This window comes from Rattus norvegicus, chromosome 8 (assembly GCF_036323735.1).
Source record: "Rattus norvegicus strain BN/NHsdMcwi chromosome 8, GRCr8, whole genome shotgun sequence".
Taxonomy (NCBI): domain Eukaryota; kingdom Metazoa; phylum Chordata; class Mammalia; order Rodentia; family Muridae; genus Rattus; species Rattus norvegicus.
The window spans coordinates 116334789-116911504 of record NC_086026.1 but is presented as its reverse complement, the minus strand read 5'-3'; the positions used below and the strand labels follow the sequence as shown (position 1 = coordinate 116911504).

General features: G+C 42.4%; 8 protein-coding genes, 1 long non-coding RNA gene, 1 other non-coding gene and 2 pseudogenes across 43 annotated transcripts; 7 read left to right on the top strand and 5 right to left on the bottom strand.

The window, feature by feature from the left end:
* Positions 1–10382: 10382 nt before the first annotated feature.
* Positions 10383–20424, bottom strand: C8h3orf18 (similar to human chromosome 3 open reading frame 18). Of its 4 annotated transcripts, none has more exons than XM_063265239.1 (6): positions 20035–20404; positions 19387–19506; positions 18190–18592; positions 14423–14448; positions 13681–13828; positions 10383–12562 (listed from the first exon to the last, which is right to left on the bottom strand). In XM_063265239.1, the coding sequence occupies exons 3-6, from the start codon at positions 18447–18449 to the stop codon at positions 12502–12504; spliced, it is 495 nt and encodes a 164-aa protein (XP_063121309.1). In that variant the 5' UTR covers positions 18450–18592; positions 19387–19506; positions 20035–20404; the 3' UTR covers positions 10383–12501. The 4 variants fall into 4 exon arrangements, with proteins under 4 accessions (XP_063121309.1, XP_006243795.1, XP_063121310.1 ...); NM_001106854.2 differs by having other exon boundaries at positions 10796–12562; positions 18216–18592; positions 20035–20195; XM_006243733.5 differs by lacking the exon at positions 19387–19506 and having other exon boundaries at positions 18216–18592; positions 20035–20424.
* Positions 20425–22162: 1738 nt separating this feature from the next.
* Positions 22163–33188, top strand: Hemk1 (HemK methyltransferase family member 1). 7 transcript variants are annotated; one of them, XM_006243729.5, is made up of 12 exons: positions 22222–22580; positions 22758–23002; positions 23578–23957; positions 24288–24379; positions 24676–24769; positions 29512–29646; positions 29944–30008; positions 30235–30284; positions 31501–31609; positions 32364–32459; positions 32584–32697; positions 32806–33188. In XM_006243729.5, the coding sequence occupies exons 3-12, from the start codon at positions 23727–23729 to the stop codon at positions 32840–32842; spliced, it is 1023 nt and encodes a 340-aa protein (XP_006243791.1). In that variant the 5' UTR covers positions 22222–22580; positions 22758–23002; positions 23578–23726; the 3' UTR covers positions 32843–33188. The 7 variants fall into 7 exon arrangements, with proteins under 7 accessions (XP_006243792.1, XP_063121308.1, XP_006243791.1 ...); XM_006243728.4 differs by having other exon boundaries at positions 22578–22667; XM_006243730.5 differs by lacking the exon at positions 22758–23002 and having other exon boundaries at positions 22163–22580.
* Positions 33189–55587: 22399 nt separating this feature from the next.
* Cish (cytokine inducible SH2-containing protein) lies at positions 55588–60536 on the bottom strand. The gene is made up of 3 exons (NM_031804.1): positions 60402–60536; positions 57312–57532; positions 55588–57089 (listed from the first exon to the last, which is right to left on the bottom strand). Exons 1-3 carry the CDS (start codon positions 60419–60421, stop codon positions 56557–56559), a joined length of 774 nt encoding a protein of 257 aa, NP_113992.1. The 5' UTR covers positions 60422–60536; the 3' UTR covers positions 55588–56556.
* Positions 60537–60961: 425 nt separating this feature from the next.
* Positions 60962–69029, top strand: Rpsa-ps9 (ribosomal protein SA, pseudogene 9; annotated as a pseudogene).
* A 247-nt stretch (positions 69030–69276) lies between these two features.
* Positions 69277–103076, top strand: Mapkapk3 (MAPK activated protein kinase 3). 2 transcript variants are annotated; one of them, NM_001012127.1, is made up of 11 exons: positions 69277–69507; positions 69636–69912; positions 94392–94531; positions 95623–95687; positions 96168–96247; positions 97927–98050; positions 99175–99250; positions 99595–99719; positions 100614–100699; positions 100952–101032; positions 101758–103076. In NM_001012127.1, the coding sequence occupies exons 2-11, from the start codon at positions 69688–69690 to the stop codon at positions 101908–101910; spliced, it is 1155 nt and encodes a 384-aa protein (NP_001012127.1). In that variant the 5' UTR covers positions 69277–69507; positions 69636–69687; the 3' UTR covers positions 101911–103076. The 2 variants fall into 2 exon arrangements, with proteins under 2 accessions (NP_001012127.1, XP_008764753.1); XM_008766531.4 differs by having other exon boundaries at positions 69379–69511; positions 101758–103075.
* Positions 103077–129286: 26210 nt separating this feature from the next.
* Dock3 (dedicator of cyto-kinesis 3) lies at positions 129287–480347 on the top strand. 16 transcript variants are annotated; one of them, XM_039081583.2, is made up of 55 exons: positions 129287–129420; positions 174759–174842; positions 198296–198336; positions 221938–221993; positions 236596–236692; positions 270968–271116; positions 282842–282926; positions 294271–294312; positions 294877–295031; positions 319906–319987; positions 326650–326710; positions 328270–328417; positions 348042–348130; positions 349505–349630; positions 354060–354077; positions 358981–359105; positions 360980–361142; positions 361782–361888; positions 362384–362555; positions 362879–362976; positions 365558–365641; positions 367290–367390; positions 385764–385845; positions 403416–403586; positions 407798–407990; positions 412925–413052; positions 415557–415661; positions 418078–418176; positions 424253–424347; positions 426523–426598; positions 426968–427068; positions 427325–427383; positions 430224–430372; positions 435223–435308; positions 438002–438028; positions 438150–438245; positions 441573–441633; positions 441770–441863; positions 446290–446438; positions 447553–447639; positions 449056–449160; positions 458287–458428; positions 459686–459852; positions 459977–460063; positions 460483–460662; positions 461232–461315; positions 461443–461559; positions 463971–464092; positions 465310–465448; positions 465941–466088; positions 471564–471682; positions 472636–472723; positions 475793–475915; positions 476432–476514; positions 477341–480347. In XM_039081583.2, the coding sequence occupies exons 1-55, from the start codon at positions 129384–129386 to the stop codon at positions 477848–477850; spliced, it is 6192 nt and encodes a 2063-aa protein (XP_038937511.1). In that variant the 5' UTR covers positions 129287–129383; the 3' UTR covers positions 477851–480347. The 16 variants fall into 16 exon arrangements, with proteins under 16 accessions (XP_038937511.1, XP_038937509.1, XP_038937508.1 ...); XM_039081581.2 differs by having other exon boundaries at positions 415557–415703; positions 471582–471682; XM_039081580.2 differs by having other exon boundaries at positions 415557–415703.
* Blmh-ps1 (bleomycin hydrolase, pseudogene 1) lies at positions 183434–185790 on the top strand (annotated as a pseudogene).
* LOC120094488 (small nucleolar RNA SNORA17) lies at positions 194219–194349 on the bottom strand. Its single transcript, XR_005488794.1, has one exon. It is a non-coding gene; the product is annotated as a small nucleolar RNA SNORA17 (small nucleolar RNA).
* Positions 313868–341076, bottom strand: LOC134480229 (uncharacterized). Its single transcript, XR_010054477.1, has 3 exons — positions 340737–341076; positions 335411–336442; positions 313868–318326 (listed from the first exon to the last, which is right to left on the bottom strand). It is a non-coding gene; the product is annotated as an uncharacterized LOC134480229 (long non-coding RNA).
* An 898-nt stretch (positions 480348–481245) lies between the features above and the next one.
* Manf (mesencephalic astrocyte-derived neurotrophic factor) lies at positions 481246–484452 on the top strand. Its single transcript, NM_001401064.1, has 4 exons — positions 481246–481370; positions 481980–482107; positions 482903–483044; positions 484000–484452. The coding sequence occupies exons 1-4, from the start codon at positions 481286–481288 to the stop codon at positions 484182–484184; spliced, it is 540 nt and encodes a 179-aa protein (NP_001387993.1). The 5' UTR covers positions 481246–481285; the 3' UTR covers positions 484185–484452.
* Positions 484453–486130: 1678 nt separating this feature from the next.
* Rbm15b (RNA binding motif protein 15B) lies at positions 486131–489196 on the top strand. Its single transcript, NM_001399320.1, has one exon. It carries the CDS (start codon positions 486235–486237, stop codon positions 488896–488898), a length of 2664 nt encoding a protein of 887 aa, NP_001386249.1. The 5' UTR covers positions 486131–486234; the 3' UTR covers positions 488899–489196.
* A 2979-nt stretch (positions 489197–492175) lies between these two features.
* Dcaf1 (DDB1 and CUL4 associated factor 1) lies at positions 492176–566578 on the bottom strand. Of its 9 annotated transcripts, XR_005487844.2 has the most exons (25): positions 559146–559289; positions 550836–550953; positions 549105–549181; positions 545133–545206; positions 544145–544258; positions 542976–543113; positions 534230–534739; positions 533814–533915; positions 529296–529454; positions 527056–527235; positions 525758–525967; positions 522641–522810; positions 517892–518016; positions 513463–514726; positions 512782–512980; positions 511826–511908; positions 511209–511293; positions 508805–509038; positions 508314–508407; positions 507446–507550; positions 506918–506991; positions 506357–506458; positions 498596–498848; positions 496591–496680; positions 493089–493214 (listed from the first exon to the last, which is right to left on the bottom strand). XR_005487844.2 is itself a non-coding variant. In XM_039081573.2 (24 exons), exons 1-24 carry the CDS (start codon positions 559216–559218, stop codon positions 493156–493158), a joined length of 4599 nt encoding a protein of 1532 aa, XP_038937501.1. In that variant the 5' UTR covers positions 559219–559289; the 3' UTR covers positions 492176–493155.
* Between the last annotated feature and the right edge of the window lie 10138 nt (positions 566579–576716).

Below are 576716 nucleotides of genomic sequence, written 5' to 3'. Positions count from 1 at the left end.
GGTGGGACAACTACCTCAGGATTAATAACCGATCACGCCTGGATTCAGGCTGAGAAACAGAGCTGAACTATAGCTTGTAGCTCCCTCAGGGCCTCTGGAGGTGGGATTGGGTCGTTCTCCTGCTATATTGAGTTCTGGATGGTTTTGCAGGAGCTGTCGTGTGCCTGCGGTTACTCAGGATCACTCAGAATAAACCAGCCCCCTCCCCACTCTAGTGTTCAGCCCTCCTTGCCAGGAGAACAGAGCTAAACAGATCTATATTCTAGGCCAGGCTACTGAAGAAGAGCATCTTGAGAAGCCAGACCATGATTAATTACTAAATTAATTGCCAAATTAATCACCCAGGTAATTGCCAGAGAGCTGGGTGGAGGGCAGGGAAGAAGGCCACTGCCCACCAGTGGCAAGGCTGGGCCAAAGCCCAGGCAGAGGGTGAGAGGGCAGAAAGAAGAAACTGGGTGCTAAATGGTTTAGGCACAGTGAGAGGCCGCATGTGGAGGACCTTGATGGCCAGACTGGGGTCTTCCTGAACTGACTTGAAACCTCTTGGGTGTGGACTGTGGAAAGGTGAAGCCAGGTGCGGAGGGAGCATGGCAGGGGAGGCTGGGAGGCTCAGGGAAGGGTGAACAGTTGGTCACACAGGTGCTTATCACACCTGAGAGCAGAGAGTGACTGGCCTTTGGGACTGGATAAAGGATGGTGCTTACTTGGGCACTGGGGAGGGAGGGAGTGCCCTAAGCCAGAAGCTGGGGCGCCTTTTGTGAATGCTGTGTTGGCATTGATCTCAGAAGCAGCTGAATGACTCCTACCCTTTGCCAGTGTTCAGGAATCTTAGGACCCTCATCTTTGCCCTGCAAAAAATGTTCTAATGGACTTATGACCCAAGGCTGTTGCTGGAAGCCAGGTCAGAGGGTTCCCGGCCCCCCTCTCAGGCCCTGCTCAAGAGTTCCCAGGCCGGATCCAAGAACTACTAGGTCAGTCTGAGTTTGAAATAGGGAACTTCCTTGGTGGGCTTTGAGGAACTTAGGGGAATCCATGTTTTCTGTTAATCAGTGGCTATTTATAGCGCCAGGGGTCAAAATTAATCAGGCCTTTGTATGTGGCAAAGAATGTTGTAGTTAGGGTTTAACTTCTGTGAACAGACACCATGATCAAGGCAACTCTTATAAAGGACAATATTTAATCAGGGCTGGCTTGCAGGTTCAGAGGTTCAGTCCGTTATCAACAGGAAGCATGGTGCTGGAGGAGCTGAGAGTTCTATCTACATCTTGTTCCAAAGGCAAACAGAAGACTGCCCTCAGGCAGCTAGGAGGAAGGTTTCAAAGCCACTCCCACAGTGACACACTTCCTCCAACAAAGTCACACCTCCTCTAAAAAGGCCACACCTCCTAATAGTGCTACTCCCTGGGCCAAGCATATTCAAACCACCACAGAGGAGCAGTCTATCTACCCCTAAAGTGTAGCTTAAGTCCCCTTCCCCACTTTGAAGACAGGGAGGGTCTCTCACTCAGTAGCTCAGGCTAGCCTGCCTCAATCTCCCAAGTGCTGGTGGTAGGTAGGAAGCCACTTTAGAACTTGAACCACTTAAGAGAGTCAGAACAGAGGCTGAGTCTGGAGTGTAGCTTAGATCTAGGGGAACCTGTGGCCCAATAAACTGCAGGATTTTCCAAAGACTAAGCCGTGAATGTGGCTCTGAGGTCTTGTCCCTACAAAAGACACAAGATCCCCTGAGCCACCCTTTGGACACCTAGAATGTTATTTATTTACTAAGTATTTATCTAAAGTTCCTCTGTGCCAGGTTCCATCAAGCTCCCTACAAATATGAAGTCTTTTTAACCCCATCAAGGATGGAGAACCTGCCCCATTTTGCAGGTGGGAAAACTGAGGCAAGCCTTCAATCACTTGGTTGGGATTTCATGGTAGTAAGCTAGAATTCAAACCAGATTGTTAATACAGAAAGACACACCCAGAATAATTCAGTTGTCACAGGTCCTTGGACAAGGCCTCTGGGACACCTGGGTTTGGCATCCAGGGAGAATAGTTGAGGTGATTCTTAAGACTCAGAGGACCTCAGCCCATCTTAGCTTCTTTGGTGACAGGCTGCCTCCTGCCTGCTGCTTGTGGCATCGCTTTGACTGAGCTGTTGCCTCACAGAAGGTGATGTACAGGTGACACTGTTTCTGTACCGCTTGGGCATACAGCTCAGCAGGGACATGGGTGTGGTCTCGGAGCAGTGTCCCCACAGATCCATGATCTCTTCTATTGTTGTGACAAGGCATCATGACCAAAAAGCAAGTTGGGGAGGAAAGGCTTTATTTGACTTCAGTTCCATCACTGGAGGAAGTCATGACAGGAACTCAGCCAGAGCTAGAACCTGAAGGCAGGAGCTGATGCGGAGGCCATGAAGGGATGCTGCTTGCTGGCCTGCTTCCCCTGGCTTCTCAATCTGCTTACTTATAAAACCCAGGACCATCAGCCAATGGGTGGCTCCACCCACAATGAGCTGGGCCCTCCCCTATCGATCAATAATGAGAAAACGCCTTACAGCTGGATCTCATGGAGGCATTTCCTTAACTGAGGCTCCTTCCTTTCTGATGACTAACTTGTGTCAAGTTGACACAACCAAACCAGCCAGTGCACGTATTTACCCGCACTGGTCCCAGTCGGAGGGATTTAGGAAAGGAGGCAGAGTGGATATATCATGTGGTACAGGCCCAGTACAGTGAGGTCTTCACATTTGCAGGCAACACCGGTGAGATCCTTGGCCTGCTTCTGAAGAAGTTCCTCATCCTTTATAACTTGCTGTTTGTTTGTCCTTATCTGAAACCCAATTCACGATGGTGCAAGGTCAACAAATGCCTCTGCCTTTTCTGTTCACTAGTAGGGAGGCCGGAAAAGAAAGGGAAGACCTCTGATAGGCTGGGACCCCTCTCAGAACAGGCTTAAGCAGAACCCACCCCGAAAGAGGTACAGATACACTATGGGAGTCCAGAAGAATTGAATCTAGATCCCCCATGACTTTGAACAAGTTATTCAACTTCTCTGAAAGTTGACTCCAGTTGGGATAGCTGATCAATGTCAGGGCTCAGTAGAAAGTGGGGTAACACAGATGTTTATTACCATGCTGAGTGGGGCACCAATGATGCCGGACCCCCTGAGCCCAGGACCTTCTCGAACTGTCTTTGCAGAAAGAGCCATCTGTCATAATAAAAGTACAGTAGCTGCATGCATTCCGTGAAGGCTCTCTGATTATTTGAAATGCACTAACTCATCTAGTTCCCATGAGGCAAGAACCACTTATCCAATACTCCACTCGATTAAAAAGCTCTAATCGTTTACTAGGCACCCGGCTCTACTCCGGTGGCTCAGGCTTCCACAGCAACCAATCGCCCTGACCCAGCCCCACTCCAGAACTGCTCCTGGCAGACAATGCAGGCAGCTTTTGTACACCAGCTGCCAGGACCTCTGAAATGCCTTCCAACAATCTCCAGGCTAAATTTCAGTCAAGGAACTCCTCTCCCAGTTCCAACCCCACTCCCACTCATCACCCCTACGCCACCCTTCGACCCATGAACATATACTGCCACCTGGTGGTCAGAGTGGGAATGGCTCCAAACACTATCTCTGTCTAGGAAACTTGATTCTATCTCACCATTTAGAGGATAGGAGCTGGGGACACAGGTGTGGTCTCAAAGCAATGCCCAATAAATACATCTCTAACAGCACTAGTCCCAGGCAAGGTGATTTAGAAGGGTAAGCAGAATGGATATGTTACGTGGTGTGGGTCCCACATCGTGAGGTGGGCCCTGCTGTATGCTAGGCACGCCTATGGTTTTGTGCCTTTGTTTTCCCCTCTATAATCCAGACACACAAAGGATGCTCACCAGGTTCCTGGGAGATCTGATGGTTCTGGTTCTGTCTGTGAGTATCCAGGAGGCTCCCACACTCTCACTATACTATACCCAGGCTTCAGAGTGGCATTTTATCGACTTACTATTGAGCTGATGGTAAATCTCTGAAATGTCTCAAAATCTTGTGTCCTTGGCTTCCTTCAGTGAATGAGTCTTTCAGTGAATGCCAGGCAGGGAAGCTTTGCTCCATTCTGTGACTCTCTGGGCCCTGCAGTCTGCTGGCAGAAGACTAAAGTTGGGCCTGCTAGGCCCTGACCAAGAGAAGGGGTGGAAGCATGGGTACTAGGGGGAGGTGAGAGAGGCATTCAGGGCATAGGGGTAAGGGTTCATGCTCTAGTTGGTGGGAAGGCAGTGCCAACTCATGAGAGTGAAGGTCGGGGTTGAGGAGAGGAGAGGAAAGGAGAGGAGAGGAGAGGAGAAGAGAGGAGAGGAGAGAAGAGGAGAGAGGAGGGGAGGGGAGGAGGGAAGGTGATGGGGGAGTAGGGGAGGGAAGGAAAAGTGAGAAGGCAAGGGAGGGGAGTGAAGAGGAGAGGAGGGGAGAGGAGAGGAGGGGAGGGGAGGGGAGGGGAGGGGAGGGGAGGGGAGAGGAGAGGAGAGGAGAGGAGAGAGATAGGGGATGGGATCAAAGGATTGGGCTAGAAGACAACTTTTGGGCTAACCGAATGGACTTGTCTGATGCTGTAAGTGCCTGAGGCTGCCAGCAGGTGGCATCATAGTTGCTATGAGACGCTGTAAGGCAGATTGGGATCTGTGTCCCTGCTGGGGACCTGTCAGGCTCCAGATCCCCTACATCTAGACCTTATCTGTCTGGAATTTCCCAGCCCAGATGGAGGACTGACACTCCCAGTCTGTGGTCAGGATCTCCTGTGCAGTGCAGGTGACCTGCCTCCCAGAGGGGACAAACATGCAGAGTCACAACAATTAGGGGTGACTGGGATCACCACACCCTTCCCTGTGCCTGGATCAAGTACCCTGGGGCCAGAGTGACCAGCTGAAGTCATTGCCAATACCGACCCCATGCACTAGAGTTGAGGGGCACAGTGGATATTTGTGGGTTTCCCCATTGTAGTGAACATAGGTGAGGCTTCTCCTCGGAGCCAACTTTCCAGGTGTAAACTCCGCCTTTATTCCGACCTGGGGCTCAATGTGTTTTTGTGCTCATCAGGGCCAAGTGGAGCCAGCTATCTCTTTGATATTGATGGGGTGGGGAGTGTCTGATTAGAAAATGTCCTGGGGCTTAAGAAGCCAGCAACCTTCCTGGGTATCAACTCTACCAAGAGTCAGGCATGTTCCCAAGCTGTCCCCCTGCCACCCTACTTCCCGGCTGTGTGGCCCTGGATTAGTCCCCAGGCCTCTCTAAACACACCTGTGCTTTTTCTCTGACCAAGCGGCTGAGGGAGAGGACGGGTGGATGTGCATGGTGTGTAGCTGGTGCTATGTGTCGGGCTGGAAGTTGGGTATGGGGCGTGTGAAGTTACTCTCCAGTACTACGCCTGGCACCTTTCTCTTCCTTCTCCCTCTCCTTAATTGTGTCTTCCTCCTTGTTTTGGTTTTACACAGGCATTTCCTACAATAGTGCCCAGGTGGGTCTCAAACTCACAGTCCGGCTGTCTCTACCTCTAGAATGCTGGGGTTGCAGATAGACAGACACATCGTGTGCTCAGCCTCCCTTTGACTTGTTTCAGGCAAAAGAGAGAACCTGTTGTCTGGGTCAACGATAAAAAGGCACGTGAGTCTGGAAGAGAAAGGTTGAGGGGACTGGGGGGTCAGGAAGAGCAGCCAGGTGAGGGATGACCAGGGGAAGGTCCCTAGGAGGGTGATCTGTACCAGGATTGTGTGTTCTTCTTGCTGTCCCTTCCAGATCATAAGGCAGCTCCCTGATTGTGACACCCTGCAGGTACATGCCCATGGCAAGATAGTATTCCAGGTTCCAGCACCACCAGTGCAGGCAGCTGGACTCCAGGCCTTCATCCAACCTCCAGTCTTTGCTAAGCGTGTCCTCTCTCATCATGGGTCAGGCCAGATGGGTGCCCGCGTGCAAGCAGGCAGGTTTCCTAAGTCCCTTCAACAGCTTCCGAGGGGTAAGCCAGCATCTCCAGCTTTAGATTTAAAGGGCTCTGGGACCCAGAAAAAAAACTTTAATTTGTAGGACTACAGAAGTTTGTCCCCAGGCTGTGGATGAGGGAAGCCTGTGTGACCATCACAAGGGAATCTGCCTAGACTGTGGCATCTTCCAGATACCAACGTGCTTGCTGGGAGAGAGAGCTAACTTCCACAGGATTTCTTGAGGAAAGTCGTAGGTAGAGTCCTGGCCAGAGCCATCCCCACATCCTAGCCAGCAAGCAGAAAGAGAAAGTGACTGGACATGTTTCCAAGCCTCCTCTGGGCAGCCTTCCCTGACGAAAATAGAGCAGCTCTGTTCAGTACCCTTTTTCTAACACAGCAGAGTGGGTCCTGAAAGGCAGGGTGTCCCTTACAGGTCAGACGCTTGCTTCATCCTGTGTTCTCTGAGTGAGGTCTGGGAGGCCCAGGGAAGAAAGGATACCACATGTCAGATGACTCTTGTTTCAGGATCTGAGAGCCACCCACCCAGCCCAGCCCACTGCACTGTAAACAGGCTGTCTGCAGAGGGTTCTTGTCTGAGCACCCGGCTGGACTGAAGGAAGCACTGGGGGCGGAGGGCGTTGTGAGTAGCCTCACCAAATAGAATCTAGCCCAAATCTCAGCCTCTGGGACAGGCGAGGTGGGTGGTGAGAGGGCTGGCTGGAGTCGTGTGACATCAGACCTGAACTCACAGAGAGATCTTAAAGCCTGCCAGTCACCTGAGGGAGCGAAGCACCAATGGGCCTGGTGGCCAGGGGGACCGGAAGAGGCAGTGGGTGCTTGGCCCAAGGACCCTCCTGTCTTGCTCTGGGCCAGGCCAAGCCTCTGATGGGGAGGTCTAGGCTGGAGATCATATGGCAATGGGATCATATGATCATATGGGAGCCTCAAGAAACACCTCCCAGAGACAGAGGGCCATTCTTTTCAGCTGGGTGTTCCAGGAGGAAAGAGAGTCTCAGCTTCTCTCCAAGTTCACCACCCACCAGGCAGATTCTCCGTGTCTTTCAAAGCCTCCACAGCCTGTTTACATCTCTGGCCACTTTGGGCAATGCTTGCTATTGTCACCTTTAGGTCACTGTGAAGATCCGTGTCTCCCCTGTGTGGGTCCACCAGGGAATATTATTTAGAACTCAGAATCCAGAGCCCGGTGAGAAGCTTAATGGGTTCTGGGACTCACTAGTGATATCGGCTGCATCCTGGGTCTCCTCCTGCCCTTCTGGTCCCCTACACAGTCTAGAAACCTCACACTGTGGGGGACACTAGGAAGGAGGTCCTCCTGCGAGTGATTCTCTCTGCTTCGAAGCTCATAGGAGTTCAGGCTCTTTGGAGTTTGCCTCTAAAGGTGAGGACTGAACTATGCTGGGTAGTTTTATGTCAGCCTGACACAAGCTAGAGCCATTTAGGAAAAAGGAACCTCAATTGAGGAAACCCCCCCCATCCCTTTGGTCAGTGGACAAGCCTGTGGTGCCGTTTCCTGACGGATGATTGATTTGGGAGAGCCCAGGTTACTGTGGGAGGTGCCACTCCTGGGCAGGTGGCCATGAGGAGCAAGTCAGTAAGCAGCACCCCATACAGTGCCTCTGTACCGGCTCCTGCCTCCAACTTCCTGCCGTGACTTCTCTCAATGACGGCCTACAATGTGGAACTGTAAACTGAAATCGAATGTGTTCTTTGCCAAGTTGTTTATGGTTGCGGTGTGTTACCATAGCAATAGAAGCCCTAAGACACTAGCCCAGGCAGTGACTTACTGATCAGAGCTAGCCTGGGCTATCAGAGATAGAATCCTGACCACCTCTCCCAGCTTCTCAGCCTTCAGGTTCCAGCTTCTCAGTGCCAGGCAGAGAAACACGGACTTCTGGAGGACCTCCAAGTGCTCTAGCTTCTTACCTCCTACTGACCCGTTTGTCATACAGGGATCTCAGCTCTGCTGTTCAGGGTCCACCTAAGTTCCAAGGATGTCACCTTCCTAGATGTACTGTAAGAACTGGAAAGATCTGAGACGCAGGCTTTTTAACGCACACTCCTGTATCTGGGGCAGGGGTTAGGGAAGGAAACTCCAGAGGCATGGTCAGTCATGTGTGCACAACCCCATGCACACAGATAATTTTACAAAGAACAAATAAATCTTTTTTTTTAAGAATCCCAAGAATCCCATAGTGAAGCCCAGTAAGTCTCAGTCCCTCTGACTCCTCTACCTGCTCTATTAACCCTCTCTTGAATGAAGGCTCTAACACTGGGCTTCACTATGGGATTCTTAAAAAAAAAAGATTTATTTGTTCTTTGTAAAATTATCTGTGTGCATGGGGTTGTGCACACATGACTGACCATGCCTCTGGAGGCAAGAAGAGCAGTCCTCTGGAGCTGGAGGTACTGGGGGGTTGTGATCCGCCTGATATCAATGCTGAGAACAGAACTCAGGTCTTCTGCCAGAGCAGTACAAGCCTTAACCACTGAGCCACCCAGTCCTCGAAGATTCTTCTTACCCTGTATGTTTGCTTCCCTTCACCTTGGGGACTTAGAGAAGGAGGGTCATCCAGATGTCCTTAAAGAGTCCTGTCCCCTACCCTGATCTGCCTCTGCAGGACCCAAGCTAAGGAGTAAGGGACAGTAACCACTGCCAACTAGCTCTGAGGGTGAAGGGAGGTGGCATGCCAGGGACAGCCACCCTGGGTGAGATGCCATCTGTTTTTATTCTGCTTGGTCACACCTAAGGGGCCCCACGTTCTTCCCTAACCTCTTCCTCTCCCTGCTCCTGATGCTCACATACTCTGCTTCTTTCTCTGTATTTTATGGCCTTTCATGAGTGTTCTCTGGTAAACCACAGCTGTCTCACCTGTAGTTGTCCCCCAAGTCCTGAGCCCTCAGAGGCCATGATGTCCTGTGGTTTTCCTCAGGTACTCTTAGAGAAGTCCCATCACCTATTCACACACACACACACACACACACACACACACACACACACACACACACACACCTGTCAAATGTGCACGGCTTCACAGGCTAGCAAACAGAGAGCTGCCTGAACCCCCCATCACCCCATGCATTCCCTGGCTTAACCCTGAGCCTTTCTTTCTATTTAGCTGTAAATATAAAGATGTGGACACATAGGACCCTCGCTCATAACACTTCTCCTCCTTTCTTTCCCACCAGGCATCTTTCTCTTCCATATAGAATGAAGTACAGTGTGGGTTGCCTCACTGATGGGATGCTAGACCAGAGGGAAGTGTTTCTAGAAGAAGTCTACAGGTCAGAGCACTGCAGGGGTTTCTGAGCTCTCCCCCGGAAGAGCATCCCTTTACATTCTGAAGGCATTCCCACAGTCTGCCTGCAGCCAGGCAACGGGATTACTTCACTCACTCTGGCTCCAAGGTGACACTTCACTGTATTAAACAAGGGAAGGCCTCCTTCGAAGGCACCCATCCACATCCACCCTGATACCACCCACTACCAGCCACTGCTGCTTCTGACCTGAAGCTCTGGTTGCTATTCATAAAGAGAGATTTCATGCATGAGAGAGAGAGAGAGAGAGAGAGAGAGAGAGAGAGAGAGAGAGAATGTAGAGAGTGGGGAGGGCCTTCTTCAGAGGGACCCAACTGCTAATTTCAGAAGCAGAAACGGGGGGCAATTCTATCTTACCCCATTCACCACTGAGGACAGCCAGGCTTAATTCTTCAAGGAGAATAGAACCACTAAAACCTTTCATCTCAATTGGGAATCTGGACTTTCCTCAGGGAGTAGGAAAAAGAGCTAGAAAACAGGACAATGTGGGTAGAAGGGATGAGGTACTGTGAGGACAGAGTCTATGAGTAGGCGGCCTGTGTCACGATATAGCAGCCTGTGCCCATCACTTAGCCAGGTCCACCCCTCAGAAGGCCTGGATCATGAAGCAGAAGCCGTAGGGCTTCTGCCACATCTCTCGATATCCCTGGACCCTGGGTGTTACCCTTCAGGTGCTTTCTTCAGGATACCAAGAGGTCTTCAGCACCCACACTCCTGCATCAACTAACAATAGGGATTGACTAACAATGTGGAAACACACAGCCCACTTGCTCACCCCACGCCCCTTAGAAGTCCTGCCAATCTTCTCAGAGGCCTTCCCAAGAGCAAATAGGTCATTGACAGGTCCAGCTGTAACCCGGTGGGGTGGTCCCCGGGGTACTCATCCTCAGTCTTACCTACAGTCCTTTCCTACAGCTCCCACTTTCAGCCCAGCCCTTATCATGGAACGTAAAGGCTAAGGCCCTCCACATTTCCTTCACGCTAGTGTGAGAATCAGCTCTCTCACGAGCCTTCAGCATGGACACTGGGGCGTTTCTGGGCACACTGGTCACCTTATTGTCATTCTTCTCTAAATCGTTCTGAGCCAGATTGTTGGATGGTGCACATAACTTTATTGACTCTCCCTTCCATTCCATGTACTTGGTGCTCTATGGAGACCATTTTACGTTTGTGTTTCAGACATAGCTCCAGTGGACCCTGAGACAACACATGTCACCCCATGATCTTTGGGGATCGAGCCCTCTTCCTAATCTGATCTCCAAAGATTCTATCCACTTGACCTCCCCACCCCCAGGTATTGCAGCCATTGCCAGCCCCTTCTCCATGTCAAAGCACGAGGGCCCCAGGCCAAAGCATTTCCAAGGAGAAACAGCTGGGCTGCCTGCCATCTCATAGCCTGGATCCAAACGACTGTCCCCAGGCCTCCCACAGATCCTCACCTCACCCATTGTGTCCCTTCCTGGGGTTTTGTACCCCAAGTGTCACAGACTCCATTCTCTTTGTGTAAACATCTTAATTACATCTTTAATGCTCTCGCACAGTGAGATGCTGGAGTTAAATTACAGCTTTGTGCATCCTAAATTACTCACAGCTTTCCAGTTGCTGGAGTGCGAACATATTTATAGCAGCCAGAGGCAGGAATAAAACCAGAACCTTCCCTGAGGGATCCTCCTAGCCCCTCACCTCCTGACATGTGATATCTGCCCAAAGCACATGTCCACCCCCACATCCCCTCTAACCAGGGGATGACAGTGAAGTTGGGGACACGACTCCGTGCATGCTCAGAGTTCCTTTGTCCTAGTGTAGAAAAAAACGCCCTGTCTTTGTGGTCTACTCTGCCCAGATGCCCCTGGTGTCAGTCCTGCACCTTCAAGACTTCGAGGGAAGGCCAACACAGAGACTCTATTCTATATTCCATGAACTCTGAGTGGCCCTTCCTGCAGATACAGTGGAAGAGAAAAGCTAAAATCAGACTCACTTCCTTGGGGCTTTTCCTCAAAGGACACTCCCTTTCGGGTAACCATAGTTTTCCTACAAGCTTCTGGCCTGTGACCACCTTTAGGCCAGCAGCATCTCCCAGAAGCCCTTATAGGAAGGGAGCCATTTCCGGAAGCAGGTGTGCCCAGCTTTTGGAGCCTGCTGAAGAAACATGGTGAACAGAGGAACCCAGCGTAGTTCCTCGCTTCCGTGGTGTAGCCCTGAGCATTGACGGAGAGGAGGCAGCCTGTGCTAATGCTCCCCTCCCTATCATTGGGTGGGAATTAGCTTGCAAGGTGGAGCCAATGCAGAGAGCCTCTGTCTCACTCTCATGATGAAACAGGTACCTGTCTGTGTGCGGCCACTCCCCACATCTCGGGGAGTTGCATCTTTCCATACCCAGTCTCCCAATTTCATCTTCCTCAGCAGCTACCTTGGCTGCCAGGGATGTGGCAGAGACCTCTGGGAGGCCTCATGCTTACCCATTCACCGTAATATCTTCCCGGGCCATCTACTGGGCATTTCCGGCTCTCTCCCTGGGCCTCTTGGACTTATAAATGGTGTTGCTCTAGCTGCATGTGGAGGCACATGCCTCTAATCCCAGCACTCAAAGAGGTAGACGCAGGTAGATCTCTATGAGTCGGAGGCCAGCCTGGTCTACAACTTCCAGGCTAGCCAAGACCCTGTCTCGAAAGTAAAATAAAATGAACTCTTCCTCCCCTCCCCACACCCACAAAACAAAACAAAACAAAACAAATAAACAAAAAAAGTGCCCTGCCCTGTCCCAGTCATCTGGCTGTTTGCCTCTCTCTCTACCCTAGAAAAGGCTACAGCTTAAAAAAAAAAAAGTCACTCCCCTTCAAGCTTGTGCTCTTCCGCCCCATCAGAGAAGCAGACCTTGATGCAAGGGATACCAGAGACCAGGAAACCGGCAGTGGCTCTTGTCTTCCTGCATAAAGGCTGCCTTCTGTGCCAGAGCCATGGGTTCAGAAGTCAGTGGCCAGATGACTAGCCTGGTCAGGACTCTCTCCGAGAGCTTGAGAGTCAGTGGGCGGGGTCTCAGCACAGCTGGGGTCTGTCGCAGCCCTTTCCGGCTTCAGTGGTGGTGATGGCTCTGGTCCTGAGAATAGGTCTTGACAGTCAGGAAGTGGGCAGCGCTGCCGGCACCGTGGCAGTTGTCTTTTGTAAGAGGTCCAGGCTTGTTCTCGGGCCTCTCACGCGTGGATGGCATTGGCTACGTCGGTAAACACCAGCCTACTGGGCCTCTGCAGTGGGCCCTGGGAAGGGAGAGTGCTCTGCAGGGAGACAGGCAGGTGCATCAGAAACCTTGACCAGGGGCTGGGGATTTAACTCAGTGGTAGAGCCCTTGCCTAGCAAGCACAAGGCCCTGGGTTCAGTCCCCTCCGGAAAAAAAAAAAAAGAAAAGAAAAGAAAGAAAAAAAAGAAAAAAAAGAAACCTTGACCAAAGGCAGTCTCTTGTCCAGTCATTTCCACCTTCACTTCCTGGTGCCTGCTTTTGATTGGCACCGGCTATGCCTCGTGTCTAGAGTGCCCATCCACCAAGCTCAGTCTAGAAATATGATCTGGCTCAGAAGACCTCCCTCCCCCAAGCCCTTCCCAACTTGCCCTGTCACCTTGGCAGCACTTCCTATGGGCTTAGTATTGGATTAATTATGCATGTATTTTTTTTTTTTTCTGTCAGCAGGAAGATCTGGTCTTCTTCCCTCCGAGGACAGGGTAAAACACAAGGGTGGATCAAGGACAGGCCCAAGCCTTACATGGAACCACGTTGAGGATTAGGGAAAGTGGTAGCAAGCGGTTTGGTTGGTTAGTGACTCTGACAGGATGAGGGCATGGGTGCCCACTCCCTTTGCATACAGGAGGTGTGTTTGGCTTGGGCCCCCACTTCCCTGGATTGTCAGGGACTCAGATTCGTCTGCCAACTCACCTCAGCGGGGTCACTGCTAAAGAGTCTGATCTCACTCACAACCCACTCAGGTCTACGGACCCTCGTGGAGTAGAGAGACTAAGGGTATTTGCCCATCAATCCTGTCTTTTAAGTTTTGTTAGTTTATTTTTCTGCTTGCCCAGCTAGCACACGAGGGCTCACTGGGCAAGAATTAGGATTTCCAACTGTAGATGAGGAAACCGGGTTCTTAACTGGGCCTCCATGATCTACAGGCTATCAGAGCTGAGCCAGACTGAATCCCACAAAGCCTGGCTTTGCACATCAAGTCTGAGAGCCACAGAAGAACCTAGCAGTTTCTGAACTAATCTGAAGAGACCCACGTGCTCGAAAGTGCCACCTCTTCACCTGGCAGGTGCCAGCAAAATGCATGGAGAAAAGGATGGGGGGGTGAGTGTAAGAGAAAGGGCAGCTCCAGGCTGGATGGGAAAATTAGCCAGTGCCCACCTTGCCCTGTGTGGCCTGCAGGGAGGCAGCAGCCTGCAGGGAGGCTGCATCTCGTCCGTGCTCCAGTAGTTCCTGCTCCAGTTCGTCTTGCTCCTCCGTGGGGTCAAAGTTGTACATAGGCATGAGCTGGTGGCGTAACTTCTCCAGCCTAGGGGTAGGACAGAGGCTGTTTAAGCTCTAGCCACTAAGGGAGCCACACACCAAGTTTAAGGTGCCTAAGTCTTCCCTTAGGGTTCACTGACAGACATCTTTGAACCTCCAGTACCAATTTGACTCTCAGAGGGGTAGCCTTAGAATGAGCACGGAGCTATTCCTGGGTCTGGTGGGACCGTCACCCACAGGATCCACAGGGGTTACTTGGGCCAAGATCCTATTGCAATCCTGGGAGGTGGACATAGACCCGGGCAGAAGCAGAGATGGGGGGCCAGTGGCAGTCAACTTAGGACATCAGGACAAGGGTAGCTGGGGTGGCCATGATCCTATCCTTCTTTCCTTTCCCCCCAATACCAGGGCTACACTTGTTTTCTCAGAGTCTTCCTCCCTGCCTGCCTGTGTGTGAAAGTGGCCATCCCCAAACATGAATGGGCAGAAGAGCCTTGATTCCCTGCCCTGCCTCCATGCCCCCAACCCCCCAGAGAAAAGACTTAGTGCTGGGGCCTGTTTCTTCTTTCCCACTCACATCCCCTGGATCCCAGCCCAGCCCTTCCCACAGTTATAGCTTCAGGGCCGTCTGGGCAATTACCTCTTCTTCTTCCTGATGTATAAAACCTGCAAGAGAAGGAACAGCATCAGACGGTGAAGGAAGAAGGTCCCCATTAACCCAGCATGTCCTCATGGTAGGGGAACTGCAGGGAATGAAGCATGGGAACCTGTGGGTCCCCATGTCCTCAGGGTCAGTCCCATCCCACACAGACATCTTACATACATGGGTCATTCTCATTGTCCCTGTTCTTCAATAAAGTCTGGCTAAGCAGCCCAGTCTTGCCTGGAACGCCTTAGGTAGTCCAGGCTGGCCTTGAACTCTCTCTCCATCTCCACCCTTCTACTTCATTCTGAGTGCTTGAATTACAGGTCTGCATAACCCCACCCAGCTCCTTTGATATCTTTTGATGCCAGGAGATCCCACACTAAGTCTGGAGATTCAGAGATGGGGGCCAGGCATAGGAAAACGAGTTAGGCCTGTCTGGAATTGGCTGTTTCCGGCTCTCCAAATCCTAACTGCCCACTCAGAATCTGCCTGGGCCTCCTCAGTGCTGAAGGGGAAAGGGAATACTTCAGCATGTCTCCTGCCCTCAATTCTCACCAAAGCCACTTACAGGTAAAAAGAGCAGCAGATCAACACTAGGCAGACATAGCACAGAAAGACTCTAGGCAATGCTCAACACCCCTGAGCCCCACTGAGGATCATCCCTCAGAGCCCTGCACCCCAGGGTCACCCCTCAGAGCCTTGTACCATGAGCCCCAGGGTCACCCCTCAGAGCCCTGCACCATGAGCCCCAGGGTCACCCCTCAGAGCCCTGCACCATGAGCCCCAGGGTCACCCCTCAGAGCCCTGCACCATGAGCCCCAGGGTCACCCCTCAGAGCCCTGCACCATGAGCCCTAGGGTCACCCCTCAGATCCCTGCACTCCTAAATCCCATGGTCACCCCTCAGAACCCTGCAACCCTGAACCCCAGGGTCACCCCTCAGAGCCCTGATGCTAGAGGAACCTAAGAAGGTCCTTCGGACCCTCCATTCCTTGTCAAGGCACAAAAGTAAAGGATTACAACCAAATCCTATCTTGACCCACAGGCAGGAGCAGGAAGCCTTGGAAGTAAGCACCAGAGAGAGGGAGTGGGGGATATTTGGGAGCCCGTGACGGGGCAGGGACTCCGGGACTACTGCCAGCATTTGCTCTTCCCCAAATTGGCGATTTTTAATTATCAAGACTATGACAGCCTGGCTGAGTGGTGGCGGCACAAGCCTTTAATCTCAGCACTCAGGAGGCAAGGGTAGAGCTCTGAGTTTGAGGCCAGCCTGATCTATAATAGTGAGTTCCAAGACAGCCAGGGTTATATAGTAAGACCCTGTCTCAACCACAAACAAAACAAACAAACAAACAAACAAGAAACAACAAAAAATAATATGGCAGCTTCTGCCTAGGGAAAAAACACATCCTTGAGTTTGTCCTAAGACCCTGTGGTTCCCGCAATCTTTGTAGCCCACTCATAGCTTTTTTTAAAAAAACTTTGTGTGTGTGTGTGTGTGTGTGTGTGTGTGTACACACTGCAGCCATCTTCAGATACACTAGAAGAGGGCATCAGATCTCATTACAGATGGTTGTGAGCCACCATGTGGCTGCTGGGATTTGAACTCAGGACCTCTGGAAGAGTAGTCAGTGCTCTTAACCACTGAGCCATACCTCCAGTCCCACTCAATAGCTTTAATCTGTTTGTTTAATTCCCAATCTGGCTCAGAGCTTTTCCTATGTGATGTCAAGTGGAAAAATACTGAAGTGTTTCTAGCTCATCTACCTGCTTCAGAGTGACCCCCTGCTGTCCTATGGGTAGAAACAACAGAACCTCAGATCTCTGGGTCATCCCCAGCCCCCTCCCACCCTGAGCTCCAGCCACAGTACCCGAAGCATGCTCCTTGGCCTCATGACTCTTGCTCCAAATGTCCTCCTCCCTCCCCTGTGGCCTGTGACTCAGGATAATCTATAGGAAAAACCAGATGAAAACGCAGTGCCTTTGCCCTGAGGCCCTTCCACCCCAGTCAGGGACAGGCTTCCCTTTCCTTTCCAAACCTCCCTGCCTCTCACTGTCCACCCCACATCTCCCAGGGAGCTTTCCTGCTCTGTCCTGGCCTGCACCAAGGCCTCTTCACGCTCCTGGGTGAGGCATGAGGCTGGCACCGACTTCTCCATGCACCCATGGCATGGCTCAAGGCTGGCACAAGGGAGAAGGAAGAGGCACTCAGGGCACATGTCTAAAAGTCCCCTCTTCTCTGTGCCCTCCCATATCTTTGTCCCATCACCTTCTGCCTCTCTATCTTTGGTGGAAAGGTCATCCACTCTGGCCCGAATGTCCCTTGGGGACAAAGCAAGGCAGCCTTATCAAATTTCCAGGTCAGAATCTTTTGTTCAGAATCAAGACGGATTCTAAGTCATTTGCCCTGAGGTTAGGGTACCTCGAGCTGTTAGTCACCACATAGGTGCCAAGGGGAAGCACTAGAAGTTTGCCTTCCTCCTGCCCCAGGAAAGCTCTCCTTCCTGGCCTCCCTCTGCCTGTCACATACCCTAGCCTTACTTGCTGGTCAGCAGCTGTTCCCTGGCAGCTCTCCCAAGCCTGCAGGGCCCATATGGCAACTCTAGTTTAACACTGGCTCTGGTCAGGCCATGGATGACTTTCTCTGCCCGGCTTTTGTGTTTCTGTTGTTTGTTTTGCTTTGTGTGTCTCTGTGTACGTGCTGTTTGCTTGTTTGTTTGCTTTTAGTTCAGTGCTTAAGATTGAATTTAGGACTTTGTACCTGCTATGCATGCACTTGGCTACTGATCTGAATCATCACCACCCCTCGACCCGTTCCCCCACCCCTCGCCCCATCCAGCCCCATTTGTCAGATCCATATGCTCCTGAGCTCAAGGCTAGCCATCATTGCTTGTAAAGGGCAATGGGCAGAATACCATTATTACCAGCCCCTCTGGGGGGGCTTCAGGTGTACCTCGTTTTTCTTAGTCTTAACTTTATGATCCCTAGTGGCTTTTTAGTGACACCCTCTGTGTCCGTCACTCTTGAAGGCTACCTCTGTTCTGATGGCTGCCTGACCCTGCCCTTTCTCGTGACAATGAGTTCAGGCTCCTACCTGGAGTCTGAGCTCTAATGTTTCTCCCCAGCAGTCTCTGACCATCCAGCCCAGATTAAAGAACCCCTTGCCTATTAACCTAGTCTTCAACAGACACACAAGTCAGGACCCTGTCTCTTCCAGCCCTGTTGTGTCCTAAGGGTGAAGGAAGAAGAGCTGGTATATAAATGAATGCATAGGGGCTGGGGATTTAGCTCAGTGGTAGAGCGCTTACCTAGGAAGCGCAAGGCCCTGGGTTCGGTCCCCAGCTCCAAAAAAAAAAAAGAACCAAAAAAAAATGAATGCATAAATTAACTGCTAACAGCCTCCCACCCGGACTCTGCATCCCACACAGCATCCCAACTATCTCTGGCCTCTACTGCTATCAAGACCCCCACACTCCTCTGTTTCACTGCTCTGCCTGCTGCTCACAGAACCTCCTACCTGCTTCAAACATCTGCCTGTGTCTGGACCTCAACCCCAATCTTAAAAGTCCCAGACCCAAACACCATGTGTCATTCAGACTCATTTCTGGTTCTCCCAATTAGAATTGCTCATCTGGACCCCAGTAAATAAATCTTAGCGAGGTGGGATGGGAGGGGGTTGCGTTATTGTTCATAGACATTCTAATTCACTTGTCTGTAGATCTAAACACTAATCACCCTCCCGCAAAGGACAGCGTTCCAGACCTTCTCCAGCTTGCCCCGGCTCTCACCATGGCCACAGCCAGACCAATCACTGTGATGATCCCAAAAGACAGAAGCATGGTACCCACACCAGCTGTACCGCCTGCCATATCAGGCATTCTGGTGTCATTGAAGCTTGTGGTTTCGGGGCTGAGGGTGGCGGTCTCTGTGGTAGAGCCTTCGGTGGCAGGCTCCAAGTCAGGCTCAGTGGTGGGCGGGTGGCTGCTGAACCAGCTCTGAGTAGCTGGGACCCTGGAGTTCATGCTGATGCTGGGAGACAGCCAGTGCTCAGTCAACTTGCCCACTGATTTCTGATGCTAGGAGTGTCCAAGGCTGTCGTTCCCACCACGGTGACGACCACTGGCACAGCCAAATTCTTACCAGGAGACCCCTGCCTTTCTCAGTTCTAAAAAGACAAGAATAAAAGCAGGAGTTACAGCTAGGGGGCATGTCTGTGAGATCAAGTCCCTCTAGGATCTGAAGGCACCAAGGAAGTAAAGGTTTCAAGAGCTAAGTCAGGCAGAGCTAAGTCAGGCTCATGGGGTAATAGGACACAGGCTTCTGTAGGGACATAGGGACATGAAAGCAAAGCCCTGTCATCCCTGCACGATGACTACAGTGATCGCAATTGGAAGATAGGAGAAGATGCAGGAGGCCTGGAAGAAAAAGTCCACTCCTTGCACAATTATCTCTGTAACTGCTGCTTCCCCTACCCCTATCTTCTCACTCTGCATCCTACATCCCTCATTCTGCTTGGGAATCGCCTGCCTAAGATTCAGAGAGACCTGGTATAGCCTCAGGCAAGTCACCCCTCTTCACTCTGTTTAGTTTTTCTCAAAGTGGGAAATAATGAAGAACAACCCCATGATGTTGTAGGGCTAACGGCATGTCAGAATGAACAAGTCCCCATGGGGGGCGGAACCTAGCCCAGCACAATGCCTGTCCACAAAGGCATCCGGTAAATGTTCCAAATCCCCATCACTACCACTGACAACCCAGGAGGAGTTGAGCACATCAGTCTCTGGACAGAGTTGGCTGTGAGACCCAGGCTGTGGTTGGGGCTAGGGTGGGGCTGGTGTGGAAACACCAAGAGGCAGGAAGGATAGGCTGAGCTAGATCCTCTGGCAAGGCAGTTGGCAGGGGTGGTCCAAGAAGTAAGGCACTGAGTTATATCTTCAGAGGCAATGATGGAATACCCACTTTGAAACACCTATTTCCCTCCTATTTTGGAAGCAGAGGATGGGAGATCACACAGCTTCTGTGGGTCTTGGGTAAAGCGGGGTGGGGATGAGTCTTAGCCGTGCTGCAGAAGGGGCAGACCTAGAAAGAGAAAGGATTGATTACTAGCTTATGGCTACATATATGTTTCTCCTTGTGGCTCATAGGTGTACGCGGGATGCCTCCTCTTGCAGGTGTGCATATATGTGTGAGAAGTGTGCACATATCGTTCATGGTCCCTTAGGAAGGAGCAAAGCTGGCAGAGGATCATGCATGGAGTAGACGCATTCCCTTCTGTCCTCTCCAGCTTGGCTCAGCAAGAAGTCTCAGGTTCTCTTCTGGGCTCTGCCACTGATCCCAGCCATGACCTTGGACCAGACCCTTAATTTGCTCTGAGTCTGTTTATTACTGGCCAAAAAGGAGAGAAGCCATCCTGACGACTATTTTCTTGGCCTGCCTCGGGGTCCAACGGGGAAGGGAAGAACAACCGGAGTACAAGTGGTGGGCACCATGACCTCCAAGAAGATGAATGCCATCAGGTCTTATTCCCCCCCTATCTCAATCCCCACGCCCGCCTCCACGACCCTGTGATTCCTCCATTCCTGTGAAGCAGCCGATCTCAGCACTTACTTAATCCTCTCCGGGGCGCCGAGCTCAGTCTGAGAAGCTAAGGGTGGTAGCGACGGGCAGGAGGCGTGGGCGCGGGGAACACCCAGGCCCGGGCGTAGGGGGCGACAGGTCGGACTCAAGTAAGGTCCGCCTTGCGAGCGAGCAGGAATCAGCTAGTATTAGCCTGCGCCGGCTGACAACCTGAGCTGGGGTGGGCTGGGCCCCGACCACGGAGGGGGTGGGGCTGAGATGAGCAGCCTCGGGGGATCCCCAGGAGCCGGAGTACCTTGCCTCCCGGCCCTCTCCGCGCCCCCGGACCTTGATTGGCTGCCGCGCCTAAAGGCCGACCAGCATTGGCTCACTCGCCTGTCGCTCGGATATAGCTCCGCTCCCAGCGGGAGCTTGGAGCTGAAACCGGACAGCTAAAAGAGATTCTCTGAGAATACCTCTAACCCTGGTGGCCTGCCGGAAGTTGGGCAGTGGACCGTAGGTAGCCAGGCCCTTTCTGGGCCAGAATTCTGGCTCCCGGACAGCTCCACCCGCACTGGGGCAGACTTGTAAGCAAAAAAATATAGGTACAGAGATTTGATAAGAGCACCACCAGACTTGGAGTATTTGAAACCTAAAACGAACTCAGTTTGATCTTCTATTGAGCTTATGACCTTGAGCAGCAAATTGCTTCTCTTCTTTTGTCTCAGTTTCCTGCCTTATAGGAACTCTGATGAAAGGGCGTTTTGGTAAATGACTCCAACTATGGGGAAGACTCTTCAGTGCGAAGACGCGTTGGGAACAGAATGGAATTATCTGCATGATAGCCCACCTATACCTCTCATAATAGCTTTCATTCACAGCAAAATTTATCTCAGAACAGAAGTACCAATTTCCTAAACCCCAGAGCTGAACCCCCCCCCAACCACTTAAAGCTACCCCCACCCAGTCACCTAAACACTGTTGCCCAGGATAGCCTGATACTATGTTGCCCAGGTTGGTCTTGAACCAAGGCAATTCTCCACCTCCTGGGTGCTTGGGTTTTAATGCTTAATTTTATGTGTAAGGATGTTTTGTTTGCATACATATGTGTGCACTACATATGTGTCTGGTGCTCAAGGAAGCCAGAAGAGGGCACTGGATCCTCTGGTACTGGAGTTACAGACTGCTGTTAGCCTCCATGTAGGTGCTCAGAATTGAACCTGGCTTCTCTGGAAAAGCAGGCAGTGCTCTTAACCAATGAAACAACGTTCTGGAACCCCTTGTACTGGGACTTATAGGTGTGCATCAGTACACCCAATTCCCAGCCCCTCTCCCTTTTTACTCCAATATTTTATTTTTTGAAGTAGGGTTTCATGTAGCCCAGTCTGGCCATGAAAAATAAGCTTCTGGTTTCCATGCCTCCACCAGCTGAAAATTGGGACTTATTAGTGTGTGTTACCAAACCCCATTTATGGGCACCAAACCCAGAATTGTGTGAATCTGGATTGGTGAGCACATCAATTGAGCTACTACATAAACTATTATTCTTAAATATTTTATTTTATTTCTTAAAATTATGTGTATGAATGTTTGGATGGGTATGTGTACATGGGTGCTTGGAACTGAATCCAGTTCTCTGCAAGAGCAATATGTGCTCCTCACCACTGAGCCATCTCTTCAAGGTCCCTTCCCATCTTTTAAATTTTACTAAATTACTCAGGGTGTCTTTGAATTTATGATCCTCTTGCTTCAGCTCCTCCAGTAGCTGCGATTATGTGCCCGCACAACCAGGTCCTGTAAAATGTTATGAACATTATAAAAGATACAACTGAAGCCTAGAAGTTCTGGGCATTTACACAAAATTAAGCAACGAGCTGCCAACTGGATTCAAATCCAGTTCTCCAGTATTCGCTGTTTTGCTAACTGCTCCAAATTCTATGTGCGTGTGAGGTCAAGAGGGTCCTTAGATACTCAGTCCCTTTCCAAACAGAGACTGCCCTTAAACACTGAAATTCAACCACATGCTGCTAGAACCAGCTTACACACACACACACACACACACACACACACACACACACACACACTCTCACTCACTCATACTCCGCCCCAAATAATCTGACTCTCCAAGCACACGTGGGTTCAACCACATGCTGCTAGAACCAGCTTACACACACACACACACACACACACACACACACACACACACACTCACTCACTCACTCACTCATACTCCGCCCCAAATAATCTGACTCTCCAAGCACACGTGGGTGACACCCTCGCGGTTTATTTTTTGCCCACACACCGCCCGAGCTGGATATGTAAACGTTTGCTTCAAGCAATCAACGCAGGCTGGAGTCATATCTCGGCTGCGATCTTAAGGAAAACTAGTGGGTCTGGGACCCTACAGAGCACCTCTCACATCCCTGCACTTTCCCTTAGTGGGGCTGCAGGTGGCGGTCAGTTGAGTTTCCTCAGCAACCCACAATCTTCAGAGGGGAACCTGGTCACTGTAGGAACCCTAGACCAGGGAAACGCGATTCACCGGAGCTCTTTCTCAACTGCACCGAGGCGGAAGCAAGGTGCTGAGGGAATGCACTGTAAGTAACGCACATCCGGGGGCCGACCCTGGGGCTGTAGTCTGGTACTGGTGTGTGGGCAGAGCAAGCGTGCATGCCCTCTTGCAGGTATTCGCCAGGGGTGGAGAATCCGGGTGGGAATGAATGGGCCGCAACGTTGACTTTTGAGACAGGGATGGTCCTATCTCTCACATTCAGGGGTGGAGAGAGGGCGCGCTCATTTGAATCGCTGATAATGTCCTCGTGGATTTGGCTGTGTAAAGACTTCGAGATTTGGTTCCTTCCGGATCTGGGTACAGGTGGACCCAGTTGCTTCAGGAGTCTGGCAGAGCCGGATTTGTGTTCTGCCCGGGAAATTTTCTACCCGAGTTACCGTGGGCAAGTTGCTTCCCTCTTGTGGACCCCTGTCTCAGGATGTGGCAGTTCGAAGGTTCTCAGCAAATGTTAGTTTGCACATTACTTAGTTTGGAAATAAAGGGGACCACAGATTTTAAGTTTTCAGATAACTTATTTATGCTAACTTAAATGTAACATTGTTGATTTCTTCAGCCTTCGATTTATGCCAATATCTGGGATTATGGGTTAAAATAGAGGAAAAGTTTCAGCTTCTAAACAATAATGATACGTACAGAATGCCACAAGCAAAACTCTCAAGCATGGCAATCTCCTTCCATCTATTAGAGTCCCTGGTGTGCCTCTGGTATTCGTTGGTCAAGGCACCACTCACCAGAAAGCTGGTCTTATTTCTCCCACATTATGAGCAACTGGAAGTCAGAAACAACGACTCACATTGGGGTCTGACCTAGATCTACCCTACTCCCAAACCTACACCTTGACTGTTAACAGGGACAGAGCTATGCCAGGTCAACCTACATCCTATGAAATTAGCAAAACATTACTGGCCAAGACAAGAAGGAATCAGATAGGTGTTTGGGGATATGAATATAGTCCAGGAGGGGACAGACTAAGACCACACCCTTTCCTGGCACATTTTGAATCTTTCCATATCCTTCTTTAGGTTGACAGCAACATCTTAGAAACAAAACGATGGAGAACTGGAACCCATGACTGATTCTTCTTCACCCAGCTCAGGGATCATTCCCAGCCCCTACCTCAGTGACTGATAGCACAAGAGAGACTCAGGAGCTTGGAAAGCTTTCTCCAAGAATGAAGTTCTGGGGACAAATACTTTGGACCCTTCTATCTGGTCCCCGAGGAAGGAGGGGAGCCCCCCAGGGCTGGGCCTTTAACTCATGGAAGACTTATTCATCTCCAGCTGGGCTGTCGAGTGCCACAGGGATAGTCAACCACTGGACACGGGTCTTTGAGGAAAGAGGCATCCCAGAGGCCCGGGAATCCAGTGAGTACATCGTGGCTCATGTCCTTGGAGCCAAAACAGTTAAGTGTAATGTTAGGGGGGACAGGGAGAGGAAGGAGGGTGGTTTCTGAGGAACAGATAGTAATTAATAATTATTATTATTAATTTCATTTTATTTTAATTTTCGCCTCAGTAAGGCTGCTTGAGACTGGTGGAATTTTGCTGAATGAATGTTTTAGGCAGAGATGTATTCACTCATCCAACAAAGCATTGCAGTGTGTTCCAGGCACTGCGAGTTCCGGGCTGATTAAGTGGCTAGGGTTGGGTTGACAGACATTGTCCACACGAGAAACCTGGGTATGTGTCCCTCGACCAGGGGAACCAGCCACTCACATTCTCCATGGGGATAGTTTCAGAGCCTGAGACCAGCACTTTGGACCAAACCATTGACCCCTCAACAGCTGGAGTGCATCCAGGAGCTGTGTAACCATAGATTACAAAGGTAAGCACCCATGGATAGATCTGAGGACTCTATAGAGATCTGTCCTTCGCCAGTTCCACCAAATTATGGTCGGGGAGGAGTAGAGTATCTAAGGACTAGGGGTCTGTTGGGATAAAGAAGTAGCAAGATGGGGACTGGTGTTGTAAATGGGAAGAAGGAAGGCCTAGACTGTTTGTCTGAGGGTATTGCTGTCAGGACTGTGCCCGATACCCTTAGCTACAGTAGTCCTCAGTTCAGCTCTGGCCCTATTAATCCTGGTTCTGGAACTGATGACTCCCTGGATATTCCTCCTGCAGGATGCCGGTGCAGTATATCCTTGGGGAATGGGACTTTCAGGGGCTCAATCTGAAGATGGCACCCCCAGTGTTCATTCCTCGGCCAGAGACAGAAGTGAGTATCACTAGGACAGAATGGAGTTGAGAAAAGTGACAAAGCACCTGTCCTTGCCCCAGACTTCCTCCAGGGGGTGCTGGGGCCCCATGACTGCCATCCACAGCACCCTTCCATACATATGTCTTCTTGCTGGCTATGTTGGCTTAGGATTGAGGACCCTTCTTACCCCCTCCGTTTGACTGTCTTTACATTCCAAGCCTCCACTCCAGCCTCAGTGATCAGAAGTGACATAGAGTGCTCCAAGTATTGCTGTCCCACTCAGTGTATTGTGTTCATTGGGAGCTATCCTATAGGCCCATGGCAAACTCAACCCATGGGAAATAAATGGCCTTCAGCAACATAGAGGGGTCTGGGAGAAGTAGGGAGGGCTCTGCTGGAGGCCTGGTTTGAGCAATGTGATCTTACAGGTGGTTGCTGCCTATTCTGGACTCAGATGGACTGTCAGGGCATGCTCTCTGTGACCTGGGGGTCTGCACAAGTCCATTGTCTGGTCAGGTGATACTTGTGTCAGTCCTTCAGATGACTAAGACTGGCAGTTGTGTGGCCCATGCATGCTGCCCCTTGGGGACACATCCCAATCTTCGAGAGAGGTTTCTCTGTTTTTCTTGGATTTCCCCTGACTTTGTTTATGGCAGAGCTAGAAGTTAGAGAAGGGACTCTAAGGTGAAGTGGGGTTGCATTAGGGGATGCTGAGAAAAATCAGAGGGCACTGGACTCTGAAAAAGATTGATTTCTAGAAAGATATCCTGGCATGTAAACACTCTTGGGAAAAGTCATCCCCTTCTACCTTTATGGAAATCCCTTGATCATGAACCCTCTGATCTGTCTGGAGAGATGGCTCAGTGGTTAGGAGCACTGGCTGCCCTACCAGAGGACCTAGGTTTAATTCTCAGAACCCACACAGAGTTTTACGACCATTTCTAACCACAGTCCCATGGGATCTTGACACCCTTTTTTGGCCTTTCTGGGCATCGCTTGCTCACAGTACTTGCACATACATACATACAGGCAAAATACTATACACACATTAAAAAAAAAAAAAACCAAATCCATTGATCACCTGGTTTACCCGTTGCCATGTGGCAGGACTGGGAGAAGTCCTAGGGTTGTCAAGGAAGGGGCACAAGCAGCACATGAACTTTCTGACTCTATCCTATTTAGAACTGGCATGACCTGGGCTAGGGTACAGATACTCCAGACATGATGTGGTCCGTCATCTTCAGGCTTTGGGGGGATTGCCCAGTATCTTCTTCCAAATATATGACACCTGTGACACCTGGCCAGGGAATCACTAGCCATCCTTGGAGACTGTATGGTTCAGAGCATAGAGGGACAGCTGTCATGGTGACCTTTGCATCCCCTCGGAGCTAACCTGGTACGTGCTGTGTGTTTTTGGATTCTGAGTGTGGGGCTTTCAGCTCCTGTGTGACCCACCCACTCGAGGTGGGTCTGGGCCAGGAAGACACCGTTGCTGCTGGAGCAGGGGGAGTGAGGATGCTGTGGTTGGCTGGGAGGCGAGGTCTGCCTCACTGTACAGACATTTCTGAGAACTCCTCAGGTTTGCCCCCATGGGAAGCCACATCAGACGGGGGTGCTTTACTAAGAAATCAAGAGGACGTGGCCTGTGGTCGGGAGTGGAGAGAAGGGGCACAGGGGAGGAGGGGTTCACGGAGTCTGTAGTCTCTGTCCGTCAAAGGGAGGGTTTTGATGGTGGGTGTGAAAGTCTGAAATGCAAAATTGCAAGTGGCTTGTAGGCTGAGGAGTTTGGTTTTCCCTAGAGGGTGAGAGGGTGATAAAGTCTCCAGTGTGGCAGTCTTTACAGTGGGAAACCCACCATCGGGGGTTCGAGCTATTCCATCCACATCTGGTGGTGTGTGACTGTGTGGGCTGGGAGAGGCTCAGTGCTATAATTGTTTTAGGGAGGCAGTATGCCTGACTAGGACCAGCCCACCAGGGATAGGATGGATCCTAACTAGGGTGTGCTTGTACCCTTGTATCCTGCTGAGACCTCAGGGCTACCTCTGTAGGAATTGTGCAGTCCCATTCGGAGCAGTGGCCCCATGCAAAACCACCAACTGCCCATTCCCTGTCTCTGTCCTATGTTTCTCTCCTGTCATACCATGTTTTGAATTCTTGCCGGATTCAGTTGGAACAGATGACCTGGGACTGTGGCTGGCTTGACTAAGAGCCAATGGCTTTAGGTAGAAGAAAGATCTTCACTGTATAAGAAAGAACTTTCTAGATTTCCTGGATGTGGTCTCAACATAGATAGTTCCCACGTAGTCACCAGATGCTCCTCCAATTAAATGAGCTTCCCATGGTCTCTGTGGTAAAAGGAAAGGAAGAAGCCACTGTTTCTCAGCCTCACACCCTGCCCCAGAGGGCCATTTACATAGACGGTGTGTGTGTGTCTGAGGTCAGGGATGCCTCTGTGAGGTGGCTAGCCAGTGTGGGCTGACTGAGGGGTCATCCTCCAGCCAGAGTGGGCCATTTGTGGCCAGGAAACCCATAGAAACTTAGTCACAGCCCTAGATTTGAGAGTTCTTTGCTGGTCATAAGCCCAGCTTGCTGCACACACCCCAGTGTTTCCCACCTATACCTGGCACAGGACTGAATCAAGTTTTCTCACCTATGAGCAGTAGCTCTTTAGTACAGAAGGGGCTTGAAACAGGGAGGGCCGGTCCAGCTCTTCAGCTTCTGTCTGCCTGGGACTTGTTTCCTTTGGTGTGAATAAGCATCACCACTGAGATTGGGGTCCTAGAAAGACAAATGCTTTTTTGAACTCAGCAGGATAGACTTCAAAGAAAAATAGGCTTGGGTGATCTGATACTGTTTGCTCCCCTGGGCCTGGCTGGCCAGTCAAGCCCAAGATTTTCTTATGATTTAATATGACGAGAGGCAAACCCAGTCCTGGATCTTCAAGTCAGGTTAGAGATCCTTGGGTTGTAGAGATGCAACTGGTCTCACAGAAATGAAGATGTTCTAAAGAGACAGCTGTGTCCCTCAATTTATCAGTCTGTTGAAGCAAGGGACCCCAAAGAAGTAGGAATGTCCTGAGGAATCTCATGCACTAGTCAGAGGGAGAGCTTGTCTCTCGCCAAGAGAGACACAGTAGTTCTAATCACTTGTCAGACCACCCAACAGGATGAAAAGACTGAAACCCAGACAGTGGTGGGTCAGTGTGAGCAGGACCACTCCTTGGCCTGCACTGCTCAGATGTGCACATTCTCGCCTGCCTCTTAAATTTTGATCTCCCTTCAGGATCTGAAAACAGACTCGAAGGGTTTGTGGATCTCTTTGTCCTTCCTGTTTGTGGATCTCTTTGTCCTTCCTCCCAGTGTGGCCATGTTGAATACCACCCCCCCCCTTCTGCTTTCTACTTTTTTTTTTCTTTTTTCTTTTTTTCGGAGCTGGGGACCGAACCCAGGGCCTTGGGCTTGCTAGGCAAGTGCTCTACCACTGAGCTAAATCCCCAACCCCTGCTTTCTACTACACTGGCTCTTTTTGTTGACTTATTGAGGATGGGTATCTAGGTTTGATTTGGGGCACAGTTTGTAACCTCCAGGCCTGATAACAGAGATACCTCACAGGGGCACACTTCTTCAAAGTGTGTTTCACACACCACTTCCCTCCCAGTTCCCTGAGCCTTGAAGGGGCCCTCTGCTCACATCCGAGGCACGGGGGGTTGTCTTTGAGACGAGACCACGTTGCCCTTCCCTGCTGCACATTTGGATCCCCTGCTCTACTCTGGGAAAAACATTTCAGCTCTGGGGCAGCAGCAGCCGCCAGCCTTCACTTCTAGCTCACCCTGTGTCGATGACCGTGTGTAGCCTGCATGAGCAGCAGACTCCAGCTCTTTCACATCCATGCTGATGGTATCTAAAAGTGTCCCCCTGCTGCAGTGGTGGGTACCGTCCAGACAGGCTCTTACCACACTGTGCCCCTCCACCATGTTCTGTTCGTGGCACATCCACCAGCAAGACTTGGGCAGGGCTATCTCCCTGCTCTGTTAAGAGAGTAGCTTGTCCTTTTGGCCTAGGAATCTCCAGGGAAATTCTCACACTCAGCTCTGTGAGAAAGCTCAGGACACACAGCCACCTCTGCTTTATTTATTTTTTTCCCCATGGTACTGGGGTGGAACCCAGTGTCTTACACATGCTAGGCAGTGCTCTACATCTGAGCTATATCCTCAACTCCAAGCCTGGTTCTTGACCACTGGGAACCACAGTTCAGGCTCCAGGTAGGGCCTTGACCCTTGAGTAGTGTCTATATGAGCCAGTGGTGATGACCTCACAGATTAATATAGGTTCTAGAAGCAGGACCAGACACAGGGAGACTGGATGTCAAATATGGCTCTCAGCATTTCTGTGAGTATAAAAATGGGAAAATGTCTGGAAGTGCACAGCTGGGATTTACTGTGCATGTATGCTGTGCATGTATGCTGAGCATGTATGCTGAGCATACATGCTGTGCACGTGTGCTGCAGGTGATGGTTCAGGTATGTGATTCTGATACATCTCTTCTATGTTCCTGAGAGGAGAACTTGGTTTCGAAAATGTGTAAACTGAGGCATGGAGGGGCAGAATGACTCACCGAGGGTCCTTGCTGACGTGAAGATCAGTTTAGCCTTGGCTATCCCCCACCGTTCTTCAGTAGGAGCCAGCTGCCTAGACTTCCTTGTAAAGGTTCCTCAGGAAAAAAGATGGCAGCTAGTCTGATCCAGACCCTTTGCCTTCCAGGAACTGGTTGAATGGGTTTTAGAGGAAGTGGCCCAGAGGCCCCCTGCAGTGAGAGCCCAAGATGGTCCCCTCATTCTGGAGGTGGGCTGTGGATCAGGAGCCATTGCTCTCAGCCTGCTGAGCCAGCTCCCTAAGGTAGGCCGTCTCTGTGTCCCCCTGCCATGCCTTTAGCCACTGAGATAGTCGCTCACTGTCCTTTCTGGTATCCCTTCCCCCACATCCCTGTGTAAGAAGCATTGAGGGAAAGTGGCCATATAAGGTCGTGTGCCCAGCCCAGCATGGTCACAGCCTCTAACTTCCATCCCTGTCTGTCTGGCTAAAGGAACCATAGGAAAAATTTGTTACATATTTCTTTCCTCTTGAGAGCTGAGGGAAGATTCTTAGATGGGCATCTCCCAGAGCGCCACCTCTCTTCCTTTGTTCTTGGGGCAGACTCAAGTCATTGCTGTGGATAAGGAAGAAGCTGCAGTGAGTCTGACCCTTGAGAATGCTCAGAGGTACGTGAGCTGGGATGTCCAGAAGGCCAGCACTGGGGAGTTGAACTCTGGGAGTGTCTGACTTCACCCTTGAGGGAGAGATGCCGTGAGGGAGGCCTGGCAGTGGTTTGTGAGTGGATGGACTGTAAACAGTGGCTATTGCTGATCCAAGAAGGGCTCCCTTTCCCTCTGTTCTTGTAGCCAAGGCTCATACCCTATGCTCACCACCATCTCCCCATCTCTCTAGGCTTCAGCTGCAGGACAGGATTCGGATTATCCACCTTGATATAACCTCAGGTACATCTATCTCCTGTACATCTTGGAATGGGGTGCTGCTGGTGGGTGAGACATTACAGAAATGTGGGCCATCTCACACCAACCCTTGCTGAGCTTACTGAGGACTGACAAGGTACTATTGCTTCCTTTGCTAACCTGACCTTGGCCTGTGAAGGGACTAGCCATGAGGCTTCTCTTCTCTTCTCTTCTCTTCTCTTCTCTTCTCTTCTCTCTGTCTGTCTTCCTTTCTTTTATTTGTTTTTTGTTTTGTTTTTTGAGACAGAGTTTCTCTGTGTAGCCCTGGCTGTCCTGGAACTTACTCTGTAGACCAGGCTGGCCTTGACTCAGAGATCCACCTGCCTCTACCTCCCCAGTGCTGGGATTTAAGGCCTGCACCACCACTGCTCAGTCACAAGGTCTTCTGGATCCCCTATACCTGATAAACTTAACCAGGATTTGTTTACTGGGAAGAGGTAAACAGGTGTTCAAAGGAAAGCAGTTGAGAGCCAAGTATGGTGGCTTATACCTGTATTCTTAGCAATGATGAGGCAGGAGGATTCCTGTGAATTCAAGATCTGTCTGGGGAATGTGGTGACTCCTAGACCAGCATAGGATGTAAAGCAAAACATCTCAAAAACAAACAAAGGAAACAGCAACAACAACACTGCACATGTGACCTCCCTGCCCCCCTGGCCTGGACAAGCAGGCCCAGCAGTGCCTGGTGGCTGCAGGCATTGTGGTGTCTTCAGGTTTCCAGCTCCAGTTCTGATTCTTTTGTTATCCAAGGAGTCCCCAAGCTCTCTGAGTGTTGGACACCGGCTTTAGCATCTGGTACAGGTGGGACCCAGAAGCAGCCATTAGGGGTTGTGAGGGCATCAGGCCTGCCCTCCCTGTGCATTCAGACTATATCGGTTATAAAGCTAAGAATGGCAAGGCCAGGGATCACAGAGCTGAGGCACCTGCCTTTGCCTTTGCAATCAGGAAGGGCTTACTGGAGGTGGCAGTTGAATGTGGCTTAATCAGGAGGCCTTGACAGGGAGGAGAGAGAACATAGATATTGTAGGTGAACATCTACAAGTCAGATCATGTCCACTCCCAGCCAGCCTGCTGACTGGCTCGAGTCTGGCTTATCAGGTCTAAAGAGAGTTTTGGAGAGAGGGACTACCTAAGGGACAAGGTGGCAAATGGAGCTGCCAACTTACACAGCTTATGCATGTATCCTCTTTTTTGCCCACAGAGGGGTGCTGCACACACCTCTTACCCTGGGGCCCCATGGACTTGGTGGTGAGCAACCCTCCCTACATCTTCCGCAAGGACATGGAACAGCTGGCTCCCGAGATCCGCAGGTACAGGCGGGTGAAACAGCAGAGACGCGCTAGCAGGATTGGTTGGGGCTGGAGGTCTTCCATCTGGAGAAGACAGTGCAGTGTAGGTGAGCAGTGTTGAGAGGTGCACTTCAGACTCTGCAGCCTCCCTGGGGAAGCTGTCGCCTTTGCACTCCGACCCTTGAAGGCCCCTCGCCTCTCTGAGCCTCCATTTCCCACTTTGAAAGAGGAGGGAATGGTAGTGCTTGTGGGACTGTGGTGAGGACTTAGCGTTGGGCATAGTGGGGCCTGTAGAAGGTGCTCACCGGGGTGTGTCATTCTGCACAAGACCAAGGCCAGAGGAGGGAAGATGCCTGTTAAAGGTCCCTTGAGGGCTTGGTGGGAAAGCCAGCACTGGAGCCTACTCTGGCTGTGGGAAGCCGTCCTGTGCTCGCATGGATGGAAAACCCAGTGTAACCGCATATCTACATGAGCATGGGTGGTATGGATCAGGCGCTGCCCTCTTTTTCCTGGGCTCAGACCAAGAGCAGGGGCTGCCTTGTGTGAGAGCCTCATGCCCCAAGGGCTTTGTCAGTGGGACTCGGCGAGTCCATCCAGCCCTGCTCTGTGAGGTGCTATCTGCATGAGACATGAGGGACCACTTGCTGATGGATCTCAGCTCACCTCTCAACCCAGAGTCTAAGTCCCACAGGGCCCTTGTGAAGGCCTGCCTGGCTACACAACACTTTCCACACCCCTCCCCCAGCCGATCACCTTCCACTGTTTTCCCGTTTAGTTACGAAGATCTGGTGGCACTGGATGGTGGTGACGAAGGCATGGACATCATCACCCACATCTTGACCTTGGCACCCTGGCTCTTGAATGCCTCTGGGTATGGACACCAGCCCTCTCCACCTCCATTGTGTAATTGATGTGACTTGGCAGTCATTGTGCCCAGGCCTCTGACAGGCCAGACAACCTGCCTTGTTGAGCTGAACCATTTCTTCTTCATGTAGAAGCATCTTTTTAGAAGTGGACCCAAGACACCCAGAGCTTGTCAGCAGTTGGCTTCAGAGCCAGCCTGACCTGCACCTTAGTCTTGTGGGTGTCCGTGAAGACTTCTGCGGGAGGTAAGGCCATTCTCATAGCCATATTGCTTCTGTGTGCTCTCACAGCTCCCACCACATTGCATTCCTCAGAGCTTAGATGCTACCCAGACACTCATCCTGTCTCCTCAGACCCCGGTTCCTGCATGTCCAGAAGTCTGCACCATAGTGTGGCTACTCTGTGAACACCTGGCCAGGATGCTAGCCTGCTGGGTGCCTGACTCACCCTGCATGGAGTGCTGCCCAGGGGGAGGTGTACAACGCTTTCCTGAACCCCTGGCACGGCCCATGGTTCTGTGATTCCCCATCATGGATATTTCTAGGAGACTCAGAAACACAGATGGAGAGTTCTTCTGGGTCAGCAAAGAACAGAGACTCAAGAGCTGGGTTTCCAGCCGAGCTCTGTCACCTCAGTGTAGCAGGCTACTTGGTATTCCTCTTGGTGAAATTGCTGTGTAGATGTTGGGAAGTGTGGCAAGTAAGGTATTGAGAGAGCAATAAATGGTGAACCAGTATTTTGTTATTAACATTTATGGGCCCTTGTTCCCCATGTAGGACTAGGTCTGAGAGCCTCCCCCTACTGCAACAAGTCAAGCAGACTGGTGTAAGGATACCATGTGATGGGGATGGGGGATGGGGAGGCTCATCCCGGCCTTGGACCCCATATGGCTTACACAGAATAGCTCACTCTGGTTAACATCTTCTACCTCCAGCCTGGGAATGCCTTCGTACTCTTTCTTGACTGGGCTTAGGCTGAACGTGGGGACCATATCTGAGGATGAGGATGGGGCTGAGGGTCTCTGACACATGATCTTGGGATTGCATACCTATACTCATGTAAGTTTAGGTTTGAGACAGTAGGGTAGAAAAAACCCCACAGGACTTTTGTTTGCTTTTATTGATCATCCTTTCCAAATGTGGAAATTCAAATTCGGGGTTCAAATAGCCCATGTATGTCTCCCTGGTTGGTGCACCCAACCATGTCTGGGCACTGAATTGTACCTTCACTCCAGCTCTGGGCAGATTGCCAGCTTCCAGGAGACCCAAAGACCAGCCTGTCAGTAGCCGCAACAGGAAGCCTGTCCAGTTGGTGAGTGTGGATACCAGACTGCATCTGGTGGTTCATAGGTGTGTTGGAGACTATGCCCCAGCACTTTCCAGGGCCTGACCTAAGGTGCAACCGCCAGAGGCAGTGTGCTCGGATAGGCAACAGCTCTGCCAGATAGCCGAGCTCCAGAGCAGAGTCTTGCAGTTGGACCTCATGAGTCCAACTTCTATGAGAAGCTGATTCCTCAGCGTCCAGGGCCAGTGCAGGAAATAGCCTCATTCTATTCTGTTCTAGATCACAAAGTGGAATATGCATGCTGGTATCTGAATGCCCACAAGAGGGTCAAGGGGGCAAATCCTGCTTAAGGTCCCACGGTACAAAATAGCTAGATTGAAAAAGGAAGCTAGGTCCTAACCTTCTGGGAGTCTATTTCTGGACTCATCTGGTGTAAGCAATGTCTGCTGCTGTGGTTGAGGGGTGTATTTGTGCTGTCAGAGATCACACTGAAGGTCTCAGAGCCCCAGGATATGGCCCTAGTGACCTGGACATATGGCCCTGTGTCCAGCTTTACATATGTATGTGGCCTTCAAGCTGCCTCTGTCTTCCTTTGAAAGAAGGAGCCTGGTCCTTTGTTCATGACTGTTCCAGAAAGAACCTAGGAAGATAACAGGGTGCAACCAGAGTAAGGCTCCTCACCTCCTAAGCCTCCGATGCCATTTGAACTTTGCTTGCCCAAGCTTGTATGAATATTGCCTCCTCTCTTGCCTTTGCCCTTTGGCTCTGACTCTCTGCAGACATCTCAGGCAGCTGCTCTGACCTCACAGCAGTCTGTTGCCCTCTTCTCTTACTGCGTGGGTTGCCCTTAGTGCTGATTCCCTGACAGCTTTCCCTCCTGGCCTCAGGCCTGCTCCATGGGGAGCTTGTGGGTCTGACACCCAAGAGAGAACAATGGTGGGGAGTGACGGTGGAGGAACAGTTGGGGTCACTGGAACAGGAGCCACCCTGGGGACAACTTCCTTCCCAGAAAAATGTGGGGCTTGACTCCACCGGGATAAAAGTCCAAGCCAAGTAGAATGGCCAGGCAGGCCTCTAGACTGTAGCTACCAGCTTAATTTGACTAGACATTGCATTGCTACGCTGGAGCCATACCAACCCAGGTTTAGATTTGAGTCTGTCCCTTACCAAGGTGTGACCTTGGGTAGATGACTTTGTTTTATTCAGCTTTGGCCTCCAAACCTTCAGAACTGTAGAGAGTGGCGGTGAGATCTTCTTGGTGCATTGTGGGTGTTTCTGTTACCTTGAGGACAGAGAGGGAAGGCCCTGTACCCTGCCGGATCAGCTCAGCACCCACATGAAACAGGCAGAGATACTCACTCAGCAAGGGAAAGATGGCAGGTTTCAGTCCTGGGCTCTGGTGACTGCCCTCTGGAGATGGAGCTGCCAGGAGCAGCCTCCTCCGCCCCTCACTGATTATCCTCACTAGGGCCTGAGTACGCGAGGCCCAAGCCATGGCAGCCAGTGGCTCCACTCTCAGAAAGCCAGGCTCCATGCCATGCCTTCCCCTTTGTCCTGTTATCAGTCAGAAGCTTAGCACAAGGAAGCCTTTGGAAGCCAGTGCAGGAGGACTCGGTGTACACTGTGCAGTCCAGGCTCTGTCCTCTCCAGCAGGTGGAGAAAGTATGGTCTCACCTCACAAGTGGATGCTTTCTGTAGCTCCCTATGAGTTATTCCACGAGGACTATTTAGCTACCTTATAAAATGTGTCCCTAGCTCCAAATATACTCTTTTCTGCATGCTCATTTCCATGGACCCCAGCAGCTTCCCGATCCCTGTTCTAAACCTTCACTGGATTCCTAGCACCTAAGTCCGCTCTCTGTGAGAGTACTGTCAGAAGAGGCAAGGTGAAGACAGCTCTGGGAAGGGCCCCAGGATGCCCCTCCTTTGGCCCCATAAGTGAGCTGCTGTCAGGACACAGGGTTCTACCACTGACAAGTCTGAACTGCTGGACTGAAGCGGGAAGCCCTTTAATCCCTGCGGCCTGTCCTGTGTTCTCCCTAGCCACCTTCAGATTCTTTCCTTCCCTGGACCTCCGCTACCTTCTAGTACCCTCTCCTAAGCACCTCCCCCCGGACACAGCAGGGCATCCATCTGGAGTAAGGCTCTTGCCCACCAAACTAACCCATGTCATACCTGCTGAATTCCAGCACACCTGCCATGACTCTCTTCTAGCCTTCCCTACCCATATCTCTGTCAGTGCCCTACCTATGTATTTGTGCCCTGAATTTGGAAAGCTTCCCGTCTCATTCTGGGAACTCCTATAAGATTGGCACATCAGGTTCAACAAATGTCCACCAATAAACTGACGGGATATCCATTTTCTAGACTTGAAGCTAGAACTTCCTGAGTGGCCCCCCATCTGACCTGACAACAGGGCTCACATACTCCAGTCAGCAGAGAGAGGAAGCCATGAGGTCTGGCCTCCTGCCTGAGCCAGGCAGCTGTTCAAGCTGAGCCATAATCTCTTTGAGGCCCAAGTGCACCTGATCCCCGCCCTGCAGCCATGCCAGGAGGACAAGCTGTACTTGGTGGCAGCTGGAGCAGGCGCCAGATTTCCTGGAGCTCTTGGCCTTAAGCAGCCCCCAGTCAAGGTGGTGACTAGGATGGTGGCCTGATATCTCTTTATGAACCCTGCCCTGAACAAGGCAACCCTAAAGGCAACATAATGAAAACTAACGACACCAATGTCCTCATCCCCCAACCCATGACTATTATCTTATATGGCACAAAGGACTGTGCAGAAAAAAGATCCTCTGTGTGTGTGTGTGTGTGTGTGTGTGTGTGTGTGTACATGCACATGGGGACGAGAGGCCTCAATCACCACCTTGTATTTCGTTTGAGACAGGGCCTTTGACTGACCTAGACCTCACCAATTACATAAACCCTAGGGCTCCTCCATGCAAGGCTGGCGTTGCAGGTGCATGCAGCCATGGCTGGCTTCTTCATGCTTGTGTAGCAGGTAGTTTACCCACTGAGTCTTCTTCCCAGACTTGTAACTAAAGACCTCGAGAAGGAAAAATTGTCCTGAGTTGTTCACAGAACGGAATATGACCACAGGTCTACAGGACAGAGACAGACAGTGGTACGAGGAAACGAGTCACTGTAGTGTGATTGTCGTGGACAGTGGTATGAGGAAACGAGTCACTATAGTGTGATTGTCGTGGTCCCTGTGTGTGAGCTCAGGAGGAAGGAGCCACGAGCCAAGGAATGCAAACAACTTTTTCCTAGAGCCTCAGGAAAGAATGTAATCTTGCCCACACCTTCATTTAAGTACTGTGCAATTAATCGGGGATTTCTAAGTTCTACAATCACACAGTGCAGTAGTGTGTATTGTTTTTAAACATATTTTATGATTTATTTAACTTTATTTTATGTGCATTGGTGTGAGAGTGCCAGATCCCTTGGAACTGGAATTACAGACAGTTGTGAGCTGCCATGTGGATGCTGGGAATTGAACTCAGGACCTCTGGAAGATCAGTCAGTGCCCTTAACCACCGAGCCACCTCTCCAGCTCTGTGTGTATTGTTTTCAGTTTCAAAATCTGTAGTAATCTTCTACAGCAACTGCAGGGAACTAATACAGATGTTGGTGCTCTTAGCCACTTTGCAATTTTTCTTTTTTAATTTTTTAAAATTATATATATCATATTATATATTAAACTCAGTTCTTCAGGCTTACCCTTAAGTACATTTACCCAGACTCATCCTGGCTAGCCTGTCTTCTTACAAGGAGGAAAAGTTAGTTTTTAGTTTGGCTCAGAGTTTCAGCCCAAGGTTGGCTGGCTCTGTTGGGCATGTTACAGGCAGAGACATGGAGGAAGGAAAGCACCTCATCTTATGGCAGCCAAGGAAGCAAAGAGAGAAAAGAGTCCATGGACAGTGCATACTGTGATGGCTAATCTAGGTTGTCAATTTGACACACCTAGGAAGAGGAACCCACAAGTGAAGAATCGTCTCCATTAGATTCCATCGGATATCTATGGGCTAATTGATGTCAGAGGGCCTGTCCACTGTGGGCGGTGCCATCCCTAGGCAGGTAGACCTGGGCTGTATTAGAACGGCAGGTAAATGTGAACCTAGGAACAAGCCGGTAAGCAGTGTTCTACCGTGTTCTGTGTGTCAGTTTCTGTCTCGGGGTTCTAACATGAACCTCTGCCCTGGCCTTGCTCGGGGATGGACTATAAGCAGAAGCAAACCCTTCCTGCACAGTTGGAAGGGGGAGTTTCTGATCAGTCTACCTGGGTCCTGGTCCTGGCTTCTCCTGGAGTCATGCGGTTGGTCTGACAGCACTGGAGTGTGAGGAAGGCCCACTCTATATGCATGTCAAGCCTGTGAACTGAGCACAGCAGCATGTGGTGAAGCAGGGAGCCTGACCACACCTCCATGTCAGTGGAGAGTTGGGTTCTTTCCCATTACGCAGGCAGTCTTCAGCTTGGCTAGGACCAAACCACCACTCTGTCCTGGAATTGATAGACGGCATCCTTCCTGTCAGTTTCTCCTGTGTGTCCTGCCCCTGAGGATCTTAGCATTCTGGCTGTCAAACATGGAGTATCGAACTGGTACCTTTGGATCCTGTCCCTGGCCAGTCTGAGGCTGAGACTACACTCAGAATGAGGACTAAGGGACTGTGTGGCAGTCTGAGGCTGAGACTACACTCAGAATGAGGACTAAGGGACTGTGTGGAAGTTATCCGTCATGGACAAAGTGTGGCTGTCCGGAAGCCACAGTCTTTTTTTTTTTTAAGATTTATTTATTAGGGGTTGGGGATTTAGCTCAGTGGTAGAGCGCTTGCCTAGCAAGCGCAAGGCCCTGGATTTGGTCCCCAGCTCTGAAAAGAAGAAAAGAAAAAAAAGATTTATTTATTATATATAAGTACACTATAGCTGTCTTCAGATACACCAGGGCATCAGATTTTTATTACAGATGGTTGTGAGCCACCATGTGGACACTAGGATTTGAACTCAGGACCTCTGGAAGAGCAGTCAGTGCTCTTAATCACTGAGCCATCTCTCAGCCCCTCTGAAGCCACAGTCTTAAACCAGGTGTCATGAAGAGCTTCTGGAAAGCCAGTGGCCATTCTGGGTTTAAGAGAAGCTGAGGACAGATAGTTCAGATTCTCAGGGTTAAGGGGGTAGGACACAAATCCCTTTGATACACGTTGGATGAAACCTCAAGGACTTGTTGGTACTAGAAAGAGTGAACTATAACAAGACTTGTATCTAATTCTTTTTTTTTCTTTTTTCTTTTTTTTTTGGAGCTGGGGACCGAACCCAGGGCCTTGTGCTTGCTAGGCAAGCACTCTACCACTGAGCTAAATCCCCAACCCCGACTTGTATCTAATTCTTTATTCTCCCTCTTCCCAAGCGGAAGTCTACATAGCAGACTAGAGGGGGTTGAGGCTGCCACTGAAGCTCATCTGACCATCAGAGACACAGGGATTGGCATAGCTAGGTCCTGAGCCCTCTCTTGCAGAACTCAGTGCTAAAAGCCACCTGTCGGAACAGGAGCAGATGTTGCCAGAGCTGTCCCTCAGTGCTCCCCACGAGCCTTCCCACAGCAGCTGCCTTAATCCTGGCATAGGCAATGCAGAGTCAGGATCTCAGTCTCTCAGGCCAGGCTCCAGAGGTATGGCCAAACTCAAGGTCTTACTTAAGCTCCTGTGTTCGACTCCTGGTTCAGTGCTTTCTGCTTCCGTTGTTTCCTGTAGCATATAGGAGGTGCTTCTATGATTATCTATATAGCTTAGTGGTTCTCAACCACTGTGGTTTGTGACCTCTTTGGTGGTCAAAAACCCTTTCAGGGGTCACCTAACTCCATGGGAAAACATAGATATTTACATCATGGTTCATAACAGTAGCAAAATTACAGTTATGAAATAGCAATGAAAATAATTTTATAGTTGGGGGTCACCACAGCATGAAGCAGGTTGAGAACCACTAATATAGCTCTTGTCTAGGGATTTTGACGCATAAACCCTCTGAGCTAGGTTCATGAATAGACATGAGGCACATTAGCTCAACTGTAGCACCAGGTATATGAATGCCCACACCATGGTCCTATCTGAAGCCCTGACAGTGGTGAGGAGAGCAGATTCCTTCAGTAGACTGTGTGTGTGCCCCCACTCCTGAAGGGACTAGCTGTGTACTCCCACCCTGGTTCTCTGGGCCCCCTGAGGTACTCTGTCTTAGTTAAGGTTAAAACACCATAATCTGGGGGCTGGAGAGATAGCTCAGTGGTTAAGAGCACTGACTGCTCTTCCTGAGGTCCTGAGTTCAATTCCCAGCAAACACATGGTGGCTCACAACCATCTGTAATGGGATCTGATGTCCTCTTCTGGTGTGTCTGAGTATAGCTACAGTGTATTCACATTCATAAACTAAATAAATAATTCTTTAAAAAAAAAACCACCATAATCAAACACAACTTGGGGAGGAAAGGATTTATTTCAGCTTGTAGATTCACCTCATAGTCCATCCTTGAGGAAAGGGTGTTACAGGATATTTAAACCCATTTCTAGTTAGGGTGAGGCTCAGCCCTTAGGACTCACCTTTAATCTCAAACAATGAAGGTAAAGTTAGTTTGTAGAAGGAAGTAGTCATGTTTGAAAGTGACATGTAATTGCGTGCAGACAAAGATCAGAGACAGATTTGACAGAATGGGATAAGCCCAAGTCTCACAAGAAGAGAGGGAAGAAAAGTTACGTAAGGGAGAGACAGACAGTACAGGAGGAAGAGTGCAGTACAGAACACAGTAGCATTCATGGGAAGCAGTACAGTGGAGTGGAGAGGGAGGGTTGAGCAGTCCAGAGGGAGAAGGAGGCAGTTTCACCGGGAAAGTTTTACAGAGACAGGTTGAAGAGAACAAACTAGACATAGGTGAAAACAGAATGAGCCAGAGAATGAAAAGGAGCCAGAAGATCAGGACAGATCGCTAGAGTTAGTTCGAGGCCATTCAAGAGAAAGCAGAGAAGCCAGACTGAATCAGCATGGAGAGGCGTTTTGACCCAGCCAGAGTTAAAAAAAAAAAAGCTAAAAAGGGTGAGCTTATTCAGCAGAAAGTCTCAAAGGCTGAAAACAGTCTAGGCCTAGATAAGATTGTATGGAGGCGAGAAGCTTCCTGGACTAGGCCTAGGTTAGCAGACAGAGGCAGTAAACCTCAGAGGTGACAATTACAAAGAAGAATTTTTTTTACTTTTACAGAAGGGCAGGTCAGGAATTCAAATAGGACAGTCACCTGGAGGCAGGAGCTGATGCAGTATTATGGAGGGGAGCTGCTTACTGGCTTGCTCCTCATGGCTTGCTCAGCCTGACTTTTTTTTTTTTTTTTTTTTTTTTTTGGGTTCTTTTTTTCGGAGCTGGGGACCGAACCCAGGGCCTTGTGCTTCCTAGGTAAGCACTCTACCATTGAGCTAAATCCCCAGCCCCTCAGCCTGACTTCTTATAGCATCCAAGACCACCAGCCCTGGGGAGGCCAAGCCCACAGGGAGCTGGATTCTCTCACATTATCAGTCAAGAAAAAATATCACAGGCCAGTCTCATGGGAACATTTTCTCAAGTGAGGTTACTTTGGTCTTGTTAGGAGCTTGAACTAAGCTCTCTAGAGCCCAGCTGAGACGGCTTAAAGCAGCCCTGGCCTTTGGAAGGCTTGGCCAGGTGGCCACTTTCCCAGGGCCTGGGGCTCCCTAGGGATTCTGCTTCTCAGAGCAGAGGCAGCCACTGCCTCTGTCAGTTCTGCAGCCTTCTCCAGGGGCAGCATCTGGAAGAGCGGACAGACCAGAGGTCCCCACTCTCGGTCCAGGTAACAGGTGCCATTGTTGGGGCTCAGTGTGCCTATAGAGGTCCCTGTGCAGGTGAAGTTAAGGTACAGTAGGACAGGAAACAGGGCTGTTTCTTGGAGTTCCTAATAGCCCATCTTTCCTCCACCCACTAAAAGCTCGTACCCTACCTTGCTTTCCAGCAACAGTCTCTCTCACCTATTGAAGAGGCAGTTAAGTCCCTCTGTCCTTCCAGAAGTTAGAGAGAAGCTGAGTTCTATGCAGAGCAGAACCTGAGCCTTTTGCCTGTCCTTGGGCCTTACACTTCCTTAGTGTCCAGTGTCCAGCTGATCTGTATTATTAGCTATAAATCTCAGGGAACCCAACATGCATTGTAACTGAGAACACCCCAGCTTAGGTTGCACAGAAAACTCGGAGGGAGGACAAGCCCATATAACCACCAGAAGCCCCAAGATGAGCATAAATGGATCTTGGGATGAGCCCTACAGAGCTCAATGCTAAGGTCCACCTTTCAGAGCAGAGGCAGAGGTCGCTGGAGCTGTATCCACGGAGCTTTTCAGAAATGCAGCAGCTCAGTGAGCTCCTCTCTGAGGCATGGGAGAAGCCGGTGCCCCCTCAGAGCCAGGACCTCAGTGTCCCAAGTCCCACTAGGTGCCAGGCTCAGAAGGGCTTTAAAACTCAGAGCTTGAATGGTTCACAGTGGGGCAAGAACATCAGATTATCGTTTTGCATGTATGCTTGTGTGAGGGCATTGGATCCCCTGGGACTGGAATTGAAGGCAGTTGTGGCTGCCTCTTGGGGGCTGGGAATCGAACCTGGGTCCTCAGGAAGAGTAGCCAGTGTTCTTAACCACTAAGCCATCTCTCCAGCCCCACGTTGGATTATCTTAGTCAGACTTAATACTGTCTTGTAAGGTGGAAGCTGTGAAGCCCTCTTTTACAAATAAGAAACTAGAGTACAGTCTAAAGATAAGGCAGGCAGCGGAGAGAGCCTGGGGAAACGCTTAGGGGCCGGAAGGCACATGAGCAGGCATGTGCAACACCAAGTGAGTAGGAATGGAACATCCTGGCTGGGGTCTAAGTGCATGACCGGGGACCAGGGGCTAATTTATTTATTACATATTTTTGTATTAGGAGTGCTTTTGTATGTCTGTGCATCCGGTGCATGCCTGGATCCCCTAGGACTGGAGTTACAGATGATTGTTAGCTGCCATGTGGATGGTAGGAATCGAACTTGGATCCTCTGAAGAGAGTAGCAGTATGCTTAACCATTGAGCCATGTTTCCAGCCCTGGACAAGGGGGGCAGGGCACTAAAAGCAAGGTTTTTGAGCTGAATTACAGGGTCATATAGGCATTGAAGTTGCTCCTTCTTGGTTACAGGAAAAGGGGACTCAGGAAAGTGTCCGCAACTGTCCAATCTCTGGAGTCTGCTAGGGCTACCGTGGAGGAAAAGGCATTCTGATCAGCTGACTCACAAATATTACCGAAGAGCTGAGTGGGGCTGGGGGTGGGATGGTCAAGACCAAGATTCTGATTGGGAATCTGGAGACAATGAGTCTAAGAGTAGAGGATGTTCTAGAACATCCCAGAAGCAGTATTAGGCATCCAGAGATCTAGATGTGACCATATGGGAGCACTGCACCCAGGCCATGGGACTGGTGACAACAATATGACAAGGCATCTGTCATGCATGAGCAGTGAGGAGCACCAGACATCAGCAGGTCCTGCCTGGCCCACTGTCAGGATAGAGTGAGGCCTGACCTGTCCAAGGTCATAGCAGGTGCCCATACTGGGGTTTGTACCTAGCCCCCTACCATCTGTACAGGAGATAAGGTGAACAGACCCCAGAAGTCACCTGAATCCCAGGCCTTACCTCACCAAAGTTTTGGCAGCTGGTTAGAGGCCCAGAGCCAACATAGGCCAGGCCCTTAGGCAAAGGAGAAAATTGCCAAACCAAACAACACCAGACTCTGGTGAGCTTCCTCTTGGCTGCCCTTGGGTGCCCAGCTTTCATAGCCCACTGCAAGGAGCCCTGGGTGTGGGGAAAGAGGCAAGGCAAGTCAAGTCATGGGTACTGAAACAGGAGTCCTGTACTCTGGATGTGAGGTGGGGCTGGCAGACATCATGCTCCATTAGTTCTTGACTGGCAGGTGAGTTAAGGAGGTAAGTCCCCACCCATCTCACTGTGAGGAGGAAACATGTCAGGTCCCCAGGCCTGGAAGGTTCTAGAAGAAGGCACTGGATGGATGTGCCTAAAATTTCCTTTGCAGGCACTTCATTGAGGAAGACTTTCTCTCTCTCTCTCTCTCTCTCTCTCTCTCTCTCTCTCTCTCTCTTTCTTTCTTTTTAAAGACAGAGTCTCACTATGCAACCCAGGCTGGCCTGGAACTTGCTGTTTAGACTGGACTGGCTTCCAATTCAGCAAAGATCCATCGCCTCTGATTCCTGTTTGCAGGGACTAAAGGCATGCACCACCATGCCTGCTAAAGCTCTCCTTCCTTTCACTCCAGCCCCTTCAGCTCAAGAGCTTATTCCTACAAACTGGAACAGGGCATGAAATACATGTTTTAAAAAGGTAAAAGCAGCATTTTAATAACATACCATTTAGAAGTTGAAACTTTTTTCTTTGCATAAAATCTAGCAAAGAGCACCAGGGCCTAGGATGGGGTGGCATTTTTTTTTTTTTAAATTTAAAGATGTATTTACTTTGATTTTATATGTACAAGTATTTCCCCTGTATGTATGTTGTGTACCATAGGTATGCAGGATTGTGGAGCCCTGCAGAGAGGCTTCAGATCCCCCGGAAGTGGAGTGATAGGCAGCTGGGCATGGGTACCACGATTCGAGTTCCAGTCCTCTGCAAGAGGAGTTAGACTGTCTCAGATGGGTGCTGGGAACCAAACCTAGGTCATCTGGAAGAGCAGAAATGCCTTCTCACCATCTCTCCAGCCCCAGGGATTAGAATCTTCGAAGCTCCCATATTCTCTCAATGTTTGCTTTTCATAACACAGGACCAACGGACTGAGCTCACAGATTAGTGGTTGGAAGCAGTAACAGTGCCTCTGTAGCCTACGTGACAGTCTCTGGCTGTGGTGACAGGAGGCAGCTCACTTCAAGCTCAGATCACTGGGAGGACTCTGATGTGTTATAATTCCAGGCTACACTTATTTGAGTCTGTGGTATTTAGATACCATTACTATTGGTTATTTTTGTGTGTGTGTGAGTGAGGGGGGGGGTCTACATGCTACAGTGGACATGTAGAGGTCAGAGCACAGTTTTGTGGAGCCTGTTCTCTCCTTCCACATTTACATGGGTTCCAGGGCTTGAACCCAGGTCATTAGGCTTGCACAAGTGCCTTATGCACTGAGCACTATCACTCGTCCTAAAATCATTTATCTATTTATTTACTTACTTAATTCTTTTAGTTAGCATACAAAGTAATGAGTTTTCATTTTTGGATTTTCATATATGCATTTTTTTTTCTGGAACAGGGTTTCTCTGTGTAGCCTTGGCTATTCTGGAACTCACTCTGTAGACCAGACTGGCCTCAAACTCAGAGATCTGCCTGCCTCTGCCTCCTGAGGGTTGGGACTAAGGGCATAGAAGGGCACACCTGGCTACATTGTACACCTGGCTACATTGTATACCGGCTACATTGTATCTTGTTTGTATCCACTCTCCACTGCTCTCCCACCCCTCCCCCTACTTGTTTGTTCTTCCTCCCAAATGGGCCCCTTCTGCTTTCCTGTCATATGCAAATGAGTATGCGGGCATAGATTCTGCATATGAGAAAAAACACTTGATATTTTGTCTTGCCCCTCATTACCCCTTTCTCCCCTCTCATAATCCCTCTTCTTTTTTCTTCTGTGTCCTATGTATATCCTGTCCATGTATTCTGCTTACGAGAAGAAACTGGATATTCGTCTTTCTGAGCCTAGCTTATTTTACTTAGTGTGATGAACCCCGTGCCCCTCCCCCATTCCATCCACTTCCCTATGATGTTTATTTTTCAAAATGATTCATTATTATTATTTTGATGTGAATTGGTGTTTTGCCTGCAGGTATGTCTGCATGAGGGTGTTAGGTCCCCTAGAACTGGAGTTAGAGACAGTGGTGAACTGTCATGTGGTTGCTGGGAATTGAACTCAGGGACAGCAGCCAGTGCTCTTAATCACCGAGCCATCTCTACAGCCCACATAATGTTTATTTTTAAATACGGCGGGGGCGGGGGAGAAAAGGAGAGGTGAGGGGAGAAAAAGAAGGGAAGAGAGAGAAAGGAAGAGGGAGAGAAAAGAGAAAGGAAAGAAAGAGTCAGCAAGATGAAGGTAAAGGGTGCTTGCTACCAAGCCCAATGATCTGTGTTACCCATGAAAGGAGAAAAATGCAAATTGTCTTATGACCTTCACACACACACACCATGGCATTCACATGATTGGCATGCGTGTGTGCACACACACCGTAAATGTTAAAAATTTTACCTTAGAAGGAAGGGAGAGGGGTTGGGGATTTAGCTCAGTGGTAGAGCGCTTGCCTAGGAAGCGCAAGGCCCTGGGTTCGGTCCCCAGCTCCGAAAAAAAGAACAAAAAAAAAAAAAAAAAAAAAGGGAGGGAGAGAGGGAGGAGGTTGGAACGTGTGGGCAGGACATTGGGGGTATTTTCTGTGTTGGCTGTTCCGTTCCTGAAGCCTCCAGTCTCCCCAACTCTCCTGTCCCGGGGACACCTCCACCCAGCCTCTGCCACAGCAACTGAATCTGGGCCACCTATTTCTGAAAGGTCCCACGAGTCCTCATCCCAGACCTGACGGCTCGATACGTGTGCCAGGTACATGATCCCTGGTTTGAAGCAGTAAAAATAAGGTCCGAGCAGTAGGCGTGGCCTAGGGGCTTCCCCAGGCTTTATGGTGCCTTTAAGGTGGGCAGGCTAGGGAACCCAGGGCCCCACAAAGCCTCAAGTCTCTCCGGTTCTGGGTACCTTCGTTTCTGGGAACTGACTGTGCTTTGGAAAGAGAGAAATGAGAAGCAAAACCCTTTTGGGGCCCAGCACCCCTCCTCCCCCCCGCGCGTCTTCTTCCGCTGAGTCACAGTTAAGAGCCAGGCACCTCATCCTCCCTAGCCACCCGGGTGGGGCAGGATTCAGGGTCAGGTGAGGACACAGCATCTGAGTTCTTCTCCCTGCCAGTATCCTCTGCGGGCGGTAGATGGCAGCTCCCCTCTGGGGCAGCTAAGGGCTGAGACCACCTCCCGAAGCTTAGGTGATGCTTTATGTCCCGTCCCTCCCATTTCCTTCTCACTTTGTTCATCCCACAAGCTTAAGTGCCAAGTGCATGCTGGAGCTAGGAAGATAGGATGGTCCTGGTGGTCCTTAGGTTCCGTGTCTTAAGGAGCTCATGGATGTAGTAGATAGACACAGACCCCTCCTAATTGGCCCCTAGTAAGGAATTCTGGGTCTTTACACTTTTTCTTGTCAGCAACGGGGATCCATGCAGGTTTGTGCTCCAGAGAGAGCCGGCCATGTTATATATGCCTATACAGAGAGCTATACGCATGTCTCTGTACAGAAATGCATGTATATATGCATATGCATGGGTGTGGAACTTGAACAGCGGCTGGCATTTATGATCATAGGTATCTATACAGAACCTCCCTTGGGTGGTGGAGCTCTAGGCTCTGGAAACTGGGTCAGGGCTCTTTGTGTGAATATGTGTGTGCAAGTGTGTGTGTTCCTGTATTATATGAGTATGTATATGTGTGTGAGTGTATGTGCATGTGTGTGTGAGTGTGTGTGTTATTATCCTGTCTCAAAGGCCCAACCACTACTTTTGAGTCATGGCTGCCTGTGGAAACTCCAGCCCATCACTCCCATTTCATAGGAAAAAGGGCTGAAACTCTGAGGATCTCCATAACTTGGCTTCCTTAGTGTTACCCAGTGTTTTGGGGGTATGTCTGGGATGGGGATTACCCAAATCCCTGAACTTTTGGCTTGGTAGTTGCACCCTGACACCATATGTTTGCCAAGGCCATACTAGCCTCCGGGCATCCATACTTTCTATCCCGAATGCCTCCCACTTCTGCTGAAATGTTCCCCACCTTCCCTGGAAACCTCCTGGGAAAGTTCCCCTGGAACTTTCCTGTGACTCCAGCCTTCTCCCTTCTAGCCTTTGTCCCCTTCATGTCTATCCACTAAGGCTAAAACTGGCCCCTGTAAAATCCTCCATCCTGTATATTAAGAGCTGTGTTTGGCCTGGGTTAGATATCTCATTGAGGGAAATGCTTACCATATAAGTATGAGGACTAGTCACACATAAAAGCCAAGCTTGTCGGGGTTGGGATTTAGCTCAGTGGTAGAGCGCTTGCCTAGGAAGCGCAAGGCCCTGGGTTCGGTCCCCAGCTCCGAAAAAGAGAACCCAAAAAAAAAAAAAAAAAAAAAAGCCAAGCTTGTCTGTGCCCCTTTATCATCCCATTGGCTGTGGAGGTGGAGACAGGAGGATTCCTGGGACTCACTGGTCAGTCAGTCTAGCCTACATTGGGAGTTCTAGCCCAGTGAGAGACCATGGTTTCAAAAGAGAAGAGTACCTAAGGAATGACTCCCAAGGTTGACGTCTGTTTTCTACATACATGTACACAAAAGCACACATACACAGACACACACACACATGCTTGTGCACATGTGCACAAACACACCACACACACTCACATACACATGTGCATGCACATATACAAGCACTATAAAAACTGAGTTTGTATCCACCTTGTAAGCAAATGAGTTAACCCACCATGTTCTCAAAGATGCTGGCAGAAAACATAAAAGTTCCAGTTTAGAAACAAAGGACCGATTACCTCAACTTTATTGGGAACAAGGGCTGTCAGTGCCTCAGCTGAGCTGGCAAAGGTACAGAAGTGGGAAAGAACTGTGGCTCTTAGCCTTCCCATAACCTACTGGGGCTCCTTGGCATCACTTCCAAGAGAGCTACTTGCATTAGGGTCCTTGTCGCAGGATATGTACTTCATGGGGATGCGGGGGACTGAACCTCTGTCCTCTAAAGACCAGCAATGTTTGCCAAATATGCCTGATGGGTTCCCAGCACTGTATAAAACCGTGGTGACACATGCCTATGATCCCAACACTACGGAGGTGGGGTCAGGAGAGCCAGAAGCTTAAGGCTCTGTCTCAATAAGTAAAAATAAATAAATATTGATCCTATGTTTAAGATATTTTCAGTTTTTGGTATTTTTCATTTAACCTAACTTTTTTTTTTTTTTTTTGGTTCTTTTTTTCGGAGCTGGGGACCGAACCCAGGGCCTTGCGCTTCCTAGGCAAGCGCTCTACCACTGAGCTAAATCCCCAACCCCCTAACTTTTTTTTAATAGTCTTTGGTTATACTGTGCTAATTTAACCTTGAGAGCCATTACTGTCAAAAACAATAATTACATGCAAATCTTATAATAAATGAACTTGCAAATGATTATAATAGCATGATCATCTTTTCTACAACAAATACAAGAGCAACTAGTGCTTCAGGAAAAAAGAGAATGCATTATGAGTTAAGTTTCTCTCTGTTTTCTTACTTAACCATCAGAGAACACCTAGACACAAATATTTACCATGAGGTTCATCTCCTGACTTTCAGACTAAATGTCTGAACTATAAATTACAGATCTATCCATCTGTTGATAGGTACTTTTTCGCTATGGAAGCAGGTTGAGAGGCTAGCATATACTTTATCAGCAGTGTGCAGTTTATGGGTTGTCAGTGCTTAGATTTGTATTAGGACCTCGTTTGTCCCTTTGCCCAGAGCACTGTACACATCAGGGCCTGTGATCCAGAGGGAAGGAAGCACATCCATAAGAGTTCTGGCTGCAAAGGGACCCATGTCTACATGGGCCTCTTGATGGAGGGGAAGCTGGAGAGATGGGGTGGGGCCCAGAGAGAAGACCTCAAAGAAAAATAAAGCAAGCAGATGTACAGTGTATTCAGTACTCACTACGATGGTTCCATTGCAGAATGATGCCCTGTCCTCATTTAACAGAGGGGGGACTGAGTTTCAAAGATGTTTATGACTTACTGAAATCACAACACTGGTGACACAGCTGGCTCTGGAACTGGTCAGCTGGGCATGAGCATTCCCCACAAACCTAGCAAGGCTAGCCACTCTGCTACCTGAATTGAGTGGGCCTCAAGTTCTCCACAAGTCAAGGTCAGCCTACCCAGGGACAGGAACCAGGGCTGCAAGGGACAGAGAAATTGTAGTTCTCTGGCTTTTTGTCAAAAAGGAGTCGGGATGATTGGCCTCTCCAAGGTGAGTGCACATCGAGGGACTGTGTCCTGGGCCACCTGTCCTGCTATTCTACAAGGCTTTAAGAATCTCTTTCTTGGGGTTGGGGATTTAGCTCAGTGGGAAGGCCCTGCGTTTGGTCCCCAGCTCCGAAAAAAAGAAAAAGAAGAAGAAGAAAAAAAAGAATCTCTTTCTTATAGACAACCTCATGGCTGCCCCCAGGCACTGCCCTGGCTTTCAATCCCAGAACCAGCCTTGGGAGGGGGCTGTGATTTTCTCAGAAACATGTGAGTGGGTAGGTTACAAGGTATGAATGGTGCTGGGGTCGGGGAGGGGCAAACTGGGACTTGCAGAAGTGAGTGGAGAGGCAAGTCTCTGCTCACAACTGAAAACCAAGACACCGGTAAGCACATGCCAGCTCAAGGCTTGCTCTGGGTGACTCCATACTGAAGCTGGGGCTGCACCAGGCTGCAGGGATCAAAAGCCAGGGACAAAACTAACACGGAGGCTGCCTGTTCAACAGGAAGTCCCCTCAGCAAAGCTGGCACTGCTTTACCTCGTCTCGCACCCCCACTCTTTTATACCTCTCTCTCCTCTGAGCTAGCAGTGCACTCATATTTAATATACACACGCCCTTCATCTGTGCACATGCACCCCCTTTTTTGCTATCCACACACATTTCTAGTTATTCCATCTACCCTAAGCTAGACACTAGATACCCTAGAGGTCACATCAGACCTGGGCCTTCCCTAGAAGAGGCCTTAGTGTGACAATGGAGTTGAAGGAAACACCTTCAGTCATGGAGGACTTCCTGGAGGCGGAGACCTAAGCTGAAGCTTTTACACTTTGTCTCTTCCTTGGGTCACTGGATGTCCTCTGAGCCTCTCCCTTGAATGGCCGTCAGGTTCCAAGAAATGTCCCCTGTCTCTGCATTGCTGGTTCCAAGAACAGCAGCTCCTGGCAGCACTTGCCTGGCATTCCTTCTTAGAACTCACTTAGGTTTCCAGAGCCTCAGGACAGGAAGAGTTTTAGGTAGAAAATGGATAGGGATGGGTTCCCTGCCGAGAAGACCCCTTCATGAACTGGATAGTGGGAGGGGGGTGGTCCTAGACTGCCAGACAAGAAGGGATAAACACACTGAGGCTGGGCACAAGAGGGGGTAAACACACTGAGGCTGGGCACAGGGGTCAATGAAGCCCTACCTCCGGGTCAGTCATGTGGACCGGTCAGCCATATCTATCTCCCTGTCAGCCACGTGGACCAGTCAGCCATATCTCCTGGTAAGCCATGTGAATAGCCATGTGTATGAGTTCCTCTAACACACAAAGGAAAATGATACCCTGGGCCCGTCGCTTCTGGACTCTACTCCCCATTCCACTAGTCTGGTACCTAGAGTTCCATCCCACAGAGAATTGTCCGAGACCTTCATCAGAAAACACCCAGAGGCACAGGCCAGGGGACAGTGTGGCTGGTTCTAAATGGTGACGGGGACGAGAGCACACATTCTGGGGCCTTGAAAGAATGTGACACCCGCACTATGGATTCTGTGGTGATGTCACTTTGCATGCTTAGAACTGCCCTCCAAGGCCCCTAGCACATTGGGTGGGTGATTGGGGTCGGGGGAGACAGGCCTTGATGGATGAACAGAGAATGGGTCCAAATTCCCTCAAGGTCAGTTGGGCCTCTGATCTGGGTGTCTTCTACCCACTCCACCTCTGAGCTGGCACCGAGCCTGCCCGCTCGCCTGGGACCTGCCCGAGCACATTGAGCAACCAGTTCCTGAGAAGCGTGGAAAGCTGTTTGGTTTAAAATTAACTCCCCCGCGCACCCTCCCACCCGCCCTCCTCAGAGTTCTTGGAAGAGGTACTCTGCTCTTCCTGGGAAGAGGTCTCTAGCCACAGCTGCTATGATTCTGGCAAAAACACCTCACCCAGGGTGGGGGCGGAGCTGCCTACACTGGGCCTTCTCTGACTTCCACGAGCATCCGCAGGTAACATAACATGCTGGAACCCAGGAGAGAGACTGGGGACCTGGGCACGGTCAAGTTGCTAGAACGGGGTGCTGTTGTTTCCAAAGCCCACACCTCCCAAACCCGAGACTGACTGACTGGCCGACTCCAAGTGAAAAGGTACAGGACTTGCAGACCTAGCCTGGGCACCTCTCGGGTAGGACGCACAGCAAATGGATTCCACAGACAGCGACCCCAGAGAATTTTGTTGACAATGTGTGTCTCAGGAAGATAAGAACAGCCAGCTCAGAGTCACCGGGCTATGTCTGTCAAAGCTGAGCCTACTCAGTCCATGCCAGGCTGATGATGGCAAGATCCGAGGGGCACAGATACACAAGTGCCAGGGTTAACAGGACGCCCTTCCAGGAGGTCTCTCCCTGTGCCCCCCGCCCCCACCATTTCAGACTACCTTGGGAAACAACTCCATCTTCATAGACCTTCAAGTCTCTGAGTTTTGAGGAAAAGTTTTCTGACAACCTGTCTCCTCTATTGCTCCTTCTCCCAAAGTGTCCCTTGGAAGGAGCTGAAGAAAACAAAGGAATGTTGGCCAAGGGGAAAGGTCAGCACCCGGGGCACTCAAGCATGTGCACAGGCACACACACACACACACACACACACACTCTCTCTCTCTCTCTCTCTCTCTCTCTCTCTCTCTCTCTCTCTCTAATGTGTTCAGTGGGGAGTGTACAATGCTGAGGGGTACTTAGATCATAGCTTGCCTAATACAGGAACTAACATCTGTATCTCTGGTGGAAAGGGAGCCAATGTCTGGTGACAGGAAAAGTCTAGTCTGGTTTATTGATGCTAGGGCTGGGGAAATCCCCAGGGCAGGGTTCTGCCCCTGGAAAGCATTTGCTAGATGCTATGCCCCCTTCAACCGCACCATCGGAATATCTTTGGGGACAGTACGTTCCTGTGTGGGTGGAGCAGTTCTGGAGGGCTGCCTGGAGGCACTGTGGTAGCCCCAAGTTTCCCCAGCCTTTAGAGCCTACCTGCTGCACCCTGAGCTGCTTGCTTCGACTAGTCTTGGTTTGGAGACCACTGTCTTTCCACTGAGCAGACAGCTTTGGCATCCTTCTGCCTTCAGCCTGCTTCGTCTCCCGCTCATAGATGAGTATTGGCTTCCGGGTACTTGGCTTTCCCCCAAAGCCAGTCACAGACAATCTCCACTCACCCTCTGGTCTACAGTCTGGCCAGAATTAACCCTCCGGGGACGGCCTCTAGCTTGTGTCCCAGACAGGGAGCCCTACTCTGCTGCCCTACAGTGACCACTGGGTGCCCCCTAGTTGGCTGACTGTGCTGTCCTGCCCCACTGTGCCAAAGAGGGATGGGGAGGCCAAGTGTAAGTCTGCTTTAAATTAAAACTGGCCTAACAGGTTGGTGTGAAAAGGGCTGCTCTGGCCTGCCCAGGCTTTCTTTTCTGAATGCGGACAGCCTCGGTGAGGTGGGGGGTTGGGAGGTTGCCCTGTGCACACATCCCAGATCTTACTGCCTTCTGGACTTGATTTTAGGAACCAGACCCCTGGCCCTTCACGTCACCCCAGACACATAAGAGGGTTTCCATCTGAGAGTGAAGACAGCCGGTCTTGTTCTCTCCTGTGTCCCCAGGGCCTTGATGGAGTCTGGCTAATCAGAAGCCAAAGAGCACATACATATGTGAAGGGATTCAATTCGGTAAAGGGTTAGGATTAATTACTGGGTTTTGTGCAGGGTCCTGCATGCCCACTTCATGGCTCAGCCTCTCCCCCTCCCCCAGCTAGTGCCAGCAAGGTTGCTCTTTTTAGTAGCCCAGGGCCATTCAGGGGTAATTACACCAGGCAGCTGATTGTCCTTTCTCTTAGGTTTGAGTCTGGGATCCAATGACGTGTTTTATGGTCTCCCTATCAATCCTATTGATTCCTCTTATGTAAAGACTGAAATGTCAGTAGCTGGCAGTCCTTTCTCAGGAAAGAGCTGGTTTGAGGTGAGTCAGGGATGGCCCACTGCCAGGTCCGTGGCTCCAGAGCTCTCAGCAGTCAGAGCTGAGGTGGATAGACAATTGTCCAAGCAGCCACTCGGCTGCCTATCTATCCCCATCTCATGGGGCAGTCTGGGACAGAAGCGGCAGTTAGGGTGAGTGCTACTCTGTGCTCAGATCTCTGAACGCCCTGAGCCAGCCCCTGCTCCTCGTATTTGAACACAGGGTAGTATCTGGACCCTGGTCGCATAGCGTGGCGTCCTCAGTGAGAGTCTTGCGGGAAGAGGGGGGTTTTCTGGACTTTCTCTAGTGACAGCGGCTGAGCCTCTAGGTTGTGACAGCAGGTGCAGAGCACCAGCTTCTGACCCCTACGTCCCTACGTGCCCACGACTTTCCTCCTAAATGACTCAGAGCTGGAGGTGGGGGGACAGTAGGGATTACCTCACACATTTTAGGAACCACACGAAGGCTGAGATCAAAGCTGAAGAAAGACCCTACCCAGGCCATGGTGACACTTGGATGAGGTACACTGTGGGCCCACCCCATAGCCAGCAAAAGGTTTTGCCAGCTGCCACCAGCAGTGGGGAGGGTGTCAGGCTGAGGAGGTGGGCTTGAACACTACTCACGGCTTTAAAAAATACCATCCTCCCTTCACCTACCTCTTCACTCTAGCCCAATGTCATTCCTTATCAAAAAAAAAAAAGTAGTTACTTTTTGTGCATATGTTTGTGTGCCTCGAGGTGCACAGAGATCTGTAAGAACCATTAGTTTCTCTGGAGCTGGGAACACTGATTCTCTGAAAGAGTAGCAAGCACTCCTAACTGAACCATTTTTCTAGCCCCCACAGTGTCATTCCTATCCTTTGTCAAAGCTGTCTCCTTGTCCCCAGTCCACGGCCTCCCTGATTCTGGTTGTTTACTTTTTCAGCCTCTTCCTTATCGAGATGCCATTCCTTACAGCTTCTGGCTCTCAAGTCACTATGGTTGGCCTCTTGTAATTTGTGACTTTTAATGGTCCGAGGACTAGGAACACGTCCCGTATTGTTTCTAAAACAAGGTTTAAAAGGCTCTGGGCACAATTTGGAGGAGCTTTGCTCTGATACTCTAGCAGGATCCCAGCAGCCTACACAGTCCCAGACTCAGACCATCAACCCCAATAAGGTTTTCATTTTCATTGTATTTCTGGTGTACAAGATCTTGACTAACAGGAGAGCCTGAGCCAGAATTCAGACACTGCCCGGTCCCACCTTACCAGCTCATCCGTCACTATCCCTGCCTGACTCAGCTGATCTACCCACTGCCCTGGAAGAAGCCTGTCAGGCTCTTGTCCGGGATCCTCATCACACTTCAGTACATTTTTACCCACTGTACTTTCTCCTTGCAAGGCTGGCCTGAGTTCTGTGGCTCCTCTCGTCAAGTTACTGCCCGCCATGCCCCACTTGCACTTTGAAAGGACCCTTCCTCTTGGGCTTGGAGCACCTCTGCTGCCTGCTCCCCACGTATCCAGCAGTGCAGTGGATAGCACCCTGGAAGGCACACCAATGGACATTCACCCCTTGTCTTTCATCTCCCAAGAGGAACAAGGGGGAAGGCACCCGGCACTCTCCTGGCAGAGTCTATGGGGTCATTAAAGCTCTAAACATTGGCTTTTCCAGATGCGGAGTGGATCGTCAGGCTAGAATCACAGGGGACGAACTGTGTGCAACTCCAGACACCCCACCGAAGGCTTCATAAGTGGAAGGCATAATTTTATTATCATTACAGAAAAAAATCAGCGGAAAAAAAACTCCCAAACCGGTTCTTGTGTTATAATACTTGTTTTATAAAGTCTAGTTAGGTATGTATTTCTCCCTCTCTCACGTGCAGGCAGTTTCCTGGGCAGGAAGCAGACACAAAAGAGCTGCAGCTGCAGCCCTTGGACTAGCATCCTCTTCCTGACCCAGCACATGCACCTCAGCAGGGGCTGTACCATAGAGAACCCAGCTCTATGAAGCCGTGGCGCTGCCCTGTGAGGAGATGGGTGGGAGCCCTTGTGTTTCTGGCTCCTGTCTGTCTGGTCACTCAGTCTCCCAAAAGAGGCTTGGGAGAAACAAGCAGGCAGGTTGGCAGGCCTAAGGCATTTGGGACTACTTTGGGCCCAACAATGTCTCGGGATGGGGGTCTCCACAGGGAAGAACCAGAGCTGGGGGTCTTTGGACCACCCAGGGCATAGGGCAGAGAAGCGGGATGGCTCACACCATCACCCCACCCCCAAACCCTGCAAGGAGAATAAATAAATAAATACTGTATAACTGTGTAGTCCTCTAGCCCAGCCTGCTCCCCGACAAGGGGCCTTGGCATGATCAACCTGTGGCTGACAGTCTCCCAGAAACAGGCTGGCTACTCTATAGATGGGTAGGGGGCCTGCCCTACTCAGCAGATTGAGAAACCAGGGCTGGGAGAATAGACACAGTTCAAGTGGCTAGGAGGGGCAAGTGAATGGAGGCCTAGGTCCAGCCTCTGGGGAGAGACGAGGCCCTGCCTGTCTCCCTCTGCTCTGATAGGGCTTACCACAAAGCCATATGGGACCTGGAGAGGCACTGGCCTCAGAGTTGTATGATAACCCCTCCTCCACCTGCTTTGTTCTTGCTGGCACTTTCTGGTCCAGCTGTCACATGCATGCAGGCACCAGGATGACTGAGGAAGGGACAGCAGAACCCCAAGTCCAGCTGGGGGCCTGTGTCCCCTCCGGGATGTCACTGTGTGAGGCAGGGCAGGGTGCCTGGCCCAGTCAGAGCTGGAACGGGTACTGTCGGAGGTAGTCGGCCATGCGCCGGGGCAGGGGTAGGCAGTCCACATCGGTCACCAGTCGGTTGATGACTAGCCGACACAGGTGTTGTAAGCTGCGGGCGCTGCTCCTGCGCACAAAGGGCTGCACCAATTTCAGGTGCACAGCAGTAGCCACGGGGATAGGCAGTACTGGGTCACCAGGTGCATCTGGCTTCGGCACAGGCAGGGCTGGGGTGGGAGCAGGATCTGGGCTGTCACTCCGGGTGTCAGCCGTACAGGAGGCCACGTAATGCTGCACAAGGCTGACCACATCTGGGAAGGCCAGGATTCGAGGTCTCGACAAGCAATTGGAGTCCAGTCGGAAGCTAGAGTCGGCATACTCGATGCGTACATTGGTGGGGCCACGGGTGGTTTTGACTGACAATGTAAACAGGTAGCTGGGGTGGGTGCTGTCTCGCACGAGGAATGTGCCCTCCGGCATCTTCTGTAGATGCTGCCGGGCCTCACTGGCTGTAATGGAACCCCAGTACCAACCTAGTCGAGTAGAGAAGAGGACCAATCAGAGTGGAAATTACCAAGGGCACCAACCCAGGGTAGGTCAGGATGAAGCGTCCTTTTACATTTCTCTGGAGATGTGTATCTATGCCATCAGTCTTAGGGGCAAGACCATGCTTCCCAAATCAGACTCCAAATCCAAAGCCCTAAGCTCTGCCACAGACTCCCCAGGACAAGGTCTGTGTCTCCCCCAAGACTCACCAGATTCCCGGAGGTAGGAGAACGTCTTGGCTATGCACAGCAGATCTCCCTCAGGGTCTAGCACCTTCGGTTCATTCTCTGACTGGACAGGGGTCTCCTCTGTCACCTCCTCTGGGAATGCCCCAGTGGGTAAGGGCTGCATGGCTGGCCCGGGCAGCTCCAGGGACTGGGCCCACAGAGGCCGCTGCCCAATTTGCTCCACAACCAGCAAAGGACAAGATCTAGAGTAGGCAGATAGGCAACAGAGGTCTTACATGGTCTCCACTTTTGGAAAAGTCCTTTGACTGCTTTCTCCAAATAGACAGATTGGGGTGTGAGGGGGGTGGGGGACAGTCTCACTATGTAGCCCTGGCTGGCCTGGAACTTGTTATATAGACCAGGCTGGCCTCACAGTCACAGAGATCCACCTGCCTCTGTCTCCCAAGTGCCACCACACTCAGCTCCTAGATAAAATTCTTTCTTATTTTTGTGTAGTGTTGGGAATTGAACTTGGAGGCTCGCACATGCTAAGCAAGTGTTCTACCACTGAGCTATGTACACTCCCACTTCCACAGAACCTATTGTAAAGCATTCTTTTCTACTCTCCTACACGTACTATATACAAATTAACCTGAGACCTGTATCGCCAGAATCACAGACAAGCACTTCCAGCATTCCGACCACAAGAGTGAGGAACCTGTCAATTCCAAAGCTGTCTCACCGTTGTGCCCTTCCTGGCTAAGGTAGCCTGCTAACTGCCACCTGTACCTGGTGGAGTCACAGAATGAACTAGGGTGGAATTCTCAGGGAGCCCTCAAGATTACCGTAGAAAGCCTAAGGTTACAGGGTGGCTCTCTGTCAATAGGAGTATCTGTTGGGGGTGGGGGCGCACAGCACTCACTGGCTAGGACTTCAAGAATTTAAAACAAGCTCCTACCCATACCAGCTAGATACCCATCCTGGGCTCTACTCCTCCCAGCTGAGGGAAGGCAGTGTCCTCTAAAGGCATTGATGAATTTCATCTCTCATAAATATGAGCTCCCACCACCAAAGGGCAGGGTGCTCAACCCACATTCCAGACTCCACCCTATGGAGTCAGCCTTACTGTTGTATGATTTTCATGTACAGTGCGCTCCTCTCTGAGTTGTGGTTTCTCCTCCATCCAGATGATGGCCTACCTGCCCTGAGGGGTTTGGCAATATTAGAGGGCTGGGGTTAGGGTAACTTAAGTGGCTGAAATCTTCCTAGCAGTCCACCAGCTGGTGATCCAGTGGCTGAAATCTTCCTAGCAGCCCACCAGCTGCTTCTGGGGAAAAAAAGAATCGGCTCTCTCTAACTTCTAATAAAATGTGTCCCCAGAGGTTGGGGATTTAGCTCAGTGGTAGAGCATTTGCCTAGCAAGTGCAAAGCCCTGGGTTCGATCCTCAGCCTAGGCTCAGCCCACATTTGCTGGGGAAAGCAACACTGTATCAGGTATTCCTTGTAGTTAGGAGCTGCCAGCAGTCAGATCTGACAGTGTAAGTGGTGTTTAGAAGGTCATAGTCCTGTGACCACTCAGAAGAAGGGGTGACAGACTCTAGCACCTATACGCTGCCAAGGGTTTTTCCGCACCTGCTCTTGACCGAGCTATGAGAGCTCTGGAATCCCACTTAGTAAGCTACAGGCAGAATTCTGAGGTGACCTGCTTGCTGGGGCCCACAGCTTGATCCAGGCTAGTCAGACATTCCCCAGCCTCTGTGGTAGTTTTGACCAGTCAGTTTAGTTAAGTCCCCTCCACAGGTCCCACAGGTTTATGTAATAGGTACCTCTGGGGCTAGTATGGTGTCTAGGTATAAAATGACTATACTAATCCCTAAAGGTTGCTGGGAGGGACTAAATATCTAGGGAGGGGTGTGTCATCATGGTGACACATGTAGGACTGGTGTGTTCCAAGAACCTGTGTGTGCATGTCTTGGAGTCTAGCCATGAAGTCCTGCCTGAGGACACATGCCAATGAGATGAACCAAGCCCGGGGACGATGGGATATATGTGTGTCTTTTTCCCTACTACCCCAACACTAGTCCCTTGGTTCCCAGGGGCCTTCAGTTAAGGCAAAGTCAAAGAGGCTCTGGGGAACCAGAATGGAGACGTGGGGGCACCCAAGAAGGAAGGCAGTGTGTGTCGTGGGTCTGCTGAAGAGTCCAAAAATTCAGAGACTAAAGGAGCATGGTAGGAACTACTAGGGAAGAGTCTTCCCTACAGCTCTCTTCCTGGGACTCAGGGCTGCTTAGAGCAAGGGCACTTCAGCCTGGCCCCACCTTCCACTCTTCCTCACTTGGCACCATTCCCTTGTGTTATAACAATTGCTACTGGACTTGTAACACACACACACACACACACACACACACACACACACAAAATTCCTCTCTTCTTGGGCTTTCCTGTATTCCTGACTGATCAATGTTTGAAGGGGACCCTGAAACCTAGGGTAAACAGGTGTGCCAAGTTCACTCAGCTGAAACCAAGGCTGTTTTATCAAAGTCTCACTTTCACCATGGTCCTATATTCCCTGTCTTCGGGAAACCTTGGAGAAGGCAGGGTGAAGTCTTTATCACACTGAGATGTCAGTCTGAGCTAAGAGAAGGTATGGGATGCTCCTAAGGGGTGCTGTTTATTCGGTGCCAGCCTGGGGAGAGTCAAAGACCTCAGGCTGGCTTCCCAAGAACCTAATCGCTGGCCTGGGACGGAGGAATGAGCTTCTGAACACAGAGGGGTCTAAGGCTGGCTCAAGGTCACCGATATACGGTCTGGAGCCTGAAGGCCAGGTAAGCTATGAACTCAGCGGTCTAGACTTGTGAGTCCCATCCTGGAGAACCTCCTACACTTTGCGCTAGTGAGATCTCAGGAATGGGGGCTCCTCCCACCGTTTTCCTATCATACTAAGTGTGTGTGTGTGTGTGTGTGTGTGTGTGTGTGTGTGTGTGTGTGTGTGTGTGTCCTAGGCGCACCACCCAAGGTCCTTTCGCACTCCATCTCCAGCCGGTCAAGCCCTCTCAAATCCCGCAGCTAGCTCGAGGCCTGAGACCTCCGGCTTACCGCATGAAGCCAGGGCAGGGAAAGAACTGAGCTTACCCCTGTACGCAGAGGACCATGTCCTAGAGGCAACGGCGGCTCGAGAGTCGGAGTTCGGCGGGACGGAAGAAGAAAGGAGCCAGTGGGTGCCAGGGGTGCGAAGGTCAGGGTCCCGGGGCGTACCGGCGGCGATCGGGGACTGAAAGGCTGTGGTGCGAGCAGCTTGGAAGAACGAGGGGGGACGGACCGGGAGAGTGGGGCGGGGCTAGGCGCCTCCTAATCTTTTGTCCGCTGAGTCCCAGCCCTTCCCGGAAGCCGCATCTTCCTAGAACCGCGGGCTTTGCAGCAGTCGGGAGGGGAACAGGGGCGCAGGCATCTAGTGTTTTGGACTGAGAAAGGAAACACCTTTGACAGATTTCCAAGAACTTTCCAGGAAAACTGGGCGGGAGCTCCTACAGTTGACCAATCGCATCGCTGGACGTGGGACGAGCAGCTGAACAGACCAATTGAAGTGCATGGACCCTGGACTCACGTAACCGGCCGGGGCGGGACCCAGAGACTAGTAGGGAGAAGACTGGGTTAGAAAAAAGTTAAGAAAGAATATAGATGCGACTCCTGCAACTTGAGACCAGATTGTCTTCCCTCTGCTTCTTTGGGGATGGGTGCGCTTATCTCCCCCTTAGAACTTTAGCGCGGAAGCAGGGTCTGGGCCGGTCCTCCTAGCTAGCCGCTCCTAGCCGATCGGACACTGCATGAAGGTGGGTGATATGCTGTGAGAAAGACTTAAGGAGAGGCGCTTAAGAGAACCGAAGAACTAAGCGGGTCCATTGTAGTCATCACAGCTAAAAGCGTTCAGGCTACAACTAATCTTTTGTAATCAAATGAGCTCATCCATCCCATCTTTGCCTAATCTCTGAGTGGACCGCCACTTGGGAAATTACCCTCTTGAGTCACAACCCTGTCTATGGTTTGGTGAGGTCCAACCAAATGCTGCGAGAAACCTGAGTTCAAACAAAGGGAGATCAAACAATAGGATCATAGAACTAAGGGACAGAATGCTGCTTCTCGTACAACAAAGAACTTGCTATATTTTATTTTCAGTAACTAACCAGGGAGGTTTTTTGCTTGTTTTTGTATTTAAATAGAATTCAGACTACCTCGGAGCTCAGTATGTAGACCAGCCTGGTCCCAAACTTCTGAGCAAAAGTTTACAGTGTGAAGTTACAGGCTAAGTCACCAAGTCTGGTTTACCAAGGAACTGTAGGGTCTATGTGAACTCCCTCCAAATCCATGATTCAGGATATGGGGAGATAAGACCTGAAGAGCCAGTACACCCACTCCTTCCACACCGTCCACTGTCCAGTATGGGTGTCTCTTCTCTCCACACATGTCACGCCACCCACATTCCTCAGAAAGGGCGGCTGTAAAGTTCTTGGCAGAGATGACAGGCTTCTGGCAGTGTCTAGAATCTGGGCAGTGTCTGGGCTTTCCCCAGCACAGGCTCTGGGTGCCCCACCCAAGATAGAGAACCGAAGATAAAACCCTGAGAAGTGGGAGGAGGACTTAGTGAAGATAAGAGATTACTCTGAGGGACCCAGTTCTCCGTAGATGCCTTGGAGGGGAAGTTAAGCTCGGTGTAACCCCATTAGGGCTCGCAGAGTATATCAAGAAGCCAGTTTCTTGGAATATGGATAGGGTGGTGTAGGAGTACCCAGAAATGGGATCCCTGTATGTATGTTAAGAAGATATGGGGGGGGGGTTGGGGATTTAGCTCAGTGGTAGAGCGCTTACCTAGGAAGCGCAAGGCCCTGGGTTCGGTCCCCAGCTCCGGGGGGGGGGGGGAAAGAAGATATGGGGGATGGGGGATTTCACAGGTGTCATGCAACAGAGCTGTATTTTCTTTTTATTTACTTACCCCCCTTTTTTTTTCTTTCTGAGACATGTGTAATCTTGGCTGTCCTGGAACTCACCGTGTAGACCATGATTGGTCTTGAACTCACAGAGATCTGCTTGCCTCTGACTCCCAAGTGCTGGGATTAAAGATGTATGCCACCACTCCCCAGAGTGATTCCCTTTTTAAAATTGTGTGTGTGTGTGTGTGTGTGTGTGTGTGTGTGTGTGTGTTCAACATCTGTTTATAGCCACAGCACTCACGTGGAGTCAGAGGATGACCTGAGGGAATCACTTCTCTGAGTCCCCTCTGTTGTCAGTCGTAGTGGCAAGCACCTTGATCTGCTGATCTCTTTCACCACTGAACCCCAGAGCTGTGATTTTGGATTTGGATCTTTTTTAAAGGTTTATTTTACACACACACACACACACACACACACACACACACACACACACACGCACGCACAGAATATAGCTATTTTCAGACACACCAGAAGAGGGCATCAGATCCCATTGCAGATGGTTGTGAGCCACCATGTGGTTGCTGGGATTTGAACTCAGGACCTCGGGAAGAGCAGTCAGTGCTCCTAACCGCTGAGCCATCTCTCCAGCCCTGAACTTGGACCTTTATGATGCTACATTTCAAACACTCTACCCCAACACTATATCCCTTTCACGGTGCCTACTGGACACTGAGCGTGTGCTAGACACAGTTACCACAGATAATGCTTTTATGGGAGGACACTAGGACACGGGTTACGTGTGCCTTGGATCTTACAGCTAGCAAAGTGAGGGTTCCAGCCAAGGCCCTGCATCATTCCACATACTTCCTCTCTGGGTCAAGATAACCTGCAAACTCTTAGGCATCCTTATCTGTCCTCACTCCAGTCTGTATCAGAACACCCGGATATCCCTTTGAAAGCATCTCCTACAGAGGTCAGGGATTAGGATGTTCAGTGCAAACCAGCGTCTCAGGGGGTTTGGCTCTCCAGTAGTCTTTTGTGAATTTGACAGTGTTATGTATCTCACCTATGTGCTGGGAATGGTGATGTGCCCTGTTCTGCTCAAACAGCCTCTGACCATTTCCTCATTACCAGTCCAGTTCCTGACCGCGCCCCTTGAAGGGACCCCTCCCTGACTGCTGGGCCCACACTGCCACCCAGTGGCGATCCTTAAGACCTCACTAGCCAACTACCCAGAGCTAGTTCTTCCGAGGGCATTCCATCTCAGGCGCTGCCTGAATTCCTGTTGCTGCAGGAGACTCCGGCCCTTCCCTTCCCAGAACTATCACAAGATGGGTCACAAGAATCCACAGCAATGTAGCCTCAATATATGGCTTCTATCCTTTCATCATGAACTGCTCCCGATCATCAAAGGCAGTTGTGGTAGGAAGCAGGGATTTCCCTCCACCAGCACTTCACTGGATGACCTATTTGGTCATTATAAGCTACTTCAAAGGCTTCAGTTTCTGTTCCCTTGAATACCCAACTACTACTGTTACTGTTACTGTTACAAAGGCCTAAGTGCCAGAGTCTGCTGTCACAAACCCAATTTGCCCAAACTCAGCATCCTATGTTCTGAATCTTTACAACAGTGTGAAGGTGACATGATTCCAAGTGGTTGCTACAGCATGAGCATTGAGGGGAAGACAGCTATGTATTCTGATTTCCTGGGTCAAATGAACAGCTGGCAAAACCTCTGTTTATGATTGGTATGGGAACTATGTGTGTATAATCATAGAGATTTACATTTACAATTTTATTATTAGTGTGTGCGTGCGCACGCGTGCTTGTGGCACGCACATGCATGCACGCACACACACACACACACACGCACGCGCACACACACACACGCATGCATGCCACAGTGTGAATACAGAGGGCTGTGGAGTTTATTCTTTTTTTCCTTCCATAGATCCTAGGTAGGTCGCTGAGCTTATGTAGGACGTAAAGCATTTACCCACTGAACCACCCCACCAGTCCTGAAAGGGCATTTTTTTAATGGGGCTACTTGCTTTTTATACTTCAGTATGGCCTGATCACTTGCAGCAAACAAGTTTGACCTCTTTGAATATAATTTTTAAACAAAACGCAGTGTATGGTGGCTCACATCTGTAATCACATCTGTAATTATAACACTCCAGGTCGAGGCAGAAAGGTCAGGAATTGAAGGCCATCCTTGTCTATTCAGTGAGTCTGAAGTTAGCCTGGGCTAAGTAATCTGTGTTGCCCAGGGACAGGTCCATACAGCGTTGTTCTTGATTCCTGTCGTAACTTGAAGGAAAACTTACGGGGTTGGGGATTTAGCTCAGTGGTAGAGCGCTTGCCTAGCAAGCGCAAGGCCCTGGGTTTGGTCCCCAGCTCCGAAAAAAAAAAAAAAAAAAAAAGAAAAGAAAAAAGAAAAGAAAAGGAAAACTTACACAATGTCTGAAGCCGTTGATGTCCTGAAGGTAGAGAAAGAGGATGTTTCCAAATTCCTTGCCACAGAAACCCACTTAGATAGCCACCAACCTTGACTTTCAGAGGGAGCAACATCTACAGAAGGAAATGGGATGGCATCTACATCGTCAAGCTGAAGAGGACCTGGGAGAGGCTGGTGGTCGAAGCTCGAGCTACAGTTACCATCGAGAACCCTGCTGATATCAGCATCATCTCCTCCAGAAACACTGGCCAGTGAACTGTGCTGAAGTTTGCTGCTGCCTCAGGAACCACTCCCATGGCTGGCTACTTCACTAACCAATCCAAGCAGTCTTCAGGGAGCCACAGCTTCTAGTGGTGACTGATCCCAGGACTGACCACCAGGCCCTCAGAGAGGTGTCTTAAGTCAACCTGCCCACCACTGCTCTGTGTAACACAGATTCTCCCCTGAGCTACGTGGACATTGCCATCCCATGCAACAAGAGAGCTCACTCAGTGGGTATGATGCTGGCCCAAGAAGTACTCCACATGCGTGCTACTGTCTCCTGTGAGCACCCGTGGGAAGTTACACCTGATCTCCATTTCTACAGAGAACTAGAGGAGGTTGAGAAGGAGGAACAGGCTACTCCTGAGAAGGCTGTGACCAAGGACAAATGTTAGGGTGAATGCAGTACACCAGTGCCCAAGTTCACTGCTGCTCAGCCTGAGGTGGCTGACTGGTCTAAGGGTGTGTGGGTAGCCTCTGTGCCCATCCAGCAGTTCCCCCAGAAGACTGGAGCGCTCAGCCAGCCGCTGAGGACTGGTCAGCAGCTCCCACAGCTCAGGCCACTGTGTGGGTTGGAGCCACCTCTGAGTGGTTCTGAGCTGCTCTGCAGAACACCTGAACAAAGGGGAAAAAGGTGGAAGGAAAATAAAACTCCTAAAAGCTGGTAAGTCATTCAGTTAATTAAACACTCAAACTTAGAAACACAATTATAAAAATTTAGAGTAATTAAAATCTAAGCCTGTTTTAAATTTATTTTATCTTTAACTATGTGTATGTGTTTGTGTGGGTGTCTGTACATGAGTGTGGATGCTCAAGGAACTGACATTGCAGGTGGTCGTAACCCACCTGATGTGAGTACTGGGAATGGAACTTGGGTCCTCTGGAAAAACAATATGTGCTCTTAACAGCTGAGTCATGTACGTACATATGTATGTATGTATGTATGTATGTATGTGTATATATGCATGTATGTATTTATGCGAGTATGTGAATATGTGTGTGTATGTGAGTATGTGTATATATATGTATATATGTGGGTGTATGTGTGTATATATTTATGTATGTATGTATGTGTGTATGTGTGTATGCATGTGTATGAATGTGTGTATGTATGTGTATATATGTATGTATGTATGTGTGTATGTGTGTGTATGTGTATGTATGCATTTGTGTATGTATGTGTGTATGTTTGAATGAATGTGTGTATGTGTGTATGTATATATGTATGCATGCATGCATTTATCAGGGCACACACAACCCAGACCCAGCCTCTACTGTCAGTTACCTAACTTTCTGTTCCTTGTGGAGCCATGTAAATAGAGAATGAGGCCTTGCCGAGTCTTGGGCTCATCAGCTCTAAGCTGGTTGCAGTGCCTGCCCCAGCCTCCCGGAAGCAATACTTTAAAAAAAATATTTATTTATTTTATGTATATGAGTACACTGTAACTGTCTTCAGACACATCAGAACAGGCATTGGGATCCATTACAGATTGTTGTGAGCCACCATGTGCTCGCTGGGAATTGAACTCAGGACCTCTGGAAGAGCAGTCAGTGCTCTTAACCGCTGAGCTATCTCCCCAGCCCCAGAAGCAACACTTCCAGATTGCATGCCTTCCTTCAGTCTCTTAGATCTTGGGTCTGATTGTTATGATCCCACCTGATCCTAGATACAGCTAGGCACAAATGTGTGTGCATACATGTGTCTGTATGTATCTGTGTATGTGACTATCTCTGTGTGTCTCTTGTGTGCACTGTGTGAGCGCATGTATAAGAATATAGTTGCACATGGCAATTCATAGAGCAAAGAAAGAAACTTCATGTGAGGAGGTCATTACTTGACCTCCAACTTTGAGCCCAACTTTGAGGTTGTGCTTTGGGATTGAGATGGGGGGAGGCGGTTCTCTCTTGCTAGTTGCTGACTTCAAGCAGGTCATGTGACTTCTCTGGGCTTGTTTTTCTTGTGTGTTTTCAGTGTGTATCTAAAGGGATGGTCATATCTTCCTTCCTCTGCCTCAGTGAAGCATTCAGGTAGAGCATTTCCTGGTCTGCAGGAAATTCTTCCTAATGGTTAGCTGAGGCTTTTATTTAGGGACCTCTGCTTCACTATGGCTAGCTTGAAGGTTGCCTGGAGAAGACAGAGTTACCAATTCTGAAGAAGACAAGGTACCCATGAATAGTTGAAGCACTCCTCACCAGTGGTTATCAGGAACAGATAGAAGGGCACCGGGTTCCTGCTGGCCTCTGACAGTTGTAGAGTGCAGCCCAGGCACCTTTGTGGGTGTTGTGTGCAAGGTTGGACATAGCTGCCTTTGGGTGGGAGAGATCGATCCTGGTGGCTGCACTTCTGAATGCAGTCTGTAGATGGCAGCAGAGACCTGCTCAGAAGGCGCTTGCCTGTGGCGTCACCTGCTCTGTAAAATCTGAGCTTTGTGGGAAGTGACCTCGAAATATCAGTTACAGGATAAGATGGGATAAGAAGTGAAGGTCTAAGCTCAGAAGGGGAAATTTTTTTATTGTTATTTTTTAATTTTTTTCTTTTATTGGATTTTTTTAAATTTACATTTCAAATGTTATCTCCTCTCCTGGTTTCTCCTCTGGCAACCCCTTATCCCAGTCCCCCTTCCCCCTCCTCCATAAGGGTGCTCCCCCACCTACCTACTCACTCCCTTCCTCTCTTCTCCCTGCCCTGGCATTTCCCTACACTGGGACATTGAGCCTTCACAGGACCAAGGGTCTCTCCTCCCCTTGATGCCAGACAAGGCCGTCCTCTGCTATAAATGCAGCTGGAGCCGTCAGTCGCTTCATGTGAACTCTTTTGTTGGTGGTTTAGTCCCTGGGAGCTCTGGGGTGTCAGTTGGTTGATATTGTTGTTCTTACGGGGTTGCAAACCTCTTCAGCTCCTTCAGTCCTTTCTCTAACTCCTCCATTGGGGACCCTGACCTCAGTCCGATGGTTGGCTGTGAGCATCTGCCTCTGTATTTGTCAGGCATAAGCCTCTCAGGTGTCAGCTACATCAGCCTCCTGTCAGCATGCACTTCTTGGGATCTGCAATAGTGTATGGGTTTGGTGACTGTATTTGAGATAGATCCCCAAGTGGGGCAGTCTCTGGATGGCCTTTCTTTCAGTGTCTGCTCCACATTTTGTCTCTGTATTTCCTCCTGTAAGTATTTTGTTCCCCAGAAGAGGAAATTTTAAAGTTAATAGAGAATCTGTCTTTGGGATGGAAGAAAGGAATTTTAATGTTAATATCGATTGATGATTGATTGATTGATTCATTGAGATTTTGGAGACAGTGTTTCTCCATGTAGCAGTTCTGGTTGTACTGGAACATCTCTTTGTAGGCCAGGTTGGCCTCAAACTGACTGAGATCAGCTTTCCTCTGCCTTCAGAGTGCTAGGCTAATTTTATTTTATTTTTTAAAAACATAGCCTCAGGGTTGGGGATTTAGCTCAGTGGTAGAGCGTTTGCCTAGAAAGCGCAAGTCCCGGGTTCGGTCCTCAGCTCCGAAAAAAAGAAAGAAAGAAAAAAAAAACCAACCAACCAACCAAACAAACAAACAAAAAAAAAAAACATAGCCTCACGATGTAGCCTAGGTTAGCCTCCTAATCCTCCTGCCTAAGCCTTCCTCGTGCTGCAATTACTGGTGTTCATCACCAGGGCCAGTGGCTTGAAATAGAATCTAAAGCTCAAATCATGACAAAGTGAAAAGTTGATGCAACTGACCAATGGGAAATCAAGATTTCTGGGTCAAGAACGGCCCAGGTATGTTCAACTTACGGCTGCAGGCTGTAAGAGGTCCAGGAAAGCACGAGTGTGGCCCAATACATTTGCGACAAGTGAGTTGCAAAGTCAAAAGTTTGGTGTATAGAAAGGAAAGCTGGCCAGTGTTAGACAGATGCCCTAAACCACCAGGGAATGAAGAGTTGCGAATTGAACAACCACATGTCCCAGGGCAGACTGACAAAAAAATTCAGAAGTTGAATTCTGAAGCGCTTAGCTATCTGGAAAGTTGGGAGTCTAAACCGCCCCCTGGCAGCAAGCAAAAAGAACACTTCACTCAAGAGCCCTCAAGAGAAACAAAATGTCGTGTGCTGTAACTTTTCAAGATCAGGGATAAAATCCGAGGCTGGTACAACAGTTGGAGGAGTTCCTACCAGTGTCACAGGGCGCTGAGAAAGTTACAGACACTTGAGGAGGCTACGCCCCATTTTGTCCCGACTCAGGGGCGGAGCTTGCCAGGGGCTCTGCCTTGGCCAACCCAGCCTGGACTTGTCTGGCCCTTTAAGGCTGACCTAGCGGGGCCCCAAGTCCAGATGACGCGCCCAGAAGGGGGATGGGGGGTCACGTGGGGCGCGGACCGCGAGACTCTGGGTCCAGGGCTCCCCTCCGCAGCGGACTCCAGGCCTCACTATCTCTTGCCCCTCTCGCCTACAACATGACTTCCGTCTAGTGCTTTGCCATCAAGTGCGCCTTCGCCTGGCACGCCTTTCCTGGGCCCCTATATGGCCGTTTCTCAAGACCTGGCTGCTTCACTGCGCCGGACTCCTCAACTCCACATGTGCCTGGGCTGAGGGATCACCTCCCCCTGCTGTACGTAGGTACTCTCAGGCAGTTTCCAGCTTGTCTTGGCCCAGCAGCCCAGTCAATCTAGTTCTGGAGAAACCAAAGCTGGGGTGTGTCCAAAAAGTCTCGATGGGGAGTGACTCTTTCCCTTTCCTTCAGGTGCCTCTGGACGTGCCAGGCTGGGGCTACCTACAAGCGCCCCGTGGGGGCCATGGATGGCGAGACGGCGGGGGAGAAGGGGAGTCTTGTGCCCCAGCCAGGTGCGCTCGGTGCGCCCGCCTTGGGCGGTGCTCCGGCCCCAGGTGTGCGACGGGAACCCAAGAAGTACGCGGTGACTGATGACTACCAGTTGTCCAAGCAAGTGCTGGGTCTGGGTGTGAACGGCAAGGTACTAGAGTGCTACCATCGGCGCTCTGGGCAGAAGTGTGCCTTGAAGGTTAGTGACCCATCATCTCTCGGAGGGCTGGGATGACCTGGAGGGTCCAACAGCAGATACCTGTGGGTGTATCTATATTCGGGGCCTCTATTAAACATCTACACTCAGCATCATGTTTTATTTTTATACTCTTCCTCTAGCGTCAGACTCATGGTCCTCTCAGCCTCACACATGCGGAAACAGGCTAACACAGGCTGACCTACCTAAGCTCAGGGTGGGTCCCAAAGAGCAAGGGGGAGGAGTCAGTGTGAGTAGAGCTGTTGTACCGGAAGGCAGGAGGGAGTGGCTGTGCGCTGTGGTTCTGGTTTGGGCTTGTGTTTAGGCGCAAAGGATGCTCTTACTCTTAGCCATCCTCTGCAATTAGCTCCTGCTACAGGAATGGGTCTAAGTTTCCCTCTGCTTGAGGGCTGAGCTCCCAAGGCTCAGAATGGGGTTGCTTCCTCCTCACGGCTTCCGACTGCTGAGGCAGGACTATAAGCCTCTTTGACTGCTGGGCTCTTGATGAGTTGGTGGACCCTTGTGGAAAGGGGCAAACTTTGCTCCTAGGCTGACCCACCCCGGGCAGACGATGAGGAACCACTTACCATATCATACTCCCTAGAGGCTGGCACATTGATGTAGGTGGAAGGGGGAGTGGCTTGGAGTAGTTGATCTCACTACCTGAATCTGGTTTGGGCAGTCCAAGAGGCCCTACTCCTACCCGTGTCCTCACCCCACCTCTACCCCGTACTCCAGAACACCTTGAATTTTTTGTCACTGGGAACTAGACTCAATTAGAGGTGGTGCCATTGGCACCTTCCTGGAACATCAAGGTGGAGAGCGAGTAACTCCTGGAAGTTCATAAAGTTCTGTTTTTCATGAGCCAGGGTGCAGAGTCCTGTAGCTGTGGCTGTAATCTCTACCTTGTGTCTGTGCCAGCTCTGTGACCTTGGGCGATAGCCGATTTTGTTCAGGGAGAGAACGGGAGTTGATGTGAACTCAAAATGAGATAAAACACGTGGCGTACTTGATCTAGGCCTGGAAGAGGCCTAGAGAGGAGGCTTCAGCAGTTTCTTCAAGCACAAGATCCAAAAGAATTTTACTGAGCGCCTGGGCCCCGTTCTTTGTCGTTCCCTGGTGTACCAGGCTGAAAGCAGAGGAGGTTGGCTCTCAAGCGGGACCCTAGAGGGGATTATGACGGTGGGTCGAGGGCAGGGTAAGGACTGACTTGAGGGCTGGACCCTAGGTTCTTTATTCGTTAACCCAACAGTAGAATAGCGCTTTGGGGTCCCAGGCAGGGGTGAGAAGGTGGCTTTCCTCGTGGCAGATAGGTCTGAGGAGATGAATAATGAGCCTTACCTTCTCCCTTACCACCAGTTGTCCTGCTTGAATTAAGAGGCAGCCTGCGTGAGGGTGAGCGGGTGATTGAGGCCAGAGAACCTCTTCTCAGGTTTGAGGCTTTGACCCTGACCTTCTGGGGATCACATATTGTGAGCACAGTGGGGATGAGTGAGAGCCTGTAGCCTGTAACCCAGGCAGTTGCAGCTTTAAGCAGGGCTGGGCCTACACCTCCCCCATAGATGAAGTGTCTGACTAATGACTGGGGGAACTTGTGGCTACAGCAGCTTCCACTCTAGCTCCTCCTATTTTAGGGCCCCACCTTCTCCCTGTCCTGGTCTGGGAACAGTGGAGTTCTGAAGTAGTTTCACCTCTGTTCCCCTTAAGATTATGGGTCAGCATGACTTGAAGGCTCTAGGATCTGGCCCTAAATTTACCCTCCAGGGAGAAAGAGATTAGATGTGGCTCTCATTCTAATTCTTTCTGATCTTGGCTCCTACTCTCCAGAAGGGACCAGCTCTACCTCTGTGTATGTGCTGTTTTAGTGGCTTGGCCTTGGGGAAGGAACTAGCACCTTCTCATTTAACAGTTTCTGTCCTCTGCCCAGGAGAGGAAGGATGTATGGGGAACTTCAGCAGAGTAACAGACCGGAGCCCAAGGAGCTCAGCCAGGCCCTGAGTGGGTCCTAACCCTCTCCTCAGCTGCTCTAGTTCAGCCTAGGAGGTCATGGGCTCTGTGCCTTCCTAGATCCATAACTCAGATAATTAGGCTGGCTTGGCTTGATCGTGTAGCCTGAATTTTTCATGCCCATCTTTGGGCTTTATTGCCTGAGGGGTTAGACAGAACCTAGCAGGAAGCCTAAATGCAGCAGGCATCCATGAAACAGGAAGACTGTGGTCATTGTCCCTGTAGCTACTGTCATTCAGTGGGGCCCTAGCGGAGCAGGTCCGCCTGCCCCCTTCCCCTTTCTCTCAGCTTCCGACCACTGCTCATTCTGGTTGTGTCCCATGCACAGCAAGGCCTCTCTTCCCAGGCCAACTTCTGTGACCACTGGAGCTTTTTGTGGCTCCCCAAGCCCTTTTGCTGTATCATTGGAACTGGAAAGGGGGAGTGTGTTCCTTCCTAGGCCTAACCGATGAAAAGCAGATGTGACCACGGCACTAAGTACCTTCAAGTAAAAACATGGAAGACCCTGGGGAGACCGGGGAGGAGTACACGTAGGAGGAGAAATAGGATCCTTTATTCTGCTTCTACTGCTACACAACAGGACTAGGGACCCTTCTCTTCCCCGCTCTGGGCTCCCAGGGCCTCCTCTTCTCTTCTTTGTTAAAGAGAACAGAATGGCTGGCTGGGTGGGGTATCTTCCAGATGGGGTCTCTCCAGGGAGCATCCTCCTTCTAATCTGAAGATCAGAGGGTGACTGGGCTCCCTCATGCTCTTTCCATTGGTGCTGATGGCAGGTAAGCTAGGCTGATCTAGATGTGTCCTGTGTAGGAAGGACCACAGCGACGTTGTCCGGAAGCACATGCCACAGAGGATCTATTTCCCCTGATAAGATTGGAAATGACACCCTCGAGACCAGGAGAGCTTGCTTGGCGTCACCAGGGTCTTAGATTTGACTCTATATACTTTGAGCCTCTGAGTATGGCAGACAAGACTTGAGCAGTTCAGTCCTTTGGTTTTTGTACCCATAGGTCTTTCCTCTGTAATGGTGCCTGCCATTCCCACCTATGCAGGCTCAATCCTGCTTTCACCTCTCCCAGGAAGCTGACCCAAGTTTGTGAATTTTGGAGCAATGGAGCCTTCTTTGCCCCTAAAGCTATTCTGTCATTGAATCAAAACTACCCCCAGAGCACCTAGGTCCAGGGCTTGGCATATAGCAGTGGCTCATAAATTCTTATTGACATCACCAAACTTGCCCTTCAGGGTTTTGGAAGGAGTTTTTTCCAGTCTCTATTAACCACAGGGAAGGCTGTTTCCCAGCCTAAAGGCCTGGAACTTCACAAAGGAATCAGCAGCTTCACTTTCCCAGTCAGAGGTACTGAGGAGGTCTGCAGAGGAAGGGAGTGTCCTTTTGTATGGTCCTTTCTGTCACCTACCTGCCATTGGGCCACACCTGTGAGCACAGGCTCTCTCCACCCAGAATGGCAGGGAGAAGCCTGAAAGAGAGTCAAAGGCCAAGTGTGTGTGTGTGTGGGGAGTTAGGGGGAAGAGGTAGGGATTACCCCGCCCTATAGATCCATGGGCAGAGATGGCCTGTTGAGGCTGGTGCTGTAGAGGTGGAATTGGGGCTAGGTGGGGCTGCCAGGCAGGCAGGCTTTCTCTCCCTAGGCAGCCACCACCCCCTCACCTACCGTTTCCTTATCAGTCAGATCAGCCCCTGCTCCTTGTTACTTCCTCAACAGGTCAGAAACACATGGATGGGCCAGAGGCCCTGCACAACAGAGTCCCTGGAAAGGAAAGGGGTTCACTGCTCAAAGGTCCTCAGCACTTAGAAGGGAAATATCTGGTAGAGGTTCCTGAACTGGTGGCACCTACCAGTTTGGTTAAACAGGTTTCAGGAGAGCATCCGGCCTGCAAAGTGTCTTAAAAGAGGGTTCAGATTGGGCTTGAGTGTCCTGAGATTGTTATACTAGGGGCTTCTCAAAAAAATTTTTTTTCCCACTTGGCTGGAGAATGTTTTACATGACACTGGATCTATAGATATATAAAATAGGTATACAGCCTATACATTTGCTGATAGTAAATTGTAAGACATCTATTTTAAAATAATTCTTTGGGGCTGGAGAGATGGCTCAGTGGTTAAGAGCACCGACTGCTCTTCCAGAGGTCCTGAGTTCAAATCCCAGCAACCACATGGTGGCTCACAACCATCTGTAATGGGATCCGATGCCCTCTTCTGGTGTGTCTGAAAACAGCTACAGTGTACTTGTATACAAAATAAATAAATAAATCTTAAAAAAAAATAAAATAAAATAAAATAATTCTTTGTCATGGCTACAATATGACTAGTTACCAAAGATGAATGCAGAATGTCATATTATTGAGATAATGTGCTTTTTAAATTTTTGACATAAAGACATTTTGGCTGAATATTTGATTTCATAGGGCTTGGGGTATTTTCCAGAGCTGATCAATATTGTGATTTTATAGTTGTTAAGGCTTTTTTTTTGCATAAATATACAAAGTGACAGAGAGTAGTAGTAGCACAGGCCTTTAATCTTAGCTCTTGGGGGCTGAGGCAAGTGGATCTCTGTGAGTTCGAGGCCAGCCGGCGATGCATTGTGAGATCCTGTCTCTAACAAAGAAGAATGGGCTGGCCAGATCGCTGAGCACTCAAGAGCACTGACTGGTCTTACGGAAGGGTGGGAGTTCCGTTCCCAGCACCCACATGGCGGTTTACAACTGTTTATAACTCCAGTTCTAAGGTATCCAATGCCTTCCTCTGTGCTCTATGGGCATCTCACACGCACACACAGGGTGCACATTCATACATGCAGATAAAACACATAAAACAAGAAACAGAAGAAGTATGTTTGAGCCCTTTTCAGAAATTGTTGGAAATTCTGTCCTAATCTCAAGCCAAAATCCATTTTAATGAAATTTTTTTTAAATGTAACTCAAGTCAACTGCTCTAACAGCAGTTCTAAAAATCAAATATTCTAACAATGCGATCCAAGGATGTAATCGTGTAATGCATGCTGAGGGATGCAGGTAGGGAAATAGTAAAGGTCTTGTTTTCTGTAATTAAACCATCGTGTGTCTGTAAGAGCAGACAACTAGAGCAGACAACTTGGTAAACGTGTTCTTTTAAAGCCACTGCCATTCATAATATACGATTGTATTAACTCTCAACAGAGGTGGCTTCAGGCAGGCGGCTTCTGTGTCGCCTGGCATGATGGTGTGCACATCGCAGAGTTGTGTTGTGTTCAGAACCAAGGATGCAGGGAAGGAGTGTGGACAGCACAGGCCACACGGCAGCAAGCACCTTGGCTGGCTTTATGTTCAGGAACCTGTACTGTCGCCAATGTTTTGGCAACTCCCACTTTCAGTTAGGCAACCCCACACAGGGTCTAAGCCACAGTTTTTTGTTTTTTTTTTTTTTGGTTCTTTTTTTCGGAGCTGGGGACCGAACCCAGGGCCTTGCGCTTCCTAGGCAAGCGCTCTACCACTGAGCTAAATCCCCAGCCCCTCTAAGCCACAGTTTAAGAAGCTATACTTTAGGGGTTGGGGATTTAGCTCAGTGGTAGAGTGCTTGCCTAGCAAGCGCAAGGCCCTGGGTTCGGTCCCCAGCTCCGAAAAAAAAAAAAAAAAAAGAAAAGGAAAAAAAAAAAGAAGCTATACTTTATATCATGCTCCGATGAAAAGTGGGCTGCCAGCATACCTTTGAGATCCCCCCTGTTCTGCCAGTCTTCCAGAATCTTCTCGCCACTGTACCGTTTCATCTAGGAGCTAATGCCAGCATCCCTTGGTATTATAAACTTAAAGGTTTTCTTTCTTAAAAAAATATTTATTCATTTGTATGTATATGCACACACTTGGTTGTGTGCATGCCATGGCCTGCATGTGGAGGTCAGAGGTCAATATGTAGCAGGAAATTCTTTCCTACTTCCATGTGCAGTCAGGATTGAAGTCAGATTGTCAGTTTGGTGGCTTACTTGCTGAGCCATCTCAACAGCCCTGGCTATATAGATTTTTAAAATTAAGAAACCTCGTGTAGCTAGACAGTGGTGACATTCCTTTAATCCCAGCACTCAGGAGGTAGAGGCAGGCAGATCTCTGGTCTACAGAGCAAGTTCCAGGATCGGATTATAAAGAGAAACCTTGTCTCAAACAATCAAACAGACAAACAGACAAACCCCTATGTATATACATGTGTATCTGTATGTGGGTACCTACGGAGACCAGAAGAGGGTGTTAGATCAGTTGTGAGCTGCCTGCCTGACTTAGGTTTTCTGGGAAGTAAACTCAAGTCCTCTGGAAGAGCAATAAGTGCTCTAACCACTGGACTATCTCTCCAGCCCCTGGTTCTGTGGATTCTGTAACTCCTGTGAATAGCTGACAGTTTTGTAGAGAAGTCTATCTGGCAGGTCCTGTCTCCAATGTACAACTATGTATTGTTTTAATGAGTCCTTATCATTTTCCTTTTATGAACGAGGACATTTAGGCTCAGAGAGACCACAGACTTGCCCCAAGTACAGATCTAATAGATAGCAAGACTTGAGCAAAGCCCAAGAAATTTGATGCCAGTCTTGGCACAACTTGCAAGTCCTTGAGGACGGGAAAGTCTCCGAGACCTGACTCTAGAAGGATGCAGGCTTTGCCCTCTATAATTGTATTGGGAATCTTTGCAGTCCCAGTTTAGCCCTGTGTGATAATGCTGGTGTTTGCCTCTATCTCTCCAGTTCACTGACTGGGTGGATGTTTCTATCTGTGAATTCTCAGATGTGATTGGATGAGGTCAGTATACCAAGGTTATAACGAACCTGGGGCTCCTTGGACTGTATCCATCTTGTCTCAGGCCTCATGAAGCTGAGGCCAGTGTATCATAGACACAAAGTCTGACTGTTGAGTGGGCAAGAACTCTCTGCACTGGGGTACAGAGGTGTGGTGGTTTGAATATTCTTGGCCCAGGGAATGGCACTATTAGGAAGTGTGGCCTTGTTGGAAGAAGTGTGTCACTGTGGGGGTGAGCTTTGAGACCCTTCTAGCTGCCTGGAAGCCAGTAGGATGCTGCCATGCTTCCGGCCATGATGATAATGGACAGAACCTCTGAACCTATAAAGCAGCCACAATTAAATGGTGTCCTTTATAAGACTTGCCTCGGTCATGGTGTCTCTTCCACAGCAATGGAAACCCTAACTAAGGCAAGGGGTGGGGTGGGGCTTTCTGGAAGGTGTTACCCTCTTTAATTCAGACCCCTGGTCTGAGAAAGAAATACAGTGACAGAGAATGGTCTGGCGTGTGTGACAGTATGTCTGGTTTAGGTCCTTAGCACTTGCTGTGGGGTACCACTTCCTCACTCTTAGATCAGATTCTGGCAGGATGTGGCTGGTTTCAGTGACCAATGTCACAGGCTTGTGAAACAGTGGAGGGACTGAAGGGTGTTGGGGGGGTGGGGTAACTGGTGAAGCATCATTGCTAAGAGTGCAGAAGAGATGTCTGGGTCAAATGGGCTATTGTTCAGGGTCTGGTCTCCATGGCAACAGGTGTCTCTTTAGCTTCAGATTTGGGGTAGTAGTTTTCCTCTTTGCATTATCACGGGAACTGGATAACCCTGGTTCTCTTGTTCTTCACCCTCCCGTGTCCCCAACCTTGTGGCTGTCAGCGGATGTCCAAGTCTGCCAGCCGGCCATTGCGCAAGAGGTGAGAATGGTAGTAGTTATCTCTGTGGTCGAACCTGGGTTTGTGTGTATGTCAGAGAGCAGGATTTACCCTTGGCTGTATTCATCTTTGCATTGATAAGGAGACGGCTAGCACACACTCTCAGAGGGTAGGGGCTCTGGCACAGTTTTTTTTTTTTTTGGTGGTACGTTATTGGCCCATATATGGACTCTACTGAGTTCCCTCTGCATCCGGAGGAACCAGCCCTCACAGGGTGGAGAGAATGGTATGCAGGAAGCTGGGGTTGCCCAGCTCTCCCCTCCCCTTGGCCTTTTGGAACTCAGTGGATTAGATTGCAGGGTTTCAATTGTGATAGGAACCCTGCTGTGTGAGAACCACAGAGGCTTTCCCCTGAGCTGGAATACAGGGCTCTGGAATCCAGGACACCCTGAAAGCCTTCTCAGCACAGGACAGACAGAAGTGCTGAGAGCATGGCTTTCCCTTTTAGTGCAGGTTTGGGGCTAACTTGCCACTTTGTTAAGATCAGGCCTTAGTCTTTGCCACTTCTCTGCAGGTGCCGTTTCTTCACTTCTTTGTCCCTTCCATTTTTCCTTTCTCACCTATTCCTCCCTCTGTGGTTCATCCTTCCTTTCTTAGGCCTTGCCACTGCTTATTTCTGGCATTTCCGGCCTGGACAGGCTCCCTCTGCTGCAGACCACAGGCTAAGGGCAGGCTGAGGACAGGGCAGGACAGGTGCTATGGATTCATTCTAGTCAGCCTACTGCTCCCCCATTCTCAGGGGAGGGTGGGGGTGAGACAAGAGCAAAGAGCATCTGGCCGTACCCATGCCACTCCCAAGGTCCCCTCCTGCTGTCAGCTCTGACCAGGTGCTGGCAGAATAGTGGAGTCAGGCGCACTTGGGCTGTAACTTGAGGCGTCCCTGTGGAGAGTGGGAAGCCAACTTTAGCTGCGGCCTCTCCTTATTGGACCTCTTTATGGCCCAACGGTCTAAGATTATTGCTTGGACAACAGTGTGGCTAGGCGCATTATTACTCCTGAGGTTACCTGGCCAAAGTCAGGGAAGGAAAGGACTGGGGTCTTACCAGAACCTCAAAGCTAGCAGAGGATCCTAGGAGAGACTGGGTGGACTTAGAATGTGAGTTACAGCCTGATTCTGTTTCTGCAGGGTGGGACAGAATGTGAGCTGTCCCTACACTATCTGGCATGATCCCCAAGACTTTTTAGACCATATTTAATTACTCCAGTAATCTCAGAGGCTATTTCCAGACTCTTCAGTGGCCTGATCAGTCACACCCATTGCTCCCTTCCCAAGGGGATCAACCTCTACAGAGGACCGAGAACTTGTCTTACAGGTTTCCCCAGCATGAACATGACTCTTCTTGAGATGTGTCTCCTTGGTCTCTGGTAGGCAGTTAACCAGGTGAGCTGGCTGAGAGCGCCACTTGCAGTCAGCAGAGCGTGAGAATGGTCACCATTCCCTCCGTCATGGCTGCAGCCACAGAAGTTCAGAAAGGCAGAGTAACTCACCCACGTTCACAGAGCAGGGTTGTGTCCAAGCTGGGCCGGAGCCCAGGCGTGGCAGGTGGCCAATTCCTGACTCTCCGCCATCCCTCCCTGTGTGCCACAATCGACCCATCTGTAAAATGAGGGGCTGGGTGCTTTGGTTGGCAAAAGGTCTTCCTTCTGACTGGGGTGCTTCGGGTGGGCAGGGATCATGAACAGTGCCAGGGAAGTGGGCAGGAGGGAGTCCTGCTCTCTGTTGGGGTTACCCTTACAAGCAGTTGAGCTGCAGGGTGGAGGCTGGCCAGAGGATGCTCCAGAGAGGCTGTCCCTATCCACTCAGTGAACACTGCTGCCATAGAAAGTGTCAGATACATGATGCTACCAGCAGGGTCTGTAGACAGTTAAGAGACAGGAAGCTCTGGGGTTATGACTCAGATTTGGGGGACTCCTCTCCTTTCTCTTCCAGGGCTCAGTTAAATATTTGAGTCAGGCTGACCCAGTGCCAGGGAACATTCCCCCAGAAGGCTCAAGAGAGCAGAAATGATTCACTGTAGCCCATTCCCTTCACAAGGGTGTCCCTTGGCAGTGCCAATCCACTGTCCTGGTCCCCAAGAGGGTAGGGTCTCTCGCAGTCTCCTGCTCATGGCCATGACTCCATGTATGGCTCTTGGAGATAAGAAAATTCTTCCAGAAGGGTACTGGGGACTTAAGCATACTCTGGATGGACAAAAACAGGACGATAGAGGGCCTGGGAATTGGGGAGGGGGTCATGGTTTGCAGGAAGCTGGCAGCCTGGACACATCACTGGTGCTTCTGGAGGAATCTGAATGGAGAGATCGCTGCCTACACTCATGCAAACCTGTATGGGGAGCTGCAGAGACATGGACAAAGCCAAGGGAAGAGGGAAAGATGCTAAGCTGAGCAGTTACAGACTTCAGGAACTGCAGGGCTGGAGGATAGGCTCAGAAGGTCGCTTGCTATGCCTGTGAAGGGACCTGGGCCATCTTCTCTGTCATCACTTCATTTTAAAAAGTTTTTTATTTTATTTATGTGCATGGATGTTTGGTCTGCCTGTATGTCTGTGTATCACACGCATGCTTGGTGCCCCAGTAGCCCTGGGAGTGGAGTTACAGACAGTTGCAAGATGCCTGATATGGTGAATTGAACCCAGGTCCTCTGGAAAAGCAACCAGTGCTTGAAACCCCTGAGCTGTCTCTCCAGCCTCTCCAGCCTCTCCAGCCCCACGTCTTCCTTCATGTCCGTGACATCCAGAGTACGAGAGACTATCCACCATTCTTCTGGGAGTTACAGATGTACTGGGTCCCTTTGCTTTAGAACTGGCTAGAAGTTGAGTACCTCAGCACATGTCATCTGTGCGTGGCCTCACTTGCCCAGGTCACCCATGCTTAGATGGAGTAGCCACTGTCCCCTCTAACCCTGTGCCAGCTACGTGGTCATGGCTATAACACAACTGACCACTTGAGGCACCTATTTTTGGCCAGGTTTAGATCTGCTTGTGAAGACAGACCACCAGAAAAGGGACATTATTTCTGAGATCAAAACAAAACACTGTACTTACTAAAGTCTCTGCTCTTATGATGAAAACATCCTCTCTTTTATACTGTTGTAGAATAAATAGTACTGGGGTAATGTCTGACAAATGTAGTAGTATATTTTTTGTATAGTTTAAACACACACATACACACACACATACACACATACGCACACACACATTTTTTTTTTTCTTCTTTTTTTTGAAACAGAGTTTCTCTGGGTACCCTTAACTGTCCTGGAATTCTCTCTGTAGACCAGGCTGGCCTTGAACCCACAGAGATCTGCCTGCCTCTGTCTCCCAGTGCTGGGATTAAAGGTGTATGCCACCACCGCCCAGTTTAAAAATATAATTTGGGGGGGGGGCTGGAGAGATGGCTCGGTGGTTAAGAGCACTGACGGTTCTTCCAGAGGTCCTGAGTTCAAATCCCAGCAACCACATGGTGGCTCACAACCATCTGTAATGGGATCTGATGCCCTCTTCTGGTGTGTCTGAGGGCAGTGACACCATATACATATATACACACACACACACACATATATATAATTTTTATTGAATAGAATTTCATCTCTTTCCCTTCTTTCTTTCTATGTATGAACAAATATATAAATACTACTTGCTGAGCTCCCCCCCACTTTCTTTGTTGTTGTTGTTGTTTTTGAGACAGAGTTCTCTGTATTTAGTTCTGGCTGTCCTGGAACTCACTCTGTAGACCAGCCTGGCCTTGAACTTGGAGATCCGCCTGTCTCTGCCTTCCAAGTACTAGGATTAAAGGCATGTGCCACCACCGCCTGGCCCTGAGTCCATTTTTTTTTTTTTCAGAGCTGAGGACCAAACCCAGGGCCTTGCACTTGCTAGGCAAGTGCTCTACCACTGAGCTAAATCCCCAACCCCCCTGAGTCCATTTTTATTGTTTGTGTACATACGGTTTTAGGGCTGACCACTTTGCATTGTAGTTCTTTGTCTAAGGGTGGGACCTTGTGAAATTTCTCCCTGCTGATCAGTATTTGTGTTTATTTTTTATGTTTAATTTAATTTTATGTGTATGAGTGCATGTATGTCTACACATGACTTGTGTGCCTGCTGTGCACTGAGGCCCAGACAAGAGCTTTATTACCTGGGACTGCATACAGACAGTTGTGACCTACCGTGTAGGTATTGGGAGTCAGACTCTCTGTCTTTTGGAAGATCAGCCAGAGCTCTTGACTGCTAAGCCATCTCTCCAGCTCCAGTAGAGAGAGAAACACACACACACACACACACACACACACACACACACACACACACACACACACAGAGAGAGAGAGAGAGAGAGAGAGAGAGAGAGAGAGAGAGAGAGAGAGAATTTTTCCTCTGTGAAGGTAGTGGTAGACATTGGACAGCTGTATGAGTGTGAACTTGTAGGACTTCCAGTCTTGCTTGCCCCTTGGAAGATCCGAGACTGTTTTCTGACCAATTGGATTTCTCCCGGGGTACTCCTAGCTTTCTTTAAGTTCTGGGAAACAGGGAGGAGGGTGTAATTTTTATCTCAAGGCAAGGCCTAGAGGAAGCCAGGTGTCATCAAACAAACTTGGAAAGCCATTTCCATCCCTGATACAGTAGTCCCCCAGAGCACCAATATGTGCTTATCCCTGTGCTCATGTGAACTCTGTGTGTCTTGAGACCACCTGGAGAATGAGTTGGCCACACTTTTCAGAGGTATGGAATGGCCTACCGGTGGTAAGTATGGGGATGAATTAGCCTTCAGTGTTCAGGTATGTCACTCCTGAAACTCTGTAGTCACAGCTGCTCTTGCCCTGCATGACCTGAGGCACTGGAACCCCAATTCACCCCAACTAGCACTCACATGCCCGCTCTTGCCTACAAGACGTCTTGTTCTCTTTTTCTGGCAACATTTCTCCCCTTTCTCAGACCCACCAGACCTGGCCCTTTTGTCTTTATTTCTCGGTTGTCTGGGACTGGCAGGAAGCAGACGAACTGAGACCGTCAAAATTTAATAAATCAGAGGAGTCTGTTCTGAGACTTGCTGACATCCAAAAGTGCCTTGGCGCTGTCGTCAGCTGTGCGTCTTAGGGAGGTTAGAGTTTGGCACTGCAGCTGTTCCTTTCCTCTCAGAACTCGGAGGAATCATGGTCAGAGAGGTCCCCACCTGCCAGGAATCCTGGCCTTGATCTGGAAGGGGAGCTGTCATTTGGAAGCCCTCTGTGCTTCTGGGTTCCCTTGCAGTGGCGAGTCTTCCCCATCTTGCCTGCTCTGCAAGAGTACCGCTCCTAAAAGAAGGTAGAAGAGAGGGGGCCAAGGCCGGTTTCCCAGAGCAAATCTCCTCATCAAACACAGCAGTGACTCAGGCACAGACACCCCCCACCCCCAAACCTTGAGGATAGAGTGTTTGTGACAGCATTGCTTGCCAAGTTTTTGGACTGGCACCAAGGTAGGGCCAGGAAATATTTGTGGGATCTGGGAATGGACCGGCCTTGGTAGGGAAGAGAGCAGAATCTGGGATCCCAGGGACTTCTCAGACTTGGAGATGGCCTTATACAAATCACGTGACCCAGGGAAGCCACAGAACCTCTGAGCCAGTCTCCTCAGTGGAGCATGGTGGGTAACAGTGCAGCTGACAAAGGGTAAGAGCTAATGCGTAAAACGTATCTAGGACAGGGCATGGGATCCGCAAACATCTGCCGCTGTCGACATATCTACCAAGCTTGGTTCCCCCCACTCTGCCCTCAGTATGTATTTATGTGTGTATATGTGTGTACTTAGAAGCCAACAGTTCTGGGTTCAAGTGTCGTCTCGCCAGCTGGCTGTGTGACTTTGGGTAAGTCACTTAACCTCACAGAGAGAGAGCCCCCTTCCCCTGCTCTGTCTTCTCCAGAGACGGTGAGGGAAGTGTGAGATGTATCAGCACAAGTGTGGGGCTGTGCACCAGGGGAGAACAGTTGCTTTGTAAGGGGGTGCTCATGCTGACCCCAAACTGTCCTCCTCTAGGCATCCAGCTTGGGCCTGGACATTTGGGGGTCACTGGTATCATATGGGCTGACCTCCCTGGAACTTTGCATCTGAGGAGGAGAAGGTAAATGACCAGGGTGAGACAGAAGACAAGCTGTGGTCAGAACTTAATGAAGCGCGGCCTGATCTGGAGCCAGGCCAACTAATCCATAGCTGCAAAATTGGTTCCATTAGCTCTCGTAATGAGCTACAAAAGCTGGGAGAATGAGTGTGAGAGAGTAATGGCACATGTCTGAGGCTCTAATTCGAAACTGTGGCTAAGAAGGTAGATTTGACATCACCACCAGCTCTTTAAATAGCAGGGGTACTCTTGAGGATACGGCCGCAGGGAGTGTGGGGAGGGGGAAGAGGGGAGTTGTGACGACTTCTGTTTTGTAAGGTCCACGCTTAAAGAAACTCTTGTCAAGCCAGTGAGATGGCTCAGCAGGTAAAACGCTTGCCACCAAGCCCAGTGGTCTCAGTTTGATCCCCAGGACCCACTTGATGGAAGGAGAGAATAGACTCTAGCAAGGACCCACCCTATGTTACTACTATGGCAGTGCACAATCCACCAGCTTACACACGCACACAAAATAATAGTAAACAAATACTTAAAAATATTTAAAAGAAAGAGGCTCTTGTCTGTGTACCCTGAACTGACCTGGATGATGTTTGCACCCAGCTTTGAGGCTGAGACTGTGGCTTGAGCTGTCAGTAGGCAAAAACAGGAAGCAGGGCACACTGGCAGGTGAAGGCCAAGGGCAAGTGTCTTTTTTTTTTTTTTTTTTTTTGGTTCTTTTTTTTTTTTCGGAGCTGGGGACCGAACCCAGGGCCTTGCGCTTCCTAGGTAAGCGCTCTACCACTGAGCTAAATCCCCAGCCCCTGGCAAGTGTCTTAATAACCCTTCCAGAATGCCAGGCAGGGTGGTCCCATAGGTAGGCTGGAGTCAGGTGTGGTGGCATAGACCTGCAGTGTCAGAACTCGGGAGGTGAAGATCCTGAGTTTGAGGCCAGCATGGGCTTCATAGGCTTCATCTTATAAATCAAGCCAAAAGGTTGAAAAATGAATCCCAGTATTCCAATGGCGTCTTTTATAAAAACAATAAAGTAGTCCCTATAGGGGTTCCCAGTCCCCAGTCACTGTAGAATTAGGAGCCAGGGGCCCTGGGAGATGGCTGAGCTGGAAACCTGTCAACAAGGAAGCCTAGGAGGGCTTGTTAAGGCAACACACACATTGGATTTCATTACGGTGTTTTCAAATGTACTTGGTCTTTGTTGCTTCTCCTTCTCCCTCCTTCCCTGTGCTCTTCTCTTCCCCCTCCACCTCCAGGAACTCCCTTTTGGTTTCCATGTCACGTGTGTTCACATGTATTACCCTCAGAGACCTTTCCTGTCCCTTCCTGGTATTAGCAAGACACCAAGACCCTTGCCCATGGTCCCCTTTCTAATTTTTGTGCTATGCTTATCTGTAGCCTCCTCTGGGAGTCAAAAGCTTTTATTCTCCAGAACACTGTTTTGCACCAGTGCTTGACCCTGGGCATACACAGCCCTGGTTCATCAGCAGCTGAGAAGTGTTTCAGCTTCCTGTCTGCCCTGGCCCGAGGCAGGATGAACCTCTTCTGTGGGCAAGGAAGTGTTGGAGGGAATATACCAGTCCTTGGCACTCCCCTCTGTCCTCCTGCCTAGAACACAGCTGGAATCCAAGAAAGTAAAGGGTCTGGCTGGCTGGCTTGGGTGCCAGGCAGGTACAATGTGTTAAGTCGTCTTTATAGGGGAATCCATATTACATATGTCCATTTGTATCTTCCTATACCTTTTTCAAAATTACCATAGAAAGGTGTTGCTAGACTGTTTGACTGTTGACTTTCATGGGAGGGTTGATACCAAATCCCTCTTGGAGTTTGGTCTCTTATAAAACCAGGAGCGCGTACCTGGTTTGTTTCTTTGCCAAAACTTCCAGGAAGCTCAGAAACCTGTCTTTGTTTGTACAAACAAACTTAAATGGGTTTCCAGTAATTTTGTCTTTTCATTCTAGAGACAATTGGAGGGTTTCTTTCTCCCCTTGGCTTCGCTCCGGCTTTGGAATTATATAATGCTGAAATCTTGTGGTCAGTGCCCAAGGTATAGGGAGATAATGGAGTTTGGAGTGCTTTGTGGATAACTGGGAAAAAAAAAGACTCCAGGCTTGTGTCTGTGGAGTTGTGTGTTAGCAAGACACCTAGAGCTTCATCTTGAAAGATTAAAAGTCAGCCCACTTCCCCTGGAACAAGCAGGCGTTCCACCCTAAGCCAGAAAACTATTATGCCTGGGTGAACTGGCTGGGGCACGTGGAGGTGGTGGATTTGTTAGTAGGGATGTCCAAGGAAGCTGTCCGTCCAGACCGATAGTCTTGATGCCTTCTGTGTGTGTGTGTGTGTGTGTGTGTGTGTGTGTGTGTGTGTGTGTGTGTGTGTATGTGTGTGTGTGTGTGTGTGTGTGTGTGAGAGAGAGAGAGAGAGAGAGAGAGAGAGAGAGAGAGAGAGAGAGAGAGTGTTGGTGGGATCACTTTGATTTGAGAAAAGCCCAGATCTAGAGTAAGCTGAATCCAGGGACACAGGCTGGGAGGGTGGGTCTCCAGATAAGCGGCCCTCCTTGGGCTACAGGCGACTGGGAAAGAACGTTTAGAGCTGGTTTCCAAGGCTGTTTTTGTTGCTGATGTCTCAGCTTTGTGCAATGATAACTCTGGGAAGATAGAACATATTTCCAGGCCATGGATAATGCAGGCTAACAACTCTCCTGCAATGGAGGACGTCAGTGGGAAAAGTGGGAAGTTTCCAGGCTCCATCTTGGGCAAGGCTATCATAGGTGGAGTTGTGGCCATCATTCTTATTTTGAAAACCTCCTGGTGGCCAGTTCTCTGCTAGTCACTTTGGAGAAATTGACTTTCTGTACACCTTGCATATTGACATGCGTGTGCACACCTCCATTTGCACGCACACATATTTACCTCCACGTGCTTGTACGCCTACTCACACATCTACGTAAGAGTTTAGTCTCCAGAGTCTTAGAGCTGTGACTTTCCAACCCCTTTCTCTCACCTCCCCCTTAGATGCTCTTTCAAAACTCAGTTCTCCTCTCCCAGCCTCCACACTGAGGCCCCAGGGCAATGACTTCATCTTCCTCAGTCTTGTCTCCTTAATCTGAAAATTGAGGCTAATGGTTCCCACCCCGATTGCCTCACAGGGTGGCACCAAGCATTCCCATGAGATAAAGGACAACAGAGTGCTTTCTAAATTGCAAACAAACAGATGCTGCTGTTGTGTTCTGAGCCCTGGAACTCAAGAATCAATCCACCCTCAATTTAGGCCTTCTTTGGGTGGGAAAGGGCAGAATTCTGAGGTTCTATGGGGAGGGAGAGGAGCTAGCTTTTCTGAGGCCCAGTTCCACCTGGGGATGCCAGAAGGGCACCAGCAAGTCCCTAGCTTGCTAGGGTCTGGCCATTTGGCTGCCAGTTCTGAGGGCAGGAGAGAGAATTTGGCAAAGGTCGGTGAGGGAGAAGGCAAGGTGGAAACCGTTGCCTCAGAGGCATAGACCAGAGAAGTGTCATTTATCCAAGAGCATGCTGCTTCAAATTCAGTACTTTGCTGAGCTTCAGTGGGATCCAGACTTCAACAACAGACAGGAGCCTCGATTCCTCAGAAGGAAGCCCTATAGTGTATGTGTACATGTGCATAGAGGTCCCACTTGTGTAGCTGTTTACATCTGTTGGGTGCTAGCTGCCGTGGTGGAGCTGCTCAAGTGTGTCACTGCTGTCACCCAGCTTTGATGGACCACCAGGGAGCCCAGGAGACATAGGACTGATGTGAAGCAAGGGTTCCAGCCTATTGGTTTGCCATAAGCTTTTACCCTAATCATTTTGTTCATCCCACAGCTGTGACTGGGCACACTGTTGCCCATTCTGAATAGACCTGAGTGGGCTCAGGTGTGTGGCTAGGCGGTCCCTCCTTGGGCGGTACTGTAGTAGTGGCTACAACAGGTACTTTGCAAGTAGGCCCTGTTCTCTTTGTTACTAAGGCTTACAGTCTTACAGTTTTACATTTGGGGAAACAGAGGCCCAGAGAGATAAGGACATGCTAGGGATAGAGTTTGGGCCTCCCGTCCCTGGGCCTGTGCTCATCCTCATGCTTAGGGACACCTTTTTTTTTTTTTTTAAATTCTGATATAGAGTTTCTTTGTGTAGCCCTGGATATCCCGGAACTCACTCTGTAGACCAGGTTGGCCTCGAACTCAGAGATCTACCTGCCTCTGCCTCCCAAGTGCTGGGACCAAAGATGTGTGCCACCACCACCTGGCTTGGGGACACCTTTTAAGAAGACTCATGTAGAATCATAAATCTGCGTGAATGACGTCTACTTGCTGTAGGGACATGAGTAAGTTCTCCTGGGTCCCTGGAAGAGGAAGTAAACTCTAGTTTGCCAGGGAGAATGGAGGGGAAAGTACAGAAAGTTTGGCCATGATGTCATTCCTGATCTTTTCGGAACCTGCCTCTTGTTCTTATCTTGTTCTCATAATGCATTGTGAGAGTTTCCTTCTTTCTGGGCTCCTTTATGGATGTATTCACCTAATTTGCAAGTAATATCAGAGACAGGGTGGGGCTCTGTGGCAGGCCCTGTGCCCCAGGACTGGCAACCCAAGGTGATCAAGCAGACAGACTCTGTTCTATGGCTCACATTGTAAAGTCCAACCAACTCTGTTTTTTTTGTTTGTTTGTTTGTTGTTGTTGTTTTTTTTTTTTTTTTTGAGACATTCCATTTTGTGAGAAGGGGCTAAATTCTACTTCTAGGAAGGAAACCATAAAGTCCACTTGAGCAAACATCCTATGGCAACCCACTGTAAGCAGCAGCCAGTCAGGCTACAACAGCAGAGTCAAGGTGTATAGAGATAGCCTAAGACATTCTGTTTGTCAGGTGGTTTTGCCCCCGTGTTTAGGTCTTGCAAATTACACCAGAAATGCAGTTTTAAAAATATTAGCTTGGGGGGCTGGGGATCTAGCTCAGTGGTAGAGCGCTTACCTAGGAAGCGCAAGGCCCTGGGTTCGGTCCCCAGCTCCAAAAAAAAGAACCAAAAAAAAATATATTAACTTGGGGGTTGGGGATTTAGCTCAGTGGTAGAGCGCTTGCCTAGCAAGCGCAAGGCCCTGGGTTCGGTCCCCAGCTCCGAAAAAAAGAAAAAAAATATTAACTTGATGGCCCATATGGAAATTCCCCAATCTTGCTGTAACCACAATAAATAACCTGCACCCTAGACTTAAGGCTCTCACTTCTGACCCACTGTGACGGTGACAGTGTGAGTTCTTGCTCACGAGCTCATTAATAAAGACCTCTTTGTGTTTGCATCAGAATTGGCTCCACAGGGATATTGGGGTCCCTGTGATTTGGGCATAACATCTTGGTGTGTTCATAGGGAACCCCAAGATCCCCAGGATTGCTAACTGAAGGGTCGGATGACCGTCTGATAAGAAGTTGTCTCATTGTTGATCTTTGTGTCAGTGACTTGTCTGTCAGATTTGTGTCTGTGTGCCTTGGCTATCTGGTTTTTCTTGATTTTTCATGGTGGGAGACTACTAAAGAGGACATGGAACCCCATTACGGCAAACGTGCTGGAGGGTTGTAGCCATGGATGCTTAGAAGATGGTCCAGAGCATGGCATAGGGGACAGAATACCCCTGGTGTTAATTTCTGGGAAGGACAGAGCAAACATGGATCCCTGCTCCATGACTCGCGGCCATCCATGGTCCTGTCTTCATTTTCTCCTCTGTACAAGTGGAGGGATCTGCTGGCTAGCCTTTACAACCCCCTTCCTGCTTTTGAGTGTAGCACTTTACTATTCTGTGACTGAGATGGATGTCTAAGGGAAGTCACGGTCCACAGACACAATTTGTCAGTGAAGATTAGAAAGGGAAGATGGAGATCTTTTTTTTAGAAAAAAATCATTTATTTATTATATAAGTACACGGTAACTGTCTTCAGACACACCAGAAGAGGGCATCAGATCTCATTACAGATGGTTGTGAGCCACCATGTGATTGCTGGGATTTGAACTCAGGATCTCTGGAAGAGCAGTCAGTGCTTTTAACCACTGAGCCATCTCTCCAGCCCCCTCCTTCGTAAATATGAATGGCTTGCTTGTAACGTGGGGTGGTCCCCTGAAGGTGCCTTCTAACTGGATATCATCCAGGAAGTCCACAGAAAGGTCTTTGCACATTGGACAGGTCATCCTGACCTACATTGTTATTCGAGAGGACTTAGTTACAAACTCCTTACTTGGGTTAAATCCTTCTGACCAACAGGACCTAGACCCACTGTATTGGCTGTGACAGAACGTTCTCTGTGACAGTGGCCAGGGCAGAACCAGCCTGCAGCTAGACCCTCAGCCCCTCCCTACCTGTTTTATAGGGTGGAACAGACGAAGACCTCATTTTTCCCCTCTCCTTCCCAGCCAGGTCAGGACACTACCATAAAAGGAGCTGGAGAACCATCATGTGATCAGAGCCTACTTATTTCCTTTCTTAGTGCTTCAGTTTCTTATCTAAAAAAACAATGATAATTATGTCCTCTTTGCCTAATATTTGTATCATGTTCAGAACAAAGCCAGGCACACTGGAAACACGGTATCTGTGTACATTTGTTTAAGGAGTGATCAAAAGGACAAGCTAATTGTAGGCTGTGAGCATTTCGGCAGAGGAGGTAGAAAGGACTCTGACGTGGGAGCTTTCTGGGGAGCTGGGAATGTTTTCCATCTTGATGGGGGTGTGGCTCCCCGGATGTGTGGGATTGTCTAAACTCATTGAACCAGACCTGTGAGACCTGTACATTTTAGTGACTGTAAATTATACTCAATAAATAAACAAACAGAAACTATATAGGCAGAAAGAGAAATAAAGGGAGAAAGAAGACTGTTGGAGATCTTTCTTGGAAAGATGATCGGGAGGGCTCATGAAAGGAGGTGACTTTAAGGAGACTCTTAGAGAAGGGGGAAGAGCTGGGGAGAAGGAAGGAGGAGGAAGAGGGAGGAGCTGGGAAAAGGAGGGAGGAGGAGGAAGAGGAGGAGGATGAGGGAGGAGGCGGAGACTCTAGCTATGGGGAAAGGCGATGAGGAAACTTAGGTTTATGAGATTTGGAGGCTGACAACATAGCTCCAGTTGGTAGAGCTCTTGACCCCTAAGGCTTCCTAAGCCAGGTGTGGTGGCGCATGCCCAACTCTCAAGAGGCAGAGGCAGGAGGGTCAGGAGTTCAAGGTCATTCTTGGCAATAGAGTAAGTTCAAAACTACCCTGGGCTCTATGAGACCTTATTTCAAAAAACAGAAATAACAAACAAACAAACAGATTTGTGGGGCTAGAGAGGTGTCTCAGTGAGCAGGAAAACACTTCCTGGTTAAGCTTGGGCACCTGAGTTGGGAATCCCTAGCACTGGTAACAGAAGGTGGGTGTAGTAGGATTTGTCTCCAAACCCAGCACTGGGCAGGGCTCAGACGGCAGATCCTAGGACTCACTGGCCAGCCAATATGGCTGAAATAGAGAACAGCAGGATCTGAATAGAGACCCTGTCTCCAAGTAGATAGATAGATAGATAGATAGATAGATAGATAGATAGATAGATAGACAGACAGAAAGGATGATAGAGCTGGAAAGATGGCAGCTCCAGGGGGTCTGATACCTTCTAACTCCCTTGGATACCAGGCCACATTTGGTGCACATACATGTGTGCAAACACTCGTATGCATAAAATAATTTTTTTAAAAAAACAATGGAGAGGAATAGAAGAAAATACCCATTGTTGACCTCTGGGCTTCACAAGTTCACGAACAGACAAGTGTACTCACACATACACATCCATTTACATACAAGACATGCATATAGATTTGAGGTTATGCTGAGGGACAAGTCAAGGTGACAAAAGCAACAGTCTAGGAGATTTCTTGACAGCTGGGCCCGAGTGGGCCTAGGTTCAGGGCTCTGACCCCTTCGGCCTCACCTGCAGAGAGAACAAAGGAAACATTCTTTGATTTACTGGGAATAGCACTGTCCCATGCCTGTGCCCATTCTCAGGGCCTGGGTACTAAAGGACTAGTTAGTCTACTTGGGAAGTAGGGTAGGGCAGGTGCACAGCTTTGTCCCAGAGCTGCCCCACCCCCACCTCTGCTCCTCTGTGTGAGGCCCAACTGTGAGCTTCTGTGGCTCCGCTGTACCACCCTCTTCCCTCCCTCATTTCTCTCTTCCTCCAGCCTCTGCCATCCCACCCTCCTTTGTTTCCTTAGGAGCCCAGTGTTTGCTTTGAGAACAAGCCAGGGAACCCCAGTTTGCCTGCTATAATCTGGCTGGTAAAATGGAGGGAGGGGCTGTTTAGAAATAGCAAGTGCAGCCTTCCGGCCTGGATAAATGATTTAGGGCCCAGGGATAGCAGATCTGGGCTCTGGGGTAGGGAGGGTGGGGCACTGTTTACCTAGAGGGTCTGTGGAAAAGAGATCTCTGTCCACAGATGGAGATGAGAAAGGGCCTCGGACCCTACTGGATGCATTTCAGTGGTGAGCTTGGGGTTTCTGAGAAGAAGGAGGGAGGACTTATGTGGGAATGAATGTCAGAGGGAGGCAGAGGGAGGAGGTGTCTAGAGCCAGTCTGGGAGGCCTGAGCAGAGACACATCAGCTTGGGGAGGAGGGATCTAGGGAGCAAGAGGTAGGGGACAGGGAAGATAGATCATATCCCCACCCCGCCCCAGGATACAGAGGGGAGGGTGGCTGCTGCAGTGGTTTCTGGGTCTGAGATAAAGGCCATTAGCTCTGACGGCAGGAAGCTGGTGCTCCAGTGTGACCCCAAAGGTGTTCTGAGAGGCCAAGCTCCATGGTATTCAGACCTTGGCCCACAGCAGTCTCGGGCATCCCTACCCTAGCCAGAGTAGCAGAGTAGGGATATCAGAGCTGCGGAGGGGCGTAGAAAGCCCTGCCTCCCAGTATTTCTGTGCAGGGACTGCCTGTGTTCCCAGGCTGAAGCAGAGAGGAACACCTCCAGAGTTGGGGGAGCAGCCAAAGAGCAGAGGATTCCAGAAACTACTACATTCCTCTCCCTTCCCTGGGGCACTCTTTATCTGAAGACCTTGGTCCCATAGCTATCTTAATTGGGCCCTGTGTAAAGTGGCCTGGCTCCCCCCAATACCCCCTTGTAACTAAGGCCGGATGTCCTGGGTTCCTACAGGTGCTGAGCAGGGCAGAGACGATTGGATCGCTGGTGCATAGCCTTCCTCAAATAAGAAATAAAATATAGCTGGTCCTCGAATGGGCCAGCCTGCTGGGGATGGCTTGTCACTATTGTCCCCATTTTGGGCCCTCTCCCCTCCTGTGCTGACTTCTTTCACGACTCCTTCAGGCTCCCTCGCTGCAGGCCTTTGCTCATTTCCCTCACTCTTGCTCATTCCCGATGACAGCCTTAGGGAAGGCAACCATAGCCCAAGGCTGTTAACCTGAGTGAGATTCCTGACACCCACCTACCTCGTGCCCGCTTTACCTGAGATGAATCTCGTGGGGTGACTCTGTTGTTGCTACATTTTACTGAGTGGTGGGCTGTGGCTTGGAGCTGTGCATACTTAGCTAAGGTCACAGTGAGTCACCGAAGGAATCCAATCCCAAACCTACATCAAACTCCACCAGGCTGTTATTTCCCTCAATTAAGGTCCTCCCTGCCCTGACTTTAAAGCTCTGTGTTATAACCTGGGGTCTGTAGGCCTGGGATGAGGGTGAGATCATCTTGAGGTGGATCCATCTCTCTAGCATCCCTTTCCACAGAGGTCTCAGGGACGCTGCAGAGTTACGGGAAAAGTCCTGACCAGACAACTGATTTTATTTATTTGTGTGTGTGTGTGTGTGTGTGTGTGTGTGTGTGTGTGTGTGTGTGTGTAGAACAACTTGCAGGGTTTGGTTCTCTCCTTCTACCTTGTAGATCCAGGGATCAAATTTAGGTCACCAGGCTTGGCAACAGGAACCTTTACCCACTGAGCCACCCCACCAGCTCCAAGCAACTCCTTTTAGAAGTGCTTTTCTCGGGAGTGACAGTTTTATTTCTGCACCCACTCCTGGAGAATGTGATGTCTTAATTGCCTTTGCTCCTGCAGGAGTACAGCTTTGTCTGAGTGGAGACCCAGGGCCAGGTCTCAGAGAGTAGACGAATGGACACAGGGCCCCCCCCCCCTTCGGACAGCCTCTGTATGGGTTCCAACAACTTCTCTGTGTTCTAAGCTTTTCCCTTCACCTTTCTCTAACACTCCCACTTTCTCACAGAGAGATGATACGAGAAACAGGGAGTTGCCAAGGGCCTGGCATAAGCAGATCCCAATCAGCCTGGATAACTGGGTAACCCTGTCATCAAGGGTAAAAACGAGGCTCAAAAGATATGTGGTCCCTGGCCCAGCGCCCCGTGACTCATGTGATTCACCACAAACCTTGCTCAATCTCCACTTCATTTCTTTCCCCTGAAAAGAGAAATAGGGACTTTTCTGACCTCTGATCTCTAGCCTGTCACCTACCTCCCAGGGCCATCTAGACTTACCGGCCAAGCTGCTTGTGCCCAGGGCTGACCCCCTCAAGTCTAGAGGTTCACTGGACTGCAAGGCAGGAAAAACTGGATTTGAATGGGGTTCATTCTGCTCCTCACAGATAAACAAATGCCTGCTACTCGGGCAGGTCAGGGTCTCTTTGAGCAAAGGGAGGGAATTGAGTCTGATGCTCTTGGTGCCTGCCTCCCACAGCTCCTGTATGACAGCCCCAAGGCCCGGCAGGAGGTGGACCACCACTGGCAGGCCTCAGGCGGCCCCCACATTGTGCGCATCCTGGACGTGTACGAGAACATGCATCACGGCAAGCGCTGCCTCCTCATCGTCATGGAATGGTAGGCAGGCCCCCTGCCTTCGAACCCCTTTGCTGTCCTTTTGCCCTGGGGTTACCGCTATCCAAGGAGTTCCTCCTTCAGGTAGTGGCGCTAAGTATCACTCCAGCTTGGCTCTGTGGAACTGGCCGCTAGGGCGTTTCCACAAGGGTAGGAAAAATACTACGACAGCTCTCTCTTTCCTTCCTGGACAGGGCTTCCACTCTGCAAGGAGTTGTCAGAAGAAGCTGCCAAGTCCTGAATGTGTGGGCAGGGAGCTTTGGGGAAGAGTGGGATACACACAGCCCTTTGGCTTTCTCCTTTCTGTCGGATGCTGTCAATGAGTCCTGGGACCGCCATGACCTTTCTCTACTTTGGGTTTCTGCTGCCAGCTCTGGGGCTCAACCTTAGCCTTCCTCAGACCCTATGCCTCCTGTCTGGGTTCTTTTCATCTACCTTTCAAGTCTATCCTCCCTCTGTAGGTTAGCTAGCTGTTCACATTGGGGGTTCAGTCCTGGCTCTGCCACCCACCCGTTAGGACTGTGGACACCTGTTAATCCCTTTGCATCTCTGTAACCCCCATGTTAAATGTGGAGGAAGATCCGCAAGGAGGCACATTCACCCCGAGCTTGACTCTGCTCCAAGCTCTCCCTGTATATCACACAGTCAATCTTCATGACGAGTTGGAGGTTGGCGTTATTATTCTTCTTTAACAAAAGGTAGCCGAGGAAAGGAAGCAGACCGGGGTTGTGTAGCCATGTACATGAAGGGTGGATGGAACCCAGGGAGCTGCCCACACTGAGCACTCAGAGAGCAGTGGACTATGAAGATGACAACCGACGTCTCATTATGCATCTGGGGGATACCGTTGGATAGGGTTGGGGGTGTTCAAGGTCTCACAGCCAGGTAGAGCTAGCACTACAGGGAACCTAGGAGTTTCTGGGCAAGGATCCAGGCTCACTATCTTTTCTTAGTTCTGAAAGTTCAGATCAACCCACCCGAGCTGACAGCCATCTGCCAGGTTCTCCATGGTGCACAGACCCAGGCCTCTGATCCAGGGTGGAGTGAGTGAGTTGGGGTATACTCATGTCTCCCCCTTTCTGCTTGTCTTGCAGCATGGAGGGTGGTGAGCTGTTCAGCAGGATTCAGGAGCGCGGTGATCAGGCTTTCACTGAGAGAGGTTTGTGTGGACCCTGGGACCAGTGGGGAGTTAGGGTGGGAAGGCTACACTGGGGTTGCTAAGACATACTAGCCAAGGCCTGCCCCTCGCTGAGCCTCAAGATTCACTTAAGAGCTAAAAGGAGGGAGACAGAATGTCTCATTCCCTCAACGGTTTTTTTTTTTTTTTTTTTGAATCTGTGACATTGAAGATGGACTATCTATGGTCTTGAGACGAGGAACTCAAAGGCTCTCAGTGCTGACCCACTGTGGAATAGCACTGATATAAAGCAGTCTAGGCCTGAGGAAAGAACCCTCAGGACATCCTTGGAAGAAATCGGAATGTCTGGATGGGTATCTAGGACGGAAGACCTGGGTTGTAGGACTGCCATCTAGTGTTGACCTGCTAGGCCATGCTCAAGAGAGATTATAGGTGGGTCCCCCTCAGGTCCCATGACTTAGAACTGACATTGTGTCCCCACTCCTCTCTCTGTGTCTGCAGAGGCCGCAGAGATAATGCGGGACATTGGCACTGCCATCCAGTTCTTGCACAGCCAGAACATTGCCCACCGAGATGTCAAGGTGAGTTGCCCAAACTCAGCCTTGGGGACAAGGAAGGAGTTACTTAGTTGCAGCCTTTGCTGCCCCCCCCCCCAGCACTCACTGAATTGAGGCTAATTTCCTTGCCTCAGCTTCTCAGCTCAGACTGCTCTTCTCTCCTCCCATGGCACAACATACTCATTCTGCTCTCGCCAGATGGACGTCCTTGTTTTCTTCAAACACTGGGCACTCCCAATAGTAATGACAGTAACTGCCTATTTCCAGCCAGTGGGCCCCGACAAGCATCTCTTAATCCTCACCTGGCTTTGTGGGATAGGGGCCACTTACCCATTTCATAGACAAGCAAACTAAGGCTCTCAGAGAAATTAATTGTCTTGCCTTAGGCTGTGAAGTTGCTGCTTTGGGTTTCCTTCATTTGTTCACTTGATCAATGAGAGGATTTATGACCATCTATCTACGTGCCAGGCCTTAGAGAGGGACTGCCTTGTAGCATCAGGTCTTCTGGGAAGTTAGAGATATAATTTAAACACATTTGGCCACCAAACAACAGCATTTAAATAGAACAAAGCCATTCAATGGCTATTTGAGGAAGGAATGAACCCAGGTGGTCCCGGGGCTGGGCCTCCTTGCCTTCTTGGTGCATGAATCTGAAAGACAGGAAGCAAACTGCTCCAAAATTTCTTTCCTGAGAAAACTGAGGTCTCCTAGGCAGCCCTATGAACATATAACTACATGCATGCACACAGAAGCATTTGTGTGCACGCCACTGTTAGCACAGAATCTGTTTGTTCCTCCTCGCCTTTATGCACAAGGTTTATTTCCTCCTAAGCCCAGCCCTAGGAAAGCTGAGAGACTAGCTGTCATGTCTCTCTGGTTAGCCCATGCAGTTACCCTTAGATTCAGGCTACACCCTCAGCCAAAGCAGACCCACCTTCTAAATCCTTGCTTTATTTTAGCCCCCGAGTTCTCTTCTTCCTATGGGAAGAAAAGCCTTCTTCTAGCAGAGTATGCCAAACTGCTCCTCTGTTTATTCCAATCCAAGGTCAGATTGTCTCAAACAGAGCCTACCAAACAGCTCCCACTGCATCCAAACGGGAGCACCATTCTTCCACCCAAGTTTTGCTTGGGCACCATCCTTTCTGCTCTTTGGCATGGACCTAGAGCCTACCTGTTCACTAAAAGCCAGCTTTCGGAGCTGCCTCTTCCCTGGAACCCTACTGCCTGTCCCCATCTGCCAGCCCCATCTGTGCTTTGCAGCAAGGAAGATTCCTTCTGTGTAGCTCCTGGGGTCTGAGTTGGGGGCACGTGCTTCCTTGAGCAACCTCAGGTGGGCCTGGCCTGCTGCCTTTGTGGGTTTCCTTCTGGGCTTGGTGACACTGGCTCACGAGTTGTCTGCTCTCTACCCCAGCGTTGCCTTTCTGGCATTTCATGGTATTCACACCAACTCAGGAACAGAAGTTTCTGCCTAGGGTCTTTCTATGGTACCTGGTCACTTACGGTCTGGGCTGAGCACCTACTTCGCTTTTCTCTCTGCAACTGAAGGTGTCAGTTCCGTGTTGTTAGTGACTAAAGCCCAGAGCTTTACATAAAACAGAGCTGGCTCATCATGTACTGGGATGGAGGCAGGGAATCTGGAAGAGGGGGCTCCACCACTCCCAGTACCTTCCTTCTTACTAATGCTTCCTTTCTCCTGGATGCAGCCTGAAAACCTACTCTATACATCCAAGGAGAAGGATGCTGTACTTAAACTCACTGATTTTGGCTTTGCCAAGGAAACCACCCAAAATGCCCTCCAGACACCCTGTTACACTCCCTATTATGTGGGTGAGTCTTATGCCTGTGGCTTGTACACCCCCCCCCCCCCCCCGTCGCTGTGTACTGCTGTAGTATGGGGTAGCCAGTGGGCTGTGGAAACCAAAGAGTTAAAGCCTTGGTGAGGAGGGAGGAGGGAGCGCTCTTGTCTGCATGGAGGCGGGTGACGTGGGGGGGGGGGGCCCGGAGGCTGCAAAAATATTCTTCCAAACTTCAGCTTCTGCTTTTGAAAATAGATCCAGGAAAATTCTGGCTGTGGCCTGTGAGCTGAATGACGTCACAGCAGCTCTAAATATATACGTGATAAAAGGCCGCCATCAGCTCGGGGGACAGAGCCCAACCTTGGTTGTTTTTTCTCCGGTTTTCATCTTCATATTCAGAAAGTGGGCAGGCTGTTTCTCCTACATTAGAGGGATACAGGGTACTAGTAAACTGCCTTGTGGGAAAGGGTCCCTTGAGCCAGGAATTAGGTGGGGGTAAAGGGTATCCACACACTTATACCCTGGCAGCCTCCAATACAGCCTAAGGCCCCTGTAACAAGTGCCCCTTCCTTGAGAGCTGGTCAATGACAGAAGCTCTTTTCTCTTTTGGGAGGGCCGCTAAGGGGTGCAAAGAAAGCTCCAGAAACGGCCCCTGTTTATCTGAGTGTACTCTGCAGTACATGATAAGTCTGGCCTGCTGACCTCACTGCACTGATGGGAAGACTGAGGCCGATGGGTGGGTATCCAAGCTGCCTGGGAACACAGAATCCTGGGATCTAGGCTGTGCGTTCAGGGAGATGAGAGACACAACACAACACAGCTGGCAGACTGAGCTCCTCTTGTCAATGTCGAGGCCTCTCCAAACTTGGGGCTGGCCTTCTCCCTTCCTCTCTCTTACCAAGTTGAGACTGGCAGAGGGGCCGAAGCAACTGGGGTGGGGGGAGTGTCTGAATGCAGTTTTTTTCCCCTGGTAGCTGTCTCTCCTCCCCCTACTTCACACACATGCTGCCTTTCCAGTAGGTGCCAGACACCAGTCTGCTCTGCCCTACCTCCCAGTCTGGGTACCTGTTCCTCACCTTACCCAGGCTTAAGACTCCTTCCTAGTCCCCAAGACCCTTGGGGCTGAAAGATCTTCTATGCCCTCTGCTCTGGTAGCTCCTGAGGTCCTGGGTCCAGAGAAGTATGACAAGTCGTGCGATATGTGGTCCCTGGGGGTCATCATGTACATCCTGTGAGTACCACTCCCCACCCCCCACCCCTGCCTCAACCCTCTGCCTCTACCTTTCTATAAGCTATTTCAGCTTCTCACTCCCTGGGTCCCTAGGGAGGGATTTTTTTTTTATGTGTCATCCCTTGGCCAGGTTGTCTTTTGTTTCTCGTGTTGTGAGAAACAGTCCTTGAAACTGCCTGCAGGCTTCCTCATGTCAAGGCTGTTGGCAGTGTGCAGGAGTCCACAGGGCTCGTATTATCGCTGTGGTGTCTGGCTGCCTGTCTCCCTAGGGAAAGGGAGAGAATGGGTCTGTCTGACCCTTGTGTGCCCAACCCTTGTACCAAATGACCTCTTCTCTTTCTCAGTTTGTGTGGATTCCCACCCTTCTACTCCAACACGGGCCAGGCCATCTCTCCAGGAATGAAGAGAAGGATTCGCTTGGGCCAGTATGGCTTCCCTAAACCTGAATGGGCAGACGTCTCTGAGGATGGTGAGTAAACTTCTCTACCCAACCTGGCCCTTTCAACCTTCATTTTGGCAGATATCCTGTTTTTGTTGTTGTGTTTTATGAAATGGTGGCGTGAGGGGGTGCCTTGGCAGACCCTACCAAGGCAACTCCCTGAACAATCAAGTCACGTGACAGACCTCATGCAAAAGAGAGTTTCTTTGGGACCTGGAGAAGGATAGAGGCAGAGGACAGGGGACAGAGAAGGACAAAAAGAGAGAGGAGAGAGAGGAAGGAAGAAAGAGGGGAAGAGGCCAGCTGGGACACGTGGGGAAGGGGCAGGGGTGAGAGGAAAGAGGGAAAGAGAGAAGCCAGGCAGATTGAGGCTCATACCTGGCAGGTAGCTGTTGCTAGGTAAATGTTGGATGGAGCCTAGAGGAAATGCTGATACCTTTGGCTGTCAAACTGACTTGTGTTCAAATTCTAGCTTGGTGAACCTAGACAAGTCATCTGAACCTTTCAAGGACTCAGTTTCTATATCTGTCAAGTGGGCTCAATATTTGTCTCCCCAGCCAGGAGACAGCTCCAAAGAGTTCTAGTGCAGCCAAGGGTACACAAAGAAACCATGCCTTGAAAAACATGAAAAACAAACAAACAAACAAAACAACAACAACAATATTGACTTCCCAGGACCCCTTCCATATTTTCCCTCCCAAGTAACACATATGATTCTGCCTTCTATTATCTATTGTTGCTTAACAAATTGTCCTGAGCACTTAGTGACCTTGAACGAGAAACAGTTGTTAGCTCTCCATTTCTGATCATGAAGAATGTAGGTGCATGTATAGCCTTGTCTGACAGAGCTTGTGACTCACGTTAAGGAGGAGGAGGGGGGTGAGGGACTGCGACTCACTGCTCTCTCTTTTCTGGGTCCCCTAGCCAAGCAGCTAATCCGTCTGCTCCTGAAGACAGATCCCACCGAGAGGCTGACCATCATGCAGTTTATGAACCATCCTTGGATCAATGTGAGCATGATCTTGACCTGGAGTAGGGCTGGCAGGATGGGAGGGGATAGCCCTGGAGGCAGGCCTTCTACAGTGATGTATGGTAACACCCCACCTGTGGTCTGGCTTTGCCACTGTCCCCTTCGGGCTCCCTCACCTCTCTGAGCTACCATTTTCCCCACTTGAGAATGGGAGCAGGGTATGTGGCAGACGTAGCCTATGTTGTACCACACAGTTCTAGGCAGTAATCCATGGGCTTGCCGTTCCTTCTAGCAATCGATGGAGGTCCCACAGACCCCACTCCATACAGCCCGAGTGCTGGAGGAAGACAAAGACCACTGGGATGACGTCAAGGTGGGTAGATTTTGTCTCAGTCTCTATACATTCCAGGATGGCATCTCCTTAGAATCTATAGAGTTTAGTTCTTCCCCTGTGCCTGGAGGATGTCAGTGACTGCCCCAGTGATCCAGCCATGGGATACCACTGAGCACTGGGCTACTGCACTTTCCCATTTAGGATGACGCTCATGGGTCACTCTTTAGTGAGGGGACTTTAGGTTAGGGGCGTGATGAAAGGATTTGGGGCCCAAGCATTGGTCGTAAACTTTCTTACGACCAATAGGCATTTGAGATAGGAACAGCACAGTTTTAGACATCATAAGTGTCAGGCAGGTCCTATGAGATAGCATCATAGAGCACTAGGGTTTCAAGCTTCAGACTCTTGGAAGTCCAGGGAAATGTCACTGTCTTCAGACCTCGAGGTTCTATACAAATGCCACTGGTTCAGTTCTCTGTCCAAGTAGAACCTTGCCTTTGTGCCCAGGGCCAAGGATGTAGCGGGTTCTGGAGTCACACACACTGTTCCTCCTGTTAACGCTATTATGGAGGGGCTTCCCAGGCATGGAAGTGATGTTTTTTTTTTTTTCTTTTTCTTTTTTTCGGAGCTGGGGACCGAACCCAGGGCCTTGCGTTTGCTAGGCAAGCGCTCTACCACTGAGCCAAATCCCCAACCCCAGAAGTGATGGTTTTTAAGGTCAGTCTATACCAACCTCTTCTTTTTCCCATGCTAATGCTATGCAGGAAGAGATGACCAGTGCCCTGGCCACGATGAGGGTAGACTACGACCAGGTGAAAATCAAGGACCTGAAGACCTCTAACAACCGACTCCTCAACAAGCGGAGGAAAAAGCAGGGGGGCAGCTCCTCAGCCTCACCGGGATGCAACAACCAGTAACTCGTGGTGCCTTGGAGGAGCCAGACTGACAGACTCTAACGTCCTGAGGCTCTGGCCAGGAGGGGCTGGAGTCATTCTTAAAACAAAAGGAGAATTTTGTTGTCTTAATGTGTCACATTGAACTTGAGGATAAAGAGCTTGGCCCAAGAGTCCCGGCCTAAGTCTCAGGCTCTAGAAAGCTGTGGGTCCTCGGGGATGGGAGCTCTCTGCTACAGCTGAGGCAACTTTGTACACTGGCTTGACTGAGGCCACAGCTCTGTTTTGCCTTAGGACATAGCCTTACTTCTAGGCCACTGGGAGTTGTGGTGGATCTACCCTTTTTCTATAAAGGATGTATCCTGCTGTGTGGGCAGATGGGTCTGGCCTTGAGGAAAGTATTGGGCCATTGGTTGCTATGGTGACCAGAGGCCATGTTGCTGTCTGAGAATACTGAACAAAGGCGGAAGGAGGGACAGTCAAGGGTCTACCTTCTTGGGGAGGTTTGTCTCTCTCACACTGGCTGTCCTTCCCCAGGCTCACTCCTCTGTGGTCTGCCAGAGGCTACAGAGTCCTGCTTGCTTATTTTCCTGGATGGTCCAGCCCTGGCTTACTATAGCATGAGCCCATGTAACACTCAGAGAGACACTAGGGTCCCTGGCACCAAGCATCCTGTCATTACCCCCTGATCTAAAAGGTAACTTCTCATCTCAACTGGAGAACTTCCCTGTGACAAACGCTCCCATCTCTTCCTACTCACCAGATCTCAGGTAGGAAAGCCTGTCTCTGCGGCTAGCACTGGCTACCCTTGGGTTTACTTTTGTGAAAGGGAGTGCTTGGCTCCCTGTGACCCAGGACCTTTTCCTGTACTCTGGATCAGACCTGGGTGGTGAAGAGCTGCTGAGCCACGCCTTCAAGGGGTCTGGTCCTGGCTGTAGCCTGAGTGGAGCAGAGAGGGTTTTCCTTGGCGGAGCCCAGACTTAGCCAGCTCTGCCCTGTCCTGCGCAGGGTAACATCCAGGTGCTGAGTGGTTGATTGGTGACCTAACAAGTGCCTGGCACCCAGTCTCCTTCCTAGATGATCCTAGATCCTGGCCTTTCTCACTGGCTGGGAAACCTTAGATCTTGTCAGCCACAACAGTGCTGCTGGGTTTTATATTCAGATATTAATAAACACATTTTTAACGTTTTTTCAATGATTCCTGGATTTCTCTTTGTCTACCCAGTTGGACAAAAGTGCTCAAAGGGCAGCTCCACACCCCTACCGGTGACTTTAGCCTGCCTAGAGAGGGTGCCTCTGGCCTGGTAAACACGCCAGGCAGACTCCAGCACCCCTGTCTCATTCATTGTAGAAAGGTCAGAAGGACCGAGGGATGGTAGCCGCCCCATGCCTCCAGCTCTGTGCCGCCCCTGTGCGCTGGATGTGTGACACCCACCCCCGGCCCTGTGCGTGCCAGTGTCTGCCCACAGTGGCCACCCCCAGCTGCGTGCCAGCCTGCTGAAGGGCGGGCAGAGTGCCTGCTGCAGCACGGAGCTATTTTCAGAAGCTGCCAGGTTTCATTTGGCAGTGAGAATATCGGGGAGGGGAGGGGGGTATGCTGGAAGACGATTCACTACTCCAGCAAGAGAGCACCCTTGCCCCTTGGGAGCCCTGAGGGCAGCCTCAAGGGGCCCTCGCTGTGCCATTTCTCCTCCCAGCTTCAATCCTGAAACCTCCCAGTTTTCCAAGAGCTCATCTGGCTCAGGAAGGGGCTCACTCCTCCTCAGCTGCCCCTCTTCCCTCAGGGCACGGGGGTGGGGGGTGGTGAGGGCACAGAGATGTTAGAAGGCAAGTACTCTAGAGATATCCTGCTGCTTCCTAGCTTGGTGACCTTGGACAAGTCCCTCAGCTTCCCTGACTTCAAGTTCCTCGGCTGAATACTGCAGAGGAGGGTGCCCACCTCGTAGTGTCAGCCAGGGGATCAGGGTAGGTGTCATTTGTGCAATACTTTTAAAAGGGTGCCTTGGCCCAGGATGCAAGCCTAGCCCGCTTTAACTAATTTGGCATTCCAATCCATTTGGAAGGGGAGAACCCAGTGTGGTCTGAGGAGGAGGGAAGCCCAGTCCAGACCCACTTCTACCTCTGGGACTGTGCATTTGGGAAATCAGATCTTCCATACTGTGAGATTTCACTTCCAAGGACTTGCACTTCAAGGACATGTAGCAACATGTGGGCTTTGGGGGCCTTTACTGCAGCTCTGGACTTCAAAGGAGGGCAATTAGATGACTTTGAGGGTCCCCAAAGTGCATACAGTTCAGGCCAACATTCCTCGCGTGCTCTCTAAGGCTAGCGAAACGCTGAGCATGCAGGGAGATACAAATAGCACATAACGTATGGACAGATTCTTCGCTTCGGCTGCCGGAGTTCCCACTATGCCTGAGACTAGTGTTAGGTACAGAGTAGGTGCCAGTAACAGCCTCAGGTGGGGTTCTCACCTCAGGAAGTTTACATTCATGGGGGGAGGGGCAGAGGGTGGCTCATAGGAACTGGACATCCGCTGTGTACCAGACATTCCCCTTAAGTACCACACAAATGTATAGAATTGAAGCATGGCTTTCAGGTGGCCTAGGATGAAAATTCATGGGCAGTTTAAATCAAAGAGCGTTTAGGGGACAGGAAGGGTACCTGGTAGGGTTTAAAAGTAGAATAGCTGGGACCAGATACTGCCCTCCGGCTCCCTCTGGACCTATGCTCTTCCAGTTTGGAATGGCTGTTAGAGATCTAGTGTTTTCCCGCTGGCCCTGAGGGAGCATGGTTTAGTCAGTCACACTTGGCCCATCACTTCTTGCAAGGGAAGGAGCTTGCCCTCTTGTGTGACTCTTAGGGAAGAGGTGCTGTAAGGCCAGTTTAAGTTAAAGAAGAGGAGGAAGGCTTATTCCTCTATCCCATGTGTCTCCGGTGGTCACGCACGATCCCATGAGAAAACCTGACTCAGGGACAAACCCGACTCAGTGCTTGCCCCCCTGGCTTCTGGCATGGAGTTCCCACAAGCCAGGACTGAGAGGTTGGAAACCAGGGCCTCCGGGTGGCTACCTGGGAAATGGACAATGGAGAAGGACAATCAGATGGTAGGTATTAGATGAGCTAAGAAATGAACTAGTCACACATTCACATGAGCAAATCTAAACACAGGCATTTATTATACATAGTTACTGTGGTGGCCGCCTTAGGAGCTTTTAGTGATGAGAAGTGTGTGTGTGTGTGTGTGTGTGTGTGTGTGTGTGTGTGTGTGTGTGTGTGTTGTGTGTGTTGTGTGTGTGACACACAGAGATTTTCATGTGTATGTGTGTGAGAGAGGTGCATGTGTGTGATAGATCTCTCTCTCTCTCTCTCTCTCTCTCTCTCTCTCTCTCTCTCTCTCTCTCTCCCTGAGTGTGTGCGCTCGCACGTGCAGGAGCTGGGTGGGGGAGCCCTGGCTCTGTCCTCAGAACCTGAGTCTGGCTGGCTTCCAGCAGTCTGGCTCATTGCTATTCTATCCCAGCCCCTCTCCGCCCTCGCCCTCGATTCAGCCCCTCCACTGCAGCATCAGAACTGAGCCTCAAAATGCAGCTTGCTACAGCCTCTGCAGGGGTCTCAATGTTTCCTAGCCTCTTGAAGCTGCCTCTGGAAGGCTTGAAGGTGCAGTGGGAACTGTGTAGCTGTCTTTAGACCTTGTTGTCTTAGGTGGAGCCTCTGTGCTCTCAGGGATTCTCACAGCTGCCATCTAGCCCATAAGTGTAAAATTCCTCCTTTTGTTCCATTGAGTAGCTGGCCTGCTTACACTTTGGAATCAAATCAGCAGGCAGGAAGCTCACCTCATATCCAATATATAGGATGGGGTCTACCCTTAACCAGACCTGAACTTAGGCCTTGGTCAAGACTGTACTGGTTTTTGGAGGTTCCCTCTCAGGAAAACAAGATGTTGATGAAGCAGGACCAGATTATTCCAGTTGCCACCATTCCAGTTGATAGACTGGGAAGAATGTTGTGTGGTCTCAGGCATGCCATGAGCTTTACTCAGTCTTAGTTTTCTTATCTATTAAATGGGAGAAACCCCTCACAAGGGTAGAGGAGGACTATAGGTAAATGAACCCCCAAAAGACTTGGTCACCAGTATTGGTTGCTGGCTGAGTCCAGCTGCCTGGCATTCTATTACTTCTTGCTCTCTATGTCCCCTGCCCACTGCCCTCCTTTAATGGAGGAGACTAGTTTCTTGGGGCTCAGGGTGCTAGTGAACACAAGAGGTGGGAGGCCTGGTTAAGCATTTCCTTGATCCCTCCTATGTGTCAGAACTTGAAAGAGGGTGCCACCACATCATGATGTGCAGTTTCTGCTTGCTGAATACCTACTGTGTGCTGGGCTTTATCTGGGTCACTTAATTTAGTCCTCGTATTCCTACTGTATAGATGGAGAAAACTGAATCCCATGCTCTTAGCTTCTGTATACTCTCCCCACCTCCATGCTGCAGGAGGCAGAGGAAGGAAATGCTATTCCTGGCCTTGGTTGTAGACAATCACGGAAGGCCTCTGAGATGTAGTAACATTGGGAACTCAAAGGGTAAGCCAGATTTAGATGGAGAAAACTAGGCAAAGGGCACTGCAGTGAGCAGATGCGGGGTGTGGCAAGTCTTTCTGTGAGAACAGAGAACACGTCCGTTGAACAGCTGAGAGGCAGCCGTGGCAAGGAGCCTCTCATTTCTTCATCTGCCTGTAAGAAGTTTGAAGGGCACTCTTGTGTCTGCCACGTTACCCACCCCTACTCCTCACCCCTGTCTCTCCTAGAGGTACACCCATCTTGGATGCCAATTTGTCAAACAAGCCATCCACCTCCTCTTGCTGCTGTGGCATTTCCAGTTCCCTCTAGAGCTGGCTGTCAGAGTTGGAAGCAGGGCTCGTCTATGTTGGACTCCCTGAACTCCTAGCATTTGGTGGAGGAGCCCTAGCTCCTCGCCTCACACCTCCGCTGCCAACAGAGCTATTTTATATACTGGGATTTTCTCTTGAGATTTAAATCGAGCGTGAATTTATGTGCTCTAAAAAAAGTTTATGGACCACTGAACTAGACGTTATCAAAATACATCTTCAATCCTTCAAGGCAAGCGCTACGATCCCTCATTTACATGTGGAAAAACAAAGACTTAGAGTAGTTCAGTGGCTTTGCTAAGGTCCATAGCTGGAGAGGACAGGAGGCAGGCTCTGATATGGCGAAATGACCTCCAGGTCATTCTTTCTCCTACTGTTCCTACCCTCAGAGAGTCCAGATTTCTACAGGGATAAGAAGAGGACAGTTGCCTGCACTCTCTGACAAAGAGACCAGAGATGGCTAGGTGACCTTGGTCATCTTGTGGTGCCACTTTTGGGGAGCATTTCACTCTGGAAAGAGAGAGTTGGGGTGAAGAGGAGTAATGGGCACGAGGAGAAAGCAGGGAAGGTACTGGGGAGTCTGCTTCATTTTGCAAAGGTGGCATCTGCTTCAGGGACTGTAAAGTGTCCACAGCAAACCGGGGGCAGTTGACTCTCACGTCTGGCAGAGAGATTCTTTGTGCAAGAACGAGGCATGCTTCTCAGCTCCCCACAAAGCAGCCTTTCATCCCAGTGTACGTACATATCCCGGTCCAGCTTCCCTTTCCGGTGGTAGGACTTTGGCTTATAGGCTATTCTCCCCGACATAGCTAGTATAAAAGAAGGGTGAGGGGTCTTGAACCACAAAGAAGGCCAATCCATTGAGGGGATGGGCCCATTGCAAGCAGAGTTTTCAGCTCAAGTTTTGTATGCCAGATATATCTCACGTGGCCTTCCTTGTGTTTCTGTTCCTCCAATAGCTTCCAAAGCAGAAGCTATGCCCATATTGCAGGCAAAGTCGCTGGAACTTGAGCAGCTTTGTCAGGGCCAAGGGTGTGGATTTCCATCGTCTCCTCCCAAAGAAGTGTATCTCTAACCAAAGAGGGATGAGTCTCTCTTCCCTTCCCAGGTCCATCCTAGCTGAAGTCTGTCCTCCCCTCCCCTGATCTTTGTTACCTCTGGTTACCAGGAAAAGGTGATCTTCTGTGGCTCTGGCTTCACTCTGGCTATGGGCAAATGGTTGAAGTTAAGGGGGTTCCTTTTTGACTCTCCTTCGAGACTGATACTCCCTCTAGTCACTCTGGTCCATTTCTCACTAGGATATACCAGTGCCAATGCCTGACCCTCATACTATGAGGCCAGAAAAGGTGAAGCATGGTATTCTGTAGAACTCTTGGCTTGTCACAGGACCAGAAAAAATACACGGCGCACGCATCTCTGTGTGGGGCATGGTGGCATTCAGAAACGTTGAGTCACGGGTGAGAGTCTCAGAACGGAGGCAGTCTCTGAGAGAGGAGCTGCATCAGAGCTCCTGTCTGAGGGAGCTGCCCACATCTTTTGGGCCTCTCTGTGAAGGCTCCCTGCCAGGCCTAGTAGGCTGTGTAATGAGGCTGCCAAGGCTGCTAGGGAGACAAGAAAGGCGGCGGGGGTTGGGGAGGTATGGTATGGAGGTCTAGAGACCCTCTCTTGACATAGTTGTAAAGAGAGCGAGAAAAAAGCCTTGCAAGGCACAGGCCGCACATGAATAGAATGAACTGGTTCCAGATGCAGGCAAAGCAGATGGGACTCCGTGTCCAAACTTGGAGCCCACAGCTGAGGAGTCAGGCCACAGATAGGGACAGGAGGGTCAGAGAAGGCTGAGTAGGGGACATTCAGCTAGGGACTAATGATCAAAAGTTGGATAGAAGAAGAGGAAGGACATTACAGAAAGAAGAGGAAGTGCTAAGGCTCAAAAGGTCTTGGGGTACTGAGGGTAGAGCATGTATGCTGCTCCTGGAGAGGGCTGTTTCCTACTAGCCGCTTCTAAACAGGAGAGAACATGTAGCAGCCTAACAGGGCATCAGGAAACAGCTTTTCTTCTTTTGGGGCGGGACATGATGGAAGGGGATGGAATGGGGTTGAGGCAGGGTTTCCTCATGTGATTCTGGTTAGCCTGAGACTTGCTATGTTAGACCGGGCTGGCCATAAATTCACAGAGATCTGCCTGCTTCTCCCCACCCCACGCCCTCTGTCTCCCACCAAGCGCTGAGATTAAAGGTATGGGCCACTGTACCCGGATGGAAACAGCTCTCTGGAGGTGCTTTTCCCTAGGTTCTGCACTGACCACACAGAACAGATCAGGCCCAGGACTTGGGATAGCTTGGCTAAATGAATATCAGTTCTCTTCTAGCCTTCGACCCTACAGAAGAACCTTTGGCTTCTGAAGTGGTTTTACAGTTGTACTGTTGGTAATAAATTGAACTCAGTTACCTGTGGATACACAGTTTTCTGGGGTTGTTGGTATCAGCAAACCCAATGGCTATGTCTTTTTATACCAAGATGTAAAAAAATATAAGAGGTCTGGGGGGAGTGGTGGTTTAGCAATTAAGAGCATGAACTGCTCTTCCAGAGGACCTTCCTTCCTTCCTTCCTTCCTTCCTTCCTTCCTTCCTTCCTTCCTTCCTTCCTTCCTTCCTTCCTTCGGCTTATAGGCTATTCTCCCCGACATAGCTAGTATAAAAGAAGGGTGAGGGGTCTTGAACCACAAAGAGCCAGTGCTCTTAACTGCTGAGCTCTCTCGAGCCCCAGAGAGGATCTGAATTTGGTTCCCAGATCCCAAGTTGGCTTGCTCACAACAGATCGTAACTGCAGTTCCAGTGGAAATCTGATGTCTCTAGACTTTGAGTCTACCTGCACTCAGTCCCACCCCACACACATACAGACATTTGGATATAGATTTGAGTATGTTTTTTCATGTGCATGCATGTGTGGTTGGAGGTCAACACTGGGTATCATTCCTCGATTGCTTCTCCAACCTCTTTTTTGAGGCAGTCTCTGACTAAACTCAAGTTTGTTAACTCACTTCGTCTGGTTGGCCATCAAGCTCAGAATTCTTCCTGTCTGCCTCCCCAACCTGGAACTATGGATGTGCACAACCACACCTAGTTTTACATGGGTTCTGGGGATCCAACTTGGGTCTTCATACTCACACAGAGGACATTTTACATAAGTGAGTCATCTCTCTAGCCCTGGAGATAAAGTCTGTAAAGATAGAATGTGCTGGGCTGGAGAGATGGCTCAGTGGTTAAGAGCACTGACTGCTCTTCCAGAGGTCCTGAGTTCAATTCCTAGCAACCACATGGTGGCTCACAACCATCTGTAATGGGATCTGATGCCCTCTTCTGGTGTGTCTGATGACAGCTATAGCTTACTTATAAATCAATTAAGAAAGAAAGATAGAGTGTGCTCTATCTAGTAGGTCAGGGCTCCTCCTGGTGAGCTCTCAAAATCGGCATTTCATTTTTCCGGAGTTATGTGCTTGGTAGGGAGATGCTCAGCTTGGAATCAGCGAGTCCTCAGTAATAGTCATACATCAAAATCTCAACCAGGTAGAGTCAAGTGCCTCCTTTCCCCAGCTTGTGATCAGGACTCCCTGACTGTACGGTTTCAGCTGTAGAGATGTTGAAAGCCATAGCCCGTCTCTAATGGAGCCTCTTTATCTGAATGAAGATATATGGCCAGCCCCTACAGGTTAGCCTAGGATGTGTTCCTGGCTTCTAGGCTGTGGAGATCAGGGCTTGAGGTAGGTTTAGAAGAAAGAAGGGACTTGAAAAAGGTCCTAACTCTGGTTAGGGGCTCCTGAACCTGGCTATAAGAGGTGTGGCCTTAAGAGGATGGGGGTGTTGTCGGGGGTGTGTGTGTGGGGGGACTAAAAAATGTTGTTACAGAACAGCCACTCCGCCTACACCTGCCTTTCAGAGGTTTTGGTCCTGTGGCTCTGGCAGTCAGGTGGCTTACCTCTTGAGAGCCAGCTTCAAGGAGTAAGTGTTCCCACCTGACATTGCCTGGAGGAGGTAAGGGCGCAGTGAATTCAAAGGAGTTTTAGGAGATTTTATGGGTGTGATGGTTTGTCTTGGTAATCAGCTCTATGGGATTTCGAATTGCCATGGAAACATGGGCATGCCTGTTGGGAGTTTCTAGATTAGTTAATTGGGGTGGGAAGATGCACTATGAATGTGAGCGGCAGTGCTCCATGGATGGTGTTGCTGTACTGAATAAAAGGGAGAAAGTGAGCTGACCACCAGCATTAATCACTTCTGCTGATTGTGGCCAATTCTGCTACCACGCCTTCCAGCCATGTTGGAAGGCAGCCCCTAGCTGTGAGGTGACATCAACCTTTGTCAGGCATTTTGTCACAGCACTGAGAACAGTAACAAATGCAGTGGGTGATGCTATTCCACTGTTGGGTCTGGGGTTCGTAGATCCACAGCCAACCCTAGTGGTTGCCAATGACCCGAGTCACCTTTGCTTTCTCCACCATTTAAGAAGCCATTGGGGTTGATTCTCTGCGTGTAGACATGAGTTAAAGCGTATAGGCTGTGTCCTGCACCGGGAAGGGGAAAGAGAAAATGTCTCTTCCCCACGGTATGTTCCACAGCTTTCAGATTTGTTCTTTATCAGTGCCATAGTCCTAGATGGGGCACATCCCGCTCCAGGTGCTGCAGAATTTCCAGGTCCAGCTCCTTGAAGACTGGCCCTTACCAGGAAATGCTGGCGCTCTGGGACCAGCTGTTACATCATTTCACTTGTTTGTGTGTTTTGTCTTTTTCAAGCCAGGGTTTCTCTGTGTAGCCCTGGTTGTCCCGGAACTCAATCTGTAGACCAGGATAGTCTCGAACTCAGAGATCAACCTGCCTCTGCTTCCTGAATGCTGGGATTAGAGGAGTGTGCTGCCACCACCTGGCAGTTGCATGTGCTCTTAGACAAGCCTCTTTTCTCTGGGCTCTTTTTTATTGCCTGTAAATGACCACAGTGATGCTTCCGGGGTTCTTGGAAGAAGTCAATATGAAAGCACATGAGAGGAAAAACCCCACAGTTTTGAGCTCAATTGTAAGTCTAATAATGGAGGTTACTCCTGGGTTGGGGGATAGTTAGGAGATGGCTCTAAAGGGTGGAGAGGGAAAAAGAAGGTAAATGAAAGTAACAACTGATAGGACCGGAGGACCAGGGCAGTTAAGAGTCTGAAGGTCCTGAGTTCTGCAGAGGACTCTATTGTAAAGACACCGAAGAGGTTCAGGGATTTCTGGGCACACATTGCAGTGAGGCCAGTAGGCATCCTGGCCAGTAGGTATTTGGAGTCCTGTGTTTCAGAAACCACACCTGGGCTCATGAACTTGAATCACCTTCAGATCTTTTGTATGAGGAGTTGGGTCAGACTTCCATCCCTGCCTACAAGGTGGACTGGCAGACAGGGTGAAGAAGCCTCTCAAGCGAAAGACAAGTTCCAAGAGTTTCCAGCTGCCTGTCCCCTTGTGCTCTGGCAGCCCTGGCTCAACTCATCCAGTGCAGATCAAACACATGCTGTCATTTCCAGGCCCGATTCTTCCTGTCCCTTAAGATCACATCTAAGAAGGAGCTATGGGATGTACATGTCCTGGTTCTCACGGGGGCACTTCACTGTTTGGGTATGTTTTGCTCAAGTAAGTGGCTTCTGGAGTTTGTGTTTTGAGATAAAATTTATATAGAATGGTTGGGCATGGTGGTACAGGCCTTTAATCCTAGCAACTGGGAGGCAGAGGCAGATGGATCTCTTGAGTTCAAGGCTGGGTTGGTCTAAGAGTGAGTTCCAGGACAGCTAGGGGTACACAGAAAATCCCTATCTTGAAAACCCAAAACCCAACCCAACCCAAACCAACCCCCCTCAGACAACAAACAAAGAGATATAAAATGAAATTTGAAGTGAAAACGTAGATAATTTTGACCTAACTCATATGACCATGAGACCTAACTCATATGACCTTATCAACCAGGATCTAGAACATCTTCATCATATCAGTTTTTAGTAACTTCTTTTCCCACATCCAGCAAATAGGGTCTGGTTTCTATTATTATAGTCAGGATTTGCCTATTTTAGAAGTTCATATGAAGGGAATTTTACAGGCTGTACTTGCATAGCCCATGGCTTCTCTTGGAGATTTATCCTAATTGCATTAGCAGCTCTCTCCCTTGTATTGTTCCTAGTATTTTTAGTTTTTGGATGCTATCATAAGTGAAATTTAAGAATGTTTTAATTTCCCCAGTCGTTTATTGCTGGTTTACGGAGGTATAATTGTTTTTCTTACGTTGATCTTGCATTCTGTGATACTACTAAGTGTATTTATTTGCTCTTCTATTCCCCACACATAATTATGCTATCTGTGACTAACGACAGCTTTATTTCTTCCTTTCCAATCTTTCCCCCTCTCCATTCCTTTCCTCTCTTGTGCAGTGGGGCCTTGTAGCACAGGCTGGCCTTGAACTCATAATCTTCTTGTGTCTACCTCCTGTGTGCTGATATTAGAGGTCTGTACTACCATTCCTGGAATTTCCTTTCCAGCCTGTATGGCTCTGTTTCCCCTGCCTTGTTGACTTGGTGGCAACTTTAATTCAACACAATGTGCAGGCTGGGACTTAAGCTTTGAGAAGTCATGGTTCCATGCGGTGGTTCACACTTAATTCCTCTGGCTGCCTGGGAAGAATCTCAGGGGACAAAAGGAAGAAAGCAGAGGAGAGCAAGGAGACTGAGGATTCCAATAGAAAGAGGGAGATGGTTTGGCTTGAGAGGATGGAAGAATTGGATGAATTTGGAGTTGGAGTCATAGAACTCACTGTGGATGAGTGTGGAGAGGGCGAGGGTAACATGGGTAACCAGTGAAGTCCACGGGAGAGGTGGAAATGCTTCCTCTTGACCTGCGGGCTGGGACGGCAGCTTTACTACTTTCTTTTCAAGATACTGGTAAACATACTTGGTCTTTGGAAGGGGCCATAACCATCAAGTTTAAGACACTGGGAGACAGTCTAACTTAGATGTGGTTCAAAGCTCTGAAAGCAGACAGGAGAGGAGCGAAGCAGGGAAGAGGGTTGAGAGGAGTAAAGAGATAAAAGGAGCCTATGGTGGTTCGGATGAGACTGGCTTCAACAGGCTTATGTATTTCAATGCTTGGTCCCCAGTGGGTGAAACTGTTCAGGACGGATTAGGAAGTGTGGTGTGACCTTGTTGGAGGAGGTGTGTCACTGGGGCCAGGCCCTGAAGTTTCAAAAGTCCATGCCATTCCCAGCAAGCATTCTCTTTGCTTCATGCTTGTGGACTGAGATGTAGGAGCTCAGCCGCTGCTCCAGCGCCTGCTTGCCTGCTGCCGTGCTTCCACCATGACAGTCATTGCCTCCTACCTCGTGGAACTGTAAGCCCTGACAAACTCTTCCATCTACAAGTTGACTAAGGTTAGGGCGTGCTGCCACAGCAACAGCAAAGTAGCTAAGACAGAGCCCCAGTTCTGAACTAGAGACTGCAGAGAGATGTATTCACTGCCCTTTTGTGACCACTGACAAAAATGCAACTTCAGAGAGGAAAGGTTTATTTGGACTCACAGTTCAAGGGATATGCCCACCATGGCAGGGGTAGCGGGGAAGCTGTTCTTTCACATCACAGAGGATCAGCAAACAGAGAGGAGGGAAAACTGTCTCAGCTAGCACCTCTGCAGACACAACCAAGATTGCGTTTTGCTAATGCTCCAGATATGTCTCTTAATCCACTCAAGCCGACACTTAAATCAACCATCACAGGATATGGGAAGGTATCACAAAAGTAAATGAACAGGGAGCAGCCACGTAGAAGGAAACCCAGGGAGAACAATTGTCTTTTGATATCAATGGAGTATTGATTCCGAGATCTCTGCATATACAAAAATCTGTAGATGCTCCCGTCTCTTACATAGTATGACATAGTATTTGCATGTAACTTATGCATACCCTCATGAGTACTTCAAATCTTCTCTGTATCAGTTTTTATACTTGGTACAATGTAACGGCTGTGTTAATAGCTGTTAGAGTGTTTTGTTTAGGGAATAATGATGAGAAAAATTTTGTGTTCGTTACAGATGTAATTTTTTTTTAAAAAAAGTCTATTTTTCCAGTGTTGGTTTAAGCCACTGATATGGAAATCCACGAATCTGAAGGCCTGACTATATGGTTTATTATAAGTCTCTAAATGCAAGTGTTTCCAGAAAGGGCTGGTTAATGTGTAAGATGCTGCTGAGTAGGAAAAGTAGGGCAAGGACAGAGAAGCAACTGTGAGAGCCGGCGTTACAAGAATCCTCTTTAGTGTCAAGGAGGGCATTTCTGTGGAGCAATAGAGCTAGAGGCCTGTCTGAGTGATGTGAGAACTACTGATGTGGAGGTAGAGCTATGCAGCACAGCACGGGTGATGGTGATGGCAGTGATGGTGATGGTGCTGGTGATGGTGCTGGTGATGGTGCTGGTGATGGTGCTGGTGATGGTGCTGGTGATGGTGATGGTGATGGCGATGGCGATGGCGATGGCGATGGCGATGGCGATGGTGATGGTGATGGTGGAAACCTTTTTCTCCTACCTCCTGAGGAAGCATTGAGGAGCTCTTGGTGATCAAAGGCCTTACTTATCACAAAGAAAAAAATAGGTCCGGTGTCCTTCAAGGCAGGACTTGGGATTGGCAGGCAGGATAGATCAAGCACACTAGAAAGGATAAAGCAAGTGTAGGAATCCCTTCTCAGTGTTGTACTGTGTCTCTATCACAAGACCCTCATTGTGAAAGTTGGTCCTTTTCGTTTCCAGCAGAGGTGAGCACCAAGGAAGGTGGAAGGTGGGCTCCAGTGTTGTTCAATGCCTCTGTATGTTATCATCCTAAGAAAGTTACAGTGCTTTATATACTTGATGGCAACTATGCATACTCATTGGGAAATTGCAGAAAAATGAAGGATTGTCTTTTGACATATTTTACTCTAGTTGGTATCCACATACATTTGTTTTTGCAGAAGCTTTATTATTTTTATTGAATGTTGTATAGCACATATTTTCCATGTTTATGTATGACTTTCATAGTAAAGTTGCATGTTGTAATGCCTGTTGTTTAAGCAATTCCGTTGATGATCGTTTGGGTCATATCTATTATTTTATAAACAGCACCACATTGAATATCTGTAGAAACAGAACTTACTCTTGATCCATTTCCACAAACCTAATAATTGTAGGGCTCTTTTGGTACTTACTAGCCATATTATTGGTGGGAGATTAACTGGAGCCACCACCCTTGGAACCCAGTTCAACACTCCCAACACATTTGCCATTTAATTCTTTAAAAGGTTGATGCACTAAAGAGGGGTCTCATCATACCTTCAATTTGTCTTTCTTTGGTGGTTAAAAAAATATACCCATTTCCCTATCTGTTCATTTACTGATTCTATTTCTCTCTTCGGGAGCAAGGAGCTCCCAGGTAGTGATTCACATTGGTATCTTTCTCATCGAAGTCTCTGAATGGCTCACTGAGCCCTGCCCGGAGTGTCCTCACCTACTGAAGTAAATCAAGTCAAATGATTGTGGCCTTCTGCTTGCCCCCCACCTCCAGCCACTCTCCATAGTCATGTTCTTCCCATTGAACAGCCCCATAACAGCCTTTCTTGGACTCTCCTCTAGGTCACCATTGGCTTTCTCTGTATCCATTTTCCATGGACTTCAGAGAAATGTCAGGAAATATTTCTTAACCAATTTATTAGTCTAGTCTCTATGACTGACCGCTCAGAATTCTTTTGTCTGTCTCTACCTACTGCTACCTCCCCAATTGAAATCCAGGCTTTAGTTTGACTTGTTTTATTTCCCTCTGTAGACCTCTATTTCTTCCTCCCTCCATATCTTGCTTTGAGAGACCCTCTTCCTAGGGTGCCTCTATTCATGACCTATGTCAAATCAAATATTATCTGAGACATAGGTTCCTCAGCCCAGCTTTCCTGAGTTTTTTCTAATCCACCTAGCTTCCAGCATGCCTCTGAGTATTTGAAGCCTTTGCAGAATGTAGGAATCTCTTAAAGAGCCATCAGTACTTCAATAAGTAGTTTTTCCCTCCTTTCATTCAACTTTCAAATAAGTTATGAAAGGAAGTCTATGTAGAGGTCAAAGCATATCTTCTTCCTCTTCTTCCTCCTCCTTCTCCTCCTCTTCCTCCTCCTCCTCCTCTTCTTCTTCTCCTTCTCCTTCTCCTCCTCTTCTTCCTCCTCTTCCCTATCCCCCTCTCCTCCTCCTCACCACCTCCATCATCATTATTTCAGTGATACAGGTTTTGTGGAGGATGCAGCTTAGTGCGGAGACAAATTGAACTGTGAACTGACCTCAGAATTATTTTTCCCATCTCTCCCCAGTCTCAAGTGCTCTGAGGGGGTGGGGCTCATATTCCACAGTCTCTGGAAACACATGTATGGGAGGGGACATCGGGGATGGGGGGGATGCTCCTCTCCTCGTGGAAGATCCCCCAAGAAGAAATGCTAAATCTTGTCTGCAATTATAATTTTGTCACTTCGTGGATGTTATTGTCTGAGCTATGCATTTATCAACTTAAGGCCCAAAGTATGTAGAACTTCTCTTATCTACCCCATGCTTTTAGGCAGGTGGAAAAGACTCACTTAGCAAGCACACCCACTCCAGCCAAATCTGAGATTCTGTTCTGTTTTGAGGGCCTCATTTCTCTATTGATGACAGCCTAGTTATGTAAGCAGAACTCATGGGACTAGGTTAGGAAGCTTCCACGAAGGTTCAGGAAATGAGGGCACTGTTGTCCTTGCACTAGAATGGGGTGGGGGATACCCAAATGAGAGGTGGCCTAACTCACAATTGTGTCAAGAGCTTCCCAAACCTTTACTGGACTTTATTGGATGATAATCACCCAAGGCACAGGGGAACGGCATATTTTTCACTTGTCAGGGATTCATGGACAAGGCCAGATTACAGATTCTGCTGCTCCACTGGCTGCTGCTTTCTAGAGGAATTTGAGCCCTCACAGGGTTTGGAGCCCACCTGCTAATGCCTGGATTCCAGAGCTGTGGGTGCACACACATCATTGCACCATGTAGACTTAGAAAAAGATCTCTCTAAAAATAACCACCGAGGAATATTTAATTTGATAGCAAGACTGTGACTAATCCATGAAACAGAGAGTCTGTGTGACAAGACACAGTACAATAATGGGGAGAAATTCATGTTTGACCTTTAAGCAAGTGCAAAACGAAACACATCTGTGCCTCAGCAGCTAAGGACCCTGTGGCTATAGGGAGAGTGACTATGAGCAGGGGATTTGATGGTCATGGAGGAGAACGGATGGCATTTATAGATCTCGAGGGTGTTGTATCATGAAAACAGAATGGGGAAATCAATACTTTTGGTGTTAAATAGAGAGAGGAGGCTAATGCTCAGCTAAGTGCTGGAAGATGTGGATAGCCCAGCTGGGCAGGAGCGTCCAAACCAGTTCTCTCAGCCCAGCTTGGTAGAAAGGCAGAGGCTACAAATTCGAGGAGAGCCAGTGTTCTGGGTCTAACATAAGGAAGAGGAACAAGATTCCAATGTTGAGTGGACTTTTACCCCGTGCCATGCTCTGTGTTGAAGGCATTATAATTTTCACTTGTTAGAGGTAACTGGGTTCAGAGAGGTTCAACTACTTGCCTAGGGTCACACAGCTTGAACGTGTCCAGAGCTGAACGCGAGCCTGGTTTGGAGTCTAGATCCTTGGTTCTATTCTCTATTGCCAAGTTACCTGAAATTTGAAGCAAGGTTAGAAGTGGGCTTAGCGTAATTGTGGTCGGCCGTGGGTGGCTGGGTGCAGAAATGGCTTTAGCAAAGCCATTCGATGATGAGTTCTGAGAGGATCCTGGCACAGCAGGTTGGTAGACCAATATTACTTCTCTGATTGTTTTATAATTCATGACTGTGCATAATAAAATCTGATCCACCGTCCTCAATGCTAATTGAAGAATAGTGTCTATTTCTTCAAGTTTCTCTTCCTTAGTGGCAACAGGGTGAATACTGTTTCCATTGCTCTCTGGGTCAGGACCTTGGATTTTCTAAGCACGTATTCAAGATCTATTATCATGAAAGAGTCTTTGGCCCTTTTTTTTTCACTCTCTAAAGAATGTTTCTCAAGGAAAGAATGAGCAATGGTCCCTGATTTTCAGGCCCAGTTTTTTCCCAGCATGCTCAGCGATTCTTCCCACCGACCCTTTAGCATGTGCAGAGTTGTAGGAAGATAGACAAATTGCTAAGTCTGCACCTGAAGCAGTGCGTCCCTGAACTCCTCTGCAGCTCTGTAGATTAGGCTGCGTAAGGAGATAGGCCGCCCTTTCCTTCTGAGCCTGGGAAGTGAGAGCTGGAGTCTGTACAGGTAGGCTATCTCCAGGATAAAGGAGGAAAAAGAATACCCTTGGCAGGGAAGGGAGAGGCAAAGATTAAAACAGAGACTGAAGGAACACCCATTCAGAGCCTGTCCCACATTTGGCCCATACATATACAGCCACCCAATTGGACTAGATGGATGAAGCAAAGAAGTGCAGACCGACAGGAGCCGGATGTAGATCGCTCCTAAGAGACACAGCCAGAATACAGCAAATACAGAGGCGAATGCCAGCAGCAAATCACTGAACTGAGAATAGGTCCCCTATTGAAGGAATCAGAGAAAGAACTGGAAGAGCTTGAAGGGGCTCGAGACCCCAAAAGTACAACAATGCCAAGCAACCAGAGCTTCCAGGGACTAAGCCACTACCTAAAGACTATACATGGACTGACCCTGGACTCTGACCCCATAGGTAGCAATGAATATCCTAGTAAGAGCACCAGTGGAAGGGGAAGCCCTGGGTCCTGCTAAGACTGAACCCCCAGTGAACTAGTCTATGGGGGGAGGGCGGCAATGGGGGGAGGGTTGGGAGGGGAACACCCATAAGGAAGGGGAGGGGGGAGGGGGATGTTTGCCCGGAAACCGGGAAAGGGAATAACACTCGAAATGTATATAAGAAATACTCAAGTTAATAAAAAAAAAAAATAAAATCTAGACATAAAAAAAAAAAAAAAAAAGGAGGGATGGGCTCAGGGAAGAGAGAGAAGCCTGGGTGAAGAGTGGCCCTAGATGGTTTTACATAGTTAGTCTTCATTGGGTGCTCGGAAAATCAGGAAATGTACAAAGTAAGCTCTGTGCCCAGTACTCAGGCAGATGGGCCTTTTCCTAGGCCTTTCCTAAACACTAAGAATTTCTCCTAAAAGCTTTGTCTCAGGGCCCTACCTTACTCACATGACTCAGAATGGCTTGTTAGGGCCTGACAATGGCTAAAACACAATGTCACAAGACCCACGAGGGCTTATTGCAGACATACCTGTTCCCACACCCCACTTGCCTGCTTTCAGATCACATCCTAGGTATCTTTTTTTTTTTTTTATTAACTTGAGTATTTCTTATATACATTTCGAGTGTTATTCCCTTTCCCGGTATCCGGGCAAACATCCCCCTCCCCCCTCCCCTTCCTTATGGGTGTTCCCCTCCCAACCCTCCCCCCATTGCCGCCCTCCCCCCACCAGTCTAGTTCACTGGGGGTTCAGTCTTAGCAGGACCCAGGGCTTCCCCTTCCACTGGTGCTCTTACTAGGATATGCATTGCTACCTATGAGGTCAGAGTCCAGGGTCAGTCCATGTATAGTCTTTGGGTAGGGGCTTAGTCCCTGGAAGCTCTGGTTGCTTGGCATTGTTGTACATATGGAGTCTCGAGCCCCTTCAAGCTCTTCCAGTTCTTTCTCTGATTCCTTCAACGGGGGTCCTATTCTCAGTTCAGTGGTTTGCTGCTGGCATTCGCCTCTGTATTTGCTGTATTCTGGCTGTGTCTCTTAGGAGCGATCTACATCCGGCTCCTGTCGGTCTGCACTTCTTTGCTTCATCCATCTTGTCTAATTGGGTGGCTATATATGTATGGGCCACATGTGGGGCAGACTCTGAATGGGTGTTCCTTCAGTCTCTGTTTTAATCTTTGCCTCTCCCCTGCCAAGGGTATTCTTGTTCCCCTTTTAAAGAAGGAGTGAAGCATTCACATTTTGATCATCCGTCTTGAGTTTCATTTGCTCTAGGGATCTAGGGTAATTCAGGCATTTGGGCTAATAGCCACTTATCAATGAGTGCATACCATGTATGTCTTTCTGTGATTGGGTTAGCTCACTCAGGATGATGTTTTCCAGTTCCAACCATTTGCCTACGAATTTCATAAAGTCGTTGTTTTTGATAGCTGAGTAATATTCCATTGTGTAGATGTACCACATTTTCTGTATCCATTCCTCTGTTGAAGGGCATCTGGGTTCTTTCCAGCTTCTGGCTATTATAAATAAGGCTGCAATGAACATAGTGGAGCACGTGTCTTTTTTATATGTTGGGGCATCTTTTGGGTATATGCCCAAGAGAGGTATAGCTGGATCCTCAGGCAGTTCAATGTCCAATTTTCTGAGGATTCTCCAGACTGATTTCCAGAATGGTTGTACCAGTTTGCAATCCCACCAACAATGGAGGAGTGTTCCTCTTCCTCCACATCCTCGCCAGCATCTGTTGTCCCCTGAGTTTTTGATCTTAGCCATTCTCACTGGTGTGAGGTGAAATCTCAGGGTTGTTTTGATTTGCATTTCCCTTATGACTAAAGATGTTGAACATTTCTTTAGGTGTTTCTCAGCCATTCGGCATTCCTCAGCTGTGAATTCTTTGTTTAGCTCTGAACCCCATTTTTTAATAGGGTTATTTGTTTCCCTGCGGTCTAACTTCTTGAGTTCTTTGTATATTTTGGATATAAGGCCTCTATCTGTTGTAGGATTGGTAAAGATCTTTTCCCAATCTGTTGGTTGCCGTTTTGTCCTAACCACAGTGTCCTTTGCCTTACAGAAGCTTTGTAGTTTTATGAGATCCCATTTGTCGATTCTTGATCTTAGAGCGTAAGCCATTGGTGTTTTGTTTAGGAAATTTTTTCCAGTGCCCATGTGTTCCAGATGCTTCCCTAGTTTTTCTTCTATTAGTTTGAGTGTGTCTGGTTTGATGTGGAGGTCCTTGATCCACTTGGACTTAAGCTTTGTACAGGGTGATAAGCATGGATCGATCTGCATTCTTCTACATGTTGACCTCCAGTTGAACCAGCACCATTTGCTGAAAATGCTATCTTTTTTCCATTTGATGGTTTTGGCTCCTTTGTCAAAAATCAAGTGACCATAGGTGTGTGGGTTCATTTCTGGGTCTTCAATTCTATTCCATTGGTCTATCTGTCTGTCTCTGTACCAATACCATGCAGTTTTTATCACTATTGCTCTGTAATACTGCTTGAGTTCAGGGATAGTGATTCCCCCTGAAGTCCTTTTATTGTTGAGGATAGCTTTAGCTATCCTGGGTTTTTTGTTATTCCAGATGAATTTGCAAATTGTTCTGTCTAACTCTTTGAAGAATTGGATTGGTATTTTGATGGGGATTGCATTGACTCTGTAGATTGCTTTTGGTAAAATGGCCATTTTTACTATATTAATCCTGCCAATCCATGAGCATGGGAGATCTTTCCATCTTCTGAGGTCTTCTTCAATTTCCTTCTTCAGTGTCTTGTAGTTCTTATTGTACAGATCTTTTACTTGCTTGGTTAAAGTCACACCGAGGTACTTTATATTATTTGGGACTATTATGAAGGGTGTCGTGTCCCTAATTTCTTTCTCGGCTTGTTTCTCTTTTGTGTAGAGGAAGGCTACTGATTTATTTGAGTTAATTTTATACCCAGCCACTTTGCTGAAGTTGTTTATCAGCTTTAGTAGTTCTCTGGTGGAACTTTTGGGATCACTTAAATACACTATCATATCATCTGCAAACAGTGATATTTTGACTTCTTCTTTTCCGATCTGTATCCCCTTGACCTCCTTTTGTTGTCTGATTGCTCTGGCTAGAACTTCAAGAACTATATTGAATAAGTAGGGAGAGAGTGGGCAGCCTTGTCTAGTCCCTGATTTTAGTGGGATTGCTTCGAGTTTCTCTCCATTTAGTTTAATGTTAGCAACTGGTTTGCTGTATATGGCTTTTACTATGTTCAGGTATGGGCCTTGAATTCCTATTCTCTCCAGGACTTTTATCATGAAGGGGTGTTGAATTTTGTCAAATGCTTTCTCAGCATCTAATGAAATGATCATGTGGTTTTGTTCTTTCAGTTTGTTTATATAATGACATCCTAGGTATCTTAAGCGACTTTTCTATTAGACCCACCTCCCTGGCGCTCCTTCTGTCTGGAAGGCTTTCTCCTTTATTTGGCTGATTCATGTGCCTCATCAGGCTCCAGTTTTAAATACCGTTCCTCCAGGAAGTCTTCCCTGATTTGCAAAGTTCATCAGGCCCCCTGACTGATGCTCCTTTCCCACATTAGTCTTACGTCTCTGATGAGAGATTTGCTTGTGTGGTGCCTGGTTTAATTTCTCTTTCCCATGAAAGACCATAAACCATATGATGAACACGTTCAGTCACAACCCTCGCCCAGAATATGTTCTTAATACATTTCTGGTGAAGGAACGCTGTGAAAATTTCACATCCAACGTGAAAAGCCAAGGAACCGAAGTTCCCTTCTTAGTCCCAGTTCCACAGCCATTCCGATACTGGGTAGACGGGGCTGTTTCAAGCAAGGCGGCTTTGTTTTGCATTCAGTGAGTTGTGGGATGCATTGCAATTGGTTGCTTTTTATGTATAGAGAAATTACCTCTGTCCTGACTTGCAATATCTGTGCTATTTTGGGCTGTTTTTCTCTTTTGGGCCTATTTGTATTAGAGCAATAATTTCACCATTTGGCTACACAGAGGCGCAATTAATATTACAAATATGGTCCCGTAAAATTCACTGCTTGACATTAGAACGTTTTGTTGCTAATTACTCTCCAAGGTTTTTAATTTTAATCCCTCCTTGGTGACTTAGTATAGGAATTCAAGGGCGAAGTTATTTCCCCCAAGAGGAAGGAGAACTAAGCAATGCCAAGTTTCTATCTGTTTGCCCTTCCTTCTGGGGGTATCTCACTTTGTATTCTGTTTTTGCTCATTCCCTTACCCGCAAAATAACAAGCAAGTGAACGCTTTATTGAAACAAAGACACACGTTTCTGAGATAAAATGAGAGCTCTTTTTTTTTTTTTCCTCTCTTTTTTCTTTTTTCTTTTTTCCGGAGCTGGGGACCGAACCCAGGGCCTTGCGCTCGCTAGGCAAGCGCTCTACCACTGAGCTAAATCCCCAACCCCCCCCTTTAAAAAAAAAAAACTAGTGTATCCATCTAAAGGATATTTCTTTTTACTGAGTGCCTACTATGTGCGACATGCTATGGGTGAGACAGATAAGGACATCATGCTACTGTCTCCAAGTAGCTCAGTGTTGGGTGGGGCAAGAAGCACTTTAGACAGCCAGGCACATTTGTATGCGTCTTAGGGGTGTTCCTCTTGGTGGACTAGATAATTACAGTCCACCCCGAAATGCCCTGTCCATCTTCAGGGGACGAAATCAGAAGAACCTTGACTCTTCCTCGTTTGAAGACACTGGCTAACTGCAAAGAAGCTGCATTTTAATAATATTTTGAATGGGTTGATTAAATAGGAACAGATGGTTAAAGTTTGTCATTTTAGGAAAAATAATGAAATATTGCACTGTTTATTCTGCTTCTCTTTCACACTCTTCCCTATTCCCTCCCCACCGCATAGATATTCATTGCAAAAAAACTCAAGGCAAAATGCTAATGATGCTTTTTTTTTTTAGTCACTTTAGGTCTCCTTACCTAAAAGGACCCCAATTTGGGTGGCTATCTCTGTGTGCATGGGTTAGCCTTTTGTTCCTGGGCTGCCTCAGAGGAAGCTTCTTACAGGGTGTCAGTTTGGGTGGGAAAATGGCTACCTTAGGTGTTTTTTTCCATTAGGAAAACTATCTCTGCATGTATTTTCAGCAATCAGAGGAGGCTCATACCCTGAGGGTACCAGTGGAGCAGAGGTTAATTGTGTCCCTCTAGTCCTTTGCTCCAGGGCTTTGTGTAGGTAGAAGCCCTGATTACAGGTTCCTCCTAGTCAAGGGAAGGCAGGGTGACACTTCTGTTACCTGCATTCTATTTGGGTTTGCCTCTATGCCAAATACATTTCTCTGAAGTTTTCTCACCACTCTGTTCAGACAGAGCAGCATATGAGATCAACTGCTGGGAGGGAGAAATGAAAGCTGCTTCTCACTGCTACCAGAAACTCTTGGGAGAATGAGCATCGTGTGCCATATACCCACAGCTTGCCGACTTCAGTAGGGAGAGCCCCCAGAATGCTCCTGGATGAACATCATCTTGGTGGCCACACATTGTTTTATGAGCTGAGTCATCAGGCTGGCTGGCTCCTTAAATGCTGCTGTCTGAATCTTCAGGCAGAAGGAAACGAGAAGGCTTGGAGCCCAAGCTGACAGAACTTTATGGAGGGTCAGTCTGATCTGCCAAAGGTGATGATGGATTTACCATTATAGAGTTTGCTCACGATGAAAGGATTATTGATCAATGGAGGAAACACGATGCTTTTCTGCATTTCTTATACATTATTTAGGAAATCTGTTTCATTATAGCTACTTTTAATAGCCACTAGTGTTAAGGGATTTCCTGCTGAAAAATCTGATTCCTTCCTCAGTCATTGAGTTGCAATTTATCACTTAATGAGGCAAAGCCAAAAGGAAGGGTGGCGCAATGGGTCAAAACTGTTTGCAGACTTTCTTGTTTCTTACACTGTTCTACCATGGTTATCTTTTATAAAGCTGCTCAGAAAGATGTCTCTCAATTAAAGCTGATATTCTTGTGATGGGGAAATTTCTTCTGTGTAATTTGAGCTTTGTGATTGTTAGAGTATCCTGGTTCTCTTTTTCAGCCTAAGTTGATTATGGTTTCAGTAGAAACATAGGTGGAGAACTTACTGGAGAGCATATGTGACGTTTTCATTAGGTGTCAAGTGCTATGTTAGCCTCTGTGTGGGGCTAAACTAAGTGAAATCCTTGTCCCTGAAGAATAAAATGCATTGCTGTCAATGTGCCAAGCAGACACACTCCATTTTTAGCGTAAGGTGGAGGAGTAAATGATGCAGGGAAGAGAGGTCCTGGTGGTAGGAGAAAAAAACAAAACTTCCTTTCAAGGAAGGGCAGTTGGAGAGTCTTCTTGGAGGAAGTGGTCCTGTGGCAATCCTTGGAGGGTGAGAATGACTCACAAGTTTCAAGTGAAAGAGGTTTTGTGGGTTGTGGGTATTGTTCCCAAAGCCCCATCAGATCAAGAAATGGTGGATGCCAACATTTGGAATTCGGATAGCCCTGGTGAATTCTGGGAGAGCAGTTTTCAGGTGATAAGCTTAGAAATCAGATCTTGAAGGGCTGAGAATCAAATAAATTACACTGACATTAAAGGACCCGAGTTACACAGTTCTCTGTCCTAGTCAGATGAAGAGAGGGGGAAGAGGAGTGGGTGTGGCTATGGACACGTTGGTCTTCCAGGGGTGACCTGTGGGGCAGGGCAGGGTGGAAGTGGGAGACAGAGGCTTCCCAAAGCAAGAGCAAGAGCAAGTGCCTGGCTGGGTCCTGGCAGGGATACAAGAAACTGGATCAAGAGGAGGGGAAGGAGAAGGAGGAGGAGGAAGAGGAGGAGAAAGCAGAGGAGGAGGAAGAGGAAGAGGAGGAAGAGGAGGAGGAGGAAGAGGAGGAGGAAGAGGAGGAGGAAGAGGAAGAGGAAGAGGAAGAGGAGGAAGAAGAGGAAGAGGAGGAAGAGGAAGAGGAGGAGGAGGGTGAGGAAGAGGAGGAAGAGGGGGAAGAAGAGGAGGAGGAGGAAGAGGAGGTAGAAGAAGAGGAGGAAGAAGAGGAGGAGGAAGCGGAGGAGGAGGAGGAAGATGGAAGAGGAGGTCAGTGAGGGTTCTGATTTTTCAGATGCACGCTGGAAATCAGCTTATGCCTGGGAGGGTTGTGTGTTGGGGGTTGTCAAGTGGACTAAGAGCCTGAGGAAGGGAAAGCTCGGAGCAGATGCTAGGGACAGAAGAGCAGGTGCACAGTCCTGCTGAGGTCTAATTCTCCACAATATATGCTGTGTCCTTTTGTGTTATTTCAAGAAAACAATCTAAATTTAGTGCAAACAGCTAAAGTAAACGAGTCCAGACCTTAACCAAATGTCCCCTTTATTCTCCTTGGCCCCCTTTCTTCCTTTCTCACCCGTTGGAATTGGTATTCTCTGACCTCAGAGCTGAGATGGACAGCAGTACAATGGGTTGTCTTTGTTTGGAAATGGGAGTAAACTTTGGGAAAACCGGACCTTAGGCTCTGTAACCGTCATATGTACAGCAGTCAGGGGATGGAAACAGTGGGTGAAATGAGAGCTTCCTGGGTGTTCAGAAGACCTGCGCTGCTTGGCTGCTGCTTGGCTGTGCGGGTTGGTCAGAACTCTCTGGAGAGAGCTTCATGGGAACGTGGCTCCATTCTGTGGTATGCTCTTCCTGACTGCCATTTCTGGAAGAACTTGCTAAATAAATAAGGGCATCTCTGCTGTTTTGCTTTTGGTTCCTGATTCTCCCTTCTACTCTCAAAGTGTATCTGATTATTGGGAAATTCAATTGTTCACAGAACAGACATTTTCTCTTGGTAGATGAAAGAGTCCATAGACCATGGGGTGGTGGCAATAATCCAGGTGTGGATGAGGACGGTCAGGATACTTTGAAGGAGGAATTAACAAGGTCAAGCAATTATTAAGATACTTATTTTAAATAAAAAAATGAAAAAGATGTCTGTATGTAGCCTAAGCTAGCCTCAAACATAGGGTTCTTTTGTCTCACCTTTCAGAGTGGTATAATTACAGGTGAGTGTCACCATGCCACTTGCACCAGAATATTCTAGTCTTGCTTTTTCAATTAATGGCCATGAACTAACTGTTGAGTTGGGTAGAGGCTGAGAGGCCAGAAAGATGACTTTAGCCTAAAGCTTGCCTATGGGCCTATATGCTGACAGTTCTAGGGGAGGAAGATTAGAGTTGTTGGATACAAATGGATACCTGAAATCTCAGACAAAAGAGGAGGCTGGAGAAAATGGTGTTGGCTACTGATCTTTCAGGGGGCCTTATTCATATTCTCTCTCTCTCTCTCTCTCTCTCTACACACACACACACACACACACACACACACACACACACACGCACGCACGCACGCACACACACACACACACACTCATTTTAAAATAAGACACAATTTAAAACGAAAGAGAGGAAAAATGTCACTGTATTGACACTTCCTGGAATAGAGATGCTGAGATGGGCTTTGAAGAATAGGACATCCAAGAATGACAGCGAGACAGGGCTGAACTTACAAGGTTTTGAACTTACAGTGCTGGTGACAAGAGATGATTGGATATATGCTGAGTCCAAATATAGAGTTCACAAGTTCCCAATTTTTGCTCAGCAGTTGACGGTAGGGGTTCATAAGGTAACGTTGGCAGCTATCAGAGGGGATAAATTCTTAGGAGACAGAAGAAGAAAGTTCCTAGGAGGGATCCAGACCTCAGGATGGCTGGAGGTGGAGACCTGTGTCCCACAGAGGCTGTGGCATATGGCATAGGTCTGGGGTACACAGATTGAGAACTAGGAGAGGAAAAGAACTGGGGGAGGAAAGACTTCTTTACTAGGAAGGCCACTAAAATTGTTCAGGTCACACACACACACACCACAACAGTCAACTCAACAAAAGAACTCAGGAGATGTTTGAGGCCTTGGCCTATATGCAGCACCCTAGGAGCCCAAGAACTCATGCACATCACTTAGTTGCTTTGAGCTGATCTCATTCTGCCAGCTTCTCCCTCGATACCCACGGACCCTCGGACATGGCAGAAGAGGATCTTATGAAGGATGTGGCTGTGACAGTACTGTGACAATGAGATTAGTTTAATGACGATGCCCCCATTTTTTACTGGTTCTCCTCTCTCTGACCAGAGGGGGAGCGGCCATCTCCGTATGCCTGGCAGGAGACACTGTGGCCTTCCACACGCAGGACCGCGACCCCGTTCTGCGGTAGCTGCAGCCAAAGGCTCTGGGTGGGCGGAGGGACCTGGCCTCCCGGGCCAGGCTATCCAATCGCCTCTCGCAGATTTCCCTCCGCTGGCCCGCAGCGGCGTCTCGTGGATTCGCGCGCGGGCTCGGGCGGGCGGCGCGAGCCCGGGTATTGCGAGCCCCCGCGCGCCAGGGAGCGGCGCATGCGCGGGCGTCCCGCGAGCCCGCTGAGGCGATCCGAGCCGCGGCGGCGCCGGGAAGCCAGCGACTGAGCTGTGAGGGACCGAACGGCGGCGCGGAGACTGTGGCGACGGACAGGTGGTGAGCCTTCGCCCGTGTTGCCAGGGGCTCTTCGGCTGCCCGTGGAATCTCGCGGTCGGTCAGGACGTGGCATCCGGAGGTGGCGGTGGCATCCCGGACGGCCTGTGAGGGATGCGCCGCCTACTGCCCCGCGCCGCCTGACCGCCCCCGCCTTGCCTCGCGGTGCGCCACAGCCGGGCCCGCGGCCGCCCCTGCGGCCGTCCCCTGCGCGCTGTCACCCAGCCGCCGCGCTCGCGGGGCTGTGCCCGGCCCGGCCATGTGGACCCCCACAGAGGAGGAGAAATACGGCGTAGGTAGGTGAGGCTGGGGCCTGGCAGCGACCGGGGTTCAGGGGCATGTACCCGAGTCCCGGGCCCCGCCTCGATTGCTGCCCCGGGCTGGCTCCTCCGCCCCTGCCTGCAGACTGTGCGGCCTCGGCGCGGGGCGGGTGCGGTACAAGCGCGGGGATGGGCCCGGGGCTCTGGGTGCGGGAGGGCGGCAGGGGGCGCTGGCGGTGCGGCCTCAGCAGGTGCGGCGGGCGGGAGGGGCCGCAAGGCTGGGGCAGTTGCGGGAGGTTTGTGGTTGAGGCGCAGGACAGTTTAACCACGAAGCTGCATCTTGAGAATCTGCGTTTCCCAGCAGTCAAAACCTCGATTTTAATGAATTTCTGCACCAAAGTTGATGAGCTTCATGGTTGTTTATTTTCCGATTGGAATCTTACGAAAAGGGATGCAAAACGTTGACATCATTTTCCCAGTCCAAAATGTTGCGGACCTTTGTTTTGCTTTAAGTATTAGAAATAGTTACCCTACTGCCGTGGGAAGTGTTTTGGACATAAATCATTGTTAAAGTTTAGCGTATTTTGTTGACATTGTTTTCTTTAAAAAAAAATCTGTTTTCAAATAAGAACGTTACTCTTTAGTTTCTTCTTACACTTTTAGGTGAAACTCCGGATGATTTCTTTTAATATTCCATTTCTTTAAAAAAAGAATATTCAGTTTTTAAGGGACTGAGTGTTTTTTATTTTTACTTTTACAGTGTTAGTATTTCGTGGTAAGTCACTATGCATTATTGTAAACAACCTATTGGATTTAGTTACAAATGTTTAAAATGTGGAGTGTGCAGGGTTTTTCGTTCTTTCTTAGCTTGCAATGGAAAAATTTTAGAAAATTTATAAGAAATATATCGCTTAAAGGCAAATTATTATTTCAATTATTGCAACAATTCTATTAGTACTTCGTTCATAATTCACTATAAAGTAACTTTGTAAACTGCAGTGGTTTTGTAAAGTGCAGATGTTTTGTAATACGGTCAGGTAAGGTATGTAAAAATAGTATTCATAGCAGAGAGGCTCTTTATCTTCTTCTGAAAAGTAACATTCTAAAGTTTGTAATTAGCTATGCTACAGTGGACCTGGTTAAAAAAAAAGTCCCGGAGTTCTAGAGTCTTTTGAAAAGGAATTAGGAAATGGTGCACAGGCTGTATTCACCCCCTAGGGACTCTTTTACCTTTTCTATTTAAAGCATTCCTTGAATACTAAGTTGCTACTGGGAAATGAGGAGTTGATGGTTTTTCTTCTGTGTTACTTGTTATCAGAACTACTTAATTAGAATAACAAGCAATCTGTGCAAGTGGTCAACTGTCCAGTGGTACTTGATAAATTTTTCCCTTCTGGGGAGGTTCTCTCAAGTAAAGCTGATAGTGGGATTCAGAGTGCTGGCTTCTTTTTACTGGTGCTTTGAAAAAATTATGTAAATGATCTTCTTAATGTGTAAATGAGGCTCCTGTTAACATACCTTACAGGGTTGTGAAAACCAAACAAGTACACACTAAGTAGTTTGTAAATGCTAATCTCCCCATTAGTACTTAGAGAATGTTAACACTGTAACAATAGGTATGTTAGTTCTGAGACTGGTAATTCAAACCAATCAGGATAGGTATATGTGAATCTTTAAGTACTAGAATTTGAAGTGTGATTTACCAAAACAGAAGATGGAATGAGATTACTTTTAGAAAAATTGTTATTCCCTGCAGAGGAGCATAGCATTGAGTACAGGGTAGATCTTAAATGCCTGTTGTTATTTGGAAGACAGTTTCTTTGTAGCTGTGATCTGGTATAATTTTGATGCTCTTTCTGCCTGCCTGCCTGCCTGCCTGCCTGCCTGTCTGTCTGTCTTTCTTTCTTTAAGTAACTACTGTCTTTTTTTAAAGTAAAGAAAGTTTTCCTCAACTGTCTCTTCCTGTCATGATCTAAAGTTTTTGTTTAAATTGCTTAAAACTCTGAACTTTCTCCCCTTCATAAACTTAGGGGCCATACTTCTAGGTGTTTTCTTTTTTCTTTTTTCTTTTTTTTTGGAGCTGGGGACCGAACCCAGGGCCTTGCGCTTCCTAGGTAAGCGCTCTACCACTGAGCTAAATCCCCAGCCCCATAAGTGTTTTCTTAAAATCTAATTCAACCTGTAAGATATCTTCAATTTTGTATTTAATAATGATAAAAATGTCAATTAAAATGATTTTTCTATTAGTCCCATTGTTTGATGGCTTTAAGAAGTAACTTAAAAGTTTTAACGATTACCACTGTTTCTATAAGAAAATGTTTCAAGTTCAGCTTTTTAAAATTAAACATTCATTTATTTGCTTGTGTGGAGAATGGTTGTACCCATGCTATGACATAACATGTGGAGGTCATAAGACACCTTGGGGAGTCTTTTTTTCCTCTTTTTCTTTACCATGTGTGTGTTTTGGGGATTGAACTCATGCCATCAGACTTGGTAGCAGGTGCCTTAGCCCACTGAGCCATCTCATTGAATTTTTTTTTCTTTTTTTCGGAGCTGGGGACCGAACCCAGGGCCTTGCGTTTGCTAGGCAAGCGCTCTACCTCTGAGCCAAACCCCCAACCCCCATCTCACTGAATTTAACAGGGATTTAATGTCTAAAGGTTTGTGGTAGAGCCTGGTGGGTTCATATTTTTTTGAATTCAGGAGATCCAAGGATCAGTATTTTGAGGAGGCATCAGAAGTAGTGAAGACAGAAAGAAAGGACGAAAGAAGGAAGGAATGGGGGAAAAGATCTGTAATACAGAGGAGTCTGAGGTGGAGCAAGAGCCATGTGGGAAAGATCCACTGTCCACAGTAGTTGAGTAAATTTACTGGTCATTAGAATAGCTTGAAGACAGTGGCTTCATTAGTTTTGTTATGGCCCATCAGTCCCAAGAAGGAAGCCTAGTTTTTGAAGCCTCTGAAAGAGAACTAGTACCTCTTTTTGAGGCAAATCCAGAACTTTATTTTGTTCTTAAAAACAAGGATATAGGGGCTGGGGATTTAGCTCAGTGGTAGAGTGCTTACCTAGGAAGCGCAAGGCCCTGGGTTCGGTCCCCAGCTCCGAAAAAAAGAACCAAAAAAAAAAAAAAAACCAACAACAAAAAACAAAAAACACCAAGGATATAATCTGCACTTATTATAATGATAGGTTTAATATCAGCAGGGGTTTAATTGAGATTTAAAATTTTACCTGAGCCTTGAGACAGGAGTAAAGTGACAGATCTAAGGTATTTGGCTAGTACCTAAAATTCAAATTTGAAATTTGAACCCAAGATTTCAGAATTCTAAACTATAGAGTCTTCCCTTTTACAAAAATTATTATGGTTATTTGTGTGGGCGTGTGCGTATGTATGTATGTATGTATGTATGTATGTATGTATGTATGTATTATATATGTGTCTGAGTGTTAACAGGTAAGGTCCCATGGTGATAGGAAACAAATTTTCCAAGTTTGTCCATCCATCCAACCGTCCTTTTGTCCGTCCGTCCGTCCATCCCTTCCTCCCTCCCTCCCTCCCTCCTTCCCTTCCTTAAAGATTTACTTATTTAATGAATGTGAGTACATTGTAGCTGTCTTCAGACACACCAGAAGAGGGTATCAGATCCCATTACAGGTGGTTGTGAGCCATCATGTGGTTGCTGGGAATTGAACTCATGACCTCTGGAAGAGCAGTCAGTGCTCTTAACTGCTGAGCCATCTCTCCAGTCCTGGTTCTTCTTTCCAACATGGATTCCAGGGACCAAACTCAGGATGTTAGGCTTGGGCAACAAGTGCTGTTTTATTTGCTGAGTTACCTTGCCAGTTCTGCAGATTCTTTTATTACACCCCTTGCTTTTGAATGGAATTTGTCAGTAATATATGTCTAACTTGAAAGTTGAGACATAGTCCAGAGCAGTAGTCCTCAACCTTTCTTTCTTTCTTTCTTTCTTTTTTTTTTTCCTATTTTTCGGAGCTGGGGACTGAACCCAGGGCCTTGCGCTTGCTAGGCAAGCGCTCTACCACTGAGCTAAATCCCCAACCCCGTCCTCAACCTTTCTAATGCTGTGACCCTTTAATACAGTTCCTCCAGACCCCAGCTATAAAATTATTTTTGTTGCTACTTTGTAACTGTAATTTTGCTACTGTTATGAATCATATTGTAAATACCTGTGTTTTCTGATAGTCTTAGGAGACCACTGTGAAAGGGTTGTTCCACCCCCAAAGGGGTCATGACCCATAGGCTGAGAACCACTGCTCTGAGTCTTCATTTTAAACTAGGTAACTATATTAAAGGAATTTTCCTACCTTGGATATTGTATAAGGTTATATAATATTACTATTGCATTAATGAAAATAATGGTTTATTTTGATGGGTACATGGCATGAGTTCAGAAAGCAAGTTTTTAATAATGCCTTGAAGACTATATTAGGTGAAGACTATATTATTATTGTGATGGTGGTGGTGGTGGTGGTGGTGGTGGTGATGGTGGTGGTGATGATGATGATGATGATGATGATGACAGGGTCTCACTTCTTTTTTTTGTTTTTTTGTTTTTTTGTTTTCTTTCTTTTCTTTTCTTTTCTTTTTTTATTAACTTGAGTATTTTGTATATACATTTCGAGTGTTATTCCCTTTCCCAGTTTCCGGGCAAACATCCCCCTCCCCCCTCCCCTTCCTTATGGGTGTTCCCCTCCCCACCCTCCCCTCATTAGGGTCTCACTTCTTAGCTGGCCTGGAGCTCACTATGTAGACCAGGCTGGCCTCAAACTCAATGAGATTTGCTTGTTTTGCTGGAATTAAAGTTGTGTGCCACCATTTCCAGTGTATTGTTCTTTTTTCAAAAGACACTTAGGATAGAGGAAAGAAATTGAATTTAGCAAACATTTATTGAATGGCTTTTTTAAGCTAAAAAGAGTTGTTTTAACCTCTTCTCTAAAGCAAACAGGAACTAACTTGCATGGAATTATCAATTAAAAGTTTGTGTTTGTGTGTGGTATATGTGATGTATGTGCATATGTGTAAATGGAGGTTATCCCCTAGGAGTCTTATCTCAATTGCTCTCTGTCTTATTTTTTTGAGCTTTTCTTGTTGAGCTTGGAACTCAAGGATTCAATTAGATTGGCTAACTGTCCAGAGAGTATCTGGAGATCTCTGTCTTCATCCCTGATTCCAACACTGGTGTTACACATGTGTGCCACCATGTCAGGCTTTAACATGGATCCTAAGGATCTGAAATTATGTTCCCAGGCTTGTGGGACATTTTATTGATTGCCCCCCCTTTATTTAGATGGGTGTTTTGCTGTATTGTTCAGGTTAGTCTCCAGTTTCTGGCTCCCACCTCAGTTTCCCCTGTAGTTGGACAACAAGTGTACATGAATTACCATAGTCAGCTTCATATTTTAATAGAAAATTTAGCATATAGCAACATTTAGTAGACTTCATATTTACAGATTATTTAATCATGCAGTATTAGATCATACATTAGAAGCATTAAAGTACATTGTAAACATGGTAATGTTTTCAATGTAACATTTAAAATTTTTGTGTCCATATTTTTGGGTCTGCTAAGTGTGTTCCAGTGTTCGCAGAGGGCAGAAGATGGTGTCAGAACCTCTAGAGTTGGAATTCAGGCATTGTGAGCTGCCAGACATGGGTCTGGAAATCTGAACTCCAGGTCCTCTGGAAAAATTGCACATCTCTTTAACTCCTGAGCCATCTTTCCAGGTCCAGATGTAGTATTTTTAGACACATCCTAAAGCATGATAGTCTGAAAAAAAAAACCAGCCATTGAGGTTGGAAGTACCTCATATTCATACCTTGTGTTTATATTGGTGCTGAATATTAATTTTTAATAGCTTTTGAATCTTCCTTTGAATTTTGTCTTTAATTTTGATAGTAAGAATGTTTAAAATTATTCCTACTATGTAAACAAGCAGTTGGTCTGCTATATTAGGGACTTATTTCCAATATTATGATTTTACTGATGTGAACAAGCCTATTTATGATTGTGCTCTCAAGTCTCTTGCATACCTCCCTCTAGACAAATTATGTATAGAGAAGCAATGTTTTGTAAAGGTTTTGCACATAGTCTCTGAAGACATTTTTAATTTTTAAAACATACATAAATACATCACCACTTATTTTAGCTGTGGTCCAGGTACTTGCTATGTTACACAGTAGGATACTTTAGTGAAGATAATGACTTCATTGGGAAATATCTGTCAGAAACATCTCATTTTCCTGTTTGTCTACAGTGCTACAAAATCTCAACCTCCTACTTCCGCATACTTCCCCCTTTCAGTACTCATTTATGTGCTCTTGCTAATGAGTGAGAGCCAACATTTGTGCTGAAATTAAAGCATGATAAACATAGATGTAGAACTATGATGTACATTTTACTAGATGTGTATTTGACCTTCACTACTCAATTGGAGCCCATATTATTATTACACAGCTGTAATAACAAGAGTAACCCCCTCCCTGAGACATGTTCTCTCTGTATAGCTTTGGCTATCCTGGAACTTGCTCTGTAGATCAGTCTGGTCTTAAGCACACAGAGATCTGCCTGACTCTGTCTTCCAAGTGCTGGGATTAAAGGTGTGCACCACCACTGCCAGTTAGAATATTGTTATTGCTGACTAGAATTGATGACTTCATGTACATTCTTATAAATTTTTGTTTTTTTGCCTCCATATAAATTGCTTGGATTATACCTTTCACTAGTTCAATTTAGAATATAAAAAATATGTGTCTGGGTATTTCGACTACATATTTCTGTATACTCTGTGAATGCCTGGTCCTAGGGAGTCACAAGGGGTACCAGATCAGAATTAGAGAGGAATGTGAGCTGCCGTATGAGAGCAGCTAATGAATGCTCTTAGCCATTGAGCTACCTCCAGCCCCACTAGTGTAAATTTTGGCCTTTAACAGATCATAGAGAAAATACTGCTTAAGGTTCTGTAATTTGATCACTAGGAAGGACCCATGTGGTGGAAGGAGAGAACCAACCCCTGCAAGCTGTCCTCTGACTTTCGCACACCTTTCATGGCACACGTGTGCTCAGATACACTTGTGCACAGGATAAATAAGAATGTAGTAAAACAATTAAAACATGTTGGGGGTAACTTATTGATTTTTGGTTAAGCCAAACAACCAAAACAGCAACAACAACCACTAGTGTTTCCGTGTAGATTTGAGAGATAGTTTATTAGCTAAGAATATTGGTTGCTCTTCTAGAGGACGCAGGTTTAATTTCCAGCATTCACATGGGCTCACAGCAGTCTATAACTTCAGTTCCAGAGATGCTGACTTCCTCAGGCAATGCATATGTGCAGCATACTGACACAAGGCAGGCAAAATACCCATACATGTGAAATAAAAGTTAAATTTTAAAAAACTATTTTATAACCTTGTTTGTTTTACACCCCCCCCCATGCTTGTTAATTTGGTTTTTGGGACAGGGTTTCTCTGTAGCTTGGCTGGCCTGGAACTCATTATGTAGGTTAGGCTGGCCTTGAACTCACAGATCTACTTGCCTCTGCTGAGTGTTGGGATAAGGGCCACCTACCTGGGTATTTTATAAACTCATAAAAGTTGGGAATGTGCCACAGTTACCTCAGTGTTCTTGAAAGGTAGAACTCAGTGTTAGGATATAGAATGGTTCATACATGTACTTGAGAATTAAATTGAATGCTTTTTTAGTGTGGTATTACATTTGATTTTTGGTGACTTTGTAGACATTATTCCATATTGTTCATATTGAACTTAAAACCAGTTTAACTCTAGGACTCATTTCATTTGAACCAACATCAAACTAAATTCTGAGTTTATTCATAATCTTAAACAAAAATGTTAAATGTTATTTTTTTTTTTGGACCTGGGGACCGAACCCAGGGCCTTGGTGCTTGCTAGGCAAGTGCTCTACCACTGAGCTAAATCCCCAACCCCTAAATGTTATTTTAAAATACATATTTCATCACATTTAAGTTACTGTATGTAGCTTATCAGTTCAACTTCTCAAATATTTTTTTTTTTTGGTTCTTTTTTTTTTTTCGGAGCTGGGGACCGAACCCAGGGCCTTGCGCTTCCTAGGTAAGCGCTCTACCACTGAGCTAAATCCCCAGCCCCCCAACTTCTCAAATATTTTTGAAGTTTGTGATTTTACACATCTTTCCTCGTTGATCATTTATCTATACAAGTAGTAAGATTTTGTTATGCAAGTGGTTTGTTTTTTTTTCAGCTAGCTAATAAAAGTATTAAAAGACAATATTTAATTTTCAATAAACACCAGAGGGAGGTATTTAGTACATAAAATTGTGTTTTTGCTGTGTTATTTTTTTTTCTTTTTCTTTTTTTCGGAGCTGGGGACCGAACCCAGGGCCTTGCGTTTGCTAGGCAAGCGCTCTACCACTGAGCTAAATCCCCAACCCCTTGCTGTGTTATTTTTTGAATACAAATTATCTGGATGAACATTTCACGACAATGTCAGCTATACCATCTTTGTGAACTGGATAGTGCTTGAGATTAGGGCAGGTTCTAAATTATGGCCTGTGGAAGAAAGATGTAGTTACAGGGCATGTCAAAGAAATGTTAGAATTGAAAAGATTTGTTTTTTTTTTTTAATCTTCATATGTAGGAGAAATTGAATCTAAAATTTTATTGTCCTTTGTTTCTGATACTCTTTCCAAATTCCAAATCGCTATAGTTTGAACTTGGAATGCTCCTAATTCTAATGCTCCTAATTCTAAGGTATTAAAGATGGCGCTTAGCCCACCCAATTAGACAAGATGGATGAAGCAAAGAAGTGCAGGCAGACAGGAGCCGGATGTAGATCGCTCCTGAGAGACACAGCCAGAATACAGCAAATACAGAGGCGAATGCCAGCAGCAAACCACTGAACTGAGAATAGGTCCCCCGTTGAAGGAATCAGAGAAAGAACTGGAAGAGCTTGAAGGGGCTCGAGACCCCATATGAACAACAATGCCAAGCAACCAGAGCTTCCAGGGACTAAGCCACTACCCAAAGACTATACATGGACTGACCCTGGACTCTGACCTCATAAGTAGCAATGAATATCCTAGTAAGATCACCAGTGTAAGGGGAAGCCCTGGGTCCTGCTAAGACTGAACCCCCAGTGAACGTGATTGTTGGGGGGAGGGTGGCAATTGGGGGGAGGATGGGGAGGGGAACACCCATAAAGAAGGGGAGGGGGAGGGTTTAGGGGGATGTTGGCCCGTAAACCGGGAAAGGGGATAACACTTGAAATGTAAATAAGAAATACTCAAGTTAATAAAAAAAAAAAAAACGTTGGGGATTTAGCTCAGCGGTAGAGTGCTTGCCTAGCATGCGCAAGGCCCTGGGTTTGGTCCCCAGCTCCGGGGGGGGGGGGGGGGGGGAAGATGGCACTTAGCTTGGGCTATTGGGAAATGGCAGATGCAAGGCTTTGTGAGTAGTCCTCTGGCTATTGGGGGTGTGTCTTTGAAAAGAGTAGTGGGAATTAAGCTGCTGCTTCCTTTCTGTTTCTTGCTTCCTTGTTTACATAATTTGCTGTGCTATGTGCTCCTGCTTCTCTCTCTCTCTTTTTTTTTTTTTTTCTTTTATTCGGAGCTGGGGACTGAACCCAGGGCCTTGGCGCTTGCTAGGCAAGCACTCTACTGCTGAGCTAAATCCCCAACCCATGCTCCTGCTTCTTGAGAACACTAGTTTCATTGGCCTAATCATGGGGTAAAAGTTCCAAGATTGTGATTAAAATAAATCTTTCCTGTTTAGAATATATATATATATTTAACTTTTTATTCTTTGTGAATTTCACATCATGCACCCCAATCCCACTCATCTCTCCATTTCTCCATATTCCCCCTCCACTCTTGCAACCTCTCTAAAAGAAAACAAAAACAAAATCTCGCCATGGAAGCTCTAGTATGTCATGGTGTATTGCATTGTACATCCCTTTGCCCAAACAGCTTTACTTGCAAATGTTCATTATAGTGAATTAGTGGTCTGGTTCAAGCCCTCTAGCTTCTGCTATACTGTCAATACTGGATCCTAGCCAGCATTCCTCTCAGATATCCTGCTGGTGCTGCTTTGATTCTTCAGGATTAGCCCCTTCAAGAGCTCCAGCAGTTCATAGGAGGGGTAGATGTTAGGGTAAACCAACTCAAAGTCCTTGAGGGGGCAAGGGGTGGAGTAGCTGAGTTGCTCAACCTGCAGGCTCTCCTGTACCTGTGCCATCAGAGTTTTCCCCAGTGCCCTGGCAAGGGCAGGGCCAGCTCACTCTAGTGTCCCAGCTGGAAAGGGGTGGGGCTAACTCTCCCACCTGCCTCAGGTACTCTTGCCCTCCATACTGTACTGGCCTTTGGTGGTAACATGGACCATGGACATCAACACAGATGGGCCAGGACATCACCTTGACATCAGGTGGCAGTGCAGGTACTCACATCAGGCTGTTCCTTGCCACTCTTGTGTCTACAGTTCCAACTTTCTTCATAGTGCATAGACTGTTATGGATGAGGGCCTCTGGGTGTCTTCTGCCCGCCTGTGCTTATAAGCTAACATATCTCAGATATTTGTTGATTATAATATATCTATGTTCTTGGTATGGCCCTATTCAGAAAGACCTTAATTTCCTACCTTTTTGGCTTGTTCAGGTTATAATATGACCAAGATTCTACGGCTGCCATTTTCTGCTTGGGGAATGCCAGCTGAAAAAGCTCAGATGTCATCTCTTTAGTGCCCTTCACAGCTCTGCCTGATGTACATGAGTGCTGCGTCTGATATGTCCTTACTCATTTACAATACGCTTAATTGCACTTCTTTGCCACAGAAGACTTAGAAGCTTTTGGACAGGGACTTTCTTCATGTTGTTTGTTTGTTTGTTTATTTAATATTGAGGCTGATTTTGAGGGAAGTTTGTGAATCTAGTGTTGTTTTTAGGTATGTGACATTGTGAATATAAATTTTTGCTTGACCCTTTTCTTTCTTGAGCCTGTTAGGAATTTACTGCTTATGACTGAGTTCAAATGACTGATTTTGGGTGGGAGCCTGAGGATTCCAGTTGCAATTCATCTCACCTTGAATAGCAATGATTGCAACAGTGATTAGGAAATCATAAATCAGGTAATTGTAATATAATTTGACTTTTCTCATTACCTTTTCTTCAGCATCTTTAGGGAATTCTGTGTTTTGGATGAGTGGCTTTTCCACTCTTAAAAGCACCACAAAGAGATTTTTGTCTATTTTGGTTGAAGTGTCTTCAAAATTTAATGTATTTTAGTTTTCTCTAAAGTATGGCTTTAGCATGTTGAATTCATTTGATGTTTATTTTTCTGTATTCATTTTTATTATATAAGATACATATTCATTATAGAAATATCAGCTATGGAAAAACACAAAAAGAAATTAACCATGATTTCTTTTACACAGATATAACTCTAGCTAACACATTGATATAACTTTCTAGTCCTTTTTAAAATATGTGTAAATAGTCGTTTAAATTAACTTTGGATCATATTGTTTTACACACACCCACAATTAATTTGAAGTTAGAGCACTACTTGTGGAGTTAGTCTTTATTTCCACCACCATCACTTCCTTGATCAGTTTCTCCTTTGGAGAAAGAGTTTGCTGAACTTCAAGTTTATCAGGTCAGGTAGGCTGACTGGCTAGTGATATTTAGACTTCTGTTTATTTCTGTCCCTGTCTCACAAAGCTGTGATTGCACATCTTCCCTGCTCAGCTCTTGTGCTTGAATGGCAAGCACTTTACCAACTGTTTTCTTCTTGACTTCTTTAATGAACCATTCTTCATTTAATGGTTTGTCATTTAATTTCTGTGAGGTTGTGAATGTTCCATTTTTCTTGTTGTTGATTCTAGTTTCATTCTATTATGGCCAGATAGAATATAAGAAATTCTTTTTTTTTTGGTATTTGTTGAGATTTGTTTTGCGTTCTATTATATGACCTATTTTTGAGAAATTTCTGTGTGATGATAGAAGGCTTATAAGATGTCTGGTAGGTCTATTTGACCTACGACATCACTTAACTCAGATGTTTATTTTTATCAGGCTGGTCTGTTTATTAGGATGATGTATTAACATCACTCATTATTATTGTGTTGTGATTAATCTGTGACTTTACATCTAGTAGTAGTAGTAGTTTCATGAAATTGAGTGAGTATATCAACATTCAGTGCATATATGTTTGAATAAAGTGATCTTTTAGAAAAATACCTTTCTGTTTTTTTTCTAATTTTAATTTGAAATATTTTGTCAAAGTGAGTGCCATCTAAGTGTTGTCTACAAGAAATATACCTCACTGGTAATGTCAAACAAAACCTGGGGGTAAAAGGATAACAATAAAATCTAAACAAATAACACTAATATTTTGTCAGATACTAGAATTGTTGTACCTGCTTGTTTATACAATTTTGTCTCAATGTGTGGACCAGGCTGGTCTTGAACTCAAGATCTACTTCCCTATCCCATCAGGTGCTTGGATTAAAGGGGTATGTCATCATACCCAATGGAACCTGTTTTGTAAATCCATTCTGTTTGTGCCTCTTGGTTGCAGAATTAGGAATATTAACATTTAGGGTTTTTATTGAAAGGTATACATTTATGCCTGTCATCATCTTATTTAAGGACTATTATTACTTTGCATATCTTCATTGCCCTTTTTATGATTCTAGCACATCCCCTCTGTTCCCCATAGTCTCTTGAAATGTGTTTACCTTTCTTTTTTGTGTATAAGATTCCTTTAGTGTCTTCTGTAGTGATAGCTGAGTTGCCAGGAAATTTTTTAGTTTGTAATTATTATGAAAAAGTTTTTCTTTTCTCTTTTGGTGATAAAGGATAGCTTCACTGGGTATAGTAACCTGAGTTGACAGCTACTGTCAGTCATTCAGAGGTTAAAACGTGTCTGTCCTCTTATGCCCTTTTGGCTTTTGGGTTTCTGTTGAGAAATGTGCTGTTACTTTGAAGGTTCGCTTTTATATCTTTGTTGGTATGTCTCTTGGTTTTCATTCAGTAAACTTTATTTATATGTTTAGTTTTAATATTTTTGGTTATTTTAATTGTATTACTGTTAACAGAATTACTTTGGAGTAAAACTCTGTAGACAAAACTCTGAACTGTGTCTGAGGGAATTTGTAGGTTGGGTTACTGGAGGTGGGAGGACATACTCTTGATTGTGTGTAGTGCCATTTCATGGGCTGGGTTCTTAAGCCAAATAAAAAGAGAAAAATGAGGTGGATATCAGATTTGATGTATCTATGCTTCCTGACTACAGATACAATGTGCCAGTTGCCTCATGATCATGAGTTCTCCAAAGTGGTGGGCCGTACTCTCAAACTGTAAACTGGAGAGACTCTTCCATAAGTTTGTGTTCTAGTTTTATTTCTGTTGCTATAATAAAATTCTCTGAGAGAAAACAACTTAGTGGAGAAAGGGTTTATTTTAGCATACAGTCCATTATTTTGGAGAAGTCAAAGTAGCAGAAATTCATATCACATCTCCTGCTTGCTTATGCTCAATTCAGTTTCTCCATTTGGAAACAGTTCAGGACTCCCTGCCTATGGAAGACAGGCACCCATAGTGTACTGGATCCTCCCACATCAAACTAATTAAGACAACCCACCATAGACATCCCCGTAGCCAGTGCAATGCAGGCAGCCTCTCAGACTGTCTGACCAGGTAATTCTACATTTTGTCAAGTTGACATAGTTACCTGTAACTGATTGTCGGGTGTTCTGTCAAAACAATTAGAAAAGTGACTTGTAGTGTTTTAGCAGCAATATGGTATGGGAGATTATTTTCTAGTCTCATTTAGTGTTTTAAATGCCTCCTAGGTCTGGATATATGTTCTTTCCCTAAGTTTGGAAAGTTTTCTGCAAATGATTTTATTCAGGGTGTTTCCATGCATTCTCCCTCAATGTCTGAGTCATAGACTTGGCCTTTTCTTCTTATTGGATTTTTTTATTTACATTTTGCCCCCCACCCCCCAGAGCTGAGAACCGAACCCAGGGCCTTGGTGCTTGCTAGTAGCAAGTGCCTTACCACCGAGCTAAATCCCTAATCCCTTTTTATTCACATTTTGAATGTTATTTCCTTTCCCAGTTTCCTGTCCATAAGCCCCCTGTCCCCTCCCCCTTTCTTCTATAAGGGTGTACCCCTCCTCATCAATCCCCCTCCCCCATCCTGGCCCTCCCCACCCTCCCACCCTGACATTCCCTTACACTGGGGGTCCAACCTTGGCAAGACCAAGAGCTCCTCTTCCTTTGGTGTCCAACAAGGCCATCTTCTGCTACATGTGCAGCTGGAGCCATGGGTCAGTCCATGTATAGTCTTTGGGTAGTGGTTTAGTCCCTGTGAACTTTGGTTGGTGGGCATTTTTGTTATGGGGTTGCAAGCCCCTTCAGCTCTTTCTATCTTCTTCCAATTGGGATTCCCATTCTCAGTTCAGTGGTTTGCTGCCAGCATTTGCCTCTATATTTGACATGCTCTGGATGTATCTCTCAGGAGACATCTATAACCAGTTTGTGTCAGCATGCACTTTTTAGCTTCAACGGTCTTATCGAGTTTTGGTGGCTGTATATATGGGCCACATGTGGGGCAGTCTCTGAATGGCTGTTCCTTCAGTCTCTGCTCCAAATTTTGCCTCCCTATCCCCTCCTATGGATATTTTTGTTCCCCTTTTAAGAAGGACTGAAGCATCTGCGCTTTGGTCATTCTTCTTGAGCTTCATGTGGTCTGTGGATTGTATTTTGGGTAATTCGAGCTTTTAGGCTAATATCCACTTATCAGTGAGTGCATACCACGTGCATTTTTCTATGATTGGGTTACCTCACTCTGGATATTTTCTAGTTCAATTCATTTGCCTATGAATTTCATGAAGTCATTGTTTTTGATAGCTGAGTAGTACTCCATTGTGTAGATGTACCACATTTTCTGTATCCATTTCTGTTTTGCCTTGATATTCATAAGGGAAATTGGTCTGAAATTCTCTTTCTTTTTAGGGTCTTTGTATGGTTTAGGTATATGCATAATTGTGGCTTCATAGAAGGAATTGGATAATGCTCCATCTGTTTCTATGTTGTAGAATATTTAGACACTATTGGTATAAGGTCTTCTATGAAGGTCTGATGGAATTCTGCACTAAACCCATCTGGTCCTGGGCTCTTTTTGGTTGGGAGACTTTTAATAATTGCTTCTATTTCTTTAGGAGTTATGGGGTTGTTTAGATGGTTTATCTGATCCTGATTTAACTTTGGTACCTGGTATTTGTCTAGAAAATTGCCCATTTCCTCTAGATTTTCCTGAATATAGACTTTTGTGGTAGGATCTGATGGTTTTTTGAATTTCCTTAGATTCTGTTGTTATGTTTCTGTTTTCACTTCTGATTTTATTGATTTTGGATACTGTTTCTGTGCCCTCCAGTTAGTCTGGCTAAGGGTTTATCTATCTTGTTGATTTTTCCAAAGAACCAGCTCCTGGTTTTGTTGATTCTTTGTATAGTTCTTTTTGTTTCTACTTGGTTGATTTCAGCCCTGCGTTTGAATATTTCCTGCCTTCTACTCCTCTTGGGTGTATTTGCTTCTTTTTGTTCTAGAGCTTTGAGATGTGCTGTCAAGCTGCTAATGTGTGCTCTTTCCTGTTTCTTTTTGGAGGCACTCAGAGCTATGATATTTTTCTTAGCACTGCTTTCATTATGTCCCATAAGTTTGGGTATGTTGTGCCTTCATTTTCATTTAAATTCTAAAAAGTCTTTAATTTCTTTATTTTTTCCTTGACCAATTTATCATTGAGTAGAGCGTTGTTCAACTTCCATGTATATGTGGGCTTTCTGTTGTTTTTGCTGTTATTGAAGACCATCCTTAGTCCGTGGTGATCTGATAGGATGCATGGGATTATTTCTATCTTCTTGTATCTGTTGGGGTCTGTTTTGTGACCAATCATATGGTCAATTTTGGGAAGGTACAGTGAAGTGCTGAGAAGAAGATATATTCTTTTGTTTTAGGATGAAATGTTCTATAAATATCTGTTAAGTTCATTTGCTTCATAACTTCTGTTAGTTTCTCTGTCTCTGTTTAATTTCTGTTTCCATGACCTGTCCATTGATGAGAGTGGGGTGTTGAAATCTCCTACTATTATTGTGTGAGGTGCAATGTGTGCTTTGAGCTTTAGTAAGGTTTCTTTTGTGAATGTAGGTGTCCTTGTATTTGGAACATAGATATTTAGGATTGAGAGTTCATCTTGGTGGATTTTTCCTTTGATGAATATGAAGTGTTCTTCCATATCTTTTTTGATAACTCTTGGTTGAAAGTAGATTTTATTTGATATTGGGATGGCTACTCAATGGCTACTGTTTCTTGGTACCATTTGCTTAGAAAGTTGTTTTCTAGCCTTTTACTCTCAGGTAGTGTCTGTCTTTGTCTCCAAGGTGTGTTTTCTGTATGCATCAAAATGCTGGGTCCTCTTTACGTATCCAGTCTGTTAGTCTATGTCTTTTTATTGGGGAATTGAGTCCATTGATGTTAAGAGATACTAAGGAATAGTGATTGTTGCTTCCTGTTATTTTTGTGGTTAGAGGTGTAATTATGTTTGTGTGTCTCTCTTCTTTTGGTTTCGTTGCAAGGAGATTACTTTGCTTTTTCTAGGGTGTAGTTTACATCTTGTGTTAGAGTTTTCCATCTATTATCCTTTCTAGGGCTGGATTTGTGGAAAGATAATGTGTAAATTTGGTTTTGTCATGAAATATCTTGGTTTCTCCATCTATGTTAATCGAGAGTTTTACTGGATGTAGTAGCCTGGGGTGGCAATTTTGTTCTCTTAGGGTCTGTATGACATCTGCCCAGGATCTTCTGGCTTTCATAGTCTCTGGTGAGAAGTCTGGTGTAATTCTGAAAGATCTGTTTTTTATACGTTACTTGACCTTTTTCCCTTGCTGCTTTTAAAATTCTTTGTTTTGTGCATTTGTTGTTTTGACTATTATGTGATGGGAGGAATTTCTTTTTTGGTCCGGATTTGGCTTTTAAGTAGTGTCTGTAGTTCTCACATGTTTGGTTCATACATTGTTATTAATTTTAATATTTGCTGATATTTGAATGTTGTAATTCTTCTTACTTGTTGTCTGTCTGAAGCACTGATATTTGATACTGTTTTCCTGATCCATTCTCTTGGAAGGCTTTCACTGGGTTTTTGTCTTATTGAACTTTTAAAATATGTCAGTAAGACTTTTCTAACGTTTCTATCTCTTTGCTGAAATCCACATTCATATCTTATATTTGTATAGATAGTTTTTGGTTTCCTATAATTCTTAATAAATTGAAATATTTTATATTTTATTACTTGCTTCTATATGTAGTATTAAAGCAATTAAATAAATCCTGATGGCATGTTTCTGCTACCTGTTCTAGTGGCTTACATTCCTGAATGAAAGCACCCACTTTATATTTTGTGATGCCTAAAACAGCTCAGTGGCTGGGATACATTCTAATCTCCATGTGGCTAATCCACCTCCCTCCAATAATCCCAAGTTATCACTTACTACATTCTGTAGTCTACCTTGGCTGCCCTGGACCTATTTGGGCAGCTTTCTGGGGCACTCTCCTTGCTCCTACATGGTGGCTGTGCCTCCCTGTCTTGCACCTTCTCAGGCACAGTGTCTTCCTTTCTTCCTTCTCTGGGCATGGCAGATCTTTTCCTTCAGTCCCAAGCTCAGGAATCCTTAAGTCTCGCCTCTGTCTGCCCTACCCAGCCATGGCATTGTCTTCTCTGCATGTTTCAGGTATCCTATCTACTTTTGTAAATTATTTGAAATTCTTATTATAGAAAAGTATTTTTTTCTTCTTATTCTGACTCTTCCTTCACTGGGTTACTTGAAAGCACCTTCTGGTCTTACCCAGAAGTCTGTATTTCTTTATGATTCAGATTTGGTTGGTTATAGTTTTTAGGAATATTTTCTTATTTCTTCTGAGTTATAAAGTGTGTTTGTCTATAAGTTTCCTAATAGTATCTTATGGAATTTTTGCATTTTTATGGAGCCAGTTGTGATGTCTCATAGTTCACATTTTTTTTCATATGAAAATCACATGAAATGTCTGCTTTTTTTCTTGGTCTATTTGTTTTTCTTTTCAGTAGTACAAACCTTATTTGCATTTCACTCTTCTGTTTTCTAGTTTCTATTTTTTTCTTTTTTTTTTTTTTTTTTTTTTCGGAGCTGGGGACCGAACCCAGAGCCTTGCGCTTCCTAGGCAAGCGCTCTACCACTGAGCTAAATCCCCAACCCCTCTAGTTTCTATTTTATTTTTGCTTATATCTTTATTTTTTTCTCTTATCTATCAAGCCATTGCACTGGTTCTCAAGAAACATTTTCATTTTTCACTTATTTACTTAAAAATTTTGATTTACACTTAGACCCATGGCTTGTTCAGAATGTGCTTTAATTTCCATGTGTTTGTAAATTTTCTAATTTTCTTCCTTTTACTGACTTCTATTTTCATGCAGTTGCAATTAAAGGATGATTATACTTTTAGTCTTGAATTTATTAAAACTTACTTTGTGTCCTAATGTGATGTATTCTAGAGAATGTCCTGAGTGCTTGAGAAGAATATTTATTCTGCTATTTTTGGATGGTTTCTGATTGTTCAAGTCTAGTTTTACTCTATTGTTTTTATATTTGTGTGGTATAGCCATTGTTGAAAGTGGTATGTTTGGATTTAGATCCCCTAATGGAACTGTATTGCTTTCTATTAGACTTCTCTTTAGATTTGTCAATGTTTGCTTTAAGATGTTGTTGGATGCATATATATTTGCTAATATTACAGCCTTTTTCTGAATTAATCCTGTCTCAGACATTTATGTCTCCTGTGACAGATTTTTTTAATCAGATGATTTCGATGCCTCTGCTTTCCTTTTGAATGGATTATCGTTTATATCCTTTTACACTCATCTTGGTTTGTAAAATACAAATACTTCAACTGAAAGTGGTTTTAAAAAATAAATTTTGAGTTTATAATATCATTACATAATTTCTTTTTTCCCTTTCCTCCCACCAATTCCTCCCATGTACCATCGCTTGCTTTCTTAAAATTCATGTCCTTTTTGTTGTTACATGGCATGTGTATATGTATGTGTTTCTAAATACAAAGATATAAATTGCTTAGTCTGAATGAATAATGTTGTCTATATACATATATGTTTTCAGGGCTGACCATTTGATATTGGATAATCAATTGGTGTGATCTTCCCTGGGGAATACTTGAGGCCCTGTGAGAGCTCCTTCTTCCACGTTAGCATGTCTACTGGTGTGGTCCTTGTTCAGGCCATATTTAGGCATCTATGTTGGTGAGACTTCAAGGAGTAGCTTCTTCATATTTCTGGAGACACAATCTCTCAACACTGCCTGCACTCATGTTTGTTTTTTATGCTTTGATAATACCATTAGGATCACTCAAGATAGCTCATAGGTCTATTTAAAACTGGTAAGTAAGAAGTGTCTGTGATAATATCTAAAAAATTCTACACTTACAATATGGTGTGTAGTTTATAGTAATATGTTCTTGAAAATTGCTAAGAGATTTTTAGTGTTATACAAACTATAAATATGTGAGTTAATATATAATTTGAAATAAGATTTTGTACATAACTGAGATGTATACTTTTCCAGTAGTTATAAAATTCAACTCCCCATGATATCTTCTCTCTTTACATTTTAGTTAATAATTTTATCTTTTTTATATTATATGTTCATGAACAGAGAATGGAGATAAGAGTTACTTTTAACTATTGTCTTTTTTTTTTCTTTTTTTCGGAGCTGGGGACCGAACCCAGGGCCTTGCGCTCGCTAGGCAAGCGCTCTACCACTGAGCTAAATCCCCAACCCCCTAACTATTGTCTTTTAACTTTTGTACTAGAATGATACATTATATTATTCCCAATTTGATCATATTCTCTCACATTTAGAATGTTTTTCACTTTGAAGAACTTTAATATTTCTTATGAGGTAAGTCCAGCGGTAATGTAGTGTCTCAGCAGTTTTGTCTGGAAATAGAAACTTTTATCTCATATTTCTGAAGGACAGCTTTGCTGAGTAATCTGTTCTTTGTAGCAATTTTTTTTAATGGATCATTCTACTTGTCTCGTGCTTAGAAGATTTTTGCTGAGAAATTCACTTAAGGCTATAGAAGAACTCTTAGATATGATAAATTGCTTTTGATGCTTTCAAAATTCTGTGTTTGACATTTTAAAATTTGATTATAATGTCTCTTAGTTAAAAGCTCATTATTTTTTAGTTACTGTGTTTCACGGCTCTTTGTTTGTGACAGTGATCAAACTTAGGACCTTGGGGCTGGGGATTTAGCTCAGTGGTAGAGCGCTTACCTAGGAAGCGCAAGGCCCTGGGTTCGGTCCCCAGCTCCGAAAAAAAGAACCAAAAAAAAAAAAAAAAAAAACTTAGGACCTTGAACATTCTGGGAAAGCACTCTGCTAACTGAATTATACCTCCAGTCCTGTCAGTTAGGTCTTTGTTCTTTTGAGACAGTATCTTACCAAGTACCCAAGGCTTGACTAGAGCTTGTTATCTATTTCAAGTTGACCTCAAACTTGCAATTCTCCTGTCTTTACCTTTCTTTTTTATTTTTAAAAATTAAAAAAAAATATTTTTTTCCTGTCTTTTCAAGTGCCGGAATTATAGGCATGAATCATTTCACACCCAGTTTTCACTCATTCTTTACAATTTTTTCTCTACCCCCTCCTTATGAAATTTCTATAAAGATACATAATTGGTTTACTTTTTTTCATTAGATACTGAACTGATATTGTACTGTTGAAGTTCTTATGAAGTTTTTTTCAGCTTAGTCATTGCTTTCTTCAGGGATAGATTATTATTTTCAGTGGTGTTTATTTGTTGAATTTCTCATCTTGTCTCCTTAACTCATTTCGAGATGTCATTTTGTCCTCATAGCTTACTCTTGTTTTTGTTTTTGTTTTTTGGTTGTTTGTTTTTGGTTTTTTGAGACATGGTCTCTGAATAGCCCTGACTGTACTGGAACTTGCTCTGTAGGCCGGGCTAGCCTCTGCCTTTGCCTCTGCCTCCTGAGGACTGGGATTAAGGCATGTGTTACTACCACTGGGCTTCCTTTTCTTTTGGATAAGATTTTGCTGTGTTCTCTAGACTTACTCTGCTTCTTTATTTAAGATGTGTTTTGGCATGGTGGTGCCATTATTTATTTATATTTTAGAGTCAAATCTTCAAGTTAATTTATTAAATTTTTTCTTTTATTCAAAATAGCTTTTTTCTCTCATATATCCTCATTACAGTTTTCCCTCGCCATACTCCTCCTCTTCTCCCCTCCTATCTAGACCTACCCCCTTTCTATCTCATTAGAAAACAAATGGACTTCTAAGGGGCAATAATATATGATATGATATATGTTGTTGTTGTGGTCTGATTTGCTCCAACCCCCAATAGCTGTAACCATTTTGTTCCATGCTTAACAGTCATTTCATATTGTTGCTGTAATGTGCTTGCTTGCTAGTCTTTGACTCAGAAAAATAACTTGATTCAGAACAAGGTCATGCTGATCACATGTTCTGTTCTGTTCTGTTCTGTTCTGTTCTGTTCTGTTCTGTTCTGTTCTGTATGTCCTGAGGCTTGTTAATCTTAAGGAATTCCACAAAGCTTTACATTGGACCCATCAAATTAAAGGTCAATATGAACTGTTTTAATGTGAGTCAGAGCAGACCACTGGGCAGCCCTTCCTGCACCCGCATATGAGCTCACTGTGGTTTTTGTGGCAGAATGCCACTAATAAGCCAAAAAGTTATGATTATAATACTCATGCTCTGCTATCTCAATGTTGTGAAATTCCCCTTTTGAGCACCTGTTCAGCACCTCTCTAACCTCACTGAGGACCAGTCAGCTTAGAGGTTGGCTGATGATACTTTGTCTAGTAAGCCAAAACACAGCACTGTTCCCCTCTTTGTCTTTTAAACCTTTGAACATGGGTCTTCCTATAAAAGCCTGTCCTGAGAGCATACTGGTACCACAACTAGGTTATTCCTGCTTATGGTCTTGACTTGATCAGTATTAGGGTGTGTGTTCAATAAACCATCCCTGTCTGACTGAGATTGGTGTTTGTGTGGTTTGTAGAGTGGCTTCTAGACCACAACAATGTGATGTGACATGATATATGATAAAACAAAAACTAACACATTGGAATAGGACAAACCTCCCCACCCCAAGAAGGAGCAGCTACCTCCAAAGGCACAAGAAATAGATACAGAGACCTACTGTATATACACTGAGGAATCTTATAAAAACACAAAACTGGAAGTCATAATAAATATGAAAAGAACTTATAGGATAAAAAGAGAAAAATATAGACAGTTTATCCTGTTGGGTTGCCTCATCCAACCTTGATATGAGGACTAATGCCATGTCTTATTGTAACTTGTTATTATATCACTGGGAGGCCTTCTCTTTTCTGAAGGGAAATGGAGGAACAGTGGATCTGGGGGAGAGTGAAGGTGGTGGGTAGGGGAATGGTTGGGAAGGGGGGGATGTATTGTATGAAAAAATAAAGAAAAATTGAAACAAAACAAAGATAAATTAAAAAAAATCAGGTGGGGCTGGGGATTTAGCTCAGTGGTAGAGCGCTTAAGGCCCTGGGTTCGGTCCCCAGCTCCAAAAAAAAAGAAAAGAAAAAAAATCAGGCATGGTGGTGTGTGCCTTTAATCCTAGCATTTGGGAGGCAGAGGCTGGCAGATATCTGTGAGTTCGAGGCCAGCATGGTCTACAGAGTGAATTCCAGGACAGCCAGGGTACAGAGAGAAACCCTGTCTCAAAAAAGCCAACCTACCCCCTCCCCCTGAAAGAAAGAAAGGAAAAAAGAAAGAAAGAAAAGGAAGCCCTGACATACATTGAGAGAAGGAACACAGAGCTCTGTCTGCCTCTGCCTCGCAAGTGCTGTGGTTAAAAGTGTGTGGCACCACTGCACGGCTTCTTTTTCTTTTTAATTAGGTTTCGTTGTATTCCGCACACGAGCTGAATTCAGCAATCTTCCCATGTTATCAGACTTCAGAGTCACAGCTTGCCCCAACAAGCCAGGTTCAGCCTCCTATTTTTAATATAACAATTAGAATAGCCAAATTAATGGTGAGAAGCAGAAAAAGAATTATTCAATGTGGCCACATTGGGAAGAGAGACAAAGAGTCTAGTGATCTATCTTTTGGGTTTTGACATGAGGTATAGGTGTCAGAAGAGATCTAGGGTTTTATAGGTATTTGAGTAGTTCCTGTCAAGGTGTGGGTCGTTCCCCCCCCTCCTGTTCCCTCCATTGACCTATCAGTCTCTCTTCTGTAGAGTGGTCTGATAAAAAGTTGTAAATCTCGTTCAGGTACTTGGCTTCCCAAGTGCTGAGATTAAGAGCAAGTGTTACTATGCCCAGTGTGACTTCATTTCAATTCTGACAACTCCCTGCCTTGCCTCTGAAAGCATGAACTATTTGGTAGTTTGATTTTTTTTTCTCATGTTGATATGACAAAGTTTATCTCTACTGGTAAGATTTGATCTGATATTGGGGGAAATAAGTTACAGATGTTAAGGAGCTAGTGCCAATATTAATCCTTTACAGCCAATAAGAAAACAACTATGTCAGACAATCCTAAAGTCCATTCTACTTGTCCTGTGGACACTGCAAAAGTATTGTTCAGTTTCTTCACCAGAAGTTGTACTTCTACAGAATGTTCATAATCTAAATTTTTATAAAGCACAACTATGAATTGTGTACTTTCTTAGAAATAGTGTTCAGAAGTTATAAAGCTTTGCGGTAACAACCAATAAAAACAAACCTGATTTGAAAATGAAGTACTTACTTATAGATTTATCAGTGTTCAATATTGGGGCCAAGGAGGAAAGAGGACTCTCTGGCTGGTCCTGTGGAGGAGAATCTTTGACTGGACAGCAGTAGGCTTGAGCTTGGTGGCTGCTGTTGCCACTGGGAGCGCAAGGAGACTTTCTTAGGGGGATTAGATGGCAGCTCTGTAGGAGAAGGTCCTCTCTGTGGCTTCCCACCTCAGATCCAATGAAAAGAGACAGTCCATGGTTTTAAGGCATTTATTGTCATGGTGGAAAGTGGATGAGTAAAACCGTACCCCCCTTCTCAGAATGGGCCTGAGATTAAATACCTTTTGCAGGGAGGAGTGTCTGGGAAGGAAAGGTGATTGGTTAAGCCTCCAGGCCTTTCCGTAGCTCATTATAATGGAGATCTGTCTTGAGCCTACTTGACCTGTGGTCATGTCCTCTACCTATGGAGGGGCTCAGGGTGTTGCCCTTATGTGACTGATGGCAACAAGTTTATGGAGGGCTGCTCTGCAGGCTAATGACATGTCTGGTTTCCTGGGAGTCAGGCGAAACACCTATCGTCACTTTCAGGGTCACCGGGGTTTCAAACCTCCTCAACCTGGAACCAGGGTGCCTTTCATGGTCCCATAGTTCTGTACCACACATATTGCACATGTACCCAGCACATATTGCAGACAGGACACATTGTAGGTTGAAGGTAGCTGGGTTGGTGTCCCAATCTCTCTGCTGGAAGCATTGCATGGTGACAGAGGTTTGATGGTTCAGGCCAAATCCCCCATCACTAGGAGTTTTTGCTAGAGTCAACCTATAGATTCCTGGGATCTATTACAGTAGGTTTCTATATTGTAGCCCAAATGTTCCCTAATTACAGTTGTCTCTTTCAGTACTTTCTCTCTCTATCATTGCCCCCATCTATTCCCTCCTATTCCTGTTTCCAGCTTCTCCCAGTCCACCTGCAAAATCTGTTCTATTTCCCCTTCACAGGTAGATCCATGAATCCCACAGGCCTTTCTTGTTACTTAACCCCTCTGGGTCTGTGGATCGTAGCATGATTATTCCTTACTTTACAGCTAGTATCCACTTATACGTGAGTAATATCATGTTTGTCTTTCTGGGTCTGGGTTACCTCATTCAGAATGATTTTTTCTAGTTCCATTATATGCCTGCAAATTTCATTTTTTGAATGCTGATACTCTAATGTAGAAATATACCACATTTTCTTTCTCTATTCCTCTGTTGAGGGACCATCGAGGTTGTTTTCAGTTTCTGGCTGTTATGAATAAAGCTACTGTGAATGTAGTTGAGCAGATGTCCTTGTGGTAGGATGGAGTGTTCTTTGGGTATATATGCCTAGAGTATATCTGGGTCTTGAGGAGATTGAGTCCCAATTTTCTGAGGAACTGCCATGTTGATTTTTATAGTGGTTGTACAAGTTTGCACTCCTACCAGTAATGGAGGAGTGTCTTACTTTCTCCACATCCTCGCCAGCATGAACTATGACTTGTGATCTTTGCCATTCTGATAGGTATAAGGTGGGATCTTAGAGTTGTTTTGATTTACATTTCTCTGATGTTAAACATTTCTTTAATTGTTTTATTTTTTCAGCCATTTGAGATTTCCCATGTTGAGAATTCTGTTAGATATCTAATCCATTTTTAAATTGTATAATTTCGTTTGTTGATGTCAAGTTTCTTGAGTTCTTTATATATTTTAGATATTTGTTCCCTATTAGATAATGGAATTAGTAAAAATCTTTTCTCATTCTGTAGGCTGCTGTTTTGTCCAATTGCCCATGCCCTCTGCCTTACAGAAAGAAGGTTGTCAGTTTCATGAAGTCTTATATATTAATTGTTGCTCTTAGTACCTGTGATAAGTGCCTATAAATTTTTGATGAGGATTGAGTTGAATGTGTAGATTGATTTTGATAGGATGGCCATTTTTACTATGTTAATCCTACTGGTCCACGAGCATGGGAGATCTTACCATCTTCAGAAATCTTTAACTTCTTTCATAAAAGTCTTGAAGTTATTTTCATACAGTGCTTTCACTTGCTTGCTTAGAGTTACCCCCAAATATTTTATATTATCTGTGGCTATTGTGAAAGATGTTGTTTCCCTGATTCTTCCTCAGTTTAGTTTGTTTGTCATTTGTATAAAGGAGACCTACTGATTATTTTTTTAGTTAATTTTGTGTCTAGTCACTTTGCTGGAGATGTTTTTCAGGTATAGGAGTTCCCTGGTAGAATTTTGGGGGTTGCTTATGAATAATATCATCTGTGAATTGCAATACTTTGACTTCTTTTTCAATTTGTATCCCTTTGATCTTTATTTGCTCTAGCTATAATTTGAAGTACTATATTGAATAGATAATGGAGAAAGTAGACATCCCTGTCTTGCTTTTTATTTTAGTGAAATTGCTTAGAGTTTTTGTCCATTTAATTTGATGTTGGATATAGGTGTGCATAAACTGTCTCTATTGTGTTTAGGTATGTTCTTTCTATCCCTGCTATATCCAAGACTTTTATCCTGAAGGGCTGTTAGATTTTGTTAAAGGACTTTGTGGCATCTAATGACAGTTTGTTTATATGGAGGGTTACATCCACAGATTTTTGTTTGTTGAACCATCCCTGCATTTCTAGGATGAGGCCTACTTGACTATAGTGGCTGATACACACACACACACACACACACACACACACACACACACACACACACACACACACACACACACATATATATATATTTTTTTTTTTGGTTCTTTTTTTCGGAGCTGGGGACTGAACCCAGGGCCTTGCGCCTCCTAGGCAAGGGCTCCACCACTGAGCCAAATCTCCAACCCCATGGCTGATATTTTTGATATGTTCTTAGATTCAGCTTGCAAGTATTTTATTGAGTATTTGGTATCAATGTTCATGAGAGAAATTGGTCTATACTTCTCTCTCTTTGCTGAATATTTGTGTGGTTTGAGTATCAGGGTGACCGTGGCCTCATAAAATGAATTTGGCAGTGATCCTTCTGTTTCTATTATGTGAAATAATTTGAGGAGTATTGGTATTAGCTCTTATTTGAAAATCTAGTAGAATTCTGCCCTAAAACATCTGGCCTTGGGTTTATTTTTGTTGGGAGACTGTTAGTGACTGCTTTTACTTTGTTAGGGGATATAGGCCTATTTAAATTATTTATCTGATCTTGATTTAACTTTGGTAAGTGGTATTTATTGAGAAAATAAATTGTCCATTCTTTTATATTCTGCAATTTTGTGGAGTACAGGCTTTGAAGTATGACCTAATGATTCTTTGAATTTCTTATCTCTTTTGTTATGTCCCTCTTTTTGTTTCTGATTTTGTTAATTTGTATATTTTCTCTGTCTTTTAGTTAGTGTGGATGGATAAGGGTTTATCTATCTTGTTTATTTCCTCAAAGAACCAACTCTTTTAAAAAATGTTTTTTTTATTTATACTCCATATGTTGCCCCCCTTCCTGATCTCCCTCCAAGAGTTTTTCACCCAATTCTTCCTCCCCATTGCCCCTGAGAGGGTGCTCCCCACACTCACCCAATAACCCCTACCTAACCCCTTTTATTCCCTTTCCCTGGGATATCAAGTCTCTACTGGATTAGGCCCATCCTCACCCACTAAAGCCAGACAAGGCTGTCCTCTACTACATATATGCCAGGGGCCTAGGGTTAACAGATGTATGCTCTTTGATTGATGGCTTAGTCGATGGGAGCTCTGAGGGTCCCAGGTTAGTTGGTATTGTTGTTCTTCTTCCTGTGGGGTTGCAATCCCCTTCAGCTCCTTCAATCCTTCTCCTAACTTCCATAGAGGTCCTCGACCTCAGTCAAGTGGTTGGCTCTTAAGTATCTGCATCTGTCTCAGTCAGCTGAGCCTTTCAGAGGATAGCCATGTTAAGCTCCTGTCTACAAGTACAACATGGCATCAGTAATCGCGTTAAGGTCTGGTGCCTGCCCATAGTTTGGATCCTAAGTTGGGCCGATCACAGGATGACCTTTCCTTCAATCTCTGCTCTATTTTATCCCTGCATTTCTTTTAGACAGGAACAATTCTGTGTCAAAGTTGTGAAGGAAGTTTGGTGACATCATCCTCCACTGTAGGCCCTGTATATCTACTGGAGGTGGTCCTTTCAGGGTCCATTTGCACACTGTTGGGCATTTTGGCTAAGGTCATCCACATTGAGTCCTGAGAGCCTTTCACAACCCAGGTCTCTGGGACGTTCTAAAGGTTCATCCTGCCCGCCACCCCAGGCAGCTGCATATTTCCCTTCCTCCTTCTGGCCCTCTGGGCTTCTTTCTTGTCTCCCTATACCTGATCTTGCTCCCATTTTCTCCTTGCCCTTCTTTTCCCTCTGAACTCCTTTGCCACCCAGATCCCTCCCTTCCTCTGCTTCCCATGATTATTTTGTTTCCCCTTCTAAGTGGAATTGAAGCATCCTCACTTGGGCCTTCCTTCTTGTTAACCTCCTTGAGTTCTGTGGATTATGTCCTGGGTATTCTGTACTTTTTTTGGCTAATATCCACTTATTAGTGAATACATGCAATGCATGTCCTTTTGGGTCTGAGTTACCTCACCCATGATGATATTTTCTTGTTCCATCCATTTGCCTGTCAAATTCATGATATCCTTGTTATTTAATAGCTGAATAGTATTCCATTGTGTAAAAGAGCCACATTTTCTGCATCCATTCTTTGGTTGAAGGATATCTGGGTTGTTTCCAGCCTTTGGCTATTACGAATAAGGTTGCTATGAACATGGTGGAGCATGTGTCCTTATGGTATGGTGGAGCATCTTTTGGGTATATGACCAGGAGAGGTATAGGTGGGTCTTCAGGTAGAACTATTTCCAGTTTTCTGAAGAACTACCAGATTGATTTCCAGAGTGGTTGTACCAGTTTGCAATCCCACCAGCAATGGAGGAGTGTTCCTCTTTTTCTACATCCTTGCCATGTGCTGTTTCTTGAGTTTTTGATCTTAGTCATTCTGATGGATGGATCTCAAGGTTGTTTTGACTTGCATTTCCCTGATCACTAAGGATGTTGAACATTTCTTTAAGTGCTTCTTGGCCATTCGAGATTCTTCTGTTGAAAATTCTCTGTTTAGTTCTGTCCCCCATTTTTATTTTTTTATTATTTATTTATTTTTTTGGAGTCTAAAGTTCTTTATATATATTTTGGATATTAGCCATTTTGGATATTGGATATTATATATTTGGATATTCACTATTAAGATTAGTGATTAGTGAAGATCTTTTCCCAATTTGCCATTTGTCCTATTGACTCTGTCTTTTGCCTTACAGAAGCTTTTCAGTTTGATGAGGTGCTATTTGTAAATTATTGATCTTAGAGCATGAGCCATTGGTGTTCTGTTCAGGAACTTTTTTTTCCTGTGCTAATATGTTCAAGACAGTTTTCCACTTTGTCTTATATTAGATTCACTGTATCTGGTTTTATGTTGAGGTCCTTGATTCATTTGAGCTTTGTATATGAGGTGATAAATATGAATCAATTTGCATTCTTCTACATGCAGATTACCAGTTAGACCAGCACCATTTGTTGAAGATGCTTTCTTTTTTCTGTTGTGCCATTTTGGTTTCTTTATCAAAGATCAAGTGCCCATAGATATGTGGGTTTATTTCTGGTCTTGAACTCTGTTCCATTAATTGATTTCTCTGTTTCTGTATCATACCATTCAGGCTTTTTCACTATTGCTCCATAGTACAGCTTGAGGTCAGAGATGGTGATTCCCCCGAATGTTCTTTTATTATTGAGAAATGTTTTAATTTTCCTGTTTTTTTTATATGAAGTTGAGAATTGCTCTTTCCACATCTGTGAAGTATTGTGTTGGAATTTTGATGGGAATTACCTTAAGTCTGTAGATTGCTTTTGGCAAGATGGCCATTTTTACTATGTTAATTCTACTGATTCATGAGCTTTGGAGATCTTTCCATCTTCTGAGATCTCCTTCAGTTTCTTTCTTCAGGGACTTTAAGTTCTTGTCATACAGATCTTTCACTTGCTTGGTTAAAGTTACACCAAGACATTTTATATTATTTGTGGCTATTGTGAAGTGTATTGTTTCTCTAATTTCTTTCTCAGCCCATTTATCATTTGTATAAAGGAAAGCTACTGATTTGTTTGAGTTAATTTATATCCAGCTACTTTGCTGAAGTTGCTTATCAGCTGTAGGAGTTCTCTCATAGAATTTCTGTGGTCACTTAAGTATATTAACATATTATCTGCAAATAGTGATTGCTTGACTTCTTCCTTTCTAATTTGTACCCCAAGAATCTCTTTTTCTTGTCTAATTGCTCTAGCTAGAACTTCTAATACTATATTGAATAGATAGGGAGGGAGTGGGGAACCTTGTCTTGTCCCTGATTTTAGTAGGATTGCTTCAGTTCTCTCCATTTAATTTGATGTTGCCTGCTGGTTTGCTGTATATTGTATTACTTTTATTATGTTTAGGTATGTGCCATGAATTTCCTGATCACTCCATGACTTTTAACATGAAGGGGTGTTGTATTCTGTCAGAGGCTTTTTCAGCATCTAATGAGATGATCATGTGATTTTTTTTCTTTGAGTTTGTTTATATAGTGGATTATGTTGATGGATTTTTGTATATTGAACCATCCTTGCATCCCTGGGGTATAGCCTACTTGATCATGGTAAATGATGATTTTGATGTGTTCTTGGATTTGGTTTGTGAGAATTTTATTGAATATTTTTGTATCTATGTGTAAGCGAAATTGGTCTGAGGTTCTTTCTTTGTGTGGTTTAGTTATCAGTATCTGTGGCTTTGTGTAACAAATTAGGTAGTATCCCTTTTGTTTCTGTTTTGTAGAATAGTTTGAGGAGTATTGGTATTACTTCTTCTTTGAATGTTTTGTAGAATTCTACACTAAAACCATCTAGCCCTGGGCTTTGCCTTTTTTTTTTTTTTTTTTGGTTGGAAGGTTTCCTTAGGGGTTATGGAACTGTTAGTTTATCTGATCCTGATTTAACACTGGTATGTTGTATCTGTCTAGAAAATCATTCATTTCATCCAGATTTTCCAGTTTTGTTTAGGCTTTTGTAGTAAAATCTGATTTTTTAAAAAAAATTTCCTTCGTTTTTGTTGTTATGTCTGTTTTCATTTCTGATTTTATTAATTTGGATACTGTCTTTGTGCATTTTAGTTTGGCAAAGGGTTTGTTTATCTTGTTTATTTTCTCAAATGATGGGCTCTTAGCTCTGTCGACTCTTTGTATCAATCTCTTTGTTTCTAATTTGTTGATTTCAGCCCTGAGTTTGGCTGTTTCTTGCCTTCTACTCCTCTTAGGTATGTTTGCTTCTTTTTGTTCTAGAACTTTTCAGGTGTGCTGTTAAGTTCGTAATATAAGATCTCTCCATTTTTTTTTTAAATGAAGGCACCTAGTGCTAAGAATTTTCCTTTTAACAACTACTTTTCATTGTGTCCTATAAGTTTGGGTATGATATGCCTTCATTTTCATTGAATTCTAGAAAGTTTTTAGTTTCTTTCTTTATTTCTTCCCCGGCCAAGGTATCATTGAGTAGTGTTGTTAGTTTCCATGAGTATGTAGGCTTTCTGTTGTTTTTGTTGTTATTGAAGTCCAGTTTTAGTCCCTGGTTTCAGTGAGTATTGTTCTCTTTGTTTCTATTTCAGCCTCCAGTTTATTTCCTGCTGTCTGCTTGTAGGAGCTCTCTCCAATGTCTTTTTTTTTTTCTTTTTCTTTTTTTTTCGGAGCTGGGGACCGAACCCAGGGCCTGAGCCTGAGCTAAATCCCCAACCCCCTCTCCAGTGTCTTTATGCAGGCACTTAGTAGTATGAATTTTCCACCTAGCTCCATTTTCATCGTGTCCCATAAATTTGGGTATGTTGTACACTCATTGAATTGTAGGAACTCTTTTAATTCCTTTATTTCTGTCATGACCTAGTCGTTGTTTAATAGAGAGTTAATCAGTTTCATAAGTTTGTAGGCTTTCTCTTGTTTCTTTTGTTTTCAGAACTTAGTTTTAATCTTTGGTAGTCTGGTAGGATACAGGGGTTATTTCATTTTTTTTCTTGAGTCTCTTGAGAAATGCTTTGTGACCAAGTATGCGATCAGTTTTGGAGAAAGTTCTGTGAGGTGCTGAGAAGAAAGTACTTTCATGTTTGGGTGAAATGTTCTGTAAATATCTGTTAGGTCTATTTGGTTCCTAATATTTGTTAGCTCTATTATTTCTCTGTTTGGTTTTTGTCTGGGTGTCCTGTTCATTGGTGAGTGTGGGGTGTGATTGAAGCTTTATAAATGTTTCTTTTACAAATGTGGTTGCTGTAGTTTAAGTCATCTGTAACCTCAGGCCTTTCCACCCAGGCCCAGGTTCATGAAATAACAACTTCTTATATATGAATATATGCTTAGTAGGCCAACAGCCTTGGCTCTGTTCCCCAACTAGCTCATAACTTAATTACCCATTTGTCTTACTCTAAGTCATGCCATGTGGCTGGTTACCTGGTTCTCAGTTTCATGAGACTGTCTTCTTTTGTGTCTGGGACTAATCTCTTATGCTTGACTGTCTCCCAGAATCATCTCCCTCTGCTAGATGTTCTACCTTCTAATCCTGCCTCAGCTCATTACTTACAGGTGAAGCTTCTATATATTACATAAAAGATCATCTTTTTTTTTTCTTTTTTTCGGGGCTGGGGACCGAACCCAGGACCTTGCGCCTCCTAGGCAAGTGCTCTACCACTGAGCCAAATCCCCAACCCCATAAAAGATCATCTTAATAGGTTGTTTTTGCATTTGGGACATATATGTCAAGAATTGAGATGTCATCTTGGTGGATTTTTCCTTTGATGAGAATGAAGTGTCCTTTCCTGTCTCTTTTAATTTTTGTTGGAAGTCTATTTTGTTAGTTATTAAAATGGCTACACCAGCTTGCTTCTTGGGTTCATTTGTTTGTAAAATCCTTTACCAACCCTTTTCTCTGAGGTAATGTTTATCTTTTATGTTGAGGTGTGTTTCTTGTATGTAGCAGAAGAAGGATCCTGTTTTCCCATCCATTTTGTTAGCTTGTCTTTTTTATTGGGGAATTGAGTGCATTGATACGGAGAAATACCAATGAACAATGATTAATTCCTGTTACTTTGTTGTTGCTGATGGTGGTTTTCTCTCTTTCTCTCCCCTTACCCCTCGTGTGTGTGTGTGTGTGTGTGTGTGTGTGTGTGTGTGTGTGTGTGCATGCATGCATGCACATGTGTGCATATACCCATAGTTTCCTTTGTCTTTTTCTGGTATGAGATTACTTATTTCCTGTGTTTTTATGGGTATTATTAATACTTTTGGGTTGCAGCCTTCCTTCTCATACCTTCTGTAGGTTTGGATTTATAGATATTGTTTAAATTTGACTTTATTGTGAAATAGCTTGTTTTCTCCATCTGTGGTGATTGAAAAAAAATTTTTGGTATACTAGTTTTGGCTGGTATTTGTGGTCTCTTAGAGTCTTTTTTTTTTTTTGAATTTAGAGAATACTTTATTAGTTTTTGTAATCAAACCCACGTAGATAAGACCTTACATATTTAATACAGTGTGTTACCCCTGTACAAATGGAAAAAACTTAAGTTCAACATTTCTAGACCAATATGGCTGTTAATTTCTGTACAGTGCCAACTCAATACAGTAAACGGGGATACTTTTTTCCAAAGTTGACAGCACAGCTAAAGTTTCAAAAAATTCAAATTATATATCTGTATATATATATTTATATTTATATAAAAAGACCAATAATAGCAGTGTGTTATGCATGAACAGCAGCAACAGCTTTTCCAGGTTCTGCAGTCATCTGAACAAAACTGTAGAGACATCCAGCACACTCCATTAAAAAAAAAAAGTAAAAAAACAAAACCCGAGAAAACAGCACAGTTCTGTTACTCTTGTGGTACCTGGCACCATTTTTTTTTAAAATTAGCTTCTCAATCATCATCTGGAAAGAAAACATTCTGAGCAACATCATTAAAAACAGCTGTGATAAAGCACGGTCACTACTACGTATCATAAAGCAGGTACAAGCTATTTTACATCCACAGAGGTATGATACAGTACTATCCTACATCTATAATACTAGAGGATACAATTTAAAAGGCATTAATTGAGACTTGATTCTACTTTTCCAGCAGAGGGCCCAAAGGATGGTGTGACACAGCTTTGTAAAGAAACATACTCTAGACAGGATTTCCTTTCACTAGTGGCACAGTTCTAAGGATTCATTCACTCCATGAATGTCAGCTAAAACCGTTATTAAAAAAATGAAATATCCCTAAAACAAAACCGTATAACCACCGGATTCACATGAAGATGACCTAGTGGAGACAAGCTGGACCTCACCTTACCAACAAGCTATCAAATCTGTTATGTTTAAACAGTGAGACCTCCAAGGAAGGAGATGCCAAGTAGTGCTTCAAAGCTTCAGACCACAATCAAACACAGCATCCTTTTCAACAGAAGCAGAAGCTCATCTGAATATGCTCAAGGATGCTGACATCAACATTTAATCATCTCCTCACTCATCCAGGAAGAAGGGGAGATCAGTTACTACTGTACTTTATTGTGTTCAACCAAATCACCATGTTACAAAAATAGCAAGCTGCCATAATAAAAAATAAGGCTCCTCTATCCAGCACCAGATAGCATCATTTTACTTTCAAGCCTAGAAATTGCACACTTGTATATAAACCAACCGAAGATGAGGATTGAGAGTTCATCTTGGTGGATTTTTCCTTTGATGAATATGAAGTGTCCTTCCTTATCTTTTTTGATGACTTTTAATTGAAAATTGATTTTATTTGATATTTGAATGGCTACTCCAGCTTGCTTCTTCTGACCATTTTCTTGGAAAGTTGTTTTCCAGCCTTTCACTCTGAGGTAGTGTCTGTCTTTGTCTCTGAGGTGTGTTTCCTGTAGGCAGCAGAATGCAGGGTCCTCATTGCGTATCCAGTTTGTTAATCTATGTCTTTTTATTGGGGAGTTGAGGCCATTGATGTTGAGAGATATTAAGGAATAGTGATTATTGCTTCCTGTTATATTCATATTTGGATGTGAGGTTATGTTTGTGTGCTTTTCTTCTCTTTGTTTTGTTGCCAAGATGATTAGTTTCTTGCTTCTTCTAGGGTATAGCTTGCCTCCTTATGTTGGGCTTTACCCTTTATTATCCTTTGTAGTGCTGGATTTGTAGAAAGGTATTGTGTAAATTTGGTTTTGTCATGGAATATCTTGGTTTCTCCATCTATGTTAATTGAGAGTTTTGCAGGATACAGTAACCTGGGCTGGCATTTGTGTTCTCTTAGGGTCTGTATGACATCTGTCCAGGATCTTCTGGCCTTCATAGTTTCTGGCGAAAAGTCTGGTGTGATTCTGATAGGTCTGCCTTTATATGTTACTTGACCTTTTTCCCTTACTGCTTTTAATATTCTTTCTTTATTTTGTGCATTTGGTGTTTTGACTATTATGTGACGGGAGGTGTTTCTTTTCTGGTCCAATCTATTTGGAGTTCTGTAGGCTTCTTGTATGCCTATGGGTATCTCTTTTTTTAGGTTAGGGAAGTTTTCTTCTATGATTTTGTTGAAGATATTTACTGGTCCTTTGAGCTGGGAGTCTTCACTCTCTTCTATACCTATTATCCTTAGGTTTGATCTTCTCATTGAGTCCTGGATTTCCTGTATGTTTTGGACCAGTAGCTTTTTCTGCTTTACATTATCTTTGACAGTTGAGTCAATGATTTCTATGGAATCTTCTGCTCCCGAGATTCTCTCTTCCATCTCTTGTATTCTGTTGGTGAAGCTTGTATCTACAGCTCCTTGTCTTTTCTTTTGATTTTCTATGCCCAGGGTTGTTTCCATGTGTTCTTTCTTGATTGCTTCTATTTCCATTTTTAATTCCTTCAACTGTTTGATTGTGTTTTCCTGGAATTCTTTCAGGGATTTTTGTGTCTCCTCTCTATGGGTTTCTACTTGTTTATTTATGTTTCCCTGGAATTCTTTCAGGCATTTTTGCAATTCCTCTCTGTAGGCTTCTACTTGTTCTCTAAGGGAGTTCTCCACGTCTTTCTTGAAGTCCTCCAGCATCATGATCAAATACGATTTTGAAACTAGATCTTGCTTTTCTGGTGTGTTTGGATATTCCATGTTTATTTTGGTGGGAGAATTGGGCTCCGATGATGCCATGTAGTCTTGGTTTCTGTTGCTTGGGTTCCTGCGCTTGCCTCTCGCCATCAGATTATCTCTAGTGTTACTTTGTTCTGCTATTTCTGACCGTGGCTAGACTGTCCTATAAGCCTGTGTGTTAGGAGTGCTGTAGACCTGTTTTCCTGTTTTCTTTCAGCCAGTTATGGGGACAGAGTGTTCTGCTTTCGGGCATGTAGTTTTTCCTCTTTACAGGTCTTCAGCTGTTCCTGTGGGCCTGTGTCTTGAGTTCACCAGGCAGGTTTCTTGCAGGGGAAAAGTTGGTCCTACCTGTGGTTCCAAGGCTCAAGTTTGCTCGTGGGGTACTGCCTAAGTCCTCTTCCCGGTTGCTGCCGCCGGGAAGATCTGCGCCGCTCTTTCCGGGAGCCTCCGTGCACCAGGGTTCCAGATGACGTTTGGTGTTTTCCTCTGGAGTCTGGATGTGCGCAGAGTGCAGTCTCTTCTGGTTTCCCAGGCGTGTCTGCCTCTCTGAAGGTTTAGCTCTCCCTCCCACGGGATTTGGGTGCAGAGAACTGTTTATCTGGTCTGTTTCCTTCAGGTTCTGGCGGTGTCTCAGGCGCAGGGGTCCTGTCGCTCCTGGGCCCTCCCCTACGGGAACCCAGAGGCCTTATACAGTTGCCTCTTGGGCCAGGGATGTGGGCAGGGGTGGGCAGTGTTGGTGGTCTCCTCCGCTCTGCAGCCTCAGGAGTGCCCACCTGATCAGGCGGTGAGGTCTCTCTCCCACGTGGTTGGGATCCGTGGGTGTTGGTCTCTTAGAGTCTTGCAAGACATCTTTTTAGCCTCTTCTGGCTTTTAGAGTCTCCATTGAGAAGTCAGGTTAATTCTAATAGGTCTGCCTTTATTTTATTTTTTTTTAATTTTTTTTTTTCGGAGCTGGGGACCAAACCCAGGGCCTTGTGCTTCCTAGGCAAGCGCTCTACCACTGAGCTAACTCCCCAACCCCCCGGTCCACCTTTCTGACAGTTCCTCATCCCATTCTTCCACCCCACACCTTGTATCAAAGAGGATGCACCCTCCCCACCTCCCGGCCCCATGACAGGCCTTCCCACTCCCTGGAGCCTCAAGTCTCTCTAGGATTAGGCAAGTCTTCTCTCACCGAGGCCAGACCAGGCAACCATCTGCTGTATATGTGTGTGGGGGGGCCTCAGACCAGCTCCTGTATGCTGCCTGGTTGGTGGCTCATCGTCTCAGGGATCTCAGGGATTCAGGTTAGTTGAGATTGTTGATCTTCCTATGGGGTCACTCTTCAGCTTCTTCCAGCCTTTCCCTAATTTAACCACAGGGGTCCCAGACTTCAATCCAATGGTTGGGTGTAAGTATCTGCATCTTTCTTAGTCAGCTGCCGGCTGGGCCTCTTGGAGGTGTCTGTAAGCACACCATAGTATCAATAATAGTGTCAGGCATTGGAGCCTCCCCTTGAGATGGATCCCCATTTGGGTCAGTCACTGGACCTCCTTTCCCTCAGTCTCTTCTCCATTTTTGTCCCTGCAGTTCTTTTAGACAGGAACAATTCTGAGTCAGAGTTTTTGACTGTGGCATGGCAACTGCATCTATCCCTACACTTGATGCCCTGTCTTTTTACAGGAGGTGGACTCTACAAGTCCCTACAATGCCCATGGTTGGGCATTTCATGTAAGGTCCCTCCCTTTGAGTCCTGAGAGTTTCTCACCTCCCAGGTCTCTGGTACATTCTAGAGCCAGCCGCCCCAACCCCCCCAGGTTGCACATTTCCATTCATTCTGCTGGCCCCCAGGGAGCCTCTCCTCTCCCATATAGGTCCCTTCCTCTCTCTGCCCCCATTGATTGCTTTCTTCTCCCTCCCAAGTGTGATTGAGGCATTCTGACTTTGGCCTTTATGCTTGTTAACCTTCTTTTTTCTTTCTTTCTTTTTTTTTTTTTTTTTCGGAGCTGGGGACCGAACCCAGGGCCTTGCGCTTGCTAGGCAAGCGCTCTACCACTGAACTAAATCCCCAACCCCGCTTGTTAACCTTCTTGTGTTCTGTGGATTGTATCCTGGGTATTCTGTACATTTTTGGCTAATAGCTCCTTATTAGTGAGTACAGACCATGCATGTCCTTTTGGGTTTGAGTTACCTCACTCAGGATGATATTTTCTTGTTCCATCCATTTGCCTGCAAAACTCAAGATGTCCTTGTTCTTAATAGCTGAATAGTATTCCACTGTGTAAAAGAGCCACGTTTTCTGTATCCATTCTTTCCATGTGGGGCATCAGGTTGTTGCCAGCTTCTGGCCATTACAGATAAGGTGCTATGAACATAGTAGAGCACTTGCCCCTGTGGCATGGTGGGGCATCTTTTGAGTGTATGCCCGAGTGGTATAGCTGGGTCTACAGGTAATTTGAGGTCTTCTTCTAATTTTCTGAGGAACCTCTAGACTGATTTCCAGAGTGATTGCAATTCCACCAGCAGTGGAGGAGTGTTGCTCTTTCTCCACATCCTCCCAGCATGTGCTGAGTTTTTGATCTTAGCCATTCTGATTGGTATAAAGTGGAATCTCAGGATCATTTTGATTTGTATTTCCCTGATCACTAAGAACTTTTAACATTTCTTGGTCATTCAGAATTCCTCTGTTGTGAATTCTCTGTTTAGCTTTCTACCTTATTTTTTATTGGGTTGTTTGGTTTTTTTTTTTTTTTTTGGAGGTTAGCTTCTTGAATTCTTTATATATTTTGAATATTAGCTCTCTACCGGATGTGGGGTTAGTGAAGAATTTTTCCCCCAATCTGTAATTTGCTGATTTGTCCTATTGACTGTGTATTTTGCCATACAGAACATTTTCAGTTTCATGAGGTCCCATTTATCAATTCTTGATTTTAGGAGCCTGAGACATTGGAGTTCTATTTAGGGAACCCTTTCCCCCAAACTCCCCTTGTCAGGGAGTCTGAGGCTGTTTCCCACTTTCTCTTCTATTTGATTCAGTGTATCTGTTTTTTTTTATTTTTTATTTTTTTTGAGGTCCTCGATCTACTTGGACTTGAGCTTTGTGTAAGGTGACAAATAGGGATCTATTTTCATTTTTTCTGCATACCTATTGCCAGTTAGACCAACACCATTTGTTGAAGATGCTTTCTTTTTTGCACTGTATGGTTTTGGCTTCTTTGCTAAAGATCAAGTGTTTACAAGTGTGTAGTTTTATTTATGGGTCTTCAATTCCATTGATCAACTGTTTGTCTCTGTATCAATACCATGCGGTTGTTGTTGTTGTTGTTGTTTTAATCACTATTGCTCTGTGAGGTCAGAGATGGTGATTCTCCCAGAAGTTATGTTGTTTGCTCTTTTCTCCCTGCAGCGTTTAACAATTTTCTTTGTCCTGTATATTTAGTGCTTTGATTTTTATGTAGAAAGGATTTTCTTTTCTGGTTTAATTTAATTGGTGTTCTATAAGATTCTCGTACTTTTATAGGCATCTCCTTCTTGAGGTCAGGAAAATTTTCTTCTATGATTTTGTTGAAAATATTTTCTGGGCTTTTGAGCAGGGATCTTCTATTTCTATTATTCTTAGGTTTGATCTTTTCACAGTGTCCCAGGTTTCATACATCTTTTGTGTCAGGAACTTTTTAGGTTTAACTTTTTTTTTAAACCAAAGTATCAATATCTTATGTTCTTTTATACCTGAGTCTTCTCTTCCATCTTTTGTATTCTGTTGGTGATACTTTTGTCTGTATTTTCTGTTTGCTTACCTATATTTTCCATCTCCAGGGTTCCCTCAGTTTGTGTGTGTGTGTGTGTGTGTGTGTGTGTGTGTGTGTGTGTGTGTTTCTTAATTGCTTCTATTTCCATTTTCTGGTCTCGAGTAGTTTTATTTATTTCCTTCACCTGTTTGTGTTTTCTTTGCTTTCATTAAGGAATTTATTCATTTCCTCTTTAAAGATCTCTGTCATCTTCATAAAATTGGTGTTAAGGTTGTTTTCTTTTATCTCAGCTGTGTTAGAACTTCAGGGGTTTCTGTAAGAGGTTAGCTGGGTTCTGGTGTTACCATATTGCCCTGGCTGATGTTGATTGAGGTCTTACACTGGTGACTAGGCATCTTGGTTTGGGATGAATATAGATCTCTGTGCTTATTTTTGAAGTTGTTTTTGTTAGATGGGTGTTTTGTTCCTTGATTTCTGTTTTATCTAAAGTCTTTTTGTCCTTGTGGTCTGTATTTCTGGTGGGTTATGTGACTTCTGGTGCAGCAGAGAGTCTCCATTTGAGTTGGGGGCTGGACTTCTGGGAGCTAGTATGGCCTTTCGTTCAGCAGGACATCTCTGTTCTTCTCACTGGTGTGGCCTGCACCTGTTCTGACTGAAATATCCTGTACTTGAGCAATGGATATCTGTCTGTGTACAAGTGGGGTATGGCCATGGGGTTGGGTGTGGGAGTGGGTGGTGGAGTGGAAAATGGTATCAATAGGGTTGGTCTTTGGGCTCCCATCTTAACTGTTTTGACTGGAATGACTTACATCTGCACAGTGAATTGAGCATTCATTCTTTTTTTTTTTTTTTTTTTTTTGGTTCTTTTTTTTCGGAGCTGGGGACCGAACCCAGGGCTTTGCGCTTCCTAGGCAAACACTCTACCACTGAGCTAAATCCCCAACCCTCATTCTTATACATAGAAGAATTACAAAGACTTTTAAGAAATTAGTCTTACAAAAATTTATAGAACAGTGTTAGTTATTACAGACAAGTTGTTTACAAGTGTGTACCATATGTATAATAACATTTTATTATATTTTGTTAGGGAAAAGTACATGTATGTCCTCTCTCTCTCTCTCTCTCTCTCTCTCTCTCTCTCTCTCTCACACACACACACACACACACACACACACACACACACACACATTCACAGAAAAATGTTTCAAATGATATGATTTTCCAGATGACAGATTTTTTTTCCTGGTACCTTTTAAAGTCTGTAAGACATTAAGATGTTGAAATTATACCACAGGTAATGAATGTTTTAAAAAGTTAAAAAATTATTTTATGTATATGAATTTTGCTTTTATATATATATATATATTCATGCATCACATACAGGCAAATGCCCCTGAGGATTAAATCTGGGGGTTGAATCCCCATAAATGGAATTAGAGATGGCTATGAGCCACCATATGGATGCTGGGACTCATGCGTGGGTCTTTTAGAAGAACAGTGGTGGTGCTATTAACCATGGAGCTATTTCTGCAGGATTTCCATTTTAAGCACTTTCCAGTTGGGCAGTAGCAAGTCCAGTGCAGCATGAGAAGATCCCATTGTTTGTATCAGTTAGTACAGCTGCATGGATAGGAGGAATTAACTGATTAGCCTTCCATAATTTACTATCTCCATAGACTGTCATAGGGCTGCCTTGCATTTCTATGTTCCCAGGGTGTAATCTCAAGCTATTTAGCCTGACTCAGGGCCGAGGGAAAGCAGGGCCTTACTCTGGTCTGCAGTGCCCATTGCTGAGGCTGGCTCTGGTTGCAGCTGCTGTTATTGTTGGCCATACTTGGCTTCTGGGAAGGCCCTGGGAACAACAGATGTTACTGGTATTTTGAGTGCATTAACTTTATATGTCTTTGAGTTTGTAAACATTTTTATACTATATAAAGTTCAGATATATAGTTAATATGCTTCTGAAAGTCATATAGATACATAGGGTATTATTTAAAGATAGTTGCTTACAAAGAAGTTATTTAAGAGACTTTAATACAAACAGATACTTAAATGGATTTCAGCTTTGCTAAGTTATTTGCTGTCCAAGCCTGAAATGTTAAAAAAACAAGACAAAACCTTATCTTTTTTCTTTTTTCTATTTTTTCATTCTTTTTTTCCCCCAAAGGTTTCTTTGTGTAGGGCTGGCTGTCCTGGAATTCACTATGTAGACCAGGTGGCCTAGATCTTGAAGATCTACCTGCCTCTGCCTCTTTAGTGCTGGGATTAAAGGCATGCACCACTATCACGTGGCCAAAATCTTTATTTTAAGTTAAACATAAACTGTCATTAGAGCAGAACAGTATTTGTACTTAAGTTTTAAAATGTCATAAGATGGCATGTAACTATTTAGGGGCTCAGACTGCTTTATATTTCTCAGGTTTCTAACAGATACTTTTAAAAATAACAACGTCTGTATTTTCAGAGCCAAGAAACTGAATAGTTAACTTTCTAAGCATCCTCATGATTTCTGGGCTGTTTATAATGCGGTTAATGGATAACTAGAAAAGAAAACCCCAAAGTTTGAATTTATTTTGGGCATCCGTTACTTACATTTTGAATTCTTGAAAGCTTGGATTAATCTAATTTATTAAAGTCATGAGTATTTTTAAGAGTCTTATAGATAACAGAATGTTGAAAGGGAACTTGTGCCTAAGGGGGCAGGGAGGTGAAGGAGGGGGGACAGGGGTGGTAGATGAGGGGTGAGAGGATGGATGGAAAGATGGTGGTGGACTGAGGAAGCTGCCTAGGCCTTCCAGGTGCCACTAGGAACAACAAATATGTGATGGAGAGGTGGGAAAGATGGGAGAGAGGAGCAGTGTGTGAGCCATGGAGAGAGGCCACTTGGGAGCTGTAAGCAGTGAGAGGTGTGAGAGGTCTGTGGTTGATTGGAAATGTCTCTTCCTAGTGTGGTTGGTAGGGGCATGCCTATCTGGGCAGCCTGTCCCACCTGGACTGTTTTTGTTGTTATTTTGTTCGGGGAGGTCACAAGTGGGCATGCAGATATGGGAAGATGGGGAAATGAGTGTGATGGGGTGTATGATGTGAAATTCCGAAAGAATTAATAAAAATACTGTATTAAAATGTCTTTAAAGGTATTGTTTTATTCCTGTAACAATAAGCAAATGAAGTTTGTAATTGAATGATGTTTTTTAAGTAGTTTAGCAAAATGGAAACTTGCAAAACTGGTTGAAGTGTTAATTTGTGATTTCTATTGAAATCTCTTAAATCATATATACAGTGAGATGAGAGTTCAAGACACACAGTACAGCAACATTTCCAAACCAATTAACAAGTCAAACTACTAAAATGTTGAGTCTTAGGAAAAGTGATCAAAAAGAAGATAGTATAAAACAAAGAGACAGATTGACAGAAGTTGGATTTTTATGAAAATTTTTGCTTTTCTTCTCCTAAGCTACTTCATATCCAGCTATGTAAACTTGAACTGAATAGTGTATTCAATTCTAGTCATTAGGACATTTCTTTTTTTTTTTTGCATTTTAAATAAATTTAATGTAGAAAGACTATTTTATTTAACTTTCTTTTTAGGACATTTCTTTAAAAAAGACTAGGCAGACAGGAAGGAAGGGTGGGCTGCAGCTGTTTCTTAGCAGTATCGATAGTTCTGTTTAAACAGATAGCAGATGAATTTAAGTTAAAACTGTAGATTGTAAAATCAAAGTAAAGGACAAAGGTTAATGAAGATAAATGATAAGTCTTGAAGTGTTTTTATCATTACGAATATTAGTTCCTTTTTAGAAATTGTTTACATATAGCTCATCTAATACCTTAAGCACAGAATCATAACGGAAGGGAGAAGATGCAGCAATGCAGTTTTAAATATGTAAAATAGCAGTCTATGGCAGTACTGCTTTATTTTTTCAGTAAGTTTTATATACCAAGAAAATAGAGCTCTTTGAACAGAGGGGAGTGTGAAGAAAATGCTGAGGTATAAAGATGGGGATGGCTGTTGCTTTAATGCTACAAGATTTGGGTTCTTCTTATTAAAAAGGAATGTGAAAAAACAAGCTCTCAAATTGATGATGAAACTGTTACGTGCTGCTGATAGCCATAGATACATATATGTAAAACCAAAAGGCGAGCAACATCTCCAGTAGCATTTTCTTCATACTGCATTTGTTAGAGTTACACAGTATATTATATCTATATCTATCTAAGACTATTCTGGTACAGATGTAAATATTGAATTTAGTAGTCCAACAGAGACCCTAGATTCAATGTCTTTGTGACCACACTGATTTTCTCCTTTTCCCCAACAACTGCCAACATGTTTACCCTGTCTGCTCCCTTTCCCTTTTCTCTTGGACCCAAACCAAGAGTCATACCCAGACAGCTTGTTTCCATTTTTCCAAACTCCAACATGGTCTTCCGAGTCCATTTCCAAATCCCCCAGCTGCAAGAATAAGAACCTCCCATTATTGTCTTCTGTTTTCTGGAAGAAAACTTTGGCTGCCCAGACTTTAGGCTTTTTCTTTTTCTAGCGTGAGATTCCTGGGTAATTGTAGTTTCTTGAGGTCTATTGTTGCAGTAGTCTTATTGAGGGACACAGGGTCTCTTTAGAATTTCTTCATCCACATCTGGCCCAGCACACTTCTACCTCCTGAGTGCCGAAATGGTAAGTGTGTCTCACATGTCCAGCTCTGTTTATTTTGTGAGGTAGTAGTGCTTTGTCTGTTCCCTTGGTGGCAGTTTCATGTTTTGCTGATTACTTGTGATCTTTCTTTGGCTTTAGTGCTTGCATTTGAAAAAATAAATGTTTCTTCTTCCAGTCTTTACGTGTTGGCTTTGTCATGGCAAACACTGTCAAGTCTCTCTGTCTAGAGAGTTTGGGTGGGCCATTTGGCAGGTTCTGCAGGTGGCCTTGATGATGGAGTTCTTGGATTCATGGATGGCCTGGTCTTGTGCTTGGATTTACATGTGGGTAGTCAATTCTTTTTCAAGAGGTTGGTCGTCTGGTGCCTTAGTTCTCAGGTGTGTGCTTGGAGGATGGTACAAGTCTTCAGCCATATGTCTCGGAGGCTGACTTCGTGCTGGGATGATCCCTTAGGTGTTTGGAGGATAGCCTAGCATAAAATGGGTCATCAGGGCTAGTATAGAAGTTGGGCCATTTTGTAATCTACAATAGTGTACAGTAGCTAACCTGTCACAGTAGCTCTTGAGTTCCATCTATAGACACTGTTCTGATACCGGGCCTGAATTCTTTGGTTTGTTGCTTGGTCAGTCTGTTAATCAGGATTACTAACACATTTGTTTAGATAAAGTATGTGAAACTAGGTCATGCTGAGGGACAGGAGGAGTGTTCATACATGAAATATTTTTATATAGGAGCACATACACACCACTCAGGAATGATAATTGTGCCACAATGTACGTAACTTTCTGACTTACTTAATGATATTAACATTCACAATATATTGACTATATTAAAGAGGCTCACATATTAAGCAAGAATCATGAAATAATGGAGAGTTTATATTGAAAATTCAGCGCTTAATTCAGTTACTCTGACTGTATATAAAAAATTACTGATATGTTTATTCTTGCTTTTCTAGTGATATGCAGCTTTCGAGGATCTGTCCCTCAAGGCCTGGTCTTAGAAATAGGAGAAACAGTTCAGATTCTTGAGAAATGTGAAGGTAAGTGTGCGCCTATAAAACACAGAAATAACGATTAATTACAGTTATGGTTGTTCTAATAGGTTTTTAGCAATCTTTGTTTTTTTTAATATTTTATTTAATGTATATGAGTACATTGTAGCTATCTTGAGATACACCAGAATCTGTTACAGGTAGTTGTGAGCCACCATGTGGTTTCTGGGAATTGAACTCAGGACCTCTGGAAGAGCAGTCAGTGCTCTTAACCGCTGAGCCATCTCTCCAGCCCAGCAATCTTTGTTAAGCCATTATTAAACATACTAAACTCTGTTAAAATATTTCCTAATTTATATTCAACAAAAAGGTGGCTCTAATATAGTAACAGACATTTCTGGTCACCAGAATTCTAATTTTATATATTATGTCATGATCATTTTTAATTTCTACTTGTACTTATCTGCATTTGAGTGAATTATTTATTGGTTCATCTTTGTTTTTCTGTCAGATTGCCTAGATAATCTGTAGTAAGACAAAATAAATGCTCCGGTGAAGTCTGGTTCCACTACTATCCTATTATATATGTATCTCGTTTTATTATGATATTCTTGTATTCTGAAAATACAGTCTTCAAAATTCTACAGTAAAATTAAGTTAGAAATTATACAGAATCAAAGCATTAGCAAAAAGTTAGGGTACTGGGAAGAGAGCTAAGATGTTAGAGTACCTACTGCCCATACAGGGGAATCTGCATTTGGATCCCCAGTGCCACATCCATAACCCTAGCACTGGGGCACAGACCAGCTGGAGCCAGCCAGTTTAGCTAAGTATCTGAGTTCCACATTCAGTGAGGGTTTCTGTCTAAAAAATACAATGTGGCAGGGGCTGGAGATACAGCTCACAGGTTAAGAAGATGCACTGTGCTTTTAAGAGAACTCAAGGTTTTTTTTTTCTTTTTTCTTTTTTTCGGAGCTGGGGACCGAACCCAGGGCCTTGCGCTTGCTCTACCACTGAGCTAAATCCCCAACCCGGAGAACTCAAGTTTTATTCCCAGCATCCACATTAGGAGGTGCACAGTCTTCTTAGGGAGAGCCAACACCTCTGGCCTCTGTGGGTTCCCACATTCACATGCATATTTCCACCCTCATACAAGTAAAAAAAGAAAGGTGTTGAATGATTGAAGAAAACACCCCTGTCAACTCTGGCTTCTACATGCCTGCACACACAGTACTTACAGATTTGCACATACACATGAATACACATCATACACACAAATACACATATAGAAACAGGAAAACAAAAACTAACAAAAAGGCTAACCAAAAGATAAGAACAATTGATGTTGTGGGAAGTAGCTCCATTAGCCTCATCTATCCATTTGGCATGACTAGAGGTCACTTTAAATGAAATAAAGGAGAGGAACTGCTGTGTTGCGGGCATGTGGAAGTGACACTCTGATCTAGTTAGGTTGTTATTATGATGGCTTGTAAATGTAACCTAACATGACTCTATAAACAAATAAGTTAAAAAATTTTTAAATTAGATTTTTAGAAAGCTTATGTATCTACATGACTTGCCTGAGTCCCTAGTATCCTCAAAAGTTGGAATAAGGCATTTAGTCCCATTGAAACTGGAATTATGGATAATTGGGAGCCATTATGTGGGAACTAAACCCCCAGATTTTCTACAGTAGCTACAAGTGTTCTTTATTGCAGAGCCATTTCTCCAGCCCCTAGAAATAGACACGTTTAGTAGTATACTTTGCTGGAAAATTGTCTCCAATGCAGTGCTCATTTTTAAATTTTCTTAAGGGTAAGTCAATTTTCTTCATGATAAAAATAATAAAAAAAATAGGTTATTTTTTTCTGTTATATGTAGTTATTTAATGTTGTGATCAAAATCTAGTTTTTGAAAAAATTAATTAGAAGAGAAAAATCATAGAACTAAACATAACAATCCAAAAGGTATGAAATACAGTAGAGAAAATTCTAAGAGGAAACTATAGTTATTACAGTGCCGACATTATCAGCAATAACAACCACAACCACCAAGACATATCAACTAAATGCATTCTCAAGGTCTTACAAAAACAAGAACCCAGAATGAGTGCAAAAAATGGGGGGTGGGGGGATGATGAAATGGCTCTGTAGTTAAGAGAACTTACTGCTCTTGCAGAGGATCTAAGTTAAATTTTTCCCTCTCCATCCGTATATGTATATATACTTGTATATATATATATATAATAAGGTTTACACAAAGTAAAACTTACCTGGATTTAGATAAATTTTCCCAGTTGGACTCAAAGACATTTGGGTCTCATCCCTAGCACTGTTTGGAAGACAATAGTGATAACCACATCATAAAAACAAGCAAGATATGGAAAGAGGACAGTAACTAAAACAGCCTTTCTAACACCAATAAGAATAGCAAAGCAAAGGACAAAATAATGAACTAAATAGTAATAAAGATGAAAGATTTAAAAAGCTAGTAAAAGATAGCAAGTGGGGATGAGAAGGAAGATGAGAAAGATCTGTCTGAAGAATAAGGGAAAAAGAAAAAGGTAAACAATTTTAAAGAAGAAAAGAGAAAAGAAATATATAAAATACACATCTATATATTCAGGCCAAGTAGGTATAACAAAAAAGCCAATTTTAGTAAAAATATGTGAAATAAAGTAAAAAATCTTTTGTTTGCCAAGAAGGTTAGTTATATGGGAAAGAGTGGATTTTCTCCACCAGGGCTGACCAGATGATGTTTCAGTGACTTCTCAGGCTATGTGCCTTGTGGGAGAACGTAGGTTGTGGCTGACTCTCTTTCTGTAGTGCTTAACACTGCAGCTTGTGTGTTAGTGACTTTTTTTGTCGCTGTGATAAAGTACTTGACAAAATCAGTCTAAAGAAAGAGACAGTGCTTCATGGAGGGGAAGTCATGGCCCTAGGAGTGTGACCAGGAGTGGTCAGATTGCATTGCAGTCAAGAAGCACAGAGTCAGGGCTCTGCTGGCGTTCTTCATTTTATTCACTTCAAGACCCCACAGAATGGTGCCACATTTAGGGTGCGTTTTTATTCTCTACCCTTTTTTGGAAATATTCTCATAGATATACCAACAGGTCTGTTTCCATGGTGATTTAAAATTCATTCAAATTGGCAGTGAAGATTAATCATCACATTGTAATGTTTTGTTACTAGAGACATGTATGACATTTCTCAGTTATTTTGCAAATAGATTTTTCAAATAGTCACTTATCACCCACAGCCCCGACAGCAGTTTACTTTAGTATTGTTTGTTTTTTTCCTTCACGGTCTGATACTGCAAACCTCTCTGTCTGGCACCTTATGGGATGCCTGCTAGGGACAGATAGGGTGATGCTTTCTATAGTGAAATGGGGAGGGTGGTATAATGGCAAGTTTTTTGCACACTACTACTTCACAGACTCTGGAGTTCCTAGGTTTAGCTCCTACACTCAATCACATTTAATCACTTGTTGCCTTACTACCCAGTTCGTACAGCTGGTTTCCTTAGTTTTTTTTTTTTTTTTTTTGGTTCTTTTTTTCGGAGCTGGGGACCGAACCCAGGACCTTGCGCTTCCTTAGTTTTTTATAGTCTGAAAGTGAAAGCAACCTTTGTGACTTTATGTACCACAGTGTATTTACCTCTACACAGACCTCTTATTGCCTTTTTTGATTTATTTATTTATTTATTTTGGAATTTTTCTATAGGCAAACTAACTTTCAAGGCAGATATCCATTCACTTATTCAGTAAATTGATATTTGCTGTGGGTTCTAGAGATAGAAACATAAAGAGATTTTTGACTCCAGACTAAAAATCTCAGACAAGACCTTTTCAAGATGATTGCTGGGGGCCAGTAATATGACACTTGCCATCTGTTTATACTCTCTGACCTCAACATATACGTGGTATAGCACTTCTAGGAAGGAATTCTCTGTCTGTCTGTCTGTCTGTCTGTCTGTCAAATGCAACACTCACAAACACACGAAGTGTACATGTGTGTTTAAAAGATATCTCCCTGTTATCTACACTATAAGATACTTTGGGAAGAGAGGAAAATTTGCCTAATCTGGAATGACACATAGATTCCAGGCTTTTGTCTTTTTAGACTGATTGATGATTTATAAGCTATTTCACTTTGATTCTGTTGTGTACTTCTGTAGTGTTTTCACTTGATACTAGTTTCTGCTGAACACTTCTGCCTTTTAATTCTCTTAGTCTGTTTGGACTTAATTCTGTGTTCCCATAGTCTATAGTCTTAAAATTGATGCTGGCTGTTCTGTTAGAATATTTCTACCTTGAAGATGGAGAAAATAAATCTGTTTTTTCCTGAACTATATTGTAGTTAGAATTTTACACAAATTTAATATTCTTTTTAAAAGTAATATTGAAGAAATGGTTCCTTGAGTGAGGCAGTGTTTAAAAAAGTTCTTTTATGGCTGGGCAGTGGTGGTTCATACCTTTAATCTCAGCATTTGGGATGCAGAGGCAGGCAGATCTCATGAGTTTGAAGCCAGCCTCATCTACAGAGTAAATTCCAGAATAGCCAAGGCTACACAGAGAAACCCTGCCTTAAAAAAATCCCTTATCCAGAGAGATCTAAGCATTATAAATATTGATAAATTCTTTTCCTTTTTCTTCGAGCTGAGTAAGCCAAATATTGGCATAATTACTTTGTAGAGAGAGAAAATAAATAATGAGTTTAGTCTTTGTGTTTCTCAGAGTAAATCAGTTAGTGAGCAGATCAAAATTTAATCTTCTAGAAACTTTATGCTTTCCTTTTGAGTTTTTTCTCTTTTGATTCACATATATCCTGCTAATTTCCCATTTGTTTAATTTGTTTTTTTTGTTTTGTTTTGTTTTGTTTTTCTATTTTGAATTACTGTAATGTTCAGGTAACAATCAGTAGCAGAAAAGGAGTTAACTGTCAGACTGGGATATAGAAATGAAAGAAACAGTGTTTATGTGGGTCCACATTCTGCCCATCTCCAGCCTGGTTCTGGGCTTCAGAGAAGTGTGGAGACACCATGCAAGGGGTAAGAAGGCACAGTCTGAGATGTCTGAGATGTGGGAAGTTCTGGGGTCCAAGGCTGGGTCAAGGAGCCCTGGACTCTTGAGCATCCAGGTGCTGCTAGTAGTCACAGAAGATCTGAGAGCTGAGTCGGGGTTGGGGGTGGGGGTTGGGCGGGAACAGTATCAATAGGAGGTGGAGGGCTTGGTGGGGTGGTGGGAGGGACAGGGAAAGGACAACTCTGGCTTGTCTCAGTGGTGATTGTCCTTAGCTTGGTGGAGGCAGGCTGGAAGTGCAGAGAGGCCTTCTATGGGAGAGTTAGCTGTGGCTCTGTAGAAGACCTGCATGTTTCCCATGCCTGTGATAGATGAGAGAGACAGTCCATGTTTATCCTTATTGTTTATTGACTGTTCAATGTAGAAAATGGATGTATACTGAACTGTACCCACTTCTTAGGGTGGACCTGAGATTAAATACCATTTGCAGGGAGGAATATTTGGGAAGAAAAACTTACTGGCTAAGGCCTGAGGGCCTCTACGTACCTTTTTAGCATGGAGAACTCAGTTCTGGGCCTAAGGCCACAGGCCACATTTCCTTACTTGGGGAGTGTAGCACTTGTTCCTGGCCAGGAATCTGGCAAGGAGTGGGGAATCGCCTAAGTCTCAGGTGTGTGCCCACAGTGTCTCCGGGTCTCAACCTGCCTTCCTTACCAATCTAACTGGCATGGCTTTACCATCCCACAGTTATAACTACTAATGTTATAAAAAGATGATATAAGAGAACAATGGATGGATACTGTTTTCATTAGGTGTATTTGGTGGGAAAATATTCCCTGCTACTTACTGGTAGCATATGGATAGTTTACAGCTTTTCAATAAAAAGAAAGGTACTTGTAGCTCTAAAACTTTGTTTATAGTAATACAGGCAATTACTTTATGTTAAAAAATCATGGAATTTGAAGTGGAAGTATTTCAAGTACATTTGTATAATATATCTCTAAGCACTTAAAAACCTATGTCTGAAAAAATTCTATTATTCTAGCAAATTAAGTTTAATGTGTAAAAGAATTAAATTTAATCACAGTTTTCATTTTTTCTATATATTCTGCATAACACTAGAAACATCACTGCATGTGTTCTTAGTTCAGAAAATTAAAATGTAAGGAAATATGAAGTGGTGTCATGCATATAACAAAAGTGTGCAGGTTGCTCAGTGAATACTGAATGATTCTGAATTTGAGGATAGAGGCAGACAGACTGGTCGTAGGATCTTGTTGAGCTAGACTTAGTCCTGTGGGTTTGTAGGTAATTTCTCTTTTACTACTCTTAGGTTTAACAGTACAAGGTGGCTGTGGAAATCTGTATATACCAGGGAGAGACGAGGCTGAGCGAAATATATGCAGTCCCTTAATAACTCTCCAGTTTCTCTGACTTATGTTGCTTGTCCTTGGTTGTCAGGTTGTAAAATCTAGTTTTACATCGCAAGATGGCCAGTTCAGGAGCCAAAACTGGAGATGATCTTCTTGTAGTTACTCATCGCCACCAGTTTTTTATGTTTGTCTCAGCATTCAATTCATAATTGAATATGGAGGCAAAATATGATTTTTAAGAGATCTTAGATCTATTTAGTTGATTGGAACTTGTTCTTTTCCTGGATAGGTTATTTTAATTAAGTATATTTGTCAGATGTAATTTTATAAATAGTGGTAGTTTGAAACCATGGTTCACTGGGCAAAAGGAAAAAATTTCACTCATGTGAATTTTAAGTTAGCAATAGTCCATGGGCTATCATAAAAAGAAGCTTCAGTTTGATGATGCTCCGGTAGGCTTGTGTTTACTTTTCCTTGAAGCTTGAAGATAGACTCTGTTGGGTGGGGGAGGGATTTCATTTGTCTTGTAGTTTTGTGTGTAAAATTTATTAGAGCTTCAAAATGGTAATATCTTATGTCCTGGGAATTGATGAATGGTTTTGGGCAACTCAACCTGATAGCTACCCTTTGTGTTTAGAAGTCTTCACTAGTCACTGTTATTTTGTATTGTATTTACATTGGATATATCCTTGACTTCGTAGAGATGATAGTGAGGTGGATCTTGAAAAACCAGAGTTCTGTATATCCCTTTGTTGTGGAGGGTTAAGGGTAATGGGCATAACCTTGCTAATCCTCTTTCTGTAAGATAATTAAAATAGATATTTGTAATGACTCTGGCATGTTTGTGAGACTGGTTCCAGAGCAGTTTAAGGAATGTACATGGCACCATTCTGTGGTAGTAGTATTCAAATTTGTTTAGAGTTTTCTAAAATAACTAATTTTAAGACAATAATGGTTCATATGGAAAAAATTCCCAGATTTGATTGCATATTTAGTTATTTCTGATTGCCAACTTTATAGTTATAGATCATAAAGATTTATAATAGCAAATTATGTGCATAAACATACGTTATTCTTTTTAAGCTTTTCAGTGAAAATAATGGAAATTTTGAAAGTCAGCCTTTTGAATACTTTTGGGGGTTGAATTCTGCTAAAGGTTTCTTAGACTTATAATTGATTGACACTTTCTTCCTTGTCTGTTATTAGCTATATAATTTAAAAAAGACACCAAGAATTTGAAGACTGCATATTTTATTGATATACCAAGTAAGAAAATATTGTTTTAAAGGTTGTAGGTTTTGTTTTTGGCCTACAAATTCACCATTGGTTTCTTATTTCATGGTTTTAGATTGTGCACTCATTATAGTCTGTTCCTCACAAAAAAACAGTTGAAATTCTTTTTATTATTATTTGTATGGATAGCATGTGTGCCCTGGTGCCTGTTTGGAGGTCAGAAACAATGCTGTGGAATTGGTTTTTTCTTTCCAGTTTTACATGGTGCTGAGGATTAAACTTAGGTCACCAAGCTTGTGCAACAAATACTTTTACTTGCTGAGCCATCTTAACCTGAATGATTTTTCAAAAAATTTAAATCAGAATTTAAGTTATGGGATAGAGAAGAGATTGTACTTGGGTTTTTTGTTGTTGTTTTTGTTTGTTCTTTGGGTTTTTTTAATGTATCTTTTGCTAGACTGTGATCTCTCTCTACCTGGGTGTTTGTTATTGGTTTAAAGACCAGTAAATTTGGATTGTTTTACTTTTTGTCAGTGAGAAATACATGTTTGAGAGAAAAGGCTTGGAATGTCTTGTCAAAGGGTGTAATACCTTGAGCTCCAATTAGTACTTTTGACCTTACTTGCTTGGTTTGTACCTGTTTTGGCTGCTAATTATTGACTCACATGACCTGGTCTTTATAGAGGCTCCATTCTTTGAGATAATACTGCTCACATTGTTCTGCAGCTTCTCAGCCAGCAGCATTTATAGAGGTACTTTTTGCTTCTATGGGATAGTATGGCTTCACTTGGATTGGGTGCCTAGCAAGTTCATTTTACAGTCTCAACAATAATGTCTATTTACCTAAGTGATGTTTCTCGGTGTTGAAATTATAGATGGTAAAACTTCCAGCATAGAATGGGAAACAAGGGAGAACCAAGTCCAGCCAGCTAGGCAGCGTGTGGTAGTATAACCCCAGAGCTCACCTGAGGACCCTGAAAACTAACATTTTCCCACGAGGCAGTTTGGGCACCATGAACAACGCAGGACTAAATCGGAGAAGGTAGCTGCTTTGATCCAGAAACTAAATTCTGACCTTCAGTTCAGACTTGCCCAGAATGTCGGGACCACCCACAATCTGCTGAGCATTTGTCTGAAGAGGGCCACAGTCCAGGGTGCTCAGCATGTGTTCCCGCACATTGTGCCTCAGGAAGGCAAGCCAGTCACCAACCAGAAGAGCTCTGGAGGATGCTGGATCTTTTCTTGTGTTGCAGTTTTCTCTCCAACCCGAATCGGCCCGTACAAAGAAAACGCAACTCAATTAATGTGAAAACAATCCAGCATCTAGATTGGGCAGATCCACCCTACACTGTCCTATTCCTAGCTCTCAAATCCCTCATCCCTTGCACCTTTTATTTGCCAAGTCTCCAGCTTCTCCTTCTCCCACGACAACTCTCCCCTCGCTTCTTTCCTTTCTCCTCCCCTGACTCCTCTCTTTTTTTCAGTTCCCCATCGTCTCTCCAAACTCCCCTCTCCCACTTATCTTCCTTCCTCCTCTCCCCACTCTCCCAACTGTCCAATCCTCTGCCCCCTCCTCAGGTTCTACTGGCTCAACTGTCGCCAACTGTCTTCTCTCACCCTATTCTCTGAATCTCTTCCCCTCTCGCTCCTGACTCCTCCCTCTGCCCAAATCTCGTGCTCTTGCCTTTATTTTACAAATTCAGAGAAAACTCCAAGGCAAACAACAACATTCTTGTTTGAAGGTTATGAGACTTATATTCATGAAAAAAAAACCAACATTGAAGAATTTGAGTTTAGTCAGTCTTACCTGTTTTTTTGGGACAAGGTTAAATGTTGTTATTTCTTCTTGAATGCTTTTTTGCTTCCCTGAATTGCATACAACAGAGGCCACCAGCAGAATGAACAATATCTGAATCACAAGATGACAGAATTCTGTATCTGACTTTGGAACCTGGTACACAGTGGAGCAAACAAAGGAGAAATCTCATCTACACAAGATGCCATGATGGAGGAGATATTCAGAGTAGTGTGCATCTGTTTGGGTAACCCACCAGAGACCTTCACCTGGGAGTAGCAAGATAAAGATAAAAACTACCATAAGGTTGGCTCCATAATACCCTTGCAGTTTTACAGGGAACACCTGCAGCCACTCTTCAATATGGAAGATAGGATTTGTTTTGTGAATGACCCAACAGCCCCAGCACAACTACAATAAATTGTACATAGTAGACTTGAGCAATATGATTGGAGGGAGAAAAACGCTATATAACAACCAGCCCATTGACTTCTTGAAAAAGATGGTTGCTGCCTCCATCAGAGATGGAGGGGCTGTATGGTTTGGTTGTGATGTTGGAAAGCACTTCAGTGGCAAGCTGGGCCTCAGTGGCAAGCTGGGCCTCAGTGACATGAATGTCTATGACCACAAGTTGGTGTTCAGTGTCGTCTTGAAGAACATGACTAAAGCTGAGAGGTTGGCCACAAAGGTTACCTGTGCATGCCGATGAGTGGTTCTCTGAGTATGTCTATGAGGTGGTGGTGGACAAGAAGCATGTCCCAGAAGAGATGCTGACTATGTTAGAGCAGGAGCCCATTGTCCTGTCATCATGGGACCCCATGAGGTCTTTGGCGGAATGAATGAGTGGACCACCTCCAGCTCTTTCCTCCTCCCATGGGATCAGATGTAGTTGCCAAGGACAGATCCAGGAACTGAAACCAAAGTTACATGGGTGGCTGTTCCCACAGGATACAGTCAGACTTTTGGGTTTCCAGTCTCTTCCAGGAACCTCTTTGAGAAAAATGCTTTATGCTAAAACAAGATATTCATAAAGAAAAAAATAAAGGGGAATGATTGGGGCATCCTGTCTGCTCTCCTCATCTCTGAGGGCTCAGGATCTTTTAGCAAAATAATTGGATGTAGCTGTCCACTGTTGTCGTCTTTGTGTTTGTGGTAAGACAGTGTAAGATGAGCGGCTGAGGTGTGCGGAGAACAAACAGTCCTGGGCTCCTTGTTCCTAGAGTAGATTAGGGAGGGTTAGCCAGGATTTGAACTCTCAACACTGCATGCTGCCACACAGGTCACTGTCCTTCCTACCTGGCAGTCGCTGAATTCAACTTCCGCAAGGTTGTTTCATATGACTCATAGTTTGAGAAGGGAAGACTGATCGACACTGACATGATTCCTTCCTGTTCTGAATGGTGGGGCTCACCTGGACCAGGTTAAACTTCATTGGGCCTGAACTGTCATCACTAGGGTCACGCCATTGAATGCTTTTATGTCTGTCTCTGCATTGGGGGTTGGGTGGGGAGAAAAAGTGAAGCTCATTCTTTCTGATAACTGGATGGTGCTGAGAAGCTTTTGAATAAAAGACTTTGCTAGATGAGGAAAAAAAAAGGATGTGGAACGCTTGCTGATCCCGGCCCACAGCTCACTGCTCCCAAACCCCTTGGGAGAGAGAGCTCACCGCCCGGACAGGTGGGCACTCCTAAGACTGCAGAGCAGGAGAGACCACCAATACTGCCCACCCCTGCCCTCATCCCTGGCCCAAGAGGAAACTGTATACAGCCTCTGGGAACCGGAAGATAGGGGCACTCAAGTGGCAGCTCCCCCATGATCCAGATACCGCCCGGACCTGAAGGGATTGATCAACAGTTCTCTGCACGCAAATCCCGTGGGAGGGAGAGCTAAACCTTGAGAGGGGCAGACACGCCTGGGAAACCAGAAGAGACTACACTCTGCCCACATTTCTGACTCCAGAGGAAAACACCTAATGTCGTCTGGGACCCTGGTGCATGGGGGCTCCAGGAAAAGGCGGCGCAGGCCCTCCTGGTTGCCGCTCTCACGGAGAGCTCAAAAGAAGCCCCCCATGAGCAACTTGAGTCACGTGACCACAGGTAAGATCAACTTTTCTGCTCCAAGTGACCTGCCTGGTGAACTCAGGACACAGGCCCACAGGAAAGACTATATGCCCGAAAGCAGAATACTCTGTTCCCACAACTGGCTGAAAGAAAACAGGAAAACAGGTTTACAGCACTCCTGAAACACAGACCTATAGGACGGTCTAGCCACTGTCAGAAATAGCAGAACAAGGTAACATCAGAGACAACCTGATGGCAAGAGGCAAGCGCGGGAACCCAAGCAACAGAAACCAAGACTACATGGCATCATCAGAGCCCAATTCTCCCACCAAAGCAAACACTGAATATCCAAACACACCAGAAAAGCAAGATCTAGATTTAAAATCATATTTGATCATGATGCTGGAGGACTTCAAGAAGGACATGAAGAACTCCCTTAGAGAAACGCAGGAAAACATAAATAAACAAGTAGAAGCCTATAGAGAGAAATCACAAAAATCCCTGAAAGAATTCCAGGAAAACACAATGAAATAGGTGAAGGAATTAATAATGGAAATAGAAGCAATAAAGAAAGCACAAAGGGAAACAACCCTGGATATAGAAAACCAAAGGAAGAGACAAGGAACCGCATATACAAGCATCACCAAAAGAATACAAGAGATAGAAGAGAGACTCTCAGGAGCAGAAGATTCTATAGAAATCATTGACACAACTGTCAAAGATAATGTAAAACGGAAAAAGCTACTGGTCTAAAACATACAGGAAATCCAGGACTCAATAAGAAGATCAAACCTAAGGATAATAGGTATAGAAGAGAGTGAAGACTTCCAGCTCAAAGGACCAGTAAATATCTTCAACAAAATCATAGAAGAAAACTTCTCTAACCTAAAGAAAGAGATGCCCATAAGCATACAAGAAGCCTACAGAACTCCAAATAGATTGGACCAGAAAAGAAACTCCTCCCATCACATAATAGTCAAAAAACCAAATGCACAAAATAAAGAATATTAAAAGCAGTAAGGGAAAAAGATCAAATAACATATAAAGCAGACATCAGAATCACACCAAACTTCTCACCAGAGACTATGAAAGCCAGAAGATCTTGGACAGATGTCATACAGACCCTAAGAGAACACAAATGCCAGCCCAGGTTACTCTCAAAACTCTCAATTAACATAGATGGATAAACCAAGATATTCCATGACTATCTTTCTACAAATCCAGCCCTACAAAGGATAATAAATGGCAAAGCCCAACATAAGGAGGCAAGCTACACCCTAGAAAAAGCAAGAAACTAATCGTCTTGGCAACAAAACAAAGAGAAGAAAAGCACACAAACATAATCACACATCCAAATATGAATATAACAGGAAGCAATAATCACTATTCCTTAATATCTCTCAACATCAATGGTCTCAACTCCCCAATAAAAAGACATAAAATAACAAACTGGATACACAATGAGGACCGTGCATTCTGCTGCCTACAGGAAACACACCTCAGAGACAAAGACAGACACTACCTCAGAGTGAAAGGCTGGAAAACAACTTTCCAAGCAAATGGTCTGAAGAAGCAAGCTGGAGTAGCCATTCTAATATTGAATAAAATCGATTTTCAACTAAAAGTCATGAAAAAGATAAGGAAGGAAACTTCATATTCATCAAAGGAAAAATCCACCAAGGTGAACTCTAAATCCTAAATATCTATGCTCCAAATACAAGGGCACCTACATACATAAAAGAAACCTTATTAAAGCTCAAAGCACACATTGCACCTCACACAATAATAGTAGGAGATTTCAACACCCCACTCTCATCAATGGACAGATCATGGAAACAGAAATTAAACAGAGACATAGACAGACTAAGAGAAGTCATGAACCAAATGGACTTAACAGATATTTATAGAACATTCTATCCTAAAACAAAAGGATATACCTTCTTCTCACCACCTCATGGTACTTTCTCCAAAATTAACCATATAATTGGTCATAAAACAGGCCTCAACAGATACAGAAAGATAGAAATAATCTCATGCGTCCTACTAAACCACCTCGGGCTAAAGCTGGTCTTCAATAACAATAAGGGAAGAACGCCCACATATACATGGAAGTTGAACAATGCTCTACTCAACGATAACCTGGTCAAGGAAGAAATAAATTAAAGACTTCTTAGAATTTAATGAAAATGAAGGTACAACATACCCAAACTTATGGAACACAACGAAAGCTGTGCTAAGAGGAAAACTTATAGCTCTGAGTGCCTGCAGAAAGAAACAGGAAAGAGCATATGTCAGCAGCTTGACAGCACACCTAAAAGCTCTAGAACAAAAAGAAGCAAATACATCCAGGAGGAGTAGAAGGCAGGAAATAATCAAACTCAGAGCTGAAATCAACCAAGTAGAAACAAAAAGGACCATAGAAAGAATCAACAGAACCAAAAGTTGGTTCTTTGAGAAAATCAACAAGATAGATAAACCCTTAGCCAGACTAATGAGAGGATGCAGAGAGTATGTACAAATTAACAAAATCAGAAATGAAAAGGGAGACATAACTACAGAATCAGAGGAAATTAAAAAAATCATCAGATCCTACTACAGAAGCCTATATTCATCAAAACTTGAAAATCTGCAGGAAATGGACAATTTCCTAGACAGATACCAGATACCGAAGTTAAATCAGGAACAGATAAACCATTTGAACAACCCCATAACTCCTAAGGAAATAGAAGCAGTCATTAAAGGTCTCCCAAACCAAAAAGAGCCCAGGTCCAGATGGGTTCAGTGCAGAATTCTATCAGACCTTCATAGAAGACCTCATACCAATACTATCCAAACTATTCCACAAAATTGAAACAGATGGAGCACTACTGAATTCCTTCTATGAAGCCACAATTACTCTTATACCTAATCCACACAAAGACCCCACAAAGAGAACTTCAGACCAATTTCCCTTATGAATATGGACGCAAAAATACTCAATAAAATTCTGGCAAACCGAATCCAAGAGCACATCAAAACAATCATCCACCATGATCAAGTAGGCTTCATCCCAGGCATGCAGGGATGGTTTAATATACGGAAAACCATCAACGTGATCCATTATATAAACAAACTGAAAGAACAAAACCACATGATCATTTCATTAGATGCTAAGAAAGCATTTGACAAAATTCAACACCCCTTCATGATAAAAGTCCTGGAAAGAATAGGAATTCAAGGCCCATACCTAAACATAGTAAAAGCCATATACAGCAAACCAGTTGCTAACATTAAACTAAATGGAGAGAAACTTGAAGCAATCCCACTAAAATCAGGGACTAGACAAGGCTGCCCACTTTCTCCCTACTTATTCAATATAGTTCTTGAAGTTCTAGCCAGAGCAATCAGACAAGAAAAGGAGATCAAGGGGATACAGATTAGAAAAGAAGAAATCAAAATATCACTATTTGCAGATGATATGATAGTATATTTAAGTGATCCCAAAAGTTCCACCAGAGAACTACTAAAGCTGATAAACAACTTCAGCAAAGTGGCTGGGTATAAAATTAACTCAAATAAATCAGTAGTTTTCCTCTACACAAAAGAGAAACAAGCCGAGAAAGAAATTAGGGAAATGACACCCTTCATAATAGTCCCAAATAATATAAAATACCTCAGTGTGACTTTAATCAAGCAAATAAAATATCTGTATGATAAGAACTTCAAGCCTCTGAAGAAAGAAATTGAAGAAGACCTCAGAAGATGGAAAGATCTTCTATGCTCATGGATTGGCAGGATTAATATAGTAAAAATGGCCATTTTACCAAAAGCGATCTACAGATTCAATGCAATCCCCATCAAAATATCAATCCAATTCTTCAGAGAGTTAGACAGAACAATTTGCAAATTCATCTGGAATAACAAAAAGCCCAGGATAGCTAAAAGTATCCTCAACAATAAAAGGACTTCTGGGGGAATCACTATTCCTGAACTCAAGCAATATTACAGAGCAATAGTGATAAAAACTGAATGGCATTGGTACAGAGACAGACAGATAGACCAGTGGAATAGAATTGAAGACCAAGAAATGAACCCACACACCTATGGTCACTTGATTTTTGCCAAAGGAGCCAAAACCATCCAATGGAAAAAAGATAGCATTTTCAGCAAATGGTGCTGGTTCAACTGGAGGTCAGTATGTAGAAGAATGCAGATCGATCCATGCTTATCACCCTGTACAAAGCTTAAGTCCAAGTGGATCAAGGACCTCCACATTAAACCAGATACACTCAAACTAATAGAAGACAAAGTGGGGAAGCATCTGGAACACATGGGCACTGGAGAAAATTTCCTGAACAAAACACCAGTGGCTTATGCTCTAAGATCAAGAATCGACAAATGGGATCTCATAAAACTGCAAAGCTTCTGTAAGGCAAAGGACACTGTGGTTAGGAGAAAACGGCAACCAACAGATTGGGAAAAGAACTTTACCAATCGTACAACAGATAGAGAGCTTATATCCAAAATATACAAAGAACTCAAGAAGTTAGACCGCAGGGAGACAAATAACCCTATTAAAAATGGGGTTCAGAGCTAAACAAAGAATTCACAGCTGAGGAATGCCGAATGGCTGAGAAACACCTAAAGAAATGTTCAACATCTTTAGTCATAAGGGAAATGCAAATCAAAACAACCCTGAGATTTCACCTCACACCAGTGAGAATGGCTAAGATCAAAAACTCAGGTGACAGCAGATGCTGGCGAGGATGCGGAGAAAGAGGAACACTCCTCCATTGTTGGTGGGATTGCAGACTGGTACAACCATTCTGGAAATCAGTCTGGAGGTTCCTCAGAAACTTGGACATTGAACTACCTGAGGACCCAGCTATACCTCTCTTGGGCATATACCCAAAAGATGCCCCAACATATAAAAAAGACACGTGCTCCACTATGTTCATCGCAGCCTTATTTATAATAGCCAGAAGGTGGAAGGAACCCAGATGCCCTTCAACAGAGGAATGGATACAGAAAATGTGGTACATCTACACAATGGAATATTACTCAGCTATCAAAAACAATGACTTTATGAAATTCATAGGCAAATGGATGGAACTAGAAAATATCATCCTGAGTGAGCTAACCCAATCACAGAAAGACATACATGGTATGCACTCATTGATAAGTGGCTATTAGCCCAAATGCTTGAATTACCCTAGATGCACAGAACACATGAAACTCAAGAAGGATGACCAAAATGCAAATGCTTCACTCCTTCTTTAAAAGGGGAACAAGAATACCCTTGGCAGGGAATAGGGAGGCAACGTTTAGAACAGAGGCAGAAGGAACACCCATTCAGAGCCTGCCCCACATGTGGCCCATACATATACAGCCACCAAACTAGATAAGATGGATGAAGCAACGAAATGGAGGCCGACAGGAACAGGATGTAGATCTCTCCTGAGAGACACAGCCAGAATATAGCAAATACGTAGGTGAATGCCAGCAGCAAACCACTGAGAGCGCGACCCCCGTTGAAGGACTCAGAGAAAGGACTGGAAGAGCTTGAAGGGGCTCTCGACCCCGTATGAACAACAATGCCAACCAACCAGAGCTTCCAGGGACTAAGCCACTACCCAAAGAATATATACCTGGACTGACCCTGGCCTCCAACCTCATAGGTAGCAATGAATATCCTAGTAAGAGCACCAGTGGAAGGGGAAGCCCTTGGTCCTGCCAAGACTGAACCCCCAGGGAACGTGATTGTTTGGGGGAGGGTGGTAATGATTGGAGGATGGGGAAGGGAAGCCCATATAGAAGGGGAGGGGGAGGGGTTCCCGGGATGTTGGCCTGGAAACTGGGAAGGGGAATAACAATCGAAATGTAAATAAGAAATACTCAAGTTAATAAAGATGAAAAAAAAAAAGGATGTGGAACAAAGCTGAGTCATTACCACTTTTTATTCATGTGTTCAAATGTTTTGCCTTTCACATAAATTATCTCATATTTACACCAAGATTAAGAATTTTTTAGGGCTGGAGAGAGGGCTCAGAGTTTAAGAGCACTGGCTGCTCTTCCAGAGGTCCTGAGTTCAATTCTCACCAACCACATGATGGCTCACAACCATCTATAAAGTGATCTGGTGCCTGTTTCTGGTCTGTGGACATACATAACATCTGCAGGCAGAACACTGTATACATAATAATAAATAAATCTTAAAACAGAGCATTTTCAGCAGTCAGAGAAGATGCACCTAATTCTCAAAAGACTGGAGGCCGCAGGGGGTTTAGAGGTCTGGTGGGGTGGGTGGGGTGGGGACATTCTCCTGGAGATGGGGGGGAAGGAGGTATGGGATGTGGAACAGTTGGAGGGTGGACCAGGTAAATAAACAATAAAAATAGAACATTTTATATACAGTTTTTATTTGTATTTGTCTTATTTACTTGCTTGTTTAATATAACAGAATTAAAGTGAAAAAGTAAACCCTATTTTTTCAAGTTGATTTGAAGTCATTTAATTTATACAAAGTGTTTGGTGTGACTAATGAAGATGTTATGCATAGTTAAGAGGACAGATGTAAATCTCACAACCCTCTGCTCATTCTTACATCAAGTAATCACTGAGCACTTATTAATGGTATTCACAGTTGCAAACCATTGTGCTTTCTTCTTCTCCAGTAATTGTCTTGTGTTCTCAGTTTCTCCCTTTTTTGTAATTGATGACCTTTATGATAATTTTATGTATTTATTGTCTTTGAAAGTCAATCCAGGTCTTCTAAAACCTGTGGCTTGTTTCTTGCTCTTCAGCCTAACATTATTTTGTTTGTTTTTTGTTTTTCAAGATAGGGTTTTGCTGTGTAGCCTTGGCTGTCCTGGAACTCACTCTATAGAACAGGCTGGCCTCAAACCCAGAGAGTAACATGGCTATTTTTGTTTAAAACAACTTCCCATAATATTTTCTTTTCTTTGTGAACCAACTGCTTAAGCAGAATGTGCTGTAATTAACTCTGTCGTGGCTAACCTATCATTTAGGAGATCTCTAGGTATGTCTTCGAAGGCATTGTACAGAGAAGTAATTTAGCTGAGGATGGAAAATTCACCAAAGCACCTTTTCACAGTCTACAAAGTTAAAGAGGAGGCAGATAGCTGAGTGCTGCATGCATCTTTCTTGCCTTACTTTAGAGAAAGTGTGTGATCAGCTGCCCTGTGCCTGCTACAGTGGACCTGTCTCTTAAAGCCATGAGCTAAAATAAATCCTCCCTTAATCTTCCCTTTGTCAGGATACTTTTAAATTTTAAAATCCCTAGTATAAAAGAGACATTAATATTTATATGTCAGAAATTGAGTTTGATGTCAGACCTTAATTTTTAATGACATTTGATTACATATGACATTTAAATTATTTATTATTGCATATGTCTCTGTGTGTGCTCATATATATTGCGGTATTTGTGTATGGGAACATGTGCCACATGTGTGTAAAGAGGTTAGAGGACAGCTTTGTGGAGTCAGTTTTCTCCATCCACTTTTTTTAAAATTAGATATATTTCTTTACTTACATTTCAAATGTTATTCCCCTTCCCGGTTTCCTGTCCATAAGCCCCACTTATGCATTATGGTGCTGGGCAGGGGTCATCTCAGGCATGGTTTGCTCCCCCAAGCCTGTGTGGTACTGGTTGTCTTAGGCCAGCTCCCTGTCCAGGTCCTACAGTGCAGGTCTGGTAGTTATCTTGTGCTTGGTTTTCCTCTGGTGTGCTCAAGTGGTCCTGTGGGAGGGTCATCTGTCTCAGGCTCACCCCTGCCCTGGGCCCTCAGTCCCAGGAGGGGGGTTCTTTTAGTCTCGGGCTTGCTCCTAGTCCTAGGAGTCTTCAGGGTCTGAGCAGCATGGTATTGGTGATTGTTTCAGGTTAGCTCCCTATCTGAGTCCCTCTTGGACTGGTGGTTATCTCAGGCTTGCTTTTTTCAGGGAGTGTGAAGCTACTAATCATTCAAATGTTCATAGGTCAGAATACTGAGCTTAGACATAATTTCTTTCCTCTCTGCCACCTACTGACACACATGGAACACAGCAGCCACAGCTGCAAGCTTCTAGGGACAGCTGAATGGATTTTTTAAAAAAATTGTTTTACTTATTTACATTCCAAAGGTTGCCTCCTTTCCCAGTCCCTTCTCCAAGCATTCTTCACTGGGTCACTCCCTCCCCTTTAAATTTACTTTGTAGCAGCTCTTTGCTTGGCTCTTTTCAGCATAAAATGTTTTATGTATTTCTTGTGTCAGTGAAGGAATTGTAAATGTAAGACGTTTTTGTAAATCTAGTTTAGAGAACACTGTTTGCCTTTTCAAGAAAAATTCCCCCCTCAATAATAAATAGTGTAGACTAAGAACATTTCTTTTTCCTTTTAACCTAGTCTGAGTTTGGGACACCAAATCAAAAGAGACATTTCAGTTTATTTTAGTCTCTCAAATTTCCCAATTTACTCTTTGTATCTTGGTTTTGGCTGGAGTTTCTTTTTAAGCCTTGTTCAAAAAGACAACCAACAGATGGGTAGCTTTAGATAGTATTTTGTGTGAAGATGAGTTATAAGTAAAAGTTAGTTGAAACATTAGAATTATGAGTGATTTTAGTGGTGATAAGGGGTCTATGGGGCTGAAGGTGGCTTAGTCAATAAAGTACTTGCTGTGCATGCAGGAAGACCTGTGTTGGGGTCTCCAGCCCCTACACATATACTCATCCCATCTGGTTTCAGGTCTAGTGGTGTCATTTTGTTATAATAATAAATCTCATTGACAGTGTATTTATCAGCATCTTATTGGTAAGAATAGAACTATAGCTGCTAATTCATGAATAGATTTGAACCCATTTTTTATTTTATGTCTTAATTTTTTCAAAAAGGGACTTTACATAGATCATTGAAAGTGTGTGTTTTTGGTCTCTTAGAATTTACACTATTTATATTAAGCAATTCTGACTTAACCTATTTCATAATTCTAGTCTTTCCTTGAGAAATTTATAGCAGTAAAAGGCAGACGGAACCTTAGTGTTTCTTATTCCTGTCAACTGCTCTACTTCCATCTTTTGAGTCACTGTGCGGGTGACTGTGTAAAGATATTGTACATGTATTAGTTTAAACCAACAGACTTCTCAAATGGATTCTGTCACCTCATATCTTACAGATTCACTTTTTTAGCCACTATATATTTACATGTCTAATGCAGTTCAGCACGCTTTAGCTACTGGTCTCAGCTAGAAAAGAAAACCCAGTCCAAATTTTCATAAGAAGAATAAGGAATTGTGAAAAAGATAAAAGAACGTTTAGTGATTCAATATGGTGAAAGAGAAGTAAAGTTATGACTTGTATTTTTTTTTCCTAAAAGCAGGGGATAAAAGCCTTACACTACCACCTCCATCACCACCACAACAGTAAAAACAGGAATGAACAAACTTTTGCCCATTGATAACTCTGAACATTAGTGGCCTCAATTCCCCAGTAAAAAGACACAAATTAATAGAATGGATTTGAAACCTAGGAATAATCTTTCTGTTATATCCAAGAAATGTACCTTAGCATAGATAGCAACTCAGAGTAATAGGATGGAAAAAATTCCAAGCAAATAGACCCAAGAAGTTAGCTGGTATAGCCATTTTAATATCTGACAAAATAGACTTCAGATCAAAACTACTCAAAGGAGATAGAGAAGGGCACTATATGTTCATCAAAGGAAAAATCTACTGAGAGGACATTGCAGTTCTAACATCTGTGTACCAAATACAAGGGCACCCATGTTTATAAAAGAAGCACTACACAATTAAATCACACATTGACCCACACAGTGTTAGTGGGTTATAACTTTAATGTTTTCAAAGTCTCTTAATAATGATTCTTAAACACTTTAACCTCCCTTGTAGCCCACAACTCACCAGAAGTAGTGAAAAAGAAAAGATTTTTTTTTTGTGGGAGGCAGTGGACCTGCTTAAAAAGGTTCTCTGAAACAACTCCAATCTGTATTGTCTGGAAATCAGCAGTTCAGTTCATAGGTTAGCAGATAGTGGCAGCTCAGTTCACTCACAAACACCTCATGGATACACCAGCAGTCCAGTTTGGAAAGGTGGGATAGCAAACACAAATCAGCATCAGTGGCACTACCTAGCAGAGACAGAAAGGACTCAGCCTCAGTATTAGTCAGCAGGAGAGAACAGGGCCTATAGGAATGCCAGAAGTTCTTAGCTATGCCTGTCTCAGCCAAGAGAAGATCAGTGAAGACTTGAGACCAATAAGCATTGCACAGCTAGCTCTATGTGCAAGCCAGGCTTAATCTCTGATACTTCGTCAAGTCCTATTTATACCCTCAAAGTGTCCTTCACGTGTCTTGCCTCAGCACGTGCATCTCTCTCAGCTGATATCACACTGCTAACCATCAGCCTGAGTCCACAGAAGAGGCAAGAAACTGCAGTATACCACCATAAGTATTTTGGTTTGTTTCTTTCTATGGAGTCCCAACAAATGGAATTCAACTATGCAATGTAAGGCAGACCAATATATGTGTGTCTGTAGCAAAGAATCTCTCATCACGTGTCCTTTCACGTGCTTGCTTTAGCAGAACATCCTTTCTTCTGGGTCTGCTTCAGGAAAACACTCCTTTACATGTTTGCCCCAGCAAAACACCATCAAACACAAGTGACTTTCCAAAGAATCCTTAGATTCTATTTCAGTGGTTGTCTTAAATACTCCATTCTTACCAATAGACATGATATTCAGACAAAACTTAAATAAAAAAATGCTAGAGCTATCTGATATTATAAGCCAAATGAACCTAACAGTTATTTATGGAACATTTCACCCGAACTCAAAAGAATATGCCTTCTTTTCAGCAGCTCATGGAACTTTTCCTAAAATTGACCATATATTTGGACACCAGGCATATATTTGGGTCTGTTTATAGATATCATCTTTTGTTCTGTAGACTGGTTGCCTATTTTTTCCCCAATATCCCACAGCTTTGATGTATTTTCATGGGTCCTTCCTTCCTCCCTTCCTTCCTCCCTCCCTCCCTCCCTCCCTCCCTCCCTCCCTCCCTCCCTCCCTCCCTTCTTTCTTTCTTTCTTTCTTTCTTTCTTTCTTTCTTTTTCTTTCTTTCTCAAGGTTTTTAGAGACCCTAATTCTGCCATGTGTTGTCTCTTAATATATTCATGTTAAGATAAACGAAGAGATTGAGACTCAGTTTGTGAAACTAGTTATTGAAATTTATTGTCATAGCTGCTATTACTAAAAGAAACAGATTTTCTATTTTGTAGTGTGTGTTTTTCAAGTGAGAAAATTAGAACTTTCCCCCTTTCATAGCATTGTTGTGAGATTTGAAGATTAGAACATGGAAAATTCCCTAAATCCCAATATGTAAAAATAATAACAAAAGTTTTCAGTTAATATTAGCTGTTATGTGTACTCTCCATTTTTATTTTCCTTTTGTAAGTGCTTTTCTTAGTTTATACTCTAACATGATAGAGCCAAATTGAGAAAGTAATAGATTAGAATTAAGAAAGGTTGCCAATAAGCTTTCCCTTGCCTGAAAATTAAACTTCTGTGTGTAATTGAAACTTTTAGTATATGTGCTGCCGAAGCGAGCACAATAATTGTAACTTTTATTAGTATTGCTGTATATGAATGTTGGAAAGAAAAAGGTTGCTCTCTCTCTCTCTCTCTCTCTCTCTCTCTCTCTCTCTCTAATAGAAGGGATAGGAATGTTAGCAACTAAGCAGAAACAACAACAACAAACAGACAAACAAGGGCTTAGTACAGTATGCTGCATTGAGAGTGAGTGAGTCAGGAAACAGTCTGGGCTGTACTTCCTATCTGCCATATAAAACAAGACTGAATAAAAATAAAAAACTTCTTCCTTCAGGAGTAAACTGCTAGCACAGTTATAGATCCTAATGAAACCAAAATATATTATAGAAATTTTTACATTCACCTGCTTTTAAAAAATGACAATTTTTTTTCATTTTGTCTCTTACAGAACAACTGTAATGTTTTTTTAATATCTTTTTAGGTTGGTACAGAGGAGTTTCAACAAAGAAGCCTAATGTAAAGGTAATGGAAAATTCATCGTTGTGGTCCTTAATGTATAGGATGTTGCTGTAAAATTATAGAAAAATCAGTCTTTTTTCCTGCTTTAGGTCCAACACCGCAGTGCCCCAAGGTGTCTGGTAGACATCTTCATCTCAGTCAGCAAAGCCTCTGACCCTGCTCTGCTCCATCCCATAACACACTGCCGATGGCTTCTCTCTGAGCCTGGCAGCAATCTCTCTACTCATCCAGTTTCCAAGGCAGACTGCCACCATGCCAGACATACTTGTGTCTCTAGCCAGCACATACTCTCCTGAACTTAAATTGCCACATAAAAGAACACACAACACAATAACCTCTGATCCAATTGATAAGATATAATTTGCTCATCTAGACATACAAAGCCCTGTACACATCCATCCCTTAAGAACAACAATCTGTAAATGTGCGGAGAGGAATCTTAACATCTGCCTCCATGTTCTCTCCCCTGCTTCTCTTCCTCCTCCCATTCCAGTCTCCTCCTCTTCCCTCAAACTTTTCTCCCGCCCATCCTTTTCTTCTTGTCCAGTGACAGGCCTTGTTCTATTTTGTACCTGCCTTCACCTGTATGACATCATCCTACAACAGGATTTCCATCATGTATTATTAACAGGCAGTAGCAACTGTTTCTAGTTTATCTTTAATCCTTTATCGTAGCTCAGCCACCTTTATGACAGAGTTGTCGAAGTCTATTAATGCTCAGGTAATGTTAAAATGATTTTTCAGAAATCACAAAAAATGTAAATGTGATTATAGCTATATGCTTGTTTTGAAGAAGCCTATTCATACTTACAAGTAATTTTTCTTCAAGATTTGACAAAAACTAAATTGACTTATTTATAATTTTAGTGTTGTGGAACCACATGTCTAGTTAGATGAATTTTTTTTTGCTAAGATGCAAAGTGGAAAAAAGCCACTGAGCGATCTCTCCATTCCCTTTACTAATCCATTTTTGACATTTTTTTAGCTTGGTTTTATTTTCTGGTGCTTGGGACCTAAATGACAGGGTATTGTACATACTGGACAAGTGCTACCCCTGAGCTATACCCCTATTCCTGCTTACTCTTTCATAATTAATATTGTTCACATTTCTGATCTTTTGGTAGCATAATATTAAAAGTTTTTTCTTATATTAAAAATATAAACATGTTAATATTTCATTAAAATTTATTGAGAGTTTTAGTCATTAGCTTGCCAGTGAAATTCATTTTTACTACTTTTTAAGGTAATTACTAGAAAAAAACCAGTACCTTCAAATCTTAATTCAGCACTGTTAAGCCTTTTCATTGTTAGCATGATGTTTTGGGCTGTGCACTTATTAGATGTAAGAAACCATCTTGTGCGATATAAGATGTTTAGTATCACATATGGCCTCTTTCCACGAGAAACCTTATCACCCCCACCCCATGTGTCTAGCCCCCTGCCATGTTTAAAGGTTGAAAAAGGATGCAAGGTATTAGTAATGCTATGACGCAAAACTTGCCTTTAATAGAGAACTACCTCAAAGGTAATTTTCTCCACGTATTTCTAAACTTGAAACACTACAGGTTTTACATTTCCTCAAGAATGCTTATATGAGAATAATTTCTACATTTATTTTAAGAATCTTCATTAAATTGTGCCAAAGTTAGAAGTTGGATGAATGTGAATATCAATGGAAAGCAATAATTAGTGATATTACATGTTTTTATTTGTGCTCATTATATGTGAACTTTGCAACCCCTTTGCCTTGCTTCCAGTATTAGTACTTGGTGATTACTGTGCAGACTGAATAATACCTTTCAAATGTTCAATACATCTCCCCACGTGCATTTATATAGAATCCAGAGGACCACCGACCTTGGGTTTGTTTGTTTCTTTTTAATAATTTTATTTTTATTGGATATTTTATGTATTACATTTCAAATGTTATCCCCTTTCCTCCCTCTTCCTTCCCCCTCACCCCTCCCCCGGCTTCTATGAAGATGCTCCCATTCCCACCCACTCCAACCTCCATGCCCTGCATTACCCTACATTGGGGAAACAAGCATTTTCCTCCCATTGATGATGGACAATGCCACCCTCTGCCATATAATGTGGCTGGAGTCATGGGTCCCTCCATTTATACTCATTGGTTGGTGGTTTAGTCCCTGGAAGCTCTGGTGGGGTCTGATTGGTTGATATTGTTGTTCTTTTTTTTTTTTCCTGGAGCTGAGGACCGAACCCAGGGCCTTGTGCTTGCTAAGCAAGCGCTCTACCACTGAGCTAAATCCCCAACCCCAATATTGTTCTTCTTATGGTATTGAAAATCCCTTCAGCTCCTTCAGTCTTTTGTCTAACTCCTCCATTGGGGTCCCTTTGTTCAGTCCAATTGTTAGCTGCAAGCATCCTCATCTGTACCAATAGGGCTCTGGCAGAGTCTCTCAGGAAACACCCATATCAGGCTCCTGTCAGCAAGCACTTCTTGGCATCAGTAATAGAGACTGGTTTTGGTGGCAGCATATGGGATGGATCCCCAGGTTGGGCAGTGTGTCTGGAGGTCCTTTTCTTTAGTCCCTGCTCCACTCTTTGTCCCTGTATTTCCTCCCATGAGTATTTTGTTCTTCCTTCTAAGAAGGACTGAAGCATCTACATTTTGGTCTTCCTTCTTCTTGGGCTTCAAATGATCTGTGAATTTTTTTTTTTTTTTTTTTTTAGGCATTTCAAGTTTTTGGGCTAATATCCACCTATCAGTGAGTGCATACCATTTGTGTTCTTTTGTGACTGGGTTATCTCACTCAGGATGATATTTTCTAGTTCCACCCATTTGCCTAAAAACTTCATGTAGTCGTTCTTTTTAATAGCTGAGTTGTGGTAAAAATAAAATACGGATTGGTGGCTACTGGTACCTGTGCATTTACACTGTGTGGATCTGCGGGAGGTGTGTACTCTGGCAGTTTCTCTGCCAGTTGTTTTCACACACTGTCCCCTTGGCGGATTGTTACCATGCCTGACACATACATCATGTTCAGCAGGCTATTGTAGTGTGGCACCATGCCATGCTAGCCCCACGCATGCTATAGCCTAGCAAGGCTTCCAGAACTGAGACAGGTTGTCTCTCTGCTGGCTGGGAACTTTGCTAACATCCCCTGTAACCCGATAAAATCAAAGCTCTAGAAACTTTAGTTTAACAACTAGATTTATATGTTAAATTATCAATCTATAATAAATCCACAGAATAAATTCACTGCCAATTAATATAGAAACCGCCCACGTACACAAGATAAAAACTGACCTAGACCACCTGGATAGGAATCCTCGTCCTCCTCTGTCTCCATCTTCCTTCTTCCTCTCCTCCTCTTCCTCCTCTTCCTCTCTCTTTCCTAGACTTTTCTTCAGCCACCCTTCCTACTCATTCAGTGATAGGCTTCACCTTATCCTGTACCTGCCTTGCTGCATAATGAGATCATGCTACATAGTACTCCATTGTGCAAATGTAGCACATTTTCTGTATCCATTTCTCTGTTGAAGAACATCTGGGTTCTTTCCAGTTCCAGGCTATTATAAATAAGACTGCTATGAACATAGTAAAACATGTATCCTTGTTATATGTTGGAGCATCTTTTGGGTGTATGCCCAGAAGTGGTATAGTTGAGTCCTCAGATAGTAGTACTATGTCCAATTTTCTGAGGAAATGCCAGACTGATTTCCAGAGTGGTTGTACTGGCTTGCAGTCCCAGCAACAATGGAGGAGTGTTCCTCTTTTTTCACATCCTTGCCAGGATCTACTGTCTCCTGAGGTTTTGATCTTAGCCATTCTGACTGGTGCGAGGTGGTATCTCAGGGTTGTTTTGATAGGCATTTCCCTGATGACTGAGGATGTTGAATATTTCTTTAAGTGCTTTGCAGCTATTTGGTATTCCTCAGTTGAGAATTCTTTATTTAGCTTTTTAACCCCATTTTTAAAATAAGATTATTTGATTCTCTCGAGTCTGTCTTATTGACAGTATTCTTTGTCTTACAGAAGCTTTGCAATTTTTTGAGGTTCCATTTGTCAATTCTTGATCTTAGAGCATAAGCCATTGGTGTTCTGTTCGGGAAATTTTTTCTTATGCCTATGTGTTTGAGGCTCTTCGCCACTTTTTCTTCTATTTGGTTGAGTCAATCTGGTTTTATGTAGAGGTCTTTGATCTACTTTGGCTTGAGCTTTTTACAAGGAGATAAGAATGGGTCAGTTTGCATTCTACAGGCTGACCTCCAGTTCAACCAGCATCATTTGTTGAAAATACTATCTTTTTTCCATTGGATAGTTTTAGCTCCTTTGTCAAAGATCAAGTGACCATAGGTATGTGGGTTCATTTCTGGGTCTTCAATTCTATTCCATTGATTTACCTCCTGTCTCTGTACCAATACCATGCCTTTTTTTAAAAATCACTATTTCTTCGTAATACAGCTTGAGGTAAGGGATGGTGATTCCCCTAGAAGTTCTTTTATTGTTGAGAATATCCTGAATTTTTTCTATACTGGGTTTTTTGCTTCTCCAAATGATCCCACAAATTGCTCTTTCTAATTCTATGAAGAATTGAGTTGGAATTTTGATGGGGATTACATTGAATCTGTAGATTGCTTTTGGCAAGATGACCATTTTTATAATATTAATTCTGCCAATCCATGAGCATGGGAGATCTTTCCATCTTCTGAGATGATCTTCGATTTCTTTCTTCAGAGACTTGAAGTTCTTGTCATAAAGATCTTTCACTTGCTTAGTTAGAGTCACACCAAGGTATTTTATGTTATTTGTGGCTGTTATGAAGGGTGTTGTTTCCCTACTTTCTTTCTCAGCCTGTTTATCCTTTGAGTAGAGGAAGGCTACTGATTTGTTTGAGTTAATTTTTTAATCCAGCCACTTTGCTGAAGTTGTTTATCAGCTGCGGTAGTTCTCTGGTAGAACTTTTGGGGTCACTTAAGTTTACTGTTATATCATCTGCAAATAGTGATATTTGACTTTTCCCTTTCCAATTTGTATCTCTTTGACCTCTTTTGTTGTCTAATTGCTCTGGCTAGGACTTCCAGTACTATGTTGAATAGGTAGGGAGAGAGTGGGCAGCTTTGTCTAGTCCTTGATTTTTTTTTCTTTTTTTCTCTTTTTTCTTTTTTTCGGAGCTGGGGACCGAACCCAGGGCCTTGCGCTTGCTAGGCAAGCGCTCTACCACTGAGCTAAATCCCCAACCCCTAGTCCTTGATTTCAGTGGGATTGTTTCAAGTTTCTTTCAGTTTAGTTTAATGTTGGCTACTGGTTTGCTGTATATTGCTTTTTACTATGTTTAGATACGGACCTTGAATTCCTGATCTTTCTAAGCCTTTTATCATGAAGGGGTGTTGAATTTTGTCGCATGCGTTCTGAGCATCTAATGAGATGATCATGTGTTTTTTTTCTTTGAATTTGTTTATATAGTGGATTGCATTGATGGATTTCCATATATTGAACCATACTTGTATTCTTGGGATGAAGCTTACTTGATCATGGGGAATGATCATTTTGATGTGTTCTTAGATTTGGTTTTTGAGAGTTTTATTGGGTATTTTTGCATTGATGTTCATGAAGGAAATTGGTCTGGTTTTCTTCTTTGTTGGATCTGTGAGTGGTTTTGGTATTGTGGCTTCATAGAACAAATTGGGTAGTGTTTCTTCTGTTTCTGTTTCTTGGAATAGTTTGAAGAGTATTGGTATTAGTTCCTCTTTCATTGTCTGATAGAATTCTGCACTAAACCCATCTAATCTTGGGCTTTTTTTGGTTGGGAGACTTGTAATGACAGCTTCTTATTTCTTTAGGGTATATGGGACTGTTTAGATGGTTTATCTGATCCTGATTTAGCTTTGGTACCTGGTATCTGTCTAGAAAATTGTCCATTTCATCTCGATTTTTCAGTTTTGTTGAGTATAGGCTTTTATGGTAGGATCTGACAAGTTTTTGAATTTCCTCAGTTTCTGTTACGTCTCCGTTTTCATTTCTGATTTTGTTGATTTGGATACTGTCTCCTGCCCTCTGGTTAGTCTGGCTAAGAATTTATCTATCTTGTTGATTTTTCTCAAAGAACCTGCTCCTGGTTTTGTTGATTCTTTCTCTTTTGTTTTTTTTGTTTTTTTTTTTTTTTGTTTTTTTTTTTTTTGGAGCTGGGGACCGAACCCAGGGCCTTGCGCTTGCTAGACAAGTGCTCTACCACTGAGCCAAATCCCCAACCCCTTTGTTGATTCTTTCTATAGTCCTTTTTGTTTCTACTTGGTTGATTTCAGCTCTGAGTTTGATTATTTCTTGCCGTCTAGTCCTCTTGGGTGAATTTGCTTCTTTTTTTTCTAGAGCTTTCCGGTGTGCTGTCAAGCTGTTAGTATATGCTCTCTCCAGTTTCTTTTGGGAGAACTCAGAGCTTTCCTCTTAGCACTGCCTTCATTGTATCCCATAAGTTTGGGTATGTTGTTCCTTCATTTTCATCAAATTCGAAAAGGTCTGTAATTTCTTTTTTATTTCTTCCTTGACCACGTTGTCATTGAGTAGAGCATTGTTAAGCTTCCATATATATGTTGGAAGTTTTTGTTGTTATTGAAAACCAGCTTTATTACATGGTGATATGATAGAATGCATGGGATCCAATCTCCTTGTATCTATTGAAGCTTGTTTTGTGACCAATTGTATGGTCAGTTTTTGAGAAGGTACCATGAGGTGCTGCGAAGAAGGCATATTCTTTTGTTTTAGAATGAAATGTTCTATAGATGTTTGTTAAATCCATTTGGTTCATAATTTCTGTTAGTTTCACTGTGTCTCCATTTAGTTTCAGTTTCCATGAACTGTACATTGATGAGAGTGGGATGTTGAAATCTCCTACCTTTCTTGGGTGTGGTATAATATGTGCTTTGAATTTTAGTAAGGTTTGTTTTTATGAATGTGGGTGCCCTTGCATTTGGAGCATAGATATTCAGAATTGAGAGTTCATCTTGGTAGATTTTTCCTTTGATGAGTATAAAGTGTCCTTCCTTATCTTTTTTGATAACTTTTGGTTGAAAGTTGATTTTATTTGATATTAGAATGGCTACTCCAGTTTTTTTTCTTGGGACCATTTGCTTGGAAAAAAATTTTTTAACCTTTTATCTGAGATAGTGTCTGTCTTTGTCACTGAGGTGCAATCCTTGTATGCATCAAAATGCTGGGTCCTATTTAAGTATCCAGTCTGTTAGTCTATGTCTTTTTATTGGGGAATTGAGTCCATTGATGTTGAGAGATATTAGGGACCAGTGATTGTTGTTTCCTGTTATTTTTGTTGTTAGAGGAAGAATTACGTTTGTATAGCTATTTTCTTTTGGGTTTGTTGAAATTAGATTATTTTCTTGCTTTTTCCAGGATGTAGTTTTCCTCCTTGTGTTGGAGTTTTCCATCTATTATCTTTTGTAGGACTTGGTTTGTTGGAAGATATTGTGTAAATTTGCTTCTTTTTCCATGGAATATCTTGGTTTCTTCATCTATGTTAATTGAGAATTTTGCTGGACATAGTAGCCTGGGCTGGCATTTGTGTTCTCTTAGGGTCTGTATGACATCTACCAGGATCTTTTGGCTTTCATAGTCTCTGGTGAGAAGTCTGGTTTAATTTTGATAGGTCTACTTTTATATGTTACTTGACCATTTTTCCCTTGCTGCTTTTAATATTCTTAATTTGTTTTGTGTATTTGGTGTTTTGTCTTTTATGTGATGGGAGGATTTTCTTTTTTGGTCCAATCTATTTGGAGTTCTGTAGGCTTCTTGTATGTTTATGGGCATCTCTTTCTTTAGGTTAGGGAAGTTTTCTTCTATAATTTTGTTGAAGATATTTACTGGCCCTTTAAGTTGGGACTCTTCACTCTCTCCTATACCTATTATCCTTAGGTTTGATCTTCTCATTGTGTCCTGGATTTCCTGGATGTTTTGAGTTAGGAGCTTTTTGTGTTTTGCATTTTCTTTGACTGTTGTCTCAATGTTTTCTATGGTATCTTCTGCTTCTTGAGATTCTCTTTTCTATCTTGTATTCTGTTGGCAGTGCTTGTGTCTATGACTCCTGATCTCTTTTCTAGGTTTTCTATCTCTAGGGTTGTCTTCCTTTGTGATTTCAGTATTGTTTCTATTTCCATTTTTAGATCCTGGATTTTTTTTTCAATTCCTTCACTCGTTTGGTTGTGTTTACCTGTAATTCATTAAAGGATTTTTGTGTTTCCTCTTTAAGGGTTTCTACTTGTTTACCTGTGTTGTCCTGTATTTCTTTAAGGGAGTTGTTTTTTTGTTTTTTGTTTTTTGTTTTTTGTTTTTTGGTTTTTTTTTTTTTTTTTGGTTCTTTTTTTTCGGAGCTGGGGACCGAACCCAGGGCCTTGTGGTTCCTAGGTAAGTGCTCTACCACTGAGCTAAATCCCCAGCCCCTAAGGGAGTTTTTTGTTTTTTTTTGTTTTTTTTTTTTTTGGTTCTTTTTTTTCGGAGCTGGGGACCGAACCCAGGGCCTTGCACTTCCTAGGTAAGCGCTCTACCACTGAGCTAAATCCCCAGCCCCTAAGGGAGTTTTTTTATGTCCTTCTTAAAGTCCTCCAAAACATCATCATGAGATGTGATTTTAAATCCAAATGTTACTTTTCCATTGTGTTTGGATAGCCAGTATTTGCTGTGGTGGGAGAACTTGGTTCTGATGATGCCAAGTAGTCTTGGTTTCTGTTGCTTAGGTTCTGATGTTAGTTGTTCTTGCTGTCTCTGACTGGAGCTTGTCTCTCCTGCGGGCCTGTGAGCCTGTGATCTTTGGAGTGAGGGAGCTTCTTGGAGACTCTCTCAGAGCAGGTTTTAGGTCTGAGAGCTGTGGGACAGCCCCAGCTCTGGGCACAAAAGGAGATGGGTTTGTTTCTTAGGTGTTGTCCACCCCTATTTTATTTTATTATTTTAATTTATTTTATTATTTATTTTTTGAGACAGTGTCTCTCACTGGCTTGGAGTTCTCCACATAGGTGAACTGCCCGGCAAGAGAACCCGAAGAATTCACTTGGCTCAGCCTCTTCTGCTCTGAGTGTTCATGTGTGCCACTGTACCCAGATGTTCTTATGTGTGTGTGTGTTTATTGTCAAACTTAAGTCCTTGTCTTTGCAAGGCAAGCACCTTATTTCTGGTGAGCTTTCTTCTAGCCATAAATGTAATTATTTTGATTATTTGCTGATTGATAATAAAGTACTTCAGAATATCATAGATATTAGATGAGTAACCATTTTATCTGTCAAACTGTGATTTGAGTGGGTGAACTCCCAATTATTTTGATTCCATTAGGCTATCTGTAGCTGTAGTTGTCTGGGGTTCCACCTGACCACCTTGGCAGATGGCCACCCTTTTCAGTATTTCTTCTTCAGTAAGATATTGAAACCGTATATTGTGCATTAATTTGCAACTGTAGTCATAAGACATTTAATTCAATGATTACTTTCTTCATTTTGATATCAAAATACTACTAGTAGAATTTTTAAAAAAGGTGCCATAGATCTTAAATATTAAGATAAATAGTATATGGTATAAGTTACAGATTTCCATTTTTTTCTAACAGTTACTAATTAATATTTCATTTTAGGTTTTAATAATTTGGTCACATATTCTAAAAGTAATGTGCAAATAGAAACTTCCTGAATTAACTGTTCTCATTTGGACCATTATGATTATTGGGTTTCTCTACATGGTCTTTGGGTGACTTCTTCTAGCTTCTTAACTGATTCCTCCAGAAAGGTGACTAATTTTTATTTTAGAATTACAAAAATTTGCTCATAGCCATACACATGTTTCTAAATTCTTTTCATTATGAGATAGTTATTTGGATTTTGTGAGAGTTATTTTGTGTTTAGTTTCTGAAATAGTTTGATAGCTAATTAAACAGGAATGTTATACTAAGCAGTGTTAGAAGTTTTTTTGTGTCCAATCAGATTTTATTATTTTTATGCAACTATAGAACTTCTGTAATTGTGTATTTTGGTAATATCAACTTTCTAGAATTTTAGGTGGCTATAGGATTTACTAGCAACAGATATTCACATCTTAAGTTTGTATTGGTATTCCCTTTCAAAGCACATTAAAAATAGTTCAGATTAGTTTTTCAATAAAGTTCACACACAGTCTGAATAAAATATTGAAGTTTGCTTATACATTCAGTGGTTAAAACAGTATTATAAACTTTCAAGAAGTAATTTCTTGTCATCTCATAGTGATATATGTAAGAGTTATGCTTTCATTATTTTGGGGGCTAAAGTTATTTGATAAATGTAGATTTGAGTTTATTTCATTTAAAAAGGAATTATCTGAAAATTTCTCTGAATTATGTAAAGAATTCTTCATTCCTCTCAAGACTTCTAACTTTTTTGCAGTACTTGGGTTCGAATTCAGGGCCTCAGGCAGGCGAGGCAAGAACCCAGTCCCAGCCCAAGATGCTTAACTAGTGATGACTACAATCAGAGTATTAATAAGCTAGCATCTCTCCTTTAGTGGTCACATGTGAGCATCCTCGTGTGGAGGACAAAAACAACTTTGCTTCAATTTACTGGAAAATTTAGTAGAGAATTTCAAATGTTCCTGAAGTACCTATGCCATATATGACTTACAACACTAATGTGTTAACCACCAAATCCTCTCTGTTTAGATGTAGTTTGTGCATCTTTCATTTCCTTGACTTTAGTCTGTTAAAGTTGAGATGAATAGTACCCACCTATTTAATGTAAGGAGGAGACCTAAATCAACCACACCTGACCATATGCTCTCATGTAAACACTGGGAATGAAGGATTTTGAGTTAAATTGTATTAATAATTGCCTTAAAATAAAAAAAATATTTATTTTTATGTTTTGTTTTTTGCATGTGCATGTCTGTGTATTAGCATATCTGGCACCTGAGAAGGTTAGAAGAGGGCATTAAATCCCTTGAAGCTGGAGTTACAGTTATGAGCTGCCATGTATGTGCTTGGAAGTGACCCTGGTCTTTTTGGAATAGCAGCCAGTCCTCTTAACTACCGAGCTCTCTTTCCAGCCCTAATACTTACTTTTCATCAAGAAATGAATAAACAAATAATAAAAAAATAAAATTTCAGAGCAGAATTGTATATTGAATATAACTATAACTCCCAAATTTATCTCTTTCCAGTTTAAATTTGTACTTATATTGCTTATTTTGATCATTCTATGTTATCAGTAACTAAAGATAAAATAGCTAAAGTGTTTTGTCTTTTAATTGTTTTTGCTTTTGACTTTTTATGAGACAGGGTCTCATGTTGCCCTGGCTGTCCTGGAACTTGCTTTGTAGATCAGGCTGGCCTGGAACTAAGAGATTGCCTAATTCTGCCTCCTGAGTGCTAAGACAGAAGGCATGTGCCACCACACCACTAAACCTAGCTAAAAAATTAAATTTTAAACCTAATTAGACCATTTTCCCCATCTTCCCTCCAACTCCTCTCCATGTCCTTCCTGTTTCCTCAAATTCATGGTTTCTTTTTCTTTAATTATTATTATACTACATAAATATATTCATATATATATGTAGAATTGTTTTTTGAGTAAATATTTTTTATACTCATTCCTGTCCATATTTTTTTCACTTTGAATTTTCTGGCATTCTCAAAAAAATCCTTTTTGTGTTTATACATTTGAATTATTTAATGTTGAATAAAGTTTGAGTGAAAACTAAAGGCATTGAACATTTTTTCTTTCTTTCTCTCTCTTTCTTTCTTTCTTTCTTTCTTTCTTTCTTTCTTTCTTTCTTTCTTTCTTTCTTTCTTTCTTCTTTTTTTTGGAGCTGGGGACTGAACCCAGGGCCTTGTGCTTGTTAGGCAAGCATTCTACCACAGAGCTAAATCCAACCCCGGCATTGAGCATTTAATAGGCTTTTCTTCAAGCACACATTTGCTTAGATACAGTAAAAGACTGATTGAAGTGACACTATTCTGGCTGTTTCTTTAGTCATATAGAAATTGTAAGTAGTGTTTGGGGAGATGGCTTCCCATCTAAAGTGCTTATTGTGCAAGCCTGATAACCAGAATTCAGATCCCTGAACCCATGTAAAAGCCTGTGTGCAGTAGTAGTGCCCATGTCTGTAATCCTAGTATATTCCTATTGGGAGAGGGGAGGTGGAAAGAAGCATACATAGTTCTAAAAGATCAACATACACACTGGCGAACAAGAAAGTACTTGTCTTAAACAAAGTGGAAGCTGAAGACCCGATGGGGTACCTGAGGTGTCATCTGATATCTACGTGTGCTCTGTGGCACATGCATATCTACACACACACACACACACACACACACACACACACACACACACACGCACATACACACACACACACACAGAGAGAGAGAGAGAGAGAGAGAGAGAGAGAGAGAGAGAGAGAGAGAGAGAGAGGTGGGATGGGGGGAGAGGAAGAGGGTTCGTGCACCAGCCAGTTGGAAATTTATCGTTCTGTGTTTTGATTGCAAGTGACCATTGATGGGTAGCTATTATAAGCCTCCGTCTTTAAAAAAGTATGTATGTAAGTACGTGTGTATGTATTTGCGTGCTTGCGCGCTCCTGTGTGTGTGTGCACGTACACACAATGGCACACATGTAGAGGTTAGAGGACAATTTGTGGAAGTTAGTACTCTCTTTCTACCACTTGGGTGAAGAGAACTCAGGTTGTCAGACCTGCTGTCAAGTGCCTTTACCCACTGAGCCATCTCTTCTGTCTTCAGCTTTTAGCAGTAGATAGTCAATGGCAGCAATTGTAGTTCCCAAAGCCTTGGGTGATAAACCATGGCTCCTAGTATCTCTTGGACATTGAGTGTCGCTCAGTGTGTACAGTAACTAGTATGTATGTATTGGGCATTGGTGTCAAGATCCTAGAGTTTGACAGTTCTCTGAAACTCCTCCAATAATCATTGCCCATAATCCGATGGCTTTGTCTCTCCGTAGCCATATCTATACTCCTACTATTCTTTGTCCTCTCAGATACCTGTTTTCCACCATTTCTGCCATTGACCTTTCTCTGGAACTCTTCAGCTCTTTAGCCACTTTCTTTCCAGTATTCTGTCTTTGTTAGCACTGCTGTGGCTGTTGCTGTTGTTGCCACTGCCATTGCTACAACTCCATTTTTCTTTTTTGCTTTTATAAGCTCAGCCTTTTTTATTTTGCAGTTCCCATTAGGAAGAAGCCTTTCATTAGGCACAATTTTGCAGCACCACAGGGGCCAGTACAAGAGGGTGTCTTCCAGGTAGTCTATTTATGTAGTCAGTAGAAGGTAACCATTCATGCAGATGAAGGATTGTTTACATTAATCACCAAGAGAAGTGCTCACTCTCTGGTATGTTATGCTGAAAATGACTGTAAAAATCTTTTGGAGTGCTGCTTTCTAAGCAAGGTATCTGGAGTGGTTACTTTTCAGCCATGCTGTGGTTGTGATGGTCCTTTGCATCTGTTGGAGTGTCCTCAGAGTGATTGTGTCTAAAGCATCTAGGCTTCTAAGAGGACAGTGTGGCCAATTGACAGTAAAGGATTTCTTGGCTGACAGTTGCTTTCTTAAGGTTCTATGTATAAAGAAGGGGCCTGTTAATCAATGGTATCAAAATATTAAGTAAAAATGTATAGCTTTTAAAGAACAAACCCAAATATTAAACAATAAGAGCAAAATAAATAAGGAAAAGAAAAAAAACTACTATTATTACAGTTTTGGTTTCTATAGAGCATATGCTTAAGAGGGAAAACCAAAGGGCTCTCTAAGAGTTGAGATTTATTTCCATTATGTGATATCAGCTACACATTAATTATCAACAGATGCCTAGAACTACATGAGTTAGGAAAGGAGCTTTTGTATGGTAGATCTTACAAGGCATATTCAAGAAACAACAAATAATGCAAGCCAACTAACAACTTAACAGCATTGTTAAGATAATGATGGTTGGTATGATAGGAGAAGAAAGGCAGGCTTGTATTTAGAGTATTACATGCCAAAGGGCACAGATAATGAGGTGGACTTTTGGCTTTCTTGCTGGTCAGCTGAGTTCCACATGTGCCGTTGTCTTACAGTATTCTACCATTCTGTACTACAGTGAAATGCAGAAGATAGTAAAGAAGTTTATTTTGGCATATATTTTTAGAGCTTCAAGTTCACGATCAGGCATTGAGCCTTTGGTTGGCTGTATCAAATGGCATTGACCAGGGGGCATGTGGTTGAGCACTCTGTATACAATATGAACCAGAATTTCCATGGATGCTTGCCCTTAATGACCTCTCAGGAGTTTTGTTTTTTAAAGAACTCATTACTTCCCAGTAGTGCCACTCAGAACCTTCAATACATGAACTTTAGGGGATGTAAACAGTATAAGACCTCAAATTCAGTGTGTAACCAGGCTGAACTCAGATGGTTAGAAGCCCTGCATAAGTACAGTTAAACATTATTGGAATTAGTATTTTATTGTTGAGATTTCTTTAAACCTTTATTGTAAATACCCTTTCAGTGCTTTCTGTGAATCATTTTGTTGAGGTCGTTTTTCTCTGAGTAGAAATTGTATGTAGATAGAGTTCTGCTGGCCTCTGGCAGCCTTTATATCCCTGGGCATTTGACAGGGTAAGTGGCAGCAGCAGACAAGTAGGAGCACCAGTGGCTGTTTCCCTCTACTTTCATAGCCCTTGTTTAAGGTACTAGATACTAGGACTGTTAACTATATGCTGGTAAAGTATCACAACTCGTGTTCAAGCGTAACTTACAAGGCCTGAACTCTCTTATAGAGTTCTAGGAAGTTAGAATTCCTTATATAGCAATAATCCCTTGCTAATGTTACAGTTAATAAACCTAGGCATTGAGACTCAAGTTTTGCTGCATATCTCTTGGGTCCTCCTCTTATGTGGCTATGGAAGCTGTCTGCATTTCCACTGCTGCTTTGTCACCATCTCTGCGGATGTTGTTTTCTTTGTGTTATCTCGGCTCTCTCTATTAAAATTAGGCAAGAAAAACTCTTGATCCCTAATGTTGTATGTGTGTGTGCCATCACTCTTCCCTCAGAAGACATGGGTTATTAAATGAAAATTTATATGCCAGATGTGTGATACTGCCTCACAAGTTATTAGTCAGGGAGGCTCCGAAGTTTGATTTGCATTTCCCCATGGGGGAATCTATTAAGCAAGCTTTAAAATAGTAACAACAGCCAAACCACACCTGAGATGCTGAGATCCCAGAATTGGTCTTGAGGCTGTGTGCCACAGTAGTTGGATTAGTGCCAAAGTAACACTCTCTCTGGGGGAAGGGGGTGACAACTGGTTGTCACTCAGGCCATAAGGTGCGGTGCCTCAGTAATCCCAATCTGGCACTAGGACACTGGTAAATTCCTAGAAAGCAAATCTCTGTTACTCAATGAAAGCTTAGAGATACTGGTTCTGCTGCCATGGAAGGAAGCAGCAGTAACAGCACCAGCAGCAACACCAAGGCAAATCAACCCAGTAGCAAAAGTGAGAGGGGAGAGAATAAACTTTCTCTAAAATATACTTTTTTTATCTAGGATCCTACCAGAAGGTGCTACCCACAATTGGGGTGAGTCTTCCTACAATGATCAGGGTGGTTCTTCAGGTGACACTGCCTATTCAGCTGATTCTAATTTGTGGCAAATTGATATTAAAGCTAGCCATAATAATATCTACAAATATTAAACATGTTTCATATTTTTGTTGACCATTAGTTCTTCTTTTTTTGAGAAAAGGGATTTTTACTTTATACATATTTATGAGTGCTTGCTTGTATTTATGTGCACCATGTGCATGACTGGTGCCCAGGCAGGCCAGAATAAAGTATCAGATCTCCTTGATCTGAAAATTACAGTTATGAGCTGTCACATGACTGAGGAACTGAATCCAAGTTTTCTAAAAGAGCAGCCAGTGCTCTAGACTGTTGAGCGATCTCTAGGCCCTTGCTTTTCTTCTTTTGAGAGCTGTTTACTAAATTCATTTACCTATTTATTGGTTAAATTGATTGGCTTGTGGGTTTTCTTTTTGGTTCTTGAAGTATTCTAGATATTAATCTCATGAGATGAATATCTGGCAAAGATTTTTCTCCATTATGTAGGCTCTTTCTTCACTGGTAACTATTTCCATTTCTGTTTTTACTTTATTTTATTAGGTTTTTGTTTTTCTTCCTTTCTTCCTTCTTTCCTTCTTTGTTTTTCTTTTCTTTTTTCATTCATTCATTCATTCATTCATTCATTCATTCATTCATTCATTCATTCATTTAAAAAAGTTTCTATACAATCTTGGCTGCTCTGGAGCTTCATATATAGACCAAGCTGTCCTCAAACTCACCAAGGTCCACCTGCCTCTGCCTCCAGAGTGCTGGAATAATTAAAGGTAAGCGCCCCCACACCTGGCCATTTTCATTAGTTTTTTTTTTTTAAGGTTACTATACAAAGTAATGGTACTTCACCATAAGATCGTCATACATACTTTTTTGAATATTTGATTTATTCTTTGACATTTTTTTACCCATGTAATGTATCTGATAATAACATTGCCCTTCCTCCTCTCTTGACTTCCATCTTCTTCATCTCCTCGTCTTTCTTTTTCTCTTTCTCATCTTCTTCTTTTGTTAAATAACCCATTGAGTTTAGTTACTGCCCCTTGCCTGAACATAGGTATGAGGCCACTCACCGGATCATGGGCCTCCTGTTAGCAGGCACACCGCCCCCACCCAAATATGACTCTTCCTTCTTGTAGTCACAGCCAATAGCTCTTTGACTAAAAGTGGAGCTGCAGGAGTCCTTTCACTTCTCATGCTCAAATGTTGATTAACTTGAATCTTGTATAGATCTTGTGCAGGTAACTACAACTGCTGTGGTTCATTAGTATAAGGCCCATGCCATGTTGCGAAGGCAGCATTTCATGGCACACCTCCTCATCCTCTAGCTCATACATCTTATGTGCCCCATCTTCTGCGATCTTCCCTGAATGATATTTGTGTATATGTGTTCCCCTCCACATCCTGGCATTTTTTGTCTAGCTTGGCGTAAGTTATAGTTATCTAAGAAGAGGAAAGCACAATTGAGAAAATGCTTCCATAAGATTGGTTTGTAAACAAGGCTGGGGCATTTTCTTTCTTTCTTTTTTTTTTTGGTTCTTTTTTTCGGAGCTGGGGACCGAACCCAGGGCCTTGCGCTTTCTAGGTAAGCGCTCTACCACTGAGCTAAATCCCCAGCCCCATGCTGGGGCATTTTCTTGATTAGCATTTGTTGAGGGAGGTTCTGTCTCTTTGTGAGTAATGCCATTTCTGGCCAGGTGGTTCTAGGATGTGTAAGAAAGTAGGATGAGTAAGCCAGTAAGCAGTGTTCTTACAGAGCTCCTCCTTCAGTTCCTGCTTCCAAGTTTCTGTCCTGCTTGAGTTCCCTGCCCTGACTTCCCTCAGTGAAGGACTATAGTCTGCAAGGTGATAGAAGCACATTTCTACTGAGTTGCTTTTTCATCATGTTGTATACAGCAGCAGTAGTAAGAGAGTGAGAGTGTGTGTGTGCTTTTATTTAGAGCAGAGCAGTCATGGCCACTTATTCTTAACAGTTATGTTAACCAGTTATGTTATATGTCTCTGTATTAACTGTTGCTCACAGCAAAAAGAAATTTCTCTGGCCAAGGTGGATAGCAGCACAAGTGTATAAACATAATTTAGGAAGCAGTTTGAGGACATGTCAGTTTCCTCTCCAGAGGCAATGGGACCTGGGAGAATAGAGCTGATAAATGAAGCAGATAAAAGTTTCATTCGGTAGCCAACTTTATTCAGAGCATCAGACAATTTATACTCTGAGACTTAAGAAGGGTCATGTGAGTAAAGCTTACAATTACTGGTGGGCAAACCACATGTAGTCGGTAAGCTGTTTGCAGCAAAAACATGTTTTTCTAGAGAGACACATAATAAATAATGAATAATCTGAAATAAGCACACGCTTCTCCCCTATATTTGGGAGGGGCACAAAGCATAATCTAAGAACAATTTTGTGTTTTTTGAAGAAACTGAGGTCACACGACTCTTGGTTTCCTGGAGTTTTTTCACAAGTACAAGTACAAGTACAAGTTTTTTCATAAATCTCTTATGAGTCCATTCTTGGATTGTGTTTTGACAATGTCAGTTTAGCAAAACATCAGTTTGGCCAAGCCCTTTGATCTCCCGAGGTTTATAGTATCAGACATGAATTCCCTCCTGTGGTATAGGCCTCATCTAATCAGAAAGTGCTTGGTTGCCTGGCAGATTGATATTTTAGCATGCAGGTCTACTGCTAGGCTTGCTGTGATTGGCTGTTATCCCTTGCATAGTACCTTCTGGCTATTAGGGAGGACATTTCAGGTCAATGCCAGTTTGATTTCTCTGTGTCCTGTACAAAAGTGTGTTCCGTCTTCAGCAATTAGGTCTTACCATCTAATTAGGGTATGTAACCAAGACCAATGACAATGACAATAGCCTGTGTTGTGTTGGGGCCTCTGTGTCGCCTCTGAACTAATAACTCATAGAAAGATGGTACTGAAAATTTCCTTTATGAATGCATGTCTTGAAGAAGCATTGAATACCCATGTTCAAAAGTTTTTCTTAAAAAATATTTTTAGATTAACGTTTAAAGTAATAGGTTTCTATAAGGCTTAATTGTAATCTTTGTTTTTGGTTATTCCACTCCCTCTTCTTTCCTCTACCTCCTCATACTTGGTTTCGTTGCTACCTTTCCCTTAATCTTTCTCTGTACCTCAACCCCAGTCCTCTCTTGTTTGTGTTACATGTATTCTACTATCCTGTTTTTCCCCATCTCCAATCTTCCCTTAAGACTTCATTTTCCTTTCTCACGATCTGCTTCTACTCTCATCACCTGTACCCCTGACACATATAGTGCATAAATAAAAATTAAAATCTAGAATCTGCATATGACAGAAAAATAGGGTATTTCTCTTTCTGGGATACTTCACTAAAATACAATTTCCATTCCATCCATTTTCTGTTTATGTCATGGTTTTATTTTTCTTTATGATTCAATAAAATTTATACATCACATTTTCATTATCCAATCATCTTTTATGGACATGTAGTTTGGTTCTTTTTTCTTGTTAAGGTGAATAGTGCATCAGTAAACACAGATGAGACTCATAAGTGTCTCTGTAGTCGGACTTAACCATTTGTATATAAGAGTCCAACCGTACGTTAGGTTCATGTGAGTTTTTGGAAAGATCTACATGCTGATTTTCATAGTGACTGCACGAGTTTGCAGTCCTGTGAGCAGTAAATGCAGGTTCCTATTTTCCGTTGTCCTCATCTGCATTTGCTGCCTCTTGCTTATGATAACTTTTCTCTAACTGGGATAAGGTGAGAATTTTAATTTGTATTTTCCTACTGCATAGAGCTGTAAATCACTTTTCAAATATTTGTCAGCTATATGTTTTTCTTTTGAGAACTGTCTTTTTGGTTCATCAATCCATTTATTGATCAGAAGGACTTAGTCTTTAGTGTTTACTTTTTGCTGTTTTCTTTAAAAATATGTATCTAGTTATTAAATAAGTTTCTTATTTGAGATAATAGCAAGCAAAGATTTCTCCTGTTTTATAGCCAGTCTCTTCACTCTGTGGATAGTTTTACTGGTTGTGAAGATGCCTTTTGATTTCATTTAATTCCACTTGTCAATTCATTTATTTCCCACTCTTGTCCTTTACAGAATTAAAAAAAAACATATACTGAAGTGATTTCCATAGATTTTTCAGCAGTTTTAGCCTTTGAGGTTTTAGAATAAATATTTTTTGGTTTTGAATATATATAAACATACACACATATGCAGGACAAGAGAGACAGGTTTAACTTCACTCTTATGTATATAAGATACCTGGTTTTCCAATACCCATTTGTATCTCCCACCTCTTGACTCCACCTTACGCTTTTGACAACTTTGTCAAATCTAAGGTGCCCATAGCTGTGTCAGTTTTTTTCTGTATTTTCTTTTTTATTTCTTTGGTCCACATGTCTGTGTGTCAGTACAGTGTCTGTGTCATTTTGGTGAATTTGACATCACTTATTGTGAAATTTAGGGATGCTGTGGCCTTTTGAGATCAAGGTAGTTCTCTATAGTGTAGGATTTTTGTTGCTAGTTCAATGAGGACTGTCATATTTTGATGGGTATTACATTGACTCTTTAGAATTTTTTTTCTTTTTTTCGGAGCTAGGGACCGAACCCAGGGCCTTGCGCTTGCTAGGCAAGCACTCTACCACTGAGCTAAATCCCCAACCCCTCTTTAGAATTTTTTTAAGGAATATTTTTTCACTGTATTAAGTATGAAATGTCTTTATTTTCTAGTTGCTTTATCAATATCATTCTTCAGTGTTTAAAAATTTCATTGTAGAATTTTTTAAAAAAAATCTCCCAATGAGGCTTATTTTTAGCTTAAAAAGATTTATCTTATAATTTATGTTTATTTATGTGTATACATATGTGCCAGTGCTTAGAGAATGTAGGAGAGGGCAGCAGATTCCCTGGAGCTCAAGATATAGAAGGTTGTTAGCCTCTTGACCTGAGGACAGAGGACCAAACTCCATTCTTCTGCAAGACTTCTCTACCTCTTTTAAAAAACATTGAAGATGAATTATTTTTCCTGATTTCTTTTTTGGCCACTTTGTTACTGGTATGTGGAAAAGCTACTGATTTTTTTATGGTACTTTTTGAATTCTGCTGCTTTGCCAAAAGTATTTGTCAGATTTAAGAGTTTTCTGGTGTCCATACTATCCTTTAAGTATAAGATTATGTCATCTGCAAATGGAAATGATTTAACCTCTTCCTGCCTATTTTATCTCTTTTTTTTTTTCTTATTGCACTAAACTAAAGTTCTGAGCACTAAATATTAGGAGTGAATCGCTTTGTGTCACTTCATATTTTGGAGGAAATAGTCTTAGTTTCTCCATTTAATATACTATTAGCTTATAGGTTTATCACATGTAGCCCGTATTATATTGAGGTATGTTCTGGTCTTGTCTTGGTTTCTTATTTTATCAAGAAATGACGGATTTTTGTCAAAATGCTTTGATGTATCTACTGAGATGATAATTTTATTTCTGTCCTTAAGTCTTTTGGAATAGTGTATTACATTTATTACTTTGCATATGCTGACCCAATCATGCATCTACAAGATGAAGCCAGCTTGATGGGGATAAAACATTGTAATGTGATCTTAAATTTGCAGTGTGAATATTTTGTTGAGAATTTAAAAATCTATGTTCATTAAAGAAGCTAGGCTGTAGTTTTTGTTGTATTATCTAGTTTTGGTATTCATAGTACTGATTTCATAGGAGTTTAGTAGTGTACCTTCCCTTTGTATTTTGTCAAACAGAAGTATTCCTTCAATATTTGGTAGCAATGAATCCTTTTGGTCTTGGAATTTTCTATATGAAAGTTGTAATTACTGCTTCATTCTTATTGCCTCTTATGAATCTGTTTAAATTGTTTATACTTTAAATTTTGTAAAGACTACAGCTGTTTAGAAATTTAATTATTTCTTCTGGATATTCCTTCTTTTGGAGCATAAATTTTTGAAATATTTTCTCATAATCTTGTGAATTTCATTGAAGTCTATAGTAAACCCTTTTCATATCTAATTTATTAATAGCAGCTGTATCTTTTGTTTAGCTTGGCCAAAATGGTTTTTATGTATTTTCATTTAGCCTATATTCATTAATTTTTGCACTGATATATATCTATATCTCTCTATATGTACATACATATATAATATATACATTATTTCTTGAGGTTTGGCGCATTTAGGTTTGGCTTCTTGTTTCTCCTCATCTTTGAGGTATATCATTAAGTTATTTATTTGAGAATTTACTGAATTTTTTTTCAGTGTAAGCGCTTGCAAATATGATTTCCTCTTAGGAGTGCTTTGCTGCATTCCAAAGGTTCTGGGATGTTGTGCTATCTCATTTTAATTTGACTCTAGAAAATTTTTAATTGCTTCCTTGATTTTTTTTTGTGTTGAGTCAAGTTTGTTGTCCAAGTATGTGTATAATTTCTCTTGCTGTTGATTTCTAGCTTTATTCCACTATAATCTGACAAAATACAAGGAATTATTTTTATTATTTTTGTATTTGATAAGACATTTTTTTCTCTTAAAGTCTTTGTTCTTTATTCCTGTATCAAGAAATCAACAAGTTGTGTTTTCCCAAGTAGTGATTTAGATAGAGAGGTTAAGAAGCACCAGTAAATTTTACAAACAGTAACATTTGGTGACCTCTTTAAATGCAATTTAATTACACTATAAGCTAAGTATAATAATAATTTAATGCACTAAGCTAAGTATACACAAAACCTGCATATTTTGAATTATAAAAGTGGTTTGTTTACTTGATAGAAACCATATGCATAACCAAGTATGCATTTCTACAATGAATGTCCTTACAAATATGTCAAACACTACTCCAAATACTCATCCTGACATCAGCTTCATAAGCGCTGCCATTCCTGCACTGAAAACATTTGTTTTTAGCTTTAATACTACTAAGGAAGATGAGGTCTGCCAAATCTTAGCAAATATGTTGTAAGCACCAAAAGTTTTTAAAGATTCCCCTCAATACAGAAAAACTAATATAAAACTTTTAAGTTTCTTTAAAAACACTTTTTTGTTGTTGTTGTTTGATTTTTGTTTTTTGGTGGTAGTGGGGGTTGTTTAATGGGGAATTTAGTGAAGAAGGATGAGTAACTTTTCAGAAAAATAACAACCCTGCTCTTTAGAAAATAATATTAAAGTAAATGCTTTACTAAGAAACATAAACCAGGTACTGTCTTTAATAACTCCTCAGGCCATTGTTGTCTTAACACTGCAGAATACATAGAGCACAGGTCTCAACTTTCTTGAAGCCAAAAGGATATTTATACTCCTCATGTTATACACCCACGGTATACAGCTTGTCACACACAGTTCTAGCTAACACATAGACTACTTTATCCTACAGATGCAAGTACATGGTTTGTAGTACTTTAACTTGTATATAGTCATCAAAACACAGAAAGCAATTCCACTATGGTCAGATAAGGCAGGCAGTTAAGGATCAAGTTAAGAATCTAAAACAAGAGACCTTTTCATTCCATACCTAGCTGACAGGATATTACTGTAGAAACCATAGTTACAGTGTATGGTTTCCACGGAAAAATCATAGGATTTTAGAATTTACAAAAGGTGTCAAAACCTATAGTTGGCTCTGTTACAAGCTTTTCTAGCCCATTTCAATTTCTAGCCCAATTCATAGTAAATAAGTCTTTAATTGTAGCAAAACTTGGTGGGGCCTTTTGAATAAAGAAGAAAATATCTTCAGCTTGCACTCAGCCTTGGCTTCTAAGTACCATTGCCTTGTGAGTATTTTCAGTGACCGACTCTTACAAGGATCTCCTTTTTTTAATTTGTTTTTTATCCTGAGGATACAGTTTAGTTTCACGTGGTCATAAAATCCCAACCTAATACTCTGCGTTTAATTGTATTCTTGATGTACAAAGTGGTTGTTTTAATAGACTATCGACTGCATTTCAATTCTCATTTAATATATATGAGATGTTAATCACAATTTATATTTTATTAACTGGAATTTTTGTTTTACAGGGGCTCTTTCCTGCGAATTATATTCATTTGAAAAAGGCGATTGTCAGTAACAGGGGGTGAGTAATTAGCCTAAGTTAATTAATTTGTAATTATTAGAGATTTCAGAGGAAGTCTGACTTGGTCCATAGTTTCAAATACATTATTGACAAGTTTTAAAAAATATGCCTTTATTATTACATAGAATTCTGAGCTCTGTTTTTAAAGCCATATTCTGAATAAATACCTCTAACTATAAATTTTGTCAAAGCAACTAACTATATACATGTAGTGTTTTTATAAGTACATTAGGAACAGCTTTGAGATTAATCATTTATAGACTAAGTATTAGAGATAAATTTGTCAATTCACTATTACATGGCAAAGTAAAGGAATCTTGTAAAATCTTTCATTTATAAGTAGAGATTAAAAAATATTTTAAAGGTATACATTATGGGTAGAAAACATGTATACAAAATGGATACATTAAAGCACACATTTGACAAACAAAAATAAATCTTCATTTTGTTTTTGAGACAGCCTCCCTGTGTAGCCCTCATTGATCTGGAACTTGTATGTAAACCAGATTAATCTCAAACTCAGAAACTTACCTGCCTCTACCTCCAGAGGGCTAGAATTAAAGGCACACACCACCACAATTTAGTGTTTTTATAGGATTTCTGAATGTACAAATGAGTGGTCTCTGATTCCTGTGCCTAACTTAGACTCTTTCTTTTCTGTTTGTATTGTCAAAATCTGATGTGTTTTTTTATCTTTACGTTATTTCATTATATTTTATTTTATTCTTATGCCTTAAAAGCCTGTTTATGTTTTAATGAAAGGTAGAACATAGAGGGTATAGCTCTGGATGGGTGGGGAGGTGGGGAGAAACTGGGAGGAGTGGAGGAAGGGGAAACTAATCAGCATATGTGAGTAAAAAAATTATTTTTAATAAATCAAATTTAAAATAGAACATTTAAAAAGACATTTATCCAACAACACAATAACAAGAAAAATGGAAGCAATCTCACAGAAAAGAGATGAGAAATAAATATACCAGATTCTAACATTTGTTGTTTTACATGTTGAGAGTGCTTTTTAAGGTATTTGTTGTGTCCTACTTTATAGTTACTTTACTTTTCAAAATTTATTTTAAAATGTAAAATATAAGATCCTGTCTGTAAGTACACCATAACATCAGTAATAGTGTCAGGCCTTGGAGCCTCCCCTTGAGATGGATCCCCATTTGGGCCGGTCACTGGACCTCCTTTCCCTCAGTCTCTTCTCCATTTTTGTCCCTGCAGTTCATTTAGACAGAAACAATTCTGAGTCAGAGTTTTTGACTGTGGGATGGCAACTGCATCTATCCCTACACTTGATGCCCTGTCTTTTTAAGGAGGTGGACTCTACAAGTCCCTACAATGCCCACGGTTGGGCATTTCATCTAAGGTCCGTCCCTTTGAGTCCTGAGAGTCTCTCACCTCCTAGGTCTCTGGTACATTATAGAGGGTCCCCCCACCCACCATCCTCCAAGGGGGTACATATTTTCATTCATTCTACTGGCCCTCAGGGTTTCTCTCCTGTCCCCTTCAATACCTGATCCTGTTCCCCCTCTCCCTTCCCCCTCCCTCTGTCACCCCACTCCCATGATTGCTTTCTTCTCCCTCCTAAGTGGGATTGAAGTATCCTCATTTGGGCCCTTTTGCTTTTTAGCTTTCTTGAGTTCTGTGGATTGTATCCTAGGAATTCTGTACTTTTTTGGCTAATATCCACTTATTAGTGAGTACATACTATGCATGTCCTTTGGGTCTGAGTTACTTCACTCAGGATGATATTTTCTAGTGAGGATGCTTCACTCCCTCTTTGGAGGAAGAAGAAAACACTTATGGGGGGCTCTTCTTCTTCCTTCTTTCCCTTCTCCTCCTCTGCTTCTGCTTCCTCCTCCTTATCCTCCTTATCCTCTTCTTCCTCCTCCTCCTGCTTCCTTCTCTTCTTTTCTTCTTCTCTTCCTGCTCCTCCTCCTCCTCCTTCTGCTTCTTCTTCTGCTTCTGCTTCTCCTACTTTTCCTCCTTCTCCTTCTCCTTCTTTTTGGTTTTTCAAGACAGGGTTTCTTAAGGTAGCCTGGAACTCACATAAATCTGCCTGCTTTTGTCTCCTGAGTGCTGGGATTAAAGATGTACGCCATATGCCATTCCTGCCTGACCCTTTCTTCTTAATTGAAACTTTCAACTGAGAGGTGTGTGTGTGTGTGTGTGTGTGTGTGTGTGTGTGTGTGTTTTAACAGAAGAAAAAGCATACAGATTTATTTTATGTACCCAAGAACATCATGGAAGAAATGAATATCCAAGGCAGCAGTGAGAATTAAGAACTCATTATACTATTTTAATAGAGGAAAGAAAGGGCAGAGAGGCACTTCTGGAATTATAAATGGTTTTTGTTAGGGGAGCATGGGGGTGGGGAGAGACATATATAAAAGCACAGATGACATCTGAAAAGTAAGTAGGCTTTGAGCATAGTTGGGAAACCTGATAGTTTACAGAAATGTTTATTGGGTGTGTTGTGTGAGCTTTGCCTGGTCTCTTACAATGCATCAATTTTAAGTTGAAACTTTCGTTTTTGAAACGTTATTTTTTACTAAATGGTTGGGTTTTTGTTTGGAGTTTTTAAAAGCAATCATTGTGTATCAAAACTGCTGAGTATTATAATTTCTTATTTTATATGTAACTTGTGGAATTATATAAATAGGATGTAACAAATTTATCAGAATAGAAATATATTTAGGCTGTGGAGATGACGTAGTGGGTAAAAATACTGATTATACAGACATGAAGACCTGAGTTTAAATACTCAGAATCCATGTCAGATCTGAATAGATAGCATCAGCATATAAAATTCCAGTGCCTCTTTAGGCAGATGAGAGATGGAGACAGGAGGATCACTGGAAGCCTGTGGGTCTGTGGCCCAGGTGATGCCATTTCTTGTGGGAAAGGTAAAAAATCTGGTAGTTGTTCAGTCCACAAGACTGGGTATCTCACTGGGTGGTGGTGATGCTAAGTGCACGTCTTTTATCCCAACACTTGGGAGGCAGAAGTAGGAGAATTTCTGGTCTATATAGTCTAGCCTGGTCTCTGTATCAAGTTCCAAGATAGCCAGAACTACACATAGAAATGTTATCTCAGAAAAAAACAAAACAATCAATTAAACAAACAAAAGACTGGAGACCTAGTGGTGGAGACCTGTCAAATTCCTAGAGACCTGCTACTGGTCTTCAGTCTGTGTTAGGAAGTCTGTCTACTTCCTAAAGAAGTAGACTCTGAACCGAGCAAAGGATACCAGAGCAAGTAGATAGTGCACTTGCCAGCAAGAGTGAGGGCAAGCAAGCAAAAATTAAAAGCTTCCTCCTTCCATGTCCGTTTATGTAAGCTGCCACTAGAAACTGGCAGATTTAGGATGAATCTTCCTATCTCAAATGATCCAGTCAAGAAAATCTTTCAGATGCAGGCCCAGCTACTTGGGTTTTAGTTGATTGAAGATATAGTCGAGTTAGCAACCAAGATAGTCATCACACAGCTAGAAAATATCAGAGACTTGTATCAAACATGAAGGGGAAGTTGAAGACTGACACTCCAGGTTGTCTTCACAACCTAATCTCCACATGTGTACTAAGTTATACACTTGCCTGCATTCACAGGTATGAGTGGACACACACAAAATGCACATATTGTATACACACAAAGGACATACTGTATGTGTGTGTATTTGTTAGTGGTAGAGAAATTTAGCTGAGTGTTTTTATTATTTTGAACTTTTCATTTTCAAGATTTCTGTTTCTTTCCTTGTTTGAGACCTCAATGTCTCTCTTGAATTTTTCATATCTTCTACTGTGCTGTGTCATTCAGTTATTTTCCTGTATTGTGATGGATAGGTAGGACAGGTGTTAGCCATAGATCATTGTCTAAGATACAATTCCTATTTAATTAAGGTATCCAGTTGTACAGTACAAAATTGAGCCTGTAATTTATTACAATGGGCCTTTTGGATCAAGTCTGCTTTATTTCTGTTGTTAAATATCACCAAAAGCTTAATTTAAAAGTTTATATGCGAGGATTGACCTAGTGAGTAAGAGTGCTTGCTAAACAGAATGAAGACTTGAGGTTAAATCCCCAGTATCCAGTGAAAATCCTGTGTGATTGTGTGATTCTGCCCCCACTCTGTGCTGCAGTGGAGAGAGATAGTGGGGTGCTTGTTTGGGTTTGCTGGCTGTCAGCCTAACTACAGATTTCTTGAGAGGCTCCATTTCAAAGGATAAGGCAGAGAGTGAAAGCAGGACACTTAACAACCTCCTTTAGCCTCCACCCTCTGTTGGACACCCCAAACATGTGGAAATATGCTATGTACTTACACTATACATACACTTGTAAAATAAATGAAAATTTATTTTGAGTATCTGGAGTTCGTTGTCTTCCTTTTCAGTGTCTTTCTGTTGTCTGGAAAAGATAGTACTACAAGTCTGTAGTAATTCCTGGCCTTAAAGAATAACTAAGTTGTATTTATGCTCTGTCCTTCTTTAAGTTGTATGTTTACAGATCTTATGTGACTGACTGAGAACTGCAATGTGCTCAAGCTTTCTGGCCTTGTCTTTACTTTTTTGTATTTCTCTAATATCTATGTCTGATTAACAGCCAGTTTTGCTTAATGGAAAGCCACAGTACAGCTTCTGTCTAGTCATATATCTCCTCATTCCCACTCATTGTATAGCAATGTTCTCTCGGACACAATGACCTATAGTCTTTTCCTTTGTTCTTTAACCTTCTTTATCAAAAATATATTTTTTAGGTCTAAAAAGTTAAAGCAACACCCCCCCCCCCGTGATATGTGTGTGTGTGTGTGTGTGTGTGTGTGTGTGTATTTGTCTTGTGCATGCCGGAAGAGGGTGTTTGATCCTTTGGAATTTTGTAAGTTGTCCAGTGTGGATGCTGGGCAGTGAATTCTGATCCTCTAACAAGTACATTAATATTTAAACTATTTCATAACCTTCTGTATTTTCTTGCATTTGAAGGTTTCTTTCTATATTTTTAAAAAATCATATCTTTTTAAACAAAAACATATTTCAAAGAAAATACAGGAATGTGTAGCTGAAACATAGGCAAAATGTGTTTACTATTTTTTTATGTTTTTTATTTCTTTGTTTTATCAATGGCAGGAAAAAGGTTTTCTAATTCTGTCTCAACTCTGTATCTGTTTCCTCTTGGCTTGTCTGTATAACTCTGTACACAATCAAGTTAGAAGACAGAGCTAGGTCACTGTCCTAATCAATTCAACAAGGTCGAGCAGGCAGAAACAGCTTGTTTTAAAAAGGATAGTGTTGGTTTTTGTTTTGTTTTGTTTTGTTTTATTTTGTTTTGTAATCCCAAATTGGCTAAAATAAGAACATTGAAAAACCTGTTTTTTAAAAGAAAGAAACTCAGGCAGATAGGTTCCTGTACCTTTATTCTATAATTGAAAGTTTAAGAATTATACTAAAGTTTTTATATTTACATATATTATATAGATATATTTTAATTAGACATATCAAGAATGTTAATTTCAGCTTGAAATATGTTTAAAAAGTATAAAATGAGCAGTATAGGTTTTGTTAGACAGTTATTTCAAGGGTTCTAGTAGCCGATTGAGGTTCTTGTTCAGTGCTGTTTTAGATATAGAATGACACACAAAAACAATTACCATGGACACATATCACACATTACCTTCACCAGAATATATTCTTAGTAAAAACAAAATAGGAAGTCTACTTAAAACAGACTAGAAATGTCGTATCTGTATTATCTTCAAGATACCAGGAAGGTCTACTTAGTGAAAGCAAAAACAGTAACAAGGTGAGGCTTATTATATTACCTCTTCCTGTACAAAGAGGGAAAAACTGAAGGACCCGCTCAACTATGTTTTCTCAAAGCCTCAGCTAGCCTGTGGAGGAAAAGGGCAGTATTTCCCTTCTGTAAATACTCTCTCTGATCTTGTCAGAGCAGATAAGTTTCTTAACACAGTTTTCTTGGGAGGGGGCTCTCAGCCTGGATCTGTTATGGCATGAGAATCCTAAGCAATGGGGTGCTGATCTAGGAAGAGTTTATGTTCTAGGAAGGTGACTATTGAGGGGGGATGAGCAAATAGTATATATGCATGCCTCCTTGCTTCCTCCCAGGTCTTCTGTTTTACCATCCTGTGTGAGGTAACCCAATCACAGAAAAACACACATGTTATGCACTCACTGGTAAGTGGATATTAGCCCAAAAGCTTGAATTACCCAAGATCCAATTCACAGACCACATGAAGCTCAAGGAGAAGGATGACCAAAATGCAGATGCTTCAGTCCTTCATAAAAGGAGGAACAAAATATTCATAGAAGAAGATATGGAGACAAAATTTGGAGCAGAGACTGAAGGAATGGCCTTTCAGTGCCTGCCCTACCTGGGGATCCAACCCATGTATATACAGCCACCAAAACTAGACACTATTGATGAAGCAAAGAGGTGCATGCTGGCAGGAGCCTGATATAGCTGTCTCCTGAAAGGCTCAGCCAGAGTATGACAAATACAGAGACAAATGCTAGCAGCAAAACATTGAACTGAGAACAGAGTCCCCATTGGAGGAGTTAGAAAATGGGTTAAAGGAGCTGAAGGGGTTTGCAAACCCATAAGAACAACAATACCAACCAACCAGAGCTCCCAGGGACTAAACCATTACCCAAAAAGTACACATGGACTGACCCATGGCTCCAGAGGCATATGTAGCAGAGGATAGCCTTGTTGAGCACCAATGGGAGAAGAAGCCCTTGGTCCTGCCAAGACTGGACCCCCACTGTAGGGGAATGTCAGGGTTGGGAGGTGGGAAGGGGGAGTGTTTGGGGATCGGGAACACCCTTATAGAAGAAGGGGGGAGGGGATGGGATAGGGAGCTTATGGATGGGAAACTGGGAAAGGGAATAATTTGAAATGTAAATAAAAATATCCAATAAAAAGAGTTGTATAGAGACAGTTGTAGCTGAAAAAAAAATACACTTTGATGGGAGGAAATGCATTAGAGTCAAGAGAGCTCTGCTTCAGAATTTTTTTAAATGTCAAGTAGTACATTTTAGTAATTTGCTCTTTAGGCCATTTGTATAATGCAAACTTTCTCTCCCATTCTGTTTTACGTGGTTCTATATACAATTTTCTGTTGAAGGCCAGCTTCGACACCATAGGGTAAACTGAGGTGGGGCGTCGAGTTTGTTATTGGGGGCTGCTACTGATAGTAGCCAGCAGGTGGGGCTGGCACTGATAGCAACTGACAATTGTAGAAAAGGAAAAAGGGGAAGAAAAATCATACACACTGAGTGGATGAAGCTAGACTAACAAGCTCCAACAACTTCATATGCATGCATGGATACACACACACACACACACACACACACACACACACACACACACACACACACACACACCCCTTCACACATTGGATGGATGGAGCAACACACACACACACACACACACACACACACACACACACACACACACACACCCCTTCACACATTGGATGGATGGGGGAAAGCTCCAGTCAGCCAAATACATGCACACATGCACAGTGGATAGAGCAAATTCCAACAGCTGGCTGCAACATTTTTTTCTCTCTTAGTTTTTTTTTAAATTGGATATTTTATTTATTTACATTTCAAATGTTATCCCCTTTCGTGGTTTCCCCTCTGCTAAATCTCATCCCATCTCCCCTTACCCTGCTTCAATGAGGGTGCTCCCCTACCCACCCACCCACCCTCGCCTCACTGCCCTTGCATTCCTCTACAGTTGCGCATCAAGCTTTCACAGGACCAAGGGCTTCCCTTCCAATTGATGCCAGATAAAGCCCCTTCAGATCTTTGTCCTTCCCCAACTTCTCCATTGGGGTCCCTGTGAACAGTCTGATGGTTGGCTTTGAGCATCCACATCTGTATTTGTCAGGGTCTGGCAGATCCTCTCAAGAGACAGCTGTATCAGATTCCTGTCAGCAAGCACTTCTTGGCACCAGCAATGGTGAGTGGGTTTGGTGTCTGCATGTGGGATGGATTCCCAAGTAGGGCAGTCTCTGGGTGGCCCTTCCTTCAGTCTCTGCTCTACTCTTTGCCCCTGTCTTTATTTTAGATAGGAACCATTCTGGGTTAAAATTTTGGAGATGGGTGGGTGGCCCTATCCCTCAACTGGGGAGCCGTGCCTAACCTCTGGATATGGTTTCAATAGGTTCTCCCTCCCCTTTGTGGGGTATTTGAGCTAATGTTATCCCCATGGGGTCCTAGGAAGCTCTTGATTCTCTGACATCTGTGACTTTCTGGTTGCTACTCCTAGTTCCCCATCCCCCATTGTTCAGTTTCCTGACCCTCTGTGCATCTCCTCCATCACCTCCCATACCTGACTCTGCCCCTCTTTTTACCTCCCTCTCCTCTCTTACTCCCAAGTCCTTCCCACCCTCAACTTCCCTTGATTATTTTGTTCCCCCTTCTAAGTAGGACAGAAGTATCCACTCTTTGGTCTTCCTTCCTCTTGAGCCTCATGTGGTCCGTGGGTTGTATCCTGGGTATTCCAAGCTCTTTGCCTAATATCCACTTGTCATTGAGTACATGCCTTGTGTGTTCTTTTGTGACTGAGTTACCTCACTCAGGATGATATTTTCTAGATCCATCCATTTGCCTGTGAAATTCATGAAGTCATTGTTCTTAATAGCTGTGTAGTATTCCATTGTGTAAATGTAACACATTTTCTGTATTCATTTCTGTATTGAGGGACATCTGGGTGGTTTCCAGGTTCTGGCTATTATAAATATGGCTGCTATGAACATAGTGGAGGATGTGTCCTTATTACATGTTGGAACATCTTTCAGGTATATGCTCAGGAGTGGTATAGCTGGGTCCTCAGGTAGGACTATGTCCACTTTTCTGAGGAACTGCCAAACTGATTCCCAGAGTGGTTGTACCAGCTTGCAATCCCACCAACAATGGAGGAGTGTTCCCCTTTCTCCACATTCTCACCAGCATCTACTGTCACCTGAGTTTTTGATCTTAGCCATTCTGACTGGTGTGAGGTGGAATTTCAGGTTCATTTTGATTTTGCATTTCCCTGATGATAAAAGATGTTGAACATTTTCTTTAGGTGTGTCTCAGCCATTCGAGTTTCCTTAGCTGAGAATTATCTGTCTAGTTCTATTTCCCATTTTTAATAGGGTTATTGATTCTCTGGAGACTAACTTCTTGAGTTCTTTGTATATTGGATATTAGTACTCTATCAGATGTAGACTTGGTAAAGATCTTTCCCAATCTTTTGGTTGCCATTTTGTCCTATTGACATTCCTTTTTCTTGTAGAAGCTTTTCAATTTTATGAGGTCCCATTTGTTGATTCTTGATCTTAGAGCATAAGCCTTTGGTGTTCTGTTCAGGAAATTTTCCCTGTGATCATGTGTATGAGGCTTTCCTCCATTTTCTCTTCTATTAGTTTCAGTGTACTGGTTTTATGTGGAGGTCCTTGATCCACTTGGACTTGTGCTTTGTACTGGGCGATGAGAATGGATCAATTTGCATTCTTCTACATGTTACTTCACCTTTATCCCTTACTGCTTTTAATATTCCTTCTTTGTTTTATGCATTTGTTGTTTTGACTATTATGTGACAGGAAGAATTTCTTTTCTAGTCCTATCTATTTGGAGTTCTGTAGGCTTCTTGTATGTTTATGGACATCTCCTTCTTTAGGTTAGAGAAGTTTTCTTTGATAATTTTGTTGAAGATATTTACTGGCCCTTTTAGTTGGGAATCTTCACTCTCTCCTATATCTTTTATCCTTAGGTTTGATCTTTTCATTGTGTCCTGGAGTTCCTGGATGTTTTGGGTTAAGAGCTTTTTGATTTCGCATTTTCTTTGACTGTTGTGTCAATGTTTTCTATGATTTCTTCTGCACCTGAGATTGTCTTTCTATATCTTGTATTCTGTTGGTGATGCTTGCTTGCTTTTCTATGCCCACTGTTGTCTTCCTTTGTTATTTCTTTATTGTTTCTATTTTCATTTTTAGATCCTGGATGGTTTTGTTCAATTCCTTTACCTGTTTGGTTCTGTTTTCTTTTATTCTTTAAGGGACTTTTGTGTTTCCTCTTTAAGGGTTTCTACCTGTTTACCTGTGTTCTCCTGTATTTCTTTAAGGCAGTTATTTATGTCCTTCCTAAAGTCCTCTATTATCATTATGAGATGTGATTTTAAATCAGATTCTTGCTTTTTTCAGTGTGTTGGGGTATCCAGGGCTTGCTGTGGTGGGAGAACTGTCTCTTAGCCTTTTTATACCACCTAAGACAAAGTTCTCTTTATAGGAAAAAAGATTACCTCATAGCCACAAGGTACATACTCTCTAAAACAATTTACATGTTATATATTCTCTAAAACAGTCACCGTAAAAATGTATTTTTAAAAAACAGTTTAAAGTCATTACACAAAAGGAAAGTAGAACAGGATTATTGATGTCTGTTCTTCTTTTGAAACCCATATTAACTAAACATATCCTATCTGCTTTTTTTCCCACAAGTTTATTGGAACCCCAAAGCAATAATTCTTTTGTCATTGTTTAACAAGAGTTTAAGCAAGCTAGTCTACAGTAGCAAGTTTTCCCTATGCTTGGCTGACAACAATTCATATTTACCAAGAAACAGATCATCATCTATCTTAAGTCTTATGTTTTTAAATCTTGTTCAGCTAAAGTGGCTAATTTACTTTCTATTCTTAGATTTATTTACCATTTTTTTTATAACTCTGTTTATTCATGGTGCACAGAGATACTTATTGACCCATCCCTAGATTACGAGATCCAGGAACTTAGACCTAACCTAAAATGAACATTTTCTTTAATTAACTTGTCCCAAGCCTATCTTTCTACAATAATGTGCTTGTAACACATGAAAACTTTTCTCCTTTTCTAATTTATGCAGCGCTCACTTCAAGGGAAGGGGCACAGTCTATTCTTAATTCTATCTAACTTTGTTGTAGCTTAAACCATCTCCTTAAATTTTCTATCAATTACCCTAATTCCTAAAATTATTTAAATTACATCAGAAATTCTGTAAAATCATTAATTCATCTAAAAATATTATGTTTTGAAAGTTCATCTTTATATTGATCTGCAGAAAAATTGCCCCAAAGAACTGCCATCTCAAGAAAGCTCATCTGTCCCCTGCAGCTCATTTTGCTTGGTGTCTGCCAACTTCATGCATTTTCTGATGCAGTGAGGCATAAAATTACATAGACCTTTTGGACCTGTGATTTCCTCATCTGTGGCCACCTGTGAATTTGCTTTCCTGTATTTCTTCTTGGTTTGCTACTCACTTCCATTTGTTAAAGCAAAACCATAAGTCCCAGAGCCCCAGAGTCCTGCTTCAGGACCAAAGAAAACCAGAGGGTCAGGGATGGTCTGTGTGACAGGAGATGGCTCATGTTTATAATCCCAACACTCAGGAGGTTAAAGAAGAAGGGCATAGCAGTTCTTTGAGGCCAACTTAGGCTACATGTGTTCTAGTGTATCCTGGAATATAGTGTGGGACCTGTGCCAAAACAAAACAGGCCTTTTCTTCTTTGTTTCTCTTCATTTCTTTTTTTGGAAGCTGTCCAAAGCTTCTTATGCTTTCCTTGATCTCTGGGCATTCTCTTTGAAGGGCCCTTCCTTCCCCTTCTGCTTATAGATTCTCATTGCCACATTTTCATTTCTCATGAACTCAAAAAAAACTGTTAAACCTGGGGTTCCTTTGGATTTAGTTTAATAATTTGGTGTATTTTGAGAATTTTTTTAGTGTTATATATCATTCTACTTGGTTTATATAATAATGGTTTACATATTATACTATTTCTGAATCTTAAATATATTGATTACATATTATAGCTTAAGGGATATAAACATTAATGTAAGTTGACATTTGTATATATTACAGTATTTTAGAAATTTTGGAACTTTAAAATAGGAAAAAATAAGTCTCCCACAAATGCTGATGATCATTGTAGCTAAAAACCAAGATGTTCCAAAGAAGTGACATTCTCTTATTTATCTTGTGTCATTTCTGTATTACTTTTACTAACATGTCTTTCTTTTTCTGTAGTGTCAAGTTTAAATCTCTCAACCTTTTCATTGACAACGTAGTCTGTCATATCACATGTATTAGTACCATGATGTTCCTTGTATAAATCTTGTTTAACATGCCTTTCTCAATATTTTCATGTCTCTTTTTATAACATGTAATAGTGTAGAAAAGTTTTTTCATACTTGTTTGTTTTTAATTTTTTTATTAATTTATTAATTTACCTTACATAACACTTGCAGCTTCCCTTCCCTCCTCTTATCCCAGTCCCACCTCCCCCATCCCCTCCCCCTCCAGACCAGGAGAGGCTTCTCTTGGATATCAGCCACCTTTTGTATTTCAAATTGCAGTAAGACTTGGGCCTTTTTGTTCTATGGAGCTTAAACAAGGCAGCCCAGTTAGAGGAAATGGGTCGAAAGGCAGGCAACAGAGTCAGAGATAGAGATAGCCCCTGCTGTAATTGTTATTGGTCCTGTGTGCAGACCAAGCTGCACATCTCTTACATATGTGAGAGGACCTGGGTCCATCACATACATGCTCTTTGGTTTGTGATTCAGTCTCAGTGAACCCCTATGAGTCCAGGTTAGTTGATTCTGTAGTTTTTCTAGGGTGTTCTTGACCTCTCTGGCCCCTCCAATCCTTCTCCCTCTTCCATGAGATTCCCCCTATCTCCACCTGATGTTTGGCTGAGAGACTTTGCATGGGTTTCCATCAGCTGCTGGGTGAAGCCTCTCAGAGGACAGTTATGCTAGGTTCCTGTCTTTAAGAACATGTCAGGGTTGGGTTCTCTGTAATAGCATGGGTCTCTAGGTAAAACTTCAAGTACTATATTGAATAGATAGGGAGAGAGTGGGCAGACAGCCTTGTCTTGTCCCTGCTTTCAGTTGAATTGTTTTTAAGTTCCTCTTGGTTTGATTTGATGTTGGCTATTGGATTTCTGTATACCGACCACCTTTATTGTGTTTAAGTATAGGCCTTATGACCCTGACCTCTCCCAATCTTTTTATCATGAAGGAGTATTGGATTCTTTTTTTGTCTGTTTGTTTTTGTTTTGTTTTTACTAATTCTTTAGTATGAAATCTATGACTTTTCTTATAGTTTAATTAATGTGTATAATTAATATGCCTATTACTTAAATTATTTGTGTGTGGTTAGAAAAAGAATACTAAAATCCTTCAGCAAAGTTGAAGTTTATAAGGTATTGCTGTCAATTTTAATAACTATGTAGCCATTAGGTCTCTGGACTGAGGGGTTTCTTAATTTAATAATTAATGGTATTCTTTACTTTTTCTCCATCTCTTTTTGTATATCATGTAGAACTTAGTTACATTTTTTTAATGACCATGGATAACCAAGCCCTTTATGGCTGAGCCAACACTTTCGGTCCCTGAGTTTCTCGTGTGTTTATGGTCCTCTCCCTTACTTCATTGACCTGCTTGTTTCCTTCCTTCCTTCCTTCCTTCCTTCCTTCCTTCCTTCCTTCCTTCCTTCCTTCCTTCCTGGTTCAGTTTTTTATTAAAGTCAGAAATAAAAGAGACTCTTTTTATTACCTAAATATATCTTTATAGAATTAGTAAGCACACTTGATGCTTGACTTATTTAGGTCTTCTCTGAAAGTACTGAATGAACACAGTATTGTTGAGGTACATTCCCTGCAGAAGCCTGTTTGGGACCTAATCTCTATTAAGATCATTTGTTCAAATGGCAGCTAAATATATCCTGTGGTTTTGAGCTTAATTCATTAGTAGTATAGCTTGGCACAGCCATTAATTGGGTTCATATAATCTCTGTGGTCCCTTAGGTATAGCAGGAAACATCTTTAGCAGGATGTAAATCTGATGGGAAGTTACCCTCACAACAGCAAGCCCTGCTGGTCAGCTCTTGTTTCCTATTGTAGTTAATTAAAATTCCTTAACATAATCATTTTGATTTTTAAATGAAACTTATAAATCTTCATTTCCTTGATATTGGTTATTAGCATATTATTTTATTACTTCATTTGTGTCATTTTAGCATTTGTGTGTGTTCCTTGAAGCTTTCCATTTCTGTCTTCCCATTTGAATGTAAAGTCACCAAATCCAGTCTTACTTACCTGACTTCAGGAGAAGAATACCATCACCAAACAGTGTACTGGGGAATATGAATCCATTCAGATCTTTTTAGTCTAGCATATGAGCTACATTGCATTACAGAAAAAGGTAAAGGTATAAGTGATTCTAAAAATTTATCGAGGCAAGCTTTACAATGTTACTTTTTTTTAGAGAAAAGAATATTTTAAGAACATGCTAAAAAATAGCAAAATTAAAAAAAACAATGTTTTCTAGGTAGCCCTTCTAAAAGCAATAGGAAATTGCTTTTAGGAAAACAAACCCAAATATTTTTACATTAATTTATCCCAGCTAAACCATTTTATACTTTCACTGTACAAAGTTGAACAGTTAGCTGTATTTCTCTTTATATTTTCATGATTTTAATGTTTGAGTTTAGAGCATTGAAAATTAGAGCAGGTGGCATCTAAGATTTTATCAAACATAATATGGCTACTATGATTTTGGTTCTAGGCAGTATGAAACCGTGGTTCCACTGGAAGATTCTATTGTGACTGAAGTTACAGCAACTCTACAAGAATGGGCCAGTCTGTGGAAACAACTATATGTGGTAAGTAGTTCATTACAATTTAATAGAACAGTAAAGTTCTGTTTTACCAAAAGAAAGTCTGCCTTGGTGCCGATCCTTGAGTTTGAAAATTTAAAATATTGTCAATTTTTAAATGAATGCTCTGACTATCATTGGGATAATTGAAATCATTGAATATTTTGAACCCAAAGAGAACACTTTTATATATATATATATGTATATGTATATATGTATATACACATATATATATACACACACATATATATATATACACACACACACACACATACATACATACATACATACATACATACATACATACATACATATGGCACCTTCACTCTGACCTGATGGCTAAAATGTAAGTTCCATAACTAGGAATCTTAGCTGTCTTATAAGTTGTATTATCTATATATGCTTTTATAAACAGGTGTCTACTGAATGAATATAAAAAATTGAGAATTCATTAACTTTATTGTTTATCATCTTTTTTTTCTTTTCTTTTTTCTTTTTTTTGGAGCTGGGGACCAAACTATTGTTTATCATCTTAATAATGGCTTAGGTCAACCAATTAATGGTTTCTTGCAACTACTTCATTAAAAGAACATATACTACATAACACTGTTACTCTGGCAGATCATTGAAAAGTTATTAGAAACTGTGTTAGTTATTGTCATCTCTGTGATGAGGCAAAGAAAGAAAGGAAGAAAGATTTTTTTTTATAGCTGAATGATTTTTTATATAAATGAAAATAATAAAAATCCTACAGTTTTTCCTCCTTGCTTTTTTAATGACCATACTACTTGGGCTCTTAGCATTATTGACATGTGGTCTCCCCACATGGAAAACATACTGTGTACTGGTGTGACAGTATACATTTTTTTGCCTGTGTTCAATGAGGCGACATTGACCAAGGTATTAATATTTCCACAGAGGCCACTAGTAAACACCACAGACCTGATATGCTACATTTGTTTTTCACTTTCTGCCTTCCTCCTTCCTTTCCGAAGTTCTGGTTGTTAAACATTTACCAACACACCACCACCCAGAAAAGTACAAGAGAGCAGGATTCTAGTAATTCATGAGTCAGAGAGCTGGGGATTTCCCTGGAGGCTCCCTCCTGATTTCTGGTAGCCAAGGTCTGCTATAATAAACTCACCTAGTGAAAAGGACAGAGTCTGAGTCTGTCAGGGAGAAGGGCTGACCTGGTGATTCCTCAAGCTGGATCTTGAGGGGTGACATGCTCCTTGATTTCAGTTTAGGAAAATGTACCTTATTCTCGTGGAAAAGCATTGGAAAAATTTGTCTGGCATATCTTTAACTTTGAATACTGAGGAAAGTTTAAAACAAATCATCAGAGAAACCAATCCTCAAGAGTCTAGCCACCAATATACTCAACTCAGGTTTAAAATAAACTTGGAATTTCCTTCTTAGTCTCAGACTCTCCAGTTTATTCTCTATCTTCAAAAGCTAGGAGAAGGCCTACATATTTTGGTTTACTACCTTAAAAAAAAAATCACAGGAATAGCAGTTTAAAGACTAGAAAACTACAAAACACAAACATATAAAAATAAAAAGGAGATGGGTATGAGCAGACACTTCACAATAGCTGAAAAGAACACATGAAAAGATATTGAACAGTATTAGCAACAGGGAAATGCACAGAATAACCTCAATGATACACTACTCCTATTCAACAAAAATAGCAAATTACTAAGACCGATTCCATCAAGTCTTTGTGAGAGTGTGGCCCAACTGTGCATAAGGAAAACAAGGACATTGACCTCTAAATAGAGCAGACTCATCATAGTTTTAGTGTGTCCAGGAAACACTCTGGCATAGAGCTAGGACACAAAGCCCTTACTGGGGATGAATTGTAAAAACAAGAGGAGGAATCAGGATATTTACACTGTAACATTCCATGAGTGCACATGCCTTAGTGCACAAATCATTAGGCAAGGAAGAAAGATTTTTAAAAGGAAGATTTATCCTGGGTTGTGTTTTAGCATTTTCAGTTCATGGTCCTCTTTGCTTTATTGCATCTGCGCCTGAGCATAACAGTGCCTCCACATAGAAAGAATAGAGTGGAAGAAAATGGCAGATTGCAGGCAAAAAGAAGCAGATTGGAAGGTGCCAAAACAAGATAAGTCATCCAAAGTGCTCTTCCATTGACTGACTTCTTCAGTCTTTCCTGCCCTCTACTTCATGAATCCATCAATGGATAGCCTATTAATTGGATCAGACCTTATCAGGATCCTCTTACCTCTCAATGAATGAGTCCACCAGCAATAGAACCAGACTTTAAGAACCTTGGCCTTTAGGGATAATACAATCCAATAAAGAAAAACAATAATAAAACCTGTTAGAAACAGAGGAGAGAATGATAATATATGATACAAATAATTATATACCAAAAACATGTAACAGAATTTGAATTCTGGGCAAGATGAGCTAAACACAACCCATTTTAGGTTTGAATTCTAGGCAAGATGATGGTGTAAGCACATTTGTCTTTTAGTGTTGTTTTGGCTGTGCTAATTGTCATGTCTACCAGCTATGTTTATAGTTAACCTTTCCTCCAGATCCTTGCTAGCATTTCGTTGTTGTTTGCTGATGATAGTATTGCAACAGAGAGTTCTGGACAGAATAAATAAACCACAGATGAAAAGACTCCAGACGCTAGGTAACGAAGGGGAGGGGCCTGCTGGGGCAGTAGAAGCACAATTCACAAAGAACAACTTGAGAGTAGACAGTAAAACCTAAAAGTTTCACTCTGAACCACTCTGGCAAATGAAAGATAAAATTACAGGCTAGGAAAAAATTGCAAATCACACATCCCTAAGAGATATATTTAAAATATATAAATCATTTTCTAAGCTGAAAAATAATGAAATTATTCAATTATATGATGAGCAAAAACTAACAGAGACTTTTCAGAGTGCATGTAGATAGCCAGTAATCACATGAATATTTTCCTTCTTATTAATCATTAGAATAATTCAAAGCAAGGCTGTAGTAAAGTGCAGTAAAATACACACGTATTTGAGAAAGTGAAATAAACGGTACTGCCAATACCAAATCCTGGCAGAGATGTAGATCAGGTTCTTTTCTGTATTGCTGATGAAAATGTAAAATGATAGAGCTATTTGGAAAGTTTTTGTATTTTCCTGGAAAATCAGCAAGGATTTAATACATGATTCAGCCTTGTGTATTTTAGAGAAGTAAAAACAATTTACATAAAAGCTAGTTTATGAATGTTCATAACCCCCCTTTTTTAAAGCACAAAACTAGTAAAACACCCAGTATTGTACACTGAGAAATAAATGCCCTGTCTTAGCAGCATTGATGATCAGCCACAATTAGGTTGTTTTAGGAAAAAGGAGAAAGGTAACTTTGTGATTTCAAATGATTTTAGAGTTTTGTTTGTCTGTTTTGATTTATACAGTAGAAAATGAAGAGAAATAAAAAAGAAATTAGTAAATGATACTTTTTAGCAAACTGAGTTGATTTCAAGGGTATCATCTTGTATAAAAATTGCAAGAAAATAGAATTGAATATACTTGGATTCTGCTTATATAACATCCTCAGAGTAGGACATCTAGTGGTTAATTGGGGCTGAGGGGTGACAACATGCTGAGGGAATACAAGGTACAATCAATGGATGAGTTATATAAAATTCTTTATTCTTTATTTATTAACATATCTATCACTTCAGAAGGTTTTCTGTATATAGAAATAAATGAACATGATAAAATCGGTTTCATTTATATAAGGTTATTTGGATAATATGATATATATGAATATAATATGAATTATAAAAGTAAAGCCTCATCTCTCTGAGACATTATACCACAATCTCCCTATTCAGTATTCTTATTTTTATATAATGATTATTTAAGAGATTTCATTTATAGAAAATACATGATTATGCTTTTATGTTACAATAAGTTTGACAGCCAGGTGTGGTGGCTCACACCTTTAATCCCAGCACTCTGGAGGCAGAGACAGGAAAATCCTGAGTTTGAGGCCAGCCTGATCTGCAGAGCCATTCCAGGACAGCCAGAGTTATACAGAGAAACCCTGTTTCAGAACATCTACCCCACCACCACACATACACACACAAAAAAACCCCAAACAAAACAAAACACAAGAGTGTCCAATTTTAAGCAGGTATTTATGTTCCAAATAATTTTTTTAAACTATATGCTCCAGCATTTGGGAGGCAGAGGCAGAGGCAGAGGCAGAGGCAAAGGCAAAGGCAGGGGCAGAGGGGCAGAGGCAGAGAGGCAGGGGCAGAGAGGCAGGGGCAGAGAGGCAGGGGCAAAGAGGCAGAGAGGCAGAGAGGCAGAGAGGCAGAGAGGCAGAGAGGCAGAGGCAGAGACAGGCCTATTTCTGCGTTCCAGGCCAGCCTGGTCTCCATGGTGGTTTCAGGACAGCCAGAGCTACACAGTGAGACTCTGTCTTGAATAAAACAAACAAACAAACAAACAAACAAACAAACAAGAAAAATCCTTGAAAAATATAAGCTCATTTGAAATCCACATGAAGGTTATCTCCTGTTTTCTAAAACAATCTGATTATTGCTGATCATCAATATTACTAGACCAAGGCATTTATTTGCGGGAATTACTTTTATTCTTAATTTTAAAGACTCACCATAGTCCATGCCAGGCTTTGAAGCTACTCCTGTTACCATTTTTATGCAAGATATGGTAAGAAACTGAAGTATTTCTGACTATTGCTTATTCAATTATTTGAAATCTCTAGAATAAGAATTTTAATAAATGTAAATTTATATAATGTTTATATATTTTATATATATTGTTTTCTGATTCACAACATTTAATTCTTTATTGATTTGTTTGTTTATAGATATGTGTTCTATTTAGTTAGGGTCTTGCTATCTATCCCAGGCTGTCCTGTAACTTACTAAGTAGCACTGCTTGGTTCTGAACTTCTGATTCTCTCGCCTCAGTCTCATAAGTGCTCGGATATAGGAACAATTCTTGTGTCATTTGTTTCAAACATGATCTTCTCATGGGGACTACTGTCTATAAACTAACAAAGTTCAGAGTTTCTGAGGTGAGAACTTTAAAAGTCAATAAAAGGGCAATTGGAATGGTATTGAGTGGGTCTAGTCCACTTCGACACTTTGATTTTCCAACCCATGTATTTTGACTGTGGAGCAGAGTATAGTTTCATGATCACTCAATGACCAGTCAGTCTACAGGCATGATCTCCTTTGAGCCCATGAATAGTGATGCTAGAGAAATGATTGCCAAGGAAGACAAATCTGTAGAATATGTGCCTGTTCAGTAAGGTTGGATCTGTCCTCCTCACCATAGAAAATCAATTTAATGTACCTCTTACAACAATCCCAAGAGAAATAATGTCATACTAAGGATGCAGTGCTGGTTTTTATTGTTGGTTGACTCAATATTCATCACTAGCATTAGTCATCCCACCTTCAATAAGGAGAAATCAGTGTTCAGACTATGGGGAACTTCTGTCCTTGCCTCCCTGGCCACCTTGCTGTGGGCCATTGAGAAAGCAGTAGGACAGCTAAAGAGAAAAAGATCATTCATTTCCCCAGGATGTGTCATTTCCTACCAGTCATGTGATAAATATCCTAGTAGGACTTTGAATCTCTTCGGGATCATGTTCAAGTCAAATTAATATAGACCCATACACATTGTTTTTACCCCATATTTTCTTTACTGATCTTCATTTGTTTTCCTACAAGTTTCCTTACTGCCCAGCAACACTTTTAAAAGCTTTCATGATCCAGTTTCTGTGTGTATTTCTTCTGATTATCATTCATATCAAATACAGGAGTGTCCCAAATATATCGCTCTCTGTTTACCATGAGGGTCTGTCTGTCTGTCTGTCTGTCTGTCTTTCTTTCTTTCTTTCTTTCTTTCTTTCTTTCTTTCTTTCTTTCTTTCTTTCTCTTTTTCTCTCTTTCTCTCTTTCTTTCTTTCTTTCACCTCATTCTTTTGAATTTATTTTGGAATTTTCTCTTGATAAATGATTGATGGTTTTGGGTTTTTTTTTTTATTTTTTTTAAATTTACATTTCAAATATTATTCCCAGACATAAGCCCCCTATCCTATCTCCCTCCCCTTTTTCTATAAGGGTGTTCCCCTTACCATCTATCCCCGACGTTCCCCTACACTGGGGGACTTCTCCTTTCATTGGTGCCCAACAAGATCTTCCTCTGCTACATACGCAGTTGGAGCCATGGGTCAATCCATGTATAGTCTTTGGGTAGTGGTTTAGTCCCTGGAAGCTCTGGTTGATTGGCACTGTTGTTCTTAGGGGGTTGCAAGCCACTTCAGCTCTTTCAGTCTTTTTTTCTAATTCCTCCAGTGGGGATCCTGTTCTCAGTTCATTGGTTTGCTGCTAGGATTCGCCTCTGTATTTGACATATTTTGGCTGTGTCTCTCAGGAGAAATCTATATCTGGTTCCTATCAGCATGTACTTCTTAGATTCATCCATTTTACTAGTTTTGGTGGCCCTAAACCCTAAACCCTAAACCCTAAACTCTAAACCCTAAACCCTAAACCCTTAACTAGTTATGGGCCACATGTAGGGCAGGCTCTGAATGGCAGTTCCTTCATTCTCTGCTCTAGAATTTGCCTCCATATCCCCTCCTATGGATATTTTTTCCATCTTTATTAAATTGTGTATTTCTTATTTACATTTCAAATGTTATTCCCTTTCCTGGTTTCCAAGCCAACATCCCCCTAATCCGTCCCCCTCCCCTTCTACGTGAGTGTTCCCCTCCCCATCCTCTCCCCATTACCGCCCTGCCCCCAACAATCCCGTTCACTGGGGGGGGGGGGGGGTCCAGCCTTGGCAGGGCCAAGGACTTCCCCTTCCATTGGTGCCCCTACTAGGCTATTCATTGTGGCCTATGAATTGGGTCAGTCCATGTATAGTCTTTTTTTAGTCCCTGGAAGCTCTGGTTGGTTGAAATTGTTGTTCATATGGGGTCTCAAGCCCCTTCAGCTCTTTCAGTCTTTTCCCTGATTCCTTCAACGGGGGTCCCATTCTCAGTTCAGTGGTTTGTTGCTGGCATTTGCCTATGTATTTGGAATATTCCGGCAGTGTCTCTCAGGAGAGATCTACATCTGATTCCTGTCAGCCTGCACCTCTTTGCTTCATCCATCTTATCTAGTTTGGTAGCTGTATATGTATGGGCTACATGTGGGGCAGGCTCTTCAGTCTCTGTTCTAAACTTTGCCTCCCTATTCACTCCTAAGGGTATTCTTGTTCCCCTTTTAAAAAAGGAGTGAAGCATCCACATTTTCGTCATCCTTCTTGAGTTTCGCGTGTTCTGTACATCTTGGGTAATTTGAGCATTTGGGCTAATATCCACTTATCAATGAGTGCATACCATGTGTGTTTTTCTGTGATTGGGTTACCTTTCTTAGGATGATATTTTCCAGTTCCATCCATTTGCCTATGGATTTCATAAAGTCATTGTTTTTGATAGCTGAGTAGTACTCCATTGTGTAGATGTACCATATTTTCTGTATCCATTCCTCTGTTGAAGGGCATCTGGGTTCTTTCCAGCTTCTGGCTATTATAAATAAGACTGCTATGAACATAGTGGAGCATGTGTCTTTGTTGTATGTTGGAGCATCTTTTGGGTATATTCCCAAGAGAGGTATAGCTGGGTCCTCAGGTAGTGCAATGTCCAATTTTCTGAGGAACCTCCAGACTGATTTCCAGAGTGGTTGTACCAGTTTGCGATCCCACCAACAATGGAGGAGTGTTCATGAGGGCATTTCTTATCATTCTCCTGTACACTGCTCCTTCAAGTGAGCTATAGTTTGCTTCAACATTTTCATTTTGGGTTGGTATAAACATACTGTGAAGACCCATCTGTTTCTTTGTATGATGGGCTTCATTATTTTTGTTCCTCAATTAATTGGCCATAAGAAACATTCTAGGAAGCCATTGGCATGGGTTGAGGGAGAGTAAGCAGTGAAACAGGTTTTAGTATCAAGGAGTCCAATTCACTTATTTTCTCAACCTACTTAGGCCATCTGGACCTGCCCAAGCTTGGTCTCTATATGATGACATGCAGATTATTTTCAAGGCCGACCTATTGTACTGGACATGGCTCAGCAGCTAACCCACCAGCTCACACACTTGGGACTCTAGAATGTTTGGGCTCTTTGTCACACATGGGCTCGCTCGCTCTTTCTTTCTTCCTTTTCTTTTCTTTTCTTTTCTCTTTTTCTCTTTTTTTCTGAGACATGGTCACTCTGTATAGTCCAGGCAGTCCTAATATTCTCTGTATAGCCCAGGCTGACCTCACACTTAAGACAGCTGTCTATCTCTGCCTTCCAAGTGCTGGGGTTAAAGATGTCTGATATTATGCCTAGCTCTAGTACCACTCTGAAGAGGAAAACATTATCTTTGAACCAATTACAACCTGTGAATAGGCCCACCATTAAATTACAGTAACAATCAGTTTAAAGAGGGGAGGGAATAAAATTGCAAAGATGGTTTGGCTTTGTCCTAAAGGCATCAGTTTCTCAGCATAGGAATGGAAAGGAAAAAGGAGAGCAGGACTAGTGGTTAGAATTAGAGGGAAAGAGGAAAGAAAGAGAAAAGGAAAGTACAAAGAAGGGAAAAACAGTAAGACAAAGGGAAGAAAGAAGTAAAGCAGCTTCGGCTAAAGGTACAACGAGGGAAAAAAGGTAGAGAAATGCAGTCAACCCTAAGACAAACCTGTGCTTAGGAGGCTGAGGAAAGGGGACTTCCCAATCCAGGACCATCTGTGTACCTCAGAAAATCCCACAAATGGGAGATAGGAGACTAGAACAGGACTAAGTTTATCCAGTAAATTAAAATTACATACTAAGTAAGGGAAGTATAGAAGCAAAGGAGATGGTTTTAGTGAGGAGTATGGAGTCCCTGACATAGACCCAGGGGCTCGCTTTCTTTGTATTGATCTCTCTGGGTTGTGTTCCTCCTTCTGTGCTGTTCTTTGTTGAGGTGAGGTACATGTGCTATTCTGCCCCTGTATATAGTCCAGTGTGTGGACATGCCATTAACTGGGTGGCTCGTAGGTGTGGTACCTTTATTTGTATGCCCTGTTCCAAACTATGGCCTAGGCTAGATTTGCACTTTGCAGAACATACTACAAGTTTCTGGTTAAGTATTTTCCTTCTATGTAGAGAACTGTAGGTCAAGTCTCACCTGTTTTTGCCCATGACACCTGTTCTGGGTTTCCAGAGTGAGCTCTGAAGTTAAATTTTTTTGTCTCTAGAACTACCTAGTTGCTGACTCAGCAGGTAGGGGTTGTTTAAAAATAGCTTTTTTCCACTCATCAGACTGAATGCTAAGAGAGCATTTTCCCAGCATCTTATTTCCCTTTGCCATGCCTCTGACAGCTTTCAGTCATGACTCCCCTCTTCTTCCCTCTTCTTTGAATTATATATCACTGAAAGTACAATGTGGATTTTTCTGAGGCTTTAACTTTCTCAAAAGTTCTGATCCTCTGCAGTTGTACTTTCCCTGGCTGTGGGAGGAGAGCATTTTCTTTCTTTCTTTTTTTTTTTCTCTCTACTTTTTTTTGAGAGCATTTTCTAATCAGAGTTAAGGTTTTTGGAATGAGTTTGGCTGCTTCTGTTCTGTTTCTTTGTTTTCCTGATGTCACCCACCACACAGTTTGGTTGTTCTCCAGCTGTCCTTGTGAATTTCCCAGGCACTCTAGCAGGAGATTGCGGTGCATCATCTTTCACATTTGTATCTTTAAAAAAATTCTGGACTCCAGGTGAGACAAAGCATGCAATATTTGTATGTTTTGTAATGTAACCTCCAGTTCCATTTAGTTTTCTGATGTGTTTATTTATTTGTTCATTTATTTTTATATGTATGGGTACTTTGTTTGCATGTACTTCTGCATGCCATAAGGGCATTGCATACCATTATAGACAGTTGTGAGCCATCATGTGGTTGCTGGTAATTTAACTCAGGACCTCTGGAAGAGTCACCAGTTCTCTTAACTGCTAAGCCATCTCTCCAGCCATCTCTTTTTTAAATTTTTTTTCATCTTTTTTTCCCTTCCAAGACAGGGTTTTTCTGTGCAACAGCCCTGCCTGTCCTGGAACATGCTTTGTAGACTAGGCTGGTCTTGAACTCACAGATATATGCCTGCCTCTATCACTGAAGTGCTACGATTAAAGGCATATGCCATCTTACCTGGCTTCCATTTAGTTTTCTGTGAATGCTATAATTCCATTCTTTCTGATATTTTATTAGAGTGTCATTGTGTGTGTGTGTGTGTGTGTGTGTGTGTGTGTGTATGTATGTATGTATGTATGTATGTATGTATGTACCAAATTTTCTTTATCCACCTAATGGTTTCTAGGATGCTGATTCTATAACTTGCTATTGTGAGCAGCACTATAACATAATTGTGCAGGTATCTCTGTCGTATGCTACTTCAGATTGTCTTGAGTACATACATAAAAGTGGTATAGTCGGTTCATACAGTGCTTTTTTTTTTTTTTTTTGGTTCTTTTTTTCGGAGCTGGGGACCGAACCCAGGGCCTTGCGCTTCCTAGGCAAGCGCTCTACCACTGAGCTAAATCCCCAACCCCATACAGTGCTATTTTTAGTTTTGTGACTGTCTTAGGGTTTTATTTTTGTGAACAGACACCATGACCAAGGCAAGTTTTACAAAGGATAACATTTAATTGGAGATGACTTACAGGTTCAGTGGTTCAGTCCAGTATCATGAAGGCAGGAGCATGGCAACATCCAGGCATTCATGGTACAAGAGTTGCTGAGAGTTCTACATTTTCATCTTAAGGCTGCTAGCAGAATGCTGGCTTCCAGGCAGCTAGGATGAGGGTCTTAAAGCCCACACCTACAGTGACACACCTACTCCAACAGGGCCAAACCTTTTTATAAACATTTTTTATTGGATTTTTAAATTTTACATTTTAGATGGTATCCTCTTTTCCTGTTTCCCGTCCATAAACCCCTATGCCCCTCCCCCTTCTTTTTTGAGGGTGTTCCCCAACCCATCCACCCAACCCTTCCGACCTCCCAGCCCTGATATTCCCCTGCACTGGGGGTCCAGCCTTGGCAGCATGTAGGGCTTCTCCTCCCATTGGTGCCCAACATAGCCATCCTCTGCTACATATGCAGTTGGAACCATGGCTCTGTCCATGTGCACTCTTTGGATGATGGTTTAGTCCCTGGGAGCTCTGGTTGGTTGGTATTGTTGTTCTTATGGGGTTCTTATTATGGGGTTGCTCCCTCAGCTACTTCACTCCTTTCTCTGACTCCTCCAATGGGGACCCCGTTCTCAGTTCAGTCGTTGACTGTGAGAGAGCTCTAACAGGTTCCTGCCAGCATGCACTTCATGACATCAGCAATATTGTCTGGCTTTGATGGGTGTATGTATATGGGCTGGACCCCCAGGTGGGACAGTATCTGGATAGCCATTCCTTTAGTCTCTCCTCCAAACTTTGTCTCTGTATCTCCTTCTATGAATATTTTTGTTCCCCCTTCTAAGATGGACTGAAGCACCTGCACTTTGGTCATCCTTCTTGAGCTTCATGGGGTCTGTGGATTGTATCTTTGGTAATTTGAGCTTTTGGGCTAATAACCACTTATCAATGAGTGCATACCATGTGTGTTTTTTTTTTGTGATTGAGTTACCTCACTCAGAATGATATTTTCTAGTTCCATCCATTTGCCTATGAATTTCATGAAGTCACTGTTTTTAATAGCTGAGTAGTAGTACTCCATTGTGTAGATGTACCACATTTTCTGTATCCATTCCTCTGTTGCAGGACTTCTGGATTCTTTCCAGCTTTTATAAATAAGGCTGCTATGAACACAGTGGAACATGTGTCTTTGTGGTATGTTGGAGCATCTTTTGGGTATATGCCCAGGAGTGGTATAGCTAGGTCCTCAGATAGTACAATGCCTAATTTTCTGATGAGCCTCCAGACTGATTTCCAGAATGGTTGTACCAGCTTGCAATCCCATCAACAATGGGGGAGTGTTCCTCTCTTTCTCCACATCCTCACCAGCATCTGTTGTCACCTGAGGTTTTGGTTGATTTTGCCTTTGATGAGTATGAAGTGTCCTTATCTTTTTAAATAACTTTTGGTTGAAAGTCAATTTTATTCACTATTAGAATGACTACTCCAGCCTGTTTCTTGGGACCATCTGCTTGGAAAATTGTTTTCGAGCCTTTTAATCTTAGGTAGTGTCTGTCTTTTTTACTGAGGTGTGTTTCCTGTATGCATCAAAATGTTGGGTCCTCTTTATTTACCCATTGTATTAGTCTATGTCTTTTTATTAAGGAATTGAGTCCAGTGATGTTGAGCGATATAAGGGATCAGTGATTGTTGTTTCCTGTTATTTTCATTGTTTGAGGTAGAATTACATTTTTATGGTTATTTTCTTTTGGGTTTGTTGAAATTAGATTATTTTCTTGCTTTTTCCAGGATGTAGTTTTCCTCCTTGTGTTGGAGTTTTCCATCTATTATCTTTTGTAGGACTTGATCTATCCTAATATATTGTGTAAATTTGGTTTTCTCATGGAATATCTTGGTTTCTTCATTTATGTTAATTGAGAATTTTGTTGGACATAGTAGCCTGGGCTGGCATTTGTGTTCTCTTAGGGTCTTTATGACATCTGCCCAGGATCTTCTGGCTTTCATAGTCTCTGGTGCTAAGTCTGGTGTAATTCTGACAGGTCTGCCTTTATATGTTACTTGACCATTTTTCCCTTGCAGCTTTTAATATTCTTTCTTTGTTTTGTGTATTTGGTGTTTTGTCTTTTATGTGATGGGAGGAATTTCTCTTCTGGTCCAGTCTATTTGGAGTTCTGTAGGCTTCTTGTATGTTTATGGACATCTCTTTCTTTAGGTTAGGGAAGTTTTCTTCTATAATTTTGTTGAAGATATTTACTGGCCCTTTAAGTTGGGAATCTTCACTCTCTCCTATACCTATTATCCTTAGGTTTGATCTTCTCATTGTGTCCTGGATTTCCTGTATGTTTTGGGTTAAAGGCTTTTTGATTTCGCATTTTCTTTGACTGTTGTCTCAATGTTTTCTATGGTATCTTCTGCTTCTTGAGATTCTCTTTTCTATCTTGTATTCTGTTGGCAGTGCTTGTGTCTATGACTCCTGATCACTTTCCTAGGGTTTCTACCTCTAGGGTTGTCTTCCTCTGTGATTTCCGTATTGTTTCTATTTCCATTGTTAGATCTTAGATGGTTTTGTTCCGTTTCTTCACCGGTTTGGTTGTATTTTTCTGTACTTCTTTAAGGGATTTTTTTTCCTTCTTTTAAGGCTTCTACCTGTTTACCTGTGTTGTCCTTTATTTCTTTAATGGAGTTATTTATGTCCTTCTTAAAGTTCTCTAACATCATCGTGAGTTATGATTTTAAATCAAAATCTTGCTTTTCTGGTGTGTTGGGGTATCCAGGGCTTGCTGTGGTGGGGGAACTGGGTTCTGATGATGCCAATTGGCCCTGGTTTCTGTTGCTATGCTTTTGCCCTTGCTTCTCATCATGTGTTTATTTCTGATGTAAGCTGGTTTTGCTGTCTCTGACAGTGACTTGACCCTTCTGTAAGCCTGTGTTTCAGCACTCCTGGAGACCAGCTTTCTCTCAGCAGAATCTGGGTACAGAGAGCTGTGTCACAGGTCAGCTTTGGGTGCAGGCAGAAATCGGAAGTATCCCATCCCAAACTGATCCTTGGTTTCTGTGTCCAGAGGGCTCCAGGTGGTTTCCTCTTGGGCCAGGAATGTAAGCAGAAGTGGTAGTCTCATCTGTGCTCTCAGGATTGTCCGAACTTCTGAGAATCCAGCTCTCCACCCACAGGGTCTGGTTCACAGAGTTGTGTCACAGGGGCAGCTCTGGGTGCACGCAGAAACTGGAAGCATGATTTTTTTTTCTAGTTCCATCCATTTGCCTGCAAACTTCATGATGTCATTTTTATAAACAGCTGAGTAATGTTCCAGTGTGCAAATGTACCACATTTTCTTCATCAGTTCTTTGGTTGAGGGTCATTAGGCTATCTTCAGTTTCTGTTTATTACAAATAAAGCTGCTATGAGCATAGTTGAGCAACTGTTCTTGTAGTAGGATAGAACATCCTTTGGGTATATACCCAGGAGTGGTATAACTAGGTCCTGTTATAGTTATAGTGGTATAACTATAAATGGAGTACTAATTTTCTGAGAAACTGCCATATTGGTTTCCAAAGTGTCTGTATAACTTTTTACTCCCACCAGCAGTGGAGGAGTGTTCCCGTTACTCCACATCTGCACCTGCATGAGCTGTACCTTGTGTTTTTATTTTATCCATTCTGACAGATATAAGAAGGAATCCCAGAATTGTTTTGATTTGTGTTTTTTTGTGGCAGCTAAAGATGTTGAACACTTAGAAGATGTTTTTAAAATTAATTATTTTATGTATATTGGTATTCTGCCTGCAGTTAGGTCTATGTGAGGGTGTTGAATCTTATGGAACTAGAATTACAGACAGCTACCATGTGGTTGGTGTAATTGAACCGGGGTTCTTTGGGAGAACAGCTAGAGCGTTTGACTGCTAAGCCATTGCTTCGACCCCTGTTGAACATTTCTTTAAGTTTTTCCCTGCCATTGAGATTTGTCTTTGAGAAGTCTTTATTTAGATCCCCCCTTTTGTTTTTTCCAGATAGACTTTTTCTGTGTAGCCTTTGCTGTCCTGGAATTCATTCTGTAGACCAGATTAGCCAGAAACTCAAAGAGCTCTGCTTGCCTCTTCCTCCGGAGTGTTGGGATTAAAGAGCTATGCTTGCCTCTTCCTCTGGAGTGTTGGGATTAAAGAGCTATGCTTGCCTCTTCCTCTGGAGTGTTGGGATTAAAGGTGTGCGCCATCCACCACTCTGCCTCTACTTCATTTTGTCGATATATAGTTTTTTGAGTTCTGTATATATTTTGGGTATTAGACCTGTCAGATGTGGTGTTGGTGAAATATTTTCCCATTCTGCAGGCTCCTTTGTCTTATTGATTGTGTTCTTTGCCTTACAGAAGCTTTTCCATTCCATGAAGTTTATGAGTTCATGCCTATGCTATCAGTGTCCTATTTAGGAAGTTATCACCTACATCAATTCATTCAAGTCTATTACCCACTGTTTCTTCCATCAGGTTCATTGAGGACTTGATCACCTTGGCCTTGATTTTTATGCAGGGTGATAGATATTGATCTATTTGGATTCTTCTACCTGCAGACATCCAGTTTGCACTCTTACATATTCTATACTTCTTTATGAAAAACCAGGAGTTCACAGATGTGTGGATTTATATCTAGATCTTTGATTTATTCCATTGATCAACCTGTTTGTTTTTATGCCAATACCATGTGGTTTTTCTTACTGTATCTCTGTAATTCAGCTTGAAATGAGGGGTGATGATCCCTGTGGAAGTTCTTTTTCAAAAGTTCTACTATAGAATTCCTACAGCTGATTAACACCTTGAGAAAAGCATCTAGACATAAGATTAACTAAAAAAATCTGTATTCCTCCTACATACAAATGACAGATGGGCTTCAAAAGAAATCAGGGAAACAACACTCTTCACAATAGCCACAAATAATTTAAAATATCTTGGTGTAACTAATCAAGAAAGTGAAAGACTTTTGTGACAAAAAGTCAAGTCTTTTAAGAAAGAAATTGAAAGAGATATCAACAGGATGGAAAGATCTCCCATGCTCATGGATCAGTAGGATTAACATAATAAAAATGGCCATCATACTAAAACAATATATGATCATTTTTTACAAAACTTAGAAAATATGTCATAGTATAACTTGTGGCTTCTATTTCAACTATCACTTGTTTGATATTAAAGAGAACTGCTTTTTTGCTGTAATCAAATGTATTTGTAATCCTGAGTGTTTGAGGAGTGAAATGTCAAAGGTATTCTATAGTACAGCATTTTTACAATGTAGTTCTCTATTAAGTTTCCATTACGTTACTTTTTTTCTAAATTCTAAACTTTCATTTCTATATAATCTGGTTTTATAGGTTATTGGTAATGCTATGGCTTCATGAAACTGCAGTTGGGTCATTGCATAATTTTTTAGCCCCAGTTACAATTTTAAATATTTTAATTTTATCATACAGATCAGCTGCCTTATTTGAGGAATTTCTAAGAGCAATTTAAGAACGATGGCAGAGCCAGGCAGTGGTGGTATACACCTTTAATCCCAGCATTCAGGCAGCAGAGGTAGGTGGGCCTCTGTGAGTTCAAGGTCAGCCTGATCTATGGAATGAGTTCCTGGAAGGCCAGGCCTACACAGAGAAATCCTGTCTTAAAAATGAAAAAGTAAACAAACAACAACAGAATGATGGCCGATGACCATTACGCTAGCACTATAGAGCCCAAGGCGAGAGAATCAGAACTTTGAAGCCACCTAATCTGTACAACTTGGAAGCCAGCTTGGGCCACATGGTGGAACCATTTCAAAAAATTTTTCTTCCGTGTGTGTGTGTGTGTGTGTGTGTGTGTGTGTGTGTGTGTGTGTGTAAAGTTGTTAATGTCTCCAAAAAGACTTGTTCAAAATTGGCTTTTGAGGGCTAGAGAAAGGGCTGATCAGTTAAGAGCATGTACTGCTTTTACTGAGAATGAGAGTTTGGTTCTTAGCATCCACACAGGACTGCTTAGCCACCATTCCGGTCACAGGAGTATCTGATACCTGTTTCTTGTGTCTTTGGAGACTGCACTCATATGCACGCACTCACATACACAGACAATTAAAAAAAATAAAATCCTCAAAATAAAAAAAAATCAACAAAATGGCATTGGACCAGCTTTATGTATCAGTGTTGTTTAAATTGGCCACTTGGATTTTTAAAATGAAGAAATAATTGAATCCATGCTGAAGCATGTACGCTCATGTATTATATGTGGCCAGGTGTCTTGCCATAGTAACTTCAAATGACTTCCCCCTCTCCAGTGATCTGTTAATCAGATGTGGCAGGAGCTGCAGGAGCTGCAGGAGCTGCAGGAGCTGCAGGAGCTGCCACCTCTCCTGGTTCATCACAGTCTGGCTCACATTAGGATTCTCCAAACTAACAAATCTGTGACTAGTGTGCCACCTATGCTTCTCTCTTGGACTTGATTAATTTAGGCCATTCCATGTGTAATTTAGTATTTTTCATATTTTTTTTGGAATTTTCTAGTTTTATCTGGGATAGTCAGGAATATATATATATGTGCATATATATATACATATATATATACATATATATGTATATATATATGAAATTCAGATATATAGGCAGTAGAACAAAGACACTAGAAAAAACAAGAAAAAATTTGCTGGGTATGATGGTACACAACTTTAATCACTCAGGAGGCAGAGACGGAAAGATGTCTCTGATTTAAATGCCAGTCTGTTTTATGTAGAGTTCCAGGCCAACCAGGCCTACATATACATAATAAGATCCCACCTAAAACAAATAAACAACAACAAAACAGTGTGATTTTTGATGAAGTTTGATAAAGTTTTCAAACATAAAAGCAAAAGGGAAATTAAAAACCATTCCAGAAACTGAAAAGGCAAGATGAATGATTTAGCCTACAGAGAGGAGACACTATAGAAATAAAACCAGGGCTAGGCAGAGTGCTGCTTACATGTAATCCCAGCACATAGGAGCTAAGGCAGGATCATTGTTGAGTCTCAGGTCAGTATCATGGGCTACATAGTAAGACTCTGAGAAATTACAGTAAATAGATAATATCTGAACAAAACATGTATTATATCTAATTCTACTAAGAAAAAGATAAGGACAGATTATGAATATCTATGTGCTAGTGAACTGGCAAATTGAAGTAGGTAAATCCCCAGAAACATATGATTTCCAAAAACTGGGAAATGAAGTAAGAAAAATAATGAATAGAATAGTAGCCAATAAAAGAGTTTTACAGTGAATTCTGCCAAACTTGTGGAGTAGAAGTAATATAAATCTTTCTTAAATTCTCCCCAAAATCAAAGAAGTAAAAACAGTGAAGTCTTATGCTGGGATGAGAATAGTTTGAAGCCCTTAAGTGTAGAGGAGGAAATTATTTTTAAGAAAAAAATTTATCTCAAAGCAAAATTTACATGTATATATTTCTTGCCTTTTCATACACACACACGCACATGCGTGCACACACACAGACACACTATATATATTTGAAAATTTCATACATTTATATATCTTGGTCACATCCATCTCTCTACTCCCTCTAGCTATTTGTTTCACCCTTCCCAATGTATTTCCAGCCTCCCTCCCTCCTAAGTTCATGTCTTTTATTTGTTTAATAACCTGAGTCCAGGATGAACATATGTGAGGGTGCCATTCCCTTCAACACCATACCAATGTTCAGCTTCTCTCCAAGAAAAGTGACTTTTTCCCTAAGCAGCTGTCAACTGTCATTGGCCCCTCAGCTAGGGGTAAGGCATCAGGAGCTACCTTTCCTCTTTGCTCGAATTTTAAATGTTCTTAAATCTTGTGTAGCTCTTGAGTGGATAACTGCAGCTGCTGTGGCTCATGAGGAACAGCTTTGTCATATTCAGAGGCCAACATGTCATAGCACTCATCCCTGTCCTCTACCTCATAGATTTGTTGTGCCCACTCTTCTGTGGTGACCCCTGAGCACTGAGGAAGGGGGTTGATGCATTTGTTCCATCTGTGGCTGAGTGCTCACAGCCAATTTATTCTTAGCATCTGTCCTACACCCAGGGCTCTGGGTTAACTACTACCCACTAGAATTAGAAGTTTGTCTGACCAGAGTTGAAAGCAGCACAGAATTTGTTAATATAAACATAAATATTTAGATTGGAGTTTGACAACCTGCCCCTTTAGTAAAATAACAGCAGTAGGTTGTCTCCAAGTGCCTGTGCTTTCCTAGCTATGGGTTCTTATTAAATTTGCAGGGCTAGACATTAAATGGTGTCCTACGGAGCAGACCTCAAATTTAGTCAAGAAATCAGTTGGGCAGAGTCCAATGCTGGGTCAGACCATAGATGAATTTCCTTCCTCTCTCCTAGTAGCCTGCATGGTACTTTCCATCACAATAAAAGCTAGCTAGCAAGGTGGGAGTTTCCCATAGAGTTTAGTATTGATTTCTTTATGTCCTTTGATGAAAATGTGCTGTGTTTTCAGCAAATAGGGTCTTACTATCTATTTATGATAAACAGCCAAGAGCAATAGCAATAATCTGTCTTAGTTAGGGTGCCTCTGAGGTTTCACTGGCCAATAACTCACTGGGAGATAACTGGTGAGTGACATTGAGATTTTCATTAAATAACTCATATCTTGTGGGATATGTCCCATGTTATCAGAAGAAAGAGGAGATTCTTATGGTCATCTCAGATATAAGAAAGACATTTAACAAAATTCAGTACCTTTGAGTTCAAGGTCAGTCTACAAAGCAAGTTCCAGGACAACCAAGCTTACTCAGTGAAAGAGTTGGAAAATAGAAACTCATGATAATATGATAGGACAAGTTCCAACCCCAGCTAGCAGCAGAACTCTGTGGCTTTGATCATTTTTGCTCTGGCTTTATAGTCAAGAAGAGAGGGAACTATTGGGACAATTGATGCTGGTTAGCTGGAGGTAAGAAATTATTGGTGGTTAAGAAGAGATCAGCATCACTGAGGTGAATCTGAGAAATATTTTCTGAGACCACAAAGAAGCTAGAGATAGCTACGATTGTACCTTGTACTTTAGCTGGACTTAGTAATGTGCAAGAATCACCCAGGTGGTACTGCTTTTGAAAGATATGAAGGGGTCATGGAGAGCAGCTGAGGCTTGGGACTGTGAGTAGCCAGGGAAGGCCATTGGTTAATGTAAAGCCTCAGTTGTAGTTGATGGTCCAGGACTGAAGGGATCATGCAAAGAAATTAAGGCTTGGCACATGAAGAGAGCCTGTGAGACGCTATTGATGAAGTCTAGTAGCAGTGGAAGATCCCAGTGTATTGGAGTTGCCAGTACCATGGAAGGATCACCAAGAACCACGGTGACAGTAGAGTGGAGTCAACCAGAGCCTAGAGTGCTTCAGAGGGCAGAACAGGAGAAGTGTCACAAACCTTTTGGAGGAGCCAGAAGATCATGTGTGGTTCCCAGACATGGGGACAAGAAGCTGTGAACATGGAGTTGACCTGGAGACCCTAAGATATTAAAGATGCCAGAGCCTGGGATACCTGCAGAGGAAAGCTGCTAACAGGAAGCAGAACCAGCCAAGGAGAAAGAACTTTGTTATAGTCAACACAGATAAAAAAGGAGCTGGAGATCTGGACACCTCTTTGTCATCAGACATGGACACGCAGAGTTTGGAGTTTGCCCAGCCTGGTTTCCTGTCTTGCTTTGGGGAGTAAAGTTAAGTGATTGACTCTCAGAAGAGATTTTGAACTTAGGACTTTTAACATTGTAAGATTGCAATAGACTGTGGGATCTTTGGAAGTTGGACTGAATGTACTTTTTTATTATGCTATGGCTAGATATCACCCCCATAGACTAATATGTTTGAACAAGCCTATGGGGGCCAGGGAGTAGAATAAGATGGTTTACATATGCTTGGCCCAGGGAGTGGCACTCTTAGGAAGTGTGGCCTTTTTGAAGTAGGTGTGGCCTTGTTGGAGGACATGTGTCACTATGGGTATGGGCTTTAAGACCCTCATCCTAGCTGCTTGGAAGACAGTCTTCTAGCTGCCTTTGGAACAAGAGGTGGAACTCTCAGCTCCTCCAGCCCCATGTCTACCTGGATGTGGCCATGCTCCTCTCTTGATGATAATGGACTGAACCTCTGAACCTATAAGCCAGCCCCATTTAAATGTCCTTTATAATAGTTGCTTTGATCATGGTGTCTGTTCACAGCAGTAAAATACAAAGTACCTTTTATGATAAAAGTTATTTAGTAAAATAAACAAATAAAATTTTTTATTAGTTCTCTCATTGCTCAAAGAAAAAGAAAAGAAAAAAAGTGCTGGTCTAAAGTAACTTAGGGAAGGAAAGAGTTTGATAGGCTCATAGTGAAGTCCATCATGGGAGGGAGGGCATAGCAGCAGGAGCTTGCTGGTCATATTTCAGCACAGTCAGGAAGCAGAGAGAGACTATAGTGGTGCTCAGCTTGCTTTCTTTTTATTTTTTCCTGGTATACCAGCTCATGGAATAGCACTACCCAGATATAAGGTGAGTCTTCTTCCCTCAATTAGTCCAGTCAAGAAACTCTTACAGATAGGCCCAGAGGTTTGTCTCTTTGGTCATTCTCAGTCCTGTAAAGTTTATACAATTAAGCAGTAATTAACAGTAATAAGTGGGAAGTCCCACACCCGCGGATCCCGGCCCGCAGCAGCTCTCTGCTCCCAAACCCCGTGGGAGAGAGACCTCACCGCCTGGTCAGGTGGGCACTCCTGAGGCTGCAGAGCGGAAGAGACCACCAACACTGCCCACCCCTGCCCACATCCCTGGCCCAAGAGGAAACTGTATAAGGCCTCTGGGTTCCCGTAGGGGAGGGCCCAGGAGCGGCAGGACCCCTGCGCCTGAGACACCGCCGGAACCTGAAGGAAACAGACCAGATAAACAGTTCTCTGGACCCAAATCCCGTGGGAGGGAGAGCTAAACCTTCAGAGAGGCAGACACGCCTGGGAAACCAGAAGAGACTGCACTCTGCACACACATCTCAAATGCCAGAGTAAAACTCCAAACGCCATCTGGAACCCTAGTGCACGGAAGCTCCCGGAAAGGGCGGCACAGATCTTCCTGGTTGCTGCCGCCGCAGAGAGCTCGTGGGCATCACCCCGCGAGCAAATGTGAGCCTCGGGACCACAGGTAAGACCAACTTTTCTGCTGCAAGTGACCTGCCTGGTGAACTCAAGACACAGGCCCACAGGAACAGCTGAAGACATGTAGAGAGGAAAAACTACACACCGGAAAGCAGACCACTCTGTCCCCATAACTGGCTGAAAGAAAACAGGAAAACAGGTCTACAGCACTCCTGACACACAGGCTTATAGGACAGTCTAGCCACTGTCAGAAATAGCAGAACAAAGTAACACTAGAGAGAATCTGATGGCGAGAGGCAAGCGCAGGAACCCAAGCAACAGAAACCAAGACTACATGGCACTATCGGAGCCCAATTCTCCCACCAAAATAAACATGGAATATCCAAACACACCAGAAAAGCAAGATCTAGTTTCAAAATCATATTTGATCATGATGCTGGAGGACTTCAAGAAAGACGTGAAGAACTCCCTTAGAGAAACACAGGAAAACATTAATAAACAAGTAGAAGCCTACAGAGAGGAATCGCAAAGATCCCTGAAAGAATTCCAGGAAAACACAATCAAACAGTTGAAGGAATTAAAAATGGAAATAGAAGCAATCAAGAAAGAATACATGGAAACAACCCTGGATATAGAAAACCAAAAGAAAAGACAAGGAGCTGTAGATACAAGCTTCACCAACAGAATACAAGAGATGGAAGAGAGAATCTCGGGAGCAGAAGATTCCATAGAAATCATTGATTCAACTGTCAAAGATAACGTAAAGCAGAAAAAGCTACTGGCCCAAAACATACAGGAAATCCAGGACTCAATGAGAAGATCAAACCTAAGGATAATAGGTATAAAAGAGAGTGAAGACTCCCAGCTCAAAGGACCAGTAAATATCTTCAACAAAATCATAGAAGAAAGCTTCCCTAACCTAAAAAAAGAGATACCCATAGGCATACAAGAAGCCTACAGAACTCCAAATAGATTGGACCAGAAAAGAAACACCTCCCGTCACATAATTGTCAAAACACCAAACGCACAAAATAAAGAAAGAATATTAAAAGCAGTAAGGGAAAAAGGCCAAGTAACATATAAAGGCAGACCTATCAGAATCACACCAGACTTTTCGCCAGAAACTATGAAGGCCAGAAGATCCTGGACAGATGTCATACAGACCCTAAGAGAACACAACTGCCAGCCCAGGTTACTGTATCCTGCAAAACTCTCAATTAACATAGATGGAGAAACCAAGATATTCCATGACAAAACCAAATTTACACAATATCTTTCTACAAATCCAGCACTACAAAGGATAATAAAGGGTAAAGCCCAACATAAGGAGGCAAGCTATACCCTAGAAGAAGCAAGAAACTAATCGTCTTGGCAACAAAACAAAGAGAAGAAAAGCACACAAACATAACCTCACATCCAAATATGAATATAACAGGAAGCAATAATCACTATTCCTTAATATCTCTCAACATCAATGGCCTCAACTCCCCAATAAAAAGACATAGATTAACAAACTGGATACGCAACGAGGACCCTGCATTCTGCTGCCTACAGGAAACACACCTCAGAGACAAGGACGGACACTACCTCAGAGTGAAAGGCTGGAAAACAACTTTCCAAGCAAACGGTCAGAAGAAGCAAGCTGGAGTAGCCATTCTAATATCAAATAAAATCAATTTTCAATTAAAAGTCATCAAAAAGATAAGGAAGGACACTTCATATTCATCAAAGGAAAAATCCACCAAGATGAACTCTCAATCCTAAATATCTATGCCCCAAATACAAGGGCACCTACATACATAAAAGAAACCTTACTAAAGCTCAAAACACACATTGCACCTCACACAATAATAGTGGGAGATTTCAACACCCCACTCTCATCAATGGACAGATCATGGAAACAGAAATTAAACAGAGACGTAGACAGACTAAGAGAAGTCATGAGCCAAATGGACTTAACAGATATTTATAGAACATTCTATCCTAAAGCAAAAGGATATATCTTCTTCTCAGATCCTCATGGCACTTTCTCCAAAATTGACCATATAGTTGGTCAAAAAACGGGCCTCAACAGGTACAGAAAGATAGAAATAATCCCATGCATGCTATCGGACCACCACGGCCTAAAACTGGTCTTCAATAACAATAAGGGAAGAATGCCCACATATACGTGGAAATTGAACAATGCTCTACTCAATGATAACCTAGTCAAGGAAGAAATAAAGAAAGAAATTAAAAACTTTTTAGAATTTAATGAAAATGAAGGTACAACATACCCAAACTTATGGGACACAATGAAAGCTGTGCTAAGAGGAAAACTCATAGCGCTGAGTGCCTGCAGAAAGAAACAGGAAAGAGCATATGTCAGCAGCTTGACAGCACACCTAAAAGCTCTAGAGCAAAAAGAAGCAAATACACCCAGGAGGAGTAGAAGGCAGGAAATAATCAAACTCAGAGCTGAAATCAACCAAGTAGAAACAAAAAGGACCATAGAAAGAATCAACAGAACCAAAAGTTGGTTCTTTGAGAAAACCAACAAGATAGATAAACCCTTAGCCAGATTAACGAGAGGACTCAGAGAGTGTGTCCAAATTAACAAAATCAGAAATGAAAAGGGAGACATAACTACAGATTCAGAGGAAATTCAAAAAATCATCAGATCTTACTATAAAAGCCTATATTCAACAAAACTTGAAAATCTACAGGAAATGGACAATTTCCTAGACAAATACCAGGTACCGAAGTTAAATCAGGAACAGATAAACCAGTTAAACAACCCCATAACTCCTAAGGAAATAGAAGCAGTCATTAAAGGTCTCCCAACCAAAAAGAGCCCAGGTCCAGACGGGTTTAGTGCAGAATTCTATCAAACCTTCATAGAAGACCTCATACCAATATTATCCAAACTATTCCACAAAATTGAAACAGATGGATCACTCCCGAATTCCTTCTATGAAGCCACAATTACTCTTATACCTAATCCACACAAAGATCCACCAAAGAAAGAGAACTTCAGACCAATTTCCTTTATGAATATGGACGCAAAAATACTCAATAAAATTCTGGCAAACCGAATCCAAGAGCACATCAAAACAATCATCCACCATGATCAAGTAGGCTTCATCCCAGGCATGCAGGGATGGTTTAATATACGGAAAACCATCAACGTGATCCATTATATAAACAAACTGAAAGAACAAAACCACATGATCATTTCATTAGATGCTGAGAAAGCATTTGACAAAATTCAACACCCCTTCATGATAAAAGTCCTGGAAAGAATAGGAATTCAAGGCCCATACCTAAACATAGTAAAAGCCATACACAGCAAACCAGTTGCTAACATTAAACTAAATGGAGAGAAACTTGAAGCAATCCCACTAAAATCAGGGACTAGACAAGGCTGCCCACTCTCTCCCTACTTATTCAATATAGTTCTTGAAGTTCTAGCCAGAGCAATCAGACAACAAAAGGAGGTCAAAGGGATACAGATCGGAAAAGAAGAGGTCAAAATATCACTATTTGCAGATGACATGATAGTATATTTAAGTGATCCCAAAAGTTCCACCAGAGAACTACTAAAGCTGATAAACAACTTCAGCAAAGTGGCTGGGTATAAAATTAACTCAAATAAATCAGTAGCCTTCCTCTACACAAAAGAGAAACAAGCCGAGAAAGAAATTAGGGAAACGACACCCTTCATAAGAGACCCAAATAATATAAAGTACCTGGGTGTGACTTTAACCAAGCAAGTAAAAGATCTGTACAATAAGAACTTCAAGACACTGAAGAAAGAAATTGAAGAAGACCTCAGAAGATGGAAAGATCTCCCTTGACAGGATGTAGATCGCTCCTGAGAGACACAGCCAGAATACAGCAAATACAGAGGCGAATGCCAACAGCAAACCACTGAACTGAGAATAGGACCCCCGTTGAAGGAATCAGAGAAAGGACTGGAAGAGCTTGAAGGGGCTCAAGACCCCTTATGAACAACAATGCCAACCAACCAGAGCTTCCAGGGACTAAACCACTACCTAAAGACTATACATGGACTGACCTTGGACTCTGACCTCATAGGTAGCAATTAATATCCCAGTAAGATCACCAGTGGAAGGGGAAGCCCTGGGTCCTGCTAAGACTGAACCCCCAGTGAACTAGACTGTTGGGGGGAGGGCGGCAATGGGGGGAGGGCTGGGAGGGGAACACCCAAAGGAAGGGGAGGGGGGAGGGGAATGTTTGCCCGGAAACCAAAGAATTATTATTAAGTATTAAATAAATTAAAAAAAAAAAAGAAGGAAGCCAAAGAGAAAGGCACCTAGCTTCAACATCCGGCTCCACCCAGAGAAGCATGCGCTGTGAGGACCGACGGGGAGGAGCCTGAGCTGCTAGAGCCCATTCCCTGTGAATCCGTGGCTTACTGTACAAAAATAAATAACAAATCTAGACTGTAAAAAAAAACAGTAATAAGTGTACATCACCTAATGAAATCATGTGTGATAGGTCTCTATGCCACCTCTAATCCACTCTGGGAGAACATGAAGCTTTTCTTCCAAGAATAGGAATAAGACAAAGGTATCTGCTTTTCATAGCTGGACCCAAGTCAGAGCAAATGGGGAAGAGATAGATTAAAAGCACCCCCAGGAACAGAAGCAAAACTGTCTGTTTTTAGAGAACTATCTTATATGTAGAAATCTCTGGTTACTATGTGCATACATATGCTTCATTAGAATTAACACACATTTAGTAAAGTTATATGATAGAACATACTAAAGTCATTCATGTTTCTATAAAGTTAGCAGATGATCTAAAAAGGAAATTAAGAAAACAATCCCATTTTTATATTTTATTATATATTTCTTTACTTACATTTCAAAGGTTATTCCCCTTCCCGATTTCCTGTCCATAAGCCCCCATTCCCTCCCCTCCCCCTCCCCTATACGAGTATTCCCCCTATACATCCCTCTTATTGCCCTCCCCCATATTCCCTTGCTCTGGGGGTCCAACCTTGGCAAGACCAAGAGCTTCCCCTTCCACTGGTGCCTCAACAAGGCTATTCTCTGCTACATATGCATTTGGAGTCCTGGGTCAGTCCATGTATAGTCTTTCGGTAGTGGTTTAGTCCCTGGAAGCTCTGGTTGGTTGGCAACAATCTCATTTATAATAGCATCAAAGAACAGTGAAATGCTTGGGAAAGTGAAAAGTCTGTACACTGAAAGCCAAAACATTGCTGAAGGAAATTAAAGCACAACTTCAAAGAAGAAAAATCCTGTTCATAGTCATTTATAATTGGCTCCAGAATAAATGAGCTCATGTTTACTTGGAAATGACAGCCATGCCATGCCTTTGGATCAGCATATAGTTAAGTATAACCATATGTTCTTTTCATGATAACTGAAAATGTTCTGTTGTTTATTATTGTTATTAACTTTATAATTTTATACCTTATACTTCATCAGACTTTTGATAGCATTTTGAGTTCAAGTTTAGGACTTTATAAGTAACTATCTTTCTTTAAAAGAAAACAACTACCACTGGCTTGTTTACCTTATTCAAAACAACACATACTTCAGAAGTAAAGGTTCATTTAATCAGGAAGATACAGAATATGACATTATACAGTATCTGACAGTTCTTAAAACAGATAAAAATGAGCTACACTTTTAAAAGGAGTTATATACACAAGTAGTTAAAATATAAAGGGACTTTAGGATGCAAACCAAGATTATGATTACCAAGTGGGTGTTAAAAAACAATGTTAGGTAGCGCTGCTTATGTATAAGAAAGATACATGGGTAGAGTTGGCTGGTATTGTTACCCAGCGAGTTGCTGGTGGTCCTGTTTAGAAGCTCATCTAGCAAACTAGGTGGGATTTTGAGACCAGTTCCAGATCAGTGTTGTCTACTGGAAAGAGAACAAAATCAGAGATGTAATAATAAATACAATTTGCTGATAGATTTATTATTTTTCTCCCTTTCTCCCCTCTTTCCCTTCCTTCCTCCAAATGAAAAGACTAAGGCATACCACAGAAGTTCAGGAACTCTTGTGTTTCCTGGGTATTAGGTCCTGGTATGAAATGACTACTGCTGTATTTCTAGAGAAGTGGATGTAAATATGTACCTTCTGCCTTTCTTTTTCTTCACTGCTACAGGGCGCCTGAGAACCTGCAGGGGCTTGGTTGGCAGGGTAGCTGCTACCACTCCAGCTCCATATGTTCTGTCTCCAGTGTGAAAGCTGTCTGTGGACAAATGTCAGGCTGTAGTTAAGACGTGGGGCTTTCTCCAGGGCCACTTTCTGCTGTGGAATGTATTTCATTTCTCATGGGTTCCAGGAATGAGACATATTAAGTGGTCTGGCTTTTGTGTTGATTCTGACAGGGAGTTATTGTACTTAGAAAGATTTGCTAGTTCCAATTATCAATATTTAATTTGGTAAGAAGGAGTGAGGGCTGTGTTCACAGTCAACTTTGTGTCCTGTCATAACTCAGTTGGAGTGAGCAATGGAGGATGGCCTTTCATAGTTGGAGTTATTCAATTTTATCCTTTAAAACAGCCAAAGCTGAATGTAAATCTGAATTTTAAGTTTAGAGACGAAGGACTGCCAGTCATTTAATTAAATTTAGGCCCAGGTGCCATCTCTTCCTACTCCTAATTCCCAGTCTATATTTACTTTTTTCTAGTTCTTTTAGCTATTTCTTCAATGTTTTAAATTTCAAATAATGTTCCCTTAATGGATGCCTTTTCTAAACTTTAAGTATTATTTAACAATTTTTCCTTTTGCAAAAGACAGTAATTAAGCCGAATACTCATGCACCTACATTCCTTTCCTGCCTTGTGTCCAAAATCCCAAATTACCACCAGACTCAGTAGTTACAATGTCTGTGTAACTATTTTCATGAATTTTGTATCACTTCTTTTTGAGTCAACATTCAATTGTTATGCTGTTTGTGTAATTATTCTCATAATTAAACACATAATAAAACACAACTCTGGTTGTGTTTCCTTTCTACATGCTTTCACAGTTACTGACTGCTTGATCTTACTCTGTTTTCTAAAGTCCAACCTCTTAGCAGAAATAAAAATGTCCATTAAGTGTGTTCAATGCACTAGATACTTAATAAATATAATTTTTCTCAGTAATATCTTGTGGAACCCTGCCACTTTCTACATTAACATGAAATATATCCTGAAAATGTCTTTCTTTCCTAGTTCTGATTGTCTCTTAGGCTAACCACTTTTGCCTTAATTTTGGCTTATTTGTTCATTTGACAAAACACTTTACCAGTAGCTTTCTGAAAAGCAAATCATGTAAAATAAAAACTAACATTTCTTCCCCCCCCCCCCCCGAATAGAATCTTTTTTATCTTTTTTTCTTTATTAACTTGAGTATTCTTATTTACATTTCGATTGTTATTCCCCTTTCCGGTTTCCGGGCCAACATCCCCCTAGCCCCTCCCCCTTCCCTTCTATATGGGTGTTCCCCTCCCCATCCTCCCTCCATTACCGCCCTTCCCCCAACAACCACGTTCACTGGGGGTTCAGTCTTGGCAGGACCAAGGGCTTCCCCTTCCACTGGTGCTCTTACTAGGATATTCATTGCTACGTATGAGGTTGGAGTCCAGGGTCAGTCCATGTATAGTCTTTGGGTAGTGGCTTAGTCCCTGGAAGCTCTGGTTGCTTGGCATTGTTGTTCATATGGGTCTCGAGCCCCTTCAAGCCCTTCCAGTCCTTTCTCTGATTCCTTCAATGGGGGTCCCGTTCTCAGTTCAGTGGTTTGCTGCTGGCATTCGCCTCTGTATTTGCTGTATTCTGGCTGAGATCTACATCCGGTTCCTGTTGGCCTGCACTTCTTTGCTTCATCCACTTGTCTAATTGGGTGGCTGTATATGTATGGGCTGCATGTGGGGCAGGCTCTGAATGGGTGTTCCTTCTGCCTCTGTTTTAATCTTTGCCTCCCTATTCTCTGCCAAGGGTATTCTTGTTCCCCTTTTAAAGAAAGAGTGAAGTATTCACATTTTGATCATCTGTCTTGAGTTTCATGTGTTCTGTGCATCTAGGGTAATTCAAGCATTTGGGCTAATAGCCACTTATCAATGAGTGCATACCATGTGTGTTTTTCTGTGATTTGGTTACTTCACACAGGATGATATTTTCCAGTTCCCTTCATTTGCCTATGAATTTCATAAAGTCATTGTTTTTGATAGCTGAGTAATATTCCACTGTGTAGATGTACCACATTTTCTGTATCCATTCCTCTGTTGAAGGGCATCTGGGTTCTTTCCAGCTTCTGGCTATTATAAATAAAGCTACTATGAACATAGTGGAGCACGTGTCTTTGTTATATGTTTGGGCATCTTTTGGGTATATACCTAAGAGAGGTATAGCTGGGTCCTCAGGTAGTTCAATGTCCAATTTTCTGAGGAACCTCCAAACTGATTTCCAGCATGGTTGTACCAGTCTGCAATCCCACCAACAATGGAGGAGTGTTCCTCTTTCTCCACATCCTCGCCAGCATTTGCTGTCACCTGAGTTTTTGATCTTAGCCATTCTCACTGGTGTGAGGTGAAATCTCAGGGTTGTTTTGATTTGCATTTCCTTTATGACTAAAGATGTTGAACATTTCTTTAGGTGTTTCTCAGCCATTCGGCATTCCTCGGCTGAGAATTCTTTGTTTAGCTCTGAACCCCACTTTTTAATAGGGTTTTTTGTCTCCCTGTGGTCTAACCTCTTGAGTTCTTCGTATATTTTGCATATAAGCCCTCTATCTGTTGTAGGATTGGTAAAGTTCTTTTCCCAATCTGTTGGTTGCTGTTTTGTCCTAACCACAGTGTCCTTTGCCTTACAGAAGCTTTGCAAAAACTAACATTTCTTAATTTTAAATGTATTAGCCTGCCCTTAGCTGTGACTGATAGTTTTGATGGATATAGAATTGTTACAAATAAGATATGAATTTTTGCTAGGTGTGGATATATCTACTTGTACAAGCCAGCACTCAGAAGGTTGAGGCAGGAGGATTAAGAGTTTGAGTTCATTCAGGATCTAGCATTCAGTGAGACTTTCACACAGACACAACAACAGCAACAACAACAACAACAGAAGTAGACCCTACAGAACTGTGCAAGACCTCAGCATTTTTCATCTTCCAGAGCTGCTGTCTGTCCGTCTGTGTCAGTCTGTAGTTCTTCGTAGTTGCATGTTGTCTCCCTGAGCAATGCTATGGATCATCACTTTGTCCTCAGTATTGTGAAATTTGACAAGTGTCCATCATTGTATCTGCTTTTTTAATTTTTGTTTTATTTTCTTGTTGGTTATGTTGACTACACATCCAGTTATTCCAGTATGGGAGCTCATTTCTTTACTTCTGGCGCATATAGTTAAGGGCCAGCTTAGTTAAGTAGAGTGTTGAAGCTCTGACTACATAGAATGCCCACTAAGTCAGTGGCTTTAGGTTCTTATCTTGAATTCAAAGAATGAGTTTCAATGATAACAGGTAAGGTAAGATTTTCAGAAGGATGTTACAGGTGAAAGCAATCTAGCAGAGCACCTGCACAGAGGACCAGGGCTTAGAGGATACTACTGAGTTGAGTATAGAGGATTGGAAAGAAATTGACACCATGTCAATTGCGTTAATAATGCTGCTTTCTAATTATATGATGCATTTCATTCTTACTCTATTTTTAAACAAAAGACTAGAGCAAGTTTTTCCACCTTTGCATAGTTAAATGAGAATGGATTTTCTACTAGATAAAAAGGTATAGCAGTTATAGTCCAGTTACCTATATAACAAACCACGAACAGCCTAGACGTTGTAAACAACTATTAATTGTTTCAGTAGTTCAGTTGGGCAGTTTTCTCTTATGGTTTCTCCTTTTGTTGCAGTCAGGTAGTTGTAGGGTGGATTTGGCAAGGCTAGGTATATGGTACTAAGAACTAGTTATTAGGATGTCTTCACCTTGTGGCTTCAACTTGTGGCTTGTGCTTTTAAAAGACTGACTACTTTGTTCATTCATTTATTCATGCATGCTAGGAGACAGTAAAAAGTAGGCTAAATTGGGGCTCACAGCTGACTTAGTTCACTTCTTCCATGTTCTATTGCTCAGAGTGGTCTCAGGACCTGCCTAGATTCACAGAGAAAACCCACTGTCTTTCCCTCTGAACTGTTAGTGTTATATTGCAATAGAAGAACAGGGCAAGGGAGCTATTATCATTTCTGGAAATTTTATAAAATTTTATAAAAAGTCCTTATTAAAAAACATAGTGTTTATAATTCTTTTTTAAAAAGTTTTATTATATTTATATGAGTATACTGTCCCTGTCTTCAGACACACCAGAAGAGGGCATCGGGTCCCATCACAGATGGTTGTGAGCCACCATGTGATTGCTGTGAAATGAACTCAGGACCTCTGGAAGAACAGTCAGGGCTCTTAACCGCTGAGCCATCTCCCCAACCCATGTTTATAATTCTTTAAAGGCTATACCAGTATATTCTTGCATAGACATTATGCATATTTGTATGTATATTACATGTGTTTATGATTATAGATGTGTATACCCATATGTATACAATTATACACATATATACTACTCATATACTTAGTTTATTAAGACTGCTATATAAAAATTCTATTAGCTGTAAATAACAGAAGTTTATTTCCCATGGTTCTGGAGTTTGGGAAGTCTTAGATGAAGACACAGAGTTCTTGTCATGGGAGAGCTCATTTCCACATAACTGACACCTTTTCACTCCATCCTCAAGTTGTGTAGTAGTAGAGCAAACTCCATGCACTAGGCCTCTACAAGGATACTAATGCTATTTTTGCTCTGCCTTCATGACTTTAATCATCTCTCCAAAGGTACTGCCTTCTAATACCATTGCCTTAAGGGTTAGGATTTTGATATATAAATTTGGTGTTATACAAACATTGAAATTGTAGCACATGGGCTACAGAGATGGCTCAGCAATAAAAGGCTCTGAGTGCTTTTCCAGAAGCCTTAGGTTCGATTCACAGCACTAGTGTGGCAGATTACAACTGTGTGTAACTCCAGTTTCAGGGATATCCAGTGCCCTCTTGAGTCATCTGTGTGCACCAGGCTTCGATGTGGTACACAGACATACATTTAGGCAAAACATCAATACACATTAAATAAAAAAAATAAACACATCTTTAAAAAGAATAAATCACAGCATACACACACACACACACACACACACACACACACACACACACACACACACACACACACGATGCACTGATATCAGCATGCTTCCTCACACTTGGCCTAAAAAACGAACCTTACTTTTAATTATCGTTCATAAATCTCAGAGCTACCTTGAATCTGAAACTATCTTTGATCCTTTAATTCAAGCCAGCATTCCCTGGAAAACTGGTTCATGTTTTCTAAAACTTCAGCATTACTTTGTATCACTCTCAGCTGATGATCTTTCCCTTTTCTGTGAATAGTCATTTCATTAAATTTCCAACTCTCTGTGTCATCTCCTGTATTAGGGATCTTTCCTCTCTGTGGCAATACAGTTGTCCCTTTCAGCCCATGGATTGAAGCTTATGGAACAAAGTACTTGGGAAAACTGCGTCTGTAGTATGTGCTGATTGATTACTAAAGCATTCTTTATAGATTGGTTATACTCCAGTTTCTTCAATAATCATATAAAATCATGTTTCCTTCTCCAAGAAACAGAATCCTAAGTATTCAAAAGTCAAGATTTTGCTTCTCTGAAATAATACTCCAGATCTTAAATTTGTACTCTTAAGAACAATTTTTGAAGCATCAACTGAGTACTTAGTTTTTTGTGTTTTGTTTTTTACTTGCAAGGTAATAAACACTATAATGCCCTTAATTAAGTTCATTATGATGTTTCTACTTAACTTTTGTAATGGTAAGGATCTTTATTAAGCTGAAAGGAGGAGAAACCTCCCACTCTAGGGACACACACTGTTTAAAAGAAGCTAATTAGAAACCTAGATGAGGCCTAGAAACCAAGAAAGAAATCTCACTCCAGAGACTGGCTTTATATGAAACCTTCGTTGCTTCAAAATAGGGCAGTTAATTCCCTTCCCTCCTTCTTTTAACTTGACTATCCCTCCTGATGAAATTGGAGATGTTGCCAGATGGTTGAAGTCTTTGCTGTCAGGGGCATTATTACTTCCGCTGTGAAATCAGTTTTGGGCTCCTGTGTAAGTTGCTTTTCTGATTAAGCTTAATAACTTTGATTTACTTGAGATGAGTGGTCCAGGATTGGGTCAAGGGCTGCTTTCTCAATGATGCAGACTAGTTATATTGCCTTTTTAGATATCACTGTGTACAAGGCTTTAGAAAGTAGTAAGTGCATTTTTGTTTCTAAGTATTCTCCTTCTTATATTGCCTTTACAGTTCAGGGAAATGAGCACTTTCCATAGTTTTAACTATTTTTCTTTCTCTTTTCATTCCCTTTCCATATCCCTTTTATATTTCACCCACACCAAAATACCTTTCAGAAACACAAAGTAGATCTTTTCTACAAACTACGCCATGTGATGAATGAACTTATTGACCTGCGAAGGCAGCTCCTGTCTGGTCACCTGACACAGGATCAGGTGCGGGAGGTTAAGCGGCACATCACCGTGCGCCTGGACTGGGGCAATGAGTAAGTATGACTATTACTTGGGCACCTCTTAGTTCCTTTGTAACTCAGTCCTCATAGAATTTGAACTCCATCTAAGCTTCTCTTTAATGATTAAAAGATAATATATCCTCCATATAGTTTTGCTAGGTATCATTTTTTTCTAGTTATCAGTGGTTCTAGTCTGAAGTTGTTTTAGCCTGTGTTTTTATTTCTAGAAAGAATTAAGGAATTGTACTGGGTTATCCACTGAGCTGTATTCCAGGAGATCAGATTCCTTTGTTTTAAACCTCACTAATTACAGTATGCTTAAAAAGATTTTGTGGTGCTTTAGAAAAAAGGGAAGTCTGTACAGGGAAGATGGCTCAGCAGATAATGGTACTTGCCACTGAACCTTTACAACTGAGTTTGATCTCCAGATTTTACAAGGTGAAAGAGAAACTGATTACTACAAGTTCTTTGACTTCTGCATGGGCATCTGCATGCCTACACACACAACAAATAAACATGTATGTGTGTGTGTGTGTGTGTGTGTGTGTGTGTGAGAGAGAGAGAGAGAGAGAGAGAGAGAGAGAGAATTAGAGTTCTTTATACATTTTTTACCCATACAGTGAATCTGAGTAAGTATAACCTATAAATGAGGATTTATACTTTAGAATATTCTTTAACTCATTTGTCATTCAGATACATTTGTACAGTGGAGTGATGATTTTCTATGCCCTTAAAATTTGAGAGCTAGAAAGATAGTTCAGTGGTTAAAAGCACAGGCTGCTCTTTCAGAGGGCAGGGGTTCAATGGAGCACCCAACATGGCAGCTCACAGTTGTCTACAACCTCAGTTCTAGGGGATCTGCTGCTCACTTATGGCTTCTGTGGCACCATGCATGCACATGGTGCAAAGACATACATGCAGACAAAACAGAAAATAAAAATAAATGTTTAAAAATAAAAGTTTGAGGCTTGGTCATTATAAATTAATATAGGTTAAAGTTGTATTTCTTCATAAATTTAATAATTGTTTATGTCCACTGAATTTTGAAACAACCAGTTGTTTCCTACTTTAGACATACATGCTTATGTAAAAATAATTAAATACTTACATTCACGTCTTCCAGATAAAGCATTTTGGAATGATAGAAAAGAAACCAGTAAATAAGATATATGAATCTGGGCTGGAGAGATGGCTCAGTGGTTAAGAGCTCTGACTGCTCTTCCAGAGGACCTGAGTTCAATTTCCAGCATCAACATGGTGGCTCACAACTGTCTGTAGTGGGATCCAATGCCCTCTTCTAGTGTGTCTGAAGATAGGGACAGTGTATCCATATACATGAAATAAATAAATAAGTCTTTTTAAAAAAGAGATGTGTATCTATTTCTGAAAGGTAGGAAATAAGTTACTGGCAGAAGAAGCTAATGTAGGCAGAGAGAACCTCAGCTGATGTTGGAGCCAGTCTGCTCTGAGGGTCCTAGAATCAGGTGATCTGAGAGGGACCCTGAAAGATTATGGTGATGGTTTTAAAGTCTGTATGAAGAATAATCATCCCTTGAAAAGAATTAATAGCTAGTTGTTTTTCCTTTGTATTAGAAACTAACAGCCTCAAGGAAACTGGGCGACTGGAGGGAGAATTAGGGCCTCATGTATTTGGTGTCATGTAATGCCCAGGAAGGAAAGCTTGCCAGTCATCTATTTATGCACAAAACTCTCTACAATTTTTAGTGCATTTCACATATAAATGAACAAGCAAATTTCACTGATATTTAAATAAATTATTTCTCAGGGAAGAGGGAGACCAAGATTAAAAAAAATATCTGTGCCCAAGGGAAATGACTTATCCTTTGAGAGAAATGGAAGTTCACTAAAAACTTTAAGAACAAAGCAAATTCTTCCAGTATCTACAAAGAGAATCAGAAGGCTCATTATGTAGGGCTAGAGTCAATAAAGAAAGAAGGAAGAATATGATTTCTAAAATAAAACACTCAAAGATTTTATGTAATTTCCTTGAAAATAAAACAAAGAGATGGAAAATAATTTACTGGATAGAGAATCATTACTGAGGAGGTTCAAGATAAATCTAACTTCCAGAAGAAGAGCAAAGACAATGAGGTAGTGTTTATAAAGAAACAGAAGTCCCAAAGCCCAAAATAAGCAGCTTCCAGATAGAAAGGGATCACTATACAGTTAAAATAATGAATGCCACTAATAGTTATACAATTCATCATTTTGGAACTTAACAGCTACCATAAAACCACTTAATAAAGAAGATAAATGATTTTGAAATATCAGTTAACATTTTACTGTAAAGTTTGAAACCCAAACAAAAATTTTGTAGGTCTGTCTCTATTTTTTTGTTACTGTTTTTTCTCTTTTTATTTATTCTTTTCTTATATAATACATTCTGACCACAGTCTCTTCTCCTTCCACTCCTCCCTTCTATATTCCCTATACTTACCCTCTCTTCCAGATCCACTCCTCCTTTTCCAAAGAGCAGGCCTTCCAGTGATGTCAGCCAAATATGGCATAACAAGATGCAATAAAACTAGGCACAAACCCTCGTATCAAGGCTGGGTGAGATAACCCAGTAGGAAGAAAAGGGTCCCAAGAGTAGGAAAAGAATCAGGGACACACCCCTGCTATTCCCATTGCTAGGAGTCCCACAAAACCCAACCTAAAATCCACAACATGTATGCAGAGGATCTAAAGCAGACTCATACACTGTCCCTGTTTGTCACCTCAGTCTCTGAGCCCGTGTAAGTCCTGCTTAGTTGATTCCAAAGGCTGTCTGTGTTCTTGTGGTTTCCTTGACCCCTCTGGCTCCTATAATCTTTGATCCCCCTCTTCTGCTGGGTTTTCCAAGGCATGCTTAATATTTGGCTGTGATTGTCTGCCTCTGCTCCCATCAGCTCCTGGAGAAAGCCTCTTTGATGACAATTGTGCTTGGTACCAATCTGTGAGTACTGCAGAATGTCACTAGGCATTTCATTGGCTTTGTTTTTTCTATTTAAGCAAACATCAAAGGCAAAGCATTTCTTCTAAACCAATAGAACTGTTCTGATACTTGAACTTCTTTTTTTCCTTCATATTTCAAAATAAGAGATGATTTATTGTAAAGATACTGTGCTCCATAAGTTATGTAAAAGCGATTATTCCACACCAAAGCTGAGTTTGGAAAACCATTTTCATCATTCTTACATATACCGGAATATTTCCACATTTTTTATAAGTGCCAGAAAGTATTGACATGTAGCATATATTGGCACGTAGATAGATCTATTGTCAATATTTGATGAACACATTTTAGTGTTTTATTTAATATAATTATTAGTCATATGCTAATCTTTTATGCCTTTTCTATAAGCTTTGACATATAGTTTGCTTTTTCAGAATCAACTTCATAAATAATCTTAGCTTTTTTTTTTTTTTTCTCGGAGCTGGGGACCGAACCCAGGGCCTTGCGCTTGCTAAGCAAGCGCTCTACCACTGAGCCAAATCCCCAACCCCCTTAGCTTTTAATAGTATATTTAATTACAGCATTGTGGTAAGTACAAGGACCCATTGGTCCTACTATAGTGAAATGCTCCCTTGACCTTCCAAGACTTAGCTAGTGAGGGAACTATCACCAAGAAGCACTGTTGGGTGGTGAGTGCTGGGACTGGCATTGTGCCTAGGATGGATCCTAAAACCCAACTTTTAGAGAACTGTACCTGTTTGTGTGAGATATAACTCCCCTACTTGTCATCAGTATTTGTAGTTCAGATGCTGTTTTTGCTTTATTTTTCTCAAAGTATTGCCTCTACTCCTTTCCTTCCCTCCCTTCTCACTCATGTTTTTTTTAATTTAAAATAAGTGAATATCTTTCAGGGGAATACCATCCCTTACCTCTAGCTGTAGTATAAAGCAATACTAACAACAGCATGATATTGGTACAGAGGCAGACAAGGCCAATCATGGAATAGAATTGAAGACCCAGAAATAAACCTATACACATTTGAACACTTGATTTTTTGACATAGAAACCAAAAAACATACAGTAGAAAAAGGAAAGCGTCTTCAATAAATGGTGCTAGTCTAACTGGTGGTCTGTATGTAGGAAAATGAAAATAGATCCATATTTATCACCTTGCACTTTTATAGTGCTCAAGTTCAAGTGGATCAAGGACCTCAACATAAAACCAGATATACTGAATTTAATAGAAAAGAAAGTGGGAAAGAACCTCTAATTCATTGGCACAGGGGGAAATTTTCTGAACAGAACACCAATGGTTCAGGCTCTAAGATCAACAAATTCACAAATGGGACCTCATAAAACTGAAAAGCTTCTGTAAAACAAAAGACACCATCAGTAGGACAAACCAGCAATGGACAGATTGGGGAAAAAAAATCTTCACTAAGTCTATGTTGGACAGAGGGCTAATATACAAAGGTTTTAAGACAAATGGATGGAACTAGGAAATATGATCCTGAGTGAGGTCACTCTGACCCAAAAGGACATGTATGGTCTGTACTCACTAATAAGTGGATATTAGACAAAAAAGTACAGAATACCCAGGACACAATCCACAGAACTCAATACAGTTAATAAGAAGGAAGGCCCAAGTGAGGATGCTTCAATCCCACTTAGAAGGGTGAAGAAAATAATTATGGGAGGCCAAGGGAGGGATGGGCCTGGGTGGGAGAAGAGAAGGGGAAGAAAAAGGGGAACAGGATCAGATATCAGGGGAGGGGGCAGAGATGAGTGAACTATTCATTCTGTCTTCTAAAGTAAGTCCAATAATTATATCCAGTACAAGGAGCTAAAACATAGTATACCTAGAAATTAATTTTAATTTATTAATTCTTAATACCTTCCATGGATACTTTCAACAACCTCTAATTTCATCACTTATAGTAAATATAGGATAGGTAAATTAAATTGTCCCAATCCAGAATTGGCATGAGTAAACTGATTTTTGCTGTATAAAAATACTCAAAAGGAGAAATATTTTTATTTCTTTTTTTATTTTTGTGAGATTATAATATATTATATCATTTCTTTTCTTTCTTCCCCCAAAACCCTCAGATATATTCCTTTCAAATTCATGGACTCTTTTTTTTTTTTCCCTCGGAGCTGGGGACCGAACCCAGGGCCTTGCGATTGCTAGGCAAGCGCTCTACCTCTGAGCTAAATCCCCAACACCACCCCCCCCCCCCCCCCCCGAGCTGGGGACGGAACCCAGGACCTTGTGCTTGCTAGGCAAGCGCCTTACCACTGAGCTAAATCCCCAACCCCTTTATGGACTCTTTTTTAATTAATTGTTGTTTCATATGTATGTACGCTAATATACATATATATTCCTAAATACAACTTGCTCAGTCTGTATGATTATACTTCTGTGTATGTTTTTAGGGCTGCCCACTTGTTGTTACCTAACGTATTACTATGGCCTTCCCTGGAGAAGACTATTTCTCCTACTCTCAGCTTTCTGTTGTTGTCTTTATTTCTTGGTCTAGAGTTGGGCCTTGTCCCTCAGGTACTTTAGCACTTCAGCATGTCTATTGTTGCCTTGCTTAAGTCATGGTTTAGCAGTCATGTTGGTCATACTTTATGGGTATAACTTTTGAGATTACTAGAAAACAATCTCACAGCAAACTTCCTGCTCCTCTGGCTCTTAGAATTCTTATTCCTCCTCGTTTGCTGAGAATTTTTGTTGTTGTTGTTGGGGTTTTTCTATTTTTGTTTGTTGTTGTTGTTTGGTTTTTATTGATGTATCAATTGGGAATGGGCTCCACAACTCTGCGTTTTGATTGGTTGTGGTTTTCTGTAATAGTCCCAGTCTCTTACAAAGAGAAGTCATGATGGCAGGTGCCATGATCTTTTCCAAAGGAGGGAGGCAACCAACAGACCTATCCAGTTATGATGCTTATGAACAACCAGAATGGCATGAAAACCCTAATTGTGCTGAAGTGACATGTACTCTTTTAAAAAGTTATAGAATTTTATGTGTTAGGTTGTATAGGTAGAAAGCGCAGATTTCAATAATATGCAAGTATTAAAAAACTTTTGTTGAATTAAAAATTTTCTGTATATTTTGTTGTAAAATGGTATCGATAGTGGAAGTCGAAAAGAAAAGGGAGGAGAAAAATTATAAATAGAAAGTGAGATTAAGAAAGAACAAAAGATTGGGTAGAGTGGCAGGCACATACAAGCCTAACACTCAGGATGCTGAGTGTTAAGAATAATTATAAATTCAAGGCCAGGCTAAGCTACATTGTGAGACTTTGTCTGACACACAAATAAAATAATTTGAATTATAAACTTATAAATTATTCATTTAAAAATTTCATTTTACAATAAAAATATCATAAGCAGTAAGTTTGGTTTATGACCAAGCCATCTCAGTCAACAGGGTCTCAAGCAAGGGAGTCAGGATTGAAAAGAAAAAGACAATTAGACATCATTATAACATGACTCCAGCCAGTGCTGAGCCTGAAGCGGGTTTATTTTTCTCCAGTCAGCTTTTGTACCATTCTAGGTACTTGCAGAAAATAGGGTCAGTTCTTAGATCAAAGACAAAGTAATCCAACCAGGCAATAAACATAGCCCAGGCTCACAGTTTCTAGGGGCTTTTCAGGATGACCAAGATGAAAGGAATGCCATACATTCCTCAGCTGTGATTTCCTTGAGTTTTGTATTAACCCAATGTAAATACTCTTTTCTGAGCCTACTTCCTTGTCTGGGCCCAATGTCAAATTTTGCCAAATTTCTAGATGTGGCCCCAAAACCTCTCTACAGTTTTATAATATGCAAAAGGTGTCATTGAATGATTTTCTTCTGAATAAATTTATAAGCTAGGATTCCTGGATAGAGGTGTGGGTTTCTTGTTTTTGTTTTTGTTGTTGTTGTTGTTGTTTTTCTCTCAAGACATATGAAACCAGCAGACTACTTAGGTTCTTCTGGGGTTTGAGGCTATGTCCTCAATAGCTGTTATTATTCTGTTTATGAGTTTTGATTTTGTGTGGTCAATACCAAAATTCTTGCAAGAAGGCAAGAGAGCAAGAGAGAGAGGAGGGGGCAGGCAGCCTCTTTTATAGTGAGTTAGGCCCACCTGGCTGTTGCCAGGTAACTGTGAGGTAGAGTTTAGACAAAATGCTAACAGTAGCCATTAGTATTTAGACAATTATCACTAAAAAGCTAATAAATATAATGGAAATACTGCACTTTTAAATCAAGATAGACCATAATTGAGAAACTATCAGCTCTCTTCCTCAAAAGGGTACTTTTAATCTCTCCAAACCTTCATTTTTCTTACTTTAAAAAACAAAACAAAACAAAACAAAAAAATGTGTCTACCTCGATTTCATGGTGCAAGCCTGTAACTGTAATTACTTGGGAGGCTGAAGAATGGGGGAACAAATGTTGTGAGCCCAAATAGCTTATTAAGTCTATTGCAGAAAGAGGGTGGGTAGCAAAGAGGAGAGCTGGAAGGGCTTGATGATGTTACACATAGTAGGAGTAGTTATATTTCAGTAGCTATTCACGCTGCCAGACACTGGTGAGTGTTTATAGGCATCAGTCCCCAAAATAGCCATGAGAATATATCAGTCAATATGGATTACTGGAAAAATTGAGGTACAAACCATGTGATCTGACATTGGTTCCCTTCTTGTTATTCTGCCGTACTGCTCCCTCCCTTTGAATAAAGATAGAAAGAGATCATCTTGACTGTACATTTCAGTTCACAGTTTGTGAAGTAATTTATAGGAGTAAATAGCCAGAAACCTCTTTTTCAGGATGAGACTCGCAGGAAACATATAATAATTACATTTCCATATGCAGTAGCTTTGCCTTCTTCAAATGAGAATAGTTACTAGTTTAACTTTTGCAAACTTTTCTTTTTGAATTGACATAATAAATCATCATAATAGAGCCAGAGAGGTGGATCAACAGTCAAGAATGCTCACAGCCACCTGTAACTCCAGCTCCAGAGGAGCTGACACTCCCTTTTGGCCTCTCCAAGCACCTACTCTAACATGCATGTATCTTCCAAGCAGACAATGTGTGCATATGCTTACTTAAAAATGAAATAAGGCTTTTATTTTAAACAATGATCATAAGAGCTGTAATTCAGCTTTTGATTGTTTACTAAGTCCTTAATTATTCTCTATTTCTTAAGATAATGAAATTGATGTCCTGAAAAGGCACTTGATTCTGGCTACTGCTAAGAACAGGAAAGCACTGTTCTTAAAGGGGAAGTGTGACAAATAACATTTGCTTGATTCAAAATCGACATGTTCCCTCTATCCAATACTGCTAGTATGATGTAATAGAAAAGAACTTCAGAAGTTTTTGTTTAGTTTAGGTGGGATGGTGTATGATTATGTGGCTGAGTGGACAGCAAGCGAAGGCCTCAGGCCAGCAATTACGAATGTTGCATAATAGCCATTCATTGCCTGCCCCACTTACTTATATACTAGTGGCGATTTTAAGTTTTTGTACCTAAAGTATCCATTTTCATTGAGTTATTTGCTTAGTTTCTTTTTTGTTAATTTTTATAATTAGGCTATTCCATATACATTTGGCCCTTTGTATGTCAGGTTTCATATCCATGGAGTAAGCTGTCCATAAATGCAAATTTTTTTCTTAGATTATATTTATTTTAGTGTTTCCTAAACAATGCAGTACAACTATTTATATAGCATGTAGATTGTAGCATATTACAAGAGATGTAGAGATGACAAAGTATACGGAAAGGTTGTGTAAATTAAATGCAAATTGTATGCTGTTTTATGTAAGGGGCTTGACCATCCTTGGATTTGGTATTCTTGAGGGCACCTAGTACTAATCTCTGTAGGAAATCAAGAGACAGCTGCACATTGTTGTTGTATAATTATATAAAAAAATCAGTCTTTTTTCCTGCTTTAGGTCCAACACCACAGTGCCCCAAGGTGTCTGGTAGACATCTTCATCTCAGTCAGCAAAGCCTCTGACCCTGCTCTGCTCCATCCCATAACACACTGCCGATGGCTTCTCTCTGAGCCTAGCAGCAATCTCTCTACCCATCCAGTTTCCAAGGCAGGTTTCCATGCCAGAAATACACATCCCAACTCTGTAGCGGCCCAGACTAGCTGCCACTTAAATCTGCACAAGAACACACAACACAGTAACATTTGATCCAATTGATAAGATATAATTGCCCACCTAAACATACAAAGCCCTGTACACATTCATAATAACCTGTAAAGGTACAGCATGGAATCTTTAACATCCTCTCTCATCCTTTCCGTCCCAGTCTCCTCCCCGTCCCTCAAACTTTTCTCCCGCCCATCCTTCCTTCTCGTCCAATGACAGGCCTTGTTCCATCCTGTATCCGCCTCACCTGTATGATCATCCCACACTTCATTCTTTTTGTCTAATTAAAAAAAATACTTTTCTCTCATATATAAGCGAGTACAACTTTTATCATTTTGTAATTAAAAGCATAAAATATATAACACCCAGTCCAACACTTTACCAGTTAAACAGAACATTTAGTTATCCATTCCAGCTTAAGAAAGGCTTAAAATCTATGCTATGTCCTGGCTAACTTCCAGCAGCTCAAGAATATGTATGAAGCGTTTTGTTCCTCCCACCTATGCTTCCCCTTCCATTTGTTCTTCCCCCTCCGTGGATACAGATGGTATCATGGAACTGAGGCTGGCCTGCAGCCCATTATCCTCTTGCCTCAGTGAGTACTAGGATTTGTAAGACATACTTTTATGTATGGGACTTTTGTTTAGAAAGTTTAAATGGTATGGCTTATAAAGACTTGGAAAATATTTTAAAAGGTAATTTTATAACTCTAGTTTTCTAAGATAAATATTGATGTTCTTTTCATTCTTAATTATAGTAACTGTCTTACTGTTAATGCTTGCTTTTAATGTAATGTTAATATGCTGGCCTCTATCTTTGTCATATAGTTTTGATTTTCCATTTTTATTTTATAATTTGATAGTTTCAGATCAGGTAGCCTTGTCTTTGCTTTCTGATGCCATGATAAATACCACAAGACCAAAAGCAACTTCGGTAGGACAGTGTTTATTTTGTTTTACAGCATATAGTTCATCTTAAAGAGGAGTAGGGATAGAAATTAAAGCAGGGCAGGAAGTAAAGCTGAGATCGTGCAAAAACACTGCGTACTGGCTTGCTTTCATGGCTTGCTGAGCCTGCTTTGCTATAAAACCCAGAACCACCTGTCTAGGAGGGGCACCACCTACAGTGGGTTGACTCTCCCACATCAGTTCTAATTAAGAAAATGTCCAACAGACCAGCTCACAGGCAAATTTGATGGAGACATTTTCTCAATTGAAGTCATCTTCCTAAATGACTCTAGCTTGTGTCAAGTTGACAAAACAAACAAACAACACACACACCACTTAGCACAAGGCTGTAAACTATAGGGAAACCTTTTTTTTTCTTTTCACAGCTCACTTTATTTGAAATGAATAGGACTTTGTGTACCGAAAGAGCTAACACCATTAATTTTGCTGGTGTGTGATGAAAAAGTTCATAGTTTAGTTAAATAAGGTGGTAGTTTTGTTCTTAAACATCCCATGGAATACTTTTGCTAGACATAGATGTTCATGACCTTACTTGAGGTCAGGTGATCATAGACCACCTCTGAAACTCTGATAAGTATAACTCTATTCTTTAGAAAAGAATTCATATATGATCTCCCCCAGTCTGTTGTAACAATCTATTCCATAAGCCCAGTACCCTGTGACTTTACTGATCTTCATGTTTATAGGTAGTATTGTAGACTATGGGAAGGAGGTTAACATTTATTGAATATTAATCATGTCTGGAGTTCTTCCCGTTGCTTAATGCTATCACACAATCAACTGAAAATTATCATCACTTTTTTTTCCTGCCCAAAATGATACTGTATTTTCTAAATTGTGTTGCTTGAATAATAGCATTCCTTAACCCTCTGTCTGATGTTAGAGATACACAGCTTATACATGTTCAGGACTTATCAATGTTAGTATTAAATTAGAAACAATATACACCTAAACTAAAACACATTTCTAGGACATGTTTTTTTGTTTGTTTTGTTTTGTTTTTTGTTGAGATAGATACTCTTTGTATAGGCCTGGCTGACCTGGAACCTGCTTTGTAGCCCATACTGTGCTTAAACTCACTGAGGTCTGCCTGCCTTTGCCTTTGAGTGCTGAGATTAAAGAAGTGTGTCACCATACTAGGTGCTGAGACATGATTTTTTTTTCTTTTTTTTTTTTTCCGGAGCTGGGGACCGAACCCAGGGCCTTGCGCTCGCTAGGCAAGCGCTCTACCGCTGAGCTAAATCCCCAACCCCGCGACATGATTTTTATGTGTTGATTTTTCTCTTTTAATAAAAATAATGTATAAATGAACCTTGAACATACCAGTATGGTGGGAGAAATAGAAAAATAAAAATGGCTTATTATTTGTCTAACAAAAAGAATTTTTAATGAAATAAAGTACTCTTATACACATATTGAATGAAAGTTTTATTTTCATATTTACAAAGGGAACTGCTTGGCAACTAGAATTGTATCTTAAAATTCCTTGCTTCATTTATGTGCCCAAAGTGAACACAGCCAGATATTGCTAGGTAGAAGCATATCCTTTCTAGGGCAGTGCCCAAAGCTCTGTCTACAGAACCGTGAGTCACAACAGGCATAGGTTTCCAGTTGCATGGAGAGATGAGCAAACCTGAGGACTTGCAATTCTGAGAGTGGTCTTTGTCTTTATTAGGCATTTGGGCCTGGACTTGGTGCCTCGGAAGGACTTTGAAGTAGTGGATTCAGACCAGATTAGCGTCTCAGATCTTTATAAAATGGTAAGAAATGGTAACAAGGGATGGGTTTTTACATTTCATTTTTCTCTGTTGTTTTCCATGATAATGTTGTAGATTGTGATTATTTTTAAAGCAGCATTTAAAAACTGTCCCTTTACTGTTGGGGGGAGGGCGGCAATGGGGGGAGGGTTGGGAGAGGAACACCCATAAGGAAGGGGAGGGGGGGGATGTTTGCCCGGAAACCAAAGAATTATTATTAAGTATTAAATAAATAAAAAAAAGATTTATCAATAAAAAAAAACTGTCCCTTTGCTTCTGTCCCCAAATTTAAGAAGCAGCTAGTCATACTTTGATGTCACACTTTACAAATGGAAATAGAAAACAGAGATGTTGAGTACACTGTACTTTCTAGTGATCACTTCTCTGTTAATTCTGCTTTAATGACTTTCTGCCACTTACAGTAAATAACATTGTATATCCGTCTTGTTTTCTATGACAAAAAAGATGATTAAAGTTTCAAAGAACTACTTGTTAATTAAAATAGTGATTGGCAAAAGAATGATTGGCTCTGGAAATAATATACTAATTCTAGAGACAAGCTGTTGTTAAGAAGCATATTCAGGGTCTTGCTCTCAGTCACCATATTCATAGTGCTAGAAAATGGTGGGAGCTAAAGTAATCTTAACATATGAGGGTTTCCATTCTCAGCATGAACACTGTGAATGAGAAAGCCTATAAATATCTGCTTGATCCTTAGGTGTATGTTGGTTATTATAAAAATATATTGAACAGGTAAAATTGAACTCTAATTAATGTGATTTTTTCTAGTTATGAGATTGAATTATAAACTCAGACTAAAATGGGGGCACTCAATGAAAAAGACAAGCCTTAAACCTCCTGTATATTATTTAGTAGTTTGTAACATAGTTAACCATATTTAACCACTTCTAGCAATAGACCATGTGTTCCTGTGTAATATCTAAATAACTATAGGAATATGACATTGTGTGTAACTAAGTGTGTATAACATTTTGGGCATAAAGTAAAACATCAGTGTATCTAAGTAACCATTTTAATGAGAAAAAAATCTATTGGGTTGACTGGTGACCACATTAATTAATATATATATTACACTCTAGGTTTTATTCCCCTCCCAGTCCACCCTCCAACTCTTCCACATCCCATACCTCCTTTCCCTCATCTCCAGGATGATGTCCCCACCCCACCCACCCCACAAGACCACTAAACTTCCTGGGGCCTCCAGTCTCTTGAGGGTTAGGTGCATCTTCTCTGACAACCCAGACCCAGGAGTCCTCTGCTGTATAAGTGTGGGAGGCCTCATCTCAGCTTGTGTATCTGCCTGGTTGGTGATCCAGTGTTTAAGAGATCTCGGGGGTCAAAGTTAATAGAATCTGCCAGTCCTCCTACAGGGTTGCCCTCCTCCTCAGTTTCCTCTAGCTTTTCCCTAGTTCAACCAGAGGGGTCATCAGCTACTGTTCATTGGCTGGGTGCACACATCTGCATCTGACTCTTTCAGCTACTTGTTGGGTCTTTTGGAGGGCAGTCATGATAGGTCCCTTTTTGTGAGCTCTCCATAGCCTTGACAATTGTGTCAGGTCTCAGGGCATCCCCTTGAGCTCGATCCCACTTTGGGCCAGTCACTGGACCTTCTTTTCCTCAGGCTCCTCTCCATCTCCATCCCTGCATTTCTTCCAGACAGGAAGAATTATGGGTCAGAACTTTGACTGTGGGAGAGCAACCCCATCCCTCACTTGATGCCCTGTCTTTCTGCTGGAGGTGTGTTCAACAAGTTCCCTCTCCCCACTGTAGGTCATTTCATCTAAGGTCCCCCCTTTGAGTCCTGAGAGTCTCTGACTTCCCAGGTCTCTGGTACATTCTGGAGGGTCCTCCCAACCTTCTTCCTCCTGAGGTCGCCTGTTTCCATTCTTTCTGCTGGTCCCCAGGGCTTCAGTCCTTTCTCCCAACCCAATACCAGATCATGGTCCCCTATCCCCCAAATCCCCATCCCTTCCCCTCCCCTGTTCCTCCCTCCCTTCTTCTTCCTCCCAAGTGGGACTGAAGCATCCTTACTTGGGCCCTTCAGCTTGTTGACCTTTTTGAGTTCTGTGAACTGTATCCTGGGTATTCTGTAATTTTTTTTTGGCTAATATCCACTTATTAGTGAGACCATACCATACGGGTTCTTTTGAGTCTGAGTTACCTCACTCAGGATGATATTTTCTGGTTCCATTCATTTGTCTTCAAAACTCAGAATATCTTGTTCTTAATATCTGAGCAGTATTCCATTGTGTATGTGGTTCATCTACACAATTATATTTTTACATGCTGGATGATAAGTTCTTTTAAAGCAACATTGTGATGTAAAATATAGTAGAAATGTAAAGTGAGAAGTTTAGACTAAGGGACTTCATGATGAAAACTACAACTTTTAGAAACCCTTAAGAAGATGAAATGCTTTTAGGGAGCATAGTATTGATGATGGAGAGTATCCCCAGTGCTTGCTATCATGAACCTATGTTAGAAGTGCTAATCTAGTGGATAGATCATGAACAGTTACCATAGCATGCACTGCACAGTATAAATAAGGTTTATGTTGATATTATTAGAATCACTGATTAATATTATGGGAACTGGAAAAGGTAAGGAAAGAACTTTTAAAATGGCACACAACTGAAAGAAATGGCAGTTCCAGAAAATGTGGACATTGGACAGTTTTGACTAAGAAGGAGTAAGGAGCTGCACTTTGAAGAGCTTTGTAGGCCCTGATTTATATTCTCTCCAGCAGTTTGATAGAACACAATAGTGAAGTGACTTGGTAAGTTTTTCCAGTCATAAAATGAAATCACAGAAAAGGCATTTAAGTAAAAGATCTTAATTTCAAGTCTTGAGGCTAGAGCCAGGACAGTGGATGTCCTAAGAAGTTGTTGGCTGTTGAATGTACTTTGGCTTTAGAGCCAGAGGTATTGATAGATTGAATTGGTATACATGTATAGAGGAAGAAGAGAGACTAGAAAACAATGCCTCTTGTGTTTGATCTACCCAGATGATAAGGTACAGTGGCACGCTATATGAAAGAATCAGATCTGGGGATAAGCAATGGGGAGCCAAGAATACTGGATATTTTGTTTTCAATTTTGGTGTATCTTCTAAGTTTAAAAAAATGATATTTAAAGCCTGTGGTTCAGGAGTAAAGTTTAGCTATAACAATTCTACATTCATCAGAAAGCTATCTATATTTGAATCTGGAAGAGAAGATTACTTTCTTTTACAAAACATTCTATGACGAAATCCAGTGACAACAGATTCCACATAGTACCTTTAGATAGCCATACATGAACAAACAGAATATTCCCACATAAACATTAGAGAACAGAGTAAGTAATGTATGGGAGATACAGGCAAGATGAAACAGTCATTGTTGTCTAAAAGAGAAGGGAAACACAAGTACAAAAAGAATGTAGTCTGTAGGTTCCAAATTTGAGTAGTTTACCAACTTGTAACAGAAAATATTCAGGAAAAAATATGCTATTTAAACATGTTGTTATTGCAAAGATTGCATCTAAGTTAAGGTTTCTATTGCAGTAATAAAACACCATGATCAAAAGCAGTTTGGGGACAGAAGGGTTTATGTTTCTACTTCCACATCACAATCTTTCATTCAAGAAAGACAAGGCAAGGGGTTGGGGATTTGGCTCAGAGGTAGAGCGCTTGCCTAGCAACCGCAAGGCCCTGGGTTTGGTCCCCAGCTCCGGGGGAAAAAAAAAAAAAAAAAAGACAAGGCAAGGACTCACGGCAGGAACTGAAGCAGAGGCCATGGAGGAATGCTGCTTACTGGCTGTCGCCCCAATTCTTGCTCAACCTGTCTTCTTACACATCCCAGGACCATCTGTCCAGGGGTGGCCCCACCCACAGTGGGATGAGCCTTCTCACATCAGGCACTAATGAAGAAAGTGTTCCATCAGCTTGCCCACGGGCCAGCCTATGGAGGAGGCATTTGCTCAGTTTAGTTCCTTCTTCTCAGATGACTCTAGCTTGTGTCAAGTCAACAAGAAACCCAACCAAGAAGGTATTTCTAAATAGGGTGGTATAGCCACTCACATAACATTTATATTGTATCTGGTATTTTTGGCAGTTGAGTTTTGCAGAATGTGTTTTGGCTGTATCCATCTTACAGGTTCTGGTATCTGTGAGGAGGCCTAGAATAAATTTCTGATTGATAACAAAGAATGACTAAAATTTAAAGAGAAATAATTAATATACCCATTGTAAAAATATAAAACAAGAGAAATTATTGAAGTGTATTTACTTATTTAGTAGTGAACAATATTTAGGTTATATTGTTGTAAACAGTTTTAGATAAAAGTTTTGAGAGGAAGGCAGACGAAGGGAAGAAGATGTAAACAGGAGCTTAAATTTTAAGGTGCTGTAATAAAAAGTTACTATATAATTTTAAAATTGGTAAAGAAAGAACGGTATAATATAGCATTTGGAAGTATTTGACAAGTCCTGGAGAAAAAACAGTAAGGAATTAAAACTGCTTATCTCTATGAAACAAGACAGATGGGTAAAAACTAATAAGTTTTACTGCAAACCTTTAAAGATATTTAGCTTTTAAAATATATTCTTCTATTAATTTTTTGTCAAATACTGACTTATCCTAAAAGCTTAAATTCAGGTCTTTTATTTTCTATTCTGACTTTCTTTTGTGTTGTATATTTGTTTTTACATTGAAGTAATCAGCTATATAATAAATTGTTATAGGGGCATACACTTTTAATCCCAGCATCCAGGAGGCACAGGTAGGCGGATCTCTATGAGTGTAAGTTCAACCTGGTCTTTATGTGAGTTCCAGGACAGCCAGAGACCCTGTCTTGAAAACAGAAATAAACAACCCAACAAAAAAGAATTAGCTAGAATGAAGAAAAATAAGAATTTAAAAATTTACCACTTAGGAATTTTTATGTTAGCTCATATACAGAAATGTAAATAATTTGGGCCTGGTATGTTTAAAAGAATATACATACTGTACTGCTCTTGCAGAAGTCCTAAAGGGTGTTCTTAGCACCCTTGCCAGGCAGCATACAATTGGAGTTACAGCTGCAGCTAAAGAGGATCTGATGTCTGCTCCTGGCCTACATGAGTACCTGAACTCACATGGACATAGTCAGTCAGTCAGTCAGTCTGTCTGTCTGTCTGTCTGTCTGTCTGTCTGTCTGTCTGTCTCCCTGGTGTGTGCGTGCGTACATGCATGAGAATTTCTTAATAAATGAATCCTTTGGGAAGCTAGAAAAATGACTCAGCAGTTAAGAGCAGTGCCTGCTTTTTCTGGGTTTGATTCTCAGCACCCACATGGCAGCTACTTATCGGTAGCACCAGTCCCCGAGGACCTGATACCCTTGGCTGGCCACTGCACGTACCAGGCACATATATGGTACACAGCATGCATACAAGCAAAGCACCTATACACATAAATAAGTAATAAAATAAAAATTATAAAAAGGAAATAGATAATACTAGATACATTTCTGCTAAATCTTAACAGTTATCAATGATCAATGAGGTCCAAAAATGTCTTTTAATATTCAGATTCCAATAAAATTAGAGATTATAAAAACTAAGCATGAAACTTTCCAGTTTTGATACTCTGTCATACATTTTCTTTCAAAAACACTTTTATACATAAGATAATTTATGTTGCATTTATTGCATTATTGTTGGTTGGCCATTCCCACAATCTCTGAGCTATCATTGCCCCAGCACATCTTGTAGGCAGGACAAATTGTGGAGCCTAGCCTGGTTACAGAAAATAGACGGTTCAGTCTCTGTGTTCTCCATTAGTAAGAGTCCTTCCTAGGGTCACTCTCATAGGTACAATAAACTTGGCACTGCACTAGGTTTCCACATTGGCACCCCAGTTTCAGTTATCTCTCCCCATACTCTCTTCCTCTGTCCCTCCTTCTCCCATCTCCCTCTGCCTACCCTCAATCTACCTGCAAAAATCTATTCTATTTCCCCTTCCCAGAGAAATCCATGTGTTCCCCATAGATCCCTCCTTGTTAGCCTCTTCGGGTCTGTGGATTGTATTATGATTATTCTTTACTTAAAAAGCTAATATCCCCTCATAAGTGAATATATACCATTTTTGTCTCTCCGGGTCTGCTTTGTTTCACACAGGATGAATTTTTCTAGTTCCATCCATTTGCCTGTGAATTTCATGATGTGATTTTTTTAAAAACAGCTAATTAGTCTCTGTTTGCAAATGTACTACATTTTCTTTATCCATTCTTTGGTTAAGGGATATCTAGGTTGTTTCCAGTTTCTGTTAAATGTATTTGTGAAGGAAATGGAGTAACTCTATTGAAATAAAAATGATTTTTATCCATGCTATGTGAAGCACCAAAAGGGTTCTGTTACATACCTTTAAGGGCAAAAAGGGTAGAAACAATGATTAAGAGTTTACTAGAGAGCTGAAGAGATGGCTCAGTGGTTAAGAGCACTGACTGCTCTTCCAGAGGTCCTGAGTTCAATTCCCAGCAACCACATGGTGGCTCACAATCATCTGTAATGGGCTCTTGTGGTGTGTCTGAAAGACAGGGACAGTGTGCTTATATATAATAAATAAGTCTTTAAAAAAAAGGAAACAAAATGAAGAGTTTACTAGCACCAGGCACTAAATGTTTGTGATATCATGATGTTCTTAGACAGGATTTTCTCTTAAACATGAATGACTTTCCCCTGTAATATAGGTATAAGAATAATACCAATTAAAGAAATAATAATAATACCAGTTGTAATTACAATTATCCATTTACAATATGATAGGTGTTGAGTTAATTCATTTACAGTATGATTGCTATTATAGAGTTAATCTGCATAAACTTCTATGAAGTTGATTTAAGCACAAGATTTTATATTCAGTTTATAGATGAGAAAATACTCAGCTAGTAAATATGAGTCAAGATTTACAAACCAGAATCCAACTTTTGTGATTAAGTTCCTAACTTACATTATACTTCCGTCTCCCACTGTATAATGTGAGCATCAAAAGAACTTCCTAGAGGATCCTTGGAGTTCACTGGCCAGCAAGCCCAGTGAGCTGGTGAGCTTTAGATTCATTGAGAGCTCTGTTTCAAAATTTAAGGTAGAGAACAATGGATGAAGAAACTCACTACTGACCTCTGACTTAGACACATACATGGCCATTCCTGAAACAGCATCCTGGGAAAGATGAGACAAGTTCAAAGTTTAGTTTTGTAGTTGAAATCTCTATTGGGAAGATTTATTGTTTTTGTTGTTTTGGGTTTTTTTTTTAATTTGGGGTGTTTCTTGTTGTTTTGTTTTTTTTGTTTTTGTTTTTGTTTTTTTAATTTCACAACCTAGGTGCAGAGCAGGAGGCCCCAAGCAGTGAAAGAGCTGCTTCCCTCCTCACTGACATCCTGTTTCAGTTCCTGCTTGGATTTAGTTTGGGCAAAGTAGTTGGAATGTTTCTGGCTCAGAACTATGAGATTCATGGCTAAAAACTTGAAGACATTATGATTTTAAAAGGACTTGGAAGCCAAAAAGAAGCCCCCTAGTTCCTGATGCCCACCCCAGCACTGCCTTCTGCATCCACTCTTTCTACCTCTTGAGGCCTGTGTCCTTTACAGCTTCGTTCCAAGGCTTTAGTCTCAGACCCTGTGTGTTGCCTCAGAGCCAACAAGGGGCCAGATCCTGAGAGTCACCTTCATGTTTCTACCACCTCCTTACTTCCTATACCTTCCTTTCAGCCAGCTAATGAGAGGGTCCAAGACTGAGTTACAGTGCTGGGTTAGCAAGCCCAGCCTTTTATTTGTAGTTGTTCACCTGTGCCTTGAAACTCCCACACACACTGGCAAAAGAAAAGCAGCTTTGGATAGCTGATCCATAAGTGATGCTGATCTCCTTGTCACAGGTACTGTGGGGATTGTTACATAGCTGTTGTTGCAAAGAACTTAAAATTAGTTTCTCAAAAAGAAAAAAATAAAAGGGCACAGCCTAAATGATAGAACTCAAACTGTAGTCTATAATCTTCAGCCAGTGATAAGGGAACAACATAGATGTTTGGAAGACTTTCTTTTTTTATTGGATATTTTATTTATTTACATTTTAAGTGTTATCTATCCCCTTTCCCAGTTTCCCTTCCGCAAACTCCCATTCCATGCCCTCTCCCTCTGCTTCAGTGAGGGTGCTCCTCCATCCACACCCACTCCCACTTCTCTGCCCTGGCATTCCCCTACACTGGGGCATTAAGGCTTCACAGGGCCAAGGGACTCTCCTGTCATTGATGCCTGACAATGCATATTCTCTGCTACATACGTGGCTCCAGCCACGGGTTCCTCCATGTGTACTCTTTGGTTGGTGGTTTAGTCCCTGGGAGCTCTGGGGTGTCTGGTTGGTTGATATTGTTGTTCTTCCTATGGGGTTGCATTTGCTCCTTCAGTCTTTTTCCTAACTCCTCCATTGGGGTCCATATGCTCAGTCCAGTGGTTGGCTGTGAGCATCCACATCTGTATTGGTCAGACTCTGGCAACTATATCAGGCCTCTGTCAGCAAGCACTTCTTGGCATTTGCAATAGTGTCTGAATTTGATGACTGTATATGGGATGGATCCCTGGGTGGTACAGTCTCTGGATGGCCTTTCCTTCAGTCTCTGCTCCATACTTTGTCCCCATATTTTCTTTAGACAGGAGCAATTCTGGGTTAAAAATTTGGAGATGAGGGGCTGGGGATTTAGCTCAGTGGTAGAGCGCTTACCTAGGAAGCGCAAGGCCCTGGGTTCGGTCCCCAGCTCCGAAAAAAAGAACCAAAAAAAAAAAAATTTGGAGATGAGTGGGTGGTCTTATCCCTCAACCAGGGGCCTTGACTGAGATTTTCTTTCGTTTAATTGGGTATTTTTTTTAATTTATCTTTCAAATCTTATCCCCTTTCCCAGGTTCCTGATCATAAGCCCCCTATCCCACCCCTCCCCTTCTTTGATAAGGGTGTTCCCCTCCTCAACTACTCCCCCAAGCCAGTCCCCATCCCCAACATTACCTTACACTGTGGGTCCAGCCTTGGCAGGACCAAGGGCTTCTCCTTCCATTGGTACCCAACAAGGCCATCCTCTGCTACATATGGAACTGGAGCCATGGGTCAGTCCTTGGGTAGTGGGTAGTCCCTGTGAGCTCTGGTTGGTTGGCATTGTTGTCCTTATGAGGTTGCAAGCCCCTTCAGCTCTTTGAATCCTTTCTCTAATTTCTCCAACAGAGATCCCATTCTCAGTTCAATGGTTTGCTGCTAGCATTCACCTCTGTATTTGACATGCTTTGGCTGTGTCTCTCAGGAGACAGCTATATCAGATTCCTGTCAGCATGCACTTCGTAGCTTCATCAATCTTACCTAGTATTAATGGCTGTATGTTTGTGTGTGTGTGTGTGTGTGTGTGTGTGTGTGTGTGTGTGTGTGTGTGTGTGTGTGTGTATGTGTGTGTATGGGCTATATACCAATGTGGGGCTGGCTCTGAATGGCCATTCCTTCAGTCTCTGCTTCAAACTCTGCCTCCATATCCCCTCCTACGAATATTTTTGTTCCCCCTTTTAAGAAGGACTGAAGCACTGAACTTTGGTTGTCCTTCTATTTGAGCTTCACGTGGTCTGTAGATTGTATCTTGGGTAATTCGAGCTTTTGGGCTAATATCCACTTATCAGTGAGTGCATACCATGTGTGTTTTTCTGTGATTGGGTTACCTCACTCAGGATAATATTTTCTAGTTCCATCCATTTGCCTATGAATTTCATGAAGTCATTGTTTTGATAGTTGAGTAGTACCCCATTGTGTAGATGTACCACATTTTTTGAATCCATTCCTCTGTTGAAGGGCATCTGGATTCTTTACAGCTTCTGGCTATTATAAATAAGGCTGCTATGAACCTAGTGGAGCACGTGTTCTTGTTGTATGTTGGAATATCTTTTGGGTATATGCCCAGGAGTGGTATAGCTGGGTCTTCAGGTAGTGTAATGTCCAAATTTCTGAGGAACCTCCAGACTGATTTCCAGTATGGTTGTACCAGTTTGCGATCCCACCAACAATGGAGGAGTGTTCCTCTTTCTCCACATCCTCACCAGCATCTGTTTTCACCTAAGTTTTTGATCTTAGGCATTCTGACTGGTGTGAGGTAGAATCTCAGGATTGTTTTGATTTGCACTTCCCTGATGACTTAAGGATGTTGAGCATTTCTTTAGGTGCTTCTCAGTCATTCGATAATCCTCCACTGAGAATTCTTTGTTTAGCTCTGTACCCCATTTTTAATAGGGTTATTTGATTCTCTGGAATCTGACTTCTTGAGTTCTTTGTGTATTTTGGATATTAGCCCTCTATCAGATGTAGGATTGGTAAAGATCTTTTCCCAATCTATTGGTTGCCGTTTTGTCCTAACAACAGTGTCCTTTGCCTTACAGAAACTTTGCAGTTTTATCAGGTTCCATTTATTGATTCTTGATCTTAGAACATAAGTCATTGGTGATTTATTCAGGAAAGATTAGTGTGAGTGTATCTGGTTTTATGTGGAGTTCCTTGATTCACTTGGATTTAAGTTTTGTACAAGGCAGTAAGAATGGATCAATTTTTTCTTCTACATGCTGACCTCCAGTTGAACCAGCACCGTTTGTTGAAAATCCTTTTTTCCATTGGATGGTTTTAGCTCCTTTGTCAAAGATCAAGTGACAGTAAGTGTGCGCGTTCATTTCTGGGTCTTCAATTCTGTTCACTGATCTACCTGCCTGTCTCTGTACCAATACCATACAGTTTTTATCACTATTGCTCTGTAATACTGCTTGAGGTCAGGGATGGTGATTCTCCCAGGAATTCTTTTATTGTTGAGTATAGTTTTCGCTATCCTGGGTTTTTTGTTATTCCAAATGAAATTGCAAATTGCTCTTTCTAACTCTATGAAGAATTGAGTTTGAATTTTGATGGGGATTGCATTGAATCTGTAGATTGCTTTGACTGAGATTTTATTAAAGGGCTTCATTGCAGAAAGCCTGAAGAAACTGCCTTCAACAGCACAGAAAATTATTCAACGTGAAAGATATTGACAGATCAGAAATCTAGTAACAAGCACCCACCCTCATGTGGCGTGGCTACTAACCAGGAACAGAGCGGCTGGGGTTTTACATACAGACCATGTTACCTTCTCGTGTGACCTTCAGCAAACCAGTCCATTGCGTTGAGCCTTAGTTATCTCTATTGGGTATGAATAACATTTTTAAGTGAGAAATAACTGTAAAAGGCATTATAGGCTGAATGGGTTGGAGGGGACTTAGTCTCCTCCACCACAGAGTGACTCTTTGTATGTTTCTTTTTTCTATAGCATTTATCTAGCCGACAGAGTGTACAGCAGAGCACATCCCAAGTAAGTGATATCCTCAAACTTCCCACTTTTTCTTCAACTCTTTCATTTAAGAGATTATATACATGAAAACATCAAGAAATGACAAACACTATTCACTTTTCAGGGGCCTGCTTTGTAATTATAATTTTAGGGCATATAAAAACAGTTGGCTTTTATGACATTTGCACAACATGTATATTATTTTATTCAACTTATATTTGCTCCTAAAACCCTGATTGTGTTATACCATCATTCTAAGCAACTTTGGCCCTCAAGCAGTTTGGCCAGTTTTTATTCTTCTGTGAAAATTTTTATAAGCACAATTAAAAGAAAATAGATTGGGGAAGAGATAAAATGATATCTAGAATGATAACTATTACCACCTAACAGTATAAATCAATGCATGGGACATTTGCCCAGCTCAGCTAAGTCTGCTGTAGTAGTCCATATTGCCAGAGGACACATCTTCAGTCTACCCATTTAATAATCCCTTTGTCAGTATAATGAGAGTAATTTTTTGTTTCTTAATAGTGAATGTAATGAGCAACTAAAATATAAATCACAATGTTTTGCTCTCCTTAATAGGTAGATACAATGCGCCCACGGCATGGGGAAACCTGTCGAATGCCAGTACCACATCATTTCTTCTTCAGCCTAAAGAGTTTCACCTATAATACCATTGGTGAAGATAGTGACGTCTTCTTTTCTCTGTATGACATGAGAGAAGGCAAGCAGATAAGGTAAGAGTCCTGGGAAGATTTGTTGAAGTTTATATTTATGTTATTTATGTTTATTAGAATGGAATGGGTCAAAGACAGCTCTGGCCTTCAGAGTAAATGCATTTAAGGATAAAATAAAGTAGCTTTGTCTTATTAGCTGGGACTTTCACTCCAGTTCCCAGTAGCCCTTGAAGTTATCTATACTACCCCACGTCCATCACTGTGACAACATACCTGAGGTAGGCAACTTACAAGAAGAAAGGTTTATTTCAGTTCCTGCTTCAAGGGTTTCAGACCATGGTTGGCTGTGTTTATTGCTTTAGGCTTGTTGTAAGGCAGAATTGCACCAGTGACGTACTGAAAGAGTGAAATGCTTACTGTGTGGTGACTAGGAAGTAGAAACGTACAGAAGAAGGGCTACCATCGCCGTGTTCTCTTAAGTGGTTTGATCAAATCACCTTACTTCCTCCAATTAAGCTTGGCTTCCTATTGTTCCACACCACTTTTCAGTGTTATCACCAAGTGGGATAAAACCTTCAACATATGTGTAGTTGGAAGGATAGATATTCCAGAGCATATCTGTAACATGAGTAGCTTCCTTTTCTTCTATACCTAATTCTACGTGCAAGCTCAAAATTAAGTTTTGGTTATTACTCCCTTAGAAAAAGTGTGTTGTGTTTAATTCTAGAAAAAAAGGCAGAGGAGAATCTTAGGAGCAAAGAGACTGTAGCAAAAATGGCCAGTGCAAGAGTACAGAAAGTACTGGGCCCTGGCTTCCTTTGCTCTATGTGAGTGAGAGAGCTCACAGAGAAAACATCTGAGGCAGCTTCAGCCCTCGGTGCGGTGCCGTTGAAGCCCTGTGAGAGGCCTGGCATTGCCACTCACTTTTGCTTTGGTTTGGAAAGAGGCAACAAAGCAGCTGCTTCTCAGTAGATTGTTTTGGCAGAGCTGTGGGTCTGTGAGCTCAGTAACTGCAGTGCTGCCTGCTGACTCCACGATAAGGAACATAAAGGAGACCCTAGGCTTCCTTTTGTATAGAGGGCACAAAGACCTGTTAGCGTAAGGTGCCATTTGTAGCCAAAATAACATTTTAGAGAATTCAGACATTTCTCTGTGGTCATTTACTAAATGGAGCCAAGAGAAAAAAAATCTTGGGGTACTTTATATTACTTGGAAGTTTTCTTGTCAATGGAGTACTTTAATGTAGCTTTTATTTTTGGGAGTTTTGGGGGTCCTTTTAATTTACTTTTAGAATTATATGTTACATATACAATTTTGTTAGTGAAAGTTAAAACCATGTGAAAGAAAATATTAATTTGCACGCTGTACAGTGCTCTGATCTAGACAAAAAATAAAGCACTGCTCCCCTTTAGCATATAAATAATTTTGTTAGACTAATGATCATGCAGTATGAGTAGTGATAGCATCTACAGTTGATAAGACTGGTGGGATTGTAGCTAGGGTTGTATAGATAAAGACAGTGACAGATTTTATTTCATAAATATTTTTGAGCAAATAATTATTTTGATTTTTTTTATTGTTTGGGCATTACATCTTAACTCAGCCTTCCATGTCAGAAGCCATAGACTGGAGGGGTTATATTTCTTACAGTCCTGAAAGCTAGATTGTGAAGGCGCCAGCTCAGCCAGTGCTTGGGGGTAGCATTTGTTCACGTTTACAGACGACCACCTTATATATATAATTTCACATGACTGAAAGAGAAATATGTCTTCCCTTCCCCTGCCACTCTCATTCTTTCTTTTTAAAATATTTTTGTATGTATATGTATTATGTATGTATGTATTTGTGGGCGTATGTATGTATGTATGTATGTATGTATGTATGTATGAATGTATGTATATGGGCATGTGCACCTGTATGCAGGTGCCATGGACACTAGAGGTGTTAGATCCCTGCATCTGGAGTTATGTGCAGTTGTGAGTTACCCCATATGGGTGTTGCCAAGTTTACTCATGTTCTCTGTGCTCTTAACTAATCAGCTTCCTCTCCAGCCCTCCCTCTTGAGGGTTCTACCTTCATGTTTAACTACCTCTTAAAGTCCCCAACTCCTTATATAGACTTAGAATTTCAGTAGTAATTTGAGAATAACAGTGACATGGTTTATAACCTTCTGTCCCTGTCACCCCTAATGAATATCTTTCTGACATATAAAATACATTCACTTCGTCCCAACAGAATTCTTTGTTCTACCATCAACTCTGAAATCCCAAATCACTTCTAAATATCTAAACTAGAATATGGTGAGACTTGAGAAATAATTCATCCTATGCCAAAATTTATCGTGAGCTGTGAACTTATGAAAAAGTTATATACTTCCAAAGTACAGTGATGAGGTAGGCATTCCTACAGGGGAAAGACAGAAAAAGATGTGTGGGATATTCCAGGTAAGTCCCCAAAAGACGAACTCTATGAAATCTAGGGTAAGAATAATTCTTCTTGGTTTGACACTCTTCCTCTGCTTTCTGTGCCCAGTTGAGTAGCACCCACACCCCCAGCAGCTCATCAGAATAGTACCTATCTTTTCTAATATGTGAATTTTCTTATTTACAAAAGAGTATCATTGATTATTTTCTCTGTACCGCTGTGTGTCTGTGTATGGTTTTATAATGCCCAGGTATTTTTACCGAACTTCTGTAAATTTAGCAGTCTTCAGAAGTCACAAGGTGCCAGTGTTTGTTTTATCATGCACTTGACATTCCCTACAAAATCTTTTCTATGTCAGACATTGTAGTTGGGTCTCAAGAGTAAGACCTTGTCCTCAGAAATTTACCTATCTTGATTATCACATGTAAACCCTTATGCTACCCATCTTTATACGGATGCTGTGCAAAGAGAACTAAAACATCCTCATATCCTTCTAGAGTTTGCTCAGCATTCAAAATATCCTTGTGTAACATACTTTTTAAAAAAAATAAATCAGCTACTTCTGTAATTGAAGTAGAGGGCTCTGTCTGAGAATTAAGCTTTCTGCTTAAAAGAGATAATTTGGGCCTGAGAACTCAATAGCTACCAGAGAGAAATTTTCATTTAAAATTATAGGAAAGCAGCCCTTTTTGTTATTGTTGTTGTTTGTTTGTTTGTTTTTCCATTTATTTTTATTTATTTATTTGACTTTTAAAATTTACATTTCAATGTTATCCTCTTTCCCAGTTTCCTGTCCATTAACCCCCATCCTATCCCCCCCCTTCTTCTATGAGGGTGTTCTCCACTCATCCACTGGCCCCTTCCTGCCTCCCTGCCCTGACATTCCCCTACCCTGGGGGGGGGTGGGGGGTCCATTCTTGGCAGGGCCAAGGGTTTCTCCTCCCGTTGGTGCCCAACAAGGTCATCCTCTGCTACATATGCAGCTGGAGCCATGGGTCAGTCCATGTGTTCCCTTTGGGTAGTGGTTTAGTCCCTGGGAGCTCTGGATGGTTGGTATTGTTATTCTTACGGGGTTGCAAACCCCTTCAGCTCCTTCAGTCCTTTCTCTAACTCTTCCAATGGGGACCCCATTCTTACTTCATTGGTTGGCCATGAACATCTGCCTCTGTATTTGTCATGCTCTGGCACAGCCTCTCAGCAGACAGTTATATTAGTTTCCTGTCAGCATGCACTTTTTGGAGAAGCCTGTTTATAAAAGTTAACATTTTGTGTCCCTCTGCAAAAGAGGCCAGGTGTTACAATGCAACCAGAGCTTATCTGCCAGCACTCAGGCAGATAATTATAGACCATTAGTTAAGTCCTGGTAAACTCTAGCTATCTTAACTGTTCTGGGACATGGGCTCTAGCCCATTTCTCAAAATCTCAGGGAAATTTCCTTTGAGTTCTAGCAGGAGTAAGACAGGAACTATCCTGCCTTTGGTATTTATGAGCATCACCCCTTTTCTTTACTTCACTCCCCTCTTCTCACACAAGCTAGGGATCTGAGACTTGTATATTAAATGTATTTTGTATAATTCTATTATTTTTATTGTCTCATTATTGTATTTTTCATATAATTCCAATCAGAAAGTTAGGACAAAGGAATGCAAATTGGCTTTAAAAGCTCAGTATTTTCTCTACTAGTTGCCAGGCCATCTTTATATGTTCTTCTGTGTTCAGTATCAGATCTTACTTAGAAACATTTAAGTCAGAGACATCCAGAAAAACAAGACATACAGTGAAACTTTGACTTTAGATATGTCCCGTGGCCTATTGTGAAAAGTTTGCCTTTTTTCATCCATGAGTAAGATCAGATGCTGCTGTCCTGTGTTTATCATCTCTATGTTCTGAGTCCACTGCTGAAGTGGGACAGACAATGGCAGTCAGTGTAAAAAGGAGTCGATGTCTCATTCTACAGATAGGGATAAAAACAGTTTAAACTCAGATGTTTTTTTTTAAAGTCTTTTGTTCTTTAAAAGAAAATTTAACTTCTATGCACAGAGCATAAATTAGAGCAGAATGACTCTTCTGACCTAAGTTCAGAAAATTCAGTTGCCAGGAAGGGTATCAAGAGGACACATCCCTTAAAAGTACTTAGGTTCCAACCTTTTAAGGTCCACAGGACCTCTTAATATCACTACTCTAAGAGACATGTCTTCAACATATAGGTCTTTGTATGAGATTCAGTGTCTAAATCATAGCACAGACTAATTTCCCTTAAGTTCTTTTTTCTGAGAATATGATTTATGCAAATAAAGATGTTACTAAACTTGAAATGAGATGAGCAGATGAGATGAACAAACTTGCTATAATCTAACAAGATGGACTCCCAGTGTGAAGTCTATAGTTGAAAGAGTAGCACTCTAGAATCTGGTTAGATTTATATTAAGACATTCTCTCCTTTCCCAGAGTCATAGGCAGAATGATTTAAGTGAGTCCTCATTCCTGCCTGTAATCACAATGTCTCCTAGACTAAATGTCAAATTTGAAAAACTATTAAAGAATACTTGTATGAAAATATAAATATTAAAGTCAAGTCATCAGGGTTTAAAAGTTTTGTGAATTTAGACGGTTTGTTGTTATTAAAATATATTTTGCTAGGAGAGATTTAAACTAATTCATGTTTTTCTGAGACCTGGTACTTAAAGAAACAAGTTTAAGGCCTATGTCTATTGTCTTTGGAATTTTAGTGCTTAAAGGTCTCTGTACCTGGGTTTCCTAAGACACATATACTAGTGATTGGAGGTGGTTTTGTGAAAGGAGAGAATTTTCTCAACAAACTAGAACATGCATTTCTCTTCCCCAAGTAGTGTAAAAAAAAATCTGTCAGACCTTAGATCTTCAGTTATTAAAGACCACGTCAGCTGGGTGTGATGGAACATGATGTAATCCCAGCACTCAAGATACAGAGAAAGAAGCAGCCTGGTGGTGCACACCTTTAATCCCAGCATTTGGGGAGCAGAGGTAGACAGATCTTTGTGAGTTCAAGGCCAGACTGGTCTACCTAGTGAGTTCTAAGACAGCTAAAAGCTACAAAGTGAGACATACATCTGTCTTGAAAAATACCAAAACCAACCAAACAAACAAAAAACAACCAGAGGCAGGGGAAACATAAGTTTGAAGCAAACTTGGGTGACACAGGAAGACTGTCATCCGACAAACAAACAAACACAGAAAAGAAAAGAAAAAAGTCTCAAGACAGAACAAGACTTTTAAAAGTGAATATCTGAATCCTCACATGAAAATGGAAGCACTCTAGATACTCAGTTCTGATCAGCCAGTGCATTAAGACTCATTTTGAGGAATATATTGAACAGTGTCTAAAAGCAAAGATAGGGTACTGTGAGGGTAGTGTGTAGCTCAGTAGTGGAGCACATGCTTAGCATGTGTAAACTTGGGGTTCAGTCAACCCCTAATGACAGCTTACCACCCCATGACCCCAGCATCTAGGAACTGATGAGAATGTCAGCATAGTGCAGGGCAGGCCTAGTGCCATAAAAGGAGAGATAACAAATATTAAAGTAACTAACTGTGGAATAGGTAAGAATGTGGAAATAGCACAAATGATAGGAAGCTTCAAGACTAGATATGTCTTTAGCAGTTAACCAGGAACCCACAATTATTGTTTGTTACCCAAAGCAAAAAGTATGAGGGGGAAAAAGAAAATATAATTTCAAAGTGTTGGAGGGCCAGTAGCATTCTGTAACATGGTTTATAGGGTAGCTACATAAGCAAAGTGATGGTCACATCTTTAGATTTGTATGTATGACTATAAATAAACTATGCCATCGTGTTTAGAAAAACAGAGGCATACTAATAGCTTATAAGTTATGCATTGAAAATGGTCATAAAGATATACATTCAAGTGACATTGCCGTAGAAGTAAGAGAAGTGACAATTGACTATTGGGTGCCTGTTGAGTCTATTATAACAGTAATGTAAAAGGAAAGGGCATGTTTAAAAGAACAGGGTTTAGACAAAAGGTTTTATTTTCTCTTATATTGCTGTTAAGACAGCATTTCACTACACCCTGCTTGCCTCTGACTAACCATCTTCCTGCTTCTCTTTCAAATGCTAGAATTACAGGCTGTGCCATATCCAGCTTATGCCAGTATCCTTACCTTTTCTGCGCATTCATTTCAGTTCCCAGTTGCCAATACCCATGCCATTGTCTGGGACAGTTAAATCAGAACTTACATGAGTCTAATGTGTAAGAAAGGTTAAGAACCTTTGTCTACAAGAACTGAATTAAGATACCTGTTGAATATTTAGTCAAACTACTCCATCTAGAATGTAGTTTAAGAATATTGGATATAGATTGTTCATAATATAGTTATAATACTTTTTTAGAACATTTACTTTTAAAACTTGGAATGTAAAAATAAGGTGCTGTGTATACTTTTTAGGTTCCATGAAATTAATACCCACTGAGCAATACCCAAACGAATGGCGTCAGTTGCAGGCTTCCTCAGGCTCTGACTTCTAAGACCTCAGTTACACACTGGTAATGGATGACAAATCCTCCTGGAAGCTGTACAATCACCAAAACTGTTAAACTCTTCAAACATTGATATTCCTGAACAAATGCTAATCCCACAGGCTCCAGAGCTGCTCACAACCCCCAAACTCCCGACATCAAACATACACAACAGCCTTAAACTATGTAAATTGAACTGACTCCTGTTACTGAATACTTAGATACCATAGACTGTCGAGTATTATCACTGGATCCACACAGATGCCTCTACTGCCTTAATATATATGTCATTATTTATGTATTCATTCGTTTGTTTGTTTAGGTTTTTCAGAACAGGATTTCTCTGTGTTCCTGGCTGTCCTGGGACATGATCTGTAGACCAGGCTGGCTTTGTGCCTCAGCCTCCCTAGTATTGGTTTTAAAGGCATGTGTCACCACCCACCTCTATCATTCTTTTACACATTAACACTCATGTTCACTGACCTCCATACCCTTCACAGCCCAAGCCCCCTACAGCCTAAACTCAGTCTAATCCTATCAGACAGTCCTTTCCTCCTTGGTTGTTTATTGTAGCCATCCCAACCAAACACCTTGGCAGTATATCCCTAAGGCTCCCCAAGTTGAATTCTTCCTTGCATTCAAGTCCCAAAATTTACTAATCTCAAATGTAGGCAGGCCCCAACTCAAGATGGTGTCCAGATACAGCACTTCCAATATGTGACAAGTTAAAAAAGGATTTCTTTTCTAGTGCTGGACTGCCAAGAGGAGTAGTAGCTGTTAACCAAATTCCCCCAGTGAATTTAAGGCTTATGAGAATTGTGTATTTACTCTATGTCCAGGAAGGCCAGTCTGCTGCTACCAAGATTACCTGGTTCACCTTATATTCTTAACTTTGCCATCTCCCCACACCCTAGCAAGGTGGCATGGTAGCTGTGAGATATTTTCTGCTTTTCTCCATAACCCGTTTGTTTTTGCTTGTTTCAGCTGTCTTAATTACCTCTTACCACCTCTTACATTTTCTGATGTCCTTCTCTTTATTCTAATTCTTTTTTTAATTTTTAATTAATTAATTAATTTTTTTTCAGAGCTGGGGACCGAACCCAGGGCCTTGCGCTTGCTAGGCAAGCGCTCTACCACTGAGCTAAATCCCCAACCCCTAATTAATTTATTTTTACACTACATATTTTATTACCCTCCCGGTCCAACCCCCCCCCATATCCCATAACCTTCCCCCGTTTCCACAAGGATATCCCCACCCCACCCACCCCACTAGACCACTAAAATTCCTGGGGCCTCCAGTCTCTTGAGGGTTAGGTACATTTTCTCTGATGAACCCAGACCCAGGATCGTGTGGGAGGCCTCATCTCAGCTGGTGTGTCTGCCTGGTTGGTGATCCAGTGTTTGAGAGATCTCAGGGGTCCAGGTTAATTGAGACTGCTGGTCCTCCTACAGGGTTTCCATTCTTTCTGTTGGCCTTCAGGGCTTTAGTCCTTTTTTCCCCTTCCAATACCAGATCATATTCCTTTCTCCTTGTCCCTCAGAACACAGAGGATGTGATGTCTTATCCTGGAAGTCACTATTTGCAATCTAAGTCTTAATTTACCATTTAACTACTATAATATGAAGGACAGTTTAAATGAGTACATGCTTTGGATAAACCAGGTAGGCCAGAATCTTGTTTTTAATAGTGTAATTAGCTGTATTACTGTAATGTTTTAAAATAATATCACCAAAAATTTTAAATTAAGGATGTGTTACTTTTCTTGTTGCTATAATACAATACCCAACAAAGAACAATTAAAGGGAGGAAGGGATTATTTTAGCTCACAGTTTGAAGATGCAACGCATCATGCTTGGGTAGGCATGGCAGATTGAGTATGAGGCAGCCTGTTACCTTGTATCTGTGGGAAGGAATCAGAGAAAGAGAAATGGTTATGCTCAGCTCACTCTCTGCTTTTTACTTTTCCTAGGACCCCAGTCCTTAGACTGGCTCAGCTCATAGTAAACGTGTATCTTCCCATCTTTATTCAGTTTAGAATCTCATAAGCATTCCCAGAATTTGTGACATAGGTGATTGTAAATTTTGTCAAATTGACAATATTTCTAATGAATATATGTGAGTATATACATGCATGTCTTGTGCCTATGGAAGCCAGAAGAGATTGTCAGGTTTTTGAAAGTGGATTTATGGGGTTTTGCAATCTACCATGTGCTTTCTGTGAACTGACCTGGATCCTCTTGCAAGAATAGCAAGGGCTTTTTACCATTAAGCCATCTCACCAGCCGCTAACAATCCATATTAACTCTGACAAGTGAAAAGTGTGTTAGCATCATTATTACACTAAACACTGAATATAATCAACTTAAACAAAAAACGAGTTTAGTTTAGTTAATAGCTCCAAATTATGATTGATTTTCTCCTACAGTGAGGCTACACATAGTAAAGGTCCACGGTGAAGCAAACCCATTCACCTTATGATGGAAGAGGGGTATATTTGTTTCATTTCACTGTGTTATATAAAAGCCTTGTACATTGAACTCTGGAGGTTAAATGTTTGAAGTTTAATTTATCTTCTTTATGGATAGAATAAGTTTTTGAGATTGTCTTTTTCCGGTTACTATATATCAATAGGAAATGCCATGATTATTTAGAACATGACCTTTTATAAAAGGCACCAGCCATACTTTAGCATTTGTGTAAATCTTCAGTTTTATAGTAAATAAATTTGAAGAGAACAAAAAACTTAATGTGGTGGCTCACACTTGTAATCCCACTTCATGAGAAGTAAGGGCAAGAGGATTGCTGAGACTTTTAGGCCAGCTTTGATTTCATAGTGAGTTCTAGGCTAGTCTGTACTAGTGAGACCCTATTTGAAGAAATAAAAATATAACTAAATAAATAGGAAAAGTTAGATGACATTATCAATGATAGTGATTTTTTTAAGTATGTTATTCTTTCTGGGTTAGTACTTGATTGCTTGCTTGTATATACTCAGGAAATTTGAGAGTATAGGATTCTGTATGATTAAAGACGTCTTAGCTAAATTGTTTTCTTCATCATTTATTTATCATTCGCTCATCTGTTCTTTTAGCATTTTGTTCTGCATTGCCATGTCTAGATTACTTGGAGACACTGTAAAGCATTTGTCTAGGAAGGATGCATTTATATGAGGCAAAAGGTCTGTCCCAGAATTAAAGGGACAACTTCTCTTCTAACACTGCTTTTCTGCCTCCCTGCCTCCCTGCCTCCCTGCCTCCCTGCCTCCCTGCCTCCCTGCCTCCCTGCCTCCCTGCCTCCCTGCCTCCCTGCCTCCCTGCCTCCCTGCCTCCCTGCCTCCCTGCCTCCCTGCCTCCCTGCCTCCCTGCCCCTCCACACCTCCCCCCCCTCTCTCTTATCAAGAGCCAGTGTGTTTACTTTTCTGTCGCTACTTTAGATTGCTTAACTTTTAGCTAACAGACATAAAAGTAATTTTAAATCTTCATTATCATACCATGTAGCTCACAAGGTAACTTGGCTGCTCTGTACACTGCTGTGGATGTTGGAGATTACAAAGATAAATGACTTAGCATTGTGTGGTCCTGTCAGCTGAGCCTCACCTTGTTCCATGACTTTTGACTCATCTGTGTACTGTTGCAGCCAGGAGCTTGATCCTGAGGGAAGAGAATTAATTATTCATGAGTATAAGTAACTATAGCCACAACATAATTGATCAGTAAGCTGCTGTTGAGTTAATTTTCATAAGAAGTATATGATTTCTAAAGAGCAAATAAAGGCAGTTGTTATAATTACAGAAGTATTATAATAACTATAAGTTTATAATAAGAGATATACTCATATGTCATTCCCTTAGAAAAAATTAAAATAACTTGTTTTCTGGCATTGTTTAGCATTCAAGAGTATATTCTAAATAAGGAGCCACCATTATTTCTCTCTTTTAGTGCAGCTGCTGTGTCCTTGTCCTGTCAATAGATGAGGTGCCTCCACAAGTATTGGAGTAGGAAGTGGGCATAGACTTCGTATTTAGAGGAACTGAAGTGTCCCATATAGGTGATAGGCTAGCTAACGTGTTTTCATACTAGAATATAATCTACATTTTTGCTGAACTTCAGGCTGGGGTTTTCTGTTCACCTACATGTCCCACACCTCAAATTCAACATGTATATGAATTTTCTGCCTCTCTTCTTTATAACCTCTTTGGTTGACTCTGCCACATCCAGCCAATTGCTAAATATGGTCAACTCTCTCAACTCTGTCTCCTTAAATATATCTCAGATCTGTTCTCTTTAGTCCTAAAACTACACAGTGGCTTGTTGGGATTGACATGGTTTCCTATGTCACTAACCTGACTTCCATGTTGTCTGTGACACCATTCTAAACACTTATAATTGTGTGCTGCTTCTCAGGGTTGAGCTTTCAAGACTGAGCTAAGACTTAAATATTATTTAAAGTTACCATGCCTAATAATTTTCTAAAGATTTGTTTATTTATTATATATACAGTGTTCTGCCTGAATATGCTTTTATGCCAAAGATGGTACCAAGATCACATTACAGAGGGTTTTGTTCTGGGATTTGAACTCAGGACCTCTGGAAGAGCAGTCACTTCTCTTAACCACTGAACCATCTGTCCAGCCCCCAACAATTTTTAAAATACAAATTGTTAAACAACATTCAGGGTTCATCTTTTGAAGGGATTCTGCTGTAGAATACCTGAGGTGGTACCCCAAGATACATACTTAAAACAAGCTTCCAACTAGTCATAATAAGCAAGTTTGAAGAACCCTCATATATGATTTTACAATGCTGTACAACACCATTGATTACCCTCTGGCTTCCCAGTGCCTTTTAAACTCATGCTCTGAGCATCCTCATGGGACAAGCTACAGCATACTTCAGGGTCTCTTGACTGTAGTCTCTTCAAATCCTTTTCTTGTTGCCATTACTACTTGCCAAGTGATAAAAGGCTAGTGGTGGTTCAGGAGCATGTTTGAATACTTCTTTGTGACTGCCTGTTTTCTCCCCAGCAGTTAGTCTACCCCTTTCTTTGTGAAAGGAAAACTATTTGCTCAGGACCCCAAAACAAAGTTCTCAGCACAAGGGAGATTTATTTGCCCTAAGGGGACAGAGAGCAGGGAATGAGACTAAGACAGGAGAAAAAAAGACAAGATAGAGGGGGAAGGGAATAAGAGAGGGGACAGGGGACAAAAAAAAACTACCTCTGGATGGATGGGAGACAGATGTGGCCATAGGCAAATGGCAGTTTGTAAAGAAAAAGGAGGAAACCCTGTTTTAAGATGAAGTGTTTAATTTTAATTGAGCATATGAACTTGAATGCTTTGATAACTGAAGCTTGGTAGTCATAGTCGACCTTTGGAGGAGGAAGTGGCCAAATAAGGGAATAGACCTTGGTGGCTAGCTTTAGGAATGTAATCTTATGGCAGAGGGAATTGGGAGGAAGCGTAAGGCCATGTTTTCCAGACTGGGCTGGCCAGAGTCCCTTTACTGTGTGTAGCACTTTTACATTATATTTCTGCTTTTGGCTTCTCTTTGTGTCTTATTAGACTCAGAAACTTGATAAAGAATAATTTTGTTTTTATGTTTCTAGCTTAACGTTGATTTTTAAACTAATTTTTTTGAGATTATAATTATATCATTTCTGCCTTCCTTTTTCTCTCTCCAAAACATCCTGTATATCCATCCTTGTTCTTTTTTAAATTCATGTTGTTCTATATGTATGTGTGCACACACATGCACGCAAACACATGCGCGCGCTCTCCCCCGCCCCAATACAACCTGCTGAGTCTGTATGCTACTTATGTATGTTGGTATTGAGTAACTAATTGATGTTTTCTCTGGGAAAGACTATTTCTCCCATTCTCGGCAATCCGTAGTTGTCTGTGTTCTTTGTTAAGGGTTGGGGCCTTGTATTCTTTCCTTCACCACTTTAACATTCTGTTGTTGTATTTGATTAGCTTATGTCTACTCACTCATGTTAGTAAGACTTTATGAATGTCTCATGACTAGGAGACACAGCTTCACAGCAAGCTTCCTGACCTTCTCTGCTCTTTCTGCAGTGTTCCCTGAGCTTTAGGTTTGGAAATTGTTTTGCAAATGTATGTATTGGGGCTGTGCTCTATAACCTGGCATTTTGATTGGTAATGGTCTCTATGTTTGTTGCAAAGAGATGATGAGAGGTGAGGACCACACTTATCTGTGGGTATAAGGATAGTATTTAAGATGTAGGTAGGGATTATGTTTGTTTAGTAAAGTGGTGGTTGTAGGTTCTTTTTTAAGATCAATGACTTCACAAGCCTGGGTAGTGTGCTAGGTTTCCAGTACCAGCTCTGTTTCCCTCTTGCTAAGCAGGTCTTACATCTGATTAGGGAGTTGTTAGTTATCACCAAAGTGTGTGTGCCAATATTATATTGGAGGGGGAAAGTATGCCTGCCACTACTGTACCCATAGGGTTATTGTGACATGCTAGTTGTAGTTCATAGACATCAGAGCTATGTAAAACTGTTGGTTAATTTTCTCCTTTGGAAGCTTGCATAGCTTCTGGTATCATGAAAGCTAATTCTCAGGGAGAAGCCATTCAGGTCAGCTCCAAATCGGGTCTGTGAACTCTGTGCATGGTATCTTCAGCAGTAGAGACTTACTTTCTGCCTCAGTGGAAACAGCAAAGGATAAAAGCAGTAGCCTACAGTGTTTAGAGCAATAGTACAGTGTCTTTTGGACAACCCTGACCAACACCTCCAGAGGAGGGCTTTACATTCCTCATCTTGTCATCTTTGAATCTTCAAAGGAACACTGTCAACTCAGATGAGAAAATACTGTTTAAACTATGTATTCATATATAAATATATAAACTTATGCTTATACACAGACATATGCATTTCAGTATTTAGGTAGATAGTTAATAGTATTCTTTATGAGTTTATCAAATATCCTTACTGTTATTTTTACCTTCATCACTCCTCTTTCTGTATTTATCTCTCTCCCCCTCCCTACTTAGAACTCCCCTCCTTTCCCAGTCAGATCACTTGCAGCCTTGTGATCTCTCTATTGCTCCTCAACTCACCTATCCAAGGAACAGTCCCTTTTTATTTTCCTGATTTCTGTAGTTATTCCAGGATACATATGTATATTCTCTCTCTCTCTCTCTCTCTCTCTCTCTCTCTCTCTCTCTCTCTCTCTCTCTCTCTCTCACACACACACACACACACACACACACACACACACACACACACAGAAGATTTGGAGCTAGAAGCCTCTGATATTTCTCTGGGTACCGCATAGAAGAGCTGTGCCACAGTTTCATTATCTAGTTATCATTGAAGGATGACTTCTAGGTTGTTTCCTTTTCCATTTCCTAGCTATTTGAATAGAGCAGCTGTGAGCATGGGGGAATAAGTGTCTGCAGAGTAGAATGTGGCATATACCAAGGAGTGATTTCCGTAGTGGCTGCACATGATTGCCTCACCAACAATGATGGAGGGTTCCCTTTCCCTTAAACCCCTTCCAGCATTTGTTGTTGGTTGTTTTGTTAATCTTTGCCATTCTCACTGGGGCAAAATGAATTCTGAAAGTTGATTTGATTTGTATTTCCTTAATCACTAGGGATTGTGAACACATTTTGATATATTTCTTAGCCTCCACACAGCCCCAGCTTTTGTGAACTCTCTTATTAGGTACTGGCCTTTTATTGAAGAGGTCACTTGAATTTTTAGCCTTAGGGTTTTTTTTTTTGGTTCTTTTTATATTCTTTATAATTGAGAATATTCATCTGTCAGATGTACAGCTGGCAACAATTCTCACTCTGCGGACTTCCTTTCCACTCACTTAGTTGTTTAGTGACACAGAAGATTTTTAATTTTTTTTTTTTTGGGTTCTTTTTTTCGGAGCTGGGGACCGAACCCAGGGCCTTGCGCTTCCCAGGCAAGCGCTCTACCACTGAGCTAAATCCCCAACCCCAAGATTTTTAATTTTATGAGGTCCTTCTGATCTATTATTGGTTTTAGTTTTTGGGCAAATGGAGCCCTGTTCAGAAAGTTCTTTTCTGGGGCTGGGGATTTAGCTCAGTGGTAGAGCGCTTACCTAGGAAGCGCAAGGCCCTGGGTTCGGTCCCCAGCTCCGAAAAAAAAAAAAAAAGAACCAAAAAAAAAAAAAAAAAGAAAGTTCTTTTCTACACTTGTATCATGTGGGTGAGTCCTTCTGTTTGCTTTCTTCTACCAATGTCATTGTTTGGACTTCACATTTGGGTCATTGATCCATTTGGAGTTAATTTTCATGCAAAGTGATAGTTACTGGCCTAGTTTCATTCTTCTGCATGTGGACATCCGATTTTCCCAGCAGCATCTGTTAAAGATGCTTCCCCCTACACACACACACACACACACACACACACACACACACACACACACTTTTTGGGGGGCATCTTTGTCAAATATTTAATGCCTGAATTTATGGATACTCATGTTGGGTCTTCAGTTTTGTTCCATTGATCGATTTGTCTGTTTTTGTGCCAGTACTATATTGTTCTCATTATTCTGCTTCTGTAATTTATTTTAAGGTCAGGAGTGGTAATCCCTCCAGCATTGTTTTGTTTGTTTGTTTATTGGTTGGTTTGTTTGTATCTCAGAATTGTTTTGGCTATCTGGGGTCTTTTGTGGTTCCATATGAATTTTTGGATTGTTTTTTCCATTTCTGGATGAGATTGGGTGTGGGTTTATAGCATTTATTATGTTGAATTATTTTTGCTGTAGATTCACAATTACTAGTAATTTTATCATAAAGGTGTGTTGGATTTTGTCAAGGGCTTTTTTCCTACCTCCATTGAGATCATCATATGATTTTTATCTTTGAGTTCATTTATATGTTTATTATATTTATTGACTAGCATGTGGTGAACCATCCCTGCATTTCATGGTGAATAATATTTATATATGTCCATATTCTGTTTATAAGTATTGCAGGTTCATCAGAGATACTAGACTATGGTTTTCTTTAGTTGTTGTGTCCTTACCTCATTTTGGTATTAGAGTGATTCTGACTTCATAGAAGGAATTTGGGAGTGTGCTGGCAAACATTTCTGCAGTATTGGTAGAGAGAACCTACCAATTGGTTTGATCTTTCATATTGTTCATATATTTGCAATGAGATCTGAGTATGTGAACTTCTTTGTTTTAAGAATTATATAGATAGGGCAGAAAAGATGTGTAGGCAAGTTGGGTCTAATATAGGAAATAGCTTGGGTAAAATGAAGTAGTCAGGTGGACAGAAGGAACTGAACTTGTATACAGGATGTGTCTCCTGGTCCAAGCCTGAAGTGCCTAGGGTAGATCTAACTGTGTGAAGAGGTTAGGTATGGTATTGGAGGTTGTGAAGTTAGAATGTGGATTGGGAATAGAGGAAGTCTAGAAATTAGTTATTGTGCAAGCAGGAATAGCCAGACTAGGCCTAGGCACTAGATATGGAGTCCCAGACAACATACTCAGATGTATGCAGGGGAGAGTCAGATTCAATGGACTAGAACTGGAGAAAGGGTATGGTAGTCTGACAGGGTGGATAGGTTAGGTAAAGTGCACCAGTGTGTGGGTCAGTGGTAAGCAGGGTGGGTCCTGGTGAAATCTTAAAGGTAAATTGCTATGCAAATAGGGGTGACCTGAAAAATCTAGGGAACTGGACGTTGACCCCAAAACAGACATGGCTGGTTTAGGGGGGCATGTGGAGGAGAAGGTCAGGGAGAATCACCCAGCTAGACCCTGGAAAAGGATGTGCTAGATTCCAAGCTCTAAAAACATGATGAAAGTCAGTGAAGATTTGTTGAAAAAGTAAAAGGGAAGGGCTGGGAAGATTGTAGGAAGAACCTGCGTTTGTTACAGACATGTTCTGATGCCACCAAAATAACTCTGCTCTTTAGTTTTCCTGTGTTTGCAAACAGTAAGATTTTGTTGAGGAGAAGAGGAAAGCAGAAAATAAAAATGAAACTGGAGGCCATGGCACTGGGCTCTGGTTGCTTTTATGAAACAGACCCTTTGGGTATGTTTGCTCTATCCATGTTAATGCAAAGAGAAACTTAAGGAACTTGAAAAATAAAGCTAAACGATCTAAGTTAAGAAATGAGTCTAGGAGGGAATATTAGATGCCCTAATCTGTTAGGATATACAGCGTAGGACAACCGTGGGGCTACTTGCCAGTTTTCAAATACCTGGCCAGTTATCATGAGAGATGCTAAGTGGTGAGCATCTTTCTCTAGTGACTACCAGACAAGAAGCATAAAAACTAAATTGAAAGCGTTGGGAGAATTCAACTGATTTTCTTTGAGGAAACTGCATTTATTTCTAAAACTAAGTCTTTAAGAAAGACTGCAGTTAGGATGAGCAATTTTTGTCTCTGCTTTGTATACCTCATTCACAGAGCTTTTGCTGTGGGGATGAATTAATTGCCAGCAGTGAGGTATATGAATGCAGTGCCACTCAGGAGTTAACAATGTTCAGAAAAGCAAGTGATCTTAAAATAAAGATACGGGGCTGGGGATTTAGCTCAGTGGTAGAGTGCTTGCCTAGCAAGCACAAGGCCCTGGGTTCAGTCCCCAGCTCCGAAAAAAAGAAAAAAAAATAAAGATACATTAGACTTGTCACAGATTCAAATTATGGACTTAAATTTGTTAGACTTGTTTTAAGATATGAAATTAATGTAATTTCAAACAGTGTCTGTCCCTAGTTCATTGTTATAAAGACAACTAAATGTAGGGTTCTCTTGTAATATATCTCACTAGAGAGAAAATAGGGAAACCCATAGTGCAGGCCTATAATTTGAGCACTGGTCAGACAGAGGCAGGAGGACCATTACAGATTTGCTATGTATATTCCAACCTACATAACAAGTTACAAGCCATCTAGAAATAGTCAACATCCTATTTCAACAAAACAAAGGGAAGAATACTAATCATCTCTCTTCTCTTGAAAGAGATCAAGTAGTAAATCAAAATATTTAACCTGTTGTTTAAGGGAAAGAATGACCTGTTGCTGTCATGTGAATATATTGGTGTTGATCAAAATCTATGTGTAGGGTCAGGTGTGATAGTACATACCTTTAATTCTCTTATGATTTATTTATTTATTCACTTCAAAATGTTGCCCCCTCCCAGGGTCCCCCTCACAGAGTTCTTCCCCCTACATCTTCTCCCCTTTGCCTCGGAGAGAGTGCTCTTACTGCACACTCCCCTCCCTGGAACATCAGGTCTCTATAGGAGTATGCACATCCTCCTGCTCTGAGGCCAGACAAGGCAGTCCTTCGCTACATATTGTACCACGGGCCATGGATCAGTCTATGTGTGTATATTTAGTCTCTGGGAGCTTCTGGGAAGGAGTCCAGGTTAGTTGACACTGTTGGTCTTCCTATGGGATCATCTTCCATAGGAGTCCTGAAACTCAGTCTAATGGTTAGCTGCATCTGTCTCAGTCAGCTGCTGGTAGAGCCTCTCTGAGGACAGCCATGCTAGGCTCCTGTATGCAAGCACAACATAGCATCAGTAATAGTGTCAGGGTTTGGTGCCTGCCCATGGGTTGGATCCCTGCATTTCATTTGGACACAAACACTTTTGTGAAATAATTGAAGATGTGTGAGTGATCCCATCCCTGCACTGGGGGCCCTGTCTAATGACTAGAGGTGGCCTCTTTGGGTTCAATTTCCCCACTGTTGGGCATTTCAGCTAAGGCCACCCCCAATGAGTCCTGGGTGCCTCCCCGATCCCAGGTCCCTGGTACTTTCTAGAGGTACCCCTGCTCCATACCCCTGGCAGCTGCAGATTTCCATTCACTCTCCTGGCCCTGAGTGTTTCTTTCCTGTCTCCTCCATCCCATACATGATCCTGCCCCCCTTTTCTCCTCCCCTTCCCCTCTCTTACCCAGGTCCCTCCCTCCCTCTGCCTCCCATTATTATTTTGTTCCCCCTTCTAAGTGTGAAGCATCCTCACTTGGGCCTCCTTCCTTATTTCACTTCTTAAGTTATGAGATATATCATGGGTATTCTGTACTTTTTGGCTAATGCCTACTTATCAGTGAGTATATACCATGTATGACCTTTGGGACCTGGGTTACTTCACTCAGGATTATATTTTCTAGTTCCATTCATTTGCCTGCAAAATTCATGATGTCCTTGTTTTAAATAACTGAATAGTATTCTGTTGTGTAAATGAACCACATTTTCTGTATCCATTATTCAGTTGAGGGACATTTGGTTGCTTCCAGTTTCTGGCTATTATGAATAAAGCTGCTATGAACATAGTGGAGTACATATCCTTGTGATATTGTGGAACATCTTTTGGGTATATCCTCAGGAGTGATATAGCTGGTTCTTTAGGTCTACATCTCATGAAGACTAATATCCAAAATATATAAACTCAAGAAGTTATACTCCAATAAACCAAATACGCCAATTAAAAAAATGGGCTACAAAGCTAAACAGAGAATTCTCAACAGAGGAATCAAATGTCCAAGAAACACTAAAACTCAGGTGACAGCAGATGCTGGTGAGGATGTGGAGAAAGAGGAACACTTCTCCACTGTTGGTGGAATTGCAAACTGGTACAACTACTCTGAAAATAAGTCTGGAGGTTCCTCAGAAAATTGGACATTGTACTACCTGAGGACCCAGCTATACCACTCCTGGGCATATACCCAAATGATGCTCCACTATGTTCATAGCAGCCTTATTTATAATAGCCAGAAGCTGTAAAGAATCCAGATGCTCTTCAACAGAGGAATGGATACAGACAATGTGGTACATCTACACAGTGGAGTACTACTCAGCTATCAAAAACAATGACTTCATGAAATTCATAGGCAAATGGATGGAACTAGAAAATATCATTCTGAGTGAGGTAACTCAATCACAAAAAAAACCACACACACACATGGTATGCACTCATTGATAAGTGGTTATTAGCCCAAAAGCTCAAATTACTGAAGATACAATCCACAGACCCCATGAAGCTCAAGAAGGATGACCAAAGTGCAGGTGCTTCAGTCCATCTTAGAAGGGGGAACAAAAATATTCATAGAAGGAGATACAGAGACAAAGTTTGGAGGAGAGACTAAAGGAATGGCTATCCAGATACTGTCCCACCTGGGGGTCCAGCCCATATACATACACCCATCAAAGCCAGACAATATTGCTGATGTCATGAAGTGCATGCTGGCAGGAACCTGTTAGAGCTCTCTCACAGTCAACGACTGAACTGAGAACGGGTTCCCCATTGGAGGAGTCAGAGAAAGGAGTGAAGTAGCTGAGGGAGCAACCCCATAATAAGAACCCCATAAGAACAACAATACCAACCAACCAGAGCTCCCAGGGACTAAACCATCATCCAAAGAGTGCACATGGACAGAGCCATGGTTCCAACTGCATATGTAGCAGAGGATGGCTATGTTGGGCACCAATGGGAGGAGAAGCCCTACGTGCTGCCAAGGCTGGACCCCCAGTGCAGGGGAATATCAGGGCTGGGAGGTCGGAAGGGTTGGGTGGATGGGTTGGGGAACACCCTCAAAAAAGAAGGGGGAGGGGCATAGGGGTTTATGGACGGGAAACAGGAAAAGAGGATACCATCTAAAATGTAAAATTTAAAAATCCAATAAAAAATGTTTATAAAAAGGTTTGGCCCTGTTGGAGTAGGTGTGTCACTGTAGGTGTGGGCTTTAAGACCCTCATCCTAGCTGCCTGGAAGCCAGCATTCTGCTAGTAGCCTTAAGATGAAAATGTAGAAATGTAGAACTGGGAAAGGGAGTAACATTTGAAATGTAAATGAAAATGTCCAACAAAACAAAAAAAATGTTCAACATCCTAAGTAAGGGAAATGTAAATCATGATGACCCAGAGCTTCTACTCTATACCAATCAGAAAGGCTAAGGTCAAAAACTTAAGCAAAAACATATGCTGGAGAAGATGTGGAGAAAGGGGACACTGGTACATAGATGGTGGGATTTCAAAGTGGTATGACTCTGGAAATCAATCTGGTGGTTTCTCAGAAAAATTGGAAATAGTTCTACCTGAAGTCCCAGCTATACCACTACTGGCACATACCTTTAATTCTAACTCTGGAGGCAGTGGAAGTGAATGTCTGTGAGTTCAGTAATATTCCTCTACATAGTAAGTTCCATCCCAGCCAGGAATATATCATGAGATGCTGTTTTTTAAAAAAGAAAATCTCAAGAATCAATTTGTCTTGTGACCATAATTACTTTTAAACCTCAGAGAAATGTAAGCAGTTATTCAGTTTAATGATATTTTTCCCCTCTTACTTTTCATTCCTGTTCATTCGTTGGTGAAGGAGCTATTCAAATCTTTTTTTTCATGTTTTTGTCTTTTCCATGTGTATGTGTGTGCAGTATATGTGTTTGCATGTATGTGGGTACAGTTGTATGTGGGGATGAACATATGTGTATAGAGGCCTGAGGTTGAGATCAGTTGAGATCTCTGTCTGTCTGTGTCTATGTCTCTCTCTTTCTGTCTCCCCCCCCCCTCTCTCTCTGAGGGAGGAGTACAAAGTCTCTCTCAATTGTTTCTAGAGCCTACTAGAGTCTAGTTAACCATGTTGCTCAGGGATTCTCTGTTCCTGCCTTCTGCCTTCTAAGGCTGGAATTACAGGAGAGGCATATTTATATAGATTCTGCGGATCCAAATCTCTGTCATCTTGCTTTCATAACAAACACTTTAACCATTGAACCATCTCCACCCTTCCTTTTCCATTTTTAAATAGATTTTTCATATCATTGAATTGAATTCTTTATATATTCTCAATACAATTCTTTCTTAGATGGATGTTTGGTAAACATTTTTTCTCAGTACCTCATTATTTCATCCTAGCGTCCTGTTTCAAAAAGGAGATAGTGTATAAAATTTATCATGCCTGTGATTTATAACATCTTCCTAATAATTTCAGGCCACAAAGTGTTTTCAGTTGTATGTTAAACATGAAAACATAAATTTCAGCAGGATATAAGACTTTATTTTTTATCCTGTATTTTGACTTTATTTTCTATTATTTTATAATTTGACCTGTTAAATATTTAAGTATGTAATTCATTCAAGTTAATTGTTATAGATAAGGATGAAATTCATTTTTAATATGAATTATTAAGTACTATTTGTTAATCTACTGTGCTTCTTCCTGGATGTTTATTTATTTGTATATGTTATTTTTGTGTCATATCTGTGTGTATGTGCCATGTGTGTTTCCCCTGGCAAAGGGTGGGTGTTAAATCCATGGAACTAATATTATAGGCAGTTGTGAGCTGCTCAACATAATAAGAGTTGGGAACCAGGCTGGAGAGATGTCTCAGTGGTTAAGAGCACTGACTGCTCTTCCAGAGATCCTGAGTTCTTAGCAACCACATGGTGGCTCACAACCATCTGTAATGAGATCTGATGCCCTCTTTTGGTGTGTCTGAAGACAGCTACAGTGTACTTATATATAATGAATAAATAAATCTTTAAAAAGAAAAAAAGAATTGGGAACCAAATTCAGGTCTTTGGCAAGAGCAGCAAGTGCCCTTAACCACTTAGATAATTGTCCAGTCCCATACTTATCTCTTGTAATTGTCTTGGTAACTTTATTAAGAGACATTTGACTATGTCCATGTGGGTTAGACCTTCCTTGACTACATGTGACTATTAACTAAAAATACATACATCACTCTCCATTCACAACAGTGCTTTTCAGAGAGCTGTAGCTTTGTTGTTTGAAGTTCTCTTTTCCCACACAGCAATCCTTCTCTAGTGTTCCACTAAGACAGCTCTTCCCAAAGTCATCACAAGATTCTCTTTTCAAAAACCTTTTTTTTTTTTTTTTGGATCTTTTTTTTCGGAGCTGGGAACCGAACCCAGGGCCTTGCGCTTCCCAGGCAAGCGCTCTACCACTGAGCTAAATCCCCAACCCCTTCAAAAACCTTTTTGTTGGTTCTTTGTGAATAACACATCATGTACGCCAGTCCCACTTATTTCCCCATCGCCTTGTACCCGCCCTCCACCCTTGCAACCCCCTCCCTCAGTTTTGTTGTAGAAAGTGCAGTGTGTCCGTGCGTCCCACAGAACCCTTCAGACGCCTTTGCTTGCGGATGTTCACTGCAGTGATTTCCTCATCCGGGCGAGGCCTGTGGCGTCTTGCCACTCTTGATGCTGGAACGCCATTATTCTGAAGTCTGGCACACAGGTCTATCCTTTGCTCAGGTGATTCTCTACAGTCTTGACTGAAATAGCATCCCTTTGTCCTTATTTTTCTTCTGTGTTGATGTTTGTCATCTAGGTTATTTTTAACATCTATTTCTTAAATCCCAATACCTTTAGGATTCTGTAAAAAGTCTCTTTTCTTCTCATTCTGAGGGGATCCCTGCAGGTATCCAGGCAGAGAGTAAATCCTGAGAAGAGAGAAGAATAAAAGCTGGTGCAGATTGACTCCATCAATCTGGATCAGACTTTGGGGAGCTTTAATGACAGGCAGTTTACTCCCAGTGGATTTAAGCCCAGTATAATTTGGGGGGGGAAAAGCTTCCTGGTAATACTACCAGTGGTATACAAGGAAGTACAGTTATACATTGAAACTCAACTGTTCATATCTGTATGTCATTTCTTCTAAGAAGATGGGCTCTAGCTTAAGTTGCGAGGGTTAGGCCATCAAGTAGACACACAGAGGTCATTTATGCTTTTGGTCACCTCTGGTCCTGGTTGTAGGAGCTCAATGTGGCTGGCCCAACAGATAACTCAGATCAGCAGACTATTAATCACTTTCTGTTCTTAGCTTTCTGCGTGAAAGAACAGGTTTTTAATCTTTCCCATTGGAAAGACAATCCAGTGTGCTTAACATTTCTGGTTTCTCTAGAGCTCTCTGTAGACTCAAGGACCTTCCATACTATGCTCCCTCATTCTATATGTATTTCTTTCTTATTTTCATCTACTCCTTCTGGAGAAGACCCTCAAATTTACAACTTTTTATACTTGGTTATGGACATCTATCTACTAGGTCCAAAACCTTTGTGTATATATTTTATTCACATTTGTCTTCCCACATAGAACATACTACCTCATAGAAATTTATAACTCTTTTTACTTAGTAAGCAAATAAGTATATGAAAAACTATCAAACTTGAGAGCATATATCTTATTATTCTAAATGTAATATTTTAATGCCACCCTTTTGCTAATATCACCACATTTAATGAGTATAGCTAGGCACATAAAGAGAGTACATTACTTTATAATCACATAGTTTGTTTCCACTGTGGCTTAGTGTTCCCATTACAGTTGGTAAGGAGCCTCAGGAGAAAGAGGCAGGAAGAAGATTTTGATCTGGGATGGGAAGAAGTTTAGAGAGCAAGGGAATATTTCTCTAAATTTTGCAAATGCTGTTTTTGATGTGTTTTATTCCATAATTTCCTACAGGAATAGTCTATATGAATTGAGATATTTACTGGCTCTGTTAAATTCTGATTGCAGGAAGAGGAAAAATACTTACAAAGACTTAAAGGTTAAAAAACAGTATATAATACTTAAAGCCCTAAAAAAATTCTCCAGAGTTATATATATGAAGCTGTAAACTGGATAATATAGCTTCTTTTAGATGTAGTGTGGTACATCTTTTTACAGTGATCTAAGTGCTCAGATCAAGGAACAAGGCTACTACAATAACAACTGTAGAATTGACCTAAGCTGCTTTTGAGAACTTTTGGAAGAGTCTAAGCTCGTTGCTGCTCTCAAGACGCTCACAACTTTAGAGGACTAGACATACAACCTCAACCCATAGACTAAACATCTATGAGGAGGTTAAGACTATCTCTTGCAAATTGCTTGGCCCAACAAATAAGGTATTTTGCTGATACACATGGTTTTATACTTGCCTAGCATAATAAGCTATTTCCCAAGCCTTTAGGAATTTTTCTGTATATGGCTAGAATATGTAGCTCGTTATATTTTTCTGTCTCTTTCTTTCCTACATTTCAGTGAACGGTTTCTGGTGAGACTGAACAAGAACGGTGGGCCAAGGAATCCAGAGAAGATAGAAAGAATGTGTGCCCTTTTTACAGTATGTGCAAATTCTCTTTACCCTTTATGTGCTGACTCTAACCAATGGCCTTCTGTAGGGATATTGTCACTCTGGAAACAAACATTACTTCATATTGCCCCCACCTCCACTGGTGAGAATAGAAATTGAATTATGTTTCCTTCAAGCTTTAATGAAATATTTGTAGAGACCTTAAATTAGCTATGGATTTTAATTGAAATTTTATTTGAAAAATCAAGTAGTTTTTACTAATGTAGATGTTATAAACTATTGCATACAAAATCTATGATGTCCATGGCATCTGCCAGATCTACAGATTAGAGGAGCCTGTTAGTAAATGCATATAAACTAGCCAGTCCTCTGCTGCATAGCAAATGGAGCATCATTTCCTACTCTCATCTGCACTTTAGATTTTCCCAAATAACCTTGTTTTTACTCCTGGTCTTCACTCATAAAGCCATCATCTCAGAAGGCAGATTTACTCATTTAAACTAAATCTCATACTATACTGCCTTTTGTGTTCTCCAAACCAACTTTATTTATTTTTACTAAATAAAAACTGTCTACATTTATTAATTTGAATTAATTTATTGAGGACGAAAACAGAGTGTGACACAATTTAAAGCACTTGGACCCTTGTAGGTTCTTTGACCTATTTCAGTGATAATTAAGATATTCCAAGCTCACTGGGTAGGCATAGTTGGCTTATGTCTGTTAATAACTATCTAGTTAGAAGACAGAGGTTAGAGGATTGGCAAGATGCTAACAAAAACCAAACACAACAAAACAAAAAGCTTCTTGAGCTCAAGAAGCTGTGATAATCTCTTAATGTTAGTGGCCTTGCATGTGGCCCTATGACTTGTAGATGGAGAGACATTTTACAACTGACATGATGCCTCTTAAAGGCAAAGAGCGTTCATCTGAAGATCTAACATGTGACTAATTTCTTCACCCGATTTCAGATCATCTACTACAATCTTTCTAAATGTCAAATGAGGGTGCTGCAGAATGAGAAACTGCATTCACAGGAATAGCTTTCAGTGAAGATGCTCTCAGTGCTCTCTATATAGGGGAAACAAATGCTGCAGATGTACTGCAAATCTAGCTAAGCTCAAATAATGTTTTTCCATGTCTGAGCTCAGCATTGAAACCCTACATTATCTCCTAGAAAATGTAGGAAGAAGGAACAGAGAAGGCAAACCCATGATAATTATTGAGGGAGTTAAAATGGCTAATCTGGAAAGAGAAATACATTCTATTAATCACCAAACAGAAAGAGTCTAGATTGTAGTGAAGGAATTTATATTAACTGAGGACTTTGAACTGAGAGTGCCTGACAGAGGTCTTTTTGAGGCCTCATTTCTAAAACAAAGAGAATGTCTCAGAAGAGGCTTTGCTAGACTTTGAAACCCTCATATTTTCTGGTAAAACAAAAACTTTTGGCCTGTTTAAATAAGAGCTAAGTATGTAAGTAAGCTCTTGTTGAATTCTTACAAACGAATGATCCTTGTCTCATGAAAATTGAACTTGATTATGAAGATTTTAATGTAATCACAGTAAGTCAAAATTTTTATTTAGCACTTTAATTTATCTACATGAGCCCAGAGCTCAAACTCTAGTGTTACCTGTATAAATAAAATGTGCATAACACTCATGATATGCTCCTCTTCTGCCACAGTGCTGTTAAGTATACTACTCTATGGTTTCCTTTGGCGTACAGCTCTGGATTCTTAAAGTTCCCATGCATTATTAAAGGAGTACTTACGAAGTTTTAAATAATATTTTATTAATTCCTTAAGAATTCTATACATGTTGTTTTTATCATATTCACCCTGTTCCCTAAATTCCTCCATAGTAATACCCACTCCTTCTCCCAACTTTGGGTCCTCAGTAAAAAACATTGAGTTTAATTTGTGCTGTCTGTATGCTCGTGGGGGTGTGGCCACACGAAGGAGTACTGTTGGTAATGATGCTAAACACTTTCAAGAGTGGGTTACCACTAAGTTACACTACATAGATGGAACTGTTTCCTTTGAAAATATATCCAACCTTCTATATACTTAAGTAATATGTAAATTTTAATCAAAGAATGAACATAAAACATATAGTAATGTTGTGCTTCTAATTTCTAATATTTAGTGTATATGATATTAAAAATAAAAATAGTATTACCTGAAAAGTATCATGTAAAATTCTATTTTTATTTTTATTAAACTTTTTAAAGATTTATGTGTACCAGTGTTTTACATAACACACACACACACACGCACACACACACACACACACACACACACACACACACACACACACACACACACCATGTGAAAACCTAGTATGTGCAGATGGCATTTGATCTCATGGAACTAGAGTTGATATGATTGTGAGCCACCATGTAGGTTCTGAGAAATGAGCTTCATTCTCCGTTAGAACAGCAAATGCTCTTAGCCACCGATCAATCTCTGTAACCCCCAAATTTCCATTTTTAAATTAGAGAAATGTGCAAAATGGAGTTCAGTACATCCATTCAATATTAAAAGATAACTTTCATGTAAAAATATATCTTTGTGATACCAGAGAAACCTATTTTGTTCAGTAGATTTTTGTTACTTAATTCAGTTACTAATTTTTAAGAACTTGGCAATATATGGTAACCATTTAGACTCCAAACTTCACCCTGACCTTTCTCTATGACCTTTCAGTATCTTCCTGGTTCTGTTGTTTGTTCAGAGCCATTCAGCAGGACAGAACTGGGACTAAAGTAAGGCAAGCAACACACAGAATCCCGGGAGTGAGAGAAGCCTCTTTACATCTTGTGCCTTAGGTTGCTTGTTTGTTTCACATTAATTTTAGTTTAATAAAAGGATGTAAATCAAGAAACATGGTGACTCTGCATTTATAAGCTAACCCAAAATCATGTCTACTCTTTTTCCCTTATTAATAGAAAGACAAACATGTGAGACCACCCAAAAAACGAAAGATGGACAAGAAATGGTGCTGAGGGGATTTATTATTATTATTATTATTATTATTATTATTATTATTATTATTATTTTAAATTGCTTTATTTATTTACTTTCCAAATGTTGCCATCCTTCCTGGTATCACCTCCAAGAGTTTTCCACCCCATCAACACTCACTCCCCATTGACTCTGAGAGGGTGCTCCCCTCCCACTACCACCCTAACCCACCCCCCACATCTATCCCCCTTTCCTGGGGCATCAGGATTAGGCTTATCCGCGTCCACTGAGGCCAGTCAAAACAGTCCTCTGCTACATATGTCCCAGGGGCCATGGGGCAGCCCATGTGTACTCTTTGATTCGGGGCTTAGTCTCTATGGGCTCCCAGGGGTGCCAGCTAGTTGCTACTGTTGGTGGTCTTCCTGTGGGGTTGCCATCCCCTTCAATCCTTCCCCTAACTCTTCCGTAGGGGTTCCCAACCTCAGGCCAATGGTTGTCTGTGAGTATGTGCATCTGTCTCAGTCAGCTGCTGGTAGAGCCTCTCAGAGGACAGCCATGCTAGACTTCTGTCTGCAAGCGCAACATAGCATCAGTAATAGTGTCAGGATTTGGTGCCTGCCTGCCCATGGGATAGATCCAAAATTTGGTCAGTCACTGGATGGGCCTCCTTCAGTCTCTGCTCCATTTTTGTTCCTGCATTTCTTCCAGACAGGAACAATTCTTCAATTTTTGAAGATACATTGGTGAACCCTGTCCCTACACTGGGGGCCCTATTTAATGACTAACAGTGGTCTCTTCAGGTTCCATCTCCCCACTGTTGGGCATTTCAACTCAGGTCACCCCTATTGAGTCCTGGGAGCCTCTCATATCCCAGGACTCTAGGACTTTCTAGAGGTTCAACCCACTCTCTACCCCCTACCCCTGGCAGCTCCATATTTCCATTCATTCCCTTGGCCCTCTAGACTTGTCTCCTGTTTCCCCCATACCTGATCCCATCCCCCTTTAGCAATCCCCTATCCTTCTTCCACCCAGATCCCTCCCTCACTCTGCTTCCCATGATTATTTTGTTTCCCCTTCTCAGTGGGATTGAAGCATCCTCACTTGGCCCTTCCTTCTTGTCTCCCTGTGTTCTTAGTTATGGCTGAACACCTGTGAGGCAGTTAGGCTGTGGGAGTTGGGGGTGGGGGAACAGGCACACTGATCTGCAAAGAATTCAGGTAGAGATGCAGACAGGAAAGAAGGTGAGGCTCAGACAGAGCAGGCTCGATGGGCTGGGAAAGGAAGCTAACCTGTATGGTTCTGAAGTCTCAGGTCTAATGGAGGCGGCGGGGGGGGGGGGGGGGGTAGAGGCAGCAGGAGCATGGAGGTCCTCCTGAGGTAACAGACGGCTAAGAGCAGCTTGGCTTGGCCCAGAGGACTGAGCCAGCAGGAAACATGGGTCAGGGAAGGGAATTTTACCTGTATGTCTCATGATTCTCAAGGTCTGATTGGGATTTTTCTAGAAGTGAAAGCATGAAAACCTGACTCATGAAAGACAAAGGTCACTCTGTCAGGCATTACTAAGACACAGTAAGCTGCAAGTGGGATACCTGATGGCGAATCTGAAACACAATAGATGGTAGGTAGGTGGGTGGGTAGGTAAGTAAGTAGGTAGGTAGGTAGACATGTATATGAATATGTATGAAGTATAGATACAAGTTTTACTATTTGTAGTGTGATGCTCTAAATAGGGAAATAACAACTGTTATTCACAGTGTGTTCTAAATATAAAAATTTAGACTGATCTTTGTAACTCTAGCTTTAAAGTTTCTGATTTGGAATCAGATTTGTTTGCTTAAAAGATCTTTAAAATTTCCAATAAAATTATTTTCAGGGCCAGTAAGATGGCGCAGTGGATAAATGTACTTGCTGCCAAGCCTGATGACCCGAGTTTGAGTCTAGCTCCCACGTGGTAGGAGGAGAAAACTGACTCATGCAAATCGTTCTCTGACCTCCACATGCCTTCCACCAATCACATGATCCCTCTATAAATAAATAAGTGAAAAAAAAGGAAAATATTTTCAACATTATAACTTGGTACCGATAATAACAATAAATATCTAAATTTTAACCCAAATTTTTATCAAGATTTCACTAAGACCAAATTAAACTCATTTACAGAAAATATGGCCAGTGTATAACAATCATGTGGGGACAGTGGAATGAATATAAAGTTAGTATAGTATACATTTTTAGTATAATTAGGTATTAATGAGCTTTTAATATCTTGCTTCACTTTATTGCATGGAACATTTATCTTTTATATCACAAAATGTTTTTACATGATGACAGAATAAACATGGATGATTTTCATTGTGAAACTTTTATAGCTACTTTATTAGGTTATCTAAATGAGAGCTAGACGAATACTATCAATAAAAGAATATTTTAAAGGAGTATGATATTCATTTCACTATATAAATATTTTAAGTTTTTGTTTTAATAAAAATTTTCATGCATTATATTTTAGTATTTCTCCCTCCCCCAAAATAGTCTCAAGATTTTTCCCACCTTTCTTACCTATCTTAACCTCATGTTCTTTCTCTCTCTCTCAAAAAAAAAGAAAATTAAAATGAAACAAAAGACCCAGTAAGACAAATAACAAAACAAAATGAAACACACATTCCTACACACACACACACACACACACACACACACACACACACACACACACACACACACAGAGTTTCTTTTAGAGTGTGGTTCATATACCAGTGACATTCCCATAGGAGAAAACTGATTTTCTCTTCTCTGCCAGATTTCAATTGCAAATAGCCTCTTAATTAGAAGTGGGACTTTGTGTCCACTTCTTCTGAGATTTTTGTATGGTTGAACCTGTGCAGGTCTTATAGGTGCTATGATAGTCTCTGTGAGTTCATAAACACATAAGTTCTTGTTGTGTTTGGAAGATACTCTTCCTTGGAATCATCCAGCATGTCTGGTTCTTACAGTCTTTCTTCCTCTTTGGCATAGATCCCTGAGCCTTGAGGGGAAGGGCTTGATGAAGACATCCCATTTAGGACTGAGTTCTCCAAAGTCTCTCATTCTCTGCACACTATCCAGTTCTGGGTCTCTGTGTCAGTTCCCATTTATTGCAAGAAGGCATTTCTCCTTTGAGGGCTGAGCAAGACACTTACACACAGGTATAGCAGTATGCCATTGGGGATCATTTTATTGCTGTGTTCTTCTAGCAAAATGACAGCAGTAAGTTTTCCCCTAGAGCCCACAACTTACCTAGCTCTTGGCCATTAGAGCAGTGTCAGGAATGAAATGGACCTTAAATCCAATCAGAAAGTGGTTGTTATTTCTAACATTTGTGTCACTGTTGTACCAACATTTTCTGTACACAGGCTGCTGGTGTAAATAATGGGTTTTGTACCTGTTTGATATCGATGATTGTAGCATGTAGAGTACTTCCAGCATCAGGAACACTAGTTAGGAGTGTTAAACGTCTAGTTAAGCACCAGCTTGATCTTTCATTGTAAGTAGTGTTTTCAATAATAGGGCCTCTCCTCTGTATAAATCTCGTATGTATTAAATGTTGAATTCTATAATCTCCCTTCTCCCACCTGTAGTAATATACTGAAAGCAAACTACTAATAAAGTTCAAATGAAATTTGAACTAAAGGAAATTTATGTTTCTGAGCATTATTTGTTGAGATTTACTTATTCTTTTTCTTTCCTTAGGATCTGAGTAGCAAAGACATGAAGAGAGATTTATACATAGTTGCCCATGTGATCCGAATAGGTATTGTACACTTTAGTTGTTCTCATGATTAAGACTGTCCAAACTTAAGATACATATAGCTATCTATCTGAACTTTGCCTTTCCTGCTATTTCCCAGCTCAGGATTAGAATCTATTTGTTTGTTTGTTTGTTTGTTTGTTTGTTTGTTTTAAAGCTTTTCCATTAAGCTCAACTGCAGCAGTAGCTGGATTTGATGCAAATGCATGCATGTTTTCCCATTTCAGATCTTTTGTTCTTTCTTGCTTTTGGACCCAAACTTTGTATTTTAAGTGGTTTGCTTTTTTATTTTCTTCCTGACATGCTGCCTTCTTCCATGTATGTCTTTCTCCTCCAGAGTCTGCAGAGATACTAGAGTGCCTGCTGGTCACATGATGTTTGCCCTGTGTTGTAGTTTCTGTCCAGAATTATGCCCTGTACCATTTCCCTCAAAATCAGAGTCATTGCCACCACTGCAAATGAGTAGCAACTCATTTCTATTCAAACTGAGATGAAAGGACTGGGCTCTTCATTACTGCTCCATTGTTGATTGTCCATACATATTTCAGGTTTGGGTGGCATGACTAACCAAGTTTTCCTTCATAGTATAAGTTCTAGAGTACGGTGCTCAATTTTGTCAAAAATGTTTAATCCTTTGACAATATAACAAGTATTTTGCCTTTATGAAATATTTGTTGAAATCTTGGCTTTTGTAAGTCCTCGTGTCACTGTTGGGACAGACTTGCTCACTTGAAGGAACAAGCAACCACTGACAACCAAGATCTCTCTCATTTCCACAGTGGCTCAGCAGTGACTTCAAGTATTAGAATTTTGTTAGAGGAAGAACACAGTGTCCTCTCTCCTGTGTATACAGTTTATGCTCGCAGCTAAAAATACTGAAGTTTGGGGCTTACAACCCCTTAAAAACAACAGTGCCAACTAAGCAGAGCTCTCAGGAACTAAGTCACTACCCAAAGACTGTACATGGACTGACCCATGGCTTCAGCTGCATATATAGCAGAGGATAGCCTTGTTGGGCACTAGTGGAAGGAGAAGCCCTTGCTCTTGCCTAGGCTGGCCCCTCCCCCCCCCAGTGTAGGGGAATGTCAGGCGGGAGGAAAGGGGGTGATTGGGGAAGGGAACACCCTTATAGTAGAAGGGGAGGGGGATGGGATAGGGGGCTTATCTCCGGGAAACCGGGAAAGGGAATAACATTTGAAATGTAAATAAAAAAAATCCAATTTAAAAAAAATACTGACGTTCTTCTGTCATTAGTATGGCCATTAAGTTTAAATCTCTCAACACACTGATTTTTCTAAGAAATTCAAGTCATTATTTTTATTTGATTAATAAATGCACAGTTGGTGTTCATTGACTGATTTTGACACAGAAAACGGGCTTAGACCAGAGGTTAATTTGGTGTACTTGTACATGGATATCCTTAGGTGACTCACTTCTGCTCCTGACTCTTCTTAGAGGATATCCTAGGTACCTGTAGCTCTGATGTCATTGGGTGATAATTAGAAGATGTTAGAAAGGAGCATGGATTCTCTGTGTAATTGCCATTTTCTGCTGTACCCAAGGCCGGATGCTCTTGAATGACTCCAAAAAGGGTCCTGCTCACCTGCACTACAGGCGACCATATGGCTGTGCAGTTCTCAGCATTTTGGATGTTCTACAGTCACTAACAGAATTAAAAGAAGAAAAGGATTTTGTTCTTAAGGTTTACACGTGAGTAATCCTACATATCAGGAATAATGATTTGCAGCATGCCCTGAGATAATAGCAGTTTTCAAGCCTTGTGAACATAGACTTACCATATGGAGTATAGAGAGGTTAGTGGGAGAGCAAAGATTTTGATCTAAAGTTTTAAAGGTTCTGGAAATTTTAACTTTGCTATATTTCTTAGTTACTAAAACACCTGAACTTGGAACCTTCTATCCTAAAGTGAAAGTCTGATAGTACACATTTCTTGTTCATGTTATAATACTCATTTTCTCTGTAGAATAAGTCAACTTTATTATGTATTTTTAGAAAAGCTAACAATATAATTTCTTATGTAACTTAGATACAAAAATCTTCTTTATGTGATACTTGCCTACCTGTTATTGCTTTTGAGGTAGCCAAGAATGCAGATTATTTAAAAGAATTATTGAGTTCAGGTTATGATGTATTTGAAGAAAAGCCAAAACTTTTGAGGATCCAAGATCTTTCTTTTCTGCTACCACAGATATCTTTGTCACATCCAACATGGCATGGGACTGTTTTTTTTTTTTTGTTTTTTTTTTTTTTGTTTGTTTTTTTTTTTTGGTGGTATACTTTTATTTTTTTTCTTTTTACTCTAAATTTCTTTTTTTTTTAATTTTTCTTTTTTTTTATTAACTTGAGTATTTCTTATATACATTTCAAGTGTTATTCCCTTTCCCGGTTTCCGGACAAACATCACCCTCCCCCCTCCCCTTCCTATGGGTGTTCCCCTCCCAAACCTCCCCCCATTGCCACCCTCCCCGCATAGTCTAGTTCACTGGGGGTTCAGTCTTAGCAGGACCCAGGGCTTCCCCTTCCACTGGTGCTCTTACTAGGATATTCATTGCTACCTATGGGGACAGAGTCCAGGGTCAGTCCATGTATAGTCTTTAGGTAGTGGCTTAGTCCCTGGAAGCTCTGGTTGCTTGACATTGTTGTACTTTTGGGGTCTCGAGCACCTTCAAGCTCTTCCAGTTCTTTCTCTGATTCCTTCAACGGGGGACCTATTCTCAGTTCAGTGGTTTGCTGCTGGCATTCGCCTCTGTATTTGCTGTATTCTGGCTGTGTCTCTCAGGAGCGATCTACATCCGGCTCCTGTCGGTCTGCACTTCTTTGCTTCATCCATCTTGTCTAATTGGGTGGCTGTATATGTATCGGCCACCTGTGGGGCAGGCTCTGAATGGGTGTTCCTTCAGTCTCTGTTTTAATCTTTGCCTCTCCCTTCCCTGCCAAGGGTATTCTTTTTCCTCATTTAAAGAAGGAGTGAAGCATTCACATTTTGATCATCCGTCTTGAGTTTCCTTTGTTCTAGGGATCTAGGGTAATTCAAGCATTTGGGCTAATAGCCACTTATCAATGAGTGCATACCATGTATGTCTTTCTGTGAGTGGGTTAGCTCACTCAGGATGATATTTTCCAGTTCCAACCATTTGCCTACGAATTTCATAAACTCGTTGTTTTTGATAGCTGAGTAATATTCCATTGTGTAGATGTACCACATTTTCTGTATCCATTCCTCTGTTGAAGGGCATCTGGGTTCTTTCCATTTTCTGGCTATTATAAATAAGGCTGCGATGAACATAGTGGAGCACGTGTCTCTTTTATATGTTGAGGCATCTTTTGGGTATATGCCCAAGAGAGGTATGGCTGGATCCTCAGGCAGTTCAATGTCCAATTTTCTGAGGAACCTCCAGACTGATTTCCAGAATGGTTTTACCAGTCTGCAATCCCACCAACAATGGAGGAGTGTTCCTCTTTCTCCACATCCTCGCCAGCATCTGCTGTCACCTGAGTTTTTGATCTTAGCCATTCTCACTGGTGTGAGGTGAAATCTCAGGGTTGTTTTGATTTGCATTTCCCTTATGACTAAAGATGTTGAACATTTCTTTAGGTGTTTCTCCGCCATTCGGCATTCCTCAGCTGTGAATTCTTTGTTTAGCTCTGAACCCCATTTTTTAATAGGGTTATTTGTTTCCCTGCGGTCTAACTTCTTGAGTTCTTTGTATATTTTGGAAATAAGGCCTCTATCTGTTGTAGGATTGGTAAAGATCTTTTCCCAATCTGTTGGTTGCCGTTTTGTCCTAACCACAGTGTCCTTTGCCTTACAGAAGCTTTGCAGTTTTATGAGATCCCATTTGTCGATTCTTGATCTTAGAGCATAAGCCATTGGTGTTTTGTTCAGGAAATTTTTTCCAGTGCCCATGTGTTCCAGATGCTTCCCTAGTTTTTCTTCTATTAGTTTGAGTGTGTCTGGTTTGATGTGGAGGTCCTTGATCCACTTGGACTTAAGCTTTGTACAGGGTGATAAGGATGGATCGATCTGCATTCTTCTACATGTTGCCCTCCAGTTGAACCAGCACCATTTGCTGAAAATGCTATCTTTTTTCCATTGGATGGTTTTGGCTCCTTTGTCAAAAATCAAGTGACCATAGGTGTGTGGGTTCATTTCTGGGTCTTCAATTCTATTCCATTGGTCTATCTGTCTGTCTCTGTACCAATACCATGCAGTTTTTATCACTATTGCTCTGTAATACTGCTTGAGTTCAGGGATAGTGATTCCCCCTGAAGTCCTTTTATTGTTGAGGATAGCTTTAGCTATCCTGGGTTTTTTGTTATTCCAGATGAATTTGCAAATTGTTCTGTCTAACTCTTTGAAGAATTGGATTGGTATTTTGATGGGGATTGCATTGAATCTGTAGATTGCTTTTGGTAAAATGGCCATTTTTACCATATTAATCCTGCCAATCCATGAGCATGGGAGATCTTTCCATCTTCTGAGGTCTTCTTCAATTTCTTTCCTCAGTGTCTTGAAGTTCTTATTGTACAGATCTTTTACTTGCTTGGTTAAAGTCACACCGAGGTACTTTATATTATTTGGGTCTATTATGAAGGGTGTCGTTTCCCTAATTTCTTTCTCGGCTTGTTTCTCTTTTGTATAGAGGAAGGCAACTGATTTATTTGAGTTAATTTTATACCCAGCCACTTTGCTGAAGTTGTTTATCAGCTTTAGTAGTTCTCTGGGACTGTTTTTAGTATTCTTCAACCAGGGGATCTAACTTATAGATGAATTCCCTCTTCTCATGGCCCTTGTTCAAGAAAAAGTAGAAAAGGAACTAATAGAAGAAACATGGACCATCAGTTTATAGACTGTCTTTGTTTATAGGGAATCCAGAAAGAAATAGTAGTCTTAAAAATGATTAGTGATGAATTTAGTGAGTTTTTGTTTTGCTTTTTTTTTTAATAGTGAAGATGTTTTGAAACTGTTTCCAGCTTGGAACTCAGTGTGTGTCCCAAGCTGGCTTCTAGCTAATGACCATCTTCCTGTTTCAACTTCCAGGTTGGTGGGATTGCGGTCACAAGTGACTGTACCCATTTTTTACTGAGTTTTTAAAACAAGTGTATATCTGATAATTGTTAATATTTATCTTATTTCATATGTGTGAATATTTTTCTGCATGTATGCAAGTATACTGTATTATGCCTGCTATTTGCAGAGGTTGGAAGAGGGCTTTGGATTCATCCCCTGGAACTGGATTTATGGATAACAGTGAGCCACCATGTGTGCGCTGGGAATCAAACCCAGATCCTCTGCAAGCATAGCCAATGCTTTTAACTAAAGCCCCTATGTCTGTCAATGTTTTTTATTTTATTTTTCTTGGATATTTTATGTATTTACATTTAAAATATTATCCTCTTTCCCCTTTCTCCCATACCCCCTCCAGGGGGAGGATGAGGATGCTCATCCTTCTATGAGGATGCTCCCACTCCCACCCACCCACACCAACCTCAACATCCTGGCATTACCCTACATTGGGGAAATGAGCCTTCACAAGACCAAGGGCTTTTCCTCTTAATAAAGCTGGACAGTGCCATCCTCTGCTACATATGCAGCTGGAGCCATGCATTCTTCCATATATACTCATTGGTTGGTGGTTTAGTCCTTGGGAGCTCTGGTGGTATCTGGTTGATTCGTATTGCTGTTCTTCCTATGGGTTTGCAAACCCCTTCAGCTCCTTCAGTCTTTTCTCTTAACTCCTTTACTGGGATCTCCTTGTTCAGTCCAATGGTTAGCAGCAACCATCCTCATCTGTATCAGTAGGGCTCTGGCAGAGTCTCTCAGGAGACACCCGTATCTGGCTCCTGTCAGCAAGCACTTCTTGGCATCAGCAATATTGAGTGGGTTTGTGACAGCACATGGGATGGATCCCCAGGTGTGGCAGTGTGTCTGGATGACCTTTCTGTCTACTGTTTGTCCCTGTATTTCTTCCATGAGTATTTTGTTCTCCCTTCTAAGAAGGAATGAGGCATCCACATTTTGGTCTTCCTTCTTCTTGGGCTTCAAATGATCTGTGAATTTTTTTTAAGTATTCTAAGCTTTTGGGCTAATATCCACTTATCAATGAGTGCATACCATTTGTGTTCTTTTGTGATTGGGTTATCTCACTCAGAATGATATTTATGCACTGTGGAATCCTTTCAGGATTAGTAACTTAAATCTGTATCATCTGATTCAGATCTGAGCCCAGCCCTCAGAAGAAGGAGTGTTTTTCAGTACATTTCAGGTGATGTTTGATGGTTCAATTTAATCGTAAACCTAAAGGCTTTACTAATTTCTAATAATGCTTTAGCCTTTGCTAGGGTAGAATTTTCTAAGTATGAAAATCTGTTCTGCAGATTTAATCAGTAATTGGCAAAATTACCTCTTTAATTGTTAGCATTCTCATTTTTTAATATTATGCAGAGTCAATCTTTACTAGAGAAAATTCAAACCTCCTATCTCTTCCAGGGCCAGTACTATGCTTTATTGTATTTTGAAATACCATATTTTATGTTGCAAGATACCATATCTATCTATGTATCTTATCTTTCTTTCTTCTTCTTTCTTTCTTTCTTTCTTTCTTTCTTTCTTTCTTTCTTTCCCCCTTCCTTCCTTCCTTCCTTCCTTCCTTCCTTCCTTCCTTTCTTTCTTTCTTTCTTTCTTTCTTTCTTTCTTTCTTTCTTTCTTTCTTTCTTTCTCTTTTTCACTTTACATCCTGCTTGCTCACTGTCCCTTTCCTGGTCACTCCCTCCCATAATCCTTCACCCCTTCCCTACCTCCCCTTCTCCCCTGAGCAGGTGGATCCACCCCTGGGCATCCCCCCAACCTAGCACTTCAAGTCTCTGCAAGGCTAGAGGTTTCTTCTCTCACTGAGTCCAGACAAGGCAGCCCAGCTAGAACATATCCTACATACAGGCAACAGCTTTTGGGATAGCACCCATTCCAGTTGTTCTGGACCCACATGAAGACCAAGCTGTGCATCTGCTGCATATGTGGGGGAGGCCTAGGTCCAACCCATGTATGTTCTGTGGTTTGTGGTTCAGTCTCTGAGAGCCCCAAGGGTCCAGGTTAGTTGATTCTGTTGGTTTTCCTGTGGATTCCTATCTCCTTAGGGACTGCAGTCCTTTCTCTTTTTCCATAAAAATCCCCAAGAGTAAGTGAGCACCCTCTCAGAGGCCAAGTGGAGGGGTGACAGGATCAAGAATTCTCAGAAGGACTGGGAAGGGGGGCAACATTTGGAATGTAAATAAATAAAATAGTTTAATAATAAAAAAGAAAGAAACATGTTACCTAATATGATGTAGTCATTACTTAGTGTTTATGAACAATAAAACTAAATTTACTACTTGAAAAAAAAGAGTTCCCAAGCTCCATCCACTGTTTGGCTGTGGGTGTCTGCACCTGTCTGAGTCTGTTGAGTTAGGACAGCCTTTTAAGAAACTGAAACATGAAAACTAGGTGCTTCACTGAGTCAAATACCTTACAATAAATAAATAAATAAATAGCCACCATATGCATTTCAGTCTGATAAAAATATCATGTTACTTGTTACTTAGAAGGATAAAGGGTCACAAGCAGGAAAATACAAGCTGTTAGGCTTTAGGAAACTAAAGACAAGGAATGCCAGGAACTGAAGCCAATATTTGGAAGGGATAGGTATTCATAAATAATGAATTTGACCAAATACAAGAAGATTCTGAGTACATAATGACCACTTTTCAATTTCACAATGATAAAAGCTTAAGCAAACATTTATATAGGGACAATTTTAATAAAATGAATCTTACAAATAAATATTTTATATTATTTGTTACATAAAATTTATTGTAAATGACATACTCTGCCTCATACTGTCAAATTGAAAAGTGTTGCTTATTCTCTATCCTCACATTTTATGAAAAAAATGTTATGAATTCATCATGTGTAGCCATGCCATCATGGCTTTGCTATCAGTAAAACCACTTTCTGCATTAACTGACAAGGTTTTCCAAGGAACACAATTTTTGCTTCCATAGGGCTCCTTTTTGATGTATCCTTTGATTCCTTAATGATACTCTCTCATTTGGGAACACTATAATCTGATCAAAGTAATCATGGGAGGTCCTTATTGTTATTGCCATTTTTATAGAGGAGTAAATTGATGTTAATTGTTTTCTGGAGACATAACAGCAGAAGTTCATAGACTTAGAATTTGAACCCAACTCCTCTTACTTCATTCTGTCAGCACATTTTTCTGTTTCACATTTCAAGTATGCGTGTGTTACACTGGCAAGAACGTACATTTAGAACCTCAATGATACAGATTCATGGGACAGCTGTATGACTTTGAATCTACCTTATACCTCTCTGAACCTCAGTTCTTTCTAAGGTGGAGATCATGGGACCTGTTTCAAAAGACTAAATCTTGTAAGATGATGTCCATAAAATAACCATCATAGGTGACATTGACTATTTTCTACAGTCAAACACTGTGGTAAACATTTGGCGTGTTAACCTACTTAATCTTCACACACACTTGGTGCTCCTCTAAAGTTTCACCTTCTACGCCTAGCACAAAAGGCCTGTTCAGCTAATGGAGTTTCTCAGCAATCTCAGCTTACCAAGAAGGAGTTGCTTTGGTCTCGCACTTCTTGGCAGCCCCTCCAACTCAAAATACTCACATTTCTCATGCAGCATGGCACTAGGTCTGTGAGAAGAGGGTGCTTCAGACTTAACCAGCAGCACAGACGCACAGCCTCTTCCTTTTAGTTGAGACACGAAGATGTGTTTGTGCTCTAAACAATTTCTGTCAGGACAATAGAGGACAGATACATGTCATGAGGACACATCTAAAATCAATTAGATTGGTCAGTTTATATCACCCTGGTCTGAGAGACTCCATTTGATTAGTCAGGTCATTTTTATAAGACTATGGACTTTTTAAATTCATCCTTCTTAATTCATATTTCTCCTTTTACACTAAAAGTAAAGGCATCATGAACTAACTTAGTATTGATGGTGTTCCTCAATATGTAGGTTACCACCCCTTTTCTAACAAGATCTTCAACTAAATAAGATTAAGTAGATCCCAAAATGAATACATAAAATTTTAGTCAGTATTAAAAGTAATTAAGTCAGGCCTTAACCAGAATTTAATAGTTACTATTAGAAGGAGGCAGACAAGATGGGAAGCTTGCCTGACATTAGGCAGACAAGCACACGGAAGCATGATGTGAGAGTAAGGCTCTCTGGCTTCTCCTGCTCTCTCTATCTGCCTTTGGGACCAACCAGACCTATGTGTGGACTCCTGTTCCACCTTGGTCTCCTTATCTGAAAAGATGGGCAGGTAAAATACCACAGTGCTGTTTTTTTCATTTTGGAAATGAACACAACAGTTATTGGCCTTTCACAGGCACTCTTAAAAATGCAAACTCATTTGTCTTAACAGCCCTTAAAATATTTTAAATGATGTTTTTGGGATACCTAACCAGAGAAATATGAGTGGATATATATCAGAAACCCAGAAATGAAGAGGATAATAAAATAGTAGGGAAGAAATAAATAATAAGTGAGAAGAGTGTTATAAACTCTGTTGAACCTACACACTTGCCTTGTGCTTCTGGATGCTTGGAGAATCCATGTGGAAAGTAGAAGTTTTCTGTTCCTCTAATTTAATCCCTGGACATGCTGCTCAGTTATCTATGCTTGTTGTCCTATTTTGAAGAAAATGGGCTACCACAGCACTACATAGACGATGACATCTTTCATGCATCTTATAAGTGAAGACAAACTATTGACATCAGTAATCAGACTCTACATATTAATTTGATTGGGTATATCATAATCATGTTTGATTTTAATCATGAATCATTTGATTATTTAATAAATGCTCATATTTAAATTCTTTATAAAATATCCTAGTGATTGGATAAAATATACTGATGAAGCTACATCCATCTAAATAAAATGATTTGAATAGCTTCCCTTTATCCTTACCCCATACTTAACGTCACTCATACCCTCATCCTCAGGTACACAGTGAGCATATTTATTACTAGTCATTTGCCTTGAAATATACCCTCAACATGTTAGCCTTTGCTCCTGAATCATAGCAGTGAAATTTGCCCCATACATTACAGATGTCCCTCAGCGCAAGGTCTGCCCTCATTGAAATCCATCATCACTAATGTATAGGAATAGTTTTTTTTTAAATTGGGTAATTTCTGTTTCACCTTCCTCTAGAGACTTGTCTTTGATACTTAAGCATAGAGTACCAGTCTGTTCTGGGTTCTTTGTTCTTCCTTCCTGCCTAGTTTGTTCCGGTTTCTTTTTTAATGCCTTTTTTCTTTTGCCTAGTACTTACTCCTTATATCTGTTCTCATATTTCTGAGGCCTATAATGCTCATATATTCTTGGTGCTTTCTCTATTCTCTTTTATTTTTAAATCATTTTCTTTTTCATAACTCTATGAGTTAGATTTGGTACATGCTTCTAATTCCTCAAGAGAATGAAGAAGGACGATCTTGAGCTGTATGTCAGTCACCCTGAGCTATGGTGTGAGACCTTGTCTCAAAAAAAAAAATCATAACAACAAAAGAAGTATAGGCCAGAATTATCTATGTAGTTCTTGAAAACTGAATCCAAGAACACATCAAAATGATCATCCATCATGATCAAGTAGGCTTCATCCCAGAGATGCAGGGATGGTTCAATATATGGAAATCCATCAACATAATCCACTATATAAACAAACTTAAAAAAAACTTTATAATCATCTCATTAGAATCTGAGAAAGCATTTGACAAAATTCAACATCCCTTCATGATAAAAGTCTTGGAAAGATCAGTAATTCAAGGCCTATACCTAAACCTATTAAAAGCCATATACAGCAAACCAGTTGCTAACATTAAACTAAATGGAGAGAAAGTTGAAGCAATCCCACTAAAATCAGGGACTAGACAAGGCTGCCCACTCTCTCCCTACCTATTCAGTATAGTACTTGGAAGTTGTAGCCAGGAATAAAAAGAGGTCAAAGGGTACAAATTGGGAAAGAAGAAGTGACTTAAGTGACCCCAAGAATTCCACCAGAGAACTCATACAGGTGATAAACAGCTTCAATAAAATGTCTGGATATAAAATTAACTCAAACAAATCAGTAGCCTTCTTCTACTCAAAGGATAAACAGGCTGAGAAAGAAATTAGAGAACTGACACCCTTCACAATAGTCACAAATAACATAAAATACCTTGTGGTAACTCTAACCAAACAAGTGAAAAATCTGTATGACAAGAACTTCAAGTCTCTGAAGAAAGAAATTTAAGAAGATCTCAGAAGATGGAAAGATTTCCCATGCTCATGGACTGGCAGAATTAATAAAGTAAAAAATGGCCATCTTGCTGAAAGCAATCTATAGATTCAATGCAATCCCTATCAAAATCCCAAGTCAATTCTTCACAGAGTTAAAGCAATTTGCAAATTCATTTGGAATAACAAAAAACACGGGATAGCCAAAACTGTCCTCAACAATAAAAGAACCTGGGGGTGGGGGGGAATCACCATCCCTAACTGCCAGCTGTATTATAGAGCAATAGTGATAAAAACTATATGGTATTGGTACAGAGATAGGGAGGTAGATCAGTGGAATAGAATTGAAGACTCAGAAATGGACCCACACACCTATGGTTACTTGATCTTTGACAAAGGAGCTAAAACCATCCAATGGAAAAAAGCATTTTCAACAAATGGTTCTGGTTCAACTGGCATGTAGAACAATGCAAATTGATCCATTCTTATCTTCTTGTACAAAGATCAAGTCCAAGTGGATCTTAGACCTCCACATAAAACCAGATACTCTGAAACTAATAGAAGAGAAATTGGGTAAGAGCCTTGAACACATGGGTACAGGGGAAAATTTCCCGAACAAAACACCAATGGCTTATGCTCTAAGAAAGAATCAATAAATGGGACCTCATAAAATTACAAAGTTTTTGTAAGGCAAAGGACACTGTCAGTAGGACAAAACGGCAACCAACAGATTGGGAAATCCTATGTCAGATAAAGGGCTAATATCCAATATATACGAAGAACTCAGTATCCAGAGAATCAAATAACACTTTTAAAAAATGAAGTACGGAGGTAAACAAAGGGTTCTCAATTGAGGAAACTTGAATGGCTGAGAAGTACCTAAAGAAATGTTCAACATCCTTAGTCATCAGGAAAATGCAAATCAAAATAACCCTGAGATTCTACCTCACACCAGTCAGAATGGCTTAGATCAAAAACTCAGGTGAGAGCAAATACTAGTGAGAATGTGGAGAAAGAGGAACACTCCTTCCATTGTTGGCAGGATTGCAAGCTGGTCCAACCACTCTGGAAATCAGTCTGGTAGTTCCTCAGAAAATTGGATATAGTACTACCTGAGGACCCAGCTATACCACTCCTGCGCATATATCCAAAAGATGCTCCAACATATAACATGGACACATGCTCCACTATATCTATAGCAGCCTTTTTTATAATAGCCAGAAGCTAGAAAGAAACCAGATGTCCCTCAACAGAGGAATGGATACAGAAAATGTGCTACATTTACACAATGGACTACTACTCAGCTATTTAAAAAAATGACTTCATGAAATTCTTAAGCAAATGGATGGAAATAGAAAATATCATTCTGAGTGAGGTAACCCAATCACAAAAGAACACACATGGCATGTACTCACTGAGAAGCAGATATTAGTCCAAGAGCTCTGAATACTCAAGATACAATTTATAAACCACATGAAGCTTAAGAAGAATGATGAACAAAGTGTAGATGCATCAATTCTTCTTAGAAGGGTTGGAACAAAAATACTGACAGGAGGAAATATGGAGACAAAGTGTGGAGCAGAGATGAAAGAAGGGCCATCCAGAGACTGCCCCTCCTGGGGATCAATCCCATATACAACCATCAAACTCAGACAATATTGTAGATGCCAACAAGTGCGTGGTGACAGGAGCCTGAGATAGCTGTCTTCTGAGAGGCTCTGCCAGAGCATGACAAATACAGAGGTGGATGCTTGCAGCCAACCATTGAACTGAGAACAGGGTCCCCAATGGAGGATTTGGAGAAAGGACTGAAATAACTGAAAGGGTTTGCAAACTCATAAGAAGAACAATATCAACCAACCAGAATCCCCCAAAGCTCCCAGGGACTAAACCACCATCCCAAGAGTACACATGGAGCCACCCATGGGCTCCAGCCATATATGTAGCAGAGGTCGGCCTTGTCTGGCAGCAATGGGAGGAGAGACCCTTGGTCCTATCAAGGCTCAATACCCCAGTGTAGGGAAATGTCAGGGCAGAAAGGTGGGAGGGATTGAGTGGATGAGTGAGGGAGCACCCTCATAGAAGCAGGGGGTGGGGAGTACATAGGGTAGCAGGTTTCTAGATGAGAATCTGAGAAAGGAGATAACATTTGAAATGTAAGTAAATTCCAATAAAAGTTTTAAAGTAAAAAAAAGTGAAAAAGAAAAGAAAATTACAACAAAAGAAATATAGGCTAGAATTATCTGTATAACTACAGAAATGAGGTTGGAGGTGTCAATATCAATTTGTCTATCTTAATACATAGGCAGATGGTTATATATAAACAATTTATAAATATTTCTGTATACATAGTTTTATATACATTATAAATACATATAAAGAACATGTATCTAAATATATACTTGTACGTATATGCACACATTATTTCCTTATTCTGTCACTTGAAGAGGCCAACACGTATAATTTTTTTGAACTTGATAATACACTTTTTCTTTATACTAATCCAAACTTATGACTTATGGATAAGAGTGGGCATATAAATGACGTGTTTGTCAGCCCAGAGTGGGGTTTTTGTAATTTAAAATTACAGAGTATTTTTGTCTAAATATGCCAGCAATAACAACAACACTGGTTATGACTAAGGGAGTCTGCTAGAGGCTTGGAAAGATAGAAAGTCATGAAGTGATCAAGTCTAAAAAGTACCTGCTAATTTCATAAATCTAGAAAGATGTCAAGAAAAAATGTTATCAAAGCAGGTCTTTTGGGATCCTCATCAGCTGGACACCTTGATGTCTTGACTGCTTGAACCAAAGGCAGTGCATAAGTCAGACAGGAAGGCCTGCAGGCACTGCTGCCAACACCTCTCAGTGTTTGTTACCAGGTGAATTATAAATCATAAACAACCATTCTACAGCACTCTTCTTCTTTGTTTAGAAAGAATTCTGTAAGCAGAAGTGTCCCTCAGAACTCTATTTAATCATTCATCAAAACAGTTGGGAGCATATGAAGCCTAGCGACTTGACTAAGAAGTAAAAAAAACAAAACAAAACAAACAAACAAACAAACAAACAAACCCCGATTCATTATCAAAATACGTTTGTGAGTGACCTCTGAATAATCCCTTTCATTTAGAACCTTGCGATGCACCATACTTCTAGATGGAATGTTGTTATAATCCTTATATTGTTTTTTCTTTCTGGAAGTGGACACTTCTGAGTGATCCATAAACAATACTAAGATCCTGTGTATTTTCTTTGTTCATGGGTCCTGTTTTGTGCACTCGTTAGTACTATAAACAAGGGCTTAGGGTAGAATTCTAAAGAGTTAAATAAAAAATTCAAGAGATGACCCAAATCTCATTGTGTTTTCTTAGAATCTTCTTTAGGTTTAAGGATTTATTTGTGGTCTTTCTCTTTGAGTTGCCTTTGATAGAGTCACTAAATATCAGGATATAACAGAATCAGGCTCTTCCTCTAGTCTCTTGTATTCCGCAGAAGGAACGTACAAGTTCTCAGATGTTCAGGAGTCCAGCATATCTGTTAAGCTTTCCATCCCTAGACCATGAGTTCCTCAGCCACTATTCTCACAAGCTTCTCATTGTCTCATACGGTTGAAATGGTGTCTACATTGCTTGACCTCCGAAAGAATTCATCCCCACTAGGGCTAGTATAATGACAACTGGATAACAACAGATGCTTACTCCAGAATAAAAAGTGTTGAGGGAAAAAAATGCCACACAGAACAGAGAAGCTAATTGTTCAAACTGGCAGATGGATTGCACTTTTGGCATATCACTTTTCTAAATAAAATAAATGAGGCCTGGATGTTTTTATTCTTGCAAGGATTATGTGAATACTAGGAAACTCTACAGGGAGGGAAGAGGCGGGAGTGGGACTGATCTAAAAAAAAAAATCTTTAAGCTCTTATTTTAGTAAAAGTAAAGCATGACATTGTTTTGCTTTTCTGTTAATAATTTTACTGAGTCTCTTGGACCTGCTGCTGCTCACCTGACTCACTCAAGGGAGGCTCCACTAACCTGTACTGATCAGTATCTAAAGTTCCATATTATCCACTAAAACATCATTGGTCCCTTTTTTCTTACATGGACATTTCGAGGCTTAAATATAAATTGTAAAGGGATATCTGATAACATTGTTTCAGGAAGCAGTCACATTTGGACCATCTAGTAATAAAGTGCCACCAGGATATAACCCTTAACAGACAAACCATTTTGGCTAGAAATGCAGCTCACCTGTTAGGTTTGAGTGTTCAATTACTGACTTATACAAATTGTCACCTCAACTGTTAAATATACCACATTAATGATTCATATGGTAAAGAAATAAAAGCTAACGACATGGATGTTTTAAGCATTAGTATTTGTTGAGAGAAACATTTCTTATCAGGAATTTTATCTCTCTGTTTCTGTGTGTATATGTCTCTGTCTGTCTCTGTCTCTCTGTGAGGTGTGTGTGTGTGTGTTGTGTGCGTGCGCGCGCGCATTTGTAGAGTTAGAAAAGAGAACTTATTCTACTTTAAAGATGACAGTATTTTTCCCTCTCAAAAAAAAATATGTATACCTGGTGATGTAGCTCAGGGCCAAAAATGTGTTTAGTAGCATGAGGCCTTGGGTTTGATTCTTAGCACCCCCAAAAACGTACGTATGTATGTATGTATGTATGTATGTATGTATGTATGTATGTATGTATATTATATACATATTATATATTATATGATGTTTATGTATATGCATCTAGCAAGCATTCATTTTTTTTTTTTGTTCTTTTTTTTCCCCGGAGCTGGGGACCGAACCCAGGGCCTTGCGCTTCCTAGGCAAGCGCTCTACCACTGAGCTAAATCCCCAGCCCCTCGCAAGCATTCATTTTAAAGTTTCAAAGTTTTATATATTTACATATGTTATATATTAATATGCATATTCTTATTACATATATGCGAGGGTTCATTTTCGTTTCTACTGTTTCCCAAAGTATCAATCTTTTTTTTTTTTTATTAACTTGAGTATTTCTTATATACATTTCGAGTGTTACTCCCTTTCCCGGTTTCCGGGCAAACATCCCCCTCCCCCCTCCCCTTCCTTATGGGTGTTCCCCTCCCAACCCTCCCCCCATTGCCGCCCTCCCCCCATAGACTAGTTCACTGGGGGTTCAGTCTTAGCAGGACCCAGGGCTTCCCCTTCCACTGGTGCTCTTACTAGGATATTCATTGCTACCTATGGGGTCAGAGTCCAGGGTCAGTCCATGTATAGTCTTTAGGTAGTGGCTTAGTCCCTGGAAGCTCTGGTTGCTTGGCATTGTTGTACTTTTGGGGTCTCGAGCCCCTTCAAGCTCTTCCAGTTCTTTCTCTGATTCCTTCAATAGGGGACCTATTCTCAGTTCAGTGGTTTGCTGCTGGCATTCGCCTCTGTATTTGCTGTATTCTGGCTGTGTCTCTCAGGAGCGATCTACATCCGGCTCCTGTCGGTCTGCACTTCTTTGCTTCATCCATCTTGTCTAATTGGGTGGCTGTATATGTATGGGCCACCTGTGGGGCAGGCTCTGAATGGGTGTTCCTTCAGTCTCTGTTTTAATCTTTGCCTCTCCCTTCCCTGCCAAGGGTATTCTTTTTCCTCATTTAAAGAAGGAGTGAAGCATTCACATTTTGATCATCCGTCTTGAGTTTCGTTTGTTCTAGGGATCTAGGGTAATTCAAGCATTTGGGCTAATAGCCACTTATCAATGAGTGCATACCATGTATGTCTTTCTGTGAGTGGGTTAGCTCACTCAGGATGATATTTTCCAGTTCCAACCATTTGCCCACGAATTTCATAAAGTCATTGTTTTTGATAGCTGAGTAATATTCCATTGTGTGGATGTACCACATTTTCTGTATCCATTCCTCTGTTGAAGGGCATCTGGGTTCTTTCCATTTTCTGGCTATTATAAATAAGGCTGCGATGAACATAGTGGAGCACGTGTCTCTTTTATATGTTGAGGCATCTTTTGGGTATATGCCCAAGAGAGGTATAGCTGGATCCTCAGGCAGTTCAATGTCCAATTTTCTGAGGAACCTCCACACTGATTTCCAGAATGGTTTTACCAGTCTGCAATCCCACCAACAATGGAGGAGTGTTCCTCTTTCTCCACATCCTCGCCAGCATCTGCTGTCACCTGAGTTTTTGATCTTAGCCAATCGCACTGGTGTGAGGTGAAATCTCAGGGTTGTTTTGATTTGCATTTCCCTTATGACTAAAGATGTTGAACATTTCTTTAGGTGTTTCTCCGCCATTCGGCATTCCTCAGCTGTGAATTCTTTGTTTAGCTCTGAACCCCATTTTTTAATAGGGTTATTTGTTTCCCTGCGGTCTAACTTCTTGAGTTCTTTGTATATTTTGGAAATAAGGCCTCTATCTGTTGTAGGATTGGTAAAGATCTTTTCCCAATCTGTTGGTTGCCGTTTTGTCCTAACCACAGTGTCCTTTGCCTTACAGAAGCTTTGCAGTTTTATGAGATCCCATTTGTCGATTCTTGATCTTAGAGCATAAGCCATTGGTGTTTTGTTCAGGAAATTTTTTCCAGTGCCCATGTGTTCCAGATGCTTCCCTGGTTTTTCTTCTATTAGTTTGAGTGTGTCTGGTTTGATGTGGAGGTCCTTGATCCACTTGGACTTAAGCTTTGTACAGGGTGATAAGGATGGATCGATCTGCATTCTTCTACATGTTGCCCTCCAGTTGAACCAGCACCATTTGCTGAAAATGCTATCTTTTTTCCATTGGATGGTTTTGGCTCCTTTGTCAAAAATCAAGTGACCATAGGTGTGTGGGTTCATTTCTGGGTCTTCAATTCTATTCCATTGGTCTATCTGTCTGTCTCTGTACCAATACCATGCAGTTTTTATCACTATTGCTCTGTAATACTGCTTGAGTTCAGGGATAGTGATTCCCCCTGAAGTCCTTTTATTGTTGAGGATAGCTTTAGCTATCCTGGGTTTTTTGTTATTCCAGATGAATTTGCAAATTGTTCTGTCTAACTCTTTGAAGAATTGGATTGGTATTTTGATGGGGATTGCATTGAATCTGTAGATTGCTTTTGGTAAAATGGCCATTTTTACCATATTAATCCTGCCAATCCATGAGCATGGGAGATCTTTCCATCTTCTGAGGTCTTCTTCAATTTCTTTCCTCAGTGTCTTGAAGTTCTTATTGTACAGATCTTTTACTTGCTTGGTTAAAGTCACACCGAGGTACTTTATATTATTTGGGTCTATTATGAAGGGTGTCGTTTCCCTAATTTCTTTCTCGGCTTGTTTCTCTTTTGTATAGAGGAAGGCAACTGATTTATTTGAGTTAATTTTATACCCTGCCACTTTGCTGAAGTTGTTTATCAGCTTTAGTAGTTCTCTGGTGGAACTTTTGGGATCACTTAAATATACTATCATGTCATCTGCAAATAGTGATATTTTGACCTCTTCTTTTCCGATCTGTATCCCCTTGATCTCCTTTTGTTGTCTGATTGCTCTGGCTAGAACTTCAAGAACTATATTGAATAAGTAGGGAGAGAGTGGGCAGCCTTGTCTAGTCCCTGATTTTAGTGGGATTGCTTCAAGTTTCTCTCCATTTAGTTTAATGTTAGCAACTGGTTTGCTGTATATGGCTTTTACTATGTTTAGGTATGGGCCTTGAATTCCTATTCTTTCCAGGACTTTTATCATGAAGGGGTGTTGAATTTTGTCAAATGCTTTCTCAGCATCTAATGAAATGATCATGTGGTTCTGTTCTTTCAGTTTGTTTATATAATGGATCACGTTGATGGTTTTCCTTATATTAAACCATCCCTGCATGCCTGGGATGAAGCCTACTTGATCATGGTGGATGATTGTTTTGATGTGCTCTTGAATTCGGTTTGCCAGAATTTTATTGAGTATTTTTGCGTCGATATTCATAAGGGAAATTGGTCTGAAGTTCTCTTTCTTTGTTGTGTCTTTGTGTGGTTTAGGTATAAGAGTAATTGTGGCTTCGTAGAAGGAATTCGGTAGGGCTCCATCTGTTTCAATTTTGTGGAATAGTTTGGATAATATTGGTATGAGGTCTTCTATGAAGGTTTGATAGAATTCTGCACCAAAGTATCAATCTTTAATATTTAACAATAAAAGAGCTTTATCTAATTGTAAAATATGCTTGTTTCTGCATGAGAGTAAGAAATTTCTTTCTCTTCAAATTTATTAGTACACATTGGGCCACTATACCAGATGGTTTGAATCTTCTTTTTAAAATTAATTTAGTTATTTATTCACTTTACATCCCAATCACTGCCCCCTGGAGCCAACCTCACACAGTCCCTCCCCCATGTCTCCCTCCTCTTCTCTGAGTGGGTTGAGGTCTCCGCCCCCCAGATATCCCCCATTCCATGGCACATCAAGTTTCTGCATGGGTAGGTCCATCCTCAACCATTGAGGCTAGACAAAATAGCCTGGTTAGGGGAATGGATTCCACAGACAGGCAACAGCATTAGGGACAGTTCCTGCTCCAGTTATTGGGGGACCCACATAAAGACTGAGCTACACATCTACTATATATGTATGGGAGTTCTAGGTCCAGCTTGTATGCTGTTGGTTCAGTCTTTGAGATCCCCCCAACGGTTCAGGTTTGTTGACTCTGTTGGTCTTCCTGTGGAATTCTTATTCCCTTTGAGGCCATCAGTCCTCTTCCCTCCATAAGAGTTCTGAGCTCTATCCAGCATTTGGCTAGGAGTCTCTGCATCTGTTTCAGTCAGCTGCTGGGTGGAGCCTCTTAGAGGACAGTTATGCTAGACTTCTGTCTGCAAGCATAACAGAATATCACTAATAGTGTCAGGAGTGGTGCTTGCCCATGGGATGAGTCTCAAGTTGTTTTGAGTGTTGGTTGGATGTTTCCTCAGTCTCTGCTCCATCTTTGTCCCTGAGTTACTTGTAGACAAATTATGGTTCAAAGTTTTGTAGGTAAATTGATGTCCTTATCTCTTTGCTGGGCATCCTGCCTGTTTACAGGAGGTCGCCTCTTCAGATTCCTTATCCCCACTGCTATGAGTCTCAGCTACAATCACTCCCATTGATTTCTTAGAGCCTCCCCCATCCCAGGTCTCTGGCACAGCCTAGCAATGATTCCCACCCCAGCTGCAGATTTCCATTCATTCTCCTGACTCGCCCCATACCTGATCCTGTATCCCTCCCATCCCCTTCCCATCTCCTCTCCCACCTAGATCCCTTTCTCCATCTGCCTCCTATGACTATTTTATTTTCCTAAGTGAGATCAAGCATCCTTGCTTGGGCCTTACTTCTTGTTTAGCTTCTTTGGGGCTGTGGCATGTAGCATAGTACCTGTATTTTATGGCTAATGTCCACTTATCAGTGAGGACATACATGCATATCCTTTTGGGTCTCGGTTACCTCACTCAGAATATTTTCTAGCTTCTTTCATTTGCCTACAACACTTATAATGTCTTTGTTTTTAATAGCTAAATAATATTCCACTGTGTGAATGAACCACAATTTCTGTGTCCATTTTTCAACTGAGAGACATCTGAGTTGTTTCCAGCTTCTGGCTATTATGAGTAAAGCTGCCATAACATAGTGGACCACATGTCCTTGTAGTATGGTGGAGCATCTTTTAGGTATATGGCCAGGAGTGGTATAGTTGGAGTTTTTTAGGTAGAACTGTTTTCAATTTTCTGAGAAATAGCCAGATTGATTTCCAGAGTAGTTGTACAAGTTTGCACTCCCATCAGCAATGGAGGAGTGTTCACCTTGTTCTACATCCTTGGCAGCATGGGCTGACTCTTGAGTTTTTGATCTTAGCCATTCTGATGTGTATAAGATGGATCTCAGGGTTATTTTGATTTGCAGTTTCCTAAAGACTACAGACATTGAACATGTCTTTAAGTGCTTCTTGGCATTTGAGATTCTTCCGTTGAGTAGTCTCTGTTAAGCTCTGTACCCTATTTTTTATGAGCCATAAGATGTGTCCTTCTGTTACAGATGTAACAACGAGAGTGAATGGACCCAGATTCATGAGAACATCATCCGAAAGTCAAGTACCAAGTACTCTGCCCCCAGTGCCAGCCATGGTGATGTATTTCTTTGGCTAGAAAATTTGGTGTTGCATTTGTAAAGTGCTAATGTTACACTGCGGTGGTTGGTATTGATTGATTGTGCTGTGTAAAGTTAAATTTCCTATCCACATTGTTTCCTTCCTAGGAAATTTCTAGTTGTAGTTCTTCATATAGTCATTTAAGACATTTTAGTATCTGCTGACTAAAATACAGTTTGACCTTTTTAATAATGACCTCTATACACTTTGCTAACTTCAACTCCAGTCCAGTGAGTAAAGTGTTTTAAGGTTTGTAACATTTCAAAGTCTGTTTTCTTTAACAAAAAGACAAATATCAGTCTCAGTTTTTTTTTCTGTTCCTGTTGGATCTCAGTATCATGAAGAAAGCCTGACAGTAATGAGTTAGTGAAGAGTCTGGAACCAGGAAGAAAGTCTTTCAAAGCAGCTTTCCTCTTAATCAACTTCATTTCTTTTACCTTCCTCTCAACCTGTGTTTAAGTAATTTATATATGGACCTCGGTGAAATTTTACACTGTAGATTGTTTTCTAAGTTCAACACTCATTATTAAATTAGAACTACTACTTAAAAGCCTAAGCACTTTTATATACTGTTGTAGATCCAATTTATATAGAATGGTTTTTTCCCTGAGTTTCTACCTTCAAATCATTTCATAACCTCTTTTATATAAATTCTGTTTTAATCTTCATAGCACCTGTTGAAAATTAAAAATTTGTTTTACATAACAGTATAAAATCTCCACAAAGTCTGGCATTTTTTTCTTGTTGAAAGATACTTCCCAGGTGGGAGGGCCGGCAAAGGAGATTCATATCGGCAGCTACGAAGGTTGAGACCTTCACTGCTGACCAATTAATTTCTCTAAAATCTGTAGTATGTGTGTCCTGAGAACTTTTTTCATGGTTTTATTATTATCATTTGGCAGCCTTGGATGTTGAACCTAGGGCCTTGCAGTTTGTCTACATTGTGCCCTGAGTGCACAACTTGCATTGTTCATCTACAACATCCCAAATTTTGTAGGAGCCTGGCAGTCCCTAGGCAGGATGCTGAAGAGCAGGAAGGAGGCAGCTCAGTCTCTATGACTTTAGACTAGTCTGTGTTTAATGGACTCATTTTGTGTGATGTTGAGATCACCTTAATTTTATAGCTTTCTATTTGTGCTTCAAAATAAGTAATATTTTCTACTTTGATTATTTTTCTAAGAAAACTTTCAGGGCAATGGTATAGATTAATGATAATGTGCTTGCCCAAGATGTAATCTTAAGTTCTATCTCTAGCACTGTGGCAGGAGAGATGAAAAAGAGACCAAAATTGGTGTCTTTTTTAGTAATGTTCACTGGGCAGTCTGAATAAGAAAATGTTTTCTTTTTGTAGGTCTTATTATTTCTCTACAGCTTTTTCGTGGTGACATGGAACAGATCCGGAGAGAAAATCCCATGATATTTAATAGAGGACTAGCAATTACAAGAAAATTGGGATTCCCTGATGTTATCATGCCAGGTAGGCAGAACTACTTGGGGATGGGAAGGAAGGTGCATTATTAGCAGGATGGAGTTTAGTGCTCCTTTCTTAAGCAGGTGGTAAGCCATTCAGGTGAGCTACACAGTCATCAAAGTCTCTGCCTTCCAAGTCAGGTAGCTGAGTGTCGTTTCTAGCAGTAGACCTCTGGGTCTTATAAGCATTTGTTCTTACCAGAAGCCCCCACACCATGTTCCTCGGGGCAGTATGACAGTTCAGCAGATAGGCTTGGGGAGTCTTGGTGATAAGAGAATCAACATGAAATTTCTTCATAGAGATGTGTTTTGTAACCACCTCTTCCATCACATTCCCTAGTTAAGGATTACTTTGTAAGAATTTCCTGCTTAAGGGGAAGAATTTATCAAAATATGTGCCTGCACTATCAGAGACTGTCATTTGTATAGGAATTACAAGTACATTTTAATGTAACAAAAAATAGATCACATGAATAGTATATATAGATTTCAGTACTCCACATATTCCTGCCTGGTCATTTCTCAGTATTTCTATGGAAGTCCATAGGCAAATACTAGGCACATGCTTTCTACTAGGTGGACTGAGGTAGATAGATCCAAGTAAACTACTAGAGGTGAAGCAGCTGTTAGATGGGAAAGAGCTGGGTAGAGATTGATGGCAGGCAGTTTGATAATCAAGAAGATGTGAAGGAATGGGGGTCTCAGAACAGACAGATACCTGGTTGTCTGAATATAGTTTAGGAGAGGCAGACCTACCCTCAGCTGAGTTTTAATTCCTTGTACAAGGCTTGTTTTGCTGAGAAAAACCAGATCAGGATGGACTAAATTGTCACTATTCTGGAGGTCATCTGTTAGTTCTTCCTGCTTCTTCAGTCATCCTCTCATTGGGAACATTTGCCAATATTCTCCCAAAGAAGAGTATGACTTAAGCATAAAGAAGGCCCACACAGTGTGTTCTGCTGCCTTTCAGCTACTCCATCTTGCTCAGATTTCTTTTATATGGCTTTCATTCTCTCCCCATGGACACTGTGAGTGCAGAGCAAGCTGCTGTGCACAGCCTTTACTTCCTACTGATGAACACAGGGGCTCTTTCGATAGCAAATTTAGGCCAGCTAGGCCAATTATGTTTATTGCTAAGTGCTAGGAGACTTCATGCTTATGAAGGGCCTCCATCTGCCTATTGTACAGGTGAGTATTCCATTGGAAGTTTTTCCTATACTTTTCCTGATCCCATTCTTCAGACCTGCCTATACCCCATAATCAGGGAAAGAAAAGCCCAAACAACAGTCTCTAGCTTTGCAACCATGGTTTAGAAAGAATAGAGGCTTACAAAAATTGACCTAATGACCTTTCAAAATTAGATAACTGAGATGCTAACTGTGGAATCATATGAGTTCTTTAAGTCCTTCCTTTCTTCTAAGTTTTTTGTAGACTATTTGGACATTAATATCCTAATCGCTTCTGGAATTGAAACTTACTAACCAGAATTTGGAAAGAAATAAACTCCAGTTAAAATTATAGGGATAGTTCAGGCAGCAATTAGAGTGCTTCTCTGTCAAGCAGTTCCATGTGTATGTATATGTATACACTTGGGTGTATGTGTGTACATGTGTGTGCATGTACGTGTGTGCGCCCATGAGTGTGTGCACTCATGTGTTTAGGTATTGTGGTCAGTCTGTCTTAGGAACAGTGACTGTAGGAAGAAAAGCCTTGGAGAGAGTTATAAGTCCTAGCCATCCTTCCTTCTGAAACTGGGGCACCCTTCTTCTAAGAGAATATTGCACCTGGATTGCAACAGTCCCTCTGCTTCCGAGTGCTGGCCAACTTACAAGAAGTTGCAGTTTTATCTTCTTGACACATGGACACATGGCACAAGAACAGAAAAGAAACTATGTCAGTAACTGAGCTTATCAACACTAAAGTCTGAGAAATTATAGTAAATGAAAAATTAGAATTACTCGTAAGCTGTGATCCTTATTTTAAAGTACCCAGCATTTGGCAGAAACTACCAGATACTCATATGGAGAAGTCTATTTTTGTCGGGCTGGCCCAGATAGATCCCTGTCAAAACATGTTGCTAGAGCTGCACAGGGGGAGTTAAGCCAGACTCTAGGCACAGGTATCTCACATGTCACTTCTAAAATGGTCTTTCTGACATCTTTTCATTGCTTTCCATGAGAGTTTATACACACGTCAGGTGGCTGTTGAAAGCAGAAGACCTCCTGTGTACCACAGCTGAGTCCCTGACTAAGCCTTCTAACTCTGCTTCTGCCTCTTTAAAGAGTGAGAGGCAACGGTGATACTGCAGAGATTCTGAGAAACATTGCCCTGAAAGCCCTGAAAAAAGGCATGCCAAACAGAAAATGCCATGTTGTATCATAAAAGAACTAATAGATATGGGAATTTTAGCCTTGACTGATTAAGAAATGAAGGCTTTGTGCTCCTTACATAAGTGAGTATAGGTGAGGCTGGCCTTGAACTTTTGATCCTTTTGCCTCTACCTCCCAAATGCTGCTATTTGAGGTCGGCTCTACCATATGTAACTCATAGTTTGTTCTTTGTGTAAGTGTGCAAGTGTGTGTTTGTATTCATATGTTGGTGTGTGTGAGTGTGTGTGAGTGTGTGAATGAGTGAGTGTGTGAATGAGTGAGTGAGTGAGTGTGTGTGTGTGTGTGTGTGTGTGTGTGTGTGTGTGTGTGTGACATAGAAGCCAAAGGTTAACACTAAATGTTTTCTGACACTATCTTTTGGAGACAAGGCTTCTCACTGATCCTAGAACTCACTAATTGGCTAGACTAGCTAGTCAAGCCTCTTATGTCTCCATGCTCTCACATGCTAGAGTTACAGATACATGCTGTTATATTTGACTTTGTACATGGTACTGGGGATCTGAACTTAGGCCCTCATATTTATGCAAGTAGCATTGAACTAACCAAGCCATCACTTCATTTATTTTAAACTAACCACATAAAACCTTTTATTGGTTAATCACAATATTTTTTGTTTTCTCCTTTCTTCAAGATTATTTTTATCCAGTACAAAAACTAATGGCTCTATAACACACCCTTAGTCCTCTATGTTTTAAAAAGATGAGTAAGAAAGACTGGGTTAGAACAGATATTCCAGGGGAACAAGCAGATATGCATGTCATTCCCCATGATTCCTGGGTCAGCATTTAGCCACTGTAATGCCACAGAGAACTCTTGTCAGCCAATATATTGTAACCTGCTTCAAAATATCCTGTTGAAGAAGCTACTGTACCCTTCCTCTAGACCACACTTAAGCCAGTAGCAGTGTGCCAACACCTTCTGTAGCCTCTTTCATTTTTCCTGGAAAACCTGTGTGTTGGGGTTAATGGAATTCCAAAATTTTTCTATGGTTCTGTGAGAAGTACAGTGGTTTAACCTGTTTTCAAAGCCTTAAATTTCTTAGGGTATTTAGTCTCTAGTTGATATGGGTCAAGTTTCAATTTAGTTGGTTTTCTATCTTAATATAAAAGTCTACTTATGAATTACTATCTTGTTCTAACTAGAATAAGTCTTCCCCTAAAGCAGTGGTTCTCTGATGTTAATGTGAATCAGAATTACTTGCAGGACTTAGAAAAATAGATTATTGTAGCCACCTCAATAGCTTCTGATTTTTTGAGTCAGGGCCTAGCAGTTTGGCTTTCTTACCAGCTCTTAGGTACTGGTTTGGGAACTTCTTTAAGAATCATATCTTAGGACTGAGAGATGGCTCAGTGGTTAAGATTATTCACTGCTCTTGCAGAATGCCAGAGTTCAGTTCCCAGTTCTCCTATTGTGTGGGTCACAAATACTGTAACCTCAGCTTCTTGGGATCTGACTTCCTCATGTGGGCTTCAAAGACATAAGAGTGTGTGTGTGTGTGTGTGTGTGTGTGTGTGTGTGTGTGTGTGTGTGTTTTGAAAGAACCATGTTTTAGGACTACCCAGATGGTTAATAGAGTAAAAGTACTTGCTGTGTAAGTCTGAGTTTGATCCCCAGAACCTACGATGTAACTAGCTCCTGAAATTTGTCCTCTGACCTCTACACTTATATCAGAGCTCCCATAAACCTATACTCATACACACATCATACTTGCATACACACTAACAATAACAATAAATGAAATTTAAATCTAAACTAAAAGAGAGAGTGTACCATAATTTAGAAAGTGCCCTGCATTGGACATGGGTGGTTCGTTCCTGCTTGCGCATTAGAGAACAGCTATACACACTCACCAGGCCTCTTAAGAACCCTCTGATTTTTGCCTTTGTGCTGTAAATACACTCTTGTCATTTTCTTTGATCCTTAATAAAAAGTGCATGTTTCATCACTGACCTACAAGTGATGTTTCTTTCTCTTCCTGTTTGTCTTACTTGTTCCTGTTTTTCTCTGTGCTGTCCCCTCATTCTCGCCCCTTTCTTTCTGATGCAGAGATGAAGATAGTTGGGTGTAAGTTCTTGATTTTGTGTCCTGACTGCTTATTGCCTGCCTTGTTCCCATCACCATTGTCTCATGGAATGTCGTGATCCTGGGGTGGGGTGTCATGGACATTATTAATCCTTCATCAGTCTCACTTTCCTGGGTAACTGACAAAAACTAAAGGAGAAGCTACCAGCCTAATCTAAAACACCATATATGTTTTTGGTTGTTTATTAAGATCTGAGGACATTTAAAAATATCTTAAATTTGCAGTGTGTAGATAGAAGAAAGAACTTTTTTTTTCCTTTTTTTTTTTCTCGGAGCTGGGGACCGAACCCAGGGCCTTGCGCTTCCTAGGTAAGCGCTCTACCACTGAGCTAAATCCCCAGCCCCGAGGAAAGAACTTTTAAATGAGACATGATGTGTTACTTCAATTAAAAAGAAAATGAGTAGTTTTTATTCTGAGCCATACAATCAGAAAAGCAAAAATGTTTTCTCTTTAGTTATGCTAAGACATATTTCATAAAAAGGGCAAGCACATACAAACATGATTTTTGGGGAAGGATAATCCACAAGACCTGTGTTAGATTGATTTGCTACAGATGTGTTCATGGGACCATGGTTAGTATTTACCTGATTAGGCTTTGGCCATATCTCTATAGTACAAAATATGAATCAGTTCATAAATACAGATCTGTCTGGTCCTCATGAATCATTCCTACCAGGATGGAATTGCAGAGAGGCCAGAGCGATGTCATCCACAGAACCCAAAACTGCTGAGCAAGCTCAGTATTAACAAGAGACCGTCCGGCTAGCAGAGTGTTCTAGTATAGAACTAGACAGAGATTCTGTTACCAGTAAGGAGACTACTAGAAGAAACAAATTGTAAATGGCAATGCGGTGTTTCTCCGGAGTTACTAGAGTGCACATTTTGGGAGGCCAGACTGTCAGAGTACTCCCCTACCCGCTAATCTTTCTGGAGACTGAACAGCACTGTTGCCTTCTCAGAACTCCTCCTTTATAAGAAGTATTTCAGGCCAGTTCCTATCGTGATAATGTGGCCTCAGGTTCAAACCTTTACTTCCAGAAATTGTTTCTGTAGGTTCACAGAAATCTGGATATTTTTAAATATATAGTAGAAGTTAAATATACATACTTCACACTCACTCTAGTCTCCTGAGCCAAATCTAGCCAGAAGTCCTTTTGTTTTTTGCACACTTGCCAGCCAAAAATGTTTGTATTTGTCTGACAGTTTCTCTCTGTATAATGTAGATTGGTCTTGAACTAGATCTTTCTTCTTGAGAATTTTTTAACATAATAAAGGATTATGAAAACACAATATGCAACAGACCCACCATATCTAAAATACTATCAGATCTGTATTGGAAGCTTGCCTACCCCTGCCTTCTGTTAAGTAACAAGTTCCTTGACCTGCTGCTATACCAGCAGCTGACACTGGCTATTATAAGAGCTGTGAAAGAAGAGGAGCCAATTTATTCTGAGACCCTCTTACAGGAATGAACCCAATTAATTCATATGCAGACCAGAAACAATGTTGCATGGCACCCAAGCACTAAACTCTCAGAGAAATAAAACATGAAGTCCTCTACCATCTTTAGAAAATAGAGAGTACCTAGCAAAGAGAGGTGGGGATGCCCAGCTCCATTCCTAAATTAGGACATCCCATTAGGAGGGCAACTCTCTGCACTGCAACATTCTGCATAAAAACCTCACCTTCCTAGCACTCTCCAAACTGCCTGCCCAAGGGCTGCTAGGCCTTTGCTCCTAAGAAAACTTTATCACTGCCCTCTCAGCGAGTCACCATGGTATAAATTAGGAAGAATATTAAATTCATCTAGTGATATTTTTATAAATATATGTACACAAGACCCACTATAATCCCAATGGGTAGATGCTAGGAATCCATCTTTTAACATGCTTTGTAGGTGATTAAAATACAATCAGGAAGGCACTTGCAGACAAACATTCAAAACTAGCACTCAAACCTTCTCTTGCCCATTTTCAATACAAAGTGTCTGTCATCTTCCCTCCCTGGAAAAATAGTTTCTTGCAATCAATGAGTGAATTTTTTTCCTGAAGACAGTGCTTTAACCTTGATGCATGATTTCATTGATGGGTTTTGGGAACATACATAGTGCCTTGGGGAACAAGTGGAGAGTGGGAGAACCGTGGGAGAGCACCTGGAATTTGTACTTTGGCTGCTCACACCTGCTTTTTAGGTTTTCTCCTAATTCTAAGACAATTAGAGGAGAGCGTGTTCTTAGTGATACCAATGAGACCTTTTGACATGAAACCTGATACAACTTCTGGCAACATTAACCTTCACAGGGTGTCATTTTTTAAAATGAGATATAATTTGCAAAATTATAACCCATAATCAGTCTGATACCTTTCTGAGATTATCTCTGGTCTAGCATGTCTATTCTTTAAATAAAGAGCAACCAGGGACATTGTTAAATCAAGCTGCTTGAGACTGTACCTCAGAGGGCAGTACTTGCATTAAAACCTTTGAAGGGTATCACAAAGGTACTGTTACAAAAAAGAGTAAAAACAGAAAGAGTATCTACCTTAGCTCCTTATTTTAAAATTGCTAGCACTTTCACATAAAATATCCTGCTCAAAAACTACCAGCTCATTAAATAAAAGCACACAGTTGTCATTAACAGTCTGCAAGGTAAGATCAGCTTTTGTGTTAGCATTCTGTATTGTTATTGCTAAGTTTGAAAACATTTGATGCCAGAGTACGTTTATTGTTAACCTACATATAGAACCATAGAGGCGAATAGTGTATATGTGTTGAGGAACATTTCAAGTAGCCAGCAGATTCCTGCTTTTAAGAGCCATGTGGACTGTCTCGAAAATAACTACCGGAAACTGAAAACCAGGGTAAACCAAACACCTAATCTTTAGATTTAGACATTAAAACTATATTATCAGTGAATACTAAGTTATTTTAAAAACTGAATTATTACTTAAATCTCACAGGAAAGCTAATGTCCAACTACAAGGCTTTTGTTAGAGGTAGTTTCAGTTATTAAAAGTTCCATGTGTCATCAGTTCTGACTCATTCCTTGATAGTAACAATAGTCAGTAGTAAATTTCTCAGTTCATTTGAATTTTAGATGTTAGGGGCTTTCAATACACCCAGGACTAATTCTGTTCAGCCTGTTACCAGACAATGACATCTAATGAAGTTGAGTTCCCTTTTTTGTCTGCCTTCCCCATCCTGACCATACACATCAGTACAATTAATGATATGCCAGGAAGGCTGAAACAGAGGAAGCAGATCAATACTCTAGATTCATCAGAATTGAAAGTACAGACTACCAAACCAAAGAGAAAAAATTTGAGAAAACTACAGATGTAGGCGTCCTCAGACCTGCCCACATATGTTCTATTCATGTATGAACTTAGGTATTTTTTCCCTTCATGAGAGCCTTAAGGAACAAGCTGGCTGTCAATACTCAAGAAAGTTCTTCATGCTCCTGAAAAAATATGTCATGGACTACTCTTCTCTACTTAAGCCAAGTTATTTTGAAAACTTTGTGTGTCCATAAGTGTGATTGTTAGGTTGCACTTCTAGAATAGGAAGGTGACCTGAAGAATGGAAGGAAGAGTCATGAAGACCTCAAAAGAACCCTATAGAACAGACCTGGTCAGAGCTTGATGCCCAAGACACATTGAAAGTCAAGAGGGGAGAGACAATTGGTTCAAAAAAGACAGCAGTGCCACTTGTATCTGACCAAACCAGGATGCTCACTTGCTATCCAAAACCAAATTTGTTTCTCTCATTGTGACTCCAGGTAATAAACGTATTTTGATAAGCCTCCAAGAAAGTAGTCTGTTCTTTTATTCAGACTCTGAAGTTTTCAGAGTTATAAAGAGAAAACTAGATGCCTCAGGCAGTAAAGGAACTTCCTGTGTGATAACATTAGTTCCATTCCTGGCAGTCATATGGTGGCAACAAAGAACCAATTTCTGCAACTTGCCATATGGCCTTCACAAGTGCATTACCCCTCCTCATGTAAATAAATATAATTTAAAAATGCATCTAAAATACAAAGTAGAGAGTGATAGAAGAAATCAACTGACTTTAACTTTTGATCTTGAGATAAACTAGGCTGACTCCATGACAGGCTTCAAATTGGCAGTTCAGGAGACTAGGCTTCAATCTCTGTTTCCAAGAACTTGGCAAGTCCAGGCAAGTAAAAACCCCAGGTCTCAGGCAGCCAGTCAGAAATTGCTCTGCCATCAGAAGCTACCTCACCACCTGGCCTGAGGCAAGGGCAATGGGTCAGCAACAGTTTCCAGACTTCCCCAGAAACAGTGTCCAGCCCTCCATACCCCAGCAATGGTTCTGGAATGTCCCTAGAGATAGGGACAAGTTAAGATAGATGTCATCCACCCCTCCCCAGAATTCTCCTAATGTGCTTTAAATTGTACCTGTGAGCTCACTGGAGTACCTCTATCTTGGAAGATGGTAGACCCCAGTATGCTGGACTTCTGCAGAATAAAACGGTCTTTGCTTTTGCAAAAGAAAAAAAAAAAGGAAACTCTTAGGAGAAAGAAAAGGGATGAGTAGCAAGACAGACATCATTAAAATAAGTTTTAAAATCTTCCTTCTTTGAGGGGCTTATACTACAGCCATCTTGGAGGGGAGATACTGAGCAATCTGAACACCAGTAATCTGAGCTAGGATTTTGTAAGTAAGCTACAGCAAACACGTTTAGAATTTAGACTTAGAGAATACATAACTAACCTGAGTACTGCTGCACCAGTGTTGGTGGGCAGACCATTGTTATTAACCAAGCTTGGAATGCCCTGAGGACCCAAATGCTAGCCTGATGTCCTATGCAGCTGGGGCACTGTGATGTCTGTAGTTGTGAGCACATTGCATTTTCCCCCTCAACAGGTGATATCCGCAATGATTTGTACCTAACACTGGAGAAGGGGGACTTTGAAAGAGGGGGCAAGAGTGTACAAAAGAATATTGAAGTAACCATGTATGTACTTTATGCAGATGGAGAAATCTTGAAGGTAAGACTTGTTAGTAATGTAGAATGAAAGCTATTGTTTCCATGGACCATCTTTGTCCCTTAAAGGCAGGACTGAATTCACTTGCTCCATATACTTTTCCCTGCCTTCTTTTTTCATCCATTGAAAAACCACACATTTGTACAGTGTGGTTTGAAAAGGATTCCTAATGTCATATAATCCTCACACTAATTCTTCCTAGTGTCTGATCTACATGCCTGTAACCCCAATTTAGACCTATTCTTCTTAGTTCTGCCCTGCATGTTACCTGTTGTCCATTCTGCTAAGCCCAGAACTGCCTATTTTTTTCTGGTGATTACTAAGTCCTACTTTGTCTTTTTACTATTTGAGATAGCATTATGTTTGTAATTGGATTGAGGATATCTTCTTGTTGGTGCCAAGTTTAGAACAGAAAAGGGCAGATTCAGTCCTAGAAAATTATTCCCAGCAATGTATCACATGGATTCTTTGTTATTCTCCCTTGAAAATTGGGTCCTAGAGGACTGATTTCTAAGGCTGTCTGTTTTTTTCCTCAGTCCCGTCATAGTAAAGACCATGGTGAAAAATAGTTAGGCTTCATTTCTAGTGCACGTGTCAGGTCAGCTTTTTTCAAACCTCACTTTGGTGTACTGGCTAAAATTCCATAAGGGAGACAGAACAGAAATTATTAGCTCTACTGTACAGAGGAAAAGGGCAAAATAGTTGAAATCATCTCCCAAAACAGATAGAAGTAAAGGAGAATGTTTACAGGGATAAAACAGTGATCTGTGTGTACTGTAAAACATGAAGTAAACTCAACTCACCGTTGAGATAGGCACAACCATTGCTTACATAAGAAAGTGTCAGTGAAGCAGTTACCAGCCACTCGTGCATGTGTGGAAAGTAAGCTCTCTTTAATTTTGTTGCCCCAAACTCCTTGTAGGGCAAGAGGCAGACCAGTTCTAAGTCTGTATCTTTGTAGTAATGTTTAAAGGCTCAAGTCAGATCAAATCTGATCTTGCCTTATGGAAAGTTAACAGAGATAACCTAAAATAGCTCAACATGGCATTAAGGAAGATTACAAAGCAGTCTGTCTCGTGACTTAGGATTTCTTCTTGGTCTGATAAGGTGTCATGAGTGATGACTTCTCTCATGGAGCTCCTTACTGCCTTCTCAGCAGAATGAGACTTACCACGATGATGCAGATGTACCAGCCAGCTCCTCCAGCTTGTCAGCTTGTGTGGTCACCTCTGAGCCAAGGAGAATATGCGTGCTATGACTGCCACCAGGAATGCCCAGCCTTTTGACATTGTGTTGTCATCTACAAATGTACTGGGCATCATTCATAGCTATCCTAGGATGTATGTGGCCCATGATGGGCCTCAGAGTGGATGTTCCCAGCACAATTATACTGTCTACACAGTTACTTCCAAAAGTACTGAATTTAAGTCAAATGTTATCATCTGGTCAGGTGCAAAAATACAATCTTCATATAGGATAAAATATTCTAATGACTAGAGAGAAATTGAGGTACTTTTTAAAAAAATAATTATTCACTTTACATCCTAATACCAGTCCCTCCACTCCCCCCAAGTACCACCTCACAAAGATCTTCACCTCAGCCCCATCCTCTTTTCCTCTGAGGAGAGCCCCCCTCCCCCGACAGCTCATCAAGTCACTGCTGAACTAGGCACATCCTCTCCCACTGAGCGACAAGGTAGCCCAGTAAGAGGAACAGGATCCGCAGGCAGGCAACAGATTCAGGGATAGCCCATGCTCCAGTTGTTGAGGGACCTACATGAAGACCAAGCAGCACTCCTGCTGCTTATGTGCAGGGGTCAGGGGGCCAGGTGCTTCTTCTATGGCTATAACACCTTATTTTTGCTTCTCTTTTTCAGGACTGTATCAGCTTGGGTTCAGGAGAGCCAAATAGGAGCTCCTATCACTCCTTTGTTCTCTACCACAGTAATAGTCCTCGTTGGGGAGAAATTATCAAATTACCTATTCCCATTGACAGATTCCGGGGCTCCCATCTCCGCTTTGAGTTCAGACATTGTTCCAGTGAGTGAAACCTCCCTTCATATTCCCTTGAGGATAAAAAATATAATTCTTCTCTAGAAGTAGAATTGTGAAATTCTTGTTTTAAGGGCATGAAAATGGGGAAACAGAAATAGGATATAAATGACTATCTTAGATTGTAAAATCAGTGGTTCAAAACCATGGGATTTGAGACTAGAGAGATGGCTCAGCAGTTAAGAGCCAATCTACTCTTCTTAAGGGCCTGACATCAGATGATTCACAACTACCTGTAACTCCAGCTCCAAAGGATCTGATGTCCTCTTCTGGCCTCACATACACATGTGGAGTGCAAGTGTGCTTGCAGCATATACATAACTAAAAATAATTTTGTAAAAACATCCTTGGGATCTAACACTGGCTTTCCCTAGTATCTGAAGTGTCCAATGTTATTTAGGGTATTTTTGTTTGTACTTTCTGAACTACTTTAAAGAACCCTTTCCTGTCTTATCAAGACCAGAAATTTAGTTTCTGCTGTGGTCATGGTAGCCTGTAATGCCTTAGAATATTAAGTGAAGATGCATACCAGCATATTTCTCATTTCCCTGCTATCAGATTGCTAAGGTTTGAAAGAGTGTGAGTAACGAGCATAAGAGGATTTCTAATAATTGGCTCTGCTTGCAGCAAAGGACAAAGGGGAAAAGAAACTCTTTGGCTTTTCATTCTCTCCGCTGATGCGTGATGATGGCACCACACTCTCAGATGATATTCATGAGCTTTATGTGTATAAGGTATGGACCTGGCTTTCTTCTGTCTCCATTCCTCAGTCCAGCTTGCTCATTCTCAAGTATAATGTCATTTCTGTGGTTTTCATTGGTCATGCCGGAGGATTCAACATGGCCCACTGGTGGGGGACAATAAGACAGCTGTGGTCAGGCTTTCCTTGTCTAATACATTGGTCCTTCTCCCACAACTAATGCCAACAGGCCCAAGAAGTCATTACTACCTCCTCTATGCCGTTATCACTTTAATAATGTTTCAAGTCCTGCTGTCTCAGTTCACGGTGATCGCAGTTGCCACGGCATAGCTGCTAACTAATACTGCTTAAGTATCAGATAGAGGCCACATATCCTTTTGTGTTCTGGGAGATTTATGAGCAGAAAGTACTCAGAGAAACCAAGGTCCAACCTTAGGAAGATAGTAACGAGCATTAATTCAGAAGTCCCCTTGGTTCTGCATATTGTGTGGCATAGGAAATACTCTCTGCTCTCTGTGTTTACCCACAGTGTGATGAAAATAGCACATTTAACAACCATGCCCTGTACCTGGGCTTGCCCTGCTGCAAAGAAGACTACAATGGCTGCCCTAATATTCCCTCCAGCCTCATCTTCCAGCGTAGCACCAAAGAGTCTTTCTTCATTTCTACACAACTTTCTTCTACCAAACTCACGCAAAATGGTAGGTAATGGCACCTACAAGGTACGTTCCATTGTTTCCAGTTGCTGCTTCCACATTGCTTGCATGTGTTAGGATACAAGCTGCTTCTTCAAGACAAAACAGGGAGTTGCTCACAGTAATAGCCCACAGAGTTGTCCATGACTGTATAGTTTTGGGTTCCCATCCAGAGTGCACGGATGTATTTTTCTTCTTTTTTTTTTTCAGCATTTAAAGAACCTTATCAGATTCTGTCACTAGTTTTGTCTCCTAGATCCCGCCTGTTTAAAAGCTTCTGGGCCTTGCTGAACTTTGTAGAGTTAACTCCTTTGGGGCTTGTTTTCTAGTGGACCTCCTTGCTCTGCTGAAATGGAAGGCCTTCCCAGACCGGATCATGGACATCCTAGGGCGGTTGCGGCATGTCAGTGGGGAAGAAATCGTTAAGGTTTGTCTGTTACCTAATCTAAGCACACTCTCCAAGGCAGAATGTGGGCAGAAGGCCTTCCCTCTAATTCTGCCAGAAGCCTTTAAGACCATGTCTCCAAATACATAAAAGATGAATAGGAATAATTTCAGAGGTTATTTTATTCCTTATTTTATTTATTTACATTTCAAATGCTCTCCCCCTTCTCGGTTTTCCCACCACAAACCCCCTATCCCCTACTCCTTCCCCCTGCCTCTGTGAGGGTCCTCCCCTACCTGCCCATCCGCTCCTCCCTAAGTGCCCTAGCATCCCCTACCCTGAGTCATGGAGCCTCCATAGGACCAAGGGCTTCCCCTCCCAATGATGCCAGATGAGGCAATCTGGAGCCTTCCTACACATCCAGCTGGAGCCACGGGCCCCACAAGTACTCTCTGGTTGGTGTTTAGTCCCGGGGAGCTCTGGGGTATCTGGTTGGTTGATACTTTTTTCTTCCTATGGGATTGCAAACCCCTTCAGCTCCTTCAGTTTTTGTCATAACATTTTATTGGGGTCCCTGAGCTCAGTTGATATTTGGCTGCATATCTGCATCTGTATTGGTCAGGCTCTGTCACAGCCTTTCAGAGGACAGCTATACCAGGCTCCAGTCAGCAAGTGCTTCTTGGCATCAGTAATAGTGTGTGGGTTTAGTGTCTGCATATGGGGTAGACCCCTAGGTGGGGCATGTCTGGATGGCCTTTCCTTCAGTCTCTGCTCCACTCTTTGCCCCTGTATTTTCTTTTGACAGGAGGAATTCTGGATTAATATTTTTGAGGTGGGTGGGTAGCCCCATCCCTCAACTAGGGACCGTGAGTTTATTACCTCTTAAGAATTATATGATATATATATTTATAATTATAAAATAATTATATACAGTATCAAAGGGGCCCTTTTTCATTTTAAACAGAGAGAGTTATCAGTAACAGTAACCCACAATTGTCCATGGTTGTGAGCTTAGTTCTAGGGTTCACATTCAGGGTATGCAGTATGGGGGGTGAGAGAGAGAGAGAGAGAGAGAGAGAGAGAGAGAGAGAGAGAGAGAGAGAGAGAGAGATGGATGTAGTTTCTGCTATGGTCATAGTAGCCTGTAATGCCTTAGAATATTATATGTAATATAGTCATATATAAAATAATTTTAATTATTTATAATTATAAACACATATAATTACATCATAATTTAAATTATAAACCTTATTTCATGACTTGTTTTACTTTCCATAGAAAAAGATACTAAAGGATAGCCATAAAAAGAATCTGCTCGGGGTTGGGGATTTAGCTCAGTGGTAGAGCGCTTGCCTAGCAAGCGCAAGGCCCTGGGTTCGGTTCCCAGCTCCAAAAAAAAAAAAAAAGAATCAGCTCAAAGTCAATCCCAGGTTAGGTTGTGCTGTCTGAATTTCTTTACTTCTCTCTAGGTCTTTGTTGTTTTCCTTACTTTATAGCCTTCAACACAGAGACATGGGCTTTTGATTATAAACACTACAAATACTGCCAATCCATTTGTAGCTATTAGTTTTGTCTTATTGCTTACCTGGAGTCTATTCTAGGGAACTTTCTTAGCCTCTAGCATGCTGCATTCTCTGTGTATCTTTGTGATATATATCATCTAATGAGACACTGTCCTTCCTGGTTGTATTCTCAAGACTGCTCAGAGTAGCATGTTTGCCCAGTTGGCTTTAGCTAAAGATTGTACCAAGCACTTCTAGTAGCACAAGGCCAGCAATAAAATACTACACAGTAGACCAAGCTCTACTGGAGAAAGTGAAACAGCTTTGGATTTACCATAAATAGCAATAGAACAACCCTAATTTCCCTCCTATTGTTTTGAAATAAATTGTAAATGTATCATTAATGCGATTTGATTGACAAGATGATAGAGTCTTCATTTTCCAGGTACTCCAAGCACCCTTCGTTATTTACTATTGTATTCCTTAGTTTTGCAGTCTTAAGGGGGAGGTAGATACTTAAAACAGAACAAAAAATAGCAACGAATGACACTGGCAGGTTTTTACCTATGAGAGCCCTCGTTGGCTGCATTTTTCTTTCTCCTGAGATTCTAATTTCTAAACCAAAACATAGCTTTGTGTAGATGAAGCCTAATGTGCTATAATCTCATCCAGAAATCCTCCACATAACTAGGCTGCAGTAAAGAGTGAGAGACAGCTCAACTCTTCCAGTCCCAGAAAAGTGATTATCAAGATGAATATGGTATCAGAACCACTAATTTTATTCCAAAACAGGTATTCTATCTGGGTTTTTTTATAATTGTTTTTTCTTTAGAAGTTTAGCAAAAAATAAAAAATAAAAATAAAGGAAAAATAAAGAAGTTTAGTATTCACCCAATGAGAAGAGTGACTTTAAATCTTCTGCAAGACCCTTAATCTGTATAAAGCCCCTAGCATCCACCTAATTATCCCTTATCTAGGCAGAGTCAGGTACTAGATGTTCTGTCATGTTTTTAAGATTCTTGGAGATTTTTTTTTGTTTATTGGGAGCTAAAGTCATTGTTGTATGAAAATTTGACCGTGCATCCTGAGACATGAACCCTTTGTTTCTTGTGTTGTTACAGTTTCTGCAGGATATCTTAGATACACTCTTTGTGATTTTGGATGATAATACAGAGAAATACGGCCTTTTGGTATTTCAGTCTCTGGTAAGTCATTTCCTGAATTTTGATTTATTTTTATTTTTTTCTCTCATACAATAACATCCCAACCACAGCCTCACCTTCCTGCAGTCCTCCAGTTCTCCCCACCTCTCCTTTCCCCCCCGATCTACTTCTTCATCCTCTGGCTCATGCTAGAAAAGAGCCAGGCTTCCAGGGACATCGACCAAACATGGCACAGGATACAGTAAGACCAGGCAGAAACTCTCATCAAGGCTGAACAAAAATATGGTCCCAAGAGCAGGCAAGAAGAGAGTCAGAGACAGCCTTCACTCCTGTCAGGAATCCCCCCCCCCAAAAAAAACACCAAGCCTACAACCATAACATATAGAGAGAGAACCTAATGGAGGTCCATACCAGCTCCACAATTGCCACTTCAGTCTCTGTGAGCCACCACCCCCCATCCCCTGCCACCCCAGTGAACCCTTCTTAGTTTATATCAGTTGTAGTGCTCTCCCATTGTTCTCAACCCCTCTTATTCTCACAATTCTTCCTCCCTCGCTTCAGTGGGTTCCCCAAGCTCCCAGGGGAGGGACATGATGGACCATGCACGCTCTGGTGCTTCCTCCCTTTCTCTCTCCCTTTCCCCCCTCTCTCTCCTCCTCTCTCCCACTCTCTCTCTTCCCCTACCCATCTCCCTCTCCCTTTTCCTCTCTCTACAACGTTGGCCTGTGCTTCTCTGCATCCATTCCCATCACTTGCCAGAATGAGCCTCTCTGATGTTGACTGGAGTAGACACCGATCTATAACAGAACACCATTTCACTTGTGTGGGTTGGTCAACTGGTGGTTTTGTTTGGCCAATCCTATTTGGTTCTACCCTAGGTCTCTGGGCTATTTACCCTCCAATTCCTGCTCATTCAGACCATATTGGGCATGGGCTCCTTATTAATCGTTCCCATCAAGTGTTTCAAAAGAAAATCTAAAGCATGCAACTTTTAGACTGAGTTAGCAGATTTGTTTTCAATAGAAGAGGTATGGAGAATTATCACTGGAAAAAGACTGACCAGCCAACCTAAATGTCCGATGCTTCCAAGATCAGCTTTGAAGAATTGGAATTGAGGGCTAGATGGTTCAGCAGTTAAGAGCACATACTACTAAAAAGGTCCCAAGTTCAGTTGAGTTTGCTTTTAACTCCTAAGGTTGCTTTAGTGAAAATTGATAGTGATATTAGTGTTTGGCACACTTTGTTTAATATGTGCATTCAAGAGGACTCTGTTTTCCAATCTAAGGGATAGGGAATTAAAGCTAAAACTTGAATGGACAAATAGTATTTGCTCCTCTGACTTTTATTCTTTCTTGCTTCCCTGTTCATTAAATTACTCCCTTTTCCAAGTTTTGAAGGACACCTGCGTGTTTACGCCACTTACACAGGTATTGTGTTATGTGTCCCTGATCCATGTTGTACCAGTCATTGCTGCGAATGGAGAGGCTTGGTAACATCGGGCACAGCTCTGCAGTGGAAAGTTAAGGGAAGGAAAAAAACAAGATGTACATACAGACAATGGAAAGCATATGATTGCTTCACATAGGGAACACTAGCAGTTTGTTCTTTGAAGAACACGAATCTGTTCTCTCCTAGGTATCTTTCTGAGGCCTCTATTGAACTATGGTGGCCTTCTTTTTATCTGTCTCAGGTTTTCATCATCAACCTGCTTCGAGACATAAAATATTTCCACTTCCGACCTGTAATGGACACATATATCCAGAAGCACTTTGCTGGAGCCCTGGCCTACAAGTAAGTTGTATTTTATATCATTATTGCAACTTGTATTTGAGTAGAAATTCAGAAATTTAAAAAGTTCAGTTACAGCCAGCACTCATTTACCTGAATTTTTAAATTTTACTTTTGTAATTATGGTAATATCATAATTATGTACACATTTTATAATATATGTATATATTTAATATCATAAAATTTACTACCTTAACCATTTTCAAGTTTATGATTCCATGTAGTTAAGACTTACTGTGGATATTGTTATACAGTCTTCACCAGAATTCCATCCATCTCCAAAATTATTTTTATCCCACAAGCCAAAAATCTCTAAAACTCTGTAACATTCAACATTTAACTTCTTAGTCTCCTCAGCTTCTGGAAAACATTGTACTTTTTGCCCTTGAATGTTGACTGCTATTAAGTACCTCATATAAGAGTCAAAGTATTTGTCCTTCTGTGAGTAGCTTGTGTTACTTTGTCATCTATGTTCGTCCACATTATAGCATGTATGAGAATTTTCTTTTTAAGAATGAACAGTAGGAAGCTGAAGAGATGGCTCAATGCTTAAGTGCACTGGCTGCTCTTCTAGAGGACTAAGGCTCAATTCCAAGCACCCACTTGGCACATTCCTTTTCTTTGTCATCCATCAATACCTAGTAGTTTCGCAAGAGGAGCAGGGCCCATGACCCTTTGACTGACTGTTGACATCCCCAGTTTTGTGCATGCCCAGTGCAGACAACAGCCTGTAATGTTAGTTTACTATTTCAGTGGCCCATGGCATGCCCAGAAGATAACATTTTATAGCCTGTCTTGCTATCGTCTGGCTCTTCTTCTTCTTTTTTTTTTAACCTTCTCTTATTTTATGGTTTTTGATCCTTAAAGAGGGTGTTGTAGATGTCCTGTTTAGGGTTGAGCACTCAACAGGCACCTGTTCTCAGCACCTTTGTAGCCACGTGTCTGCATTTAGTGCCATTCACTACAAAAAGAAATTTATATGACCAAGGCATAAACATAAACATAAATACTTATAAGGCAACTTTATACCACGTCCATTTGACACAACAGTAATGAGACCTTCCCACCCATGTGTGTGGCTTTAAATCAGGTTTATAGTATCAAGCCTTGAATTTCTTCTTGTAGAGTGGGCCTCAAATCCAATTAGGGAGTAACCAACTGTTAACCTCAACACTATTGCCTGATGGTCTTGTTTGGCAGGTTAGCATTGTAGCACTTAAGGTCCACTACTGGGTGAAAGAGTTGATGGGTTTTCTACCCCTGAAACCAGCCCAGAAAATTCTGTGACTGTGTGTGTCAGGCAGCAGGGAGGGGGTTTCTAGTTTAGTTCCAGCATTATTTCTCATGTCCTGCAACCGAGATGTTTGGTGTCTTCAACAGGAAGGTCTTACCAACTAAAGAGCAGGGCCACAGCCTACCTTGTTTTGGGTCTCTGGACCTCCCTGACCACAACTCACAGGGAGGTAAAGTTATACCTAGCACTGGGATATTTGAATGCCTGTGGCTTCTGAGATTGACCTCCACTCATGCAGATTTCCTCCATTAAAATTTATTTTTAAAATATATATTTTATTTAGCTTATAGAATACTTGGTTTCCACGTAATTCCTTATATTCTTACTTTTAATTAACCTCTCCTTAAACCTTACCAACCCTTATCCTTCTCTATTCACATTTAACCATGTGTTCTACTATCTGCTCCCCTTTCCAGCTGTCTTACCCTGGTTCTGTCTTTTTAACAATGTTGTCGTGAGCTCTTCAGTGACTCCCCCACACTCTCTCTCATGATCATAACCACTAGGAGAGTAATCAGTGAACATATGTGAGATCTAAAAACAGAGATGTTTTTGCTTCTCTGCTTCAGATTTAAATACCTTTATTAAATTATTTTTCTAACCTTATTCTAGGTATAACTTCTAAAAATAGAGAGAGAGATAGATAAATAGATAGATAGTTAAAGATAAGTATTCTTTCTTTTTTCCTCATATTAGAATACCTGTCATTCAGTCACCAATAAATACAATGTGGGCTATGTACCAGCTTTCTGCTTGGAATGTAAAATATACTTTATTTTATAATTTCTGTACTTTTCCTTCTAAGAACTGATGCTAGAACTACTGAAATTGTCTTACTTGCATGAGAAATATGAGAAGCTAATATAGCATACCAAATAAAACAAAAAGATACTTCATGCTAAACAAATTAGCTAAGACCATTGGGTAAATAAGATATTGTCATTTTATGAAATTAGCATAATTTTTGCAACCAAAAATAATTCTTGACAGTGGTTCTGTGAAGTAGTTCTCAGAACTCTGATACTTGGGTGGCACTCTGGATAGTAAACACTATATGCTTCATGTGTCATCTTCTTAGTTTTCAACAATGACTTTGAGATGTACTGTTATTTCCTCCATATGTCAGGTGAAGAGAGTAAGGCACAGGGGATTAAATAATGTGTTTAAGGACACAAAACTGTTACTAGTTGGACCCCTTTTACCTCTGTAATGTCTTCTCATGTAAATGTATATAGCATCCTGTGAGATCATGGACCTGCATAGCTTCCTGTTAGAGCATAGACCTGCCCCTTTAAAATATGGTACCTTAAGAGATTAGACATGGCAGCCCAGGAGAAATCAAGCTGTATACCTTCTGTAGCCTATTCGTACGAATGAAGAACTGACAGGCACTTTCTGTGACTGTTAGAGGAAACCCAGCCTTCTTTCTACTACTAAGGACAAGATATTCTTAAACTATGATTTTACCTAGTGCCTGACTCCATGTCAGAAGTCATACAGGGTAGACCAAAAATAAATGAAGATTCTCCACTCACTCAGGAAACTGAGAAGACTCAGAGATCCCCCTTCTTCCATAATTTTGAAGGCTCTTTCCCGTGGGATCTCCTTTTACTATACAATGCTTTTGTCTCTTCTCATGCTTTCCCACTTGGGGGTGGGGGCGGTAGGAGGATGGATGGGAATACCCATATGGGGGAGGGGGAGGGGGAGTGGATGGGTGCTTATGTACAGGAAACCAGGAAAGGAAATAACATTTGAAATGTAAATAAAGACTCCTAAGACTGCAGAGGAGAAGAGACCACCAATACTGCCCACCCCTGCTCACATCCCTGGCCCAAGAGGAAACTGTATACGGCCTCTGGGAACCGGTAGATAGGGGCACTGGAGCTGCAGGTCCCCTGCGCTCGAGACACCACCAGAACCTGAAGGGACCGGATCAACAGTTCTCTGCATCCAAATCCTGTGGAAGGGAGAGCTAAAACTTCAGAGAGACAGACACGCCTGGGAGCCAGAAGAGACTACACTCTGCCCACATTTCTGACTCCAGAGGAAAACACCAAAAGCCATCTGGGACCCTGGTGCATGGGGGCTCCCGGAAAGGGGGGCGCAGGTCCTCCTGGTTGCTGCCCTCACAGAGAGCTCATAAGCAACACCTCATGAGCAAACATGAGCCTCAGGACCACAGGTAAGACCAACTCTTCTGCTCCAAGTGACCTGCCTGGTGAATTCAGGACATAGGCCCACAGGAACAGCTGAAGACCTGTAGACAGGAAAAACTACACGCCCGAAAGCAGAACACTCTGTTCCCATAACTGGCTGAAAGAAAACAGGAAAACAGGTCTACAGCACTCCTGACACACAGGCTTATAGGACAGTCTAGCCACTGTCAGAAATAGCAGAACAAAGTAACACCAGAGATAATCTGATGGCAAGAGGCAAGCGCGGGAAACCAAGCAACAGAAACCAAGACTACATGGCATCATCAGAGCCCAATTCTCCCACCAAAGCAAACACTGAATATCCAAACACACCAGAAAAACAAGATCTAGATTTAAAATCATATTTGATCATGATGCTGGAGGACTTCAAGAAAGACATTAAGAACTCCCTTAGAGAAATGCAGGAAAACATGAATAAGCAAGTAGAAGCCTATAGAGAGGAATCACAAAAATCCCTGAAAGAATTCCAGGAAAACACAATCAAACAGTTGAAGGAATTAAAAATGGAAATAGAAACAATCAAGAAAGAACACAGGGAAACAACCCTGGATATAGAAAACCAATGGAAGAGACAAGGAGCCGTAGCTACAAGCATCACCAACAGAATACAAGAGATAGAAGAGAGAATCGCAGGAGCAGAAGATTCCATAGGAATCATCGACTCAACTGTCAAAGATAGTGTAAAACGAAAAAAGCTACTGGTCCAAAACATACAGGAAATCCAGGACTCAATGAGAAGATCAAACCTAAGGATAATAGGTATAGAAGAGAGTGAAGACTCACAGCTCAAAAGACCAGTAAATATCTTCAACAAAATCATAGAAGAAAACTTCCCTAAGCTAAAGAAAGAGATTCCCATAAGCATACAAGAAGCCTGCAGAACTCCAAATAGATTGGACCAGAAAAGAAACTCCTCCCTCTCTGCTCCCAAACCCCGTGGGAGAGAGACCTCACCGCCTGGTCAGGTGGGCACTCCTGAGGCTGCAGAGCGGAGGAGACTACCAACACTGCCCACCCCTGCCCACATCCCTGGCCCAAGAGGAAACTGTATAAGGCCTCTGGGTTCCCGTAGGGGAGGGCCCAGGAGCGGCAGGAGCCCTGCGGCTGAGACACCGCCGGAACCTGAAGGAAACAGACCTGATAAACAGTTCTCTGCACCCAAATCCCGTGGGAGGGAGAGCTAAACCTTCAGAGAGGCGGACACGCCTGGGAAACCAGAAGAGACTGCACTCTGCGCACATCCAGACGCCAGAGGAAAACACCAAACGCCATCTGGAACCCTGGTGCACGGAGGCTCCCGGAAAGAGCGGCACAGATCTTCTCGGTTGTTGCCGCCGAGGAGAGGATTAGGCAGTACCCCACGAGCACACTTGAGCCTCGGAACCTCAGGTAGGACCAACTTTTCCCCTGCAAGTGACCTGCCTGGTGAACTCAAGACACAGGCCCACAGGAACAGCTGAAGACCTGTAGACAGGAAAAACTACACGCCCGAAAGCAGAACACTCTGACCCCATAACTGGCTGAAAGAAAACAGGAAAACAGGTATGCAGCACTCCTGACACACAGGCTTATAGGACAGTCTAGCAACTGTCAGAAATAGCAGAACAAAGTAACACTAGAGAGAATCTGATGGCGGGAGGCAAGCGCAGGAACCCAAGCAACAGAAACCAAGACTACATGGCATCATCGGAGCCCAATTCTCCCACCAAAATAAACATGGAATATCCAAACACACCAGAAAAGCAAGATCTAGTTTTAAAATCATATTTGATCATGATGCTGGAGGACTTCAAGAAAGACGTGAAGAACTCCCTTAGAGAACAAGTAGAAGCCTACAGAGAGGAATCGCAAAAATGCCTGAAAGAATTCCAGGAAAACAAGATCAAACAGTTGAAGGAATTAAAAATGGAAATAGGAGCAATCAAGAAAGAACACATGGAAACAACCCTGGATATAGGAAATCAAAAGAAGAGACAAGGAGCTGTGGATAGAAACCTCACCAACAGAATACAAGAGATGGAAGAGAGAATCTCGGGAGCAGAAGATTCCCTAGGAATCATTGACTCAACTGTTAAAGATAATGTAAAGCAGAAAAAGCTACTGGTCTAAAACATACAGGAAATCCAGGACTCAATGAGAAGATCAAACCTAAGGATAATAGGTATAGAAGAGAGTGGAGACTCCCAGCTCAAAGGACCAGTAAATATCTTCAACAAAATCATAGAAGAAAACTTCCCTAACCTAAAAAAAGAGATACCCATAGGCATACAAGAAGCCTACAGAACTCCAAATAGATTGGACCAGAAAAGAAACACCTCCCGTCACATAATAGTCAAAACACCAAACGCACAAAATAAAGAAAGAATATTAAAAGCAGTAAGGGAAAAAGGTCAAGTAACATATAAAGGCAGACCTATCAGAATCACACCAGACTTTTCGCCAGAAACTGTGAAGGCTAGAAGATCCTGGACAGATGTCATACAGACCCTAAGAGAACACAACTGCCAGCCCAGGTTACTGTATCCTGCAAAACTCTCAATTAACATAGATGGAGAAACCAAGATATTCCATGACAAAACCAAATTTACACAATATCTTTCTACAAATCCAGCACTACAAAGGATAATAAAGGGTAAAGCCCAACATAAGGAGGCAAGCTATACCCTAGAAGAAGCAAGAAACTAATCGTCTTGGCAACAAAACAAAGAGAAGAAAAGCACACAAACATAACCTCACATCTAAATATGAATATAACAGGAAGCAATAATCACTATTCCTTAATATCTCTCAACATCAATGGCCTCAACTCCCCAATAAAAAGACATAGGTTAACAAACTGGATACGCAACGAGGACCCTGCATTCTGCTGCCTACAGGAAACACACCTCAAAGACAAAGACAGACACTACCTCAGAGTGAAAGGCTGGAAAACAACTTTCCAAGCAAATGGTCATAAGAAGCAAGCTGGAGTAGCCATTCTAATATCAAATAAAATCAATTTCCAACTAAAAGTCATCAAAAAAGTTAAGGAAGGACACTTCATATTTATCAAAGGAAAAATTCACCAAGATGAACTCTCAATCCTAAATATCTATGCCCCAAATACAAGGGCACCTACATACATAAAAGAAACCTTACTAAAGCTCAAAACACACATTGCACCTCACACAATAATAGTGGGAGATTTCAACACCCCACTCTCATCAATGGACAGATCATGGAAACAGAAATTACACAGAGACGTAGACAGACTAAGAGAAGTCATGAGCCAAATGGACTTAACAGATATTTATAGAACATTCTATCCTAAAGCAAAAGGATATACCTTCTTCTCAGATCCTCATGGCACTTTCTCCAAAATTGACCATATAGTTGTTCAAAAAACGGGCCTCAACAGGTACAGAAAGATAGAAATAATCCCATGCGTGCTATCAGACCACCACGGCCTAAAACTGGTCTTCAATAACAATAAGGGAAGAATGCCCACATATACGTGGAAATTGAACAATGCTCTACTCAATGATAACCTAGTCAAGGAAGAAATAAAGAAAGAAATTAAAAACTTTTTAGAATTTAATGAAAATGAAGGTACAACATACCCAAACTTATGGGACACAATGAAAGCTGTGCTAAGAGGAAAACTCATAGCGCTGAGTGCCTGCAGAAAGAAACAGGAAAGACCATATGTCAGCAGCTTGACAGCACACCTAAAAGGTCTAGAGCAAAAAGAAGCAAATACACTCAGGAGGAGTAGAAGGCAGGAAATAATCAAACTCAGAGCTGAAATCAACCAAGTAGAAACAAAAAGGACCATAGAAAGAATCAACAGAACCAAAAGTTGGTTCTTTGAGAAAACCAACAAGATAGATAAACCCTTAGCCAGACTAACGAGAGGACCCAGAGAGTGTGTCCAAATTAACAAAATCAGAAATGAAAAGGGAGACATAACTACAGATTCAGAGGAAATTCAAAAAATCATCAGATCTTACTATAAAAACCTATATTCAACAAAACTTGAAAATCTACAGGAAATGGACAATTTCCTAGACAAATATCAGGTACCGAAGTTAAATCAGGAACAGATAAACCATTTAAACAACCCCATAACTCCTAACGAAATAGAAGCAGTCATTAAAGGTCTCCCAACCAAAAAGAGTCCAGGTCCAGACGGATTTAGTGCAGAATTCTATCAGACCTTCATAGAAGACCTCATACCAATATTATCCAAACTATTCCACAAAATTGAAACAGATGGATCACTCCCAAATTCCTTCTATGAAGCCACAATTACTCTTATACCTAAACCACACAAAGACCCAACAAAGAAAGAGAACTTCAGACCAATTTACCTTATGAATATGAACGCAAAAATACTCAATAAAATTCTGGCAAACCGAATCCAAGAGCACATCAAAACAATCATCCACCATGATCAAGTAGGCTTCATCCCACGCATGCAGGGATGGTTTAATATACGGAAAACCATCAACGTGATCCATTATATAAAACTGAAAGAACAAAACCACATGATCATTTCATTAGATGCTGAGAAAGCATTTGACAAAATTCAACACCCCTTCATGATAAAAGTCCTGGAAAGAATAGGAATTCAAGGCCCATACCTAAACATAGTAAAAGCCATATACAGCAAACAGTTGCTAACATTAAACTAAATGGAGAGAAACTTGAAGCAATCCCACTAAAATCAGGGACTAGACAAGGCTGCCCACTATCTCCCTACTTATTCAATATAGTTCTTGAAGTTCTAGCCAGAGCAATTAGACAAGAAAAGGAGATCAAGGGGATACAGATCGGAAAAGAAGAAGTCAAAATATCACTATTTGCAGATGATATGATAGTTTATTTAAGTGATCCCAAAAGTTCCACCAGAGAACTACTAAAGCTGATAAACAACTTCAGCAAAGTGGCTGGGTACAAAATTAACTCAAATAAATCAGTAGCCTTCCTCTACACAAAAGAGAAACAAGCCGAGAAAGAAATTAGGGAAACGACACCCTTCATAATACACCCAAATAATATAAAGTACCTCGGTGTGACTTTAACCAAGCAAGTAAAAGATCTGTACAATAAGAACTTCAAGACACTGAAGAAAGAAACGGAAGAAGACCTCGGAAGATGGAAAGATCTCCCATGCTCATGGATTGGCAGGATTAATAGTAAAAATGGCCATTTTACCAAAAGCAATCTACAGATTCAATGCAATCCCCATCAAAATACCAATCCAATTCTTCAAAGAGTTAGACAGAACAATTTGAAAATTCATCTGGAATAACAAAAAACCCAGGATAGCTTAAACTATCCTCAACAATAAAAGGACTTCAGGGGGAATCACTATGCCTGAACTCAAGCAGTATTACAGAGCAATAGTGATAAAAACTGCATGGTATTGGTACAGAGACAGACAGATAGACCAATGGAATAGAATTGAAGACCCAGAAATGAACCCACACACCTATGGTCACTTGATTTTTGACAAAGGAGCAAAACCATCCAATGGAAAAAAGATAGCATTTTCAGCAAATGGTGCTGGTTCAACTGGAGGGCAACATGTAGAAGAATGCAGATCGATCCATGCTTATCACCCTGTACAAAGCTTAAGTCCAAGTGGATCAAGGACCTCAACATCAAACCTGATACACTCAAACTAATAGAAGAAAAACTAGGGAAGCATCTGGAACACATTGGCACTGGAAAAAATTTCCTAAACAAAACACCAATGGCTTACGCTCTAAGATCAAGAATCGACAAATGGGATCTCATAAAACTGCAAAGCTTCTGTAAGGCAAAGGACACTGTGGTTAGGACAAAACGGTAACCAACAGAATGGGAAAAGATCTTTACCAATCCTACAACAGATAGAGGCCTTATATCCAAAATATACAAAGAACTCAAGAAGTTAGACCGCAGGGAGACAAATAACCTTATTAAAAAATGGGGTTCAGAGCTAAACAAAGAATTCACAGCTGAGGAATGCCGAATGGCTGAGAAACACCTAAAGAAATGTTCAACATCTTTAGTCATAAGGGAAATGCAAATCAAAACAACCCTGAGATTTCACCTCACACCAGTGAGAATGGCTAAGATCAAAAAATCAGGTGACAGCAGATGCTGGCGAGGATGCGGAGAAAGAGGAACACTCCTCCATTGTTGGTGGGATTGCAGACTGGTACAACCATTCTGGAAATCAGTCTGGAGGTTCCTCAGAAAATTGGACATTGAACTGCCTGAGGATCCAGCTATACCTCTCTTGGGCATATACCCAAAAGATGCCCCAACATATAAAAAAGACACGTGCTCCACTATGTTCATCACAGCCTTATTTATACTAGCCAGAAGCTGAAAAGAAGAACCGAGATGCCCTTCACCAGAGGAATGGATACAGAAAATGTGGTACATCTACACAATGGAATATTACTCAGCTATCAAAAACAACGACTTTATGAAATTCGTAGGCAAATGGTTGGAACTGGAAAATATCATCCTGAGTGAGCTAACCCAAACACAGAAAGACATACATGGTATGCACTCACTGATAAGTGGCTATTAGCCCAAATGCTTGAATCACCCTAGATGCCTAGAACACATGAAACTCAAGACGGATGATCAAAATGTGAATGCTTCACTCCTTCTCTAAAAGGGGAACAAGAATACCCTTGGCAGGGAAGAGAGAGGCAAAGATTAAAGCAGAGACTGAAGGAACTCCCATTCAGAACCTGCCCAACATGTGGCCCATACATATACAGCCACCCAATTAGACAAGATGGATGAAGCAAATAAGTGCAGACCGACAGGAGCCGGATGTAGATCTCTCCTGAGAGACACAGCCAGAATACAGCAAATACAGAGGTGAATGCCAGCAGCAAACCACTGAACTGAGAATAGGACCCCCGTTGAAGGAATCAGAGAAAGAACTAGAAGAGCTTGAAGGGGCTCGAGACCCCATATGTACAAAAATGCCAAGCAACTAGAGCTTCCAGGGACTAAGCCACTACCTAAAGACTATGCATGGACTGACCCTGGACTCTGACCTCATAGGTAGCAATGAATATCCTAGTAAGAGCACCAGTGGAAGGGGAAGCCCTGGGTCCTGCTAACACTGAACCCCCAGTGAACTAGACTGTTGCGGGGAGGGCGGCAATGAGGGGAGAGTTGGGATGGGAACACCCATAAGGAAGGGGAGGGGGGAGGGGGATGTTTGCCCGGAAACCAAAGAATTATTAAGTATTAAATAAATTTTAAAAAAAAGAAACTCCTCCCATCACTTAATAGTCAAAACACCAAATGCACAAAATAAAGAAAGAATATTAAAAGCAGTAAGGGAAAAAAGTCAAGTAACATATAAAGTCAGACCTATCAGAATCACACCAGACTTCTCGCCAGAGATTATGAAAGCCAGAAGATCCTGGACAGATGTCATACAGACCCTAAGAGAACACAACTGCCAGCCCAGGTTACTGTATCCTGCAAAACTCTCAATTAACATAGATGGAGAAACCAAGATATTCCATGACAAAACCAAATTTACACAATATCTTTCTACAAATTCAGCAGTAAAAAGGATAATAAATGGTAAAGCCCAATATAAGGAGACAAGCTACACCCTAGAAAAAGCAAGAAACTAATCGTCTTGGCAACAAAACAAAAAGAAGAAAAGTACACAAACATAACCTCACATCTAAATATGAATATAACAGGAAGCAAAAATCACTATTCCTTCATATCTCTCAACATCAATGGTCTCAACTCCCCAATAAAAAGACATAGATTAACAAACTGGATACGCAATGAGGACCGTGCATTCTGCTGCCTACAGGAAACACACCTCAGAGACAAAGAGAGACACTACCTCAAAATGAAAGGCTGGAAAACAACTTTCCAAGCAAATGGTCTGAAGATGCAAGCTGGAGTAGCCATTCTAATATCGAATAAAATCAATTTTCAACTAAAAGTCATTTAAAAAGATAAGGAAGGACACTTCATATTCATCAAAGGAAAAATCCACCAAGATGAACTCTCATTCTTAAATATCTCTGCCCCAAGTACAAGGGAACCTACATACATAAAAGAAACCTTACGAAAACTCAAAACACACATTGCACCTCACACATTAATAGTAGGAGATTTCAACACCCCACTCTCATCAATGGACAGGTCATGGAAACAGAAATTAAACAGAGACATAGACAGACTAAAAGAAGTCATGAACCAAATGGACTTAACTGATATTTATAGAACATTCTATCCTAAAGCAAAAGGATATACATTCTTCTCAGCTCCTCATGGTACTTTCTCCAAAATTGACCAGATAATTGGTCAGAAAACTGGCCTCAACAGATACAGAAAGATAGAAATAGTACCATGAGTGCTATCAGACCACCATGGCCTAAAGGTGGTCTTCAATAACAATAAGGGAAGAACGCCCACATATACATGGAAGTTGAACAATGCTCTACTCAACGATAAACTGGTCACGGAAGAAATAAAGAAAGAAATTAAAGACTTCTTAGAATTTAATGAAAATGAAGGTACAGCATACCCAAACTTATGGGACACAATGAAAGCTGTGCTAAGAGGAAAACTTATAGCTCTGAGTGCCTGCAGAAAGAAACAGGAGAGAGCATATATCAGCAGCTTGACAGCACACCTAAAAGTTCTAGAACAAAAAGAAGCAAATATACCCAGGAGGAATAGAAGGGAGGAAGTAATCAAACTCAGAGCTGAAATCAACCAAGTAGAAACAAAAAGGACCATAGAAAGAATCAACAGAACGAAAAGTTGGTTTTTTGCGAAAATCAACAAGATAGATAAACCCTTAGCCAGACTAACGAGAGGACACAGAGAGTGTGTCCAAATTAACAAAATCATAAATGAAAAGGGAGACATAACTACAGAATCAGAGGAAATTCAAAAAATCATAAGATCATACTACAAAAGTCTATATTCATCAAATCTTGAAAATGTGCAGAAAATGGACAATTTCCTAGACAAATATCAGATACCGAAGTTAAATCAGGAACAGATAAACGATTTAAACAACCCCATAACTCCTAACGAAATAGAAGCAGTCATTAAATATCTCCCAACCAAAAAGAGCCCAGGTCCAGACGGGTTTAGTGCAGAATTCTATCAGACCTTCACAGAAAACCTCATACCAATACTTTCCAAACTATTCCACAAAATTGAAGCAGATGGAGCACTACTGAATTACTTCTATGAAGCCACAATTACTCTTATACCTAAACCACACAAAGACCCAACAAAGAAAGAGAACTTCAGACCTACTTCCCTTATGAATATGGACGTAAAAATAGTCAATAAAATTCTGGCAAACCGAATCCAAGAGCACATCAAAACAATCATCCACCATGATCAAGTAGGCTTCATCTCAGGAATGCAGGGATGGTTTAATATATGGAAAACCATCAACGTGATCCATTATATAAACAAACTGAAAGAACAAAACCACATGATCATTTCATTAGATGCTGAGAAAGCATTTGACAAAATTCAACACCCCTTCATGATAAAAGTCCTGGAAAGAATAGGAATTCAAGGCCCATACCTAAACATAGTAAAAGCCATTTACAGCAAACAGTTGCTAACATTAAACTAAATGGAGAGAAACTTGAAGCAATCCCACTAAAATCAGGGACTAGACAAGGCTGCCCACTCTCTCCCTACTTATTCAATATAGTTCTTGAAGTTCTAGCCAGAGCAATCAGACAAGAAAAGGAGATCAAGGGGGTACAGATCAGAAAAGAAGAAGTCAAAATGTCACTATTTGCAGATGATATGATAGTATATTTAAGTGATCCCAAAAGTTCCACCAGAGAACTACTAAAGCTGATAAACAACTTCAGCAAAGTGGCTGGGTATAAAATTAACTCAAATAAATCAGTAGCCTTCCTCTACACAAAAGAGAAACAAGCCGAGAAAGAAATTAGGGAAACGACACCCTTCATAATAGTCCCAAATAATATAAAGTACCTCAGTGTGACTTTAACCAAGCAAGTAAAAGATCTGTACAATAAGAACTTCAAGCCTCTGAAGATAGAAATTCAAGAAGACCTCAGAAGATGGAAAGATCTCCCATGCTCATGGATTGGCAGGATCAATACAGTAATAATGGCCATTTTACCAAAAGCAATCTACAGATTCAATGCAATCCCCATCAAAATACTAATCCAATTCTTCAAAGAGTTAGACAGAACAATTTGCAAATTCATCTGGAATAACAAAAAATCCAGGATAGCTAAAACTATCCTCAACAAAAAAGGCCTGCAGGGAGAATCACTATCCCTGAACTCAAGCAGTATTACAGAGCAATAGTGATTAAAAACTGCATGGTATTGGTACAGAGACAGACAGATAGACCAATGGAATAGAATTGAAGACCCAGAAATGGACCCACACACATATAGTCACTTGATTTTTGCCAAATGAGCCAAAACCATCCAATGGAAAAAAGATAGCATTCTCAGCAAATGGTGCTGGTTCAACTGGAGTCAACATGTAGAAGAATGCATATCGATCCATGCTTATCACCCTGTACAAAGCTTAAGTCCAAGTGGATCAGGGATCTCCACATCAAACCAAATACACTCAAAATAATAGAAGAAAAAGTGGATAAGCATCTCGAACACATGGGCACTGGAGAAAATTTCCTGAACAAAACACCAGTGACTTATGCTCTAAGAGCAAGAATCGACAAATGGGATCTCATAAAACTGCAAAGCTTCTGTAAGGCAAAGGACACTGTGGTTAGGACAAAACGGCAACCAACAGAATGGGAAAAGATCTTTACAAATCCAACAACACATAGAGAGTTTATATCCAAAATATACAAAGAACTCACGAACTTAGACTACAGGGAGACAAATTACCCTATTAAAAAATGGGGTTCAGAGCTAAACAAAGAATTCACAGCTGAGGAATGCCGAATGGCTGAGAAACACCTAAAGAAATGTTCAACATCTTTAGTCATAAGGGAAATGCAAATCAAAACAACCCTGAGATTTCACCTCACACCAGTGAGAATGGCTAAGATCAAAACCTCAGGTGACAGCAGATGCTGGCGAGGATGCGGAGAAAGAGGAACACTCCTCCATTGTTGGTGGGATTGCAGACTGGTACAACCATTCTGGAAATCAGTCTGGAGGTTCCTCAGAAAATTGGACATTGAACTGCCTGAGGATCCAGCTATACCTCTCTTGGGCATATACCCAAAAGATGCCCCAACATATAAAAAAGACACGTTCTCCACTATGTTCATCGCAGCCTTATTTATAATAGCCAGAAGCTGGAAAGAACCCAGATGCCCTTCAACAGAGGAATGGATACAGAAAATGTGGTACATCTACACAATGGAATATTACTCAGCTATCAAAAACAATGACTTTATAAATTCATAGGCAAATGGAGGGAACTGTTAAATATCCTCCTGAGTGAGGTAACCCAATCACAGAAAAACACACATGGTATGCACTCATTGATAAGTGGCTATTAGCCCAAATGCTTGAATTACCCTAGATGCACAGAACACATGAAACTCAAGACAGATGATCAAAATGTGAATGCTTCACTCCTTCTTTAAAAGGGGAACAAGAATACCCTTGGCAGGGAATAGGGAGGTCAAAGATTAAAACAGAGGCAGAAGGAACACCCATTCAGAGCCTGCCACACATGTGGCCCATACATATACAGCCACCCAATTAGACAAGTGGATGAAGCAAAGAAGTGCAGGCCGACAGGAACCGGATGTAGATCTTTCCTGAGAGACACAGCCAGAACACAGCACATACGTAGGCGAATGCCAGCAGCAAACCACTGAACTGAGAACAGGACCCCTGTTGAAGGAATCAGAGAAAGGACTGGAAGAGCTTAAAGTTGATTGAGACCCCATATGAACAACAATGCCAAGCAACCAGAGCTTCCAGGGACTAAGCCACTGCCCAAAGACTATACATGGACTGACCCTGTACTCTAACCTCGTAGGTAGCAATGAATATCCTAGTAAGATCACCAGTGGAAGGGGAAGCCCTTGGTCCTGCCAAGACTGAACCCCCTGTGAACGTGATTGTTGGGGGAAAAGGCGGGAATGGGGGGAGGGTTGGGAGGGGAGCACCCATATAGAAGGGGAGGGGGGGTTAGGGGGATGTTGGCCCAGAAATCGGGAAAGGGAATAGCATTCGAAATGTAAATAAGAAATACTCAAGTTAACAAAGAAAAAATGGAAAAAATAAAAATAAAAAAAAGAAATGTAAGTAAAGAAATTTATCTAATAAAAAATTTTAAGAATTGGAATCTTAGAACATTTACTGTAATAAACCATATAGACATGTATATTAAACTTTCCAAATGTTTTTAATTTATACAATTCATTTATTAAATGAATTCTATTCAAAGAAAAAAGCTTATTCTGAGGGGTGAGGGGTAATTTGTTCCAGTTCCTTCCCACAAATGTGCTGATTCTTCTCTTCTTAAAATTGTAATACTTCTACAGAGCAATAGTGATAAAAACTGCATGGTATTGGTACAGAGACAGGCAGATAGACCAATGGAATAGAATTGAAGACCCAGAAATGAACCCACACACCTATGGTCACTTGATTTTTGACAAAGGAGCCAAAACCATCCAATGGAAAAAAGATAGCATTTTCAGCAAATGGTGCTGGTTCAACTGGAGGGCAACATGTAGAAGAATGCAGATCGATCCATGCTTATCACCCTGTACAAAGCTTAAGTCCAAGTGGATCAAGGACCTCCACATCAAACCAGACACACTCAAACTAATAGAAGAAAAACTAGGGAAGCATCTAGAACACATGGGCAGTGGAAAAAATTTCCTAAACAAAACACCAATGGCTTACGCTCTAAGAGCAAGAATCGGCAAATGGGATCTCATAAAACTGCAAAGCTTCTGTAAGGCAAAGGACACTGTGGTTAGGACAAAACGGCAACCAACAGATTGGGAAAAGATCTTTACCAATCCTACAACAGATAAAGGCCTTATATCCAAAATATACAAAGAACTCAAGAAGATAGACCGCAGGGAAACAAATAACCCTATTAAAAAATGGGGTTCAGAGCTAAACAAAGAATTCACAGCTGAGGAATGCCGAATGGCTGAGAAACACCTAAAGAAATGTTCAACATCTTTGGTCATAAGGGAAATGCAAATCAAAACAACCCTGAGATTTCACCTCACACCAGTGAGAATGGCTAAGATCAAAAACTCAGGGGACAACAGATGCTGGCGAGGATGTGGAGAAAGAGGAACACTCCTCCATTGTTGGTGGGATTGCATACTGGTACAACCATTCTGGAAATCAGTCTGGAGGATCCTCAGAAAATTGGACATTGAACTGCCTGAGGATCCAGCTATACCTCTCTTGGGCATATACCCAAAAGATGCCCCAACATATAAAAAAGACACGTGCTCCACTATGTTCATTGCAGCCTTATTTATAATACCCAGAAGCTGGAAAGAACCCAGATGCCCTTCAACAGAGGAATGGATACAGAAAATGTGGTACATCTACACAATGGAATATTACTCAGCTATCAAAAAGAACGAGTTTATGAAATTCGTAGGCAAATGGTTGGAACTGGAAAATATCATCCTGAGTGAGCTAACCCAATCACAGAAAGACATACATGGTATGCACTCATTGATAAGTGGCTATTAGCCCAAATGCTTTAATTACCCTAGATGCCTAGAACAAATGAAACTCAAGACGGATGATCAAAATGTGAATGCTTCACTCCTTCTCTAAAAGGGGAACAAGAATACCCTTGGCAGAGAAGAGAGAGGCAAAGATTAAAACAGAGACTGAAGGAACACCCATTCAGAGCCTGCCCCACATGTGGCCCATACATATACAGCCACCCAATTAGACAAGATGGATGAAGCAAATACGTGCAGACCGACAGAAGCCGGATGTAGATCTCTCCTGAGAGACACAGCCAGAATACAGCAAATACAGAGGCAAATGCCAGCAGCAAACCACTGAACTAAGAATAGGACCCCCCGTTGAAGGAATCAGAGAAAGAACTGGAAGAGCTTGAAGGGGCTCGAGACCCCATATGTACAACAATGCCAAGAAACCAGAGCTTCCAGGTACTAAGCTACTACCTAAAGACTATACATGGACTGACCCTGGACTCTGACCTCATAGGTAGCAATGAATATCCTAGTAAGAGCACCAGTGGAAGGGGAAGCCCTGGGTCTTGCTAAGACTGAACCCCCAGTGAACTAGACTGGTGGGTGGAGGGCGGCAATGGGGGGAGGGTTGGGAGGGTAACATCCATAAGAAAGGGGAGGGGGGAGGGCGATGTTTGCCCGGATACCGGAAAGGGAATAACACTCGAAATGTATATAAGAAATACTCAAGGTAATAAAAAAAAATTGTAATACTTCTGACCCAGTAAACTCATTTTCCCCATGTGACTTGGTCCTCTGGAAATGAGGTGTGGAATGGAGTGACATTTAAAATTATATACTTTTATTCAGTCTACTAGTTAGTTTTGTGTGTTCTGGAAATGTTGTAATTTAGGATGAATCAAAATACGTAAAACAATCTAAGTTTTGGGAAAATGAGAGTGGGAATCTATGTTTGTGGTTGCTGGTAAAATTCTGTAGCCCCTTATGGAAAGAGAATGTATCTCTCTCAGATAATATGAGAATTCTACACCTGCGATGGACCCATCACTCTAGCTCATCAACAGAGTATTTTTTCCCACTTGATAGTTTTTGTTGATTTTTTCTATTTGACTAAATACATGTTTATAATTATATAACCTTTTGATTAAAATGGAATTTCTGTAAATATTCTCTTACCAGGGAGCTCATCCGCTGTTTGAAGTGGTACATGGACTGCTCAGCAGAACTGATTCGACAGGACCACATTCAAGAAGCCATGCGGGTAATGTCTTGAGCTTGCCACATGTAAGGGGACCATTCCCTATAGTTGTTTGAGAGTATTATCATTGGTATCGTGCTCAAGACAACTGTAGTGTGCTGATCTACTTTCAGGAGTGAATGCCTTGATTCATGTACTCTTCTTTCCTCTCCATGGTTGTATTCCGAAAGAGCACAACTGTTGCAGATAAAAAAAGGCAGGGGGTGGTCTTTTATCTCCTACTATTCCCCGCACCATATGTAGGGCCACTTGGCGTCTATGGGATATTTTCATCTCAGTAAACAAAGCGTCTCACCCACTAACCTCCACGTCCCACCACACACTGCTGACAGCTACTCTCTGAGCCTGGCAGCAATCTCTCTACCCATCTAGTTACCAAGGCAGGTTGCCACCACACCAGGCCACCAGGTACAGAGACCACCTATCTTGAAGCTCTCTTGCTGTGGACTCAATTAAATCACTACATGAAAGAACACACCATACAATAACCTCTTATTCAATTGATAAGATATAATTTGCCAATCTAGACAGCACAAAATCCTATACACACCCATCCCTTAAAAACAGTCATATCAACCTGTATCTATGCACAAAGAAGAATCTTAACATCTGTTGCCATGTTCTCCCAGCTTCTTTCCTCACTCCAGCCCCTCTTTCTTGCTTCTAAAACTTTGTTCCCGTCCATCTTTCCTTCTCGTCCAATGACAAGCTTTGTCCTATCCTGTACCTGCCTTCACATGCATAATGACATCAATCTACACACAACTGAATATCAACCCTGATCATTTTACCTGGAAGTAGGAAGTGCACATGGGTCCTGGCTATTCTCTTCTGCCTCATTTCTACCAGTAGTATCAGTTTGCCCTCCCAGTGACCCAACTCTTGATACTACTTATTTGAATTAAGATTGAATACTATTTCCTTCATTGGTGGTTACTATGTATTGTTTTGTGGTACTGTTAAGTAAAAAGAGAACAATGGATAGACATATCATATGAAGATGGTTGAAAGATATCTTTAAAACCTTTGCCTGAAGGAGAACCTGAAGTCTTCTGTAGTATGATGTTTGCATTTTGACTTGAAGAGGGTCCCTGACAATGCAGCTTGGTTTTCTCTTCTGGGTAGCTCCAGGTAATAAGAAGATCCTCACTTTGAGTCTACTTCATTCTGTTTATTCCTTCTCATGTCTACTCTATATACAATAAAGATCTATAGAAGAGAAATTAAACCTTTGTTTTTTCAAATATTTTCAAGAAGCTTACATGTCTTCTAGAAATGCCCTTAAAGCTAGTATCTTTCTTTCTGTATCTGTCCCTGTCTTGCCTTGTACTTGGGTTGTCTTTCCTTAAAGTTGCTTTTTAATTGTGTTTCCCACTCTTTCTACATAGTCATAAAAGGAGAATGGTATCAAAGTTGTTCTTTTTTTCTTGTTTTCTTTTACTATCACATGTCATGTATTGTTCTTCTTGAGTACATGGTGCCATGTAACAGAGAACATGGGTGGAATGAAGTCACAGGTCTCTTTTTGCTTAGCTTGACTCTGAACATGGTTTAAACACCTGAAGCTATAAGATTTTTTTTGTCCTCCTTTGTATAATTGTTCACTAATAGTTACTTTCTCTTCTGGGTGCTAAAAGCATATATACAACCTACCTATCTGCTAAAAGTTGAGCTAAATGCAAAAGATTTTGTATGAATCCATTAATTTATTAATGGTGCTATAGAAATTTTGGAAGATTTTCCTATCCACATTAAGATATCATTATGCAGGTCTTGTTTAGAAAGCCATATTATTAAGATTCCATGGGTGCATCTTCCCTGTCTTGGATACAAGCTACTATGTCACAGCATACACCTTGGTCCTCTGGGTCTTACAATCTTCCTGTCCCTGTTCTGTGATATCCCCTGAGTCTTCGGTGTAGGGACTGTATTGTAAATGTATCCGTTCAGGTTGGGCGCCCCACAGTCAGTTGTTCTTTGTATCTTTATCAGTTGAGGATTTTTTTAATAGTCCCTATAGCCCCTTTTATGAGGGGTGAGACCTACATTTATTTATAGAAGTAAAAAGATATATTTAGACTACAGTTAGAAATTATACTGATTTAGGAAAGTGACAGTAGTTGGTTCTCCTCTAAGATCCATGAACTCTCTAGCCATGAATAGGTGGTTAGGTTTATAATACTTAGTTAGGGTTTCATTGCTATAAAGAGACACAATGAGACCCGCGGATCCCGGCCCGCAGCAGCTCTCTGCTCCCAAACCCCGTGGGAGAGAGACCTCACCGCCTGGTCAGGTGGGCACTCCTGAGGCGGCAGAGCAGAGGAGACCACCAACACTGCCCACCCCTGCCCACATCCCTGGCCCAAGAGGCAACTGTATAAGGCCTCTGGGTTCCCGTAGGGGAGGGCCCAGGAGCGGCAGGACCCCTGCGCCTGAGACACCGCCGGAACCTGAAGGAAACAGACCAGATAAACAGTTCTCTGCACCCAAATTCCGTGGGAGGGAGAGCTAAACCTTCAGAGAGGCGGACACGCCTGGGAAACCAGAAGAGACTGCACTCTGCGAACATCCAGACGCCAGAGGAAAACACCGGACGTCATCTGGAACCCTGGTGCACGGAGGCTCCCGGAAAGAGCGGCGCAGATCTTCCCGGTTGCTTCCGCCGCGGAGAGGACTTAGGCAGTACCCCACGAGCAAACTTGAGCCTTGGAACCATGGGTGGGACCAACTTTTCCCCTGCGAGAAACCTGCCTGGTGAACTCAAGACACAGGCCCACAGAAACAGCTGAAGACCTGTAGAGAGGAAAAACTACACGCCCGAAAGCAGAACACTCTGTCCCCATAACTGGCTGAAAGAAAACAGGAAAACAGGTCTACAGCACTCCTGACACACAGGCTTATAGGACAGTCTAGCCACGGTCAGAAATAGCAGAACAAAGTAACACTAGAGATAATCTGATGGCGAGAGGCAAGCGCAGGAATCCAAGCAACAGAAACCAAGACTACATGGCACTATCGGAGCCCAATTCTCCCACCATAATAAACATGGAATATCCAAACACACCAGAAAAGCAAGATCTAGTTTCAAAATCGTATTTGATCATGATGCTGGAGGACTTCAAGAAAGACGTGGAGAACTCCCTTAGAGAACAAGTAGAAGCCTACAGAGAGGAATCGCAAAAATGCCTGAAAGAATTCCAGGAAAACATAAATAAACAAGTATAAACCCATAGAGAGGAGACACAAAAATCCCTGAAAGAATTCCAGGAAAACACAATCAAACAGTTGAAGGAATTAAAAATGGAAATAGAAGCAATCAAGAAAGAACACAGGGAAACAACCCTGGACATAGAAAATCAAAAGAAAAGACAAGGAGCTGTAGATACAAGCTTCACCAACAGAATACAAGAGATGGAAGAGAGAATCTCAGGAGCAGAAGATTCCATAGAAATCATTGACTCAACTGTCAAAGATAATGTAAAGCAGAAAAAGCTACTGGTCCAAAACATACAGGAAATCCAGGACTCAATGAGAAGATCAAACCTAAGGATAATAGGTATAGAAGAGAGTGGAGACTCCCAGCTCAAAGGACCAGTAAATATCTTCAACAAAATCATAGAAGAAAACTTCCCTAACCTAAAAAAAGAGATACCCATAGGCATACAAGAAGCCTACAGAACTCCAAATAGATTGGACCAGAAAAGAAACACCTCCCGTCACATAATTGTCAAAACACCAAACGCACAAAATAAAGAAAGAGTATTAAAAGCAGTAAGGGAAAAAGGTCAAGTAACATATAAAGGCAGACCTATCAGAATCACACCAGACTTTTCGCCAGAAACTATGAAGGCCAGAAGATCCTGGACAGATGTCATACAGACCCTAAGAGAACACAACTGCCAGCCCAGGTTACTGTATCCTGCAAAACTCTCAATTAACATAGATGGAGAAACCAAGATATTCCATGACAAAACCAAATTTGCACAATATCTTTCTACAAATCCAGCACTACAAAGGATAATAAAGGGTAAAGCCCAACATAAGGAGGCAAGCTATACCCTAGAAGAAGCAAGAAACTAATCGTCTTGGCAACAAAACAAAGAGAAGAAAAGCACACAAACATAACCTCACATCCAAATATGAATATAACAGGAAGCAATAATCACTATTCCTTAATATCTCTCAACATCAATGGCCTCAACTCCCCAATAAAAAGACATAGATTAACAAACTGGATACACAATGAGGACCCTGCATTCTGCTGCCTACAGGAAACACACCTCAGAGACAAAGACAGACACTACCTCAGAGTGAAAGGCTGGAAAACAACTTTCCAAGCAAATGGTCAGAAGAAGCAAGCTGGAGTAGCCATTCTAATATCAAATAAAATCAATTTCCAACTAAAAGTCATCAAAAAAGATAAGGAAGGACACTTCATATTCATCAAAGGAAAAATCCACCAAGATGAACTCTCAATCCTCATCTTCGGTTCGTTTATATACAAGTGTGCAATTTCTAGGCTTGAAAGTAAAATGATGCTATCTGGTGCTGGATAGAGGAGCCTTATTTTTTATTATGGCAGCTTGCTATTTTTGTAACATGGTGATTTGGTTGAACACAATAAAGTACAGTAGTCACTGATCTCCCCCTCTTCCTGGATGAGTGAGGAGATGATTGAATGTTGATGTCAGCATCCTTGATCATATTCAGATGAGCTTCTGCTTCTGTTGAAAAGGATGCTGTGTTTGATTGTGGTCCGAAGCTTTGAAGCACTACTTGGCATCTCCTTCCTTGGAGGTCTCACTGTTTAAACATAACAGATTTGATAGCTTGTTGGTAAGGTGAGGTCCAGCTTGTCTCCACTAGGTCATCTTCATGTGAATCCGGTAGTTATACGGTTTTGTTTTAGGGATATTTCATTTTTTTAATAACGGTTTTAGCTGACATTCATGGAGAGAATGAATCCTTAGAACTGTGCCACTAGTGAAAGGAAATCCTGTCTAGAGTATGTTTCTTTACAAAGCTGTGTCACACCATCCTTTGGGCCCTCTGCTGGAAAAGTAGAATCAAGTCTCAAATAATGCCTTTTAAATTGTATCCTCTAGTATTGTAGATGTAGGACAGTACTGTATCATACCTCTGTGGATGTAAAATAGCTTGTACCTGCTTTATGATACGTAGTAATGACCGTGCTTTATCAGAGCTCTTTTTAATGATGTTGCTCAGAATGTTTTCTTTCCAGATGATGATTGAGAAGCTAATTTAAAAATAAAAATGGTGCCAGGTACCACAAGAGTAACAGAACTGTGCTGTTTTCTCGGGTTTTGTTTTTTTACTTTTTTTTTTAATGGAGTGTGCTGGATGTCTCTACAGTTTTGTTCAGATGACTGCAGAACCTGGAAAAGCTGTTGCTGCTGTTGATGCATAACACACTGCTATTATTGGTCTTTTTATATAAATATAAATATATATATATAGATATATAATTTGAATTTTTTGAAACTTTAGCTGTGCTGTCAACTTTGGAAAAAAGTATCCCCGTTTACTGTGTTGAGTTGGCACTGTACAGAAATTAACAGCCATATTGGTCTAGAAATGTTGAACTTAAGTTTTTTCCATTTGTACAGGGGTAACACACTGTATTAAATATGTAAGGTCTTATCTATGTGGGTTTGATTACAAAAACTAATAAAGTATTCTCTAAGTTAAAAAAAAAAAAGAGACACAATGACCAGGGCAACTCTCATTTTATCGGAGCTGGCTTACAGTTTCAGAGGTTCAGTTCATGATCACCGTGGGGGAAAACATGGCAATGCCTTGGCAGACATGGAACTGGAAGAGTTGAAAGTTGTACATCTTGATCTCAAGGAACCAGGAGGAGACTGTCTTCTCCAGGCAGCCAGAAGGAGGGTCTGGATCACACTGGGTGGAACTTGAGCACTAGGAGACCTCAAAGTCCACCCCCTTAGTGACACGCTTTTTTCAACAAGGCCACACCTATTCCAAAAAGGCCATTTAAAAGGTACTCTTAATAGTACTACTCCCGGAGAGAGAGACCCAACCGCCTGGTCAGGTGGGCACTCCTGAGGCTGCAGAGCGGAAGAGACCACCAACACTGCTCACCCCTGCCCACATCCCTGGCCCAAGAGGAAACTGTATAAGTCCTCTGGGCTCCCGTGGGGGAGGGCCCAGGAGCGGCAGGACACCTGCCTGAGACACTGCCGGAACCTGAAAGAAACAGACCGGATAAACAGTTCTCTGCACCCAAATCCCGTGGGAGGGAGAGCTAAACCTTCAGAGAGTCAGACAAGCCTGGGAAACCAGAAGAGACTGCTCCCTGCACACACATCTCGGCCGCCAGAGGAAAAAGCCAAAGACCATCTGGAACCCTGGTGCACTGAAGCTCCCGGAAGGGGCGGCACAGGTCTTCCTGGTTGCTGCCGCTGCAGAGAGCCCCTGGGCAGCACCCCACGAGTGAACTTGAGCCTCAGGACCACAGGTAAAACCAAATTTTCTGCTGCAAGAAAGCTGCCTGGTGAACTCAAGACACAGGCCCACAGGAACAACTGAAGACCTGTAGAGAGGAAAAACTACACGCCCGAAAGCAGAACACTCTGTCCCCATAACTGACTGAAAGAGAGGAAAACAGGTCTACAGCACACCTGACACACAGGCTTATTGGACAGTCTAGCCACTGTCAGAAATAGCAGAACAAAGTAACACTAGAGATAATCTGATGGCGAGAGGCAAGCGCAGGAACCCAAGCAACAGAAACCAAGACTACATGCCATCATCGGAGCCCAATTCCCCCACCAAAACAAACATGGAATATCCAAACACACCAGAAAAGCAAGATCTAGTTTCAAAATCATATTTGATCATGATGCTGGAGGACTTCAAGAAAGACATGAACACACTTAGGGAAACACAGGAAAACGTTAATAAACAAGTAGAAGCCTACAGAGAGGAATCGCAAAAATCCCTGAAAGAATTCCAGGAAAACACAATCAAACAGTTGAAGGAATTAAAAATGGAAATAGAAGCAATCAAGAAAGAACACATGGAAACAACCCTGGATATAGAAAACCAAAAGAAGAGACAAGGAGCTGTAGATACAAGCTTCACCAACAGAATACAAGAGATGGAAGAGAGAATCTCAGGAGCAGAAGATTCCATAGAAATCATTGACTCAACTGTCAAAGATAATGTAAAGCGGAAAAAGCTACTGGTCCAAAACATACAGGAAATCCAGGACTCAATGAGAAGATCAAACCTAAGGATAATAGGTATAGAAGAGAGTGAAGACTCCCAGCTCAAAGGACCAGTAAATATCTTCAACAAAATCATAGAAGAAAACTTCCCTAACCTAAAAAAATAGATACCCATAGACATACAAGAAGCCTACAGAACTCCAAATAGATTGGACCAGAAAAGAAACACCTCCCGTCACATAATTGTCAAAACACCAAACGCACAAAATAAAGAAAGAATATTAAAAGCAGTAAGGGAAAAAGGTCAAGTAACATATAAAGGGAGACCTATCAGAATCACACCAGACTTCTCGCCAGAAACTATGAAGGCCAGAAGATCCTGGACTGATGTCATACAGACCCTAAGAGAACACAAATGCCAGCCCAGGTTACTGTATCCAGCAAAACTCTCAATTAACATTGATGGAGAAACCAAGATATTCCATGACAAAACCAAATTTACACAATATCTTTCTACAAATCCAGCACTACAAAGGATAATAAATGGTAAAGCCCAACATAAGGAGGCAAGCTATACCCTAGAAGAAGCAAGAAACTAATCGACTTGGCAACAAAACAAAGAGAATGAAAGCACACAAACATAACCTCACATCCAAATATGAATATAAAGGGAAACAATAATCACTATTCCTTAATATCTCTCAACATCAATGGCCTCAACTCCCCAATAAAAAGACATAGATTAACAAACTGGATACGCAACGAGGACCCTGCATTCTGCTGCCTACAGGAAACACACCTCAGAGACAAAGACAGACACTACCTCAGAGTGAAAGGCTGGAAAACAACTTTCCAAGCAAATGGTCAGAAGAAGCAAGCTGGAGTAGCCATTCTAATACCAAATAAAATCAATTTCCAACTAAAAGTCATCAAAAAAGATAAGGAAGGACACTTCATATTCATCAAAGGAAAAATCCACCAAGATGAACTCTCAATCCTAAATATCTATGCCCCAAATACAAGGGCACCTACATATGTAAAAGAAACCTTACTAAAGCTCAAAACACACATTGCACCTCACACAATAATAGTGGGAGATTTCAACACCCCACTCTCATCAATGGACAGATCATGGAAACAGAAATTAAACAGTGATGTCGACAGACTAAGTGAAGTCATGAGCCAAATGGACTTAACGGATATTTATAGAACATTCTATCCTAAAGCAAAAGGATATACCTTCTTCTCAGCTCCTCATGGTACTTTCTCCAAAATTGACCAGATAATTGGTCAAAAAACGGGCCTCAACAGGTACAGAAAGATAGAAATAATCCCATGCGTGCTATCGGACCACCACGGCCTAAAACTGGTCTTCAATAACAATAAGGGAAGAATGCCCACATATACGTGGAAATTGAACAATGCTCTACTCAATGATAACCTGGTCAAGGAAGAAATAAAGAAAGAAATTAAAAACTTTTTAGAATTTAATGAAAATTAAGATACAACATACTCAAACTTATGGGACACAATGAAAGCTGTGCTAAGAGGAAAACTCATAGCGCTGAGTGCCTGCAGAAAGAAACAGGAAAGAGCATATGTCAGCAGCTTGACAGCACACCTAAAAGCTCTAGAACAAAAAGTAGCAAATACACCCAGGAGGAGCAGAAGGCAGGAAATAATCAAACTCAGAGCTGAAATCAACCAAGTAGAAACAAAAAGGACCATAGAAAGAATCAACAGAACCAAAAGTTGGTTCTTTCAGAAAATCAACAAGATAGATAAACCCTTAGCCAGACTAACGAGAGGACACAGAGAGTGCGTCCAAATTAACAAAATCAGAAATGAAAAGGGAGACATAACTACAGATTCAGAGGAAATTCAAAAAATCATCAGATCTTACTATAAAAACCTATATTCCACAAAATTTGAAAATCTTCAGTAAATGGACAATTTCCTAGACAGATACCAGGTATCGAAGTTAAATCAGGAACAGATAAACCAGTTAAACAACCCCATAACTCCTAAGGAAATAGAAGCAGTCATTAAAGGTCTCCCAACCAAAAAGAGTCCAGGTCCAGACGGGTTTAGTGCAGAATTCTATCAAACCTTCATAGAAGACCTCATACCAATATTATCCAAACTATTCCACAAAATTGAAACAGATGGAGCCCTACCGAATTCCTTCTACGAAGCCACAATTACTCTTATACCTAAACCACACAAAGACCCAACAAAGAAAGAGAACTTCAGACCAATTTACCTTATGAATATGGACGCAAAAATACTCAATAAAATTCTGGCAAACCGAATCCAAGAGCACATCAAAACAATCATCCACCATGATCAAGTAGGCTTCATCCCACGCATGCAGGGATGGTTTAATATACGGAAAACCATCAACGTGATCCATTATATAAACAATCTGAAAGAACAGAACCACATGATCATTTCATTAGATGCTGAGAAAGCATTTGACAAAATTCAACACCCCTTCATGATAAAAGTCCTGGAAAGAATAGGAATTCAAGGCCCATACCTAAACATAGTAAAAGCCATATACAGCAAACCAGTTGCTAACATTAAACTAAATGGAGAGAAACTTGAAGCAATCCCACTAAAATCAGGGACTAGACAAGGCTGCCCACTCTCTCCCTACTTATTCAATATAGTTCTTGAAGTTCTAGCCAGAGCAATCAGACAACAAAAGGAGATCAAAGGGATACAGATCAGAAAAGAAGAGGTCAAAATAACACTATGTGCAGATGACATGATAGTATATTTAAGTGATCCCAAAAGTTCCACCAGAGAACTACTAAAGCTGATAAACAACTTCAGCAAAGTGGCTGGGTATAAAATTAACTCAAATAAATCAGTTGCCTTCTTCTATACAAAAGAGAAACAAGCCGAGAAAGAAATTAGGGAAACGACACCCTTCATAATAGACCCAAATAATATAAAGTACCTCGGTGTGACTTTAACCAAGCAAGTAAAAGATCTGTACAATAAGAACTTCAAGACACTGAAGAAAGAAACGGAAGAAGACCTCGGAAGATGGAAAGATCTCCCATGCTCATGGATTGGCAGGATTAATATAGTAAAAATGGCCATTTTACCAAAAGCAATCTACAGATTCAATGCAATCCCCATCAAAATACCAATCCAATTCTTCAAAGAGTTAGACAGAACAATTTGCAAATTCATCTGGAATAACAGAAAACCCAGGATAGCTAAAGCTATCCTCACCAATAAAAGGACTTCAGGGGGAATCACTATCCCTGAACTCAAGCAGTATTACAGAGCAATAGTGATAAAAACTGCATGGTATTGGTACAGAGACAGACAGATAGACCAATGGAATAGAATTGAAGACCCAGAAATGAACCCACACACCTATGGTCACTTGATTTTTGACAAAGGAGCCAAAACCATCCAATGGAAAAAAGATAGCATTTTCAGCAAATGGTGCTGGTTCAACTGGAGGGCAACATGTAGAAGAATGCAGATCGATCCATGCTTATCACCCTGTACAAAGCTTAAGTCCAAGTGGATCAAGGACCTCCACATCAAACCAGACACACTCAAACTAATAGAAGAAAAACTAGGGAAGCATCTGGAACACATGGGCACTGGAAAAAATTTCCTGAACAAAACACCAATGGCTTATGCTCTAAGATCAAGAATCGACAAATGGGATCTCATAAAACTGCAAAGCTTCTGTAAGGCAAAGGACACTGTGGTTAGGACAAAATGGCAACCAACAGATTGGGAAAAGATCTTTACCAATCCTACAACAGATAGAGGCCTTATATCCAAAATATACAAAGAACTCAAGAAGTTAGACCGCAAGGAAACAAATAACCCTATTAAAAAATGGGGTTCAGAGCTAAACAAAGAATTCACAGCTGAGGAATGCCGAATGGCTGAGAAACACCTAAAGAAATGTTCAACATCTTTAGTCATAAGGGAAATGGAAATCAAAACAACCCTGAGGTTTCACCTCACACCAGTGCGATTGGCTAAGATCAAAAACTCAGGTGACAGCAGATGCTGGCGAGGATGTGGAGAAAGAGGAACACTCCTCCATTGTTGGTGGGATTGCAGACTGGTACAACCATTCTGGAAATCAGTCTGGAGGTTCCTCAGAAAATTGGACATTGAACTGCCTGAGGATCCAGCTATACCTCTCTTGGGCATATACCCAAAAGACGCCTCAACATATAAAAGAGACACGTGCTCCACTATGTTCATCGCAGCCTTATTTACAATAGCCAGAAAATGGAAAGAACCCAGATGCCCTTCAACAGAGGAATGGATACAGAAAATGTGGTACATCTACACAATGGAATATTACTCAGCTATCAAAAAGAACGAGTTTATGAAATTCGTAGGCAAATGGTTGGAACTGGAAAATATCATCCTGAGTGAGCTAACCCACTCACAGAAAGACATACATGGTATGCACTCATTGATAAGTGGCTATTAGCCCAAATGCTTGAATTACCCTAGATCCCTAGAACAAATGAAACTCAAGACGGATGATCAAAATGTGAATGCTTCACTCCTTCTTTAAATGAGGAAAAAGAATACCCTTGGCAGGGAAGGGAGAGGCAAAGATTAAAACAGAGACTGAAGGAACACCCATTCAGAGCCTGCCCCACATGTGGCCCATACATATACAGCCACCCAATGAGACAAGATGGATGAAGCAAAGAAGTGCAGACCGACAGGAGCCGGATGTAGATCGCTCCTGAGAGACACAGCCAGAATACAGCAAATACAGAGGCGAATGCCAGCAGCAAACCACTGAACTGAAAATAGGTCCCCTATTGAAGGAATCAGAGAAAGAACTGGAAGAGCTTGAAGGTGCTCGAGACCCCAAAAGTACAACAATGCCAAGCAACCAGAGCTTCCAGGGACTAAGCCACTACCTAAAGACTATACATGGACTGACCCTGGACTCTGACCCCATAGGTAGCAATGAATATCCTAGTAAGAGCACCAGTGGAAGGGGAAGCCCTGGGTCCTGCTAAGACTGAACCCCCAGTGAACTAGTCTATGGGGGGAGGGTGGCAATGGGAGGAGGGTTGGGAGGGGAACACCCATAAGGAAGGGGAGGGGGGAGGGGGATGTTTGCCCGGAAACCGGGAAAGGGAATAACACTCGAAATGTATATAAGAAATACTCAAGTTAATAAAAAAAAATAAATAAAAAAAAATAGTACTACTCCCCATGAGCCAAGCATTCAAATACACTCGTGTCTAAGAAGGGCAAAGTTACTCACACCACAAGTACAGAGCATGAATTCCCCCTGTTGAGTGGGCCTTAAGTCTAATTAAACAGCTGTTGGTTGCTCCTCAGAAGGACCACTTTGCACCAATGGGAATATCTTGCTGGGATAATCATTGTTGTGGTTCGTAGACTTTAAAGTTGGATGAGACTATTGATTGATTGCTTTTCTTCTTTTACAGCTTACATAGCACCTATGAGGGTTAGTCTCAAGGAGATGGCTTCCAGGTCAATTCCAGCTTGTGCCTTCAATTCTTTTGTCTGAAGTTTGTGGTGTCTTCAACAAACTTCAAATTCTGGGAGGCAGCCAAGGCCAATGGCATTAGCTTGTACTGTTTTGAGTGTTTCTTGGATTTCCTTACCTACAACTTGAAGGGACTTTTCTCTTGCTTTGACACTGAAGGTTTTATTAGCTAATTTATGGCTGTGAGGGAGAGCACCGTGTAGGATATCTTAGTTACTTTTGTATTGCTGTGAAAAGATCATGATCATGGCAATTCTTATCAGGAGAAAGCATTTAATTGGAGGCTTGCTTACAGTTTCAGAGGTTTAGTCCATTATCATCACAAGCAAGCATGGTGGAGATGGTGCTGGAGAAGTAGTTGAGAGCTATATCCTGATCCACAAGCAGAGAGAGATTGGGGGTGTAGGAGGGAGGAGAGGAGAAGAGGGAGGAGAGGGAGACTGGAATTGGCATAGACTTTTGAAACTCTTTAGTGACACACTTCCTCCAACATGGCTGCACCTCCTTATCCTTCTAATCCTTTCAAATAGGGCTGCTGGCTGGTGACTAAGCATTCAAATATATGAGCCTATGGGAGCCATTCTTATTCAAACCACCACATGGCATAACTCTATTAAATACACATGCTGGCATATATATATATATATATATATATATATATATATATACACACACATATATACACACATACATATATATGTGTGTGTATGTATGTATACACACACATATGCATGTATGTGTGTGAGTGTTTAAGTAAACACAAAATATTATTACACTTTGGCAAATATCCTTAGTCTCATTTATCTTTCTTCCCTTCTCCTTCTCCTCTGCAGTTAAAGTCTTCTTCCCCATTTTTCCCCATTTCTTTTTCATAGCACCAGTGTCCTACTACCCTTTGCTGTTAAGAGACCATGACCAAGACAATTCTTATAAAAGAAAATATTTATAAAAAGTTATCCCCCTCATAGTGTTTTTCCTAGTTTTTGGTTACTCCCAAGCTACATACTAACATCTAAGTATTCAGAATTAGGTCTTTGTCTATCTGAGTCTGGGTTACCTCACTCAGTATATTTTCTAATTCCATCCATGTACCTGCAAATTTCACTATTCTTTACAGCTCATTAGTATTCTATTGTGTATACATACCACGTTTTCATTACCCATTCATCAATTAAAAGACGTTCAAGTTGTTTCCATTCTCAAGATTATTGCAAGTAGAGTGGCAATAAAATGACTGAGTAAGCATCTTTCAAATAGGCTAGGAGTGTGGCTTTTGACAAGGGGTTCCACAAATGGAGCCTACTTTCCTTTTTTTTTTTTTTTTTTTTTTTGGTTCTTTTTTTCGGAGCTGCGGACCGAACCCAGGGCCTTGCGCTTCCTAGGTAAGCGCTCTACCACTGAGCTAAATCCCCAGCCCCGGAGCCTACTTTCTACTGCTGAGCTGTGTCACTTCCTTAGCAGGGAGGAATTTGGCACAGTGAATCTTCTTGGTGATAAAACAGTTGTAATAGGGAATGGAGAGATTACTCAGTGGACAAGAGCACTTTCAATGTAAGCATCAGGACCTGAGTATGATTCCTAGCACTCATGGAGCTTGACCTGGCCACAGGCATGCCTATAAGCTTAAGTCTACAGGCAGCAGGAATGAGGAGCACTGGGGATTTTCTGCCTGCCAGCCTCACTCCAGTTCCTATGAGAGACCTTGTCTCTATCCTACACATGCACACAGGTGTGTATACACACCAGTATATACATCACACACATACACACACACACACACACACACACACACACACACACACACACAAAAGGGAAAAGTTGTAAAAACTTTCACAGTCTTCTCTCACATTTATTGAGTGAAATAAGGACAGGGTATCTGCTTTAGCCTCAACTCAATGCTTCATTTTCTCCAAATAGAATAGGGAGCAGCCTGTTGAATCAAATACCCTAAGATGTACCCTTTACTTACCACACTATATCTTGGGATCTCAGAAGTAGGAAGCTGGTTATCAGGAATGAGAAAGGGGGAATCAAGTTGTAATAGATTTAAAGTGGGTTGCTTTTCTTACCCATGTCCAGGTTGCACAGGATGTTTTTGACACCATCCTGTGTTCCCTGGCACACATATCATTTCATATCATACATAGTAAGATATTCATTATGTGTGAAAAATGCTGGCAAATTTACTATTAGATTCTGCCCTTTTGAACTAGTAAATATTTCTCTTTTAACATTTTTCTTTTATTGTACATTTTTATTTACATTTTAAATGTTATCCCCTTTCCCGATTTCCCCTCCACATACTCCCATCCCATGCCTCCTTTCCCTGCTTTTATGAGGGTGCTCCTCCACCCATGCACCCACTCCCACCTCCCTGCCCTGGCATTCCCTTACACTGGGGCATAAAACCTTCACAGGACCAAGGGCCTCTCCTCCCATTGAGGCCTGACAAGGCTATCCTCTGCTACATATGCGGGTGGAGCTATAGGTCCATCCTTGTGTACTCTTTGGGTGGTAGTTTAGTCCCTGGGAGCTCTGGGGGGGGGTCTGGTTGGTTGGTTGAATCAATATTTCTTTTTTTTTTTTTTGGTTCTTTTTTTCGGAGCTGGGGACCGAACCCAGGGCCTTGCGCTTCCTAGGTAAGCGCTCTACCACTGGGCTAAATCCCCAGCCCCGAATCAATATTTCTTAATGCATCTCTTACAGTAGTCATTTCTGACTGAAAAACAGCTAAACAATTAGGCAGTGATGATAAAATATTTTCTTTTTAAAATTCAAGATGTGTCTAGTATATAACTAGATATAACATACTAGATATCCTATGGTTTTATATTTTTTTAAAAAATTTGTCTGATTCCCATGTTCTCCACAATCACTGATCCTTTGCCTCCTGAGGTTAGGCATCTGATAGTACAACATTTAATGGGCTAACATTCTACTGTAAGCATGTAAAATTTTTGAGAAAATATAAAATTGGAATTTTGTATTTTCTGCTGCACAGGCATGAAGAATCACTGAAATGTAGACATATTGGAATGATATGTCTTGCAAGTATCTAGCTGGATTTATAAATTAACAGACTTTTCAGGTTCTCTAATTACTAGATGTTAAAAGGCTGCTGGAACGGGGCTCTAGCACAGTAAGAGGCCACTGTTTCGTTACTTTTTTCACTGGTGTGATCAAAACCCAATTAAAACTTATTTTGGCTAACAGCCCAGAAGAATGCTGTTCATCATGGCAGGAAGGCATCAGGGGTAGCTCGCTCTCAGGCGTAGACCAATAAATAAGACAAGGAGGACACAAGTCCTTATCGGACTTTCTCCTTACACATCCTTTCAAAAAATTAAGTTACATTTATTTGTTTATTTGGGGTGTTCATGGAATGTGCATGTGGAGATGAGAGAACAACATTTTCCTAAACTAACAATTGCCTGTACGAACTGAACTTTCTGAGATACGCCTATCAGGCGGATTCTAAAAAGAGGCTAAGGGCTTTTCTTCTCTGTACTTCAAGTAACTGGGTTTTGCTTTTTCTGACCCACTGTCTTCACCTTTCTATCATCTGAAATAATATAATGTAGTATTTCTTAGAAAACAGTTTTGGGGCTTGAGTCTATTCTCTTAAAGGAGAATTACTCTGTTGATAAGCATTAGCCAAATTGAAGGAATCCATCTTAATTACATTTTGCTCTTAAATCATTTTTTGAGAACTCTATCTTCTGTGTTACTCATAACTGGTAACAGCAAATGTCATGGCTGGAAGGAACTGGATGTGCCAGGCATACTAGCTGCTGTATAACCTAGGACGAATCCAGAGTTCCTTGACCTTCTATAAGGCAGAAGTCCCTATTTCAGACCCCAACTATAATGTAAAGTTGCAGGAAATTCCTTAAACACCCTTCCCTTCTGTCTTAGTTAGGGTTTCCACTGCTGTGAAGAGACACCATAACCAAGGCAGCATTTATGAAAGATAGCATTGGGGCTGGCTTACAGTTTGAGTCCATTATCATCATGGCAGGAAATGTGGCATCATCCAAGCAGACATGGTTCTGGAGAAGGAGCTGACAGTTCTACATCTTGATCAGAAGGCATCCAGGAGACTACTGTCCACGGGCAGCCAGGAGGAGGGTCCCTTCCACACTGGGTGGAGCTTAAGCCCCAGGAATCCTCACAGCCCGCCTTTACAGTGACACAATTTCCTCCAACAAGGCCACACATCCTAATAGTGCCATTTCCCATGGGCCAAGCATATTCAAACCACCACACCTTTGTACAGTAAACTCAAGTGTATTTATTCCAGATGTGTTGGCACACACCTGTAATCCCAGCACTCCAGGGGATGTACAGGTGGCTTGTGAATTTGAGGCCAGCCTAGGGCATATAGCAAGATCCCACTTCAAAAAATGAAACAAAAAAGTAGTTAAATTATATCCTTGCATTTGGACTTTTCCATTTTCTGTCCTTAAAAAAATGCAGGAGCTAGAGAGATGACTAAACAGTTAAGAGTACTGGCTGCTCTTGCAGAGAACCTGGGTTCAGTTCCCCCCCACCAAAAAAAAAATCATTAAAAATAAAATGCCGGTTCTTTGGAATCACCTGTCACTGGATTTTTTTTTTATTTTTTATTTTTATTTATTTATTTTTATTTGGTTTGGTTTTTATTTTTTTCATTGGTTGGTTTGGTTTGGTGTTTGTTTGTTTGTTTGGGTTTTTATTATTGTTGACATTGGGTTTGTTGTTCGTTTGTTTTGTTTGCACTTACATTCTTGTTATGTGAGTTTCTGGCCATCTTCAATGTCTCTCCATTACTTTTCCTCCCACATTTCTAGGCCCTGGAGTACCTTTTCAAGTTCATTGTGCAGTCACGAATCTTGTATTCAAGAGCCACATGTGGGATGGAAGAGGAACAATTCCGGTCTAGCATCCAGGAACTTTTCCAGTCCATCCGGTTTGTGCTGAGTTTGGACAGTAGAAACTCAGAAACACTCCTCTTCACTCAGGTCTGTGAATTGTGGGAAATAGTGGGAGGTTTGCACTGTTGTTTTGTGTTGTGCTAGGGATTCTCTAAATTATTAAATTATTTCTTAGACAATTTCATATATAGCTTCTGATTACTCTTTTCCCAACCCTCTTTTATCTCCTTTCCATTCTTATCAACTTTCTGCTTTTCCCTACTAGTCATTTTCCAAGATTCTTGACTTTTATTTTAGCTTTGTGGCCCGTTTAGTTTAATCATGACCATCTGTGACATTGGATTGGAGCTATCTATCAATGCCTGGTGGAGTGTCCAGTGGGCACATAACTGAAGGCAGTGATTTCCCTTCTTCTCGGAAGCTATTAGTAGCAAGTAGTTTAATAGTAGGGTAGGACCCACGAGACCCGCCTCTATCCATGCCTTACTGTTAATAGTCACATTCCGGGGCAGCTTTCTCCAGCTGCTGTGTAGAGGAGCTGTTGCTGCTGGGATTCTTTGTCAGAGCAGGTAATTTCTTTGTCTTGATTTTCAGAAATGAAGAAACTGTGACAAGATTTTTTGTGTGTGTGTGTTGGGAAAGAGGTGATTTGCAAATAAATATTTGGTAGAACAAAATGCTGTCCTTTACTTGCCTCAGTTATGAGGAGTGAAAGAGTTTAATGGCTATATACTTGGGAAAACAGGAGAACTTTGTTAATATGAATTCTCTTAGACCAAATTTGTTAGTTATTATTATAGTTATGAACATCATATTCATAGGGAATATTTAAAATATGTAGAGCACTTTATTTCATAGATAATATTTATTAAAACTTGTCTAATACAGATGTTAAGAATGGGATAGATTGGGGCTGGGGATTTAGCTCAGTGGTAGAGCGCTTACCTAGGAAGCGCAAGGCCCTGGGTTCGGTCCCCAGCTCCGAAAAAAAGAACCAAAAAAAAAAAAAAAAAAAAAAAAAAAGAATGGGATAGATTGAAAGCTAATGGGAATAATTGAATGCATTGACTAAGAATTAGAGCTAGATTCTATTAGAATTACCAGTATTTGAAAGAAATTTTCTTCCTCATATCAAAGTTTCCTAACCAGCTAGTCAATTACCTTTATCAAGCCGACTTATGCTATAATAAATCAACAATTCATTACTCCATCCACATAGAGGTTATTTTCTCTTATCAAATTAGTACACGTTTATTCATGGATTATATATAGTTCTTTGGCATCTTGAAGCTAATTATGCAAAAAGATGTCCACAGAGCTCGCATGACCTCTCTGTCTACCCTTTCCACATGGCATGCTCCTGTGTGTTGTTAGTGAAAGATGTATTCAAACCCTATCTTGTTTCCGTTTAGAATAGTATATTTTTTTGTTTTGTTTATTTTGGTCTTTACTTGCCTCTATATTGTCTTTTGGTACCCAAGAATTGCCTTTAGGTTTGTTGGTCAAAGACTGGGTGATCTTTGAGAGCTACAAACCATAAAGGAATCCTGAAAGCTTTCACGAATTACTCCAAGGAAGCTCCTCCCATGATCTCACAAAAGTACCACAAGAAACTCATTGTTTTCTCCCTAACTTTGCTCCAATCTATCTGTTCCTTCTAGTAGGGGCCAAGGATGCTTGCTACTTCTTCCTCCAGCCAACGATAGTTACAGGGAGACTGAAAGTAGCTAACAGAGCAGAGTAGATAGTCAATATTTCCTGGGTATTTAGCAATGCTTTGTACAACAGTGGTATTCCTACTACATCGGGACAAATCGCTTAGACCTGCCTGGTAAACCTGGTATCAGCTTAGATATGTTTAGGGTTCAAATCTGTTTCTTTGCTGCCATGCTTATGTTTCATGAGTTTTAGAACTCTTGGAAATCTTACTATTCAATTAGATTTTTTATCTTTGATCATGACTATCAGAAGTTGTGAGTATGTCTTTCTGTCCTGAGGCATAATCACAGGAAAGTTTACCATTTAAGGGAAGAAATCGGCTATAGTGTTATCACTGAGTAAGATATACTTAACCCACCCATTTTGTCTTTTGTAGCTAAATTGCTTATATGCTTGTATGCTGGTTTTAACTGTAAAACAATTACTGTGATATTTTATTGAAGTATTAACATAAAGACATAATTCATATGAATTTTATACTTTAGTCTGGCTTTAACATAAAGGACAGTAATACAGGCCTTTCCCATGGCATAAATTTTCACTCACTACACTATTATCTAAATCATTTTTGGAAAACCTCCTCCCCCAACTCCAGTTCACTTGGTAAAAGGGAGCTTTTCCCTTCTGTTCTTAAGGTGCCACTCTGTATCAGTGGTAAAGAGTATAAGAAGTACAAGACGTTTCCCCTACAATGCTTTCAATAAATACAGGAAGAAAGTAAGAACCAGCTCATCTTAGCTTCTTTTCTTGCTGCTGTGGTAAAATATCACAAAAGCAACTTAAAAGAGAACTGGTTTATCCTGCTCATTAGTTGAAGGTGCAGTTCACTACGGTGGTGGTCAGGGGAACAGGCGACTGAAGCAGCTGCTCACATGAGATACCTGTCAGGGAGCAGAGAGCAGTGCCTGCATGCTGTTGTTCAGTTCTCATTATTTATGCCGTTCAGGATCCATCCCCTCCTCAGGAAACAGTCCTGCCTACAATAAAGATGGGTCTTCTCACACCAGCTAACAGAAATAAGATAATTTCTCACAGGCATGCCTAGAGCCCCATCTCCCAGGCGATCCTAGACTTTACAAATTGACAGTCAACATCACATAGCATTTATTGAAAACCTGTTGTGTTCTAGACACTCTGCTGGAATCAGTGTGCCAAACCGTTCCCATATGCCAGTAATAGCATTATCTCCATTTAATAGATGAAAACCTAAGGATTAGGGCAAATCATCAAACATAAAGCAGGCAAATGACAAAACTGAAAATTTATTTATTTATATTGAATTTGTTGTGTTTTCCAGGCTGGTCTTAAAGTTGCCACCTCCTGCCTCAAGTTCCTGAATAGCTAAAATTACAGACATGAAACACCACACCTGGCTTAAAGCTGGAATTTGGACTCATATGTGTCTAATTTAAAAATCTATTATTTTTCTCCTATAGTGTTCTGCCTCTCAAAAGTTATGGATCAATATTATCAGATTGGGGCAGCAAGATGGCTCAGCAGGTAAAGGCTCATGATGCCAACCCTGATGACCTGAGTTTGATCTTCAGGTCCCACATGGTGAAACAAGAGAATCAATGCCCATAAGTTGTCCTCTGACCTCCACATGAGCATGATCCCCCCCAATAAATGAATAAATAAATGTAATTTAAATAAATAAAACTACTAATGCCATCATGCTTCCCCCCACCTCATTAAATAAATGATTACATTTTCCTCAAGAGACCACATCTTGCTTCCAGAGCTCAGATCTAGAAGCCCATATGCACATGTTTTCCCTCTCCCTCTCCCTCTCCCTCTCCCTCTCCCTCTCCCTCTCCCTCTCCCTCTCCCTCTCCCTCTCCCTCTCTCTCCCTTTGCCCTCTTCCTCCTTATTCCCCTCCATGTTTGGGCCTTCTGAGTCTCTGTATTCTTAGTTTTCATTAGCAGTATTCCTCAAGAGATTATAACTGAATGAACCTATGTAGAAGAAGAAGAACCCAGTAGACGTTTCTCATACTTTACTGACGGAGATCACATATGAGAAAATAATATACATATTCTTTAGATTACATGATTTTATACAAATAGCACTATTCCTGGAAAATTTTCTAGTTCTCAAAACTGGGTTACTGCTATTAATGGAGTCTACTGTTTCTGCTTGAGGGCACTTGGCTTTTACCTACTTTTCCCTTTCTTAGAGGTTTCTGGCTTGTGTTGGGAACCAAAATTGAAAAGTAGAGAGCTTAGTCATAAACTAAAAAGTTTAAATCTATTTTATGAGGAAAAATAGCTGTTCCTCTTAAGCTACATTATGTGAATTTCTTCCTATATTTCCTTCTATTGCCTGCAAATGCCTGGACAGGTTATGATGAAGGTTTCAGGTGGCCTGAACCCTAGTGAAAACCCTTGTTTTAGTTTTGACTTTTCTTTCCCCATGCTCCCAGAGTTCTATAGGGCTGAGTAGAGTCAAGGGCCAGGGAAGACACCTCTCAAGGCAGGGCCGCTGCAGTGCCTTCTGAAACTCTTTCAACCTCATGCCTTTGAACATACAAGATAAACACAAGCTGAACTTTGAGCTGACCATAGCTTTGCTCCCACAGGCTGCACTACTTAATTCCTTCCCCACCATCTTTGACGAGCTGCTGCAGATGTTTACTGTACAAGAGGTAGCAGAGTTTGTGAGAGGCACACTGGGAAGCATGCCCAGTACGGTGCACATCGGGCAGTCAATGGACGTGGTGAAGCTGCAGTCCATCGCCAGGACAGTGGACAGTCGCCTGTTTTCCTTTTCAGGTAAATTATGTTGAAAAGAGTCAGATTTCATTTCTTCCCTTCCTGGATAGTATCCAAGTTTAAACAGTTCAAAATATTAGTTTAACAACCGCAATGTAAAAAAGCAGTGACCCTGAAAGTGTAGGAGTTTTAGTAAACTATATGAGAAATTTATCCAAGACTTAGGCCTGCTTGCCTTTCTCACAATTTACTCTTAGGAGCCCAGATCTTAGGGCAAGCTCCTAAGGTGTTGCGTTGGTCCATTCATGCTGTGAAAATAAAACTCCATCAGCTAGATGGCTATAAAACAACTGACTGTGGGTATGATACCAAGTGGATCTCTGAGTCTCAGGCCAGCCTAAGATATATAGTAAGACTTTGTCATATGCACACCTAACTAGGACACAGGCCTGTAACTCAGCTTATGAAAAACAAAAGCCGTCCTTGACTCCATAAGGAGTCTGAGGTCAACCTAGCTTACATGGAACCCTGTCTCAAGAAACAAAACAAACAAACAAAAAGCACAGTTCTAAAGGTTCGAAAGTCCAGGACCAAGGTATGTATAGGCTTGATGTCTAGTTGAATCTACTTCCTGTTTCATAGATATCTCTCTTTTCTGTTTTATTGCCTAGCAGAAAGAGCAAAAAAAAAAAAAAAAAAAAAGACTGTCTCTTCTAAAGGGCGATTAGTTTCAGTCAGGCAGGTGACACACACTTCCAATTTCAGCCCTTAGGAGGCAGAGACAGACAAATCTCTGTGCAGTCAAGACCACCCTGATCTACATACCCAGTTCCAGGCCTATACAGTGAGACCCTGTCTCAAGAGGGGGTGGGGTACTCATTTCATTCATGAGTATAAGGTTCTTATGACTTTATCACTAGGAAGTTATCCCACTTCAAATGCTGTCACACTGGGGATTAGGCTTTGATGTCTAAATTCAGTAACATTATGTGGTGGTCAGCCCTTGGTCTCTGGGCAGAAGTACAGCCAGATGCTGGCTATGCAATCCTGTCTCCACACTAGTCAGATGAGAGGACAAAGGGAAGGAGAGGGCACAAGAGGAAAGTGCCCAGTCCAAGAGGACAAAGGTAAACCAACAGTTAAAAAGGCCCTGAGAGGGGACCTGGGAAACTCTGTGCCTGCTTATTTCTTTGGCTCACCAGTCAGATAAATATTCATTCATTCATTCATTCCCTCCTCACCTCTCCAAGAGAGAAGTGGACAGAAAAATGTTTATAGTCCCTAGGCGGTCAAGACTGATACTTCAGGAGTCCAGGATACTTTTAGAAAGAAACTTTGGATTTATCCTTAAAACTATATTGCTTATGATCAATTTCAATCTTACAGCACCATCAAATAGGAACCTGGTTATTTAAGTAGGATTCCACTGTTCTAAAAGAAACCCCCAATTACAAGAATAAACCTGAAGCATCAGCAAAAAAAAACCCAGTTATCTGAATTTTCATAATTATAGTTTTACATATTAATTTTTAAAGTTTGACTTCAAAGCATAGGAACAACTTATTAGTTCAACACTTGGAATGCTAAGGAGATGCTCCCACTGACTCAGCTCTAGCAGTGTAGAGCAGTGAGGAGTAACATTGCAGTTGAGGAAATCAGCCCTTCTCCAGTAACTGTTGATGATAAATTCCTCCTCCTGCCTCAGCCTGAAAAATGTTACCAGTGATTTGGACACTTTTATTAATCCACTGCTTCCAGCTCTCTCTTTATGTACTGTCCCAAAAAGTTGCTTTCAAAATACAGAAAGACAGCCCCTGCTCTCACTGATATTTTTACTTCTGTTATTTTTGTATGTGTTCAGCTGCTTGACACAATCCCTTAAGAAAACTCATGTACTGTTGGACTATGTAATTAAATTTTATGATAATCTACCACCAAGTTTTCATTTGCATCTTATTCTGGTTTAATGTTCACATTATAGCATCTTCCCTAAAACATGCTTCTTACTAGTGATGTCATATAAGCAAGTCTATTCTCTGGCATACCAGTTGTCTTTGGCATGTTTTAACAACAGACGGCTATTCTATCTGAAAGCAGCGATTGGTCGTTATAAATCCTACTGTGATTTGTGTTTTGATCTAAAATACAGTATTAACTCTTTTTATCTAAACATTTTAAATATAGAACAACTGTCACACTGTTATTTTTTAACATTGTATTTGACAAAACAATGTCAAAACTCGCTTTTTTATTTCTCAGGTCTGGAGAGATGGTTAGGAACACTAACTGCTTTTCCAGATGATCTAGGTTCAGTTTCTAGCATCAACCATCTGTAATTCCAGTCCCAACAAATCCAGTCCCCTCTGATCTCTGTGGATACTGCATATATGTGGTGTGCAGACAAAACACCCATAAGCATGATGAAAATGAAATAAATTATTTCTGAAGTTTATATGAAACTGTTAAATGTGGTCAAATATAAACAATAAATTATATTTTCCATGACTTGTGTTATTGGTAATCTGAGTTATTATGGACAGGTAGGACAGTCTCTGCAGGGGTGCACAATCACTACCACAAGAGTTTAGGGTTTGAGAAACATGTTCACACTTGTATTTTGCTTAGTAAAAGAAGCCATTAACAAATCATTCTATATAAGGAAAACCAAGCCTGTTGGAAGAGGAGTCAGTCTGCTTAAGAAATGGAAATGAATTAGTAAGGGAGCTTGAATATAATTCAACCTGTCTGAATTAGGGTTCCAAACATGATTTTTTTTTCTTCTTGAAATGCTGTTCTGGTAACATGACAAAGAAAAGAAAGATATTTTAATATGTCCAGTAGGACTGGTATAAGAGCTCACTAGTTATCAAAAGCCTTGACAGGCTAACATGATATTCCTATTCCATTCATTGATATGAACATAACAAAAGCAGTCTAAAAAGCTTGTGACCACTTGAAGTTATAGAGGAGTCATCGCCCCAATTCCCTGGACTTTGGGGGGCTGAAAGTGGTTATTCTAAAGTTGTTTTTATGAGGAATTTAAAACTGGTTGTAATTTAACAGGGAGGGAATTAGGTAGATTGAGTTATACAGTCGTAATCTTATTTGTTAACTAAGCTAAAATCATATCTTTGCTTTGATATAGAATTTATTTGTTAAAAGTTTAAAAGTACAAGGTTTAGAGCCAGTCCTTCTATTGTCATTACAAACTTCTGAGTTGATTACACCTGTGAGTTAAGGGCTAAATAGCAAACATATTACTGACTTTGTGAGAGAACTTTCAAGATATTATTAAGATATAAAGACAACAGTCCAGATTGTCTTATATAGATAGATGGTTTTCAAAAACCTCAGAAATCCACAAAATTTGAGATTTAAAGTTATTTATCTTTTGTTGAGATATATCTGCTCCTAACAGTTCCCCTTTGGTGGATTTAATGAAGGATTCGAACATCCCTACCTCCAGGTGAGGCAATACTTTGTGGCTAGGCAGCCACTGGACAAAACTGCTTGTTTCATCTATCTGCAGACTAAAACTGTCCAGAAAAGGACAAATTATGCAGAATAGTTGACTGATAAACTCTGCCAAGACAGGGTGATCAGCCCTTCAAAATCTGCATTTCAAGAGTCTGTCAGTTGATTTTGGGCCAGAAGGCTGAAGACTTGAGCTCACATGTTGCTAACAGGGGACTGTGCTAGTGGAGATTTGTCTCTACAACCTCTCAGTTCCAGAAGCCATGTTAGGCTTCCTATGTGTATAGATATTTGGTCATTCTCAGATCTCTGACGGGGTTGAAGATTGATTATAGTCTCATAACTTATCAGGCTATATAACTCTGAATACACATATTATTGGATAGTTATCAGATAGTATACATGCTAGCCAAGATATAATATAGATTTTAAGCCTTTCCTAAGCTGGAATGAAGAACTAAATGTTCTGTCTAACTGATATAGTGATGGACTGGGTGTTGAGTATATCATATGCTTTATAAATTGTAGAATGGTAATAATTGTACTCAATTTATGTATAAGTGAAAAGGCTTTTTTTTTTTTTCTTCTTCTTGGTTCTTTTTTTCGGAGCTGGGGACCAAACCCAGTGAAAAGGCTTTTTAAATGGACAAAAAGGGGGAAATGTTGTGGTTTGCCCTGAAGTTATCTGTATTTTGATGCTAATTGCACTGCCCCAAGGATAGCTGCCTAGTCACATACTCAGACCTCAGGTGACTTCACCAGAACTACCTCCCCATTGAATTTGTAAAGTACAGGTGAGGGGCAGGTACAGGACAGAAGGAGGCGTATCATTGGAGGAGAAGGAAGGATGGGCGGAAGAGAAGTTTGAAGGAAGAGGAGAGACAGGAGACAGACAGAGAAAGGGGAGAAGCCATGACAGGTGGTGTTAAGATTCTGCTCTGTGTATTTACAGGTTGTTACCAATGTTTCTAAGGGATGGATGGTACCAGGCTTTGTATGTTTAAGTGGGCAATTATATCTTACAATTGGGTCAAAAAAAAAGCCTGTGACCAAAAAGAGATAGGTCAGATGGTTTGACATGGTGAATGCATGCCTGGGTAGGAGTGACAGGCTTCGATGACATGGCATCAAGCAGTTAGTAATTCCTAGTAAGCCTACAAATCTAGTCACTGAGGTTCATGATAAATGTGACACATAGATTTTTCTCTACAAACTGCTTTTAATTTGAAGTTTAATCATTAAAACGCTAGCATTTGAAAGCAGACATCTACTTACATCTTATAGCACATGCCATTAGTGTAGGGGTCTAAAATAATAATGGAGGGAAAAAGATAGGAAGAAACCATGTCATAGGATGGATTATAATTTCTATACACAAGATTTTTAGACTTTTGAAAGCAGGTAACCTCTAATATGTCTTGGTCCTTAACCTCATCTCCTTTAAGTCCACAATACCGTTATCTTCTATCAGTAGTTAGTTGTCCTCCAATGAACGACCTCATCTCTGTTTTCTTTCCTAGAATCCCGCCGCATTCTACTTCCTGTGGTTCTTCATCACATTCATCTTCACCTGAGGCAGCAGAAAGAATTGCTAATCTGCTCAGGGATTCTGGGCAGCATTTTTTCCATCGTCAAGACCAGCTCTCTGGTAGTGACCCCACAGCCCTCCCCAATTACCTCTGTCCTGATCTTATGTTACTGTAGTCAGGAGCAAACCAACAATAATCACTTTGTATACTTCTCAGTCAGATGCCTTTATTGATGAAAGGCAAGTGCCCAAATGAATGTATATGCCTAGCAAGTTTCTCAGTCAGTACATCCATGGTGTGTTAATAGCTATACTACTATAAATGTACACCGATAAACCATTTCTTAGAGTATCAAAAAGGCCAATCACATTTGATCTTCTGTTTCTATCAAAAGGGATTAACTCTGGATTCCTGGGCATTTTCTTAGGATTTAGGAACAAATACCAGGAGGCAAACCCCGACTAGTTGGGGATCTTGCTTATTGAGACTTTGAGCTTTCAGACAGTTTGATTCTGCCCATGCCATCCTTATGTCTTGTGAGATGAGGTCAGGATATGCAGTAGCCGTCTGCTACCTACAAGAGTGCTGAGCCTGTGAAAATGTAGAATGGCTCCTTAGATGGCAGTTTTCAACTAATGTTTTTAGCTATTTTTGTTAGTAAATATGTGGTAGGAGAGATTGGAGTAGAGAAAAAACAAAGGAATGAATGCATAAGAGTATATTCATTTTATATACTGATAATAGAAGAAATGTATATTCGAGAAAAAAGGAAGCCTATAGGAAATGTATAAAGGGAATGAAAAACAAGCATGGGTTTTATGACAGTTTTTTAAGTTAATTCTCCCAGAATAAAATTTGAAGTATATTTACAATGAAGGATATGACCCAGGGGATATTTACAAAACCAGTCTACTTAGGTGGAGCAAAAGAGGCACCTAAAACAAATGAAGACATGCTTCATTTGGACAAAAGACAGAAACCAAAAATGGAGCTCTAGTGTCCAGGATTAAAGCACCATCTTACAACAGAGACCCAACTTGTCAGAGAGTGTCCGAGATGGTTCTAGCAACCCTATTGTTTGCTCTTTGCTCCAGACAAGACCTGGCAACTCTCCTTCTCACCAGGCCTTGTAGAAGCCAGATCAGGCACATAATGTCTACAGTCAAGGTCATGTGTCTGGCAGCTTATTGATAAAAGAAGGGAATACATTGAAGAAGGGTTTAAAAATTAAAGGAAAAATGAAAGCCAGTGAAAAACCTAAAAGGTATAATTTGATTGCATTTGGGGAAGTACAGTGAATATAATTAATTGACTACAACTGCTCAAACATGTATCAAAGAAAATCACTCTGATTACTTTAGCCCCCAAGAGCCAATTCCTCATGTGAAATGTGGCAGAATATAATTATATTTGGTGGATGGGTAAAAGGAAGATGAAATTTAAGCTCTGTGAGATCAGAGGTAGGTCTCTCTAGTGCATCTCAGTATAGTGAGGTCTCAGTGAGTAACACATAGTAAATACTTAGTGATGGTAATGTGGACAGAGACAGGATGAGGATTTTCATCAGTAGTTGTACAAATACTTTGAAGAGCTGTGGAGATGGCCCAATGTTTAAAGTGCTTGCTTTGCAGGCATAAGGAGGATGTGCATTTGGATCTCTAGCACCCACATAAAAACCTTTCATGATGGTGCATGTGTCTAACCCCAACACCGTGGGAAGAGAATGTATGGAGAAATAGGAAAGATCGAGGCTTGAGGGCCAGCCATTCTGGATAAAATGGCAAAGTCCAGGTTCACTTGAAGACTTTGTCTCAAATAATAGTAATAGTGGTGATGGTGATACTGTAGAGAACAATAAAAGACACCTGATATCGACTTCTGGACTCCATGTGTATTCACACCAGCTGTGTGTACCTGTATACATGTGCACCACACATGAATCACACAGACATACAGAATAAAATTTTTATAATATATTTTAGAGAAGGGATAATGGGAATCTCTTTGGAAGATAATTAAAGCCACCCTACACAATTTGAAATGAGTATGTGATGTCTATAAAAGGGAAATATAAATTGTTCTAAAGTTCTAGTAACTGGGAAGTAGCCTATAGTGAGAAGGCATGTTCTACTTTTATAAAGCTGTCAGAGACGTGTGGATTGAGAATAGAGTCTTTCAGATGAACTGAAAATAACAACTGACTGAAGAACTAGGAATGGCCACAGAGGGGGGTTGCAAAAATCAAGAGCGTGGGTTGGGGGAGGACTTTGCCATTTCTCCAACTTCATCATTTCTCAGTGTCAGAAGAGACATGCTTTCTCTTCACTGCACTGGGGAAATCAAAGAAAACCTTTAACTAAGGTCATTCATCTCTGTCCTGTATGTCAAAATTAATGTATCTGCCTGAGATTGAAATTTGTGGCTGGTGTTAGTAAAGGCAAGCCTGGACAGGTGAGGAGGCCTCACCTCCTGCCAAAGCCACTGTCCTGGATTCCTTGCACACTTCATATTGGTGAGTCTACCAGATCAGTGTTAGGTCACTCCTGATGTGGCTTAGTGAGTTCTTCTCCTGAACATCTGCTTAGCCCAATGCTAATGGTGTGCTCTCTAATGCTCACTCCAGGAGGCAGATGTCATGGAGGAGGTAGAGATGATGGTGGAAAGCCTCCTGGATGTGCTCCTACAGACTCTACTCACCATCATGAGTAAATCACATGCTCAGGAGGCGGTAAGAGGGCAGCGGTGCCCGCAGTGCACAGCCGAGATCACTGTTAGTAACTAACACTCAGGTGTTCTTGCTTTCTTTTCTAACCTGGGGTTCCTTCCATTACTCTCATCTCACCACCCACATTTTCATCTCAGCCTCCTCCCTGCATGGTGGTCAGCACGTCATCCTCTTCTTTCTTGACTCATACTCCCCTCCTCTCCATTCTGAACACGCTAGCTTTGTATTCCCAGGAGACTATGTTAGGAAAGGTTCTTCATGTGTGATGTCTCTACCGTAGTTTCCATTGGACTTTGCCTTTAAGCCAAGTTTTGAGTGTTGAGTGAAGCAGTGATAAAACAAAGCTGCAGGCTGAGGCTAAAGGCCATCTCCTGTAGGAAACCTCCAATACCTCTCCTAAATGATACAGGACAGAATAATTGTCTCAGAATTTTCTTGAGTCTACAGATTAGTTGGTTTAGTATATAGTATTTATATCTAAATTTTTAACATCAAGAAAAATATGACTTGGTAGAATGCAGTAGTGTTGTTCAGTAATGCTTTATTTGGACTAATTAGTAGGAAAAACAAACTAGGAAAGCATCTCAGAAAGGGTAGAGAGACAGACCCTTTGGCACTGGATCCCACTTGCATATCCAGAATGAATTTTCCAACCCTCATATGGTATCATGATAAGCCAGTTTGTATGAGCCCTTTCAGTTGGAAGATAAGAGATTATAGAACTCTCTTTTCTGGGACCAAGCCAAGCTCTAGCATGTCAGGGTGAGCATGTATTCTGGAACATTTGGCCTGGGAAAAGTGTCTTCTCTGTTAAAAGCCCCCATTGAATAACATAAGACTTAGTAAAAAAAAAAATTTTTTTTACTGTAGTTGTTGTCATACTGCACAAGTCTAAGGTATTTTATAGTGTGATGGCATAGGTATAGACAGAATCAGGAACTCACGTGTGTTGAAAGAAGTAGACTGTATTGAAAATCAGACAGTTCATCTGTTCTAAAAACAGATCCTAAAGAAAAAGTCAACAAATTTGATGCCAAATATTTCAGATGGAGAACTTCTAATTTGTCATTAGTGTGTCAGAAATTCAAGTAGAGATGAATGAAGCTTAAGTAAAAGAATTTTGAGCTGATAACTGGATTAAGAATCAGTTCTTTTAAAATGGACGGTCTTGAAGAGAGATCTAGAAGTTCATCTCACAGCAGTAATGACCTTGATGAGCAACAAAGTAATCACCGTATGTAAAATCCTTTAAGAAAAATTCACTGAGATTTTTGTTTGAGAGCCCCTGTTGAGGTCACTCTTCAATGTAGGTAAAATAACTGTGTACCCTGACATGTCCTAGTAGTCTAGCCTTCTAATCAACTCTAATTACACAGCCCTCGGCTATGAGGTCTGACCCTGCTTTAAACATTTGACAAGTGTTACTAATGGAGTCATTCATTTCTATAGGTTATTATTATAACCATAATTTATTGGGTACCTTTTATGTATTAGACTTTGTGCTTCAGTGCCTCTCTCTCTCTCTCTCTCTCTCTCTCTCTCTCTCTCTCTCTCTCTCTCTCTCTCTCTCTCTCTGTCTCCCTCCCTCTCTCCCTTTCTCTCATCTAACCTTTAGAGCAAATTAATTGTGACTTCTTTTGCCCATTTTCAGATAAAACTGAAGTTCATATACGTGTGTAGATTTTGTGTAGTTTCAAGGCTCTAGAAAGGATTCGATATTACACTGAAAGGCTATTATCAAATTCCCATGAATTAAAAGACACTTGAAAATCATATAGGTAAAATACTGTTTTCTAAGGAAACAGCCTTTTAAGAGCCATGCCAGTAATGGTCTTCAGAGTCCTTAAAGCTGGTTTGCTGTTGTTGTTTTGTTCTGTTTTATTGTTAGTGTATCCCAATTGGCTTTTAAAAACATTCATGATTATACCTAAATATGTTTTGAAGCTCATAGCCTAGTCCCTCCCAAACGTAAGTTTCAACTTCTTTGCCTTTCTTCTGATCACTTAACATCTCTTTTCCCAGTCAGCTACCCTTCTCCAGCAGATAATTTAGATTTTGTCCAGAGGAGAGGCTCTTTCTCCAAGTAGCCTCTACAGACTTGAGTATGGCATTTTGACAATAAGAGGCTATCTAGCCAAAAACATTGCTCTATAGAAAATGATAGTTCATTTTGCAGTACTGCATGTTGTAAGTAAAGGTTTTCAGTGATCCTGTGATACAGAAACTTTATTAAAACTCCAAAGCATTCTTAAGAAGAAAGTTCATTTTTAGGAACACAGTTGTCACCTTTCTTCATGAACATTTGGGGCCATCTCAAACCCTCCCTTCTCTTCTTACCCTCTGTGATTTGAAGAACAGAGCCCCTGTGGCTGACTGTGCTAAGTGTTTTTGTTTTGTGTTTGTTTGGATTGGTCCCCAGGGTGAATACGTGTCCTGCCTCCTCTCATTGCTCCGTCAGATGTGCGACACCCATTACCAACACCTCTTAGACAACTTCCAGAGCAAAGATGAACTCAAGGTATGCAACAGAGCACTAGCTTTTCACCCAGGAAAGGAAGTAGGCAGCCACAACTGCCTGTAGACTTCTCTCTATCAGAGGGTTTTGTGCAAGTGGCCATCACTGCCTAGGTTTTGGATTCAGCATCCCATTTTATAGCTGAGTATATGATTTCCAGAAGTGGAAATCTGGCAGTGTCCTTCACATAGCCTGACTCAGGCTAACACTTGAAATTTTTTCTGTAACTGATAGCAGGCTTGTGAACATTTTCCTCTATTAGAGAATAACCTGAAGCATGCTGGATCAGGAAGCCAGTACTCTCCCTCTCTTGTTTATTCTGTGCAAACCAGGCTTTCCTGCTTTAATAGCCATACTAATGATGATGCTGACAACGCTTCTTTATTTGAATGTAGTTCTGGAAAATACCCCTAGCCAGGGTTTACCTTGAGCTGTCAGACTTTGAATCTGAAGTAATGAACGGTACATGATACAGCATGTCTGCAGTCTAGACACCAGAAGAACATTGTCCTTGCTGAGCACAGCGTCAGCTGCTCATAGACTGCTAGGGTTTGTGTCTACACTGGGCTAAGGACTATTACAGACTTGGGTCTGTGTTTTGCTTTTATTCAGATCCAACTCACTTGCAGTTTATAGTAACACACCATACCTCCTAAAAGATCAAGTTACAGGACTTTCTACCACTGTGTCTAGCCAATTTTCTGTCTTTTGTATTAAAGACTTTCTTCCTATATAGAGACTCCTTGATTTCAGTGTGTAGCTAAAAGAAAATGCTGCTGTTCATTTGAAATCTTAGTTGCAAACAGGGCTTGTCTTTGTTGTGAATATGTAGATTCATTCTCTTGGACTTGAAAAAAATAATTTGTGTCTTTCACACAAATTATACACACACACACACACACACACACACACACACACACACACACACACATGAATGAAAGAAAGCTGGTGGAGTAAGTGAGACAAAGACCAGGAAATGATGGGGGAACAAGATGGAGTAATACAGTGGTGGACAGGTTCAGTGATCATTATCTTTTAAAATGTCATAATGAAACCCAATTTTTTATGGTAACATAAAAACAATAATTTGGAAAAGTAGAATTCATGAGTGTTCCAGTTTAAGATATAAACTTTCTTTCAATGCCTCTTTTCATTTTGCATTTCAGATTTCATTTTTACTGTATTTAAAAACAGATGCAGAGTGATTACCCAACCTCAGAAAGTATTCTGTGTTCTGATAGTATAGGATGCTCTCTGACATGAGAGAGCAGAGAGGATCCTTAGAGACTTGACACTAATTTTCCTGTTTATTTTATCCTTCATACCCTAGTCCCTCAGAAGTTGTGTTCCTTCTAAGAGTCTTGCTTCCTGTTGTCCTCTTCTTTCCTATTGCGCTGACCTACAAAGGCCCCATATTAGCAGGGAATGAAATTTCTCAAGTCTATTAAATCAGTTTCCACAATAGCATTTTTTATTTTTAAAGTATGTGGGGGAGTATTTACATATGTGTGCAGGTGCCCTCAGAGACTAGAGACATTGGATCCCTTGGAGGTGGCATTAAGGGTTAGGTGGCTCCTGTCCTGCATGGATGCTGGGAACAGAACTTGGATCCTATGGACGGATAGTAAGTGCTCTTAACCGCAGAGCCATCTTTCCAGGCCCAATCTCTTCCTTATAAGTTTTCAGTATTTACTGACTTCATTTGATTACTGATTTCCCTCCTGCTTTGTCTCTGAGAACACCTGTATTTCACTTCTTAACATCATTTTCAAAGTGTTGAAAAGATGCATTAGTCTACTACCTTAAATTTGGAGATCTTCTGTTATAAGTTCTTTATGACAGCATTATTTAGCTATCATTTATATACTTTGTGTGTGTGTGTGTGTGTGTGTGTGTGTGTAAGAGATGTGTGTATATGTGTGTGTTCACGAAACAAGGGGACATGCCTGTGAACCATAGGACAACTTCAGGGTCCATCCTTGCCTTGAAACATTGTTTCTTACTGTGCTCTTGTCCTGCACATGATGGTTGCTGACCCAGGACCCTCAAAGGAGTCTCCATCTTGCCATCTCATTTTTAATATAGGAATTCTGGGGTCATACACACACTAACTCATTTGGATTATGAGATCCCAGCTTAGGTCCCATGATTGCACAGCAAGTATTTTGTATGCTGACTCATCTTCCCAGCCTTAAAATTCTTACTTTTAAAGAGTATAGTTCGCTGTTTCTTTGACTATTCATCTTAAAGATTTATTACAACTAGCAAGATCAAGTTATCATTTTAAAACTTGCCATATAATAATGAAGACTAAGAGTAAGACCAGATTTTTAAGTGCTTACTGAGGTCAAGAAAATGACTTCTTGCCCTTACAGTCAGAAAATATTAGCATAGGAGACAGAACAAATCTAACAAAGAGAAGATGATTAAAACATGTTCAAAGCACACACATACGTGTGTGTGTGTAGATAGATAGATAGATAGATAGATAGATAGATAGATAGATAGACACATCTGTGTATATGATGTCTATGCACATATACATAGATATGTCTATCTATACATGTGTATATAATATATGTATACACACGTGTGTATGCATGCATTTATAGCACAGTGATTGCCACATAATTTTCATTCTATTGTTACTTCCGTTGTCTTTGAGCAGCCACTGATATTTATTATTAAGCTGAAGAACTTGCCTAAAGCAACTAGGCTTGAGGGAAAAAAGTAAAAGCCATGTCAATTTAAAGGAAAGTAAAAATATTTCTACCTGTGGATAACATGGCTTTACATATTAAGGCTAAAGTATCCAATGATGACAAAGATCTAACAAACTTAGCTGGGCGATACTGTCACACAGGACTTTAATCCCAGCACTCAGGAGGCAGAGACAGCTGAATCTCTGCTTCAAGGCCTGGCTGGTCTACAGAGCAAGTTCCAGGACAGCCAGAGAAACCCTGTCTCAAAAATCCAAAACCAAAGTCTCAAAACAAAACATGCACATCTCACAAAAGTAACCAAATGACTCTCTTTTTAAGAGTTGCCTTGGTCATGGTGTCTCTTTACAGCAATGGAAACCCTAAGACACTAGAGAAGACAATATTAAAAAGAGCTTGGTGCAGATAAATGGTAGTTTGTCATGAGTGTCAAGTACAAGAGTTTACATTATGACTGTTAACTAGTTTTACTTTAGGAAAGTGTGTTGAAACAAGATTGAAATAAAAGGGGCTGGGGATTTAGCTCAGTGGTAGAGCACTTACCTAGGAAGCGCAAGGCCCTGGGTTCGGTCCCCAGCTCCGAAAAAAAAGAACAACAACAACAAAAATTGAAATAAAAAAGAATAAGTCTGGGCTGAGAAAATGGCTCAGTTGTCAGAGTATTTGTTGCACAGTCTGAGGGTCTGATTTTGGATTCCCAGTACCCACATAAAAAGCTGGGTATAGGTGTATGCCAGTAGTCCAGGTGCTAAGGTGGTAGCCAGGGTCTCCTGAGCTCACTGCCTAGCCAGTCTCACTGAATCATCCAAAAACTGACTGGTGTGTGCACATCTGTATAACACACACACCACACACACACACACACACACACACACACACACACACACACACACACACATCACTAAATAAAAATATACATTGTATCAAAAGGAATAAAATAATTAAGGAATGAAGTTAAAGCTCAGATAAATGGAAAGATAATCTGTATCTTCATGGATTAGACAGTTTTTGTTGTTAAGAAGGGAGTACTTCCCAAATTGATCCTCAGTTTTGATGTAAGACCTATCAAAATTCCATCTCCGCTAATGCATTTTATTGAATTGAAAGGAACAGACATTGTTTTAAAAAATACAATATTGGAATATTAACACTCACTTCAGAATCTACTACAAAGTAACAAGTTATCAAGGTTGACACTGGCAAGCTGGGCTGTGGTGGTGCAGGTTATTATTTCCTGTGCTTGGGGCAGAGGCAGGCAGATCTCTGTGAGTTCAAAGCTGAACCAGCCAGGGCCACACAGGACCCTGTCTTTAAATATTTATATAATTGACACTGGCAAAAAGATAGACACATAAATCAGTGAAACTGAGCCGAAAAGTTCATAAATAAATCTTTATATTTACACTATTAATTCCCAATAGTAAAACCAAGACAATTTAATGAAGAAAGAGGAGGCCTAAACAAGCTACTGGAATGAGTTGATATCTGCAAGACTGTGCTCCATACATGGCTGTTTTCCTCTTTTCTCCTTTCAGTGTATTTTCCTTGTTGTTTATATTTCATGGTTATGATATGACAAAGGAACATTTCTTTCTGGTCTTGTCTCTTTGGTATTCTAAATGTCTCTCCTATATCTGGACTAACATTTCTTTGCTAAAATTTGGAAAGTTTTTCTGCTATTATCTTGTTGAAAATGTTTTTTTATGCCCTCAGAATGAAATTCTCTGCCTTTTCTATATCTATAACTTTAGATTTGCTTCTCTTCATATTTTCTAGTCCCTGTATCCTGGGGAAAGCTAGACAGTTGTGTAATGTGTCAACTCCGGAAATCAGCATAATCCCACCTCAGAATTTGTTGTGCATTTTTTATTTTTTGCTGTAATTATGTTTCATTTGGTTTGGGATTTGTTTGTTTGTTTTGAAATAGGGTTTCTCTGTATATCCCTGGCTGTCCTGGCACTCACTTTATAGACCAGGCTGGCCTCAAACTCAAGAGATCCACCTGTGTCTGCCTCCTGAGTGCTCGGATTAAAGGATTCACCACCACGATGGCTGTATTGCTTGTTCTTTGTTTACTGATTTCTTTTCCTGAACATTAATTCAGGAATAATTTTTTATTCTAGATTGTTTGTATCCACAGATGTTCCCAATCACTTAGTGATCGTGTAACAATTAGACAAGATGTTCTTAAATGCTCAAAATCAGTAAATCTCTGTAGTTTACTAAGGGGCTATGTGTATATCCTGGGGATCACATTTAATATGCCAGCGTTTTACAACTCTGTTTCTTTGCAGCTCTGTTTGTACAGAACCTCATGTTCAGTCAGAGATGGGAGATTTTAGCTTCTTGGTCTTTCCTGGCAATATGAGCATGTGTGTGGCCTTCTAGAATCCAGGGAATTATCAGATCTCTTCACAGGTCCCTACAGAAAACTCATTCTTCAGAATTTCCTTGAAGCTTTTTGGCAGATCTCTTTTTGTCCCAAGTAATGTGAATGTATCATGTATCTAGAATGTTAAATTATATGTCTGGTTTTTTTCAACAGATGTCCTGTAGATAACTAGATAAGCTCTGAATGACATTAAATAAAGAGAAGCTCCAGCAGTAGACTTGTCCAAAGAGCTGCTGAATTTGCCAGGTCAAATAATAGCAAGTCTCTAGAGAATGGGCTCTTAGAGGCCTCTAAAAATTTTGTCCCAGTGGCTGCTAGGCTCTTGGTTTTTTGTGGCTGCTGTGGTTCTGTAGTTGCATGTTGAAGTAGACAGAGAAGACAGGAATAGGGATGAATGACATAGAACAAGATTCAGTGTTCCTGACCTTCATCCACGTCCTTTATCCTTGTTTGCTTTTTGCTGCTGTGGTAAAATACTGACCAACACCAACTTGGGAGAGGACAGGTTTTATTTAGCTTACAGGTTACAGTCCATCATCAAGGGAAGCCAAAGCAGGAACTAGAGGTAGGAACTGAAGCAGAGACCCTGAAGAAGTACTGGTTAATGGCTTACTTTGCATGGCTTACTCAGTTTGCTTTCTTAAGCAACCAAGACCTCCATCTAGAGGTGGCACCACCCACAATTGCATAGTCCTCTCCCACATCAAACATTAATCAAAAAAAAAAAAATGCCCACAGGCCAATGTGATCAAAGCAGTTCTTCAGTTAAGCTTCTTTCTTCCCAGCTGACTCTACTCAAGTTGGTAAATCTAGCCAGCATATTCTCCTTGAATTATGTAATACTGAACTGTTAAATCAGTCTTAGCCTCTTCATTATTTTTATGGACACAGGTTTTGTTGGGGGTGTATTGGGGATTGAATTCAGCCTGTTGGGTATACTAAGTATACCTTCTACATTAACCTTCAGGAATTTCTGCTGAAGATTTTCTGTGTGTTCAGAAACCTAATGAAGATGAGCGTCTTCCCTCGAGACTGGATGGTGATGAGACTGTTGACAAGCAAGTGAGTGAGGAAAACTCTGTACTGACATCCACAGAGCTCTACTCAAGCAGGGGCACTGTGTATGCGTGAGTGAGAAGAAGATTAAGACCAGGTCTGGGAAGAGAGAGAATTGACAATAGAACATTTATTTGAAGGTATATTCCCCAGGATTTGGCCACCAGCCATAAAGACAGTGAAAGGAAAGAATCAAAGATGATTCAAAAAGCAGAATCTGCAGTAGTGAAGGTAGACGACGGCGTGTGAAAGGTGGGAAATACGAGAGCCGTTAGTTAGCTTCTGTTGCTCTACAGTTTTAGACAGAGCTCTGACTTCTTTGACTTGTGTTATCTACCAGAAAACGCTTGCCTCCTGGAGTTAGTGCTAACTAGCCTGTACGCCCTAGCTGCAAAGCTTTGGCCATTTCTGAGTATAGATATGGAATGTCTGCCCCATTCATATTTCCAGCCTGTGCTTCATCTTGGCAAACTAGTGATACAGGTAGTAACACATTTGTTCATTTTCTCTCCGTCTACTATATATTGTGTGGTCCTCACTCATTAGCCTACTGCCTCCTTCACTGACTTGCCTTTTATGTTAACATTGTATAGAAGCAGTTAAATTATTTATATTAGGTATATTAACAGGACAGCATGATTTTTTTCATGTTTAGCTGTTTATAGGGCCCTTTTTGCCTTAAAACCTTTTGTCCAGAGCAAAAGAATGATAGGAAGTTGCATAAATATTTTCTCAAGTACTTGTTTTTTTGTTTAGATCTTTCATGTTCCTGTCTCTTAGTTTCAGTTTGAAAACTTGAGACTTTCTAGCCTGAAGTGCAGGAGTAACTCATCTCTGACTCTGATCCTGCTATTCTGGAACACTGCTCTCTTTATGGACTAGTTTTGCTTTTCTCTTCTATACTAAGACCCAGATGGCCACTCTTTTTTTTTCTTTTTATTGAAAAAGGATTATTTTTTCATATAATATATCCTGATTACAGCTTCCTCTTTCTCTCCTCCTCTTAGTTCCTCCCTACTTACCCTCCCATCAGGATGGATGGAATATATATATATACACATATATATATGATTTTTTATAAATATAAAAGAAAATAATAGGCTTCTAGGGGATGATAATAAGACATAACATAGTAAAATAGGGTAAAACACATTGGAGTTGGACAAATGTGAAAAATGGAAGGAAAACCAAAGGAAGAAACAGAGCCCAAGAGAAGGCACAGGATAGAGTCCCACTTATTCACACACTCAAGAATTCCATTAAGAATACTAAACTTGGGGTTGGGGATTTAGCTCAGTGGTAGAGCGCTTGCCTAGCAAGCTCAAGGCCCTGGGTTCGGTCCCTAGCTCCGAAAAAAAAAAGAAAAAAGGAGAAAAAAAAAGAATACTAAACTTGAAGCCATGATATATTAGCAGAGGACCTGATGCAGACCCATGCAGGCCCTTTGCATGCTGCCTCAGTTTCTGTGAGTTCACATGAGTTGACTTAGGATCTTGTGTCCTTGGTGTACTTCTCACTGTCGTGCTCTTACACTTTCTGCCTGCACTTACCAGCTAGGGCCACTCTTAAGCATAGTTCCTTTGCCATATAGCCAAGGCCTTCTGTAATAAAAACCTTACCTACCCATCACACTTTCCTTCCTTTAGATTTAAGCTAACATTCTGAATTCTAATTCCTATTATACCTTATATGTGCCAAGCAGAGATTAAAAGTGATATTCTATGGGTTCAGTCTGGGGGAAAAAAAAGAGTGATATTCTAGTTCAAAGGCTGAAGTCAGATGAAAACAGTACATGAAAAAAGGAAGTATTAAATCTCTATAAATCCCTATTATCTGGTAAAATAATAAAATTATGTTCTGAACCCTATAAAGTGACTATAATCTGTATTGTTATCCAAAGATCCTCAGAATACTTGAATTGCTTTTTGAGCTAGAATAAATCCCAACGATCACAGAGCTTAGAAGAATTAGTGACCCACTGACAGCCTTTGCTGTCTTACCTAGTTGCAGGCATTTTGTAAAACTGGTTTACTGTGTAGTTTGTGCCATTCTCTTTTCTTTAGAGCCATATCTTACAGAAGAGCAGGTTGTCTTCCAGAATTTTGCCTGTAGGCAGACAGCTGATGCTGGGCTATAGCCCTGCTGGACTAACTCTGCGAATGCCTTGTCTCCTCACTGCAGCATCATAGTCACTACAGTCCAGTACCTGTCCTCTGCCCTGCACAAGAATTTCACAGAGACGGACTTTGACTTTAAGGTAGGGGCCCCTAAAAGTTATTGCTGTCACAGTAATCGCATGCTGAAGGCCACATTCACTGCTTTTTTGCTTTAATATATTCATAGTATTGTAGATTTCAAGACTGATGGTTATTATAATATGACCTGAGAGCCTCCTTGGTGGAAGTGTCGGGAGCCAGACATCTATGAAGATGCTTTCCGTTAGCTTCAGAAGGAATCAAGAAAGCAAAAAATGGGGAAAGACTTATTTCTAAAGATAATTAAAAGGGAGAAATCTTAAGAATTTGAAATTATAAAATGGACTCTCTCCTTTATGCATATATTTAATAACTTTCCCTGCAAGGTTAAGGACTTAGGCAGTCACATAATTCTTTTTCTGTCTCTCTAGGTGTGGAATTCTTATTTTAGCCTGGCAGTTCTGTTCATAAACCAGCCAAGCCTTCAGCTAGAAATCATTACTTCAGCCAAGAGGAAGAAGATTCTAGATAAGTAAGACAGATGTCTTCCCTTCATCTCTCTACCACTTGCCCATATGGGAGTATTTTTCTATGATAGACTCTTTCAGAAGTCCACAAGTTTCTCACGTGGCTGGTTTCCCAAGGAGCCAAGTATTCAAAGTTCAGTCAGTAACCAAGTGGCTTAGCATTTTGAGAGCATTAGAAATAACAGTGCTGATATACTGACCTCATTGGATTTTCAGGTCTGTCTCACTGAACCTCCCTCCGCTAACAGTTACTATTTTCAGGTATGGGGACATGCGTGTGATGATGGCTTATGAACTGTTCAGCATGTGGCAGAATCTGGGTAGGTCTTTCCTACTGATCCTTCCCTTTCATATACTGCATATGTAAATAAAAAATTTGAGAGCTAACAACCCTACGAAGCCTTCTGAATATCAGTTCAGTCCCCAAAGAGTCTCACATAACTTTAACATAGCACCTCAGATGAGTGGTGTAGAGTAGCATATGTTCGTAAAACCCATCCTTGGCAGGGACAGTTTGGCTAAGACGATGCTAGTGTGACATTTTGATAACTGAAGTTAGAAGAATAAGAAGAAGGCTCAGTAGTTTTCCAGTTTGGGAATCCATGTCATAAGAGCCTCTACACTATTCATGTTCCTGTCTAAGTGTTACAGGCTCAGAAGTGTAAATCATGGAGACACCACAAAAAAAAAAGGATGAGTATTGATTTTAATAAAGAAAAACTTTGCACCTCAGGTATTCATGTTTCCAGATCACGTATCTGACACCACTTATATGAAATGCAAGAGTGACAAGCCTTGATGAGGCTGACACTGGCTTTCCTTTAGCACTGCTAATAGATGCTGCATTGAATCTAAAGTGGCCTAGATGACTAGCTGGGCCACCTGGAATTCTGGAAAGATATGAGTCCTCTGTCAGGAGGAGATCAGAAATTAGTTATATTTCCAATGAAGTGTGATTTAAGCTAAGCTTATGCATCTTAAGCCATAGGAATAATGTTCATAGAATCTTAAAGTCTCCTGATCCATTCTCACCTTGATCTAGAGATGAAAAGTAAGGTGGGAGACAGCAGTGGGGGCTACAAGGAGACCCAGCAGTTAAAAGCACTAAAAGGCAGCAGTTAAAAGCAGTTAAAAGGCTACTCCTTTGGAGGACCTTGGTTCAATTCTGTCAGCCACGTGGTGACTCACAACCATCTGTAACTACATTTCCAGAGGATCTGCCCTAGCATGGCACTAGGCATGTACATGGTGCACTTAACATGCATGCAGGCAGTACACCCATGCACATAAAAAAAAATACTTTAAAAAAGAGCAAGCAATAGGGAGGGCTTTTCATCCCTCAATAGAGATATGTTTCCCCCAAAGAGATCTTCTATATCACTCTCACTGCCAGCCCACAACAGAATTTAGATATATATTTTAACATTGAACTTGACTTTGAAATTCTTAGGAAGACAAACTGACAATTATGCCAGGTACCAAGATCAGAATACGCAGAGTGAGCCTCAGAACTAGCATTTACTTCTTAGACGGGCTTTCAAAACAAAAGGAATAAAAAGGTACTAGCTTGGGTTTAGTCTCCAATACTGCCAATTTTAAAAGATAATTAGATTTGTTCTTTAAAACCATTCATTGCTTTTGAATGAAGTAACAGTCTGCCTCCAGTCCCCCAAAACTAGCTTTACTTGACCGTACTAGTTACTACACATGCAAACAGTTCCTCTCTGCAGTCTCTGGAGGACTGAGAGCAGGCATCTGAATTGGGTTCTTTCTGTTGTACCACTGCTAAGAAAAGTCCCCAAGGCTGGCCCTAGGCTCTAGGAATACTAGCTAGAGAGCAGGCCAATCAGTGGAAGAGCTGTATCACTCAACTTCACATAGGATGACCTCATAAAGGAAATTGGAGGAGAGGTGAGCTGATCTGATGAAAGTGGATATACCCCTACCTTAAGAATACAGTGTGAGGGGCTAGAGAGATAGCTCAGTAGTGATGAAGAGCACTGGCTCCTGGGTTTACTTCCCAATACCCACATGGTAGCTCACAACTCTCTGTAATTCCACTTTCAGAGCTTGTGATACCCTCACACAGAAGTGCATGCGGGCAAAACACCAGTGCACATAAAATAAAAATAACTCATTTAAAAAAAGAATACAATGTAAGTAACAGGGATGGGAAGATAGGAGAGTAGAAAGAGATTCTATATCTTGAAGCCAGTGTATGAGAGTGAAGTTATGCAGTAAGCTCTTGGTAGCTCAGTTAGGGAGTTTTTGGCATACATGAGTATAGACCTTTAAGAGGTCTGTGGACTTCAGGCATTTGGTAGCTTAAGCCTTGGGCTGGACTCCCTGATCTCTAAAATGCCGTATAGAAGTAGAATGGTCAGGAGGTTTTGTCATGTTTAAGCAAAAATGTGCATTTTTCCTTACTAAACAAAAGCTTTAGGGAGATGTCTAAACTTGTAGCCCTAACTCACCTGAACAAATCAAACTCTGTTTCCTTGCTCTGAAGGTTTCCAAGTAGTTAAAAACACTTCACAGGAAGTTTTTGGAAACAGCGATTTTGTGGCCTTTGCATATTTGTTCTAAGTTTACTAGGCCAGTCAATTTAAAACTCTTAAAAAGATGAGGAAGTGGGCCGGAGGTTTGGCTTGGTACTTAATAGCATTAACTGCTCTTCCAGAGCACTCAGGTTTGATTCTCAGCACCAATATGGTGATTCAAACCATCTGTAACACCATTTTCAGGAGATCAGAGGCCCTCTTTTGACACCTGATACCGGGTACCCACATGATACACAGACATGCATGCAGGCAAAACACCCATACACATAAAATGATACATGTTTTTAAAAGATATTAAAATATAATAAAATAAAAAATTTAAAGCAGCAGGAGTATCTCAAAAACCAAAGAACAAATCAGCTGTTAAACTTGGAAGCTTCCAGTATAAATTAGCAATGGAAAGTAGGGTGTGTTGGTTTGGCTCTTTCAGTGCTGAGAAATTCAGCTCCATCTCAGGACCTCATACAGACTAGGCAAACACTGTGTGTGCCACAGAGCCAGTGCTCTGTAGTGTAACATATGCTCGGCCCCATTTGTGAATCTTCCATGTAAAGAACAAAGCAGTAATGAACTAATAGTTGTTGGGTTTTATTGTTCAGGTGAACATAAGATCCACTTTATTCCTGGAATGATTGGTCCTTTTCTGGGTGTGACACTGGTCCCACAGCCAGAAGTGCGGAATATCATGATTCCTATCTTTCATGACATGATGGACTGGGAGCAGAGGAAAAATGGCAACTTCAAGCAGGTAAAATGATAACTATCAGTGTTTGATCTGCTCTCCTCTGACATGAACCTATTCACACCAAGCGGGTAGTCTAGATGGGGAGGCCATGGTTCTAGCAGGAACATTAACCATCTTAAATCCTGTTCTAGAGTTTTTGTATGAATTGCTAGACAAAACTAACATGCAAATTTTCAAGTTAAAGACCAGACCTGGAACCCCCAAAGCTCCCAGGGACTAAACCCCCATCCAAAGAGTACACATAGAGGGACCCAAGGCTCCAACTGTATATGTAGCAGAGTATGGTGTTGTCTGGCATTAATAGGAGGAGAAGCCCTTGGTCTTGTGAAGGCTTGATGCCCCAGTTTAGGAGAATGTCAGGGTGTTGAGGTGGAGCAGGTGATTTGGGAGGGAGAGCATCCTCATAGAAGCAGGGGGAGAGGAGAACTAGGAAAGGGGATAACATTTGAAATGTAAACAATCCAGTAAAAGAAAGGAAAGAAGGAAGGAAGGGAGAAAGAAAAAAAAAGTTGTGGTAAGATGACTGCCGTGAGTTGGGGTCATCCCGAGCTACATAGCAAGCACTAAGGCCTGGACTGCATAGCAGCACCTTGTCTCAAGGACAAACAAGCAAACAGAAGGATTAGAGGAAAGGGATAAACTTGCTGAGGAACTTTCTGATGAACAAAGAGTCAGAGAGTCCTGGCAGCTTGTTGTCTTTTCTCTACTGTATGGCCCAGGAATCTCTAAGACCTGAGCCAAACCACATGACTTTACATAGTTTTCAGAGTAACCCAGAATTTCATAAGCTGTCCCCTTGTTCTTTGCCACCACAGCTAGCCAAAATCATACCCACAGTCAAGAACAGAGAAAAATTAATGCATGGGTGCTCAGACCTCAGCCAGCTTTCTCTGCTCTTAGTCCTGCTCCCCAGTCTGGCTTTTGGGGGAGACTCTTTCATAACAACTGAGGCACAGATTTGCCCACGGGCCAGCAATTTCTCATGGAGACCAGGCTGTGTCAAGTTAACATTAACACTAACCATCATAGTTACATGTTTCAAAATGGCCTTTAGAAAGTGGAGTTTAAATGTTCTAGCCCCACCCTCCCAAAGGGTAAGTAGGTTAAGTGACATATATGTTAGCCTTATTTAGTCATTTCATGGTACATTTATCAAAATATCACCCTGGAGCTGGAAAGAGGACTCAGAAGTTAAGAGCACTGGCTGTTCTTTCAGGTGGTCTGGGTTCAATTCCCAGCACCCACATGGGTGGCTCACAACCATCTATAGCTTCAGTTCCAGGGGACCCTTCCTGCATGAGTAGGCACCTGGCATGCATATGCTATACAGACATATGTGCAAGCAAGGTAGTGTAAAGTAAAATAAATCTTAAAAACAAAATGAAAATCATCATCCTGTACTCCATACATATATATAACTATGATTTGTTATTTTAAATTTTTAAATCACTTAATCATGTTTTTGTGGATCTTGGACCCTCCAGCAAACTGAATCATTTTAGGTAAGTTTCTGTTGCTGTGAAAACACATTGTCCAAAACCTATTTGGGAAAGAAAGGGCTTCTTTGTCTTACACATCTCAGTTGAGGCAGGGCAGGAAAGGCACAGCAAGCAGGAACAAAGACAGAAACCATGGAGAGAAGCTGCTTCCTGGCATGTTTCCATGGTTGCATTCAGCTGACTCTCTTATGCCCTTGGACACCTGCCTGGGAGTGGCGCTGCCCTCTGTGATTGTGCCCTCCACGTCAGTCCACAGTCAAGGAAGTACCACACAGACATGCCTACAGGCCAAGCTAAGGGAAGAAGCATTTTCTCAATTCAGTCTCCCTCCTCCTGGGTAACCACAGTTTGTGTCAAGTTGATAAAAACCAGGACACAAATAAACTTTGTTATGCTTAGTTTTAAAATATGTGTATTTCTGTGCTTCCCTCTGCTGTCACATTTTTAAGTGGTCTGTTTTTTTAATCCCATGCTTCCACTTCCTATCCTCTCATCATGTTGGTCTGCTCTGTGTTCTTTACATTTTTAGTGTGTGTGTGTGTGTGTGTGTGTGTGTGTGTGTGTGTGTGTGTGTGTGTGTGTGTGTTTGGCAATTAAAGGAGTAACTTACAGGACTTTTCTCCTCCTGTCATTCAGGTCCCCCGGGGTCAAACTCAAGTTGTCAGGCTTGGTGGCCAGCACCTTTCCCCTTTGGGCCATCTCCCTGACCCTCTGTGGTACATTCCACATATCTTTATTGAACATGCCTTTTTAAAGGTCACCTATACCCTGCAAGTCACTGAAATTCAAGGATTTTGATCTTGATTCCGCTGTTCTACAACTTCGGTGTTAACTACTTTCCTACTTTTGCTTCTACACAGATATATTTTTCCTCGTTATAGAACAGTATTTAATGTAAAGGAAATAAAAATGTAAATGAGCCATACTCAAAATGTAAAAGCCCTATTCCTAGAATATTGTTAATTGAAGAAGTAGTTTGTCTTTTTTTAGACTTTCCCAAATACATAGACTTCTATGTTTAAAAACAGAATTGTTGGATAAACTGCTTTGTAATCTTCTGTTTGGGTACTCACTTGTCATGACTCTTCCTTTGTGGCATTTACTGCTCCTCTGTACTAGACTATACCTGTAAGAGTCCTCCCATTGTATGACTAGACTATTACGTATTTAGTCAAGTTCTTACAAATATAGGTTCATTTCAAATTTTTACTCTTAATATCATCAAAACCATCCATTCTTATGTTTGTGTGTGTGGGTGTGTGTGAATATGTGGAGTGCATGTCATGTGGGTGCATGTGGCCGAAGGCTCTTGGAGCTGTTGCTTTCTCAAGGCTCTACATTGGGTTCCTGGCTTCCCACCTGTAAGGAACAGTACTATATTGTTCATATTCTGAGCATGTCTGTAGATCGCTAGATATTGTCTATGTACATATGTTCCTTTGAATGGATAGTTTTAAACTATTTTAAACTATTTAAAACTATTTTATGGATAGTTTTAAAATATTTGGAGCCATTAGAGTGCTCAGAGTGTCTAAAGACTCCTAACAAAGCCTAATGGCCTGAATGGCATCTCCAGGACCCGCATAGTAGAAAAAGATAACCAGTTCTTACGAGTTTTTCTCTGATTTCCACATGTAAATCTCCAGAACACACAAAATATAAAGATTTTTTAAAAAAAAGAAAAAGAAAAGAAACATTTGGGAACATTGTAAATGAGGTAATGGAAAGATTATAAGAGCCAGTGGTCAGGGAGGGCTGGAATCAAACTCTGTCTTGTGAGCATTACAGGACTATCACCCTCATGAACCCACAGCATCCATGGTTGTCTGCACAAGACCTAGACAGGATCAAGCCTGTCTGCATTCCAGCATGGAGTGAGGAGGGGCTGTAAGCTCTCACCCTGTGGCAGAGGAGCTACTGATGGTTGGTGGCTGCTAGAAGAGGGAGAGTCTGTTTAAGGGTGTAGCTTGGGGCCAGAATAGTGGTTGCAGTGGAGGGTACATGCCTTTAGTCCCAGCACTCCAGAAGCAATCAGGTCAAGTTCTGTGATTTCAAGACTAGCCTGGTGTATAGAATGATATCTAAGACAGCCAAGGCTACACAGAGAAATCCTGTCTCAATCAAATGAGGCCTGGAGGTTCACCTGTACTGCAGAAGATCTCCAGAAGATATCCCAGGATTTATGAACAGCACAAATTGGATTAAGTGGGCTATTTAGGGGATGGACTCAGAAGCTGTTAGGGGTTCAGGATCAAAATAAATTCTACGTGTATATGAACTTCTTAGAGAATTAATAAAAATGCTATATTTTAAAAAGAAACATTTAACAAAGATCTTTCTCTTTCTGAACCAAAACACTTTTCTCTGAAGGAGTCCTCTTCTTTAGCTCTTAGATAGGAAATGGTTATCTGTGACATTCACCTACCTAAACTAAAATCAGAGTGAACACCTTCCTAAGCCAGAGAGGCAGGTTTATTTTTCTTTTTTTTATTGATAATAGATTTTTCCCTCACATATTATATCGTGATTACAGTTTCTCCTCCCATTTGGATCCACTCCCTTCATGTCTCTCATTAAAAAGAAAAGGCTTCTAAGTGGTACACATAAACTAACAAAATTAACACATTGAAGTTGAGCAAGACAAAGAGAAGGCAACAAACCCAAGAGGCAGAAGGATCAGACTCATCTGTCTGCACACTCAGGAATCCCATAAAAACACCAAACTGGAAGCCATAATATATATGCAGAGAACATGGGTGTAGACCCATGCAGGCCCTGTGCATACTGCCTAGGGTCTCTGTTCATATGAACTTTGATCATGTTGACCTAGAGGCCCTTGTTTTTTTGATGTCCTACATCCCCTTTGACTCTTACACTCTTCCAAAGGTTCCCTGCCCCTGAGGGATGGAATTTGATAGAAGTTAGGGCAGAGTGTTCAAAGATCTCACTCACAGGATAAATGTCTGACAATGGGTCTCTATGTATTTGTTCCCTCTTTCAGGAGAAAGCTTCTCTTATGATGGCTGAGCAAAGCATCACTGCTCTATGAGTATATCAGGATGTCACTAAGAGTCATCTTATTGTGTATTTTTGTTTGCTTGCTTGCTTGCTTTTTATAATAGTGGTACTTTGTTTTACTCTAGGTCCCTAGGCTATCTAGTCTCTGGTTCAGAAAACAAGGTTTTTTGAGTGGTATAGGTGAGATATCCTGTCTTTATTGGAATTTACTTGCAACTATGATACAGTATAAAAAAGCAGTTTTCCATGATCCTCACATAGCCACAAGACTGGAGATTTTTCCTTCTCTGTCTCAGTTCATTTGCACTCATGAACTCTCTCTCTGTCTCCTTCTAGGTGGAGTCTGAACTGATTGACAAGCTGGACAGCATGGTGTCAGAGGGGAAAGGTGATGAGAGCTACAGGGAACTCTTCAGCCTGCTGTAAGCTGCTCCTTCCCCAGATGCCCCATGTTGGGAGAAGGGGTGATGTGTGCCAGTGAAGGGTCAAGCACTGGGCAGGCTTCAGGGGTTAGGTACCAGGAGAGACCCTGTTGACTCTGGTGTAGCAGTACTCAGACTCTATCAACAAGAAAGCACGCTCTCTTAGGGACTGTCATGGTTGACTGAAGATGCACAAAGAGATGATAATTCAGTTCCTAAGGTTGCAATAAGAAGCCATTGTATGTTTTCCTAGCATTCACTGCCTCATGCTGGACAAAGCCCATGAGGACTTACTTATTAATAAGTCTGGCATTTCTAGGAGGTAAAGTATGAGTTCTCTTTTAGGAAACATTGCAGCTTGATAAACACTGCAACAGGTTCTTGAATAAACCACACAGGCTTTCTAAGCCATTTTTCAGTTACTAAAATAATTGGGCTATACTGAATGATAGTTCCCCCAGACCTACCTCTTTTTTTTTAAGAACTATGTATTTATTTTATATATGTGAATACACTGTTGATCTCTTTAGACACACCAGAAGATGGCCTCGGATTTCATTACAAAAGCTTGTGAGCCACCATGTGGTTACTGGGAATTGAACTTAGGACCTCTGGAAGAGCAGTCAGTGCTCCTAACCACTGAGCCATTCCAGACCTATCATTTTAATAGCTTTTTTTTTTTACATTGATAAAAGCCACCAAACCTCATGAGACATTTAGTTAGAATTTTGCAGTATATAAAATACATTGATATTTTATTTAAGATCATGAGGGATTCTTTTTCTTTTATTGTATATATTTAATTTACATTTTAAATGTTATCCCCTTTCCAGGTCTCCCCTCAAGGAAAGGCTACCCCCTCCCCCTCCCACTGTTTCTATGAGGGTGTTCCCTCACTCACCCACCCATTCCCTCCCACCTCCCTACCCTGACATTCCCCTACACTGGGGCATTGAGCTTTGACAGAACCAAGGGCCTCTCCTTGCAATGATGCCTGACAAGGCCATCCACTGCTACATATGCATCTGGAACTATAGGTCCATCCGTGTGTACTCTTGGGATGGTGGTTTAGTTCCTGGGGATCTGGTTGGTTGATATTCATGAGAGATTTTTTTAATATTAGCAGTTATTATAAAAGTACTGTTAGCTGTGTCAGATCCATAATATAGACTTAATCATAGAAGAGTACTTTTATTGAAATATAATAGGTTCCGTAACATAATTCCTATGTTTGCTTTATTAATCTTACTATATCAAAATGTCAAATTTGACAAAATTATAACTATTTATTGTCTACCAGTAATTTTTAAAAATTTAACTTTAAAAACTTTATAAGTTGATCTTTTTAGACTTGATGCTAACAATACACTTGCGAGAGAGAGAAGTAGTGGGACCGGCTCAAGGAAGTGCTAGCATGCTGTCAGTTAGCTGACTGTAAAGGTCCCTCTGCATGGGGGACCCACAGCTGCAGTTTCAACAGGGGATGCTTTCTGGTATATTATGTCTGCTTTGTTCCTTGAGGGGTCATAAGATTTTTCTTTAATATTTATGATGGAATACATTCATTTTCTAATATTTCCCCTATAACAAAATATTCCCAGTTGTAGGAAAAAAACATTGAATTCTCTTTGTTGTCCACTAATAAATGACTTTATTACAAAGGAAAAAGTATAAAAATAGGTACAATTACTTATTACCTATCCGAATTGTGTTTGTAAACTCTTTTAAAGTCAGTTTGAGATGTAAGAGCTGCTGATACCATGGAATATCATTTCATATTTTTAATTTGAGGATGATGCTTGTAGGTATGGGGAGAAATGAATAAAACTGTGTGCAGATATAGAAAATACTCCCATGTTTGTGTGCTCATAGAACATCTTCCCGAGTGTGAGGTCAATAAAGCTCCACAAAGCAGTTAGAGAGTAGCTGTGTTCTAGTCCATTCAAGTGAGAGGCCAGGTCCTGTAGTCCTCTTCTCTCTTTCCACATGATCATAGAAACCCTCACTTTCCCTTAACCTTTGACACAGGTGTATGTTCTGTGCAAGGAACATAGCAAAAACATAACAGCAATCAAGCTATGAGTTTGAGACCCCTGTGTTTGTTCCCAATCCTGGGCCAGTCAACTCCAGATGACTTAGAAACTTAGAGAGCAAAATATGCTCATAAGGAATCTTAATAGAGTTGTATGGACTGAGCTCTAGACCTAAGCTCACTACTAGATCAAGTATCAGCGTATCAGTGTATCTCGAAAGCCAAAAGCTGCCTCAGAGTGGCAGAAGCATGGTGCTATCATTTTTTTAAATGACTTGAATGTTAAACTTGTATTTGTTACATATTTTGGAAGCTTCTCATTACCGAGGTGATGGCAGAGTATAGCTCCTGAATTACTCCCTGTCCCTCATGCAGGGCTCCTTAGATTTGTGGCAATCTTCAATTTTTATGAAGAGGTGGTTTTTTATATATTTACCAAAAATGTCTCTGGACCAAAGAAGCAGCCAGTTGACAAAGCCAGGCATATCCTACCGTGGGCTCTTAACTCAGATGGTCCTTGGGAACAGACCTTAAAGCAATCACCTCTCTCATCTCCACCTCAATGGAGTCCTTAGGAACTGCCCCGAGAAATGGGAGAGATGTTCATGTGTGGCTGCTGTTCAGTAATGTCCTTGTCTTTGCTTTCTGCTGCGTGGAGTAGAACCCAGCTGTTTGGGCCCTACCCCAGGTAAGACGACAGCGTGACAAGTCTCCTGTCTCCAGATGTCTCACAGTCTCCACAGGCTCATGCACCTCACTCTTGTCACCAGGGAAAACTCATGAGTTATTCTTGCTTCTCCTACCAACAGCCTTCTGGAAAAGGTTGAACAGGAAACATGGCGTGAGACTGGCATTTCCTTTGTTACCTCAGTAACCCGCCTCATGGAACGCCTTCTTGACTACAGGTATTTCTTTAGCTTGAAACTTCTGTAACCTCTCCTTTGGTAGAATATTTATTCTCTTTGCAAAGGCAAAAATGAGACCACAGTGAAGACTGGAGAAGTTGAGAATGCCTGCTGTTTCACAGAGGATGTACTTTCAGTTTCCAGAACCTACATGGCAGCTCATAACTGGCTGTAATTCCAGGTCCAGGATATCCAGTGCTCCCTTCTGCCTTCTGTGGGTACAAGGCATTCACATGATACACATATATACAGGCAGGCAAAACACTCAGACACATAAAAATAAATAAATCTTAAAACAACAACTGCCAGCATGGTGGCTCGTGCCTTTAATCCCAACACCCAGGAGGCAGAGGTGTAGGCAGGTGAATTTGTGAATTCCAGGCCAGCCTTGTCTACATTGGAGTTCCAGGCCACCATGCAAGGCCATAGAGTGAGACCTTGTCTTTAAGAACAAATGTTTAAAAACAAAAATGGGCATTGTGGTGCTTAGCTGTAATCACAGTACTGAGGAGGCTGAAGCCAAAAAATTATGAATATAAAGCTGTCCTGGCCTATATAGCAAGACCATATTTTAAAATCAAAAACCATTGTCTTAACATAGGAAGGACTATTATGGTTCCATTGGCTGTCATTAGGAGTCATCTGATAACCAGGAACAGTAACTTTCTCAGGTATTAGTTAGAGCTTCTTGGGCTCTCCCTGAGACGGGACGGAACGTACCCAGAAGGTATCCCAGGGTCATGCAGCCACAGGCCTTCCATCTAGGGAAGATCATAGGGAAGACATAACAAGAGGGAAGGGGAAACTGTCTTTTGAACAGGTTAGGGAACATCTGTGCTTCCTTAATGAAGACCTTCCTTGGCTATATGGGAGATAAACAAGGAAATGTCACCTGGTCCCAAAATGTGACCAAGGACAACTTTCATTTGCTTCTCCCATAACTGAGGGACACCCTTTTTCCTCACATCTATATTCTTTTGTTAAAATCTATTTATGTCCCTTAATCCTAGCTATGGCAACAAATTAGAGGAAATATTTTATGAACTCTGAGTTCTCTGTTATGTTTATCCTGAGAATCCATGTGGAATTAGAATTTTTTCATGAAATCCTGCCTTTTTTAGTCCTGTCATGACTGTTGAATGGTCTAAAAATAACAAAACCTTAATTATGCTCTCAGACCGACTAGAATAGTCACTAAGGTTATTTTCTGGAAGTCAGGAAGATAAGGAGAAACAGGATGATAAAGAAATAAAATTGATCCCAAGCTGTAATGCTGAAAGATTTATAAACGCCCGGAACAAGAAATGACAGTGCTCAGGCTTGCTCCAGTCGCTTCTGAAGAAACTGTGCCTCTCAGCAGACTCAAGTGTCTGTGCGCTAATTTCACAGTGGAAATGGGATTCACAGCCTGAACTCCCTTTTCTGTAGCACACTATGTTTGAACAAATGTCTACCTATTTTTCTTGGGCCTTAAATAGCCAAAGTTGGCCTTCGTCAGCCCCTTCTATAGCAAAAGGCTTCCACTTTACATGTCATATCCCAAGCCCTTCCTATAGCTGCCATCACACAGGAAAGTGGGCTAAAGCCCTTAACTTATTACAGTATTTACTGAAGGTTGTTCATATTCACTGCCATCTACCCTAAACACTGAAAATCACTTTCTTTCTTTTTTTTTTTTTTTTTTTTTTTTTTTTCCCGGAGCTGAGGACCGAACCCAGGGTCTTGAGCTTGCTAGGCAAGCGCTCTACCACTGAGCTAAATCCCCAACCCCCACTTTCTTAAACTTTTTTTAATTGGATTTTTTTATTTACATTTCAAATGGTATCTCCTTTCCCAGTCTCCCATCCATAAATCCCCTATCCTATCCTCCCACCCGCTTCTTCTATGAAGGTGTTCCCCGACCCATCCACCCACCCCTTCTTGCCTCCCTGCCCTGACATTCCCCTACACTGCAGGGTTCAGCCTTGGCAGGATCAAAGGCTTCTCCCATTGGTGCCCAACAAGGCCATCCTCTGCCTCATATGCAGCTGGAGCCATGTGTCTGTCTATGTGTACTCCACTGTCTTAAACTTAAAAGCCTTCTTTTCACTGATTTTCTTTCTGTCTTCTATAAACAAATGAAACTTATGGCCAGAACCAGTCTTATTTTCAGTGTGGTATCTCTCTATAAAACAGGTTCACATGTCTTCAAACATGAACTGACCTTTGCCCTGTGTCCGTCCAGTTCTCAGGGCTTACGTTCATGTTTCTAACCTCCAAGTATTGCTCCTTGTGAACATGGAAGAAAACAGTATGATTTTTTTTGTGGTGGTTCTAGCGACTAAAAACAAACCAATCAACAAACAAACTACCATGTTGATGTGGTATTTGCCTCTATTCTCATTTGCAGCCCTGAAAGGTTATTCTTGTAGTTGTCGATGAAGAAGTATGTTTGAGAAGTCTAGCTGATTCAAAGGCTGTGCTCTAGATCTGCATCCATTGATCTCTTTCCTTCAGGCTTCTTAATGCTGAGTCATCCTTAGATTATCTCCCAGTCCAAACCAGCAGGGAGACTTTCCCTAGCCAGGAGCTCACTTGGCTTTCTGTGCATACCTTGAGTATATATCATTTGCCACTCATTGACTCAACAGAAAAGATTCAATTCCTTGAAGGCGGGATCCTTGAGCTTTTCTTTCTGGTACTCTGCTAATCCCCGGCAGATGTATAGTAAATAATGATCAATCAGATGAACTTGCAGGGAAGACAATGCCAAAATCAAGAGAATCTTTTCCTCTGGCCAAGAACTTAAACAGTTATTGACAAAATATGTGTGATAAAAAAATTGTATATGTACATAACCTTTAGATATAAGGTATATATAAAGTTTTATATTATTTCCAGTACGTTGTGATTCAGCATGAGTTGGACCTGTGGTGTGAGACTTAGTTTTTAGACTGTCCAAACATTTCAGTCCCCTAAGAAGTGCCTCCTTAGCCTGGACAGTAATGTCTTCAACTCTATGTGAATCTAGCATAGATTTGTGCTTCTAGGTACTAAGGAAATTGGCAAGTGCTCTTAATGCCCTGATGATATATTTGGGCTCTGTATTCTGCAACCAGCTCAAGGAGCTCAACAGAGATCGTCTAACCTCAGGATTGGGTGTAAAGTTGAGGGAGATCTCACAGTACAGTCCTCTTCTGTTGAAGAGCTTCCTGTTAGAAGGCATACTACTTTTCAATACTTCTTTGTCCATACTAATGTTCCAGTAATGCTAGAACATTAGTATATGTCTTGTCCCAGGAGATAACACTTCTTATCATAGGTAGTCACCTGTGTTCTCTCTTCCAGGGACTGCATGAAGGGAGAAGAAACTGAGAACAAGAAGGTTGGCTGCACTGTTAACCTGATGGTGAGAGGACGTGAGCTCTTCCTTCTGACAGGCACAGCCAGGGTTTCACTAGCTAGAGTTTGCAAATTATCTTCAGAATGGGACAGACTCTAGCATCCTGTAACATAAATCTTACATGTATTTCATTCTCTTGCAGAACTTTTACAAATCTGAGATTAACAAAGAGGAAATGTATATCCGATACATCCATAAGCTTTGTGACATGCACTTACAGGCTGAAAACTACACAGGTGAGTCAGGAAAGGAAGAGCTGTGTCTTTTCATTAGGATAGACAAAATGACTCCAGAATCATCCTTGCCAGAGCTCAGCAGTATTGAGTTCCAAGGTTTCCCTTTACCTCAGTCCTATCCTCCAACTCCTTTAATGACAGAAAAGCAGGTAAACTGTTAACCTTCCTGGCATGTGCTCCGTGCACATCCTCTGCTGTCTGCAGCTGTCCCACTCACCTTCACTTCTATCCATGTCACCAAGACTCAACAGCAACTTCCAAACGTGGTACATCAGGTTCTGAAAGCTTGAACTTCTGTCTCTCCTCAGAAATAGAATTTCTCTTAGGTCTTGCAGAGCTGAAACCAACCAAGCAAAGGAGTATCTCCTTAATCCTGGACCTTCTAGAACTCACTGGTAGATCTGGCTCCTCCTCTGCAACTGCACACTCTCTCCTACACTGAGCTCCTAGTACAGTCTGGACAGTACTCGTCTTCTTGACAGGCCAGATAAGAGCTTTTCATTATGTCTGCAATCTGTGCACGTGCTGGTCATGATCTGTTTACTGAGAACCGCTCTGAATGAAGAGGAAGGATACATAGACGGATATTCTGTGTTATTCCCTCATACCAGAGTGTCCCCAAAGAACTATCTTTCTTGCTGTCACTAGGCCCTATTTTTATCCCTTAGACTAAAGGACTTAAATTCATCATCTAAATGTGGAAATGTGATCTTTTCTTATTTGTAAATCTTAACTAGAATTAGTAAAAACAGAGAACCCTTCTTCCTTACCCTTGTCTTTACATGTTAGGAAGTTGTATATATACTATTTTGTTCAGTCAACACAACTTGGCAAAATGAACAAGACAGACTAAATGTACACACTCAGGAAACTAAAACATGAGGATCAGGAGTTTGAGGTAGGCCTAGGTTATGTAGTGAGACTATCTTTAAAAATGAATGATGAGACTTGATGTGCCAGGGTGGGTTGATACCCACAGGAGGGCTCCTTTTCTCACAAGGGAATGGGAGAAGTTGGGCGGGAGGTAGGGTTGGGATGTTTAGTGAATAAATAAATATTAATGAAAAAAACAAAATGAGGGCCTGGAAGATGGCTAAACAGTTAAGCACACTGGATACTCTTTCAGAGGACTGGGGTTCCATTTGTAGCACCTATGTGGCAGCTCACAGTATACTTAGCACAAATTATATGACATTGCATAACATGACTAAATTTACCATTCTTTATACCTACTACTCGCTAATAACTCTGAAGGAATGGTGAAGGGAAGAGTTTTATAAATTTCTCGTATTGGGCTGGAGAAACGTCTCAGTGGTTAAAAATGCTAGCAGCTCTTCCAGATGACCTAGGTTTGATTCCTAGAATTCACATAGTAGCTCACATATATAACTGCAGACCCAAGGGATCCCATGCCTTCTTCTGCTTCTTCAGGCACTACATACATACATGCAAAGCACCCATACATATAAAAATAATTAACCAATCAATTAATTAATTAAAATATAAAGGTTTCTGTGTATTAATGTAGACATTTGCCAAGGACTGGGCTGTCACGTAAGCGACTGAGTCGAGGTTATGAACAAAGAAGTGCTATACTTTGACTTTTGTAGCTCTAGGTGTTGCGTAGATGAGCCAGCACAATAAGGAAGAAAAAGATTTCATACGGTTCTTCATGCACCAGAGAGGGCCTGGCAAGGGGTGCCAGTGTGCGGGCATAGGTAGAGAGTGAAAAGTGAGATGCTCAAGGAGTGGACCATGGCTGGGTGCGGATTACAGCTGATTAGAAGTTAGATTCTTCATCAAGTGAGCACTTTTTAGTATGGCTTGAAGATCTAGGCAGAAGCTAGAACCTTGCGAGTGAGAAAACACCACTAAAAACTACTAAACAGAAGGAAAAAGAGAATTCCTTAATAGGGCTGTGGGCTATGGCTGTAATTCAGTGTGACTCATCTCTTAGAATTTACACTACCGACAGGTTGTGGTTTTTTTTGTTTGTTTGTTTGTTTTTTTGGTTTTTTTTTTTTTTTTGGTTCTTTTTTTCGGAGCTGGGGACCGAACCCAGGGCCTTGCGCTTCCTAGGTAAGCGCTCTACCACTGAGCTAAATCCCCAGCCCCAACAGGTTGTGTTTTTATGTAACTGTTACTAACTGTTCCACATAAAGTAGCGCTAAGCCTGCAGCCTGAGTCCAGTTTCTCCAGAATTAAGAGTCCCTGGCTCCGGACTCACCACATATTTACACTACTCACATTCTTAGCCCTCATCCTTTTAGAAACGGTAGCAATAAGAGGAAAGAACATTTCCTGGGGCATTAGGCAAGAGTCAGTTGATGAGTGCTGGACAAATCCCTGATGAATTGGTGCTGCCCAATTAGAACCCATTCTAAAAATGTTAGAAAGCTGGAGCCAAGTGAACAGAAAAGAACCCAAGAATTCTCAATTATCTCTGCCATCCAAAGCAAGACAATGTGTGCAATAGCCTTAAAATAGCTAAGCCATTCTTATTTATTAAAAATGCCATTTTATTAAAAAAAAGTTGTATATTTTAGTCACATTCTTTCCATTCTCCCAATTCCTTCCAGATATCTCCCACTTCCCTACCCACCTAACTTCATCCATGCGTGCTCTCTCCTTCCCCCTTTTCTCCCTCTTCTCCTCCCCTTTTCCTTCTCTCTCTTCCTCTCTCACTAAAACAATGAAAACATAATAAAAAAAACTAATAAGACAAAATGATACAAAAAGTTCCTCCTCAAAAATAACGGAGCCTAGGGGTTGGGGATTTAGCTCAGTGGTAGAGCGATTGCTTAGGAAGCGCAAGGCCCTGGGTTCGGTCCCCAGCTCCGAAAAAAAAGAACCAAAAAAAAAAAAATGGAGCCTATTTTGTGTCAGTCAGGTATTTCTAGACATAGGGCTTGGGCTGGGGTGTAGTTGATATACCTAATGAGGTGCTACTTTAGAAAACTAGTTTCCCTTTTCCCAGTAGGTATCAATTGCAGATAGCTTCTTGATTGGGAATGGGAATTTGTGCCCATCTCCCCTTCTCAGAGCTAGAACTTTGTCTGGTTTGAACCTGTTGAGATCCTGAGCCTGCTTTCACAGTCTCTTGAGTTCATATGTGCATCAGTTCTGTTGTGTCTGAAAGATTATGGTCCTTAAAGTCATTTATCACTTCTGCTTCTATAATCTTTCCACTTCCTCTTCCACTTGGATCCCTTGAGGGGAGGGGCTTGATGAAGACATCCCATTTAAGACTGAATCCCCCAAAGTCTCACTCTCTTCATATTGTTTAAGTGTGAATCTCTATGTTAACACCGTCCACTGAAAGAAAAAAACTTCTATAATGAAGGTTGAACAAGGTACTGGTTTATGGTGTTGTTACATGTTGTTAAGAGTCATGTTATTGCTATGTTCCTTTAGAAGAATAATAAATAGTATTAGATTTTCTCCCAAGTCCTATAACTTAGGTAGTCTCAAGTTCTTGGCTACTTGAGTGATATCAGATATGGATTCTGTCTCATGGAATAGGCCTTAAATCCACTCAGAGTAATTGGTTACTCCCCTAATGTTTGTGTCACTGTTGCACCAGTACATCTTGCAGGCAGGTTGCTGTTAGTCACAGTTTGTAGCTGGGTGATAGTGAAGATTACTTTCTACCTCCAGTAACGTGCAAAATAGCTTCTAGTACCATGAACACGAACAAGTCAGTAGAGAGTGAAGCATCTAGTTGGGTTCCAGATCTATTTCTCCAGTATTTGATGACATAAATAAATGGTGTCTTTAGCAATAAGCTGTACCAGGTAATAGAGAATAACCAATGGCTTTAGAAATAGCTTGTGGGGCTGGAGAGATGGCTCAGTGGTTAAGAGCACTGACTGCTCTTCCAAAGGTCCTGAGTTCAATTCCCAGCAACCACATGGTGGCTCACAGCCATCTGTAATGAGATCTGATGCCCTGTGAAGACACCTACAGTGTACTTATATAATAAATATAAATAAATCTTTTTAAAAAAGAAAGAAATACCTTGTGATATTTTTGGCCAACAACTAAACAAGATGTAACTCATTCCTGGCATTAGAGGAGTTACTTGGTGGCATAAAATGTCTCCCGCATTATATAGTGATTCCATTTAAATTTATTTCATATTTGTATATATTTTAAGAAGCTTACACAGTAGTAGGTTTTTATATGTGAACCACTCTTTATTCTTCATCTGGAACTCAAAACAAGTGACCAGGTATTGAGAACATTTATAGTTTCTTCATTGTGTGAGCCAGGTCTATTAGCTTACACTATCTTACCTTTGGTATCTAGTATTCCTGGTTTGTGCTACCCAGCTTTGTTCTGATATCCCTGTTCACCATGGACCTCTAGCACAGAGCTATTTCTGGGCCACCAGAGGAAGCCCTGAGCTGCCATTCTATTCCTACAGAGGCTGCATTCACCCTCCTGCTTTACTGTGAGCTGCTGCAGTGGGAAGATCGACCGTTACGGGAGTTCCTACACTACCCATCCCAGACTGAGTGGCAGCGGAAGGAGGGACTGTGTAGAAAGATCATCCACTACTTCAACAAAGGCAAGGCAGGTATCAGGAAGCAGGCCTCTGAGCCCTCGTGTTCTGCTGCAGTCAGGACATACTTGTTAGAAACAAAGAATAACTGAGGTTGGTGATGGATGTGTACATTCTCCATGCGTAAGCTAGAATTTGGAAGTTGAGGAGAATAAACTGAGTCAAATATCATGTAAACTGATGTTTCCAAGTACCCAAGAGAAAGAAAACACTGTAATAATAATATGAGGAAGGTAAAGGTGTAGTTCAGTGTTAGAGAACTTACCTAGCTTTCACAGAGTCCTGGGTTCAGTCATCAACACCACAAAATAACAACAACAACAACAACAACAACAACAATAATAATAATAATAATAATGTGGTGGTGGTGGTGGTGGTAGTGGTGGTGGTGGTGGTGGTGGTGGTGGTGGTGGTGGTGGTGGTGGTGGTGGTGGTGGTGGTGAAGGAATTAAACAGTTCATTAGAATGAGGCCCACTGCAGCCTTCTTCAGGCACCTGCTAGATGGGCCTATTGCTGTACCAGGAACTTCATCACACAAATAGTCTAGTCTCCAAGTAGGCAAAAAGAATCTGAAGCCTAAAGTTATAATCTTCTCATAAAAGAAAAGTGCCAGGCCTACTGCCAGGGCTTTGGAAACCCTTTCTGCTTGATTGCCATAATTTTTCATAATTGACCTCAAGTAAAAGGATTACACTCCCTTTATTAACTTAATAAAGAAATACTGAGTATCTGCTATTGTTCTAGGATCTGAAAATAGAGTAAAGAAACATAGCTCTCTTCCTTGTGTAGTCATCATCTAATATAGGTGAATATAATAAAAATAAATATGTTTTAGTGAGATAGCAATAATTGAACAATATATACTGAGAAGTACCTCTTCTTGTGAAGGTAGTTCAGAGAGGAATGGAGGCTGAAACATTTGAGCAAAAACCAGAAAGCTCTGCATGAGGTAGAAAACCACGGTGATGTGTGGTACTCTCTATAAATGATTTTGAAGACTGTGTTTTTTTGTAATACGTGAGGTGGATCTAGCCTTTTGTTTTAGTCATTCATATGTTCAGTGTAGACTTAACCAACCTAAGAATGCCTGAGGTACTAAAGCCCTGTTCCTATTTTTAATACAGAGCTGGGAGTTTGGAATCCCTCTATGTAGAGAGCTGGCATGTCAGTATGAGAGCCTCTATGACTACCAGAGCCTCAGCTGGATCCGGGTAAGCTTTGTCACCTCGACTTTGTCCCTGACCAAAGACTCTGGGGCTTCCTGGCATGAATTTCTAAGTGATTCCTAAAGCCCTTAACTTAGTGCCATGGACAGAGACTAGATTACTGCCCTCAAGATACGTGCAGTCTGATTATGGAACAAAAGCACATACCTGACAAATGACTTTGTGATCTGAACCCTAAAAGCCACTTGTACTCAGGGAAAGAAGGCGGCATGATGGAATAGTGACTTCTGGGGGTAAAAAAACACTTAATTCATTACTTGTGGGTGTTCATGATAGCAGGGGGCATGCACGATGAGGTGCATGTGTGGAGTGAGAAGACTTGTGGCTATTCTCTCCTGCTATCCGTACAGAAGTTGTGGAGATCAAAGCCAGATCATCGGGCTTGTGCTGCCAGCGTGCTTTTACAGCTCACTGGCACCTAAGGCTTATTACAAAAGCTTTCCATCCCCACTGCATCTTATAGTCACTTCAGCACTTTGTCCTTGCTCCCTTCTTTGAGGCAAAATACTCAAAAAGTATATCAAATGTCCAGTGGATTTTTAAAGTCTTTGTAAAATCTTTCTTCATTGCCAATGCTATCTTCTAAATTATATCTTACAATTCTATCAGCAGAGAAAGAGTAGTTTAAGAACATCATCCACTACATCCTTGTCTATAGTTAAGACATTTGAGCAAAGACCAGAGATATCTCTTGTCTAAACTAGGATTTGGAAAGGATTCTCTAAAGTAGATTCTTGGCTAATTTGTAAAGGCTGCTGCCTAAAGATGGTTAAACATGAAGCTAGAATAGCCATACTGAAAAACTTGCTGACTTTGTAATATTGGACAGCATGAATGTTAGTTATCTTTTCAAATTTAAATTCTCCTAAATGGAAACCAGTATCAGTGATACGAACAACTGAAACTTCTCAGTTGTAGTTAATAGCATCTTAGGCCAAACGATAGATGAACAAGAGTGGATGCAGAGAACAGACAGAGTGGTTATGAGAGGATGGACAGAATGGTGATGAGAGGATGGACACAATGGTATTGGGAGAGAGGTATTGGTAGACAGCTGCCAGCAACCCTAGTCAAGGATCAATCAAATCCGTGTTAAATATTTACCTCTCAAGTTAAGGCCTCAGATCTTCATAGATCTGGGCCCATTCCTGGAGGAGATTGAGAACAACCTGACAGGGATGTGTTAGGCAGGCTTGTTTTCATCCAGTCGTCAGATAGCAGTGAAGAAGAAAGGAGGGCTGTCCTCTTTCATAATGCACTTCCCGGAAAGAGGCTGGTAGTGTCTGGGGATTGCCTCCCTGTTAACTAGATTTAATGTCATGCTCCCTCTTTAAAAGACAGTATCTAGTTGAGTCTAGGAGAACTTACTTTGGATGCCAACCATACCTTTATTGTTAACAGAAAATGGAGGCCAGCTACTATGACAACATTATAGAGCAGCAACGCCTGGAGCCTGAGTTCTTCCGGGTTGGCTTTTATGGCAGGAAGTTTCCATTCTTCCTTCGGGTGAGTCCATTCAAATGGTCACAATAATTTTGGTGTGTGTGATAAGGTGGGTAGGTAGGTTGGTGTGTGCATATTCACACATGCATGCAAATCTAAAAATATGTATATGTATTTTTTTTACTAAAAGTAGATTGATAGGGTAAAATAAAGGACTTTTGAGGCTGGGGAGGAAATGGTTTTCACACTTCCCTGTTACTGCTCATCACCAAAGGAAGTCAGGACAGGAACTCACACAGGGCAGGAACCTGGAGCCAGGAGCTGTTGCAGGGGCCATGGAAGGTGCTGCTTACTAGCTTGATCAGCCTGCTTTTTTTTTTTAATTATCTTTAATATTTTTTATAGTCCAGTCATTATCCTCCTCCCAGCCCACCCTCCAACATTTTCTTATCCCATTCTTCTTTCCCCCACTGCTTCCTTCACCCCGCCATCCCATACCACCCCCCACCCAGGGCCTTAGGTCTCTCGAGGGTTAGGTGCATCTTCTCTCACTGAGGCCAGACCAGGCAGTCCTCTGCTGTGTATGTGTCGTGGGCCTTGGACCAGCTAGTTTGTGCTGCCTGGTTGGTGGCTCAGTATCTGAGAGATCTCAGGGATCCAGATTAGTTGAGACTGCTGGTCTTCCTATGGGGTCACCCTCCTCCTCAACTTCTTCAGCCTTTTCCTAATTCACCCACAGGGGTCCCTGAATTCAGTCCATTGGTTGTGTATAAGTATCTGCTTCTGTCTCAGTCAGCTGCTGGTTTGGCCTCTCAGAGGACAGCCATGCTAGCTAGGCTCCTGTCTGTAAGCACATCATAGTGTTAGTAATAATGTCAGGCCTTGGAGTCTCCCCTTGAGCTGGATCCCAATTTGGCCCAGTGACTGGACCTCCTTTTCCTCAGTCTTCTCTATTTTTGTCCCTACTAGACAGGAATAATTCTGTGTCAGTTTTTGACTGTTTGATGGCAACCCCATCCCTCCACTTGATGCCCTATCTTTCTGCTGGACTCTACAAGTTCCCTCTCCCAACTGTTGGACATTTCATCTAAGGTTCCTCCTTTTGAGTCCTGAGAGTCTTTCACCTCCCAGGTCTCTGGTACATTCTAGAGGGTTTGCCCTCCTCCCACCTCCTGAGGTTTCCTGTTTCATTCATTCTGCTGGCTCTCAGGTCTTCACTTCTCCCCACCCCACCCCACCCTCCAATACCTGATCTTGTTCTTCTTTTCCCCTCCCCACTCTCTTCTCCCATTCTGGTTGCTCCCTCCTCTGCCTCCTGTGATTTTTTTTCTTCTCCCTCCGAAGTGGGATTGAAACATCCTCACTAGGGCCCTTCTACTTGTTAACAGTCTTGAGTTCTGTGGATTGTGTCCTGGGTATTCTATACTTTTTTGACTAATGTTTACTTATTAGTTAGTACAGACCGTGCATGTCCTTTTGGATCAATGTGACATCACTCAGGATGATATTTTCTTGTTCCATCCATTTGCCTGCAAAACTCATGATGTCCTTGTTCTTAATAGCTGAGTAGTATTCCGTTGTGTAAATGAGCCATATTTTTTGTATCCATTCTTTTGTTGTAGGACATCTGGGTGTTTCCAGCTTCTGGCTATCACAAAAAAGGCCACTATGAACATAGTGGAACACCTGCTCCTGTGGTATGGTGGGGTATATTTTGCGTATATGCCCAAGAGTGGTATAGTTGGGGGTCTTCAGGTAGATTTACTTCCAGTTTTCTGAGGAACCTCCAGATTGATTTCATAGTGGATGTACCAGCTTTCAATCCCACTAGCAATGGAGGAGGAGTGTTCCTCTTTCTCCACATCCTTGCTAGCATGTGCTGTCACGTGTGTTCTACTGAGTACTTCTCTCCAAAGGACCAGTCAGTCAACAGAAGACATTTGGCTTTATTTAATACTTGCTGCTGCCTTCTATTCTATTCTGAGCTGCAGTATTCTGTGTTTGCTAGTAATGTGTCAGGAAGTGACTAGTGCCTAAAAATATTCTATATAAGTACCTTCCAACTCTGCCTCTAAGGCCTAGTGCCTCCACTGTGGCTCATCTTACCCAGTAGCATTAGTACTGTGTACTCAAAAACAACCTAGAGGACAGTCACTTGGCTCCCATATCCTGTGAGAGCTCCAAGTGCTAAGGTCAGCTGTGAAAAGACAAAGAAGCCTCTTTCATGACACAGGATAGCAACAGCAACTTTTCTCTTTTAGTGGGAGAAAAATCTCCAAAGGACTGGTCCAGGATATACACAATACAGAAGGATGACTTGCCATTGTGAAGTAACGGGTGGAATTTAATCTTTACTTGTGCGTCACCGCGAGATAGGATATTATACATAGAAATAAGAAACCCATTCAGAAGACAGGCTTCACATTGTATGAATAGTTTGTAAAAGTACAGTTTTTTAATGCTACAGTAACAAACTACAGTTTTGAAGGATTGTTAAGACAGGCCTCATGACACACACCTGTAATCCCAGCATTTTGAAGATGGAGACCAGAGGATCATGAGTTTCAGACCAACCTGAACTACACAGATCTTTTATACAACAACAAAAAATGTGTTTGAGAAACAAAAACTTATGCTAAACATCATATATAATACAACAGAAAACTCCATGCCTCAGCTGTAATATTTAAAATTAAGCTCTCTCTCTCAGTGGTCTAGGTTTGGAAAGTAAAGCATTCAGAAGTAGTTTCTGACACATTTTGTTCCTCTTATTATTTTTCTATTTTTGTTTTCAGTTTTGTTTTCTGGTTTTTGTTCTTTATATGATTTTTATTAATTTATTTATTCACTTTATATCCCTATTGCAGCTCCTCACTCCTCCCAATCCCACCCTTACAAATCTCTCCCCATTACCATCTTCTCTTCTCCTCAGGGGAGTCCCCCGGGGGTACCATCCCACCATGAGATATTCAGTCCTAGCAGAACTAAGCTTTCCTCTCCCACTGAGGGCCAACTAGGCAGTTCAGTTAGGAGAAGAGGATCCAATGGTAGGCGTGAGAAGTGGCCCCCACTCCAGTTGCGTAGGAGGCCTAGGTCCAGCCCCTGCATGCTCTTTTGGTTGGTGGTTCAGTCTCTGGTTTTGGTTTTTAAGACAGTGTCTTTCTTATAGTCCAAGCTGGCCTTGAACTAGTTATGTAGCTGAGACTGACTTTGAACTCCTGGTCATCCTGCACCTGTCTCATGAGTGCTGAGGGCCTAGTATAATGCAGTGTTAAGAAACCAACACAAGGCTTCATTCATGCTAGGCAAGCACTCATCAACTGAGCTATCCCCAGCTTTTGATCTTACTGTACTCAGAAATATTTCTCAGTGGCACTTGATAGTACCTTGTTAACAGACTTCTTTTTATAAAGTTTGTAGAGCCTCAGTTTTGTCTCCACATACTCTTTAGTCATTTTAGTCATTGTGCCAAGTCTCTCCATAGGGTAGAAGATAATTGGAATGGTTCAGAATAACTAGTTGTGTTTTAAGAATCTTTCACAGTTAAGAAATTCCTCAGTGGATCTACTGTGCCACACTAAATGAAGCAAACAGTATATACAACCCGTCCACCACTTCTGTAGTTGTCCACAGCCTATCCAGTTTCCTTCTGAGAGAATACCAGTGAAAAGTAGGACTAGTTTATATGTGTAGCTCTTGTTTCTGATAGCCATCTGTGATGTTTGACACTGTCCCTGTCACTTCCTTCTGAGCGTGACTAGTTTGGACTTAGAAGGCTGGGAAATAGAGCAGATATCCTGCATCCATCACACCCGTGCCAGCGACAATGTCCTCTATAGCTTTTAGCATGTGAGGTACAGTTGGCAGTTCAGCAGATCCTAGAAGCTCCATAGGTTGAAGTACGACTCCTGTTTAAATGACCGTTCCTTAGTATCTGCTAATGCTTCTGGATCTTCATGATGCCGGAGATGAACTAAAAGTAGGAAAAAGTTGTTAAACGTCTAATGAGAGTGCAGGATTCTTAAAGTAACAAACATTTGAAGGTGTCCAGGTAAGATTATACCAATACTACACACTCAATACAGTATATAGGAACTGCAGAAAACTAAGTGGACCAACTACACAATACTGGTAACTGAGTGTAAGAAAACTAAAGTGTCATCTGCAGTATTCCCTACAACCTATATATAGCTGCTCACTAATGTGAGCATGGAAAGATGCCAACAAACATAACCACAACAGTGGTCTCTTCTGATTTCCCAGAATCAGTCAGTGCTAACACCCAAACAAGATTCAAACAGAAAGGGACTATAATCAGTTCTGACCAAGAGGGACACAATTTTTAGAATCAACCCTGCCTGAATTAGGTTGCAATGGGAATTTTTTTTCCTCTTAGAAAGCCATTTCCTAACAGCTTCAGTAGCTTAGAGCAGATTTTCCAAATTGTTGTTGTTGTTTATGTCTTTGGTGATACCATCTGCAGACCAACTCACAGTGTGGTGGCTGCTGTAGTTTTCCTTCAGGGGAAAATGCCGGCATGCAGAGACAACTTTACGTTTCTTCTTTACAGCACCTGGTTGTCTTTCCTAGCTTTCTTCTTCTCATAGCAACTTGTATCCAGTGGCATCCCCTTCCTACTGTCATTTTCTGGTGAATTAGCATTTTCATTGGCAAATCTAGGAATGAGAGACAAAGGAGAAATCGGCACAAGGGTTTGAAGCGTCCATGAGAAGTGGTGTAGAGGTTAGGCATTACCAGGGCTCACCCCTAAGGCAGTGTATGACTTGACTTATTCAGTACAGTCCATATGATGCAGAGAGATCCGCAGAGCCTGTGCTCCAGGCTGCATTCCATTGACATTTATTGTTCTCAGATGGCTTAAAGCTGTCCTCATGCATAGAAAGCTGGAATTGTATTTAAAGCCTAAAACTGCTCTGATTATTTCCAGTTCCAGTATCTTAATACATTTCAATGCCTACAAATCTCAGCCAGCAAATGGGAAAGATCACATGACCCCCAATATATTTAAGATCTCATTAGGAAAATTGCTTTAGCCAGTGAGCAATAATAAGTTTAATATATCAAGAGTCTTGTAGTTCCCTGAGAGTTGGAGGGGGATGAGGACTCAGTCTACTAACAGAGTCTAGACATCCACATTTAAGATGTAAAACAGGTCAGCTTTCACTTTTTCTAAGAAGTACTCATTCTTGGCTAAAAGAAAAAAATGTCTATATTATAACAGATAATACAAGAGGAACAGCAAACTCTTTCTACTTAATAATTATAATTCCTAGGAACATTTCAAGGACTAGGCTTCCATGACCTATAATGACCATGCAGCCCAGACATTTCAAAAGCGGTATGTTTGTTACTCCAATGATCAAAGGTACTGTAGTAGTCTGGTGTGATGGTTTATGCTTACAGTCCCAACCCTTTGGATCTATGGCAGGCAAATTGTAAGTTCAAGGTTAGCCTGAGCTACATAGTGAGTTGTAGAGCAATCTAGGCTCCTAAATGGAGAGCCCTTGTCTAATTAAATACAGAGACAGAAGTGGGAGCCAAGTGTAGCAGTGTACCCTTGTAATCCTAGCACTTGGGAGGTAGAGGCAGAAGGAGCAAACAGTGTCATTCTAGGGTACATAGTCAGTTTGAGGGCAGTCTGAGCTACATGAGACCTTGTCTCCAAAAAAAAAAGAAAAAAGAATAGTTGAACTAAAGGTCAATAAAAGAGATGAAAAGAAATATACAGTAACTAGAAACCAGGAGCACCTCAGGAAAGTCCTGAGACAGAGCAGTTTCTTTGGTTCTTTTACAAAGAATGCTTGAGTGTCAATTGTATTCTCAACCCCAATTTGTAAGTCATATCTAATTCATGGTACATTCTAAGACTGCTAGGGTCTGAAAGCCCAAAACAACCTAAGCAGGCTCAAGACTCCACACATAGCAAGATGTTTACTTGGATTAGGAAGCAGAGACTGAGCAGTCAGGGACAATAACACAGACTGTCTGATTGCGTTTTCACCCGCTCATCTTAGTAAGGATTTAAGCAGATGACAAAAATGTATGGTGCTCAGTCCCTTCCTGTCCATTGGGGCCACAGAGCAGACTCAGGAGCTGAATTACCACCCAAGCCAGAATGTTAGAGTTTTTAAGTTCAAAACCTACAAATATCTGTGCCAGGTTACAGTTAAATTTTCCATCAATCAGAATCATTCATTCTTTCATGGTTAGGAACAATCATTATGTTTTAGGGAACAAAAGGAGGAAGAAAAAGAAATTGGCTAGGTATCTGGAAAGCTCCCCTGGAGCCTGGGAACTTGAGCTTAATTTTACCTTATGATCAAAATGGAGTCTGAAAACAAAATGGCAGTACTTAGGATAAGCCTGTCCCTCTCCTCCCCCCCCTTCTCTCTGATCCCAACAAGACATCATAATTTTGGATGAGGTAAATTCAGTGCCTGTTGTCTCATATTTCTTTCTTCTGAGCAAGAATACCCTGTCAACTTCAAGGTCACTTTTACCTTCTCACATACACCTCACAGAACATGTCAGTGTCTCAGATTCATAGAACTTTTGGACAGGAAGGACTAGGCATGCAAGTAACAGTCTGGCTGTTCAGTGTGGCTTAAAGGCTCCAGTAGTGGAAGAAAAACAAAGAATGATAGGAAGTATCACTTGTCAGTCTGTTCTTCCTGCTTACAGAATGTAACCTACTAGCTGATTCAAGCATACAGAGTCCCCCGGCTAAACCACATGGTGTCTTCCCTTCCTTAAGCTGCTCAGTTCCTCTATGGCCAATGGAAGTAGATCGCACAAAGGGAGTGCAAAGTAGGCAACCACATCATTTTGTGGGGATGCTTGCTTACATGGTCAGCTACTCCTGCAGCACCCCTGAATACACAGGCCATCTACTTCTTTAGTTCACTCAGCTTTATATCCTTGGGACACCTCACAATTATGATTATCTACTAATCTTCAAAGAGACAGGAAAACATCCAGACCTCTTTTCTTGGGGGAGAATCCTGTTTCTCTTCATATGATCCATGAAAAAATTGTGGGGATTATGTGCATGTTAGTGGATGTTGAAAGGCCAGTTCTTCAGAGGTACAGTCAACCCTCTATGTCCATGGGCTAAACATCTGCAGATTCAACCTCCCACAAACAGAACATCTTGGGGGAAATTCATCTGTACCAAATGTATACAGGCATGCTCTTTCTCGTCATCATTCCCTAAATAATACAATAAAACAAGTTTTATAGACTTTACATCCTGGTATCTTAAGTACCCTAAAAATGACTTTAAATGGCTGGGTGTGGTGGTGCATGCCTTTAATTCCAGCACAAGGAAGGCAGAGATAGATGGATCTCTGAACTCAAGGCCAGCCTGGTCTGCAAAGCTAGTTCCAGTACAGCCAGAGCTACACAGAGAAACTCTGTCTCCAAAAAAAAAAAAAAAAAAAAAAAAACTTAATAATGACAATAATAATAGTGATGACAATGGTGATGGCTTGCTGTATCCAAGAAAATATGCTCTACCTATAGATGAAGGTATACCATTACATAAGGGGCTTGAGCTCTGTGGCCTTTGGAGTCTTTGCTGATAATAGATTTTCATTCTGATTTACCCAAATATGTGGCTCATTCTTATTTGAGTTTACCCATAATGATAGCTTTGGGTCTCCAAAGGCTGGCCTGTGATCAGCTCTGCCCCAGGAGTATACACCTGCCTCTTATACTGATACACCCTCATTTTCTTTTTTCCCTACCCTTAAAACTCCCCACCCCCACCCCCGTTTGCTAAGGCATGTCAAGACAGGATGCCAGTGTGATGGGACTTGCTGAGATGGGTCTGGTGAGCCAGCTGGGCAGGCAGTATGACTAGTAGGCTTCCTAAAGTTTTTTATTTGTGTAAATATGTATGTCTTTGTGAGTGTATGAACATGTGTGTATACACATTAAAGTCAGAAAGAGGTGTCAGGTGTGCTCCTCAATCCCTCTTTCCCTGATCCTTTGAGGCAGGATCTGTCCTGAACCTGGGTCTCACATTTTCTCCACTAGGCTGGGAGGCAGTAAGTCCCAGTAGTCCTGTTCTCTCTGCTCACCTCAGAGCTGGGATTGCAAGTGTGCATAGGACACCCAGACGTCACATGGTGCAGGAGCTGAGCTCTGCTCCTCTTGACTGTGCAGCAGGCATTCGTAAGCATTGAGGCATCTCCAGCCCCTGTTCTAGGAGATTGTACTGGGGCTTCTAGCTGTTCCCACATGGCCAGCTGCGAGGTACACAGAGCAAAAGGAGTCAAGGGTGTTTTGTTGACAAGGAGACTTTAGTCCACAAAGAGAAAAGCTGAGACCTAACCTTAGCCAAATGTGTGATGCGTGCATCAGGAGACTGATAAAGAAGGATTGTTCTATTCAAGGTAGTCTGGCCTGTGTGATGAGACTGAGGAGGGGGAGAAAGAGAGAAAGACTGAGATTTGATTTGTTCTGTTGACTTGTCTGCAGAGAAATTTGCTACCAAAGTGATTTATCAGTGTAGTAAATAGTAGATACTCACTATGTGTCAGCACCATGGCACTCTCTCCTTAGCACACACGCTAGTCTCTCCAGCCACCCCTGGGCCAGTTCTACAAACCTACATTATTTCCATCTATGCTTTCTTGTGGTTTGGCTGTTGCTTGGATTGTTATCATTCTCATTCATATATATATATATATATATATATATATATATATGTATATGTGTGTATGTGTGTGTGTGTGTGTGTATATATATATATATATATATATATATATATATATATATAGAGAGAGAGAGAGAGAGAGCTTGCTTGTCCCCATTCTTCTGTAACAGACTTACGAAGTGGGCCTTTTAGTATTTTTTTTGATTCTTCTAAAGTCCCTCTCCTACTTTGCTTCCTTTCACGAGTATTCCTCCTTCCCCCAACTTCCTGGTTGTCTGTACTCTCTTCCCAGGACTACCACACCACAGAGATAGTGTTTCTTCCTCTGTCCTTCTTCCTTCTCTCCTGTCATTTCTCTTTAAGTCAGGAACTAAGTACCATGCCCTTTACCTGTACCTTGTTGTGGTACAAAAGAGGCTCCTAGAGTATGTTTATGGGATGAGTAACTGCTAATCTGTAGAGATGGAGACAATGGACATGCAAGGTATAGAATGTACTTGGTTTTGCAGAATAAAGAGTATGTGTGCCGTGGTCATGACTATGAGAGGCTAGAAGCCTTCCAGCAGAGGATGCTCAGCGAGTTCCCACAGGCCGTTGCTATGCAGCACCCCAATCATCCTGATGATGCCATCCTACAGTGTGATGCTCAGTGTATCTTTTGAAACTTGGTAGAGTGGGAAGGGCTGGGATCCTGAAAGGTAAGTTTCACCCAGTCAACCATTCCTCTACCATGTGGCTGGCCTTGTTCCTTTATTTAGGTTACCTGTCATCCTAAACCTGGGTGTCTTTACTATTGAACCCGCATTTAGCAAGACACTCCACCCTCATGAGAGCAGTGGCATGCTATTGGCCAGGGATGGAGATAGAAGCTGAGTTCAGGACCTAGTTGTCAGACCAGTTACTGTCATGAGTGCAGTGTCTATGCTGGACTCCATGGGGCCTGGTGAGGCAGTCAGGACCAGTCGCTGACTTTGAGCATGGGTTTATTCTGCTTTTACCATCTGTTCTGCTTCCCTGTGCAGTTACTGTCCTAGTCTTTGTTAAATTGCCTGTAGCAGAGTGACAGAAAGGAGGAGGATAGAGAATGGCTGTGATTTGATGGCACTTGAAAGTTTCAGTGAAAACACTGGCCTGCTGCTCATTACCCATTTTACACAGCTTTCTTTAAAAATATGTGCTAGTCACCACGTGGCAGACTTGTTCCAGAGAGAAGAGAGCAAATAGACTCCCATTCATGTTCTCTTCACAGAGATGTCAGCATTATAATTAAAAGGTTGTTTTGACTAGGCCTATGACATGGGCCTGTAATCCAAGAGAGGCTAAAGCAGGAAAATACCAAGTTTAAAACCTGCATAAGATACAGGGTAAATTCAATGCTAATCTGGGTAATTTAGTGAGACTCTATGTCAAACTACAAAAGGGGCTAAAGATATAACCTGCTGGATAAGCAGTTATCTATCATTCCCATCCCAGAGTCTTGGTTTTAAGCCCTAATGTCATCAAAAAATAAAATAGAAAGAAAAAATGAAATGAAAAAAACCAAAAAGGCTATTTTCTATTAAAGCCATTTAGCTACAGTGGGTAGTCCCAGACATTTATTCCTACATCGTGGATATTACATCTGCTTGCTCAATGCCACTCTCAAAAAGGCAGCACAGGACACTTGCCATTCTCCTTGGCCCAATGTTCATGACATTCATTGTTGGAGCAGGAAGGAAGGGGGCAGATAGGGAGCTTTGACTAACTGTGCTTAGGTCTGCTCTGCACCTTAGGATGCCTCTACCTCCACCACGACTCACCCTAGTAAGGAACAGGGCTATAATGTCCTACATCAAGGAGACAACAAGTGGATACCACTCCAGCCTTTTTCTTTGTCAAGTCTAGATTTCTCCTTCACTTCATGTCCAGATTTACAGATCTATGCAGTGACACCTATTCCAGATTATGTGGATGTTCTACAAATGGACAGAGTACCCGATCGTGTCAAGAGCTTCTATCGTGTCAACAATGTGAGGAAGTTCCGGTATGATAGACCTTTCCACAAAGGCCCCAAGGACAAAGACAATGAATTCAAGGTAAAGGATATGGGAAAGTGAATGCAGTGTCCATAGTAAGTCTGGGGCAAACCTGGTTCTTGGGAACCCAGGTCAAGTGTAACAAAATTTGTCTAGTCTATACTTGTCTGTGCTCTTCCTGCAGAGCCTGTGGATTGAGCGTACCACGCTGACACTGACCCACAGTTTGCCTGGCATCTCTCGATGGTTTGAAGTGGAAAGAAGGGAACTGGTAAGCTAGACCTCAGGAGGTTTAAATTCCCTTTTTCCTTAGCTTCATCTCCAGGGAGCTTTCTCTAAGGACTAAAGAACAAGCTCTGGCCACCTGCCTGGCCTTGGCTCCTTAGCTTTGATATCTTCTTTTATCTGTCATAGGACACTCCTAGGCTTTAGGTATTCTTCAGTTTACAAATGAAAGGAAAAATTCTCTGAGACTCCTGGAGCCAGAAATGACTGATGTCCGGAACTAATCCTCCTCACTATTCTTTGCACTTACAGTCCCTGGAATCAGAAGAGAAATTAGAGAACACCTAGGAAGTGTTCCTCCTAAGGAGGAGGAAGCAGAATTAGCATCACACGTGGTAGCTCTGTTATCAGGAATGTGATGAAGGGTTAGTACGCCTGAGAGGACTCTGTGTTATGCGCCCCCAGGTGGAGGTAAGCCCTCTGGAGAATGCCATCCAGGTGGTTGAGAATAAGAACCAGGAACTGCGAGCTCTGATCAGCCAGTATCAGCACAAACAAGTGCATGGCAACATCAATCTGCTCAGCATGTGTCTGAATGGTGTCATTGATGCTGCTGTCAATGGAGGCATTGCACGATACCAGGAGGTAAGATGGAGACAATGGCCAAACCCCAGACAGACAGCCTGGCTAAGGACATGGCTCATTAGCTCCTTTTCCCAAAATTATAGCTCCTTGGAAAACTTTCTAAGCTAGTCCTCTTCTGGAAGAGGTAGCTAGTTTGAGGTGGTTCTGAGATAAAGGTCACTCACTATTTCTGCAGCACAGATGTTTGGTGGGGGCTTCCCCTCCCCTAATCTCTGTGAGATGAATAATTTATCTGATTATAGAAATTAAGTATCCTCCTGGGGTCCTTCATGAACCAGGTACCTAAGAGACAGGTGCACATCAACAGGCACTGGCTCTGCCTGGCATACCCAGACCATCCAGACTTGGAGAAGCTAGAGCTAGCATCCAGTCTCAGGAGATTAGGCCCCACCTTTAGTCTTTCCCAGGCACAGAAAACACGCATTTCCTTACTGATAAATTTTTCAGTGAGGCCAGGCTGGAGGTGTTGGCAAGACACCTATGAGGAAGCATTCTGGTTCCCTTTTAAGGGCTCCATCTGAATAGTTATCTTAGGAAGAGTCTTCATTACCTGACCTTTCCTTTCACAGGCCTTTTTTGATAAAGATTATATCACCAAGCACCCAGGAGATGCCGAGAAGATCTCCCAGCTCAAGGAACTAATGCAGGAACAGGTATGGCTTGTAAGACATGAAAATGAAAGGTCCATATCAGTGAGAGAAGTCATATATATATAAATGACGCGGTTCTCAGAGGCTGCTCCCTGCTTAACAGAGAGACCTTATCTGGCAATTCCCGTAGGTCCATGTTCTTGGAGTTGGGCTGGCGGTTCATGAGAAGTTTGTGCATCCAGAAATGCGACCTCTGCATAAGAAGCTGATTGATCAATTCCAGATGATGAGGGCCAGTCTGTACCATGTAAGCTGACCCCATACCTTCCCAGATTTAGAACCAGATTTCACTTCCTCTAGGCCTATAAATACAATCAAAGAAAAGGAGGAGGGAGGGTGAGGTAAGAGAGAATCTGTACCTGCCCCAGGGGGCTGGAGAGGTGAGGGTAGTGAGCACTGTACCCTAGTTGTTTAGTTTGGTTCACTGGCTCCCAGAAGGAGTCAGAATCAGAGACAAATAACATTTTTCCTGCCACTGTGTTAATAGAGTTTTTCACATACGGAAAGGGCTCATATGCAGGAGTTTATTTGGAGGTATTTTTCTTTCCAAGGACCTTAAGAATAAAGGTATGACCTGAAAAGGCCCTCTTATCGGCTCCATTCTTTTCTCTTTACCCATTTTCTTCTCCCCATGTGTAGACCTCCTCTTCTTCATTCTTTTCCTCTAATTTCCTTTCTTTCCATCTCAGTTTCCTCCATAATGGGTTGTGACCCAGGATCACATCTAAGAAAGTTTTTGGCTCCAAGTACTTTAATTCTGACTGCTCCTAGAGGTGTAAGACAGTTCTTAGGCTACACCAAACCCCAGATTGCCTACCTAAGTCTACCCTGTCTCTCTATTCTCCATAGCAAGTTTGCCAAAGAACTAACGCACATAGGCAGGACCTGTAACTCAGGATCAGTTTTCCTTGGTGTGATCTTAAAATGGAGTGATAGCTGTTGAAGATAATGTTCAGGTGGTCCTGAGTCCCCGAGTCCCGATTCATATCACATACCCTTACCCAGTTTTTTTTTCTTTTTTTCGGGGCTGGGGACTGAACCCAGGGCCTTGCGCATGCTAGGCAAGCGCTCTACCACTGAGCTAAATCCCCAACCCCACCTTTACCCAGTTTTAACCACAGGGTTGATCGTAAATTATTTCTAGAACAGACTTTGTGTTAAATATTCTGGTTCCCAGACCTAAGTGGCCATGAACCAAATTACCTGCCACTACCTGGCAAACTCTCTGCTCATTTTACTGAAGGCTACCAAATATAAGTATTAGGAAAACAAAGACATATAGCTGTCAGATGGTGGGCCATGCTGTCTTAGACAAGTTCCTCCAGGGATGATGTAAAGTCTCGGGGAAGGCTGAGCCATCCAAGGACTGAGAGAGCAGTCCCTCTTGGAACTGGCCTGCTTTGTTCTTGGATGCTGCAGGTTGTGTTTCTTTTAGTCCCTCAAGACTCCAGGGCAGGCCTCAGCTGTGTCCTCACAAGAGTGGACAGCATGAAAAACAAAATAGGAAAAGAAGCTTGCACAGTATGAGAGACTGACCTACTTTCAAGAGAAATTTCTATAGCCCACAAAATGTCTCCTTCCTGGGAAGGTCCTCCGTGGTTTTTCACGTGAGAGATGCAGAACATAAAGGCTTCCCCTTAAAGCTGAGGTGGCTGATTAGTAAAGAGCTTGAGTAGCATCAGTGAGTCTGATGGGGGTTCTACCTAATTACACTAGCTCCTGCAAATACTGCTGGGCTCTGCTCTTGCAAACTTCTCATCCCAACTGTTAGCTCATGTAACATAGAGCTTGGCACCGCAGGAGGTGCCCTGTCACATCTCTGCAGTCAGAGCACTGCAGCAAAGGCACAGAGTGCTCATCCATATGCATCCAGGCCCATATTGTGCACATTACAGAAACAGGATAACAGTGTGCCTGCTTTGGAAGAAGAAAGAAAAAATTTGCTTCTCTAAGTCCAGCTCAGAAACATATCCAATAGACAAGAGCTTATATCCATCATATATGAAAAACTTGAGAAAACCTGGAAGATTGTGCTTTAAAATTTTCTCAGTGTCACAGAGACAGAGACCAGTATATTTTCTGTCACCCAGTGGTGAAACTTTAGAAGTTTCTGTCAAGAAGTCTACATACTTAGTAAAAATTTAATTATGCTAAAATAGAACTATGCTGTTTTCAGAAATTTACATCAGCACTTAGTTTCCTGTTTCCCTATAGACTGCGTCACAGGCAACTTAACTCAGATCACTAAGAGCTGGGCCACTTAGCAATCCAATGAAACCCAGCACCAGTTCTTATGTAAGAGTTCGCACTGACGGACAGCTGAATAATAAGTTCTTCCTCTCCTCTGTCCCAGCCATTGCTCTATGTCCTCTGAAATAAGGAAGCCTGTTATCACTTTCCTATAAACTCATGTTCACTTCGGCATGTTCAGATGTATCTGCTAGTGGAGTTTACCTGGGACTCCATAGCATCTGGTCTAGGCTCCCATGTGCTTAGGGGAGTGGTCAGTACTGAAGGTATGACTGTCCAGAAGAACCAGAAGTATCATATGGTTCTCTTTTTGTCCATTTGTTTACATTTTTACCAGCAGACAACTTATCTCCACCCTTTATTTATCTATTCTTTTCTCTCTATGAACAAACATTCATTTCTCAACAGGAGTTTCCATGTTTGGATAAGCTGAGTCCTGCATGTTCAGGCACCAGCACCCCACGGGGAAATGTTCTGGCATCCCATAGTCCCATGAGCCCCGAGAACATCAAGATGAGCCACAGGCACAGGTATGGCCTTAGGGCTGTGAAAGTTTCCTCCAGAGAGGTGAGTGTGGGGGATAAGCACCAGAGGAAAGGAGCTGGAAAGAAGAGCACTTGTATATAATCATGTCCCCTCCTTTCCTCTCCCCTCCACAGCATTGCCTTAAGCAGCCCCTGCACTAGACAGTATCATCTGACCTGCATCTAAGTAGTCACTGTCCTACATCAGAGAAGCATGCACATGGTACTCTAGGTACACAGAGGAGGGGAAATTGAGTAAGTCCTGAAAGACAGTTTGCTAGGCAGGAAGGAGTCCAGGTTAGAAGAATGACATGACAGGATCCAGGCAAAGGAGTGGACACATTCATGTTGTAAACAAAGCAGCCTGGCCTATCCAGCAGGAGGAGTGGAGCTCAAGGACAGAGGTGCAGGATTCCCCAGCAAGTGAGGCAGAGAGGCCAGGCCTGCTCAGCATGGACCTTAGTTATGTGAGCCTTTGGATAGGAGCCCAAAGAGAATGAAGACTTTTGATTGTTTTAAGGAAGAGAGTAATGGTGGTGGTGTGGCCTTCAAGTAATGATTGCACAAAACTCAAGAGTTCTGACCTCAGCAGTCTCAAGTGGGAATACTCAAAGCCTTATGACAGGAAGCCAGGTTTAGGAAAGAAATCCACTACAAGGAGTCTCTGGCTTAGATTTATTTCCCAGCATGCAGCTCAGTAGAGTGGCCACTCAGCTAATGAGAGAGTAATAAATGAATAGAGGGCCTGCTAGTAGTAATAGGGGAAAATTGTTGGGAAACTTGTAGTCATAGATAGTTTACATCTATCTCTTTTGATAGTGTCCTCATATCAGTAAGACGCCTCTGCTCCCAGAGCAAATCTCTCAATAATGCTGGATCAGGCAGTGTTCAGACTGACATTCCATAAAAAGAGTATAGGATCTGTGACCTGACCTGATCTGCCTTTCATTCCTCCTGATAAACTACTATTGCTTTCCTCCTGAATGGCTGTAATCCATTTAACTCTAAAGGGATTGCATTAGTGGAAGCCTTCTCAGGCCAGTGGCAGAGTGAGGCTCAGAACTCCTCTAGGCATCAGACAGGTATGAATGTTAGCTATAGACCCCCGCAAACACATACTGGCTAAGGCTCGGTGTCACTGTCATACACCTCCGTCCTCCTGCTGCCTAGCATGCTTCCTTAGCTGTTCCTGATTCCTCCCTCTTTGCTGTTCTTGCTCACAGCCCCATGAACTTGATGGGCACAGGCCGCCATTCATCATCCTCTCTCTCCTCACATGCATCGAGTGAAGCAGGAAACATGATGATGATGGGTGACAACTCTATGGGTGAAACTCCTGAAGACCTCTACCACCACATGCAGGTACCCGAGCTATGCAAGAATGAACAGGGTACTATTGCTAGAGGACTCAGCTTTCTGGAGTCTGATCTGATGGCTGGAAACTCAAAATTTCTAGCTTCTGGATTCAGAACACACATCTCTATAGCTAGCAAGGCTGCCTTCTTTCTATATACCACAACGAGCCTTAGGTCCCATGCCTTATTGTACAAGCAGGAAGTCTAGCTTCAGACCTAGCTGCTGTTATGGATTGCATGGCAAAGACCGTCTACCAAACTAGCCTCCTGTTTGGCAGTCCTGATAGCTAAGTCCTTCCTTCTTCTCCATGTGCAGCACAATAGAGTCAATGCTCCATGTGGGTGGTCTGGATAGTCCTGAGTGCATGCCATCAGCCCAGCCTCCAGCAGGGTCTATCACTTGGCCTGGGTCCTCAAGGACATGAGTGCATAAGCCATTTCTCTCTGTCTCTACCAGCTTTACAGCACTGACCTCGTGCTCATCTCTCTTCCTTTGCAGCTTGCATATCACAACCCCAGGTACCAGGGCTCAGTCACCAACGTCTCTGTTCTGTCCTCATCCCAGGCAAGCCCTTCTTCCTCCAGCCTGAGTTCTACTCACTCAGCACCATCCCAGATGATCACCTCCGCCCCATCTAGCACCCGAGGTAAGGATGACGTGATGCTGCTTGATGAAGAACACAAAGTTTCCTGAACTCTATTTGTCTTCCTTTCAAATGTCCTTATATCTTTGAGAGTGGCCTTGTTGTCACCAAAGGATACTGAATTCCTTTTGTAGATTGATAAAGTTAGAGGGAAATATCAGGGCAGGTAAGCTGGAGTTGTCACCAGCAGCCTGGAGGAGAGAGATTAAAGAGGAAGAGAGAGTTAAACTTTCTGAGTTAGAAGTCAGAAAAGCAGATAGGCGCAACGATGTAAACCTACAAGCAGCCGTGAGGATGGCAATCTGCAGGGAGCTTGGGGACAGCACAGGCGCTCTGAGTGCTGGGACAAGCAGGCTTAGAATTGGGTAGATGTCCAGAAACAAACAGAAAGAGAAAGGAGAGGGAGGTTTGTAGTTGAGTGAAGAGTACCAAGGATGTGTTGGAGGACAAGAGGGGACTGGGCAGCTGATGCTTCTGTGATTTGGGGAGGGGGTATTTTGTCTTGGAGTTTTTTGTTGTTGTTTTGAGATAAATTCTCAATTTATAGCCCCTACCTGGTGTAGAACTCAATGTGTAGACCAGGATTACAGGAAATCACAGAAACCCACCTGCCTCTGCCTCCCAAATGTTGAGATTAAATGTGGCCTCCTTGTGCAGGTTTTATTGATGGGCACAAAACTGCCTTCCTAAGGGAATGGCCTTGAGTGTACAAAGGCTATTCCACATTTTAGACTCAGTAAAGAGGAAATATTTAAGTTTGACTTAGCTTTGTGAGTTGTTCTTGGCACACCTATGATAGAGGTAAAAACTACCTGCATTTACCTGCATTTATTGTCAGTTTTACCTTCTAGATTTCTTAGCTTCTAGATTTCTTAGGCCAGTAATGAGTAAACAGCAGCATTTATTGCTGTCAGTTTACCTTTTGGGTTTGTTTGGGGCCAGTTTGGAGCCTTGTTACTGATTTAGGTCTAACCTTAGATACAGCCAGCTTGTACATCTTCATCACTTACTGAAGGGCCGGTATTGTTTATTTTTAATATAGCCACAGAAGGCCAGCACTTGGAAATGTTATATTCATCATGCAGATTCTCCATTTGTGTGTAAAAGTCTGTCTCTCTTTAATTGCCTTCAATCCCATGTTTACCAGGGTATTTACTTATCACTGATCAATCATATTTGTCACAGAGTACTCTGGCATTGCTATTCATATGCCTTAAATGGTGCCTAAAAAGTGATGGCTACTTAGGTTCATTCACTCTCTCTGCCTACCAGCCCCAGTACGGTGTTAGAGAATGCTTATATTGTCAGCACCCAGACTTTGGGGATTGGGTCACCTCTCTAGCTGACTGGAGATCCTGCTCTGGCAGTATTTTCTGTCATTCTGCTACTTGGTAGCCAGTGTTGCATTTCTACAACAGTAAAGGGAGAAAACTTAGTTCTTTCCCACTGAAATGCTTACTAGGCAAAGTGGTCTGATCCTATCAACCAGTCACTGGCTATTGAGTTTAGGCTTCAAAAGGATAAGTTCTGTTTCTTCTGATTATTTTATACACAAAGACAGTATAAACTTATAGCAGTAAGAAAGAGCTCTCTCCAAATCCCTCTTCATACAAATCCGTGAGGCCTGCAGTAAACACAATGGAAAGAAGTGATGTAGTGTGTCCTGGTGGAGAGATGTGATGACCAGTCAGGAAAACCTTGGCAAAGTGAAGAGAATCAGGTAAGGTTAGGGCAGAGCACTCACAGACTAACTTAACCACCTTTTGACTGTGTTCATATGTCCAGTGAGGAAGTGAATGCTGAATTTGGGCTACATGTCTTCACACTCACCAGCCCTCTACCAATATTGCTTTCCTTAACATGAGCTAAGGGATCCAGACAAGTAGGACCAAACTTTAGGAAATAGTCTATGAAGGTTGCAAACAGACAGGACTGTTTGTTATGTAAAGGGCCTACTAAAAGATGGCTTTGGGTCCAGGGACTAAGCCACTACCCAAAGGCTATGCATGGACTGACCCTGGACTCTGACCTCATAGGTAGCAATGAATAACCTAGTAAGAGCACCAGTGGAAGGGGAAGCCCTTGGTCCTGCTAAGACTGAACCCCCAGTGAACATGACTGTTGCGGGGAGGGCACTAATGGGGGGAGGATGGGAAGGGGAACACCCATAAAGAAGGGGAGGGGGAGCGTTAGGGGGACATTGGCCCGGAAACTGGGAAAGGGAATAACATTCGAAATGTAAATAAGAAATACTCAAGTTAATTAAAAAAAAAAAAAGATGGCTTTGGGAGTAGAAAGGAAGGAAAGCCTAAGACATAGCTGTGAGTGTCTGGACACTGGTATTCATGGTGTCTTTCAGTAAGAGCCATGATCAGAGCTGCAGAAATAGACTCCACACTACTACCCAGACTTTGCCACCTTCTTTACCTCAGGGCTCCTAGATATCCTCAGCAATATCCAATGTTGTGTTTGGCTGTTCTTACCGATTATTAGTGGATATTTTGGCATACTCACTGGCTTCCTCCTAACTTTCTGTGTATTCAGCTCAGGGCTCTGGCCTATGGCCTGGGTCTTCCTTCCCTCCTCCTTACAGCTCTCTATACCCAGAAGTCTGTCTCCTAGGTGATCCTAAATCCACTGGCAGTAAGATTAACCATTACATCATCATGTGTCCCTATAGCAAACTAGTAAGTGATTTGGTCACTCATATGCTTTTATTGAATGCTCAGTGGAAATAATGTGTATGACTGATCTAAGAAGCACATCAGTGTAAAATAGAGGAAATTCTCCTGCTTATCTCCTTATTTCTACTACCTTGTTATCTGTTGCTGCATAATAGAAAGTGTTCTCAAAACTTACATATTTTAAAACAGTTGTCTTAGAATTCTGGATTAAAAGGATGTGTCATGAGGAAAGGAACATAGTTGAAAAAGGAAATCATTGATGATCACCATTTTTAGAAACAAACTCTCCCCAGTGGCTGAACTCCAGAATATTACACAGAGGAAAGTTGAGAAAAACCCCTTCCCTCTCTAAGGCATTAAGTGTTAAATAGAACTTGGCCTAAGGCAGGAAACTGAGCAGAAGCAAGAAGGAAACAAGGGAACCACTACAGCATCCGAATAGTCTATACACAGCCATCGTGCCATTGGAGAAAGTTAGACGCCCACACATCTGTTAAGCACCGTGTAGGACATGTGAAGGAAGCACACTGCATAGGGCCAGTGGGATGGCTCAGTGAGTAAAAAACACTCGACACACAGGCCTACATGACCTGAGTTCCATCCCCATTACCCACAGTGGAAAGAAAGAACTGACCCCCAACTCGCACACTGGCTTATAGGTGCTGTCACTCTCTCACACAGTGTAAAATCAAACAGGTTCTTAAAAGTCCACACATCATCATGGGAAAGACAATGTTTTCAAATGAATGTGGCAGTGTAATAATGGAAGTACTCTTGGCAAGCAAGGCAGTGAGTGGTCTGTTCATTTATTAATGTCTTCTTGTGACCAGTGAGGGGAAAAGCTTACTTGGATAAGGTCTGGAGTGGAATCATCCTCCTCACTCAGAGATGATTAGATCATTGTCCTTCTTTGGCATACCCACTGACACCCTGTGCTCTGTCTGGTTCCTGTAACTGGAAATCTGTGAAACCAGTGCCTGCAAAGAACAGACTAATTCTTGTAAGTCCATGGCTCCCCCTGGTGATCAAAAAGCAGATTACCTATGAAATAGATTTGTAATCCAGGGGCAGTAGGACCCAACTAGGACCTAGGCTTTATTGGCTTGCACCTGAAGCAGTTCAAACGTCATATGAATGTACAAGCCCTCATGGTATTTAAATGTCTTAACATTAACATCACCCTTGTTCCACCAAGAGACTGGCTACCTAAGGCAGAGACAAGTGAATCATCTGAGTTGAAGAAAATTAATGTACAGTACTCCTTTGTTAGAACACAAGAGGGGCACCACAACTGGAGTTTTAAAAGAGAACATAAATACCAGTGAAGCCACAAAACAAGAGGTTAATATTTCTAAATAACATACTTTAAACACTCCCTTGTCAGTGAAGGCCACTGTAAAAGATAAGTTCTAAAGCCTGCACAGAGGTTCTCTTAGGACAGCAACAGAAAGTTACAAACATAACTAGAAAAAGTTACTTGCTGTATTTACACAGACCTTTTGGACTACAGTGGATGCAAGAATTTTTCAAGGACTCCTATAGTGATCTGGCTGAAGACCTGGGTTTGCTTTGCTTGAATTTTTTTTAACAGTGCTGGCACCACAGGCTCAAGAGAGCCCAGGGAATGGTGTGTTTCAGGGACTCAGAACTCAGGATCTGCAGAGATACCTCTCAGCTGAAGCCAGTGAGCTAGTCTCCACCGCCCAGCTTCTCAGAGCTGAGTGAGTCAGAAGCAGTGGGATCCAGATGACTTTGCCTTGAAGGGACTGGTGGATAGGCTGTTGTCTGATTCAATAAAGTGTGTATTTGCAGAACTGTTCCTACCACTCTACCACAGGAAAGCCAGTGCATTATCTTACTGCTGCTATAGAGTTTTCTTAAGAACTACAGATGGGAAGTCCCTCAGTGCGCTGATAGCACCTCAGCCAGACTTAACTACAGCGTCTTCATAGAAAAGGACATGAAGCTGGATGGTGGTGACACAAACCCTGATCCCAGCAGTCGGGAGGCAGACGCAGGCAGATGTCAAGTTTGATGCCAGCATGGTCTACAGATCAAGTTCCAGGACAGCCAGAGCTGTTACACAAAGAAGCCCTGTCTTGAGAAAACTACCAACAACAACAACAACAAAAGAGCCTAGGTCTAAGTCCCTTAAGTTCTTGATTAGTTATATGCCTATGAGCTCAAGGGCAGGCCAGTATCAAGCCCACCTGTGTGTAGAGTCCTGGGCTTCTAGCTAGACTAGACTGCCTTTAAGAGCTGCAGTAGGGCTGACAGGTAAGCAGAATCAAGGTCTAGGAGCCTACCATCTAGAAGGGATATGCCAAAATGGAAGCCAGCAGAAAATAGAATCACTGGTGTTTGAAGAAGGTAAGTATGTGTAGACCCAGTATGTTGAATCAGAACTTTGTGCTTGTTATTCCAAGTGTCTCTTGTCTTTGTGTTATGGCTCTGTCACAAGCTGGCTTTGGCTCCCACCTGAGCCCTCTAGAAGAGGCTAGTGTGCAAGCCATGCCTCTGCCCTGAGGTTCAGAAACATCAAGAACTCTCTGCATTCAGCCTTCAACTTCCTTATCCTTCTCCTCTGGGTATGGGGGTAGCCTCTGTCAGCCAACATACCAGATCTTCACCATCTATCCACTAAATCTGCCTCACTCCTCTCGTGTTTTGCTGAGTTAGTTCACCCTAACTGTGAGGGATACCTATCCTGGTCCCCAGTCCTAAGGATGCACGACCAATGAGCCTTCCATCTGTGGTTTGTCATCTGTTCGTGATTGTTCTCACTTGGTTACAGGCTCTCCCTCTCTGCCAGATAAGTACCGACATGCCCGGGAAATGATGTTGCTGTTGCCTACACATCGGGACCGCCCAAGCAGTGCCATGTATCCAGCAGCCATCCTAGAGAATGGACAGGTAGCAGACCTCTCGCCCTGACTAACTGTCCTCTGCTACAAGTGTGTTGGCCTGGGCTCCTTCATTGCTTTTGCTAAACCTTTGCACAGTCTTGCATGCCTCCCTCATTCTCCTGTAAGAAGGCTGTTTGACTCCTGGTTTGAGGACAGTGAATCTGAGGGCCAGAATCAAGACAGCGTAGGAATGAGGCAACAGGGCTGAGACTAGACTTGCTTGGGTATCTAACCCTCTGGCCAGCTTTCTCAACTACTCATTCCCCATTCCTCTGGCATAAGAAGTTGGCTTTCATAGCATCTTAGGAAAGCTAGAATGAGCAGAGGTGTGAAGACGTCTGTGTGTTTTGCTAGGGTTGCTCTTCAAACTTAGTTCTATAGACACTGTGCTTGAACCAGCAAGTAACACTTAACCTTAGGCAGTTTGCCCCTGCCTTTCTATCCAAGCCCATAACTGTCCTGGACCCAAAGTGCCAGGAGTTTCTAAGTGGAACCTCTCAGATCTGATGGGAGCTGCTCAGCAGAGCAATGGGACCTTCCAGACTCCAGGTTTGGGTGCTGCTTTCTCTCCCCTTAATGCTAACCTGGATCTGAGTGGGGTTCTCCCAAGAGTTAAGACCTATCAGTGCTCATGAGGCAGACAGGGTCTTTAAACCTTTCTGTCAGTGGAAATGGAAATGGAAAGATGTGACAATAAAATAATGGATACACCTCTGTCCTACACAAGACAACCTTGGTGATGTCTCAGTATCCATGGAAGTGCTCTGATCCATGTACTTGGACTGCGGAATCAGATTTCCTAGGGCTGGTGTGGAGCTCTTGGCACATCTCAGCATGAGCCGTCATACTGCTCTGATATCCTGTGTGAGCTTAGAACGCCCTGCCTCCTGTAGTCCATACACTGCCTCCCACAATGTAGCTGGCTGTTTTCACATTCTGATATTTTTCTCCTTCCCTCAGCCAGCAAACTTCCAGCGGGCCCTGTTCCAGCAAGTAGTTGGAGCCTGTAAACCCTGCAGTGACCCTAATCTGTCTATGGCTGAAAAAGGTACTTTCCTCACTCTAGGAACTCTCTTATGTTTGTCCCATCTTGAGTGTCTGACTCTTGTTCTTGAGTTATCAACTGTCCAGTCCTGAGCCACAACCCAATGCCCACCCAGGCCTGTCTACCTAGACACAGTGCTAACCAGTTCCTCCGTCCACTGTTTAGACCCACTGTCATGGATCCTGTTTGTCTATCTGCATCTCTCTCTCCAGGGCCCACCCTCATAGAGGCCCAACTGCCATCTGCCCTGAGTTATTCACTGTAACTCTGGCTGTGTGGGCGTCCACTCTCCTATGCTCTTCCTAATCGCTTCTAGAATTTAGCATGCCTAATGGTCCCTTTGGGGCTTCCAAAACTCCGTGGAGCTCAGGATGTACTATGGCCAATGAAAGCCCCCAAAGGCATGGAAAAGATACACTACAGTGAATTTCCCAAAAGTAAGTTTCACATGGAAAGCTCCGGGCTTCAGTGAAGTCCCGTCATTCCTTAGCCACTCTGGCCAGTGACTACTGGTTCTATCTGTACACCACTACACAATTGAAAATATCTCTAAAACTGCAGCTGTTTACATCAGTATCACATTGCCTGTGCTCCTCAAGCTGACATAGGAGCCAGCATCTAACCTCTATGACCTTGAGCTGAAGCCCCACACACCTGAATTAGGTTTAGCACATCAGTATCTAAATGGAGACCAGGCTGAGCTTGTCTGCCAACTAGAGCCTGGCACCATAGTTCACTCCTCTTCTCCATCTGTTGGGCTCGGTGTACATTCACTTCCCAGCAGTCTAGTGTGTTGTCCCTTAGCCCCTCAGACCCTGTCCCTTCATCCTGTTGTTACTGCACCTGCTCACCAAGTGCTGTCTGCTGTCCCTGCTGCTATTGCTTCCTCTCTTGATTATCATAGAGGACAAAATCTGTGTCCTTTTTAAGGGGTCAAACACTGGGTCCAAATCCTCGGTTCCTAGTGAGAATTAGTGCCAGATGCTCAACCACAAAGAGCCTACTGAAGATGCCTTCCTAACCTCAAGGCTGCGTATCCCAAGAAAGTGGCTTCTTGGATTTCTGCACCAATTACCCGAAAACAATGAGTCTTTTTTGGCCTAGGAGGCCAGAATCCACAATGGGTTTTCTTCACCTAAGATGCAGCTCAATCTCAAAACTAGCCAAGAGTCACGCAGCTCAGAGCTCGAATGAGTGCTGGTGGCCACACCAGGATGCTCCATCAGCTGGACACAGAAGAGCCTCAGACCTCAAGCCATACTGCAGCAAGGAGCTGGACACAGCCACCCTAGGTGTATTAGGGAAGGACAGGTGCCTCCAAACAAAAGCTGAGCCCAGAGCTACCATATCCAAACCATGAGGTCAGCACTTAGTGTCAATAAATTAGACAATTTCCCATTGGGAATACCTAGGCCAGAATAACTCCTGGGTCCCTGTCCCAGGTCCCCTTAGAAACCTACCTTTCATTTGTAGGTTTTTTCCTTTGCCAGTCACTCACAGACAGGACAAGTCTGCCCTATGCCCTGAGACTGGGCACTGGGGACCTCAGGCTAATGCTGTAGATGTGTTAATGCTGATACAAGACAGGACACAGTGAATATTGCTCATCTACTGGGATAAATCATTCTCTTGGCCACTCTACATGGCGAAGGTCCACTGACCTCACTGCAAATTTATGGCTTCAGGTTGACATGGTATGACTTGCTTGGACACCATCTTAAATACACCCTTTCTTCCCCACAGTGTTCCTGACCTCAAGTTCCTTTGGACCCATGGGGTAAACTTTTGCAGATCCTTTTGGAGAAGCTTCTCAGAATCATCTCTAAACTTCTGCTTCCCTGAGATCTGTGACTTTCATTGTAAATGTCTTTCATCTCTTGTTTTGGGGGAAGAGAGAGCTTGGGTGCTCAGAACCAAGAAGCTCCTGTTGTACCCTGGAAGAGGGAGTGCCTGTTCTTGGGCTCAGGCTTTCTGGTGCAGCCATCTGACACAGAGCAGACTCAGAATTCTTTTTTGCAAGTAACAGCTCAGTGGCTGTTCATCAGATTCAGATGCCTTCCTTTCCGCTATTAGCTATCAACAGATCATGAGTTTAAGCAGTTCTTATAACTGAAGTTTTACCTGTGCTGTGCTGCAGGCACATTCTAGTCCCTGAGCAAAGAGAAGGAACATGATATCATTCATGGAATGCCATGGACCCAGCACTTAGGACCATATCCTACTCAAAGACCAAACTCCAGCTCTTTCTGAGGCTGCCAGCTTTTATCAGACCTTGGAATTTGCCATTGAATGTCTGGGCCAAGAAAGCCCAAACTTTGGATATTTTTAGCTCCCTCTAGGTACCACTGCCTTAAAATAGTGCCCATACCAGACACCTAGACTATGTAGGCTGTCCTTCCAAAAAACCCCTTTAGAGCCAAGCTTCTGAACAGAAGCTAGCTTCTTACTAGCATTTGTTCTCTGGAAAGAACTAGATGTGCTCCACATTGCTTTTTCTGCAGAGTGCCCAAACCCCCAAATCACAAACTCTTGCCCTGCTCCTCTCCCCTTTTACAAAGAGCTGTCACCCAGCTGTAGCCAAGAGCCAGTGCTGTTGTGTTGGACTGCTTTGTCTGTGGTCTACTCTATTCTGCATCCCAGGGCTCCATCCTCCTTTTCACCAGGGCATAAGCCTTGATCTAACTCTAACTTGAGAAGAGCTTTTTGTCCTGTGATCTTTGTGGGATCTTCTTAGCTGTCCTGCTCTCCTTCCTGTGGCCTTCTAGTCTTTCTTCTCCTGACAGATCCCAGTGTCTACAGGTGTTTACTTCTTATTGCACTTTCTTTCGGTTTGCCTTAACTTACACACTCTTCAGAAGTCAGCTTACTCTTGCCATCATAGGCAGCTTCAATCTCTGGCCAATCATCTCTCTTTGCCTTGCTTGGCCAATTTTCACCTATAGGGCCTGACATACCACTTGTGTGCTGGCTACACAGAACACACCTAGAGAAGACTCAGGCTATAGGGCAGCTTTTCCAAATAGGAACTTCAGGAAGTAACCTCCATTCACTCCATCTCTTTCCACCCTTCAGCGGTGCCAGCAGCCCCCAGCAGCTGGAGCCTGGATAGCGGAGCCCAAGAGGCCCAGCCCTTCCTGTCTGCCCTCATGGGGCACATCATGGTCCCCCCAGTGCCTCCCCGAAGCCTGCTGCATGGTAAGCGGGTCCCCCAATTAGTTTCTAGTCTCTTAACTCTGAGCAAGGGCTAGATCAGTAGCTATCTAGACCATCTCAGCCAAGGAAAAAGCATCCACACCACAGAGAGGAGCCTGCTGAATATTGAGGCCAGTATGGTTCCTGAGTCCTACAGACTAGCCCAGGAAGGCCATCCCAGTTAGGGAGGCTGAAGACAACAAAATCAACTATGCCAGATACACTAATCACCAGCCTGCCACCAACCGCCAGCGAACTAGAACTACTCCTGTCTGGGGCCTGCTGTTTCATGGGCTCTGAAGCACTCAGATTTCCTGGCCTCCTGTGTGAAATGTGATTATTTTACCCCAGCAATCTCTGTTTTGCAGACTGTCAACATAAAGAAAGGTTTTCTGTGGCCTTCAATGCTGAGATGTTCTCAGGGGACTTTTCCACACCTGCCCAGTGCTCAGCAAGGTGATGCTGCTGTGCAGTCGTACACGGGTCCCCAGCTGAGCTCTGGTTCTATTCCCTTTACAGGTCATTACTCCCTGCACTTTGACGCCTTCCACCACCCTCTGGGTGATACCCCCCCGGCCCTTCCCGCCCGGACGCTGCGCAAGGTAATGTACTGAAGCAACTGTCCCACCGCCTCATCTGCTGTAGAGTCACCCCTGGGGCCTACAAGAGGAACCTGAACCCTCCTCTGCTCCTCTGCCCTGAGAGCCTGAGCTGGCAGAAGCTGGGGGTGGCCAGAGCCACACTAGAGCTGCGGGTGACCCGTGCATCCTGCAACAAATGTGATGAGGACAGGGAGACCAGAGTCGTGCGGACAACCCATGGCAACAAAAGTATATGGGTAGTGAGCACTGAGAAACCTGAGGGCTCTGCCAGTACCACAGGCTCTTAATACACTGTAGTCCAATAGCTAAGTAAGTGTCCCTGCAGTGGACAATAGAGTTTATAAAACTAGTATCAATCAAAATGAGAAATGTTAGGTACAGGAGTTTTATGAAAATTCCAAGAAGTAAAATTTGAATCCTGTTGTTAGCTTAATTTTTCTGAAAATGGGAAAAGATAAGTCTGTGACCAATTTTAGCAGCAGAATAGCCTTCATCTGATCTATGGCACACCAGGGTTCCCTCTGCCGATGACCCAACCCTCCTGTCAGTAACTCAGACTACACTCAACCTGGGACTTAGCCCCAGGTGCATCAGTGCCCAGCAGCCAGGGCAGGGGCATTTATTGACCCTCAGAAATAATAGTGATTCTGGGGCTTCACTAGCTTGCTTTTGTTGGGGAGATCCTTAGGGGTCATTACTGAAGAAACAGACGTGAAGCTGATGAGATCCTAACATGCATTGATAAGCAGACTCTTGGCCTCCACATGGCAGGCCAGTCCACCTGTCTAGAGAGGGTTCTAACTCACCCACCCTTTCCTCCACACAGTCTCCTCTCCACCCCATCCCAGCCTCCCCTACAAGCCCCCAATCGGGCCTGGATGGCAGCAACTCCACGCTGTCTGGCAGCGCCAGTAGCGGTGTATCCTCCTTAAGTGAGAGTAACTTTGGGCATTCCTCAGAGGCCCCACCTCGAACAGACACCATGGACTCCATGCCAAGCCAGGCCTGGAATGGCGATGAAGACCTTGAGCCGCCCTACCTCCCTGTCCACTACAGTCTCTCTGAGTCCGCTGTTCTTGACTCCATCAAGTCCCAGCCATGCAGGAGCCACTCAGCCCCAGGGTGTGTCATCCCTCAGGATCCCATGGACCCACCTGCGCTGCCACCCAAGCCCTATCACCCCCGCCTGCCAGCCCTAGAGCACGATGAAGGTGTGCTACTGCGGGAGGAGGCTGAGAGGCCAAGGGGCCTGCACCGCAAGGCCTCACTTCCTCCTGGGAGTGCCAAGGAGGAGCAGGCCCGCATGGCCTGGGAGCACGGCCGAGGGGAACAGTGAGGAGCAGAGAGGCAGCTGCATCACCACCGTCCATGAGCAGCTTGCCCAGGCACTCCAGGTCTGAAAAGCAAGTCCCTCCCAGGGAGCTAGAGGCTTGGCACTCAGGAGAAACCAACAGAGTCTCTGTTCTACTGCCGTGAACTCATGTTTTGCCATGTTCAGAGGCCACAGCAGCATGAAGGGTTGTGGCTTCTTCCACTTTACTTTTGTTTCCACTTTTCTGGTTTTTCTTTATGCAGTAGTTGCTTTCTTCCTCCTGCAGTTCCAGACCACATGGAGCTACATGGAAGGATTGCACAGACATCATTGCTTTGAGGCATTACAGAGCCCAGGAGTAGGAGCCCAGACCCTCCCTCCAGGGTAGAGATTTGGAGAATGGAAATTGCACTAGGGACCTCTTCCTTTGCTGTATGGACAGAAAAATTCTTGATTGCATTCAGGGATTGCAAGGACCACATGGACTACATGTCATGGGTGGACAAAGGGGCCACAAGCCGTTTTGCACAAATGCTTGCCCACCTGCCCACTCTTCCATCTAGGAGTGTGTACCTGAGGGGCTGGTCAGGCACATGACTGGCCTAACTGCATGCCTTGGGCATACTGCCAGGCTTCCATGGGCCAGGCTTGTCTCTTATCTCACTTGGACGTTAATCATCACTTTTATTTCAGGCCTTTTGCTCCTTTCCACTCAAAACACCTCATCATCTGCAGAAGCCTCCCTGGCTCGAATGGACTTGAAAGGGTTATCTCTTATGTCCTGGGACTTAATGAAATGAAGCTCGAAGGGCTTTAACTCCTGTGGGGAGTTAGGTCCCTTCGCTTGGATTAGAAAGAGCTGGTATAAGCGTGAGGCTGGAGTGTGCCAGGAGCCAGAAAACCTTTCTGCTTTCACAGGTGGCCCCAAACGTCTGCCATTTAGAGCCTGAATCAGGGATTTTCAGCACTACCTCTGAGCCGTGGGGTTGGCTGCCCAGCCTGGCTTCCAGGCCCTGAGGATGTGTGGTCAGGTTCAGCAAGCTCCTGGGTTTAAAATATATAAACGGCGGGAGGAAACGTCACCTTTTGGAGGAAGAGCCACACAGGTAAAACTGTTATCTTCCAAGCAGCCAAGTACTGAGCCCTCTACTCCAATCCCATAGGGTCTGCCCGCCACTCAGGGTTCAGGACAGACAGAAGGGCAGTTTTTCAAACCTCCCCAGTCTGTTAGGCAGGGCACAGTGGTGACTTTATAGGAAATTCTTTCAAGTCAGGGCACTGACTTTAATCTTGGTATTATGGTGGGGGTATGGTAATATTTCACCAGGGTGCTTCTAAGTTACTTTTTAAAATAACTTGTCTTGAGGCAATTGTTTTCTTTTATTTGCTTACATCCACATTAGCGATGGCCATAAAACTGCCTTCTCCTTGATGAGCAGGTACGTTGCTCCCCTAGTCCCTTTAACTCGTTGGCCTTCTGGCCTGCTATGGCCACATTCTGACCCCTAGCTGCTCATCCCTTCTCCACAATTCTTTCCAAACAGAAAGACCCATGGTCGCAGTGTTTTTCCTTATAAACAAGTTTAATAGAACTGCCAGCAAATAACCTATGGAGAAGGAAGAAGGCCCATTTCCGTTCAGAGTTGGGGCCCAGTTACCAACAGTGTTGGGCTTTCTGATACCCTCAGAATCATTCAGGCAGAGCAGAGCAGAGACTGCTCCAATGGCCCCAGCTCCCAGGGCCCAGACTCACTGGCGAGCTTGTCTCTGGACCATCTGGGTTCACAGGTATGAGCGTCAAGTCTAGCTTTGAATGTGATTCTTAGGTAGGGTGGCTTTAGGTTTCCAGGCATGTCTGACCCTCAGTCCGAGGAGGCAGCCAGTCATCACATGAAGACATCTCCCTTCTCCACTTGATGGCACAGGAGGGAGGGAGGGGAATGTAGGGTGAAGTTCCTTGGCCTTGCTTTACGCGAGGTGAAATATATTTGTGTTGCACCTCTTCATTTTCCCTAACTGGATGAAATGGACCTATTCTGAATACTTTTTATTGAAAAACCAGCCAGTGTGAGGGAAATGGGAGGCCAGAGATCAGAATCCTTTGAAAAGATTGTGAAATACTGATTTTCATTCTTTAAAGCGTATTTGTAAATACCTATTTGAATGCTGTGTATTTGTACAGGAATTTGAGCAAAAAATGTATAGAGTGTGTCTAATTGGTAATAAGCCTATAAATGTGTTTTTAACCTCTGGCATTCTGTGCTTATTTAAAACAAAAAACTTCCAACCATCTCTTTTGTGTATTCATGTCTAAAGAAAAACTGACTTAAAATGATCTTACCTGTACCAGAAAAGTTAAAGAAAAAAATTTGTGCCAGTGTCCCAAGAGGCATTTTACTGTATATATTGTGGTAGCATGTTATAAATCCAACAAGAAATGTGACTTTTAGATGTAAATATCTGGCAATTGACTCGCCCCATCCCTTGACTGCTGTTATGTGAATTAAAGATTAATACCTGATATTGATCCACTGATTTCAATGTATGGGAGCATAAGTGCCCCTCTCAAACCCCTGTCGCCGGGCTCCAAGCCCTTTTAGCTCCAGATACCTTTCTGCACGTAGTCGGCCGCTCTCCGTATTCTGCCTTCCAGGGCGAGTGGCCAAAGCCACTTAAGTTAGCATTAGGGCAGTCTAAGCGGTAACGTCTCCAATTCTCATCCGTGCGTCTCCAAGAGTGGAGAACAAAACCTCCCAAGATCCCATGGCCTCAGTTGGGAAGCTAGACCAACGCCCCTGTTCGCAGCCTTGTCGCGAGGTCCTCATAAGTCCAGGACAGCAGCCGACTAGGCAGGTCTAGAGCCTTTCGTTTAAGAGGTTTCCGCAGTCTATCCCAGGATAAAGCGGGGTCTGGGCAGCCGGCGAATGAAAGTGGACGCTTTCCAAGATTGGTTCGTCAATTCACGTGGTAGTTCAAAACAAGAAACTGCTTCTGACCCTTGCTCGCGCCGCCTATCCTGCTAGCTATGGGCAGACGCCAGAAATCCTGCTCTACTACTCCCGGGCTTGGGAGGAGAGTGGGTGTGAAACCAAGACTTGGTATTCAGGTCGAGTCAATAGATTGAAAGGGTAAGGGATAAGCAGCCAAAGTAGCTGCCCTTACCCAACATGGCTGGCCGTGCACCTTCCGCCCAACCGCTTCCTATGGACCGCCCAGGCTCAATCAGCAACCGACAACTGTCTAGGGCCCAGACACCACCAGCCAATAAGGGAGAGTAGCGTGGAGTCGCCGGTCTGGGCTCCTGGGCACGTGGACCAATGAGGATGTGGCATATGGGTGGGCGCGGGGGCCGCATGCCAATGGGAAGCTCCGGTTTGTGTTCCAGCCCACTAGGCGGAGCACCGCGCCGGGTGCGGTTCATTCGCGCGGCGGCGGCGGTGGTGGCGACTGCCGAGAAGGATGTGGGCTACGCGCGGGCTGGCGGTAGCGCTGGCCCTGAGCGTTCTGCCTGACAGTCGGGCGCTACGGCCAGGCGACTGCGAAGGTGCGGGGGGCCGGGTGGGGGCGGCCTGGAGGCGCTAAACCCAACGAAACCGAGAGGGTGAGGGCGACGGCCCATCCCGGAGAGTCCGCTGGAGAAAGGGCCTCAGAGTTATTTCCCGGGCCTAGGAACGTTGACCCATTTAGGGGAACGCGACGGTTCAGTCGCGTTGAAAACTTGGCCGGCAGCCCACATCGCGGGAGTTTTTGTCCTTTCCCATCACTTTTGAAATTATAGATAGGGATCCTGTGGGCCGCAACCGCGTCGGGGTTACTAAACTGCACTTAGGGGGTTCAGTGTATTCGGAATAAGGAGCGTTTTGATCGTTTGCTTCAGCCTCCAATCTGTCCCTTATGAGGTCACAGTGAGTTCCCTCAAGGACACGTGTCCACTCTCGGCTTAAACTTGAAAAGAGCAGAGAGGGTTATGTGGGGGTCACTTGGGGAATATTCATTCCCATCATGCACTGGGTTCCAGGACCCCAGCAACCTAAGGGTTCTGTGCACTTGTGAGTACCTGAGAAAAAAACATTTTAATCCCTTCTTTTCAAAACTGCTGACAGGGTTTCTTCCTGGGGAAATAGTAACTATTTAACATCTCCCTCTTTTCCAGTTTGTATTTCTTATCTGGGGAGATTTTACCAGGACCTCAAAGACAGGGATGTCACATTTTCACCAGCCACTATTGAAGAAGAACTTATAAAGTTCTGCCGGGAAGCAAGAGGCAAAGAAAATCGGTTGGTAAGTAGCTGGTGACCCACCCAAGCTGTCCCTGGCTCGTGTGTACTGTCTACTTTATGATGGGACATGTATGTAAACTAATGTGAGGATTAAGTGGTTTTACCCTCTACTTATTAAACATCTACTATAAGCTGAATATTGGTAATACCAGGAGAGAAAAATGGCAGGCAGTTGCAACGCAGTGAATGGCATGGCCATGAAGAAAATGCGCTAGGATCGTTTGGTGGGTAGGTGGGTGTGAGCTATCAGAGAAGTAGCTCTAGGTATCGCAGAAGAAGGGGATCATGAAGGAGTGAGCACATCCAGGCAATGAGTGCCCCAAAGGCCAGAAAGAATTTGGTGTGTTTGGGATCAGAAGTAGTTGGCTAGGTGCCCCAAAATGGCCAGGGCCAAGTTAAGGTCAAGAGCCCTGGTGAAGCATCAGCTTTTGTAGCTTTAGTTTCCATGGTAGTCTCTCATTGGAACGCTAATGACTCCTATATTCCTATACTCGTCTGGAAACTCTGGAGCTGACCATGTATCATGTGTCTAGGACCTAGAACAGCTAGATCCGTGCAGTACAAACTAAACTGAACCCTTGGCAAAGAGAGGTTTTCAAGATGACCTAACATTGTCTGGAACTGGCGAGTTGGTTATGAGTGTGGACTGTTCTGTAGAGACCTGTTTAGTTGCCAGCATCCACAGCACCTTGTAACCCAGCTCCAGGGACTCTGCTGCCTCTGGCCTCCCCAACACAAGCACTTACTGATGTGCATAGCTTTTTAAAAAAGGCTTTTGTTCTATTTTGTGCAACAGTGCTACTACATTGGAGCCACAGATGATGCCGCCACCAAGATCATCAATGAGGTATCGAAGCCTCTGGCCCACCATATCCCTGTGGAGAAGATCTGTGAGAAGCTGAAGAAGAAAGACAGCCAGATCTGCGAGCTAAAATACGGTGAGTGTGACTAGGACCATGTGCCTTCTGCCATCTCTGCATGCCCTTTCTGGACTTCACTTTCTAGCCAGAAGAGTCATCAAAAGCAGGTTTGTAGTGTAAAGGATAATACTTTGTGCTGCAGGGATCAGACTTCCACATCGAAGACAGGCGGAGGTCAGAGGGTGAGGAGATGACTTGTGAGAATTTGAAGAAGGATCTCTGATTGACCCAAAGGCCGTCTGATAGAAGAATGATGTAGATAAGAGATTAGAGATTGTAGTGTCACAGGAGGTCAAGTTGGACAGAGTCTTGGGGAGGAATTTGGCTTTTAGTCTACATAAACTCGAAAGCATCAGAAGTTTTTGATCAGAGAAGTGATGTGGTGGGAACTTGAATTCAGTGACTTGTGATGCTCTAAACCCCAATCATGACAGTTACAGCATCACCATGGCAGAGCCCATCTGGTTGCACATAATCCCAGTCCTGAGAAGAGCCAGGCCTCTCCCATAAAGTTTAAACAATGCCAGTGTTTACTGTACCTCAAGTGTCTGGAACCCTTGTGCTTGTGTGCATTTGATTTGGTATCCTGGTTGGCTCTGAGGTAGGTTTGTTTGGGTCACATGGGTTATGGAGTAAGCATCTGACTCCCATGCCTTGTGGGGAGACTGGGGATGTGTCTGCTCTGCCCCAGCCTGGAGCTGTCATTTTGTGCTAACATGTAGGAAGTCGTCGGGGAACTGGAGCTACGTTCCCTGAATCACATGGGCTGTCTGCACTGCATGTCCTGTAGTGGCTACTGATAGCCTGAGGTGGCCTTCCTGGTGAAGAATGTCAGTTTGCTCTTGAGTACAGCATGCATTTGCCTCCCCTACCACAAGTAGGGCTGGTCATCTAAGGAATGGTTTGGCATGCAGCGCAGTTGGGACCTGCAGTCTCTCCTGCCCAGCCATTTACTCTCCTGCTCTCCCTGCAGACAAGCAGATTGACCTGAGCACAGTGGACCTGAAGAAGCTCCGGGTGAAAGAGCTGAAGAAAATCCTGGACGATTGGGGGGAGATGTGCAAAGGCTGTGCAGAGAAGTCTGACTATATCCGGAAGATAAATGAACTCATGCCTAAATATGCCCCCAAGGCGGCCAGCGCACGGACTGATCTGTAGTCTGCCCAGTTCCTGCTGCACCGGAGGGAAACAGCAGTTCATCTGTCTCTTCCCCAAACAACCATTTTGTAATTTATTTTTTAAGTGGGCTCCTGACAATGAGATGTGAAGCCTGGAGCTCTCCTGATGATGATGTTGGCTCTGCCGTGCCCCCCTCACCCCCCCATCCCCAAGTGGGGAGGAATTTACTTCCTTCTTTTGCTGGTTTACTCTAGGACTTCAAAGTTTGTCTGGGATTTTTTTATTAAAGAAAAAAATTGTCTTTGGAGAGTCGAGCTGGCACAGGATTCTGTCCTATAGGTTATTGGTTTATCTTTCCAGTCTGAAAAGATCCCTGAGCCTGCCAGTGCTGAGGGCCACAAACTCCCAAAAGAGGACTGAAGGCTTGGGCAGCCGATGGGTTTTGGGCCTTGACTTCTGGGTGTCCCATACTTCAGCCTGGTGAAGTTAGAGCTGGCCCCTGTAGCAGGTGCTGAAGGGAAGCCTGTTCTGGGCGTAGGTTAAGTCTAAAGGACTTTTACATTTGGCTCAGCCTATGCAGAACAAGCAGAATTGTCTGCACTGAGTGCAGGTGGTCAGAACTAGCATTTCTTTACTCTGCCTGGTACTTGTTATTAATTCATTGGGGTTCCAGTCTGGCATCAGACAGGGCCCCTGGCTTTCCTGGATTCTGGCGAGTCTAGCAGGAGTCAGTTTATGGAGCAGTGTGAACTTGTCCCAGAGGGCCTGGAGAGTTGTGCAGCACGGTTTTCAGTTGTTCCCTTGCTGGCATTTGTGACCTGTGCCTCAGTAAGGACACTTTGCTCCTGCTGCCTCGAAAGATCATGTGAAAGGAGTGACTGCTAAGAAGTTACATTTTTCCAAAGAGCGCGTCTTAGCTCTCCTGTGGTCCCCAGTTCACTTTGTATCAACGGGGCCTTACTTTCTGCCATGAAGCCCTCGGCTGTTTCTTCCAAGTTCCTCCTGCACTTTTCTCCTGCTGATTGCTTTTCTGCTTATGGGAGGAGGGAAGGCTGGGTGCCTTCTTCATCATTCTACAGATACATCAATGGATCCGCAACCATCTGTGGAGAACATAAGCCCTAGCAGCCTTTGGGTGCCCCTGCCGGTACTTCACCTCACCTCCTGGATGTGGCCAAGACACTGGCCAGCAAGATGTCAACATGGCAAGAAGTGATAACTAACGCCATTACCTGTGCTTTACCCTTGGTTCTGCCACCCCACCTTTCCAGTCTCCTGTCTGCCCAGACACCTACCTACAGCAGAAATTTGGACCCAGTGGCACCAAGATGCCTGTCTGTGGGTTGCAAACGCATTCTTTCTAGTTTATGTACCTGGACCTAGGGAGGTCTCACCTGTGTGGATAGTCTTCGTTTTCAGAGTCTTGTCAGGACAGTGCCGGAAGAATCTGAATGCACAAGATGGCCTGGATGTGGGTCCTGGACAGGGTGTAGGGATACTTGTGTGTCTACCTTCAAGGATGCCACTTCTGGTCCCAGTCAGAAAACTCCATGGAAGGGAATAGAATTTCTTCACCTAGTGGCAGGTTTGAGTGGGATACAACCCTTGGCTTCCGGCCAAGCAGCCACACCTGCTCCAGTGGGCGGGGTCCCGAGTCCGCCAAAGGTAGGCGGACCTGGTGTAGGAAGCCCTAGAGCACAGAGCCAGAGTGCAGCTGGGGCCTGCTAGGCTCCAGAGGGAATCCGCGCCCAACACGGTAGCCCGGTGCCTACCAACCACGCAGCGGCGCCAGAGCTCGCAGTCAGGCGGGCTCCTCTGTTTGCCAAGATGTCACGTGGTACAGGCCCGCGGAGCCCGGTGATAGGCGGCGAGCGAAACTCTCGTCCCGCCCACCTCGGTCACGTGGTACGGCCGGCGCAGCTTGATAACGCAGCTCCCAGCCCCTCGGCGCCGCTCCCGCCCCGCCCCGCCGCTGCCGCCGCGCCGAGTCCTTTTGTCCAAGATGGCGGCGCCGGGGGCGCTGCCTCCTGGGCTGCCGCCGCTGCCGCTCTGAGGGACCCGCGGGCCGCCCGCCCGCCAAGCCGGCGCAATGAAGCGGCAGAACGAGCGAGACTCCAGCCCGAGCGGGCGTGGCTCGTCATCGTCCGCCAAGCGGCCGCGGGAGCGCGAACGGGAGGCAGAGGCGGGCGGGCGGCGAGCAGCGCACAAGGCCTCCGGCGGCACCAAGCACCCGGTTCCAGCGCGGGCTCGTGACAAGCCCCGCGGCAGTGGCGGAGGCGGCGGACATCGCGACGGGCGCGCTGCTGGGGATGCGAATCACCGAGCAAGCAGCGGGCGCTCCTCAGGCGCGCCCGGAGGCGGAGGACGCACCGGCAAGGCCTCCGGGGACCCGGGTGCTGGGGGCGCGTCGCCCCGCGCATCTCCACTCCCGCCGCCCCCGCCGCCCCCCGGGGCGGAACCTGCGGGTCCCGGTACCACGGCGGCTCCGGAGTACAAGACGCTCCTCATCAGCAGCCTGAGCCCCGCGCTGCCGGCCGAGCACTTGGAGGACCGGCTCTTCCACCAGTTCAAGCGGTTCGGTGAGATCAGCCTGCGCCTGTCACACACACCGGAGCTGGGCCGCGTGGCCTATGTGAACTTCCGGCACCCACAGGACGCGCGTGAGGCCCGCCAGCACGCCTTGGCCCGTCAGCTGCTGCTCTACGACCGCCCGCTCAAGGTAGAGCCCGTGTACCTGCGCGGCGGCGGGAGCAGTCGGCGCAGTAGCAGCAGCAGCGCCGCTGCCTCCACGCCGCCCCCAGGGCCTCCCACGCCCGCGGACCCTCTGGGCTATCTGCCCCTGCACGGGGGCTACCAGTACAAGCAGCGCTCTCTGTCTCCGGTAGCCGCCCCGCCCCTGCGGGAGCCCCGTGCGCGGCACGCCGCGGCAGCCTTCGCCCTGGATGCTGCTGCCGCGGCTGCCGTGGGACTGTCTCGGGAGCGAGCCCTGGACTATTACGGGCTGTACGACGACCGCGGGCGCCCGTACAGCTACCAGGCCGTGTGCGAGGAGGACCTGATGCCGGAGGATGATCAGAGAGCCACTCGAAATCTCTTCATCGGGAACCTGGACCACAGTGTATCTGAAGTGGAGCTTCGACGGGCCTTCGAGAAGTATGGCATCATTGAGGAGGTGGTCATCAAGAGGCCTGCCCGCGGCCAAGGTGGTGCCTATGCCTTCCTTAAGTTTCAGAACCTGGACATGGCACACAGGGCCAAGGTGGCTATGTCTGGCCGGGTGATTGGCAGAAACCCTATAAAGATAGGCTACGGCAAGGCTAACCCTACCACCCGCCTCTGGGTGGGTGGTCTTGGACCTAACACCTCGCTGGCGGCCCTGGCCAGAGAATTCGATCGCTTTGGGAGCATTCGGACCATCGATCACGTCAAAGGAGACAGCTTTGCCTACATCCAGTACGAGAGCCTGGATGCAGCCCAAGCTGCCTGTGCTAAAATGAGGGGCTTTCCCTTGGGTGGTCCAGATCGCAGGCTCCGGGTGGATTTTGCCAAAGCAGAGGAGACTCGATATCCCCAGCAGTACCAGCCCTCACCTCTCCCTGTGCATTATGAGCTGCTCACTGATGGATATACCCGGCATCGAAACTTGGATGCTGACCTTAGGGTGCGGGACAGGACCCCTCCGCACCTTCTGTATTCAGATCGAGACCGGACCTTTTTGGAAGGGGACTGGACCAGCCTTAGTAAAAGTTCAGACCGCAGAAACAGCCTGGAGGGCTATAGCCGCTCAGTGCGAAGCCGGAGTGGTGAGCGCTGGGGGGCAGATGGGGACCGGAGCATAGCCAAGCCCTGGGAAGAGAGACGAAAGCGGAGGAGCCTTTCCAGTGACCGCGGGAGGACAACTCACTCCCCTTATGAGGAACGGAGCAGGACCAAGGGTGGGGGGCAGCAGTCTGAGCGAGGCTCGGACCGCACCCCTGAGCGTAGCCGAAAGGAGAACCACTCCAGTGAAGGGACCAAGGAGTCAGGCAGCAACTCCCTCAGCAACAGCAGACATAGTGCTGAGGAAAGGAGCCACCATCACCACCACCACGAGGCTCCAGACTCTTCCCATGGGAAAAAGACTAGAGAGAGTGAACGCAATCATCGGACCACTGAGGCAGAGCCCAAGACTCTTGAAGAGCCAAAACATGAGACCAAAAAGCTAAAGACTCTGTCAGAGTATGCACAGACACTGCAGCTGGGTTGGAATGGGCTCCTAGTGCTGAAAAACAGCTGCTTTCCGACTTCTATGCACATCCTTGAGGGGGACCAGGGGGTTATCAGTGGTCTCCTCAAAGACCACACTTCTGGCAGCAAGCTGACCCAACTAAAGATTGCCCAGCGTCTTCGCCTGGATCAGCCCAAACTGGATGAGGTCACCCGTCGCATCAAGCAGGGGAGCCCTAACGGCTATGCTGTGCTCCTAGCCATCCAGTCAACCCCCAGCGGGCCTGGCGCTGAGGGGATGCCCATGGTGGAGCCAGGCCTGCAGAGGCGGCTTCTCAGGAACCTGGTCTCCTACTTAAAACAGAAGCAGGCTGCAGGGGTGATCAGCTTGCCGGTGGGTGGGTCTAAGGGCAGAGACAGCACTGGCATGCTCTATGCCTTCCCGCCCTGCGACTTCTCACAGCAGTACCTCCAGTCAGCACTTCGGACATTGGGCAAGTTAGAGGAAGAACACATGGTGATAGTCATAGTAAGAGACGCCGCCTAGCCCACCTGGCCTTCCAGCTGTCTGTGTCACAAAAGCAATTATTCTAAACACCTGCTCTCCTCTACCTACCTTACCCTGGTCTGGATTCTCTGCTGGGTTTTTGTGGTTCATTTGGTGGCATCCTGTTCACTGCTAAAACTAAGTTCTTAGATTTGGGGAGAATTTTTGTTTTTATAGGAAGAAACTGTTGTTTTCCGTGTATGAGATTCTGTCTGCTGTATTCTGTATTTTTTTATATTTTATTTTATTTTTTTGACTAACTGTATGGAAAATTGTCAGTAAAGCCTTTGTCAGAGGATGAATTTTTAATCCCGCCAGAGTCCTGGTTTAATCAGGTATTTTTCATAAAGAATGGAAGGCTTCACCCAGTGCATGCTGTATGTCATGGTTTTTGGCACAACTGCTTTTAAAAGTTGTGCTATGCTGGTCGTGCTCAGCTCTCTGCTGTCAGGACCCTGCTCACACTTGTCACCCTTAGCTGCTGGCCAGCAGGCTTACAAGGCATGGGCCCTGTGATACCACCCTGGGCTGAGCCCACTCAGCAGAAAAGCCCGGGCCTAAGATCTGTGCCAACAGCTGCAGGTAGTTTTGTTGTTTTTCCTGCCCTAAGTGTGTGCTTCAGTTTGAGCTGTAGCTGTTAGACAGAGCACCCAGTTACAAAAGCCTGTTTGACAGGGTAGTTTTCAGTTGTGTAGTCTTGCATTTGAGGGGGAGGAACAGTGCAATATTGATGCAAAGGGCCAAGTGCATGACCTGTCCAAGTACCCTCTGGTTCAGTCTTTTAGTCTTACTGTAGGTTAGGGTCTCCTCTTTCAGTCATCTGCCTAATTCCCAGGGGTCTTGTAGGTAAAATGTTGGCCTGCAGGCTGAGAGGCAGCCAGACTTGTTAACTCTTCAATGTGCTTCCTTTGCTCTCAGGGCTGTGTCAGAGGCCTGTGCTGCAGTCAGACCTCAAGCTTTGTGGCAAACAGACCCCCAACTACAGTGCTCAGTCTGCAAGGGAGTCAGTGCCAGGAGGATGCCCTGGATGAGTGACTTAGTGTTCCGTGTTCTGACCCAGACATGAGGTAAGGAAATAGTACTCCTTTGTGAGAAAGAAGTCACAGTTGTGATGGGATAGAGCCCAAAATCCATTATCAACTCTGTATGAAGGAAAGATTAAGGAGTCCTGTCTGGGAGGGGAAAGTGGCCTAAGGGATCTAGGCTCTGCCTTTGTTGTCTCAAGCAGAAAGCCAGTTCAGGCAACAGTTGTCACCACAGATCACAGCCAGGCTCAGAATGTGGCAACAACCCTGGTTAAAGGTTCTGATCAAAAACCTAGCGCTTAGTGTCAGGCCTGATCCGAACTAGCACCTGTGACCTGTGGGCTCTGAGGTGGACCTTGAAGGTTGTATGGAGTTCATGTCTGTCTACAGGGACAGGGTTTTAAGAGACTGGACAAGAACAGGGAATTTCCACTCACTGGGCTTTGACTGATATTCATGAGAAACTAAAGATGGCTCTAAAACAGGGGTTTTCCTCCTGTGGGTCACAACCCATTTGGCAAACCTGTAGCCCCCAAAGTATTTGCATTACAATTCATAACAGTAGCAAAATTAGTTATGAAATAACAACATAATGTTCTGGTTGGGGTCACCACAGCGTGAGGGAGTGTATTAAAGGATTGCAGTGTCAGAAGTCTGAGAACTCCTGCTCCATGGCATTATGAGAGTCAGTGTTAACGTATCCAACCATGTTTGCTTGAGCCGGGGCCACTTTCTCTAGGGCATGGAGCAAGGCAGGTCGACTTGACAGCAATTCTTTGTCATACCAGCAGAAACCAGAGCAGGCCTCATCTTGACTGCTGCAGTTTTTCTTACAGATCCTGAACAGTGTCATAGAACAGTTGTAGCACAGCTGAGTCCCTATAACAAAGCGGGTTTCATCAGCCATGTGCCCTTCCCAGACAGAACTTTATTAACTCTTTTGGAAAAGGGTACCCTTTGGCTCTAGTGATAACCTGCTTCTTGGTGAACAACCATAGCCCACTGTCACCTGCCACCTTCCTCACTGGACCATCTTACCCACTTCCTTTTAGTTCTTAAGATGTAACAGGATCTGTGGCCTCTCAGCTAGCCCTGCTAGCACTAGAGAAGGTAGGTCAGGTGGCCAAGGCCTTGTTTGATCATGACATTGTCTCCAGTGAGAAAGCTGACAGCAGGTACCCAGCACCTGAGATACTGCATCAAGACAAGAAACATGAGCAGACAAAAACCCCTAATTGGTAGGTTTCATAGCCTGAGTCTTCTTAAGTGACTCAGGTTTTGAACCCTAGGAAGAATATGGAAGTTGGATGTTTTCTTCTAGTCTCATGAGGCACATTCCTAAGGGAGTGTTGTCAAGTCAACCGAAATTGCTTTCCTATTAAATGTGCTCACCTCTACCTTGGGAGGCCTATGGGTATTCCCGAGAGCCCCTGGCAGAAGCGCTGCACTAGTTTAAGCACAGGGGTTTTAACTGTTTTCAGCTGCATCCATCCAGGACCAGCTACCAGGCTTCTAACTGGCTGGCGTCAGCTAACCATTTAATGCCATGGCATGAAGCAAACAAGGAGCTGAGGCCTTGGCTTTCTTAGAGGACCAAGATGTACATCTGTGATACTGGCCACTTGAGGGACAGGTTGTGTTCTTGGTGTAGCAGGCTCCACCCACCCCTGGAGAGTTTTCACTGTCTTGTGTTGTTTACTTTTTAACCAGTACACCCTTCTCTCAGCAAAGAGAAGTGTTTCTGTGGCTGTGTAATGCCTATGTAACAGAAACAGAAGCTACAATTTGGGCACAATCAGAGAAAAAAAAAATAAACATTTTATATTTATTGTGGGACAGGAGGAGAGTGGCAGGATGAGCAAAGCATGAGCCCTGATGCTGCTTTGTCAGTTTTAGACCTTGTGAGTTTTACTCCAAATCCAGCCTGACCAACCCTCAAGTACCCCTCAACCCCCCCCTAATCTCAGCCAAAGGGTGGCCAGAATGCTCCTTAAAGGTCCCATCCATGGGGATAGAGATGTTTTCCCCTATCCCCGAACCCTTCTGCCCCCTTGTTATCCTCACAAAGCCTTTAGCAACTTCAGGCCAGGCTCAAGTGACTGAGTCACCGTATGTCTGTCCTGGGGTTTGCTGTGGGAAGGCAGTGTTCTCTCACTGTGCAGGCTCTGCCTTCCTTACAAGTCCTCTGGTCTGGCCAAAGCTGAAGAGGAGGAAAGGGAAACCCCACTTTGGTAAAAGAAAACAAAAGGCCATAAACAAAGACAGACTTGTAGTTTATTTTGTATTTTTTTTTAAATAAATACACTTTACATTAAAGAAAAAGACCTTTGATTTGTAATTTCCACATTGGGGAGAAAGGGAAGGAAAAAAAAGACTTGAAAAACTGAATCACAAAGAGAAAAGAGAGGGAGTGAATTTATACCCCTAAAGTTCTCTCAACTCCACAAAACCAGGGTCCACATGACTGACTGCTGCCTGGCCACCAAGGCAGGGAGCTAGGCATTTTCCCCAGTGCTCAGGCCACAACTTCTTCCCGCACTGGCACAAAGGAAAACAAATTAACTTGACAGCATATGAGGCAACAAAACAGGTTAAAAAATCATATATTATATTTATAATAAAATAGTCTTAATCCTTATCAATTTACGAAACCACGATTTTCCTCTTCATTTAAATACGTATGTAAAAATGCCTCTATATGTTCTTTAAACGTCATTTTCTTCCAAAGAAAATGAAGCGCAGGGGTAGGAGACTGGTGGATATAAGTTCAGACCCTCGTTAGAAATGCCTGGTGCTTTTTTTTTTCCTTTTTAAGTTTTATAAAAAACTATTTCTTGTTCTTTAAGTAAAGAACATTATACAAAGAAAATATATTGTGAAATACCCAGAGACATGTTTGTTTTTCCCTTGAGGAAAGCTATATCCTTCCTAGGAGGAGGGGACACAAACTAGGGCCTAGTCCTTGTAGTGCTGTGTGTGTGTGTGTGTGTGTGTGTGTGTGTGTGTGTGTGTGTGTGTGTGTGTGTGTGTGTGTGTGTGTGTGGTGTTGTTGTTGTTATTGTTGTTCTTAGAAGGGCCCTCAGATTCCAGGGAGACTCTAAATCATAGTCCTCTGAATGCAGGGCATACAGTTCCTTAACTGACAGCCCTGGGAGGCAGCAAAGGGCAGGTGTTCTGAATTCATTCAGTTTCTCTCGCCTGCCAAGATTCTCTTCCAAGTGGGGATGGCACATCACTCATTCAGAGATAAGATGATGTCATCTTCCAAATCAGAGTTGTCCGAGCTGTCTGCTGAAAGGTAAGAGAAGGGAGAGACGATTATGTGCTAGGATTGTAGGAAACTCCTACATTCAACACACTTATGCCTGAGCAGGGTTAATTACCACTTTTCAGAAAGTAGAAAACACATCAATTAGCTCCTTGGAGCTGGACTCCAGAGAATACGCCTGTTGCTGGCAACAATGGTCACCCCTGGGATCTCTGGCTCTCTTGCCTTTCAAAAGACCTGAACTTAGAGGTCCTGCTTCCTGCCTGGGATGCCCCAGAGAGATCAAGTAAGTGTCCCCAAGCTTCCTCATGAGGCATGGGGCTGCAAAGGGACAGGGCTGAAGGGAGCGCGGAGGTCCCAGCCCCAGGCCTGTTGCAGGTCCTTGTGGCAGGATCATAGCCTGACCAGAGGAAGCAGTGAAGGGAGAAGCTGAGCTATAGAGAGTTCCAGACTGGCATGGGTTTCAGAGAAAACCCCTTGTCTTTAAAACAAAATGTAACTAGGAAACCTGGAGAAAGTAACAGGAGGAACAAAGTCAACCATTCAAAGTAGCAGGCATGAAGATGATTCTTAAAGAGCCCTAATGTTCAACACAAAGGGTACAGATTATATTCGGGACCAAGTGAGACGTGAGGGTAGGTAGGTGGCATGTTCGTCCTTTCACTATGCAGTCTTTATACATGAATCCCATACTATGATGATGGGTATCTTATGTGCACACACTAAAAGAGAGGCAGGCTGAATCCCTTCCTCCTGTTCTCAAGCCTACAAAGGCAGATGATCCTAGGACTCAGTCATGTCGCTATGGAAAAAAGAGAGCCATCCGCAGCAAACCAGAAGGAGCACAGATACCCAGGGCCCTTGACTCATTTTGCAGGCAAGGAATGAACTCATCAAAACTAAGTGGTCACAAAAGAGCCTCTCAAAGCCAGGGGCACGTCTATAATCCTCGGAAGACTAAAGCTCAGGTTCAAGGCCCGCCAGACTACAATGAAATCCTCAACTAAAGGAACCTGAAGACAAAATATGCCATGCCTGTCTGATCAAAGTCAAAAGAAAACTGGTAAAGGCTTAATGTTTGTTAAAGAAACATGAAAAGGAGCCAGTAAAGTATATCAGTAGGCAAAAATCCTGGATACCAGCTCTCCAGAGAGTTCTATCCATGGAGAGAACCAACTCCTACAAACTGCCTTCTCTAACGTCCACATACTGGAAAGCATGCTCTCTCTAAATGTAATTTAAAACTTTTAAAAAAAATGTATATAGATGTTATGCCTGCACGTGCAACACATTTCTCTGGTACCCAAGGAGGTCAAAAGAGGGCGATATATCCCCTGGAACCAGCATTATGGAGGGTTAAGAGCCACCATTGCAGGTGCTGGGTATCAGACCTGGGCTCTGCAAGAACAGGTGCTCTTAATACTGAACCATCTCTTCCATTCCTTAAATTTTTTTCAAATAACAAGATATTTTGATAAGGTTCCAGGAATACAGACAACACAGCCTGAGCCCTAGAACACCTGGGCTCTGGTGTGTCTGGAGAAATAGCTACCAACAAGTGGGAAGCTTTTTGCCAGCCTCTCCAACATACCTGAAAGAATTCTAAGGCAAGGTGAGGAAGGGAAATCAAACATGGCCCAACATGTCAAGGAATGGGAAACAATGGAATGGTCACATTGAAAACCTGACACTTAGACAATGACCCAACAGTTCCTCTGAAACTAAAACTCAAGAAAGCACTGTCCACTCCCCAGAGCCACATAGCACCTGCCCCTGCCAGATTCCTCTACAGACCTTGAAGGAGCCTATAGAGATTACATTACAGGCAAGCCCACCTGCCTGAGACACACATGCACACCCCAGAAAGGCGAGGGTTGTTCAACCCTTTGCCCCATAGCAAAACAAGTAGCCAAGACTTCACATCACACCTACAGACAGAATACTGCTTGTTGAACACCACAGCAACCTTCCTCACACAGCTGCCAGGAGTATGATGACGGCTCCTTTTATCTACCTGCACTAACCTCTTCTCAGCCCCAAATGTTGCAGTGACCTAATCCCCAGCTTCTGATCACGACCTCCCATTCTGAAAGGTCTTTGCAGCAAAGGCAGATGAACCTCTAATAATCCCTCCAGTGTTTTAAACTGCTGTAGCCTTACAATAACCAGGCTAAGAGCAAGGGCTCCCCAGAAGCAGGAGACAAAAAGACTCCGAATACAACATGCCTCTTTCAAGGACAGGTTTTTATCTTGAGCTCTACCCCTGCTGGACCCAGAGCCTGTGCAGTCACATGGCTGTGGTTTTTATGAATTTCACCATAAACCGTCTCCCTAAGTTCAGGAAGGTAGAGCTCTTCCAGAAGAATGAAGCTTGTAATGACAATACTTGTAAATGAGGGGTTTATTTAGTACAGTCTGCTCCACTGACGCTACGGGATAGCAACATCCACAATGGACAGCTCATAAAACAGGAAAGTACAATATAAGACGAGCTGCAGGTGACAGTTCTGCGTCTCTACCTCTGAGTCCAAGCAGAAATGTCCAAATGTCATGTATTTTATGTCAGTATTTATACCCAGGTTATATAGTAACAATAAAGTTTTCCAGATTACCTTTGCTTTGAGAGAAGAAATTTCAGAATATCAAAAGGAGGGTGTACTGTTACCAAATTAAAATTGAGAGGGTTTATATTCAAATTAGGAATGGAAACCCTGAGGCTGGGTGTGGTGGCACATGCCTGTAATTCTAGCACTCAGGAAGTGAAGACAGAAGGACTGGGGAACTTGAGGCCAACCTGGGCCATGCAGCAAACCATGTTAGGTGACCAGGGCAAATTCAGGATCTGAGATGATGACCATGCTGTCCCATATAATAAAGGAAATCCAAGCACTGCTGGCTGAGCCAGTGTCTGTCATGGCAGTGTCATTCATAGCTGAGGATGAAGCACATTAACCATGTGGTCACTGCTGCCCAGGAGCCCCTCAAAGAGACACTTAAATGTCAACTGTCTGCCCCAGTAAGACCCAATAAATGTAGGACTTAAAAGTTGTTTCATGACCAAAATGTACCATCCCCATGCAAGCAAGCTATGATCAGCTAAAGGATCTGGAAGGCAGTAGTCCCCAGCACTGGGATGTACTGGGATGTACAGCTCTACTATGAAAAGAGCCAAGTCCGAGACCTAGAAAAAGTTGGAGCACAGATCAGGCTCCCTGCTTGAGTAACTGTTCAACCCATCTCATGACCACGTGGGTGTCCCTGCTGCTCTGCCAAGACTCCTTCCATTTTGCTTTGTATTTAATGGGTACAGGCTTAGAAACATTACAGAATAAAAAAAGCCCAGATATCTTCGCTCCTCTGGTGATTAAATGCACATTAGCACATGTATGTCTCATTTACTGTTGGAAGTGTCATCTGGATTGTTGGGACACGGTCACTGTAGCGGCTCTGCTCTCATTCACTGCCCCATCATGGAATAAGTACACAGCCCTGTGAATGAAGGCAGTTGTCAGGGTTAGAGGAGGGGGAAGGAAGGTTTCTCTCTTTTATCTTTGATGGGGAAGTAGTTTTATTTTCATTGTCTAGAATGCCCCCTCCCCTTTTCATGGAGACCTCATTTTACTGGTTAAAAGCATGAACTCAGTTCTTCAGATTATTCTGTCTAGCCGCTTCTCGCTGTAAGTAGGCTTGAGAAAAAAGCCTAACCAAACAAAAATGGAACGCCCAATAACAGTACTGCACCCTTGTTGGTAATAGTGTAACTTTGTTACAGGGTCTGTCTTTCAAAAGCAGCTTTTGACTGGTCTGTCTTGTCTATCTGGAAACTTCTTTAAATCTTGGGTTTTGGTAAAATATCTTTAATTTCAAAACAAAAAAAGCATGTCAGACATGCAGGTGGCACCAGCTGCCTGCTGTTCACTAAATCTCTAAAGTGCACTGCTAACCCTTGAAGGGAGATAAAACTTGTCTCTAATACCTCACTATTAAAAATGTCCCTGGGTCATTATCTAGCCCTCAGAGGTCATGGCCTGGGGCTAATCCACAGAATCTCCTCAACCTTTGCATATGATACACTGCAGATAGGGGGATATAAGCAACCCCACTCCCACCAAGACCTTCCTCAGATACAGTAAGAGGAATTACTAATAAGTCTCTCCTAAGGCAATCAGCCGTCAGTCCCAGCTCTACAAGCACATAGGAGATATCTATCCCCCCCAAAAATGAACTTACATCAGGTAGAGGAACAGTATTGTGTTTACACAGTCCACATAATAGGAGTATCTATATTAAACACACTACCACCCACCTCTCTCTCATACCAGGAAACATGATCATAAACAGGAGACCATCTGATGCAGCAGCATGAAGTCTGCTTGACCTAGGCCACCATAACACAACTTTGTCATGATATAAAATGATATAAACCTGTGTTCTTACTGCTCAGCAACATATGCTACAGAGCATTTGGAAATGAGAAGCTAATATTTAATTAGATGTGAACAGCCCTCTTTGATAAGTGTCTGTTATTAATAGACAGAGTACCTACCGTGCCTGTGAGAATGCTTGGCGTATCAGCTAAATGAGACAGGAACCACTCCTCACTCAGGCAGGACAGCAATAAAAATACTCGCACCATGGCCAGCATAACTGCCAACTGTGGCACTCTTGTGGCTGGACAGAGACATGTCAGAGTGCAGTGCTGGTGTCTGCCCAGATCCTAAATTCATAAGCAATGGTAGGAATGGCTTCGGAAATCTGCCAGTGGAAAATTACTATACAAACTGGAGTTTGTTCTTTAGAGTTTAGAACAAGAAGTGGGATAGAGTGAAATGAACAAGACAACGTTGTTCCTTGGCCTTCAGGAAAGAGTACATCTGGCCAAAAGCAGCCAGGAAAGGCTCTCCCACAAAAGCCCTTCCTTAATTGCACTCGGCAGTCACAGAAGCAAAGCAGCCGATAACAGCTGCTTCAAGCTGACTTCGGCCCAACCCTCAGGTGCAGGCTTCCGCCTTCCTAAGCCCAATCCTTTAAAGCTCGAATTAAAAAACTGTAAGCTCACTACCTATTTTGTAAATCAGTTTTATTGTAACACAACTATAAACATCAATTTATGTTTGGCCTGTGACTGCCTTCTCATTACTACAGTGCAGCTGAGTGGCTGTGATAGGGACAAGACACAGGAAGCAAAAAAGCATTGTCTTTGCTCTGACAGAAAATTGTACAAGCCACCTGGCGTGGCTACGGAGTCTGACAGGAGAAGGGGGGTGACTGGTGCCTCAGCGCTTTTCCTCATGCGACCAGAGTGAAGAGTCAGCAAAACCCATTCTTCTGGAATGGGTTGGTACAAGAGGAGGGACCTGGCCCTGGGTGCCAAGGCTCATCCCAAACTCTGTCCTATACTTACTGTCCCCCAGGATCAGTTCCACTTCCTCATCTGCATCAGAGTCTTCATCTTCCCCCTCCTCTCCCTCCTCTAGAAGGTTTGCTAACTCCTCGTCAGAGGGAGAGAAGTCATTGTCTCCATCCTCTCCTGCATTCTCATTGTTGTCATCCTCCTCCAGTTCTGCTTCCAGCAACTGATCAGTATCTAATTCATCTAAATCATCAGTATCATCATCATCATCTTCATCATCCTCTTCCTCCTGTTCTTCCTCTTCCTGGTGAGAGAGCATGAAGTCCATTAGGAGAAACACAAAGCCTTAATCTGTATGGGCCATGTGGTGATTCCTACCCAAGGGGACAGAGGAATAAACTGTTAGCAGAACAGACTTGTCAGTGGGACAGGCACACATGTTCAAGACATTTGAAAACCTACTCTGGAAGGGTTTCTGATCGTCCACAAGCGAATATTGATTATAGAGCCCTTATGCATAGAAACAGAAATTCTGACTCACAGACATCTCAAGCCATTGATAACCTTGAAAGACCAGAGGGACTCTTCTGCTTCCCGCATCAACCAAAGTAAGTGAACTGAGTTCAGACACTGGACAAAGAGTCCTGAAACCCAAAGTCCCACATTCTAACAAAACAAAGGACACAGTGGCTGAGTTGCTAGCTCTTAAACCCCTCCAGTCATGTATTCCACCCTCCATAATAGGTGGATACCTAAAGAGCTGTTAAGCACTGAATAGGAACATTTCAGCAAGCCAGGCACACAAGACAGAGTAAATAGACATCTACCTTTCCTGTTACAAAGTGATGGATGGATGGATGGATGGATGGATGGATGGATGGATGGATGGATGGATGGATGGATGGGCGGGCAGACAGACAACAAATCCATCCATTCTTCTATTCTAAAGTAATTTACCAATGGTATGAAACCTACTAGAAAAACAGTGAAGCATTTCCTGTGGATTCTAAATCTGCCACTCACTTGAAAAATTAGTACCACAACGAAGAAAAAAATTAGAGCTATACTGTAACCCAGACCTATTAACGAGCAACTCTGCTTTGAGGTCTCTGGTGTGTGTGTTCTTTGGTGTTTGTACAGAAGAAAACACATGTGCCCATGTACACATATGTCAGAGGCCTCCATCTTGTTTAAGACAGGATCTCTTGTTCTTCAGTCAAGGTCTGGTCTAAGTCTGGTCTGCAGGCTTTGGGGATTCTCTTGTCTCCACCTCTCCCTTCCCCCCTCATTATAGGAACTATGGACTGCAGTTGCTACCTCAGCCAGCTTGATGTGGGTCTAGGGATCCAGGCTCAGGCCCAGAGAGACTTCCTGATAAGCTGTTCCATGCAGTGACTTAGACTTTTCAACCATTTATGGCGGATACATGGGAAAACTAATGATACCCAGTACTCTTAGAGAGAGAGAGAGAGAGAGAGAGAGAGAGAGAGAGAGAGAGAGAGTGTGTAAAAGTGATCACTTGAATCATGATTCTACAGCTGTGGCTACATATCAATGACTAAACACTGACCCATTTGGAAGGAGGTAAACATGTCTGAAAGAAGCTGACAAGCTCACACAAATAAAAGATAGATAAACAAAAGGAGGCCAAAGTCAGGAAAAACCCGAAATGCTTCTCAGATGATAATCTCAGCCCCACTGCGGCTACTGTCCATGGCCTTGACCAAAATTAGCTCTCATTTATTAACAAAGAACCAACTTAAACTAAACAAAGAGGAACGAACTCAGGACCTCATGTCTCTCTAGTACAAAACCGTTATGTTTAAAATTTATGACAAATCCAACCTGTCAAAAACAAATAGGGGTTTGGGGATTTAGCTCACTGGTAGAGCACTTGCCTAACAAGCACAAGCCCCTGGGTTCGGTCCCCAGCTCCGAAAAAAAAGAAAAGGAAAAAGGAAAAAAGAAAATTACAATAGCGTAACTCTCAAACTTTTTGGCGGATCCGGAATGGGAAGTAGGGGAGGTGTGGTAGAAAATATTAGGCTGGGACACAAACCAGGGTGTCATTTGTACTAGGTAAGCATTCTACCACTATACGCCCCCAGCCAAAGACAAGAAAACTTTTAAATGCTCAACTAAGCATTAAGTTAGTCAAGCAATTCAAGCCTGGCTGACCAGGAAGAACTAAGAAATTCCCAGATCAAGGGCAATGCTGGAGAACAGATAAAGCAGGGCTTAAATTCCAGGCTTAGGATATTGACTCCTTAATTCTGGAAGGCCAGATGGAAGGGAAGGACAGACCAAAGTGGAAGTTAATTGTGTCTACTCTGAATGACCAATGCTGGGGGGTGTGTGTGTGTGTGTTTGTGTGTGTGTGTGTGTGTGTGTGTGTTAAAGTACTCTGAATGACCAATGCTGGGGTGTGTGTGTGTGTGTGTGTGTGTGTATGTGTGTGTGTGTTAAAGTATGTCCATCTTACCTGCTTAAAATCAAACCTGAAACCTTGGTCATAGATCAAAGGCTCTGTTACAGCAGAATCTAACCCTATATATTGAGCCCAAAAAGATATTCTAAAGCATCAACATTTTTAGAGCAATCTATGAGTCAAAGTCCTAAGATATCATGAGCCTCTCGTCTGTCTAGAAAAGGTCTCCACTGAGTCTAGATGTGAACTCTTGGCTTTTGTTCTTCTAATTCTCTAAGTCTTCACTGAGGATTTAATAAAGACAATTTAGAGGAACTGAGGACCAGGCCATTTTAAAAGCTTCTAATAATGATTATGCAAAGCCTCAAAACCTATAAGCAACAACTTCCTCCTGACAGATCAAAGACAAAAACTCCCTCCACTGGTCTTAAACTTGACTCTGGCAAGCTTCCTCCTCTGGGCCTGAATCCACCCTGGGAACACGTGTGTTTTTCACACCACAGGGGCGTTTTTCACATCCCTGCCTCAGACATGTTCACACTTCCTCCACTGCTGCTTACTCCTTACGCAGAGATTCGGCTCCTCAAACCTAAGGATCTCTCATTAGTACTCTACTGTCAGGAGCCTTCTACCTATCTGCTGTTGAAAAGGGACCAAGACCATGACTGGGCGGGCCCCAGAATCTCAGCCACCACTACTCCACTAGTCACTTAGTCTCTCTTCTCACACAGGGACAACTGGCTTCTGCCCATACCACTCCACTGTGTACGATCTGCTCTGGAATCAGGCTGCCTCCATTGAGTACAAACTGCACGGGCATGAAGACCAGCTGTGTTTTGAGCCGTTATTGTTTTGGTTTGTTTGAGACCGTGTATTACTTTGTAGCTCTGGCTGTTCCAATGTGCTATGTTGACCAGGCTGGCCTTAAACTCACAAAGATCCACTTGCCTCTGCTTCCCCAATGCTGGGATTACAGTTATTCTCTGCCATCCCTGGTTAATTTAAGTGTTTTGTGTGGTTTTGTTTAATTTATGTGCATATAAGCTTTGCAAAGTGCTTGGTGCACATGCAATGTTCAAAGATGAGTTCTTGTTATAGGCTTGGAGCCCTTCTTGGAAACTATCAAAACCTGAACCACAACCACTACCTCTGTCGGAAACTGTCACCAACTGACCTGACTTCTAAACTTGACTGCTAGCCTGATTCTTGTTTTTTCCAGACTTTCTTCACCTAAGCACATTTTTATTATTCCTGCCTATATGTATGTATCATCTCACACAAAGAAATGTAGTATTACAACCAAACTCTGGCTGCTTCTAACAGAAGCAGCAATTGAACCTTTTCTCTCAGTTACCAAATCAAACTTTCAATTATCCCACTTACTTGTCTCCCTTCTCCAGTTAACTTCAAAACTGGGAACTCCAACACCTCCTCCTTTCGCCCTATACTGCCCTCAACTGCTCCACTACGCTCATTCCCACCAGGCAGCTGGTGCCCCAGCTCTGTATTATCTATTTCCGTTCATGAGCCGAATATCCCAAGGGCTCTATGACACACCCTACAATACAGGACTGTAATAAAAAAATAAAAAAGCAATGGTCAACTGCTTTTTCTATCAAATGCCATTTCTCTGAATCTCATTAAATGAAGTGCTCTGATTAAATCAGGTCTGCCTCTCAAGTGTGACCATCAGAATCACCTGAGAAATACTTTCCAACACATATACTGCCTAGAAAGCATTATTCCCTTACTCAGACTGTTCTTAATAAATTTTAGGTTAACTGGAATTAACGGGGGGGGGGGGGGGGGGTCCTGGAGAGATGGCTCAGTGATTAAGAGCACTGACTGCTCTTCCAGAGGTCCTGAGTTCAAATCCCAGAAACCACATGGTGGCTCACAACCATCTGTAATGGGATCCGATGCCCTCTTCTGGTGTGTCTGAAGACAGCAACAGTGTATTTATATATAATAAATAAAAAAATCATTTAAAAAAACAGCAATTAACTGACAATAATTAACTTTTTAATATCTAGGGGAAATGATCAATTATTAATCTTTGACTTCATAATATTTTTTTAGAAATACAGACTTCAAACATTAAATGAATATGAACTCTAATGGGTGACAGTCTGGTCCATGCTCTCATGAATTTCATGAAGCCATCCATAGCTGTCTCAGGACCAACTATGCAAGGCTAAGTTGTCCTGCACATTTCATTAACTAACATGATGTACAGTTCATTGGTTTCTGTTAATTATCCAAACTTAATTAAGTCTAAGGATATAGGGCATTTCAGTGTGTGTGTGTGTGTGTGTGTGTGTGTGTGTGTGTGTGTGTGTGTGTGTGTGTGTTTGTGTGTGTGTGTAAGGAGAGATCAGAGGCCATCTTGTAGATTCTGTTCTCTCCTTCTGCCACATAGTTTTGGGTATTGAATTCATATAATCAGAGTAGGCACCAAAGAACTTTAAATGCTAAACCATCTCAATGATCTAAATGGAAACTACTTTTGGGGTATACTTAGAGAATATGTCAATAATACTCTCTCAATAACTACCATTTTATACAGGCACTTTAAGGTGGACCATTTTAGTGAATACCAACTGACCACTCATTATCCTGAGCTTGTTTTGCTAAGGGGAAAGGCAAATTCAGAGGTGTTGGTCACAGGTGCTTGCATCCCTAAGCCACACGTGACACACCTGGACCATCTGAGAAGACCAAAGAGCAGGTAGCAAGGCCAGGACACATTTTTGAATAGCAAATAACTCATATGAAAATGAAAAGTCTAGTTTAAAAAATCAAGTGAAGCATATGAACCAAAGTGTGCATTTAAAATATTCAGAATCCAATGGGAACAATAAACATATCACACCATTACCACAGGAGTCTGGAAACAATAATGTTACAGAGGAGAGTAATAATAATAATTAATAAGATCCCATCCCAAACATCTCTAAATCCAAAGCACTCGATGATCAATGTCTTTCAAATTTGAAATGTAGCAGATGGTGGACCAGACTAAAAAAGGTAGCATACAGTGAACTTAGCCTAGATCCTGAGAAATCTGAAAATAGCACTAACTTACCCACGCCACACACCTATGCACACAACAAAGTCCCTCCAAACCACACGGGGCACCAGAGCTCCTTGCCACGGCCACCTGAAGCTGCCTGTATGGACACTGGCATCCATGCTGAGATAACCTCTATTTTTCCTCCAGAACCAAAAAGTCAGAAACCCTTACCAATGACCTGTCTGCATTGCAGCATCTTTCTCATGTAATTATTCAACAGTGAAGTTAAGCAGAATCACAGAAAAGGCATGGTCTTTTTCCTAACACAAGTTCCCCAGAGACAGTGGGGACAAGGAGTGCAATACTTAGGTTAAGTTGCTACTTCGTGATGGTCTGATTCCAAAGCCAGCAAGCTATCCTCAGTGCCTCTGCCTCTGTCACTACCCCACATACGCAAGAACGAAGCTGACAATGAGTAACCCCTTACTTCCTAGTGTCTTAGAACAACCCTAGCTTCCTTTCGAGCTCCACCTTGAAGAACAGACACCCGGCCACAATGGCATAGGTAATGATCCCCAAAGAAAACTGCTGCCTGGACCCTTATAAACTTCAAAAATATGGAGGGCAGGGATAACGATGTTAGACGAGTAATTTAAAATACACCTCAAGTTTGTTTCAGACTTCTACTTACATACATCCCAGCCAGCTCAGTGGTAAAGTGCTTGCCTAGCATTCAGCGAGCAGATGACACACTTATACTATAAAGCCTAACAGGGGAACACACACCTGAATGTCAAAGTAGCCCCAGACATCTTTGTTTAGTCAGCACTAAGGTCTGTTAGAGAAAAATGAGTCCTTAGCCCACTGCACTAGGGAAAATATTGGCTTTTGGATTTTGTTTGTTTGTGTTTTGGGTACTGTTGTTTGTTTTGTAAATCTGCTTTGGGATTTGGTTTTGTTGTTTGGGAGAATGAATGAACATGTACAGAAGGGAAGGAAAGAAAAAAGAAAGATTATACTTAAAAACAACCTTGTAAATGTAAAGTACGTGCTATTTGGGACGGGCACTAAAGAAATGTATTCATCAGCCCTGAGCGCAGAGCCTGATTAGCAAAACAGGACAGTCCTGAGGGCAGGAGCCATAGTAATACAACTACTATGACTTCTCATCCTCTGCCACATCTTACCTAAGGACCGTAAAGTCCCTTCCAAAGGACTAGGACTACAGAAATTAAGGTCTGCAAAAGGTTATTTTACTGCCCTCATTATCTATAGTGAGAGGAAGTCAAATGCTAGTCCTTAAATTTCCACTCTGTATCAACACTGCGGCAAATCCTCTGGACACAAGGACAGAGGAGGTGGACTAGAGGCACAGCTCTCAGAGTGCTGTGAGCCAGCATCAGAGAAAGCTGCTGATGCGCTCAGTGGGAGATGCTCTTCAGAACTAACGCATACGAGCATCCACAGCCCAAACTGCTAACACTGGGGGACATAAGTGTAATACAAATAGGTCATAATATGCTTCAATTTCTCAAAACCATCAAAATGATCTTTCGCTGTTCATTCCATCTCCTGCAGGAATGACTGCCTGGATGACAATGACACTGGAATAGGAGAGCTGCTCTTCTTTACTGTTACCACTGTTCTCATGGGAGTGTATGCCACAGTGCACATGTGGAGGTTAGAGGACTTAGACAACTTAGAAAAAATGGTTTTCTCCTTTTTCCATGTGAGTCCAGGGAACTGATTTCATTCAGATCATCAGACCTGACAGCGAGCAATTTTAACCAAAGAGCCATCATGCTGGCCCTACAGGAGCTGCTCACCCTGAAGCCCTAAACAGACACTATAACAAGCATGGAGCTAAAGTCAGAGATGGAAAACCACACCTTATAAATGGAGCACGGTCATGGGTGGTAGACTTGTTGTTGTTGTCGTTACCATTCTGGTGTGAGATTTGTGCCTTGGAGATGTGGTCTCACCAGGCTCAGGCTGGCCTTGAACACCTCACTGTGCTGACTAGGCTGGCCTCAAACTCACAAGCCTCCATGTGGGTGTCCGCCCTGAGTACTGAGTTGGCGGGTATGCAGTCACACCTTGCTTGTTTAAAACCTTGCCCTGATGAAAGTAGTTTCCTATCTCTTTTTTTGTTTTAAAATTCTTTAATAAAAACCAGTGTCATAATACATCCATTTTCCCAAAAAAAAAAAAAAGTTTTGTATTAACAAATTTCGCTTTTTTAACTTTCAGATATATTAACAGGTCTTCCAAATACGGCAACATGTAGAAGAATTATCTTAAAAATCCCCTCCAACAAAAAGCAGAGCACATGCTTCTCAAAACTTTAACAGAAAATTCAAAGATCACTGACCTGGTCCTCCTCTTCATCCTCATCCTCTGCCAGACGCTGCCTACCCACTTCATAAAGCCTGCACACTGTGTCCATATTCAGTGCATCCATGCTGCCTTGGTTCTGGAATGGGAACAACGTGCTGAAATAAGCAGTGGTCAGAGGCCACATCCACACTACAGCTGTCTGCTGACCTTTACCTTGACCCTGTAACTAACAAAGCTTCCAGTACCAAAATTATTTGGCTGACTCAAAATGTTATGCCTAGAATAGAGAGGGGGGAAAAAGGATGGAAAAGTTTAGGCAGTAGTACCTATAAGCCAAGGAGAAGCCACTACCACTGGCACAAGCTTACCTTACTCTGATGAGACCAAGAGCTAGGAATGTATAAGTGGATTTTTCCCATTGTTTCTCTTGGACTATACATCTCCCAACCCCTATAGATTGAATAAGGTATCAATAATCTTCCATTGAGATTACTTACTTTAAAATATATTGGTATCAGATAAAATGCCAAAAATACCTTGAAAGTCACCTTAAATACCAGAACAAAAGACTAGAGTCTCTGTAAGCCTCTCTTACCTCAATGACAGCAAGATAACAGTCTTTGGTGTCTGTGCACAAGTCAAAGATGTTCCGTTTCACATCAATAGTTGCTGAAAAATAGAACATGACTGAAAATTAAACTAGTCCTGTGACCTAAAAGCCTGCTTTTTGTTTACAGGAATTAATTATCGGCCCATATTGAGGACTAGATAGACTGCTCAGCTGTTAAGAGGGTATCCTTTCAGAGGACCCAAGTTCAATTCTCAGCACCCATACTAGATGGTTCACAACCACCTGTAACCAAGTCCAGGGGATCTGATGCCTCTGGCTGCTGTGGGCACCTGCATTCGCATGAGCATACCTATACGAATACACACACACACACACACACACACACACACACACACACACACGATTAAAAACATATTTAAGGGTCAATAATCAGAGATATTTCCATGACTTCTGTATTTGTCAATTAAGAAATCCTACTAGAAAAATGGGAGATTAAGGAAGGATATGAAAACATGAAGAAACGATGATCACCATCTGCCCTGTCAGACTCACCTATAGGTTTATAATCAGTTGCATTGAATGTTCGGAAGGATGACCCAAAAGGGCTTTTCATCCTCTCTTCCAGTAAGTCATCTTCATCATCTGCCTGCAACATTGCTAATTAGGGCAGAGAGAGGAGTGAAACATTACTAACAATCAGAAACACTGCTGATCCACAAATGAGGAAACTACACAGGTCAATCAAGACTTCAGTGAGAATCCTTCCAATTTTTTTCTGCATTCATTAGTTCTACTCCAGGTGTCCTCATTACAGATCCAGCCCGCTGCAGCGAACAGTAGCTTCAATCTCTCACTAAGTACTGCAGCTGAAGCTTTATAATGTCCCACAGAAACAAATGCAATGGTTTTTAAGATAACAATGTGGAAATTACTGCATACAATTTCTTTCTGTAGAAATTTTTTGTGTTAAAAATTAATAGCCTAAAGGGCCAGAGAGATGGCTCATCAGTTAAGAGCACCAGCTGCTCTTCTAGAGGTTCTGGGTTCGATTCCTAGTACTCACATGGCAGCTCACAACTGTGTGTAACTAACTCCAGTCCTAAAGGATGGGCACCAGAGCCTCCGTGGACACTGCATAAACATGGTGTACAGACATATATTCAGGAAAACTGATAAAGATATTAAAAAAAATTAAAATGGAATTTAAGGTCTGTCTAAGCTACCTGAGACCCTGTCTCAAACAAATAAACAAGCAAAAAAAAAAAAAATCAGTAGCCTTTTATCTTAAGATTTAAATCAACAAAATGTTCGCCTTCTTTTGTCACCATTTGTTCTTTTTCTTTTAATTCTCGATTTCTAAAAGTATACTTTAAGTGTACGTGTAGGACAGAGTGAAAAGAATGAGGACAATGCTTCTTACCTCCATACATCACTGTCCCAGTGTGGTTAAAGACCACACGACATTGATCCAGAGCAGGAACAGTGTGTAAAAGATGAAAGGTTCGAAGGTCCCACTAGAAGGGGTGTGATTAAGGGAAACTTTTATACAAAAGTTTAGAGATCTTGTTTTACAAGGGTAAGCGTGAACCATGCTTGACAAGCACTCTGCACTACTTCCCCTCAAACCACAACGGTTCTTCTCTAACTTCATGGAAACTCAATTATCACTTCTTTTTCTTCCTTTGCAGATTCTGACAGTTTAAATGTCAAATAGTACTGATTGCTATTCCTGCAAATAATCCCACAAACTAAGTGCTACGTGAGCTCTCTTCCTCCCAATGGTAGAGTCCATCCTGCTCATGTCTAGCAACTGACTTCTACAGAGCAAAAGGGAAGCAGCACTGAAATATTTCTGCTAACAAATCAAGTAACATTCGGAAAGTCAGACAGGAGTATAAGTATAAAGGATCCAATCTCTGTATTGATGATGACTTCCAGTCCGTTTGGATGGAAAACACCACTGATATTCATGTTGAACTTGTCAAACTTGTGGATGGCCTGTGCAGAGCGGACATCCCAGAGGACGCCATCATTTAAGACAAGATCATCTGTAGGATTAAAGGTGGCACAGTTCCTCTTGTAGTTGTTGGCAAGATCTGGGTTAAACAGAGTCAACAGCTTGTTGCCAGTCTGAATATCATAAATCTTTAGGGAAGAAGGGGCAGGAAGAGAAAAAAATCAGACCAATTTACACAGTGGCAGGTTTAAAGAGAGACTGTGAGATAGCTCTCCACGTTCTCAAACCATCAATCATAAAAGCCCTGATGTGCACAACTGAAATGTTCAATGGCACGCCGTCTGAGGAGAGGTTAAGTACTTCAATGCCCAGCTGAGCTTAGAAAACCCTTTCCCCTAGTAAAATGAAAACTCAACCCACAATAAGGATTTAAATAACAAGCAAACCTTTTCTTCTCCTGTTTTGAAGAAACAAAATGTTTCCAAGGTTAAAACCTGAGCTGTTATCAACGATCCGTGACTAACCATAAAATAGTACTCAATAGTGAAATACTTGGTTTTTCCCTTTAAAATTGCAGAGTATATTTTAGCCCTATCATACTATAAAATTCTAAAGTCTATATTTTGCAACTAATGCAGAGACCAGATCATTCCCATCAACTAAAACATACTGTAATATTTCCAGTTTAAAAAGTCCCTCCTTAGATACAAGTAAGGAGACATCATAAAGAAACAAATAAGCCCAGATCATGGACAAAACAAGCAGTCTGTTTTCAAAATTCAAAATTCAAAGTCAGGAACACTGGAATATTAGTAAAGTATCAGCAAGACAAAACCCAGTGACATTACATGAATCTTGACTAGGTCCTGGTTAAAACAAAACAAAAAACAAAAAAAGAACTTTTGAAACCAAGTACATCAGGAATGATAAGAAAGCTAAGTGTAACTAGATAATAGGTAGTTATCTGGGAATATTTGATTATACAATTAAGTATCTGTCATTTTTAGAAGACAAATAGTATACAGATAAAAATGTCACATGATGTCCACAACCCCATTTCAAATAAAAAAAATTTTTTAAGATTTATTTATTATATATAAGTACACTGTAGCGGTCTTCAGACACACCAGAAAGAGGGCATCAGATCCCATTACAGATGGTTGTGAGCCACCATGTGGATGCTGGGAATTGAACTCAGGACCTCTGGAAGAGCTATCGGTGCTCTTAACCACTGAGCCATCTTTCCAGCCCCCTCAAATAAATTTTTTTTTTTCCTGGAGCTGGGGACCAAACCCAGGGCCTAGCAAGCGCTCTACCACTGAGCTAAATCCCCAACCAAATAAATTTTTTAAAAAGGAATTTATATAAAAAATATTGTAGAATATTAAAATTACAAATCTAAGTAATGGGTACGTGTATTACTTCTTTTTTACAATTTTCTATATACTGTTTCCAAAGGGAAAAATCCTGTTTCATCCTCCCTTGCATGACAGTCACACCTCCTTTGGGATTCTGCTTAAACACTACTCTGTTTTTACTCTGCAACACTAACTACTTAATATGTCTCACCAATAAGGCCCCCTAAAGGGAAGGGTTTGTTTCATCTAAAACATGGTAAGAAATCATTAAACTTCCATTCTCAGCTGAGTATGGTTAGCCCACACCTATAATCCTAGAATTCAGTTGGCTGAGGCAAGATTCCTAGACTAGGCCAATCTACATAAAGAAATCCTGTCACAAAGAACAAAAAAGGAAAAGAGACAGGCAGACTGCTGTACTGATAGTCCTTTCCAACCACCAGGGTCATACTTGACATCCCATCCTCACATTTCCCAACGTGGTTTCCTGTTTGTGACAAAGTCTTACTAGTGCTCAGTACTGGTTCCAGAACTGTCTTGATCCTTTTGGCCCCAAAGTGAGGAGTCACAAGTATTCACATCATGGCTGGCTCTTTGTGTAACTTATAACTCTGAATTCTGACTACAGGAGTGGTGGTGTTGTTTTTGTTTATTTTTGGGCTTTACGTCTCTGGTTTTTGTTGTTGTCATCTAAGATACTAGAGACTGACTCTAGATCGTATTAGACAAGAATTTTCAGTGAGCTACATTCCCAACTCAGCTCCCAGCCTTTTAAAATGCACTTTGAAGAGACTTCCTAATTGCTCAGGCAACTCTGAGACTGCAGTTTCCCTGTCTTAGTCTCTGGAATGACTACGATTATAGACATGGACCGCCACACCCACATCACTGTGTGATTTCTAGCTGCCAACAGGACACAAATGCCCACATTACCTCCAGAAGATTTCAATGTGAGAAATTGGGTAAGTCAGCTTAATAGAAATAGATTCTTAATACTTACATGGGCAATGTCTCCTTTTGTGCCTATGACCCGATCCTGGGAGTGCTTACTGAACTCAACATAGTGATCTTCTGTGAAGGAATGCCTACAGACAACAAAATTATTGAGGTAGCATTGTCAGGACATCTTTATTCACCTGAAGATTCAGGTGATTTTCAACCTCCTGCAAACTACACTTACCTAAAGATCCTTGGTTTCCAAAGAAGAAACAATTTGTATACATAGATAAAAGAAAAGTCCCTCTATCAGTCTACCAGAGCAGATCCCGAATAATGGGAATTTACTGATTAGAGAAATGGCTAGTATAGGACGTGTGCTTTTGAAATATCCCAGAAATCAATACAACTGTCAGGTGAACATAATAATAAATGTCCATTTGGGGTTAGTGGACAGTCTACTGTGTAATAGGAATATAAAACATCGTAAGATTATTTGTGAACTAAGACAAATTCTTATTAAATGTGGATGTCAAGTGAGAAAGGAAGAAAATTAACAACAGTTGACAATATTCCTCTTTCCCCAAAGCAGCTTATAATTTAAAATAGGATAGAAAGAAATAAAGTGGGTAAATAAAACACAAAATACAAGATACAATGCTACAATAAATAAATACATACTTCATATCAAATACTGATTTCATCCCCCAAAGTGCAGACAAAGGCTGGCTCCAAGTGGCAGACGTCAGAAGTAAGGACCCATCCTATAAGGCAGAGGAGTTAAAAATCACTAGGATTTTAATTACATGTGCCTATAGGGGACTTGAAAAATATATTTATCACTAGGGGCCTAAAGTTTGGGTTTTTTTTTTAGTTGTCTTCAGACATGCCAGAAGAGGCTTCAGATCCCGTTACAGATGGTTGTGAGCCACCATGTGGTTGCTGGGAATTGAACTCAGGACCTCTGGAAGAGCAATCAGTGCTCTCAACCACTAAGTCATCTATCTCTCCAGCCCCAGGTGGTTCTATTTTTATAATTTACTTATTATGCATGTGTGTATGATATACAGGTACGGTCATGCATGTAGAAGTCAGAAGATAACTTTGCAGAGTTAGCGTTAGTTTCTCCTTCTACCTTTACGTGGGTTCCAAGGAATAAAATGAGGCAGTCAGGATTTGCACAGTAAGCACCTTTCTCCACTAATCCACCTTGCTGGCCTGGACTTTTTTGTTTTGTTTGTTTTTCTTTTGTTGAAATAGATTCTCTGGCTGGAAGAGAACTTACTCTGTAACCCAAACTGGCTTTGAACTCACAATCATTCCTGTTTCCAATGTACACGTAGCTAAAACTCCCCTATCAAAAGATGGCCAAGTATTTCATTTCCCTTCTGAAATCTGATTCCACATCAACTCTAGTTAACCATTCGTATAAAATAAAGTCCAATAAATGGTAAAACTCTTTCAACTCTAGCTCCCCAATCAATCTCAAAATGAGAGCACCCAGGGGTTGGGGATTTAGCTCAGCGGTAGAGCACTTGCCTACCAAGCACAAGGCCCTGGGTTCGGTCCCCAGCTCCAAAAAAAAGGAAAAAAAAAAAAAAAAAAAAACTGAGAGCACCCAGGAAAGGAATCCTCACCCTCGACGGTTCAAGATGTGTGATGGCAGAATTGTGACAGTTGTAGCTGGCCTCTTCCTGCCCACTAAAAACATTGTAGAGCTTCAGCTGCCCTGTGCAGGTGCCAAGCATCAGGAAGCGCTCCCGGGCCGAGAAAGCACAACAGGTGAAGCCACTTTCATCCTCATTAGCTTCCCGGAACACTGAAATAGGACGGAATCTAAACAAGGGGGGATATAATCAGAAAAAAGAATGTGGGGGAACTCTGAAAAACAAATTTTGCTAGATGTTGTAAGGAAAGAGTATTATGTTTCAAAATGTGGATTCTAAAGAATTACACTGGCATTCAATAATTTAAATTTTCAATTAAAAAAAAAAGACTTGTAGAAAGTGTGCAGACAGATAATCTGTATCTATGATTTATAAAGAAAGAGACAGTTTGAGCAATGGCGGGAAACAATGAATTGTTTAAGTCCTAAAGCAGCCTACTGGGTGTGACAACAGCAAAGGTATGTAAGCACTGCCAAGAATCTAAAGAAGTCCATAACTGACTGATCAGCTCACATAGCACATGAAGGACACTGAGTTAATCAATACTGCAGGCCAGCAAATGACTTTAACTAATCACTCAGTGATGATACTAACCAAACACTGATTTAAATAAAAGAATCATCCCAAGGAATTCAGGGAGCCTCTCCTTACCTGCTAAAGATAAGGTGCCTATCAAAGCATCCACCATCCACCCCTCCATATTTTGGAAATGATGCCCTGCGGTTTAGCCTTGAGGTAAAGTTTATTGGCGCCTGCCGCCTCTGTTTTGGCTCAGGACACTGATGAGGAGTAAAGAGAGAAAAAGGAGGACAGGTGGCAACGGGGTTCTTGCATCGAGCATGTTGCTCTCTAAGATACTCTGTGATGATACTGTCCAGCGTAGGTGGGGAAGGAAGATGTCTATCCAATTGTTTTTTTATGGCAGGGCTCTGGCTGTATGCACCATGGTCCGACTTCTGCCGCAACACTCGAATTTTCCTGCCATTGCAAGGTGATGGCCTCTCTCTGATAAAACTGATCCTACCAATCAAAGGAGAGTTGCCTGCATACGATGGGCCAGGCAAAGCCAATGAACCCTGGGGGGGGCGTGGTGGAGGATGGGCCGGGGGAGCAGAAGGGGCAGAAGCACCCACAGCAGCATGGCTGCCCAGTCGACTTGCAATGCCGTTGGCAATCCGAGGGGTCCGGGGAAGAGAGACAGGAGAAGCAGCAGCAGTTACTGGGGTGAAAGCAGAAGAATGTGAGGCAGCAGTCATGGGCAGGTCAGCCTCTCTCGTCAGCACAGTTGCTGTCTCTCCAAGCCCTTTAGAAATGAGATGGTTCCGGATCAACAGGAGCAGCTCTTTCTCAGGGAAGGAGATCCTCGACTGAGCAACAACATCTGCTTTCTGCAGTCGTGCGAGAGACACATCAGTGCCAATGAGAAGAGGCTTTCCTGATACACGCTCAATGAGCTCAGCAGCGTACTTGCAGAACTTGACATGGTCACTACGCTTATCCTGCAGCACAGGCTCCTTCATCAGCTGTTGAATCTGGCAGCTACTGAAAAGGGGAAGTTTACTGATGATCTGCCGAACAGTGCTACTTCGAGAGAGGCCCACAAGGGCCTTGCAGGCCAGGGCCCGGATCTGGTCTGCATCTGTAATGGGCATCTTGATGGACAACAGGGACAGAAGCACCTTGATGCCATTGTTGGACTGGACCACATTCCACATCTTGGCCAGCGTATGCTCACTGCTTTTGGGGGTCTGAGACAGCTTTCTCCGAGGAGTTCCAGAAATAAATTTGCCAATACTGGATATTCGGTTATCTGGGCCACATACACAATTGATGATAATTTGAAGTGCTGACTTCTGAATTTCAGCATCATGGATAAAGAACTCACCCTCAGCCACTCCCAAAATAATGCTGATACCTACAACACAGAAAAAAAAAATATATTATTCTTCATAAAACTAATAGCTAGAAGATCCATGTCAGCATATTACAGGAACACTTTATATATCCATCTTTACTGTGCACTATTAACAACAGCCAAGTTATGGGCTCAGTATAAGCATCCATCAACAGACAGATGGACAAAGAAGGCATTGTGCGCGATGAATCTTACTCAGCAATAAAAAAAGAATGAAATTATGTTATTTTACAAGAAAATAGATGGAGCTGGCATAATGGCTTATTGAGTAAAAGCTCTTGGCATCAAGCCTCCAGATACGAGTTTTATCCTAAGAACTGACATTTGTGGAGAGAACTTACTCCAGTAAGTACATTACCCTCTTATCCTCCACATATACACCATGGTATGCAAGAACACACACAAATCAAATAAGAAAATGGATGGATCTCAAGATATGTTATATATGTTATATCTAAAATATAACATAATCCATATACAAAATCTAGAATTAAAATGAAAAAGAAGAAAAACCCAGACATCTAGGGTGGCAGCATTCGAAAGCCAAGGTAGGAAGATACTAACAATTTCAATGCAAGCTTGGCCTACATAGTAAATTTCAGGTCAGCCTGGACTAGAGTAAGAACCTGTCTCAAAAGAAACTCACACCAAAAATGGCATGGAACTAAAATGGACCCTAACTAAGAGAAAAATGGTGACCCTTTTGGTTTATTTTATTGTTTTGTTTTGTTTATGAGACAGTCTCTCTCTTCACAGCCCTGGCTGTCCTAGAATTCACTCTGTAGACCTGGTTAGACTCCGACTGAGAGATCCACCTGCCTTTGCCTCCCAAGTGCTGGGATTAAAGGCATACACTACCATGTGTGGCAAAGGAGGGGTCTTAAAAAGGGAAAAGATGAGGGTGCTGGGAGGAAGACAAACAAAGTGAAGCATTCTGTCTTATATACAGAATCTGAATTTAAATACGCGTGCACGGGACATGATAGCAGAAGAGGGTGGGAAGGAAGAAGTGGAAAGTGTATGTGAGCAAGGTACCTTTACTTTAGAGAGTTTTAAAAGGGCCAAGGAGATGGCTCAGAGGGTAAAAATGCTTGCTGTGTAACGTACAAGCCTGATGAGTTGAGTTTGACAACCAGAACCCATGTTTTAAAAAAAACAAAATGCTGGATGCTGTACTAATCTGTAATAGCAGCACTTCCACAGGAAGACAAAGATGATGGGCAAACAGACTGCTTAGAAGTTCACAGAATCCACAGCAACAATATAAGAGGAAAGAGCTAACACCCAAAAGCTAGTTGTCTTCTAGTCTCTACATGTGTTTCATCTACAGGAACACAAACACACGAACACACACACACACCCCTCCCTACTCCCTCCTCCCTCCCTCCCTCCCTCCCTCTCTATTTTTTTAAACAAAAGCTAATGGCTGCCAGGCAGTAGTGGTACATGCCTTTCAGAAGCAGGGGCAGGTGGATCTATGTGAATTTGAGGCCAATCCAGTCTACAGAGCAAGTTCCAGGACAGTCAGGGCTACATAGAGAAACCCTGTCTCAAAACAAAAACAAAAAAAACAACAAACAAACAAAAACATTAATGACTGCTGCCCCCAGTGTTGACACAACTTCATAGTTTGAAATTCTATTCATTTCACTCTACTTAAGAAAGAAAGGAAGGAAGAAGAAAAAAAAAAAATGCTAGCCACACATGGTGGTACACACGAATGTATCCAGCGTGCAGTAGGTGGAGGTCGGTCATCCTCAGCTATATACTGAGTCAGAGACCAGCCTGGAATACATGGAACCCCATCTCAACACAAGCCATCCAAATACCAGCCAACCAACCAAAAAATAGTACAAGAATCATTCTGCTACATTCTCTGTGCCTTAATGGTATAATATCTCATGTATACTTTAATACAGAGGGATAATGGGAAGTGTGAAAGTCACCAAAGTCTGTGTGCATATTTCCTAGGTAAAAGGGACAAAAGCAGTCATGATATTAAAACCTTCATGGAAAAGCCACATGCACTCAGCTTAGCCACTATCACAGCTATAGGAACCTTATCCACTATTAAAAGATTAAAAATAGGTGCTTGAGCCTTAGGCAGTGTCATTCCTGGGCATTGGCCTGAGGAGCTCTAGTCATCACTTCACCTTAGCAACCTTCTCATACATGCTTTCTTCTTTGCTGTGTTTCTGAGATAGTCCTCAGTCAGGTTATCAAGCTCTTGTCCTTCATTGTTTGTCCCAATTTAGTAATTATCATAAAGGGAAGTCCTGGGAATTGCACAAACACAAGTGCAGAAATATCTGAACCACTTAGAAAGCCAAATTTTATTAGTATGACTCTCTTTGTAAGAACTGTATGGTGCCAGTTACAGTAGACAAAGTACCCTACTCTAGAACCGTCTATACCAGTGGTTGGTTCTCAACTTTCCTAATGCTATAATTCTTTTTTTTTTTCTTTTTTTCGGGGCTGGGGACCGAACCCAGGACCTTGCGCCTCCTAGGCAAGCGCTCTACCACTGAGCCAAATCCCCAACCCCGCTATAATTTTTTAATACAGTTGTGGTTACCCTCAATCATAAAATATTTTTCATTGCTATTCCAGAACTATAACTTTGCTATTGTTATGAATCAATGTAAATATCTGATGAGCATGATATCTGATATGCGACCCAGGAAAGGGCTTTCAACCTCAAAGAGGTTACAACCCACAGGTTGAGAACCACTGTCCTATTTTAACATCCTGAAATTAGGTTACAAATGAGACCATATGAGCAAAGGCAAATCTACCACACAACAACAGCAATGGCAAGGTACAACTGACAGATAGTTTAGTCTGTAAATTATCTGCCTGGCCACCACAGGACTGAAGTTTGAACCCTAAAACCAACCAGAAAGAGAAAAGAAAAAAAGAAAAAAAAAAAAGCCAGTTCAGTCAATCTATGCATGGTGATGCATGTTTGTATCCTAATACTGGGGAAGAAGAAGAAAACCCATGATCAATGACGAACCAGCCTAGCAGACTTGGTAAGTTCCAGGTATCATCAAGAAAAACAGTTGATGTCTGAAGAATGACAGCTCATGTTGTCCTCTGGCCTTCACACACATGCATATACCTGTATATTCACAAAAACCAGCACAGTAACAAGGTGCAACCCACCTACAGTGGAGACAGTAGAGCCAGCCTCGTCCAGTACATCCACTGACTCTGCCAACTGGAGCTGGATTTTTGGCACCACAGTGAGAATAGCCAGGACATCCAAAGCAAAGCGCACAGTGTCATTCCTAAATAGGAAGAAGAATTGGTCAACAAGGAACTACCATGGCAAAAATAAATAAATAAATTTAAAAAAAAACAAATATATGACAGGTTGAAGCCATTTAAACAGTTCTATTTTTTTAAATACTTAAAACTATGAGAATATGCTGGATACTCTTAAAAATAATCTGGAAGTCAGACAGTGGTGGCACACACCTTTGACCCCAGAACTTGGAAGGCAGAGGCAGAGGCAGAGGCAGGAGGATCTCTGTGTATATGTCACCAGCCTGGTTTACAGAATGAGTTACAGACAGCCAGGGCGACAGAAAAACCAGGTCTCAGGAAATCAAAAAAAAAAAAAAAAAAAAAAAAAAAAAAAAAAAAAATCTGGAGCTAAGAAACGGTGGTGATTACATTTACTTACTAGTATATTTGCCACAGTCTCCTTCCATCATGTTGATTCCAGAGATCAAAACAGGTCACCAGGCTTGGAGGCAATTTCTTTTCCCATTGAACCAAATCACTTGCCCAAAACAGGAATTTTTCTTTTTCTTTTTTTAAATAATATTTTAAAAAATATTTATTTTATGTATACCAGTACCAGAAGAGGGCATCAGATTCCATTACAGATGGTTGTGAGCCACCATGTGGTTGCTGGGATTTGAACTCGGGACCTCTGGAAGAGCAGTCAGTACTCTTAATCACTGAGCCATCTCTCCAGCTCCCTACCTTCTTGTTTTTAAACATAATTAGAGCCAGGCACAGTGAGCAACACTTAATCCCAGCATTTAGGAGGCAGAGGCAGGCGGATCTCTGTTAGTTTGAAGTTACCCTCATCTATAGAGTGAGCTCCAGAACAGCCAGGGCTATGTAAAGAGACCCTGTGAGCAAAAGAAAATAATGAAGAGGGAGAAACAAGTGTTTGTGTATCCCCTAAAATTCATGATCCAAAATGCTCTGGACCAAAATCACTTCAAATTTCATTTCTTTCTGATTTTAGAGTACTTAGAAGCTATCAGTTGAGAATCACTAATCTAAAAACTTAAAATCTAAATATTCCAAAAGTCAATTGGGGCATACTACCCTGTAACTGCATTTCACAGGAAAAAGTTCAAAATACGACTAAATGAAAGAGAAAATATAGGACACAAAACTAATACAAAGTACCAAACATTTATAAGAAGGTGGGAAACTATTATGATCACTTTGCAATCACATTTACACCTTTGCAACATCTAGTAAAAGTGAAAGTGAAGATATGCTATAACCTGCGTTCTACACACCTCAAACACCAATCATGACTAAACTACAGTACAAAAATACAGCATTTTAAATATTAATGTGAAAAAGCAAACTGTAAAAGACTAACATAGCTGGAAATAGTATTATATGCCTATAATTTCATTACTCAGAGGCAAAGCAGAAAGATTCTAAGCCAAGGCTAACCTGGGCATAATAGGTAGTTCCGAGTCTTTAATTATATATAATAGGACCCTGTTTCAAAAAAATAACAGGCAAGGGCTGAGAAATGACTCAGCAGTTAAGAGCACTGGCTGCTCTTTCAGAGCACCCAGGTTTGATTCCAAGCATATATATAGCATCTTATAACTCCATCTCTAGAGGACCCAATGTCCTTTTCTGGCTTCCATGTACACTGCACACATGTACACAAACATGGATGCAAACTAAATATCCATATACATAAACAATTAAAATGAAGGAAAAAACCAAAAGCCAGATATGTATGTACCTCAGTGGTAGCATGTACAAAGGACTCCAATATACTTATATATTTTAATTTCTAGTATAAAAAACACTAATAATTATAACACAAAACAATTTTTTTGGGTAGTGTATAATTCCTTTTTTGTTTAGATTTTTTGAAACAGGTTTGTTTTTCTCCACAGTCCTGCCTGTCCTAGAGCTTGCCTTGTAGACAAGGTTGGCCTCTAGCTCAAGAGATCTGCTTGCCGCTACCTACTAGGTGCTGGGATTAAAGGCATGGGCCACCACCACCTGCCTTAGTGCAGCATGGTTTCTAATCTAATATGGTAAAGAGTTCTAAGGCCAGAAAGTTTGAGAATAGCTAGTCCAAAAGAAACCTATTTGATTTAGTATATCTGAATTTAGCAAAAAAGATATTCTCTCAAACAGCCCACCCACCCACCCTTTGGGTGGTGACAAGGTAAGAGGATCCAGCTAGCCAGTGCCAGGCTGACATCATGACAGGCTGCAAACTGGCAGTTTGAGAGACTAGGTCTAAATTTCTGTTTCCCTGAAATGAGAGCCTGGATCCAGAGAACCTGTGGTCATCAAATCACATCCACTGACTGACAATGAGAGAAGACCTTGTTATCTGGCCTGAAGTAAGACTAGGTGGCTAAAATGATTCAGCAATCCCTTGGGGAGGTTGCCCAAGAGCTCACCGATTGGAGAATTAGACCTAGCAATAGAGCTAACCGAGCAAGGTAAAAAGATGCATACCCCTCCCTGGAATTCCCCTAATAATAAAGGCTGGGCCTGTGAGCCCTGTAGGTGCCTCCATTCCCAAATGCATGCAGAAAATTCAGCTAATAAATGTTCTTTGCTTTTGCGTATTATTTGAGTCAGGGCTACCATTCTTTAGCAATTCTTAGACAGTTTCAAGGGTTTCCCTGTTGTAGCCTTGGCTGTCCTGGAACTCCCTCTGTATTGCTTTGTATTGTAATGCGAAGTATGGCTCCCAAGACCTGACTGCCCTAGAAACCAGAGTCCACAGGTAGACCCAAGTGACACTATGTAACTTTGCCCAGAAGTTATTTCTGATTGATAAATAAAGATGCTGACAGCCAATAGTTAGGCAGACAGAGACAGGAGAGGAGGAGGAAGGGAAGAAGAGGAAGAGTAGGAAGAGGAGAAAAGAAAAAGAGGGGGAAGAGAATGAAGAGGAGGAAGGAGCATTAACATTATTTGCAGGAACTGTGAGCCTACCTAGAATCTGTGGGTGTGGCTAGAGACCACTGCCACAGAATCAGGTGACGGCGCGAGTGAATGAGGGAGAAACAGTGGCACATCTGGCTACTTGAGAGCTAGTGAAATGCTGGGAGGAAGTATAAAGTTTTATCGAAGTTCCTGCATTAAACCAGTCTGCTTTTGCCACTTGCCTGACTCCCAGAATCTGTGTTCAATCTGTGCTTTCTTATACCTGCCCCCAAGGATCTTGGTTGGGGTTGCAAGCAACAGAGGAGGAGGAGGAGGTGGAAGAGGGAAGAGAAAGCTACCATGAGTTAGATGAGTTATAAAATAATGGCCACTTGGGTTGGCTAACTGGAGTTAAGAGCAGCCCAAGTGAAACACAACAAATTATATAATGGGATTACTGGCTGGGGAACAGACATAATAGCATAGAGGATACATACCTGCTCAGCTCTTGTGATGATTAAGGCTTAGTATAAATATAAAGGTTGTGTCTTTATTCCTGAAACTAAATGGTTAAAGGCAGAGCAGAAACCACAGATTAGGACTGAACATTTCTACAACACACTCTGCAGACCAAGGACTGGGATTAAAAGTATACCACACTCAGAGATAATACTCCATGATCCCTTTCATTTCCTTCACTGTCTTAATGGCAGAAGCAGGCAACTCTGAGTTTGAGGCCTTCCTAGGCTCCAGCACAGCCAGACCCTGTCTCAAAAAAAAAAAAGTTTAAGACTCAGTTATGGGGACAGATTCTGCCTATGATTCTTAGCATTGGGAGAAAGGCTGAAGCAGAAGGATTTCAAGTTTAAAAAGAACTGGGCCTAACTCTTTAAAAGGGAGAAGGAGGAATGGGAGTGGAGGATGAAGTAGAAATGAATGAGAAAAGGATAGAGAAGAGGGAGGGAGAGAACAAACATCCCTGCTTCCAAATATTCACCTTGACAAATATGCACCCACACAAATAAATAAACAGACTGATAGATAAGATAGATAGGAAGGGAGGGAGGGAGAGAAGGAGGGAAGGATGGTATAGAAATGTTTAAAACAAAAGTCACACTTTGGAGGCAAGGGAGATAGATGAGCAGATATAGTAACTTGCCACCAACCCGACTGTTTGATCCCTGGAACTCACACTGTGAAAGGAGATAAGCAACACCTGTGAGATGACTTCTGACTTACACACACACTCTATATATAAACAAGTAAAGAATTAAAAAAAAAATCACTTTATAACTGGGTATCATGGCATATAGCCTTATTTGTAACCCTCAAAGTGTTCAATGAGGACTCGGGACTATGTAGTGAGATGTCTCAAATATATAACAGTTAAATAAGAGGTTTGAATTAATAGATTAAGGGCAAAGAGCACTGGCTGTTCTTCTAGAGGACAGGGGTTCAAGTCCCAGCACCCACACAGTACCTCACAACCATCTGACTCTAAATTCTAGGTTACCTGATGACCTCTTCAGCTCCTCCAGAACCTGCACGCGAGGCACATAAGCTTATACAACTACACACACAACATTTAAAAAAAAGTTAAATAATAAGAAATTAAAAATCACTTTCATACTTAAGCTACTTCCTTCTCGGTGTCAAATATAAAACTTCAATCCAACAGCAGCTTGTTAATCATGCACTACATGTCATGTATTATGTCTTAGGAACTTCAGGGGAAACCTTTAATCCTACCTTGCATAATAGGTCTTCCAATTGCAGGCGATGGAAATAAGCTGCAGTAAGAGCTGCACACAGGAAAGCTTGAGGAAGACTTCAGCAGGTTCCCAATATAGCTGAGCTGGGCCATATTCTATCAAAAACTCCATCATTTCCACAATCTGCTCATGAGTATATGAGCATGCCTATAAGAAGAAGTGTATATAATTATGACACATAATTGTATCATCTACTTAATAAATGCCTACCAAAAATCTGAAAGGTTAATTTGTGCATATTTATGAAGGTTAAGAGAAAGTAGCACCACTAAAGAGATATCTCTTCAGCTTGTGATTTTGAAACATGCAGACACTAATCTTGATCCTAAACCTATCAAGTAAGTTCCAAACTGACACAGAGCAAGATATATATGGAAACATCCTTTCCAAAAAGAAATTCAGCAGTGCTTAGTACTTTCCACAAAAGCAAGTGGTTTTACTCACAACTCAATCCATCCTTTAGTTCTAGTGTGCGGGACAAGTAATGACTCACAAGTGGAAACAAAAAAGGTCCTTGAAATTCATCTATTCCCTCCGCTTTCAATTGTACAGGACAGGTAAAAATGCAAAAATGATGTAGATATATATATATCCTACAGACTTGTCTCCAAGAAAGTTTCAGATTACTGCAAGTCATACTAACTTTTAAGACTGCATTTGGAATCAGGATATAGTTCTATTAACACTTACCTGGCAAATGTAAGAGCATGGTTTTGAACGATGTCTCTCTTTCTCTCTATCTCTGTCTCTGTCTCTCTGTCTCTGTCTCTGTCTCTCTGTCTCTGTCTCTCACACATACACATACACATACACACACACACACACACACACACACACACACACACACACACACACACACACACTAAAAGTTAGCTAAGCATGCAGTATATACCTTTAATCCTAACACTTGGGAGGCAGAAGCACATAGTGCTCTATGAGTTCTAGGCCAGCCTGATCTACATAATAAAGACCTTGTGTGGTAGCTATTCTCAGTTGTCAACTTAACTACATCTGGAACTAACTAAAATGAAATCAGCTGGGCACACCTATGAGATTTTTTTTTTCTTTTTTTCGGAGCTGGGGACCGAACCCAGGGCGCTCTACCACTGAGCTAAATCCCCAACCCCGAGATTTTTTTTTTTTTAATTAAATCATTTGAAGTAGGAAGACCCACTTTTAATCTGGATTTTTTAGAATAAGAAGATATATCATTAATCCAGATCTTTTGAAGTGGTAAAATCCACATTTCATCCTGAGCCTATATACTATATATCCTATATCCTCCTGTCCTCTACATAAAGGACATGGAAAATGGAAGCTTTTGCTCTACCTGCTTGCTCCATTCCTTCTCTGGCATTACGACCTACTTCTGTCATATAGTGAAGACCAGCTGAGGCATCCAGCCTCATGAACTGGACAACTACTGAAATCTGGGACCTTCTGTTGGTAGACAGACACTGTTGAACTAACTGGACCACAGCCTGTAAGCCATTCTAATAAATCCCCAGAGAGAGAGGGTATGAATATGTTTTCACTCAATGTTCTTCTAGAAAACCCAGAGCACAGATTTTGGTATCAGAAATGGTTCTACAGCAATAGAAATGTAAGAATCAACTTTTTAATTATCTGGAACAGGCTTTCCAATTTGTTAACATCTGCAGTTATTGAATCCCCTCAAGTCACTAAAGCCTCTCCTGAAAGCTTGGAGAGACAGATCATGGTATTTTACAAACTTAAGGAGGCAAAAGCATTTGATTATCCTGATTCACCGACTGTGGGAGGTAATGGATTTGGTGACTCTGGATATAAAACTTTAAACGAGCTGCTGGTGGTACACACCTTTCAACTCAGCGCTCTGGAAGCAGAGGAGGTGAATCTTCGTGAGTTCCAGGACAGCCAGGGCTACACAGAGCAACCCTGGTGGTATAAAAACTTCTGACACTTTCTGGAAAATGTAAGGAAAATGATGGTGCTGCTTTGTTGCTCCTAGCATCTCTGAATAAATTAACAAAGGATAGGACTGAGCTCAGTGTTAAAATTAACCAACTTCAGCACCTCAGAATATAGTGCAGGACAACAATTAACTCAGTGATAATAATCAGTTCCAGATGGACATGAACAGGCAATAGAGTTCTAAGTGCCCTGAAAGAGAATCTTCTCTCCAGCAGCCAAAGAGCTTAAGTTGTATAAAATCAAACAAAAGCCCTTATATTAGATTGGCTGAACTAAAGAAAAAAATTCAAGTCCCAGGCTCTGAGGGTGTTAAAGTAAGAGCATTAACTGGTAAAGAATGGGACTGTCTAACTTGGAATAGAGATTTGTGGGAGGACTCTACTGAGACTGGGAATTCTGAATTCACAGATTCTCAAAGTTTATCTAAAACCTAATCCTTCACACAATGGGAAGGCCAGAAGACAGGCCTATCACTAATCCTGTAAGGCACAAAACTGTGAGAGGGGCACCAGCCCATCTGTAGAGCTCTACTGTCACCTTTCCTTACGCCAGGCAATAGGGTTGGAGATACTGCTGCTGGGCTGGATGAACTGAATCCAATGGGTTTAACTGGACCTCAGAGTAGCAGGGCCAGGTGGCAGTACCTTATTGCCAAAGGCGAGGAGCTAATGATTATTGTAATGAGCAGCATAGACAAAGTAAAGTCCATAATGGATTGACCTGTAATGGACAGCAAAGGCAAAGTGATTTTATGCTGACAGGACTCATAGACCTTTAGTACTGGCCAGTCAGTCATGGTGTTTCCAGACATGAAACAGGTAAGAAACATATGACATGTTTGATCTATTCAAGTGGAAAAATTCTAAAACAAATGAAAAACTACATCAGATTGTGGCAAAAGAGAATCTCAGCCCATGAACCAATCCCCCAGCTCGAGTCAGTAAACAGCATCCCTCCATGGCCTCTGCATCAGCTGGTACCTCCGGGTTCCTGACGTCCTACAATGACTAACAGTCAGATGGTAGCATAGCCAAATAAACCCTCTCCACCCAAACTGCTTTGGTAATGGTGTTCATCACAGGAGTGATGTCATCATACTCAAAATAAAATTAAACACATGAATACATTACTACCCTCTTACCTTGTATGGAGGCTGGGGGTGAACAAGAATACCACCCTCAGTCCTCTGAAGTGACTGCTTGACTTGTTCCAATTTAATGGCCAGGTGAGCCTCAAAATACTTGCGCAGAGCCATGCAGGTATGTTTTCCTGTTTGGCGACTAGCAAATATTTCATCATCACTCAAAAGTGCACCCTGGTCTTCCAAATTTAAAATCTCCAAAGTACTGATCTATTAGTAAACAAGTATAAGATCACAAAGGAGGGGAAAAGAACACAGAAAATAAAAAGATAAGACTTTGGTAAATGTTTCTGCTCAACAGTACTGACATACCAACGTATATCCAAGTACAACATGCTAACAGTCACATGGAACAAACAGTATAAATTATATTAAAATATATTCAGAGAAGGGGGCATTTCCTTGCAGTCCAGCACTTGAGAAGCTGAGCAAGAAAGCATTAATTTCCATGCCAAACAATCTACATAGGAAATTCAAGGCTAAATTGAGCTACAGACAAACTCTTAAAAATCAAAATGAGGGGCTGGGGATTTAGCTCAGTGGTAGAGCGCTTACCTAGGAAGCGTAAGGCCCTGGGTTCGGTCCCCAGCTCCGAAAAAAAGAACCAAAAAAAAAAAAAAAAAAAAAAAAATCAAAATGAAAGAGAAAAGAAAGCTACAACAGCCTAAAATTGTTGCCATTTGAAAACATCAAAATTAACCAGGTACATTGTGTGGTAGCCCACACTGGATTCCAGCTCCCAGCACTTGGGAAACAGGAGCAAGAAAAACTGACACAATTTCAAAAAGGTAAGAGATAAATTAAGATTAACACAACAACGCTCCTACAAAATTACTATGTCAAAATTTAGGGGTGGGAGGGGACCCTACAATGGCATGATAAATTCTCCAACCACCAAAGACACAGGCAAGAGGACGGGGCGGAGTGCTGCAGCTCAGTGGAACAGCGAATGTGCGAAAGGTCCTGGGTTCAATGCTCAGCATCAAAAGACCAGAGGAGATAAATAAAAACTCATAAAGAAGAAAACAATTTATACACAGACCACCCAAAACTGCCATCAGAGATGTTCTCCCAGCTGGGGGCGGTATACCTGCGATCCCTGCACTGGGAACTGCAGGCAGGAGAGGCAGTAGTTCAAAGTCATCTTTAGCTACCCAGTTAACACCAGATGGGGCTACATGAGACCTATATGCAAATAACCAAAAAGAAATTTCCCTTCTTCTACAAAATGTCTTTTGGAATAACCTAAACAAGTAGGATCCCTACAGCTAACTGAAGAGCCAATGGAAGAAACTCACCAAATTCACCAGCCGACGAAGACCGTCATAACGGTCAAACAGCTCCAAGACAGCCCGGAATGAGAAGCAAATTGAGAAAAACATAGTCGCATGGCAACATCCTGAAGCATGAGAACATTCCATTAACCATAGGGTATAGTTCACCACATCAGATAGAACATTGTGAGGATGCATGCAAACCTGCAAAAAAATAAAATATAAATATCTTTTAACATCTGGGGCAAAGGTATCTTTGAGAAGGAATGAAAAATTCATTGTAGATACAAATGTTTACAGAATACAGTGATCACTCTAAGTCAATTCTAGAAAATGTGTTCCAAACCTAAAAATGACCTACATTTACTTACTTAGAACCAAAAATTACATCATTTAATGCTTCTAAATAACTCTATATACTGAGCATTTATCTACCAAGTATTTATATACTATATAAATTTATATACTATATTAGTATCTATATACTAAGTAGTAAATCTTGCTTAACAATTATAAAGCGGCTCATGGAAGTTAAAAAGTTAAGGGGTTGGGGACTTAGCTCAGTGGGGTTGGGGATTTAGCTCAGCGGTAGAGCGCTTGCCTAGCAAGCGCAAGGCCCTGGGTTCAGTCCCCAGCTCCGAAAAAAAAGAAAAAAAAAAAAAAAAAAAGAAGAAGTTAAGGACTTTTCTTCTCTTTTGAGATACAATCTCACTTGGTAGCCCTAGCTGACCTGGAACTCACAGAGATCCACCTGTTTCTGCCTCCCAAGTACAAGGATTAAATGATTAAGTCACCACACCCAGCAAGGACATTCTTAAAAGTGGCTGAGTTGTTAGGCAGTCGTGACACAGGCCTTTAATCCTAGTACTCAGAAAGCGAGGCAGGTGGATCTCTGAATTCAAGGACAGCCTGGTCTATAATTAAAGCAAGTTCCAGGACAGCCACCAGGACTACACAGAGAAACCCTATCAAGGAAAAAAGAAAAAACTAGGAGGGTGGAGGGGCTCTGAGCCTATTACTGATACCAAGTCTATAAGTGTTGTGTACGTGAGCACTGACTCATGTGCATGCTTCACATTCGCTTAATCAATCATAAAGCATTCCCTAGAAACATTTGTTTGGTACGTTTTTCTCTCTTTTAGCCATAATTAACTTTGTGCATATAAACAGCTTATTATTCACAAAAAGTAAATTTTAACTAGATTTATCTTAAGAAATGAACAAAGACAACACTCAAAACAATCATCAGCTTAACTTAAGAAGTAATATGCTGGGGTTGGGGATTTAGCTCAGTGGTAGAGCGCTTGCCTAGGAAGAGCAAGGCCCTGGGTTTGGTCCCCAGCTCCGAAAAAAAGAACCAAAAAAAAAAAAAAAAAGTAATATGCTGGGCTGGAGAGATGGCTCAGTGGTTAAGAGCACTGACTGCTCTTCCAGAGGTCCTGAGTTCAATTCCCAGCAACCACATGGTGGCTCATAACCATCTGTAATGGAATCTGATGCCCTCTTCTGGTATTCTGGTATGTCTGAAGACAGCTACGGTGTACTTGTATACATAAAATAAATAAGTAAATCTTGGGAGGCAGAGACAGGAGAATCTCTGAATTTCTGAATTTGAGGATGTCCTCTTAGGCCTCAGAGTGAGTCAGGACAGCCATGGTTTTACACACATTTACACACACACACACACACACACACACACACACACACACACACAGAGTCATATATTATACAAAATGTGATTCAGAAATAATAAGCCCTCTCTAAGAAAACCCCAGGGGAACCATCACTTTTCAAATATACAACCCACTCACTTTTTAAAAAGATGATCATGAACATGGCAGACTTAATGAAAAAACAAAAGACTCAAATTAAGAATGATAACTGGAATTAGTTATGATCCATCACAAATTATTTAACACATATAAGCACCACCTGTTTTTACAGTTAATTGCCTTAAAAATATAATACAGCTCTACTGCGAGATGGATGGAAAGTGCCCGGCTGCTACTAATAATGCCACAAAGCCACAGAAAGCAAATAAAGCTTGTAGAACATCTGTCTTGCACTTACTCAGTAGAGTCAGAAATTTTCTAAACAATTGTACGTTTTAGGTTACTTTATGAAGACTACACAGTCACATGTCTTTCATAAGAATTTCATCTTTTCAACTACTCATCTTATCCAAACATTGTTCTGTGAATGTGCTGTTTAAACTGATGATCCCCATCAAATCCCAACTCTTCACCTGGATGGACTAGACTTACTCTTTCCATAGCATCCTGGTTGTAGGACAGGTAATACAAGCACATGGACACACCAGTTGCCGCCATAGAAGGACGAGGAATTTCCAGTAATTTCTGTACTCCACCATGTGCAACAAATTCTGTGGCAAATTTGTTATGGAGCAGGAGAGATGCTAGGTGCTAAACAATAAGGACACACCACACGTTACAGTAGAAAAATCAACAACTATCACAAATCTCTTAACGTAATAGTAAGCTGCTATAAAGAGTCACTGAGTAGAAAATCAGCGTCTACAAAAGAAAAGCTAGAATAAAGGGAAAATAAATAGGAAAAAGGAATAAAAGTGAAAAGAATTTAAAACTCTACAACATCCCTCTTTCCTTCCTAACATAAAACATGTTCATCTTTCAAAGACTGTCACGGCATAGAGGAAGAATAGGAATAGAACCCAGGGCCTTGCTAAACATGACCTGCACCAATGAGCTACACCCTCAGCAAACCAAAGGTTAATTAATATGCAGATTGAAAACAAGAAATGTGGGCCACCTGTGGTATTTTTGTTACTGCCTACCATTGTATGGTATGCAGTCAAACAATAAACCTGGTTTGGGGTTTTTTGTTTGTAAGTTTTACTTCTTCTTTTACAGATGTGGGGAGATAAAAAATTCCAGCTATATATTCCTGCTACCATGGAGCTACCTATTGCCATGCCTTGCCTTGTCTTCCCTATGTGATGGACTGTTTTATCCCTTCAAACTGTAAGCTAAATAAACTCTTCTATTGTGGATTTAGTATGACAAGTTAACTGGGTTCCCAGAATTACACAAGAATCTACATGTAAGACGCTGAGGGTCCCTACTCCCAGTTGATTCTGATTGGTAAATAAAGTTATTGGTGGCCAATGGCTGGGCAGGGAGACAGGTGGGACTTTAGGATTTGAGGGCAAAGAGACCAAGAGGGGAAGAAGTTAGAACGGCCATGCAGGAAAAGAATAAAGAGCAGGCCTGAAAAATACAGGATAGAGACACAGCCAACATGTAAGAGTTGGGCACTGTGGCCCAGGAGGGCGTAGTCAGGACGGAATATAGGTTTTACTAAGTAATAATTCAGGAATATAGGGAGTGGGCTAACTGCATGAAGGTTGGGAGTGGTCCAGCCATTGAGCTGCTTAAGGTATATTAAAATATAAGGTTGCATGTAGGTGTTTCATTCAGGAACCCAGAACACTGGGGTAGGCAGCGAAGAATGTTCACATCCACCACTGCCAGGTTAATGTGAATAGCATTAGTTGACTATTGCTGCATCTTCCATTTAAAAAAAAAAAAAGTCAAATAAACAAAAGTAAACTGCATGTAGCAGTGCTAGCCTAATCTCACCAATTTAGTAGGCTAAGACAGAAGAGCCACACTACATGGCCAGCCTAGGGACTTCATGTGAACCTATCTCAAAAGTGAAAAAAAGAGCTGAAGGATGCAGGTTCCCAGTAGAGGACTTGCACAGCATTCTCAAGGCCTAGGTTTTCCCAGTACCCTACAGACACAAAGGGTGATAACCATGGCTCTAAACAATGGCACAATTTTACAATCATTTTATTAGTGCATGACTTTTGCTAACCTTCCCAATTTAATTTTTCATATATACTCACCTCAGTGTTCTAATCCAAGTTTACTGACTTTATAAAATCCAAAATGTTTTCTTTTCTATTTATTTTCAATACAGCCCCCAAAATAAAAAAACTTTTTAGAACAAGGTTTCATTATGTGTCCCAAGCTGGCCTCCACCTCACAGATGCCGGTATTAGACTCCCAAAAAACAACCTTGAGCAAAGTATCAAAAGTGGATTTGGATATATCAGAATGCATTTCAAAATATTAAAACTTCAAAATTTTAGATATTTCGTTATATTTACTTATCATGTGACTGGTTGTGGTGTTATGTGTGGAGGTCGAAGTATAAACTACAGGAACTGGTTCTGTCCGTCCAACATGTGGTTCCCAGAGATCAAACTTAAGTCATCAGGCTTGGCAACACATACCTTAACCTGCCAGACATCTCAGTGGCTCTAGATGCTGTCTTGAACCCTGTCCCTGCCTCCCAGAGCTGAGATTGTAAGAAAAAACTACCACACCCACTAAATTTTTAACTTTTAAGTTTTATTTCCTGTTCAATTCCTACAGCCTCTCAGAGGGGAATGATCTGTGTAATTTTAAGAACACAGAATACAACAAAAGTGTGAGGTTCTTCCTATTTCTGAACACAGGGCCTCAGGAGAACTAGAGCTCCCCCTCCTGTTTCTAGAAGAGAATACAGATTTGTAATTACAGACTTGGAGGGTAAGGTCAAGGGCATCATTAATAGGTACACCCTCTAGAAGTTCTCAACACCTTGACCTGGACTGTCTTACATAAAACTCAAATGCTTTCCTTCCTTCCTTATCCTTTTTTGTCAAACATGCCTCTACCATTCTTCCATCCAACGCATGCCTCAAGAAGCACCTGAACTAGGTATCTGCTTCCAGGAACTTAGGCCACATGGTTTTCTCATGACAATATCATAACAATCACAAAATAAGTATATAAACACAATAAGCAGGCTTAACATTTATCAAGAAACCTAAGCGCAAGGCCCTGGGTTCGGTCCCCAGCTCCGAAAAAAAGAACCAAAAAAAAAGAAACCTAAATTCAGGGCTGGAGAGATGGCTCAGAGATTAAGAGCACTGGCTGTTCTTCCAAAGATCCTGAGTTCAAATCTCAGCAATCACATGATGGCTCATAACTACCTATAGTTAGGAGATCTGATGTCATCTTCTGGCCTACAGACATACTTGAAGGCAGACAGAATACTAAATAAATAAATATTTTAAAAAAAAAACTAATTTTATTTGGGACCTCACCATCTACAAACCCACTTCACCTCACAATGTGGGCAGATCCTGTCTCCTTTCTTTTTGAATACCGTCTGGTCCTGGAACTTTGCTATGTAAACCAGGCTGGCCTCAAACTCAAGAAATTTGTCTGCTTCTGCCTTCTAAGTACTAATATTAGTAGTATGACTAGCATACCCAGCCTCAATTTTCTTTTAACCCACTTTGTTCCTATTGGACTCAATACCTGTTCCTTCTCTTACAGAACTTGAATCTTCCTTTTGAACAAAATAAACCCAGAGACAGAGAGGATAGATAGATAGATAGATAGATAGATAGATAGATAGATAGATAGATAGATAGATAGATAGATAGATCCATTGATCTTTCTCCCCAAGACAGGGTTTCTCTGTGTAGCCCTGGCTGTCCTTCATCTATAGACGGAGCTGGCCTCAGAGTTCCACCTACCTTTGCCTCCTGAGAGCTGGGATTAAAGGTATGCATCACCAGCCAGCTCACACCCAGAATCTGTGCACCCATGTATGAGTGGGGGTGCACTCGTAGGTGCTTCTGTGGGTGTATGTGTGGATATGTGTTTACTCGAGCAAATGAGAGAGTAAATATGTATTCAACGTATTATGTGGGCGCCCAAGGAGGACATCATTTAGCCTGGAGCCGGAGTTAAAAGCAGTTATAAGCTGCCAACTACGGGTGCTGAAAACCACACTTGTTATTGTCTGATTTGGTTTGGGTTCTTCAAGACAGTTTTCTGTGTAACCCCGGCTGTCTTGGAACTCATTGTAGACTAGGCTAGCATCGAACTCAGAGATCCATCTGCCTCTGATTCCCAAGTATTGGGAAGCACCACCATCACCACCTGGTCAAACTTGGTAGTTTTGACTGCTGAGCCATTGTTCCAGTTCCAATTTTGCTTTTAAGGATCTCTCTTTTTGAGTTGTTTTCTGTTCATACACTGTACACACACACACACACACACACACACACACACACACACACCTTTGTATAGAAACAGATGCATGACTATACCCATTTTAATTCCAAAGAGAGCAAGTAAACATCCAAAGCTACTCTCCAACTGCATCTTGTTCAAAATCGATGTTGTAAATGAATGTAGCGTTTCTGAACCACCAAACATAGATAGCCCAGACCTCCAATGCCATTACACTGTTAATGGTATAACCACTGAGTGCAAACAGACTGACAGAAACAGACACATAGACAATACACATACACCATCCCACATACTATTCAAATTCTGTTTGATCTCATCCAAACTGAAAATGTCTAGGGACTGAATAAAACTCTGTTTGATACAGAAGACACTAGTGACATATGGGTTCACTTAATTAAAATTAACTAAAAATTTTGAAAAATTAAAGCCAGGCATGTACTAGCTCACACATGTAATCCCATTATCAAAGAAGGTGAGGGATGGTGTAACCTCAAGGCCAACCAGATCTAAATATGAGTTCCATGCTAACCTAGGCCACAGACTGAGACCCAGTATCAACTAAATAAATGAAACAAGTTCATCAGAGACACTTTACTTTCAAGTGTTAGACTGGAACTACTATACCAACAGCACTGCACATAAGTTTCATAAACATCAGTACTAATAAAATACTCGGTGACCTACTCTTTTTGAGAACTTTACCTTGAGTGCCTCAAAAGTAAGCAGGACGTCATTAGTCTGTTTCAGATCAATATAAAACATCATCAGTTCTCGAGATCCAAGTTGCATGAATATGGGAAGTAACTGAAATGAGGACCAAAAAAAGTCTTAAATTGTAGCTTTTTCACATTCTCTGTATTTTAGGAAGAATATCAAAAGAAATTAAACATCCCCTTAAAAATATGTTCCTATGTTCACATATCAGGTTTCTATGAATACACTTTGACCAAACAAACCTTAATCAGGAGTGACCTGCATAAGACCTTATTAATTTAAGATGAAGACCTTTCTGTAGTAGAGTTAGGACTGTGTCGAGGAGTAAGGTCTAATCATAAATGCCCTAGAGGTAAATTTAATAGTCCCAAAATGTCCAACAGTGTGTTATCCCAATAACTTACCTCCTGATACTCTCCTAGAGGGGTCAAATACTGAAGAATAAGTCTCTGCTCAATAGCAGGAGTCATAGGATAGAGGGTATAATTGGTGCCGATTACCCAGGGGGACATTTCTGACCAGCTGCTATTAGACAGCTCAACAAACACACGATCTGGGTCAGAAGATGAGAAGCCTAATTTCTGCTTGGCCTTCCTAAAGTTCTCTCTGTCACCATGCTTTGCTGACTTGTTTTTCTTTAATCCTCCTTCCTCAGGTTTAGTTGCTGAGTTCACTCTACTACTGGTCTTGTGACTTGAATCAAGACGAAAGGAGATCTCCATATCTCTAGAAGCTTCTTGCTCTCCATCCACAACATCCACTGCCATGTCACCATAGTCCATATCCACAGCTTCTTCATCCAGAGGCAGAAGGGGTTCCGAAGAGAGCTTCCGTGGACTTGGACGCTTGTTGTCCTGCCGCAAAGCCACTTCTTGAAGCTGGAGCTCCCTCAGTCTTCTAAGCACTATTGCCACCTAGCAACAATTATTTGAAAAAAAGTATTTATTCTAAATTTTAGTTTACATGATTCTAATTAAATAAGTTTTCTTGTTTGCTTTATGAGGTAAAATCTTACTCCTGCCTTTGCCTCTCAAATGCTAAGATTTGCAGGAACATGCCACTGCAAACAGCCTATTATACATTACTTTCTATTAAAGAAAACTCAAGCTCTAAACCCAATCCATGGGGGGAGAGACCTAGACTCTCAGAAGAGTGAACAGTCCTGACAGCTCAGGGGAGATGGCCACTTCTGCTCACATTCCTGGCCTAAGAGGAACCTGCCTAGTGCCCTCTGGATACAGGAACTATCAGGAGCAGTCAGAGTCAGGAACCTTCTGGTTTCTGCCTGCGCCTAGAGCAGAAAGCCAGTCACCTGGAGCGCAGATACACCAGAGAGCAGAGGTGAGATCAACTCTTCTGCTCCAAGTGACCCGCCTGGAGGCTTCAGGACACACAAACCCAGGAGCAGCTCTCTGTTCCCAGATCCAGCTGAAAAAAAAAAACAGGTCTACAGGAGGGCCAAGCCACTTTCAGAGACAGCAAGACAAGCTAACACCAGAGACAACCCAATGGTGAAAGGCAGCTCAGGAACCTAAGCAAAAGAAAAAGACTACTCGGCATCATCAGAGCCCAGTTCTCCCACCAAAGCAAACACTGGATATCCAAACACACTGGAAAAGCAAGATTTGGATTTAAAATCACATTTTATGATGATAATGGAGGATTTTAAGAAGGACATGAATAACTCACTTAAAGAAATACAGGACAACAACATAAACAAGTAAAAATCCCTTAAAGAGGAAACACAAAAATCCCTTAAAGAATTACAAGAAAACACAACCAAACAGGTGAAGGAAATGGACAAAACCATCCAGGAATTAAAAATGGAAGCAGAAATAATAAAGAAAACACAAAGGGAGACAAGGTTTCTACCTGGAAGTAGAAAACTTAGGGAAGAGATCTTGAGTCATAGATGCAAGCATCACCAACAGAATACAAGAGATAGAAGAGAGAATCTGAGGGGCAGAAGATACCATAGAAAACATCGACACAACCATCAAACATAATGTAAAATGCAAAAAGCTCCTAGCACAAAACAGCCAGGAAATCTAGGACACAATGAGAAGATCAAACCTAAGGATAATAGGTATAGGAGAGAATAAAGATTTTTAACTTAAAGGGCCAGTAAATATCTTCAACAAAATTATAGAAGTAAACTTCCCTAACCTAAAGATAGAGATGCCCATAAACATACAAGAAGTCAACAGAACTCCAAATAGATTGGACCAGAAGAGAAATACCTCCCCTCACATGATAGTCCAAAGACCAAATGCACAAAACTAAGAAAGATTTTAAAAGCAGTAAGGGAAAAAGGTCAAGTAACATATAAAGGCAGACCTATTAGAATTATACCAGACTAATCACCAGACACTATGAAAGCTAGCCTAGGCAAATGTCATACAGATCCTAAGAGAACACAAATGCCAGTCCAGGCTACTATATCCAGCAAAACTCTCAAATAGCATAAATGGAGAAACCAAGATATTCCATGACAAAACCAAATTTACACAATATCTTTCTACAAATCCAGCCCTACAAAGGATAATAGACAGAAACCCCCAACACAACAAGGAGGGAAACTACCCCCTAGAAAAGGCAAGAAAATAATCCCTTTGCAAAAACACCAAAAGAGACACACAAACATAATTACACCTCGAACAACAAAAATAACAGGAAGCAACAATCACTATTTCTTAATATCTCTTAACATCAATGGACTCAATTCCCCAATAAATAGATATAGTCCAACAGACTGGATATGTAAAGAGGACCCTGCATTTTGCTGAATACAGGAAACACACCTCAAAGACAAAGACAGGCACTACCTCAGAGTAAAAGGCTGGAAAACAATTTTCCAAGCAAATGGTCCCCCAAGAAACAAGCTGGAGTAGCCATTATAATATTGAAAGCAAATGGTACCAAGAAACAGTAGCCATTGAGTAGCCATTCCAATATCAAATAAAATCTACTTTCAACCAAAAGTTATCAAAAAAGATAAGGAAGGACACTTCATATTCATCAAAGGAAAAATCCACCAAGATGAACTCTCAATCCTAAATATCTATGCTCCAAATGCAAGGGCACCTACATACATAAAAGAAACCTTATTAATGCTCAAAGCACACACTGCACCTCACACAATAATAGGAGATTTCAACACCCCACTCTCATCAATGGACAGATCATGGAAACAGAAATTAAACAAAGACATAGAGAAACTAACAGAAACTATGAACCAAATGGACTTAACAGATATTTATAGTACATTTCATTCTAAAACAAAAGAATATACCTTCTTCTCAGCACCTCACTGTACCTTCTCCAAAATTGACCATATGATCGGTCACAAAACAGACCCCAACAGGGCTGGAGAGATGGCTCAGTGGTTAAGAGTACCCGACTGCTCTTCCAGAGGTTATGAGTTCAATTCCCAGCAACCACATGGTGGCTCACAACCATCTGTAAAGAGATCTGATGCCCTCTTCTGGTGTATCTGAAGACAGCTACAGTGTATTTATATATAATAAATAAATAAATCTTAAAAGAAAAAAAACAGACCCCAACAGATACAAGAAGATAGAAATAATCCCATGCATCCTATCAGATCACCATGGACTAAGGCTGGTCTTCAATAACAAAAACAACAGAAAGCCCACATATACATATTGAGCAATGCTCCACTCAATGATAACTTGGTCAAGGAAGAAATAAAGAAATTAAAGGCTTTTTAGAATTTAATGAAAATGAAGGCATAACATACCCAAACTTATGGGACACAATAAAAGCCGTGCTAAGAGGAACACTCATAGCTCTGAGTGCCTCCAAAAACAAACTGGAGAGAGCACACTCTAGCAGCTTGACAGCACACCTAAAAGCTCTAGAACAAAAAAAAGCAAATACACCCAAGAGTAGTAGGCAGGAAATAATCAAAGTCAGGGCTGAACTCATATAGAAACAAAAAAAAAAAAAAAAAAAAACATACAAACCCAGGAGCTAGTTCTTTGAGAAAAATCAACAAGATAGACAAACCCTTAGCCAGATTAACCAGAGGGCACAAAGAGAGTATTCAAATTAACAAAATCAGAAATGAAAAGGGAGACATAACAACAGAATTTGAGGAAATTAAAAGAATCAGATCCTACTACAAAAGCCTATATTCAACAAAACTGGAAAATTTGGATGAAATGGACAATTTTCTAGACAAATACCAGGTACCAAAGGTAAATCAGGATCAGATAAACCATCTGAACAGTCCCATGACTCCTAAAAAAAATAGAAGCAGTTATTAAAAGTCTCCCAACCAAAAAAAGTCCAGGACCAGATGGGTTTAGTGCAGAATTCTATCAGACCTTTATAGAAGACCTCATACCAATTCTGTCCAAACTATTCCACAAAATAGAAACAGAAGGAACACTACCCAATTCCTTCTGTGAAACCACAAATATGCTTATGCCTAAACCACACAAAAACCCAACAAAGTAAGAGAACTTCAGACCAATTTCCCTTATGAATATCAAGGCAAAATTACTCAATAAAATTCTAGCAAACCAAATCCAAGAGCACATCAAAACGATTATCCATCACGATCAAGTAGGCTTAATCCCAAAGATGCAGGGATGGTTCAATATACGGATATCCATCAATGTAATCCACTATGTAAACAAACTCAAAGATAAAAACCACATGATCATTTCATTAGATGCTGAGGATGTATTTGACAAAATTTTCAACACCACTTTAAAAGTCTTGGGAAGGTCAAGAATTCAAGGCCCATACCTAATAATAAAAGCACTATATAGCAAACCAGTAGCCAACATCAAACTAAATGGAGAGAAACTTGAAGCAATCCCAAGAAAATCAGGGACTGGACAAGGCTGCCCACTCCCTTGCTACTCACTCAATATTGTACTTGAAGTCCTAGTCAGAGCAATCAGACAACAAAAGGTCAAAGAGATAAAAATTGGAAAAGAAGAGGTCAATATGTTGCAGACAACATGATAGTATACTTAAGTGACCCCAAAAGTTTCACCAGAAAACTACTAAGCCTGATAAACAACTTCAGTCAAGTGGCTGGGTACAAAATTAACTCAAACAAATCAGTAGCCTTCCTCTACTCAAATGATAAACAGGCTGAGAAAGAAATTAGGTTACTGACATCCTTCACAATGTCCCAAATAACATAAAATACCTCAGTGTGGATCTAACCAACTAAGTGAAAGATCTGTATGACAAGAACTTCAAGTCTCTGAGGAAAGAAATTGAAGATGATCTCGGAAGATGGAAAGACCTCCCATGCTCATGGATTGGCAGGATTAATATCGTAAAAATGGCCATTTTGCCAAAAGCAATCTACAGATTCAATGTAATCCCCTTCAAAATTCCAACTCAATTCTTCATAGAGTTAGAAAGAGAAATTTGCAAATTCATTTGAAGAACAAAAAACCCAGGATAGCAAAAATTATTCTCAACAATAAAAGAACTCCCAGGGTAATCCCTATTTCTGACCTCAAGCAGTATTACAGAGCAATAGTGATTTAAAAAAAAAAAAATTGTATGGTATTGGTACAGAGACAGGCAGGTAGATCAATGGAGTAGAATTGAAGACCCAGAAATTAACCCAAACACCTATGGTCACTTGATCTTTGACAAAGGAGCCAAAACCATCCAATAGAAAAAAGATAGCATTTTCAACACATGGTGCTGGTTCAACTGGAGGTCAGCATGTAGAAGAATTCAAATCAACCCATTTGTATCGCCCTGTGCAAAGCTTAAGTCCAAGTGATCAAGGACCTGCACAGCAAACCAGATACACTCAAACTAATCAAAGAAAAAGTGGGGAAGAGCTTGAACACATGGGCACTGGGGAAATTTTCCTGAATAAAACACCAATGGCTTATGCTCTAAGATCAAGAATCAACAAATGGGACCTCATAAAACTGCAAAGCTTCTGCAAGGACAAAACAGCAACCAACAGATTGGGAAAAGATCTTTACCAATCCTACATCCAATATTAATATTCTATATATACAAAGGGCTAATATTCAGCATACCATTACTCTATACAAAGAATTCAAGAAGTTAGACTCCAGAGATCCAAACGACCGATTAAAAAATGGGGTACAGAGCTAAACAAAGAATTCTCAGCTGAAGAATATCGAATGGCTGAGAAGTACCTAAAGAAATGTTCAACATCCTTAAAGTCATCAGGAAAATGAAAATCAAAACAACCCTGAGATTCCACTTCATACCAGACAGAATGTCTAAGATCAAAAACTCAGGTGACAGCAGATGCTGGTGAGGATGTGGAGAAAGAGGAACACTCCTCCACTGTTGGTGGGATTGCAAGCTGGTACACCCAACCACTCTGAATATCAGTGTAGAGGTTCTTCAGAAAATTGCACATTGTAGCACCTGAGGACCCAGTTATACCTCTCTTGGGCATATACCCAAAAGATGCTCCAACATACAACAAAGACACATGCTCCACTATGTTCATAGCAGCCTTATTTATAATAGTCAGAAGCTGGAAAGAACCCAGACGCCCTTCAACAGAGGAATGGATACAGAAAATGTGGTACATCTACACGATGGAGTACTACTCAGCTATCAAAAACAGTGACTTCGTGAAATTCATAGGCAAATGGATGGAATTAGAAAGTACCATCCCGAGTGAGGTAACCCAATCACAAAAAAACATACATCGTACAAACTCACTGATAAGTTAGCCCAAAAGCTCGAATTACCCAAGATACAATCCACAGACCACATGAAGCTCAAGAAGAAAGATGACCAAAATGTGGAAGCTTCAGTTCTTCTTAAAAGAGGGAACAAAAATATTCATAGGAGGAAATATGGAGACAAAGTTTGGAGCAGAGACTGAAGGAATAACCATTCAGAGCCTGTACCACCTGGGGACCCAGTCCAAATATATACAGCCACCAAACCTAGACAATATTGATGAAGCCAAGATATAGCCAAGATATATGACAGGAGCCTGATATAGCCATCTCCTGAGAGGCTTAGCCAGAGCGTGACCAATACAGAGGCGAATGCTAGCAGTAAAACATTGAACTGAGAATGGGGTCCCCATTGGAGGAGTTAGAAAAAAGGTTGAAGGAGCTGAAGGGGTTTGTAACCCCATAAGAACAACAATGCCAACCAACCAGAGCTCCCAGGGACTAACCCACCATCCAAAGACTATACATGGACTGACCCATGGCTCCAATTGCATATGTAGCAGAGGATGGGAGGAGAAGCCCTTGGTCCTGCCAAGGCTGGACCCCTCCACTGTAGGGGAATGTCAGGGTGGGGAGGCGGGAAGGTGGGGTTGTTGGAGAGGAGAACACCCTCATAGAAAAAGGGGAAGGGGGCTGGAGAGATGGCTCAGCGCTTAAGAGCACCGGACTGCTCTTCCAGAGGTCATGAGTTCAATTCCCAGCAACCACATGGTGGTTCACAACCATCTGTAAAGAGATCCGATGCCCACTTCTGGAGTATCTGAAGACAGCTACAGTGTACTTATATATAATAAATGAATAAATCTTTAAAAAAAAAAAAAGAAAGAAAGAAAAAGGGGAAGGGGGATGGGATAGGGGATTTATGGACAGGGAACCAAGAAAAGAAATAACATTTGAAATGCAAATGAAAAATATACAATAAAAAAAATAAAGAAAACTCAATATTCATAGTTAGCTCAATACCTGGAAATAGTAAAGATCTGATATATAAGCTGATTTGATTTCTATAATTTGATGAAACAAGCCATAGCTAAAAAATCACATTTAAAATATATGTATTTTTCCCCCAAAAAACCCAAACCAAAAGGTTTGCATATAAAACACACCATTTATAACTGACCTCTTTGGGCCAAGGAAGACTAGACTATCCATCATACCTAAAAAGGCAGGAGGCTGAATACAGTTGTAGACCCTTTTTTTTTTAAAGATTTATTTATTTATTTAATATATATGAGTACACTGTAGCTGTCTTCAGACACACCAGAAGAGGGCATCAGACCCATTACAGATGGTTGTGAGCCACCGTGTGGTTGCTGGAAACTGAACTCAGGACCTCTGGAAGAGCAGTCGGTGATCTTAGCCTCTGAGCCATCTCTCCAGACCAGACCTGTTTTTTTTTTTCTAATTGCCTTCGAAAATCAAAGCTGAAGATTTCAAAACCTTATCAAATATACGTTGTATGTCACTAGCAACTGCATAATCTAATTTCCAGGTTTTCCTTTTCAAACCTTTTAGGTACTTATGTTTGGGGCCAAAACTAAAGAGTAGTAGGTACTCTTCGTTACTTGAGTGCAGTGGTGTACACCTGCAACACCAACACTTGGGAAGCTGAAGCAGGATTGCTGCAGTCTTAAGCCAACCTAGGCTACACAGTGAATTTAAGGTCAACACTGGCTACCCAGAGATAAAATCTCTTTAAAACATTTTTTTTCCACAAACAAACAAAATAGCAAAGCAATAAAGAGTGATGCTACAGTTCTACATTAAAAATAAGGAGTTTGAAGCCTGGCAGTGCTAGCATAAGCTTTTACTCCCTCTACTTCAGAGGCGAGGGAGGTGGATCTCTGAATTCAGGGTCAGCCTAGTATGCAAAGCAAGTTCCAAGATAGCCCGAACTACACAGATACAGAGAGAGACCCTGTCTCAAATAAACAGAAGGAGTTTGCATCTGGAGTTCAATCTGAATTGCATTTCTTTTAAAATTTACAAAAGTATCTAAATAGAAGGTAATTTTAATGAGTAAACTAATAATGAATCTAGCAAATAATCCATGTTATTATTGGATTAATATTTCACTAACAATAATTGAATATTAATAATCCATTCAAGTAGTACAGATCCGACCAGTCACTAAAAGTCTTTCAACTTTGCTACATGTTTCAAAATCTTCAAAACACAAAGGTTAAGGGAAGATATGAGAAATGAAGAAAGGACAAAAAGAATGGTTTATATGTCACGTTCCTTGACAAGATTTTTTTAAAAATTTTGAGTGTAAAAAAGAAAAGTGAAATCAAAACTCTTTACTATGGAAAGAAATCTAAGTGCGGATACAACAATGTTCTGATGAGGCTTCTGATAAAAGTGCCTGTTCAGACAGCATGTATGCAACCACTCACTCTAAGAAGGTCCTTACCAACTGTGAGTTTTCATCTCTGTAGTTAGCAGCAATATCTTGATTTTCCATAGCACCTCCCAACAGTCCAGTAGAATATGTCCTAAGTGGCTGATCAGCCTCTCGGGCCCATTTGAAAAGATTTTCAACAATTCCTTCCTATAGTAAAGGAAAAGAAATAGCCCAATTCAGAACAAGCCTATTTTCATGATTAAAATTATAAGCCAAGGTTCCTACCTCATGACAAAAAAAGTTAATGGACATTTCAGTGTTGGGCTAGAGATGATTCAGGCATTAAGAGAGCTTGTTGCAGCCAGGAAGTGATAGCATGAGCTTTTAATCCCAGCACTTGGGAGACAGAGGCAGAGGCAGGGAAATCTTTGAATTCAAGGTCAGCCTGGTCTCCAGAGGAAATCTAGGACAGCATGAGCTACAGAGAGAAACCCTGTCTCCAAAAAACAAACAAAAGAAAAACCATCAACAACAGCAACAGCAACATGATATTCTGAAAAAATATTACATAACCCATATAGCAAGTTAGTATCCAAATAACATACTTTTGTTGTTGATTTGCTTTTGCTTTTGTTGTTTGTAGAGACAATATCTTGTGTATTTTATGGATGCATCACCTGTCAATTAAAAAGCCTATGGCCTATGGCTTAGGCAGGAAATAGAAGGTGGGACATCTGTGAGGAGAAAAAAATTCTGGGATGGAGCCAGGTAGGAGATCCACCTGGAAAATGTGATGAAATGGACACATGGTACCTGGGCACAGGTAGCAGCCACGTGGCGACAGCAGGCTGGAATAAATGGGATATTTTAAGTTATATCTATCAGAGAAGAGTCTAGCTATAGGGCCAAGGTATTTGTAAATATATTTTCAGTCTGAGTCTTATTTCTAAGAGCATGGGGCTGGAAAGAAGAACCGAGGCCTAACTTCAACAACTGTTTTTGGAAAGAGCATCTTCTGTAGACCAGGGTGGCCTTGAACTCCAACTTAGGAGAAAATGACCCTGTACTCCCACTCTGAGATTGCAGCTGTATACCACTGCCTTGATACTGCTTTTTGCATTTTTCTTTTGCCTCTCTATAGCATACTCTGCTAATTGAATAAGAAAAGGGTAACATCTACACAAATCTAACAATTCAATCCACTCAATTTAAACAATGACTTTCCTACTACCAAGTACCTTTTCTTGAAAGACAACTGCAGTTTCTAGACCCGGCATGATGTCCAGTAGCAGTCTGCAAGCTGCAGTATTTAAAGGGGGTTCTCTGCTTGTCATCACATATGCATTCACCAGCTGCAAAGAAAAGGGAGGAAAGGACAATAAAGGAAAGGGGATGAGAAAAAAGAAAAGTGGATTGATATGATCTACCTTTATATAATATACGTATATAGAGAAAGAAATGTTAACATGAATCCCATCAAGTTGTAAAATCATATGTGTTAATAATTACAAGTTTTAAGAAAGGCGTAAAGGAGTACTATTTATCTGAAATTCAATTCAATCAAATTAAGGAAGCTTAATAAATTCTTACTACAGTCCCATGCCTTTTCTGGAGATAGGGAGGGGGTTGAAACAGGATCTTATTATGTAGCAGAATCTGACCTCAAAACTACATCTTTCCCCTTCTTCAGCCAAGTGCTAGAATTGTTTACAGACATAAGCCATCACAATGCCTTCCATCATTTCCCACCTCCAGCTACTAACATCCACAATTTCTTGAGCTAGTCATTTTGAGCAACTAAAATATATACGTAACATGTCTATACACACATGCACTCATTTACTTTTCACAACAGAAAGTACCTTCCTACCCACTCACACCAGAGCACAAAACAGCATTAGTACACAATCATACAAAGCATTCCTTTTCCATTCAAGAATCTAAAAGAACATTATATTCCCAATCAACACAGCCCTGAAGAGTGAGTACAGACACCGTAAAGCCTTTACCAATGCTACACACAGTACACATCAAACAGAATGATTGTATCACAACCAGAACTTTGTCAAGAAAGCTCAATTACTCAACAGCAAAAAATAAAAAAAAAAAAAAGTACACCCTCTAGGCTTGCCTTTAACAAAGTTTTACACCACAGAAAACTATTAAGTAAGTAAGTGTCTAAAAATCTTCTGACAAAAATTTCTGGAAGAAAAAAAGCAAACCTACTGCATTCATGAAATCATCATTCTTGAAGAGTATTCTCAGCAAATGGCCCAGCATACACTCTGGATCAGCTCGACCTACCAAAGTAATAGGGAGACACAAAAGAATAGGTAAGCCAATCCTGTCAAACAAATTAGACCTATGAAGAAACATCTGTGTTCTTGTAACTACAGCTAATAAACTGTCAGCAAAAATAAACAGAAGCAAAGATTTTTAAGATTCTTGTGAGTAAATTTAGTAAGAAACATTTTTAGGGCTAGAAATGGTGGCACACACCTTTAATCCTAACATTTGGGTGGCAGAGGCAGGCAGATCTCTATGAGGCCAACCTGGTTAACACAGTCAGTTCCAAGTCATCTAGAACTGTATTGTGAGACCCTGCCTCAAAAGGAAGAAAAAGAAACAGCAACAATATTTTTTCTGGTTTTTCATGGCCCTGGCTATGCATCACTACCATTCAGCAATTTTTAAAAAAGACTCACTCTCTAGGGGCTGAGTATATAAATTAGCCATTAAAGTGTTTCCCACATGACTGCCAGGACGCTGACTGTCGGGTACCCATGGAAAGCAGCAATCTGGGCCAAGAGCTCATGACTTGGTGATTTGACTCTCTCTAGCTATTCAGGGCCAAAAGCTGATGGCTTCTGACAATTAACTCCTGTTGACAGCAGCAGGGAAAAAGAAAACTTAGTTACTTGGATTCTTTTCTTTGACTCAAGAACCCCTGCCTGGCCAGGCAAGATATTTAGAGTCATTAACTTTTCGTGAGTCAGAGAAGAAGAGGAAAAGAGAAAAGCAAGTCAGGCACACGTACATACTGGATGAAGCAGAAAAGGGGCTCCACTTTATTATTGTTCTTAATTTTTATGCCTTCTCAGGATAATTTAACATATATTTTTAAGCATTTTTTCCATTCTATAATTTCATATTAAGTTTAAGGTCATAGTTCATTTCATAAGCTGATAATGCTTAAGATTGTTCACATCTTTCTTTTTCTTTTTGTTGTTCTTTTTTTCGGAGCTGGGGACCGAACCCAGCGCCTTGCGCTTCCTAGGTAAGCGCTCTACCACTGAGCTAAATCCCCAGCCCCTGTTCACATCTTTCTATTAAGATTAGTACCTGACTAAACATTTATTATGTTTTCTAACCCCCGCATTAAGTTCATTATAAGTTTAAAGTAACAATTTTTATGTCATAAGTTAGCAGGGTTTTTGTCAGAAGACAAATCATCTGCCTTGTGTTTTATTTTGAAATATTATATACATAGACTAGTCCATCATTTATTTTCTATTCTTACACCTACAATAAATCATTCCCAGTTTGTGACCGTTAGTTACCAGAGAGTGGCCTCATTCCTAACTTAGAAGGAATGTTTTCCTTGACTGTAAATTTGTTCCAAGCCTGTTTTCTTTTCCTAGTGCAATTAGTACATGACACATGAAGGTTTACAGAGCTCTATTTGCCATTTTTATTCTATTAAGAGCTTGAAATTACTTGTATCAATTTAGGAGTTCTATAAAATCAGTATCAGGAATGAATTATGAAATCATCAATTTACCTACACAGCATTACTACATAAAAGTACATCTTCATATTGATTCTGTGATAATCTGCCCAATAGGGTAGGCTGATGCCCAGTAATCATTAGTCTATGTGCAAGAAAGGCATATCAACAGTGAGAAGCAATCCTGGAATAAAGTCTCTGAGGATCCTGTATTCTCAGAGCTCACCCATCATAGCCACGCAAAACATTGGGCCATCTCCAGAAAACTCACTTTCTTGCCATAGCCTTTCCTTGATGGCTTCTGACACATTGACAATCTAAGTTTGATCCCTGAAACCCATGCTAAAAAACAGGTATGGTAGTATACACTTGAAATCTCAGCAATTGGTAGATGGAGATAGAATAATCCTTGGGGCTTGCTTACCAGCCATTCTAGCCACACTGGGAGCACCGGGTCCCAGCGAGAGACCCTATCTCATAAAGAACCAGGTAGATGGCTACTGAGAGACCACATCTTAAGGTGATTTCTGGCATCCACATGCACATGTTCCCCAACATAAAAGTACACTCACAAATTAATATATATATAAACATGTGTGCGCGCACACACACACACACAAAGATATTAAAAGTCTTTAAAGTAAATGTAATATAAGTTCTTTAAGATACTGATCTTCCCACTCTCAGTATACTGCCTCCACAACAATACTGAATCAAATAATGGCATTCTGGATCTAGACAAGCATCAAGATTAGATGGGGTTTTTTTTTTATTGTTTTGTTTTTTAAGGGGGGTGGTGGGGCTGGAGAGATGATTCAGTGGTTAACAACAATTGCTGTTCCTGCAGAAGACCCAGATTCAGTATCAAGTACAACATGGCAGCTCATAACTGTCACCTGTATTTCCTTTCAAATACAAGGGTAATTATTATCTCAGATGGAGATACAATGAAATCCTGTTTTGCTTTTTCAAAAGTTAAAAATGGGCAAGGTGGTGGGGTCACACTCTAATCCCAGCACTCAGGAAACAGAGGCAGGCAGAGCTGAGTTCAAGGCCAGCTGGTCTATAGAATGAGTTCCAGGACAGCCAGGGCTACATCTAAAAATCCTATCTTGGGGGAAAAATACACAAAAAAATTAAAAGGTCAGAAAAGAAAGATCCAAGTCTTTTTAAAGTATATCTAATTTAATTCCTTGAGTTAGTTATATTCTATTTGATCTGTAACCATCAAATATTTCAATTTTACTAGATGTTTATTTTTCTTCCTTGTCCCACACTTCAGAAATAGCATAAGGAATTTAAGTTGTTGCTTTGTTTTTTATTTAAGAGGGCGTCAGCACATAATCCAGCCTCCTAACTAACCTGGAACTCCTTGAACTCAGAGATCCACAGCCTCAGCCTTCTGATTGCTGGAATTAAAGGCATGTGCTATCATGCCCAGCAAAAATTTTTTTTAACATTTATTTATTTATTATGTATACATCACACAGCTTTCTGTCTGCATGTATGCACCTGCAGGGCAGAAGAGGGCACCAGACCCGATTATAGATGGTTGTGAGCCACCATGTGATTGCTGGGAATTGAACTCAGAACCTCTGGAAGAGCAGACAGTGCTCTTTTTTTTTTTTTTTTTTTTTTTTTAAAGATTTATTTATTTTGTATATGAGTACACTGTAGCTGTCTTCTGACACACCAGAAGAGGGCATCGGATTCCATTACAGATGGTTGTGAGCCACCATATGGTTGCTGGGATTTGAACTCAGGACCTCTGGAAGAGCAGTTGGTGCTCTTAACCACTGAGCCATCTCTCCAGCCGCCCAACAAAATTTAAGAACTTAAAATATTGGGGATGCTATCTTAATTGAGCAATTTTCTTTTTCCTTTTTTTTTTTTAAAATAAGATTTATTTATGTGAGTACAACGTAGCTGTCTTCAGACACACCAGATGAGGGCATCGGGTCCCATTACAGATGGTTGAGAGCCACAATGTGGTTGCTGGGAATTGAACTCAGGACCTCTGGAAGAGCAGTCAGTGCTCTTAACCACTGAGCCATCTCTCCTGCCCAGCAATTTTCTTTTTAATTGCTTTTTATTATTACTTGTGTTAGAGACATATAATATACAAAGTGTATATATGAACATGCCACAGTGCTCAGGCACATGTGTGGAAATCAGGTGACAATTTTGGGAAATGGTTCTCTCCTTCTACCTTTATGTGTGCTCCAGGGATCAAACCTAGAACTAAAGATATCAGGATGGTGGCAGGCACTTTTACCCACCAAGTCATTTGTAAGGCACAACAATTTTCCTTTCTAAGAAAGAACACATGGGCTCAGTGGCCCACACTTGTATCTCAGCTACTCAGGGGCTATGGAGAATCAAGAGTTTTAGACCTGTCTGAGCAACAAAACACAACCCTCTTCCAAAAGAAATAGAAAATAAAGTCTCAGATGTAAAAGTATACATCTTACCAGGATGTCGATCATCAAACGGATCTGGATCTCCTTTACGATATTCTTCGGTTTCTTTTTCAATTAATTCAGACATCCTAGCAAGAAAGGAAAAGAGTTAACAAGTTAACTCTGAACAAGCACACACAAAAATACTAAGCATAGTAACACATACCTGTAATCCCAACACTCAGAAGACTGAGGCAGGAGGCCTGCCTTAAGTTCAAGGCCAACCTAGGCTACTTAGTAAACACTATCAGGTCAGTTAGAGCCATACAGTAAGACCATGTCAGAAAAAAAAAGCTAAATTAAAATACAAAAAAGTGTATCAGTATTAAAGGGGCATAACACAAAGTTAGAAAAGCATGATTTTTCTGATGAATAATAAAGTCTAAATCACCTCATAAAATAATTTACACTCCGTCTCCTTGCATTACAAAGCACCCTCACCTCAGAAACTTAAGCTAGTAAGTCATCATTAAAACCTTCATTTCCAGACAGGCACGGTAGTACATGCCTGCCAGTCACCACTATCTAAAACCAATTCTCAGCTCTTGTTTCCTACTTCTCTGCTTTACCTAACATAATTTGGTCTCCAGCTTCCATTCCTTAAATTAAGTCCAAGCACTATGATAGCCTGCAATTATCTAGCTTCTACCAATTTTGTAAAAGCTTCTTTTACTCTTCTATCTCTAATATTTTATTAAACTTCAAACACATGGCCCTCTCTGCTATTCAAAATATTCCAGTTCATTCCTGCTTCAGGGCCATTCCATGCCTTAATTTGTTAGCTTATAATGTTCCTCCCACCCTCTAGGCTTCTACCATGGTTCCAACAAGTAAATATTCTTTTGCTTTTATAAAAGATTAGTTTTGCCTGTTCCAGGATTTCACCTAAAGAGAATCATATAAAGTCTTACTATGCCAAGATCCTTCTAAGAAAGCATCCATGTTCCAATAACAAATTCCTTTTCACTCACGAAGTCATTCTTTTTCTTGTGTATGTACAGGTGTACATGTGTACATATGTGTGGAGGCCAGAAAACAATCTCAAGTTTCATTCCTTAGGAATGCACTCCATGTGGTTTTTCTTTGGGGCAAGGTCTCTCACTGGACTGGAACTCACCAAACAGGAGAGGCAGGCTAGCTAGCAAGCCTCAGAGATTGTTCTGTCTCTACCTTCCCAACAATGAGACTACAAGTGCACATCATCGTGCCTAAATTAAAAAAAAAAAAATTCAACCAAGAGGTGGTGGCACATGCTTTTAATCCCAGCACTCCAGAAGCAGAGACGAGCAGATCTTTGAGTTCTATCAGCCTGGTCTACAGACTGAGTTCCATGACAGTCAGGGCTACACAGAAAAACCCTGTTTCAAAAACAAAACAAAACAAAACAGCAAAGAGAAAAAATAAATCAAAGTCTATCAAAATATTCTTATATTTTCTTCTAAAACCTTTTTTAAGGTGTCTCTATGTATGTGTGTGTGTGTGTGTGTGTGTGTGTGTGTGTGTGTGTGTGTGTACGTATGTACACACACATGCATTAGGGTACCCACAGAGGTAAGAAGAGGGTATGAGAGCTGGAGTTACAGGCAGTTAAAAGCAGCCCAACATAGATGCTAGGAAACAAACTACATGAATAATAAGTGTTCTTAACTGCTCAGCCATTATGTTAACTCCATTTTTTAAAACAGTTTTGTGTATATGAAAGGACAGGTAAGTTTTCTGTGAATAAAAACAAATAATTCTTACCTGGTAAGGATAGGTACCATATCCTGCCCACTGCCATGGTCCTTTTCCCACTGCTCCAGCAGGGTAGTGAGCTCAGCTTTGGAGTCCACATGTACCACTACTGTAGTCATGACTTGGCCTAAAGAAGTCAAAACAATAAGAAATGAACAAAACAAACGTAAGTGACATAGTTCCCACAAAAAGTGTGAAGGTGAGCAGGTAATGGATAAGCTGGTCTGGGGAGATTGGGCACTTGTTAAAGAGTCTGAGGCTAGCCTGATCTACATAATCAGTTTTACTCCAGCTAGGGCCACACATAGAAATGATGTCAGAATGTGGGAAAAAAAAAAAAAATACCTGTCAGGTGGCCATGGTGCACACCTTTAATCCCAGCACTCAGAGGCAAGAGAATCTAAGTTCAAAACCAGCCTGGTCTATAGACTTTCAGGACAGCCAGGGCTACACAGAAAAACCCTGTCTAAATAACAAAAGGCTTGAAACTAAAAAGGTGAGCCTACAATGCATTGTGAATTTACTAAATGCCAGTGGGTTGAAAACTTATAATCTCAGGAAACGGGGAGACAGGCTTTTCACTAGTTCACTTGTAGCCCCAGCTAACCTGGGTCTCACTATGAAGCCACCGTCTAGGTTTACTTTTTTTTTGAGATAGGGTATGTATCCCAGGATATTTTTGAACTCACTCTATACCCAAGAATGACCTTGTTTTTCTTATCCTCCTATCTCTATCTCCCAAGTGTTAGGATTAGGGATACGTAACCATCACAGCAAGTTATGCAGTGCTGAGGCTTGAACCCAGAGCTTCACGAGTACTAGACAGCTGCTCTACCATGTAGTAAACCTGCCCTTTTCACTTTCTCCATATTTTTAAAGTATTATTTATTTTATGTATATAAATATACTTCAGACACACCAGAAGAGGATATTATGGATGGTTATGAGCCACTATGTGGTTGCTGGGAACTCACGACCTCTGGAAAAGCATTCAGTGCTCTTAATCACTGTCATCTCTCCAGCCATTTTTTCCATATTTTTAATGGAGGTTTTTATTTTTAAAAAAAAGGGGGGGTTGGGGATTTAGCTCAGTGGTAGAGCACTTGCCTAGCAAGCGCAAGGCCCTGGGTTCGGTCCCCAGCTCCGAAAAAAAGAAAAAAAAAAAAAAAAAAAAAGGCCAGATGTGCTATCACAATGCCTTTAATCCTAGCATAAGGGATGCAAAAGCAGGAGCATCTGTGTAAGTTCCAGGACAACCAGAAAGGACTCTATTAGAGAAAGATCCTGTCTCAAAAAGAACAAGCCAGGTATGGGGGATGCATGCCTTTAGTTCTGGCACTTAGGAGACAGAGGCAGGTGGATCTCTGAGTCTAAGGCCAATGTAGTCTACAAAGAAGAGTTCAAGGATAGCCAGGGATACAGGGCTATGCAGAGAAAATTTCTTGATTTTAAAAAAAAAAAGAGGAAACTATGAAAGAATGCCCTTAAGCCTTCTCAAATACACACACAGTTAGTTTGTGCTGCTTTCACTTACTTCCTTTCACTTGGCACTTGACAATGACAGGGACTGAACCCAGGACCTTGCTCATGTTAAGACCTAATGCTTGATTTGTTTTGATCTTTGATTCTAGGAATTCTAGAGTCAAACATGGTAAGCAATCACTCAAATACTGAGTTACATCCCCAGTGTTTGTTTAGGGTTGTTGATATTTCAGTTTGTTGGGTTTTGTTTTGTTTTGTTTCCTTTCCTTTTCTTTTCTTTTGTTTTTGTGGGAAATTTTTGTTTTGAGACAGGAGATCTGTCCCCCAGGTAGACCTTGAACCTTCAATATTCCTAGTTTAGCTTCCCGAGTCCTGGGCCTTTAGAGCCTGTCACACGAGGACCATGTATCCATGGGATTGGTTTGGTCTGGTTTGGTCTGGTTTTGAGATGGGGTGTTACTATGCGACTTGGAGTTGAACTCATGGCTGTTCAGCTTTAGCCTCCTGAGGACTGGGATAACAAGTGTACCACTATATCTGCTGCGTTAACATTTTGCACTATTTAAACAAAAAAATGTTTATAAAGAACAAGAAAGTTGCTGTAATAAATGTGAACTCAGGGGCATTGAAACAGTAAAATTTGGGGCTGGAGAGATAGATGGCTCAGCTGTTAAGAGCATTGTCTGCTCTTTCCAGAAGTGTTGAGTTCAATTCCCAGCAACCACACAATGGCTCACAACCATCCATACTAAGATCTGATGCCCTTGGTATGTAGGCTTATATAAGCAGAGTCAGCATTTATACACATTAAATAAATGAATAAAATCTTTTTTTTTTTTGGTTCTTTTTTTCGGAGCTGGGGACTGAACCCAGGGCCTTGCGCTTCCTAGGTAAGCGCTCTACCACTGAGCTAAATCCCCAGCCCCATAAAATCTTAAAAAAAGAAAAAAAGTAAAATATTAGAACTCAGAAACACACACAGGAGTTGCAGACCATGATAAAGTATTTGCCCGCCACCATAAAACCCTGAGTCTGAGCTCTAGTGTGTGTGTGTATAATTTTATAATATATAAATAGTATATATATACATACAAACATATATATAACATACTTACATGCATAAGTATATTTATGTATAATATACATAAACACACACACATACACACATTCGGTCTGGTGGTACTATAAACTTTAATTCTAGCACTTGGGAGTGACAGACAGGCAGATTTTCTGAGTTCAAGGCCAACCTTGTCTATAGAGCAAGTTCCAGGACAGCCAGAGCTACACAGAGAAATCCTATCTCAAAAAACAAAGAAACAAACCAAACATGATGGCACACACTTGTAGACAAGACTATAAAGTAGTTCACAGTCTGGGGGCTGGAGAGATGGCTCAGTGGTTAAGAGCACTGACTGCTCTTCCTGAGGTCCTGAGTTCAAATCCCAGCAACCACATGGTGGCTCACAACCATCTGTAATGAGATCTGATGCCCTCTTCTGGTGTGTCTGAAGGCAGCTACAGTGTACTCATATACAATAAAATAAAATCTTAAAAAAAAAAAAAAAGTATAGGGGCTGGGGATTTAGCTCAGTGGTAGAGCGCTTACCTAGGAAGCGCAAGGCCCTGGGTTCGGTCCCCAGCTCCGAAAAAAAAAGAACCAAAAAAAAAAAAAAAAAAGTAAATTTAAAAAAGTACTTCACAGTCAAAGAAACACACACACACACATACACACACACACACAAAGGGAGTATTAAAGAAAACATGAAAACATACAGGGGGGAAAAAGTCAAGGTTATCTTTGGCTATAGTGAGATTAAATAAAACAAAAGCCTGCTATGTAACTCAGGTAAACGTGCCTGCTGCTGAAACTGATGACCAGTTTGATCCCTGAGACCCACATGGTAGAAAGAACTGAAACCCAAAAATTGTCTTATCTCTAAATGCAAACCACAAATAACTAGTGCCCTCCATTTACATATACTAAAACATATTTTTATGTGTATGAGTGTTTGCTTGTATGTATATATTTGCAAATGACAGAGAGGGCATAGGATATCCTAGAACTAGAACTATGAGTGGAGTGTTGTGAGCTGCCATGAGTGCTGGAAACTGAACTAGTTCCTCTATAACAAGTGCTTTTTTTTTTTTTTTTTTTGAGCTGGGGACCGAATCCAGGACCTTGCGCTTGCTAAGCGCTCTACCGCTGAGCTAAATCCCCCAACCCAACACGTGCTTTTAAACGCTAAGCCGACTCTCCAGCCCCAGTAATTTAAAGAAAGGCTAGCTTTTGATTAGTGTAATTAAGTGGCTTACCTAGCATATAGAAAACCCTAGGTCCCATCCTGAGTCTGTATGCTACACCTGTGATATTTTCATAATTTCCAATGAAATGTAACTGTAACTGTGGAAAAATGACTTTCCTATGGGAAACATGAACCTAACCTTTATTAATGGAAGGGGAAAATACATATTCCCAAGCTGTTCTCTGCCCTCCACATAAGCATGGCCATACCCATCCATATAGAAACAAATGTTAAAATGTTTTTTAAGCATGAATGTGCTAAGGTAGTACACACATTTAACTTCAGCACTCAGGACACTGAGGCAGGTGGCTCTCTCTGGTCTACACAGTGAAGTTCAGGACAGCCAGTACAATATAGAGATCTTGTGTCAATAAATACCTAAATAAACACATACGTACATAATAAATATAATAAAAATAAATACCCTGCATGTTAACTCATCTTACTATCATCAAAAGACTTTATTAATATAAATTTACAAGGTATCATTTTGTTTGGCATGATATAGTGGGTATGCATCATTTAATTCATCCTTTGTTTTGGAGGGCAGGGATCTAACTATGTATCCCTAGCTAGCCCAGAACTCATAAAAGATCTGCATGTATCTGCCTCCCAAGTGCTTGAAGAATAACCACTAAAGTTTTTTTTATAAGTATCATGCAAAAAGTTATGACACACACCTAATGATGACAGAATCAATGGTCACCAAGATGGAAATATCCAGCCCAGGGCATTGAGCTAAGTAATTAACTTTCAAGCTTAATTTTCACAGTCACACTGTGAGGTGACTTTTACAGATGAGAAAATAAATTATAGAGGTTCTCACGACCACACAAATGACACATGCCAGAAAAGAATTGATGATTTAAAAGAACTCAAATCCCAACTCGCCTGAAATGTCTGTGAATTCTTATTTAACTTCACTAAATATCAAATTTTTGAAAAAAATCTCAACTTCTAATTCTATTAAATAGAAACAGTTGTGGGAAGCGAATGATAATTCCTTATTACAAAATATAAATTCTTAAATATATTTAAAATATATATTTATACGCATGGAATTTCCCTACTCATAAGAATATACGCCAAAGTATTTAGAGGTGATATGCCTACCAGCTCAAATTCCACAAAATTAACATAGAAAAACACAGCAAGCAGTTAACTATTGAAACTGAAGATTATCACTTATTTTCACTTTCCTACTTAAAAAGTTTGAGGGACTCAAGATGTAGCTCAATTGTAAAAAGAACTTAGTCGAGAACACCTGGGTTCCATCCCCAAAACTATTATCACCAAAAAAAAGATTAAAACAAAATGTTGGAACTGAACTCTTTTGTCAAACTGATTCTCAAATATACTGGATATTTGTTTTTGTTTGCAGGGTTTTTTTGGTTGGTTGGTTGGTTGGTTGGTTGGTTGGTTGGTTGGTTTAAGACAGGGTGTCTCTGTGTGGTCCTGGCTGTCCTGGAACTAGTTCTGTAGACCAGACTGAACTCACACAGATCCACTTGCCTCTGCTTCCCAAGTGCTGGGTTAAAGGTTTGCACTACCACCACCAAGCTCAAACCCATTGTTAAAAATGAATATCAAAGTGAAAAACATTATGCAGGATTGCCATCTTTGAATTTAAAAGTGTATGCATATCCCCCCTGAAATGAAAAAAATACCTAAAAAATAGGTTAAGTATTGTATGACAAGTAATGAAGTAACTGTGTGTATGATAAATGGTTTTCATTACACTTCACTCTAGTCTACCATTTCCCCACCGTTTTGCTAAGTTAAACCATGAAATAGGTCCTTTTCTAATACACTACATTGAATGGTCAATTCAACAAAAACTGTCCCCATATCTAAAACAAAGGCTGTATTAAAATAGATCCAGGGCAGGGGAGAAAAGGTTGGGGAAACCACTCCTTCAGGAAAGTTTTGAACCTTAAAGGGAAGCAGCTGAGAGGTATAGCTCAGGGGTAGGCCCTTGCCAAGCATTCTTCAGGGCCTAAGGTATTAAATTCAATTCCTAGTGGAAAGTAAAAAGGGAGGGGGGAGGAGAGGGGACGGGCTACGCAGAGACTATTTAAAAGGCCTTAAGGAAGGGAAAGGAGATTTCCTCTGAGAGAGGCCCTAAGTTGATCCTCAACTCCAAAAGGGTAAAGAGGGAGCTTCAAGAAAAAAGTTAACACTATGGCATTCAATCCTATGTAACTTTATTACTGCCAATGACTACTAGCTCCTTTACAAAAACATAGTGGTAATAAACCAACTCCAATCCCTTTAACAGAGTTCCTTTGATCACATTTTATTATTAAATTTAACAACTAACAGTTAGCAGTAAATACGATGCTCAAAAGATGTGTAAAAACTCCTCAAATTACCTTAACACCTAAAAATATATCCTCATTCGAAAATGGTTAATGAATAACTGTTATACACAAACATAAATCTTAAGGTGGGCAGTGCTGGTTTACACCTTTAATCCCAGTACTCAGGGAGGCAGAGGCAGGCAGATCTCTGAGTTCGAGACCAACCTGGTCTAAGCTGAGTTTCTGGGCAACCACGGCTACACAGAGAAACCCTGTCTCAAAAAACAAAAACATAAATCTTGACATTGAACTGAAATGTTTATAAAAGCCTTGAAGGTAAATGCCAGTAACCTCAAGGGGAAAAAGCCTTCAAAGCCCTTCAGGTGACACCATCAGTGAACTTCCTACTATACATTAACAAAGGGCTTGCAATAGGAAGACAGTGCTACAACAAATTAAAACGTGCTGGGTATCTAAAAGGCTTCGCCTCAAAGAGTTAAAAAAAACAGAGCAAACTTGGCATGGGGGCAGACACCTTTAATCTCAGCACTCTGGGTAGGAGGATATCTTAGTTCAAGGCCAGCCTACTCTACAATGAGTTCTGGGAAGGAAAAAAAAAAAGAGCAACGTAAGATAAACAAAACCGAGTCATTTGTTACTCAAAAACTACTACTTCACACACTCCACGACTATTTCCTCAACAAATGGAAAAACCAGAGAGTTATCACTGCAGTAAGAGGAAACGGACCGACACCTTCTAGGAACAGAAGACAAAGTATGGCAAACGTCCTTGAAAGCCCAACAAAAACTAACTAAAAGCCCTCAGAACAAGTGCCGGAGAAGCCTGGCAGGCAATCTGGGGTCAGACTCGGCGTCTGGGCACCCACATACCTCTCTCCCCTTCCACTCTACTGCATTGTAGAAGTGGGAGGGGTCCCGGAGAGCTCCGCCCCCTCGCCCGGTCCAAGAGGCGGGAGGGTGCAAGTGGGAGGTGGCTCGGAGCCGAACGAGGGAAAAGCCCGCCCAGGTGATTGAGGTTGGAGGCGGAGACACAGTCCCGGGAAGGGGTCCGTCGTGCGGCAGGGAAGAGGAAGCCCCCTCGTCTCGTGAGGAACAGAGACTTGGAGGTGACGAGAGAAATTCAAAAGAGCACCTCCTTCAGGTAGAGAGCATACCCTGCCCCCCCCCACGCCCGGGCGGAAGAGTTACTCTAAAGAAGCTTCATTACAAGACTGGTGGAAGAACCTGGAGGCCCCGCCCCCTAGCCAGGGGTCGGAAAGCGGAAAGTCTTGTCAGGCCCAGGGCCCAGCCTCCCCGGTGGTCCTGCCCACCCCCTCGCCGCCCGCAGCCGAAGCAGGTGCCGCCCCTCCCCCAGCGCGGCGCCCACTCTCCCGCCCTGCGGGCCGCGCGCTCGGTCTCCTCGTGCCCCTGACAGAGAGCCGGCTCCTTCCTTATCCCGCTCACCTTCGCGAGCGGCTCCGCCGCTTCTCCCCCGACCCCTCCAGCGGCCACGGTTCTCACACACCGCCTCTGGTCCCGCACTCACTCTCCCTCACTCACACACACAGCGCGACCACGGCTCCTGAGCGGCCCACATATTATACGTCACTCGCATGCTACGTACTGTGCGCGCGCGCGTAACGTTGGCGCGAGGCTCCCAAGCGAGTAGGGGGAGGAGCGGAGGAATATCAAAGCGCTCCTGGGAAATGAAGTTCCGCGTTTAAGGGCAGGGATGGTGAAGCTTGACCTACCAGTAAGCACCACTTTAGCGCGTTGACTTCTGGTATTCGTAGTTTTCTTTAATAAACGTGAATTGCTGTGTATTCATTGGCTGCCTCCAAAGGCGGAAGCGAAAAGTAAAGGAAGGAATGAATCTTTCTAAAATCCCCGCTGGCCAGGTAACTTTGTCCGTACCCAAGTCTACCCTGTGTCATCGGAAAGGCTCAGTAAGGCTCTGCCACAACAGCCTTAAAACATGCCAGGGTCAAAGAATGCATTTCGCATAAATGTATCAGAAATTACTGTACTCGTTAGACCGAAACTCATTGGTTTTCCTTTGTCTTTCTGTTAAAAACATATTCGGCAGGAATCAAAAACCATCTGTTACCATGTATTATATGTGAGGCAGAAAAATTAAAAAAAGCCCTTTGGCGAAAATAACTAATCAGAGGCCATCTAATTCAATTTATCAGTTTGAAAGTTGAGGAAAGTGAAACCCACAGTAAATGACTTGCCTAACTTCACAAACCAAAGGGAAGCAGCATCCGAAGGATCTGATTTTGACCCAACGATTCTGTGTGAGAGCATGGAAGATAACGATAACTCCACAATTGAGCAGAATCTTGACAAAACCTGCCCAGACTTATGCAACTCACTATTGTTCTTGGCGTTCTGAGTTGAGTTCTGTGTGTTTCCATAGAGCTCTCACAGCCAATACATTCACGTGGAAATTAGAAAACACTGTGAACCTATTGTCATGATCAGATTCTACGGCTGTTACTAAGCCTGTATCCAAGAAGTGGTAGTGGCGGTGGTGCAAGCCTTTAATCCCAGCACTTGGGAAGCAGAGGCAGACAGATCTTTGTGAGTTCAAGGCCAGCCTCATTTAGAGTGAGTTCCAAAACAACTGGCGCTACAGAGGGAAATCCTGCCTTAAAAAACAAATTAAAAGGGGCTGGGGATTTAGCTCAGTGGTAGAGCGCTTACCTAGGAAGTGCAAGGCCCTGGGTTCGGTCCCCAGCTCCGGAAAAAAAAGAAAAAAAAAAAGAACAAACAAAAAAAAAAAAAAAAACAAATTAAAAAAGAGAAGCCAGTATCTTAGGTCTCAGCTTAAGTCCATCACCATCCTACCTCACCCACCTGAGTACTCTGTTCTGCTTCCTCACTCAATTGTGTGCTTGGAGTAACAGCCATCCCAGGTACAAATTCTAGAAGGTGATGGTATGTAGCCCATCATCACTTCTTGCTCTTGTGCTATAATGGCCACTATTTAATTAGGCTTTATAGCAGACTTAAATCAAATGTTTTTAATTACACTCATTATTCTCAACACCAGAGCAGATAAGGCTAGCCAAATTTATGGAGGAGAAATCTAAAGTAGTAATGTTGAATGAAGAGTTTTACTAGGCACGGTGGGACTGGTGAGGCAAAGGCAGGTGGATCTGTGAGTTAGAAGCCATCTTTGTCTACACATTGAATTCCAGGATAGCCAGTGCTACGTAATAGATAATGTCTCAAAACAAAAAAGACAGACAAAAAGATACAGATTTGGGGACTGGAGAGGGCTCGGCATGAAAGAGCCCTTCAGAGGACCAGGGTTTGATGCCCAGCACCCACATGGCAGTTCACAACCATCTGTAAATTCAGTTCCAGGGGATCAGATGCCCTCTTCAACATACTTGTACACATAAAATAAATCTTTAATTTCTTTCTTTTTTTTTCAAGACAGGGCCTCAATCGATATCTAGCGCTGGCTGTCCTGGAATCCCCTATGTAGACCAGCCCTGGCATTGAAATCAGAGATTCACCTGCCTCTGCATTCCAAGTGCCGAAATTAAAGGCTTGTACGCTATGACCAGCTACATTTTTATCTTAAGAGAGAGTTCATGGTACCTACAATACTATTTCAGACAGCTCTCCTGCCATAGCTCCCTGGACTATGACACAAAATGTAGAGGGAATCCTCTAGGTATCCTCCCCAATCCCTTGGATACCTTATCTCTGCCTGTGGTTATCATGCAAGAGCCCTTGTGGGAACTCAAAGTCCAGTTCATCAAAGCAGGAGTTGCTCCCTCCTGTCACCAGATGGCACTGCTCCACTTTGGGGGTACTGGGTTGGTGGTCTTAGGGGCATCAAAGGGGATTAGGAAGCTAACTCTGGGACATTGTAGTAGAAGAGCAGAAATACAGGGCCTGTCTAGGAGCAACTCCCCCAAGAATCTCTACCATGCTGGGCAGTGGTGACAGACATCTTTAAACCCAACGTTCAGGAGGCAGAAGCAGGGGGATCTCTGTGAGATTGAGGCCAACCTCATCTATAGTGAGAATTCCAGGACACCCAGAGCTACTCACAAAGAAACCCTGCCTTGAAAAACCAAAATCATCATCATCATCATCATCATCATCACCGTCGCCACCCAGAGCTGGCTATGGCAGTGCAAGCCTCCAATCCCAGCACTTGAGTGGAGAGACAGGGATCACAAGTTCAAGATCATCCTTGGCTAACACACCAACTTTGAGGCAAACCTAAGATACATGAGACCTTGTCTCCAAAAATAACCAGTCTCCACCCTATCACTTTGGCAGTCCTTTCTCCTTCGCTGTGGACACCATGTAAAACCACAACCGCACACCTGTGAGCACCCCACACACCTGGAGAGCAGCACCCAGGTTTCCCTGACTACATAGTCCAGGGGTGATTGTTGGCATGTTTCAAGGAGGGGTATTAACCACGTTGCTAGATATAACAGCACGAGTGTGTGTGTGTGTGTGTGTGTGTGTGTGTGTGTGTGTGTGTGTGTGTGTGTGTGTTAGGCACCCATGTTTACAACCAACACTTTCACACCTAAGCACATAGAAGCACAGAACCATAGATAACCTAGGCCTGCACACCTAGGTTGATTCTGGCACATTGGATCTGAATCCTTAAAAAGAGCATTTTGGGGGCTGGGGATTTAGCTCAGTGGTAGAGCGCTTACCTAGGAAGCGCAAGGCCCTGGGTTCGGTCCCCAGCTCCGAAAAAAAGAACCAAAAAAAAAAAAAAAAGAGCATTTTGTCCTGGATTGTTTGTTTTGGCTTCTTTGGTAGATTACCTGTGGGCTTTGTCCTACCCTGCTCAGCTCATTTCTCACTCCCTGCTGGGCCAACTGAGAAACTAATCCCCAACAGAAATGGGAGGAATCGTACTTATTAAGCTCCCCAGAATCAGAAAAGACAAGAGGAGCAGGGTGCCTCGGTGCATGCCTTCCCCAGCACTCGGGCAGGCAGATCTCTGAGTTCAAGGCCAGCCTGGTCTGTAGAGTGAGTCCCAGGACAGCTAGAACTGTTGCACAGAGAAACCCTGTCTCAACAACAACAACAACCACAAGAAAGATAGTTTTAAAAATAAAGGGTCGGGGGTCTGGAGAAAGAGCTCAGTGCTTAAGAGCACTGGGTATTCTTCCAGAGGACCCAAGTTCAATTCCCAGCACCCACATGGCAGCTCATAACTGTAATTCCTGTTCCAAGGGATCCAACACCCTCACAGACACATATGCAGGCAGAACACCAATGTACATATTTTTTTTCTTTTTTTCAAAGCTGGGGACCGAACCCAGGGCTTTGTGCTTGCTAGGCAAGCGCTCTACCACTGAGCTAAATCCTCAACCCCGTACATAAAATTAAAAAACAAGTTCTTTTTAAAAATGAAGGGCTAGCCTATACTCCCATGCACACATGTATGAATAAAGACTGTTTTAAGACAAAGGGAAAAAAGAAAGGACAGGAGGATCTCCAGCCCCAAGATCAAGGGTAACAGTCTTAGACATAACCTACCTATCCCTGTCATAAGTGTGCCATTATTTTTAGAAAAACCCATAGTAGCATGCTCTGGGCCTCAAGCTCCACCTCCTTCTGTAATGTAACTACTTTTCTCCATGTGCCTCCTCTCTAGGTTCACCCAACCCAAGTGTTCCTACTCCGGTGCTACCCAATATCTTCTGCTTTCTTCTGGAACTCACAGAAGCTAGATGAGTCTTTCATCTGCTTAATTCTCTCTTGTTAATTGAACAAAACTAAACTACCAGCATCACAGATGTTTCTGAGAGTAGCATGAGTGCTTCCAGGCTCTGGGACCCCAGCCTAGGCAAAAAGGAAATCTTAGTCATACACTACTTGACCCACCCAGTAAGCTCCAGCTGGCCTCCAGTTCCCACAATTCCCCTCCACCACACCCCCAAAAATGTGTGCAGAGTGGACATTCCTTCCTGATTATATCTGTGTCCACCAGTTCATTTTACAGAAAAATAGCCTGATGCTATACAAAGATAATAGTTTAATCTTCTGCCTTATCTGAAGAGTTCAACACCACTCCACAGAGGCCAGAAGAAATTAAGTCAGTGACCTCTAGATCTATCCAGTTCCCACATCCCTGGCCCCAGACAATAAGGAGAGCTCTACATCATTATTGAAAACAAATAATATGAAACAATTAGTTTTCCTGAAATTCAAATTGAGCTAAGCATCCTATATTTTATCTGACAGCCCTGGGTCGGAAGCGCTATTCAACCACAGACACCCAAGGATTCTCATTTCTGCTCTTTCTGGAGCCTCATTTAATCTTCTGAAAAATGGGGAGAAACAAATGAGGGCCAGCAAGGTGGCACCTGCCATCAGTGTGAGCACCAAGGCTAAGGCAAGAGTTCAAAGCAGGGCGGGTGGGATGGCTCAGTGGGTAAAGGCTCTTGGTGATAAACCTGATGGTCTGAGTACAATTCCTGGGACCCACACGGAAGGAGATGAACCAAAGTTGTCCTCTCCTTTATAGCCATCCATGTCCATCTCCTACACAATGTAATTACATTTTTAAAGAGTTAAAGGTAAACCTGGGCTATGTGGTAAAACCCTACCTCAAGCCTAGGTGACAGCACAAGCCTTTAATCCCAGCATTCTGGAGTCAAGGCAGGTGAATCTCTGTGATTTCAAGGCCAGTCTGGTCTACAAAGAGAAACACAGGCTACACAGAGAAACCCTATCTAAAAAAAAAAAAGTAGAAGGATATTAAGTTCAAAGCCATCCTGGACTGTACAGAGAAGTTCAAGAACAAAGGCTGGGTGGACTAGATAGCAAGATTCCATCCCGAAACAATCCGGGCTCCCTTATCTAAAACCGGATGATCGATAATCAGGCTCAAATCCTCATCTCTGACTCAACTCATTAGAAATAAGGAAACCGTTTACCCTAGGAGAATTTGGAGAAGTAGATGACTCTACGATCCCAGGCAGCTTTGGAGGCAAACAGACCAATCCCTGTACTTCTTGTGCTGGTTAGTTTTATGGGAGCCTGACACAGCCAGTCATTTAGGAAGAGGGATTCCCAATTGAGAAAATGCCTCCAATAATGGTAGCTGGTAGGCAAATCTGAAATATTTTTTAATTATTGATTGCTACTAAAGGGGCCAGCCCATTGTGGGCGGTGCCATCCCTAGGCTGGTGGCCCTAGGTACTATAATCAAGCCATGGGAGAGCAAGACAGCAAGCAATGTTTCTCAATGGCCTCTGTTCATGTTTTACGTCCAGGTTCCTGCCCTGATTTCCTACCTTGGCTTCCCTTAGTGATAGACCCATATGCTGTAAAGTGAAATGAACCTGTTCCTGTTAGTTTCTGTCAGGGCGTTTTATCTCAATAGAAAACACACTATTATTCCCTTTTACCAGCTCTGGGACTTTAAGTTACTTCATGTCTCTTGAGCTTCAATTTTTCTGATTGAAAAATAAGGCTCTCTAGGGGTTGGAAATTTAGCTCAGTGGTAGAGCGCTTGCCTAGGAAGCGCAAGGCCCTGGGTTCGGTCCCCAGCTCCGGAAAAAAAAAGAACCAAAAAAAAAAAAAAAAAAAGAAAAATAAGGCTCTCTCTTTCCCAGCACTGTTAATGAAAATTAAGTATAAAGTGTTTAACCTGTTTTGCATTTAGTACCAGATCCCTAATTCCCACAACCTTTGCTTTGGTTGGTTACTTTGTCCCTTTGATGACTATAGAGAAGTGCTGGCTTTCCATATTTAAATGAGAAATAATCTCCATATCAAAATAGTTCTAGAGCACATTTTCAGCAGCCCTGGGAAGTAATAGAATGCCATTTTCTTTCAAAGGGAAAGTGGATTTTGAAATAGATCTCACATAGCTACCCAGACTGGCCTTGATCTTGTTATAGATAGATTAGATAGATAGATAGATAGATAGATAGATAGATAGATAGATAGATAGATAGATAGATAGATAGATAGATAGATAGATATTGATCGCCAAGGATGACCTTGAACTCCTGACCCTCTAGTCTTTTCCCCCAGAGTTCTGGGATTACAGGACCACACCCAGCAATATAGAATAGCCACTTCTTGACCTGTTCTCCACTCTTTGTCCGAGCAAAGAACTGAAAATAAGTAATAGGGTCAAAAAGCAGAAGAAAGAGAGCCCTCTCTGAGCTTTCTCACCATTGAAAGCCACACTTCTAATCAAAGTTGAAGAATAGTAAAGGCCAAGGAGTCTCCTGGATGTGAAACTAGACCTGTTTACTCTTCCCACAAACCAGCCCATTCATACTGATCTCCTGTTTGATTACTGTCTATATTTGGAATCTTTGCCTAAAGCACACTTAACTCCTTCCCTTGGATTCGATGTCAGAACAGTGATGTCGTAATCAGAGAAGAGGCCAAAGGGCGTGGCCAGAGATAATATACTCTGAGCCATTCTTCACAATGTACTTGTGTACAGTTTCTACAGGGCAGAAGCTGTAATATGAAGGGGACCAAATGTCCTATCAGGTCCTTCCCCATCCACAGTCCACCCTATTTGATTCTCTAGTGAAGCTATCAGTAATCATGCCACTGACTTCTGGAGCTTGGGCATCTCAGAGGCCATGCTACAGGTGCAGGTTTGGGAGAGCGGGTACAGAGAAAGTTTGAAGCAATCATTCCCAGTTTATTTAGCCTCTGGTTCCTTTAAGAGGAAATAGCAGTGGAGCTGACATCAAATAGACAATAGTAGCCTTGCCTTCAAGATACCAGAAGACTATGAATTGTTGATAAATATGTTTATAGTTATAAGATTTCTACAGGGGGCTAGAGAGATGGCTCAGTGGTTAAGAGCACTGACTGCTCTTCCAGAGGTCCTGAGTTCAAATCCCAGCAACCACATGGTGGCTCACGATCATCTGTAAAACTGTAATTAGGTCTGGTGCCCTCTTCTGGTGTGTATAAAGACAGCTACAGTATATATATATATATATATATATATATATGTGTGTGTGTGTGTGTGTGTGTGTGTGTGTGTGTGTGTGTGTGTGTGTGTGTGTGGGGTTTGGTTGGGCAGACCCTATGAAAGATTCATACCATAAGTTCTTTTTTTTAAATATTTTATTTATTTATTATCTATGAGTACACTGTAGCTGTCTTCAGACACACCAGAAGAGGGCATCGGATTTCATCACAGATGGTTGTGAGCCACCATGTGGTTGCTGGGATTTGAACTCAGGACCTCGGGAAGAGCAGTCGGTGCTCTTAACCACTGAGCCATCTCTCCAGGCCCCCATAAGTTCTTTCAATTCAAAATAATAATAATATCCAAGGAGAAGACATCTGGACTTACCTGATCTTCCCCTTCATTCCCTACCCCATTTAGAGACCACCACCATCACCCAGAGTAACCACCACCTACCTCTCTACAAGTCTCAATTATATGAACCTGAATCCCTGACATATTGTCAAATATTGGATAGAATACCTCCTTAGGCCTTGAAACCAAAGCTATTGAGGAGAGACATTGCTGAATGCAAAGGGTATACTGGGCTCTTACCGTAGGGACAGCTCTTCTTCATTCCCTAATTAGCGGGGGTGTACCTCTATGAAAAGTCACATGATGTTCCTGAGGGGAGCCTCTTGTGCCCAGCTCCTGATTCACTGGGATCAGACTTGTCACAAGAGATTTTTGTGAAGTCACAAAGCTAACTCCGCCCACACAGGGCCAAAGACCAGGTCAACCAGGAACAAGTTGCAAATGACTAAGACTTCAGAAAACAGCCTTTGGACTAAAAGGAGAAATGTGAATCCTGAAAGACCTCCCTGGACCAGCCTCAGTTTCAAGTGGGCGAGGGGATCTGTCAGAGACCCAGGGTTGAAGATGATACTCAATGTTCCTCAGTAACTTCTGGGAGCTTCAGATTATGATTCTTACCTGGGTGTCTGACTATTTAGGCTCCTTTGGGGGACACTTCCCCCAATTGAATACATATAAGGACCCTGATTACTGGCATTTAGGGGTATTCCAAAGGAAAGGGAAATTTAAACCTTTGATGTTGTGGTTTACCCTGGAGTTATCTGTGTTTTGATGCTAATTCCACTGCCCCAAGGATGGTTGCCTAGTCTCAGACTCAGGACTCTGGTGACTTCACCAGAACCTTCTCCTCATTTAATTTGTAAAATACAGGTGAGGGTAGGTACAGGATAGAAGGAGGCCTGTCATTAGGAAAGAAGGAAGGATGGGCAGGAGAAAAGTTTGAAGGAAGAGGAGGGGACCGGAACAGGAAGAGGGAGAGACCTGAGGGACAGAGAGGGTAGTCACGGCAGAAAGAAAATGGAAGCTGAGGTTAAGATTACACTCTGTGTATTTACAGGTTGTTATTAACGTTCTTAAGGGATGGATGTGTACTGGGCTTTGTATGTTTAGGTGGACAATTATATCTTATCAATTGGGTCAGAGGTTAGTGTGCTGTGTGTTCTTTCATGTGACGGTTTGAGTGTAGGAAAGTGTGCGGTGGCTGGAGACATTGGGCCACCACAGAATTGGGATGTGTGTTTCTGGCATAGAAACCTGCCTTGGGAACTAGATAGGTAGAGAGATTGCTGCCAGGCTCAGAGAGAGGCCTTCGGCAGTGTGATATGGGATAGAGCAAGCGGGTGACTGAGAATTAAGATATCTAGCAGATATCTTGGGGCACTACGGTGACGGACCTAGTGGGGGATAAAAGACAGCTTTTATTTTTTATATTTTTACAACACTTTGAACCAGAACCACTTCATCCTTTTAATGGGATCCATCTTTGATTATCAACTTCTTTGGTTTGATTCCCAGGCAAGCACAGGCCACCATATTCTGCTACATTGAAAAGCAACCCTGGGGTTGGGGATTTTAGCTCAGTGGTAGAGCGCTTGCCTAGCAAGCACAAGGCCCTGGGTTCGGTCCCCAGCTCCGAAATAAAGAAAAGAAAAGAAAAGGAAAGGAAAGGAAAGAAAAGAAAAGAAAAGAAAAGAAAAGAAAAGAAAAGAAAAGAAAAGAAAAGAAAAGCAAAGCAACCCTGCTGGTGATGGAAATGTACACCTATAATACCAGCACTTGGAAGTTAGAGTCAGGAGGATCAGGAGTTCAAGGTCAGCACTGAATGGAAAAAAAAAAAAAAGAAAAGGAAGTGACTACTGAAACCTCTGTCCAGGCGGAAAGACAAAAGGGCAGTGAGGATGAAAGAAGAGAAAAAAGATAAATCTTGGTGGCCTTTGAGTTCTTTCATTTACCTGCTAGACTATTCAAAGTAAAAGGACTGTTAGCAGAAGAAATGAGTGCCCAGTACCCACTCCAAAATGTACACTCACCTCCTGAAAAGCCAACCCAGAAGAAAAAATACAACGAAAGACAGCACTTAAGTGGGGAAAGGCTGTAATGCTGCGGAAGTCACAGTTTATATGTAGGTCCTGACAAGAGCCACTGATGGTAACCATGTTAGAAAAAACAACAATAACAAATAGCCCAGCGGTTGGGGTACACACCTTTAATCCTTTATGGTTTATGGTGAACCTTTAGAATGTAAAGATGCCCGGAAGACCATGTGATCCATTCTGTAAGAACCAAGAATGACAATAAGCGAGCAGTCGTCGTCTTACCGGCAAGGACACTGCTTCTTTCATTCAATAATAAAAAGGAAAAGGTTTTTTTTCTTTCATCAATAGAAAGGAGTTTTTTTTTAATACTTAGGGTTTTTTTTTCTTACTTCCAGCAATTAAAAGGTAGACACCTTTTCTTCCTCTGAGCAGTAAAGGTTGGAGCTTCTATTTCATCCAGAATGAGTGAGTTCTTTCTGTGTTGGTGCTTGCTCAATGGAAGTTGCTCATGGGGGCTTTTGATCCATCTACCGTGTGTGTGTGTGTGTGTGTGTGTGTGTGTGTGTGTGTGTGTGTGTGAGTCTTAAGTATAGGTATGTGTATATAAGTGTGCATGAATACTTGTGGAGTTGATGAAACAGTTCAGGCCCAATCAGAACATGCATGTGTATGAATATATAGGTGTGTCTATGAATATTACTTGTACAAAAGTCTTTCTTTCTGTGAGCCTAAATTATTCTGGCTCACGGGAAGTTAAGAAACTCCAAGCCTCGGGGTTGGGGATTTAGCTCAGTGGTAGAGCACTTGCCTAGCAAGTGCAAGGCCCTGGGTTCGGTCCCCAGCTCTGAAAAAAAAAGAAAAAAAGAAAGAAACTCCAAGCCTCTTGCCTGCAAGAAAAGAATAAAAAGCCAGAATAACCACTTGTTTACTTAATCCCCCACTGTTAAATAACAGGTATTAATCGCCCAAAACCAGTGACTTCTGGCCCCAGCACTGAAGGAATTTAAAAAGATAAATATTATTACTAAGTAACTTTATTCTTGGAACACCAAGTCTTGTCCCCTGAAATCCACCAATGCTATGCCCTCACCACTGCCTTCCAGAGGGAGAGAACAATGCAGACAGGCACCCAGCAATAGCAGTCCATTTTTTTTTTCTAAATACCTGACTCTGCTCTGTAATCCCTGTACTGTAGACACTTGAACTGTTTTTGCTGTGTCCCTACCCCCACTACTGTAGATAAACCCGGGGCCTTACATGTCAGGCAGGTCCTCAACCGAGTCTTCGTCCTCTTTTGGATATAGGGAACACACTTTATTTCAAGAGGTGTCTGAAGAGGCCCATATTGAGAATAAACCCCGTCCTTTTTCTTTCCCCCTAGATGCAAATCAGAAGGGAGGCAGAACAAGTGAATTCCCTACTTTACAAGTTAGACAGGTCTGGATTCTAAAAGCTTCTGTTCCAAAGAATAAACAAGAAGTTAATGGCCTTGGTTCATTCTAAGGGGGCAGGGGGTCAGGAGAGCAGAGCCATAGTGGAATGGATCCTATTTTAGTAGTAGAGAACCTCATGGTAGCTGCTTTGCCCTTTTGACTGCAAAGGCAGGAGACAGAAAAGCAGACATTCCCCAGAGCCGAACACAAACCAGAATGGAACTATGTGGTTGTTTGAATGAGAATGGCTCCATAGCCTCATATATTTGAATAATTGATCCCCAGTTGGTGGAACTGTTCGGGAAGGGTTAGGAGGTGTGGTCTTATTGGAGGAGGTGTGTCACTGCAGGAGGGTGGTTCCAAATCCCTACACTATTCCCAGTTAGTCTCTTTCTGCCTTACACTTATGGAGAGAGGCTGATCAATGGCTTGCTATGGATGGGTTTGAAGTGAGAATTTCTGCTTTCACGCAGTTGTGTCATATGATGTTTTTCTGGAAGGTGTCTGTCTTAGGTTTCTCTAGAGTCACAGAATTTATGGGTAGTCTTTATATAGTAAGAGAATTGATTGATGACTTACAGTCTGTAGTCCAACTCCCCAACAATGATCAGCAGCAGCTGTGAATGGAAGTCCAAGGATCTAGCAGGGGCTCAGTCCCACAAGGCAGGCAGGCAGACAAAAAATAGTCTTCCTTCTTCCAATGTCCTTATTTAAGTTTCCAGCAGAAGGTGTGTCCCAGATTAAAGGTGTGTACCACCAAGCCTGGGTCTGAGACTTGCTCTGTCCCAGGTGACCTTGAACTCAGAGATCTCCTTGCCTTAAGCTCCTGGGATTCATAGCCACTTTGCCTCAAGATCAGGATCAAAGGTGAGCCTTCCAATTCTAGATTGTAGTTCATTCCAGATATAATCAAGTTGGCAACCACTACAGTGTCTTATGAGAGGATGTTTTTGGAGAAACAGACACATGGTGTTTTTCTGCAAGCTGCGTGGAGAAAGGGCATGTGGTGTTTTTCTGGAATAGATGCTTCAGAGAACTAGTGATTTGGAAAGCGTATAAGTATAACTCAACAGACAATAGGCAACACTCTGGCATTGGTTCGCCTTGCTAGTCTTTTCTGATCTTTGCTTGTCCTGATTTTGAAGAGAGAAATGTACCAAAGAACTTCTGGTGGTATTCCAGCTGCTTCTTGCCTCTTCAGCAGATTCATGCCCGGTTGGCAAAGCCTCTTTATTTCTTCTGGATCGAGCCACTGCTGCTGATCTGTGTCTGGCGTATTACTAGTGAACTGGACTGTAGACAACTAAGACTGGAATTTCCCCCAAGGAACTACTTCTAAAGATGTTCATGTGCCCCTTGTCCTATTAGCTATTTTCCTCCCCTACCTTTGGTTGATGGGCTATGAGGAAAGTTAAAGCATTTAAGAACCTGTATTAAAGTAGGTTTTGAAAAAATATGAGCCTACGTGGCATGCTCAACTTGCTTTTCTTATCTAACTCAGGACCTCCTCCCCGGGGGTGGTCCCTCCCAAAGTTCCTCCCCCATCTAGCATTAATCAAGAAAATGCTCCCACAGAAATGCCCACAGGCCAACCTAATAGATGCATGCCTATAATCCAAGCACTTAGAAAGTTGAGCCAAGATCAGGAGTTCAAGTCCAGCCTCAGCTATATATAGTCTGAAAGTAGCATGGATTACATAAGACACTGCTTCACAAAATAAAGAGAGGAAGAAAGAAAGAAAGAAAGAAAGAAAGAAAGAAAGAAAGAAAGAAGGAATAAGTAAATGTTCATAATATTATCAAAACTCATACTGTGATAGAAGAGTGAACCCCGAGGTAGACTGTGAACTTTAGATAATAGTGCTGTCTATATACAAATCCATAGATTTATAAAGGAAAAAAAAATCAAGGCAATGCTAATGTATCCAAGCTGGCTTCAAACACAGTATGTAACCTAAATGGAAAAAAGAAATAAGATAGGTGGTGCACCTGGAAGGCAGAAACAGGCAGATGTATGTGAGTTTGAGGCCAGCCTGATATACGGAGTGAGTTCCAGGCAGCCGAGGCTACACAGAGAAACCCAGTCTCAAAAACGAACAAAAAAAAAAAGAAAGAAAGAAAGAAAGAAAGAAAGAAAGAAAGAAAAGAAAAAGAAAGGAAAGAAATAAAAAGGAAAAGGAGGGATTGGGGATTTGGCTCAGTGGTAGAGCGCTTGCCTAGCAAGTGCAAGGCCCTGGGTTCGGTCCCCAGCTCCGGAAAAAAAAAGAAAAGAAAAAAAAAAAGGAAAAGGACATGACTACTCCTAGGCATGGTAGGAGAGAAAGTTTTTTTGTAGATAAAAGGGAGAACATAGCCAGAGGCAGACACATCTGGGAGGTTCCAGAATAGACATGACCTTGAGGAATAGTGGGAATAGTGGGTTTTTTTTAAAGATTTATTTATTTATTTTATGTACACAAGTACAATGTAGCTGTCTTCAGACACATCAGAGGAGGGCATTGGACCCAATTACAGATGGCTGTGAGCCACCATGTGGTTGCTGAGAATTGAACTCAGGACCTCTGGAAGAGCAGTCAGTGCTCTTACCCGCTGAGCCATCTCTCCAGCCCTGGTTTGGTTTTTTGTTTGTTTGTTTGTTTTTGGTTTTGAGGTTTTTGTTGTTGTTGTTTTTGTTTATCAAGGTAGGGTTTCTCTCTGTAGCCTGTTCCGGAACTCTGTAAACCAGGCTGGCCTTGAACTCATGGATTGCCTACCTCCACCTCCCGGGTGTTGGAATTAAAGCTCTGTGCCACTCACCACCCAGCTAAAAACGAATAATGTAATTTAATTTTTTTTCAAATAATAAAAACATTGGAAGTTCAGTTGTAGGATGTTTGCTTAGAATGCTTGATTCTCTTGGTTTGACCTCCCCCGCCCCCCCGCCCACCGGGCATTATATAAAACAAAACAAACCAATGTACTGCAGGAGGTTAAAAATGGGAGTGGCATCACATGTAAGGGAGTGAAGACTGATACAATCTGATAAATTCCTCTACAAGATCACATCTCGTGGGTTTGCATGGATCATGTGAGATAATGATAGAAAAGGCTTGATTTGGCCCAGATGAGTTTTCTAAGGGGATGGATACTTGAGCTTGGGACGTAGATGTTGGTGTTATATACAAAGCCCTGGTTCTGCCCCCACAGAACTGCATAATCTGTGTGTGGTGGTAGCTCAGAACTCAGGAGGTAGAGGCAAGGAGGATCAGAAACTCAAGATCATCCTCAACTCATTGTCAGCTTGATGCAAGCCTGAGATAGCTGAGACTCTGTCTCAGAAAACAAGAACAGGGAGGTGTGGTGGTGAATACCTCTAATCCCAGGCAGAGGTGGGTGGATATCTGTGAACCCTGGGTGGGCCACACATACTGTCTTAATTTGGGTGTTATTGCTGTGAGAAGGCACCATGACCATGGCAACTGTTAGAGAAGCAAACATTTAATTGGGGCTGGTTCAGTCCATTACTGTCATAGGGGAAGGCACGTCAGCATACAGACAGACATGGGGATGAAGAAGAAGCTGAGAATTCCACATCTTGATCTGAAGGCAGCAGAAAGAGACTGTGCCACACTGGGAGCACCTTGAACATCAGAAACCTCAACACCTATCCTCACAGTGGCACAGTTCCTCCAACAAGGCCACACCTCCTAATAATGCTACTCTCTATAGGTAAAGCATTCAAACACATGAGTTTATGGGGGCTACACTTATCCAAACCACCAAACACACTGAGTTCCAGGATAGCCAGGACCATGTAGAGGAACTCTCAAACAAAAACATGAAGTAGAGTATTACCAGACATTGTGGTACACATGGAGCCTAGGAGGATGGTGAGTTTGAGGCCAATTAGGACTATATATAGTAAGACACATATACACTTTTTTGGGGGGAGAGGATTTTTCTTTGTAGCCTTGGCTGTCCTAGAACTTGCTTTGTAGACCAGGCTAGCTTCAAACTCAGAGATTCACTTGTTTCTGCCTCTGACATGCGGGAATTAATCCCACTACCACCTCCCATCTTACGACTGAAATAGAAATTTCTGGTTTCCTTGGAGACTCAGTTGTGCTTTCCTGTAAACCATCTTATGAGAGAATGTTATTGCTGAAGCAGACACATGGTAGGATGTTTTGCGGAGAACAAACGTGTTGTTTTTCTGGAAGCAAATTAGAAAGGGGGCATGTGATGTTTTGCTAACGTGGATGCTTGAGGTAACACGTGATGTTTGGAAAGGATATAAATATGAGCCAGCAGACAGTGGACAATGCTGGATGGTATCACTGGGCTTTGTTGATGCTAGTGATGCTGGGTGGTATTGGTTCGCCTTACCATTCTTTGCTGGTCATTGTTTGTCTTGACTTCATAGAGAGAAATGCACCAAAAAACCTTGTGGTGGTGTTCTATCAGCTTCTTGACACTTCTGAGAACCTGGGCTGATTGGCAGAGCCTTGAGGTTTCTTCTGGATCCACCTGCCATTGCTGATTCGTGAATGGTGTTTGCTGAGTGTATTGAACTGTTGCTGTTGATTCATGTGAACTGGACTGCTGATCTCTTGACAATGCACACTGGACTTGCTCCAAAGAACTATTTCTAAACAGGTCCACCTCCTTCTTTGCTCTATTAACCTTTCCTCCTTTCCACTACTTCTGACGAATGGTGGGCTAGAGGGGAGGTTAACGCATTTACGAACCCCTATTAAAAGTAGGTCTTGAATATCTAAGCCTACAAAGACCTTTTTTCAAAAGAGAGAAACAGAAACAGATGGACCACACGCACTCATTTTGCTGCCTAGGCTGGCTTAGAACTCTTGAGTACGAAGCAATCCTATCTCAGCCTGCCAAGCAGCTAGGATTATGGGTGGATGGCACTGTACCTAGCTGGCTTTTTGTTTCATTGCCCTCTCTGACCCATGTTTATTCTCAGCTGCTCCCCATGGGAGGGAAATCCAGAGAATCAGCCTTTTCTCTCGATATGCTGAAGCATCAGAGCTTTTGTCACTACAGCTACGGGGCTTAACTGGTGCTATTGCAAGCCAGGCCTCTGGGAACAACCACTGATCTCTCTCAGGGCCAGGGCTCTATACTCTCAGCTCAAACATCCAAAAGGCATGCGTACCTGCCCATTTTATGCCATCCCGTGCACAGGGTTATGGCTTGAATATGAGGTAATATCATAGTCTCCTGTATCCATCTTTAATTAATTGGAGATTGAACTAAAGACACATTGCTCTACCATGCTCTCCTGGTCTCACCCTCTGAATGGGTGGGTTGTTTTATACAGAGGAGGATGGAGCCAGACACAGTAGTCTAACAGTGTAATTTCAGAAGTCTGGAGGCTGAGGCAAGGGTACCATGAATGCTAGGCTAGCCTGGATTATATTTTAAGACCCTGTCTTAAACAAAGAGGAGAGGGAAGAAAGAAGAGAAATCCACCAATACAGGAAGCTCATTAGCTTTTTATTCTTCCTTAGGTGTTGACTGTGTCTCTTCCCCATTGGCTGGAATCCTCCCTCATAATCTTATTTGATTATCTCGTCTGAAAAGAATTGGCCCACCACACCAAATGGGGGATGGGGAAGGGATCACTACTTCTGGGAGAAGCACGGAGAAGCAGGCCCCTGTGTAAATGAATGCGAGGGGGATTAAAACATTTGCATAAAAGTCTTACAAGATAGGAGAGATAAAGAGTGTACTTCCTTGTCCTAAACACAAGCCTTATAGTATTTGAAAATACTATGACTTCTGCTTGATATTTCTTACACAAGGATAGCCAGGGCTATCGTTGAAATTTCAATTCTCCTGCCTTAACATCCTGAATGCTAAGATTATAGGTATATGCTACCATACCGAGACTTAATACGAGTGAAAGTATTTCCTCCCTCGAGTTCCCGCTGATAGTTATGCTCAAAGAGTTAAGGTTTTATTATAATTAACGTGTGTGTGTTTGTCTCACCCAGAAGCCCCAGGGACTATGTGGCTTTGTCTTTGTGTAACAAATCCCTGGAGTGTGTTGCCTGAAACAGGATCCCTTTAGGGATATGAGGAACAAAATTCTCCCCTAAAATACATGCTGATTAGGCCCAACCCTGTACCAAACTTTCAGGCTACTGAGAGTCACCCAGCTGGTCCCATCTAGAGCAGACAAAATTCTACTAAGAATGAAATGTTGCAACCAAGATAATTGCACATGTGCAGCTGAGTCTGGAGAGGTCTGGGCAGCCTTACACCGATTGCATTTGCATTAAGAGTATAGAGGTTGGCTACATTTTATGTGAACTAATGGACTCGTACATACATTAGCAACTCAAACTTCACATTAAGCGCCCTTTCAATTTTAATATTAGATTCCATAAACCTACTGTTGATAGATTTCATTCTCTTTTAGCTATGGAATCAGATACTTAGAAGTACTAACAAAAAAGCATTCAAAAGGTTCATTTTTGCTTATAACAATAAATAGTTGAAACAGGATATCGCAGTATTTCTAACTTGTGATGTACACGAAGATGACCTTGAACTTACGATTCTCCTGCTGAAGTTATGTTTTAATTTTAAAATACTGTGCTTAAAATATCTATAAAACAAAAATCCTTCTAACCAGTAGGGCAAGTAGGCTGCACTGCCAGACAGGCGAAAGAACCAGTGAGGTGGGGTGTACTCAAACCCCAGGAACCTCAGAGATCCGAGAGTACTAGGAATGGAGCTGCCCACTCCCAGCCTCTCATGCCTGCTGTGGAATACACAGCCACGACCACCATGGGCAGTCGGTCGGTAATGCAGCACCTCACACCCTTCCCCGTGCAAATTCTATCTGCATCACCAGCATCCCAAACTCAGCCAATAGAAAACATTTATCACCCTCCCAAATCCCATCCCACTCCCCAAGATTTATGTAGTCTCTGTCCACGTGGTATTGCTATTACTAAAGTTATTTTACTGAGGATTACCTGAAAGTGGCTGTCTTTACTGAGCTGAAGCACTTGGGGGAGGGTTCTC

Bases quoted from the DNA above. Each gene is read 5' to 3' on its own strand.
- C8h3orf18 (XM_063265239.1), bottom strand. From the start codon at position 18,449: ATGAACTCCAGGGTCCCAGCTACTCAGAGCTGGTTCAGCAGCCACCCG. The intron at 14,449-18,189 runs GTCTGGAACGCT...CTTCTCTTGCAG, and splicing joins GCCGGGGCAAGCTGGAGAAG to GTTTTATACATCAGGAAGAA. The intron at 12,563-13,680 runs GTGGGCACTGGC...GTCTCCCTGCAG, and splicing joins TGCAGGCCACACAGGGCAAG to AGCACTCTCCCTTCCCAGGG.
- Hemk1 (XM_006243730.5), top strand. From the start codon at position 23,727: ATGAAGTTCTGGGGACAAATACTTTGGACCCTTCTATCTGGTCCCCGA. The intron at 24,770-29,511 runs GTGAGTATCACT...TTTGCCTTCCAG, and splicing joins TTCCTCGGCCAGAGACAGAA to GAACTGGTTGAATGGGTTTT. The intron at 30,009-30,234 runs GTACGTGAGCTG...CCATCTCTCTAG, and splicing joins ACCCTTGAGAATGCTCAGAG to GCTTCAGCTGCAGGACAGGA.
- Cish (NM_031804.1), bottom strand. From the start codon at position 60,421: ATGGTCCTCTGCGTACAGGG. The intron at 57,533-60,401 runs GTAAGCTCAGTT...TGCCTACTCTAG, and splicing joins ATGGTCCTCTGCGTACAGGG to ATCTTGTCCTTTGCTGGTTG. The intron at 57,090-57,311 runs GTGAGTCTTGGG...CTACTCGACTAG, and splicing joins CTCCTACCTCCGGGAATCTG to GTTGGTACTGGGGTTCCATT.
- Mapkapk3 (NM_001012127.1), top strand. From the start codon at position 69,688: ATGGATGGCGAGACGGCGGGGGAGAAGGGGAGTCTTGTGCCCCAGCCA. The intron at 96,248-97,926 runs GTGAGTTGCCCA...TCCTGGATGCAG, and splicing joins TTGCCCACCGAGATGTCAAG to CCTGAAAACCTACTCTATAC. The intron at 99,720-100,613 runs GTGAGTAAACTT...TGGGTCCCCTAG, and splicing joins GGCAGACGTCTCTGAGGATG to CCAAGCAGCTAATCCGTCTG.
- Dock3 (XM_039081580.2), top strand. From the start codon at position 129,384: ATGTGGACCCCCACAGAGGAGGAGAAATACGGCGTAG. The intron at 236,693-270,967 runs GTAAGTAGTTCA...AATACCTTTCAG, and splicing joins TGTGGAAACAACTATATGTG to AAACACAAAGTAGATCTTTT. The intron at 362,556-362,878 runs GTAGGTAATGGC...CTTGTTTTCTAG, and splicing joins TACCAAACTCACGCAAAATG to TGGACCTCCTTGCTCTGCTG.
- Manf (NM_001401064.1), top strand. From the start codon at position 481,286: ATGTGGGCTACGCGCGGGCTGGCGGTAGCGCTGGCCCTGAGCGTTCTG. The intron at 481,371-481,979 runs GTGCGGGGGGCC...CCTCTTTTCCAG, and splicing joins ACGGCCAGGCGACTGCGAAG to TTTGTATTTCTTATCTGGGG. The intron at 483,045-483,999 runs GTGAGTGTGACT...CTCTCCCTGCAG, and splicing joins GATCTGCGAGCTAAAATACG to ACAAGCAGATTGACCTGAGC.
- Rbm15b (NM_001399320.1), top strand. From the start codon at position 486,235: ATGAAGCGGCAGAACGAGCGAGACTCCAGCCCGAGCGGGCGTGGCTCG.
- Dcaf1 (XM_039081570.2), bottom strand. From the start codon at position 559,218: ATGCTCTCACACAGAATCGTTGGGTCAAAATCAGATCCTTCGGATGCT. The intron at 514,727-517,891 runs GTGGGTTGCACC...TCTGTGTTGTAG, and splicing joins CTCTACTGTCTCCACTGTAG to GTATCAGCATTATTTTGGGA. The intron at 508,408-508,804 runs GGATCCTTTATA...CACCCCTTCTAG, and splicing joins TCATCATCAATACAGAGATT to TGGGACCTTCGAACCTTTCA.